The 576,716-nt window shown below is 42.5% G+C and overlaps 25 protein-coding genes and 2 pseudogenes across 62 annotated transcripts; 13 read left to right on the plus strand and 14 right to left on the minus strand.

Annotated features, from left to right (window-relative positions):
- The first annotated feature begins 19,601 nt into the window (after positions 1-19,601).
- Positions 19,602-37,938, plus strand: LOC106567113 (potassium voltage-gated channel subfamily G member 1). Its single transcript, XM_014136025.2, has 3 exons — positions 19,602-19,782; positions 32,077-32,970; positions 34,558-37,938. Exons 2-3 carry the CDS (start codon positions 32,158-32,160, stop codon positions 35,329-35,331), a joined length of 1,587 nt encoding a protein of 528 aa, XP_013991500.2. The 5' UTR covers positions 19,602-19,782; positions 32,077-32,157; the 3' UTR covers positions 35,332-37,938.
- Positions 37,939-63,610: 25,672 nt separating this feature from the next.
- On the plus strand, positions 63,611-118,850 carry LOC106567112 (proto-oncogene tyrosine-protein kinase Src). Of its 5 annotated transcripts, XM_045693259.1 has the most exons (14): positions 63,611-64,039; positions 101,733-101,997; positions 102,334-102,433; positions 105,519-105,536; positions 106,158-106,256; positions 106,503-106,529; positions 106,694-106,797; positions 108,456-108,605; positions 108,766-108,921; positions 111,116-111,372; positions 111,478-111,631; positions 111,858-111,989; positions 112,246-112,467; positions 118,765-118,850. In XM_045693259.1, the coding sequence occupies exons 2-13, from the start codon at positions 101,742-101,744 to the stop codon at positions 112,452-112,454; spliced, it is 1,662 nt and encodes a 553-aa protein (XP_045549215.1). In that variant the 5' UTR covers positions 63,611-64,039; positions 101,733-101,741; the 3' UTR covers positions 112,455-112,467; positions 118,765-118,850. The 5 variants fall into 5 exon arrangements, with proteins under 5 accessions (XP_045549215.1, XP_013991496.1, XP_013991498.1 ...); XM_014136021.2 differs by lacking the exon at positions 118,765-118,850 and having other exon boundaries at positions 112,246-113,581; XM_014136023.2 differs by lacking the exons at positions 106,503-106,529; positions 118,765-118,850 and having other exon boundaries at positions 112,246-113,581.
- Positions 118,851-120,886: 2,036 nt separating this feature from the next.
- LOC106567111 (F-actin-monooxygenase mical1) lies at positions 120,887-142,709 on the plus strand. 10 transcript variants are annotated; one of them, XM_014136018.2, is made up of 27 exons: positions 120,934-121,068; positions 121,307-121,375; positions 121,542-121,615; positions 123,654-123,955; positions 124,439-124,646; positions 126,104-126,211; positions 126,386-126,481; positions 126,721-126,876; positions 127,331-127,431; positions 128,388-128,645; positions 128,902-129,017; positions 130,795-130,921; positions 131,668-131,731; positions 132,913-133,060; positions 133,324-133,520; positions 134,765-134,865; positions 135,403-135,465; positions 135,847-136,060; positions 136,642-136,706; positions 136,973-137,615; positions 137,791-138,009; positions 138,825-138,940; positions 139,030-139,143; positions 139,430-139,523; positions 139,779-139,872; positions 140,157-140,230; positions 140,398-142,709. In XM_014136018.2, the coding sequence occupies exons 4-27, from the start codon at positions 123,698-123,700 to the stop codon at positions 140,604-140,606; spliced, it is 3,843 nt and encodes a 1,280-aa protein (XP_013991493.1). In that variant the 5' UTR covers positions 120,934-121,068; positions 121,307-121,375; positions 121,542-121,615; positions 123,654-123,697; the 3' UTR covers positions 140,607-142,709. The 10 variants fall into 10 exon arrangements, with proteins under 10 accessions (XP_013991491.1, XP_045549219.1, XP_045549220.1 ...); XM_045693260.1 differs by having other exon boundaries at positions 120,935-121,068; positions 138,822-138,940; XM_014136019.2 differs by having other exon boundaries at positions 120,936-121,068; positions 137,797-138,009; positions 138,822-138,940.
- A 16,100-nt stretch (positions 142,710-158,809) lies between these two features.
- On the plus strand, positions 158,810-169,209 carry camk1gb (calcium/calmodulin-dependent protein kinase IGb). Of its 3 annotated transcripts, none has more exons than XM_014136013.2 (11): positions 158,810-158,999; positions 161,255-161,363; positions 164,921-165,046; positions 165,178-165,252; positions 165,631-165,893; positions 166,081-166,156; positions 166,746-166,937; positions 167,201-167,288; positions 167,620-167,936; positions 168,096-168,199; positions 168,345-169,209. In XM_014136013.2, exons 2-10 carry the CDS (start codon positions 161,278-161,280, stop codon positions 168,157-168,159), a joined length of 1,287 nt encoding a protein of 428 aa, XP_013991488.1. In that variant the 5' UTR covers positions 158,810-158,999; positions 161,255-161,277; the 3' UTR covers positions 168,160-168,199; positions 168,345-169,209. The 3 variants fall into 3 exon arrangements, with proteins under 3 accessions (XP_013991488.1, XP_045549221.1, XP_045549222.1); XM_045693265.1 differs by lacking the exon at positions 158,810-158,999 and adding an exon at positions 159,113-159,579; XM_045693266.1 differs by lacking the exon at positions 158,810-158,999 and adding an exon at positions 160,065-160,358.
- A 3,932-nt stretch (positions 169,210-173,141) lies between these two features.
- On the plus strand, positions 173,142-174,963 carry g0s2 (G0/G1 switch 2). Its single transcript, XM_014136011.2, has 2 exons — positions 173,142-174,045; positions 174,300-174,963. Exon 2 carries the CDS (start codon positions 174,315-174,317, stop codon positions 174,651-174,653), a length of 339 nt encoding a protein of 112 aa, XP_013991486.1. The 5' UTR covers positions 173,142-174,045; positions 174,300-174,314; the 3' UTR covers positions 174,654-174,963.
- A 299-nt stretch (positions 174,964-175,262) lies between these two features.
- Positions 175,263-180,386, plus strand: taf8 (TAF8 RNA polymerase II, TATA box binding protein (TBP)-associated factor). Its single transcript, NM_001141883.2, is given in 8 exon segments — positions 175,263-175,437; positions 175,970-176,129; positions 176,322-176,420; positions 178,231-178,293; positions 178,783-178,907; positions 179,055-179,202; positions 179,415-179,557; positions 179,810-180,386. Coding segments are annotated over 8 exon segments (927 nt in total). The 5' UTR covers positions 175,263-175,389; the 3' UTR covers positions 179,951-180,386.
- Positions 180,387-180,928: 542 nt separating this feature from the next.
- On the minus strand, positions 180,929-182,630 carry LOC106567108 (protein pitchfork). Its single transcript, XM_014136009.2, has 6 exons — positions 182,500-182,630; positions 182,281-182,417; positions 181,954-182,052; positions 181,591-181,724; positions 181,166-181,283; positions 180,929-181,058 (listed from the first exon to the last, which is right to left on the minus strand). The coding sequence occupies exons 1-6, from the start codon at positions 182,516-182,518 to the stop codon at positions 180,990-180,992; spliced, it is 576 nt and encodes a 191-aa protein (XP_013991484.1). The 5' UTR covers positions 182,519-182,630; the 3' UTR covers positions 180,929-180,989.
- Positions 182,631-183,189: 559 nt separating this feature from the next.
- On the minus strand, positions 183,190-189,600 carry LOC106567107 (V-type proton ATPase subunit S1). Its single transcript, XM_014136007.2, has 10 exons — positions 189,400-189,600; positions 188,981-189,107; positions 187,963-188,037; positions 187,351-187,544; positions 187,187-187,224; positions 186,958-187,043; positions 186,505-186,749; positions 185,713-185,766; positions 184,974-185,205; positions 183,190-184,842 (listed from the first exon to the last, which is right to left on the minus strand). The coding sequence occupies exons 1-10, from the start codon at positions 189,522-189,524 to the stop codon at positions 184,627-184,629; spliced, it is 1,392 nt and encodes a 463-aa protein (XP_013991482.1). The 5' UTR covers positions 189,525-189,600; the 3' UTR covers positions 183,190-184,626.
- Positions 189,601-190,707: 1,107 nt separating this feature from the next.
- LOC106567106 (rab GDP dissociation inhibitor alpha) lies at positions 190,708-200,447 on the plus strand. The gene is made up of 11 exons (XM_014136006.2): positions 190,708-191,011; positions 191,933-192,040; positions 192,281-192,380; positions 194,889-195,023; positions 195,174-195,372; positions 195,572-195,703; positions 195,926-196,025; positions 196,199-196,370; positions 196,598-196,742; positions 197,053-197,107; positions 197,227-200,447. Exons 1-11 carry the CDS (start codon positions 190,967-190,969, stop codon positions 197,377-197,379), a joined length of 1,344 nt encoding a protein of 447 aa, XP_013991481.1. The 5' UTR covers positions 190,708-190,966; the 3' UTR covers positions 197,380-200,447.
- A 79-nt stretch (positions 200,448-200,526) lies between these two features.
- LOC106567105 (inter-alpha-trypsin inhibitor heavy chain H6) lies at positions 200,527-221,548 on the minus strand. Of its 2 annotated transcripts, none has more exons than XM_014136003.2 (18): positions 220,738-221,548; positions 215,994-216,029; positions 210,288-210,442; positions 207,847-207,957; positions 207,315-207,562; positions 206,919-207,088; positions 206,656-206,772; positions 206,348-206,519; positions 205,685-206,163; positions 204,251-205,478; positions 203,649-203,681; positions 203,450-203,467; positions 203,209-203,256; positions 203,067-203,090; positions 202,874-202,924; positions 202,640-202,753; positions 201,980-202,384; positions 200,527-201,831 (listed from the first exon to the last, which is right to left on the minus strand). In XM_014136003.2, exons 1-18 carry the CDS (start codon positions 220,858-220,860, stop codon positions 201,572-201,574), a joined length of 3,792 nt encoding a protein of 1,263 aa, XP_013991478.2. In that variant the 5' UTR covers positions 220,861-221,548; the 3' UTR covers positions 200,527-201,571. The 2 variants fall into 2 exon arrangements, with proteins under 2 accessions (XP_013991478.2, XP_013991479.2); XM_014136004.2 differs by lacking the exon at positions 220,738-221,548 and adding an exon at positions 216,355-216,643.
- A 259-nt stretch (positions 221,549-221,807) lies between these two features.
- Positions 221,808-253,385, minus strand: LOC106567104 (6-phosphofructo-2-kinase/fructose-2,6-bisphosphatase). 4 transcript variants are annotated; one of them, XM_014136000.2, is made up of 14 exons: positions 253,207-253,385; positions 237,578-237,703; positions 237,354-237,450; positions 230,247-230,313; positions 229,859-229,933; positions 229,608-229,664; positions 229,388-229,509; positions 228,873-229,080; positions 226,832-226,978; positions 224,807-224,911; positions 223,676-223,805; positions 223,438-223,500; positions 223,304-223,368; positions 221,808-223,195 (listed from the first exon to the last, which is right to left on the minus strand). In XM_014136000.2, exons 1-14 carry the CDS (start codon positions 253,256-253,258, stop codon positions 223,136-223,138), a joined length of 1,374 nt encoding a protein of 457 aa, XP_013991475.2. In that variant the 5' UTR covers positions 253,259-253,385; the 3' UTR covers positions 221,808-223,135. The 4 variants fall into 4 exon arrangements, with proteins under 4 accessions (XP_013991475.2, XP_013991474.2, XP_013991476.2 ...); XM_014135999.2 differs by lacking the exon at positions 253,207-253,385 and adding an exon at positions 242,573-242,893; XM_014136001.2 differs by lacking the exons at positions 223,438-223,500; positions 253,207-253,385 and adding an exon at positions 242,573-242,899.
- Positions 253,386-256,722: 3,337 nt separating this feature from the next.
- LOC106567102 (UDP-glucuronosyltransferase 2A2) lies at positions 256,723-261,547 on the plus strand. 3 transcript variants are annotated; one of them, XM_014135998.2, is made up of 5 exons: positions 256,723-257,204; positions 257,843-257,970; positions 259,147-259,304; positions 259,550-259,749; positions 259,928-261,547. In XM_014135998.2, exons 2-5 carry the CDS (start codon positions 257,964-257,966, stop codon positions 261,171-261,173), a joined length of 1,611 nt encoding a protein of 536 aa, XP_013991473.1. In that variant the 5' UTR covers positions 256,723-257,204; positions 257,843-257,963; the 3' UTR covers positions 261,174-261,547. The 3 variants fall into 3 exon arrangements, with proteins under 3 accessions (XP_013991473.1, XP_013991472.1, XP_045549224.1); XM_014135997.2 differs by lacking the exon at positions 257,843-257,970; XM_045693268.1 differs by lacking the exon at positions 257,843-257,970 and having other exon boundaries at positions 256,728-256,920.
- On the minus strand, positions 261,374-263,478 carry LOC106567103 (P2Y purinoceptor 1-like; annotated as a pseudogene).
- Positions 263,479-264,366: 888 nt separating this feature from the next.
- Positions 264,367-270,833, minus strand: LOC106567101 (CCN family member 5). The gene is made up of 5 exons (XM_014135996.2): positions 270,229-270,833; positions 269,083-269,299; positions 267,768-268,016; positions 266,227-266,426; positions 264,367-265,817 (listed from the first exon to the last, which is right to left on the minus strand). Exons 1-5 carry the CDS (start codon positions 270,298-270,300, stop codon positions 265,500-265,502), a joined length of 1,056 nt encoding a protein of 351 aa, XP_013991471.1. The 5' UTR covers positions 270,301-270,833; the 3' UTR covers positions 264,367-265,499.
- Positions 270,834-284,304: 13,471 nt separating this feature from the next.
- LOC106567100 (adenosine deaminase) lies at positions 284,305-341,670 on the plus strand. Its single transcript, XM_014135994.2, has 11 exons — positions 284,305-284,541; positions 324,676-324,737; positions 325,058-325,180; positions 330,559-330,702; positions 330,984-331,099; positions 332,088-332,212; positions 333,535-333,606; positions 339,158-339,259; positions 340,186-340,253; positions 340,423-340,552; positions 340,711-341,670. Exons 1-11 carry the CDS (start codon positions 284,395-284,397, stop codon positions 340,840-340,842), a joined length of 1,221 nt encoding a protein of 406 aa, XP_013991469.1. The 5' UTR covers positions 284,305-284,394; the 3' UTR covers positions 340,843-341,670.
- A 3,340-nt stretch (positions 341,671-345,010) lies between these two features.
- LOC106567099 (cAMP-dependent protein kinase inhibitor gamma) lies at positions 345,011-361,594 on the minus strand. Of its 2 annotated transcripts, none has more exons than XM_014135993.2 (3): positions 361,374-361,594; positions 346,249-346,433; positions 345,011-345,662 (listed from the first exon to the last, which is right to left on the minus strand). In XM_014135993.2, the coding sequence occupies exons 2-3, from the start codon at positions 346,403-346,405 to the stop codon at positions 345,580-345,582; spliced, it is 240 nt and encodes a 79-aa protein (XP_013991468.1). In that variant the 5' UTR covers positions 346,406-346,433; positions 361,374-361,594; the 3' UTR covers positions 345,011-345,579. The 2 variants fall into 2 exon arrangements, with proteins under 2 accessions (XP_013991468.1, XP_045549225.1); XM_045693269.1 differs by lacking the exon at positions 361,374-361,594 and adding an exon at positions 350,752-350,772.
- Positions 361,595-364,372: 2,778 nt separating this feature from the next.
- Positions 364,373-371,613, minus strand: LOC106567098 (alpha-tocopherol transfer protein-like). Of its 4 annotated transcripts, none has more exons than XM_014135992.2 (6): positions 371,432-371,613; positions 370,673-370,961; positions 370,251-370,432; positions 369,446-369,639; positions 369,154-369,264; positions 364,373-367,141 (listed from the first exon to the last, which is right to left on the minus strand). In XM_014135992.2, the coding sequence occupies exons 2-6, from the start codon at positions 370,951-370,953 to the stop codon at positions 366,857-366,859; spliced, it is 1,053 nt and encodes a 350-aa protein (XP_013991467.1). In that variant the 5' UTR covers positions 370,954-370,961; positions 371,432-371,613; the 3' UTR covers positions 364,373-366,856. The 4 variants fall into 4 exon arrangements, with proteins under 4 accessions (XP_013991467.1, XP_013991465.1, XP_013991466.1 ...); XM_014135990.2 differs by having other exon boundaries at positions 371,335-371,600; XM_014135991.2 differs by having other exon boundaries at positions 371,266-371,593.
- A 1,564-nt stretch (positions 371,614-373,177) lies between these two features.
- On the minus strand, positions 373,178-406,350 carry LOC106567096 (hepatocyte nuclear factor 4-alpha). Of its 5 annotated transcripts, none has more exons than XM_014135985.2 (10): positions 406,116-406,350; positions 382,760-382,934; positions 382,391-382,515; positions 381,640-381,746; positions 381,231-381,386; positions 375,764-375,851; positions 375,435-375,587; positions 375,001-375,237; positions 374,639-374,761; positions 373,178-374,149 (listed from the first exon to the last, which is right to left on the minus strand). In XM_014135985.2, exons 1-10 carry the CDS (start codon positions 406,168-406,170, stop codon positions 374,007-374,009), a joined length of 1,362 nt encoding a protein of 453 aa, XP_013991460.1. In that variant the 5' UTR covers positions 406,171-406,350; the 3' UTR covers positions 373,178-374,006. The 5 variants fall into 5 exon arrangements, with proteins under 5 accessions (XP_013991460.1, XP_045549226.1, XP_013991462.1 ...); XM_045693270.1 differs by having other exon boundaries at positions 382,421-382,515; positions 406,116-406,349; XM_014135987.2 differs by lacking the exon at positions 406,116-406,350 and adding an exon at positions 394,884-394,947.
- Positions 406,351-408,054: 1,704 nt separating this feature from the next.
- Positions 408,055-411,126, minus strand: r3hdml (R3H domain containing-like). The gene is made up of 6 exons (XM_014135988.2): positions 410,989-411,126; positions 409,954-410,295; positions 409,474-409,592; positions 409,230-409,332; positions 408,890-409,005; positions 408,055-408,652 (listed from the first exon to the last, which is right to left on the minus strand). The coding sequence occupies exons 2-6, from the start codon at positions 410,278-410,280 to the stop codon at positions 408,511-408,513; spliced, it is 807 nt and encodes a 268-aa protein (XP_013991463.1). The 5' UTR covers positions 410,281-410,295; positions 410,989-411,126; the 3' UTR covers positions 408,055-408,510.
- A 35,153-nt stretch (positions 411,127-446,279) lies between these two features.
- LOC106567094 (acyl-coenzyme A diphosphatase FITM2) lies at positions 446,280-448,896 on the plus strand. Its single transcript, XM_014135980.2, has 2 exons — positions 446,280-446,689; positions 447,329-448,896. Exons 1-2 carry the CDS (start codon positions 446,445-446,447, stop codon positions 447,891-447,893), a joined length of 810 nt encoding a protein of 269 aa, XP_013991455.1. The 5' UTR covers positions 446,280-446,444; the 3' UTR covers positions 447,894-448,896.
- Positions 448,897-448,971: 75 nt separating this feature from the next.
- LOC106567092 (ganglioside-induced differentiation-associated protein 1-like 1) lies at positions 448,972-468,115 on the minus strand. The gene is made up of 6 exons (XM_014135977.2): positions 467,589-468,115; positions 462,013-462,205; positions 457,720-457,893; positions 455,112-455,206; positions 454,074-454,188; positions 448,972-452,486 (listed from the first exon to the last, which is right to left on the minus strand). Exons 1-6 carry the CDS (start codon positions 468,021-468,023, stop codon positions 452,143-452,145), a joined length of 1,356 nt encoding a protein of 451 aa, XP_013991452.1. The 5' UTR covers positions 468,024-468,115; the 3' UTR covers positions 448,972-452,142.
- Positions 468,116-468,961: 846 nt separating this feature from the next.
- On the plus strand, positions 468,962-499,611 carry LOC106567093 (junctophilin-2). 7 transcript variants are annotated; one of them, XR_006758575.1, is made up of 7 exons: positions 468,962-469,903; positions 478,852-479,686; positions 489,518-489,636; positions 494,202-495,091; positions 496,885-496,981; positions 497,058-497,100; positions 497,282-499,611. XR_006758575.1 is itself a non-coding variant. In XM_045693272.1 (6 exons), the coding sequence occupies exons 1-5, from the start codon at positions 469,525-469,527 to the stop codon at positions 496,963-496,965; spliced, it is 2,304 nt and encodes a 767-aa protein (XP_045549228.1). In that variant the 5' UTR covers positions 468,962-469,524; the 3' UTR covers positions 496,966-496,981; positions 497,058-499,611. The 7 variants fall into 7 exon arrangements, 4 of the variants coding, with proteins under 4 accessions (XP_045549228.1, XP_045549229.1, XP_045549230.1 ...); XR_006758576.1 differs by having other exon boundaries at positions 497,061-497,100; XR_006758574.1 differs by having other exon boundaries at positions 496,885-497,100.
- Positions 499,612-500,960: 1,349 nt separating this feature from the next.
- On the minus strand, positions 500,961-502,438 carry LOC106567304 (tubulin alpha chain-like; annotated as a pseudogene).
- Positions 502,439-507,899: 5,461 nt separating this feature from the next.
- Positions 507,900-519,795, minus strand: LOC106567091 (tubulin alpha-1B chain). The gene is made up of 4 exons (XM_014135975.2): positions 519,584-519,795; positions 509,850-510,072; positions 509,167-509,315; positions 507,900-509,073 (listed from the first exon to the last, which is right to left on the minus strand). Exons 1-4 carry the CDS (start codon positions 519,584-519,586, stop codon positions 508,093-508,095), a joined length of 1,356 nt encoding a protein of 451 aa, XP_013991450.1. The 5' UTR covers positions 519,587-519,795; the 3' UTR covers positions 507,900-508,092.
- Positions 519,796-540,691: 20,896 nt separating this feature from the next.
- On the plus strand, positions 540,692-543,999 carry LOC106567090 (tubulin alpha chain). Its single transcript, XM_014135974.2, has 4 exons — positions 540,692-540,967; positions 542,355-542,577; positions 542,680-542,828; positions 542,933-543,999. The coding sequence occupies exons 1-4, from the start codon at positions 540,965-540,967 to the stop codon at positions 543,911-543,913; spliced, it is 1,356 nt and encodes a 451-aa protein (XP_013991449.1). The 5' UTR covers positions 540,692-540,964; the 3' UTR covers positions 543,914-543,999.
- A 61-nt stretch (positions 544,000-544,060) lies between these two features.
- Positions 544,061-549,844, minus strand: LOC106567089 (melanocyte protein PMEL). Its single transcript, XM_014135973.2, has 12 exons — positions 549,676-549,844; positions 548,140-548,235; positions 547,812-547,958; positions 547,322-547,456; positions 547,006-547,167; positions 546,499-546,843; positions 546,069-546,296; positions 545,837-545,962; positions 545,618-545,726; positions 545,129-545,334; positions 544,835-544,925; positions 544,061-544,537 (listed from the first exon to the last, which is right to left on the minus strand). Exons 1-12 carry the CDS (start codon positions 549,734-549,736, stop codon positions 544,369-544,371), a joined length of 1,875 nt encoding a protein of 624 aa, XP_013991448.2. The 5' UTR covers positions 549,737-549,844; the 3' UTR covers positions 544,061-544,368.
- A 21,424-nt stretch (positions 549,845-571,268) lies between these two features.
- LOC106567088 (SAP domain-containing ribonucleoprotein) lies at positions 571,269-575,800 on the plus strand. 3 transcript variants are annotated; one of them, XR_001319996.2, is made up of 11 exons: positions 571,269-571,367; positions 572,874-572,973; positions 573,294-573,343; positions 573,530-573,594; positions 573,715-573,766; positions 573,870-573,943; positions 574,055-574,095; positions 574,295-574,321; positions 574,430-574,501; positions 574,660-574,737; positions 575,629-575,800. XR_001319996.2 is itself a non-coding variant. In XM_014135971.2 (11 exons), the coding sequence occupies exons 1-11, from the start codon at positions 571,335-571,337 to the stop codon at positions 575,674-575,676; spliced, it is 636 nt and encodes a 211-aa protein (XP_013991446.1). In that variant the 5' UTR covers positions 571,269-571,334; the 3' UTR covers positions 575,677-575,800. The 3 variants fall into 3 exon arrangements, 2 of the variants coding, with proteins under 2 accessions (XP_013991446.1, XP_013991447.1); XM_014135971.2 differs by having other exon boundaries at positions 574,295-574,317; XM_014135972.2 differs by lacking the exon at positions 574,430-574,501 and having other exon boundaries at positions 574,295-574,317.
- Positions 575,801-576,716: the final 916 nt, after the last annotated feature.

Here is a 576,716-nt window from a genome sequence, read left to right on the forward strand (position 1 = left end):
CACACCCCTGTTAAAATGCCAGGTTTTTGTGATGTAAAATAATGAGACAAAGATAAATCATGTCAGAACTTTTTCCACCTTTAATGTGACCTATAACGTGAACAATTCAATTGAAAAACAAACAGAAATCTTTGAGGGGGAAAAATAAAAAATTAAAAACTCACAATAACCTGTTTGCATAAGTGTGCACACCCTAAAACTAATACTTTGTTGAAGCACCTTTTGATTTTATTACAGCACTCAGTCTTTTGGGGTAGGAGTCTATTAGCATGGCACATCTTGATGTGGCAATATTTGCCCACTCTTCTTTGCAAAAGCGCTCCAAATCTGTCAGATTGCAAGGACATCTCCTGTGCACAGCCCTCTTCAGATCACCCCAGAGATGTTTAATTGGATTCAGGTTTGGGCTCTGGCTGGGCCATTCCAAAACGTTAATCTTCTTCTGGTGAAGCCATGCTTTCGTGGATTTGGATGTGTGCTTTGGGTCGTTGTCGTGCTGAAAGGTGAACTTCCTCTTCATCTTCATCTTTCTAACGGACGCCTGAAGGTTTTGTGCCAAAATTGCCTGGTATTTGGAACTGTTCATAATTCCCTCCACCCTGACTAAGGCCCCGGTTCCAGCTGAAGAAAAACAGCCCCAAAGCATGATGCTGCCACCACCATGCTTCACTGTGGGCATGGTGTTCTTTGGTTGATGTGCAGTGTTGTTTTTGCGCCAAACATACCTTTTGGAATTATGGCCAAAAAGTTCAACCTTGGTTTCATCAGACCATAACACATTTTCCCACGTGCTTTTGGGGAACTTGATGTTTGTTTTTGCAAACTTCAGCCGGGCTTGGATGTTTTTCATTGTAAGAAAAGGCTTCCGTCTTGCCACTCTACCCCATAGCCCATTCATATGAAGAATACGGGAGATTGTTGTCACATGTAGCACACAGCTAGTACTTGCCAGAAATTCCTGCAGTTCCTTTAATGTTGCTGTAAGCCTCTTGGAAGCCTCCCTGACCAGTTTTCTTCTCGTCTTTTCATAAATTTTGGAGGGACATCCAGTTCTTGGTAATGTCTTTGTGGTGCCATATTTTCTCCACTTGATGATGACTGTCTTCACTGTGTTCCATGGTATATGTAATGCTTTGGAAATTCTTTTGTACCCTTCTCCTGACTGATATCTTTCAACAATGAGATCCCTCTGATGCTTTGGAAGCGCTCTGCAGACCATGGCTTTTGCTATGAGATGCAACTAAGAAAATGTCAGGAAAATCCTACTAGAACAGCTGAACTTCATTTGTGATTAACCAGAGTCACTTTAAATGATGGCAGGTGTGTAAAGACTTCTATTTAACATGAGTTTGAATGTGATTGGTTAATTCTGAACACAGCCACATCCCCAGTTATAAGAGGGGGTGTGCACACTTATGCAACCAGGTTATTGTAAGGTTTTTATTTTTCATTTTTTCCCTTCAAAGATTTCAGTTTGTTTTTCAATTGAATTGTTCACATTACAGGTCACATTAACAGTAGAAACAGTTCTGACATGATTTATTTTTGTCTCATTCTTTTACACAAAAACCTGGCATTTTAACAGGGGTGTGTAGACTTTTTATATCCACTGTAGAACATTTCTGGGACCAACACTTTACATGTTGCGTTTATATTTTTGTTCAGTATATATCCACCGACCCCCCTCATGTCAATAGACCATGCATACTAACCTTCACACACACAATACCTACCCCCAACCGACACCAGTCACTCACCCACACCATCCCCTCCTTACTAATACCTCCTTTTCTCTAATTTAGACTTCAAGCCTTGCATGAACAATCAACTAAGCCTCCATAATACAGAAAAACCTACAGTAGAAGTTGTTGCCTACTTGTAAACAGACGTACTATGACAAAAACACAAAGCCCACGTTCATGCCTAGCTCCAGTATATTTATTTGTTCATCATGGTGTCGTGGAAAGATTTAGTACATTTTAGTTCGATTCTAGAAGGTGAATTACACTAGTTCATGGTATTAAGCTTGATGTTGATACCTCTGCAGATGTTGATGAGATCGGACTCTAAATAGAATACAGTCATGTTAGCCTCCACAGTAGTTCGTTAGCTAGCTTGCTAACGGTTAGCTAATGCAACATAATGAAGCTAACGTTAGCTCGCAAAGTTACAAATCCCATCTCCAGATAGCAGCTGCCTAATTACATTGATATGGTTTAGATAAACAAATGTAGTTCGTTAGCAAGCTACGTTAACTCAGCTTGACTTATTTTCTGCTGCACTGATGTTGGCTGATCGCAAAGCTCCCTCTTTGAAGTGAAGGGGAAAATATAGATAGAATAGCATCACTTTTCAACATTAGATGCCATAGCAACCCAATCAGTTGAGACTTCAGTTCCATTTTGATAACCTCTGGCTGAAAGTGGCTACAAACAGACATTTTGATAATTCTCACAACTTAACGTCCTGAAATCGCTATGAATTCTGGATATTGTGGTTTGTCTACAACCAGGCAATGTAGCTGGCCCGTTTCTACTGGTGAGATACAGAAACACACGTATTTGCATGTTGTGAGGAAATTCAAAAATGTTATGACATATATTATATGTTAATAGCATATTAATGGACATATATAGTGAAATAGAGTAGTAATGAATTGTCCATTTAAAGTGCACAAGTTAGGGATATTTAGCTGTGCGGTTACATGTGACCGTTACGTTCTTAACATACTAAGTAAACTCATAACATTTCCCAAAATCAAATACAAATTCATCACACAGACAGTACAATAATGATCTGAGAGGCATGTACTGTAGGAGTTCTTGCCAACATCAGTCAGTGTGGCTGGTTATGACCGGTTACAATTATGTTCCCAGTTCCCCCATGTTGTTTCTATTAGATTCCAACCTCCGATGGTAGATAATGGCGGGTAATGGGACAGAAGTACAATCAACCTGTCATCTGACTTCAGCGTGAATAGATCGTACTGCTGCCTCCACTTTCCCCTGAGGCTGACAGCAGCAAGCCAACAGAGTATTCCTTCCCATGGAAATGTAAACAATGCTAGCAGGAGTGTTGTGAACCTCTCGTTTGTTTTGTTTAGGAAAGTGGCACAGATGGGCAAATTCCATCTCTTTGGACTAAGTATGCGTAAAATAAACAATATGTTCTATATTTTAGTGAAAAATAAGGGCCTAAGCTCAATGGACTTGACATTCCTTAAGGCTAGGACACCAACAAATCCCAGTCAGACACCAACATCTGAAACCAGAAAGACGTCACAAATAATCTGCTCTACGGCAGAGTTTAGAGTATGATGGTGAGATATGCCTTGGTAATTATCAGAAGGTAGTCTACCAGTTGATATTGCTACTGTAGCTAGGAAAACAAATGGTTTACAAGGACTTCTGCAAGTGTTAAATGAAAATACACCTAAAAAACTATATTTTGGTATTTGTTTCATTAGTCCACTGTTAATATAGTCCCAAAATGTTTTGCACGTCGGCAATCAAGTTTTTAAGATATAGAACGTTCAAAATAGAGAAAGTGTAACAGCATGATACGTTTTGCATCATATGATGATCCGGCTTTGCTTTATATCACGGGGAAATTGCGTTTGAGTCATTTGCTTTCTTGTCCAAAGTGACATGTAGACCACACAAAAAACTATTGATGAAGCAATTGAGTTTTTCTCTCCCTTCCAGTGTCATGATTATTAATTCAAGCTTAGTCTCTGGCCCTTGATATCTGTTATCAAACCTGCTCAGCCGTGCTGGAAATTATACTGTGAAAAATGAATAGGTCTATTGTACATTCTTCTACAAAAACATCCCAGATGACAAAGAATCTATCAATAAAAGGATTTGCTGATCCAACGAACGTACCGGTTAGACAAGTAAGACATGAATGGCCTACATTTCACATCCTGCGAATGTGCTCTTATCGCTTTGTCTTGGAGCACCTCTAGTATTTATGTGTGCCATTGTCTTGACTCTCTGTTGCGACTAAACTTGCGGTAACGCCTTCATAGATTTTTCCCTGAAGAGCCCATAAAAGTACAAAAAAAGCATATTCATATTCATCCTCTCCTTATTCACAGATCTGTGATCACCTGGCCAGAATTACAAAACAACCTCAGCTACTGTAGTTGACCGACAGAGATGAGTGTTTTATTGATGTTTATTTTACCAGTAGTACTAATCAAATCAAATCAAATGTATTTATATAGCCCTTCTTACATCAGCTGATATCTCAAAGTGCTGTACAGAAACCCAGCCTAAAACCCCAAACAGGGGTTCTATTACTTTAGTGTTAGTATTGCTCCTGACAGCATAAACAAAATGGCTGCTGTTGGATGAAAAAAAAAGGAAGGCTACAGTACACAGATGTACCTACCTAGTTCTGATAACAGCCACAATAACAAATTTAGGTTTCTCCAGTTTATTGTGAAACTGATGCTGGACAGAGAGGTCTAGGTATTTTCCGCATATATTTCAACTCTGATGTGTTTGTTGTGTCTCAGAATTTGAGTGTGGCCAGGCTGAGGCAGGATGGGTTTTCCGACACGCATAATGCATATTCACAATGGCTAGATAACTCAGACTGGAGAGAGAAAGATTATTTATCCACACTACAGGAGTTGAGTTATAATTTGAGATGTATTGATGCATTATTGATATATTGATGTATAGAGAACCCTCCATTGCACACATCTCAGTTTATTGCTCAAACCTCCATCGTTACAGTAAAATTCTGACTCATTATATCTAGAACTGCTTAATGAGATGAACACTCAAAAAGGGTTAACTTTATACCTCTGCTCTGCCCCTGGCTGATGTTCATACTTCAGACCATTGGTTGGGGTGGTATTTGGGAGAGTGGAGAGGACACATCTTCAAATCTTAAAAAATGTGGTTAAAAAATCATATAGTTAGATTTAAATGCTTTGGGACATTTTGTATGCTGTTGTTTTTGTGTGCAGAGCTGGTTATATTACTCCAGCATGGTCAGACATATGGTTCTCAGACATGTCACTATCTCTACGCTGCTCAAATTAGATTCTGCTCCAGCCCTGTTGGTTTGGAGGGGAATTGAGTTTACCACTGGTTCCTAATTTTGTAATTAAAATTGCAATAAAAAGGGAGGGCAAATGGCAGCGAGTATTTCAGTCTAGAGAAAGCTTGATAAACAGTCATTTTTTTGTTCTGTATGTTAGAAAGAAAATCCCTGCTTATTGAATTTCCAATTAAATTATGTAGAAAAACATGTTCAAATCATTCTTGCTCTTTAATATTCATCTGTTTGTATTATAATTAGCCCTATATGTAATACATGTGTCAATATACATTTACTTTAGTGTACTGAATAGTTTGATTCATTATATTCATTGTCAACATGCATAAACATTGAGGAATAAAGACAGGTGGAATTTGATTTCCAGGATATTTTGTTATGCAGGGCGCAGCAGGTGTTTATTACAAAGGACCACAGGAGGAGGCAGGTAGCTGGGTCCAGGGGCAGGCAGAAGCTCATACACAGAGGGTCCAAAAGGGCAACAATACAGGCAGGGAAAAGGATAGTAGCGTAGTCTGGGAGATCAGGCAATAGGTAGATAACAGGAAATCCGATAGGCTAAAGTACAGGCAGGAAATAGGCAAAAGGCGTCGTTAGTGAGGCAGGCAAAAACTATCATACACAGGAAAAACAGCGCTCCGAAAGACATGTGTCACAAAACAAACAATACCTCACAGTGATGGGGTGCAAAGAACAGAACTAAATAGTTAGTGATAATTACATACAGGTGTGTGAACAGGTGATTAGAATTCAGGTGATTGGGATCTGGAGAGTGACCTGCGTTCAGGGGATCTAGGTGTTTGAGAGTGTGAGCTGGAAAGTGGGCTGGAAAGTGACCTTCGTTCAGGGGATCTAGGTGTTTGAGAGTGTGAGCTGGAAAGTGGGCTGGAACATCCTATACACCACTTACAGAATTTAAATCATTGTTCACAGTAAGTGATATGAACAATATGTTATTCCCATGCCATGGTCAAATACACTAATTACGAACATTTGATTTTGGCTGATTCATAAAAAGCTTTCATGCTGTTACTGTAACCCAAACTGCTTGAACACTTATCAAGTCTCTTTTTAATTCATAGTGGCCATCGCCCCAAGAGGGTGATCTGATCTGTAAGCGACTGTTTCTTATACTTTGGGAGACTTACCCTTTAGCAAAATGGTTCTCACAAGTACAAATGGGTTAGCTAGCGTTTCTGCCAGAAAGTAGTTTCTAGTACAAATGAATGGAATAGATGCTGCTTTTAGAGCTACCAAGTGAATGGCTTAACATTTCAGAGGTGGGAGGGGAAGTGTGTTGAATACCAAACACTGTGTTTGAGTTCATACTCTTAGATTTGTGTTGTGTGATGAATTTTTCCACAATGCTGGCCCTACAGAGGAGGATGTTATGGGAAGTGAGTTGAATACCAAACACTGTGTTTGAGTTCATACTCTTAGATTTGTGTTGTGTGATGAATTTTTCCACAATGCTGGCCCTACAGAGGAGGATGTAATGGGAAGTGAGTTGAATACCAAACACTGCAGAGTAGAGTTGTTTGAATTAATACTTGTTTTCGAGTGGAGTAGCTGCATGTGTCCAAAATGACTGCTAACTGATTATTATTATTTTTTAAATGCAATAATGCTGTGCGGCTGTTATCCACTGGTAAACAAAGAGAATGTACGGTACAATCAAGCTGTTATTCAGACCTGAATTACACAGGGATTTGAGACCTTAGAACTGTCAGAAATAGACAGTCACAGCCCATCCCTCATACAGTTGAAGTCGGAAGTTTACATACACTTAGGTTGGAATCATTAAAACTCATTTTTCAACCACTCCACAAATTTCTTGTTAACAAACTATAGTTTTGGCAAGTTGGTTAGGGCATCTACTTAGTGCATGACACAAGTAATTTTCCAACAATTGTTTACAGACAGATTATTTCACTTATAATTCACTGTATCACAATTCCAGTGGGTCAGAAGTTTACATACACTAAGTTGACTGTGCCTTTAAACAGCTTGGAAAATTCCAGAAAAATGATGTCATGGCTTTAGAAGCTTCTGATAAGCTAATTGACATCATTTGAGTCAATTGGACACGTTCTGTCTCCTAGAGATGAACGTACTTTGGTGCGAAAAGTTCAAATCAATCCCAGAACAAAAGCAAAGGACCTTATGAAGATGCTGGAAGAAACAGAAGTATCTTTATCAAAAGTAAACAAAAGTATCTATATCCACAGTAAAACGAGTCCTATATCGACATAACCTGAATGGCCACTCAGCAAGGAAGAAGCCACTGCTCCAAAACCGGCATAAAAAAGCCAGACTACAGTTTGCAACTGCACGTGGGGACAAAGATCGTACTTTTTGGAGAAATCTCCTCTGGTCTGATGAAACAAAAATAGAACTGTTTGGCCATAATGACCGTCGTTATGTTTTGAGGAAAAAGTGGTCTTTCAAGCCGAAGAACACCATTGCAACCGTGAAGCACAGGGGTGGCAGCATCATGTTGTGGGGTGCTTTGCTGCAGGAGGGATCGGTGCACTTCACAAAATAGATGGCATCATGAGGCAGGACAATTATGTGGATATATTGAAGCAACATCTCAAGAAATCAGTCAGGAAGTTAAAGCTTGGTCGCAAATGGGTCTCCCAAATGGACAATGACCCCAAGCATACTTCCAAACTTGTGGCAAAATGGCTTAAGGATGACAACGTCAAGGTATTGGAGTGGTCATCAAAAAGCCCTGACCTCAATCCTATAGAAAATTTGAGGGCAGAACTGAAAAAGAGTGTGCGAGCAAGGAGGCCTACAAACCTGACTCTGTTACACCAGCTCTGTCAGGAGGAATGAGACAAAATTCACCCAACTTATTGTGGGAAGCTTGTGGAAGGCTACCTGAAACGTTTGACCCAAATAATTTTTTTTAAAGGCAATGCTACCAAATACTAATTGAGTGTATGTAAACTTCTGACCCACGGGGAATGTGATGAAAGAAATAAAAGCTGAATAAATAATTCTCTCTACTATTATTCTGACATTTCACATTCTTAAAATAAAGTGGTGACCCTAACTGACCTAAGACAGGGAATTTCTACTAGGATTAAATGTCAGGAATTGTGAAAAACTGAGTTTAAATGTATTTGGCTAAGGTGTATGTACATTTCCAACTTCAACTGTACTTCCTCACTGTGTGAAGCTGCTGCATGGTAGATCTACATCCTAATGATAACAATATAGTAAGGTAATCCAACCCTACTGTAGGAAGCTGAGTGGCAGTAATCAATGCTCCATTGTCCATCTCTTCTTTGAGCGACAACAATGATGGGATGAACCCTGCTACAATAAAACGTCAATAGGCAATTTGAGTGTTATCCTTTCACAAAAGACAATCAGTTCAAATGGGGTGAACGACAAACGATTCAATGAAGCAAGCTATGATCACCTCAAGGAGAACTTCAATTCCTCTCCAGTGTAGGCTACTGCATAAAACTGAGATTCTGTGTGTAGCGTTGCGTCAGGGGGAGATCTGGGGTGATTAGTATTGGCCAGTCAGGTTTTAGGATGCACAAGTGCATGTGGGTAAGTGGGTGTGTCAAACGTTGCCTTCTGTCAGATCAATGCAACATCCCATCACCCAGAGATGAGACAGTGAATGTTTTGATCGTGTGTGTGTGTGTGTGTGTATCTGCTCATGTGAAACCACAGTCAGTTCAACCACCAAAGACAGACTGAGTCAATCTCATCATAAAGCTAAAGACCTTCGTTTTCTTCAAGAATTTCCTTGATCGTCCTTGCATTATAGTCCTGAAACCCTTAGGGATCATCCCTTCACACATCAACGACTGAAAAGTAAGGACCGAATCAACTCTGCATATGAACTAGTGTAGTGTGGAATCATTTAAGAAGGGATTAACTCAAAGTTTTGCTTTTGTCTCTGAGCCTTGGCCTCATGAAATGTGGAATGTGTAATAGGGATTTTCAGGTGAATAAATGACAAGCACAGTCGCAGATAGTCGATCAAAATCAATCAGGTTTATTACAAGAATGCAGGGAGAACCCCTCCAGAACAGAAGCAAACAAAATGTCTAACTCACCTTGTCCTATGCAGGCCCTTGTATTTTAATCTCACAGCACCAATGTTCTGAAAACACCTGCCGAGACGCTCGTAGGAAGTCACCACATCAGCTGCTACAGAATCCCACAGTGTCACAGAATATAACAACAGTCAGTGTCCTCAGTTCTTGTACCTCCAGTCTGGCGTCAAGTCACTATCAACAGATATGAGAACAATGCATAACATTCAGTATCAAGTCTAGTGACCATCAACCAGTACACAAATGAGTGTCCCATATAGAACACTGGAAATCATGTGTATTGCATAAATTGAAAACATATACATATGCTAAGCATTGTGTTAATTATAAATATCTAATCACGTCTCTTGTTGATAACTACTAGTAGCCTCATTATTCAGTACCTTAAATAAACAGTCTGTAATACCTAATACGTGAGAGACATTTCTAGCCACGTCCTCTTTGTGTGCAGTATTCAGTCATGATATATAAAGATATATAAACAAGACGACAAACAAATATTCTTAAGTAGTCATTAAATGTATTCACTGGGTAACCAACCCCCAAAAGTCACGTAGTGTGAGTTGATCAGAAACACAAGACAGAGACTCTTTGGCTCTCCAAGTGAAGTATAAGCATGACCACTATCAACATGTGTCGGTTGCCTGAGGGAGATGCAACAGTGGATTTTGGCTCCAGAATACCAATAGTATTTATCTACCAAGAGACATCCCACTGGGCACACCACCTCATTTCAATGTGGAAATTTGGGTAATATTTAGTTGAGAGTTTGATCAATGAGACTTCAACCTTTTTTCACCCACTCAAAAAGATAGCCAGAATTTGAACATTGAATTCCCAAAGTGTTACCACTAAGCTTTTAACCATCTAAGCACAACCCAATTCCAATGGAGAAACAATGTCTGATTTTTGGTTTATTTGTTATTTAAATTGTGTTTTCACTGCACTTCAACCATTTAAAAACACAACAAAGATCAAATGGGAATGCAATGTCAGATATTTTGTATTTTACAACAACTTAATGTGTTATCACTGTGCTTCATCGAATAACACAACCAAATGACCTGGATTGCAGTTGAGATTACATTAAAAACTACAAAGTGGAAGTGATCAATGCTGTTCGAGATTCTCCACAGATTACTACAGCAATTGTGAAGATATCCACAGACCTTCGACCTTTGCATGCTATCTTGAACATGCACACTTTCTATGCTTACAAAAGTAGACATTGAGAGTTACAGTAAACTAACCTCAAAACGTGGCCATGGGTGTTATTCCTTTTAAGGTTGAATAAACACATTTACATTAGTTTATAAGATCGCCTTAACTTTAGGCTATTTACTGTATTACAAAAGTAATATTGAATTGTCATTAAAGATCCCATTGCACTTATCGTAAGAGTAGGGGTGTTAACCCCGGTGTCCTGGCTAAATTCCCAATCTGGCCCTCATACCATCACAGCCACCTAATCATCCCCAGCTTACAATTGGCTCATTAATCCCCCTCCTCTGCCCTGAAACTATTCCCCAGGACGTTGCTGTAAATGAGAATGTGTTCTCAGTCAACTTACCTGGTAAAATAACAGTAAAACATTTTTTATATCTATATATATACTGTATGTACTGGGTACAGATGTAGGATCTTAATTTCAGCCAGTTTGTACACAGAAGGAAAATAATCCAGCAGCAACAGGAAATGTGAATTATTATGTGGATTACAATTAATGGACATTTTTGTAGGGGTTGCTAGATTTTCGTAAGGAGAAATTAAGTCTGACATTTCAAAATGGAAATGACTAACTTCAGAAGCTTTTTTAAACCTCAATCAAATACACTACAAGTTTAAAATGTCCTGCATTGCAGCAAAGTTCTGCAACAGGGTGATCAAATGAAGATACTACATCTGTATAAAATGCAAAAAAACACATATAACACATATATTGCACAGAAAGAATCAAAAGACATGTGCCTTTTCAATTTCTCGATCTCCCTTTTTTTAAGTTGCGTGCAACATCCAGTGGCCTGTATTCATGGATGCCAAGGGAAGCCAGGCTTCCCCAAAAACGTACCGAGAAAAAGGAAAAACTTAAAAAAATTGTATTTAGTTCGCAAGAGGCTGAATGTATGTCACCGGAGAAAGCATCCGAGCGAGCAAAACAGTACCCCTCTGTCTCTGTATGTGTAGCCTACAGTATCTACCTGATGCCGTCTGGTCAAAAAGAGTATGGCATTGTTTCTGCCTGTGGCATTGAATGCAGGGGAAGCCAGTGAGCATTTAGCCTCGTTTGATAATAAAAGTATAAAATAATAGCAAATTACCATTGAGCTAAACTGAGTGTGCTGATGTAACGGCTGTCTACGGAAGAAGTGGACCAAAATGCGGCGGAGTTAGGGTTCGTCATTTTTAATGTTACGAACACTATGCAATTAACAAAACAACAAAACTGACAGCCACCACAGTCCTGTCAGGTGCAACAACAGTGACAAGCACAATTACCCACACCACACAACGGAAACGTAGGCAACTTATGTGTGACTCCCAATCAACCACAACCCTCTACAGCTGTGCTTGATTGGAAGTCACACGGCCAAAATTAAATGAAACAATAAAACACTTACTCCCTTCTGCCACGTCCTGACCCAACTACACCCTCTACTGGTCAGGACGTGACAGTACCCCCTCAAGGTGCAGACCCCGGGATGCACCTAAAAAAAGGAAAACACAAAAAAATCCCCAACAAAAAGGAACACCTAAACAATAAGGGAGGGAAGGGAGGGTGGCTGCCGTCACCGACGGCACTGTGCTACACCCTCCCTCCCCAACCCACCTATCCTGGAGGTGGCTCAGGTGCAGGACGTGGACCTCGCTCCACCTTCGGCGTCGCCCACTCTGTTGGCGCCGATCGCTGCGCCGGGCAGACGGGCCACTCGGGCTGACCCTGGCAGACGGACCACTCGGGCTGGGCCGGAAGGCATGCGGGCCACTCGGGCTGGGCCGGAAGGCATGCGGGCCACTCGGGCTGGGCCGGAAGGCATGCGGGCCACTCGGGCTGGGCCGGAAGGCATGCGGGCCACTCGGGCTGGGCCGGAAGGCATGAGGACCACTCGGGCTGGACCGGAGGGCAGGAGGACCACTCGGGCTGGACCGGAGGGCAGGAGGACCACTCGGGCTGGACCGGAGGGCAGGAGGACCACTCGGGCTGATCCTGACAGGCCGGGCACCCTGGCAGATCAGGGCAGGCGGGCACCTCTGGCAGAACCGGGCAGTCTGGCCACTCCGGCAGAACAGGGCAGTCCGGCCACTCCGGCAGAACAGGGCAGTCCGGCCACTCCGGCAGAACAGGGCAGTCCGGCCACTCCGGCAGAACAGGGCAGTCCGGCCACTCCTGCAGTTCAGGGCAGTCCGGCCACCCCTGCCGTTCCGGTGCAGTCTGGCCACTCCTGCAGTTCAGGGCAGTCTGACCTCTCTGGCGACTGTTGACTGGCGGGCAGCTCTGACGACTGTTGACTGGCGGGCAGCTCTGACGACTGTTGACTGGCGGGCAGCTCTGACGACCGTTGACTGGCGGGCAGCTCTGACGACCGTTGACTGGCGGGCAGCTCTGACGACCGTTGACTGGCGGGCAGCTCTGACGACCGTTGACTGGCGGGCAGCTCTGACGACTGTTGACTGGCGGGCAGCTCTGACTCAGGATTCACCAGGCTGGGGAGACATAACGGAGGCCTGGCTTGAGGAGGTGGCACAGGAGAGACCAGGGTGGAGAGACCCACTGGAGGACCGGTCCGTGGAGGAGACACGGGCTTGACCAGGATAGGGAGATCCATTGGAGTACTGGTCCGTGGAGGAGGCACGGGCTTGACCAGGATAGGAAGACATGCAGGAGGCTTGGTTCTGGGTGTAGGTACAGGATGTGCAGGGCTGGGAAGACATGGAGGAGGCCTGTTTCTGGGCGCAGGCACAGTCTTTACCAGACAACCAGCACGCACCTCAGGACGAGTATGGAGAGCTGCCTCAGGTGACATCATACCCACGACACGCTCATTAGGGCGAATGCCGTACTTTATGCACCACACTAGCAGCTCTCTCATCTCTCTCTCTCCTAATTTTCCCATTAACCCCGTCACAGTCTCTGTCTCATAGCCCTCGCTCACCTCCAATGTCATCCCGACTGGCTCTGGTTCCGACCTCAGCTCCACCGACTGTCCCGTGTGCCCCCCCAAAAAAATATTGGGGCTGCCTCTCGCGCTCGTTGCGCTCTCTCTCCTCGTAGTATCGCCTCTCCGCTCTCGCCGCTTCAATCTCCCACTGCGGGAGGCGATAATCCCCAGCCTGAGTCCATGGTCCCTCTCCGTCCAGGATCTGTTCCCATGTCCATTTGTCCATAACGCAGTAGTCCTGCTGCTCCTTCCTCTTCCGCCGCTTGGTCCTGGTTTGGTGGGTAATTCTGTAACGGCTGTCTACGGAAGAAGTGGACCAAAATGCGGCGGAGTTAGGGTTCGTCATTTTTAATGTTACGAACACTATGCAATTAACAAAACAACAAAACTGACAGCCAACACAGTCCTGTCAGGTGCAACAACAGTGACAAGCACAATTACCCACACCACACAACGGAAACGTAGGCAACTTATGTGTGACTCCCAATCAACCACAACCCTCTACAGCTGTGCTTGATTGGAAGTCACACGGCCAAAATTAAATGAAACAATAAAACACTTACTCCCTTCTGCCACGTCCTGACCCAACTACACCCTCTACTGGTCAGGACGTGACAGCTGAACTGTGAATGGGCCTTGCGCACTAAGGAAACGTGTCAAGGGAAGCCAGTTTGGATTTGGCTTCGCACCAATCACATCAAATCAAAGCAAAACGTCATTGACAGAAAAAACTTGAATGCATCTCGTTGTGTCGTTGTCCTCCGGTGGCTAGCTACAGTAGCAAGCTAAAATTGTCCCTTTCATAAATTAGCCATAGATGGAGATAGGGATTTGGACTTTTTAATTGTCTGTACTGGCCAATGATTATAAGGGTGATTCTGATCCAACCATAAATTCATACATCGTGCCCCTGGCCTGTGAGGATGGGAGGTTAATATGTAGCTAGATGTAGTAGGCTAATGTTAACTAGCTGGCTCATCGTTACCCATGAAAGGATGTTAGCCAGGTAGCCTAGGACAACAAAAACGAATAGAGTGTACAGTATGAGTCATAGAACGTTTCATCAACATGAAAGAGAGGAGGATGACATTGGCGTTTCTATGAGTACGGTGAGTCATTATGTTTTTTCTACTTGCATGAATGCACACATACACCCACACACACACACACACACATACGCACACATACGTACAAATCAGAACCATGGACAGCCACATCATATTTATCTTACGTTGATTGGACTAAATAGTTTTTGGTTTCTTTTAGTTGTCGCTGTAAGCATAGGGGATTTGATGATGTTGAAATGTTGAAGTTGAAATGGTCCTGGAATAGTGGAGGTAGGTCCTGTTTTCTTTGCGACTTGCGGTAACTCTCCGTGGTTCTAAATCAATAGTTGTTGAGTAGTCCAAAAATGTTGGAAACATTAACTTGCTTGACCGTGCTGTAGGTCATGTAACTGTTTGTTACATGCAATATGCTTTGTGGACTTCACCGGACAGAGGTTGCTCTCCGGTTTTGTCTTGGCCTTAGGCCTACATATCACAGTCACAAGGCATATGAACTAACATGTTATAGAGCAAACAACGCAATTATCACAACACATAGCTTATAATATGTTTTTTGTTTCAGGCTTCCCCAGTGATGTTACCCACTCGCCGCTATTGGCAACATCGCCACTTTCTCAATTCTGTTTGGAATTATTCAATTAACCAAACACCAAAGCTTAGTTTCTGTCAAGCAGAGCAGAGAAAAGATATTGGAATAGGCCCAAAAAAGTATAAACATTTGGAACTATTAGTTTCTATCTGCATTTTTGTCCAAATGTAGTTATTGACACAGTCTTGTTCTGTTCAATGTTCTCTACCTACATTACCAGTGAAAAGTTTGGACACACCTACTCATTCCAAGGTTTTTATTTATTTTTACTATTTTCCACATTGTAGAATAATTGTCACGTCCTGACCAGTAAAGGGGTTATTTGTTATTGTAGTTTGGTCAGGACGTGGCAGGGGTGTGTTTGTTTAGAGTGTTTCGGGGATTGTTGGGCTATGTTCTGTTTTAAGAGGGGTATTTGTTTAGAGTGTTTCGGGGTTTGTTGGGCTATGTTCTATGTTAGTATATTTCTATGTTTATCTAGTATGTCTAGTTCTATGTTTAGTTAATGGGGTTGACCTTCAATTGGAAGCAGCTGCTCCTAGTTTCTTCTAATTGAAGGTCCTATTTAAGAGGGGTGTTTTTCTGTGGGATTTTGTGGGTAGTTGTTCCTTGTTTAGTGTTTGTTGCACCTGACAGGACTGTTTCGTGTTGTTCTTTTTGTATACGTATTTAATTGTTTTCCTTCTTCAAAATAAAAAGAAAATGAGTATACATATTCCCGCTGCATTTTGGTCAAATCCTTACGACACTCATGACAGAACTACCCACCAACAAAGGACCAAGCAGCGGGGTAAGGAGCACGATGAAGAAGGATGGACATGGGCGGACATGAGGATGAGCATATCCAGGGCTATGGAGGAGTTAAGGGAGCCTGAGAGGCAGCCCCCCCAAAAAATGGTGGGGGGGCACACGGGTAGTTTGGCTAGGCCAGGGTTGAGCCCTAAGCCAACTCCCCGTGCTTACCGGAGGCAGCGTGGTACTGGTCAGGCACCGTGCTATGGGGTGATGCGCACGGCGTCGAGGCCGAGCATCCACAGGCCGGTGTGCTCGGTGCCGGCGTCCCGCATTTGCCGGGGGGAAGCGGGCACCCAGCCAGTACGGGTGGTGCCAGTCCTGCGCTCGAGACCGCCAGTGCGCCTCCACGGCCCTGTGTATCCTGTTCCCGCTCCCCGCACTAGCCCTGAGGTGCGTGTCTCCAGTCTGGTGCCTCCAAAGCCAGCACCACGCACCAGGCCTCCAGTGCGTCAGCCCAGTCTAGTACGTCCTGTTCCTGCTCCTCGCACTAGCCTTGGGGTACATGTCTCCAGTCTGGTACCTCCACTACCAGCCCCACGCACCAGGCCTCCAGTGCGTCAGCCCAGTCCAGCTCGTCCTGCTCCTGCTCCTCGCACTAGCCCTGTGGTGCGTGTCCTTAGTCTGGTGCTTCCTAAGCCAGCCCCACGCATCAGGCCTTCAGTGCGCAGTCCCCGTCCAGAGCTTCCGGCAACAGTGCCTCGTCCAGAGTGTCCGGCGACAGTGCCCCGTCCAGAGCTGCATCAATGTGTGCACCTGACGGGACTGTTTCGTGTTGTTCTTTTTGTATACGTATTTAGTTGTTTTCCTTCTTCAAAATAAAAAGAAGATGAGTATACATATTCCCGCTGCATTTTGGTCAAATCCTTACGACACCCGTGACAATAATAGTGAAGAATGAAGACATCAAAACTATGAAATAACACATATAAAATCATGTAGTAACCAAAAAAGTGTTAAACAAATCAAAATATATCTTCTATTTGAGATTCTTCAAAGTAGCCACCATTTTCCTTCATGACAGCTTTGCACACTCTTGACATTCTCTCAACCAGCTTCATGAGGTAGTCACCTGAAATGCAATTCAATTAACAGGTGTGGAATTTCTTTCCTTCTTAAAGCGTTTGTGCCAATCAGTTGTGTTGTGACAAGGTAGGGTTGGTATACAGAAGATAGCCCTATTTGGTAAAAGACCAAGTCCATATTATGACAGTCCATCATTACTTTAAGACATGAAGGTCAGTCAACCCGGAACGTTTCAAGAATTTTGAACGTTTCTTCAAGTGCAGTCGCAAAAACCATCAAGCGCAATGATGAAACTGGCTCTCATGAGGAACAACACAGGAAAGGAAGACCCAGAGTTACCTCTGCTGCAGAGGATAAGTTCATTAGAGTTACCAGCCTCAGAAATTGCAGCCCAAATAAATGCTTCACAGAGTTCAAGTAACAGACACATCTCAACATCAACTGTTCAGAGGAGACTGCGTGAATCAGGCCTTCATGGTCGAATTGCTGCAAAGAAACCACTACTAAAGGACACCAGTAATAAGAAGAGACTTGCTTGGGCCAAGAAACTTGAGCAATGGTCATTAGACCGGTGGAAATCTGTCCTTTGGAGATTTCTGGTTCCAACCACCGTGTCTTTGTGAGACGCATAGCAGGTGAACGGATAATCTACGCATGTGTGGTTCCCACCATGAAGCATGGAGCAGGAGGTGTGATGGTGTGGGGGTGCTTTGCTGGTGACACTGTCTGTGATTTATTTAGAATTCAAGGCACACTTAACCAGCATGGCTACCAGAGCATTCTGCAGCAATACGCATATAGTTTGCACTTAATGGGATCTTTTGTTGTTCAACAGGACAATGACCCAACACACCTCCAGGCTGTGTAAGGGCTATTTGACCAAGAAGGAGAGTGATAGAGTGCTGCAGCAGTAGACCTGGCCTCCACAATAACCCGACCTCAACCCAGTAGAGATAGTTTGGGATGAGTTGGACCGCAGAGTGAAGGAAAAGCATCCAACAAGTGCTCAGCATATGTGCGAACTCATTCAAGACTGTTGGAAAAGCATTCCAGGTGAAGCTGGTTGAGAGAATGCCAATTGTGTGCAAAGCTGTCATCAAGGCAAAGGTGGCTACTTTGAAGATTCTAAAGTATAATATATATTTTGATTTGTTTAACACTTTTTTGGTTACTACATGATTCCATATGTGCTATTTCATCATTTTGAGGTCTTCATTATTATTCTACAATGTAGAAAATAGTAAAAAAAAAATTAAAAAAACATTGAATGATTAGGTGTGTCCAAACTTTTGACTGGTACTCTATATAATACTCCAAGTTCCAAATTCATGTTAAGTTCTAAATGGCCTTTATTGTTTGAGCCCTTAATGCTGATTGGCTGAAAGCCGTGGTATATCAGACCTTATACCAGGGGTATGACAAAACATTTATTTTTACCGTTCTAATTACGTTGGCTAACCAGTTTATAATAGAAATGTGGCACATCGGGTGGTTGTGGTGTATGGCCAGTATACCACGGCAAAGGGCTGTTCTTAGACATGTACATTAGATGTCTTTATTTCGTTCTCAATACATTTCCAAAAACATGTTTTCACTTTGTCATTATGGGTTTATTGTGTGTAGATAAAAACAATATTCAATCCATTTTGAATTCAGGCTGTAACCCTACAAAATGTGGAAAAAATTATCTTAATCTGATCTGTTGTCGCAGAGAATTTTCCAGCACACCAGCGGCTTACAGTTAGTGCATTCGTCTTAAAATAGTTAGGTGGGACAACTACATCACAGGCATAGTAGGTACACTTTTCCTCAATAAAGTAGCTATCGGCAAAGTCAGAGCTGGGAGGGGGGTCCAAGTGCAATTGTGTTGGGGGGGGGGTCAGTTGAGGTGAGGAGGGGTATTATTTAAGATACTCTTTGAAGAGGTAGGGTTTCAGGTGCTTTTTGAAGATGGGCAGGGACTCTGCTGTCCTAGCTTCAGGGGGAAGATGGTTCCACCATTGGCCAGGACAGAAAAGAGCTTGGACTGGGCTGAGCAGGAGCTGGGTGGGAGGGCCAAGAGACCAGAGGCGCCAGAACGGAGTGCTCAGGTTGGGGTGTATGGTTTGAGCAATTAGGGTTTGAGCAATTTGAACAATTATAATCCACATTATAATTCACATTTCCTGTTGCTGCAGGATTATTTTCCTGCTGAGAAACTGGTCAAATTAAGATGGTAGGCTATATCTGTAACATTTTGAGTGAATATATTTATACCATTTTGAAATGGACATAGAGAATAGGATGGAGGAAGAGGGTATCTGACAGTGAAAAAAGAACACTTTTTTTGTACTGTTGATAATGGTAGACTGTACCTACACCAACCACTAATGCTGGACACAATGACGGCTGTCGGAGTACACAAGAGTGATGAGGAACCACACTATGTGAACCTCAGGAGACAAATATATATATATTTAAATCTTTATATAACTAGGCAAGTGAGTTAAGAACAAATTCTTATTTTTGATGATTCAGGGATTCAATCTTGCAACCTTCCGGTTGCTAGTCCAATGCTCTAACCACTAAGCTACCTGCCACCCCAAGCGGTATAAATATAAACCGTCCACATGAGTCTACGGTCAAATAAGAGTGATTATTCCTGTTTCAAAGGTGGAACCCTCCGCTACGCTCACCAGCTAGATGCTGGTTGCTGTGGATTTCTGTGAAAAGCTCTCAGAATAATGGCAGAATGGCACATCCCACTTGTGATGTCAGAGCTGCGAGACTAGCTGTTGATGTAGAGAGGAAGGGAGAGCCTATAGCCTGTTGCTCATGATCATCAAATAGCCTGCTAGTACTCTATCAGCCTTGTGCCTGTGCGCAGAGAGAGCAGAGTTGGTGTTCGATGCAGAAGCGACAGCAACAGTTAGGACTTCAGGTTTTCTTGTATTTCTGATCACTTTGTACGAACTAAAACTCACAGCTGTGGGAAGAACTGATACGCAACCACAGTGAGTATTTCATCATATTTGTTCTTATTTACCTCATCTCAGAGGATGTTAATACACATACTGTACTGTATATCAATCCCTTTTGACAGCTCATGTAACAGTAAATGCATGGCGGTATCAACTAAGTGCTATCAGTATTCACCAAGACTTCAGTAAGTGTGTATCTGTTGATGCTGACCCCCCTATCAACATTTTAGGGGCTGTAATTTGTTGTAATTTTCAGTGTAACACATGATAAACCATTGAGTGATGTAATATTAGAATTGCTAATGTACTAATCACGCCCACAGTTGCCATGATTATGATCATGTTTATCTAACGAGCATGTTTTTATGTTCAGCAACAGTTAGTTGGAAAAATTAGTCAACCATGCATCACGTTCAGATGACAGAATTATTACGTTTTTAATAATGATACTCTTGCACACATTGATATTTTCACATGTACAGTAGCTACGTATGTACTGCAAGTTTACATTTCCCCTCAGGTTTTGAATTAAATATGAATGATATACTATTCTTCCAGGGCCATAAACATTTTAGCTACTGTCCACTCTGATTGTATCCAATGGTTCCATCTGTTCATTTATTCTAATGGTATCACTCCATCTCCATGTCTCTGACAGATGACTATGATTAGCATACCGTAGATCAGTACATGGTAATAGAGTGGCCGATATATTACATATGGTACATGGAAAATCACTTAAAAAAAAAAAAAAAAATCTGTCTTTTTTGGCCATTTTGAATAGAACATATACTATATTTTCTGTATGTTGTTCAGATGCTACAGCTACGGAATTTCAACAAAATCTGGCAAATATATATATATATATATATATATTTGACAGATTTTGTTGAAATATATATATATATTTGACAGATTTTGTTGAAATTCCGTAGCTGTAGCATCTGAACAACATACAGAAAATATAGTATATGTTCTATTCAAAATGGCCAAAAAAGACAGAATTTAAGCTTCACAAGACACAATGGTTCCAGCGTTATTGGTACCTAGTAATTTCACAGTCTGGCAGACGTATTAAACATTACAGAGTAAATACTATTGATTGACAGATGGGTCACTCAACATAATATATGTTTCTGGAGTCTAAAACTGCATAACAATGTTTTATCATACTCCTTGCCCACAGTTCCCCATATTCGGTTGTAAGTGTGGAGACCCGCTACACTAATGTATTCAGAGCTTGGAGACACAAGTTAGACAGAGATTGATAGCTATATCAGTCTGACTACACGAATGTTGAGTCTATGCATAAAGAGCTAAGAGACTTTTGGCTGCTTTAGGCATTTCCACACTCTACATACAATCTGCTCTACACTGTAAACCCCTACACAGATATTCTATATTTAGTTGCAACATGAAGGAAGCAATGCTCAAAACCCTGATTACATCTCTGAAAGCCACTACTGGAAATTGATTAATGGCAAATTATGAGCAATACCAGACCTAAGAAGGGAAGCAATATGAGCTGCGTTGATTTACTAGCGCTACTGTTGTTAGATCACATATGTAAGAGGGTCATTAATCAATTGTGATACTACCAATAATCTCAAATGTAAACGTGCACAGAATGCACGTTCTTTCTTTAGACCCCTTTATGATGTATGTTGTGTAATCTATAGATCTATTTCACCCACTCTGCAAGGTCATTCTGATTTTAATGAGATGAACTAATGACTTTCTTGTATTTACATCTATAGCAGTCATGCTCCCCCATTCCCCTCAGACTGGGCCAGTGCCAGAGTAATTGTAATCTGCTTATTCCCAGATGTCTTTAGAAGTGGAGGACCTGAGCGACATGTCCTTATATGTCATTAGATCAGACTGCAGAGTCGCCATTTTAACGGCATTAATTAACTTACATTCTCAATGCACCTGAGGAAGATAGTCTACAGATCCCTTTCTGCTCTCTGGTCAGGGCTAACTGTCAACACAAATTAGGCTGGGATAGGTGGTGTGTGATTGGAGAGCAAAACACTTTACTCTTCCCCCATTTTCACATAACTTGAGTTGAGTGCCTTAAAACGTTGGCTAGTTCCAGCATTAAATATTCAATAGCAATTGATGTACAGTACAAATCTCCCATCTAGAATGATTTAGATATGTTGGGTCTGAGTAATTTGGGCAAACCAACACTGGCTGAACAGTAAGCATACAGAAGCTTTCATAAAACACGATGTGCATTTAAACAGCATTAGACGTTTACAATCTCCTTTTCTACGTTGACATGTTACAGTACAAATCCTTGCTGACAGCAGATTATAATTTACAGAGGAACCTACTGTCCATCTTTTTGAGTCACTACCCATTCTATCAAATCTATCCTATTGGTTACCAGTACCACTGGTGAAAGTACCCGTCTTCACTCAACTCCACACAAAACAACTTTGTCCCCTGTTGTAATTTCCTAGAGCCCAGATCTGTTAATCCATTCCATCAACTAAAGTACTTTCTCCTCTCTGTTCAGGCTGGCACAAATCTAATAATGGTTTCCAGAAAGACTGGATGTTGTTTTTTCTCATTTTTCATCCGAAACGATCCATCTCTCATCCCTCCATCTCTCTTTTATCTGTTGTTCAATGTCCTCCCTGCCAGACCATCCCAATGAGGCCTGTAGTGGGGTCTGGTTTGGTCTAGTAGCCACTCAGAGCAATCTCTTCAAACACTCTGTCCCTGCAGTGACAGGACAGACAGGACAGGAAGTTCTCCTCATGAACATCAGACATCAGACTGTCTGCCTGTGCACATCCCTACTGGGACTCTTTTATCAGTGAAGAGCAGGATTAGGGTCAGTTGAACCTTAATTAAACGTGCATACCCTGTGCCGACCGAGACAGGTATGGACAGTACTATAACAGGATACTAATGTGTGGTAATGTAATGCACACAGTCTCACAGCTGAGATCTTGCATAATCATTACGCAATCTAAAGTTGTGTTCTGTTCCATCTGTGAGTTTACTTTCCAACTCAGAGAGTGTGATATCAAACAAAGAGATCACAGAAAACGTGGATGGACAAGAAAGAAACCATATGCATAAGAACCAAACCCACGAGAACAAGATAAGAACACTTACCTCATATAGCTAGATAGAAACTAAGTTTTGCTTTACAAACGTCCTTTTACGGGCATAATTAATCTAAATTATGACGATTGAGAGGTACTCTCTACAATTTACAAGTACATCTAAGGTACTTGGGCAGAAAGATACAGTATATTGTGCGCAGAATTCCCCAAGTGTTGTCCATTAGCCAATTATGTTTCCAGTTCTGTAGCCTAATGATCAATTAAATATGACAGGGAAAACTACTCTCTATTCCAAACCAGTGCCGTAGAGAGTCAAGACACTTCAGAAAGAAGAATATGGATGTTACGTTAAGGTGGAGGGTGGAGGGTGGAAGGTGTAGGGTTGAGGGTGAGCGTTTGGGTGCTACCCTAATTATTGTCAGTCACGGTGTGGTGGCGTTGAGGGGATGAGGAGGAGTGATGAGGCATAATATGGAGCAGCCAGGCAGAAAAGGAGGAATTGGCAGTGTCTTCTCAGCTTCTGTCTGGGTAGTCCTGAGGGCACGAAGAAGGACAAGGACGGAACACTAAGATTAATGGAGAAAATGGTCAAAGTTCGATAATTCCCATTAGCGGCCTGACATTTGCTGAGAGTGGAAAGAATCTACCGAAGTAAAGACAACTCCAACTGCAAGAAAGGACACCTCCATAGGTTGGCGTCGAAAGGTTCCCCACTACACACATAAATTAGAAAGATGGCATAAAGGATTTTATTTTAAAGTAAGAGCGACAGGAAAGAAAAAGATTATCATTATCATTTCATAATCCAAGTATGCAAATCTGAAGTACAGTATGTAAAATATACGATATACTGTATGAAACCAACCGTTGGTTATATGAAAGATATGAAGTATTAAAGTATGGTGTGGATTAAAGTAAATCACATTTGGATATTGTGGACCACGGTGAGGGCTAGCAAGGCAATTACATCCCTTGAGATATTTCTTGTTCCAATGTAGTCAGTATTTATTAAATCCACCCACTTACATCAGAAAAGGGCCTTTTTTTCTATTCCGCAATTCCTGCCTGGAGTTTCTGTTAGCATAGGTCTTACAATGTAAGGTTTGCTCCAGGCATTGAATCTTGCCTGCATAAAAAACAGATTTGAAAACAGAGAGGGAGAGAGCGAGCAAGAGAGACAGAGACAGAGACAGAGTATTGGCTCAGTATTTCTGTGGTCAGAAGTCCATTTCAACACTACCCACTTCGAGTTCATTAAGTTAGATGGGTTTCTAAAGGAAAACAATGTTGTTCAGATGGTCATTATGTGGTCTGAATGGTCATTAGAGGAGAATGTAAGACTCCAGGTCAGGCTGTATACTGTTGTCATCTTGAATAGCCTACTTGCACCACACATTTGAGATCAGGGTCAAAGACAAATGGTTTTAGGTCTACAGTATGTAGACACTATTACGGGTTGATGGGAAGGATAGTCCTCCCAGGAGAGGAGAGCACACAAGCCATTAGAAAAACAGGGACCCAGTCCTCCAGACAGACTTGTTTTGATCAATTTTGGCAAAGTAAGACACGTCTGTAGTAGAAGGTGAAAAATAGTTACCAATCTTCTCACACCACATAGACAGGATTATTAAATAATGACAGAGAATACAAAACGAATAAAAAGTAACGAACCGTATTAATAATGAAATATACAGTACCACTCAAAAGTTTGAACACCTACTCATTCAAGGGTTTTCTTTATTTTTACATTTTCTACATTGTAGAATAATAGTGAAGACATCAAAACTATGAAATAACACATATGGAATCATGTAGTAACCAACATTAAACAAAGTGTTAAACAAATCAAAATATATTTTAGATTCGTCAAAGTAGCCACCCTTTGCCTTGATGACAGCTTTGCACACTCTCTGCATTCTCTCAACCAGCTTCACCTGGAATGTTTTTCCAAAAGTCTTGAAGGAGGTCCCACATATGCTGAGCACTTGTTGGCTGTTTTTCCTTCACTCTGCAGTCCAACTCATCCCAAACCATCTCAAATGTGTTGAGGTTGGGTAATTATGGAGGCCAGGTCATCTGATACAGAATTCCATCACTCTCCTTCTTGGTCAAATAGCCCTTACACAGCCTGGAGGTGTGTTGGGTTATTGTCCTGTTGAAAAACAAATTAAATTCCCGCCAAATGCAAACCAGATGGAATGGCATATTGCTGCAGAATGCTGTGGTAGCCATGCTGGTTAAGTGTGCCTTGAATTCTAAATAAATCACTGGCAGTGTCACGAGCAAAGCACCCCACACCATCACACCTCCTCCATGCTTCACAGTGGGAACCACACATGCAGAGATCATCCGTTCACATACTCTGCATCTCACAAAGACATGGCGGTTGGAACCAGAAATCTCAAATTTGGACTCATCAGACCAAAGGACAGATTTCCACCGGTCTAATATCCATTGCTCAAGTTTCTTGGCCCAAGCAAGTCTCTTCTTATTATTGGTGTCCTTTAGTAGTGGTTTCTTTGCAGCAATTCGACCATGAAGGCCTGATTCACGCAGTCTCCTCTGAACAGTTGATGTTGAGATGTGTCTGTTACTTGAACTCTGTGAATTATTTATTTGGGCTGCAATTTCTGAGGCTGGTAACTCTAGTTAACTTATCCTCTGCAGCAGAGGTAACTCTGGGTCTTCCTTTCCTGTAGCGGTCCTCATGAGAGCCAGTTTCATCATAGCACTTGATGGTTTTTGCGACTGCACTTGAAGAAACGTTCAAAATTCTTGAAATGTTACGCATTGACTGACCTTCATGTCTTAAAGTAATGATGGACTGTCATTTCTCTTTGCTTATTTGAGCTGTTCTTGCCATAATATGGACTTGGTCTTTTGCCAAATAGGGCTATCTTCTGTATACCAAACCTACCTTGACACAACACAACTGATTGTCTCAAAAGCAATATGAAGGAAAGAAATTCCACAAATTAACTTTTAACAAGGCACACCTGTTAATTGTAATGCATTTCAGGTGACTACTTCATGAAACTGGTTGAGAGAATGCCAAGAGTGTGCAAAGCTGTCATCAAGGCAAAGGCTGGCTACTTTGAAGAATCTCAAATATAATCTCAAATGATTTGTTTAACACTTTTTTGGTTACCACATGATTCCATATGTGTTATTTCATAGTTTTGATGTCTTCACTATTATTCGACAATGTAGAAAATAGTAAAAATAAAGAAAAACCCTGGAATGAGTAGGTGTGTCCAAACTTTTAACTGGTACTGTATATGATTTGCATATTCAAATTCAACCTGAGTTTTGAATTTCACAGACCTTGATTCTGTATCGAATTGTAAATATTTGATTTATAAGAGATTAGCAAAATGTGGACATTGGATCTAAACTTAACATATAAGTGCATAGATCAAAAAGGACTCAATAAGATGAATGTAAGCATTGTATCAACTATAATGTACTTGTTTTTACACAGACTTATCTGAAACCAAACATATTTTACTCATGACCAAACCAATGGCTTCTAAAAGCTAACATAAACCTCAATGTTGATTTAAAGTGTGCCAGAATTCAGAAAATATCACCAAATAAGGATCACCTCTGATCAACTTTATATTTGGCCCATTACCATGCCGTGAACGACACGACGCCAGGATCTCAGTTATTGCCTTTCTCAGACACTTGAAGTGAGTTGCTCACTACATTTCCAAAGCAGTTTGAGTCAGATTCTCAAGGCGCTGTAGGAAATCTGCTGTATTTGTGTTACATTTCGAAGCCACAGACAACTGTAAAATTTTGGTAATAGCCTTTCTCAGACCCTTGAAATGTCCTGTTTAATCTGGTAGTGCTTTTCAAAGACAGTTTGTGTCAGTTTCTCGAAGCACAGTTGGAGACGCATGAGCTCTGCAGATAGAAAGAATCACAGCCCAGGCCAGTGACTCACAAGCAATCTGGAGAGAACATGCCCTTTGGCAAAGCTGCGATAGATAGCACGGCATAGCACCGGCACGGAGAGGCCCATCGACAGAGGGCCAGACCTTAGGCGATCTGGTGGAGAGAGAAACATTTCTCTGGCTCCGTGTTGTTTCATCTCTTCCTCAGAGATTTCTGGGAGATACAGCTCTCCCTCAAGGAGGTGTTTTAAAGGCACAGTAGAGTTCTAAACCACAACTACTTCACGGGTGCTCCTGTGACTGGAAACAGGCCAAAGGACCACCTGTTACTACTGGCCCCAGAGAGAAAACAAACGGTGCCAGAGCGATTGAAGGGTTTTATCTATCCGGTCTTTGCCATCCATGTCTTTGGGCGAAGAAGAGGAGAGGAATTTAAGATCATTTATTTGAGAATTTTATCTTTGGAGCATGAAGAAGACATAATTGTTCTGCAATTTAGAGTGGAACGTTCTTTTTACTGTCTTTAGGCAAAGAAGTGGAAATGATTTGAATAATGTCTCACAATAATGTTTCTTACAGATTGGTATCTATCAGTATAATATCCTTGGAGCATCAATAAATGAGCCAATTTAATGGCCATTTCATTTTACTGGATATTTAGGATTTTATAAGCAGATAGGACACCGTTTGTTGAAACTAAAATGGTCTATTTATCACACTACTGGTGATATGTTTTGAGTACTCCATCAAGATACAGAATGCTGCTGAGAATAACTGCAGTGTCATTGGCCATCACAAAAGTGGCCTGTATAGTTTGTTCAAGTGGTTGAGCAGATTCAAGCTGCTGCCCATCGTGACCGAAATGTTTCTCCTCACCCCATCTCGTACATATCCACATATACACTTTCCATTTCCATTGGAGTCATCTATCAGACCCTCTTATCCAGAGCGATTAATCAACAACCCCATCCTTGCTGAACTCCACTGGCTTCCGGTCAACTATACGATTGACTTAAAATAATCCTCCTAGTGTTTTAAAGCCTTGAATGCATTGAGACCCACCTACATCAGTGACCTCAATTCTATCAATAAGCCACCTCGCACTCTCAGCAACTCCCTACTGCTTCAATTCCCCAAGACACGTCTCCGTACTTTGGGGGACCGAGCCTTCAGCTCCCTAATCATCTGAGAGCTGCTCCATCAATCAGAACTTTTAAAACAGCCTTAAAACACATTTCTACAGACTGTCATTCCTATAGTCCTCATCTGGAAAGTCCTTTTAGTACATATTATTGCTACTTCCTGCCTTGATTCAAAATGTAAAATGTTTATTGTCAGGAAGATTGGGGTGTGCCCAACTACACAAGCGGCAATGAGTAAACACACAACAAAAGAGTTCAAGTTTCAGACACTTTTACTTTAGCTTTTAGTTTTACAGCTTTTACTTGCTAAGCTTTTTAGTGTCTCTGGAGTTTTAGTCCACAAAGTTGAAGAGTAGGCACGCTCTGGCTGTCTTCCTAACTGCTTCACTTGAGTGAGGTCCAGCCTGCACTCTTGTGCCAGTCAGTTGATTAGGGAATGCCTTGCAGGTGTGCTGATTAGTAATCCTACACAGGTGTGTTGGGTGAGCAGAGCTGTGGCGCTGTCTTCGGCTGGCCTGGGGCCGAAGGCAGTGCAGCTTTCCACAGGCTGAACTGAGTGCCGCTGTCCATTATGCTGCAGCCAATGCCGCTGCCCACGGTGCTGAAGTGAGCACACCTGTCTCCTGTGCTGAGGTGGCTGGCTCTGTTCATGGTGCTGAACTGGGCATCCTTCAGCCACATCTATGCCCATGTCTCTCACGGTGCCACATGTACTATATATTGTATTTTATTATCATTATTTATAGTTTTGCCTATGTAGAGCTTTGAGATAACACTGTAATGAAAAGCACTATACATATTAAATGCATTATCATTAGTATTATTAAGATACTTCCCCCCTTCTATTTAAGATGGGGCCCTCTGTTCTTTGGAAACAACCAGTGGCAAACCAAACACAGATTGCTCCCATAGGAAACCAAGCAGGCTAAATGAGAGGAATAGGTGAATGTCAATGTACTACGTCATCTTTGGCTTCGCTTGGGGTGGTTCACTCTAATGTGACAGGTGGGAAACAGAGAGAAGTAATCATTGGCCTGAGGCACTGACAGTGCAAACGCCTAATAACCATCTACTGACCGTGACGCACTCCGATACATACATTTTTAGACGTTTTGTCATAGGTTTTTTTTATTTACAGCTAAAACGTGTGTTGTATTGTGGGATTGATAGTCATTTCACACACAGCAAGATGGAAATTGGAGTGTTACAAAAGGCTATTCTTTATAGTTGCAGAGAGTGAGGCTGTATAACTAAGAGGTGATTGTATTGTAAAAAGTGTTAAGTATCACATGCAATCAATACATCCCTAAATGCTATAGCTACCATATAGTCTGAAAGAAATCAAAGCAGCACTGGAAAAACTACACTGCAACTGTTACACAATGGATAGCAGATGTTTTCTGACAGAAAATGGTTGGCTATGTTTATATCAATTCATCTAGATGAGTAAACGTGTTCAAATATGTGTACATTGTATCTTTATGTAACAGGGACCAACGGTGTGGGTTTAGTGTTGCATCATTAGACGATAATGATCAGTCTGTTGTGACTGAACCGTGTACTGGGGTTGTGGTTGCCTCTGCTTAGCTGCCTTAAAGGTATAGGGGTCAGCCATATGATGTACAAGCAGGGGGACATCAAGAACATCTATATTTGCCCAATGTTGTTGAACCAATGTGGCAGGAATGTTCATATTGGGAAGAGCCAATATTGGCAGATTAGAAATCAATTTTTGTAAGCAGGAAGTCACCCTGCTCTTTATGATGATAGCATATTGCTGAGTCTAGGTCTACCTGCCTGTGTCTGTATCTGTGTGTGTGTGTGTGAGTGTGTGTACTGTGTATGCAGTGTCATTATGCAGTGGTCCTGAAATAGAAGTTTGCTATAAGATCTTGATTCCCATGTACTGTATATTTAACTATATCACCTTCGGCTATGAATTAGTCTTGCCAAGTTCTCACCAGTGTTTTCGTTCCAAGTACATTTATCATCTCACCCCAGTGTTAATCATAGTTACATGACTCCTCTACATGATACATGGTTGCCCTACGGCTGTAAAGAACCAACAGCATGTGTGACATCCACTACAATTACATCCACTAGACAACCAGACCCCAGATAATTTCAGGTGTTGTCCATCGAGCATCAACATCACAGTGAAATCATATGTTGCCTATCCATTAGACAGAGCTTTTAAGTGCATTACAGGGGAAATCAATCACAATCAGCAACCGTTTCAAGCATCTAAAATCAACCAATTCATGTAACAGGGTTTATTTTGTTGAGGCTTTTGCCTATTAGTGATATACATTGAGAAAAGACAGGGAATCAATGATTTATTAATGTTTTTAGTTTTTCATATGACCTGGCACATGTTGATTCCACATCTGTTATGTGTTAACTGTACGTTATGGTCACATCAAATCAAAGTTTATTTGTCACGTGCGTCAAATACAACAGGTGTAGACCTTACAGTGAAATGCTTACTAACAGGCTCTAACCAATAGTGCAAAAAAGGTATTAGGTGATCAATAGGTAAGTAAAGAAATAAAACAACAGTAAAAAGACAGGATATATACAGTAGCGAGGCTATAAAAGTAGCGAGGCTACATACAGACACTGGTTAGTCAGGCTGGTTGAGGTAGTATGTACATGAATGTATAGTTAAAGTGACTATGCATGTATGATAAACAGAGAGTAGCAGCAGCGAAAAGAGGGGTTGGGGGGGGGCACACAACGCAAATAGTCCGGGTAGCCATTTGATTACCTGTTCAGGAGTCTTATGGCTTGGGGGTAAAAACTTTTGAGAAGCCTTTTTGTCCTAGACTTGGCACTCCGGTACCGCTTGCCATGCGTTAGTAGAGAGAACAGTCTATGGGGTCTTTGACAATTTTTAGGGCCTTCCTCTGACACCGCCTGGTGTAGAGGTTCTGGATGGAAGGCAGCTTAGCCCCAATGATGTACTGGGCTGTACGCACTACCCTCTGTAGTGCCTTGCGGTCAGAGGCTGAGCAATTGCCGTACCAGGCAGTGATGCAACCAGTCAGGATGCTCTCGATGTTGCAGCTGTAGAACCTTTTGAGGATCTCAGGACCCATGCCAAATATTTTTTGTTTCCTGAGGGGGAATAGGCTTTGTCGTGCCCTCTTCACGACTGTCCTGATTACATAGTAATCCTTTAAATGGAAAAATATGTTATCCTATTTATAAGTCAAAGGATTTAGGCCTACTACATCTGTGACATGAACAAACCACTTATTTGAAGGAATTTATGAATTAAATTGCAGGATACATAAAGTAAATTAAAAATCCTAACTAGCAACAAAGATGCTTTGCCTCTTCCTCTCTGTTAGCAAGTACATTCCCCCATGGGAAACTAGCTAGCTAGCTACTATTATTACATTAACCAACATTATCTTCGATCTTAATCAAGATATTGTGAATGACTGACTGACATCAAAAATAATTGTGGGTAGTTATTAAAAAATATGCCAAGAATACCAATGCTACTAAAAACAAGTTAGCGCAGTTAATAAAGTTACTAAAGAGAAATGTCCACCGAGTTGTGTGGACATAGGACGAGCAGCTGGCTATCTTCCCAGCTAATTTTTATTTGCTACCAGCCAGAAAAGTCAAAGCTGAGACGGTATTTTGTAGCTAACGACCAAGCTACACTACCAAAGTTATGTCGGTAATTCAGTTAAATGAAAGGATGTGCGTTAGGAAAAAGTCACTCACCAAAAGAGTGAACTCTGGAGTCATCGGTGTGTTTTTCAGACAGTGTGCTTTTACCTCAGAAAAATGGCGCAATATTTTTGCTGGGGTTGGGGTGGAGGAGGACTTGGAGTTTGATGTGTATGACATCCTACATTTTAAAACATAATTTCAAGCAAAAGTATTTTTAAATACTTAATGTCTAATATGTTCAGTTGGTGGCTTTAACACTCAATAAAAAGGCCAGGAATCTTTTGACATTCCAAAGAACTATATTTTCAACAACAAGAACTTTCCTCAAAGAACACAAATATCTTAATCAGGAAAGAGTTCAACCTGGTCCTGGAACGTGCAAGCCAACAAAGAACAATCTACGAATGTTCCTTTGTAGTACATGTAGGCCTACCCAGTACCTGTACCCTTTGCATATGAGATTATGAAATAATGACACACAGAATTTTGTGTTTGTCCTTTCCTCTCCTTCTAAAGGTAAGCATGTGCCAGAGAGAGGTCGACCACAGGGATGTGACCAGCGATGGAGGTAGAGGGGTTGTTCCTGTATAGGTAAAGATGACGCTGCTGGCAGGTGATGGCTCGGACTACGACTACAGCGCTCTGAGCTGTGCCTCTGATGCCTCCCTCCTCCTCCTCCCTCAACCCCCGCCCCTGTCAGAGCAGGAGGCCCTCAAGGGGGCCTACTACAAACGGGCCCAATTACTTCCCGAGGACTCAGACCACCTCCTCACCAATGCTACCTCGCTCTTCACTACCCATAAACTCCACGTCATCATCAACGTGGGTGGGCTGCGTTATCAACTACCCTGGACCACCTTGGAGGACTTCCCCCTGTCCCGACTAGGCCAGCTGCGCCTCTGCAGCAGCTTCGACGAGATCATGTGCGTCTGCGATGATTACGACATCGCTCGAAACGAGTTCTTCTTCGACCGCTCGCCCTGTGCCTTCCGCATCATCCTGACCTTCCTGCGGGCTGGGAAGCTGCGGTCCCTCAGGGAGATGTGTGCCCTCTCCTTCAGGGAGGAGCTGCACTACTGGGGGGTCCCTGAAGAGAACCTGGAGTGGTGCTGCCGTCGCCGCCTCATTCAGCGGGTGGATGAGTGTGACGAGTTGGAGCGGGCTGCCCAGGAGGACGAGGAGGAGGAGCTGATGATGGACACGGACAGCGGGCACCATAGGGGTTCCACCGCCCTGGCTACGGAGACCCGGATGGGACATTGTATGAACAAGCTGAGGGACATGGTGGAGAGGCCCCACTCGGGCCTGCCAGGAAAGATCTTTGCCTGTCTGTCGGTGCTGTTTGTCACCATCACGGCTGTCAACCTGTCCATCAGTACCATGCCGGCCATGAGAGAGGAGGAGGAGCAAGTAGGTGGAAATGTTGAGGACCAGGAGGCCTCAGTACAGGGCAACAGGTCATACACTCTGCACACTTCCCAGACACTTGATAACAAAACCTGCACTTTGAAATTGTAAAAAAACTAAAACATTTTGAATATCAGAGCTGTAATGTAAAGCACAAAGAGCATTTGTCAAGTTAAAGTAATAATGGATTACATGCATGGGCTATAATTTGCAAAGAAAACACATCTGAAACATTTGGAAAAGTCTTGTTCGAATTTAATATACATGCTCATTAACGTGGCTGACTTGAATCACTGCAGTAATTCCTCTTTTTTTGGCCTCGGTAGCCAGATAAAAAGAAAATTGGAGTGACACACACACACACACACACATCTCTGGTTTCACTGTGAGTTCTAGGGGAGTACTTCCAGGTGGAGCAAAAGCAATTAATTCATTTTTAGCCTCAGTTATCTGGTTGTAACCATCATGGAACATATTTTTTAACCCAGAAGGTCATTCATTACCCCAGAGGTGATGGACATTAGATGGTGCTTCAAAGGCTGATACCTGAGCACTACATTCCAAAATTGCATCCCTGATAGATTCTATTGTTAGACGGTTAGAATCAATTGAAGAGGAGTACTTTGCTATCTAAACACTGTTCTGTCTGAGAACAAGCTTATTGTACACTCTGTGTAGAAATGATACACTGGTATAAGTCGTTTCCTACTCTGTGGGAGTGTTTCATAATAATACTGTGTGCTTTCTTCTGAAATAGAATCAACTCAAAGGCCACTTTATATCATACCGTATGTGCTTTGAATAGGTTAACAATCGAATATCTACAATTGAAAAACTATTTCTAAAAAACAACCTTCCAAATAATACATAACCTTCGGCCTTGGAGAGCATTATTTTGTGTTAACTAAATTCAGGAGTTTTTTAGGTTTTTGTTTCAGTACATAGATTTTTAAAAATCTTTTATGAGCTGAATAAATAATACTGCATGCTTTCTTCTGAAATAGAATCAACTCAAAGGCCACTTTACATCATTCCATATGTGCTTTGAATTGGTTAATAATTTAATATCCACAATTGAAACACAATTTCTAAGAAACAACCTCCCAAATAATACATAACCTTCGGCCTTGGAGAGCATTATTTCGTGTTAACTAAATTCAGGAATTTGTTTATGTTTTTGTTTCAGTACATAGATTTTTTAAATATTTTATGTAGTTGAATAAAGCAACACGTACTTTCACAGCACCTCACTCTGTGCAGAACCGTCTGAGCAGAGAACAGAGAACATAAAAAATATTGGTAACAAGCTGTGAACAGAAAATATTTGGGCTGTAATGAATGGAGTCTGTGTTTAATGCCCTGCCGTCTACAATTTGACATTTGAGGAATAGAATTTGGCATACCTCAATAACGTACCTTAGATTTTAGGCAGCACCATAGCTCCCTCTAGTGTCAAACTACTTTTGCAACAACAAAAAGTCAATGAGTTCAGAACAAAAGCCTATACACCTTGTGGCTTGGTGTACAGAACACTGCTGTATATGCTAGATGTTTAATTACAGGTGATAACCAGTATCTCGTGTCTCTTAGGGCAAGTGCTCCCAGATGTGCTACAACATCTTCATTGTGGAGACGGTGTGTGTGGGCTGGTTCTCCCTAGAGTTCACCCTGCGCTTCATCCAGGACCGAGACAAACTAGCCTTCCTGAGACGCCCTCTGAACCTCATAGACGTGGTGGCAATCCTTCCCTACTACATCACCCTGGTAGTGGACAGCTACCAGGGGGAGAAGAAGCTGGGCTCGGGAAGTAGTTACCTGGATAAGGTGGGTCTTGTGCTCCGGATCCTCCGCGCCCTGAGGATCCTATATGTGATGCGGCTGGCCCGCCACTCCTTGGGCCTGCAGACTCTGGGGCTGACAGCGCGGCGCTGTACACGGGAGTTTGGGTTGCTCCTCCTCTTCCTCTGTGTGGCCATTGCCCTCTTCTCCCCGCTGCTCTACCTCATCGAGAACGAGATGGCCGCCACCCACGAGTTCAGCAGTATCCCCGCCACCTACTGGTGGGCTGTCATTACCATGACAACGGTGGGCTACGGGGACATGGTTCCAAGGAGCATCCCGGGTCAGGTGGTGGCGCTAAGCAGTATCCTGAGCGGGATTCTTCTCATGGCATTCCCAGTCACCTCCATCTTTCATACGTTCTCCCGGTCCTACGTGGAACTGAAGCAGGAGCAGCAGAGGCTACTGCAAAGACGGACACACTTCCTGTTACGCAGGAGGATGGGTGGGCTGGGAAGTAAGATGTCGCTGAAGAGTGACTACCCCAGCTGTGGCTCCTCTGAGACCAGGGACCGGGATGACTGAAGAGGAGGAAGAGGAGGAGAAGAAGAAGGAGGAGCAGCAGGAGGAGCAGCAGGAGGAGCAGTAGGTGGAGGAGGGAGAATTAAAGGACACAAAGCACAGAGAGAATAAAACAAAAGAGGGGTTAGGACTTGTCAACTTCATCTGTGAACAGCGACCCAAATGACTGTGGATGATGAGACAAAAAAAATCAAGGACACAAAGCACAGAGACTACAGAGAGAAAATATGAGAGAGAAACAAATAAGGGTTAAGATGACCTGGCAATGCTCTGCTAAAAATGTTTTAGTTTATTATTCTTCTCTGGACGATATCATCTCTGTCTGCCATTTTGAGGTAATAGAGGCCAGAAATGTTCCCAGAAACCAGATCTGCACAATAACAGAAAGAAGATTGTAATGAATCGTATTAGATCATTGACATTTTGCTGTATAACAGTACATTATATTCCATAAATGTATAAATCAAAAATAACCTACAGTATAAGCTATATGTGATCGATTTCTTATTCATTTTTGTGTCTCAATTGTGAAGAGTGCAGTCCATAACCATATTTCTTAAGAGTTAGATGTATTGGAGGTGTATTGGTGCTCAGCACTGTTAGGGGTTTCATATGCAATTTTATGTATGAAACATTGAAGAAACATGTATATGTCCGTAGTTGTTGTGTGCTCCGTATCTTAAAAATGTATTTCTAAATACTGCTGTTGGTTGCTAAATATTTACAACTGAACTGAAGCTGATCTGCCTCATGATTGTTTGGACTTAATTGTAATTTCACTGACTTTGTTGCTATTTCCCAAACAATTATACATCTATTGGGTCCTACTAATCACCCCAAACAACCCAAAAGTACCCAATAGTACCCAAAAGAACCCAATAGTAGCCAAAAGAACCCAAAATTAGCCAAAAGAACCAAAAAGTACGCAGAAGAATCCCCAAAAAACCTAATCAGGTACCCAAAAGAACCCCAAACAGCAGTGGAGGCTGGTGTAAGGAGCTATAGGAGGACAGGCTCATTGTAATAGTTGTCATGGAATAAATGGAATGGAGTCAAACATGTGGTTTCGATATATTTGATGTGTTTGATACCATTCCATTATTCCATTCCAGGCATTACAATGAACCTGTCCTCCTATAGATCCTCCCACCTGCCTCCTCTGCCAACCCGGTACCAAAAGAACCCAAAAGAACCCATAAACAAACCCAAACAGGTACTCAAATGATCAGTTCAGGTTCACGTTTCTGATGTTTCAGGTGTTACGCCACATTCCCATGCTAGTCATAACTAGGAAACTCTGAAATTTCTAACTTGCTGATTTGTTGAATGTGGCATATCTATAACTACAATCAGTTAGCAAGTTGGAAATGTCTGTTTCCTAGTTCTGACTAGCATGTGAACATGGCGTAACACTTGAAACGTGAACCTGAACTGATCATTTGAGTACCTGTTTGGGGTTGTTTGGGGATATTTTGGGTTATTCTGGTACCGGTTTGGCAGAGGAGGCAGGTGGGAGGATCTATAGGAAGACGGGCGCGTTCACTTTTGTCAAGACAGGGACCAACGTTGGTCACCAACTTTCAAAGTGTGTTGCATTATGGGTATAGAAATTGTCAGACTACATCGGCTGCATGACCTTTACAACAATCATATGATCAAAGGTTATGAACTTCGACTGCAGTCTACTGAACATTTCTTCAGTTGCTCCTCAGCAACTGAAACTTGAATTCAGAACCAAAGCATTGTGTGAGATGAGCCTCTTCAATTTTTTTGATTATTTGATTTTTGATTGTTGATTTTTGGTTATTATCAATGCATGTTTACTGTTTTGGGTGGATGACTATTTAGAGCTTAAATAGATCTTTATCTTTACATCCTAACAATCTAATTACATAGGCCTACATGTGATCCAAATTTCTAACATAAATAAATGAAATATCCTACTAGATGCTACTGTAATGTTGTGTCCCATGTTATATCCTACAATTTATTTGTTTAGTCTGTAATATTGTTGTCACCAAACAAATGCAAATGTGTTGATTGTCTATTAAGTGTGAGTAAAATTGAATACATATTATAAGCTGCACATGGCTTATTTTAGGGGATTTCTACACCGGCAATTTTAGAGGCTTAATCTGTGTCCAGGAAACCAGCCCTTAATGAGCAAGTATTTCAGACGCCAGTCGTGGGGTCAATACCAACTGCGTTTGACTGCTTGGCATATTGTTTGGCATATTGTTTGCCAAGTAATTTATGGGAACTGATGTACATGTAGTCTAATCATTTTCATATTGTTTACCCAGTAATTAATTTGAACTGATGTACATGTATAGTCTAATCCTGTTCATATTGTTTACCCAGTACATGAACTGATGTACATGTATAGTCTAATCCTGTTCATATTGTTTACCCAGTATGTGAACTGATGTACATGTATAGTCTAATCCTGTTCATATTGTTTATCCAGTACGTAAACTGATGTACATGTATAGTCTAATCCTTTTCTGTACAGTGAGTTTTTTGTCCTTCATGCGCTTGAATCAAATTCTGTTCTTTACATGCTGACAAAAGCAACATAAAGGTTGAGAATTAAAGAACATACAGTAAGAATCTTTGTGGACTTGGTTTAATCACATCTGTTACAATTCCATGTTGCACAAACACAAATAATCAGGAAGGTGCAAGGCCATGAAGAAATTGCAAACAACACATATCTCATATGCTGCAAAAACACCTATATGTTCTCATTCTAGTAGCCTATGCACTCACTATCTGGTTGTATTTTGAGAAACCCATCACAAAAAATACAAAACAATTCCTGTGAATGTTAGAAAGAGCTTGGGCTGGTATCTCATTTCCTCATCGGCATATTCATTCCTTGGACCATGTTGATCATGTTCAGCTTCGGGTAGGAGAAGTTGAATTTCGATAGCATCCACGTCATCGGCAATAACAAAGGCGAATGCCATATCTGTAATTAGCTATGTTTCCATTAACATGTCCAGTGATTTTCTTGTCGACAATTGCCTGCTAGGGTGAGTTTCCATTTAGGCTAACTATCTTGTGTCGATAAAAGCAGCTGGATGTAATGACGTCACACCTAAGAAAATCTTTTTTTGTTGCAAAAACCTTTTGGACACGGTCCATGCCAGGTTGGAACTTGCACTCATGTAGATCTGAAATAATTTGATGGTGAAACTACAAAAGCAAGGCGAAGCAATTCGGTTATTCTTGAAAGTCAGGACAATCCTTGTCCCTCAAAGAAACATACATTTTATAGTTGAAAAAAAAGGATTTTGCAAGCAGTAGGCATTTAGAAGTAACTGTGGGTGGAGTGGAGCTTTATAGTTATGTGGGTGACATCAAGTGCCTTCAAAATGATTCGGCAATTTTTTTAAAACACTGTTTCCATCATAATTTGTCGCAATAAAGAAAGTTGGACAAAAGACAAATCCACCTGTCAAGCATATAAAAATGTTGATCTTTAGAAAATGTTTGCTATTGGCCTATCTGCTTTTCCACTATGGAATAAACCTGGGTCAATGGAAAACTGCCTATAGAGCCCCACTGTGGAGGTGTAATAATACCCATAAAACCTAGCGGTCAAACAGGGAAATGGTTCCAATAATTTTTCCACCATTCATTTTTCCCATAGGGAATTTCAGAAACACTTAAAATAAGGGCTGTGTTTTTTTGTAGGCTTACCCTGGCGTGACGTTTTGATAACCATGCAAATCTCTCTCTGACAAGGTGACTTTTATCAATATATTAGGCTCTATTTACTCTCAGATTTGAAAATGCTAATTAGCATCAAAGTAAACATCATGCAAGACTACAAATCCCTGCAAGCTCCTGCATGTCATCTCTAGCTGACACCTATGCTAACAGGTATTGTGTCCATTTAAAACATGCACGAGACAGTTCACAGAATTGTTCATTTAAAGAAATGTAGTCAATTTAGTCATTGCTAAATTTAGCTAACATTCTCAATCAAATCATATTGTACTGGTCACATACACTTGTTTGGCAGATGTCATTGTGGGTGTAGCGAAATGCTTGTGTTTCTAGCTCCGACAGTGCAGTAATATCTAACATTTTTACAACATATACCCAATACACACAAATCTAAGTAAAGGAATGGAATTGAGAATATATAAATATATGGTCAAGCAATGTCAGAGCGGCATAGAGTAAAATAGAATAGAATACAGTATATAAACTACCGGTCAAAAGTTTTAGAACACGTACTCATTCAAGGGTTTTTCTTTATTTTTACTGTTTTCTGCATTGTAGAATAATAGCGAAGACATCAAACTATGAAATAACACATATGGAATCATGTAGTAACCAAAAAAAAGTGTTAAACAAATGAAAATATTTTATATTTGAGATTCTTCAAGTAGCCACCCTTTGCCTTGATGACAGCTTTGTGTACTCTTGGTATTCTCCCAACCAGCTTCACATGGAATGCTTTTCCAACAGTCTTGAAGGAGTTCCCACATATGCTGAGCACTTGTTGGCTGCTTTTCCTCCACTCTGCGGTCTGACTCATCCCAAACCATCTCAATTTGGTTGAGGTCGGGGGATTGTGGAGGCCTGGTCATCTGATGCAGCACTCCATCACTCTCCTTCTTAGTAAAATAGCCCTTACACATCCTGGAGGTGTGTTTTGGGTCATTGTCCTGTTGAAGAAAAAAAAAGATAGTGGGACTAAGCCCAAACCAGATGGGATGACGTTTCGCTGCAGAATGCCTTGAATTCTAAATAAATCAATGACAGTGTCACCAGCAAAGCACCCCAACACCATAACACCTCCTCCTCCATGCTTTGCGGTGTGAAATACACATGCGGAGATCATCCATTCACCCACACCACATCTCACAAAGACACAGCCGTTGGAACCAAAAATCTCCAATTTGGACTCCAGACCAAAGGACACATTTCCTCCATGTCCATTGCTTATGTTTCTTGGCCCAAGCTAGTCTCTTCTTCTTATTGGTGTCCTTAAGTAGTGGTTTCTTTGCAGCAATTCGACCATGAAGGCCTGATTCACGCAGCGTCCTCTGAACAGTTGATGTTGAGATGTGTCTGTTACTTGAACTCTGTGAAGCATTTATTTGGGCTGCAATTTCTGAGGCTGGTAACTCTAATGGACTTATCCTATGCAGCAGAGGTAGCTCTGGGTCTTCCTTTCCTGTGGCGGTCCTCATGAGAGCCAGTTTCATCATAGTGCTTGATGGTTTTTGTGACGGCACTTGAAGAAACTTTGAAAGTTCTTGAATTGTTCAGTATTGACTGACCTTCATTGCTTAAAGTAATGATGGACCGTTGTTTCTCTTTGCTTATTTGAGCTGTTCTTGCCATAATATGGACTTGGTCTTTTACCAAATAGTACCATCTTCTGTATACCCCCTTACCTTGGCACAACACAACTGATTGGCTTAAACGCATTAAGAAGGAAAGAAATTCCACAAATTAACTTTTAAAAAGGCACACCTGTTAATTGAAATGCATTCCAGGTGACTACCTCATGAAGCTGGTTGAGAGAATGCCAAGAGTGTGCAAAGCTGTCATCAAGGCAAAAGGTGGCTATTTGAAGAATCTCAAATACACTGCTCAAAAAAATAAAGGGAACACTTAAACAACACAATGTAACTCCAAGTCAATCACACTTCTGTGAAATCAAACAGTCCACTTAGGAAGCAACACTGATTGACAATACATTTCACATGCTGTTGTGCAAATGGAATAGACAACAGGTGGAAATTATAGGCAAATAGCAAGACACCCCCAATAAAGGAGTGGTTCTGCAGGTGGGGACCACAGACCACTTCTCAGTTCCTATGCTTCCTGGCTGATGTTTTGGTCACTTTTGAATGCTGGCGGTGCTTTCACTCTAGTAGTAGCATGAGACGGAGTCTACATCCCACACAAGTGGCTCAGGTAGTGCAGCTCATCCAGGATGGCACATCAATGCGAGCTATGGCAAGAAGGTTTGCTGTGTCTGTCAGCGTAGTGTCCAGAGCATGGAGGCGCTACCAGGAGACAGGCCAGTACATCAGGAGACGTGGAGGAGGCCGTAGGAGGGCAACAACCCAGCAGCAGGACCGCTACCTCCGCCTTTGTGCAAGGAGGAGCAGGAGGAGCACTGCCAGAGCCCTGCAAAATGACCTCCAGCAGACCACAAATGTGCATGTGTCTGCTCAAACGGTCAGAAACAGACTCCATGAGGGTGGTATGAGGGCCCGACGTCCACAGGTGGGGGTTGTGCTTACAGCCCAACACCGTGCAGGACGTTTGGCATTTGCCAGAGAACACCAAGATAGGCAAATTCGCCACTGGCGCCATGTGCTCTTCACAGATGAAAGCAGGTTCACACTGAGCACGTGACAGACGTGACAGAGTCTGGAGACGCCGTGGAGAACGTTCTGCTGCCTGCAACATCCTCCAGCATCACCGGTTTGGCGGTGGGTCAGTCATGGTGTGGGGTGGCATTTCTTTGGGGGGCCGCACAGCCCTCCATGTGCTCGCCAGAGGTAGCCTGACTGCCATTAGGTACCGAGATGAGATCCTCAGACCCCTTGTGAGACCATATGCTGGTGCGGTTGGCCCTGGGTTCCTCCTAATGCAAGACAATGCTAGACCTCATGTGGCTGGAGTGTGTCAGCAGTTCCTGCAAGAGGAAGGCATTGATGCTATGGACTGGCCCGCCCGTTCCCCAGACCTGAATCCAATTGAGCACATCTGGGACATCATGTCTCGCTCCCTCCACCAACGCCACGTTGCACCACAGACTGTCCAGGAGTTGGTGGATGCTTTAGTCCAGGTCTGGGAGGAGATCCCTCAGGAGACCATCCGCCACCTCATCAGGAGCATGCCCAGGCGTTGTAGGAAGGTCATACACGCACGTGGAGGCCACACACACTACTGAGCCTCATTTTGACTTGTTTTAAGGACATTACATCAAAGTTGGATCAGCCTGTAGTGTGGTTTTCCACTTTAATTTTGAGTGTGACTCCAAATCCAGACCTCCATGGGTTGATAAATTGGATTTCCATTGATTATTTTTGTGTGATTTTGTTGTCAGCACATTCAACTATGTAAAGAAAAAAGTATTTAATAAGATTATTTATTTCATTCAGATCTAGGATGTGTTGTTTAAGTGTTCCCTTTATTTTTTTGAGCAGTATATATATTTTTTAACACTTGTTTGGTTACTACATGACTCCATATGTGTTATTTCATAGTTTTGATGCCTTCCCTATTGTCGAGTCTTCTCCCGCTTCCCCTCTCTGGTGCTCATTGTCAACAGTTTACTCATTGTTACGCACACCTGCCACCATCGTTACACGCACCTGCTCCTCATGAAACTCACCTGGTCTCCAATACCTTCCTGATTACCTCCCCTATATCTGTCACTCCCTTTGGTTCTTTCCCTAGGCGTTATTGATTCTGGTCCTGTGTTATATGTCTGCATGCTACTTGTGTTTCTTGTTTTGTTCCATGGTTCATTTATTTATTAAATTCACACGTTACAGAATAACGCCTCGCCAAAGGGAAGCAACAGGGATGTTTTATTTTTTACTGGTGATGTCGGGTACAAGAGTGGTTGCTGAAGCAACTGGGGATGTTTCAGCTGGCTCGACATGTTCACAAGCCCCGGTTGGCTTGTCAGGTTTCCATTGCCGAAGCTACCAGGGATGCCTCGGCTGGCTCTACAGGCTCCCGCGCCTCGGCTGGCTCTCCAGGCTCCCGCGCCTCGGCTGGCTCTACAGGCTCCCGCGCCTCGGCTGGCTCTACAGGCTCCCGCGCCTCGGCTGGCTCTACAGGCTCCCGCGCCTCGGCTGGCTCTACAGGCTCCCGCGCCTCGGCTGGCTCTACAGGCTCCCGCGCCTCGGCTGGCTCTACAGGCTCCCGCGCCTCGGCTGGCTCTACGGCTCCCGCGCCTCGGCTGGCTCTACAGGCTCCCGCGCCTCGGCTGGCTCTCCAGGCTCCCGCGCCTCGGCTGGCTCTCCAGGCTCCCGCGCCTCGGCTGGCTCTCCAGGCTCCCGCGCCTCGGCTGGCTCTACAGGCTCCCGCGCCTCGGCAGAAGCGACCGGTCCGCTCCTGGTCCTTGGGACCGTCCCGCTGGTTGGCGTCCTGCGGCTGGAGCCGTGTATCAGGGAGGGGGTACTGTCACGTCTACTCCCGCTCCCCCTCTCTGGCGCTCGGTGTCGCCAGTTTACTCATTATTATGCACACCTGCGCCTCATGAGACTCACCTGGACTCCATCACCTTCCTGATTACCTCCCCTATATCTGTCACTGCCTTTGGTTCTTTCCCTAGGCGTTATTGATTCTGTTCCTGTGTTATGTCTGCACACTGCTCGTGTTTCTTGTTTTGTTCCATGGTTTGTTTATTTATTAAATTCACTCCCTGTACTTGATTCCCGATTATTAGCGTACATGTTACAACTCTTATTCTACAATGTAGAAAATAGTAAAAATAAAGAAAAACCCTTGAATGAGTAGGTGTTCTAAAACTTTTGACCAGTAGTGTACATATGAGATGAGTAATGCAAAATATGTAAACATTTATCAAAGTGAATAGTGTTTCATTTATTTAAGTGGCCAGTGATTTCAAGTCTATGTCGTGTGATGGCTATTTACCAGTCTGATGGCCTTGAGATAGAAGCTGTCTTTCGGTCCCAGCGTTCATGCACCAGTACTGACCTCGCCTTCTGGATGATAACGACGTGAACAGGCAATGGCTTGGGTGGTTGTTGTCCTTGATTAACCTTTTGGCCTTCCTGTGACATCGGGTGCTGTAGGTGACCTGGAGGGTAGGTAGTTTGCCCCCAGTGATGTGTTCGGCAGACCGCACCACCCTCTGGAGAGCCCTGCAGTTGAAGGCGGTGCAGTTGCCTACGAGGCGGAGATACAGCCCAACAGGATGCTCTCAATTGTGCATCTGTAAAAGTTTGGGAGGGTTTTAGTTGCCAAGCAAATTTCTTCAGCCTCCTGAGGTTGAAGAGGTGCTGTTGAGCCTTCTTCACCACACTGTCTGTGTGCATGGACCATTTCAGTTTGTCAGTGATGTGTACTCCGAGGAACATGAACATTTCCACCGTCTCCACTGCTGTCCCGTCGATGTGGATAGGGGGGTGCTCACTCTGCTGTTTCCTGAAGTCCATGATCATCTCCTTTGTTTTGTTGACGTGGAGTGAGAAGTTATTTTCCTGGCACCACACTCCCAGAGCCCTCACCTCCTCCCTGTAGGCTGTCTCGTCATTGTTGGTAATCAAGCCTACTACTGTTGTGTCTTCTGCAAACTTGATGATTGAGTTGGAGGCGTGCTTGGCCACAAAGTCATGGGTGAACAGGGAATACAGGAGGGGGCCGAACACACACCTTTGTGGGGACTGAGTGTTGAGGATCAGTGAAGTGGAGGTGTTGTTTCCTACCTTCACCACCTGGGGGCGGCCTGTCAGGAAGTCCAGGACCCAGTTGCACAGGGCGGGGTTCAGACCCAGGACCTCAAGCTTAATGATGAGCTTGGAGGGTACTTTGCTTTCTTGGGTACAGGAACAATGGTGGCCATCTTGAAGCATGTGGGGACAGCAGACTGGGATAGGGAGAGATTGAATATGTCCGTAAACACACCAGCCAGCTGGTCTGCACATGCTCTGAGGACGCAGCTAGGGATGCCGCCTGGGCCGGCAGCCTTGCGAGGATTAACACACTTAAAATGTCTTACTCACGTTGGCCACAGAGAGGGAGAGCCCACAGTCCTTGGTAGCGGGCCGCGTCGGTGGCACTGTATTATCCTCAAAGTGGACAAAGAAGGTGTTTAGCTTGTCCGGAAGCAAAATGTCGGTGTCCGCGACGTGGCTGGCTTTTCTTCTGTAGTCCGTGATTGTCTGTAGACCCTGCTACATACGTCTCTTGTCTGCGCCGTTGAATTGCGACTCCACTTTGTCTCTGACGTTTTGCCTGTTTGATCGCCTTAGATGGTTAATCCAGAGATTCTTACCTTTGCCTCGGTTTGGCAGTCTCGTCCAGATCATCGTGGCATTTGTAGTTCTTTATGAAAGCCACATTAGCAGCTAATTTAATTTTGGGTGTGTAAATACAAGCGAATATATTGATAAGTCACCTTGTCCTAGAGAGAGATTTACACAGTTATCAAAATGTGACGCCAGGGTAAGCCTACACAAAACACAGCCCTTAGTTTAAATGTTTCTAAAATCCCCTAAGGGAAAAATGAATGGCGGAAAAACATTTGGAACCATTTCCTTGTTTGACCGCTAGGTTTTATGGGTATTATGACTCATTCTGTGGTACTCTATTGTCGCATTTCCTAGAAACATCAGAAGTTTTATGATTTGCTGTCGGTGCATATGTACCTGCCCCAACATTACTCTTCGACTTCCGTCTACAGTTGGCCACTTTCTGCTTACCACTCGCGTGCCCAGTATTACTCAATGATAGACAAACAATGGCCCTTGTAGACTTCAATAAATGACTGCTGTACTGTTTTGTAGTTTACAGCTTATAAACTATGCTTTTTTTTTAAATAAGCCATGCATTTTCTGGGTGAAGCCTGTGCGTGATCTTTTATTGACATGTTGTTAAATAATGCACTTCAAGTGAAAAGCCGTATTGATCAAGATTTGAGCCACAGGGAATCTGTCAAAGTCTATCCATACTGTAAATAATATACAAATATGCATTTAAGATTATATGCTGTCAACTATGTGATTACCACCTATATTCTCACTACTTGGCTACAGTGTCCTGGGCCAGATCTATAAAATAAACCCTTCAACAGGCAATCACTCCCAGATTTGACCCTTCCAGACGTAAAATAAGAATAAAAACAGGCATATTTGGCTTTCAGCTATAGGATATATCAGAATGTTATACCGCTAAAGGCCATTAAAGGGCAAGAGAGACCATGATATCTGATAGTCTATTATCGACACTAACATAGAATGCACACAATTTAACATTCGACCCACTCTTTTTAGTCATACCCCTTTCACGCTATTACGGGTGATTCTATTTTTTCTTCTTTTATAGAGTTGGTGTAGGATTTGAATGACCAGTTGAAAAAAGTTGTGATTATGGTGGGCCAGAGGGCAGTTACCGTTATGTGCTACACCCGTTTTGTGATTTCAGATGGTCACACTCATATTGACTAGACCACACCTTGCCACACCCACCAAACGGGAACAAACCTACCTCATACCTCTTTAGGAATGTAGTGAACTAAAATTAAGTTGTTTAAACTATAAATAGTAAAGTAAAGTACAGATACCCCCAAAAACGACTTAAGTAGTACTTTTACTTACGTACTTTACACCACTATAAATTTCACATATAGGCTGTGACATACTTAGAATTAAATACAAATTATACTAAAAATGACTTATTAGTGCCTATTAATTTATTTTTAGAAGCACAAGTTTGGCCAGTCTGTTGCTCCAGGCTCGTTCGATGTTGCCTGGAGAGCAGTCCAGCAGTAGAGAATATCCTCTCTACACTTGCAGAGCCACTGGGGATGATAAACACCCTTTTGGCCATTCTTGACAGGTTGGGCAGAGATGCAGAGTTGCTTTTATTTTTATAGGTAGGATAAAGGTTTTTAGGCAAAATAACCCAATCAAAACGGAAAGCTTTTTGAACATGGAAATATGCCAGGTCTATTGGGCCAAAATAACTGATGGCCTATTGTATAGATAGAACAAAAATGAACGAAACGTTTAAGAGATCTGATTTTTAGTTTCTAAATGATTTGCTACAATGACACACTTAGTTATCTAACCACCTAATTCCTTTCATTTACAATGTGGATGTAATAAGAAAACTATCATGCTTTTGGGATACTTGTCTTTTCAGATTCCATGATATTTTTTGGTTATAGACACTACAACACCACACTCCCTCTCTTGCGCTTGGTCATCATCTTTGTAAGTCACCTTGATTTTGCACCTGTGTGTTTTATCAGTTTCTTTATGAAAATATTTAGCGAACTCCATTACAGTAGCTAAAGCAAGGGGCTATAGCAGCACACAAGTAGACTACAAATGCATGCTGGGCCAGGGCATGCTCTGAGCTCGTGAAGTGAGTGCTACTGGAGCTAAATTGGAGTGGGCGAGAAGGCCAAGGCTCCAGCCTTTGGGAATCTCGCTCCACGCTCCAGTCAAATTGGGATCGCTGTGCTCCAGTTCCAGCTCCACTCACATACACTATATATGCAAAAGTTTGTGGTCACCCCTTCAAATAAGTGGATTTGGCTATTTCAGCCACACCCATTGCTGACAGATGCAGGGGCACAACTTTCACTTGGGACGTGGGGGACATGTCCCCTCCACATTCTGAAATTGCATTTTTGTCCTCCCCAATTTTATCATGGAAATGTGATACAAAACGAGGCACCGGTGTGCTTTAGGACCATGCGGACGCATCCGAGTGGTCGGGTAGGCTATTAGGAGTGTTTATCCGACTAGATAAAAATAAATAATGTCCCCCCTACTTCTAAAACCAAAGTTGCGCCTCTGGACAGACGTATAAACTCGAGCACACCGCCATGCAATCTCCATAGACAAATGTTGGCAGTAGAATGTCTTTACTGAAGAGCTCAGGGACTTTCAACATGGCACCATCATTGAATGCTACCTTTCTAACAAGTCAGTTTGTCAAATGTCTGCCCTGCTAGAGCTGCCCCGGTCAACTATAGGTCTTAATCTTGGAACGCCATCTAAATCTCCAATAAAAAAATAATAATTTTATTCAATTGAAACGCCGACTGTGGACCAGGCTTAACCGCCCAACATCATTGTCCAACCACACTAAAGCTCTTGTGGCTGAAAGGAAGCAAGTCCCCGCAGCAATGTTCCAACATCTAGTGGAACACCTTCCCAGAAGAGTGGAGGCTGTTCTAGCAGCAAAGGGGGGACCAACTCTGTATTAATGCCCATGATTTTGGAATGAGATGTTCAACAAGCAGATTTCCACACACTTTTGGTCATGTAGTGCTATGATGGAGGTCAATAAGAGTGTCGAATCTGGTTAACAAAAAAGGTAATGGTTTATTTGCTAGGTGTGGCTTATTGATCGAATAGAAGTTTGCTAACAACGCTAGGTATGTGGATGCCTCTAGTTCCGAAGAGCAGCAGACCAATAAGTCAACTTTGCTTTCAAACTTTGTAATCATCTCTAAAGTGGTTTTACATGCAACCAATGCTAACTAGATAGACATTTAGTTAAAAAGACTGTTGATGTCATTGGTTGTCTCTTTGGAGCTAAGTTAACTAGTTAAGCTAATAGCTTAAATTAGATAATATTATAGAGAGATCACACATTCATGCAGATGTGGTGGTGTCACATTGTCTTTATCCATACCATAGCTGCTGCTATGGATATGCCTTTTACTTGAGAGCTCTGCCCTTTTTGCTAGGTCTTCCTTGAAAAAGGTTTTGTTATTTTTGACCTGGTGAAATAAGTTAACGGTGGTGTGTACTCTCACTAGATAGAATTGTGTGGTTCAGTGGTAGGTTTTCAAAAGAAAAGACATGTACAGTATATCATCAGCAATTCTCAATCAGATGATAAACAGCTAACCCACCTTGAATTTCATTCATAAATGTGTCCACTAATTATTGTTGATATTACAATTCTTTAGGTCTTTCCAAAACTTGAAGCCCCCTGTACCCAGCAGGAAAGACAAGGAAAAGTGTTGGCTTAACTTCCTATTGAGGAAATGTAAGATAACTCAATGTCATATTTAGAGTTACTGACATGAATATAAGCATATACAAGCACTCAAAGTTATTTAACATCAGCAGTTGTCACAAAGTGCTTATACAGATACCCAGCCTATAACCCCAAAGAGCAAGCAATGCAGATGTAGAAGCACAGTGGCTAGGAAAAACTCCCTAGAAAGGCAGCAACATAGGAAGAAACCTGGAGAGGTGCCAGGCATTTAAACGTTCATAGATGACCAGCAGGGTCAAATAATAATCACAATGGTTATAGAGGGTGCAATAGTTCAGCAACTCAGGATTAAATGCCAGTTGGCTCTTCATAGCTGAGCATTTAGAGGTTGAGACAGTACGTCCGGTAGAGAGAGACAGGATCAAACAGCAGGTCTGGGACAGGTTAACACTTCCAGTGAGCCCTGAGCAGTTCAGGGTTCCATAGCCGCAGAGAGAAACAGCAGAAACTGGATCAGTAGCACGACCAGGTGGACTAGGGACAGGTGTCATCAGGCCAGATAGTCCTGAGGCATGGTCCTAGAGCTCAGGTCCTAAATCCTTTATTTAATTTAAGTGTAGACTAAGCCCGAGAGGTTTTGTAACTTCACATGATTTAGCCAACTTGTCAATCCAGATCTGAATATTTGATATCCTTTTTACTGTACAATGTTGATAGTCATTTTTTCCAAAGCTAATCACTGAATGTCCTACTACAAGGATGTGGTCAGGTTGACACACTTCTGAGTCACAATAACACAGAACACACACACCACAGTTTGCGAGTGCAAGTACAATGAGCAGTTGGGAAAATGAAGTCTGCTGCGTGGTTGCCCTATACACACACACACACACACACACACTTAATTTAGGTTAGTGTGTAGTCAAGGCTTTGACATTAAGATAATATTGTGCCTATCTTTCAGATCTGCCAACTAGGCTCGGTGGGTGACAGGTAACTGGTAACCGGCCGCGACAGGTGATACAGGTAAATATCACATACAGTACCAGTCAAAAGTTTGGACACACCTACTCATTCAAGGGTTTTTCTTTATTTTTAACTATTTTCTACATTTTAGAATAATAGTGAAGACATCAAAATTATGAAATAACACATATGGAATCATGTAGTAACCAATAAAGTGTTAAACAAATCAAAATATATTTTTATTTTAAATTCTTCAAAGTAGCCACTGTTTGCCTTGATTACAGCTTTGCACACTCTTGGTATTCTCTCAACCAGCTTCACGAGGTAGTCACCTGGAATGCATTAAAATTAACAGGTGTGCCTTGTTAAAAGTTAATTTGTAGAATTTTTATCCTTAAGTTTGAGCCAATCAGTTGTGTTGTGACAAGGTAGGGGTGGTATACAGAAGATAGCCCTATTTGGTAAAAGACCAAGTCCATACTATGGCAAGAACAGCTCAAATAAGCGAAGAGAAACGACGGTCCATCATTACTTGAAGGTCAGTCAATAAGCAGCCACGAAAACCATCAAGCGCTATGATGAAACTGGCTCTCATGAGGAACAACACAGGAAAGGAAGACCCAGAGTTACCTCTGCTGCAGAGGATACGTTTTTTAATTATTATTATTTATTTTTTTTAGAGTTACCAGCCTCAGAAATTGCAGCCCCAATAAATGCTTCACAGAGTTCAAGTAACAGACACATCTCAACATCTACTGGTCAGAGGAGACTGCATGAATCAGACCTTGGTCGAAATTCTGCAAAGAAACCACTGCTAAAGGACACCAATAAGAAGAAGAGACTAGCTTGGGCCAAGAAACACGAGCAATGGACATTAGACCAGTGGAAATCTGTCCTCTGGAGAGTCCAAATTGGAGATTTCTATTAACAACTGCCGTGTCTTTGTGAGATGCAGTGTAGGTGAACGGATGATCTCCGCATGTGTGGTTCCCACCATGAAGCAGGTGTGATGGTGTTGTGGGGCTTTTCTGGTGACACAGTTGGCGATTTATTTAGAATTCGAATTCAAGGCACACTTAACCAGCATGGCTACCACAGCATTCTGCAGGGATACGCCATCCCATCTGGTTTGCGTTTAGTGGGACTATAATTTGTTTTATAACAGGACAATGACCAAACGCTCCTCCAGGCTGTGTAAGGGCTATTTGTATAACGACACAGATGAAGAGAGGAGGCAGATGGTTCGAGTCTCTGATATTTATTAAAATACAAGGGGCAGGTTGAGGACAGGCAGAATTTCATTAACCAGGTCAGAGTCCGAAAGGTTCAGGGTGACAGACAGGCTCGAGGTCAGGGTAGGCAGGAGGTCTCAGTGTCAGGGCAGGCAGAAAAGGTCGGAACCGGGAGGGCTAGAAAACAGAGACTAGGAAAACCAGGAGCACGGAAAAAACACGCTGGTAGGCTTGACGAGACAAGACGAACTGGCAATAGACAAACAGAGGACATAGGTATAAATGCACTGGTGATAATGCAGAAGATGAGCGACACCTGGAGGGGGGTGGAGGCAAGCACAAAGACAGGTAAAACAGATCAAGGTGTGACAATTTGACCAAGAAGGAGTGATGGATTGCTGCACCTGGCCTCCACAATCACCTGACCTCAACCCATTTGAGATGGTTTTGGATGAGTTAGACCGCATGGTGAAGGAAAAGCAGCCAACAAGTGCTCAGCATGTGGGAACTCCTTTAAGACTTGGAAAAGCATTCCAGGTGAAGCTGGTTGAGAAAATGCCAAGAGTGTGCAAAGCTGTTATCAAGGCAAAGGGTGAAGAATCTAAAAAATATTTTGATTTGTTTAACACTTTTTTGGTTACTTCCATATGTGTTATTTCATAGTTTTAATGTCTTCACTAGTATTCTACAATGTAGATAATAGTAAAAATACAGAAAAACCCTTGAATGAGTGGTACTGTACATGTATACACACATCCATACTCTCCCTCACTTGGGGCTCTATTCAATCACATCCGCTTTAGCCGACATTCGCATAGCGTTTGTTTTGGTGGTGTCATTGGCGGTGTCATTATTTCTAAAACGTCCTCTCACTGTCAATTGCGTTTATTTTCAGCAAACTTAACATGTGTAAATATTTGTATGAACATAACAAGATTCAACAACCAAGACATAAACTGAACAAGTTCACCAGACATGTGACTAACATAAATGGAATATGTCCCTGAACAAAGGGGGGGGGTCAAAATCAAAAGTAAGTCAATGCAGCTGGTGGCCACCAGATACTAAGTATTGCAGTGCATCTCCTCCTCATGGACTGCACCAGATTTGCCAGTTCTTACTGTGAGATGTTACCCCACTCTTCCACCAAGGCACCTGCAAGTTCCGGACATTTCTGGGGGGAATGGCCCTAGCCCTCACCCTCTGATCCATCAGGTCCCAGATGTGCTCAATGGGTTTGAGATCTGGGCTCTTCACTGACCATGGCAGAACATTGACATTCCTGTCTTGCAGGAAATCACAGAGTACGAGCAGAATGGCTGGTGGCATTGTCATGCTGGAGGGTCATGTCAGGATGAGCCTGCAGGAATGGTACCACATGAGGGAGGAGAATGTCTTCCCTGTAACGTACAGCGTTGAGATTACCTGCAATGACAACAGGTTCACACCGCCCCAGACCATGACGGATCCTCCACCTCCAAATCGAACCCGCTCCAGAGTACAGGCCTCGGTGTAACGCTCATTCCTTCGATAATAAACGCGAATCCGACCATCACCCCTGGTGAGACTAAACCGCAACTCGTCAGTGAAGAGCACTTTTTGCCAGTACTGTCTGGTCCAGCGACGGTGGGTTTGTGCCCATAGGCGACGTTGTTGCCGGTGATGTCTGGTGAGGACCTGCCTTACAACAGGCCTACAAGCCCTCAGTCCAGCCTCTCTCAGCCTATTGCGGACAGTGTGAGCACTGATGGAGGGATTGTGCGTTCCTGGTGTAACTAGGGCAGTTGTTATTGCCATCCTGTACCTGTCCCGCAAGTGTGATGTTCGGATGTACCGAGCCTGTGCAGGTGTTGTTACATGTGGTCTGCCACTGCGAGAACGATCAGCTGTCCGTCCTGTCTCCCTGTAGCGCTGTCTTAGGCGTCTCACAGTACGGACATTGCAATTTATTGCCCTGGCCACATATGCAGTCCTCATGCCTCCTTGCAGCATGCCTAAGGCATGTTCACACCGGGTTAGGGTTGAGCAGGGACTCTCGGCATCTTTCTTTTGGTGTTTTTCCAGAGTCCGTAGAAAGGCCTCTTTAGTGTCTTAAGTTTTCATAACTGTGACCGTAATTGCCTAACGTCTGTAAGCTGTTAGTGTCTTAGTGACCGTTCCACAGGTGCATGTTCATTAATTGTTTATGGTTCATTGAACAAGCATGGGAAACAGTGTTTAAACCCTTTACAATGCAGATCTGTGAAGTTATTCCAATTTTTACAAATTATCTTTTAAAGACAGGGTCCTGAGAAAGGGACATTTCATTTTTTGCTGAGTTTATATAGCCTACATTTTCTCGTTCGGAACTTGTATCACGAGTAGGATGGGTGTGGCTTTGTGACAATGATCAAGAGCAGCTGCTTATCGATTTTACAACGCAGTTAAACCTCAGACACCACCAAAACATCAGCTATGCGGGAGTCGGCTATCTGTGGCAGGTAGTCTTGTGGTTAGTGTTGGGCCAGTAACCAAAAGGTTGCCAGATCGAATCCCTGAGCTGACAAGGTAAAAATCTGTCATTCAGCCACTGAACAAGGAAGTTAGCCTAGGAACAGTGGGCTGTCATTGTAAATAAGAATGTGTTCTTAACTGACTTGCCTTATTAAATAAAGGTAAAAAATTTTTTTTTTAAAAGTCTTTAGTATCTGATTGAATCGAAAAAAAATAACAAAAATAAAAAATAAATAATCAAAAAAAATGGTGCCTCTCTTTCAGATCTGCCACCCTCAGCAGTTCAGCTGCATTCCCAGCAGTCCTCTGCTATGGTATTTATTTGACTGGCTGCACCAGGTCCTACTACACTGGCCGTGGAGGGAGAAACTTTTAAGGATTCTCAGATGGAATCAGGTAATTCAGAATTAGATTACATTATCATACACATTCACTCACACCAGATGTACACACACAAACATGTTGAGCTGTATACTTACTGCCACTTTGTGCATCCCTCTTTCAGATCTACCATGCACTCCACCACTGCCCAACAGCCTCTCCCAGACGTGCATACACTGGGCCTATCAAGACTGACAAAGCAGAGATGGGTGAGTGACAAGGAAAAATAAAACACAACATGCACACACTCTCTCGCTGTCACACACACATTATCCCCAATGTAAATAATTTGTAATTACTTGTTTATTTTATGTATGCTCCATTTTAATTTTAGGATCGGAGATATTTACTCCTACATATCCATTATTAACATCTACATAATGAATCCAAATAGCTATCAAATCAAAGTGTGTGTCACAGAAATCGTCGTGTTGAAGCGACCAAAATGCAGCCGGGATGTGAATACTCATCTTTTAATGATAATGAATAAAGCAAACACGACTAAAGACAGGCTATACTTACAATAATAGCAGTGCTAACGAAACAACCCACAAACCCAGATGACAAACACACTCCTAATATATGACTCCTAATCAGGAACAACGATAACCAGCTGTCCCTGATCGGGAGCCACACAGACCAACATAGAAACAGACATCCCAGAACACACATACACAGACTTCTTCTGCCACGTCTTGACCAAAATACTACACGACTACTCCCTCTGCTGGTCAGGACGTGACAGTGTGATTGATAATATTGTAAAAGAGTATTGCTTAATGTGTACAGTTTGAGGAAATTCTGTGTGCTTTTTCTGAGTTGAAAAACATTACTCACTCTCACACTCTCTCTCTCTCCTTCACATACAGTATATACAAGGTTCCCAGGAGTGGCAGGCAGATAGTTTATTGTCCTGCAAAAGTGTTTTTAATGTACTAAGGCCCCTGGCTACCCATCACATTGCTCTGGCCAAACTGATGTTTGTTCTCCACAATGAATGTATGTAGCGATTTAAAATCAGGGAGAGTCATCAGGCAACCAAGGCCAAGGAATAGAGAGAGAGATGACCTGGAGGGGCAGAGTCATCAGGCAACCAAGGCCAAGGAATGGAGAGAGAGATGACCTGGAGGGAGTTCCAGACCTCAGCTTTTTATGAAGCAGAAAAGCAGAGATGGGTGGCTGACAAGGAAAAAATAAAACACAACCTGCACACACTCTCTCTCCTCTCTCTCTCTCTCACACACACACAGTCTGTAAATATATAAATACATTGTAAGATATCTAGGCCTCTAACTCTCAAGTGCAGTAAAAAAGGTTTATCATAAAAATTATCATTAATAATGGACACAATTATATAATTAATACATATTACAATAATAATACATAAGAGTGACCAATAGTTACTGTATTGTGATTGTTTAACTGTTTTAATTAGTCAACAAGTAGTGCCCCAAGGGGGGATCAAACCATGTCCCAAAAGCAGCAGAAAAGGTCAAATAAGGTCACAAGGTCAAAAAACTGTTTGTTATGGTTATACAAGTCTGGCAATAGCGTGGTGCCTGGTCGTCACTAGTTACCACAAACACAAAGTCATATAATCCCACCTATTTATTCAATCTATCTTCTCAAAATGTGATTTTAAACCTAACTCTAACCTTAACCACACTACTAACTTTATGCCTAACCCTAACCTTAAATTAAGACCAAAAAGCAAATTTTTTCCCCATACATTTTTAGGGTACAGTTTTGACTTTGTGGCTGTGGTAAGTAGTGAAAACCGTTGCACCTGTTGTTCACATGCATATCCCTTCTCTCACTGCCTAGAATGGTCCCACCTGATCTTGCCTTCTCCAATTGCCTTCCATTTTTTAAGACATGGGACTCGTTCAAGCGTATCGTTGGTCACCGCCTTCAAAACGTGTTGCGTTATGTGCATAAAAATTGTCTGACTTGCTCCTACATGTCGACTGGATGAACTTTACAGAAATCATGTGATCAAAGGTAATGAAGTTGACTGCAAGTTTCTGCAGCTGCTCTTCACCAACTTCCTCCTGCAACCTTGCCTGCATTGTGGGAGGCACTATTGTAAACCAATCAATTGGGTGTTTATTTGATCCACGTGAATGGGACCTTAGACATGACTGAAACAGGAACCAACTTCCTGTATACAGTGGATAACCTATATACAAATGAATGTGATATTTGAGGCTCTGTACAATGAACACACATGATTTCAGTTTGTGAGCGTGTGATATGGGTATTGGAGCCATGTTATTTCGACATTATAAAGAAAAACTTTGATAAACAATGACAACACTGGGATGTTGGTCTGAGCATTGCTGTTGGAAAATCAGTGTCTAACTTTTGGCTATCGAAGATGCACCTCCCCCCACTTCAATCCTCGACTTTTGTCTACAGTCGGTAGCTTTCCCTTACAACTCAAACGCACCCATTGGTAGTGTTTGAGAGCATCAAAACGACTGATCTACAAACCTCCATGCATCATAAATAACTAATTATTGGGAGATCAGTCAGTCACAATTTAACCATTATACATTGCGGTTTTGGTCCTCTCGAACACAGACCATTTATTTTCATTGAGGTTAGAGCAGCCACTACAGTATCTGGTCAATATAGTGGATAGTCTGTATAAAATAACACAAGAAATCTTTTTTTAAAAACATTTTTTAGAGAAGATCTTAGTCACGCAATTTTATGTCTAACTAAGATGGTTTTGAGGTAGAGTATCTCATGATAAGCTGTAGACCATGCTATCTACCTAGAGAGTTTATCTATATTCTTCGTGGCTGTCTATTTACCGCCACAAACCGATTCTGGCACTAAGTCTACACTCAATGAGCTGTATACGGCCATAAGTAAAGAGGAAAACGCTCATCCAGAGGCGGCTCTCCTAGTGGCTGGGGACTTTAATGCAGGGAAACTTAAATCCGTTTTTACCTCATTTCTACCAGCATGTTAAATGTGCAACCAGATGGGGAAAAAAACTCTAGACCACCTTTACTCCACACACAGAGATGTGTACAAAGCTCTCCCTTGCCCTCCATTTGGCAAATCTGACCATAATTCTATCCTCCTGATAGTAATTCTATCCTCCTGATTCATTTTTGCTTACAAGCAAAAATTAACGCAGGAGCACCAGTGACTCGTCAATAAAAATGTGGTCAGATGAAGCAGATGTTAAGCTACAGGACTGTTTTGCTAGCACAGAATGGAATATGTTCCAGGATTCTTCCGATGACATTGAGGAGTGCACCACATCAGTCACTGGCTTCATCAATAAGTGCATTGATGACGTCGTACCCACAGTGATTGTACGTACATACCCCAACCAGAAACCATAGATTACAGGCAACATCCGCACTGAGCTAAAGGGTAGTGTTGCCGCTTTCAAGGAGTGGGATTCCAACCCGGAAGCTTATAAGAAATCCCGCTATGCCCTCCGACAAACCACCAAACAGGCAAAGCATCAATACAGGACTAAGATCAAATCGTACTACACGGCTCCGACGCTCATCAGATGTGGCAGGGCTTGCAAACTATTACAGACTACAAAGGGAAGCACAAACGAGAGCTGCCCAGTGACACGAGCCTACCAGACGAGCTAAATTACTTCTATGCTTGCTTCGAGGCAAGTAACACTGAAACATGCATGAGAGCATCAGCTGTTCCGGACTACTGTGTGATCACGCTCTCCACAACCGATGTGAGTAAGACCTTTAAAGAGGTTAACATTCACAAGGCCACATGGCCAGACGAATTACCAGGATGTGTTCTCAGAGCATGCGATGACCAACTGGAAAGTGTCTTCACTGTCATTTTCAACCTCTCCCTGTCTGAGTCTGTAATACCAACATGTTTCAAGCTGACCACCATAGTCCCTGAGGCCAAGAACACGGAGGTAACATGTCTACATGACTACCGACCCGTAGCACTCTGTAGCCATGAAGTGATTGAAAGGCTGGTCATGACCCACTTCAATTCACATACTGCCCCAACAGATCCACAGATGATGCAATCTCAATCGCACTCCACACTGCCCTTTCCCACCTGGACAAAAGGAACAACAATGTGAGAATGCTGTTCATTAACTACAGCTCAGCGTTCAACACCATAGTGCCCACAAAGCTCATCACTAAACTAAGGACCCTGGGACTAAACACCTCCCTCTGCAACTGGATCCTGGACTTCCTGACGGGCCACCCCCAGGTGGTAAGGGTAGGCAACAACACCTGCCACGATGATCCTCAACACTGGGTCCCCTCAGAGGTGTGTGCTTAGTCCCTTCCTGTACTCCCTGTTCACCCACGACTGCGTGGCCAAACATGACTCCGAAACCATCATTAAGTTTGCTGAAGACAAAACAGTGGTAGGCCTGATCACTGACACCGATGAGACAGCCTATAGAGAGGAGGTCAGAGACCTGGCAGTGTGGTGCCAGGACAACAACCTCTCCCTCAATGTGAGCAAGACAAAGGAGCTGATCGTGGACTACAGGAAAAGGCTGGCCGAACAGGCCTCCATTAACATTGAAGGGGCTGTAGTGGAGAGGGTCGAGAGTTTCAAGTTCCTTTGGTGTCCACATCACAACGAACTATCATGATCCAAACACACCAAGCCAGTCATGAAGAGGGCATGACAACACCTTTTCCCCCTCAGAAAACTGAAAAGATTTGCCATGGGTCCCCAAATCCTCAAAAAGTTACACAGCTGCACCATCAAGAGCATCCTGACCGGTTGTATCACCGGCTGGTATGGCAACTGCTCAGCATCTGACCATAAGGCGCTACAGAGGGTGGTGTGTACGGCCTAGTACATCACTGGGGCCAAGCTTACTGCTATTAATGACCTATATACTAGGCGGTGTCAGAGGAAAGCCCCAAAAATTGTCAAAGACCCCAGTCACCAAAGTCATAGACTGTTTTCTCTGCTATCGCATGGCAAGCGGTACCGGGGCGCCAAGTCTAGGACCAAAAGGCTCCTTAACAACTTCTACCCCCAAGCCATTGGACTGCTGAACAATTAATCAAATGGCCACCGGACTATTTACATTGACCACGCCGCAATTTGGTTTTTACACTGCTGCTACACTGTTTATTATCTATGCATAGTCACTTCAGCCCTACCTACATGTACAAATTACCTCGACTAACCTGTACCGCCGCACATTGACCCCCTGTATATAGCCTCGTTATTTTATTGTGTTACTTTTTAAAAAATTTTACTTTAGTTTATTTGGTAAATATTTTCTTAACTCTTTCTTGAACTGCACTGTTGGTTAAGGGCTTGTAAGTAAGCATTTCACTGTAAGGTCTATACTATGCTTTGCCTCTTTTGGCCTTCCTGTGACATTGGGTTCTGTAGGTGTCTTGGAGGGCAGGCAGTGTGCCACCAGTGATGTGTTGGGCAGACCACACCACAATCTGGAGAGCCCTGCGGTTGCGGGCAGTGCAGTTTCCGTACCAGGTGGTGATACAGCTCGACAGGATGCTCTCAATGATGCATCTGTAAAAGTTTGTGAGAGTCTTAGGCGCCAAGACAAATTTCTTCAGCCTCCTGAGGTAGAAGAGGCTGTGTGTGTGGACCATTTCAGATTGTCAGGGATGTGTATGCTGAGGAACTTGAAGCTTTTCACCTTCTCCACTGTGGTCCCGTCGATTTGGATATAACCTGGCAGAGACTAGGAAACAGGAAGCACTTGTAATTGAATTCACTTTGTCAAACTAAGCCAATAAACACTTAGCAAAGTAAAGAACTCCACAATGACAATTTAGATACTATAACCTGTACGAGACAGAAATATATAGAATAGTTTTAAAGAGCTGGACTAGTGAAGAAACTATTTCCCCCCAATTTGTAATGGCGTGTCCCTTCTTAATGAGCAGACCATGGTCACCTGCACGCTTGGTTGCCACACCCCTCCACATGCTACAAGACAGATCTCATACACAAACATTTGTAAGACAGATGGCCCAGTGGGAGTGAGATTTTTTGGGGGAAATCTGGGAGACTCCTAGATGTGAGAAGTGTGCGGGAGGACATGAGACAAAGGACTGTATAGTATCGGTGGGAAAAGTTGTGTGTGTGTAAACTGTAGGGCTACCCATGGTGCTGGAGATCAGAGGTGTCTGGTGAGAGAAAGGCAGGTTCAGCTTACCAGGATCAGAGTAGTGCAGAAGGTGTCATATGCTGAGGCAGTGAAGAGAGTAGTAGAGGAAGATGGGTCCAGGTTCATTGATCCTAAGAGAATCCCTGTGAGTAGGCCGAGGACAAAAGTGATAGGAATAACATGTGCTTCAGTAAGTTTTTTTTGTATTCATATCCATGGTTGTCAGTTGTACTGCAGGAATTGTACCGCAGGAATGGAATGTAAATCACAGAGGATAGATGTTGTGGTGACAGCTGCAGAGAAGTACTTGGGTGTTTTTTAGATTTTACAGGAGATGAGAGTTACAAGATGTTTTGAACTACAGTATCCTGTCCTCCCAGCCTGCTGGCCTGGAGTAGGATCAGATTGGGTCAAGGTAGTGGAATAGTGGTGAGGTTTTAATGGGTGCAGGGTTAGTTGGTAGGGCAATTTCTTTTCATAAATTGGAATGAATTCATACTGGAGAATAGTAGGCTGATACACAGCCAATACAGTAGGTGGCGGCATGCACCTGTAACATTTGTTTGCGTACTGCCATAATGCTGAAGAAGAACAGTTGTAATCACTGCTTTAGACTGGCAAAGTAACTATACTGAACCGAAATATAAATGCGACATGCAATTTCAAAGATTGAGTAACAGTTCATAAGGAAATTAGTCGATTTGAAATAAACTAATTAGGCCCTAATCTATAGATGTCACATGATTTGGAATACAGATACCTGAAAAAGAAAGGTAGGGGCATTGATCAGAAAACCAGTCAATACCTGGTGTGACCTCCATTTGCCTCATGCAGCATGACACCACCTTTGCATAAAGTTGATCAGACTGTTGATTGTGACCTTTGGAATGTTGTCCCACTACTCTTCAATGGCTGTGTGAAATTGGTGGACATGCTCAATGGGTCACATGTCTGGTGAGTATGCAAGCCATGGCAGAACTGGGTCATTTTCAGCGACCAGGAATTGTGTTCAGATCCCTGAGGCATGGGGCTGTGCATTATCATGCTGAAACATGAGGTGATGGCAGCGGTTGAATGGCACGATAATGGGCATCAGAATCTCATCACGATATCTGTGCATTCAAATTGCCATCGATAAAATACAATTGTGTTCGTTGTCCGTACCAATACCATAACCCCACTGCCACCATGTGGCACTCTGTTCATAACGTCGACATCAGCAAACGACTCGCCCACACAACACAATACACGGTGTCTGCCATCTGCCCGGTACAGTTGAAACCGGGATTCATCCGTGAAGCGCACACTTCTCCAGCGTGCCAGTGTACATCGAAGGTGAACATTTGCACACTGAAGTCAGTTACGATGCCGAACTGCAGTCAGGTCAAGACCATGGTGAGGACAACAAGCACGCAGATAGGCTTCCCTGAGATGGTTTTTGACAGTTTGTGCAGAAATTCTTGCATTGTGCAAACCCACAGTTTCATCAGCTGTCTGGGTGGCTGGTCTCAGTCGATCCTGCAGGTGAAGAAGCCGGATGTGGAGGGCCTTGGCTGGCATGGTTACACGTGGTCTGTGGTTGAGGCTGGTTGGACAATACTGCCAAATTCTCTAAAACGAAGTTGGAGGCGGCTTATGGTACAGAAATGTACATTCAATTCTCTGACAACAGCTCTGGTGGACGTTCCTGCATTCAGCATGCAAATTGCACACTTTCAAACTTGAGACATCTGTGGCATTGTGTTGTGTGACACAACTGCACATTTTTAGGGTGGCCTTTTATTGTCCCTAGCACAAGGTGCACCTGTGTAATGATCATGTTGTTTAATCAGCTTCTTCATATGCCACCAGTCAGGTGAATGGATTGTCTTGTTAAAGGTGAAAATCTCACTAATGGGGATGTAAACAAATTTGTGCACAACGTTTTAGAGAAATACGTTTTTTGTGCATATGGAACATTTCTGGGATCTTTTTATTTCAGCTCATTAACATGGGTCCAACACTTTACATGTTGCATTTATATTTAGGAAGAGGTCATCATTTCATGGATTCTGTGAAGGAAGAAACCACATCGAACAAGTGGTAAGCAAGTTAGGTCCCCAAATTTGTTTTGCACCAAGTCAAATGAAAGTATTGTGAAAGAGGTTGTATTATTGGATCTAAATCAAAGTAGATCATTTTAAAATGGTTCTATACATCCGTTTGTGTCTCTATACGTATCAATGTGAGGTACTAAATCTTGTATGAAAGTGCATCCTTGTAGTTGTGTGGGCTAATATAGTCAATGTTTGCCTTGGTAAGTTTAGCCAATGATTTAGCCAATAGCAAGTTAAAATTTAAGCGTTTTCTTCCCAGGTGTAATGCAATGCATTATCGCTGGGATTTGAGGTAAGAACATGTCCTATGTTAAGTGTTTTTAAAAAGTACGTGTTTGTTAGGTGTGAAGCCTGTGTTAAAAGATGCTTAGTGATTAAATTGCAAAAAGGTAATGTGATATAAAGATAGACATTGTTTTCAAAAGGTAGAGGTAATATTCTGTACAGAAATTTGCAGGCGTCTTAAAGAGGCCTCTTAAAGCTGCAATATGTACCTTTTTGGGCGACCTGACCAAATTCAGACATTTTTGTAAAAGATATTGCTTTCTCATTGAAAGCAAATGTAAGAAGCACCAGATCTGTTCTATACTTCCCGTGCTAACGTTTAGTTTTTGCGTCTTTTACGTTCGGTTTTGTACACCAGCATCAAACAGCTGAAAATATATTTCACAGCGGTTTAGATGGTACAATGATTCTCTACTACTCTATACTTGCTTGTTTTGCCAAGAGATTTGATTATTTCCAGGGATACACAACATCCTGAAATATATGTACATATGTTAGTAATAAAGAATAATGTTTCCCTTGACCGCGTGATGCTGAATGTAAAAAAAATGGCTCAATTTACGCCACTCTCCCAAAAATTGTTTTTCTATATTTAGCCTACTGCCCTAAAATGATAGCATATTTTCATTAACCTAAAAATGTAGACTCAAGGACTGTGCCCAAAGTAGCCCTTTGATTTTTAACCATGACCTGCAGTGAGAAATAGACAAATTACCTGTCAAATTCTAATGCATGATTATGTATAATAAATGCATATCTAATTGTGAACATGACCCGCCTTATCCCAATCACAGCCAATGGCAAAATTGTGGATACTTCCAAAATAGAGCGTGTGTGTGGACTCCCCCCTTTTTGCGGGCGGTGCTGAAATGCGGAACAATTCAAATGAGCCTAAAGCTAATTATGCAAAAACACAGTCTATTAGGTCTCCATAGTCAGCTGTCCCAATACTCCAAATCCCTCCCCTTACCCCCTCCTATCCCACACGCTGCCACCCTCTATGTTTTGGTCCTGAATTCTCTCTGCTTGTGTGTGTGTGATTTACTACGCGCAGCACTGAACACAGTAGCCTAGATATTTTTTCCATCGCAAAATCTAGTCATTTCTTCGGCAATTGTCAACCTGCTTGAAAGCCTACTCCCTTTCATAATTATTGGGATTAAAATTATTGCTGCAATCAGACTAGTTCTGACTGCCTACGTACAGTAATTCTCGGGCATTCCCCGTCATGACCTAGCCCGCCCCTCTGGTTGAATGGATGGGAAAACTCATTAGTTCGACCATAGATTTTCTGCTGTGAACGTCGTCTGTAATCTGTTATCATTTTTGGGTTTACTTCGATGACGGATCTGTGTATTCTGTCGTTACATTCGATGAACTATTGTCCATCTGGTAAATAAACGAGCAACGGCAATCCAGTGGTACGCGTTAGGGTAAGTGACTTGTTATTTTGGTATAAAATGAAACCATTGATTGAACAGAAACAATGTATCACAAATGTATCCGGTCCGGGCAATATGTATTGAGATGCATTCTGATCTCAACAATTATTCTGATAGGCTACAGTTGATATGAAATAGCTCGCTGGAACAGGGTACTGAGGAGGGGCTTTCAATCCAATAAATTATTTGAATGCAAGTATGTTAATTGTGTGCTTACCATTTTACATAGATATTCAGTAGCTAGTACTAGGATTGGGACACAAACCCCATTGACCATCACATCGTAATTTTCGAGTAGCTACATTTGTATGCCAATATGTAAGTCAATCAACAATACACTAGTGTGTGAGGGGGATGATATGTTATAAGGTGTTGATATACACTGACTATACCAACCATTAGGAACACCTTCCTCGGAACAGCCTAAATTGGTCGGGGAATGGACTCTACAATATGTCAAGCGTTCCACAGGGATGCTGGCCCATGTTGACTCCAATGCTTCCCACAGTTGTAAAGTTGGCTGGATGTCCTATGGGTGTTGGACCATTCTTCATACACACGGGAAACTCTTTGAGTGTGGAAAAACTCAGCGTTGCAGTTCTTGACACAAACCGGTGCGCCTGGAACCTACTACCATACCCTGTTCAAAGACACTTAAATATTTTGTCTTGCCCATTCACCCTCTGAATGGCACACATAAGCAATTCATGTCTCAAATGGCTTAACAATCCTTTTTAACCTTTCTTCTCCCCTTCATCTACACTGATTTGAAGTGGATTTAAAAAGTGACATCAATAAGGGATCATAGCTTTCACCTGGATTCACTTGGTCAGTCTATGTCATGTATATTCAGTGTATAGACCGGTCTCTGCCGGTGCCTATGTCCTATTTACTAAACTATGGGCTGTGTCAAATGCTCAGGATTAGTGTTATCCCACTCAAGATGGCTGACAATCACTTCATATTCGTTGCCAAACCCACTAGCTCCAGGTCATCTATAAGTCTTTGCTAGGTAAAGCCCCACCTTATCTCAGCTCACTGGTCACCATAGCAGCACCCACCCGTAGCGCGTGCTCCAGCAGGTATATTTCACTGGTCATCCCCAAAGCCAACTCCTCCTTTGTCCGCCTTTCCTTCCAGTTCTCTGCTGCCAATGACTGGAACGAATTGCAAAAATCACTGAAGCTGAAGTCTTACCTCCCTCACTAACTTTAAGCATCAGCTGTCAGAACAGCTTACAGATCATTGCACTTGTACATAGCCCATCTGTAAATAGCCCACCCAACTACCTCATTCCCATATTATTTATTTTTTGCTCCTTTGCACCCCAGTATCTCTACTTGCACATTCATCTTCTGCACATCCATCACTCCAGTGTTTAATTGCTATATTGTATTTATTTCGCCTTTATTGCCTTACCTCCCTAATCTTACTACATTTGTACACACTGTATACAGATTTTTCTATTGTGTTATTGACTGTACGTTTGTTTATTCCATGTGTAACTCTGTGTTGTTTGTCACACTGCTTTGCTTTATCTTGGCCAGGTCGCAGTTGTAAATGAGAACTTGTTCTCAACTGGCTTACCTGGTTAAATAAAGGTGACATAATAAAAAAGATGACTTAGACAAATATTGACTCTTAATGAAGCGGTATCCTAGCATGTCTAATTCCTGTTTTTGAACATACGGTATTAATTATGTTTTCCCCAGTTGAGTATGGCTTTAAAGAATAATGACATTAAACTCCAGGTTTCAGTGTTGAGATGTAAGGAGTGGTCTACACTTGATGAAGTAATGGGTTCGCCTGGGCCTCATGGCAATTGAATGTATCCAACACAGAGTTGTCATAGTCCTAAAGCACGCACATATACATTACACAGTATACATTCACTTTGTTTACACCCTGCCGAGTGTGTTGTCTTGTACCTTTTTGATCTGCCTGAAGGCAAGATATTGTGTGAACAAAGGCGAAAATCTAATCTCAAATCCAGAAATTCACCCAGAATTTAGAATCACAAATTTGCCAAGGAATTTTATTCTATTGAATTCGCCATAAAATTGTCAACTGATCATCGATTTATTAGATGAATTGAGAACACACCCTAAATTGAATATGAACTATGAACCATTCAGTTGTGTGCTCTGTGAGGATGAGCATGAACAGCAAGCCTATGTCTCTTTCTCTCTTATTGAGGAATTATGTTGTTTGGCAGAGCATTCTGAAGCTATTAACATCTCTGTATAGGCTATATCCCTTCCAAAAATCAGTTCATCTGTCTCCCAAAATCTCACACTCAGATTTACGCTCCATGGATATTTAGTTCTACCGTTGTAATGCCCCAAAGCATACAATATGACGAGAAGAGCACTGCAATCTTTTTAGTCACCCTTTATTTTCCTCCAGAAGATTTCATTTAAATGTGCTTCTTTTGTAATAAAACAATGGGATATTTCAATATGATTTTGCTGCTTTCTTGGGAGCCATCCTCACTCTCTACATGTCTTTTCAGCTGGCCAGTCAGACATGGTGGTGAAACACTCGTGACTAACTGAATCTTCCCTGGCTGATTTGGGGGCCATCGTCGAAGGAAAGGCCTCACAGACAGAACTTAATGCCCCTTGGAATCCTATGAAAGAATGTCATCCAGTGAAAGCTTTGGAGCTTTATGTTGGTTCCGATGAGATCACTGCAAAGTGGCTCTTGAAGCAGAAATTCCTGTCAATTGGTGGATTGGCCCCTTTGTTCCCTCTATATACTGAATCACTCTGTCTGACAGGGCAGTTCACTACACTAGGCCTGGCGGTAGTCAATGACTTGCTTGTTTCCGAAGCCAGGCGTCCAAGCCTTGAGAATGATCTGCCTCTGAAACAAGTTGTGACTTCCTTTCATAAAATGTCTTTGTGCTCATAATGAAAAAGTAAAATGGAAAGGGCATTTCGACAGGCCTTATAGAACTACTTGAGGAGTGACTCCATTACCATGAATCTCACTTGAGGCCGTCTAGTATGTACAGTTTTGACCCTATATTATTGTCTTGAATTGGAGTGTTAACCTAATTTGGCTGTAGGAAGCAAACTGGGCAAATAGAATGAAAACAGAACAGTCTAGTTTTCTCGTGAAGATCATTTCCGGTGAGTTGCTTCATTTGAGGGAACTTTTAACTACTTAATTAGCGATAATATTACGAGTAGGGGTCTGTTTTTTTGGGGGGGCCTGAGGAATAGGATAGAAATGATGAACAAATGGTGGGATGATGAAAAGAATAACCCATACAGAAGTATAGACACGTGCTGTTTTGTTGGTCCAAGTAGAACAGCACAACGTTTCCTGATATCTGATGCCAACAATCCCCCTTAGTTTTGGCCTTCGGATGTATGATTCACAGTCACACTGCTCAGTGCAGTTGTATTGGTACTTTGGCTAGCTGGCGCGAGCACTGTGACTGTGACAGCCTCTGAACTCATTGAATTTTTCATGTGGCAGACGCACACTCAGACAGACACCAAACTTCTGTTTCTCTATCTGGCCCAGTTTTGGTGCTAATTAGTGCCCAGTGATGTTCAGGGGCAGCCATTTTAAGAGGGGAATGGAAATACCACCTGTTCTCTGTTGAAGCAGACTTTGTTTGGGGTAGTATTTCCATAAATGGTGGAAGAGGACAACTTATTTTTCCTTTTATGTAGGCCTATCCTTTATTTGAACAGGGCAGACACATTGAGATTGACATCTGTTTTTCAGGTGATCCCTGGCCAAGTGAGCCCTGGCCATCTTCACAGAGCTGGGTGGGGCTGTCTAAGCCTTATTGTAATGTACTGTCAAAGCTTCATGTAAAAGTGTGTTTGTGAACGTGTGTGTGTAAAGGGAACCAAAATTATGACCTAGAGTGTATTACCAAGTTACAGGTTAGTCAACTGAGCAGTGAACACCCCGCACACCTAAGTTACATAAGTAGATTTACGTAAGGGTGCACAATATGCAAAAGTCAAACCATTTGTTAAATCAATGTTGTTAAAGTGGTTGGCTTAGCAACCACTGTATATGATAATAAGAATGGAAAGGGGTTGCACAGATAGCAGTCACTCACCCAGCCCTAGCTCCGTGCAGCTATCTGAGACCCTGTGGCTGGAGACATTTGAATTGAATATCTGATTGTGGTTCATTGAGCGGAATAGAACAGAGGAGGGACTGTGTCCTCTCAGCCCTCCCAGGGTTTCAGGCTACTGAGGCTAGTCACTTCCTGTTCTGGCCTAGCCTGCTCTGTGAACAGGGTGACAGGGGCCATACTTCTCATCTCAATCCCTCCACTGTTGCAAGGGAGTGCGGACGGGAGGGTTATCAGTCAAAATGTCTTGTGTGGATTTTCTTCTCACTCCCCCCACTTGTCTTGACAGGAAATGGCTCCTTTGCATTCAGAGGTGTCTCTCTGTCTCCGTGTCTTAATGCAGTCACAGCTGGGCCACTAAGTCAAGTTGTATGACTGCTTGCGGCTTCCTCTTGTCCAGGGCTCCCTTAAAAATGGGACTCACCTGGTTGATAAATACAATTTTGAGATGCTGGACCAGCCTTGGTCTTTGTTCCTCTGCCCTGCCTGAAAATCACTATATTGGAATGGATTTTATGTAAATGTTGTATTGACAAAATTTGCCTCAAGTTGGACTTGCTGTCCTTTACCCTGCGGTTGTAAAATGACTGAAAAGACAACACCGAACTTTTTTTTTTTTTGCCTGTACATTTCTATATGAGCACAAGAGGATGTAGGTAGATAACAACACAATCTCAGATCCTATCATTTACAGGGGAATGGAAACACACAATTCTCCTTTCTGGATTCACTGTGTGACTTTAGTGTCTATTGTAACAAAAGATAGACCACACCTGCATCACTGTGATTCCTGTGAGGGCTTTTTGTTGACAACAACCACTACTAAGCCAGAGCAGGTCAAGGAGAAACAGATAGGGGAATTATCTGGGAGTGGGAATGGAATCAGTCATGCTTGAAAAGCAGGCTTTATCTATAACTGAAAACCTGTTCTACTCCTCAGTCCTCACATGGACAGACGAGCAGTTTTCCTGAGTGGTGGCCTTAGTTGCCCCTGAGTGCCCTGATGCTTATGTTTGAGTGCGAGAGCTGCTCCCTGGGGTCCTCTTCCTCCTCATCAGTCGTCTGAGCTGAGCAGCAGCAGCCACGCCCTGGGGACTGGAAGCTATACAGCTGGTGTATTTATTAGTGCACACTGTAGCAAAACATTATGCAATGAAAAACAAAGCCAAGCGTTTCTTATTGGATAAGTTCAGGTAGTCCCTCCCTGTTGCAGTCTGTTTTCTTCTATTTAGTGCCTAATGAACATGGCCCTGCTGTCCCCTACCCGAAGGAAGTTGCCCCTGGTCCTCACCCCTGAATGGCAGTGTTAATTTGAATATTGAAATCAGGCTCTGTGGTGAACAAAGGCTGATATATAAGCAATGGAGGATGTCGCTCCATTGATGGGGCGCTCACCCTAAAATCAGTCATGGAAAGGATGTTATGTTTTGATGATCATGCGCAATTCCACGGTAATGGAATTTTCACTTAAACAGATTTAAAAAAAAGTTTAACAAACCATTCAACTGTATGCACAAGGACTACTTTTAACAATTTACACAATTGTTTTAATATATACATTTATTGGAATGACTGTGCAGATGCAAAGTTAGGTAACAGTTTGTGTCCACGTTTTCCAAAAACTCTGTTAAATATATGCTCCGAATTAATAAGATTCAACGATGTCTGCAGAAAGAATGGAGACATCGTTGAAAAAATCTAATCCAATTTCATTTGTCACATGCTTCGTAAACAACAGGCGTCGACTAACGGTGAAATGCTTACTTACGGGCCCATCCCAACAATGCAGAGAGAGAAAACAATACAAATAATAACACAAGGAATAAATATGCAATGAGTAACGAAAAATTGGCTATATGTACACAGCGTACCAGTAACAAGTCTGTGCAGGGGTACAAGATAATTGAGGTAGATATTGGTAGGGGTAAAATGACTAGGCAACAGGAAAGATAATAAAACAGTAGCAGCAGTATATGTGATGAGTTGGTGCATAAAGGGTCAATGCAGATAGTCCGGATAGCTATTTAGTTAACTATTTAGCAGTCTTATGGCTTGGGGGTAGAAGCTGTTCAGGGTCCTGTTGGTCCCAGACTTGGTGCATCGGTATCGCTTGCCTTGCGGTAGCAGATAGAACAGTTTGACTTGGGTGGCTGGATAATTTGAACATTTTTAGGGCCTTCCTCAGTGCCTGGTGTAGAGGTCCTGGATGGCAGGGGAGCTCGGCCCCAGTGATATACTGGGCCGTTCGCACTACCCTCTGTAGCGCCTTGCGGTACGATGCCAAGCAGTTGCCATACCAAGCGGTGATGCAGCCAGTCAAGGTGCTCTCATTGGTGCAGCTGTATAACTTTTTGAGGATCTGAGGGCCCATGCCAAATATTTTCAGCCTCCTGAGGGGGAAGAGGCGTTGTCCTGCTTTCTTTACGACTGTGTTAGTGTACAGTGGGGGGGAAAAGTATTTGATCCCCTGCTGATTTTGTACATTTGCCCACTTACAAAGAAATGATCAGTCTATAATTTTAATGGTAGGTTTATTTGAACAGTGAGAGACAGAATAACAACAACAAAAAATCCAGAAAAACGCATGTCAGAAATGTTATAAATTGATTTGCGTTTTAATGAGGGAAATAAGTATTTGACCCCCTCTTAATCAGAAAGATTTCTGGCTCCCAGGTGTCTTATATACAGGTAACGAGCTGAGATTAGGAGCACACTCTTAAAGGGAGTGGCCATATGTTTTGGGTCATTGTCATGCTGGAATACCCATCCACGACCCATTTTCAATGCCCTGGCTGAGGGAAGGAGGTTCTCACCCAAGATTTGACAGTACATGGCCCCGTCAAATGATGCGGTGAAGTTGTCCTGTCCCCTTAGCAGAAAAACACCCCCAAAGCATAATGTTTCCACCTCCATGTTTGACGGGTGGAGATGGTGTTCTTGGGGTCATAGGCAGCATTCGTCCTCCTCCAAACACGGCGAGTTGAGTTGATGCCAAAGAGCTCCATTTTGGTCTCATCTGACCACAACACTTTCACCAGTTACCTCTGGTAACATCATTCAGATGTTCATTGGCAAACTTCAGACGGGCATGTATATGTATTCTTGAGCAAGGGGACCTTGCAGGCGCTGCAGGATTTCAGTCCTTCACGGCATAGTGTGTTACCAATTGTTTTCTTGGTGACTATGGTCCCAGCTGCCTTGAGATCATTGACAAGATCCTCCCGTGTAGTTCTGGGCTGATTCCTCATCGTTCTCATGATCATTGCAACCCCACGAGGTGAGATCTTGCATGGAGCCCCAGGCCGAGGGATATTGACAATTCTTTTGTGTTTCTTCCATTTGCGAATAATCGCACCAAATGTTGTCACCTTCTCACCAAGCTGCTTGGCGATGGTTTTGTCGCTCATTCCAGCCTTGTGTAGGTCAACAATCTTGTCCCTGACATCCTTGGAGAGCTCTTTGGTCTTGGCGATGGTGGAGAGTTTGGAATCTGATTGATTGCTTCTGTGGACAGGTGTCTTTTTTACAGGTAACAAGCTGCGGTTAGGAGCACTCCCTTTAAGAGTGTGCTCCTAATCTCAGTTCGTTACCTGTATAAAAGACACCTGAGAGACAGAAATCTTTCTGATTGAGAGGGGGTCAAATACTTATTTCCCTCATTAAAATGCAAATCAATTTATAACATTTCTGAAATGCGTTTTTCTGGACATTTTTCTTGTTATTCTGTCTCTCTTAAAATTATAGACTGATCCTATCTTTATCAGTGGGCAAATGTACAAAATCAGCAGGGGAACAAATACTTTTTTCCCCCACTGTATGTGGACCATGTTAATTCCTTAGTGATGTGAACACCAAGGAACTTAACTTCTTGGGGCTATGTGGGACGCTAGCGTGCCACCCGTGGTGCACCCTATCAACAGCAGGTGCATTTCAAGAGCGGCAAATTTGAAACCAAATAAATGTCAAAATTCAAATTTTTCAAACATACAACTATCTTACACCCTTTGAAAGATGAACATCTCCTTAATCTAACCACGTTGTCCGATTTCAAAAAGATTTTACGGCGAAAGCATAAAGTTAGATTATGTTAGGAGAGTACATTGACAATAGCTGTGTGTAATGTTTTGTCAATTCAAAGACAGGCGTCACCAAAACCATAAAACCAGCTAAAATGATGCACTAACCTTTGACAATCTCCATCAGATGACACTCCTAGGACATTATGTTAGACAATACATGCATTTTTAGTTCTATCAAGTTCATATTTATATCCAAAAACAGCGTTTTACTATGGCGTTGATGTTCAGGAAATCGTTTCCCTCCAATAACCGGCAGTCAAGTCAGCACAACAAATTAAATAATTAATATTAGAAAACATTGGTAAAATATTATATTGTCATTTAAAGAATTATAGATTTACATCTCTTGAACGCAATCGACTTGCCAGATTTAAAAATATCCTTACTGGGAAATCACTTTGCAATAATCTGAGCACTGCGCCCAGAAAAATACGCTTTGCGATACAGACTAACGGCCATGTTGGAGAGATCTAAAATCGAAAATACTATGTAAATAATCCATTACCTTTGATTCTCTTCATCAGATGTCACTTCCAGGAATCCCAGGTCCATAACGAATGTAGTTTTGTTCAAAAAAGCTCATCATTTATGTCCAAAAAGCTCCGTGTTGTTAGCACATGATCTAAGCCCGCCGGACTTCACTTCATGAACGAGGGGAAAAAATATATTTACGTTCGTTCAAACATGTCAAACGTTGTATAGCATAAATCATTAGTGCCTTTTTAACCAGAACATGAATAATATTCAAGGTGGACGAATGCATTCTCTTTTAAAACGTATTGGAACGAGGGTACCCAACATGACCTCGCCCGCCAGAGTCTAATCGGCCATCACCGTTCCAAGGCTCTTGTTCGGTCAGATCTCACAGTAGAAGACTCAAAACACTTTGTAAAGGCTGGTGACATCTAGTGGAAGCAATAGGAAGTGCCAAAACATTAATAAGCCCCTGTGTGTTTCAATGGCATAGGCTTAAAGGTAATTCAACACATCAGGTATCCACTTCCTGTCAGAATCTGTCTCAGGGTTTTGCCTGCCAAATGAGTTCTGTTATACTCACAGACACCATTCAAACAGTTTTAGAAACTTTAGGGTGTTTTCTATCCATATATAATAAGTATATGCATATTCTAGTTACTGGGTAGGATTAGTAACCAGATTAAATCGGGTACGTTTTTTTATCCAGCCGTGAAAATACTGCCCCCTAGCCCCAACAGGTTAAAGCTCTCAATCCACTCCACTACAGCCACTACGGTGTGTGCTCGGCCGTCTGTTTCCTGTAGTCCACGATCAGCTACTTTTTGTTTTGCTGATGTTGAGGGGGAGGTCGTTGTCCTAGCACCACACTGTCAGGTTACAGACCTCCCTATAGGCTGTCTCATCGGTGATCAGGACTGCCGCCATGATGTTGTCATCAAACTTACTGATGGTTGGAGTCGTGCGCTGTCGTGGGTTAACAGGAAGTACAGAAGGGGACTAAGCACACACCCCTGAGGGGCCTCCGTGTTGAGGGTCAGCGTGGCGGATTTGTTGTTGCCTACCCTCACCACCTGACAGCGGCCCGTCAGGAAGTCCAGGATCCAGTTGCGGAGGGAGGTGTTTAGTCCCAGGGTCCTAAGCTTAGTGATGAGCTTGGAGGGCATTATGGTGTTGAACACTGAACTGTAGTCGATGAATAGCAATCTCACATAGGTGTGCCTTTTTGTCCAGGTGGGAGAGGGCAGTGTGGAATGCAGTAGAGATTGCGTGATCAGTGGATTTGTTGGGGCGGCATGCAAATTGGAGTGGGACCAGGGTGTATGGGATGATGGTGTTGTTGTGAGCCATGACCAACCTTTTACAGCATTTCATGGATACAGATGTGATGTTACAGGCGATAGTAATTTAGACAGGTTACCTTGGCATTGTTGGGCACAGTGACTATGGTGGTCTGTTGAAACATGTAGTTATTACAGACTGGGTCAGGGAGAGGTTTAAAATGTCAGTGAAAACACTTGCCAGCTGGTCAGCGCGTGGTCTTAGTACACGTTCTGGTAATCCGTCTGGCTCGCAGCCTTACTCACTTCGCCGGAGAGTGAGGTCACACAGTCGTCTGGAACAGCTGGTGCTCTCATGCATGGTTCAGTGTTGCTTGCCTCGAAATGAGCGTAAATGCATTTAGCTCATCTGGTTGGCTCGCGTCACTGGGCAGGTCGTGGCTGGGTTTCTCTTTCTAATCCGTAATAGTTTGCAAGCCCTGCGACATCCAACAAGCGCCAGAGTAGGATTCGATCTAAGTCCTGTATTGATGCTTTGCCTGTTTGATGGCTCATCGGAGATCATAGTGGGATTTCTTAACCTCTCTGGGCTAGGTGGGACGCAGCCAGTTGAATCCTGTGGCGCGTTATTCAAATCCTTAGATATGCTATTACTTCAATTTTTCAAAAATATGACTATTTTACACCATTTTAAAGATAAGACTCTCGTTAATCTAACCACACTGTCCGATTTCAAAAAGGCTTTACAACGAAAGCAAAACATTAGATTATGTCAGCAGAGTACCGAGCCAGAAATAATCAGACACCCATTTTTCAAGCTAGCATATAATGTCACATAAACCCAAACCACAGCTAAATGTAGCACTAAACTTTGATGATCTTCATCAGATGACAACCCTAGGACATTATGTTATACAATACATGCATGTTTTGTTCAATCAAGTTCATATTTATATCAAAAACCAGCTTTTTACATTAGCATGTGACTAGCATGTGACTAGCATTCCCACCGAACACTGCCGGTGAATTTACTAAATTACTCACGATAAACGTTCACAAAAAGCATAACAATTATTTTAAGAATTATAGATACAGAACTCCTCTATGCACTCGATATGTCCGATTTTAAAATAGCTTTTCGGTGAAAGCACATTTTGCAATATTCTCAGTAGATAGCCCGGCATCACAGGGCTAGCTATTTAGACACCCAGTAGGTTTAGCACTCATCAAAGTCAGATTTACTATAAGAAAAATGTTCTTACCTTTGTTGTCTTCGTCAGAATGCACTCCCAGGACTTCTACTTCAATAACAAATGTTGGTTTGGTCCAAAATAATCCATCGTTATATCCAAACAGCGGCGTTTTGTTTGTGCGTTCTAGACACTATCCTAAAGGCTAAATAAGGGTGACGAGCATGGCGCAATTCGTGACAAAATAATTCTAAATATTCCATTACCGTACTTCGAAGCATGTCAACCGCTGTTTAAAATCAATTTTTATGCAATTTTTCTCATAAAAAGCGATAATATTCCGACCGGGAATCTGCGTTTAGATAAACAGACAAAGGAAAAGAAACCATTCGGTCGAAGCGGGCACGCGCCTAAGCCCATAGTACTCTGAGTGGCCACTTGCCAAAAGCGATAAAGTGTTTCAGCCAGAGCCTGCCTCGATATCGTTCAACGTTTTCCCGGGCTCTGAGACCCTATGGACGACGTAGGAAGTGTCACGTTATTGCACAGATCCTGAGTCTTCAATAAAAAGAGCCAAGATGAAACACTACTTCTCAGACAGGCCACTTCCTGCTTGAAATCTTCTCAGGTTTTGGCCTGCCATAGGAGTTCTGTTATACTCACAGACACCATTCAAACAGTTTTAGAAACTTTAGGGTGTTTTCTATCCAAAGCCAATAATTATATGCATATTCTAGTTACTGGGCAGGAGTAGTAACCAGATTAAATCGGGTACGTTTTTTATCCAGCCGTGCAAATACTGCCCCCTATCCCCAACAGGTTAAAGCGTCCAGATTAGTGTCCCGCTCCTTGAAAGCGGCAGCTCTATCCTATAGCTCAGTGTGACTGTTGCCTGTAATCCATGGCTTCTGGTTGGGATATGTACATACGGTCACTGTGAGGACGATGTCGTCAATGCACTTATTAACCTCTTGGGGCCACCCCTTCCCGTTCTTATCCCGGTAACGGGATTGCTTGACAAGATACATGGCGCAAAATTCAAAACAGCAAAAATCTAAATTTCAATTTCTCAAACAATCAACTATTTTACACCATTTGAAAGATAAACATCTCCTTAATCCAACCACATTGTCCGATTTCAAAGAGGCTTTACGGTGAAAGCATAAAGTAGATTATGTTAGGACTGTACATAGTCAAAAAAATTACACACAGCCATTTTCAATGCAAGGACAGGCGTCACCAAAAGCAGAAAACCAGCTAAAACTATGCACTAACCTTTGACAATCTTCACCAGATTACACTCCTAGGACATCATGTTAGACAATACATGCATTTTTTGTTCTATCGAGTTCATATTTATATCCAAAAACAGCATTTAACATCGGCGCGTGACGTTCAGAAAATATATCTCCCCCAAAACTGCCGGTGAATTTACAAAAATACTCATTATAAACGTTGATAGAATATTAAACTGTTATTCAAAGAATTATAGATTAACATCTCCTGAATGCAACCACATTGACAGATTTCAAAATAACTTTACTGGGAAAGCACACTTTGCAATAATCTGAGTACTGCGCTCAGAAAAATACACTAGGCAATACAGATAGCCGCCATTTGAGTCATCTAAATGCATAAATAACATTAGAAATATTCACTTACCTTTAATAATCTTCATCAGAAGGCACTTCTAGGAATCCCAGGTCCACAATAAATGTTGTTTTGTTCGATAAAGTTCATAATTTATGTCCAAATAACTCCATGTTGTTAGTGCGTCCAGTAAGCTACTCAAAATGTAGGACGTGCGAGGAAAGTGTCACGACGAAAAGTCCAAAAATATATATATTTACGTTCGTACAAACATGTCAAACGTTGTATAGCATCAATCTTTAGGGCCATTTTAACGTGAAACTTCAGTAATATTTCAACCGGACCATTCCTGTGTCTTGAAAAACGTTTTGGAACAGAGCTACCTCTCTCGTGAAGGCACGCCAATGAAGTGATGTCATTCCCTGGGTTACCAACTTCCCAGCCTTCTCATTCGGTCTCTGTTCATCATAGACGCCTCAAACAACTTTCTAAAGACTGTTGACATCTAGTGAAAGCCTTAGGAAGTGCAAAATGAATCCTTAGTCACTGTGTGTTCCATTGGCAATGACTTGGAAAAAACTACAGCCACAAGATTTTCATTTCCTGCTTGTATTTTTCTCAGGTTTTTGCCTGCCATATGAGTTCTGTTATACTTACAGACACCATTCAAACAGTTTTAGAAACTTCAGTGTTTTCTATCAAAATCTACTAATAATATGCATATTCTAGTTTCTGGGCCAGAGTAGTAACCTGTTCAAATTGGGTACGTTTTTCATCCGGCCATGAAAATACTGCCCCCTAGCCCCAACAGGTTTTAATGAAGCCAGTGACTGATGTGGTAAACACCTCAATGTTATCAGATGAATCCTAGAACATATTCCAGTCTGTGCTAGCAAAACAGTCCTGTAGCTTAGCATCTGTTTCATCGGACCGCTTCCCTATTGAGCTCTTTACTGGTACTTCCTTTTTGAGTTATTGCTTGTAAGCAGGAATCAGGAGGATAGAGTTTCATGGTCAGATTTGCCAAAGGGAGGGTGAGGGAGAGCCTTGTATGCTTTTCTGTGTGGAGTAAAGATGATCTAGAATTTTGACGCCTCTAGTTGAATAAGTTTGGCATGCTGGTAAAATGAGGTATAACTGATTTTGGTTTCCCTGCATTAAAATCACTGGCCACGAGAAGCGCAGCTTCTGGTTGTGCATTTTCTTGTTTGCTTATGGCCCTATACAGCTCGTCGAGTGTGGTCTTAGTGTCAGTATCGGTTTGTGGTGGTAAATAGACAGCTACGAAAACTGGTAAATGCTATGGTAGCCTAGTGGTTAGAGCGTTGGACTAGTAACCGAAAGGTTGCAAGTTCAAATCCCCGAGCTGACAAGGTACAAATCTGTCATTCTGCCCCTGAACAGGCAGTTAACCCACTGTTCCTAGGCCGTCATTGAAAATAAGAATTTGTTCTTAACCTCTATGGGACCTCATCCCGTTAATGGGATTGATTTTGACAACAGCCAGTGGAAAATCAGAGCGCCAAATTTAAAGCATAAAATGAGATTATGTTAGGACATAAATTTCACAAGAAACACCACAGCCATTTTCCAAGCAACTAGATGCATCACAAAAACCCAAAACACAGCTAAATGAAGCACTAACCTTTGACAATCTTAATCAGATGACACTCCTAGGACATTGTTACACAATACATGTATGTTTTGCTCGATAATGTTCATATTTATATCCAAAAACAGCATTTTACATTGACGCGTAATGTTGAGAAATGTTTTCCCTCCAAACCTCCCAGTGAATCAGCACAATGAGCACACACAGTACGTAAATTCTCATCATAAACATTAATCAATATAGAAGTGTTATGCACAGAATTATAGCCACACTTCTCCTAAATGTAATCGCTTTGTCAGATTTCAAAAAAGGTTCACGGCGAAAGCACAATTTGCAATAATCTGAGTACAGCCCAGATGACACTAACAACTAGCAAACAGAAACCCGCCATCTTGGAGTCAATAAAACTAAGAAATTACATTATAAATATTCACTTACCTTTGATTATCTTCATCAGAAGGCACTCCCAGGAATCCCAGCTCTACAATAAATGTTCGATAAAGTTCATATTTATTTCCAAATAATCAATTTTGTTCGCGTGTTAGGTTCATTATCCAAATCCAATACGCGCGTGCTTACTTAGTCCAGACGAAAAGTCAAAAGTTATACTACAGTTGGTAGAAACATGTCAAACGATGTATAGAATCAATCTTTAGGTTGTTTTTATCATATACCTTCAATAAAATTCCAACCGGACCTATCCGTTCTCTTTAGGAGTGAATATGAACTCAACTCGCTCCCAAGTCATTGCGCGTGACTTGAGCCCATGCCTTATAATGGGACACCAGTTTACCACAGCTGGTATTCCCTTCAAATTCACCAGAGAATCTTCAAACACCGTTCTAAAGAATGCTGACATCTAGTGGAAGCTTTAGGAAGTGCAAAATGAACCCTAAGTCACTGTATACAGTCAAGGCAATCACTTGAAAGGACTACAAGCACCAGACTTCCCACTTCCTGCTTGACTTTTTCTCAGGTTTTTGCCCGCCATATGAGTTCTATTATACTCACAGACACCATTCAAACAGTTTTAGAAACTTCAGAGGGTTTTCTATCCAAATCTACTAATAATATGCATATTCTAGTTTCTGGGACAGAGTAGTAACCTGTTTAAATTGGGTATGTTTTTCATCCGGCCGTGAAAATACTGCCCCCTAGCCCTAAGAGTTAACTAACTTGCCTAGTTAAATAAAGGTAAAATAATAATAAAAAAATCAATAATAAAAAAAATCAAAAAAATCAAGAGGTATTCTAACTCAGGACATCAAAAACTCTGGACTTTCTTAAAGGGTAGGTAGCATAAATATAACCACTTGTAACATATGGATTTGCATTAGAATGTGCATCAAAAGTTCCAATGCAAAGTTACACTTCACTTTTCTATTCGAATTATTACATAAAACTGATCAGAATGCCGAAGTCATGCCGGGAAAAAAAACATATGCCGGGTGTGACGTAATATGAAGGACGCGGCAAGCAGCCTATTTTCTATAATGTAAACTCCAACAGAAATACCTTCAAATGTATGACTTCAAATTGAACCAAATTGTTTGCTCGCATGACTACTGGTTTCAATTGAATTTTCTGCCAACTTACAAGCAAATAATTTATGAATTTATGGTTAAAAATCAGTTTGCAAGGTTGCTAGCCAACTAGCCTGCAAATTTTAGCCCTACCAGCCTAATGTTACATTAGCACTGCGTGAGTTAGACAGTTGCTATCAACACCTAGCTTACAGCTACATTAAAGTAAACCAAAGTTTTGTAAATATATCACACAATCTAACCAGTTATCAAATAATGTTACTGGTATATGCCGTTATCTTGGCCAGCAAGCCAGCCAGCTAAAGTCAGTTATTTTAGCCTAGCCAGATAACTAGCCTAGCTCGCTAACCACCACGGTTGACATAGTTAAGTAATAAACCAGAGAAGAACTAGTTTTGACAGCATTTTATGTTTTTGAATAATAAAAGTTCTAAATATGCTTAGTTTATGACCAATGTTCTCTCTAATTTATTTTCGGCATGGAGAAAATTTCAGGTCTGCTGAGCGCAAACTTGAACATTGTGAAAATTCTGTGCAACTTCCAGCGTACGTTTACTGTAAACACTGAGGCTGAACCCGTTTTCAGTTACAGTTTCAGACAAGAGGTCAAGAAGGCTACTGTGGCTATTTGTTCATAATGTCAGCCTACCAGAGTGGTCTACCATAAAAAAAATTGAAAATGTATCCCATAACATTTTATTATGAAAATAGCTGTTCTATCCTTCAGCCTACAGTAGCAGCCAATGTGTGGTGTTCAATGTAGGACTACATTCCATGAGACTTTTGAAAAGAACATGCAGGGCTTGACATTAACCTTTTTATCCACTTGTCCTTCAGACAAGGAGGTGACTGAAAATGTTGTTTGATGCAAGAAACCACTTAAAAAAATAAAATGCATTATTATTCCATACCATTATTACAGAGAATCAAATATATTATGCTACCCTCTGCCTATTGGCTACTTAGCCTATTCAAGCCCATTTAGAATACAACACTGCCCCTGTTAAGACCAAAACAAAACCTCATTACCCGACTCGCTTTTCAAAGATGTCTAGAAATGTACACATTTTGTGCTCTTGTAGGAAGCAATCACTCCCCCATTGCTGACTACAAGTTATCTATAACTGGGCTAATAATAAACTAACTATCAACGGATATGAACATATGTGCACACGTGGCTACATGCAGCTCTCGCTTTGATCTCAAAACAAGCGCATCCACTCATGCTGTAAACACAGTCAAGTTCAAAGTGAATGGCACAGATCCATATATGGCAATGGTAAAGGCCTATTGCAGCTCTGATTGGTTATGCCGCACCGGTCTGTGTAGCATTATGCCTACAACAAAATCTACTGCATAGTTTTAGTTTTGCATACTAAGTCTTGCATAGTTTGTTTTGTTTCGGTATGTTGCGTTGAAAGTGGCAAATATTTCGTTGATTCAATCACAATTCCAACAGTAAAGGGAAAAGCAAAAGTGAATGTTTCTACTTTTCTAGAAAGATAAATGATGTTTTCTGACTTCTGTTCTGCAGGATAGTTCTTTTCTCATTGAGGAAGTGCTCTTGTCTGAAGCCTCAAGAGGAAAATATAATCAAAGCTTTTATTATTTCCATGCTAATTACGAACCAAACACCGATTCAGTCGGATCTATAATATATGCCATTTAGCAGACGCTTTTATCCAAAGAGACTTAGTCATATGTGCATACATTTTACGTATGGGTGGTCCCGTGAATCGAACCCACTACCCTGGTGTTATAAACACCATGCTTTACCAACTGAGCTACAAAGGACCACAGTTCTAAATCCAAACATCCACTAGTCTGAAGAAGTCTGTGTTGTTGACGAGAACAACGATCAGTCTTCTATTGGTTTACATTTTAGTCATTTAGCAGACGCTCTTATCCAGAGCAACTTACAGTAGTGAATGCATACATTTTTCCCATACTGGTCCTCCATGGGAATCGAACCCACAACCCTGGCGTTGCAAACACCATGCTCTACCAACTGAGCCACACAGGACCATTAGTTGTGCTTATTGTTTTTAAGAATGGAAACACTCCCGTAACCTTTTTCCTACTCTAAGTTATTGTAAAACGTTTCTATGGCCTGTGGCATCATGAACATCTATCCACATCCTGGGTGTACGGTGTCTCTACCTGTTCCCAGAGCATTCCTCATGTGGGGTGTGTTAGTGGGAGAGGAGATAGGACCTGCCTTATCCTCCAATCCACATTCCACAACCATGACTGGAGCTGCCTCACTCTCTCTCACTGTTGTAACAAACCTGAATGCACAGACTGTACGTAGACACACAGCCAGCCCAACAAACCGACCCACTACACACACACAAATGTGCCTGTCTCATTCCTCATTCCTGTTGATGGCTCATACCTGTAATGGAGACTCTAATATTTGGGCTTGTGTGTATGCACACATGTGTTTAGAGTTGCTGTGAACTGCCATTTTACTCACTTTTCCTGATGGATTTCTTCAATCTATTATACTCTATATATACAAAGGTATTTGGACACCACTTCAAATTAGTGGATTCTGCTATTTCAGCCACACCCGTTGCTGACCGGTGTATAAAATCAAGCACACAGCCATGCTATCTCTATAGACAAACATTGGCAGCAGAATGGCCTTACTGAAGAGCTCAGTGACATTCAACGTGGCACCATCATAGGATACCACCTTTCCAACAAGACAGTTTGACACATTTCTGCCCTGCTAGAGCTGCCCCGGTCAACTATAAGTGTTGTTATTGTTAAGTGTAAATGTCTTTCCTCTGTTGCAACACTCACCACTGACTTCCAAACTGCCTCTGGAAGCAACGTCAGCACAAGAACTGTTCATTGGGAGCTTCATGAAATGGGTTTCCATGACCGAGCAGCTGCCCACAAGCCTAAGTTCACCATGCGCAAAGCCAAGTGTCAGCTGGAGTGGTGTAAAGCTCACTACTATTGGACTCTGGAGGAGTGGAGACGTGTTCTCTGGAGTGATGAATCATGCGTCACCATCTGGCAGTCTGACGGACAAATCTGGGTTTGGCGGATGCCAGGAGAACGCTACCTGCTCGAATGCATAGTGCCAACTGTAAAGTTTGGTGGAGGAGGAATAATGGTCTGGGGCTGTTTTTCATGGTTCGGGCTAGGCCCCTTAGTTCCAGTGAATGGAAATCTTAACGCTACAGCATACAATGACATTCTAGACAATTCTATGCTTCCAACTTTGTGGCAACAGTTTGTTAAGGCCCTTTCCTGTTTCAACATGACAATGCCCCTGTGCACAAAGTGAGGTCCATACTGAAATAGTTTGTCGATCTTTGTGGCAGAACTAGACTGGCCTACACAGAGCCCTGACCTCAACCCCATCGAACACCTTTGGGAGGAATTGGAACGCCGACTGCGAGCCATGCCTAATAGCCCAACAGTGCCCGACCTCACTAGTGCTCTTGTTGCTGAGTGGAAGCAAGTCCCCGCAGCAATGTTCCAGCATCTAGTGGAAAGCCTTCCCAGAAGAGTGGAAGGGGGGACCAACTCCATATTAATGCCCATAAACATTTTGATGAGATGTTCGACGAGCAGACGTCCACATACCTGTGAACCTGCCCAGGGACTGCGGTTGAAAATTAGCCGGCTGGCTAAAACCGGCACTTTTACTGAAACGTTGATTAATGTGCACTGTCCCTGTAAAAATAAAATAAACTCAAACATACTTTTGGTCTTGTAGTGTATATGTTTCCCTGATGGAGCTTCAGATTTCAGAGCTACATGGATTTTTCTTAATGGTAACAGTACTAGGCACTGCTGCCTAGATCAGAAGTTAAATGGTCAAAGCCCTGATTTACTGAAGGATGCAGCGCTCTCGGGTCTCTGTGGATGCTAGCTGGTCAGATGTTAGCTCAGCTGCTCTGATGTTCCCTCTTTTGAAATAAGATTGAAAAGTGCTAGAAGCATCATTGAAGGGTTATACTTCATAGCATCTCAGTGCGTTCTGTAGGCTTTGTAACATGTTTGCTAGTTCTCTCCTTTATTATCCTATATTTCTGCCCTTGTCATTTATGTTGCATAGTTTTGGTAATCTGTTCTGACAGTGTTTTTATAATGTGAACAAGCAAAACCGTAGGGAAGAAAACACATTGGCTATATTTTCTAATACATTTCTATATGGATCGGTGTGTTTTTCAACTACTTGCGGTTGACTAGTTCAATAATATTTGGGAAGCAGGCAAAGAGGATGTTTTTCCTTGTCATGTGCCGTAATAGGCTGTGGAAGAAATGTGTTGATTTTATACATTTTCCTTTGCGAGAAAAAAGAAGAAACGCGCACACTGCTCTTGATAGTAACACTGCTCTTTAATAAGCTTTACGTATCGGCCTCACGGCCTTCGTCATAGCTTTTGAGAGTTTTTTTTGTTTTCCTAGAGATCTTAATGATGAAATGCCTATGTATGTTATGTTGTAAATGTGAATATGAATTATGTCCCCATTTCAGATTAATCTGACGTTTTTCTTGCGCTGTACCCAATGATTTATGAAAACTTGCTTGATAGGTCGATGTCCTCATTGTGGTTTTACAGAGGTGTTTAATATGTTTTATGTACACACTTTATGTGAATATTTATGAAATGCACGTTGTTGTATTTGGTAGCACTTATTTGTTTTCCCTCGACTCCAACCCCATTCGATGCATGGAACAGATGTGGGTGGGGCCTTCCCTGTAGCTCAGTTGGTAGAGCATGGTGTTTGCAACACCAGGGTTGTGGGTTCGATTCCCACGGGGGGGCAGCACAGAAAAAAAGATGTATGAAATGTATGCATTCACTACTGTAAGTCGCTCCGGATAAGAGCGTCTGCTAAATGACTAAAATGTAAAAATGTACATAAGGATGCTCATTTTTAAAAACTCACAAAAGCTCTGATGGAAGGCGGTAAGGCTGGTACGTAAAGCTTATTAAAGAGCAGTGTTCAGGTTTCTTTCTCATTTTGTTCAACTGTTACCATGCACCTGCAAAAAAGATAGCTCAGATGTGCGAGTGCTTTTTGAATTATACATTTTCATTTGTAAATCTCTTGAAATGATTGGAGAAAGAGTCAGCAAAGGAGAGAGTAAGAATTGGAAAAAGCTAAACCCTTAGAATGATGTTTTTCTTCTGCCTCACTCTCACTCACTCTTCTTGTCCCTCAAACACATGACCACAGATCATCAGTCTCTGTGCACATAATAACCATATTCAGATGAAGGGAAAGAGATGGGGAGGATATGTGATTGTTTGGGGGCAATTGCAGAACAATATAGGGTACCCAAATGTTATACGTACTTCTGGTAAGGTTTCCAGGATTACGAAGTGAAGCTATGGCAGAGCAGATTTTAAACAATTCAATACTAAATCAGCCATTCTATTCTTAGTGTAAATATACCATATACCATAGAAACAAAATGGATCTGCTTATGGTCTATAGCACACACAGGTCACTGCAATGCAGTCACATTTTATTTTCATTGCTGAGCCCCAGATGCTTTAAAGGCCCTGTGCAGTCAAAAACATAAATTTTCCCGTGTGTGTGTTTATACAGTGTTTCCACACTATGAGGTTGAAATAATACTGTGACATTTATGAAAATGCCCTTTTAGTGTAAGAGCTGATTGAAAAGACTGATTTTGGGCATGAAAACCGGTCCAACTCCTCTTTCTCAATTCTCAAACAGAAATGGGATGTGCCTTTGATGAACGGCTAATGTGTTATTCTGGTCATGCGCGCCGTCACCGGCATAGCTAGTTCGTTAGCTAAGCTAGCCACTTGTAACTCCTCCAGTATGTGATGATTTCATTTCACAGGATTTGTTTTTGATCGGAAACTGTAGGGAAGGGTAAGAAATGGCACTTCTGTAGCCAAATATCATATTCATCCATTTTGTTTTGTATTTAAGTATTACATTGCCTGGTGTGGTGGTGCATTGCTCAGTTATACGGTTTAAAGCTGTTATTTTTACCCAAAGTCGACCTTTTAATAGACCAATAAGAAAGAGTTCCAAACCTCTCTGCCATTAGCTGCTAGTTTTCCCTTTCCTACTTAGACCACTCACAAGATGCCAAACACCCGGGGGCAGCAGTACATCAATGGTACCACTGATGCAACTCATCACTATGAAGTTGTGCAGCTGTTCCTGTATGCCAGTGATCATAGGGAGGCGTGATCACTTCTCCTTTGACACCTTGCATCCTATTTATTTACTTTAACCATGCGGTTAAGTTTGAAACAGGAAGCTTCAGCTGCTATTACGTTTCTGCTCTTTCTTTTCAAAGCTTTTTACTGATGCGTCAAGGGTGCATTATCGCTTCAATCGAGCAAGTAAATATTCTCCCATAGCCTCTCCACCTCCATCAACGCCTCTGACATCGCATGGCCTTAGTGGATGACGAGAGTAGCCAGCGTAACATCATTGTTTCCTTTCATTTTTATCATAAGTAAACTGATTCAATAAGACAGATGAGCTCGTTTTACAACGGAAAAAACCCTAGTGAGTTAGGGTTGGAAGAGGAACTGCCAAGATGAGTTGGAGTTTGATTACCTGTTTGAATACGAACCACATGCCATATTCATGCCCAGTAGCACATGTCCTAGCAAGATTACTGCTTGAGAAATGGATCTTTCCTAAAAAGCAAAAAATAATAATTTGAAATGTAAATACCATTCTAAAACGAGCATGGTAAGGTACATATTTGTTAAGCACAAAAAAATCCATCTTTAATTGGAAATTCTGCTAAATTACATATCGATGAACCATCCTTTTCAGATCCTTAACTCTCAATGCAGGAGAAAGTGACTAAGGCTTTGGGTTGCTTGCTTCAGTCTCTTCTATATTTATCTGAAGATATTTGGCCAAGATAGCAGCCATGAATCCTGAGCCCTGAAATCAAACACGCTTTTGTATAAAGACTGTTTCACAAGATTACTGTAACTGAATAAACTGCTCTTATAATGGTTTAATCTGTATGGCTTCTAGGGCTGACCCCAATTTAGTTGACTGGTCGATTGTTTGTTTTGTCATACATATATATGTGTGTGTGTGTGTGTGTGTGTGTGTGTGTGTGTGTGTGTGTGGTACCAGTCAAAAGTTTGGACACACTTAATCTTTCAAGGGTTTTTCTTTATTTTTACAATTGTTTTAATATTTTTACCATTGTAGAATAATAGTGACGACATCAAAACTATGAAATAACACAGATGGAATCATGTAGTAACCAAAAAAGTGTTAAACAAATCAAAATATATTTTAGATTCTTCAAAGTAGCCACCCTTTGCCTTGATGACAGCATTGCACACTCTTGGCATTCTCTCAACCAGCTTCATGAGTTAGTCACATGGAATGCATTTCAATTAACAGGTGTGCCTTGGTGGAATTTCTTTCCTTAATGTGTTTGTGGAATTTATTTCCTTAATGCGTTTGATCCAATCAGTTGTATACCAGTCAAACGTTTGGACACCTACTTATTCAAGGGTTTTATCTTCATTTTTACTATTTTCTACATTGTAGAAGACTTATTTATTTGTGCCCATCTCAGTGCACTAATCCATTGCGGAGGCCTAGACTAAAAGCCAATTTATGCTTGATCCGAAAATGTGGTCAGAGGCTCCATATGGAGGGTGTGACACAATTGCGGAGCTTCCAGAGGCATGCTGAGGCCAAATCGAGCTCTGTACCGCATCGCCATGTGCCTCCCCAATTTTGAAAACAATGCCAAGGGCTCTGTATAGCTCCGCATTGGCATGATTGGTTGACGCTAGGTGGGGGCGTTACATCCTGTATAAACACAAACTCACTTCTCGGACTTTAGCTCTGCACTGCTCCGTGAATCGCAAGTATGAATGCCTTGACTTCTGCTGAGGCCATATCACCGTAAATGCTGCATGGTCAATGCAGACATAGGATTGACCATGCGCCCAGATGCCCAATGCACTTCTTTCTCCAGAATGCGCTCTCTCCCGCAAATTTGTGCACATTCATTGTTTCATAACTTCATTGTGTGAATTGTTTGCGTTTGATTGTTAGTGTATCTGTATTCCCCATCCCATGTAGTACATTTACCGTTAATTCCTATAACTTCAAATCTACAATTTTTGTTACTTTGGTTATGGTCATTTCTTTTAATGCATTCAATATTATTATTATTATTCCATTCTTCCTGTCCTCATTGTCGGAGTGGACACATTGTTTGCAGAGTGCACAACCTATGCTACACTTGTGAGAAACAAGTTTTGTTTTATTTAATTCCGCTTATGAGTTCTGTCAATGTAGTCATTGTCTTTTGTTTGCAGCGCTCTTGTCAATAGAAGTAGGACTATAGGCTACCTGGCCTGCATGCAAATGTAGGCATATAAATGTGCCCATTTGGGGATCTGATAGTATTTCTTATTGGCTTAACGCACCACCACTAATGATCTGTGGAGCTTCTCAAAGTAGTGTTTTCTTCACTTCAAACAGCAAGCAAATGAAGTCTGTTTTTACATCCATTGAGAATTACAATAGTTCCTCAATGTATTAGATTTTATTAGAGCTCTCTCCCTTTCGATAACCACTCAGCGTGAAAGGGAAAAATGTCATGCTCTGATCCAGTGGAAACGTCATAAAATAGGCTTCTTATCAGTGCGTGACTTGGACTGAAATGGGTTCTGGTAATCATTTTTGGTGCTGGTACTGTTTATATTTAGGTGCAGGAGCTCCACAATACTGTTGAGCTAATATTCTATAAGAGGAACAGCTCAAGCAGTAGAACATTGGTGGAGCGGGTACTCCGTTCCGGTGAGCTCCTGCCCAAGTCAAGCACTCCTTCTTATCCCTTGCGCAAATAGTCTACAGATGTGTCTGTCCTGAGCTCACTGGCTCAGGAAACTCTGAGGGCCCAGAATATTTTAGACAATGTTGCTAGTGCAAGCTTCTGCCAGACCCAAGTTAATGGTTGATACAATGTTTCAAGTTTGTTGCAGACAGGCCATGTGTAGCCAATGCGATTTATCGGATATTTATTTTCATCCGGATATTTTCTCCATGCAGCTGCAATGTAGACTATTTTGAAATAGTTGGCAATGGCAGTAGAAATTACTTTTTAGGTTTATCATTTTCATTTAGATTTGGATAGAATTTTGATTAATCACATGACAATGATTTTGAGATATGAAGAAATTATTATATATTAATTGAAACTGTTTCACGGAAATGTCCATATGAAAACAATAACTGGAACGCAGATCAGTAGAAATGGTAAGATAAATTGGCAGTCCACATTAGAAGGGTTGTCGACTCCTTGTGTAGCCTATTACCGGCAACTTCAGGAGAGTAATGGCAGAATCTGCAAAAGCCAGCAGGAGCAGGAAGAGAATAGTTGGGTTAGGTGAATACATTTTATTAAAACACATAGGGTGTGTCTATATATGGAAAAATACACATTTTAAAATTTGAGTATTCGACTGGTCAAAAGAACAGACTACTTTCGGTCTACCAAGATTTTTTTTAGTCGGGGACAGCCCTAGTGGCTTCACTACTGCTCTGAAGCTGTCCACATCAGTAGTGTTTTTGTTTGCTACCTCCTTATTAGTTAAGCAATGATGATCACTTTTGGCGCTCTAGGAGTTCCCTCTTTTTGATAATCTCGTGATTCAAAACAGTCAACCAATTTTTGTTTTTCAATTCCAAAATCAGTCAACAGCTTGAACCTCTTACAGAACCTCAGAGACGGAAAGAGTCATATTTTGTAAATCCACTTCCCAAACTTGTGTAAGCTAACCATTTTTAATTCTCCATGTCTGTCTCTAAAGAGCCTCGTATAAGGCACTAGGCATGGTACAGCAAAGTCTGAGTTGGGATGGTTGTAGGCCTACGGCTCAGTCAGTCAGAGTTGCGTGGGAAACAGTGCTGTGCTGCTGTCTAACATGGGATTTATCCCACACCGAGGTACAATCTGTGGATGATTCACACACAGAGCTGCTGTGGGACTGGGGTTCGTCTCCTGTGTGTGGCTCAGATCAGATGGGCCAGGCTTGCCTGGGTGGGAGGCTCACTTCAGGGAAGGAGAGAGACTGGCGTGCTGCGCTCTGTTAGCTCGGCTCAGCTCTGCTCTTGCTTGCCACACTCTCAATTTGGTCACAGAATAGTTTGTGTCCTGGAATGACTATGCCTCTGAATCATGGTTGCAGAGAGCAGGGATAGTGCTAGAAGTTGCTCCTCTCTGCTCTTGTAACACTCTCTAATTTTGTCACAGGATACTTTGTGATGCACGATATTGATGTGTCCTATGTTGAGTAACTTGACTGAATTGTGGTTCTGGTAGGGAATGAAGAATGAGTGAAGGAAGGAATTAAACAAGGGAGAGATGATTAAAGAAAGCAAAAGGAGGGTTGAAAAAGTGAAAATATCCTACTTTTTTGTTGCTCTACAGTAAGTGAAGTACCTTTTTTCTTTTTTTTACTTAACTCCTGTTGTTTAGGTTCTTTCAGAAAACTCCCTCCCTCCATGACGTCACAGGAACTGTCCTCTGAACTAATCCCTTCTTATACAAAATGGCCCAGATTATTTTTGAGTTGAGCCTAAATTCCCAAATGATTTAATATGTGTTGCAGTGAGATTAAGAACTGGTGATAACAGGCCTTTAGAAAATCCATGGATCTGGGAACCCTGCCAGACCAGTGGCTCATTTGTTGTTGTGAAGTCGTAAATATGAAAGGCCTGCCTGAAGAGGCAGGGTTGTAAGGCCAACCAGCCTCAGCCTCTGAGCCTTTTTTGAGGGCGAGAGAGATGTCACTCGCACTCATGGTCACACTGACAGGATGTTTTGTTTTAAAACCGAAGGTGATGTGAACTTAGATTGGGTTAAGTTCACATCACCCCCCTCCCCCCCAAACACACACATACTTGAGCTGTGAATGGGATCAGGACTCTATGCAGTACAGTAGACTCTTAAGAGACTGCTGGGAAAAGGAAAGTGGGTAAACGCTGCGCCCCAAATCGTAGCACTGCCGCAGCGCGTAATATTTTACCGCAAACTCTGCACCAGAAGCGAACTCCTTCCTCTGCTACTCTTTCGTCTGAATGAGGCTACGATACATTGAGTTTCCCAAATGGCACCCTATCCCCTATGTGGTACATTGCTTTCGACCGGAGACATATGGGCCACTTTTTAAAGGGAATAGGCTGCCATTTGGGATGCAGACTGTGTTTTTACAGGACTCTCTGGAGATCAAAACATAAATGGAAAGAATTTTCTGGGTGATTTCACTTCAGTCGTTCTCAGGACATGACCGGCATCCAACCTGATAGCTCCAAGACAGCCAGGGAGACTTTACTCTCTCGCTCTTTCTCTCTCTGTCTTTCTCTCTTTATCTGATAAACTTGCTGCTGTTTTTTCCCCCTGAAAAATAAAATAAGTGGGAGTGTACAAGTGCATTTGGGCAGTTGCTTGTGGAATGCCAGTGTCCTCTCGCTCACTCTCACTGTGGGTGGATGTTTACAGTTTTGGCCCTTGCAAAACCCCAAGTTCTATTGTAACTGTTTTGTAGACAGCCATGAACCGGAGCACCTGTCTTTGTCTGAGCAAGATAAGCATGACTCAGTCATAATTATCTGACTGAGTCCTAGATCTTCCTGGAGTCTGTAGGGGAGATTTACTGTTGGGTGCCTTCTCGTATTTAGCAGAATGCGGCAGATGGATTTGTCTAGGCAGGATAAGATATGTGCTCGGCAGAGCCGCTGCATGTAGTAAGTCCGACCGGTATATCCGGTCTTTCAATTTTGTTGTAGCCATGTTGTTCTGTTACAGCTAGTCTTGACTCCCCAGATGGAATGTCCTCACGGCATAGCTGAACACGATTACAGAATTGATGTTGATAATCTGGAGGGAACAAGCAGATGGTGGGCAGTGACGCAGGAAAGGAGGGTCGAGCCAAAGCCTCCCACTTTCCCTGCTTTCCCTTAAGTAATTACTTAGAGAGCATTAAGATGAAGGAATACGTCCAGGGCCTGATCCATGGCTGTGTCTAAAAAAAGTTACATCTGTAGCAGTGAACTCCTCGCTTCCTCCATTCTTGTTTCCTCAGTTCCTCACCAAGCGTATTGTAGGAGGGACCTTAGATCCTCTCCTCCAATTCACTTTGAGAAGAATTGAGGAAGCAAGAATTTGACGGTCAGTAACTGTTTCAGACACAGGACCACATGCTGCAATGCCCTGGCCCAATGCTGGTCTAACTTAGCCTCAACCTTCTTTTTCTCAGGGAGTTCATGTGAAACTTCCGCCTAAATGAGAACATCGTTGAGCAATGACGTGAAACCAACCTTAGCCTCAGATATTTTGCCTATGATCTGACCTTTCGATACTTGATGTACAGTACCTCAGTGTTTTGATATGAGTATTTCTCTGAATCCTTTCTTTAGCATCCCCAGTTGACTATACCTGTGGCTCAGACTTGTCTCCAGCTGATAACGATAGTAGTAGCCTGGGAAGCAGTTCACATGTTATGTTACAGGACAGAGTCAAGCTATATCTTGATTTGTTGTTAGAACCTATGTGGTAAAATCATGGATTGGCCACTAACGGCCGGCCCAATTTATTTTTCTTTTTTTTTAATTTAAAAGAAATGCATAAAGAAATGCAAAATGAGTAACTCAGTTGGGGTTTCAACTTACTGAGAGTTATAATAGTAGAATACACAAGTTACGTCAGTCACTGACAGTCACTCAATTAGCCCATGTCAGCTAACATTTTTTAGATTAGTAAATTAGTCTAGCCAGCTATCAAAATTTGTAGTAATCATGGTCGAATTAGCGACTGAGGGGCCCCCATAGATTTTTGGGGTAACTCTCACTCAGATATCATGTAAAAAAACTGCAAACATTTCTCTCCAACCTGTGGCAAAAGGTGTACAATTGCAGCAAACTTGCTTTAAAACTGCAACATTTTCTTTACGCCCCATAGTAAAATGTGTAGAATTGCAGGAAATTCACACTAAAACTTCAATGTTTTGCTCGCAAGGCGGGGGTGGGCCCAATAAATTGTACTTAGGGACCCCAAAAGGCTAGGGCAGGCTCTGACTGCATATTTGGGTATGCAGACCTGCGACCAAAAATCTGATGAGTTCAGATTTTGGGTGGCCCCCACCTCCATCAAAGTTGCCCATCCCTGGGTTAGATGTACTATAAGTTGCATGCCATGTGAAAGAAGAAGCACATCTACAGTACAAATTTAGTTTTTCCTGGCCTGAGCCTAAAAAACACAAACTGTACCGAGCTGTCCAGGGCTCAGATGCATACAGCATATTAAAACAATATTTGATGTCTTACTCATGCAAATGGAATAAAATCATGATGACTATCTCTCCACCTGTCTGGCACCTGTAGTTCTGTCACTCATGTAATGGGAGGACTGCGGAAGGAAGGCTAGTGGATAAGATGGGACCTAAATGTCAAGCCTCACCACTGACGTCAGACTGCCACAGCATGGCCACAATGACGACTTTCAGGCTCATTATGTTTTGGTCTCTTTTTTTCCCCCCAGTGGCGATTCTCCTTCTCATGAGTTTTGTTTTGATTTCCTCTGTGATTTCCTCTGTGCTGTCTCACTGGAATGAGCGTGCAATTCTCGCTTACTGTCAACAGTCCATCATCATAGTTGGCTACAGGGTTTCAATCTTAGCCTGAAAAAATCTAATCAAGCCTGCATGCTGTTTTATTACTTTCATAATATAATAATATGCCATTTTGCTGACGATTTTTTCCAAAGCGACTTACAAGTAGTGTATGCATACAAATTGATATGGGAAAGGGAGATACCTAGTCATTTGTCCAACTGAATGTATTCAACTGAAATGGGTCTAACGCATTTAACCCAACCCCTCTGAATCAGAGAGGTGCAGGGGGCTGCCATAATCGACATCCACGTCTTCGGCGCCCGGGGAACAGTGGGTTAACTGCCTTGCTCAGGGACAGATAGACAGATTTTTACCTTGTCGGCTCGTGGATTCGATCCAGCAACCTTCCGGTTACTGGCCCAACGCTCTAACAACTAGCCTACCTGCCGCTCCATATGGGTGGGCCCAGCGGAAATCAAACCCACAAGCCCATGTCGTTGAACGCGCCATGCTCTACCAACTGAGCCACGAAGGACCACTATTCATGAGTAAATGATGACTTCTTGATTATCAATAAGGAGCTAAAAATTAAGCAAAAACACTAACTGAATTCATCAGGGATTTTTTAAAATTTGTATCAATGTGTTATTGAATTAATAGGAAATGTTCAGACAAAGAAGTGATTAATGTGCACCGTCTTAAATAGATTAATAACACCATAGCCTTTGAATAATCTGTTTCACTTTCCTAGTCAGAGATTATCCTTTCAGAAGAAACAGAAAAATGAAGAGAGAACAACAACAGAATATACAAAAAAAACAACTACCGGCAGCGAAATGAAAAGACCCCCCCATTCAGCCAATGCCCCCCATTCAGCCAATGCCCCCCCATTCAGCCAATGCCCATGAGACTGTAAGGATTTGGAAACCATTGCCGGTTCCTTGTGCATAATTATCCCTCATCACCCCCTGCCTTGCTGCCAGAGGGATATTACTGGGTTTCTTTCTGCATCGTAGTGAGTGGAGCAGGTGCTTAGTTACCTCAATCTTATTAGTCAATGAGGCACTGACAGGACCTCACTGGTTTATTACAGTGTACATGCACAAAGGGCAGAATCTGGGTGGTAGAGCGCTCTCTCTCTCTCTCACACACTCACTCACTCACTCACGCAGTGGCTTGGGCATAGGCAAAGTGCTGCCTGTTTCAAACCATGCAGTAGCCGAGCCAACACAGTGCGATCCAGGTCGGATCTATAGTGTGAATCAAATTAATTGTGTTTGATTGTAAAGGCTTGCTGGGAGTGTGAGTTGACAGTAGAGTTCTTTGTTTGAGCAGTAGTGTAATAGAGGAAGGGTGGAATGCCCCAGAGCCCAGACTTTGAGACCCATCTGATGTTTACTTCACTCAGCTGTCTGAGACGTGGGTAGATTTAGTCAGATCTGACAAACAAGCTTTGTTGGAGTTTTGTTTTTGGATGTTAATGGGAGGAAATAACAAAAAAAAGAAGAAAAAAGAAAATAGGGATTTTTTTTTTTAGATCACATGGTATGTTAAGCTCTTGTTGCATGCTATAGTCTAAAGCTGATCTAGATATTACATTGATTTCCACTAATGAAGTGGGTTCAGCGTATTCACTAAGAAACTGTTATGTGTATTACTAAATAAATGCCTGAGACATATTCAAATAACATCTCCATCATGAAAGTGCCAGTTGTGTGGAATGTGATGGGTCATTTGATGGAGGGAGACAGTGAGATGGTAGAGTCTGAAAAGGCGTATTAACCATTCAACCACAATCAGTCACTTTATTCGCCAAGTAGCCTACATTTACACATGCCCAAAATTCGACTTAGTAAATAGGTGCTGCCAGCAATAGACAATGTACAGACAGAATAGACAGTCAACATTGTCACCATACAGAATAGATAATATACTTTATTAAATACAGTCAACAAACATAAAACTCTGGAGTATAGGCTGATTTACAGTGAGGATATTTAATATGCAGTGGATGAGACACAAAGACTGGCTTGCTGTGCCACCCGTCCTCTTTGTGTCTGCTCGAGTGTGTGCACTGACTGCGCTCTAACCTGGCCACACTGTTAGCTACTGTACAGTAAAACTACCCCGTTGTACAGACATCCCCTTGGGGGACATATCGACTGCCTCTATCCCCATTGCCCCCTCTCGCTCCCCACCAGCCCCCCTTTCCTTCCAACAACCAGCCCCCTCCCACACCCTGACGCCGGCTGGGTTAGAAATGTAATGAGCCCCCCCGGTTCAGCTTTTCCTCCTCATGAAAAGTGTGTGTGAGTGAGAAAGATGGAGGCTGGCAGGATAGACAGGCTGCTGCTGTGTCCTAGTCTACATCGGATCCATAGGAATCTCCTCAGCTGTTTGATAAGCAGCAAGAGGCTATGGGGCCTCCGTCTCCAATCTCCTGGCTGCCTGCCAAGTATGTGTGTGCGTGTCTCTCCAATGAGAGACGAGAAGCACGGATAGGTCTCAGAAAGTTCCCCCTGGTGAAAGAAGGGTGTTTTTTCTTTGTGTGTCATACATTTTTCCAGCGTGTCATCAGTACATTGCAAGCCTCTGAGAAGCTGTCTGTCACCCTAGCCTTGCTACCTTGGTTTAGTTTAGCAGGATTATAGACAGACACATGGCAGCCTGGTGAATGACTCCACTACCACACAATGACTGACTCCGTAGTTAGATCAACGGGATAGAAAGTAGCTGAATCCTTTGGATCTTACTTTGGAGTTTGGTTTAGTTACTTTGGAGTTTGGTTGAGTTACTTTGGAGTTTGGTTGAGTTACTTTGGAGTTGAGTTACTTTGGAGTTTTAGTTTAGTTTATTAGAATCCCGAATTAGCTACTGAACATGCAGCAGCTACTCTTCCTGAGGTCCACATAAAACGCACAAATTCATGACAAAGTACAGAACAGTTCTAGACAATAACAACATATTACAGATGCACAAAGATCATGCCCCTAAAACGTGCTAACCTCTCACCATTACCAATAACGGGAGGTTAGCAATTTTGGGGGAATTATATTTATGCATCTAACTTTCTCACTCATTATTCATGATTCATTGAGGATTATCTGTAATCCTGGTAGCATCCACATTAATGTAGAAGTGTTCACAAATAAATTCTTATTTACAGTAAAAGTAATTCCAAAATGACACACTACATTATTTACCATTCATTTCTATTGAGCACAAAATAATCTGAAACACAACCAAAATGAACTGCAAATGTATCCAACAAGTTTGTAGTCACAAGCTTGATGTAGTCATTGCGTGTTAAGAATATGGGACCAAATACTAAACTTTTGACAAAATGTTATACATCAAGTAAATTTGCCCAAATACTTGACACCTTCAAATGGGGGGACTAGATACATAGTGCTTTAATTTCCAAACAGTAAAACGAATATGTACATAACCTCAAATAAAAGGTGACATTCTGTGCTATCGCCTCATATGAACACATTTGATATCAAATCCAAAATGCTGGAGTATAGAGACAAATTAAACGTTTTTGCTTCACTGTCCAAATAAATACATAGGTTAGTGTGTATCCGTCCATAATAGTAGTGGAGGATTGAGTCCCTAAATGAACCTGGATTTAGTGTAATGATTACATGCACTGAACTGTGATTAGACTGAGATGCACCATGTGTTTATACCTGGAGCCTCTTTCTAACAACGCAGGGAGCTTAGGAGTAAAGAGCAAGATTCTTTAAGGGATCTTAGTGCCTTAATTGCACGTTAAAGTGTAAACTCTCCTCATAGGTCATTGTTATACTCTTGACAAAATCTCTTGTGGAATTGCAGCTCTTGGTTTTATTTTTTTATTTTATTTAACCGTCCTTTATCCAGGCTATTCTTCTTGAGGTAAAAGAGCGATCTGTTTTTGTTTAAAGCTGCTACAGTACATGTGATTATACAGGCTGGTCGTGTGATTATACCGACTGATTCAGCAACATGTCAATATTTATGCTCAATTGAACTCTATCCAATTATGTGTCAGAGCCCATTTGTAGCCTTATGGCCGTATGGACTGAGTCGCCTTGGGCAACATGTTCACAGCATTCATTGGGAGCAAATGAGCTCGAGCGATGGCACGGCAGCAGGTCACACTATTCACCGGGTGGTAGGAGGGTGTGAATGAGAGGTTGGGTACTGTACAACCAACCCTTTGATCTGACTGGTAGTGAATCTATTGATCCTGACTCATTAATATCAGTGTGTGGAAACTAGAGCTTGGCTACATGGGTAAAAATCCATATCGCAGTAAATTGCCTGAATTGATGCGATAACCATAAATAGAAAGATATGTTTAGAACAATGTGCACCACATCTTTTTTTATTATCCTTTAAACTCCTCCTAGTTTTGACGGTTATAGACATCATTGTCCCATTTAACAATCACCCATATTAGCAAACGTATTTCATTTCAAACTTCACATTTCTCTAGTATGGGCTATTATCGTTATGAACGATATCAGCAAAATGCCCGCGTTAAGTGATCGGTATTGTCGGCGACGATCATTTTCGGTGTCAACTGAAGTCAACTGAGGACTGTGGCTATGTCCTCTGCCATTGACTACTGTTGTAGTGCCACTGCCAAAACCATGATGGCGGAGAGCAATGTGCTCTGCCATTGAATACTGGAGGCCATACAGTGGCACAAAGCCATGATGGCGGAGAGCAAAATGATCCATGTCCATACACTTTAGTTGCTGCTTTCTTGCTCTCTTAACATGATCTTTCCCATTCTGTCTTTTCTGTATTTCATACATTTCATATTCAATCTCTCTTGGGGTGGAGAAGCCTCTGTTTGGTATGTTGTGGGTGGGTGTGGGTGAAAGCTGGGATGAGGGGTCTTACAGCTGTGGCTTCCTGTCTGGTGGCTGAGGAGTGGCAGCTGCAAGCCCATCCTTAGGGAAGCATTGGTTAAGCATATATTATTGCTGCACATGACACTGTACTTCTGTGGGTTAGAATATAGCAACTGTATGGCTTCCCATGTATCTCTGGTTTCCGCTCTTGGCCCTGCCCTCTTAAGCAGCCTGGGGAAGGCCTGGGGTCAGCGAGGTGAGTGTTCAAATATAAAAAATTTAATCAAAGTTTATTGGTCACAAACACAGATTTGCAGATGTTGCACTGTGAGTGCAGTAATACCTAGCAATACACACATTAACCAAAAATGTTTTTTTTTTTTTTTTTTTTACAAAATTAAGAAAAATCAGAACGAGCCATATCAGAGTCCAGAATATAAATATTAGGGTTGTCCCCAACAATAAAATAAATTGTTGACAGTCTTCTGTTCTTTTGACCAATCGATTGGTGGAACTTTTAAAATGTGTATTTTTCCATCTATAGACACTCCCTATGTAGGCTACTGAGCTTGTCTGACGCTTTAAGCATTGCAATTAAAAATGAAGACACACAAATTACTAAAGAGGGAGCCAGAGATAAATATAGCCTAACCAGAAGAAAAAAACCTGTTTCTGAGCCTCCTCCACCCGCTGCTGCTGGTCTTAGCAGATTCTACTGTTATGCTCCTGAAGTTGCCGATAATAGGCTACACCAGCGGTCGCAAACTTTTTCCATTTGGAGTGCCAAGTTATCCTACCATTTCTACTGATCTGAGTGCTAGTTATGATTTTCATATACACATTTTCGTGGAACAGTTTTTCATTTGGTACTTTAACGCACGCACACATTCATCACTCCTCCCTGCTCCGTTATCAGATAAGTTAACAATGTGGGTCGACACACAAGTTAGCTTCTCTATCTTAGTACATACATTTCACACTTACTTCAGTAACCGGTTATGGTATAAAGAAATAAACAGACATGTGTTCATATTTAATATAAGCAATATTTAGTATACTTATCGATGTTATGGATGAGCGCGGTTGTTTGTTCTGTTCCTCTCTCTCCATCTCTATAGCTTACGGGTATGCTGGATAAGGACCCGAGCTAAGGGAATTGGGCTTACTTTGTAGTGCCTGTCCGGAATGGCTCATTAATGTAAATGGGCATATTGGAAGACACTGTCAGTAGTGATGTAATTTTGTAAATGTTATATTGTGATGTTGTTTCATAAACGTGTTGCAATGTATATATTTTGGTATGTTTAGATAAATGGAAACTGTAGGTTGAATAGGTAATTGCTTAATTAATTAGTGTTAATTGTTCTGAGGGGAGGGGCTACCCCTACAAAAGGAGCCTCTCTTTCAGTTCATTGAGAGGCATTTTGGATTGAGCTGTGGATGGGACAGCATTGTTTTTAAGCGGTCCCATAAGGTATATGTTTGATGGCAGTGCTGTTGTTTTTGTTCCGGAATCACTATGTAAATAAACACCTTTGCACAGAAGAACTTTTGCGGCTCCACCATCTTTTTATTTTTTATAGAGGTTAGGTTTTCCAGTTCAGCCTTCTGGCCTACTCTACGTGACAGGGTTCGTCATGGTCTGGGGCGATGTGTCACAGCATCATCGGACTGAGCTTGTTGTCATTGCAGCAATCTCAATGCTGTGCATTACAGGGAAGACATCCTCCTCCCTCATGTGGTACCCTTCCTGCAGGTTCATCCTGCAGCATGACAATGCCACCAGCCATACTGCTCGTTCTGTGCATGATTTCCTCCAAGACAGGAATGTCAGTCTTCTGCCATAGCCAGTGAAGAGCCCGGATCTCAATCCCATTGAGCACATCTGGGACCTGTTGAATCGGAGGGTGAGGGCTAGGGCCATTCACCCCAGAAATGTCTGGGAACTTGCAGGTGCCTTGGTGGAAGACTGGGGTAACATCTCACAGCAAGAACTGGCAAATCTGGTGCAGTCCATGAGGAGGAGATGCACTGCAGTACTTAATGCAGCTGGTGGCCACACCAGATACTGACTGTTACTTTTGATTTTGACCCCCCCTTTCTTCCGGGACACATTATTCAATTTCTGTTAGTCACATGTCTGTGGAACTTGTTCAGTGTGTCTGTTGTTGAATCTTATGTTCATACAAATATTTGCTGAAAATAAACGCAGTTGACAGTGAGAGGACATTTCTTTTTTTGATGAGCTTATATTGAATACATTGACAGAAATTACTGTAACCAAACAAGCATTGTAGATTAGAAATGATGTGAATTGGCCTCCCAAGTGGGGCAGTGGTCTGTGCCACTAGAGATTCTGGGTTCGAGTCCAGGCTCTGTCGCAGCTGGCCATCACTGGGAGACCCATGGGGCGGCTCACAATTGGCCCAGCATCGTCCAGGTTAGGGGAGGGTTTGGCCGGCAGGGATGTCCTTGTCCCATCACGCACTTGCGACTCCTGCTGCGGGCCAGGCACAGTGCACGCTGACATGGTCACCAGGTGTACGGCGTTTCCTCCGACACATTGGTGTGACTGGCTTCCGGGTTAGTGGGCATTGTGTCAAGAAGCAGTGCGGCTTGGTTGGGTTGTGTTTCGGAGGACGCATGGCTCTCGACCTTCGACTCTCCTGAGTCCGTACGGGAGGTTGCAGCGATGAGACAAGACTGTAACTACCAATTGGGGAGAAAAAGGGGTATTATTTTATTTATTTTTATATATATATAAATATATATATATAAATGTATATATATATGTGTGTGTGTGTGTATATGTGTGTGTGTATATGTGTGTGTGTGTATATGTGTGTGTGTGTATATGTGTGTGTGTGTATATATGTGTGTGTATGTATATATATATGTGTGTGTGTGTGTGTGTGTGTGTGTGTGTATATATATATAAGAAATTATGGAAATTAATAGTAAATGTACTACTGGTGTGCCAATCCCGCGGCCTCCGCAATGGGTCAGTCCACGCAGACAGGCGTGAATCAGACATGTCTCATGTGCCATATATATTTGCTACTGCTCGACTAAAAAAATCTTGGTCGACCAACAGCCTATTGACCAAACAATCGACTAAATGACTAAATGGTCAGCCCTAATAAATATACATTATCTAGATATAAAATGGTGTTTGGCTGAAGATAATGTCACTATTCTAAGACTATACCATCATGTAGAAAGGAGAAGTCTGAACTGTGCAATATCTTATTGAGCTGTTTAATTAATCCAAACTCCCAGCATTTTATTGTTTTTGCTTAAAGTGCAAAAGCTCATAAGTCTCTCTGTTTGTCTTACAGGCTTAGGCCATGGGGGGAAGCAAGAGCAAGCCCAAAGACGCAGGCCTTCGGACACGGAGTCTTGATGGTAACATCAGTTTAGGAGGAGGGGGTGGCGGCTACAACATCAGCCCCGCCCAGCACACCCTCACGCCCAATCTGAGTCCAGCAGTGGGCGGAACACGCCGGTCCACTCAGCCGTTGATTAATACCCCAGAGCTGGCCCTGTTTGGGGGAGTGGAGTCCGCCAATAGCGTCACGTCTCCTAACAGAGGGACACTTGCAGGTAAGACTGTAGGGCCCAGATACCCCACTAATACCTAGAATGGAATATAAATAAATGATTATATCACTATAGTGATTAATTTCACTAAAGGTAAGATTGTTATCTAAAACAGCCAGAGGTGCATTGAATGCCACTTATTTGATGCTACTGACTACTGTAGTACATGCAAATCTTATTCAGTACAATGTATGTTTGATACCCTTTATGGAAAAGCTACACAGTTTACTCTGCATATATGAATAGTACTGTATATTTAAACATGGTATTGCAATATCACTTAATATTTGATGGCTCATCCTCTGAGATATGAGTGTCTGTCTGCTCTCTTCCCCACAGGAGGTGTGACGACGTTCGTGGCGCTGTATGACTACGAGTCTCGCACTGCCTCCGATCTGTCTTTCAGGAAGGGGGAACGGCTACAAATAGTAAACAACATGTGAGGCAACACCACACACACTGGGATGAGTTTTTCAAGTTTCACGTTTTATTAGTCATATGTACGGCATACGTATGGTATACAGTTGAAGTCGGAAGTTATAATACACTTAGGTTGGAGTCATTAAAACTCGTTTTTCAACCACTCTACAAATTTCTTGTTAACAAACTATAGTTTCGCAAGTCGGTTAGGACATCGACTTTGTGCATGACACAAGTCATTTTTCCAACTATTTTTTACAGACAGATTATTTCACTTATAATTCACTGTATCCCAATTCCAGTGGGTTAGAGGTTTACATACACTAAGTTGACTGTGCCTTTAAACAGTTTGGAAAATTCCTGGCTTTAGAAGCTTCTGATAGGCTAATTGACATCATTTGAGTCAATTGGAGGTGTAGCTGTGGATGTATTTCAAGGCTTACCTTCAAACTCAGTGCCTCTTTGCTTGACATCATGGGAAAATCTAAATAAATCAGCCAAGACCTCAGAAAAAAAATTGTAGACCTCCGCAAGTCTGGTTCATCCTTGGGAGCAGTTTCCAAACGCCTGAAGGTACCACTTTCATCTGTACAAACAATGGTACAAACAAAAGTATAAACACCATGGGACCACGCAGCCGTCATACCGCTCAGGAAGGAGACGCGTTCTGTCTCCTAGAGATGAACGTACTTTGGTGCGAAAAGTGCAAATCAATCCCAGAACTACAGCAAAGGACCTTGTGAAGATGCTGGAGGAAATGGGTACAAAAGTATCTATATCCACAGTAAAACGAGACCTATATCGACATAACCTGAAAAGCCGCTCAGCAAGGAAGAAGCCACTGCTCCAAAACCGCCATAAAAAAGGCAGACTACGGTTTGCAACTGCACATACTTTTTGGGGAAATGTCTTCTGGTCTGATGAAACAAATATAGAACTGTTTGGCCATAATGACCATTGTTATGTTTGGAGGAAAAAGGGGGAGACTTGCAAGCCGAAGAACACCATCCCAACCATGAAGCACAGGGGTGGCAGCATCCATGTTGTGGGGGTGCTTTGCTGCAGGAGGGACTGGTGCACTTCACAAAATAGATGGCATCATGAGGCAGGGAAATTATGTGGATATATTGATGCAACTTCTCAAGACATCAGACAGGAAGTTAAAGCTTGGTTGCAAATGGGTCTTCCAAATGGACATTGACCCCAGCACACTTCCAAAGTTGTGGCAAAATGGCTTAAGGACAACAAAGTCAAGGTATTAGTGGTCATCACAAAGCCCTGGCCTACGAACCTGACTCAGTTGCACCAGCTCTGTTAGGAGGAATGGGCCAAAATTCACCCAACCTATTGTGGGAAGCTTGTGGAAGGCTACCTGAAATGTTTGACCCAATTTAAAGGCAACGCTACCAAATACTAATTGAGTGTATGTAAACTTCTGACCCACTGAGTATGTGATGAAAGAAATAAAAGCTGAAATACATCATTCACTCTACTATTATTCTGATATTTCACATTCTTAAAATAAAGTGGTGATCCTAACTGACCTAAGACAGGGGATTTTTACTACGATTAAATGTCAGGAGTTGTGAAAAACTGAGTTTAAATGCATTTGGCTAAGGTGTATGTAAACTTCCGACTTCAACTGTACATCGTCCAACGAAATACTTGCTTGCAGCTTCCTTCGAAACAATGCAACAATAAGAAGAAATAAAAGATAAGAATACGAACATAAACTAAATGGCGCAGTAGAATAAACATATCTGCATTAGATGAGGATGGGGACATTTCCCCAGGGATAGACACAGACATACCCCCCGCATTCTCTCTCACACACACACACACACACACACACACACACACACACACACACACACACACACACACACACACACACACACACACACACACACACAGTAGTCTGCATGTCTGGTCTCGTGCTGTGCTGGCTGGCTGTTTTGCCCCCAAACCATGTGTCAGTCACCCGCCCTTTGTAAAGCCCGTAACCATAGAAACAGTCTCCCTTTACCAGTATCTGTTTTGTGTGAGCTGACACATTTTTGTTGTTGTAGATTACCTATTTTCTTCTGCTCATTCACAAAAGTACAGCTGTTCATCTCACTGGTGCGCCCACTTGGAGGCTGATATGTTTCTACCCCCTTCCTGTTTGTGACTAGCCCCTTCCTGTTTGTGACTAGCCTCTTCCTGTTTGTGACTAGCCCCTTCCTGCTGCGACTAGCCCCTTCCTGCTGCGACTAGTCCCTTCTTCCTGTCTCTACCTTAGTTGAAGTCTTGCTAGATAATTGTCTGCGAAATAACTCTCATTTAAATGTACATGTTAAAATGACAGAAATGACCATTCATTCTAATAACGTCAGTCAGTGCTGCTTTTACAAATTTGAGTCTTTCTCTAATCAATAGAAGTGCAGCGGACCATATTATTCTAGTGAGCCGAGCCCCCAATACTGTAGCTATAACAGAGTGTTGACCTAGAAGGCCTGAGCTGAGGACAATAGAACTATAGTGGATCATTGTGATTAGTGCATCTGCCCCCCGAAGCTGCTACAGCTATTCCCTTAGGATTACCAGGTCAAATACATCAACTCTGAGACCTCACCGCAGTATGATAACCACAAGATAATGTTTCACTATTTCCTATGTTGTGAGCCAACCCATTCTTAGCTTTATTTCTGCACCATGCACTTGATATAATGTTCTGGCGCTTTGTTGATGTTAGTATTAGGTCTGCACCAATTATATTATCTGTGCTCTGTTTTAGGTATGCTGCTTAATGTCTCTTCTTTCTATGCAATCAGTCAATAACCTTGTTTCCATGTACATACAGTATGCTCTTTAGACAGACTTCTGCTTTAGTGGTTGTACTGTATGTCTTTGAGAAGTGAGCTAGGTTCCGCTGAAGCGTTGGGATGAGGGGGTGGTGGATAACTGTTGTGATGGTTCTGTATACTGTATCTCTAGCTACAAATCTGCTTTGCTAACACGCTTTCTGTCTCTCTTTTTTTTAACCCCATCCACCCCCTTCGCATCTATTCTCTCTCTCCATCTCCCCAAACTATTTCTTCGTGCCTTTTTGTAATTGTATTTAGGAGAAAGTTGAACAGCAGGTCAGTGAAGCTTCTCTTGTCTTTTGTGTCCTTCGTGTGAATGAAGGTGCTGTGTGTGTGTGTTTGTGTGTTCATGTCACTAATACATCATAGTTGCTGGTTCACATGATAACTTCCCGGCATTTGGTTAATGTTGTCATAGTACACGTTTGTGTTTGAATCCCCCGTGCATCCATTCCATTAGTATTCCTAGAAGTTCTAGGGTTGATTTCCTGGACACAGATTAAGCCTAATCCTAGAGAATTTATTGGAGTTTAATGGAGAATCTTCATTGATGCATCTTCTTAGTCCAGGAGTTTTAATCTGTGTTCACGAAACCGCCCTGTAGTCTACGGATATTGTAAATCATTTCCTCCCGTTGAGTCGACCCTGTATGAGTGTGTGTTACTGTTTCGCCACAGTCCTGTCTATGCGAAATAGAAAACTCCAGTGAAGAAGGGAGACTATATTCAATATTTGTCTCCCAGTGTGAATGTACTGTGTGTAAAGTGTCTCTTCACTCAGAGTCCTGTCTTAAGAATCCCACCATATGAAGCAGAATCAAAATCACCCCGTGTAAACTGGAATCACAGACATGCAAAGGAGACCATCTGTGAAACTGTTCCGTTCTTGTCTCCACAGAGAAGGGGACTGGTGGCTGGCTCGCTCTCTGACCACTGGAGAAAGTGGTTACATCCCCAGCAATTATGTGGCTCCTTCCGACTCCATCCAGGCAGAAGAGTAAATCCCTCCCTCCCTTCTCTCTCTTTTATCTACTTATCCTTCCCACCTTTTCTTCTCTCTCGTGTATTTCATTTAATCAAGAGTTGAAAATAAAACTGATGGAATTCAAAGAAACTCCAACCACAGTATCTCTCTATGCACCTTGAAGGCATACATACTCCACAAGATAATAGACACACGTGATAATAACACACACAAACTAACCTGTGTAATGATTCCATTTCTTACCTTTATTCCTACCAGTCATCTCAGATTGCCTATGGCTTCCAGGTAAGGGGCAGTAATCAGAATGCAATACTTCTTTGATTGGGGCATGCACAGAAGGCAGTTCTCTCGCGCTCGCTCTCTCTCTCTCTCTCACACACAGCCACACTTTTTTTCCTTCCTCTCAACCTGGTCCCTATGTCCCGTGCTCTCTTCCCTCTCTTCCCTAGGTGGTATTTTGGGAAGATCACACGTCGCGACTCGGAGAGGCTCCTCTTGAGTTTGGACAACAGGAGAGGGACGTTCCTGGTGAGAGAGAGCGAGACCACCAAAGGTGAGCGTCTGAGGCTAGCATCTCCAGTGGAAACACCTCACAGATTACACCAAAGCATCTCCACTGACAATTAAGACTACATTGGAATGCTGGCCCATGGGAATTGTCCTTTTCTGGGGATCAGAGCCGTGTAGCTGTGCAACCAGGTTCTTTTAAAATAGCTGTTTCGCAACCCTTTTATGTAGAAAAGCTAACCTCTCATTTGTAAAATAAGAATTGAGACAGGGATTGTGTATGTGTGCCATTCAGAGGGGGAATGGGCAAGACAAAAAATGTGAGGTCCTTTTGACGGGGGTATAGAAATACACGTCAGGTGCACCGGTTTGTGTCAAGAACTGCAACGCTGCTGGGGTTTTCACGCTCAACAGTTTCCTGTGTGTATCAAGAATGGTCCACCACCCAACGGACATTCAGCCAACTTGACACAACTGTGGGAAGCATTGGAGTCAACATGGGCCAGCATCCCTGTGGGATGCTTTCGACACCTTGTAGAGTAGAGTCCATGCACCGACAAATTGAGGCTGTTCTGAGGGCAAAAGGGGGGGTGCAACTCAATATTAGGAAGGTGTTCCTAATTATTTTTTATTTAACTAGGCCAAGTCAGTTAAGAACAAATTCTTATTTACAATGACAGCCTACCCTGGCCAAACCCGGACGACGCTGGGCCCATTGTGCGCCACCCTATGGGACTCCTAATCTCGGCCGGATGTGATACAGCCTGAATCTAATGTTTGGTTTACTCAGTGTATCTACCTCGTACCCCTGCACATCGACTAGGTACTGCTACCCCGTGTATATAAGTTATCATTACTCATTGTGTATTAGTACTTGTATTATTACGTGTTACAATTCCTCTATTTTCTTTCTCTCTGCATTGTTGGGAAGGGCCCATAAGTAAGCATTTCACTGTTAGTCTACGCCTGTTGTTTACCAAGCATGTGACAAATCAAATTTGATTTGTGGATTTGACGTGACGCCCCTGGGGTACAGCGGAGTTCGATGCCTCTGATCGTCAGCTGCTGCACTACAGTACAGCACAGCCAGTAGTGTCGCGCACACACGCTCACCATGGGCCGAGCTCAGCGGAGAAAGAGAGAGGGTAAAGGTGGGGGGGGCGCTGCCGGGAACTGAGTGGGAGCAGTCGGGAGCCCTCGGGTGAGTGAGTAAGAAAGAAGTAGGTCATTGAGGAGCCAGGGGCACGTTTAGCAGGGCACTGTGTGTGTTATGTAAACATGCCTCTAGATAACATATAGAATAAGGAATCATGTCGGCTCTATTCGTGAAATCTCTATCTGCAACGTTCGACAACCAGAGGCATATCACCCAGTTTAAACAGAGAGGGAAGGAGGGGGAATTGCCCAGGGGTTCTTTGAGTTCACGCGTCAGGCTGGCTCACTGGGCTGGTGCCGCCCTCTGGTGGCTGACTGGATGTATTGTTTTGTTTTTGTGGGACCACAAGGGAAAGGAACTTGTGAACACAAAATGACACTAATAAAGCAATTTCTTTTAAACTACTCTTCCTTTGGGCCCCAGGAAGACTAGGAGGGGCTAAAGGCATCATCTAATGGAAATGTGAATAAAGGATTAGACGATATTTCTAGCCCAAGGTTATCTTGCTTTCTTTACTGATTTCCTGTCTCTAATGTACCTCTCCCTAGGTGCCTACTGTCTGTCAGTCCTGGACTATGACAACACTAAAGGGCTGAATGTGAAACACTACAAGATTAGAAAGCTGGACAGTGGAGGGTTCTACATCACCTCACGCACTCAGTTTAACAACATACAGCAGCTGGTCACACACTACCACAGTGAGTCACACACACATTGGCAACACTGTGTACAAGTATAAACATCTCAACCAATTACTTCTAAGCAAATACCTCTGAGACGAGACTATGTGTGATGAACAAATAACACTACCAGAAGGTGATATTAGAGCTCACCGTGTTTTCTTCCCTGTCCTCTCAGAGCATGCAGACGGACTGTGCCACTGTCTGACGGAGGTATGTCCCGTACTAAAGCCTCAGACTCAGGGCCTGGCCCGCGATGCCTGGGAGATCCCCAGGGACTCCCTATGCCTCGACCTCAAACTGGGACAGGGATGCTTTGGAGAGGTCTGGATGGGTAAGACAGCCTCTCTCCACTAGAGCTGATTTAACTGTATATAAAAGTATGAATAGTGTGTGAATAGTATATTTGTTGTCTCTTGGTGTCTTTCCAATATATAACTCTTATTTAATTTAGTATTTTTTATATATATATACTGCTCAAAAAAATAAAGGGAACACTAAAATAACACATCCTAGATCTGAATGAATGAAATAATCTTATTAAATACTTTTTTCTTTACATAGTTGAATGTGCTGACAACAAAATCACACAAAAATAATCAATGGAAATCCAATTTATCAACCCATGGAGGTCTGGATTTGGAGTCCACACTACAGGCTGATCCAACTTTGATGTAATATCCTTAAAACAAGTCAAAATGAGGCTCAGTAGTGTGTGTGGCCTCCACGTGCCTGTATGACCTCCCTACAACGCCTGGGCATGCTCCTGATGAGGTGGCGGATGGTCTCCTGAGGGATCTCCTCCCAGACGTGGACTAAAGCATCCGCCAACTCCTGGACAGTCTGTGGTGCAACGTGGCGTTGGTGGATGGAGCGAGACATGATGTCCCAGATGTGCTCAATTGGATTCGGGTCTGGGGAACGGGCGGGCCAGTCCATAGCATCAATGCCTTCCTCTTGCAGGAACTGCTGACACACTCCAGCCACATGAGGTCTAGCATTGTCTTGCATTAGGAGGAACCCAGGGCCAACCGCACCAGCATATGGTCTCACAAGGGGTCTGAGGATCTCATCTCGGTACCTAATGGCAGTCAGGCTACCTCTGGCGAGCACATGGAGGGCTGTGCGGCCCCCCCAAAGGAATGCCACCCCACACCATGACTGACCCACCGCCAAACCGGTCATGCTGGAGGATGTTGCAGGCAGCAGAACGTTCTCCACTGCGTCTCCAGACTCTGTCACGTCTGGTCACATGTGCTCAGTGTGAACCTGCTTTCATCTGTGAAGAGCACAGGGCGCCAGTGGCGAATTTGCCAATCTTGGTGTTCTCTGGCAAATGCCAAACGTCCTGCACGGTGTTGGGCGGCTGTAAGCACAACCCCCACCTGTGTACGTCGGGCCCTCATACCACCCTCATGGAGTCTGTTTCTGACCGTTTGAGCAGACACATGCACATTTGTGGTCTGCTGGAGGTCATTTTGCAGGGCTCTGGCAGTGCTCCTCCTGCTCCTCCTTGCACAAAGGCGGAGGTAGCGGTCCTGCTGCTGGGTTGTTGCCCTCCTACGGCCTCCTCCACGTCTCCTGATGTACTGGCCTGTCTCCTGGTAGCGCCTCCATGCTCTGGACACTACGCTGACAGACACAGCAAACCTTCTTGCCACAGCTCGCATTGATGTGCCATCCTGGATGAGCTGCACTACCTGAGCCACTTGTGTGGGTTGTAGACTCCGTCTCATGCTACCACTAGAGTGAAAGCACCGCCAGCATTCAAAAGTGACCAAAACATCAGCCAGGAAGCATAGGAACTGAGAAGTGGTCTGTGGACACCACCTGCAGAACCACTCCTTTATTGGGGGTGTCTTGCTAATTGCCTATAATTTCCATTGTTGTCTATTCCATTTGCACAACAGCATGTGAAATGTATTGTCAATCAGTGTTGCTTCCTAAGTGGACAGTTTGATTTCACAGAAGTGTGATTGACTTGGAGTTACATTGTGTTGTTTAAGTGTTCCCTTTATTTTTTTGAGCAGTGTATATACATAAAAATGTACAAATACATGACAAAGTACAGAGCAGTTATAGACAGTTACATTATAAATATATATATATATTTTTTTTTTTAATCATGTAACTGTCTATAACTGTTCTGTACTTTGTCATGTATTTGTACGTTTTTATGTGGACCCCAGAAAGAGTAGCTGCTGCATGTGCAGTAGCTAATTGGAATCCTAAAAAAATTAAATCAAAAATAGCTCTGCTATGTTGTGATTTAATCAGCTACTTTAAGAATCAGTTAATCAGTGGGATCCTTCAGATCTTCAGCCGACTCCCTAAACCAGCTGAGCCTCTCAAACAAAGCAGAGGGTATTGCCATGTAGAGGAACTAAAATGTCTATAGAGTGCATTTGTCATTGCATCAACACATTCCTTGGCATTTGGCAGCTATTTGACAGTTTAAAAAAAAAACATAATCTGCTGATAACAATTGTTACTACAACAACACAACTATCTGTGTAACCTTTATGTAGGCACGTGGAACGGGACAACGCGGGTAGCGGTCAAGACCCTGAAGACAGGTACCATGTCCCCCGAGGCATTCCTTATGGAGGCCCAGGTCATGAAGAAGCTGAGACATGAAAAACTGGTCCAGCTGTACGCCGTGGTGTCTGAAGAACCTATCTATATTGTCACGGAGTACATGGGACAAGGAAGCTTATTGGACTTCCTGAAGGGAGACATGGGCAAGATGCTCCGCCTTCCTCAGCTGGTAGACATGGCCTCACAGGTAAGATAGTTTAGAGATGGTCAGTGTAAATACTTTCCAGTATTACACCCACACACAAACACGCTGGCTGTTTTAGTCAAACCTAAACATGTGTCTTCTCGTCAGATTGCCTCAGGAATGGCGTATGTAGAGAGGATGAACTACGTCCACAGAGACCTCAGGGCTGCCAACATTCTAGTGGGAGACAACTTGGTTTGTAAAGTGGCTGACTTCGGACTGGCCCGTCTCATAGAGGACAATGAGTACACTGCCAGGCAGGGTAAGACCACTAGAGGGGGCTGATTACCATCTCGCTTCCTTTTGTCTGTCTCTCCTCTCTGTTTTTTTTCTCTCTCTCTCCTCTCAATGTTTGGGCCCGCCAGACAAATTGGCATGCGTTGAAGCCATCTCTCATCAGACATTATTGGCATCGTTTTTATTCTCAGGTTTTCTCACCACAACTTGAATTACAGAGTCTTGTCTAACGTGTGTCTCCTACCTTGCAGGAGCAAAGTTCCCCATCAAGTGGACGGCTCCTGAAGCTGCATTGTATGGCCGCTTCACCATCAAATCAGACGTCTGGTCGTTCGGGGTCTTACTGACAGAACTGGCCACCAAGGGGAGAGTACCATATCCAGGTAGCAACTGTGAATCTTCAAAGATGTCGCTTTGGTGAAAGGATCCCTTGTGTGATAGAGTTGCTTACCACTGTGAGCACATCCCAAAGACGCACACTGCTGGCAAGCAAGACTGCCTATGTGAAGACACTGTTGGCCGTTAACCTTTTGAAACCATGAAGGTCAATGCAGTATCTATCTCTCCTGTCATTCGGTCCCTGTATAATGATGTTTGTGTTCTCCCCGTCCCTTTCCTCTCTCGCTCTCTCTCCCCCAGGCATGGTGAATCGGGAGGTGCTGGACCAGGTGGAACGTGGTTACAGGATGCCTTGTCCTGCTGAGTGCCCTGACTCCCTCCATGACCTCATGCTCACCTGCTGGAGGAAGGACGCTGAGGAGAGGCCCACATTCGAGTACCTGCAGGGCTTCCTGGAAGACTACTTTACCTCCACTGAGCCCCAGTACCAGCCCGGGGAGAACCTTTAGTCGAGAACCTGAGGTACTATAGGGCTCATGTTGGAAGGGGAGAGGGGAACGGTGCTCTGGAAACAACCAGACTGACCTCTGTTGCACCTGGAACTGAACTCCCAATGACCACACACCTACTCCTGACTATATTATAATTATTCAATGTGACGATATCGTTTTTTTGTTACTTGATTGATGTTGATATCCTTCTGATTTGAAAAGGACAGCACTAATCTACTGGTTTATTTTGAGTTAATCTACATTCATACCTGTCAGTTACTGTGTGCTCCTATTGACATTGTGCGGTAGCTCCACCCCCCCTTCATTATCATTGGACATGAGCAGCAACCAACTGTATGCACCAATTCAATCCATCTCTTTAGAGATACACCTTTGGAGGGCTAAAGAAATAACAGATTTCTCATATCCCTATTGGTTCCTCTCTACAATGAGATTCCATGTTTAAGGATGGGTTCTTGTTATGGTATGTCTTCCAATCTATTCCCACAGACTGCTTGAGAAGCAACTCTGAGGGCTACTGTTGTCAGGATATCACTTATGTTTTTGATCAAATTTGTTATAAAACCTGGAATATTTGCTATTATTATCAGGCCACAGTTATTTCAGGTGAACATTTCCCCCTCTACATTTTGGCCATTCTTGGCAGCTTGAGGTGTTGTTTGTAGTTGACCGAGGTGGGTGGAACTTTGACTGCGCAGACACTTCCATGAAACAAATTAGAATTGCTATGCATGGAACACCCCTCCCCAGGCACTCTTAAAGAAGATGAGAGGAGAATATTGTTTGTTATTTTTCATTTTATATTCAAAGCGTTTCTCGAAGAAGACAAAAAAGGCTACTGATGATCACTCAGTCTCCTCTCAGGAAGGGGACCATGAATCCTGCTGCAATGTTTTTGTGCCAATGCTGTAAATTACTATTTTCTACTCTCTTCATTGTTTAAAGTAAATTTTTTTTGTTAATACAAAGTTCAATAAGCATTGCCCTGTAATTATACACACTATTTGTGAATCATGCCCAAATGTGTGTTTACTGCATCTGAATAATACCATCCATATTCCATCAAATATCTAAGGCTTTGGTTGTTCAAACATTCAGATTAAAACCCAATCAATGTTCTGCAATGGTTTTTAGTTATTTTAAGGAAATGAGTAACCGTTAGACCTTTCACAATCTATTATTTGAGAAGTGGTATCGGTGCAGCCGCTGGTTAAAGGTAGACTCAGTGAAATGATGTTGCCACGAGCAGCACTGCAGATATTGAGATGAGCGAGATGCAAGACTTCACTCACATAGTCACACCCAGTATCTGCACATGTGCACGGGTTGGCTTCTAGCTGTTACAGCGTGGTAGCCAGGCGATGTTGAGCCTTTCCAAATTAATCCACTGTGCTGTTTATTTCTGCATCTATGTCATATCGCTGAGTCTACCTTCCAAAAGTAAGTGGACATCTGCTCGTCGAACATCTCATTCCGAAATCATGGGCATCAATATGGAGTTGGTCCCCCCCCCCCTGCTGCTGTGACAGCCTCTACTCTTCTGGGATGGCTTTCCACTAGATGTTGGAAAATTGCTGTGGGGATTTGCTTCCATTCAGCCATGAGCATTAGTGAGGTCGGGCACTGATATTGGGTGATTAGGCCTGGCTCGCAGTCGGCGTTTCAATTCATCCCAAAGATGTTTGATGGGGTTGAGGTCAGGGCTCTGTGCAGGCCAGTCAAGTTCTTCCACACCGATCTCGACAAACCATTTCAGTATGGACCTCACTTTGTGCACGGGGGCATTGTCATGCTGAAACAGGAAAGGGCCTTCCCCAAATTGTTGCCACAAAGTTGGAAGCACAAAATCGTCTACAATGTCATTGTATGCTGTAGCGTTAAGATTTCCCTTCACTGGAACTAAGGGGCCTAGCCCGAACCATGAAAAACAGCCCCAGACCATTATTCATCCTCCACCAAATTTTACAGTTGGCATTATGCATTCAGGCATAGTTCTCCTGGCATCCACCAAACCCGATTCGTCTGTCGGACTGCCAGATGGTGAAGCGTGATTCATCACTCCAGAGAACGCGTTTCCACTCCTCCAGAGTCCAATGGCGGCGAGCTTTACACCCCTCCAGCCGACGCTTGGCATTGTGCATGGTGATCTTAAGCTGGTGTGCAGCTGCTCGGCCATCAAACCATTTCATGAAGCTCCCAAAGAACAGTTATTGTGCTGACGTTGCTTCCAGAGGCAGTTTGGAACTCTGTAGTGAGTGTTGCAACCGGGGACTGACTTGTTGGAAAGGTGCCACATTGAAAGTCACTGAGCTCTTCAGTAAGGCCATTCTACTGCCAATGTTTGTCTATAGAGATTGCATGGCTCTGTGCTTGATTTTATACATCTGTCAGCAACGGGTGTGGATGAAATAGCCGAATCCACTAATTTTAAGGGGTGTCTACATATTTTTGTGTATATATGGTGTATTTAGTGGCTTTGTTTTCATTGAATAATGGAAAAATGATTCTGAAGATATGAGAGGAGCAGGTTAGCATTCTTCGTCATGAACCTTGCTCTGGAGACAGCTCTGCAGAGAGGTCTAGCTGGCACAGCCACAAAATCATAAAATCTGATTTTAAATCTAACCTTAACCGTAACTACACTGTTAACGCGTATGCTTAACATTCAATTATGACCAAAAAGCTCATTTGTGTTTTCATGAATTTTTACATTATAGCCACTTTTGACTTTGCAGCTGGCATATCTAAGGCAAAATCGCTTAGTTGTGCCTCCAGGACAAGACTCATGATAATAAACGTCAACCTGTATGAGACGACAGAGCTTCCTAGTGGCCTGAGATGCTGACTTGGCATTTTGAACATCCACTGTCATTGAGTAATTGTACATAAATATCCTCAATGCTAATATTTTTGTATATATCCTGTTTCTAATTTATTCATATTTTTAAAGGTCCTTTTGTTTTGTGTATTTATTTTCAGCGTCATTCTGCCTGTTGCCATGTCTACGGTACATCCAACTATTATATTGGGAGCTCATCAGTGATGAGTGAAGAAACAGTGTTTTTTTTTCTTCTTTTGTATTACATCTTTCTTTATACACCTGTCTTTGTACCACTTTTACTTTGTTTCCATCTTTTTATGAAACCATGCTTATTGGTACAACTCTGTAATCGGAGTAGAAAACATTAATCTGACTGAGGAACATGGTTGAAAACAAGCTTTCATCAGTGGTGTGTTCAGTACTTTTTTACGTTCTGGAACATTCAATTGAACGGAAACGGTACTGAACGTCCATTTGAAAAACGTGGTGGGGTTGGGTTGGGGAACGCTATTAGCATGGCCATTGCCCTTTTAAATATGTCACTTATTGCGTCAAGCCACACCCAAAGGCAGCAAACGTACATCAAATCTGTTCAAGAAGGTACAAGAACATTTTGGGGAAACGTGTAGTTCAGTACAAACTGTTCGCAAACGTTTAAGCAAACTGAACGCACCTCGGGTTTCATCTTCCTCATTTCAGAATAAGAGAGCACCTTTTTATATAGCCTTTAAAGGTGCCTCTGATTCTATTTCTGCTATGAAAAATTGCATTTATCAATCATACGTTAACATGTCGAAGTCTTTCGTACTCTTAAGGCCATTGATGGGGAGGCTGGTTTACGAACTGAAGGTCAGTGTTTATAGAAGACCGCTGATGTACAGTGCTGTGGTACAGCATGGTTTCTATGTTACTGTGGCAAGAAGACTTGCATCTTCTTGAGTGCTAAAATTTCATAAACCACTATAAATTCTACACTGTTTTCATTGAATTCTCAGACATTGGCACAGATTATTAATCTGAGTTATGTTTTCTGTCCTGTGAATATATGGAGTAGCAGATTTTGACTAGTCTGTCGTCTTAATCCTAATCCCCATTGTATGATCATATTGATAAAACAAGGACGTCTCCATTGGGTTCTTTGGGTCTTTTTCTCCTCAACCTATGCAGTTTTTGGATCTGTGATATTCCTTTGTATAATCTTTTTTACTGCATTCAGTGGAAAATGTAAGAATTTCAGGCAGTATTTTTGCTGTTGTCTAAATACTATTGTATATTGTTTAAAATTCAAATGACAATGTTGGAATAAAATGTGTACATTGCAAACTGTAATCTGGCACATGTTGTAAAGTGCATTAAATGATGTTTCTTATATTGGCTTCATCAACATTGGTTGAGCAACCAGGCAGTGAGTCAGTGGATGTCTATCAGTTTACACTAAATAGTGTTTTACCTCACATAAGGTCATGATCCCTAACAGACTAGAGCCTTTTACCTTTCATTTCATTCTGAAGTGATGGCTTCCTTTCAGTGAGTTTATACAGGGTGGAGGTAAGATGCAGTGTCACAATGTCATTTTATCCAAAAGCCTCCTGTAGTTCAAGGTACTGTGAGCTAGGGTTGGTCTAGATAATTGCGTTACTTTGCAATACTAACCCAATGTCATTTTAAGAGGTGTTTTTAAACATTTATAGCTTGGTAAACAAACAATATGCCAAATACATATGGTATGTTTTAATGAGGCAGTAGACCTAGGTTACATGTTATAGGCTACTGTAGGCCTGTTTGTGGTTGTCAGATCATTCAATATAAGATATGATTGAGAACAAAATAAAGAAGTAAACATTTTAGTGTTATATTACTTTAAGTGAAGTGATACCCTTGTTCAGTGGTGGAAAAAGTACCCAATTGTCGTACTTGAGTAAAAGTAAAGATACCTTAATTGAAAATGACTCAAGTAAAGGTGAAAGTCATCCAGTAAAATACTAGTTGAGTAAAAGTCTAAAAGTATTTGTTTTTAAATATACTTAAGTATCAAAAGTAAATGTAATTGCTCGAATATACTTAAGGTTCAAAAGTAAAAGTATAAATAATTTAAAATTCCTTATATTACGCAAACCAGATGGCACCATTTTCTTTTTTTTTTTTTTAATTTATGGTTGGCCAGGGGCATACTCAGACATCATTTACAAAGGAAGGACTTCTGATTAGTGAGGCAGTAGAGATGCCAGGGACATTATCTTAATAAATACGTGAATTAGACCATCTTCCTGTCCTGCTAAGCATTCAAAATGTAACTAGTACTTTTGGGTGTCAGGGAGAATATATGGAGTAAAAAGTACATTATTTTCTTTAGGAATGTAGTGAAGTAAAAGTTGTCAAAAATATAAATGGTAAAGTACAGAAAAACTAGTACTTTAAAGTATTTTTACTTAAGTACTTCACACCACTGTCCTTGTTGCATAATATGCAGAAACTCCCTCCTTTATTCATGGTCATCACTAGTTACCACAGCCACAAAGTCATAATTATGGCTTTCATAATTATTATCATTTTTCTACAATTTCTCTTCTTAAAATCTGATTGTAAACCTGACCTTAACCCTAACCACACTGCTAACATTGTGCTTAACTCTAACCTTAAATTAAAACCTCTACAGGATCGGTGGGTCCCCCGCGGGATGGTTGAGCTAACCTAGACTAATGCGATTAACATGAGGTTGTAAGTAACAAACAAAAAATCCCAGGACATAGACATATCCAATAATGGCAGAAAGCTTAAATTCTTGTTAATCTAACTGCGCTGTCCAATTTACAGTAGCTATTACAGTGAGAGAATACCATGCTATTGTTTGAGGAGAGTGCACAGTTATGAACTTAAAGTTATTAATAAACCAACTAGGCACATTTGGGCAAATGTTGAACAGAAATGCAATAGTTCATTGGATCAGTCTAAAACGTTGCCAAAATCAAAATTGTGCCTGGGCTGGAATAATACATTATGGCCTTTCTCTTGCATTTCAAAGATGATGGTGTGCCGACCCTAGGAGGGGTGCGTCACTTGAGTGGGTTGAGTCAATGACGTGATCTTCCCGTCCGGGTTGGCGCCCCTCTTGGGTTGTGCCGTGGCAGAGATCTTTGTGGGCTATACTTGGCCTTGTCTCAGGACGGTAAGTTGGTGGTTGAAGATATCCCTCTAGTGGTGTGGGGGCTGTGCTTTGGCAAAGCGGTTGGAGTTATATCCTGCCTGTTTGGCCCTGTCCGGGGGTATCGTCGGATGGGGCCACAGTGTCTCCCGACCCCTCCTGTCTCAGCCTCCAGTATTTATGCTGCAGTAGTTTGTGTCATGGGGCTAGGGTCAGTCTGTTATGTCTGGAGTATTTCTCCTGTCTTATCCGGTGTCCTGTGTGAATTTAAGTATGCTCTCTCTAATTCTCTCTCTTTTTCTCTTTCTCTCCTTTCTTTCTTTCTCTCTCGCGGAGGACCTTAGCCCTAGGACCATGCCTCAGGACTACCTGGCCTGATGACTCCTTGCTGTCCCCAGTTCACCTGGCCGTGTTGCTGCTCCAGTTTCAACTGTTCTGCCTGCTCTGGAATCCTGACCTGTTCACCGGACGTGCTACCTGTCCCAGACCTGCTGTTTTCAACTCTCTAGAGACAGCAGAAGCGGTAGAGATACTCTGAATGATCGGCAATGAAAAGCCAACTGACATTTACTCCTGAGGTGCTGACTTGTTGCACCCCCGACAACCACTGTGATTATTATTATTTGACCCTGCTGGTCATATTTGAACATCTTGCCCATGTTCTGTTATAATCTCCACCCGGCACAGCCAGAAGAGGACTGGCCCACCCCTCATAGCCTGGTTCCTCTCTAGGTTTCTTCCTAGGTTCTGGCCTTTCTAGGGAGGTTTTCCTAGCCACCGTGCTTCTACACCTGCATTGCTTGCTGTTTGGGGTTTTAGGCTGGGTTTTTGTCCAGCACTTTGACATCAGTTGATGTAAGAAGGGCTTTATAAATTTGATTGATTGATGGTTCAAAAATAATACAAAAACACAGTTGGTTTTTCTTTGTATTATCTTTTACCATATCTAATTTGTTGTATTCTCCTACATTCATTATACATTTCCACAAACTTCAGAGTGTTTCCTTTCAAATGCTATCAAGAATATCCATATCCTTGCTTCAGGTCCTGAGCTACAGGTAGTTAGATTTGGGTACGTCTTTTTAGGTGGAAATTGAAAAAAAGGGGCAGATCCTTAAGAGTTAAGACCAAAAAGCACATTTTTGCTTTCATAAATGGTTACAATATAGTCAATTTTGACTGTGCGCTGAACGTGCGTGCAGGTGAGAATGAATGATTTATTTCTGGAATTCCCTTCAACTGTGATCAGACAGTAGGTAGCCTGCAGATCCGACACCTTATGCTTGCTCACAGCTGCACTAGAGGGTTGGGCAGGGCATTTGCTTAAATTATAACACTGTTGAGCTGGCGTGAGTGATGGCTCAGAAAACTTACCTCAATCCAGTGATGAGAAATTGCGTTGTACTCTGAATTATCCCATTATCCCAACTGTTACACAGAGAAGATTGAACGACAGCTAAAACTAGCAGTCATTCAATCTTCTCGGTGTAACAGTTGGGATAATGGGACAATAAAGTTTTATTTTGAAAGTCCAGTAATATTACAGATACTAGGCCTACTTTGTAATTGAAACCAGAAAGAATGTTCTGCAAGGCAGGATTGGCACACACCATATTATTCAGCAACCCCTTTTTTCCTGTTATTTCATTTATCAATTTCCCATTATTGTATATCAAGCAACCTCGATAGCTGAGAATTCTCAACTCCACAATATGTACATCACATCTCAATGGAGTTGAGTGGCGATGAGTTTTGGTGGCGTGGACTTTTATTTTGAAGGCGAACCACCAATTCCACTTGTTTTTTGCTCATGCTAATGTTGTTCACAACACACTGTTCTAGCACTTGAATTAAAGGGTAACTACACCCAAAAATCTAAATTGCACAAATTTTTCCCGGACCTCAAATGTTGTCTCCTGATAGGGTTTAAGCATTGTTGTGGTCTTTTACTTTATTTTGTTAGTTTTTCTATTTGGCTGGCTACTCTATTACTTGTGGAAAACACTTTTACTCTGTACCTGTGCTTGTCCTGACTTGTTATTAGTGTTGTCAATGAGAGTTTGAAGCCATAGTTCTATTTTGGCATCTGCCTTGTAATGACAGGGCTGCTCCTTCTCTGTTAACAAACAACGGCTCCCTTGGTGGAGGTCGAATAAAATGCTATTTTTATAAAAAATTACAAATTGCAGCACCCAAAGAAAATAACATCTTTACACAGGAGAAATGGGCACAAGGTACACATTAAAGAATGTACATTTGTACATGCATCGATGTGATACCGACTCGATGTAGTCGGAGGTACACTCCGCCAAAAATTCATTGCCACTCAACTCCATTGTAACGTGGAGTTCAGAATTCTCAAGTACAACCTTGGTATCATAGTTGTTTTGTTTTTGGCAAATGAGCAAAAACACATTAGTTAACTTCAGGGAAATACGGTTAGCATCTCATACCCAATTCACTCACCTTTCTTTCTACCTCTCTCATTGGTGCTGTGTCTACTGTTCTGCTGTCCCGCCCCTTTCCTTGCCCCAACTTTTGGCTGCTCTGTCATGTTAGAGGCAGTCAGCAGCTTGATAATATACACCGCAACGTTTGCAGACCAGTCATTGTGGCAGACCCTTTGTCCTCAGCCGACACGTGACGGGGTAAGTCAAAAAAGCTTATCCACTGTTGTTCTCCTCACGTAAATGTAACATCTGCCTTGTCTGTCGGAAGTATAGCAATAACTTGATCATTGCTCAAGCAGAGCAGTCTACTTCATAAGGAAAGGTTCTTCCTCACTCTTCAAGGTTTTGCTCCTGGCCATGTCCATATTTGTCATGACAAGACTTGAGTAGAACCTCAGGAATGAAACAGACTCTAAATGGTGTGTGTTTGTACCAGGCAGATGCTCTGTGCTTTGCAGGGTGCAGCATTCTTAACCACATACATCATCACAAGAGTCAAGAACAGGCAAGAACTGTCTACTTTCTTTCTCCACCACAGCAGCCAACACTTCATTGAGGCTGTCAACTGTCTTTCGACAGTATGAACAAATACCGTTGCTCTTGTCTCTCTCTTAGATGAAATACTCAGGATGTTGCGCATGAAGACGAATGACACAACTTTCTGTTTGCAGATGTCTGTTGCTTAACAAAGAAGAAGGATACCGGAAATATCACATCTAAAATGAAGCTGAACAACCAGTCGTAGGTGTGTGACAGACTTGAATGACCGACTGGCATAAGACGACTCAGAGAAGATGAGATGCTGGGGACCGTAGGATACTAGGACATTCAAGTTGCACACCACTAATACTGAAAGTGACCTCCTGCTTACATGTATTGGACACACCTTTATTTGCTTCCTTGAGGTCTATTGAGAGAAGGACTTTAGCCCTGACCTTTGTGCCCACATGCAAGCTGTTATTGTATTTGATAAGAAAGGATTAATCATTATAAGGCAGAAATTTGTGCCCACATTTTAGTGTGGTTGTGTGCCTCTGGTTTATACCAGCTTTATGGCAGTCACTTCACGTCACTGTAAAGCTGAGTTCAAGAGCATGCATGACTGGAGAGCGCTGCAGTTATAATTTTAATTATATGGTTTTGAGGAATATTATGTTCAGTCATTCTGTCTCCAGTGAAGCAATATCCTGTGTATTTTGACAGATCTAGTTCCCTTGCATAGCTACAGTGTGACTGTTGGGCCTGAGTTGATATGATACTGCTAGATCTGACAGCTGAAGTGTTCCAACTGTCAAGGCTGTGTCTGATTTCTAGCTCCGCCTGATTCAGTGACGGAGAGGTTCAACTCTCAGCTGCAATGTTATATCAATGTCCAGTATAACATTTTGAGTTGTTACAGAGCAACTATATGAGGGCCAAAGAGAACTCCAGGGAAATGTTACAGTACATAGAGTGGGAACTACTGAGAGCGGGAGGGTTCCTCATGCATAATGTACACTAGACTAGAGCCTGTTTTTATGACCTCATTCTTAACATCTGGACAATCTCGGTCCATTGAATGAATAGCTCTTCGTACAGTTATGTTAGGTTGTAGTGTACAGTAGCCTATATTTCTCCCACAAACACATCTATTTTTATAGCTCTATGGCCATAAAAAGCCCTCACCCACTCTGTCCAATAGGGTTTGTGTCTGTCTGCCTCAGGTGTCTAGCAGAAGATGCTGAATATAACCAGCAAGTTACAGCATTTGTAAATGTCATCTCAGGAAGTCATGTGTGAACAAAACATTAGTTCCAGGAAATGACTTGCCAACCACAATGCACTAAACGCTTGACACATACAGTAGCTTGAGTAGAGTTTGTCACCTAGTTGTTGTCACTGCTGTTAAACATTTTAGGTTGGTCTACATTTGCCTGCACATTTAAACTGGAGTTTAATGATTCTTCTGTCCATATCTGTATGTATATTTACTGCTTTTTTGACTGACATGTAGTGGTAGTAGTAGTATAGGTGTGTGGAAGGAGTTCTAGTAGCAGCGTGTTTTAGTCATTGTAATGCTCAGCTATGTGACTTGAACAGTGGTTTATCTTGATATTAGCTGCCTATGTGATCCAAGTAAGCCCTTTTCAGATCTATTAGTATTACCGTGCCCAGAGCCAATGTTGAATAAGTGATTTATCTAACCAGTTTAAGTAAAGAGGATAGAGACTATTATTTGTGGCCAGTGTGAAGCTAAGTTTATCCCATCTGTTCAGTGTGATGTGGCCAACCACTTCTGTCTCTCTTCCCTCTGAAAGCGAAACACTGGACCAAAGATACAGGAAGTGGTTATTAATAGTAGACTGTCTTATTTGTGTGTAATATATCGTCACTAAGTTCAATGGTAAACACCCATCGTGGTAGCATTCAGTCTTAGGGAGCTGTCATAAAGACACTGAACCTACACAGAACACGTGGTTGGGGAAGTTAGCGATTACTATGACTCAGGTGACTTTAAAACCATCTGATTTTAGGGTTTTATTTTCAGACGGAGAGAATTGTCCCCAGTTGTTGTCTGTTAGTCAGACCTCTAGACCACCTCCATATATTTCCAAAGCTCATCGGCAAAAATGCATCACTTTGTTAGCTAGTCTTTTTATCATAATAACTGCTGTAGTTGAGCTCAGTTATTTTTAGGCAGGTTATTTAAAAAAAAAAATTATGCCCATTTTTAGAGGACAACTTTTAATAATATAACTTATATTTTAGTTTTCTCATGGTGTTGGTGTTTACTTAATCCACAGTGAACATCCAAGAATCTGGAGGCTCAGGTTCAGCATCCACTACCATGGTGAACCAGGACCCCACCAACCCCTCCCATGCCCTCTTTGACCAGTTTGTCCAGAGCCAGACCTGTAAGGAGGTGCAGCGTACCTTCTCAGAGCTCTGCCACCACCTACAATTGGACCCCCGGGACTACCAGAGTTTCTACACCAAGCTCAAGGAGAGGCTCAACTACTGGAAGGCCAAAGCCCTCTGGATCAAGCTGGACAAGCGGGCCCAACACCAAGATTACCAGCAGGGCAAAGTCTGTGTCAAAACCAAGGTGTGTGTGTGTGTGTGTGTGTGTGTGTGTGTGTGTGTGTGTGTGTGTGTGTGTGTGTGTGTGTGTGTGTGTGTGTGTGTGTGTGTGTGTGTGTGTGTGTGTGTGTATTTATTTTTTCTCATTTAAACGAAGAAGAGGAATTCTGAAGAAGTTATCTAAAGTAAAATACATTTGTACAAGGAGGGTGGCTGTGTGGTGCTCTGTTAGAGATGGATTTCCAGCTGTGTTTCAGGTTTCAACATCAGCATTGTGTCTCTACAGTGGCAGAGTACTGTCAGTGCTTTTGATACTATCTATCAAGGTGCATTCAGCAACTGCAGAGCTTTATCCTGTTTCCTTCCTTCCTCCCTCTCTATATTTATTCCTTCTCTCCCCCCACTCTCTCCCCTCTTCTCTCTCACGTACCCTTTCCCTCTCCCTCCGTCTCGCTCTCTCTTTCTCCCCCCTCTACCCACCTTTGTATCTCTCTCTCTCTCTCCTCAGTGCCTGGTGCTGGGTGCAGGGCCGTGCGGGCTGAGGACAGCCATAGAGCTGGCTCTGCTGGGGGCTCAGGTGGTGGTACTGGAGAAGAGGGACTCTTTCTCCCGGAATAACGTGCTGCACCTCTGGCCTTACACCATCTATGACCTGCGTGGGCTGGCTGCCAAGAAGTTCTACGGCAAATTCTGTACTGGGGCTCTGGATCACATCAGTATGTCTACCACTGCCATACTATATCAACTAGATTTACTGATGTAATAATGCCAATCATATATCTTTATTCATTATGTATGACTAAATCCAACCTTTAGTTGATGATGCTTTTACGGTTATTTTTTCACATACAGTACCTGTGTACAGTACCTGGAATGCATTTCAATTAACAGGTGTGCCTTGTTAAAAGTTAATTTGTGGAATTTATTTCCTTCTTAATGCGTTTGAGCCAATCAGTTGTGTTCTGACAAGGTAGGGGGATAGCCCTATTTGGTAAAAGACCAAGTCCATATTATGGCATGAACAGCTCAAATAAGCAAAGAAAAATGACAGTCCATCATTACTTTAAGACATGAAGGTCAGTCAATACGGATATATATTTATTTTCTTCAAATGCAGTCGTGAAAACCATCAAGGGCTATGATGAAACTGGCTCTCATGGGGACCGCCACAGGAAAGGAAGACTCAGAGTTACCTCTGCTGCAGAGGATACGTTCATTAGCGTTACCAGCCTCAGAAATTGCAGCCCAAATAAATGTTTCACAGAATTCAAGTAACAGACACATCTCAACATCAACTGTTCAGAGGAGACTGTGTGAATCAGGCTTCATGGTCAAATTACTGCAAAGAAACCACTTCTAAAGGACACCAATAAGAAGAAGAGACCGGTGGAACAGTCCAAATTGGTTATTTTTGGTTCCAACCGCTGTAAAAGCATGGAGCAGGATGTGTTATGGTGTGGGGGTGCTTTGCTGGTGACCCTGTCTGTGATTTATTTAGAATTCAAGGCACACTTAACCAGCACGGCTACCACAGCATTCTGCAGCGATACGCCATCCCATCTGGTTTGGGCTTAGTGGGACTATCATTTGTTTTTCAACAGGACAATCACCCAAAACACACCTCCAGGCTGTGTAAGGGCTATTTGACCAAGTAGGAGAATGATGGAGTGCTACATCAGATGACCTGGCCTCCACAGTCACCCGACCTCAACACAATTGAGATGGTTTGGGATGAGTTGGACCGCAGAGTGAAGGAAAAGCATCCAACAAGTGCTCAGCATATGTGCGAACTCATTCAAGACTGTTGGAAAAGCATTCCAGGTGAAGCTGGTTGAGAGAATGCCAAGAGTGTGCAAAGCTCTCATCAAGGCAAAGGGTGGCTATTTGAAGAATCTCAAATATAAAATATATTTTGATTTGTTTACCACTTTTTTGGTTACTACATGTTTCCATATGTGTTATTTCATGGTTTTGATGTCTTCACTATTATTCTACAATGTATAAAATAGTAAAAATTAAGAAAAACCCTTGAATGAGTAGGTGTTCTAAAACTTTTGACTGGTAGTGTGTGTCCGTATCATCAGGCATCAGTCAACTGTTTGAATTGAAGAGGATTGTTTTAATTCCCTGTGTGACAATATCAAACATCTTTCTATGTGTCTGTATCCTTCAGGCATCCGCCAGCTCCAGCTGATACTGCTGAAGGTGTCTCTCCTCCTGGGGGTGGAGGTTCACACTGGGGTGGAATTCAAAGGCTTCGTGGAGCCCTCAGAAGCCACAGGTACTTCTAGACTCCCCTCTGTTCCCTCCCTGTATTAGAGAAATAAAATACTAGCTATTTGCATGGCTGTAAAAGCTTGTAGGGCAGTTGAAACAATCTGCCCAGAATCCTGTGTGTGATAATAGACCTTAATGCTATGCTCTCTCTGTGGTTCCCTATGGCTCCCTCCATCAGGCTGGATGGCCGAGCTGTTTCCTGACGATCACCCTGCTGGGAAGTTCCAGTTTGATGTCTTCATCTCTGCAGGAGGAGGACGCTTTGTCCCTGATGGTGAGGACACAGTCACACGCTGTCATACTGCTGCACATACTGTACACACTTTAGACCAGTATATTTTAATAGGACTTCATCCCTGACGGTGAGCAGTGAGGACACACTTAGAAAATGAAGAATGTAACCGGACACTCAAGCTCTGATACGTTTGATTTATTAAACGGAAACACTCAATTATATGCACCTGAATTCAGGCTGCATGTGCTTCTCCTCGATATGCATGTCTTTCTCCCCAGGCTTCAGGTGGAAGGAGCTGCGAGGAAAGCTGGCCATCGGCATCACATGTAACTTCATCAACCATCACTCAGCAGCCGAGGCCCAGGTGGCAGAGATCAGTGGTGTGGCCCGCATCTACAACCAGAAGTTCTTCCAGGACCTGCTCACAGAGAAAGGTAGGATTCTATTCTATGACCCTGGTTTGGGTCTACTGAGTGCCAGCACTTCTACTGTTGGACGCTAAGGTTTCAGCGACCGTGGCTCAGGATAAAAAATATTGCACAGTCTGGGCATGGTGACAGTTATGGCGACAGAGAAGGAGTGGACAGTGGAGAGTGCTGTCTTTTTAATCTGTGTCCCTCTTCCTCTTGTCTATGTCATTTGAATTGATGCTATCATCTGTGATGCAATCCCCCTGTTCTTCTTCTCTTGTGCTCTAGTGCTGTTTCACTTGTCCTGTCATTGTCTTGTTCTTAGTTTCTCACTCATTCATTTTGTTCTCTCTCTCTCTCTCGCTCTCTCTCTCTCTTTCTCTCTCCCTTTCCATATCTTCATCACCCTCTCTCACCCTCTATCTCCTCTCTTTTCTTTCTTTCTCTCTCCTCTCTATCTCTCCCACCCTCCCTCCAGGTATTGATCTGGAGAACATAGTCTACTATAAAGACGCCACCCACTACTTTGTCATGACTGCCAAGAAGAAGAGCCTGTTAAAGATGGGGGTCATTAAACAGGTGAGGGAACCACATCATTACAACCAGCACCAGCAGCAGCTCCACACTAGGCCTCTAGAGGGCTTTTCACAACACTGAGACAAACTGGCCCAAGCCTGGATCCCAACATAGTCCTCTCCAAACAAGCTGGGGGCTTTTCCTGCTCTTTGGGATTAGCCGCTAATAAACCGTGTTAATGTAATTGATGTCTATCCAGCACAGGGTCAGCACTAGGTCTCCCCAGCCATGCTACTGTGTACACTGCTCACTCTCGCTCCCTCTTGTCACACTAGTAGTCTGGAACGACAAAGCCAGATCTTCTTGTTTTGTCTTCAATGATTAGAGCCCACTCTGCCTGTTATCAAAATAGAGACTTTCTTCTGTCTCATCTGTTATAGTTCAGTTGCCAAGATGGGAGATGTTCTGCTGAGTAACTGTTTAGTATTTCTGTTGCACTGAAGCTGTAATCATTCTATATATTTGTGCATGATTATGGAGGGTTGGTATTTGTGTAATTCTTGTCACTGTTCCACTTTGTTTAAAGATGCTGACTCACAGTGTCGGCTTGCTTCTTTATGTGGAGCATATAATGCTTGACTAGACTACGTGGGAGGATTATATCCAATGTTTTCACATAAAGCAGCATCTAGATTCTAGTCCGTGATAGACAGCTCTCTGATGTGTGTCACCACCACCCCAGTGCTTTAATTATGCCAGTCTGCATCAGTAGTACAGACTATCAGCTTCTCCAATTTTCTACTGCTTGAGTATCGGTACCTCTTATATAAGAACACCAGTACTGTAAAATTAAAATGAGTACTGGCCCCTACAATTCTTACTGGCACCTTTATCATTCCACTTCAGGCACTGACCACTCCCAATGTGTCCCCCATAGTTCCCCATTTGTATTTTTGTCCTATTTAATTATATGGTGTCCCCTCTGTGACCACCTCAAATATGTTCCCTCTTGTCTCCAGGACTTCAGTGACGCCAATCAGCTCCTGGGCCAGGCCAACGTGGACCAGGAGGCCTTGTTGCGTTATGCCCACGGCGCTGCCCACTTCTCCACAGGCCACCGCCTGCCCAACATGCAGTTTGCCCTGAACCACGCTGGCCAGCCTGACGTGGCCATGTTTGACTTCACCTGTATGCACCGTGCTGAGAACGCCTCGCTGGTCAGGGAGAGGAAAGGAAAGAAACTACTCATGGGCCTGGTCGGAGACTGCCTGGTGGAGGTGAGAGGTCATGTACATGTGATGGATGACGACCTTGTTGTAAAATGTCTAACATGTTCATGGTTTCTATATTCTCACATACTGTATGTACATTCAGTTATACACACAATGGTACACTGATTGTACTTTATACATGGTCCTCACTTAGGAAATTGAGTATAAAATTGTCTCCGGGCATAACAGTGTCTACATACAATTTCCTGTTGTCCTACAGCACGGTTCTGAAAGGGTTTTGATAGAAAGTGTGTGTCCACAGCCTTTCTGGCCTCTGGGAACAGGTATTGCCCGTGGCTTTCTGGCTGCCTTCGACACAGCGTGGATGGTCAGGAGCTGGGGCAAGGGAAAACCCCACCTGGAAGTCGTTGCTGAACGGTAACAAAGCTTTTTGTATATGATTATAAACACCACCTCAAAAATCATGTGCCCATCCCTCTTCGTTGTTACTGTATAGAAGGGGGTTACCCTAGCTGGGCTTTTCAGAGAAAACTCTCCAACTGGTAATACCACTCTAGGCCTTTAAAACTTCTCTTGTGCCAGTGGGACGATTTCGTCCCACCTACGTAACATCCAGTGGAATCCCGTGGCGCGTTATTCAAATACCTTAGAAATGCTATTACTTCAATTTCTCAAACATATGACTATTTTACACCATTTTAAAGACAAGACTCTCGTTAATCTAACCACACTGTCCGATTTCAAAAAGGCTTTACAACGAAAGCAAAACATTAGATTATGTCAGCAGAGTACCCAGCCAGAAATAATCAGACACCCATTTTTCAAGCTAGCATAGAATGTCACATAAACCCAAATCACAGCTAAATGCAGCACTAACCTTTGATGATCTTCATCAGATGACAATCTTAGGACATTATGTTATACAATACATGCATGTTTTGTTCAATCAAGTTCATATTTATATCAAAAACCAGCTTTTTACATTAGCATGTGACGTTCAGAACTAGCAAACTTCCGGTGAATTTACTAAATTACTCACGATAAACGTTCACAAAAAACATAACAATTATTTTAATAATTATAGATACAGAACTCCTCTATGCACTCGCTATGTCCGATTTTAAAATAGCTTTACGGTGAAAGCACATTTTTCAATATTCTGAGTAGATAGCCCGGCATCACAGGGCTAGCTATTTAGACACCCAGCAAGTTTAGCCCTCACCAAAGTCAGATTTACTAGAAGAAAAATGTTATTACCTTTGCTGTTCTTCATCAGAATGCACTCCCAGGACTTCTACTTCAATAACAAATGTTGGTTTGGTTCAAAATAATCCATAGTTATATCCAAATAGCGGCGTTTTGTTCGTGCGTTCAAGACACTATCCGAAAGGGTAAAGAAGGGTGACGCGCCCGACGCGTTTCGTGACAAAACATTTCTAAATATTCCATTACCGTACTTCGAAGCATGTCAACCGCTGTTTAAAATAAATTTTTATGCAATTTTTCTCGTAAAAAAAGCGATAATATTCCGACCGGGAAATCGTGTTTTAGTACAAAGAGAGAGAAAATAAAAACATGGTGTCGCCCCGTGCACGCGCCTCAGTCTGATGGTCCTCTGATCGACCACTTACCAAAGGCGCTAATGTGTTTCAGCCAGCGGCTGGAATTACATCATTCAGCTTTTTCCCGGGTTCTGAGAGCCTATGGGAGCCGTAGGAAGTGTCACGTTACAGCAAAGATCCTAAGTTTTCAATAAACAGAGCCAAGAAGCCCAAGGAATGGTCAGAGCGGGCACTTCCTGTACAGAATCTTCTCAGGTTTTTGCCTGCCATATGAGTTCTGTTATACTCACAGACACCATTCAAACAGTTTTAGAAACTTTAGGGTGTTTTCTATCCAAAGCCAGTAATTATATGCATATTCTAGTTTCTGGGCAGTAGTAATAACCAGATTAAATCGGGTACGTTTTTTATCCGGCCGTGTAAATACTGCCCCCTAGCCCTAACAGGTTAACTGTTTTTCCTCACAACATTCTTTGAACATCCATTACTTCACAAGCAGCTGCTTTAAAAAAAATCTTCCTGAACAAACCCATCAATCTTCTGTTCCTTTGGAGCTGCTTCTTCTTCAGTTCTACACTGAGCTTCTGAGGTAGAAGTGATTCTAGAAGATTTCTTTCCCTCTGACTGAATAGGGAGAGTATCTACCAGCTCCTGTCCCAGACCACGCCAGAGAACATCAATAAAAACTACAGTGCCTTTAGCATAGACCCGGCTACACGCTACCAGCACGTCAACCTCAACTCCATCAAGGCCAACCAGGTCAGAAACACACAAATATGATCTATTACATTATAGTCCTTCTATTTCTATGGTCAGCACAGACTCAAAGCTCCATTGATGCCTGATTCATACTATTGGGCCAAACTGAAAGACACTGTGCTGTCTTGGATCTTTTCTTTTCAACACGGTTCCAGCAACTATAGTGGATGCGTAACGAGGCCAGCTCAGTAAAGTTTGGTTCAGGTTGGTTCGATGGTGTGAAAAGGGTATAACTGTCTCACTGTATCAGTGCTAGCAAAGTGAATAGATATCGTGCTGAGTAACATTGTAAACACATTGTGAATTATGTCAGTGCTGCTCTGCCATTTTGGGTTGATATTTCCTAGAGTATACATGCGTTGCCAGGAAACTGCTCTGTTTGTGTATGAAGTGTTGAGCCGGCTAGGAAATGCTTTTTGATTTCCCCCACTAGAGGAGTATTGATCTGAAAGGCTTTAGTTTTCACAAACTACCAGATCAATTACACTGCATCAAACCAAACCCCAGCTTCTGCATTTGAGTACCAGCTTTATGAAGCCAACTGTGTTCTTAGCCTGGTCCTAGATCTGTTTGTGCTGTATATCCAACTCCTATTGCCGTTGCTTGACAATGACCGTAGGAGTTGGCAAGACAGCACAAGCATATCTGGGACCAGGCTACTGTGTTCTGGCTCTAGTATAAAATTCAATTAAAATCAAGTGCTATATTGTTTATCATGATTCTCTCTCTTTGCATGCATTCCAAAGTTGCAACATCTGTATGATGTTGAAGACCATATTGATTTGGGCCGACCAACCAAGAAGCAGAAAGGTTTGTCTAGCTTCACTTCACTAAAGCAGTAATGCATGAGGGGAGCATGGGCATGATTCATTTTTGTTTGGGCACGACTGTGCTGGGCAATTCCACGGTAACGGAATTACACTTTGACTCCGTTTTTTCCACTTTAAATGTATGCTAAACAAAAACCTTTGATCTTAATGTTTTACAAACTATACAACTCTATGCACAAGGACTACTTTTAACAATTTCCACAGGAGATTTTACAAAAAAGAACTTAGTGGAAGAACTATGCAGATGCAAATTTTGGTAACAGATTTACATTTTCCAAAAACGTTATTAAATATGTGCCCTGAATTAAGATTCAAAATTGTCCGCAGAAAGAATGGGGTGTCAGCTATGACATGACACCTTGAGTTTGAAAAATATATATTTTGGTTATTGAACTACAAGTGGATTTACATCTGGTAATGGAATTACGGTAACGGAATTACATCATGGGTCCTTGATCTGTACTGTACAGAGATGCATAATTATGGATCTGAATGTAGTAATTCTCATACTTCGCAATTTTGGAAATCACAGTGCAGCACAGCAGAGAACTGTCCAGTCTGACTGTTTTAACACTCCAGACCAGATAACAGAAAGACAAAGAAAACAGTTCTGAGCTGAACATAACAGTATGCCAGTGGAAGGGAGGACAGTAGCAGGTGACCCAACTGTGGTTTGTGACTATTATGATTTCCCATTCAGTTGCAATAATTCTGTTACAGATTTTTGGGGTAATTCTGTAATGGAATTACAAGTTTTAAAGCTGCAACTTATTGGGAGACCTGACCAAATACACATAGAAATGTGAGTTTTAGATCTGTCCTTCTCATTGAAAGCAAGTTTAAGAAGCGGTAGATCTGTTCTATGTGCGTTATTGCGTTCTTAATTTTAGTTTTTGTTGTCTTTTACTTTCAGTTGTGTACACCCGCTTCAAACATCTGAAAATACAATATTTTTCGTTATGGAAAGATATTTCACAGTGGTTTAGATGGTACAATGATTCTCTACACTATACTTGCTTGTTTTGTCATTAAACTGAAATTAGGCAAACTATTCTAATTTTAACAACCAGGAAATGGCGGAGCGATTCTTGCGTAGTGTAGGCCTATTGAGCATGCATTCTAAATCCTAATGCAGTGTTCCTATGTGTGTTCATGGCCCAGATTCGGTTGGAGCTTTTGAGGAGCTGTTGAAGTGGTGCCAGCAGCACACGGCAGGGTACGACAGGGTGAAGGTGAAGGATCTGACCCAGTCCTGGAGGTCTGGCCTGGCCCTGTGTGCCCTCATCAACACCTTCAGACCCCATCTTATGTGAGTCTATGGGCTTTATAAGGGGACAATTCAACTTATACACCACAAATGTAGCAAATGCACAAGTAGTACCACAGAAAGAAAGACGTACCCATGAGTCTACAGTAAAATGCCATTGGTCTGAGAGGCTTTTCCTGTTCAAATTATTCTAATTCCATGCTACTACCTGTCCAATAAGAAAGCAAACGTCCATTTTCTATGGTGTGCCCTACTGAACATGGCCCTGGTCAACATAGTGACTCTCCTCACCTGTCCCTCCACAGTGACATGTCCTCTCTGAAGGAGTCTGATTCGGTCCACAACAACCAGCTGGCCTTCAGCCTCCTGGAGGGAGAGCTGGGCATCCCTCCCATCATATCAGCCAGTGACATGGCCACCAAGGAACAGATAGACAAGCTCTCCATGGTGCTCTACCTCACACAGATCCACGATGCCTTCAACGAAAGGACACCCACTAGTGGTAAGCATCAGGGCAATGGTTGTCACACTTGTTACATCCAATAATTAGCACCGTGATTGTTTGATTACTTGTAGCCTTGACGCCAGCCATTTTGAACAAGAAAGTGGTGTTGAGGTCTGTCTATCATGAGACTAGATTATGTATATTTGTAGAATGTTACTGTGACATTGTTATCTCGACATTATGCGTAGTTGTATTCATTACGTAAAGGTGTTTTTAGTGTGCTTTATTTCTAAAAATGCTGGACCAAATTTCAGCAGTTTTCAATATTAACCATATCACATAGCCTACTATTAGTGAAAGCGATTGAATCTGGCCCTAGGTCTGCTGTTTACACAGTGCATAGCTTATGTAACCCCCATTTGTACAACCTTGGGCCCAGGTGTTTTTTTCTCTATAAAATGTGTTTTGTGTTGATAAGGAGGGAGAGGGTCATTGTCCCTTTAAGAGCATTACCCAGCATTCCTCTGGTTAGAGTAGCTGGGTCTGTGCTCATAACCAGCCCTGATTGACTGTCAGGGTTGTGCTGCTCTCAGTCGGTAAGACAAGCAGCAGTCAAAGCAAACGGCACAGCAGCCCGTGAGGAAATGGCTTATCAGGCTTGGGTGGGACTAGCCTCAGCGTCATCTAAATGATATCTAATATTCCTGCTGTGAGGAAGAAGGATTTTCCCGGTCTGTTTTTGCTGCCGGGGTATTTCTGGTAAATACAAGCAGAGTGTGTGTAGCAGAGATATTTTCAGTGGTGATCCAGCATTTGGAAGCAGGCTTGGATAGAGGGTGTGACTTGCTCCGCTTGCCTTGTCGCTGTGATGCTGTAGGTAGCATACAGTAGCTCTCTGTAGGGGGATCGGCTGTCTGGCTTGCACACAGATGCGCATGCACGAGGGACATGTCCTGTCTGTTACGGGGCGTTTACACAGGAGTTCTCTCAGGGGGATTGACAAGTTGAATTTAATTACATATCCTACAAAGCCTTGTTTTCAACAGCAGTGTGGAGAAGCCGGATGTGTGATATAAAATGACTGACAGGATTTTTACATAAGAGAGATTGGTAGAAAAAAAGCCGGAAGACATTGTTTATGTACAAGAAGCTGTGCACATTTTAAAATGCAGGTTCTCTGCTGTAGGGAGGGACTCGGGACAACACAGTGAGTTAGGTTGGTTCCTGTGAAACGTGTGTGTTGTTCTGGCAGAACAGGGACAGTATGAAACTAAAGCTGGAGTGCGTGTGTGTCTCTGCAGCAGAACCCCCGAGCCTTCTCCTGACACCGTCCAAGACCCTGTCTTTTCAGGCCGTGTTCTTCCTCAACAAGCTCAAGCACAACTCTCTGCAAAGACGCAAGGTAAGGCTCAGGCAATCAGCTGCATGTTGTCACTGCGACTAGTCAGCTGTTTACTCAATACAGTATCAGGGATAGCGCGCTAAAAAACGTTTGTCTGTTGGGTAAAATGGAGAGTAGGCCAACCTCAAGTTCACATCGATTGTCAATCTTTTTCATGCAGCTCCCTGCTGTCGTTAACTATTTGCTTACAGTAATATCAGAGTTCTCTAGATAAGAACCTTGAATTCACATGCCCAGCCATTTTGGTTTTGGTTCTTGTAATTATACTTTGATTCATTCATTGTCAACAGTTACACAATGTGTTTTAATCATCATTTGATTTGTAGTTCGTTATTATAGCTAATACCATACTACAGAACACTTACAGTAGATGTGTACCTTTGTTGGCCTTTTCCAAAATCAACTGTAATAGCAGACACCTTTCAAGCATGTAAGATGATATCTAAAGCATTGTTCATTTCGACATCACCCATTATTAATTTGCATATTTTAAACCATAAACGGTCATGTGACTGTTTTATTTTATTTTTTACACAGGAGAGACTGGCAGCCGAGACAGAAGAAAAAGATAAAAGGATGAGGATGGGAGATGAGGAAGATGTGAGTAGTGTCTAGAATACAAATGCTATCCTCATTACCATAGGCTCCCATGCAGCGCTAACCTTTTGCTGTGTGATGGCTGTATCTGCAGACTTCAGGACTACTCCAACTGCGATTCTATACAATGTTTCCGTGTATGTTATTGAACTACTGACATCACTGGCGCTTGTTCCTCTCTTTGGTTACTACTGGGGTATAACACCTAAGGTACAGACCTTTGTAATAATTGTTCAACACGCCGGATTTGTCATTTTGAGTCGTTCCTCTTTCTCTGGCATTCAGGACTAGTCGCTATTGTTACATCATAAGCACATGTTTTTGTGCTAAGTTATTGAAGTACTGTTCAAATGTGATTGTTGCTCTCAATTTCTTTGCTCTCAGCCTGTAGCCCCTCTCTCAGCCCCTGAGGTGACCCCTGACCCTGAACTAAGCCCGACGTCAATGAACAATGAGGAGTGTTACTTCTGCGGCCAGCGGGTCTTTGTGCTGGAAAGGATCAGTACTGAGGGCAAGTTCTTCCACCGTAGCTGCTTCACCTGCCAGCAGTGTGGCACCACCCTCAGACTGGGCAGATATACCTTTAGCCAGCACACGGGTGAGTGAGCATCACAACTTCTTCTACCGCTGAGTGCCAGTCTGCTTGTGCTAATCATGTTAATTCCTTAGCATGCTGACGAATGCCAAGGAGGTGACCTGATAGCATAGACTGGCACTCAGTCTCGTGGGATATCTGCTGGGTCCTAATGAGCCCTTTGAATTATTTACAAGCACAACATCATGTTACTATGCAAGTGGGACTTCCATGGTCGTTATGTACTCAAGTATGGAAAATATTCTCTGTGACATGTTGTGTTCTGTCTTCTGAAATGTTGTCTGCTCACAAAGACGCAGCAAGCTACTCCCTCTTTGGACAATACAGAAACAGAATATTGTTATTTCTAGTGCAACAGCTTCCATACCTGTAGTAAGTTAAATCCTCCAAGGCAAGGAACCTACATCCGGATGATAAATACAGCACAGTTTAATTTATTTATGCACCATATGAAAAATGAATGAACGATACCCTTTTACACGTTTTGTGGTTCATGTGAAAAGGAGAACGGGAGAAAGGGTTGTCAAGTGGCATCTCAGATCCAGAGTCTGTGCAAGCTGTTGTTTTCCCTCTTGTGCCCTCAGGGAAGTTCTACTGTGAGCTACACTCTGAACAGATAGAGAACAAGGAACAATCCCCATCCGTTAAGGTGGGTCTCTCTGTTCTGAGTTTGAGCAGATGGGAAATTAAACCGTTCTGTTGCATACCATGTTGCCAGCTTGTGGCTCAACTTGTCTGTACAGAACAGTTAAGGACAGCTAGTGGGTAGAAGTAGTACATTAGCGTTGAGTTACAAGACCTGTTCATTTCCAACAGGGCAGTGTACCGTAACCATTCATTTACAGAGGAATGTTTAGTCACAACAATGCTAATGCTACAATGCTTCTTTCATTCCCCCCCCCCCCCCCCTTCTAGGATACCATCGGAGATCACGAGGAGAAGAGAGGTGTGAATTCAATCTCCAGTGAAGACCCCTCACCTTGTCCCTCTGAGGACGATGAGTACTATCGAGACTCGGGTCCTCCTAAACCCATGGAACCTCTGCATCCTCCGAGTCAGGAAGACCCCAGTAGCAAACAACCTAGCCCTGTAGACGAGCCCCCTGTCTCACCAAAACCACCCATAGACGTTTTCACAAAGAAAGGGTTTGAGGACTGTGAGGTGGAGGAAGAGGGGAAGGAGGGGGGTGAGGATGCCCCCTCGGATCCTCTGACCCCTGTCCCAAAACCTCGCCACTCTCGCTTGGCCATCCCAAGCCCCCAGGCCTCCCCTCCTTTACCCAAACCACGCACCGTCCTCACCCCAAAAAGGGACACGTCACCAGCCCATGTAGGGGAGAAGGGGTCCCCCAGGGCAGCAGGAGAGAAAGGGACCCCCAAGGCAGCCCCTGACTCCAGGCCGAAGCCATTCCTGCGGAAGCTGCAGCTGACCGACGAGGAGAAGAACCACCTAGTCAACTTGAGCTTCAGCCTGGACTCTGACTCGGAGACACCTGGTTCTTCCTCCTGCTCCTCTTCCTCAGCCACAGCAGGGGGTCCCTGCCCACCCAAACCCCCAGGTGTCTTTCTCTTTCATGACCTTTGTTTTGTCTCTTCTATTGTTTAAACTGTAAAAATGTTGCGATTTTTAAATGGGAGTGTGAATATACAACCTTTTTTGAGGTATGATCAAAAAAATCATGTTTAAAATGGCCCAATCGAAAGCTTGAAGGGTTTAATAAAGTTTGATTTGAGGTGCAGACGGCCAGGAGGAGGAGGGCTACTGGAGTGGGGGCCCTGGATCGGGGGGACACATACGGGAGCACAGGAACCGCCGCTGCTTCAGGAGGAAAGAGGAACCAGTGGAGGGCCAGGGTCAGCACGCCAGGGTCCGCTCCAAGTTCTCCCCCTGGAACTTGTCCTCCCCTCGGCTGGGGAGGGACCAACGCTTCAGCGTCCTCAACAGCCACCCAGGTAAAGACCCTAGTGTGGTGTGGATTTACTGTCTCGGCCATAGAGATCCTATTAAATTACTAGAGGGGCTATGTCATAAACCCTCAAAGTTCCAGAATGGGGTGAAAATGGCAGCCACTTTGCTCAGGGAGTAATCCAAACCAGTCTAATTGGAATGAATGGCAGTAGAGGCATAATCCTGATTTTAATTATGCAGGAAAATAAAGTAAGGCATGTGATTTATATCAGAAGTTGTGTAGTATAATTATTGTCATAATATAAATAGTTAAAATGGATTTTATACCAATTTTTTTGTATAAATGTGTTTTCTTGGAAAGTAGCGAGGGCTATTCTACATGATACAATATCATTACTTTTTGAATTTACAACTTGTCTAAGACCTATCATCAACTGATTTTTATCCAGTGTCTGGCTGTGGATTGACTGCATTGTTTGAATGGAATGTTGGCATATTGGCAGTTTATTTAAAAAAATCTATATATTAATAGAATCATTCCTCTTAAGCTGTCTGGCTAGCTAACCAACAAACATACAGTTCAGATAAATGATTCAAATGTATTATTTTACACTATCACAGCACTGGCAAACCATGGTGGACCAACTCCCTGACCAAAATGGTTGACCTTTATCCCATCATAAGAAGGTTCATGTCCATTTTGGTATTCTGATTCCTAATTATATGGTGTCAGTATGACCACATTATCTTTATACCTATACATTATTGATTTATTTACATGGCAAACAGCAATTGTTAATAGCCGTGTTCTTCATATCTATTCTGAATTAATAATTGTATTTATTTAACTTCGAAGAAGTACATTATGGCCACAGTGTATCTGAGGAAGATGGTGCTGATGAGGAGGAGGAGGAGGAGGAGGATGATGAGTTGGATATGTTTGCACCAGATGGCTTGGATTTATATGATGATAAGGTAAGGAGTGGGACTTGTCTGGCTGGCATATTAAGTCCATCGACATTGCACGCACACACACACACACACACACTCTCCCTTGTTTGTAGTTCCAGACCCTCCCTTCAGACCCTGTGGAGGCTGAGAAACTGGAGCTGTTGAAGATGAGGACGTTGGATCGACGGGCCAAGTCGTGTGAGATGCAGCGCTTCCACAAAGCGCAGGTTGGTTCACTGTACTGAGATTTGCCAGTAAAGCACAGGATTGTGTTTACTAGAGAGAGAACATTTATCGTTGCTAAAGGTTTTGCTCTGGTGCACCCTACTGAATACTGCACAGGTCAGTTCACTGTCTGAACAGGACAGTCTGCTGATGCCAGATCAGAACAGCTCTACATTGGGATGGTTAGTCTTAACACTGGACCTGCCAGTATTGAGTCTTGCTGCTTGTCCAGTGTTTTCTGCTTTAAAGCTCATCTTATTGTATGCTTGTGACCCCTCCCCCACCCAGTCTATTCAGAGACGCCTGGAGGAGATTGAGGTGACGTTTAAAGAGCTGGAGGATAAAGGTGTGGTGTTGGAGCAGGTACTCCGAGGAGAGGAAGGTGCGACCCCCCCCCACCCACCCACCCCGACGCTTTCGTTTGATCTAGTGAACCATAACACAGTACTTTGAACATCGCTTGTCTTGATCAGCAAAAATTTGCCTTTTCTATCTTTTATCCTGTGATGCTCGGATGGAGGTCCGTAGAGTGAAACATTGGCATTTGGCAAACTTTAGGGATCAAGGAATATGGAGCAGGAACTCCTTGAGTCTCTTTCGCCCCTCTCCCCCACCATATCTTCTCATTCTCCCACAGGCAGTGGAGGTTCCCCTGAGATGATCGACCAGTGGATCCATCTGGTCCACCAGAAGAACGCCTTGGTCTCTGAGGAGTCAGACCTCATGGTGGCGTGAGTGTAGAACTTTCAATACATTTCCATACATTATACAGAGTGTGGTGTTCTTGTGTGGTGAGAGTCCCTAGCTGAAGTAGCTAGTGGGGGACAGAGAAGCAGACTTCACACTCCTGACAGAGATGTTATTGTGTTCAACAGAGCTGCACCCTTGTTTTGCCATGTTGACCCATGAGCTGAGCGTGAGCTGTGGGGGGGGGTTCCATTATCTGCAACTAAGGCCCTATTGAATGAAACCAGCCACTTCTATTCAACTGTTTTCTGTTTCCTCTGCCCCTCAGGTCTCGACAGCTGGAGTTGGAGGACAAACAGAGCATGCTGGAGATGGAGCTCAGACAATACATGGAGCTAGATGGTATGTTTTTCTACAAAAAGACTGGATCGTTGCAGTTGTCTCACGGATAGCGTTAAATGCTCACTTATTGGGAGGAGCAAATAGGGAGCGGATAGGCTTTTTGTTCCGCTCCTATGCGAAGTTTGACGTGTGTCCGTAAAATCCTCTTGTGTCCGTGTCCACCCCAGACTCTGAGAAGACGGCGGAGCAGCAGGCAGAAGAGGACCGTGTGCTACAGGAGATGCTGGAGGTGGTTGACATGAGGAACTCTCTGGTGTCCTTCCTGGACGAGAAGCGACTCAAGGAGATCGAGAGTGACAAGCAGCAGGCCACCTCGCTGCTGGAGGCCAAGAGACACTCCACAGCCTCAGCAGGGGCACAGGTGCACTGGGCGTGAGGGTGACGCATATATATATATATATATATAACTGCTAAAATGAAGGAAACACTTGAGTAAATGAAGGATGCAAAGTATATTGAAAGCAGGTGCTTCCACACATGTGGTTCTTTAGTTAATTAAGCAATTAACATCCCATCATGCTTAGGGTCATGTATAAAAATGCCCAGTTGCCCATTATTTTGGCTACCATGGCTAGAAGAGATCTCTGCGACTTTGATAGAGGGGTCTCAAAGGAGCCTAGGGGGTTTAAAGTGTGTCTGTCACCAGATCTCAATCCAATTGAATACTTCTGGAGCGGTGCCTGAGACTGTTTTCCATCAACAAAACACCAAATTATGGAATTTCTCATGGAAGAATGGTGTCCCATCCCTCCAATAGTTCCAGACACTTGTAGAATCTATGCCAAGGCGCATTGAAGTTGTTCTGGCTCGTGGTGGCCCAACGCCATATTAAGACACTTATGATGGTGTTTCCTTTATTTTGGCAGTACATGCCCACATTAATACATATGTACAGGTATACATACACACTTCAATTTATTTAAAGAGAATATTGCTGCTTACAGACGCACACGCATGATCTTATATTTGCAAAGCCAAAGATGTATTGGTGAAGGTATTTCTCCAGGAGTGTTGTGCTCTGTGTTGAGCCGCCATGTACTGTCTGACTCCAGAGGTATAACACGGAAACTGGTCTAGAGATGTATGGATTACAATCTGGATGCATCCAGGCCTTCCTGGCTTGTTCCCACTGGCCATTCATCTCCAGTGAAGGCAGTCCTGCTCCAGCAGCAGCCCCAGAATAAAGAGACCCCCCCCACAGCCAGCTGAACTCAAAGCCAAGAAGTTGAGAACTGTCACAGGTTCTTAACACAGGGTTAATATATTCTGTGGGTTGGACAGTGTTGTGTAAAATGTCTTCTTTTTTTGTGTGTGTGTAACCCTGGATGAGTGAGTTCTGCTAAGCACCAGGTAATGTCACAATTCTACTTTTGTATACTGTATAAATTAGATATTATAACAATTTGTTCTTTGAGAATTGCGTGGTCCATAACAATTCAATATTATTAAAGATGTTAAATATGAGATTATTTACTAGTATTAATTAAAAAAAAGTAACTTTTTCTTTTTTTTTTTTTTGCACTTTCAGTGACTCATGTTGTGGATTGTTTTGCATGTTACATTTATAGTTAATGTTTAGTCTCGGGTTAACCAGTGCACTCCTCTAGGAATCGTTGTTTGATGGAAGTCACTAAATGACCTTTTTTATATATTGGTCACTAATTGGATGTGTGGTACTAAGGCTGCAATACACAGGCAGCCCAATTTTAATTGTTCTTTTGACCAGTCACATCAGATCTGATTGGTCAAAAGACCAATTAGTGAAGAATAAGATCAAACTTTGTCTGCTTGTCTAAATGCAGCATTTAGTGAATGGGTGAAATACATTTCTGAATTGACAGGCTATTTTCTTACACTATATCCATCATTTATCATTTGCCAATCTCTATGATAATAGTATAGCCAAGGGAAAACATTGTTAGTCAGACCCAGCCTTATGTATCCTCCAGTGTTGAATGCCTCCGTTGTGCTGCCGGGACAGTACTTTGCAGAATATAAAATAAAGGCCATGCACTGTCATCTAATTTTATAACGTTTAAGTACATCCTCATATGTACGTCTTGTCCCATGTTGTTTTGATGCTGTTCCTAATGGTTACCACTAGAGAGCATACCTACCCTGTTTGGCTGCATCGCATTAGTGGAAACCAAGACTTTGGTCAGGGCAGACCTGATTGTAGTTAGATATGTTAGTTGTGACCGGGACAATTTTAGCTAACCCTCTAACTAACCTTAACCTCATTCCCCTAACCTGTTATGAAAAGTTGCTTCTGCTCGTCAAAACTGACAGATCTGCCCTAAGAATAGTCTTGGTTTCCACTAATGTGATACAGCCCCTGTTTGTCAGTTTATAGACACATGATTCACGTGACTTCACAAATTGCCCGTGAACCGCAATAGGTTCAGCAAGTGTTTTAATTGTAATCTAGTTTATTCTGCACTGGCAATGGATTGACTAAATAAATATTCAGTATAAAGAAGTAGTCTTTTGTTTCACTGCAAACTGAACTTGCTCAGTGATGCCCGCTAGCAATGCAAAACAACTATATATCTAGCCTCTTGGAAATAACCTGAATATAATACTGAAAGTAATAAAATACACAGTGATGTGTTCTGCACAGGTGTTTGCAATTTCATTGCTGAAGCACTGTTATGTGATGTCCAATGCACCATTCTGCAACTAGGCTGCAGTTGCGCAATAGTTGCAGGTGGAGATCTTCCAGGTCATCCATATCGATTGACTTTGATCCTGTTCATCAGGACGGATATGGGCCAGCATTTCTATGCAGCTCAATGTCATTACATCTAAGTTGAGATGTGCTATTAGCAGGCCTCTGTTAAGCTTATAGCTGCTGTCACCATATCCATCACATGAGGGTTGGCACCAGGGGCTTGGGCCTGGGTGGGCGCAGGCCCACCCAATGGGGGAGCCAGGTCCACCCAATCAGATTGAGATTATTTTTTTGTTTAAATGTTATTGCTCTATTTGTCAGTGTTACAAATGGGACATTATTTCTCTTTTTACCTAAGCACAGTACTTGACTTGAGCAGGAGCTCACCGGCACCTGCATTTTTTTTCTGCTCGAGTTCCTGCACCTCATAGAATATTAGCTCAAAATATTGAGTTCCTGAACCTAAATATAAACGGTACCGGCACTCAAAATGAGTACCAGTGCCTACAGCGTTCGAGCACTGGCATAAACATTCATACACCCATAGAGAAGGGGTGGGACAAAGAAAGGGCTATATATTGACAATAATAATACAGTTTATTTAGCAGATGCCTTTTAGGACACTCAAGGACATCTTACATAAAATATATGGCTGTAATAAAATCTATTAGGCCTATATAATGAATATGAATTATGATTATTAACCAGGAAAAATAAATACAAATTGTAAAAAAAAAAAATCTGCTTATCAATCTCAAAATAATGGGCGGGATCTGGCACGTGTGTCACTTCGCACTGATACCATGTGCAGTAAACAGTAGCTATTGCTGTGTAGGCTAGGCTACACTGTGTAGGCTATTCACCTTTAGCTATAGCTAGCTAAAACTCATTAGCCAACTTGGCTAGCCAAAACAAGTAAAATGGCCAAACAAGTTCACTGTTCATTATTTTTTTTCAAGAGACCTTGATGTTGGCGCATGTGCCAATTTATTTGATATCAGTGATTTTGCCATGAAGGGCCTCCAATCTCCTAGGGCAGAGAATTGCACTCGGCAGGCATTTTGACTCCTAAAGTTATCTCGACTAATAAAGTTGTAATCACTGTACTAGTCTATATAGGCTATGGCCTATTATTATGTGTATTAGCATACTGTTAGGCTATAATTTAAGTTTCCTTTGATGGTGTTTAATATGCAGCTTGTAACCTAATGCAAATCTGATCTACTTTGATTGGCCTCGGAGGCCAGTGATTAACATTAGAAAAGCCTTATGTAACATTTTAGAATACGAAAGGAAATGTATTCAAGTCTTAAGAAATTTATTAATTTAAAAAATATATATTTCAAAAGAACAAAATGTAATATTTTTAGTTGAAATATATTTCTGTGCTTTAAGAGTTGTGAGTGCAGGTGGGGAACACATTTTTTAAAGTTATTTATTTATTTCACCTTTATTTAACCAGGTAGGCCAGTTGAGAACAAGTTCTCATTTACAATTGCGACCTGGCCAAGATAAAGCAAAGTAGTGTGACGCAAACAACAGAGTTACACATGGAATAAACAAACATACAGTCAATAACACAATAGAAAAGTCTATATACAGTGTGTGAAAATGGCATAAGTAGGTAAGGCAATAAAATAGGCCATAGTACCAAGTAATTACAATTTAGCAAATTAACACTGGAGTGATAGATGTGCAGATGATGATGTGCAAGTAGAAATACTGGTGTGAAAAAGAGCAAAAAAGTAAATAAAACAATATGGGGATGAGGTAGGTAGTTGGATGGGCTATTTACAGATAGGCTGTGTACAGCTGCAGCGATCGGTAAGCTGCACAGATAGCTGATGTTTAAAGTTAGTGAGGGAGATATAAGTCTCCAACTTCAGCGATTTTTGCAATTCGTTCCAGTCATTGGCAGCAGAGAACTGGAAGGAAAAGCGGCCAAAGGACGTGTTGGCTTTGGGGATGACCAGTGAGATATACCTGCAGTGAGATATACCTGCTGGAGCGTGTGCTACGGGTGGGTGTTGTTATGGAGACCAGTGAGCAGAGATAAGGCGGAGCTTTACCTAGCAGAGACTTATAGATGACCGGGAGCCAGTGGGTCTGGCGACAAATATGTAGCGAAGGCCAGCCGACCAGAGCATACAGGTCACAGTGGTGGGTGGTATATGGGGCTTTGGTGACAACGGATGGCACTGTGATAGACTTCATCCAGTTTGCTGAGTAGAGTGTTGGAAGCTATTTTGTAAATGACAATGCCGAAGGCGAGGATCGGCAGGATAAACTGTTTTACGAGGCTATGTTTGGCAGCGTGAGTGAAGGAGGCTTTGTTGCGAAATAGGAAGCCGATTCTAGATTTAATTTTGGATTGGAGATGTTTAATATGAGTCTGGAAGGAGAGTTTACAGTCCAGCCAGACACCTAGGTATTTGTAGTTGTCCACATATTCTAAGTTAGAACCGTCCAGAGTAGTGATGCTAGTCAGGCGGGCGGGTGCGGGCAGCGATCGGTTGAAGAGCATGCATTTAGTTTTACTAGCGTTTAAGAGCAGTTGGAGGCCACGGAAGGAGTGTTGTATGGCATTGAAGCTCGTTTGGAGGTTTGTTAACACAGTGTCCAAAGAAGGGCCAGATGTATACAGAATGGTGTCGTCTGCGTAGAGGTGGATCAAGGAATCACCCGCAGCAAGAGTGAAATCGTTGATATACAGTTGAAGTCAGAAGTTTACATACACTTAGGTTGGAATCATTAAAACTTGTTTTTCAACCACTCCACAAATTTCTTGTTAACAAACTATAGTTTTGGCAAGTCGGTTAGGACATATACTTTGTGCATGACACAAGTCATTTTTCCAACAATTGTTTACAGACAGATTATTTCACTTATAATTCACTGTATCACTATTCCAGTGGATCAGAAGTTTACATACACTATGTTGACTGTGCCTTTAAACAGCTTGGAAAATTCTTGAAAATGATGTCATGGTTTTAGAAGCTTCTGATAGCCTAATTGATATAATTTGAGTCAATTAGAGGTGTACCTGTGGATGTATTTCAAGACCTACCTTCAAACTCAGTGCCTCTTTGCTTGACATCATGGGAAAATCAAAATAAAATCAGCCAACACCTCAGAAAAAAATGTGTAGACCACCACAAGTCTGGTTCATCCTTGGGAACAATTTCCAAACACCTGAAGGTACCACGTTCATCTGTACAAATAGTACGCAAGTATAAACACCATGGGACCACGCAGCCATCATACCGCTCAGGAAGGAGATGCGTTCTGTCTCCTAGAGATGAACATACTTTGGTTTGAAAAGGTGTAAATCAATCCCAGAACAACAGCAAAGGACCTTGTGAAGATGCTGGAGGAAACGGGTACAAAAATATCTATGTCCACAGTAAAACGAGTCCTATATCGACAAAACCTGAAAGGCTGCTCAGCAAGGAAGAAGACACTGCTCCAGAACCGCCATAAAAAAGCCAGACTATGGTTTGCAACTGCACATGGGGACAAAGATTGTACTTTTTGGAGAAATGTCCTCTGGTCTGATGAGACAAAAATAGAACTGTTTGGCCATAATGACCATTGTTATGTTTGGAGGAGAAAGGGGGAGGCTTGCAAGCCGAAGAACACCATCCCAACCATGAAGCACGGGGGTGGCAGCATCATGTTGTGGGGGTGCTTTGCTGCAAGAGGGACTGGTGCACTTCACAAAATAGATGGCATAATGAGGGAGGAAAATTATGTGGATATATTGAAGCAAGACATCAGTCAGGAAGTTAAAGCTTGGTCGCAAATGGGTCTTCCAAATGGACAATGACCCCAAGCATACTTCCAAAGTTGTGACAAAATGGCTTAAGGACAACAAAGTCAAGGTATTGGAATGGCCATCACAAAGCCCTGACCTCAATCCTATAGAAAATACAGTGCCTTGCGAAAGTATTCGGCTCCCTTGAACTTTTCGACCTTTGGCCACATTTCAGGCTTCAAACATAAAGATATAAAACTGTAATTTTTTGTGAAGAATCAACAACAAGTGGGACACAATCATGATGTGTAACAAAATTTATTGGATATTTCAAACTTTTTTAACAAATAAAAAACTGAAAAATTGGGCGTGCAAAATTATTCAGCCCCCTTAAGTTAATACTTTGTAGCGCCACCTTTTGCTGCGATTACAGCTGTAAGTCGCTTGGGGTATGTCTCTATCAGTTTTGCACATCGAGAGACTGAAATTTTTGCCCATTCCTCCTTGCAAAACAGCTCGAGCTCAGTGAGGTTGGATGGAGAGCGTTTGTGAACAGCAGTTTTCAGTTCTTTCCACAGATTCTCGATTGGATTCAGGTCTGGACTTTGACTTGGCCATTCTAACACCTGGATATGTTTATTTGTGAACCATTCCATTGTAGATTTTGCTTTATGTTTTGGATCATTGTCTTGTTGGAAGACAAATCTCCGTCCCAGTCTCAGGTCTTTTGCAGACTCCCATCAGGTTTTCTTCCAGAATGGTCCTGTATTTGGCTCCATCCATCTTCCCATCAATTTTAACCATCTTCCCTGCCCCTGCTGAAGAAAAGCAGGCCCAAACCATGATGCTGCCACCACCATGTTTGACAGTGGGGATGGTGTGTTCAGTGATGAGCTGTGTTGCTTTTACGCCAAACATAACGTTTTGCATTGTTGCCAAAAAGTTCGTTTCTGGTTTCATCTGACCAGAGCACCTTCTTCCACATGTTTGGTGTGTCTCCCAGGTGGCTAGTGGCAAACTTTAAACGACACTTTTTATGGATATCTTTAAGAAATGGCTTTCTTCTTGCCACTCTTCCATAAAGGCCAGATTTGTGCAGTATACGACTGATTGTTGTCCTATGGACAGAGTCTCCCACCTCAGCTGTAGATCTCTGCAGTTCATCCAGAGTGATCATGGGCCTCTTGGCTGCATCTCTGATCAGTCTTCTCCTTGTATGAGCTGAAAGTTTAGAGGGACGGCCGGGTCTTCGTAGATTTGCAGTGGTCTGATACTCCTTCCATTTCAATATTATCGCTTGCACAGTGCTCCTTGGGATGTTTAAAGCTTGGGAAATCTTTTTGTATCCAAATCCGGCTTTAAACTTCTCCACAACAGTATCTCGGACCTGCCTGGTGTGTTCCTTGTTCTTCATGATGCTCTCTGCGCTTTAAACGGACCTCTGAGACTATCACAGAGCAGGTGCATTTATACGGAGACTTGATTACACACAGGTGGATTCTATTTATCATCATTAGTCATTTAGGTCAACATTGGATCATTCAGAGATCCTCACTGAACTTCTGGAGAGAGTTTGCTGCACTGAAAGTAAAGGGGCTGAATAATTTTGCACGGACAATTTTTCAGTTTTTTATTTGTTAATAAAGTTTGAAATATCCAATACATTTTGTTCCACTTCATGATTGTGTCCCACTTGTTGTTGATTCTTCACAAAAAATTACAGTTTTATATCTTTATGTTTGAAGCCTGAAATGTGGCAAAAGGTCAAAAAGTTCAAGGGGGCCGAATACTTTCGCAAGGCACTGTATGTGGGCAGAACTGAAAAAGTGTGTGCGAGCAAGGAGGCCTACAAACCTGACTCAGTTACACCAGCTCTGTCAGGAGGAATGGGCCAAAATTCAACCCAACTTATTGTGGGAATCTTGTGGAAGGCTACCCGAAACGTTTGACCCAAGTTAAACAATTTAAAGGCAATGCTACCAAATACTAATTGAGTGTATGTAAACTTCTGACCCACTGGGAATGTGATGAAAGAAATAAATCATTCTCTCTACTATTATTCTGACATTTCACGTTCTTAAAATAAAGTGGTGATCCTAACTGACCTAAGACAGGGAAGTTTTACTAGGATTAAATGTCAGGAATTGTGAAAAACTGAGTTTAAATGTATTTGGCTAAGGTGTATGTATACTTCCGACTTCAACTGTATACAGAAAAAAGAGTCGACCCGAGAATTGAACCCTGTGGTACCCCATAGACTGCCAGAGGTCCGGACAACATGCCCTCCGATTTGACACACTGAACTCTGAGAAGTAGTTGGTGAACCAGGCGAGGCAGTCATTTGAGAAACCAAGGCTGTTGAGTCTGACGGTAAGAATACGGTGATTGACAGAGTCAAAAGACTTGGCCAGGTCGATGAAGTACTGTGCAGCCGTCTGTCTTTTATTGATGGCGGTTATGATATCATTTAGTACATTGAGTGTGGCTGAGGTGCCCCCGTGACCAGCTCGGAAACCGGATTTCACAGCGGAGAAAGTACGGTGGGTTTCTTAACTTGGATTTTGAAGAGTTTAGAAAGGCAGGGCAGGATGGATATAGGTCTGTAACAGTTTGGGTATAAAGCGTCAACCCCTTTGAAGAGGGGGATGACCGCGGCAGCTTTCCAATCTTTTGGAATCTCAGACGATACGAAAGAGGTTGAACAGACTGGTAATAGGGGTTGCAACAATGGCGGCGGATAATTTTAGAAAGAGAGGGTCCAGATTGTCTAGCCCAGCTGATTTGTACGGGTCCAGGTTTTGTAGCTCTTTCAGAACATCTGCTATCTGGATTTGGGTGAAGGAGAAGCTGGGGAGGTTTGGGCAAGTAACTGCAGGGCAAGTAGCTGCAGGGGATGCGGAGCAGTTGGCCGGGGTTGGGGTAGCCAGGAGGAAAGCATGGCCAGCCGTAGAGAGATGCTTATTGAAAATTCTCGATTATCGTGGATTTATCGGTGGTGAGAGTGTTTCCTAGCCTCAGTGCAGTGGGCAGCTGGGAGGAGGTGCTCTTATTCTCCATGGACTTTACAGTGTCCCAAAACATTTTGGAGTTAGAGCTACAGGATGCAAATTTCTGTTTGAAAAAGCTAGCCTTTGCTTTCTTAACTGACTGTGTGTATTGGTTCCTGACTTCCCTGAAAAGTTGCATATCGTGGGGACTATTCGATGCTAGTGCAGACCGCCACAGGATGTTGATGTGCTGGTCGAGGGCAGTCAGGTCTGGAGTGAACCAAGGGCTATATCTGTTCTTAGTTCTACATTTTTTTGAAAGGGGCATGCTTATTTAAGATGGTGAGGAAATTACTTTTAAAGAATGACCAGGCATCCTCTACTGGCGGGATGAGGTCAATATCATTCCAGGATACCCGGGCCAGGTCGATTAGAAAGGCCTGCTCGCAGAAGTGTTTTAGCGAGCGTTTGACAGTGATGAGGGGTGGTCGTTTGACCGCGGATGCAGGCAATAAGGCAGTGATCGCTGAGATCCTGATTGAAAACAGCTGAGGTGTATTTGGAGGACAAGTTGGTCAGGATAATATCTATGTGGGTGCCCATGTTTACGGATTTAGGGTTGTACTATCATGTAATATCAGTAATTCTGCCCCCCAAAAAGTAATATTTTGAAATAGAGCTCAGGAAGTCATTTATAAGAGTTGCAAGGTAGGTTATTTGTATAACTCTCTTTCTGGTACTATAGACATCAAAATGTCTTGTCTTTGTGTCAATTTCAAGCTGCGCTGTTCATCAGGTTCTTCATATACAATTGAAAAATTGATAATATTCTCACCCATCAGACTATTGTCAATTTCATCTTGTCCTTATGCTAACGGTATTATATGTGTGTGAAATTAGTTTCGATATAGTTTTGGTGTGGTTTTGATGGGCCATCAGTTGCAACGGCCTGATGGCAGGGGTAAAAAACAAAACGTGTCCTCTTAAAATGGCTTATAACACAAATTTGTGATATTAAGATTCTAACAACAATAGCGTGTTAGAAATATTTAGGAAAAGTCAAGGATGGGGAGGACATAACTTTAAGAAGGGCAGAGTAATTAAAGTAAATTCATTTTGTTAGATGGTGACATTTGTGGCCGCCTAGCCTGCTATCTCCTGGTGGCTGAACCAGTGAGAGGTTGCCAAGCCTATTGTGATTATTACTGTTATAACAGGGCATTATGTTCTAGACTCAGTCTTAGTTATAGGCCTATGGGTTATTATGTGTAGGCCCACAAACTATTTGGTCTGTAATGTGAAATCACGTTAGATGGTTTGCTGTGCTCAATCATATAGATAGGGTAGGCTTTTATGTTAATTACATTTTTGCTGGCCCTGCCATCAAGGGATTCTTGCCTGTGCCACTGGTTGGCGCAAGAGGCTATGTCACCTATTGAAGGAGCTAGCGCTCTATGAGGTGCAGAGGTTAGCTCAAAGTTGGCCAACTCATTCAGCCACACAACTAACACAAACAACCAGCAGAGAAATTAGTCTCTCGTTTATCTCATTATAGAAATGTACCAATTCTCAACAGCCAAATGTAATGAACCGACCTGCAGCCTTAATGAGTTAGGAGATGTTCCATTATTGTAAGATTCACTAATTAATGCAAAACAAAGACCCATTTGCAGGTCCAACAAAGAGGGCAGGTGAAGGATTATACAGCAAATGTTTAGTTATTATTCTAACCTTTTATTGCCAATTGTCTCTACTTGCAAAATCATGTACATTTACCAAGTGTGGCAGATGAATCAGAATTAGTTGGGTAACATAGATAATTAAGATGTTTATTTGCATAATTATGTGAGATACTTGTCATTAGAATGTATCTATTTTGGATAATGAATGTTGGCAGTTGCACTTTTCCCTTAGCTAGGGCTCAGTCACTTGGGGCCCAGAGAGGGGAGAGGTCAGGCTTGTCTTTCACATATCCCTGGTGCTATGCAGAATATCAGGAAGGGAGTAGGACAGAATGGAACATTGTCTACATATGTGTGTGTGTCTTACTGAGGATGGGCCTCTATGAGACAGCACTGACAGAGGAGATTTACGATGTCTTTGGGTAATAAAGCCTAAAGAGCATTCCAGATAACATGGAGCTAATGGTTCTGTTCTATACCGTACCAGGGAGAGACGGTTCCAGTTTGGAGTAGGAGGACCAGACACTGGTCTATGCAATGAAAATTGTTGACACAGCAGTTGCTGTCTGCTATGTTTTATAGATATCTTTCATACAAATCTTAACCTTGTGACCCATTCTATGTATCTGTGGTTCGTCATGTACGTTGAGAGGGGTGTATCTTGGCTATAAAAGATCTTTGTACTTTTGTGTAGACACTTTTCAATGGTTCATTAGAGATAGTGCATCATTGGATGTCAAGGGCTTTTGCAAAGCTCTTATTATTAAAGATGTAGTTTAAGTATAACTCTGACTGGTGTGTGAAGTTTGTAACTCTCCTCATTTGGTAATGCAGAATTAGCCACCACACAAGGTGAGTAGACTACATGTGCCATTTGGAGTATTTTTGATCTCATACAGATTTTATGAGGATAAATATGGACCCTCATCCTCCATATCAATTATCCAGCAGAAGGGAGAGGTGATTAGTTTAATTTGGTGGTAAGAATAGAGAATACTTACCTCTGAGCATTACTTTGGGTTTTATGCCATTTGTTATAAATGTGAAAAAAACGCTTGTCTTACAACTAGGTGCTTTACATAATGTTAGAATGTTTTCCAGATATTGCACATTCATGCATAACTGAATCAGGGTTGTGTACAGCAATTAAAGGTGCAATATGCAGAAATGGCTCTGTCATTTCCTGGTGGATAAAATTCTAATATTTTTCCCAATTTCAGTTTGTGACAAAACAAGCAGTTATTGTGTAGAGTACCATCTAAACCTCTATGGAATACACAATATATATATATATATATATATATATATATATATACAAAAGTAAGTGGACACCCCTTCAAATTATTGGATTTGGCTATTTCATCCAGACCCGTTGCTGACAGGTGCATAACGTCGAACTCACAGCCATGCAATCTCCATAGACAAAGATTGGCAGTAGAATAGCTTTACTGAAGAGCTCAGTGACATTCAACGTGGTACTGTCATAAGATGAAAACTTTCCAATAAGTCAGTACGTCAAATTTCTGCCCTGCTAGAGCTGCCCCGGTCAACTGTAAGTACTGTTAATGTGAAGTGGAAACGTCTAAGAGCAACAACGGCTCAGCCATTGAAGTACGTAAAAATCGTCTGTCCTTGGTTGCAACACTCACTACTGAGTTCCAAAAAGGCAACGTCAGCACACAAACTGTTCGTCGGGAGCTTCATGAAATGGGTTTCCATGGCAGAGCAAGTGCACACAAGCCTAAGACCCCATTGCGCAATGCCAAGCGTAGGCTGTTGTCAAGCTCGCCGCCATTGGACAATGGAGCAGTGGAAACGCGTTCTCTGGAGTGATGAATCACGCTTCACCATCTGGCAGTCCAACAGATGAATCTGGGTTTGGTGGATGCCAGGAGAATGCTACCTGCCCATAGTGCCAACTGTAAAGTTTGGTGGAGGAGGAATAATGGTCTGGGGCTGTTTTTCATGGTTCAGGCTAAGCCCCTTAGTTCCCATGAAGGGAAATCTTAACGCTACATCATACAATGACGTTCTAGACGATTCTGTGCTTCCAACTTTGTGGCAAAGGTTGGGGGAAGGCCCTTTCCTGTTTCAGCATGACAATTTTTAAAACCTTTATATAACTAGGCAAGGTAGTTAAGAACAAATTTGTATTTTCAATGCCTAGGATCAGTGGCTTGTTCAGGGGCAGAACAACAGATTTTTACCTTGTCAGCTCAGGGATTCGATCTTGCAACCTTTCAGTTACTGGCCCAACACTCTAACCACTAGGCTACCTGCCACCCCTGTGCACAAAGCGAGGTCCATATAAGAACGGTTTGTCGAGATCAGTGTGAAAGAACTTGCCTGGCCTGCACATATGGAGCATAGGGGTTGCTAATGTTCTATAGTTGCGCCGTGATTGTCTCAGTGTTCTGTCACTCATGGGGACACTACGTCACCGCAAAATTCAAGCCCATTTGGGTGCTGCCATAGAGTTACAGTGGGAAACAAAGTATGTGAACCATTTAGAATTATCTGGATTTCTGCATAAGTTGGTCATACATTTTATCTGATCTTCATCTAAGTCACAACAATAGACAAACACAGTCTGCTTAAACTAATAACACACAATTATAATTTTTCATGTCTTTATTGAATTGAACAAGTATGTGAACAGGTTGACCCTCCTTTGGCAGCAATAACCTCAACCAAAAGTTTTCTGAAGTTGTGGATCAGACCTAAACAATGGTCAGGAGGATTTTTTTTCTACCGTAGCATTGATTGGACAGATCATGTCAACATCATACTTTCAAAATCTTAGCTAGCAAGCTAGACAAGCAGTCATCATCATGAACCAAGTCGACAATCTACTGGCAAATCCTTTTCAATCCATATGAACAGAAATTATAGATAAAACGTATTGGTGCTCATTGGACATAAACATTACACAACAAGTTGGAAATCGCAAATTCAACAATGAGTGGTTTGGAACGAATCAGTGGCAAGAGTTGCAAAGCAACCACTAGCCTGCTATTCAGTGGAGTGGGTGTGTGGTCCAAGTCTTTGTTTAAGGGTTTCTTTTCCAAGCTTAAAGGGATAAACATTCAACACCATGGGCCAGAAAAGGTTGAATACATTGGCAATGCTGTCAATCCAGCATGATTTCGGCTGCGTTCAAAACAACTGGAAACAGGGAAATTATATACATATGCAACCAAGGTTAATCCTATTCCACCAAGTAGCCATCTCGATATGGCTTGGATAACACTTTACATTAAGTTGCTCCTATACCTGCGCACTGTAATTACCACATTGTGCACTTGTGAAACAATAGTGGAAGAGCATAATGATGTCACCCCCCAGGCACTTACCGCAAATCCTCATTTTGTTAAGTTCGCCGTAGTTTACGTTACTTTTTTTGTACGGTCATTAGCACAGTATTATCCCAATGTTATCTTCAAGACACCTGCAATTAGAACAACTGAAGAAGTAGCCTAGATTGTGCTGATTTATTGGCACATTGAACCATATCGCGTGCTCTAGATTTAAAAACTCAGTAGATAGTGCTAAAATAATGAAATGAGAGGGTTTACTCTGCCCAAAATCTGCCTATGTTAAGCAGATCCTTAATTATTAAGCAAGTGAGGAGTTTTTGTATGGGGGGCAATGAGAGTGTACTGCTATTTTGATCTAACAGAACTTTCGTAAAGCTTAGGTTTTTAAGAGTGTACTGATTAGTGTGATGCACGTGACATCTTGGCAACTTTGAGAAAGAAAAAAAAAAACTATCGGAGTTGTCCCTGTTGAAATTCGAGACCGTCTAAGCATATTCATGAGGCTAGCATCTCACTCTACATTGAATACAGGCGGTTGATGTCAACAACCCTCATCGAATATTCAAATAATGAGTTGTATCCTCCAATCCAAACAGAGGAATATAGATGGTAGCTTGGAGCTTGACAGCCTGCCGTTCCGCTCTGTGGACAACGAATCCCATTGTTAGGGTGGAGACACAAGCAACTCATATCTGAATTCTGCTATCTTTATGCATGTTCGCCATTGTTATTAGACAGAGCTACTGCATGAGAGCTACTTCATGTAAAGTGCTGTTTTCCTGGTTTTGTAAAGAGCATGCAATATTTAATATGCCAAATTTGCTAATCTGTCCATATTTACATTTCCCCTAATGGCAATCATCACCTAGAGAAATGGAAAGTTTCAATGACAGTGCCCATGACAACAGTATGAACTAAACCTGTAAACCAGCAAATTAAAGTCCTCAAGCCTGTGAGGCTAAATGGATGTTCTGTATTCACTCACAGACCAGTTAACTCTTGTTTTAAACCAATATACTGACAGTTTGACAAGCTCAACGGCAATACAAGCATTACAAGCGTGTTTAATATGTTCAAATGTGTTAAAACGTGTTCTGACATTGAACAGGGACATAATGATTTTTGCTGAAATTATTCAATTAACGCTCAATACATTGCAGTGAAAATGAATAGATGTATTTTTTAATAACATTAATAACATTAATTATTAAATTAACCTGTAAATCTTTGAAAATTACAATAAAAACATTGAAAAGAAAATTGATTGTATGCATTGTGTTTCTTATTTATACCAATATTCTACTGTATTTTGCCTGCAATTACACATGACTGTGCATTGTTGCTGTGTTTGACATCGCTTTTACTTTGTCTTTGCATAGTGCTATGACAGGTTATCAAATTATCAGCACCTGATGGAGATAAGCCTATGAAAGATTCATGTATAAGCCTGTGAAGGGTCAAGCCAAGGGCATGTATGAGCCACCTAGTGCCCTTCACATCTACTATATGCTGTTTTATACAACAAGTGGGTCTAATCCTGAATGCTGATTGGTTAAAACCTCATTCCAGCCGGTTTCTATTCCACAAATTACCTCCAGCTAAATAAAATCTATGACATTAAAATGCCTATTTACTCTGTTCCATCTAACTGCGCAATCCACTGTCCCATCAACCTAGCCAGGAAATGTATAAACTTGATCTCCACTATAAAAAGCATTTAGACATTATCTCACATTTCTTTTAGACTAACATTTAGTTTTCAACAGCGGAGATTTGTATCTCCGACATTTGCAACTTTGTTTCAATATTCAGGCAGGCAGCGTTTCTCAGCCAGTCGAAATCATGACTCAGCATCATTTTTATGGATATATACCAAGAAATATCAATAGAAAACAGCTCAAATGAAACAAAGTGCTGCTAGTTTGCAGTCTTTCCAGCTTCACTTTGAAGTGATTATGTTAGCTGTGTTGTTGGCTAGCTCCTCTGAACAACCATGTTTTGACGAGAGAGCACATTTTCAATGCCAGGTGAAATCGCTCATTGTTATGGATGTGTCCAAATAAATGTCACTGGAAAACAGCTTAAACAACTACAAATACAGCTATTTTGTTGTTTTCTGGCTGCACTGTTTTACGTGACTGTAAATTAGCCGCAGTTAGCTAGCTAGCAAGCAAGGGATAAGAACGTTGCCAGCCAGTATGGCAGTAGAACATTTAGAACGAACGACTTGGTCGCGTCCATAGATACCGAACAAAAAGACTTAACGACTGGGGGGAGTGCTGTGCTTGCATTATGCATGTTGACACATGATAGCTTAATACAAAACACTTCAAAAAGGTATAAAGCTTGATACATTTTTTCAGATTTATAACATAATTACTGATATTTAATGTCTGAAATGTATTTGTTTGCCAAATAAATAAACATAAATTGAGAGCATGTATAAACGTATTGCAATTAGGCAATAGCAGTGCTATCTCCGTATTTTGCAAGTGTATAAAAATATGTACACTGAACAAATATAAACATGTAACAATTTCAAAGATTTTCCTGAGTTATAGTTCATATTAGGAAATCAGTCAATTCAAATAAATTCATTAGGCCCTAATCTATGGATTTCACATGACTGGGAATAGAGATATGCATCTATTGGTCACAGATAATAAAAACAAAAGGTAGGGGCGTGGATCAGAAAACCAGTCAGTATCTGGTGTGACCACCAATTGCCTCATGTAGCGCGACACATCTCCTTCGCATAGAGCTGATCAGTCTGTTGATTGTGGCCTGTGGAATGTTGTCCCACTCCTCTTTAATGGCTGTGTGAAGTTGCTAGATATTGTCTGGAACTGGAACACGTCATTGATCCAGAGCATCCCAAACATGCTCAATTGGTGACATGTCTGGTGAATATGCAGGCCATAGAAGAACTGGGACATTTTCAGCTTCCAGGGATTGTGTACAGATCCTTGTGTCATGGGGCCAACCATGCATTATCATGCTGAAACATGAGGTGATAGCGGCGGATGAATGTCATAACAACGGGCCTCAGGATCTCCTCACGGTACCTCTGTTTATTCAAATTGCCATCGATAAAATGCAATTGTGTTCGTTGTCCGTAGCTTATGCCTGCCCATACCATAACCCCATCGCCACCATGGGGTACTCTGTTCACAACGTTGACATCGAATCTGAAATGTAAAAAATGTAATCAGCAAACCACTCACCCACAAGACGCCATACACACTGTCTCCCATATGCCCAGTACAGTTGATACTGGGATTCATTCATGAAGAACACACTTCTCCAGCATGCCAGTGGCCATCGAAGGTGAGTATTTGCCCACTGAAGTAGGTTATGACTGCAAACTTCAGTCCGGTCAAGACCCTGGTGAGGACGACGAGCATGCAGGTGAGATTCCCTGAGACAAACCCACAGTTTCATCAGCTGTCCGGGTGGCCGTTCTCAATTCTTTAAAGCGACGTTAGAAGTGGCTTATGGTAGAGAAATGGAAAAAGCTCTAGTGGAGCATGCCAATTGCACGCTCCCTCAAAACTTGAAACATCTATGGCATTGTGTGACAAATTAGCACATTTTAGAGTGGCCTTTTATTAATCCCAGCATAATGATCATTCTGTTTAATCATCTTGATATGCCACACTTGTCAGGTGGATGGATTATCTTGGCAAATGAGAAATGGTCACTAACAGGGATGTAATTTGTGCACAAAATGTGAAATATCAAAAGAGAAATAAGCTTTTTGTGGGTATGGAACATTTCTGTGATATTGTATTTCAGCTCATAAAACATGAGACCAACACTTTACATGTTGCATTTATATTTTTGTAAAGTATAGATGCATGCATCAATAGCAAAATACTTGGTCAACATGTGCATTATGTCACCTTGATGAAAAGTGATACAGTAAATCCTAACACTATCCTATTGCAATGAATAGGCTACTGCACATGTATGTGTGAAAATATAAATGTAAAGATCTAAAGGTACATTTAACAGCCTGACCCTGCCACGTTGTGACTGATGGATGGAAAAATAACCAATTTGACAAAAAATGGTCCCAGTATTTATTTTCAAATCTTTAAACAACAACATGACGTTAGAGCGAAAGGACAGTGCTGACTATCACTGCACTGCTCAATAAATGAACCCCTGTGAATCTCCGCACCGGGCCCCTCCCTCCCCGAGCCGTTAACGGGGATGTAACTACGCGACCTAATCTCTGACCTGAAAAAACTAGTTATTTCCGTGGCTGCCGACACGGTAATCTGTCCAGTCCTCAACGAGGTTTTGGCAGGAGAGTCAGAGAAGAGGCTACCTTCAGCACCTACAGTAGCTCACTGGTAAGTCAAAGAGAAATCCGCTCCGCCAGGGTAGTCTAAACTGCCTCCAGGGTAGGTCTGTCTCATTCATGGAAGTCGGTCCATTAGTTGCTTCTCGGTCTGAATTGAAGAATTGCCGCCACGTCCTAGAATATAGCTGGTGGGTTTTCATATTAAAAAGGTAGTTTCAACGTAATACTTTTTTTGCCTAATGATAGGCTATTCTGCGCGTGGATGACATTCAGATCAAAAAGGTCCATAGACCTACAACTCAAGTTAAATAATGTATCTGTAAAAACAGTTTTGAGATTGTATTACAATCAGAAAAGTGTCAAATAAGATGTTTTTAACAGGCTAATTCGAGTGATTGGGCAGGTGATGCTGCAGCCAACTTGGTCCATCGAGCGGCTTTGAGTGCACAGAAAAAAACACACTGGATGTACGAAGTCCCAGCGAATGTCGGTCTCTAAATACAAAAGAACACTCCGTCCTCTCGCATTTTCCCACGGCGTTTTCTACCAGTGTTGTCCTTGCATTGACCGGACTGCCTGCATCCCTAAAGGCAAAACTACCTGTGGCTTGAGTTGTTATAAACTTTCAGGTAAGGCAGTCCAGCTTTAAAAACACCATCTGAGAACTGTCTTTAAAGTTTACATTTACCAAGATTTTAAACTAGCCTAAAGTGATGATCAGTCGATTTACAACATCGTTTAGAGATTGTTTTGTCTGATAGCAAGGATTGATACTAAGGATTTTATACTCTGTATTTATTTAATTTCGGGGGAAAATAGTCATTATATTGTATTCTGGAATTGTGTGTACCATAACAGGTGTTGTGTGTACCATAACAGCTGCATATCTATCTTATGACATGGTGTAATTCTATGTTTACACTGAACACTGTACTGTTCCATGGATGTACTGAACCTGCACTGATCTGGAAGTGCGGATGTTGCTGCTTGTGCTGTATAATGCCCACATAATGACAACACATTGATGTGGGTAGACAGAGGACTTTACAGTGTGATATCAGGGAGACAAATTAATAAAAGCATGACAGGTGGCTTGTGGGAGAGGGACCAGACAGGGACAGAGCTTAATCTTTTATCATAGTTGGTAGTAGCCAGAATTATAGACATGAGAGGAGTGGAATAGTTATTCAACATTTTGGCTTTAGCATATACTTAAAAAATATATATATATCTTATGCTTGTCATGTGGCTACTGTATTACCTGACTTGAGTGACAGATTTGACAGATAATTTGTCTGACAGTCTTAACAGGTTCAGAGCAGTTTTCATTTGTCTATCATGGTTTTGTCTATTTGGATATTAATGGAACGGACTTCCAAAGAAGATAGTTAGGAAGGAAATGTGAGAGGTATGAATGTCAAATTTGCTTCATACTTTCAAGATTGTTCCCTTTGTTTGTCTAGTTTCACATAGGAAAACCATCTTGCTTGTTTGTTACCATGTTCTGGATATTGTTTTTCTTTGGTCTAACAGCTACACTTTATTTCCCAAGTGTTGTTTTACACATGTAGAAATTGATTGTTAATTCTGTCAAGAGCTCTGGACATGTTCCATAAATGATTGAATCCTGTCCTTGGCTTGGTTGGCCTCTTCCACTGTGACTATTCCTGGCAAGGTCAGGGCCTACAGATCAGAAGTTTGTAATCTCTTATATAACGGAAATGAGGCAAAGCTACAGGGTAACTTGGCTGCATAAACTAGGCCTACCATAGCGGTAATCTTTCCCAAACAGTTTGGGTTGATCAGCCAAGTTACCTAATTCAGAACAGCAAAAAATAAATACTTCAGCAAACCGCTGTAGATATTGCATCTACGGCTGGTTTGGATGTTCACTCTGAGTTCATCTCGGAGTAATAGAGAATAATGGATGCTCAATGATTTTACCATTGTCTGTCTATGTCAATCATCTCTCAATCAGATAACTAATGATTTAGCAGCCTTGTTAGACAGGCAACGCTGTCAGACTGTCTGGCATTATGGTGTGCTGTACACGGGCCAATGGAATACAGATCTGTTTAACCTGTGTGGCTGCAGACAATGGGTTGATTTCTCATGACTCTGGGAAATGTCATAATCCAACAGGACATTGTGAGAGTGTATGGGTGTGGATACAGAAATTATTATTTGGGGGTTTCGCAATAGCACTGCAGATCATATGTGAGTAGGAATCTAGGCAACATTATTATACTTGATTTTGAAAACTGGTGTTTAATGACATTCCTCTGTTTTTTCCCATTGTTACAGAAATCCCTTTTAAAGAAGCAGACATGGGTCGTAAAGAAGACGAATTTGACTGGAAGAAGACCACTGACAACATTCAGGAGGTGTTTGACTTCATGGAGGTTCTTGGATCGTAAGTACAGCCCACACCCACCTACCTACCAAAGGACCATTTTCCCTACCTCATTAGAACATGCATGTGACCTAATTGAGGAAAGAGAGAGCGACCCTCATGACTATCCACTGGCTGAGGTGCATATCATGCAGTAGGTTTGATTGGATTACCATGAGACCTACTTTACAGGTAGATGTCTTACAGACAAGTCACTGTGGCAGCGCTGAGGGTATCAGTCCTAGACCTTCTGATGACATCTGGTACATCAGATGGCTTATCAGATCATTCACAAAATGGCCAATAGAAGTCATCTATGGAGCCATATTTTGCTTGATATTCATTCAGTTTCAAATTCGAAACTGGATTTTGATTGTCTTTGGTACAATCTTGACAAAATTCCACAAGAACTCTTCAAAGATTTTTTCCCAGATGTTTTTGATGGCCTTGTAGAAAATGTGAGTTATTGTAACCAGTTGTGTAAAGTACTTTACGTAAAAATACTTTAAAGTACTACTTAAGTAGTTTTTTGGGGTATCTGTACTTTACTATTTATATTTTTGACCATTTTTACTTTTACTTCAAAAATAATTTTACTCCATACATTTTCCCTGACACCCAAAAGTACTTGTTACATTTCGAATGCTTAGCAGGACAGGAAGATGGTACAATTCACAAACTTATCAAGAGAACATCCCTGGTTACCCCTACTGCCTCTGATCTGGCAGACTCACTAAACACAAATGTTTTGATTGTGAATTATGTCTGAGTGTTGGAGTGTGCCCTGGCTATTCGCAAATTTAAAAAACAAGAAAATCGTGCCGTCTGGTTTGCTTAATACAAGGAATGTGAAATTATTTTATATTTTTACTTTTGATACTTACAGTAAGTATATTTTAGCAATTACATTTACTTTTGATACTTAATTATATTTAAAAGCAAATACTTTTAGACTTTTACTCAAGTAGTATTTTCCTGGATGACTTTTACTTGTAGTTTTCTATTAAGTTATCTTTATTTTTACTCAAGTATGACATTTGGGTACTTTTCCCACCACCGACTGTAACTAAGTAATTTGAGTAAATGTAACTAACAGTTTCAAACGATTTAGATAGTTTGTGTTGGATAAATATTTTATATGTGCATTGATTTTGCACCAGTCAAAATAGCCTCATTTTAGTGTGTCAACCACCATGACTTAATCCATGGGGTCAATCAAATGTTCTTGACTGAGCTGTCCTGTCTTACTGAAACTGTCATGTTGAGAGGCTTAGGAAGCGGTGGTGGTGGATAATGAATTTGGGGCTGGGCCAGAGGTAAATAAAGGTGTGAAGGCTACTGCGGCCTAGAGGTCTGACGTCACTGTACTGTGGGAACACAGACTTGGCTGGACCGAGGATTGGATATGCAGAAAAGAGAGGAAGCCATGTAGACAAACAACATTTGTGTGAACATACAGGTATGTTTTTGGAGAACATCGCCTCTTAACTAAGAAGGGATGTTCTTTTGGAATTTTCCTGAATGGAATCTTGATGTTAAAGGCAAAAATGTATGGCAGAATGAAGGCAATTTGACTTATTGTTGCATGATAAGTGACGTAGGTGTAACTTGTTCTCAGCAGAGACCTACTTCAAAAAGTGACAGATCACATCTGGGGAAAATATCACAAAACAGAAACGTATAAAATAAGCAAAATATAGTGAAATTATAGTGAAAGCATAATACAAGTATAAAAGTAGCATTATATTCTCAGAATTATACAATTCTCTTCTCTTAGGGCAGGGTGATAGCTTTGCCTAGTCAGGAGGGGTCAGCTTTGTTTTGCAGGTGTCAGGCTAAGGGAGATCAGGTGAAGGGCAGACTGACACTGATAATCTTTCTCTCAGATTGGAATAAGTATCAATGAGCAGAAAGAACAGGTAAACGGATGGAGAAAGCTTGGACAGGTGCTCTATAGATCCGATTACTGTACAGTGAAACCCCTGTATGTAAACCAAGGCCCCGTGTTATGTCTTGTTTCCTCTCTATAGGCCTAATTTATTTAATTAGCATGCACACAGAGTGGTTTCTAGACTACGATGTTTGACGATAAACATATCACCATAACAAATTAGCGCAGAGCAGTCCCTACTGTATTTCCTTCCTATGTTCCATCACAAGGATCTATCTCAGGGAATTAGGGAGGCTAGGATGAGGCTTTATAAAGCTAAAACCCACAGAACACAACAAAAACACAATCTAGTTTCCTGGCAATCTGACATACAGTACAGTACAGTACAGAGGCTTGCAGTCAGTCGTTACACACCCGTCTCTCATGTAGATATCATCCCTATCCTGATCTGTCCCTTTATCGTGGTTTATTTCAGCAGTTAATGGTTTATTCTGTCTGTCTTTTGTGTTTTCAAACTGTACATGAGAAGACAACAAGCTGACAACAAGTCTGACAACAAGCTTACTAATAGCTGTCTTGCATCCCAATTAATTTCCACAGATGCTGTTTGATTGATAATATCCCTTGTGGGTCATAAGGGGAATCATGGGGTTCTTTGGGAGAAGATGCTGTGTAGTTTGGGAGAACATAAAGACGTCAGCATGTCTGACTTACGTCCTGGGGCCTACCTCTGTGCTCCATTTGAATTTAATGAGACAATGTGAGATGGTGTGAGTCACAGCTGTCATAATAACTCTGCCTGCGTCCATGCTGTAAGACACGTTGGGACTTGGGACTGTCTGCTGCAGTTGAAGCAATCTCTGCTAATTATCTTTAGAATTAAGTTAGTTCAATCCTTTAACCTTGCAGTGCTCTCATCTTGCATATGTGTTCCTTAGACCTTCTTCAGTGGCGTAACCCAACAGAAAGGGGGCAGCACTTTTGCGGTACAGTGTCTTCTGTCAGCCTCTCTCTCCAGGTTGTGTATGATCCAATATATGATCTGGTCGCTGCTTGGGGTAGAGGTCTATTTGTGATGGCTGCATATGCTCCGTTTGTCCACACCTCAAGCCTGCCTGCCACAGTTTCTGTTGTGTAAGGGATTATCAGGCTAATCCCAGACAATGCTGAAGATAGCTCGGAAATTGTACAGAACACTAAATTGAATGAGCCCTTAAGCCACTCAATCCCGTCTTAGACCTTAATAGGACCTTTTTCCTCAGTATTCTGTTTTGATATCCTGCACCTCGCTCTGCTCTAAAATCAAAGGGTGCATGTAGGCCACCTGATACCCGAAGAACAATAGAAACCATCAACGGTGTATTGCAAACATTTATAACCTACTGCAGGTCCATAATAACTGTAGCCTACATCACAGTAAAATGTAGCAATTTTGATGAAATTACAGGAAAAGAGAAGATTAATGTCAGAAAATGCATCTCAGTATCTCATTTCACATACAATATCACCTCAGTTTTATAACATCACGCCCATGTGGGCCTGACTAACGGTGCCCTTCATATTTTCTTATGGAAAATGTCAGTCTTCCTAATAGGGTAATAAGCTGATTTCTCAGATCCTATGTAGTAATTGCACTATTATAATAATGGAACCAACCCTTTGCCTATGTGTTTGTGTGTTCATCCAGGGGGGCGTTCTCCGAGGTGTTCATGGTGAAGGAGAGGAAGACAGGCAAGCTGTTTGCCATGAAGTGTGTGAAGAAGAAGCAGAAAAGTATTCAGAATCTGGAGAATGAGATTGCCGTGTTGAGAAAGTAAGAGTTCAAAACTTTCAATTGTCATTCAGTCCCATTTCAAATTGGAGGACTCTTTCATACAGCTACTGTATGTTTCATTGTATTTTCATCTCACATTCTAAACATTACCTATATTTTCTCACTCCCAGGATCAAACACGATAACGTTGTTGGGTTGGAGGATTTCTATGAAAGTCGCTCTCATTACTACCTTGTCATGCAACTGTAAGTTCAACATGTTTTACCTTCTATTACAGTAGAATGTAGAACATATTATGATAGTTATTTCCTATAAAACCCTTGTGTACACACAAACTCCACAAATAATATTTATTGCCCATTGATTTAATGACAGCCACAATGGTATGCCTGTCTGAGTTTGGGATCAGACAGCAACTTAGCACTCAAGTCACACGCAGAAGCATAATGCTGAATGTTCCCAATGCTGAGCCTGAACATGAGCAGAAGCTCATGGATTGAAGAGCATATGTCATCCACAAATGTTAGGCTGAGCAATGTTTCCGACAATCAGTTCATGGTTAAGGTTAGGTTGAGTCAGCTTTAAGGGCTCAAGGTTAATGGCTGTTGTTGTTCTCCCGGTAGCGTTGCTGGGGGTGAGCTGTTTGACCGTATCCTGGACCGGGGGATGTACTCAGAGAAGGATGCCAGCAGGGTCATCCAACAGGTGCTCCAGGCTGTACAATACCTCCATCAGAATGGCATCGTACACCGTGACCTCAAGCCGGAGAACCTGCTGTATTACAGCCAGGATGAGAGCTCCAAGATCATGATCAGTGACTTTGGCCTGTCCAAGATGGAGGACAACGGTGTCATGTCCACAGCCTGCGGCACTCCAGGATATGTGGGTAAGGAAGGAGACATTTGGCCTTTACGGATAATTAACTGTGTGTATGGGTGATACACTGGGTCAGAAGAACCACACTCAAACACATAAGGGAGACAACACAGACATTACAAAACCTAATAACCTGTCAAATACCATACAACACTAGTTGAGGTAAATTAACTGAACTTGGAGAATTGTTCCTCCAGCCCCTGAAGTCTTGGCCCAGAAACCCTACAGCAAGGCAGTGGATTGCTGGTCTATTGGAGTCATCACCTATATCCTGTGAGTATTGCTCTCATTGATGACCTCCAGATATGTCAGTATTGGACCAGGTCTCTCTTGGAAAAGAGATGTTATCTCAATGAAAAAAACCTGTATAAATAAAGGTCAAATAAACATTTTAAAAAATGTATAGTCTACTGTAAGGTATAGTTGATTGCATGTAAAAACTATGTATCTGACCAGGTCTTTGCAGCCAAGAGTGCATTTTTGGTTTTCAAGCTTGTTAGTCTAATCAAGGGTTATCTTTAGCATGATGAAGGCATAGTCATGCTAATTCATTATTGGCACTGGGCCGTTCCCTCAACATATACTGTTACAATGGTGGAGTTAGAGCTCCACCTTGTGGACATTTAACACAGAGACAAACACACACAATATATTTACGTCATTTAGCAGACGCTCTTATCCAGAGCTACTTACAGTAGTGAATGCATACATTTCATACATTTTTTCTCCGTACTGGTCCCCCGTGGGAATTGAACCCACAACCCTGGCGTTGCAAACACCATGCTCTACCAACTGAGCCACACGGGACCCATCATTTCTTAAAGACACAAACTTACACAGCATTAATATTTTGTTTCTCTAGTCTCTGTGGATATCCCCCTTTCTATGAGGACACTGAGACGCGACTGTTCTCTAAGATCATGAAGGCACAGTACGAGTTTGACTCTCCCTTCTGGGATGACATCTCTGAATCAGCCAAAGATTTTATCCGCAACATGATGCAGAAGAACCCGAAGATGCGCTTCACTACAGAGCAGGCTCTCCGGCATCCCTGGTGAGTGTCATGATCAACAACATTATTGCTTCATCTATTTTGTCTGTAACATCTACAACAACATATTCTCTGTGGTGTCCAGTGTGAGGTGTATTCAGGCTAGCCTGGAAACAGTTTCAGTTTCAATGACAGGAATGCCAGACTGAATTAGTGAGCTGAAACAAAGGTGAAATATAGCAGGATTTAGTCTAGATTACGAGGCTAGATTCAGGCTAAAACCCGTCAGGAGATTACAATGTTCTTTTCGGTTGTCTCGCTTTCAGGATCATTGGAAATACAGCACGGAGCCAGGATATCTACCACTCTGTCAGTGTCCAGATCCAGAAGAACTTTGCCAAGACCAAGTGGAAGGTGAGCCTTCCTCCCATACTGCTCAGTAAGGGTTCTGGCTCTCTCCCCCATTTTAGACATAATCCCAGTGTGTTGTTTGTGTTTACGACACATCTGATCTCTTTCCTGATTAAGGGCCATGAAATACCGTAAACAGCTAGGTGTTATTCAACATCTCTGATTACTCATAATCAAGTCAATATCAAGACCACTATAAAAATTCTATGCCCAAGCTTTTCCCAAATAAAGGCACATCGCCTAACTCATGATGATGGCTATCACTATGGGAGCGCATACAGTACTTTTTCTCTTAGCATGTTTCTCATCAACTGTTGTCGGTGTGTCGTTACAGCAAGCCTTTAACGCCACCGTGGTCATCAATCACATGAAGAAGCTGCAGCTGGCCCACTCTGAGCTGGTGGTCAAGGCGCAGACCCTCAACATGCCCACCATCCAGGTTATCGACGTCTCCTCCCCCGCCAATTCCCACAACCCCCTGGATCCCGATAGGCTGGAACCCAAAGTTAACCAAATAACCCTACCAATCAGCTCCAGAGACACGAAGAGCCACCAGCCCTTAAAGATCAGCCAAAGCGAGCCGGCACACGCCCATACCCTCACAGAGACGGGCAAATACGCCTACCACTCTGAGCCTGCGAACCTTAATACGTAAGGACTAACCCGAACTCCCATATTTTCCTAAAAAGACAACTAGCCTCGATTCACTGTGCCTGAATGACCATTAAACATTGGGGAATTTCCCTGATTTAGCCTTTGCGCCATCCTCTGTAACTATCTGATGGATCTCTTTGCATCCCCTTGTTTTAGGTACAGGGCAACGGCTAACCGCAATGGCCAAGTTCTCCAGACTGGAGTGTGCTCTGTCATGTGAAGGATCTTTGGAAGGACTTTGCGTGGAATTTTTTTACTAGGTAAATATTGAACTATTACACATTACTCTTTATTTAGTGCTTGCTGTAACAAGGTTGCATTATGGTAGTTTTTCTTATTAGTAATCGATATAGATCATCTGAAGGTGGGATTGTGTTTGACTAAGTGTGTGTCCCTCCTCTCAAGGTCAGTCAGCTGACTTGGTCATGTCTGCTTCCTTCCTGTGGGCCAGCCCAGGCACTGATACTGACAAGTGGATTCTCAGGATGGCCAGTGAGATCCAGAATCCGCCGGGTTTCAGAAACTAATTCTGAACAGTGCCTAGAAACCTCCTTGAACATATTCTGGACATACTGTACACCGACAGACGTTCACACACATACATGTATATAACAGGGTATTCCATGATGTCCAGAATCCCAGGGAGGAGGGGCACTATGCTCACTAGGGACTGGGCGATGTATGTATTATACCATGGAGAAACAATTATTCACATAAGAATTTGTGTTATAACCCTTGAAGAAGGAGTTGACGTCAGGGAAAGGTTTGTTTGCGTCATGATGCGATGTGGTGATGCGATGTGGAGCAAAGTTGAAAGACAGCTAAAGAAGAAATAGGACTATTGTGTACATGACTATAAGACTGACTTAAGTGGTTGTGCCATTCCATGGTGTGGAGAGATGTTCGAAACAGAAGGCAGGTTTTGATGTGGGATATATGACCAAGTTCATGGGGAACATTGAGTAACTAAACAATAGTGTGCTCACTGTCAACTCATTACCAGTGTAAATACCACTCTTAATGACTTGCTAACTCACCAGCACTCATATTAATGTAAGTTGAGATTATAAATCTAATTTATCCTTGTGCTGAAGAGATTTGGATAATTTTATTACTGTATTGATAATATTATGTCTCCTTTTAATACAAGGAGGTGAGTTGCTTCTGTCCCAAGCTCAGCGGAGCTTGCTGTTGGTGTTTTGTAAATATTCTAGATTGGGTTTTTTCTCTGTAGCTTCATCGTAAATAAATAAAATATGTACACAAACAATCCTATGTCTTTGCTTTTTTTCCTCTCTCTACGCTCGGTCATGTGACGCAATTCAGTGACCTAGATCAGGGCTTCCTAACTTTTTTTACCCAGCACCCTTTATAAATGTGTTATTGAGATAGCCTATATTAAATAGACCACCAGCTTGATTTAGTTTAATCTGAAGTCTCAGAATAGATCATACAGTATGGTCGGCTAAACTGCAGGGGATAACGTCAGGGGCTATTAGATGAGACGGGATCAATGGCTTAGCCAGATAACGTCATATTATGAAACAAGTCTATAAAGAAGTGTACACATTCTTATTGTCAAATTAGCTAAACCCACTCACTTGGCTAAACTATAATTGAGCAATAAGGCCGGGGGGGGGGTGGATGGCCAATATACCATGGCTAAGGGCTGTTCTTATGAGCAATGCGGAGTGCCTGGATACAGCCCTTAGCCGTGGTATATTGGCCATATACCACAAACCCCCAAGGTGCCTTATAGCTATTATAAAATGGTTACCAATGTAATTAGAACAATAAGTTTGTTTTTTGTTATACCAGTGGTATATGGTCTGATATAACACGGCTTTCAGCCAATCAGCATTCAGGGCTCGAACCACCCAGATTATAATTAGTAAATCATTTCACAGGGGCTACAAGTGAAGGAGAAAGTGGTATAGCAGCAATACAGGACACTTTTATTATCAGAAAACACATATGAAAGATGTTATTTGTCCCTATTACACTGTCCACCAAATCCCCCTTTTTGAAAATGCTCCTTTAAAGCAGCTAGCTAATGCAATGTGAAAGTACTTTTTGCCTCTCCTCTCATGTGGTACAGATGAGAAGGTCCTCACATGAGTGCTACATGCAGCGTGTTAGCTTTCTTACCCACCCTTCCACCCCACCAACCACAAGATAGTTGACTTGGACCACAGATAGCCGAGACAGATTGCCTATTCAGGCAAAAGAGCGTGGCACAGAACCCAGAAATATGGGGCAAAGGTCCCCAAACAGTCTAGCAGTTTTCCTAAAGTACAGTGAGGGAAAAAAGTATTTGATCCCCTGCTGATTTTGTACGTTTGCCCACTGACAAAGAAATTATCAGTCTATAATTTTAATGGTAGCTTTATTTAAACAGTGAGAGACAGAATAACAACAAAAAAATCCAGAAAAACGCACGTCAAAAATGTTCAAAATTGATTAGCATTTTAATGAGGGAAATAAGTATTTGACCCCTCTGTAAAACATGACTTAGTACTTGGTGGCAAAACCCTTGTTGGCAATCACAGAGGTCAGACGTTTCTTGTAGTTGGCCACAAGGTTAGCACACACCTCAGGAGGGATTTTGTTCCACTCCTCTTTGCAGATCTTCTCCAAGTCATTAAGGTTTCGAGGCTGACGTTTGGCAACTCGAACCTTCAGCTCCCTCCACAGATTTTCTATGGGATTAAGGTCTGGAGACTGGCTAGGCCACTCCAGGACCTTAATGTGCTTCTTCTTGAGCCACTCCTTTGTTGCCTTGGCCGTGTGTTTTGGGTCATTGTCAAGCTGGAATACCCATCCACGACCCATTTTCAATGCCCTGGCTGAGGGAAGGAGGTTCTCACCCAAGATTTGACGGTACATGGCCCCGTCCATCGTCCCTTTGATGCGGTGAAGTTGTCCTGTCACCTTAGCAGAAAAACACCCCCAAAGCATAATGTTTCCACCTCCATGTTTGATGGTGGGGATGGTGTTCTTGGGGTCATAGGCAGCATTCCTCCTCCTCCAAACACGGTGAGTTGAGTTGATGCCAAAGACCTCCATTTGGTCTCACCTGACCACAACACTTTCACCCAGTTGTCCTCTGAATCATTCAGATGTTCATTGGCAAACTTCAGACGGGCATGTATATGTGCTTTCTTGAGCAGGGGGACCTTGCGGGCGCTGCAGGATTTCAGTCCTTCACGGCGTAGTGTGCTACCAATTGTTTTCTTGGTGACAATGGTCCCAGCTGCCTTGAGATCATTGACAAGATCCTCCCGTGTAGTTCTGGGCTGATTCCTCACCGTTCTCATGATCATTGCAACTCCACGAGGTGAGATCTTGCATGGAGCCCCAGGCCGAGGAAGATTGACAGTTCTTTTGTGTTTCTTCCATTTGCATATAATCGCACCAACTGTTGTCACCTTCTCACCAAGCTGCTTGGCGATGGTCTTGTAGCCCATTCCAGCCTTGTGTAGGTCTACAATCTTGTCCCTGACATCCTTGGAGAGCTCTTTGGTCTTGGCCATGGTGGAGAGTTTGGAATCTGATTGATTGATTGCTTCTGTGGACAGGTGTCTTTTATACAGGCAACAAACTGAGATTAGGAGTGTGCTCCTAATCTCAGCTCGTTACCTGTATAAAAGACACCTGGGAGCCAGAAATCTTTCTGATTGAGAGGGGGTCAAATACTTATTTCCCTCATTAAAATGCAAATCATTTTATAACATTTTTGACAAGCGTTTTTCTGGATTTTTTAGTTGTTATTCTGTCTCTCACTGTTCAAATAAAGCTACCATTAAAATTATAGACTGATAATTTCTTTGTCAGTGGGCAAACGTACAAAATCAGCAGGGGATCAAATACTTTTTTCCCTCACTGTAGCAAACATGCCAGTCGAAAGCCACAGCTTACTGAAACAGGGAGTCTGTGTAGTCGGTGTGGTTCTCACCTCACACGTAATGGTCTTCCTGAAAGCGTAATTGCAGCCAAATTACGCACCATCACTTCAAGGAAGTTTGCCATGGCCAAGAACCAGAAAGAGGGGAAAGGTTGAGTCTACTTTGCAAATGGCATGAGAATACAGAACATGAGTGGGAATCCCAGGGTTCCAGATAGTGATATGTGACAATGGAATTTTATAGTGGACTTTACAACCTTGGTCTGACTGGCAGTCACATTTTGAAGAATGTGAGTGAGACTGGAGTGTGAAAAGTAACCTGTTTAACAGTCACCAAGGTCTGAAAATGTGACACGTATTTTATTATTGCCATTTCAGTATTGCCGAAATGACAACACATGGCACTCTGTGACTAGTGACCAGATTATTTCACAACAGAACCAGACGACTGCCTTCCTCCTCTTGTCCTGCTTTGGGAAATCATGTCAAAGGGCATGGTGACACACACACACACACACACACACACACACACACGCTTATCTAGAGCAACTTACAGGGGTAATTAGGGTTAAGTGCCTTGCTCAAGGGCACATCGACAGATTTTTCACCTAGTCGGCTCAGGGATTCAAACCAACGACCTTTCGGTTACTGGCCAAACGCTCTTAACCGCTAGGCTACCTGTCACCCCACATCCAATTTAACTTCATCAATGTATCAACAATGTCAATATATATTGTAAATCCATTCGTTGTGGACACCCATAGGCTAAAGCACTGAAAGTCTAAGAGGCATTGGGACTTCCGTAAAGCTCTCTGTACTACTTTGATTAGGAATTAACCTAACACTGCAGCTGGGGCATTCCAACCAATAAAGGGGTGGTACAGAGATAAATTGATTGAGGGGGTAGTACTCTAACATTAAATAATTCTCATTGGATACAGGTCAACCTCTCCTGATGGTGTTTAATGTACACGACACTGGACATAAACCAACCAACCACACATGATGGTCAATGTTCAGCAACATGTGTAGTGTTAGTCTTAGCTCTCTTTATTCTTCATTGTGGAGTTGTCAATTCCCTAATATAAAATAATAATAGACACGTTGCAAAGACTCAGGAGATAGAGTATTGGAAGTGGGTTCAGGTCAAGCATAGCTACTGCTGGTGTTTGTCTTACTGTTTCACAAAATACAAGTTTCACTCTTAGGATTAACTGCCTAGTTCAACTTCAAAGTTTTGCAGGTAGATGAGACCCACAAAATGGGTCAGATTTTCACCTTTGACATAATTTGACTTTCTTTATTTGATGACACATCAGCAAACATTGGACTGCATTGTAGAACTAACACTCATTGCACTGTTTAGAAGCAGCAAGATTGATGGGTTTCTATAGTTGTATTAGGTAGCATCATAGACTATCACGCTGACTAGATAGTGGCTGATGAGTGATGAATGCTTTTCACGTTATAATAAGACTGCAGTAATACAGTAGCCTATACAGCATTACTACACTTATTATAGATGCATTCCGGGATCCTAAGCACTTACAAATTGTAACATATTTTACGAATTGTATCCTAAGCACTTACAAATTTGTAACATATTGTACGAATTGTAATTTGTAACATATTGAACGAATTGGAATTTGTAACATATCATACGAATTGTATCCTAAGCACTTACAAATTTGTAACATATTGTACTAATTGCAATTTGTAACATATTGAACGAATTGCATAACAACTAAAAATGTCAGGACGTAACATATCCTACGAAATGGATGATGACTACTTTCAAAACAACTGGCTGAAATTATACAAAACCTCTACAAAACCACACAATTGTACCTCTGTTTCATGACTAAAACACATGTGACTCACGTGATATTACTTGCACAATTTTGCAAGATGGGTTTTTTCAGTGACCTTGCCTTTGTACCGACTCTTGGCTGTTTCCAAAACAGCCCTGGACAAATGCCATTATAGAGTGCATCAGATATTGAAGACATTGCCTCAAAGCAGTTGACTCCACCACTGCACTTCCTCAACACCCATCATCATGAATATTCATAATTTGACACTTTGTGGGAGTTGATGTGGATCTCATTGTGTATAAAACCGAGCACCTCTCATTGCATCTTTACTTGGGGATGCTTGACTAAGACGAAATCTAAGAAAAGCATTTAACAGGTCCCTATACACGTAAGTACATTTAAATATTTTCAGCTCTGTTCTGTGCAGTCTTCATTCAATCTTATTCAGAATTGAACAGTGTAATCTACATTGTCTCAATATTTTAGATATTATCAGTGATATATTATTTAATGCATTATGATTGTCATAAAATGTACAGCGGTCAGTACTAATAATTACGCTAATTCGTTTTAGTTTAATTACCACATTTGCAGAGCCATTAAATAGCCAATTAATTATGACATTTCCTTTTCCCTCAATAGACTGAACTTAAGACAATGGAGACCATAAACGAGATCATTCCATTCGCTAAGGAGATGCTGAGCCAGAGGCCCAGTCGAGGCATGATGAAGGTGTACCTGCTGGGTTCTACCCTGGCGTTGTTTGGAGTGGTCGGTGGGCTGGTGGAAACGGTCTGCATGCCATTTTGTGAACAGGAGCCATTAGACGAGGAAATGATCAAGCTGATCGCAGAGGAGAAGAAGAGGCAAATGCTGGAGCCAGAGATAACCACTATCGAGCCTGATGTTGTGGATGAGTTGCAAACGGAGATTGATGCTAAGAAGCCACTGGAAGGTCGTCAGAGGAGGGCGTCTATCAGATCACATGCCTGTTGAAGATGCACTGCAACACCCTCTCATGTTACACACACTAATGAAACCAACACTCAGAACACAAAATGTGGTGAAATAAGCTGTCAACCAGGCAATCAAAAGAGATTGCACTTGGTGATTTTTATCATGATAATTTGGCCATGTTTAGGGACCCCTTGACTTATTAGCAATGAGAAGAGAAGAGACTGAATGGATGGATGGACGGATGCAACAACAAGCTACAGTGATGACTGGCTGCTGGGCAGCAGAAGCTCTGTGACTGATTGAGAATTTGTATTTTCTTTTGGCTTCCTAATAAACCTATTTTAGGTTACCGCTGGGTCATGAACTGGTTAATGTCAAACAGTGCTGTGAGTAGTCTAATTATGTATATAAACCCTAGATGACTGTTTTAAAGCCACTGCACAGCTATTTTTGTACTCCATTGTAAAAATATTTTGGAAGCTATAGAAATGCATTTATAAATGTGTACATTCGTTTTATCTCAGTATATTCTAGTACATACACATTGATGCATACATTTCAATTGTATTACGTGAACTGAACATAAAAACAAAAATAAAGACATTAATAAAAAAACAAATCTTAAAGGAGTTTTTTTCTACCGGAAATGATGCCAGTCTTTGGTTTTTCTGTCTGTGGTGTGCCTAGCTAGCTAGGCGAACACTTTTTTTTTTGTCAGAAAGGTGTAACTTTGTGAAATAACTATTTGGGAGCAAATAAACAACCTTCCGTGCAGATGGCGGACCCTGCGGTGATGGCAGGTGGATTCAGTGCAATAGTAGGGGTAAATGCGATTGTTTGTCATATGTAAGCTAACTTGGCTACAATGTTAGCTATAATCAGGCTAGCTTGTCAACATAACGTTAGGTTAACGAACTACAACGGTTGTAAATCGCCCGTCTCTGTCCAAATTAAACTAGCACATTAAAATACACAAGACATTTTTCCAGAATTTTTCCTCCTCAATTGAGGAGGCTAACTAAGTTTAAACGAATGTTGTCGTTTATTTAACTAGGCAAGTTACTTAAGAACAAATCTGTATTTACAATGGCGGCCTAGGAACAGTGGGTTAACTGCCTTGTTCAGGGATGGAACGACCGATTTTTACCTTGTCAGATCGGGGATTCGATCTTTCGGTTACTGTCCCAACGCTCTAACCACTAGGCTACTTCCCGCCTCCGTTGTTGACTTGCTGTTCACAATCATGTCATGCCATTTGCAAACTGGTGTCATTAATCCTGTATCAGCGATGTTGGTAGCTAGTTGGCTAACCATGAGAGAAAGTGTTTTCACACTGACATCTGTATGTTTTACAGCGTTCAGGGTGTGGTAAAGCGACGTCCAGCCCGGCAGAGAATTACCAGCTTGCCCGGCGTCGCACCCTCCAAGTGGTAGTGAGCTCTCTGCTAACAGAGTGTGGGTTCGAGAGCGCAGAGAAGGCCACCGTGGAATCACTAACTGAGATGATCCAGAGCTGTATGTAACCATTGTGTCTTGATGTTTTTGAAAATGTAATTCATACATGTTTTGAGTTTTGGATTAAACTAATAACACTTTGCTGGCTTGAATTAAACAACAAGCCATGTCAAGTGACTAGGCCTTCATGCAATCACCACAATTGTCTGTATTACTGATCTCTCATCTGTGTCTATTCCCTGTACTTTTCAGACATATCTGAAGTAGGTCGTTGTGCCAAGGCATACTGTGAACACACAGCTCGAATCACGCCCACCCTCTCTGACGCTGTGGTCACACTCAATGAAATGGGTTAGTTTAACCTCAGGAAAGATGCAAAATAATTACAGCTTGAATTAGGATTGGGCGGTATACTGTATTTTATGATATACTGGTATTGATGCAGGGACCAGTTTGGGTTTTTACTTTACCGGTATTTGAATGTTTGGTTTGTTAAATGTGATACGCCATGTGTAATGTAATTTTTATAGTTTACTTCGCTACTTGAGTCATTTCTCTCCGTGCCACTTTCCACACAGACCTAGCCACGCCCCTGTCACTCAAGGAGCACATTTGATGTTCCTCAACCACGAGACACTTGTGTTCAGTCTGCATGGTCAATGCAGCACATGCAACAATGTTGATGACAACAATGCTGTTTTCAATTTGCTTCTTAATATAAATCCACAAGCGTTCTATAATGACACTATTAGTTTGTGTTTCTTACATCAGCAAACAGCTAGTTGGTATTTTCTTAGCAAGTTGCTCTAAATCTTGTGAGACGCTAATTGTTAGCCGCTAATAAATGTACTGAGTAAGAGCAAACGTAGCTAGCTAATACAGCTTGAGAATACCAGTGATGGTGTAGACCTAAATCAGCATGTTTGTGAAACAGTATCTTCTAAATCAAAGAGGAATATGCAAAGCAAGAATATGTTAGCTACATGAAGTAGCTAAGAGAAAACATGCAATGTAACCAAAGCTTTTAGGGTCCACTAGGAAACACTTATCAACACTTTAGTTCCTACCCATCACAATAACTCCTCCCTGGCATTTTAATGCATTGTCATCTCAAACAACACTATATTCAAAGTGCCCACTATTATATTCTAACTATAGAATTAGAATAGTCATTATATTTCCATGATTCCAACAGTTTTGCTCTAATTGGCCAGTCAAATTGCAATTGCAACATTTGGTTAAAAATAAGTCCTAGATTATTTGCCAATATCGTGCAGCCCTATGTGGCAGTGTGGACATTATCTCAATTGAGCAGTGGTGTAAAGTACTTAAGTAAAAATAGTTAAGTACTACTTAAGTAAAAATACTTTCAAGTACTACTTAAGTTTTTTTGGGGGGGTTATCTGTACTTTGCTTTATTTTTTATTTTTGAACATTTACTTCACTACATTCCTAAAGAAAATACTGTACTTTTTACTACATGCATTTTCCCTGACACCTAAAAGTACTCATTACATTTTCAATGCTTAGCAGGACAGGAAAATGGTCCAATTCACACACTTGTCAAGAGAACATCCCTGGTCATCTACTGGCTCTGATCTGGGGGACTCACTAAACACACATGCTTTGTTTGTAAATTATGTCTGAGTGTTGGAGTGTGCCCCTGGCTATCTGTAAATAAATAAAAAAGAAGAAAATGGTGCCATCTGGTTTGCTTAATATAAGGAATTTGAAATTATTTATACATTTACTTTTGATACTTAAGTACATTTGATTAATTACATTTACTTTTGATACTTAAGTATATTTAAAACCAAATACTTTTAGACTTTTGCTCAAGTATTTTACTGAGTGACTTTCACTTTCAAAAGTGCTGAAATTAGTTTTGGTTGAATTGAACAGTATAAAACAATCAATGGAGAAAGACTCATTGAAATCACTTAATGTATGCGTTGCCACCCTAGGATCACTCACTACTCATAAAGCAAATGTAGAACTTTTATTATTCAAAAACTAAAAATACCGTCATACCGTAAAAAAAAAAAAAAAAAGTGTTTTAAAACCATGATATATTTTGGCCATATCGCCCAGCCCTAGCTTGACTATGAAATCTCTATTTAATTTGTCTTCATTAACTTATTTGTTTCATGTACCACCACAGGTTTCAATGTGGACACTCTGCCAGGGTATGCCAAGAGATCACAGAGGATGGTTATAACTGCTCGTGAGTCTTTACTGTTCGTAGACCCTCAGGAGGCTGGTATTTACCCTGCACCTTAGAGGCTGCTGCCCTATATACATAGACATGGAATCACTGACTACTTTAATAATGGAACACTAGTAACTGTAATAATGTTTACATACTGCTTTACTCATCTCATATGTATATACTGTATTCTACTGTATTTTAGTCAATGCCACTCCAAACATTGCTTGTCCTAATATTTATATTTCTTAATTCCATTCCTTTACTTTTAGATTTGTGTATTGTTGTGAATTGTTAGATACTACTGCACTGTTGGAGCTAGGAACACAAGAATTTCGCTACACCCGCAATAACATCTGCTAAATATGTGTATGTGACCAATACAATTTGATTTAATTTAGACTACCACTGAGGACAAAACACAAGAACACTATAGAGCAAGTTAGTAACTGGTCTTAGAATGAAAGTAGAAAGACGCTTAACTGGCAATCTGTGTGTATTTTTCAGCTCCAGTGACGAATGCTCCTGTGATCCCAAAGGCCTTGATTGCAGGACAGAAACGCTCTCATCCCTCCCACATCCCCAGCCACTTCCCTGAGTTCCCGGATCCTCACACTTACATCAAAACTCCAGTGAGTCATCCACACTTCTTACAGTTTTCCCAGCCAGAAACATACTTGACTTAGTATATATATACTGACACTTTTTTGAGTAGTCTAGTGAAAAGATTTTTAAGATGGAACAAATTAGTGAGTTTCCTCGATTTGTCTTTCTATCAGACGTTTCGGGAGCCTGTGTCAGATTACCAGGTGGTGCGAGAGAAGGCAGCTTCTCAGAGAAGGGATGTAGAGCGAGCACTCACACGCTTCATGGCCAAGACTGGAGAAACACAGAGCCTCTTCAAGAATGATGTCACTGCCTTCCCATGTGAGCGAGAGCTCGTTGTTGTTGTCAATCATGATTTTCATTCATGCTGTTGAATTGAAATGCTGTCCCTTCAGTTTTGCATAATCTGCAAAAAAATGCTTCTAATTTGGAACAGGAATTTACTGTTCCCGTTGATCTTATTGCCTACTAGAGAGAGTGTTGGGTACCTGTGTTTACATGGGTAATAATACTGATGCCTTTGTGATTTCCAGTGATCTCAGAGCGGCCCAGCTCCATCCCGTACCTCAGTGCCCTGCTGCCCTCAGAACTGGAGCTGCAGACTCTGGAGGAGACAGACTCCTCTGAACAGGACGACCAGACCGACAGCGAGAACACGCCAGTCAACAACCTCAATGTGAGTCAGGGACATGGGCCAATGGAAATATTTAACCTTGAGTCTTTATGATCTGCAGTGCAATGTGGTTTGGCCTATACAGAATGAACTTCAATAGAATAATCAAGGTCCTCCTAAAGAGGGTGTTTACAAAGCCATTCATTGTTAAGATCAAATATATATTAAAATGTACCTCGTTTGTTGATTGCTACAAAAAAAACATTTATAAAAGGAAGTTTTTTTTTCCTCATCTATGCCTTTAATCAAATTTAGGATGATCCTGGAGCTGATAAGGAGAATTCTGTGCTTCCTGCTGAGGGTGTGGTTCCCTTGGTGAAGGTCAGTGAAGAAAACATGATTGACAACCCATACTTGAGGCCAGTCAAGAAACCCAAAGTGAGGAGGAAGAAGTGAGAGTTTAGTACACTTAGCTACTAATTTGGACTTCTGTCAGCCACAACGAAGAGTGAATTGTAAGAAAGAGTCAACAGCTCTGTGCCTCTGAGAAGTGGACCCACGTGGACATCTGGGGTCAGGGACTCCAACCTCTCAACTTTCTACATGGCAAATACTGCTCATTATGACACCCTTCACCAGTTACATTCATGAGAAAACAGACATTTTGCAATTTAATATTTTTCAAATTTGTGGAATGGTTCTGTCGTGAAAGAAAATGTAACATTTGCTAAAATGTTATTTTTACCCATTTCCAAATTATGATTTCAGTCATGTGTGAATATTGAACAGGAAATAAATGTTTTGATTTGTAATTTTAACATTAATTTACCCAAATGACACATTTTAGCCTATCGCCAAATATACACTGAACAAAAAAATAAACGCAACATGTAAAGTGTTGGTCCCATGTTTCATGATCTGAAATAAAACATGTCCTAGTTCTTCCATGGCCTGCATACACACCAGACATGTCACCCATTGAGCATGTTTGGGATGCTCTGGATCGACATGTATGACAGCGTGTTCCAGTTCCCACCAATATCCAGCAACAACTTCAGTATCTGGTGTGATACTGCCATTGAAGAGTGGGGGACCATTCCACAGGCCACAATCAACAGCCTGATCAACTCTATGAGCTGCATGAGACAAATGATAGTCACACCAGATACTGACTGGTTTTCTGATCCACACCCCTACCTTTAAGGTATCTGAACAGATGCATATCTGTATTCCCAGTCGTGAAATCCATAGATTAGGGCCTAATTTATTTATTTCAAATGTACTATTTCCTGATATGAAGTGTAACTCAGTAAAATCTTTGAAGTTGTTGCATGTTACATTTAGATTTTTGTTCAGCGTACATGAGGGCAAGAATTGGGCAACTTCACTCCCCACTTCATATACCTTGAGATATTGGTCAATAGTGAGGCTATATTGAAGCTGAGAAATAAAAATCACTTTATTTATGCTTACATCTGATTGACCTCCAGAAGAGTCAAGAGTAGAACAACTGTAGATATGCCACTCGACTCCTTTGCTTCGCAAACTCCTTGTCACAAAGCAGCTATGTATGACAAAAATTAAACAGATGTTATTGCTGACAATACCAGTATACAGTTACATCTCCATATTACTTCGTATAGTAATGCAAAGTCAAACTTATAAACCCACCTCTGTCCTCAAGGCTTTCCTCTCTAATGTGGGCAGTCTACCCCAGTCTGGGGAACCAAATTTCATAGGCCATGACACCTTCCGGTTCAGAGTAGTATCATGAGCATATGTCCCTGGGCTGTATCATAAAAACAGCTGTTAGTAGTCAATCCATTTGAAGAATGATACATGCAATACATTGATACGATATTCCTCAAACTCAACTCTGGACATTGAAGACAGTTCCACTGCTTTTTTTCATTGTTCCCCTCTAATCAAGGACTGATTTTGACCAGATGGGTGCAATAAATAATCGGATAGAACAGAAAACCAGCAGGCTTTGAACCTAATAGTGTAAGAGTTGAATACCCCTGCAAGAGATAATCAATGTTTTCCTATTATGGACAGTTTGGAAAGGGTGCCACTCCCCATTAGCATTCACTTACCCTGGTTTGAAGTCAGCTGTAACAGGCTTGGTCCTGAACCTCTTTGTGGTGGAGCTGAAGGGGATTCTGCTAGGAGGGTATACTTTAGACCAGGTTCTGTCCTGCTGATACCTCTGAGGGGAAGGAGTGATTGTCTGGGTGGTGGGAGGAAAACATTTAATGAGAGAAGGATATTCAGAGACCTAAAAACAGAAGTAAACATTACAATATGCCTAAAGGAAGATCATTTTTCAAATTGCTTTCAATGTAATGGCAATAGGTTGACTAATTTCTCACGTCGTTAGATAAACTTTGAGATTTTTCAAAAACAGGTTGGCTATCAGCATAAATCATGCATATTCTCATAAGGCTTTAACATCATACCTGAGCACAGGGCAGAAACCGTGCAGACGTCCTTGCAGCAAGAGTGTATCCTTTCTTACTCTCAGGTCTCTTCTGTACATCATACAAAATAGTACCAACCTGTTGGAACAATGACTAACATGAAAAACCTCACAAGAGAATGTAAGGATTTCCTAATGTTATTTGAACTGGCTGTTTGAGTAGCTTCTGCAATACATTATTTATTACCATGCTGAAAATAACCAAATTGGTTTATTTGAGATCAACAGGATAACAGATCTCAATGAAGTGTATGGATAGAGAAGGTCGTTGAAAGAACATGACAGGAAGCTACTCAGAAAAACTCACATGATTGTCATAGCAGCCGGGGCCACGGTGTGGGGCTCCCTCAAGTGACAGCTTATTGCCCAGCCGATTAGGTGCACAGTGGGTCGGAAACAACTTCCGTTCCTGGCAGCTGCCAAAGGCAACGCACCGCAGGGGAGCTATAAATTCAAAGATAAGATTGGACATTTTTCATTTACGCTAATAGATAAAAACGCAATGGGTGGACGCTAATAATTTTACCTGCATCCAGTGCCGCCATGTTCCCTCTTCCTTTTGTTTACCTTCTTACCGGTAACGATGGGAACCAGGTGGCTGGATGGGTATAGAAGGGATCCAGTTTTTGTCAAATGAACGTCAAATGTAGATTTTTTGGGGGGCGGGGGGATTTAAACTAACCCTAAGTAACCCTTTTCTCAACCTTCTACGAAAAGTCAAATCTGACGTTATTTTGACAAAAACTGGATCCTTCTAGCCATGACAGAATGGGTGCGCGTAAATTATGCAAATACTTGGCTGGAAACTTGGCTACTCTGTTCTCCACTTTCAACGAATGAGAATTAACTTGTTTACTTTACTTTTGCAATTGAATAATGTGACCATAATGCAATATTGATGTGATAATTATAATCAATATATATTCTTAGCAAAGAGCAATTTCTCAAGCAAGAATTTTGCTAGGACTGTCTGGGAATGTTCTGAGTGGGAGGGGAAAACTGAAAACGAGCTGTTTGTGGCAGAGAGGATTGGAACTCTATTGGTCTATTAACCAATGATGGTGATGACATCAAGCAGGCCAAAACTCCAGTCCACCAAAACAGGCTGAAATTTCAGGCAGTCTTTTCAAGCAGCTCTTACACTAAAAAGGCATGTACTATTTCAGTATTATTCCAACCTCATAGTGGATATATACATAAAATACAGGAAAAACACTTTTGACTCCACTGGGCCTCAAAGGATAGTGTTTAAGAGGCACATTTTTTATTCTTAATAAATTACACGAGTTGCTTCAAGATGGCAAAGCATTGGATTTGAGTATACATTTGGTACTGTATGTGTAAGGGCATGAGGGTCCCTGATAGTTTTGACATTTCATGTAATTTCAGCATAACTTTATACTTGTCAATAATAATAAATAAACAGGCCAGCATTGTTGTGTAAAACTGTCTTTTTGGAACAAAGTGATACAAAACAATTTGCACAGCATTCTGTGATCTCAAATTCATCCCACTGGCATTTCCAACAGCAATATTTAGGGTAGGCATTGACAATAGCATAAGTCTGCACACATACGTTCAACTTCATATGTACATGCAATTCTTTCATTATTATTATTATGTTATCTTTTTAAATTACACAGCTGAGAAACTTACAAAGGAAGTGAAATACAACTAAATCAGTCCCACAACATGCTACAATCACATTAATTAAATTGGCAACAAAAGTTTCTCTCTGACAATCAGCGTTATTACTTGTACAAACAAACCCCTTAATTGGCACTCATTGAAACATGCGTGATCTGAGAATGTATCAAGGCAAAAGAGGAGTATTAACAGTACATCATGCGGTTTCCTTTGGGAAAGTGCAGATGAAGAGAGAGGCTATGGAATGTACCGCCTTGCAAGATAAAAGGGTAACACAGACATAGAAACACATGGTGTCAGTGGAACACAGGCCGTGTCAGGGGAAGGCCCTAAAGATTGTCCGACTCCAGCCACCCAAGTCATAGACTGTTCTCTCTGCTACCGCACGGCAAGCGTTACCGATGTCCCACGTTTGGAACCAACAGCTACCTGGACTATCTGCATTGACCCTTTTTGCACTAACTCATGACTCATCACATAAGCTGCTGCCAATGTTGATTATCTATCCTGTTGCCTAGTCACTTTAACCCTACCTATATGTACATATCTACTTCAATTACTTCATACCCCTGCTCATCTACTCGGTACTGGTACCCAAGTTATCATTACTCACTGTGTATTTATTCTGTTATTATTTCTCTCTGCATTGTTGGGAAGGGCCCATAAGAAAGCACTGTTAGTCTATACCTGTTGTTTACGAACCATGTGACAAATACGATGTGATTTGACAAAGGCTAAGAGGATGGGAATGCTCAATGCTGACAATCAGAGAACAGGGTGGAGGTGGCTAAAGCAAGTAAGCAAATGACAATAGAACATATCGAATAAGTCATGAGCAAATCAAAGTGGAGGCAACATCAGTTAGGGGAGTGGAGGGGTTAGCCTGGTTCCAGATCTGTTTGTGTCGTCTTGCCAACTCACATTGTCATCTGACATTGACCATAGGTGTAGGCAAGACAGCACAAACGGATCTGGGACCAGGCTCGGGGGCGTTCTCTTGTCTTCATTACTCTGACTGAGGCACTGAGATTGAGGGGCCTTTAGGGTCGTCAAAGCGGTCCATGGAGCGTAGCTGCATGATCATGTGCATGCCGTAGGTGAGGATTAGCAGCATCAGCAGAGAGGTGATCAGGCCCATCCAGATCCCTGGTGTGAAGAAGCCAGCACAGTCACTGGCATAGGAGAAATCTGTTGTCCTGTTCAGTATACTGAAGCCTTGGATCTAGATGGGGAATAAGCAAAATGAGTAACAAGGAATTAGAGAGTAAAGACTGAACACTTTTTGTTCAATGAACCCTCTAGAACACTGCTTATTGAAAGGCGCTTTCTTTTCCGACATTCATGCATCAGTACCTGGAAGTCGGTGAAGAGAATCCTCCACTGGGTAGCATTCTGAGTGCGGGGCACAAGCAGTGCATTACGGAAGTTGTTGACATTCTGGCAGTGGAAGGAGTACTCTGCGGGGGCGTAGATGCCCCGGCTGCCATTGTAGGTGGCTTTATCGGCATTGAATAACAGTTCCACTGTGTCCAGGGTGAACCAGTTTCGTGCAGACACAGGGTAGCGCCGCTGGCTCATGGAGAAGCTAGAGAAGATGAGACTTGGTGAGTGTCATGCTTTAATTAAGCAATAAGGCCTGAGGGGGTGTGGTATATGGCCAATATACCACGGCTAAGGGCTGTTCTTATGCACAACACGACTCAGAGTGCCTGGATACAGCCCTTAGCCGTGGTATATTAGCAACATACCACAAACCCTGAGGTGCCTTGTTGCTATTATAAACTGGCAATTTGAGCAGTAAAAATAAATGATTTGTCATACCCGTGGTATACAGTCTGATATACCACGGCTTTCAGCCAATCAGCATTCAGGGCTCAAACCACCCAGTTATGACACATTTAATGTGTGTAACCTCACGCTTAATATAGGACTGAGAATGTACAGGAATTCATTGTTTATACATTGAACAGATCGATACATGCAAGAGCAAGGTGGTGTATTTTCATAGGAACTGATGCTCTGCACTTCGGTGTAATCTTTTATAATACTTGTTTTGCGTATTATCGTGATAAAACTACATTATAATACTTACATGAGACGGAAGGGGTTGTATGTTGGAACAGAACTTCCATAATCAAGGACAAGCCTGAGAAAGACAAGCACACGTTGTATTCAAAACATCCGCCATTATTGTATAGTGTAATAGTAATAATGTCACCAATAAACAAATCCCAATTTATTAAATCAACACACAATTGGGTAATTTGATAGTGCTAACACTTGTACCATAAGACACTAATCAACAGTGGGACTATACTTTGTACAGTACCAGTCAAAAGTTTGGACACACCTACTCATTCCTGGGTTTTACTTTATTTGGACTATTTCCTACATTGTAGAATAATAGTGAAGAAATCAAAACTATGAAATAACATGTAGTAACCAAAAAAAGTGTTCAATCAAAATACATTTTAGATTCTTCAACGTAGCCACCCTTTACCTTGATGACAGCTTTGCACACTCTTGGCATTCTCTCAACCAGCTTCACATGGAATGCTTTCCCAAAAGTCTTGAAGGAGTTCCCATATATGCTGAGCACTTGTTGGCTGGTTTATCTTTACTCTGCGGTCCAACTATTCTCAAACCATCTCAATTGGGTTGAGGTCGGGTGATTGTGGAGACCCAGGTTACTTTATTGGTTAGTACATGATTCCATATGTGTTATTTCATAGTTTTGATGTCTTCACTATTATTCTACAATGTAGAAAATAGTAAAAAATAAAGATAAACCCTTGAATGAATAGGTGTGTCCAAACTCTTGACTGGTACTGTAGTACATAACAACAAGTGTCATGTCATAGTAAAAAGAGAGTATGAAGCTCACTGTGAATTTGTTTCATTACAGAAGGACCCAGCCGTGCTCACAGAGCCACCTGGAGCAAAGGTCAATGGACCGAGGTCAATCCATTCCAGGTTATTAAAGCTGACGTTGAGATTCTGGGCCCAGAGCATGATGCAAGGGCCACTAGTAGTGTTAAACATCAAAGGAGGTTTGACCTCATCGACAACCGCCTGCAGCAAGGACCGGCCCATAGAAGACTGGCCAACCATGGATGGCTCCTCAATCACCTAGGGAACAAGAAGGTAAGTAGAAAACAATAACATTTTACAAAAAAATACAACTTTATTGATAAGGTGAGTAGAACATAACAAAAGAACACCATATCACTTTATTTTAAGTCAGGTGAGGGGACAGTAGAAACTACAATGCTGAAAACGTGCTGATACACATCATGTAGATTAGAAGCATATGTTTGATTATTTTAAGGTTACTTACTCGTGAGGGCTTGAGTCCAGTGTAAATAGCAGTGTAGGGAACACCCTGGGCTTTCATGATGCTCAGAACTTTACCAATGACCTCATCTAGGGAGAGAAAAACGCACCACTCAGACATACTGTATGACACATTGTTGAGTCACAGAAATAAGTAGTTATTGAATACATAAATACCGATATATAAAACAGGATTTGGACAAGAACAATAAATGGTCAAAACTTCAACTTACCATTGCTACGCAAGACTTCCTTACAGGACAGGTAAGCACTGGAACATAAACAAAGAGCATGAATATACAATACATGCTTTAAGTTACTGTACGATTGTGAATCAATCAAATAGTATTTTTTCCAAAACACTGGACTCTAGAAACATTTGGTTTAATTGTATTACCCAGTAGAATAGGGCAGGATGATAAGCAGCAGAGTGTTGTCTGATGCATTGAGTCGGAGATGCTCCAATGTGTCTGGGTCTACGCTGAGTGGGGAGACACCTAGCTTCTCCTGTAGCAGACCTGGGACTGCACTAGCACCAAGCCATGACAGGGCAGGCAGCACCAACGGTGAAGAGGAAGACTGTAATGCAGCCTGGGAGAGAGAAAGGTCAAAGTTAGTTATCAACCTACATCTGGGTCTGAATTTATAAAGTGTCTCAAAGTAGCACTGTTGATGTAGGATTAGATCCCCACTGTCCATGTTATCTTACTCATTGTGATCTAAAACCTCTCCTCTGGGACCCCCAGCTGTTCCCTGTATGATCTATTCCAGAGCTAGCACACCTGATTTAAATGGTCAACTAATCATCAAGCCACTGAATAGGTGAATCAGGTGAGCTAGTTCAGGGCTACAACAAAATTGTGAAACGTCTGGGGGTCCCAGAGTAGAGGTTTGAGAACCACTGATCATAGATCACCACTCCAACACTGAGATGACACTTTATGAATATGGGCACTGATCATATTAGTATCCCAATCCCCAACCTCACCTCAAAGGATAAAATACTTACCTCCAGGTTGGGAAAGGCACTTTCATGATTGTTTCCAAAAACACCCCCATACCTTGTGAAGTCCTCTTTGCTCAGCTATGTAAAAAACAAAACGCATATCAACAATGTCAGTGTCCTCTGCTTCAGAGTTTGAGATTAATTAAAAACAGTACAATATAAAAAGCTAAAACCATTTAACATAGTATCATTATTACTACATATCTAAAACGGGTTGGTCTGAGAATGGGAAGTAGTAAATGGGAAGTGGGGCTGTGGCGCATTGTCACACCAGAATGAGAAACACCAGGCCAGGGCATCACGGCTTCATTGCATTTCCATACAGGATTCACCCCAGTGTTTAACCCAAAAGGCTTAGACTTTTCTGTTTCCATCTACGTGGGCCGGCACCCGTGCTCACGGGGCCATGGCTCCGGCGGACCTGCTCTCACTTGGGGCCAAAGACTGCCCCCTGGTACTTTTCAGCTGTCATTTACATAACAATAGCTAACTGTGAACAATAGCTAACTGAACTCTTCACAAGTCCTCACAGTCAGCCCTAGCTATGGAAACAATTTCCTTAGTGTAACATGTGTCTACACTAGTGTCTACCTCTATCACTCCAGTATCCCTGCAGATTGTAAATATGGTACTGAAATGTACTGACCCTGTATATAGTATGCTTACTTTCTCATGTTCTTCTTATTTATATTTATCATGTGTTTTTGTTCTGCCTTATGTTATGTTTAGTATTATATTGTTATTGATTACTGCATTGTTGGGTTTAGAGCCAACAAGAAAAGCATTTCACTGTACTTGTGCACGTGACATTAAAAAAACATATTACAGTCAAAAAGCAAACTACACTGTAGCTGGCCTAGCTCTGCACTACTGTTCCCTAAAGCAGGTGTACAGTAGGCTATTGGAATTTGACATTACATACTAACACTGGCATTGACCAGGCTTCAAATAGTATTTGCCAAGTAGTAGACAATTTTTCATGGTACAACTGAATACAATTATGATTTATCTCAGGCCTGACCTTGTCCTGTAGGAAGAGAAGTACGTTGTGTGGGGCAGACCCCAGAGCAGAATTTAGGTATGACATCAGCTGGTCATTAGATATTATGTGACCAGCAGCTGGAGATGCCATGGGTGGCAAGGTGTACCTGGAAATATGAACAAAATAGTTTTATATCAATAGAATAACAAGACATCTAACTACTACAGTTGGACACAAATCAACAACTAACAATGGCAATGATTAGAAATACCTAATAAAGATCCAATCTTATTAGAAAGGATAAATGCATTTACCCTGATAACGTTACACGTCTTATAAAACTGAATATAGCTACAAGGCTAGCTAGCAATCCAGCTGGAATGGTTCGTTTAGCATGCTAGCTAAACTAGCACAGTGCTTAAAATCCCTTCGCTTTCAAACTAATAATACATATTTACCCTTCACTGGACCACATTACAAGTGGTACTTGACTGCTGCAATGTCCAGTAGATAACAGGGCAAATAAAAGAGCAATAAAGACCATGATAGTACGCAATTTACTTGACGACTCGGATCCTGCCATGGTAGGTTTTCTTTTCCGTAAAGTCCAAGTCACGTGGGGTAAATCAGCTGACTGTCATGGGAGTCAATGGACCACTTCCTTCTCACGCAGCCTGCCCTGACCCATCTTTTTACAAAGAGCACATTGAGCTTTTATAAATTATTTACTGTGAATGGGAAATAATAACTCAATTCAATCTTAACCGTTTTTGGGGCCAAGCAATGTCACAAGTTGCAATATGCAAAGACATTTCTTTTTACCAATAAAGCCTGATTGCTTGTGGCAACTTATTTAGCGCCACAATATTCGATATTTAATTTAATTAAATTCGATAAAGATCTGCAACATTATATATTCTCATTAGGTTATGGTCGTAGCAGATGTATAGGCCTGTGATTGTATCAACTGTCTATCTGTGAACACCTGACAAAGTAATTGCAAGGCTGTTTATGCCTAATCTCAGAATATTGGTGAATATGACATGAGACTTTCAAAGTAAAACGGGCGCTTTATTGTCCGAGAAACCTTTTGTGCTCTCCGTGGTCCTGAAACTTGAACCTGAGTGGCCTGTCAGAACGGGTCAACGTTCAAACAATAAACCTGGCATCGGTCCATGGCGCAGATATGAGTGACAGCTAGCTTGCGCATGTTTCCGGCCTTCATTTTCGGTCCATACAATGGAATAGGCCATATAGTAGGCTATACATACTGTAAATAGGCTAGGCAGCTGGACGTTTTCAGGCGTGTCTAATCTTGAGGATACAGTCTATAGGGCTAAAATGAATGGCTTTTATATGCCACCCAAATCAGGTTGGTGAACGATTAATAGGCTACACAAAGTAGCCAACATAATGCCTAAATAAGCAAGATGAATGTTATGTAACACTTCACACAGCTGATGTTATACACAGGCTAAAAACATAACTCTTTTCATAGTCTATCTGAGCTTTTTCATAACAGCAGTGTTGGCGGAGGAATACCAGTGCATCCGCAATTGCTGCACTACTTCAATGAAAAAAAAGGACTGAATGGGGAAATACAAATTAAAAGTCTAATCAGTCAATAAAAGATCATTTAAAAATGTAAAACCTCCGGGAACATCATAGCATATTTATAAATACGCAAGCCTTTAATAGCATAAGTATTTAAACGTAAGTGTAGTGTGAGGAGCAGACGCAAGGGATGTGACTACTTTCCGACGCGAAGGTATCGTTGCTGTTCCACAGCGTTCCACGGTTAGGGCCATTTTTGGTAATTCTCGCCGGTGGCAGTGTGTGGACCAGATTCCACGTATCAATTAAAACTGTTTATAAATAAATACATACAAACTAAAAACGGCATACACTTGCTCAAAAGAAACGGAGATAAATTGCGTTCGTTCTTCCACTGGGTTTCTTTTCCTGCCAATTCCCTGAAATTTCACAAGGCAAAAGAGGGCGAGACAGGAGAGACGGTGATACAACATGGATGAGGAATATGACGTGATCGTTTTGGGAACCGGACTCACCGTAAGTAATAAATGTTATGTGCTTAATATTGGGGCTTGGCTTGGTGATGTTGCATAGTAAACTTAACATTCATGAAGTTTGCCTATGTTCCCTTATTCATCCAATAATGCAATGTATCAGAGCATCTGCGTCCATGGCTGACTTTAAGAAAATGTGATGATAAATAGCCTATCTGCACAAAAGCTGATACGATATCTTTCAATAATAAATAAAACGATATAGCTAAGCTATTTATTTTGATACATTTGTGTTGTCAATGCATTCTCATTCGTTGTGCAGCATCTTTAGGCGTAACCCCTGTGTGATGGTGTAGTGGGCCTTCATTGAACAGCATTTGAGCAGGCCTGAGAACGGTTTTAATTCATAGAACCTCTCCGTAGAACTGTGTAATGTTTCGCCTGTTATCGCACCCTGTTCGAAGAAAATGTGTACCGACTTTACAATGACAAAGCCGACATCTTACGAGGTGTAAGATGGATGATGTACAATGTCATATTTTTTTTTTTTGTTTTGTTTAGACAGTTAATGATATAGCCTGAGTGAATATGAACAATATAATATCCAGTCTATATGCAAAGAGACCACACGTTTATTTTCTTTATTTATACTACAATGATTTGTTTTTATGAGTAGGATTATTAGTATTATTCTTATGGCTGAGACATCGGCTCACGTGTGCACACATCTTGTCCCTCCCTCCTACACCCCTCCTTTCTCTCACTACTTCCTCTCTGTCTCTCACACACACACACACACACACACACACACACACACACACACACACACACACACACACACACACTTTTTCTTTCTCACTCTTTCTCTCTATCTCTCTCTCTCACACACACAAACACACACACACACAAAATTGCTTTTCCAATACAAATGTTGATTACTATTTTGCTTTTCATTTTGTTTAAGGAATGCATCCTCTCTGGGATCATGTCTGTGAATGGAAAGAAAGTGCTGCACATGGACAGGAACCCCTACTATGGAGGTGAAAGCTCCTCCATCACCCCTCTGGAAGAGGTAAGGGCAGGGAACATTGTGGATCTAATGGTCATCACTTTATGTGTCAATATCTATTCAAATATTCAATCATATTTCATGTATTCCAATGTTTCACTCAACCCTCCATGGTCTATGTCAAATATTTATTCTCTTGTACTTTACTTTTATTTCTGCCCCCAGGTTAATAGTTTGCCATTTGTTAGAAAAGTAATAGTCTTCATTGATGTTTTCACTCAAGCATATATTTTCCTTCCATAGCTGTACAAGCGCTTTGAGCTGCCTGACAGCCCTCCAGAGTCTATGGGTCGTGGAAGAGACTGGAATGTGGACCTCATCCCCAAATTTCTAATGGCCAATGGTCAGTTGTGGGATTTGTTTTTAAACTGTTAGATTCATGAATATTACCATTAGCAAAACCAACCAGTTCACCAACAGTCATGACTCCTGTTGCTCACTACAAGACAGGGATGATCAACTAGATTCAGGCCGGGGGGCGATATTTTTCTTGAGCGGATGGTCAGGGGGCCAGACTTTGGGACAGATTTACAAAATTAAAATCACTTGGAGCTAATTTTATAATTTTTTATTTTTATATATACCAGTCAAAAGTTATATATACCAGTCAAAAGACACCTACTCATTCAAGGGTTTTTCTTTATTTTTACTATTTTCTACATTGTAGAATAATAGTGAAGACATCAAAACTATGAAATAACACATATTGAATCATGTAGTAACCAAAAAAGTGTTAAACAAATCAAAATATATTTTATATTTGAGATTCTTCAAATAGCCACCCTTTGCCTTGATGACAGCTTTGCACACTCTTGGCATTCTCTCAACCAGCTTCACCTGGAATGCTTTTCCAACAGTCTTGAATGAGTTCCCACATATGCTGAGCACTTGTTGGATGCTTTTCCTTCACTCTGCGGTCCAACTCATCCCAAACCATCTCAATTGTGTTGAGGTCAGGTGACTGTGGAGGCCATGGTCAAATATCCTTTACACAGCCCGGAGGTGTGTTTTGGGTCATTGTCCTGCTGAAAAACAAATGATAGTCCCACTAAGAGTAAACCAGATGGGATGCATATCACTGCAGAATGCTGTGGTAGCCATGCTGGTTAAGTGTGCCTTGAATTCTAAATAAATCACAGACAGTGTCACCAGCAAAGCACCATCACACCTCCTCCTCCATGCTTCACGGTGGGAACCACACATGCAGAGATCATCCGTTCACCTACTCTACATCTCACAAAGATACGACGGTTGGAACCGCCGGGATGCTGGCCTTCTAGGCAGAGTTCGTCTGTTAAGTGTCTGTGTTCTTTTGCCCATCTTAATCTTTTATTTTTATTGGCCAGTCTGAGATATGTCTTTTTCTTTGCAACTCTGCCTAGAAGGCCAGCATCCCGGAGTCGCCTCTTCACTGTTGAAGTTGAGACTGGTGTTTTGCGGGTACTATTTAATGAAGCTGCCAGTTGAGGACTTGTGTGGCGTCTGTTTCTCAAACTAGACACTCTAATGTACTTGTCCTCTTGCTCAGTTGTGCACAGGGTCCTCCCACTCCTATTTCTATTCTGGTTAGAGCCAGTTTGTTGTTCTGTGAAGGGAGTAGTACACAGCCTTGTACAAGATCTTCAGTTTCTTGGCAATTTCTTGCATGGAATAGACTTGAATAGACTGACGAGTTCCAGAAGAAAGTTATTTGTTTCTGGCCATTTTGAGCCTGTAATCGAACCCACAAATGCTGTTGCTCCAGATACTCAACTAGCCTAAAGATGGCTAGTTTTATTGCTTCTTTAATCAGAAACAACAGTTTCCAGCTGTGCTAACATAATTGCAAAAGGGCTTTCTAATGATCAATTAACCTTTTAAAATGATAAACTTGGATTAGCTAACACAACGTGCCATTGGAACACAGGAGTGATGGTTGCTGATAACGGGCCTCTGTACTCCTATGTAGATATTCCATAAAAAATCAGCCGTTTCCAGCTACAATAGTAATTTACAACATTAACAATATCTACACTGTATTTGTGATAAATTATATGTTATTTTAATGGACAAAATTTTACTTTTGTTTTCAAAAACAAGGACATTTCTTAGTGACCCCAAACTTTTGAACGGTAGTGTATATATATGCACATTATATATATATTTTTTTTTTCTCAGAAAACTTTGGGGCCAAGTCAAAATCACCCGCCAGTTGGGGAACCCTGTTATAGGGTGACCAGACGTCCCCAATGTCTGGGGACAGTCCCCGATTTTGGTGTCCTCTCCCCGGCTAGAGCTGTATCTGGAAATGTCCCAGATTAGCCCTCAGAAAAACGCAACTCTGAAGTTATATTGAGGCTGATTTTTCAATAATCAAATGGTGTATCCAATCAGGCATGCATGTGAAAAATGTTGCCTGTCCCTGTAACAAACTTTTTTGCTCCCGCAGCTTTGCCGTGGACCTCATGAGAATATTTGATACGTGATACATTGTAACCACCACATGAACAACCATGGTCATGGCTAAAAAAAAGCAAAGGCTACCAAACTTGGATGATTCTAAAAATACTAGATAGGCTAAGATTAAGGAAGCTGTCGAGGGGTAATCCATTTCTGTGTTATAATTAAGCCCCCCCCCACACAATATTTTTGGGGGAAGATTTCCATTTCCAAATATGGTCACTTTAACTACTAATCTTAGCTACTAACCTTAGCTACTAGCCTTACTCACCATATCCATATGCAAACCGTCACCACATCATAAGGATAAGATGGAAGCCAGAATTTACACAATTGATTGATGAAACACGGGGAAATCTTGGAGTAATTAAATGAAGCCCATCCTTTCTGTCTGTGAATCCAATAAAAACAGGTCAGCTTGTGAAGATGCTGCTATACACAGAGGTGACAAGATACCTGGACTTCAAAGTAGTGGAGGGTAGTTTTGTGTACAAGGGAGGAAAAATCTACAAAGTGCCCTCAACTGAGACTGAGGCACTAGCTTCAAGTAAGTTTCAATGTGCTATAGATTGTGATGTGTGTTCACTATATGTACTACAAAATCTGTGATATTAGATTAGTGATATTTAATTAGTATTGTTCTGCTTTGTACAGTATAGTATATTATGCTGAGTCTTTGTCTTCACCACTTGTCCAGATCTTATGGGTATGTTTGAGAAGAGAAGGTTCCGGAAATTCCTAGTGTTTGTGGCTAACTTTGACGAGAACGACCCTAAGACCTTCGAGGGCGTCGACCCCAAAGTCACCACCATGAGAGATGTGTACAAGAAGTTTGACCTTGGTCAGGATGTCATCGACTTCACTGGCCATGCCCTGGCCCTCTACAGGACAGACGAGTAAGAGCACTTAAATCTATTACTAATCACTAATCTCCTAATAAGATGAGGCACAATCATCCCTATCAGGAAGTAAACTGACATTCCAATTCAACATTTCTGCATTGGAATTTCAGTTTACTTCTTGAATTGAAATGGGATTGACCCCAACCCTGGCTCTTCTTGATCATGTGGCTCTCTCTCTATCCCCCAACTCTAGCTACCTTGATGTGCCCTGTTTGGAGACCATCAACCGCATCAAACTGTACAGTGAATCCCTGGCCCGATATGGGAAGAGCCCCTACCTGTACCCCCTCTATGGCCTCGGGGAGCTGCCTCAAGGATTTGCCAGGTCTCTGTGTAAAATGTGTAATCCCTAAATCCTTATGGCCTTTCTTTAGTTAGACAAAGCTCTTCATGTTGAATTCTGATCACTCTGTCACTCTGGATTAGGATAAAATTATCTAACTGACTAAATTGTAAATGTAAAATGTCTTCAATAGTGTAGAGAGTATTTTTACCATATTTTATAATATAGTATAAATCATAGTCTCTCTCTCTCATACATTGTTAGGTTAAGTGCAATTTATGGAGGAACCTACATGCTCAACAAACCAGTGGAGGAGATAGTAATGGAGGATGGCCATGTGGTGGGAGTGAAGTCTGAGGGAGAGGTAAAATCGCAATCTAATCTGTTTTATAAAATCACAATCTCTTGACTATATAGTAAAGTGGTCAAGACTGTTGATAATACACTGAGGGAAACATATACAATTGGTAGAGGGAAAATACATTATGTGAATATATTCGATTGACATTGTCTTATATATTGTCCCTCCCCTGTCAGGTGGCTCGGTGCAAACAGCTGATCTGTGACCCCAGCTACATCCAGGACCGAGTGCGTAAGGCAGGTCAGGTGATCAGGGTCATCTGTATCCTCAGCCACCCCATCAAGAACACCAACGACGCCAACTCCTGTCAGATCATCATCCCTCAGAACCAGGTCAACCGCAAGTCAGGTGAGGAGTGGACCAAGTACAGGTTTACTAAGATGGGATGTTTCTGACTTCCTTTTGTCATGGTGTAGAGATTTTCCCTCTAACAGTAAGTTTACCTCACAGAGATGATAATAAAAGCAGTTTTTGGAGAGGGGAAAAAGAGAGGAAAAGAGAGTTGGTGAGAGGAAAGTCCAATTGTAAAATCTGAATTGAATACTCAATGTTCTAACTTGTGTTCTCTCCTCCAGACATCTACGTGTGTATGATCTCCTACGCCCACAACGTGGCGGCCCAGGGGAAGTACATCGCCATCGTCAGCACCACCGTGGAGACCAGTGAGCCTGAGGCTGAGATAGAACCTGCTCTGGAGCTGCTGGAGCCCATTGACCAGAAGTGCGTTTCTTCTCCCTCTTCTTCTACTGTTCTCCCTCTTCTTCTACTGTTCTCCGTCTTCTTCTACTGTTCTCCCTCTTCTTCTACTGTTCTCCGTCTTCTTCTACTGTTCTCCCTCTTCTTCTACTGTTCTCCGTCTTCTTCTACTGTTCTCCCTCTTCTTCTTCTCTTCTCTTTCTTCTCTGATTGTCTTGTATTGTCCAAAACTGTCTCAGCTCGTACAATGTGTGCTATCACAAATTAATGAAATGAATAGCAGTAAGGACGTTTTTGTGAATTAATAACTGATGTCTTCCCTCTTTATCTGCAGGTTTGTGTCCCTCAGTGACCTCTATGAGCCCACAGATGACGGTACTGAGAGCCAGGTGAGTCAAACACATCTAGATATACACTGCCTTCTATATTTCTACAAGACTATTTATGAGCCATGTTTTAGGACAAGGCATTAGGAAAGAAACCCTGTGGGATTTTGTGTCTCATTCAGATATTCGCCTCGTCGGCCTACGACGCCACCACTCACTTCGAGACCACCTGCAACGACATCAAGGACATCTACAAGCGTATGACAGGCAGCGACTTTGACTTTGAGAACATGAAGCGCAAACAGAACGATGTGTTTGGGGAGGATGAGCAATGAGGAGGGAGGAGCATCAGGGCAAGGGAGAGGCGGAGAGAGGAGTGAGAAGGAGTTTTTAATAGAAAAGAGGCCATATGATAGAGGGTAGGACAGTACAAAGATAGGGCTAGGGCACTGTAGGGGCAGGTTACTAAGCAGGGTACTGTATTTGGGAGATAGTGGGGGAGTCTGAGTAAGTGAAGTTTCTAGGTAGTGGGTGGTGATGGATCTAGGGAGTTCTAGGAGGTTCTAGGTTCCGTGGGTGTGGTTCTGACTCCTTTTGCTCATGTCCCTCCCTTTCCTGAGGTCTCCGTACTCAAACACATTTAAAGCACTCACACACACACACACACACATCGTTCCAAGACTCACATTCCCTATATCTATCTATCACTGAAAAGCAGGGTTGATATGGTCTTTCATTCCATTTTCGATGATCTATAAACTACATGTCTAAACTATTATCATTAGAGGTTGACTGATCCATTGTTGTGGCAAAGTCTGTTTCTCATATCAAGGTCAATGACATTGCAAGAATGTCTGAATTCTGATGTAAAATGAAGGAATGACTAACTGTAGAAAATGCAGAAAGTTTGAATTGGAAACTGTTTTTGAAAAGACAGTTTAGTCAAAAATAGGGATTTGACTCTGCTCTGGATGTGTCACCTCTAATCGACATGCATGCATATTTTACACATAGTAGGATTGTACATAGAACATGATGACACAGCAGCGCTCTGAAGGCTGGGCCATTCTCACACTGATCATTCCATCCTGTCAACCCTGCTTTCACTCTCGTCTAACTTACTGGTCTGTTACCCATCATACTTATTTACATAGATGGCTCCTTTTTCAGCAAATAGCTCTCTCGGTCAGACAAAATGTTTAAAAATGAAAAGTTATTAATATATCAATGGGCTGTCTGTCAAACTGATAGTGCTCACTTTGCAGTGCTGTTGTGTTCCCTGTGCTAGCAGACAAGCTAACCGGTGGCTAACTGTTCTGTTGTCCCTAAAACCACGTTTTGTTTCTCTGTCTGTTGTGTGACGTCAAAGATACAGTTTGAATGGTTTACGTTTTTCTATTTACATCGTTATGAGTTTTATTTCGTAATATTTGGTGCACATTTTCACTTGCTGAAGTTATGAAGTTTACTGAATTTGAAATGGAAACATGGAATGATACTCTGAAGTGGACTTCATGAGGTCAAACACTGATAAGGTCATTTGTGGTGTAGAAAAGCGAGAGAGGTTAGGCATGTTGGTGAGGTTTTATGAGTAAGTATGGAAGAGTTTGTCGTGGAATGAGAGAGTTTTAATCAAAAGGGAGGTCAGATCAGATCACTACATGTTGAGATGAGATGAAGGCGCCATGGTGATAAGAACCAATGTAGCTAGGGAATGTCGCAGACTTGAGATCAGGAAAGTGTCACTTTTGTGTTAAAGAAGGCAGACTGAACTCTCGGCTTGTAGTGAAAGGAAGCACCAGATCATGTTATGATCTAACCCTTGTTGTGTATGTCCCACAGAGAGACTAATTCCCTTTGAACTCCTGCCAGGCAACCTTACAGTAGCTAGTGGAGGGAAAAACTGACACTCCCAAAATGTAAAACACTTAACAGGATGCAGTATTACAAAAAGTCATGAGGCCATGGTATAAAGTGCCTCCCCAGAGTATGAACCAATATGCTTTTACTTGGTTTTAGCCTTAATTTGGGGTCTTATTCAATATGTTCGGGTTCTCTAAAAATGTGATCATTTCATTATATTTAAAAACAATGTAATCTGCAGATTATTCCTGACCTTGGAGCGATATTGATGTCAGTTGATTGACTTGATGCAGCAAATGTCCTGTGTATTTCATGACTGCTAACTGTGAACATTGTATTTCCACTACTACCCACATAGTCTATTATTACATAGAGATTGACTAGAATTCTAAGATTCTATCTATTCATATGGTATAATAACTCCTGTGGTTATGTGGACTTGGCTGTGCCCTATGTCAGTCTCCCCCATTGTAGCTACCCTTAACCTCCATTCTGTCTGACCCTTTGGAGTTAGCTGTGTTTTCTTCATCTATGTTTCCATGCATGACATTGCTTTGAGGTTTGGATCTGCAGCGTGGTTACTTATTTACAGTACAGTACATATCAATGGTGGGCAGCAATGGTGGGCAGCAAACCTTACCCTTCAAACATGATTACAGTAACATGGTGGAAGCTAGTGTGAATGATTGCCTATCCCTTCCTGTAGTCCCTCCATAACTATATCTCTAAACTACACAGTTATCACATGTTCGGGTGGCTTTATGTGTCTTATTATTATAATGGTCTTTTTATTTATTTAATTTCACTTATTAAACTTGTTATTGTGGTGGAAGGTTTAAGTGAAATGCTGACTATGCTTCTCTGCTATTAATTTGTTATATTATCATAACGAGACTGATCTGAGAGTGACGCATATATGCAGATGTCATTGTTTTTGCTTTGTTGTTATTTACTGTGTCATGTTTCACCTGATTTAGTGGTTATTATTAGTGTTACATGGGTTAAGCATTATTAACAGGTCTTATAACAGGTTGGGATGGATAATGGTAGGACGATAGCAACAGTCTCTGGCCCACGATCATAGGGTTCATTTCACACTTTTAACCTTTTTTAGACACATTTCTACAGACTGTGCAGTTTACACTTTGTGTGAATTTCATTCTCGAATCATGTTATCTTGGTGATACTGGAATAGTGTTAAGTTTACTCTGCAAGCTTATCTAGTTATATTTGAACCTTTTTCCCTTCCTCACCACCAGATGTTGTCTTCGCTTTTTTTATTTATTTAAACAAAAGCCTACAATGTGGTTGTACTGTATTAATTTCAGAGTTTTTGCCTTTGACAAATATTATATTGATATCCCTTGACATTGACGAAAACATAGGTCAGTCTGAGTAGCAGACAACTTACAGCCCTTTGTTTGATCACCAGTATGTGAACAATGCCTAATAATGTATTGTGTAACAAACAAATAAAATGAAACTATGAACGAAACGATACAAAAAAATTAAAAGCACATGGCAAACCTGAAAAGTCAAATCCAAAGTGTCTATGTGTTTCAACAGAAGTAAATGATTTTGTGTAAAACTACTCCAATAAGACCACGACGAGTTCCATAGACAATTTGTTATAAGATTTAGTCCTTTTATAACTTATACTTCACAATAAAACTGAAACAATTAAAATACAACTCTGACCCTCTGTATATAAAATTACACATTGCTAAAATCAAATGATCTATTCATATATTTGTTGTAACATTGGAATTATAAATTGCCCTTATGAAGCATATGATTTTTTGCAAATGAGAGTTTGGATTTAGCTGTATGTCAAGATCAAGCAGCATTTGTCTGCAGAACTATAGAGACAATTAACATATCTTACTGTTGCCACGTTAACAGCTGAAGAGGTCTGTCCCTGTTGTTGTTTCAGAAAGACACTGGTGCAATGACCTCATCCCATCACCTACATTATCTTTTCATGCCTGACACCTGTTACCTCATCATTCTTTAGATTTCTTACTGGACTCAATCTCTCTCTCTCTCTATTTCTCTCGCTCTTTTGTCTTTGTTTATCATTGTATCTGTCTCTCTTTGTGTCCCTCTCTCTCTCTCTCTCTCTCTCTCTCTCTCTCTCTCTCATTTTCATAATCATGAACATGCATTCATGCACACTTTCAGAGGAGAGAGTAATAACCCACTATGTGATGTTGGTATTGAAGGCTAGCCAGCAGAACACTAGTCCCAGTGCTGTTTGTCCTTGCAGAGACACTGTAGTTTCCCATTGGCCTGAGCTGCCCAGCTTTGAGCTGGTGGTAGCTAGATGAGTAGCTCGGTTCCAATCTCTATACTAGCATACTACTTAGTATGAAGCAATGTATTAGGCAAGTACAGTGGGGAGAACAAGTATTTGATACACTGCCGATTTTGCAGGTTTTCCTACTTGCAAAGCATGTAGAGGTCTGTAATTTTTATCATAGGTACACTTCAACTGTGAGAGACGGAATCTAAAACAAAAATCCAGAAAATCACATTGTATGATTTTTAAGTAATTAATTTGCAAGTAGGAAAACCTGAAAAATCGGCAGTGTATCAAATACTTGTTCTCCCCACTGTATATTCTAAGTAGTGTGCTAATACTGAATGGACATTTGAACAGAGTATTTATATGTTATCCACCACGTAGCTCTGGTATGGATGACCCAACAGTTTCTCCACCTGTGCCTTGGGCACGATCCAACACCTGCCCAGGTGACGTTTCCTCACTGTGTCCTTCAGGGTCTTGTCCTGTAGGGTGATGGGTACGTGTATCGCCCCCCACCTCAGCACTCCCCTAGATAGGACCCCCTCTTTACTAGGCTGGGGCGGTGTGTCACTAGGGTCCTTCACCGGCATCACACTCATGTCCGCATGCTGGAACTGGCCTGTTGGAAAGAGGGGACAATGAGAGGGCAATCAATCACAACATATATGTATAGTATTTTCCCATAGCCTTTTATACAGGAACACTTTCGGGCCAGGTGTATGTAACAAGACAAAGAAACTAATTTAAAGACATTAAAGGGAATGTACCCAGTAGGCCTTTGGTTGAAAGAGAGAGGCCTTGTCCATCAGTGATATAGAACCCGAGGTGTGCCATCTGCAGGTAGCTGGGCTGTTTGTAGTGGTGGAACAGAACCAGGAAACAAATATCCTTCGCCAGCTCGATCCAACAGCTCTGATGGATGTCATCTGTGGTGTCCATGGATACCGCCACGCCCTGCCTTGTTACAGATCCCTGCTGATTAGTGGGTAGGGTGTCCCGTCCCTCCCCTTCCACCACCACGGCGTCCAATGAGAGTGTGATCACTATGCCACCCAGCCCGCCGTGCCCGCCCATGGCAGCGGAGATGGTTATCTTGTCAAAGTAAGTGCGGGAGCGGTCCTCTACGTCTTGCTTGGACGGAGCCCACATTAGATGACCGTCCACCGTGATACCTTGAGGGTAAGAGGAAGGCATGGGTGAACTGTGTGTGTGTGTGTGTGTGTGTGTGCGCGCATGCGCGTGCGTTCCAACAGTTACAGAATGTATGTGTTCTTTAATGTGATCCCATTTTAATATACTGTATGCCTGTAAAATGTCGTGGTCCTTCTAAATGAGATTATACGGCACATCGCTTAAATTCAATGACATGCCACTAATATAAGATTACAGTTCTGGACTTTTGTTTGTTGTAGTCTGTGCTGACTAACCTCTCTCTGGGTCTTCCAGCAGTCTCAGTACGTCGTTGGCCCTGCCGTCCACCGTGAAACACAGATTCTGTTTCAGTTTGGGGAGCTGGACCATAAAATGAGGGTCTCCATCAACTAAAAAAAACAACAACAAACAAACATTGAACATAAAGACAAAGGTGAGAAACAAATTTTACAGTTATATGTTATGCTACTGGTTATGTTATGTTACTGGTTACAGTGTATGCCCCTTACCAGAAGAGGAGAAGACTCTGACAGAACTCAGTCTGGAGGTGGGGCCTGGCACTGGAAGGACAACAGGTACAACTGAGACTACGTCTTATCTTTCTGAAGCACTGAAACCAATGACAGATCAGAGCCTGCTAACATCTCCGAAGTACATTGATCTTATGCTAGACTACATAGAAAAAAACAATGAAATACTTACAAAGATTTAACGCTGATTCATCCCCTGAAAACATACAAATTCCGAAAGCGTGTTAAATATCTGTATCAACTGAGAAACATACAAAGTATCCCTATTGCCAACACAACTAAATAGTTCTACATATTAGTCAACTGTGACTTACAAGAATCATAGTTGAGGTCGTAGTCTTGGTCGTAGGTTGCATCATAATCTAAAAGATCCAATCATATGGTCATCATTAGACACCAGACAGACACAGTAAAAACATATCCTCTCCATGAGCTGGTCTGAGAGCTTTCATCAGAATCTCTATAGGAGGAAATGACAGCTTTTAAGATACAACAACATACATGCTGTTGCAATGAATTGGTTTGTCATGGCAGAGGAGTAAGAAAGGAACTCACCTTTAACTAGGTCCATATCTAAGGTAGAGACATGGAGAAAACACAGATTGACACAGTGATACACTAAAGGTCTACTTCATCACTTTTTAACCTCATATCCATTATCTTTGTATTCAAAGATATCAATAATGATATTTCAGGACATTTGTCCAACAGAGCTGAAGCAGAATGATGAAATCTTCTGGTATGGTTGATTCACCTTTTCTATGGATCTGGATGGAAGTGGAGACATCTGGTGGAAAGAAGAGGAACATGTCACACTTAAGCCAGAAATGGTGGATTGATGGTGCCAGTGCTGCATTCGATTGTACTAATATTTCTCTGATAGACAGGTACAAGATATAAGTTCAATACCTGATGCAACACAATTCATATAATATGCAATACTGTTATTTAATAAAAATGTATCCTTAAGAGAAGTATTATTCAACTATACTTTGCATTGTATTAGTTGAAGTTCCAAGTGAGATAGACAAGAGAGCGAGAAACTAATCTCATAAATGGTATCGTAGCATCTGTCAACAGACTGGGACGCTTAGACTAACAAGGAATATTGTTCTGGTGGGCTGGTTTTTGTAATTGATGATTTGGATAAATCACGATATCACAGTGGCTCACATCTTTAACATTTTGGAAGAGGAGGGGAAATTTGGCCCCTAGACTTGCAGAGAGAGAGAGGGATGGAGCTACCGCCCAACTTGCGCTCTTTTCTAAAACATCTGCCCTCAGAAATTAATCGAGCACTTGACACAATTACGTGAGATTTTAATTCTGGGTTTCCAAGATCAGTGGAATACCAACCCAACAGTCCTGCAGCCTCCCACAGTTTAGGCCCGTCTGTGATGCCTGGCATGGGGGAAAATGTGGCAGAGACAAAGGTGGCAATCTGGTCTACGTCTGAGACTGGGTCTGTGTTACTGCCCTGTGGAGCTGGAGTAGGGGAGACGGACAGAACACTGTACAGGAATGTGGTGACCTGAGGTGGATGGGCATCAGTGGCAGACATGGTGGCATTCTCTGAAGAGGAGGAGGAGAGGGATATTCTAACTGGAGGGAGGACTGTTCTAACAGAGATGGGAAGGGGCGTGGCGGGTTTCCAAGGCTGTAGAGCAGGGGTTGGATCGGTTCTGACTGAGGTGGTGGTGGTAGTGGAGGTGGTGGTTTTCACAGCTGTAGGGACTGTAGTCTTAACTGTGGTGGGTGATGTGGTAGGGACTGTCTTTACTATGTTGGGTGGAGGGGTGGTTGTGGTTTTCCCAGGTGCAGGAGCGGCAGCTGTTTTGAGCGAGTTGGCCAGGGGGGTAGAGAATATCCTGGCGGGGGGGGGAGGGGCAGGGGCAGTTTTTGGAGAGCTGGGAGGAGGGGTGGGGGGTTTTCCTGAGAGAGGGGCAGGGATGGTTTTGCCGGCACTGGGGCTGAGGGTGCTAGTCATAGTGGTTTTCTTGGGGGATGGTGGAGCCACTGTTTTCGCTGGGCTGGGTAGGGTGGAGGCCTTTCTGGGTTGAGGTGGAGGTTGGGGAGGTGGAAGCTTGGTGACATGAGGGTCTGGCTTAGCTTCGTTACTCCTGGGCTTTTTCACAGGGATGGGGGAGACTATTTCGGTGGCAGTAGTGTGGGCAACTGTGGTTGTTGTAGTAGCTCTATTAGTGGTGTTGGTGGTGGTGGGCTTAGTGGTGGTTGTGGTGGCGGGTTGAGCTGTCGTAGTTGACGCTGTGGTAGGAATTTCATCAGCATCAGGCTTGACTACAACAAGGGAAGTAACAGGCGTGACAAAGTTGAACTTGAGGGAGAGGTTGGTTGCCTTCTCGCCCAGCAATTTCTGCACGGCCAGGTCGGTGCTGTTCAGTTTGGCCAGCAGCAGCTCTTTGATAGTGAAGTAAGCCCAGAGACGACGTACGAAGCTGGAGATCCCACCCATCCCCCCAGGGCAGCCCATGGAGGAGGCTGTCACATTCTCCTCTCCTTTAGACACCAACACGTCATTCTCGACCTTCACTTTCTGCTTTGAGTCACTGGCCGTCAGAGACACCTAAGAAGAGAAGAAAGGAGAGGAGAAGGGAAGAGAAAGGAACAGAAGAGAGGAGAGGAGAGGAGAAGGGAAGAGAAGAGGAGGGAATAGAGAAGAGAAGCAAAGAAAGCAAAAACTTTATCAATGTCAATATTTCCCCAAAAATGAAATGTTACAAAAACTCATGGTAAAAACAATGGACAATTACAACATGATGTGATACCAACCTTCAGATTCTTGACCCCTGGCTTGACCTTCCCAGTGACCACCAGCTCTGAGCCCTGGAAGTAGTTGGGGAAGAGGGAGCGGGTTACGTCGAAGGCCTGGTCATCCAAGTAGGTCAGCTGGATGTCTGACAGTAGCGGGCTGGCTACCTCATCGTAGAATCCCTTCAACTGGAGTGCGGCGTCTGTGTCCTCGTACACCATCCTCGCCATGCCACGGTTGTCCAGTGCCAGGCGCCGCAGCAAGGGGAAGTCGGCGTCGTCTCCGAAGGCCAGGCCAAACAGAGAGGCGGAGCCCAGAGCGCTCTTAGCGTTGCTAAGGATGGAGTCACCGGACGTCACGCCGATGGTAGCTTCACCGTCCGTCAAGAAGATGACCAGAGGGACCCGGCGGAAGCCACCGGAAGAGGACGAGGAGGGGGAAGAGGCGGAGGGGTTCACCAGCTGGGCAGCTGAGAGGAGGGCCGCGTTGATGTTGGTCCCTGGAGGAGGAGAGAGGGAAGGTGACGTGGAGAAGAGAGGGAGGTGTGGAGGAGGTGGAAGAAATGGAGGAGAGAGGATGCAGAAGAGGAGACAGAAGATGGAATACAGACAGTGTTTTAGCGGTCTTGTCAGGTTGCTGCAGATATAATGCAATTCAAGCACATCAGACTCAATCCCACTCACATCCCTCAGCGATGATCCTCTTGACAAATTCCTTAGCGTCTCGTACGTTATTCCGCGTGGCCCTCACTGTGCGACCCTTCTTCCAGGTGAGGACCTTGTCTGAGAAGGTGATGATGTTGAAGTGGTCCCCTTCACGAAGGTCTCCCAGGATAGTGGACATTGCCTGCTTTGTCTGGTCCACACCAATACAGAGCGAGAAGAGAAATTATAATTTTATTGATAAAATGTAGTGTCAATGTTGTCATTCTTGTCTAAATGAATGAGGTGTAGCTGGATGCAATGTGAGAGGTGTAAAACATCTACTGTACCTGTTTGATCTTGGTGCCAATCATGGAGCCACTGACATCAATGACAAAGATGACATCCTTGGGGACCACAGGAAGCCCCCGAGGTGCAAAGTAGTGGGCAAAGTACCCATCAAACACCTGAGACAGGCCAACAGAAGAGAATAATCCCTCATTGGATTAGATTATTGCCTCGCTAGATTACCGTCTTTGTACAGTATTTGTTATGGCAGAGTTTGGGCCTACACAGTGTGTAGTGCTTGTGTATGTGTGTTTCGTGTGCTGACCTGGACGTCTCCCATGAGGTCACTGAGCTCTACATCGTACTGGATGATGTAGTCAGCGTTGAGCCCCTTAGAGGAGACACTGCTCTGCTGCTGCAGGCTGGGGTTGTAATGAACACGGGCACAACAAGGGCTCTGCTGGATCTGAGTGGAGGCTGGGGCTTCTGTCTCACCTGGATGGGAGAGGAAGACCAGAGAACACCCTGTCATTGTGCATGTTTGAGGTATACTACATGTATGTTGCATCCTACTATACAATAACTACTCATTACTGTGATCCAGATGAGTGATTATGCAACTTGCCTTGTTCAAACTGATCCCCTCAAACATGCTGCTTGTATCAAAACTAGCACTACAACTTTGACAATAAAGAATAACTGCTGCCTTTTCCTATGTTACCTGTGACAGTGTTGGAGAGCCGTCGGCTAGACTTCAGCGGGAGGACCTTGATGAAGCTGAGTCCTGTCCTCTCTGCTATGCTGACATCCAGGGTGAGATTAGTGACCAGTCCTCCAGGCCTCAGGCCCAGGATCAGTTCATAGCGACCCAACCTGCGGGGCAGCAGCTCCTCGTAGGACAGCGAGAAGGAAATCCGGCTCCCAGAGGAAATACTCACCGCCATGCGGAACTTCTCGATCTCCCTCTCCCTGAGATGAAGACACAGTAAGAGAGAGGTATTGGAGTGGTGGCGGTGGTAACTGGTGAAAGAATGACTTGGAAAACCATGGGGAAATGGAAAGAATTTGAAGCAGGCAAGTACAACTGATCTGAGTAGAAATGCTAAAAGATTTAAATGGGTGTGGTGGGTGACGGGTGTCCATATGTCTAGAATACAGATGTGTTGTTGTACTTTTCCCACATAAAACAAAGAAATCCAAATAAAACACATATCAAAGAGTGATTGTGGTATGAAATACTTTTTCAGACTGACTTGGTGGCAACGAGTCCAGCTGTTTTCCCTTGCTTCTTGGCTGCGTCATAGATCTTCCTGGCAGCACTCCTCTCCTTCACCTGGGCGATGTGCACTTTGCCATTGGAGGTGCTGGAGGCAGAGGAAAGAATGAGGTAACTCGCAATGGTCAGACTATGTTAAGAAACATGCATTGGTCTCATGGATGGAAAATATCTAGGTTTCCTTTACTTTCCTTGACTGCAACTATTTACATTATTAGTCACACGTTACAAAGCAATAACATACTTCACAGCATTTGTGTTAGACTCAGATGGAGGACAAACATGAATCATGCTGGTTTACAGATTCACGTGAAGCGAAGGGTGAGAGGAGGGAGTCATTTCCCTCTGAAAACATGAGCTCTCTGAGCTCTGGTCCATGATTTGGTTGGGAAATGGTTCGGTGTAGGTCCTGCGGAGGCCATGAAAGGGTCTCAGGGTGTTGCATGATCTCTTTTCAGTAATCATGGTTGCATCCCAAATGACACCCTATTCCATCTAGTAGACTACTTTTGACCTGACCCTTACGTGTTTGGATTTGAGACGCACCCATGATAACTGAAAAATAACACTCGGAAACCCCCTCCATGGCCCCTGGAGAACCTACTCTATACCCAACTGTTCCCCAACCATTTCCCAACCAAACTGGACCAGAGCTCACACACCCTAATGCAAACCATACAGTTCCTAAATTCTCACCGCCTTCCTGTCATCATGTGATGAAGTGCTAAAATAAGGTCATGTCCTTTGAAAAAATATATTTAAATAAAAACCAACAGGGACCAACGAAAATAAATCTCCAGCCTTGAAGCAGGTCTTGTTCCGGACACAGAGCAGAAGGAAATGGTGGGCTTAGCAGGGTGGAAAATAGAGGGGCCTGTATGTATGTGTGGCTGAGAGGGAGTGGGAACTGGGAACGGCTGCACATGAGTGACCTACACACAGAACACAAGGCCCTCAGTCCCACGTTGTGAAACGTCACTGAACTAAAGAAACACAGTCACCACAGCTATTTTCCTTCTGGATTAATTGGTGAAGTGTTGTGTGTGTGTGTTCCAGCTAGCACATAACGTTCTGAAAACCAAATGTTTCTTAGAGCTTGGTGAGAGCGTGGTCGTCCTATGCTAATGCTCCAGATACTCAACTAGTCTAAAGGCCCGTTTTATTGCTTCTTTAAATCAGAACAACAGTTTTCAGCTGTGCTAACATAATTGCAAAAGGGTTTTCTAATGATCAATTAGCCATTTAAAATGATAAACTTGGATTAGCTAACACAACGTACCATTGGAACACAGGAGTGATGGTTGCTGATAACGGGCCTCTGTACGCCTATGTAGATATTCCATTAAAAATCAGCCGTTTCCAGCTACAATAGTCAATTACATCATTAACAATGTCTACACTGTATTTCTTATCAAACCCTAACCCTAAGTGACCCCAAACTTTTGAACGGTAGTGTACATTCCCACAACTTCCAAGGAACCAAATGTGCTAGCTTGTGTGTGTGTGTGTGCTCGTACGTGTGACAGAGAGAGATGTGTGATATTATATGCATGCATCAGAGAGTTAGTCCGCATGTAAAACTGTCTATTTTCAAGAGTTTACATCCCCCATTTGACTACATGTAAATGGATATGTGTGTGGCGTGTGTTGGCTATGTGTGTCAGTATGTGTTTGCATGTGTGTGCGTGCAGGTGTGCGTAGTATGTGTACTTTGGCTTGTTTATATGTACCTTGGTAAACTTCGCAGGAGAGAGAGAGGGGGGAAAAAACAGGGCATGCTTCTGTCATTTTCTCTACTAACGTTTTGACATATTTACAAAGCATGGTATTCATCTGCTTTTAAGATCCCCCAGACGCCTCCCTCTTCTGACCCAAGCCCAACCCCAGGCTCCGGCTCCTCGTTGGGTCTTTAATGTTTATTTTGGGGAGTTTGTCCGGAAACCGCAGACCTGACTGGCATTTGGGATTTATTTTGTTTATTTACTACCAAGCTTTACACTCCTTTTTTTAACTTTATTTTTTTTTTTTTATCTAGGACCTCTTACCTTATACTTTACCCCCCTTCACAGCCAAAAAGAAATGTATTTTTGATCCTGAAGAATATTAGCCCGAGTGCCATTCTGTTTGTGCTATCATGCCAACTCCTTGTCACTCATCGTCAAGCAGCAAGAGTTGGCAAGAGAGAAGAAACATACTGGCACCCAGGATAGAGGGATTACATCATTCCAAGGGAAGGAACAATTAATTTGATTATAGGCCCACTACCTGGGAGGGAGGGAGGGGAACTGGCTGGTTCTCACTCATAGCCTCTCCTGCTGCCTGTGAGCTTGTGTGAGTGAGGGGTACAAAAAACAGCATTTCCTACTCTTGGGATAATAAAGTAAACTTCACTTGACTTAAAGTGTGTGACTGACTCACATTGTGAAGTTGGAGATGAATGCTGCTGAGGGCAGGTCCACCTCAAAGGCTGCCTCCTTGGTGACAGCTAGCTGGTTCCACACAGAGCTCTGGATGGTGGTGTGGGCGTAGCGAGACATGACAGAACACCTCACATGGTAGTCTGTCACCTTCAGCTGGGAACAGATTAATCCAGCAAACAGTCAGCAAAGAACATACACATTTGATCTGATGAAATCGTTATATAGCTACCCAAGTACAAAGCCAATAGCGACCTCATCAAGAGCTTTGGACCTCTTGGTGTAATTGCTAAGGTGTTTGACTGACAGTTGCAGAGATGCAGGTTTGAGTACTGATGGGGCTCTTTTGTAAATGAAAATCCAAGTATTACTAGGCTTTTTTTTAACCAGGCTTCAGTGCCTTGACAAGTTTAGACAAATGTTACAAAGCCACACTCTGCAAGATATCCCTCCCACCCCGTTGTTTACTTGGCTAATTCTGGGCCCTGCTGGGGCCAATCTGGTCAGCTGGGCCACATTACTGCAAGGCCGGGACACAGACAGACCTGAGCTACTGAGAGACAAACAGACCTGTTTCTCAATACTTACCAGTATCAAAGACAGTGGACAAGCTTTCTGATACACCGGAGACCGATTGCTTGATGATCTACATTCTATCATTGGCAACATTCAAAGCATCAAATAAAATGATGGCTCCACTGAGATACAGTACTACAGGGTTTCTCACTACAGGGTTTCTCACTCTGTGTGGCACACAGGTTAAAAATACAGATTGCAATGAGAGTGATAGCTAGATCTACACTCACAGCATGATTTCCTCATAACCTAATACTGGCATGTTTGATCATCATGTTCCTATCCAGATGTCATTAAAGTCCCAGGATTGGCTTATTTCAAAGGGCTTAATGTGAAGCGTTTCTTGTATTGCTAGTAAAACAATGTAGGCTTGTCTTCTCCCTTATGGGCATACAACTGGCAAAAAATAATCTCTAGCACACGTGGAGGTTAAGACCGGTGTAGACCTTACAGTGAAATGCTTACTTACGAGCCCCTAACCAACAATGCAGTTTAAAAAAAAATACAGATAAGATTGAGAAATAAAAGTAACAAGTAATTAAAGAGCAGCAGTAAAATAACAATAGCGAGATTATATACAAGGGGGTACCGGTACAGAGTCATTGTGAGGGGGCACCGGTTAGTTGAGATAATATGTACATGTAGGTAGAGTTATTAAAGTGACAATGCATAGATGATAACAACAGAGAGTAGCAGCAGTGTAAAAGAGGGTTTAGTGGGGGGGCAATGCAATAGTCTGGGTAGCCATTTGATTAGATGTTCAGGAGTCTTATGGCTTGGGGGTAGAAGCTGTTTAGAAGCCTCTTGGACCTAGACTTGGCGCTCCGGTACCGCTTGCCGTGCGGCAGCAGAGAGAACTAGGGCGTTCCTCTGACACCGGGCGTTCCTCTGACACCGCTTGGAGGAGAGGTCCTGGATGGCAGGAAGCTTGGCCCCATGTACTGGGCCATTCACACTACCCTCTGTAGTGCCTTGTGGTCGGAGGCCGAGCAGTTGCCATACCAGGCAGTGATACAACCAGTCAGGATGCTCTCGATGGTGCAGCTGTAGAACCTTTTGAGGATCTGAGGACCCATGCCAAATCTTTTCAGTCTTCTAAGGGGGAATAGGTTTTGTCATGCCCTCTTCACGATTGTCTTGGTGTGCTTGGACCATGTTAGTTTGTTGGTGATGTGGACACTAATGAACTTGAAGCTCTCAACCTGCTCCACTGCAGCCCCTTCGATGAAAATGGGGGCGTGCTCAGTCCTATAGTCCACAATCATCTCCTTTGTCTTGATCACATTGAGGGAGAGGTTGTTGTCCTGGCACCACACGGCCAGGTCTCTGACCTCCTCCCTATAGGCTGTCTCGTCGTTGTCGGTGATCAGGCCTACTTAATGATGGTGTTGGAGTCATGCCTGGCCGTGTAGTCATGAGCGAACAGGGAGTACAGGATGGGACTGAGCACATACCCCTGAGGGGCCCCTGTGTTGAGGATCAGCGAGGCGTATGTGGGGGGCGGCCTGGGGGCGGCCCGTCAGGAAGTCCAGGATCCAGTTGCAAAGGGAGGTGTTTAGTCCCAGGGTCCTTAGCTTATTGATGAGCTTTGAGGGCACTATGGTGTTGAACGTCAAGCTGTAGTCAATGAATAGCATTCTCACATAGGTGTTCCTTTTGTCCAGGTGGGAAAGGGCAGTGTTGAGTGCAATAGAGATTGCATCATCTGTGGATCTGTTGGGGCAGTATGCAAATTAGAGTGGGTCTATGGTTTCTGGGATAATGGTGTTGATGTGAGCCATGACCACCCTTTCAAAGCACTTCATGGCTACAGATGTGAGTGCTACGGGTCGGTAGTCATTTAGGCAGGTTACCTTTAGTGTTCTTGGGCACAGGCACAATGGTGGTTCTGCTTAAAACATGTTGGTATTACAGACTCAGTTAGGGAGAGGTTGAAAATGTCAGTGAAGACACTTGCCAGTTGGTCAGCGCATGCTCGCAGTACACGTCCTGGTAATCCGTCTGGCCCTGCGGCCTTGTGAATGGTTGTCATGTCCTGACCAGTAAAAGGGGTTGTTTGTTACTGTAGTTTGGTCAGGGCGTGGCAGGGGGTGTTTGTTTAGTGTGTTTCGGGGTTTTTGGTTGATGTTCTATGTTTTCTATTTCTATGTGGGTTTTGTAGTTTTTCAATGTCTATGTTAGTTTTGTCAATGACCTTCAATCAGAGGCAGCTGTTCGTTGTTTTCTCTGATTGGAAGCCATATTTAAGTGTGTTTGTTTTCACTTGTGTTGGTGGGTGGTTGTTTCCTCGTATAGTCTGAGCACCTTATGGGACTGTTTTTCGGCGTTTGTTTTGTATGAGTATTTTTTCCCTTCTAAATAAAAAGAAGATGAGCACCTTAACCGCTGCATATTGGTCCGATGATTTCTCCTCCTCAGACGACGAACTTTGTGACAATGTTGACCTGTTCAAAGGTCTTACTCACATCGGCTGCGGAGAGCGTAATCACACAGTCTTCCAGAACAGCTGGTACTCTCAAACATATTTCAGTGTAATTTGCCTCGAGGTGAGCATAGAAGTACAGTTGAAGTCGGAAGTTTACATACACTTAGGTTGGAGTCATTAAAACAAATTTTTCAACCACTCCACAAATTTCTTGCTAACAAATTATAGTTTTGGCAAGTCGGTTAGGACATCTACTTTGTGCATGGCACAAGTAATTTTTCCAACAATTCTTTACAGACAGATTATTTCACTTATAATTCACTGTATCACAATTCCAGTGGGTCAGAAGTTTACATACACTAAGTTGACTGTGCCTTTAGCTTGGAAAATTCCAGAAAATTATGTCATGGCTTTAGAAGCTTCTGATAAGCTAATTGACATCATGTGAGTCACTTGGAGGTGTACCTGTGCGTCTTTGCTTGACATCATGGGAAAATCAAAATAAATCAGCCAAGACCTCCGAAAAAAATTGTAGCCCTCCACAAGTCTGCGTCATCCTTGGGAGCAATTTCCAAATGCCTGAAGGTACCACGCTCATCTGTACAAACAATAGTACGCAAGTATAAACACCATGGGACCACGCAGCCGGCATACCGCTCAGGAAGGAGACGCGTTCTGTCTCCTAGAGATGAACGTACTTTGGTCCGAAAAGTGTAAATCAATCCCAAAACAACAGCAAAGGACCTTGTGAAGATGCTGGAGGAAACAGGTACAAAAGTATCTACATCCACAGTAAAACGAGTCCTATATCGACATAACCTGAAAGGCCGCTCAGCAAGGAAGAAGCCACTGCTCCAAAACCGCCATGAAAAAGCCAAACTACGGTTTGCAACTGCACATGGGGACAAAGATCGTACTTTTTGGAGAAATGTCCTCTGGTCTGATGAAACAAAAATAGAACTGTTTGGCCATAATGACCATAGTTATGTTTGGAGGAAAAAGGGGGAGGCTTGCAAGCCAAAGAACACCATCCCAACCGTGAAGCACGTGGGTGGCAGCATCATGTTGTGGGGGTGCTTTGCTGCAGGAGGGACTAGTGCACTTCACAAAATAGATGGCATAATGAGGGAGGAAAATTATGTGTATATATTGAAGCAAGACATCAGTCAGGAAGTTAAAGCTTGGTCGCAAATGTGTCTTCCAAATGAACAATGACCCCAAGCATACTTCCAAACTTGTGGCAAAATGGCTCAAGGACAACAAAGTCAAGGTATTGGAATGGCCATCACAATGCCCTGACCTCATTCCTATAAAAAATGTGTGGGCAGAACTGAAAAAGCGTGTGCGAGCAAGGAGGCCTACAAACCTGACTCAGTTGCACCAGCTCTGTCAAGTGGAATGGGTCAAAATTCACCCAACTTATTGTGGGAAGCTTGTGGAAGGCTACCCGAAATATTTGACCCAAGTTAAACAATTTAAAGGCAATGCTACCAAATACTAATTGAGTGTATGTAAACTTCTGATCCACTGGGAATGTGATGAAAGAAATAAAAGCTGAAATAAATAATTCTCTCTACTATTATTCTGACATTTCACATTCTTAAAATAAAGTGGTGATCCTAACTGATCTAAGACAGGGGATTTTTACTAGGATTAAATGTCAGGATTTGTGAAAAACTGAGTTTAAATGTATTTGGCTAAGGTGTATGTAAACTTCCGTCTTCAACTGTAGTTTAGCTCATCTGGTAGCCTCGTGTCACTGGGCAGCTCTTGGCTGTGCTTCCCTATGTAGTCTGTAATGGTTTGCAAGCCCTGCCACATCCGACGAGCGTCAGATCCGGTGTAGTACAATTCGATCTTAGTCCTGTATTGATGCTTTGCCTGTTTGATGGTTTGTCGGAAGGCATAGCGGGATTTCTTATATGCTTCCGGGTTAGAGTCCAGCTCCTTGAAAGTGGCAGCTCTAGCCTTTAGCTTAGTACAGATGTTGCCTGTAATCCATGGCTTATGGTTGGGGTATGTACATGCGGTCTCTGTGGGGACGACGTCATCGATGCACTTATTGATGAAGTCAATGACTGATGTGGTGTACTCCTCAATGCCATTAGAGGAATCCCAGAACATATTCCAGTCTGTGCTAGCAAAACAGTCCTGTAGTTTAGCATCTGTTTCATCTGACCACTTTTTTATTGATCTAGTCACTGGTGCTTCCTGCTTTAATTTTTGCTTGTAAGGAGGAATCAGGAGGATAGAATTATGGTCAGATTTGCCAAATGGAGGGCGAGGGAGAGCTTTGTATGCGTCTCTGTGTGTGGAGTAAAGGTGGTCCAGAGTTTTTTTCCCTCTGATTGCACATTTAACATGCTGATAGAAATTTGGTAAAACGGATTTAAGTTTCCATGCATTAAAGTCGCCCGGCTACTCGGAGCGCCGCCTCTGGTTGAGTGTTTTCTTGTTTGCTTATGGCGGAATACAGCTCATTCAATTCTGTCTTAGTGCCAGCCTCCGTCTACTGCAGAATAGTGACCGCCACACATATTGATATGATTTAGAAGGGGATCAATGTTCAGTGAATGCTTTCCAATATTATCACAGCCCATCTACATAGGCAGTTGTTGCACGTGTGCGAAGCCGTACCAGTAAGATATCTTACTGATTTCGGCAATGATACATTCCAATGGGACATTCCATGTAGCTCATACTCACCAACGGTTTTGCTGGTTTGCTCTGGCGTCTCACTCTCTGGGGAGAAAAACAATACAGAGAAAGTTAATAAAAGTGTAATGAATCCTAACTATAGGGTTGAGCACAGCAGAGCTATAGGGTTTGAGTGCAGCAGAGCTATAGGGTTTGAGTGCAGCAGAGCTATAGGGTTTGAGTGCAGCAGAGCTATAGGGTTTGAGTGCAGCAGAGCTATAGGGTTTGAGTGCAGCATAGCTATAGGGTTTGAGTGCAGCATAGCTATAGGGTTTGAGCGCAGCAGAGCTATGGGGTTTGAGCGCAGCAGAGCTACAGGGTTTGAGCGCAGCAGAGCAGAATACAAGGTTGTAGTTTGTTATGTACACACCAGGGCCCTGACAGTAACATATTGCTGGACTCCTGTAGTTTGGAAACATTTAATTAAAACAAGCTGAGGCCTTCTGAACATTGTGTAAAGCTTAAAAGCCAATGTAGCTGTTTTTATCTCAATATCAAATCATTTCTGAGTTACAATTAGGTACCTTACTGTGATTGTTTTAAATTAAAATGGTCAAAAAGAAACAAAAATAGCATCTTAGCAAAGAGCAATTTCTCAAGCAAGAATTTTGCTTGGACTACCTGGGAGTGGTCTGAGTGTGGAGGGAAAAACTGAAAACTAGCTGTTATTGGCAGAGAGGTTTGGAACTCTCTTTCTTATTGGTTTATTAACTAATTTACCACCTGGTGATGTCACCAGGCAGGCTAAAACTCCATCCCACCAAAACAGGCAGAAATTTTAGGCGGTCTTTTCAAACAGCTCTTACACAAAGATGGCATCATCATTTTTATAATTTAACAGTATTATTCTAACCTCATAGTGTGGAAATATTCATAAAACACAGGTAATTGACGTTGTTGAATGCACTGGGCCTTTAATAGATTTATAACAGCTTTATAGCAGTGTTTTAAGATCATACAGTTACCCTAAAGCCATTGTAGAGGGTTGAAAGGTATTGAGTTAAAGTAGATTTATATTGTTCATTCAAAGACTTTCAACCCGCCACACCATTATTATGTAATTTAACCTTCTACCCAATTTTGTGTACCCACATTTGTACTACTGTAATCTGGAAATATGCTGATTTAAAATGTTTTACATTTAGGTCATTATCTAATATAAGAAATTGTATATAAGAGGACAACTTGTCTTGGAAAAGTAACAAAATACTACCAAGTACTGTAGTTGGTTTACAAAATCCCCTCCTTTTAAATTAATCTCCAGGATCTATGTGTGGGGTTGGGTCAATATTTCTGTGTCAAAATAGGCTGAATCAAAGCTATTCATGAATGAAGGGGGGACTGGAAACAAATGCTGTCACTGTACACAGAGGGATAGTGAGGTGCACTGGTTCGGTTTCAAATGTTCGTTTTGCTCACAAATCACTGCTGTGTCAATCCATTATCACATATCCTGGAGATACAACACAAACAAATAACATTAGAGGGCGACTGCACTTCCTGATTTGGCCTCATTTTGAAGATTGCCCATTAAGAAATGCAAGCGACCATGACTAAAGCCAAAATGAGAGTTATCTCGGGGGTGTGGTTTGATGTGTTTGTGTTATGTTCGCATATCGTACCCTGGCAGGTACTGTTGTTTGTCCCTCCTGAGTCACCGTAGCAACAACATTTCCACTTCCTCAAAATAGTCACTTCCTTAAAATAACCAGAATTAAAAAATCTGTAATTCATTTTTGATCTGTAATTCATGCAATTTTACATCTACTGTAGCTAAGGTATTTGGTGCAGTACATCTCAAGTTAAAAAATGTGCATGAAAAACTACTCAGTGCACTGCATACAGTTGAGTCGGGAAAGTCTGGCTGCTCTAGCAATCGCTGTTACAAAGCCACACCAGCCCCACTCAAGTTAGTTCAGAGCGAGAAAGTGTAGGCTATATAGAAATAATTACTTTAAAATTGAAAAATCATGCAACTAAATAATAAGGATTTATAACATCCCAATCAAAGGTGTAGATTTCATCTCACAAAGGGAGAAATTTCAGTGCCAACAAAAACTGCATTTGAATTCAATATTGTTTTATTTGTAATGCACAAATTAAATCATTGAATTAATACATTCACTTAAAACTGGATCAAATGAATATTTTTATATTGAGTTTCAATATGGTATATATTGCATTCCTTCGTTTGTGTATCAAGTTTACAAACTATAATTTCAAGTTTACCAAAGTTTCATATATTCAACTTCTCAGATGCATTCAGATTCAGTTTCAAACTCAGTATTTTAAATTAAGATTCAAAACCAGAGACAACATCCTGGTACTTTGTCAGCAAGGAATGGTAGAAGAGAACCGCTGGAATCAAAAACTATCTTTGTTAAACAGGTTTCTGGAGGTTTCCGAAGCCAATGTGGCATGTTACATGTATTTTCTTCCTACGAATTTGGCTCTGTTTGGGCAATAAGCTATTATTGTCATGTTTCCACCTGTCACCAGAGGGCGGCAGAGACCGTCCTAGAGATGTTAACGACACTCAGGTCTGTCCCAATTTACTCATTATGATTTCCCTGTTAAAAGAGTGTTTTCTGTTGTCCTTTGCAGAAACTTGAATTGTTTACCGTGTGCATTTGTTTCCTGAGTGAGTTTGAGACTTATAGTGTTTATTGTTTTTTCAAGTGTACTGTGATCCTGCGGCTCCCGTTTCTCAGTAAAGTATTATGTTTATCCTTAACCACTGATTCCTCGTCTGGTCTCTTCTCTGCACCTGAGTCCAACTTTACCACGTCCCAATTATGACCCATTCCTAAAAGACTCTTTAAGACTCTTTCTCTAACATGGTCGTGCCTTCTGTTTTCCTCAATGAAGTGCAGGACACGTTAAAAGGGAGTGTGACAAAATGTTTTATTTGGCCCCCATAAGAATATAGTTTGATAGCCCTGTCATAGCCCTTCTAAGGATAGCTTTTCCACTTCCTATTTAATCTTGCTCTTGTGACTGACTGGGTTTGAACCCGGATCTCCTGCATGTCACAAGACTATTAGTCTACTTAGCTAAAGCCCATAGGGATGAGTTCAGGAAGCTAACACAAGTCTTCAAGTCTCCAGCAAGGTTACTCATCAAAAAAGCGTGGACCTCGGTTACATTTCACCGCCTTTTCACTCACATTCACTCCTTGAAAGAGTGATTTCCTTGACCCAGAATCGCCCAGAATGCACTGCGCGGTCCATTGACGACACTGTAATGGAAAACTGTAATATATACGGTAATTGTAGGTATTATCAACAGTAAAAAAAACTCTGACACGTTTTACGGCAGCATACTGTAAATTATGGTCATTGTGGGAAAATTGGTGTATTTCGAATGGTACTGTAATTCGACCCCACAGGTTGTAGTACCATACCATATCTTGGGAGCGCCAAAAACCTTTTCACCATTAGTGGGTACGTGGCATTGTTGTTTCTGGATCATTAACATATTTTGAGGCACAAGAGCCTATATTTGTTGCACCCGTAAGTGAAAACCTGGACTTGAACCCAGAATCTCTAGTGGCACAGCTACCACTGTGATGCAGTGCCTTAGACCACTGCGCCACTCGGGAGCCCAGAGGCAGCTAGTCTTATACCTTAAATGGTTCAGCATTTTGCCATGTCCTTTTGGTCTGTTTTTCCTGTAGTTTCTGCCAGTTAGGAAGCCTTTGTTAAGGCCTCTAGAAGTGAAAGTGATATAAAACCCTACATTTTGATTAATACTGTAATGTGTGAACACTTTACCTAGCAGCCAACCTGCTTACAACCATCCCTTGTAATTACAGTAACATACTATGAAATACAAACTCTACCCTGAATTAATATCATCCATTCGTTCATTCATTCAAACTATGGTAGCATTGACTTATCAGTATAATACAGGACATTTTATAGTATTGTACTGTATGTCAGTACACAGTACATGCTTTGATACCATATACTGTATATTACAGAATGTATACTGTAATATTAAATACGTAATTTGACTTGCCACCGAGCTGCCTGTAAATTACTGTCAAATTCATGGTAAACCCTTAACAGTGGACGCATGGGTAACGTATAATGGGAGTAAATACGATTCCAATTGAGTTTCCCTATGTAAAGTTGTAATCCATACCCAACCCTCCAGTAAATCACAAAATTCCGTTTCAATGAGACTGACTTTATTATCAAAAGTATGCTATTTACACTTTGTAGTTAATTTTGACTCTAGGCTATTAACTTTTCTGACTCATATCGATGCCACATAAGCCGATTAAAACCAGAGATGTTGGTTCGAAGTGGCAGTTGACCTTTATTAAAGAGAGGAACACCTTTCAATGTACAGTGGTTCCTTCTGAAGTGAACATTTTTTTATAGATTTTTTGGGGTATTTGAAACTTTATTTTTAATTCATGTAAATGTAGGCTTTACTGTATAGTGTAGGCTATATCATGTGTGTTTCCAATGCATAATTGTATTCACATCTGCCATCCATCCTATAGTAACGTGCAGTCCTGTACATCTTCTATATAGTTTACCCCTCACTTGAGTGCAACAAATACATATTGCGTGCAAAAATGAATGTTGCCTTGTATGAGGAATACATTTTTCGTTGAACAGGTATCATTAATATGATTTTTTTTTTTTTAAACATGATTTTGTGAGGCTATCCTAAGTACGTTTTATTTTTCCAAGAGTTTCCAATATTATTCGTCCCAACAGGAAGATAAAATCATTCGCACCTGTAAAGGTATTTCTTTTGCTCCCAGGCGTGCTCCGCATTCCTCTGAAAATCCCCTCTGCACTGAGATCACGAAGAAAAATAAAACACACAGGATTTTTAAATCCACTTTCCCCATGTTCATTATACTTTTTAGTCTCCCGAGATGAAAAACGTTATGTTGCCAGTGGTCTCAGGTTGCCAGTCAGTGAGAGAGATCAAGTGCAGGTACGCAGGACGAGGTAGAACAAACCTCACATTTTACTAGTTCTTTTTCAAGAGGCAGTCGACTCGTTCATCTCCCTCCCCTTTATTTTAATAGTTTTGAAACCTCGTATATAATAACAGAAAATAAATCGTAGAATTATAATTTATATCTGACAGACAGATAATCAGATGAAAATGTAAAAGAATATCAGTGCGCACAAAAATTGCAGGAGTTGAGTCCCTGTGAGTTCAATAGGGTGTCCCTCCTTACGTGTACATACTGGAAATTTCGCGGACTGTTGCCATCGGTTAGTGAGCATGAATAGAAATGACGAATTATTAACCAATGAATGTCGACAATTTTGAAAGAAAAACATTCCAATCTCTCTTTGCTGTCGCCCCTTTCTCAATTCCAAAATGGGACCGAATAAAATATAGGATATCCCACCCTGACATACAAATGAGACATTTGTTTTTCTCATCTCTTTACCATTTGGCCAAATTATATTCCAACACAGGCTACCCCACTCGTTCTTGAATAGTCAGAATATAAAAGCTCAATATGTGACCCTATAAATTAAAGCTTCAATTATCTGCAAAACAGATCTCTAAAATTGGTTATGCAATTCATTTTAATTTTACTATTTCACCAATCTAGTTCCAGTCATTCAGTTTAATAAACTTTTTGTCTTAACAATTGTGCTATTTTATACGTTTGTCACAAATATACTTATTGTCAACATGTTGACTCAAAAATATGTGATCAGTACAGTGTTGCACATCTAGCCAAGCCAAGGGACTCCTGCAGCAAAGTTTAATTGCAACCAACATTGTGTTTCTGACACCTAGCTACCACATAAGTATCATCAATAATCACAGAATGTCTCCAAACATAATATTTGTTTATTCAGTCAAATGTGATTTCCCTGTGTTTTATATATTTCCACACTATGAGGTTGGAATAATACTGTGAAATTGTGAAAATGAGGCGGCAGGTAGCCTAGCGGTTAAGAGTGTTGGACCAGGAACCCGAAAGGTCACTGGTTGAAATTCCTGAGGCGACTAGGTGAAAGATCTGTCGATGTGCCCTTGAGCAAGGTGCTTAAACCGAATTGCTCCTGTAAATTGCTCTGGAGAAGAGCATCTGCTAGATGATAATTCCTTTTAGTGTAAGAACTGTTTGAAAAGACTGCCTGAAATGTCAGCCTGTTTTGGTGGGACGGAGTTTGGCCTGCCTGGTGACATCTCCAGGTGGTAAATTAGTTAATAGACCAATAACAAAGCCAGTTCCAAACCTCTCTGCCAATAACAGCTAGTTCTCAGTTTTCCCTTCCCCAGTCAGACCACTAACAGACAGTCCTATCAACATTCTTGCTTGAGAAACTTGTCTTAGCTAAGAATCTATTTTTGTTTCTTTAAATTGTTTTTAAACAATCACAGTAAGGTACATAAAACAATTAAAACGGCTGCATTGGACCTATAACAGTTCACTAGAATGGATGACCTTTTGAACTTTACTTTCACTTAAGTATGATCATTTATCCTGCAGCCTAATGTAAGAATTGCCTGAGAAAATGTTTGAATGACAACATGTTGGGCCACTTTCACATTAGTGCCAAACTACTTCTGACACCACCTGTCTGACTGCGCTTCACTAAATGTCTGGTATGAGACACCAGGGTCAGATTGAGCAGACCGAGGCATATTGCTTGCACATTATAGGTCAATAAACAACACATGCTCATTCAGTACTTGACTTTAGCCTATGTTGCCACAGAGGAGGAAGAAATCAGTCAATTGTCCCCCTCAGTGTTTTTATAGGCAGTGGGGTTTGTCATATTTGATCTTGTATTCATCCAGTCTTCTCCCTTGTCTTTTTTCCCCCTTTGCCACTTGCTGCGTTTGACAAGGTTTAACCTGAAAAGGTACGCAGTCATAATTGATTGAAAATAAAGTTTAAAGCATAATTATGGTCCTAGAGTCCATATCCTCTAAATCAGGGGTGGGCAACTCCAGTCCTCGGGGGCCTGATTGGTGTCACACTTTTTCTCCATCCCTAGGAAACACAGCTGATTAATCAAATTGCATTCTAAACTGAAGATCATGATTAGGTGATTATTGGAGTCAGGTGTGTGAGCTGGGGCTGGGGCAAAACTGTGATACCAATCAGGCCCTCGAGGACTGGAATTGGCCACCCCTGCTCTAAATCATATTCAAAAGTGGTCAGGAATAGTCTTCAAGGCCTCTTCTGGGTCTCTAGATACGTCCACATTCTACAACAACAATAACACAAATGGAGTCAGTGTTAGATTTGCGGAATCTATTATACTTTTTTTTAAATATTGTGCTTGCAATAAATGTACATGTTTTGTAAAGCTCACCCCAGGTCTCTCTCTGTGCGTGTTGACTGCCTCAACATTTAGGAAAACATGCTCCACTTTACATCCTGTATCAGGAGCGAAAGAGCCATGAGTGAAATTGAAATTATGAAATTATTCATTTGACAACAACTTACCATAGGCCACCGGTGTAAGTTTGAGCACCGTATGAAGAGGACATTTTAGGTATGGCAACTCATCTGTGGAGAGAAAAGGTTGTACATCTTAGACCTAGTCTCTCCTGACAGCCTTGCAACCAGCGCACATGCAAGATTTGGTTCTGGGTGCTGTGATTATCTTTGACCTGACAAGCTTCATTATCTTAAGACAATACCAAATAAACCCATATATTGTTGAACTGTTGTCCAACTGTACCTGCGGTTTTGTCTAGTAAGTAGGCCAGCAGACAACGCATGACAGCTTGGTGACACACAACCAGCACATTCTCCTGTCTCTCCAGCTCCATAATCACTGGCTCCAGACGGTGGACCAGGTCTTCATATGACTGTAGTAGAGAGAGGAAAAATAATCGGACCAACAAAAAATAAGAAATTTTTCCCACTATTGCACCAACCTGAACCATACACTACATTTTCTTTCTTGCCTTTCCAGCTCGGCTTGGCTCAGCATTGTGAATCAACCCAGAGACAGATAATATAGGTATGTTATAGGTAATATCGCTAGGTGTTGTACTAATATCGCTAGGTGTTGTACTAATATCGAAAGATGTATTAAGATCGCTAGGTGTTATACTAAGATCGTTAGGTGTTGTACTAAGATCGCTAGGTGTTGTACTAAGATCGCTAGTGTCACGTCCTGACCAGCAGAGGGAGTAATTGTATTAGTTTTGGTCAGGACGTGGCAGAGGATTTGTGTTTTGTATGTATTTCTATGTTCTGTCTAGTTTAGTTTTTCTATGTTTAGGATTGGGTGTTGGACTCTCAATTGGAGGCAGGTGTTTCTAGTTGCCTCTGATTGAGAGTCCTATATATAGGTGTGTGTTTGGTTTGGTATTTTGTGGGTAGTTGTCTTTAGCACTGCTGTAGTAAGTATAGCCTGTTAAACTGTTGGTCTGTCGTTCTTCGTTTTGTTGTTTTGGTGTTCACTTTATTTAAAATAAATATTCAAGATGAGCATCCACATTCCTGCTGCGGTTTGGATCCTCTCTACCTGAAGACAGCCGTTACAGCTAGGTGTTGTGCTAATATCGATAGATGTATTAAGATCGCTAGATGTTATACTAATATCGATAGGTGTATTAAGATCGCTAGATGTTATACTAATATCGATAGATGTATTAAGATCACTAGATGTTATACTAATATCGATAGATGTATTAAGATCGCTAGGTGTTGTGTTAAGATCGCTAGGTGTTATACTAAGATCGCTAGGGTATGTACAGTACTAAGGTCGCTACAGTATGTCTGAGAGTAATGTACAGTGTATGTATATTTTGTGTGTATTTGGTGAGCAATGCCATGTGTGGTGAATTAAGACGGGTCCTACCTCTCCCTTGGGGTAACGGTAGCGGTACTTGTCCTGGTCTCTCAGTGCAAACTCCTCTGGGTGGTTGTCCTGGATCTCCTCATACGTCAACTCCTCACACACACCCTGACGAGGAACGGACGGTGCAGGGAAGATGTCAATGAGTGGTACAGGCACACACAATGATGAGTAACCTATCCTGAGACCCAAAAACTTCTGTTAGCTCTTCGGGGTAATGCCTTATCTTTAGCTCAGTAGGCTACTACTGTCATAAGCGTCATAAGGATTGGACCAAGGCGCAGCGGGTAAAGTGCTCATCTTCTTAATTTATTAGTAATAACACCTAAACAAAAGAAACAAACGAAACAGTCCCATAAGGTGCACAGACTATACAGGAAATAACCACCCACGACAACCAGCTCCCTCTAATTGGAGGTCCTACCAAAAACCCAACATAGAAATAAAAAAATAGATTTAAACATAGAACCTAAACCAAAAACACCAAAACAAACACCCCCTGCCATACCCTGACCAAACTACAATGACAAATAACCCCTTTTACTGGTCAGGACGTGACAGTAGCCCCCCCCCCCAAAGGTGCAGATCCCGAATGCACCTCAAAATCAAAAACAAAAACCCCACAAAAACAACCCCAAACTTAAAGGGAGGGTGGCCACCGTCAACGACGGTCCCTGTGCTACACCGGCCCCGGGCTGAGGGGCGTCGCTGGAGGCCCCGGGCTGAGGGGCGTCGCTGGAGGCCCCGGGCTGAGGGGCGTCGCTGGAGGCCCCGGGCTGAGGAGTGTCGCTGGAAGCTCCGGGCTGAGGAGCATCGCTAGAGGCCTCCTGCGTGGAGCTGGGACCGGTGTCCCCGGACTGGGGAGACTTACAGGAGATTGGGTGCGGGCACGGGGCACACTGGGCCGTGGAGGCGCACCGGTGGTCTGGAACTCAGGGCTGGCACACCCCGTCCTGGCTGAGTAGTCACTGTAGCCCGGCACGGGCGAACTGTGCTGTGCTGGAGAGTGAGGGCTGCCATGCGTAGAGCAGGCGCAGGGTAAGCTGGACCGAGGAGACGCACTGGTGGCCAGATGAGCTGCACCGGCGCACTTCTCCCTGGCTGCCGGCCAACTCTTGCCCGGCAACGCTGCGGAGCCCTTACTGGCCACACCGGACTGTGCGTGCGTATGGGCGACACCGTGCGCATTTCTGCGTAGCTCGGTGCTCTCCTCGTCACCCGCTCCCCACGGTAAGCACGGGGAGTTGGCTCAGGACTCCACCCTGACTCTGCCCAACTCCCCGTGTGCCCCCCCCAAAAAAATGTTTTTGGGACTGCCTCTCACACTTGCCTTTATACAGCGCCTCATAATAGCGCCGCTCTGCCTTTGCTGCCTCCAGTTCCTCCCTTGGTCGCCGGTACTCCCCAGCCTGCCTCCAGGGTCCCTTTCCGTCTAAGATCTCCTCCCATGTCCACGACTCCAAATATTTCTCCTGCTGCTCCTTCTTCCGCTGCTTGGTCCTTTTTTGGTGGGTGGTTCTGTCAGAGGCGTCGAAAGGGACAGACCAAGGCGCAGCGGGTAAAGTGCTCATCTTCTTAATTTATTAGAAATAACACTTAAACAAAAGAAACAAACGACGAAACCGTCCCATAAGGTGCAGAGACTATACAGGAAATAACCACCCACAAAACACAAGTGAAACAAACCTCAACTAAATATGGCCTCCAATTAGAGACAACGACAACCAGCTGCCTCTAATTGGAGGTCCTACCAAAAACCAACATAGAAATAGAAAACTATATTTAAACATAGAAATAGAAAACATAGAACCTAAACCAAAAACACCAAAACAAACACCCCCTGCCACGCCCTGACCAAACTACAATGACAAATAACCCCTTTTACTGGTCAGGACGTGACAACTACATACAGTCTTGTGGTGTACAGGTGACCCAATTGGTCACACATTCACTGTAAACTGTATATACACGTGCAGTACACACTCACATAAAATGTATGCTTAAACTCAGCAGTAAACACTGACTTACTGCATCAATCTCGTTGAGAGCCTTCCACTGCTCATAAGGGATCCCCAGATGCTCTGCAGTCTGGATGGTTCTCTTCATATGACTGGTCCACACCTTCAGATCCTTTATATGCTGGCTCTTGATGAAGGTTCCCAGGGCAGTGGCATACTACAGGGACAGACCATGTTCACAGGGAGTGGGGGGGATTGTTTACATAATAATTTGCTTTATTGTCCATTTTCTTTGCGGATAATTAAATTGTATCTTTGTTCTTTCAACCCAACTCTCTTAGACATATTTTAAATGTCACATGCACCAAGGTTTATGGCTTTTTCTGTCTACATAAGGGTGGGACCAATACGTTGAGTCATTGGGTGGGACAATAGAATTACAATGCATTTGGAAAGTATTCAGACCCCTTGACCTTTTCCACATTGTTACGGTACAGACTTATTCTAAAATGGATTAAATAACAAATGTTCCTCAATCTACACACAATACCCATAATGACAAAGTGAAAATAGGTTGACAAATTATTGCAAATATATTAAAAATAAAAAACAGAAATACCTTATTTACATAAGTATTCAGACCCTTTGCTATGAGACTTGAAATTGAGCTCAGGTGCATCCCGTTTCCATTGATCATACTTGAGATGTTTCTACAACTTGATTGGAGTCCACCTGTGGTAAATTCAATTGATTGAATATGATTTGGAAATTCACACACCTGTCTATATAAGGTCCCACAGTTTACAGTGCAATATCAGAGCAAAAACCAAGCCATGAGGTCGAAGGAATTGTCCGTAGAGCTCCGAGACAGGATTTTTGTTGAGGCACAGATCTGGGGAAGGGTACCAAAAAATGTCTGCAGCATTGAAGGTCCCCAAGAACACAGTGGCCTCCATCATTCTTAAATGGAAGACTCTTCCTAGAACTGTCTGCCCAGCCAAACTGAGATATCGGGGGAGAGGGCCTTGGTCAGGGAGTTGACCAAGAACCCGATGGTCACTCTGACAGAGCTCCAGACTTCCTCTGTGGAGATGGGAGAACCTTCCAGAAGGACATCTCTGCAGCACTACACAAATCAGGTCTTCATGGTAGAGTGGCCAGACAGAAGTCACTCCTCAGTAAAAGGCACATGACAACCCACTTGGAGTTTGCCAAAAGGCACCTAAAGGACTCTCAGACCATGAGAAACAAGATTCTCTGGTTTGATGAAACCAAGATTGAACTCTTTGGCCTGAATGCCAAGCATCACATCTGGAGGAAACCTGGCACTATCCCTACGGTGAAGCATGGCAGGGACTGGGTGACTAATCAGGATCAAGGGAAAGATGAATGGAGCAAAGTACAGAGAGATCCTTGATAAAAACCTGCTCCAGAGAGCTCAGGACCTCAGACTGGGGTGAAGGTTCAACTTCCAACAGGACAACGACCCTAAGCACATAGCCAAGGCAATGCAAGAGTGGCTTCGGGACAAGTCTCTGAATGTCCTTGAGTGGCCCAGCCAGTGTCCGGACTTGAACCCGATCAAACATTTCTGGAGAGACCTGGAAATAGCTGTACAGCGAGGCCCCCCCCCCCATCTACTTTACAGAGCTTGAGAGGATCTGCAAAGAAAAATGGGAGAAACTCCCCAAATACAGGTGTGCCAAACTTGTAGCATCATACCCAAGAAGACTCGAGGCTGTAATCGCTGCCAAATATGCTTCAACAAAGTACTGAGTAAAAGGGTCTGAACACTTATGTAAATGAAATATTTCATTTATGTATTTCTTTTTTGCACAAAAAAAAACTGTTTTTGCTTTGTCATTATTGGGTATGTGTGTATATTGATGAGAGAAAAAAAACATTTAATCAATTTTAGAATAAGGCTGTAACGTAGAAAAAGTGGGAAAACAGAAGGGGTTTGAATACTTTCCGAATGCACTGTATATCTGGATTAAAACAATGATGTCATATTAGTCTCTGGTGACAGCCTTAACATTAGAATGTTAGCTGATTAGGTTCTGGGTGCCGAGATGAATGTCATAAAGACAGAGCCTGTGTGGCCTACTGACCTTATGACCCCTGGGAGAGAGTCCGGAGTCTCCCCCAATGCAACCCAACAGGTTCATATTGCTCTCCCCGTGGCGGCTCAGGTAGATGGAGCGCGGCGTGACGTGGATGTTCATGAGGTAGTAGACTATCCGGCTCTGGATATGGTCCCGCACACAGTTCACCAGGTACCTAGAGCCCACGTTGAAGATTTTGATGTAAGACAGGCGCCTTGGTAGGAGAGATATAGAGAGAGCCACATAGGGAGACAATTATTCTCTAAGACAGGTGCATGACACGATTACATGTAGGGGAAATATAGGGAGACAGAAGAATAGATGGATTTTGTGTTAAGCAAGTATTTTTTTCAGTTTAGTTCTTACTCTTTCTCTAATTCGTGGAGAACAGCTGTTAGCATAAAGCTTGGCCCCAGATTTGTTTGTGGCAAAGACCATACAGGAGTTGGCAAGACAGTACAAACAGATCAGGGACCAGGCTAGTTGGCATAATCTGAGAAGCATCAATGACAGAACTCTACCTGTCTTTCTCATCATCCAGTGGCACATAGGTTTGCTTGTAGCACTCGATACGTTTCAGGAAGTCTGCCAGTGCCTCCTCCTTGTCACAGTTCAGATAGTCTGGGCTGCTCACCTTCACGTCCTGGGACAAAGGTCAATGTCACAGTGTAGAGTTTAAAATCTTAGAAACATAGAGCCCTCTGGTATTTGAGAGTGAAGTTTGAGAGGAGACTTTCTCACCGTAATATTCTGTGCAATGATGTCTGGATCATCACAAATGGACTCCACAAAAAATACCTGTGAGGAAAATTCAGTTGTTCAGAGAAAGTGAGTAGTGTTCATTATTCCATTTTTTTTTTTTTTCTAGAGTTCAAAATTGAGGTTTAATGTATATCACCATCTGAATATGTATTTAGCTGGTGCAGTTGTAGAATAATTGTTTATTAATGATGTATAGTAGCAGTTACAGGACTGCCTGCACCGGAACCTGCCTTATAGCCTTTTTCCTTGGCAAAGCTCACAATGGATACCCTCCTCTCCCGTGTTGTGTTGGTGGCATCAAACACCTGGAGGGAAGAGGACATTCCACTCACTGTTGCAGAACTTTGTGGACTTCTGATGCTAGGAGGAACAGTGGGTACAGTGTATATTTATTTAACCATTATTTAATCTGTAACTCCCATAGTAGTCATAATCCCTTTTTACCCAGGGGGACCTTGGAAGTGTAAAGTATTTGATGTCCAGTGTGTCTGTACAGTATGCGTGAAGTTCAATGCCTTGTCGCCCTGAGTACTGTATGTCTCACTCATATATGAGGTATGGTGTGTGTCTATCGACTGTCAGCTCAGAGGGACAGTTTTAAGTTGTCCTCTTACTCACAGCTACTTGTCCATGTTCCTTCGAGAAGTAGATAACTACATCTTTAAGGGCATTTGAAGCACAGGCCCTGAGAAAGAAAATACAGGGCGAAATCATTGGATTAACAAACCACAGAAAGATAAATCGTACAACACAAAAGGACTTAGCAAATCAATTGTTACATAATACTACACACAAACCACCACAGTCCTAGGGAGCCTTCCTCTGCCCAGGCGTTGCTGATGCATGCCAGATCTTACAATACCTGGACAGGTATTTTATGTATCAGCTAACCACATCATATGTTATAGCAATTAGTCAGTCGATGACGTGGCACGCAAACATTGGTCGATGCAGTAGGAGAACGCTGCTATAGACTGTGTCCGAATTGTCACACCACAAATTTGAGATCAGAATTTTAACAATCACAGTGTAAGAAAGCCTGTTCCTTTAAAGCACTCGGTGATGAAGTCACAGCTATCACAAGCTGGCAGAGTGTTTAGTGCATTACCAAGTGCAGCTCGCCACCTACTACTGTGAACACAAATTTCAGTTTTGGACATTATTTTCTTTCTGACCAATTTATTCATTACTGTGCGTGAGTACAGTCAATAGTATAAGAATATTTTCATCATTATTACAGCATTGTGTGTCTCGTTTTTATGCTAGATACATTTTCGCCTGTAATTGTTAGCTGGTTAGTCTATTGTTGCAAGCTACTTGTATTTTCGTTTCAGTCATTGGATTATTATAACAGATGAGAGTTGTATCTTGTTTGTTATTGCTAAATGAATGTGCCTTATCTTAGTATTGATGCCATTGTATTCATGTTTATTATTTTCAAACCACATCTTGAATGGATAAATTGACATTTAATTGGATAATCACAGCTGAGTGACATGGCACAGAATTGCAAACATTGTTCATCTCCAATCAACATTAAAGAACCCTAAACTGAGGAACTGTCTCTTTCACCATCTCTGTAATAGTGTAATGCCCAATGCAGGAGATGAGAAGCAGGTACAGGGAGTGAACCATTTAATATAGACTGACATGCAACGGAACAAGAACAGCGTCTGGACATAAACACGACAAACAATGCAACTACAGGGAATAACACAGAGGAGCAGACATACATTACCATTCAAAATTTTGGTATCACTTAGAAATGTCCTTGTTTTTGAAAGAAAAGCACATTCTTTGTCCATTAAAATAACATAAAATTGATCAGAAATACAGTGTAGACATTGTTAATGTTGTAAATGACTGTTGTAGCTGGAAACGGCTGATTTTATATGGAATATCTACATAGGCGTACAGAGGCCCATTATCAGCAACCATCACTCCTGTGTTCCAATGGCACGTTGGGTCCTTAGCTAATCCAAGTTGATCATTTTAAAAGGATAATTGATCATTAGAAAACCCTTTTGGAATTATGTTAGCACGGATGAAAACTGTTGTTCTGATTAAGGAAGCAATAAAACTGGCCTTCTTTAGACTAGTTGAGTATCTGGAGCATCAGCATTTGTGGGTTAAATTACAGGCTCAAAATGGCTAGAAACAAAGAACTTTCTTCTGAAACTATTCTGAGGATCTGGTGACCCATGCCAAATCTTTTCAGTCTCCTGAGGGGGAAAAGGTTTTTTTGTGCCCTCTTCACAACTGTCTTGGTGTGTTTGGACCATGATAGTTTGTTGTCTTGACCCGCTCCACTACAGCCCCGTTGATGTTAATGGGGGCCTTTTTGGCCTGCCTTTTCCTGTAGTCCACGATCAGCTCCTTTGTCTTGCTCACATTGAGGGAGAGGTTGTTGTCCTGGCACCACACGGCCAGTTCTCTGACCTCCTCCCTATAGGCTGTCTCATCGTTGTTGGTGATCAGGCCTACCACAGTTGTGTTGTCCGCAAACTTAATGATGGTGTTGGAGTCATGCCTGGCCACGCAGTCCTGGGTGAACAGGGAGTATAGGAGGGGACTAAGTACACACCCCTGAGGGGCCCCAGTGTTGAGGATCAGTGTGGCAGACGTGTTGTTGCCTTCCCTTACAACCTGGGGAAGGCCCGTCAGGAAATCAAGGATCCAGTTGCAGAGGGAGGTGTTTAGTCCCAGGGTCCTTAGCTTAGTGATGAGCTTCGTGGGCACTATGGTGTTGAACGCTGAGCTGTAGTCAATGAACAGCATTCTCACATAGGTGTTCCTTTTGTCCAGGTGGGAAAGGGTGTGGTGTGCGATTGAGATTGCATCATCTGTGGATCTGTTGGGGTGGTATGTGAATTGGAGTGGGTCTAGGGTATCCAGGAGGATGCTGTTGATGTGAGCCATGACCAGCCTTTTACAGCACTTCATGGCTCCCGAAATGAGTGCTAAATGACGGTAATCATTTAGGCAGGTTACCTTCGCTTCCTTGGGCACAAGGACTATGGTGGTCTGCTTGAAACATGTAGATATTACAGACTCAGTCAGGGAGAGGTTGAAAATCTCAGTGAAGACACTTGCTTTGAGTACACGTCCTGGTAATCCACCTGGCCCGGCGGCTTTGTGAATGTTGACCTGTATAAAGGTCTTGCTCACATCGGCTACCGAGAGCGTTATCACACAGTCATCCAGAACAGCTGGTGCTCTCGTGCATGCTTCAGTTTTGCTGGCCTCAAAGCGAGCATAAAAGGCATTTAGCTTGTCTGCTAGGCTCGCGTCACTGGGCAGCTCGCGTCTGGGTTTCCCTTTGTAATCTGTAATAGTTTGCAAGCCCTGCCACATCCGACGAGCGTCAGAGCCGGTGTGGTAGAATTCAATCTTAATCCTGTATTGACGCTTTGCTTGTTTGATGGTTAGTCTGAGGGCATAGTGGGATTTCTTATAAGCGTCCGGATTAGTTTCCCGCTCCTTGAAAGCGGCAGCTCTAGCTTTTAGCTCAATGCGGATGTTGCCTCTAATCCATGACTTCTGGTTGGGATATGTAGGTACGGTCACTGTGGGGACGACGTCATCGATGCACTTATTGATGAAGCCAATGACTGAGGTGGTTTACTCAATGCCATTGGATCAATCCCGGAACATATTCCAGTCTGTGCTAGCAAAACAGTCCTGTAGCGTAGCATCCGCGTCATCTGACCACTTCCTTATTGAGCGAGTCACTGGTACTTCCTGCTTTAGTTTTTGTTTGTAAGCAGGAATCAGTAGGATATAATTATGGTTAGATTTGCCAAATGGAGGGCAGGGGAGAGCTTTGTATGCATCTCTGTGTGTGGAGTAATGGTGGTCTAGAGTTTTTTTTCCTCTGGTTGCACATGTGCCTACTGGTAAAAATGTGGTAAAACTGATTTAAGTTTCCCTGCATTAAAGTCCCTGGCCATTAGGAGCACCACTTCTGGGTGAGCATTTTCTTGTTTGCTTATGGCCTTATAGAGTTGGTTGAGTGCGGTTTTAGTGCCAGCATCGGTCTGTGGTGGTAAAATAGACGGCTATGAATAATATAGATGAGAACTCTCTTGGTAGATAGCGTGGTCTACAGCTTATCAAAATGTACTCTAATTCAGGTGAGCAACACCGAGACTTCTTTAATATTAGACATCGCTCACCAGCTGTTATTGACAAAAAGACACACAACCCCACCCCTCGTCTTACCAGGCGTAGCTTCTCTGTTCTGCCGGTGCATGGAAAATCCCGCCAGCTCTATATTATCCGTGTCGTTGTTCAGCCACGACTTGGTGAAACATAAGATATTACAGTTCTTAATGTCCCGTTGGTAGGATAATTGTAAGTCATCAATTTTATTTTCCAATGATTTCATGTTAGCAAGTAGAATGGATGGCAGTGAGAGTTTACTCGCTCGCCACAGATTCTCAGAAAACAGCCCGATCTGCGTCCTCTTTTCCTCCGTCTTTTCTTTGGGCAAGTTCCCGGAAGAGCAGTATATCCTTCTTGTTGGACTCGTTAAAGGAAAAAGCTTCTTCCACTTTCTGGTGAGTAATCACTGTTCTGATGTCCAGAAGTTCTTTTCGGTAGCAGAAACATTATGTACAAAATAAGTACAAAAATAAGTTGCAAAAAAACCAAAAGAGCACAATTGGTTAGGAGCATATGAAACGTCAGCCATCCTCTTCGGCGCCAATTTAAACAGCGGCTCCTTTACACACCCCTGGTGTTGGTTCCCCGGCATGTTAAATTAACACTTAGTTAAATTAACACACTTTTAGAGTTGATGCTGTTAAACTTTCTCAGTGTTATGGTATTTTTTTGCTAGTGAATGTGTTTGAATTAAAAGTAAACCCTTTATGACCATATATTATACATTTCATAAGGCCTTTAGTTATGGCCTTAGTTATCCTCAACATTATAGCCTTCCCTGTGGCTCAGTTGGTAGAGCACGGTGTTTGCAATGCCAGCATGGTGTGTGCAACGCCAGGGTTGTGGGTTCGATTCCCACGGGGCCCAGTACAAAAAAAAATGCATGAAATTGCATGAAATGTATGTCACACAGATAAGAGCGTCTGCTAAATGACTAAAATGTAAATGTCAAATTGTGGTCTGAAAATCCTGGCTCACGTGCCACATCAGACATGCAAGTCACAATACACTGGTTTGTGAAGTGATTAGTCATTCCTATCAAAATCCAGCCAGAGGGAGGATGTTCAACAATTGGAATATTTTATCACCCACGACCTGCATTCAAAATGGCTGCTATGGTGAAGGACTTGACAAGACTACCCAACCCATCTAAACTGGAACAACCATCTCGATAACAATAAGTCCAACCCCTACAAATTGTATTTCCCAAAGATTGGAAAGCAGCTGTGGTCATCCTCCTCTTCAAAGGGTGGGATACTCTTGACCCAAACTGCTACAGACCTATATCTATCCTACCCTGCCTTTCTAAGGTCTTCGAAAGCCAAGTTAACAAACAGATCACCGACCATTTCGAATCCCACCGTACCTTCTCCGCTATGCAATCTGGTTTCAGAGCTGGTCATGGGTGCACCTCAGCCACGCTCAAGGTCCTAAACGATATCTTAACCGCCATCGATTAGAAACAGTACTGTGCAGCCGTATTCATTGACCTGGCCAAGGCTTTCAACTCTGTCAATCACCACATCCTCATCGGCAGACTCAACAGCCTTGGTTTCTCAAATGATTGCCTCGACTGGTTCACCAACTACTTCTCCGACAGAGTTCAGTGTGTCAAATCTGAGGGCCTGTTGTCCGGGCCTCTGGCAGTCTCTATGGGGGTGCCACAGGGTTCAATTCTTGGGCCGACTCTCTTCTCTGTATACATCAATGATGTCGCTCTTGCTGCTGGTGAGTCTCTGATCCACCTCTACGCAGACGACACCATTCTGTATACTTCTGGCCCATCTTTGGACACTGTGTTAACAACCCTCCAGACGAGCTTCAATGCCATACAACTCTCCTTCCGTGGCCTACAACTGCTCTTAAATACAAGTAAAACTAAATGCATGCTCTTCAACCGATCGCTGCCTGCACCTGCCCGCCTGTCCAGCATCACTACTCTGGACGGTTCTGACTTAGAATATGTGGACAACTACAAATACCTGGGTGTCTGGTTAGACTGTAAACTCTTACCGATCCTCGACTTTGGCGATGTCATTTACAAAATAGCCTCCAATACCCTACTCAACAAATTGGATGCAGTCTATCACAGTGCCATCTGTTTTGTCACCAAAGTCCCATATACTACCCACCACTGTGACCTGTACGCTCTCGTTGGCTGGCCATCGCTTCATACTCGTCGCCAAACCCACTGGCTCCAGGTCATCTACAAGACCCTGCTAGGTAAAGTCCCGCCTTATCTCTGCTTGCTGGTCACCATAGCTACACCCACCCGTAGCACGCGTTCCAGCAGGTATATCTCACTTGTCACCCCCAAAGCCAATTCCTCGTTTGGCCGCCTCTCCTTCCAGTTCTCTGCTGCCAATGACTGGAACGAACTACAAAAATCTCTGAAACTGGAAACACTTATATCCCTCACTAGCTTTAAGCACCAGCTGTCAGAGCAGCTCACAGATCACTGCACCTGTACATAGCCCATCTAGATCTAGCCCAAACAACTACGTCTTCCCCTACTGTATTTATTTTGCTCCTTTGCACCCCAGTATTTCTACTTTGCACACTCATCTACTGTCAAATCTACCATTCCAGTGTTTTAATTGCTATATTGTATTTACTTCGCCACCATGGCCAATTTATTGCCTTTACCTCCCTTATCTCACCTCATTTGCTCACATTGTATATAGACTTATTTTTCTACTGTATTATTGACTGTATGTTTGTTTTACTCCATGTGTAACTCTGTGTTGTTATATGTGTCAAACTGCTTTGCTTAATCTTGGCCAGGTCGCAGTTGTAAATGAGAACTTGTTCTCAACTTGCCTACCTGGTTAAATAAAGGTGAAATAAAAATAAAATAAATAAAGTATTGTTTAATATCAATTAATAAATCAATGTGCATGAGGAAGCACAGATATTAAAACAAATTGTTATAAGAATCAACCTGCAACAAAGCATGCTGGGAAATATGATAATGAAGACCCTCCCATTTGTTTTTCACAAAGATTTTTTTTATTTAACCTTTATTTAACTAGGCAAGTCAGTTAAGAACAAATTCTTATTTATAATGACGGCCTAGGAACAGTGGGTAACTGCCTTGTTCAGGGGCAGAACAACAGATTTTGACCTTGCCAGCTTGGGGATTCGATCCACTAGCCTTTCGGTTACTGGCGCTCCAACGCTCTAACCACTAGGCTCGTTAACAGAAATGAACTTAACACAGTCAAGTAATAACACCATGCAGTGTTGATTCCACTGTGATTGAAATAACACTTCATTTATTCACCACATGTGGTGTCAATTTCAATCCCCCTGGTGTTAACCCCACTAGAATCAACACTCAGATAGCACTCACAACAATGTTTACCACAACACCGAGATTTGAACACTTGCAAATTTGCTGTGCACCCTTTTCCCTATATACTGTTGTGCAGTGCTACTTTGACAATGCACAAAAGGTAGTGGAAAAGTCTAGCATTATAGGGAAATAGGGTGCCATTTCAGACGCCACCATAGCTTCATAACATTGATAGAGCAACCCGTCAAACCTGCAGCATCACGTACTTGCGAATCTGCATGGCCTCCTCATTGTCCGGTCTGAAGAACTCAAAGCTCTTGTAGCTCTGGACTGCTTCCCTGCGATACTGGCCCAAGTTGAAGACTAGACGATAGATGATAGACAATAGGGGCCGCAGAGCGAAAGACCATCAACTCCAGTCCTCAGTGATGTGCATGGGCACTCAAGCACACCTCAGATCATTGAACTTGGCTAGTGTGTGTAAACTGACCTTTTGTGGGAACCCCTATCCAGTTGAGATAGCGGGTGAGCTTCTTGGATATGTATGTCTTCCCCCTGGCAGGCAGTCCAACCATCACAATCAGAGTTGGGGAATTGGTGAACTGGGGCACGGAGGCTGGGGAAAAACAAGACAAACACCATAGGAATCTATTGTACATGCCTGGTGGGTAAATAGAGGGGTTATCTATGAACACTTTGACAATGGCACAACTCAATGGTGGGAGTAAACACTACATTCAAGTGTGTGTGTGTGTGTGTGTGTGTGTGTGTGTGTGTGTGTGTTCGCAAACATAATGCTCACCATCTCATCAAGAGAGGGGGCACCAGGGGACAGATAGCTAAAATATCAGCTAACCAGGGCACACCCATCAGATCTGCTCCCGAGTGGTGCAGCGGTCTAAGGCACTGCATCTCAGTGCTAGAGGTGTCACTACATACCCTGGTTTGATTCCAGGCTGTATCACAACCGGCCGTGATTGGGAGTCACATAGGGCGGCGCATAATTGGTCCAGCGTCGTCCGGGTTAGGGTTTGGCCGTCATTGTAAATAAGAATTTGTTCATAACTGACTTGCCTAGTTAAATAAAGGTTAAATAAATAATAAAAAAATACAAGATCTCCCAATGGAATTGTTTGAGTCATCATTGTTACCATGCTATGTCTTACCAGAGGTATACAAATGTGTTCTGCATAATAATCATGGCCCAAGTAATTAGTCAACTCCTTTGAGAGTGTAGGCCTACCTCACTATACCCTGAGCACCACAGAGTATCCCATGCAGCCAGTCACATGGGTGACAACACCACCCTGAGGACAGTACAGTACCAGCATCTTGTTCAGCATGATATTTCATCATAGAAACACAAAAACTGGAACAGAAGCATTCAACAGGATATATTAGACCAGTCAATATAGTCATGCTCAAACTGCATATACCCATAAACTCCAGATATAATTTCTCATATCAGAAATTTAATCAGCTCCACTTACTCTAGCGGAGACTTATAGTACAGTGGGCAGTAAGGGGCCGATTCAGACCTAGGAAGGCCTTTCCTACGCATGCCTTTCCTAATCACTTTGGTATTCAAACGTACCTTATTCAGTTGCGTAATACAATCTGCAGGTGTGGCTACGTCGCGTGCTCTGAATACATTTCATTTAACAGCTGAAAACTCTCCGCTAGCTAACAGATTTTGTATTTCACTTAGTTTGAATTTTGTCGACAGACTCACTAGAATATTTATTGAGAGAACGGGTTCAGAATATTTGGGCTCAATTAAATAAATCCTTCTTAATATATGCATATTTATCTCCGTTTCAGCACCAATTGGTAGATTCAAAAAATACTCTGATCCTGTAGATGATTTAGGTTTAGGAAAGTATTCATGAATAATAAAAAACAGGTTTGGAGAGACTTTACACATGAAAGAAAGGAAATAGTGGTTTGATTCATTCTGAAATGTGCCACATTCAGTTCTTCAACCCATGGTAATGTTGAAAGATTAGTGTACAATAGTAGGTTATACCCTCCTCTACTGCCTGCACTAACCATGGAACGGTGTGATGACAACACCAGGTATTTGTCACGTCCTGACCAATATACGTTGTTATTTTCTATGGTAGAGTGGTCAGGGCGTGACAGGGGGTGTTTTTGTGTTTGTTCTATGTTCTCTATTTCTATGTTGTATTTGTAGTTTGTCTATATCTAGGTTGGGGTTTATTGGGTTGACCTTCAATTGGAGGCAGCTGTTCCTCGTTGCCTCTAATTGGAGGTCATATTTAGTAAGGGTGTTTTTTCCTGTTGTTTGTGGGTAGTTGTTTCCTGTTTAGTGTATGTTCACCTGACGGAACTGTTGTCGGTCGTTTTGTTGTTTTTGTATTAGTGTTTCATTAAAAGTAAATTATGAGCACTTCACAGGCCGTGCCTTGGTCCCCTTTGTACGACCCCCGTTACAGAACTACCCACCATGACTGGATCAAGCGGCGTGCCCGGGCAGAGATGGACACCTGGTCGTATGTGGAGTGGATGGAGAGGAGAAACTGGACTTGGGGCCAAGTCATTGCTAGATATCGGAGCCTGCCGGGGAAGAACGAGAGGCAGCCCCAAAACATTTTTTTGGGGGGGAACACGGGTAGGTTGGCTGGGCCAGGGGTGAGCCCTGAGCCAACTCCCCGTGCTCATTGTGGTGAGCATGTGACTGCTTCTCGCACTCTCTCTCCGGTACGCCTCCATAATCCAGTACATCCTGTTCCTGCTCCCCGCACTAGCCCTGAGGTGCGTGTTACTAGTCTGGCGCCTCCAAAGCCAGCCCCACGCACCTGGCCTCCAGTGCGCCTTCATAGTCCAGTAAGTCCTATGCCTGCTCCTCGCACTCTCCTTTCAGTGCGCAGCCATAACCCGTTACAGCCAGTGCCTGCTGTGAGCACTCGGCCATAGTACTTCTTCCCAGTCCGGTGAGACCGATTCCTGCTCCTCGCACTCTCCCTCCAGTGCGCATCCATAACCTGGTACAGCCAGTGCCTGCTGTGAGCACTCGGCCTTCGGCGGTGGTCTGCAACCCAGAGCCTTCGGCGGTGGTCTGCAACCCAGAAGCTTCGGCGGTGGTCTGCAACCCAGAAGCTTCGGCGGTGCTTGGCGGTCCGAAGCCTCCGAAGATGATCCATGAAGCGGTGGGATCAGCGGGCGGTGGGGGTATAACGCCCGGAACCAGAGCTGCCGCCATATACATTTTTTCACCCTCCCTTCCCTCCCTTTAGGTTTGGGGTTGTTTTTGTGGGGTTTTTGTTGTGTGCATTCGGAGTCTGCACCTTTGGGGGGTTATTTTCTATGGTAGAATGGTCGGGGTGTGACAGGGGGTGTTTTTGTTTGTTTTATGTTCTCTATTTCTATGTTGGATTTCTAGTTTGGGGTTTATTGGGTTGACCTTCAAATTGGAGGCAGCTGTTCCTCGTTGCCTCTAATTGGAGGTCATATTTAGTAGTGGTGTTTTTTCCTGTTGTTTCTTGTTTAGTGTATGTTCACCTGACGGAACTGTTGTCGGTCGTTTTGTTGTATTAGTGTTTCATTAAAAGTAAATTATGAGCACTTCACAGGCCGCGCCTTGGTCCCCTTTGTACGACCGCCATTACAGTATTGCGCCCTGCGTCGGGTTCACACTGTTAAGGCTTGGTCTGAGCTCCACTCCGTAATGATATAATTAGCCTACATGTCTTTTTTTATATGATTAACTGTTACTAATGATCCTCAGCAAAAACCACATGGACGTGATGGCATTTACAGAGGAAGAAAAATGAAGCTAAACGAAACAATGTAATTAAATGGAATGATAATGCAGCCTATACCAACTGAAGGGAACTAACAGTAAATTGCCAACTGAATATGTGTGTTTATTAGGCCTACTGACGGTCGATACTAATAGTGGCTAATATTTAACATGATAGAAATAGGAAACAGAAAAAGTCTGATAGCCAAGAATAAATACATTCGAGAGTGCCCATCCCTGCAAGTTAAAAGGCCGTACAATTTAAATTCTGTCTAATGGCACAGCATTTCATTAACTTGACTGTGGGAAAGTTGATATGCTTTAGTTTGCTGTCATAGGACTGATTTTACATTTGTCTCTCGTGATAAGGTGAATGGTGTTATTTCTATCAACAAAAAACATACATATTCATTATTTCCTCTCGCAGAAAGGTTGTGGAATTCTTAGGGAATTAAGTCAAGGTCAGAATACAGCGTATCTGTAGACACATCTCTGCCACACCTTCATTTCTTAGATCTCCACCCCGAACGAATAGCGGGTGAATAGTATGCTATCCTCATGCTTAAATTCAAGGTCAGAATACACATAATGATAACATTTGGTTCCATTTACATACGCTTCACCTGGGTCACAATCGGCCCCTAAGAGGGATGATATACAGTAGGAGAACCAGGATATATAGAATGTGATCCAGGTCCTCCCTGTGTACTCTGTATGAATGACTGCAGCGTCGGCATAAAGTATACAGTGGTGTAAAGTACTTATGTAAAAATACTTTAAACACTTAAGTTGTTTTTTGGGGGTATCTGTAATAAAATTTTACTTCACTAAAGAAGTAAAGAAAATTATGTACTTTTTACTCCATACATTTTCCCTGACACCCAAGTAAAAATTGTCCCAGTCGTGCACTTATCAAGAGAACATTCCTGGTCATCCCTACTGCCTCTGATCTGGCGGACTACCTAAACACAAATGCTTCATTTGTAAATTAATGTCTGAGTGTTGGAGTATGCCTCTGGCTATCCGTAAATAAAACAATTTACAAAATGTATGCTGTCTGGTTTGCATAATATAAGGAATTTGAAATGATTCCTACTTTTACTTTTGATACTTAAGTATATTTTAGCAATTCCATTTACTTTTGATACTTAAGTATATTTAAAACCAAATACTTTTAGACTTTTACTCAAGTAGTATTTTACTGGGTGACTTTCACTTGAGTCATTTTCTATTGAAGGTATCTTTACTTTTACCATTTTAGTACTTTTTCCACCACTGACAGTATCCATGCCAATGATGTCATGCAGGTCACAGGACAGTGTTAAAGCAGGACAGCAGAGAGCAGCACTGTAATCCCAAGGCCCACTTATTCCATTGAGAGACAGATGCCTGCCATCAGCGTGATGACGTTTATTCTCACACACAGGGCATGGGGAGGAGAGAAGGAAGCCATAGAATAGATCTATGAGTGTCACAATATGAAACAATCAGTCTTAACTTAGCAACAAGAGCAACATTTGAACACTCATCCACCTGTTGTTTCAGATAACTTTCCCATGGCTCATACTAATGAATGAATTAAGAAGTTGAGAGGAAAGAAGCGAGAGAAAACAGAGAGAAGAGAGGGAAAGAGAGAGAAAACGATAGAGAAACAGAGAAACAGAGAATGAGAGAAAGAGAGAACTTGACAGAAAGCCAGGCTGAGTGGTTCTTCTCACTTACAGCCTCTCCTGCGATTTAACTTGCAGCCTCCCATCCCCAACCATGGCACCCAGATCTTGAGCAGCGGAGTCTGCGTGAGCTCATTCTTCTCCTGGTCTGTGGTCATGTCGGCACTCGGCAAAGCACAGACAGACAGTCATGCAACACAGCACAGTCCTCCAAGCCCGGTTCAGCGGAGCGAGCGTGAGCGAGGGAGACAGGAGCAAGACAGAAGCTTGTTTCAATGAATTTTTGCGCAGTCACCTGACTGTTACCAAGGAGAACGAGGGGAAGTGGGAAGGGGAGGTCCTCTAGGATATCGCCCCAAATGGCACCCGATTCTCTATAGTGCACAGTTTCTTGCCAGGACGAAAGTGCCCTGAAGTAGTGCACTATGTAGGGAACATGGTGGATTTTGGGACATGATTTATAGCTCTGTAGTTAAGCCATGCTGTTTCACTGCTACTCAGCAGTTAGTGAGGAACATGGCCAGAGGAAACTCAAATCTCCAGCCAGTAGGGAGGAGGAATCACACAGTCACACACATCTGTGTTGTGTTGGTGACATGGCACGAAAGCATTAAATATATCAGCCCTTTTGAGAACAAGCTCATGAAAAATGAACAGTTTAACCAAAGTTAACTGTTACTGTATAATGAACTGATCAGAACATTTTATGTCTTGATGCTATCGATCTATTTCACTTGATACATGCTGTGTATAAATATCACTTGCGTTTAGAGACAGTGTGGTGTTACTCAATTATGCCACAAGGTGGCAGTTGGGAGTCAGAGTTCACAGCTCCCCTTTGAAACGCTGATCTAGACTAGAGGAATGATCAACTGGCTCTGTTACTGACGTTTCTGTAGCCTGCAGCAGCAAACATATGGTTTTGTACATTTCTCTTGCTATCTTTAATGCCATGTCACCACATGTGTGATTCCTCCTCTCTATTGGCTGGAGTTTTTAGTTTCCTCTAAAGTAGTACCCTCTGGACATGTTCCTCACTAACTGCTGAGGAGCATTGAAACAGCATGGCTAAGGGCTACATCCCGAATGGCAACATATTCCCTACACAGTGCACTACTTGAGAGCCCTATGGACCATGGTCAAAAGTTGTGTACTGGTATATTTAAGCAATAAGGCCTGGGGTGGTGTGGTATATGGCCAATATACCACGGCTAAGGGCTGTTCTTATGCGTCACGCAACGCAGAGTGCTAGGACACGGCCCTTAGCCAGGGTATATTGGCCATATATCACAAATCCCGAAGGTGCCTTACTGCTATTGCAAACTGGTTACCAACGTAATTAGTGCAGTAAAAACGATCTGATATACCACGGCTGTCAGCCAATCAGCATTCAGGGCTCGAACCACCCAGTTTATAATTACATTTAGAAACAGTGTGGTGTTCATTAATTATGCCACAAGGTGGCAGCTGAAAGTCAGTGTTCAAAGATAAACTGGCTCTATGGTTACTGACACTCACTTGTCTGTAGCCTGCAGCAGCAAAAGAAACAGACAATATGTTTGCTGCTGTCTGTCAGCTCTGGTGCAATCATTCTCACTCAGAAAATATCTGACTTTGTTGACAGTAGTTCAACAAGTTACTAAGGTAATAAGGCAACACGCTATCACAGTCTCATGTTAGAATTTGACGTTCATCCATGTTTCTCAAATGTCAAATTTCGAACTTGTTCCAAGCGTTAAATTTCAAAGTGTTTAAGATTAAGTTTAGGCATTAACTCCGAATGGTTAAGGTAAGGGTTAAGGTTTGGGGTTGGCTTAAAACAAAAATATCAAAAACAACTTTCTATCGCTAGATTCAAACATGCAACCTTTTGAACCAGAGCTAGATGCTTACGCCCATCCCCATCCCCTTCCACAATGCCCTACCAGTATCATGGGTGACCTGCCTGAATAAGGTACTAACCAGATTAAAGAATTAGACAGCTGACAGCCTTATATGAGACATGTGCAGTCCCTGATCTGATCACATTACAACTCATTTACTCATTTACAAGGATTTTGCTACGCTACACCCGCAGTAACATCTGCTAAATACGTGTATGCAACCAATAAAATTAGATTTAATTGAATCCAGTGGAATTTTAAAGGGAAGAAGCATCATGGATTAGATCATGTGATAAATAGATCATATATCCTGCCAGCTGTCACGCCCTGACATTAGAGAGCCGTTTTATTTCTCTATTTGGTTAGGTCAGGGTGTGATGTGGGGTGGGCATTCTATGTTGTCTATTTCTTTGTTTTTGGCCGGGTATGTTCCTAATGAATTGAAATGTATGCATTCACTACTGTAAGTCGCTCTGGATAAGAGCGTCTGCTAAATGACTAAAATGTAAAAAATGTAAAATGTCTAATCAGAGGCAGCTGTCTATCGTTGTCTCTGATTGGGAATCATACTTAGGCAGCCTTTTTCCACCTGTGTTTTGTGGTTAGTTGTTTTCTGTTTCGTATCTGTACAAACATCATGAACACTTTCCACGCTGCGCTTTGATCTCGTTCCGATGACAGCCGTTACACCAGCAGGCAGGGAAAACTGTTTGAAATGACTCCATTACAACAAGATTACAACCAGTTGTAAACTGACATTTTCAACCAGCTTTGCCTATATCCTCTGGCTGCTTATATATACAGTGTCTTACACCTGAGAGTTTAGTAGTCTTACATTCAGTGGTAACATTATTTGGACCATTTCCACTGTGGGGTTTGCTGTAACAATTGTGACTTACAACTTATCAAGGCTGAGATGGGCATAAAAACAGGATACTTTTGAATAAAACGATGTGGTCAAATTCTAACAGAGACAGACAGACAATTAGTTTGTAAATTAGTCTGACAGCATCTTGGCCTGTGCCAGTACTCCCAAACAGGTAATGCCAAATCAAATAAAATACAATTTTATTGGTCACATGCACATGGTTAGGAGATGTTATTGCGGGTGTAGTGAAATGCATTTGCCTCTAGTTCTGACATTGCAGCAATATCTAACAAGTAATCTAACATTGCCACAACAACTACCAAATCCACAAAAATCTATGTAAAAGGAATGGAATAAGAATATATACCTATAAATATATGGATGAGCAATCGCCGAGCGGCATAGGCAAGATGCAAAAGATGGTATAAAATACATTATATAAATATGTGATGAGTAATGCAAGATATGTAGACTTTATTAAAGTGACTAGTGATCAATTTATTAAAGTGCCCAATGATTTCAAGTCTGTATGTAGGCAGCAGCCTCATTGTGTTAGTGATGGCTGTTTAACAGTCTGATGGCCTTGAGATAGAAGCTATTTTTCAGTCTCTCGGTCCCAGCTTTGATGCACCTGTACTGACCTCGCCTTCTGGATGATAGCGGGGTGAACAGGCAGTGGCTCGGGTGGTTGTTGTCCTTGATTAACTTTTTGTTTTGGCCTTCCTGCGACATCAGGTACTGTAGGTGTCCTGGAGGGCAGGTAGTTTGCCCCCGGTGATGCGTTGTGCAGACCGCACCACCCTCTGGAGAACCCTGCGGTTATGGGTGGTGTAGTTTCCGTACCAGGCGGTGATGATTCCTGATAGGATGCTCTCAATTGTGCATCTGTAAATGTTTGTGAGGGTTTTAGGTGACAAGCCAAATTTCTTCAGCCTCCTGAGGTTGAAGAGGTGCTGTTGCACCTTCTTCACCACGCTGTCTGTGTGGGTGGACCATTTCAGTTTGTCCGTGATGTGTACGCCGAGGAACTTAAAACTTTCCACCTACTCCACTGCGGTCCCATTGATGTGGATAGTGTGGTGCTCCCTCTGGTGTTTCCTGAAGTCCACGATCATCTCCTTTGTTTTGGCGTTGAGTGAGAGGTTGTTTTCCTGACACCACACTCCGCGTGCTTCACCTCCTCCCTGTAGGCCGTCTCGTCGTTGTTGGTAATCAAGCCTACTTCTGTTGTGTCGTCTGCAAACTTGATGATTGAATTGAAGGCATGCATGGCCACGTAGTCATGGGTGAACAGGGAGTACAGGAAGGGGCTGAGTACGCACCCTTGTGGGGCCCCAGTGTTGAGGATCAGCGAAGTGGAATTTCCTACCTTCACCACCTAGGGGCGGCCCGCCCGGAAGTCCAGGACCCAATTGCATAGGGCGGGGTTGAGACCCAGGGCCTCAAGCTTAATGATGAGCTTGGAGGGTACTATGGTTGAATGCTGAGCTGTAATCAATGAACAGCATTCTTACATAGGTATTCCTCTTGTCCAGATGGGATAGGGCAGTGTGCAGTGGGATGGCGATTACATGGTCTGTGGACCTATTGGGGCGGTACGCAAATCTAAGTGGGTCTAGGGTGACAGGTAAGTTGGAGGTGATATGATCCTTGACTAGTCTCTCAAAGCACTTCATGATGACAGAAGTGAGTGCTACGGGGAGATAGTCATTTAGTTAAGTTACCTTCTTGGATGCAGGAACAATGGTGGCCATCTTGAAGCATTTAGGGACAGCAGACTGGGATAGGGAGAGATTGACTATGTCCGTAAACACGCCAGCATTATCCTCAAAGTGGGCAAAGAAGGTGTTTAGTTAATGTGGAAGCAAGACGTCGGTATCCGTGACATGGCTGGTTTTCTTTTTGTAGTCTGTGATTGTCTGTAGACCCTGCCATATACGTCTCATGTCTGAGCCATTGAATTGCGACTCCACTTTGTCTCTATACTGACATTTTGCTTATTTGATTGCCTTGTGGAGGGAATAACTACACTGTTTGTATTCGGCCATATTCCCAGTCAACTTTCCATGGTTAAATGTAGTGGTTTGCGCTTTCAGTTTTGCGCAAATGCCGCCATCTATCCACGGTTTCTGGTTATGGTAGGTTTTAATAGTCACAGTGGGTACAACATCTCCTATCCACTTCCTTATAAACTCACTCACCGAATCAGCGTATACATCAATATTATTCTCTGAAGCTACCCGGAACATGTCCTAGTCCACGTGATCAAAACAGTCTTGAAGCGTGGATTCCGATTGGTCAGACCAGTGTTAAATAGTTCTTGTCACGGGTACATCCTGTTTGAGTTTCTGCCTATAGGAAGGGAGGAGCAAAATGGAGTGGTGGTCAGATTTGCCGAAGGGAAGGCGGAGGTAGGGCCTTGTATGCATTGCGGAAGTTAGAGTAGCAGCGATCCGGAGTTTTGCCAGCGTGAGTGCTGCAATCAATATACTGATAGAATTTAGGTAGCCTTGTTCTCAAATTTGCTTTGTTAAAATCCCCAGCTTCAATAAATGCAGCCTCAGGATATATGGTTTCCAGTTTGCATAAATTCCAGTGAAGTTCCTTGAGGGCCGTCGTGGTATCGGCTTGAGGGGGGATATACACGGCTGTGACAACAATAATGAGAATTCTCTTGGGAGATAATACGGTCAGCATTTGATTGTGAGGAATTCTAGGTCAGGTGAACAAAAGGACTTGAGTTCCTGTATGTTGTTACAATTACACCATGAGTCGTTAATCATGAAACATACATCCCCGCCCTTCTTCTTCCCAGAGAGATGTTTATTCCTGTCGGCGTGACGCACAAAGAATCCCAGTGGCTGTATCGACTCTGACAGCATATCCTGAGAGAGCTATGTTTCTGTGAAACAGAGTATGTTGCAATCCCTAATGTCTCTCTGGAAAGCAACCCTTGCCCTAATTTCGTCTACCTTGTTATCTAGAGACTGGAAATTAGCGAGTAATATACTCGGAATCGGTGTGTGGTGTGCGCGCCTCCGAAGTCTGACCAGAAGGCCGCTCTGTCTACCTCTTCTGCAACAATGTTGTTTTGGGTCAGCCTCTGGAATCAGTGCCCGTAACACAGCTGGACGTTCTTGTATCTTTAGTGTCAGACCTCATACCAACTGTTACCGATTTACCTAATCGGCTACATTCTGGGCAAATAGAATTGTATGCCTATTGTCAGTTGGCATGTTAAAAAGGTTATGTAGCAAACGTAATATTCTGCAGTAGCCTACAGACAGTGTTTATGCTTTTCAGTAATGATCACAGTGTCTAGATCTGTTTTTGTTAGTAGAGCCCAAGGAGAGAGAGGAACATGCTATCCTTGCCGACTGAGAGTTTGGCCTATTAGGAATTTAGTCTGGTCTCCCTGCTCCAAATAGAGTGACAGGGATAGACAGAACTGTAGCAGCTGAGCAATGAGCTATGATTGGGCAGCAGCTGTAAACCACAGCTAAGTGCAAGTGTGTTCCTGAAAACAGTTCCTGAAAAACTCTCTCTCTCTCTCTCTCTCTCTCTCTCTCTCTCTCTCTCTCTCTCTCTCTCTCCCTCTCTCCCTCTCTCTCTTTCTCTCTCTCTCTGTGCTGTCTTAGTAAGCCTTTCACAACACACTGTTCTGAAGGACCACTATTGAAAAGTTTATCTTCGAGTGGAGAGTAGAGAGGAGGAGGGAGCCATACGGGTGAGATTGAGAAAGAATGCATAAGTATCCATCATGATGTTTTAATGCTCTTCAACTCTTTGATATTTACCAGAGCTGACTTCACTAAGTCCTGTGTATAGTTTTGCCAGTGCATTTTGCCAGTGCTGGAGTTTCAGAGGCTGACAAAAACAATCCTAGCCTGGGGCAGCAGGTAGCCTAGTGGTTAGAGCATCGGGCCAGTAACTGAAATGTTGCTGGATTGAATCCCAGAGCTGACAAGGTAAAAATCTGTCGTTCTGCCCCTGAACAAGGCAGTTAACCCACTGTTCCCCAATAGGCTGCCATTGTAAATAAGAATTTGTTCTTAACTGGCTTACCTAGCTAAAAAAAAGAGAACCCAAGATTAGAGCCATAGAGAGGAACCATAATTTTCACACATTGGACAGACACTGTGGCACAGAGAAAAGTGTAGAAACACACCGGTCCATGTGAATAGAGGAAAAGCATGTCTGTATAATGTTGCATGTGCATATCTCTATCCCAATGAGAAAAACTGGTTGCAATGCCATCAAAGCAACCTGGTTTCTGGTTGTAATGACATTACAGCCAGCCTGCTGGGATATGACTTAACATACGTCTCTGGTGTATGTGCTCTAATATTTGCAAATATGTGTGTGTGTGTGTTTGTGTGCACAGACACGTGTTCATCCCAGGTCTCTTGTGTTCATCCCAGGTCTCTAAAGAGGAGACAGGCAGGTGTCAATATCTCCTCCGTGGCGTCCAGACCTGACCATTCACCACGTCCCCCCGTCCCCCTCTCCCTGGCCCAGAGGCAGCCTGCCTCATGCTCTGGATTCAGAGCTGGTACCCACAGCGGAAAAGTCTCACTGGGGCAACTTCCTACTGAGGCAACATGGGGTCACAACCCTCTGTTCCCACCTTGCGCCTCACATTTCTGTGTCACATACTGAGTTGTCATCATAACCTTTGGATATGGCTAGAAGGGGTTCCGACTTGCATGAATTTCACATCTATTCAGTCCTGAATGATATTCTGCTGCTGTGTTGCTCTCCCTTCTCGCATGTTTTGCCAATGACAGACTGCAGGCTGAGCTGCTTGGTGTGGGACTGATCTCTCGGTCTCTCTCTCTCTCTCTCTCTCTCTCTCTCTCTCTCGCTCTCTCTCTCTCTCTCTCTCTCTCTCTCTCTCTCTCTCTCTCTCTCTCTTTCTCTCTCTCTTTTAGGAAATGTAAACAGCATACAAAATGTTTACTTGGAACATAATCTGCTGGTTGAGGTTCCATTCCATATGGCACGAGGTATGAGGATGGCAAGAGGGTTGATGATATTTTGCAGTTGGTTGAGCAAGACAGACTGTCCCGTCCCAGAACAGGCCCCAATGATCTGATCAGGTTTCATACGAGGAAGCATCAACATGTCTAGCATGTTTCCAGTGAGCTTGAAGGGTCCTGGTTGGGCAACTGGCCAAGTGCTGCTGACTAGCTTCATTCATTCACAGCTAGTCTACTAGCATACTGTACCGGTCCCGGACCATGTTAAGCATACTGTATGTCAACAGAGCAAAGGACCAAAACTAATACTACTGGGATCGTTCAATGAAATTAGTGCCTTTTGCATCCCTTTGATATTTTGAGTAGAAATTGTGCACCAATATTGCATTTTAACAGCCTGTTATACTAAATCAAGTTCCTTTTAATATAGACCACATGGAGAATTCAATCAGCCAGCTTTTTAATATGAATCTTGACTTGTTAAAATGCCAAAATTCCGCAACCCTCTGTGACTTCTCGGAAAATTCTTAACCCATTTAACCCCAGAATTTCTCCAAGTTTTCACCATCATTGTAAAGCCCTAGTTATTTTGTTGCTTTGCCAAAGTCATTTCTGAAGATAATTATTTATTTAATATGATTTGTGATTCATTTATGTCTGTCCCTCATTTTAAGGTAAATCCTGTTACATGAACTGAACTCACATTTTAATATGGTGAAACTATTCCTTTTTAAATATGTTTTTCAAAAGAAACATTCAACATCTAATAGTCAAGTCATAGTGTAAAAGCAGGTGAGCTGGTTGTACTCTTTTTGGCCATTTTGTGTTGTGGTGGAAAATTGAGCGGGTCGAGCATAACACATCAACCCTGTTACCCATACTGTACATACACAGGCTAGAAATGTTTTAATAATGACATTTTTTTTTGTGTGAAGCTTGCATTTAATTGGCACTTCCTGTTGCACACAACAAACTTCCATTCCCCCTGTCAAAAGGGGATTCATGGCTTATATAAGATGAAATTGTCAACCCTGTTACAGTCAACCTTGTTACTTTATTTGGCACTTAATAACCACTGGGCACACCAAGTCATTTCAATGTGGAAATTTGGGTAATATTTGGTTGAGACATTGATCAACGAGATTTCAACTGTTATTCACCCACTCAAAATACAGACAGAAATGTGTTGAATTCCCAAATGTGTTATCACAGCACTTTCAACCATTTAAAAGCACAACAAAGTTCAAATGTGAATACAACGTCAGATATTTTGTATTTACTGTATTTAACAACGTACTGTGTTTCATCTAATAGCAGAACCAAATGACCTGGATTGCAGTTGAGATTACATAAAAAATACATGGTGCAAGTTATCAATGCTGTTCTAAGCTTCTGGCAGATTATCATAGCAATTGTGAAGATCTCCGCAGACCTGTGACCTTTGCATGCTATCTTGAACATGCATGCTTTCTATGATTACATAAGTAGTTACAGTAGGCTAACCCCAATGTGACTTAGCCTAATAAATAATTTAAGTTGGATTCACTTCTCCATCGCAACCAAAAATCTAAGTTAAAGAATATGAGTAAATCAAATCAAACTTTATTTAAAGTGCGTTTAAAGTTTGATTTGATTTAATTTAGTCCTATTCTTTAGCAAAACAAACGGTTGCGATGGGGAAGTGAATCCAACATCAATTATTAATTTGTAGACAAACGGGAATTAAAGCCAGACTAAGTCAGAGACACAGATGGAAGTATCCAAGCAGAAGATCTCCTTCAAATGTTGATATTTGGTTGCGTTGACAACCAAACACAATTCAATATCCAGTTTGTCTACAAATTAATAATCAATATGTTGGATTCAGGTCTCCATCTCAACCAAAAAGTGTAAGTTAAAGAATAGGACTAAATCTATTCCACCTTTAAATGCACTTTAAATAAAGTTTGGTTTGATTTAGTACTATTCTTTAACTTACATTTTTGGTTGAAATGAAGACATGAATCCAACATATTAATGATTAACTTGAAGATTACATTTTTTTCAACTATTTTTAGTTGAACCGTGGGTTGAATTGAAACCCAACAGCTGTTGATGACTTTACAAATGCTATATAGGCCTAAATAGTATTATTGATGATATATGACTTATAAAGTATGGTTACATGTATTAGCTCTTTTAAATCTGCCCTTTGGAATGACTTCCATAGCAACAGTGAATATGTTTAGTTATTAAGAGATCTGTCAATAAGGATTCTCACAATAGCACATTGATAGTAGTCAGTGACAAATATAAAAGCTAAGCAGGGCTGTTTTTATCTGATAGTGGATATAACGTTGAAGGTCTGACGTTGTTTCAAAGGTAAAAATTAAACATATTTTATAGGTTTGTTTATGTTGACAATTGGTTACAATGACGACAGTAACCTAAACCCATGTTTTTTTAATTTTTATTTAAACTCTTGAGACGTGTTTTTTATTAAGTTAAACGTGCTCTTTATGGCAGAATGCTAAAGTCAGGTGGAATCAAGTTATACTTCTCAAACGGCACCGAATTGGTGGAACAACCCTTCTACAGTATAAGGAAATAGAGGGAAACAACAGAAGATAGAGTTAGCAGAGGGACAGACCTTCCCAAGTCCTTTCCCATTTGGTCTGTGTGTCCATTCTTTTTAAATTCAGGCAGCTCAACTTGAAACCCAGAGAACACGTTGTCCTGTCTGTTGTCCTCCTGTATATTGTACTGTCTGCATCACAGGGTGCACCAAGTCTATTTTTACTCGCATGTACTTCTGTGCTGCTGCACTCAGTCCCCTGAACAACATGTGCTCATAACAACATGTGCATAGAAAGCACTAAACCAGCAGAGTAAAGTTGGACTTTACTATACTATCTCAGAGCTTACTACTCCTCTCTCTCAACAGAGATATTGCTTGTTTTTCAATGATTGGTCTCACCTGCACTGTCACAGCGGCGCCGCATCATGTATTCCATATTGGGCAGTTCCATCCCTGCCAATATTCTCAGTGTGTCTAAGAGCAGAGTGCACGGTCTGAAGAAGACTAGCGGATGGCTATGGAGCTGCTGCCAGATGCTCTTATCAATGTATCCAAACCTCTCTGCCAAAGCCTTTTCTCCCCCTTCACCCCCTCCTCCCTCTTTCTACGACACATGGACATATGATAGTGGCACTGGGCTTGTCCTTTAATGTTTTCCAAGCCTTGGGTTCACAGTTCACAACCTACAAACACACACACACACACACACACACACACACACACACACACACACACACACACACACACACACACACACACACACACACACACACACACACACACACACACACACACACACACACACACACACACACAGCCAGGAGAGTGAGCTCATAACAGGAGCAAAGGTCACCAAGGGGGTTTTAACCTTTTCAACTCTGTCGCCCCATTTATCATTCTGACCTGAGTTGAAATAATATTTGAAATCTTTTAAATACTATTAGTGTTTGCTTCAGCCTGCCTGTAGTGCCAGGTGGGAGGGGTTTACAGTTCTGTGACTCTTCTTTTGGTTCCATTGCACCAGGCAAGCTCAATCAAGCCCAGCTAGCTGACATATGGAATTGTTTTAAGATGGTCATACTATGGATCATTTAGCTATTTAGGTTAAAAAAAATGTACTCAGGAAAATATATATACAGTGCATTTGGAAATGATTCAGACCCCTTCTCTTTTTCCACATTTTGTTACATTACAGCCTTATTCTAAAATTAATTAAATTATAACATGTCCTCATCAATCTACACATAATACCACATAATGACAAAAGTGAAAACAGGTTTTTAGAATTTTTTTCAAATCTAAATTGAAAAAAAATATACCTGTATGTCTTATTTACAGTACATAAGCATTCAGACCCTTTGCTATGAGACTCGAAATTGAGCTCAGGTGCAATCTGTTTCCATTGATCATCTTTGAGATGTTTCTACAACTTGATTGGAGTCCACCGGTGGTCAATTCAATTGATTGAACATGATTTGGAAAGGCACACATCTGTCTATATAAGGTCCCACAGTTGACAGTGCATGTCAGAGCAAAAACCAAGCCATGAGGTCGAAGGAATTGCCCGTAGAGCTCCAAGACAGGCTTGTGTAGAGGCACAGATCTGGGGAAGGGTACCAAAACATTTCTGCAGCATTGAAGCTCCCTAAGAACACAGTGGCCTCCATCATGGAAGAAGTTTGGAACCACCAAGACTCTTCCTAGAGCTGGCTGCCCGTCCAAATTGAGCAATCGGAGGAGAAGCGCCTTGGTCAGGGAGGTGACCAAGAACCCGATGGTCACTCTCACAGAGCTCCAGAGTTCCTCTGTGGAGACGGGAGAACTTTCCAAAAGGACAACCATCTTTGCAGCACTCCACCAATCAGGACTTTATGATAGAGTGGCCAGACAGAAGCCACTCCTCAGTAAAAGGCACATGACAGCCCGCTTGGAGTTTGCCAAAAGGCACCTAAAGGACTCTCAGACCATGAGAAACAAGATTCTCTGGTCTGATGAAACCAAGATTGAACTATTCGGCCTGAATGCCAAGCGTCACGTCTGGAGGAAACCTGGCACCATCCCTACGGTGAAGCATGATGGTGGTAGCATCATACTGTGAGGATACTTTTCAGCTGCAGGGACTAGTCAGGATTGAGGGAAAGATGAACGGAGAAAAGTACAGAGAGATCCTTGATGAAAACCTGCTCCAGAGCGCTCAGGACCTCAGACTGGGGCAAAGGTTCACATTCCAACAGGACAATGACCCTAAGCACACAGCCAAGACAACGCAGGAGTCGCTTCGGGACAAGTCTCTGAATGTTCTTGAGTGGCCCAGCCGGTGCCCGGACTTGAACCTGATCGAACATCTCTGGAGAGACCTGAAAATAGCGGTGCAGCGATGCTCCCCATCCAACCTGGCAGAACTTGAGAGGATTTGCAGAGAAGAATGGGAGAAAGTCCCCAAATACAGGTGTGCCAAGCTTGTAGCGTCATACCCAAGGAAACTCGAGGCTGTAATTGCTGCCAAAGGTGCTTCAACAAAGTATTGAGTAAAGGGTCCGAATAATTATGTCAATGTTGTTTTTAAATTTGAGAATAAAAAAAAACTGTTTTTGCTTTGTGTGTAGTGATTGATGAGGGAAAAAACAATAAATCCATTTTAGAATAAGGCTATAACCTAACAAAATGTGGAAAAAGTCAAGCAGTCTGAATACTTTCCGAATGCACTGTATATCATTTTGTTTATACATGTTTAACCCCTTTTTTTGGGTAGGCACAAAATGACCTTCATACTTCCATTTGTTTTTTAAAACCGGTACCAGTTACCAGAAGACAACACTTGTGGGGGTTGTAGAGCAAAACGGAGAACACCATTGTTTTCATGAGAGTCTCCCCTTTCCATCGAGTGGTAATAATTTGTAGGTCAAACCGCTCGGACGCTACAGACGTTTACGTGAGAAGAGAGGCTTGTGGTCTGGCAAACACAGCTCTAGCTCTGCCACGTTTTACCACAGAAATGTGACACTGGTGGATTCAGACGCATCCAATGCAAGAAAACGGATTTCTCTAGTTTAAACTGACGGATTTTGATGGTGATTTCTTTCTTATGTAACTTAGATTGACGCACTGCTGCATCAATCAACTCTAGGGGTTAACATGTCTCCTCCCCTTTATCTAAACTGATTGAAGTGGATTTACCAAGTGACATCAATTACTTGGATTCACCTAGTCAGTCTATGTCATAGAAAGAGCAGGTGTCCTTGATGTTTTGTGAAATCAGTGTATGTCATACTGCATTATACATCATATTACTGCATGCACATTAAAATGCATAGGCTACCATTAGCTGTATGTGTAACGTCTTCCACAAAAGCATTGTATTTCTGCAGCAAGTAGCTTACACAAGCTATACTCTTGATGTGAGGCCCCAAAATAATCCAGTGAAATCTTACCGATATGCAGTGGTAATGCAGAAAGCAAGGTATGGTGGTTTAGTTTTGCAGGAAAGCAAAACATCTAGCCATGCCTAGCTTTATAACCAAGACCCAAATATGCTGCTCCTATTGTAAATAGTTTAGTAAAGTATTGCATTATGTTAGCCTTTTGGATTATGAACGGGTCTTTTTCTTCACTAAACATGTCTGTCTTCGTTTGTCAACATCCCATTTACCAACATCCTCACCTCCCACACAGCCATGGATGGCAGCCAGCAAAACTAAAACATATCATCATAGCTCCTCTAGTTTTCCAAGAAAAACCTTCTGTTGATCAGACATGTAGCTATGTAACAAAACAGAGCACGAAATCAATCAAGACAGTTAGGTGTATTATGTTGTAATGAGTTGCTGGCTGCACAATGTGTTACTGTACTGTAATGATCCCTTGGGCCACCACACAAGTATTGACATTAGATTTGATTCAATTTCATTTGGCGAGGGTTGGAAGCGAAGGAAAGAAATTCTTTATTCTTTGTTTGGATCCCCATTAGCACACACCTTGGCGACCGCAAGTCTTCCTGGGGTCTGAAATATATATCAACAGAGAAACTGAGAAGAGGCCTTGGGTTTGGAAATGTTGAAGTCTGAAGATTAGAGTGAAACCTTTTCAAAACAACATCCATCCAAGAGAGGAAAAGTGAGTACAAGGCAGCAAGAAAGAAAGACAGAGGAGAAGGGAAAGGGAGAGAACAACTGATGGGCTGCTATGTGCTCTCTGACCGTTGGATCTACTGACTAGGAGTACCCTCATGAGTGACGGACTTGACTGGCCTGAACGAAGTGCAATGGTACAGTTAAAGTATCCTTAGGGGCATCCATAGATTGCATATTCACTTTCAGTGTAGTTACTCATTCACTGTGAGTGAGGCTCAGACAGGATAGCTGTATGGTGGAGAAGAAGCAAAAATATGGATTTTAGAGGTAAGGATTTACTTTGCTGTTCTGTATTTGTAAATGATAGTTTCTATTGACAAGGCCAAATAATATTCATCCAAATACTTGAATGACTGATGGTAAGTCCCGTTGACCGTGTAGTTTGGGTCATGTAATATTTTAGCAAGATCTTTTTTGTGATATCCAATCGGTAGTTACAGTCTTGTCCCATCACTGCAACTCCTGTACGGGGCAATGCGTCATCCGAAACACGACCCTGCCAAGCCACACTGTTTCTTGACACTGCTCTCTTAACCTGGAAGCCACACCAACGTGTTGGAGGGAGGACACACCTTACAACTGGCGACAGTTGTAGTCAGCGTGCATGTGTCCGGCCAAACCTAATCCTGACGACGCTAGGCCAATTGCGCACCGCCTCATGGGTCTACCCAGTTCGCGGCTGGCTGCGACACAGCCTGGGATTGAACCCAGGTCTGTTGTGACACCTCTAGCACTGCGATGCAATGCCTTAGACCGATGTGCCACTCGGGAGGCGAGATCAAAGGTCTTTGTACATTACATTTTGAAATGTATTAGAGCCAGTCATTTGTTTAAAATGTCAATAATTTTACTAACTTTCCAAAATGTTGCTTGTATCTGATCCTGCACATCTCTCTCTGAACCAGGTGGTTTGTGTTGAAACTTAATCATAGTGTCCTGTACAGTAATACTGTGCGTCATTAGATATAGTTTGGGATAAGGACACATCCTGCAGCATAAAGAGGTCGTGTTCCTATCTGCTGCTGAATGACTGGTAAGGAATTGGGTGGGGTGTACTTTACACAATACTTACTGAGGACTACAAAACTCTTCTTGGCAGAACAACTGTGTCACATCAAATTACAGTACATTTAATCTTTGATCTGAGGCTGCGCTGGTCTCTGGGCTGTTTTTTTGGGGGCCCTAAGCATAATTTGGTTTGGGGGCCACCCACCTCACGGGTAAAACATTTTAATGGTCCCCCTCTTGAGGGCAGAGAGAAAAAATGTGAGTTTTCAAGTTAATTTCCTGCAATTCTACACATTTTTCCATGACGCATAGAGAAAAAAATTGAAGTTTTAAAGCACATTTTCTGCAATTCTACACATTTTGCCATAGGGTGGAGAAAAATGTTGCAGGTTTCAAACTAATTTCATGCAATTCTACTCATTGTGCCATGCAACAGGCAGAAACGGTTTCAGTTTTAAAGCACATTTTCTGCAATTCTAAAACATTTTCCATGGGGAGAGAATTTAGCAGTTTTTAGAACATATTTCATATAATTCTAATCATTTCTTCCTTGAGGAGGGGAGAAAAATATGCAGTTTTAAATCAAATTTCCTGCAATTCTATACATTTTGCCATAACGTATACCTTGTTCATAGATATCTGAGTGAGAGTGACTAACAAAATCAATGGGGGCACCCTGAAGGTCATGGCCCCTGGGAACAGGCCCTGCGTGCCTGATCAGTAATTCTGCCAAGAATACTACAAGGTGTATTTAGCTAGCTAGACTAACTTACCAATTTAAAAAATGTGAGCTGACATGGTCAAGACATTACAAAAGAAAAACTGCTGACGCACTACCAAATTTCGAAATTGCACCTTGTTTATTCTACTACTCTAACTCTCAACAGTAAGTTGAGACTCCGACTGAATTCCTAATATGTATAAAGTGGGTTTTTTTATAAAAAAAATATATGTCGCTTAAGCCAGAGCAGGCCCTGATCTAAGGACTCACTGACTCTTGTAAGCAAAATGTGAAAAATAACTATGGTGTGTAAAGTACATTCTTAGTTTATGGATGTCAATTTACCAGTTCTGTACTCATTTTTACTGTTGTGTCCCAGTTAAGTGTATTTCAGTGTCTTTACAATGTACAGTATTTTAGTGTATTTATAGTGAATCTCAGTGTATGTCAGTCTATTTACCCCACTGTCTCTCTCCACAGTGATGGGGTCCTGTGTGGCCTTAGTGCCTGTCCTTCTGCTCCTGTCCTCCCTGCAGCCCTCCAGTGAGGCTGGGAGGGTCCTGGTCTACCCTGTCGATGGCAGCCACTGGCTCAACATGAGGATACTGGTGGAGGCTCTTCACACCCAGGGTCACCAGGTCATTAAGCATGAGACAATCTCATGATATGAGAACAAAACAATATGTACAATGGACTTAAAAAAAGTGTACTGCAATACTATTTATCCCATGACTGCCCATAAAAAATACAGTTGAATTAACATTAATATTAGGATTTATGATTTGCCATCGTTGAGAAACCTTTGAAATGTTGTTCAAATAAAAATACAAATGCAGAGGAATGTACCGAACCAAGAGCTGAGTGTACTGTATTTCCCTTACAGGTGACCGTTCTGCGCTCCTCCACCAGCTGGTACGTGGCTGAACACTCCCCCCACTACACCTCCATCACTGTGCCCCAGGCTCAGCCCCAGAACATCGAGAGTCAGGAGTTCATGGCCCACTTCCTGAAGAAGTCGCTGGAGATCCAGCGGGGCAAGGGCTCACCCTGGGCCTTCCTGCAGTTCTGTGGGAACCTCTTCAGGTACAAATATACCCCAAAGGCAGGACTAACAGAGCCAAAACCACATTCCTCCCCAAAGCAATGGAATTGAGGCCAATTTGCATTTTTGCACAAGCTAGTTCATTGTTTAATGCTGATACATGCCTGATGTTTAAATTGTGTTTTTGTCTGTTTACTTTGATTGACCTAATCTGTTCAGCATGCTGAGGCAGAACCAGGAGATGGTGGCCGAGCTGGTCGTCACCATGTTTGAGAACCAGACTCTGATGAGAGATCTGAAAGAGGCTGAGTATGACCTGGTCCTGACTGACCCAGTGTTCCCTGCCGGGGTCCTGGTGGCCCACTACCTCCAGCTCCCCCTGGTTCTCAATGTGCGCTGGGTCCTCAGCGGGGAGGGACACTTTGCCATCGCTCCCTCGCCATTATCCTACGTCCCTCAAGTATTCTCCCGTAACTCTGACCAGATGAACTTTGCACAGAGGCTGAATAACATATTCTACCACTGTCTCAGCTACTACATGTATCGTTACGTCTCCAACCCACCTTACCAGGCCGTGTGCGATCGCTACTTTGCCCCTGATGAGGTGGACGTCATATCCCTTATCCAGGGAGCTGATCTGTGGCTGATGAGGGTGGACTTCGTCTTTGAGTTCCCTAGACCCACCATGCCGAACGTAGTCTACACGGGTGGGTTCCAGTGCAAACCCTCCAAGCCTTTACCTGCAGCTTTAGAGGAGTTTGTCCAGAGTTCTGGAGAACACGGGGTGGTGGTGATGTCACTGGGGACTCTGTTGGGTGGACTGGGTCCAGAGATGACAGAGGTCATAGCCTCAGCCTTCGCCCGGCTGCCCCAGAAGGTGGTGTGGAGACACCTGGGAGAGAGTCCTTTGTCTCTAGGCAACAACACCTTGCTAGTGAAATGGCTGCCTCAGAACGACCTCCTGGGTCACCCCAAAACCAAAGTGTTCGTCACACACGGGGGCACCAACGGGATCTACGAGGCCATCTATCATGGAGTCCCAGTGTTGGGTATCCCTCTCATCTTTGACCAGTTTGACAACATGGTGCGCATGAAGGCCAGAGGAGTGGCGGAAGTTATGGAGGTTACAACGTTAGAGGTGGAATCCCTAACACAGACTTTGATGGACATTCTGGATGAAGAGAAGCCCTACAGAGAGAATATGAGAAGACTATCACGGTTGCACCACGACCGGCCTATAGAACCTTTGGACAGCGCCATCTTCTGGCTGGAGTTTGTTATGCGACACAAGGGGGCAGCTCACCTACGTTCAGAGTCCTATAAGATGCCATGGTATGTCTATCATAATGTGGATGTTCTAGCACTGCTGCTGGGCTCTGCTCTGCTTGTTCTGGTGTTGTTTGTGGTTTCCTGTATGTGCTTGGTAAGAGGATTACAAAAGAGGAGAAAGTCCAAGTTGGAGTGATTATGTTACTTATGGCCTACTTACTTAGTTATAACACTGCTGACAATCCAACCATACAGTAGATAGATATGGGGAAAGCAATTGCAAAAAACCTGACGGTTGTTATAATGGGATTTCCAAAGTGTGTCTGTCTCTGGTATTTTATGTAGAGAACCTTCCTAATATGTCAAGGATATAGGGTCGGTATATCTATTACATGCACTTTTTGAATCAAGGTTTTATTGGGTTATTATGATGCAATCCTGCATTTGCCGTGTACTTTCACTCATGTTATCAATTTTATAATATACAGTGTAAATTGTGACATTATTTTTTTTTTTATGAAATGAGAATACGTTCAAATGATGTGGAATAAACAGCGAAAGTCTTCTTGATAACTTTGCATTTTCACTTTAGAATATTTCACACGCAACTTTTTAAAACCTTATGGTCCGGTATGCAGCAGATTACCACACAGGAAATCCTCACGTGGTGATAACTTTTGAAAGCAGATTTACACCTTTCGTGAAAACGTTTCCTGTTCTTCTGCAAATGCATTCACAGCACTTTGTGTTTTCACATGGCTCTTATCGTATCCTTAATACAAAGCTCCGTAAACCAATACAGTCTACTGTGTGCTTAGTTGCAACTGTCTGACAATATTATACATTTACAACATCTTTACATCTATCAGTTGAATATACTCTATATTTACATCTCTTAGATACAATGAATAACCAGGAATGTACATTCATGCAGATGACCATGCAAGGAATACAATGTACTTTCCATATCAGCATATTTATAGTACAGCTCAGTAAACACACAAGAGAAATCTGGGAACTGTACTTTGAACTTCCCTATTCAAACAATAATATGCACAGTAATAAACACATTAGAAATTGCTGAGAGAAAAGAAGAATGACTCTCAAGAAAGCAAACAAAGCTACACTGCTATTTCAATGCGAGTTCATAACGGTGGGGTTTGTGTCTGGATGCGATGGTTGAATAGCCGAGGCACAGACCGACGAGCTCCTTCCCAAAGCCTGGTGATATGTACGAGCAGGTTTTCATTGCTGTGGATGTAAACCAATGGGTTGATGGCACTGTTTAGACACACGAGTGCTCGGCTGACTTGGTGAGCAATGTAGATGCCAGCAAACCAATCCTCACACGTGCCTTTGCTTTTCAAAATCCTAGTCTTCAGGTTTAGATTTCTGAATATGTGATACGGTATGTAGCAGACTGAGAAGAGTAAAGTCACAATGAACACCAGTGTTAGGCATCTCTGCTTCATCACTTGGTCAATGTTGGGGTTGTTTAAGAGGACCACAGCCACGTGTCCATAGCAACCCAATATGATGAGCAGAGGGATGAAAAATCCAGATACTGTCCACGCAATACTGTAGTCCAGGTATTCCTTGGTAGAGAAGTTGGAGCTGGTGTCAACGCATTTGACTTGCCCTGTAGAAGAGTTGTGTAATGTTTTGTCAAAGAACATATCAGGAATACTCTCAATGCAGACTAAACCCCAAATTACAGCTGTGATGACTACGGAGTGGCCCGTTGTTATCCTGCCCATCACTCTCAGTGGGTGGACAATGCTCAGGTACCTGTATACACTAATACATGTGAGGAAACCAATACTTCCATACAAGTTCAAATTGAAGGAGAATCTTGTAATCTTGCAGAAGACTTGTCCAAAGGCCCAGTGGCTGTCTGCTGAGTAGTACGCAAACAGAAATGGAAGAGTGAGCAAATACAGAATATCTGCAACTCCAAGGTTCAGAACAAAAATGTTGATATTTCCGAATTTCTTCCAGTTCGCAAACAAGGATTTTAGTCCCTAGCAGTTAGCAACAAGACCGACAATAAACACTGACATATACGTAAGGTAGGTAGGTAAGAACGTGTGAGTAAAGTCCATGTTAATGTGTCCACAGGAAAAGTTTGTCTTCATTTTCTTTCCTCAATTTGTTTTGGATTATAAACAGGTCTGTCTTGCCAAAGATATTGTATCTGGATGAGAATAACCTGTATAAATAAAGGTCAAGTTGAATGAAATCAGATTCTCAGTTTCCTAGCACTACTCAGTTCTTCTCAGTGCTCCATGTCAGTGTTTTCTATTTAAACTTGTTTGACATTGCCTTGTGGTCTATGTGACAAACTGTATCACTAACTCATACATTACAATTACGAGATCAATAGGGGTTGCTTTCCTGTTTCTCGGTAGGCATGCAGAAGAGCATACACACCCAACTACAAACAGGACACCCACACATATACACACACACACACCCAACTACAACCAGGAAACACACACACACACACACACACACACACACACACACACACACACACACACACACACACACTGATAAGACAGCCTATAGGGAGGAGGTCAGAGACCTGGCAGTGTGCTGCCAGGACAACAACCTCTCCATCAACGTCAGCAAGACACAGGAGCTGGTCGTGGACTACAGGAATCGGAGGGCCGAGCACGCTCCCATTCACATCGACAGGGCTCTAGTGGAGAGGGTCGAGAGCTTCAAGTTCCTCGGTGTCCACATCACTAAAGATCTATCATGGTCCACACACAGCAACACAGTTGTGAATAGTGCACGACAACGCCTCTTCCCCCTCAGGAGGCTGAAAAGCTTTGGCATGGGCCCTCAGATCCTCAAAAAGATCTACAGCTGCACCCTTGAGAGCATCTTGACTGGCTGCATCACCGCTTGGTATGGCAACTGCTTGGCATCTGACCGCAAGGCGCTACAGAGGGTAGTGCGTACAACCCAGTACATCACTGGGGCCGAGCTCCCTGCCATCCAGGATTTCTATACCATGCGGTGTTAGAGGAAGGCAATACAAATTGTCAAAGACTCCAGCCACCAAAGTCATAGACAGCTTTTTTTAAACTCATATCTCATTGTAACTATATTTGCACTGATACTGTGAGTCCAATGGAAGTAACTAGATGCCGTGAGTCCAATGGAAGTAACTAGATACCGTGAGTCCAATGGAAGTAACTAGATACCGTGAGTCCAATGGAAGTAACTAGATACCGTGAGTCCAATGGAAGTAACTAGATACTGCAAATATGAAGATACTGTACATGGCTTTCTGACTTTGGGAAGCTACGGTGTATATCGTGGATGTTGAAAGCTATCAAATATCAGCACCCAAATCACTAATAAATTGCAACAATCGAATCTCAATGTAGTAATATCATTCATGAATAATATGCAATACACAAAGGAGCTCAAGCTTTACATAAAAAGGCATTGTGAATGGAAAACAGTTTGGACAAAGTATAAAATCAGTGATACAATTGTACAATGTTTCAAAAAGCATTTGAATAGTTTATATTTACAGCAACATTGAAAATAAGTGCAATTTCTTCTGACTAAGAACACAAAATAGACACATTTATAAACAAACAAACAAACTGATATAACAGATGGCATTTGCATGTCAAGATACAGTATCTATCAACTCAAAGGTCGGTGTCACTCTGCAAAATAAATTCACTCAAATGAAAGTAACAACACTTGAGTCTTATCCACTCAACTAAGTCAGGTCACATGGTCAGGAGGAACTCTGGGGCCTACAAATGAGTCAAAAAGACAACAAATGACTGTCATCTGGTCTTCTACATACAGCATAAGACTACAGTTGTTAGTTAGTCCAAAATACATTTGTTGTGTTACAGTATTTAACTTTTATATGCTAGATAGAGGCTAGTATTTTTCTGTTCTCTTGCCAACTCCTTGTGGAATTGTCATGCCCAATGTTTGGCTTGACAATGACCCTGTTGTAGCGAGAAACCAGGCTAATATCTGGGGTCAGGGTAGCTAACTAGGGTTTCCTGACCTATTCTTTTCCCCATGAGGTCACCTTATGAGATGTGATAGAGTGGAATAGAGTGGAGGTCTTAGTGCAGACAGAGCTTGTCCATTCATATCAGGGCTTTCTTCCCCCGACTCTGTCACAGTTTATCACCTAGAAGATCTTTTCACTTCCCCTATCTATCCTATGAAGTGGGCTACACCTGCTGGATCAAGCCATGATAGACAGAGGCTCCATTCAAATATTCATACTGGTATACCACTTAGAAGGAGTGCACTTGTATGGACATTGGAACACAGCAAAAGTGTTGCTCCCAGGTCCTGACTGGTCTCAGTATGAGCGTGTCAGTACATGGAGAGGGGTAGGATAGGGCTCTAGATCTCGACAACAACTTAGTAAAGTGGAGCCATTCAGAAAAGATTGAGGTGGAGAGCCATGGTGGACGCCCTAGGTTCTCAAGGAGGCATAGGGCCCAGAGGATTGACTCGAACGTCAAGTCTAGCCCCACATGGCAGGGCTCCGGTGAGAGCGTGCAGAGCCTGAGTAGGGTGCAGCTGCATGGGGTCCTGAAGCTGAATAGGGGCAGTTGTAGTGACAGACACAAGACTGGATCATCATGACTGCCCGGTGAAAGAGCCTGCCGGTAGGGCACCGGAAGGCCACCGTGGCCGTGCTGATCCGGTAGGGGGTACAGCAGCGGGCGTCGGTGCACTGGCCGCAGTACCGGGGCCGGTAGACCCGTGTGCTGTAGCAGCCCTGGTGCACCAGTCTCACTGGCACCACTGACCTGTAGCTGGGCTCACAATGCCGGGCCCACTGGGAAAACAGATCAACGTTAGGCTGCTAGATGAGCTCATGGTTGCTGAGAATAGAGGTTCATGTATGTATTATTAGACTAGGAATGAACTCAAATGCACTTATTGAAGAAAATGCATTAACCATAATACATCTACTGTACACATTCTTATATCTGTGCCAGGTATTTTTTCCACCACAAGCATTTTCCAGTATGACCATTTCACAGACTGAGCAATGGGCACTATACACCAATATAGTAGAGTCTAGGTGACAGGAACACACATTTTAACACATACATGAGGCTTACGTATGGCTCCTGTTAACATAACCTATTAACCCCAAATACACTTGAGGATGGGGTAGACGTGGAGTTAGGGTAGGGGGGGTAGAGACGTGGGGCAGAGAGTCTGGGAAGGTATTAACTCACCATGGGGCTCCTGTGTGGCTGGAGTGCCTGACAGGGCCGGACCTTACAAAGACGGCTCTGCATCTCGAGCCGACAGGCTGGGTTCTTGTTGGAGACCCGCGTGGAGACCCCAGCGCCACAGGTTTGGGAACATGCGCTCCACTCTGTACTCTGGTCTATACAGTTAGAGGGACCCGACAGGCCTGGCCACAAACTGGAGGCTGGAGAGAGGAGGCCAGGATACAAATGAGACCGAATGGTGACTTTCCTGAAGAAAACTTGAGCGCTTGCTTCAGCTGTCTAAAATAAGAATAATAAGTATGGGGAATAACAGTAGTGTGCTTCGAGCAAGCACACTAATGGGACAATGAGGAATGAGTGACTTGTCCCGAGATCCAGCTGTTAACAACTAAATCAGAGCCAAACTAACTCATCTGACATGACTTCCCTGGTTAATAGTTTTTTACCAGAGCGTCTCAGATGTCATAATGTCTCGTAAGGATTCAATTGGCCTAAACTTCTCCGGGAACTTTCTGTCTTTTCGTAGCACAGAAAAGCAGTGCTCTCTGGATGGAGATCAATCCCTAAGATTGCATCTCCGGTCGGATCTGAGTCATAATAATCAGCCGTTTCTTTGGAATTGTTCCTGTAACACAGCACGAAAAAAACATCTAGGCTTTGAATTCAAGAACACTTAGAACAAAATGTTCCATTGCTATTGATATAGCTTGACTCTGTGACAGTGTCAGAAATTCCAGATGTTATTTTTTCCTTAGTGGTTTTATTTTCCTAACCCGTTTTTGGGACTATTTCAGACTCCTTAGGCTTATTGTGTTTAATTGTTGCGTCGCCTAGCCATGGGTCTTGTTATGAAACTCGGCATTGGTCCCAAAATGGCACCATATTCCCTATATAATTCACTACTTGGTCAAAAGTAGTGCACTACATATGGAATAGGGGGCCATCTGGGACGCAGCTTTGGAAACAGGGTCGGTGTTGGAACAGGGCTTGTTATTTTGACAATAATGTGCATTTTCATCTGGCCAGACTTTTCCAATGAAATGCGAGGCTTATATTTGGACATTGTGCCTTTTCATTTGGCCAGACTCACCACAATAAAATGCAAAAGATCCCTCAATAAAAGACCTCAGACTATGAGCATCAGTGGCAGAGCTCATATAAACGTGGGAAGCTAAATATTGCCCTACAGCTTGATCGACGGAACAACATTTGTCATCCTTATATTCAATTGTGTGTAAAAGTGCTATGTATAGTTAGCTAACATCTAAGCTGGACAAACACCATATTCTTCATGAATGTCAAGCTAACACCAAAAATAATGGTTTAGGAGCCACAGGGAAGCATTTTATTGGTTCCCTCTCAAGATGGTCCAATCGAAATACGTTGCAGAAACCTGTGTCAGAACAGAGGATGACTAGCCTGGTCCCAGATCTGCATATAGTAGCTAATGCCAACCACCATAGGGAGTTGGCTATACAGCACAAACATATCTGGAACCAGGCTAGAATATGACTGTTAAACTAGACATGTGTCTCAGTTACCTGTGATGGCATCCTGAACGACTGTGTTGTCCATGTTCTCACAGACCCACTCCTTGCAGCACTTCCCAGGCAGCTGTACCCGTTGGGGGTGTGGGCAGTCTGGGTTGGGAAGATGGACGTCCTCAGGGCACAGGGGCACGCAAGTCACCCCTCCCCCCAGGCAGCGGCACTGGGTGGCACAGGAGGGCTGGAACACCTGGCCATCCTGGTAGGAGACCCCGTTCTGCTCACAGCCCAACTCCTCCTGACCTGGAAGGTGGAAACAGAACAGACCTGGTTTCAAATACTATTTACCTGCCTGGAGTGCCAGATGGGTAGGGTTTGCATTTTGGGACTATTGGATTACTTCATCAAACCATGCAAACTCAATCAAGCACAGATATTTGAAATTATTTAAAATAGTATTTGAACCCAGGTCTGGAAACAGGACAGAGAGACCCTCTTAGAGGCTCTTTACCCTGGACTGGCAGCCCCACCCTAACCTTAACTCTAACCCATACACATACCCTGCACCATGGACCCTGCTCTGTTCTGGACTCTGGAAAAAAATACAATTACTCACAGAAAGAGAGCGAGAGAGAGAGAGAGAGAGAGAGAGAGAGAGAGAGAGAGAGAGAGAGAGAGAGAGACAGAGCTTGTGTAAGAGTGAGGTAAGGACACAAGAGGATCATGTGTACTGCCAAGCCTCTGGGTTGTTATGTGATGTTATGGGAAACCAGGCTTTCCCAAATGGAACCCTTTCCCCTATTTAGTGCACTATTTCTGGTCAAAAGTAGTGCACGATGCAGGGAATAGGGTGCCATTTGGGATGCAGCCCAGTCCCGAGGAGACTGAGGAGTCTGTTTTCCAATCCTTATGTGTTGTCTCGGCAATGTATCATTCTCGATGGGCAGTCATCAGAGGAAATGTGTCAACACCACCACTGAAAATAGAGGTTCAGATGTTTTGGAGTACAGTCAAACTAAACCCCTGCGCTCTGCGGCTGGCTGGATCAGTATATGCCCTAAACAGATTGTCTGTTTGTCCCTCTCATACAAACAGTGAGACATAGACTTCAGCTCCATGTGCCATCCCTTTCTGTGTTTTTTGTCTGCTAGCCCGGTTGTTTAGAAAAGGGTGACACTGTGCAGAGCCTGTGGTCCAGTGGCAACACTTCCGGCACAAGCACATGTGTTATGACCCTGGAGACCAGGCAGGATTCAATCCCTGTGTCCACCCTTCCCACTGTTTATCTTTCCATTCTAACCCCGCCTTCTGTTTACATTACTGTCAGTAATAAAGCCTAAAAAAACAGGAGGAAAAGGCTGGCACTCACTGACACACTCTCCAGGGTCGCCGGGGAAGCTGGCGCTGTAGTCACACTGCAGTCCTCTCTGGCTGTCACACACATACAGGTCGCTGCAGGCCTCGCCCTGCTGCCGGGCACACACCTGGCAGCACTGGCAGCCGTCCAGGACCAGAGGGACTCCTGCTGGGCACTGGGGCACGGGGTTGGGGCACTGGCATGGTCCTGGGCACAGCTGACACCACACCTAGAGTAACACAGGGGGCAGAGGTTAGAGGTTAAAGCAGGCTGAGGTTAGAGCAAGAGGAGTAGGAGGCCAATTGGTTGTTGTTGTTGTCGTCATTGTCATCATAGTCTTCATCATTACGACCAATATCATCGTCATCATAATCATCCTCATCACCATAGTTGAAAAATGCTGCCGTTATGTTCTGAAATAAAACAGCCTTTCCTTGACCAATTGTAAGCACATTAATATTTGGTAGAAGTACTTTGTTTGGGGAACATTATGTCCAACACTGTCTGGTAAAAATAGACATGTTTTCAATTAAATGCAGTTAATGGAGCCAAGCCACAGCAGGCAGCCTTTGGACATACTGGCCTCAATTATTTACTGGTGGAGCAATGTCATGCCCCCATGGACTCAAAAACATCATTTGTCGTCTCAAAATATTCTCTACTGCAACTATGCAATGCAACATCAAACATTCACAATATTCATCATTCATCAATATTTCTCATTAATATTCATGATGATCTGCATAAAGAGTAAAGAAAAAATGCCAATTTCTAAATGACAAAACACAAAATAATAAAGTATTTAGCAGAGTACAATACTGTTACATCATGCCATGAATAGCTAGCTACTTGTACATATATTACATATTGGCTATGCAGTAAGTTACAAATATGGTAAATTGACTATAGAGTAAGTTCCAAATAAAAACAACAGCAACAACATAAAAACAAAATCAGTTCTATCAAAACAATCTTCAACCACAGCCACCTGAAAGCTTCTGATAGATCTTTCCGTGGAATCAATGGAATCGATCAATGGAATGCAGTCTCGTTGATCTCCACAGACAGTTCACATCCTGAGCAACAGGTGTAAGCTACAGGTACAGTTCATCTCCAGGTACACACAAATAGAAGAGCAAAATAGTCGTTTGGCCTCACCTGCAGTGCACCCATACAGAGCAGCAAAGCCAAGGCTATCACATTGTCACTGAGTTGTCTTGAAATTTCCATTGGAACGTCTGTAGGTTGATTGAACTGCTCTGTTTGTCTGTCTGTCTAACCTCTTAAGTGTGATGGTAGTGGTGCTAGCTAGCTAGCAGTGCTGCTTGCTGTTTGCTGACTGCTCATTCCTCTGCATGGCTGACATTTATCGAGTCTCTGCTGTGATGTCACAGGCTGACCGCCGTGTAAACAGTCACTGGAGCAGGGGCAGAAATGTTTCACATTCCTACTCCCTGTTGCCCATTTCTACTTTCAGACCTTTTTCTCCTCCTACCTCCCTCCCACCTCTCTCCCCCTCTAGCTGTTATAGACTGAAACAGGTAGTTGTTCATTATTTCCTCATTTCAAAACCTCATCAGACGCAACTGAATTCAATGACTTATTCTAAATCAACCTGCAGTTGTAATATTTGTAAAGTCGCTCTGGTTAAGAGCGTCTGCTAAATGACTTAAATGTAAATGTAAATGTAATAATGAGCCTCTTATAATTCCGACCTCGCCGTCCTCTGGTTGCCATGGTGCTGCAGCAGCACGTCTGATGTGAGGCTGAACTTGGATCGCTGTGACCAGTCCCATTGTGAAAGAGAGGAACTCAAACAGAAACACTAGAGTAAAGTAAAGTGAAAGTAAACACTGTCAGAGAGTTCCATCCTCAGAGTCCACGAGGACACAAATGTGCTTCTGAAATGACACCCTAATTCACTATAGAGTGCACTACTTTTGACCAGGACCCACGAGGCTCTGGCTAAAAGTAGAGTACTATATAGGGAATAGGGTGCCATTCCTGATGCAAATGAGAACATATACTAAGTAGAATTGCCCAGCAACCACCGCAAAGAAGCAGAAAACACATCTAGCCTAAATAAGAGGCTGTTATTATGAAGGTCACAGATAAAACATAGCATAATGACTGGAGAGAAGACTTGGGGTGGGTGAAAATTATTTCTGTAAAAGTCTAGATTATTCGCTTCTTTTATCAATTAAATAGGCCTACCATTACATACCATTAGTGTTGGGGAGTAGTGAACTACATGTAGTTCAACTAGTAATTAAACTACGTTTTCCAGTAGCTTGGTGGTAGTTGAACTAAATTCAAATATTGCTATTTTCAGTAGTTAATTGATGTTTTGTGTAGCTAATGTAGCTAATTACTGGAACTACACACTTCTTTTTTAGTATAAATTAAATACAATTTGTGTTTAATACACATTCTGTTAACATCTGATACCAGAGTGATCTGTTCTTGCAATTTTTTGTCTATGACATTTCAGATTTAGATATGCTATTTTTTTACGAAGTAGCTTGGGTGTAACTACTTTTTCAATGTAACTTCAGTTAAATAAACTATGTTTTTCTTAAGGGTAGCTTTAGTGAAGCTTCTTCCAGAGTGAAGTAATTGGTACTTTGGTCAACTATGATTTCAGAGTAGCTTCCACAACACTGCATACCATTGAAATATTTTTGGTAAAGAAATGGATCTGATAATACATTGAGTACTACTTGGGCAAAAGTATTCAGGATTAATTCCTTGGTCCAACATACCACTCAATCATGAGAATTCATGATAACAGTTCACATGGAGAAAGAAGGGACTAGGGAATGAAAGAAAAATAAAAGAGATGGTTTAAAAATAGAATGAGACAGATGAAAGTATGCATGTCCAATACAGGTGGGAGCCAGGTGGTTAGCCAGTTACAGCAGACCAGACGTGAACTGATTGCCAGTTTGCTCTAAACTTTGTTCTCTCCACATTTTTATTTACTTTTCATACTGTCCAAGAAATACAGAATTTGGAATGCCCCCAAGCTTATAGACAAGGCAATAGCCCTGCTGTAACCCACAGCGCACATTGGACATTTGGAGGAGACCTTGCTTCAGGGCAGAAAACAAAAGGCTTACAGTATTCAACTTGTGGCAATAGTGTCAGGGTTGGGGAGTAACTGATTACATGTAAAGTAGTCCAATTACTTAATCATATTACATTACTGAGTTTGGGTGATCCAAAAGTTACGTTATTGATTCCAATTTTGGACAGGTAAAAGTAACTGTAACGGATTACATTCAGAAAGTAACCTACCCAACCCTGAATATTGTTTTGTTTTGTACCAAATCTGCCAATATGGAGCTAGAATGGCTAACATATGTTCAAGGAAAAGGTCCATCCAACGTTCAGTAAATATCTAAAAACGGCATTGAATATTTGATAAAGGAATTTACATGTTTAAAGTAATGACTAAAGAATTCCACCCTGAAACGTATAAGACTATGTGAAATGTATTAGAATTATAAGACTATGTGAAATGTATTAGAATTATAAGACTATAATCCAATAACGTATGTGTGAGACAAGTTAAGGGTGAGAAATGTATGGTTGAGAAAACAAAGGACAATTGAACTACACATGACCTGGTTGTAACTCTGAAAACTGACAACAGGAAAGAGGACTTTTCCAAGGCCCCTCTAATCTAGGGAGGAGAGGAACGGCTAGTGCCAGGCTGGTAGAAAAGAGATTGCGTGTGTGCGTGTGTGCGTGTGTGTGTGTAGGATGGGGTGGGAGTTATAAAATGACTAGGTATGCATTTTTTACTTCAGAGCACTCGTGAATAAAGAACTTACCTTTTGCAATATCTGAGACTTTGCCTAATTCTTATTTTTTACCCGGGATTTACAACCTCGGGTGAATTGGTCAAAGCTATAAAATAGTTTGGTTAGAACATTGGGGAAAATTCTCGTGACAATATTCAAAAGTGGTCAAACATAAAAACACTGTAACATACAAAGTAGATGAAAAAGAGAGTTGCGGAAGCCATAATTGCATCCACTTATTCCACCGTAAATCAAAATTTCTCACCTCTCATATTTCTCTCATCAGCTAACCAAACCCACTAACCAGCTTTATGGTTAGTGGGTTTGCGTGTCACTCAGTTGGTGTGCTCTGAGGGATCTGAATGTAATTGAAAGTCAATAAGCTGTGGCCAGCAACAGTCACAAATAATACATCTCACCTCTCCCCCAGGGCAGTATCTGACACACACGCACACAAACAGCGCCAAGTGCACTCTGAAGTTGGTGTCTGAGGTTTTGGCACAGGTGCATCTCTGAACCAACAGCCTCAGGCTTCCGAGCAGTGCCATGTTTAAGCTGTCAAGACTGGCAGATATGCTTGTATCTTCAAGATGCGGAAGACACATTGTGTGTGTGTGTGTGTGTGTGTGTGTGTGTGTGTGTGTGTGTGTGTGTGTGTGTGTGTGTGTGTGTGTGTGTGTGTGTGTGTGTGTGTGTGCGTGCGTGCGTGCGTGCGTGCGTGTGTGTGTGTGTGTGTGTGTGTGTGTGTCACGCCCTGACCTACAGTGTTGTAGGTCAGGGCGTGACTAGGGGGTTTTCTAGTCAATTATATTTCTATGTTTGGGTTTTAGTATGGTTCCCAATTAGAGGCAGCTGATTATCGTTGTCTCTAATTGGGGATCATACTTAAGGAGTCCCTGTTCCCACCTGCATTGTGGGATATTGTTTTGGTTAGTGCTTTGTGTGCTCTGTGACTGATTGTTGTTTTGTTGTAAGTTTCACTATTAAATATAATGTGGAACTCTACGCACGCTGCGCCTTGGTCCACTCATTTCAACAAGCGTGACAGAGTGTATGTGTGTGTGTGTGTGTGTGAGGTAATATGAGTTCAGAAATAGCAAAAGTGGTCCAGCTTCACGTTAGGTAAGAAAAATAAGTGTTTCGCTATAGTAGATGTATCCAAAAGTTAATGATACAGTAGATTGATGTTGTGATCTACAGTACCAGTCAAAGGTTTGGACACACCTACTCATTCCAGGGTTTGTCTTTATTTTTTACTATTTTCTACATTGTAGAATAATAGTGTAGAATAACATTGAAACTATGAAATAACACATGGAATCATGTAGAAACCAAAAATGTGTTAAACAAAACAAAATATATTTGAGATTCTTCAAAGTAGCCACCCTTTGTCTTGATGACAGCTTTGCACACTCTTGGCATTCTCTCAACCAGCTTCATGAGGTAGTCACCTGGAATGCATTTCACTTAACAGGTGTGCCTTGTTAAAAGTTAATTTGTGGAATTTCTTAGTGCATTTGAGCCAACCAGATGTGTTGGGACAAGGTAGGGTTGGTATGCAGAATATATCTGGTAAAAGACCAAGTCCATATTATGGCAAGAACAGCTCAAATAAGAGAAACGACAGTCCATCATTATTTTAAGACATGAAGGTCAGTCAATCCGCAAAATGTCAAGAACTTTGAAAGTTCCTTCAGGTGCAGTCTCAAAAACTATCAAGGGATGTGATGAAACTGGCTCTCGTGAGGACCGCCACAGGAATGGAAGACCCAGAGTTACCTCTGCTTCAGAGGGTAAGTTCATTAGAGTTACCAGCCTCAGAAATTGCAGCCCAAAAAAATGCTTCACAGAGTTCAAGTAACAGACACATCTCAACATCAACTGTTCAGAGGAGACTGCGTGAATCAGGCTTTCATGGTCGAAATGCTGCAAAGAAACCCCTACTAAAGGACACCAATAACAAGAAGAGACTTGCTTGAGCCAAGAAACATGAGCAATAGACATTAGAGCAGTGGAAATGTGTCCTTTGGTCTGATGAGTCCAAATATGAGATTTTTGGTTCCAACCGCCGTGTCTTTGTGAGACGCAGAGTAGGTGAACGGATGATCTCTGCATGTGTGGTTCCCACTGTGAAGCATGGAGGAAGAGGCGTGATGGTGTGGGGGTGCTTTGCTAGTGACACTGTCAGTGATGTATTTAGAATTCAAGGCACACTTAACCAGCACGGCTACCACAGCATTCTGCAGCAATATGCATCCCATCAGGTTTGTGCTTAGTGGGACTATCATTTGTTTTTCAACGGGACAATGACCCAACACACCTCCAGGCTGTGTAAGGGCTAATTGACCAAGAAGGAGAGTGATGGAGTGCTGCATCAGATGACCTGGCCTCCACAATCACCTGACCGCAACCCAATTGAGATGGTTTGGGATGAGTTGGAGTGCAGAGTGAAGGAAAAGCAGCCAACAAGTGCTCAGCATATGTGGGAACTCCTTCAATATGGTTAGAAAACCATTCCAGGTGAAGCTGGTTGAGAGAATGCTAAGCGTGTGCAAAGCTGTCATCAAGGCAAAGGGTGGCTACTCTGAATAATAAAAAAAATATATAAAATATATTTAGATTTGTTTAACAATTTTTGGTTACTACATGATTCCATATATGCTATTTCATAGTTTTGATGTCTTCACTATTATGCTACAATGTAGAAAATAGTCAAAATAAAGAAAAACCCTTGAATGAGTAGCTGTGTCCAAACTTTTGACTGGTACTATACATTGACTCATTATTCCAGTAAAGCTCATGGCAGAGATGATGCCCGACATCGCAGTCTTACTGCCAACTTCTAAACTAAAGAGAAACTCACAGGCTGAGTATTCCTGATTTATTGAAAATAAGCCTTAGCTCTTCCACATTCCTCACTCAGTCCGGAAGAATAAAGCACAATGAATGATGTGAAAGATGTGTTTTCCTCCCAGGGTTTACTGTAAATTCATCCAACTTCAACATTGAAACAATGTGTTCATTCTTAACTGTTTAAGCTCTGAAATGTTACCAAATGACTACGTCTAAATCACTGTCGACCAAGACTTTGTAGTATACATGATTACTGCAATGCATGAAGCCTCTCTTTATGTCTTTCCACCAAGCTAAAAGGTGCACAAAACAGAGCATCAGCAGGAAAGGTGGAGGTCTCAGACTACACATGGATTTGAACAACCTGGTTAGGGATCTTGCAAGGAGGAGAATAAGGAGGTTGCAGGTGCAAAGTTTGGCAGGGCAGAAAGTGCTCTAACATTAGCATAAAGTAATGCACACCAGCTGGAGAGAAATACTATTTTAAGTTCGGGATGTACTGTACTACAAGTGTGGCCCTGGAAATGTGTTCCTGCATGAAGATGGATTGCTGACCTCTTGAAATCTATAGGAAATGCTACAGTTCCATATTTGTAACATCATGCTATATGTCTGTATATTGTCTGAAATTGGCACAGTACTGTCAGAAAACACAAATAAATAATTTTCTGGTAACTGACAATTAACTAAGAAGAGGGAAAACAAAAGATGCAATGATACAGTGTCAAAACAGGTTTAATAAAGCCACATTTTGTCAATCTTTAATCCCAGCTGTGGTCCAGATGTGCTTAGACAGTTCAGCTATGTAGACACAGAGAGCTCTCCAATTCTCCAACATGGAGGGATAGTCTCCGGCAGCCAAGATGTTTTGCTATTGAAGGAAATGACACCTAGATTCCAGGCATTCCAGGTCAATGTGTGAAAATCACATAGGGGTGTCACAGACACTCCGGAACAACTAAACATTCTGATAAGGACAGTGTCCTGACCAGAAGGTCACCTGGTGACGTCAGTAGTGTGGGGCACTACACTCTCTCCCAGGTTCTGTCCCAAATGGCACCCTATTCCCTATTTAGTGCACTACTACGGGCCCTGGTCAAAAGTAGCCCATTACATAGGAAATAGGTCGCCATTTGGGACGCAATCCCAGTCTGTCTGCTAGGAAACTCCTGTCTCTCCTCAGCACGACTTGATCTGTTTTCCTGTTCAACTGGAAGGCTACGCCGACTAGAGCAGGATTTTCAGCTTTCGTCTTTTGTGTTTGGTGAATTCACAGAAAGGAACCTTTTCGATTTGGGTAATCAGCTTTTCCGCTCTTTTTTCCTTTTGTCTCCTGTGGTGGTTATCGTGAGACTTGGCTAGCTAAGCTGCAAGGATAGCTATTCTACAACAACAAAAAAATTCTACCTGGAAGCGTGGAATTACTAGCGCTCTCTCATTTAGGTCAACCCACTGACGTTTCGCATTGAATAGACTGACCGTCTGCTTATCAGTCGAGAGCCAGACTTTGGTTCATCGCAAGACCAACATGGTGCTAGCTTCTCTGGCTAGCACTGTGCTAACTAGCTAGGCTATTAGCTCAGGTGGCAAAGGGGAAGAGGACCTCAACGATGACGATGGCATGAAAGACCCCCTCCAGGCAGCGGAGTAGGAAGAGGACGAGGAGGCGCAAGCCATTACCTCTAGACCCTCTTCCGCCCTTAGCGGGGTACCTGTGGCAGATGACAGATATTCACTTATCGATGTCTGCAAACGAGCAGCCGCCAGACTCAGCATTGAGTGACCTGAACCCATGGGGGGTGGCAGTGGAGAGAGGGACTGGTATGACGGGAGGAAACTCCCCTCTCGCACCCTCCCAGGCAAACAACTCCTCTCAGATATTCCAGATTGTGTGGCAGATGCCAAGCCTAACCCAGACATTTGGGATGAGATCTGTATCATCCAGTGGTGCCATTCAAGGCTTTGGCCGTGCCATAAGCCTTGCGGTGTTAGGGGAGAGAGCCTTGTGGCTCAACTTGTCCAGCCTGTCGGACAAGGAGAAAGCAGATTTCCTTGACGCTCCTGTCGAGCCAAAGGAACTGTTTGGGCCAGCTGTTGCCGCCATTGCGTCAGAAGTGCAATCAACTTCTGGCTGCCCTGAAGATCCGAGTATCATGGCTACCTGGCGTACACCTCTGTTGTATTTAAGTATGATCTCCAATTAGAGACAACGAGGAATTGGAGATCATCCCAAACAAAACAACATAGATATACAAACCTAGAACCTAACAACATAGAAATAGAAAGCATAGAATACAACAAAGAACTACAAATCTCGAATGCACACCCAAATCACACCCTGACCTAACCAAAATAGAGAAAATAAAACGTCTCTCTCAGGTCAGGGCGTGACAGTACCCCCCCCCCAAAGGTGCGGACTCCCGGCCGCAAACCGGAACCTATAGGGGAGGGTCCGGGTGGGCATCTACCTATGGTGGCGGCTCTGGTTCGGGGCGTAGCCCCTGCTCCGCCCACTGATCCCTCTGCTTTTGTGTCGCCGGAGGAACCAGACCGTGGATCATCGCCGAAAGCTCTGAACCGTGGATCGTCACTGGATGAATCGGGCCGTAGATCAACGCCGGAGGTTCTGGGCGGTAAGCCGCCGCCGGAGGCTCTTGGCTGCAGACCGCCGCTGGAGGCTCTGGGCTGCAGACCGCCACTGGAGGCTCTGGGCTGCAGGCCGTCGCTGGAGGGTCCGGACTTGGGGCCGTCGCTGGAGGGTCCGGACTTGGGGCCGTCGCTGGAGGGTCCGGACTGTAGGCCGTCGCTGGAGGTTCCGGACTGTAGGCCTTCTCAGGAGGTTCCGGACTGTAGGCAGTCTCAGGAGGTTCCGGACTGTAGGCCGTCTCAGGAGGTTCCGGACTGTAGGCAGTCTCAGGAGGTTTCGGACTGTAGGCCGTCTCAGGAGGTTCCGGACCGGGGACCGTCGCTGCAGGCTCCATGCTATGGACCATCACTGCAGGCTCCGTGCCATGGATCATCCCTACAGGCTTCTTGCCATGGATTATCCCTACAGGCTCCGGGCCATGGATCATCCCTACAGGCTTCGTGCCATGGATCATCACTGGAGGCTTCGGACCATGGATCATCACTGGAGGCTTCTTACGTGGAGCCAGAACAGGTCTCACCGGACTGGGGAACGTCGCTGGAGGCTCCGGACTGGGGGACGTCGCCGGAAGCTCTGGACTGGGAACTGTCGCCGGAAGCTCTGGACTGGGAAGACACACTGTAGGCCTGATGCGTGGAGCTGGCACAGGTGGCACCAGACTGGTAACACGCACCTCAGGGCGAGTGCGAGGAGCAGGAACAGGACACACCGGACTGGGCAGGCACACTAGAGACCTGATGCGTGGGGCTGGCACAGGTGGCGTCAGACTGGTGACACGCACCTCACAGTAAGCACGGGGAGTTGTCTGCCAATCTCTCTGCCAATCTCCCCGTGTGCCCCCCCCCAAAATAATTTAGGGGGGCTGCCTCTCGTGCTTCCCTTGTTGCCGCGCCCTCGTTGCCGCCACCTGTTCCCATGGGAGGCGCTTTTCTTCTGCCCCTAAATCCTCCAAAGCCCTGGATATACTCCTTATCTCCTCAATAGTCCACTGGTCCATACCACGCTGCTTGGTCCCTTGGTGATGGGAGATTCTGTCATGGTTGTCGTAGGAATGAGCGGACCAAAGTGCAGCGTGTGTGTCGTTCCACATTTTATTTATACTGTGAAACTATGCAATACATAAATAAGAGGTGAAACAGACACTACTCAAAACTAATCTCCCACAAACCCAGGTGGAAAAACCCTACTTAAGTATGATCTCCAATTAGAGACAACGAGGACCAGCTGCCTCTAATTGGAGATCATCCCAAACAAACCAACATAGAAATACAAAACTAGAACCTAACAACATAGAAATAGAAAACATAGAATACAACAAAGATCTACAAATCTCGAATGCCCACCCAAATCACACCCTGACCTAACCAAAATAGAGAAACAAAACGTCTCTCTCAGGTTAGGGCGTGACAACCTGTCTGTCTCCGACAGACATGTATGATTGGTTCTTCAAGCTGCTTAGAAATTCGGTGAATCCAACTGTGAGATATCACACTCATAATATCAGAGAACCGGCATTACGCAAATAACCTTCAGTACACAAAGGTAGCTGTTTATGGAAAGATAATTGCAGTAACATATTGTAGAAATAGCCATGTGCAATGCATTCAGACACACCTAAACCAACAACACATCCATTTCTAGCCGCAGTTACTACAATTAACTGGAGAACAAATAAATACGGTACAAGGACCAAATTCATCTGTGAGACCACTTCCAAACATGTGGTGAGCTGTGTCAATATTTTTTAGCTGAGACTGTGCCCTTTACTTCAGTGGTGGAGATATACTGTACTGCATACAGCGTACTGAAGACAACTGAAATTTAGCCTTTATTACTGCTAAAATGAATGAATATGTGATGACACATGTGAACGATAGTGGGCTGCTGTGCAACTGCATGATGACATATTGTGGGACACAATGCACATGGGATGTTATGGGAATGTTTAAACCAACAAAGTTACTGTGAGAGAAGCTCAGCTCGGAACGTGTGTGATGGATCACACCTCTTTCGTTGCTGAGGGCCCCAGAATGACACAAACTGGCATTGAATACAACTTGTGATTGAGTCACTTGCAATTTGAATGGTGTTATCAATCCTTCACTGTGAATTTGAACTGAATGAGGATACAAATTCAATGAGGGCCGCATCACTGTGTTATTACTGTTTTATTACTGTGAGCAGGCTATGACACAGCCAGTCAATGCTTTTATGTTAATATAGTACACAGTATAATTCCAGGTCAGATGACGTTCCTTGTCTCTTGCCATGTTTTGAGTTCTTTTGTCATAAAATTGTTAAATTGATTTGGCAAAACCATTGTCAGAACTAGTATCAACAACCATAATACTTTAATATCCCGATTATTTGCGGTTTTGGCTCTCTCTTGTCTCAGCCCTCACTCCAGGGATGAGAGCACGAGTACATATTGTAAAGTGTGTCAGGAGCGTCGTAAAAGCTAGACCAAGGCGCAGCAGGTATCATGCTCATCTTCTTTATTTATTATAAGAGAACACTTAAACAAAATATAAACTAACGCCAAACAACAGTTCCGTAAGGACACAAGCACTATACGAAAAACAACCACCCACAAAACCCAAAGGAAAACAGGCTGCCTAAGTATGGCTTCCAATCAGAGACAACGAAAGACACCTGCCTCTGATTTGAAACCACACTCAGCCAAACCTGGAAAACGGAACATAGAAAATGAAAACTAGAACCAAAGTCCCCTAGACCAAAAAACACAAAACACAAAACAAACACCCCCTGCCACGCCCTGACCATACTACAATGACAAAAGACCCCTTTACTGTTCAGGACGTGACAAAGTGTGACATTTGTTATTTAAAGGGACAGTTCACTTCTTTAAAGTTTATTTGAGATTTTTTTTTGTGGGTAAAAAAAGGTTAAAAAAAATAGTACGATTTGTCCACATTTACAACCACTATCACATCCATGACCCGACTCAATCAACTTGAACACAAAACAAATCTCTGTTTTGTGTAGAACAAAAACAACATGAGACATATATAACTGCCACTTTGATTTATCACACACAACACAGGTTAAACATGTACTATGAATATGAAGCCCATCTTGATCAGTTCATGTTGACAAAATGTGATACAATAGGCTACCTGTATATCAAATACTTAGGAATACTACAGTAGATTACAATGATAAAATACATCTAAAGATGATCATAATAGTGAGGCTCATAAAGTTCAGTCATACTTACTGTGTCTATGCAAATGTAAAGAGTTCCTGGTAGGACTAATACTGTAAGCAGTAGTAGTATTAAGTAGTAGTAGTATTTAATACTACTACTACTTATTAGTCTTACCAGGAACTCTTACATTTGCATAAATAAGTATGACTGAACTTTCAAATCAAATCATATCAAATGTTATTTGTCACATGCGCTGAATACAACAGGTGTAGACCTTAAAGTGAAATGCTTACTTTACAAGCCCCTAAGCAACAATGCAATTTTAAGAAGATTCTTTTTTTTATAATAATAATAGAAATATAACAAATAATTAAGGAGCAACAATAAAATAACAGTAGCGAGGGTATATACAGGGGGTTCCGGTACAGAGTCAATGTGCGGGGGCACCGGTTAGTCAATGTAATTGAGGTAATATGTACATGTAGGTAGAGGTAAAGTGACTATGCATAGATAATAAACAGAGAGTAGCAGCAGTGTAAAAATGGGGGGTGGGGTGGGGACAATGCAAATAGTCCGGGTAACCATTCGATTAACTGTTCAAGAGTCTTATGGCTTGGGGGTAGAAGCTGTTAAGAAGCCTTTATGACCTAGACTTGGCGCTCCGGTACCGCTTGCCGTGCGGTAGCAGAGAGAACAGTCTATAACTAGGGTGGCTGGAGTCCTTGGCAATTTTTTGGGCCTTCCTCTGACACCGCCTGGTATAGAGGTCCTGGACGCCAGGAAGCTTGGCCCCAGTGATGTACTGGGCCGTACACACTACCCTCTGTAGTGCTTTGCGGTCGGAGGCCGAGCAGTTGCCATACCAGGCGGTGATGCCTTTGAAACTAATAGATGACTGAAACCCTGTTCACAATTCAGAGAAATATAAAAAGCGTCAATCAGCAGTAGAAACTAATAAAGCATGCTCCCCACCCCTGTTTTGGAATGGGGACTGAGAAATGTAACCCCTCTTAAACTCAAAGACAGAGCTATGGCTGCAAGGACTGACCATACATGATATCAAAAGTATAGTTTTAATCATGTTTTGAGGCTATATAGCAATTTGTTTAGATTTACTTTGTTAACAAACACTGGCGTAAAACAAGTTGATATTTTGGGTTCTGATGGGGTACAACAGTTGAACTAAGCTCATGAGGCATTTAGAAGTTCTATTCTTCGAGAATCAATGAGTACATGTCATTAAGTCCAAAAATGGATGTAGCAACTGCTGATTGCCCCTTTAACTGCATGATTCATGACCATTTAAATTGTGTTTTTAGATAACCTTTCTTATCTATGTTAACATACCTTGCAAACCTAAAGGGTTGAATCTTGGAGGTCCCAAGGGCATTCATGTAATATGTGGAGGAAGCATGGACAGAACTGTGGAGGAAGCAACCTGTGCCGGAGTAGAAAGAAAACAACACAATTGTGAGGTTTGATGCAAGTTTGAAGTAATTGGCAGTCTAGTGTCTTAAAATGTGTATGTTGCCCATTGTACACTACAGTCACCGGTTTCTAACGGGGTATTCTATAGAACCATGTATAAATAAATGAAGGCAGCCTTCAGATTACAACCACAGGGGGGTGCTACATCCTAATAGTGTTGTGAATTTCAACAACCTGTTAGTGGGTTACCCTAACACCACACTGTTTCACTGGATTTTTATATCCTAAATAATCTCAGTGTCAAAGAATAGGCATTATACAAAAAAAATATGCAACTGCAACTGTTTTTTTCCCGAGTGGCACAGCGGTCTAAGGCATTGCATCTCAGTGCTAGAGGTGTCACTACAGACTCTGGCTCGATCCCAGGCTGTATAACAACCGGCAGTGATAGGGAGTCCCATAGGGCAGTGCACAATTGGCCCAGCATCTTCCGGGTTTGGTCGGGGTAGGACGTCATTGTAAAACAAGAATGTGTTCTTAACTGACTTGCTCTGTTAAATAAAGGTTAAAAACAATAAAACAAACAAACAAATTAATATAAACGAGCCATGCAGGCAGAACTAATTTAACAAGTGTGTATACTGCAAGGGTGTATACTGTCTGTATGGCATTAATAGCCTACTGTACCTGATGGCAATGCTGTTAGAAAGATGTCCATTTGTAATTTTGACTGTAGGATGCACCTATTTCCTGCCCAGAGACTGGAAGTGCAGAGACAGGAAGTGGCCCAGCACTTGATGGACATCTCAGTCAGTTTATCAAGCGTAACTCACAGTTAAGACTGACAAACATGGAACCTGTCATAATATGCTCATCATGCTGATCTTTAACTCAAAGAAGAGCACATTCAATAGTGGCCCGGCCTCAGGGCAGGCCCCACAAGCTCCTGTAAGAGAACCTGACACATGGGTCCCATGGATGTCCCCATTTCCCTTATACCACAGTGTGGCACCACCAATACAAATACAAATGTAATGGTTTTTATGTAACATAGATTTATTTATCATCATCATTAGGCCTTTATGTGTTTCCTTACCAGAAGTAGAGTCCTGGCTATAGTAGCTCTGAACAGGATATAGGCCTAATCAGGTCATTGTTAACCGTCTAAGCATAGGATTAACCTGTGCTGCTAATCCTACACACCACAACTATTCTACTGGTTACATCGTGGAAACATTGTAACCATGAAATGTATCAATAGGTCTTAATAGATGTATAGAGGTGGATAAACTCGATTTACGAGCGCGTTTATGCCAATACCGACTGGAACGTGGAATAGCTGTTGAATTCACGTCTGTGCTCAGTCTTGTGGTGGGTTGGATCAAGGCGTGTCGCGCTAGCCATGTAGGCCTGCCTATATAATGGCAATGTTAGTCCTGACCGGGAGAGGCTTGAAGTCGCGCCACTCATTCTGTGCGATCAGCAGTTTCACATTCATCGGCAGTCACAGGAGAGCTTTCACAATGGCAGAACACTTTACTGAGCAAATAGTATTTAACAGACCAAAGGTAAGCTACAAATGAAGAACATAATGTATCAGGCAAAGCGAATTTTGCAGTAAATGATTAACTCAACCACGTTGTTGTATTGAGGACATATAGCAGTTCACTCGGCTACATTGTTTATATGGTAAGGATTCACGTCATTTATTCATCTGTTTGTTTCTAAAACCCCGGATGCACATGGTTAGAAGAAACGAAAGGTAGTCTACAGGTTAGGAGAACTCACGCAGCAGGTTAGGAGCATTTGGTTAAGGTTAGCGAAAATGCTTTCCTAACTCTGCTACGAAAATCACTTCGGACAAAGTGGCATGTTTTTAAGGAGTCCCAGTCTACTACTACAGCAGAACTGCCGTCCTTGCGCAATTCACCTACACATTTGCACAAGCCTCGCGAGCAACACGTTAAATGGAGAATGCATAGCCTAGATCAGTGTTACTCACTATTTTTTGTAAGGGTGCCACTTTGGGTTGAGACAATCATTCAGAGGCCGGCACAGAACTTACATTTGTTGTACTTTTTCTTCCAATATTATCAATTGAGAGCAAATTCGGAGCAATAGAGCACATGCAATTGATTTGATTTACAGCACATCACAAATATATAAACTCAGTTAAAAAAAAAACATCCTCACTGTCAACTGCGTTATTTTCAGCAAACGTAACATGTGTAAGTATTTGTACGAACATAACAAGATTCAACAACTGAGACAAACTGAACAGGTTCCACAGATGTGTGACTAACAGAAATGGAATGTGACTCTGAACAAAGGAGGGGGGTCAAAATCAAAAGTAACAGTCAGTATCTGGTGTGGCCACCAGCTAGCTGCATTAAGTATTTCAGTGCATCTCCTCCTCATGGACTGCACCAGATTTGCTAGTTCTTGCTGTGAGATGTTACCCCACTCTTCCACCAAGGCACCTGCAAGTTCCCAGACATTTCTGGGGGGAATGGCCCTAGCCCTCACCCTCCGATCCAACAAGTCCCAGACGTGCACAATGGGATTGAGATCCGGGCTCTTTGCTGGCCATGGCAGAACACTGACATTCCTGTCTTACAGGAAATCATGCACAGAACGAGCAGTATGGCTGGTGGCATTGTCATGCTGGAGGGTCATGTCAGGATGAGCCTGCAGGAAGGGTACCACATGAGGGAGGAGGATGTCTTCCCTGTAATGCACAGCGTTCAGATTGCCTGCAATGACAACAAAATCAGTCTGATGATTGTGACACACCGCCCCAGACCATGACGGACCCTCCAAATCAATCTCGCTCCAGAGTACAGGCCTCGGTGTAACGCTCATTCCTTCGACGATAAACGCGAATCTGGAACCGCACTCGTCAGTGAAGAGCACTTTGCCAGTCCTGTCTGGTCCAGCGATGGTGGGTTTGTGCCCATAGGCGACGTTGTTGCCGGTGATGTCTGGTGAGGACCTGCCTTACAACAGGCCTACAAGCCCTCAGTCCAGCCTCTCTCAGCCTATTGCGGACAGTCTGAGCACTGATGGAGGGATTGTGCGTTCCTGGTGTAACTCGGGCAGTTGTTGCCATCCTGTACCTGTCCCGCAGGTGTGATGTTTGGATGTACCGATCCTGTGCAGGTGTTGTTACACGTGGTCTGCCACTGCGAGGACTATCAGCTGTCCGTCCTGTCTACCTGTCTTAGGCGTCTCACAGTACGGACATTGCAATTTATTGCCCTGGCCACATCTGCAGTCCTCATGCCTCCTTGCAGCATGCCTAAGGCATGTTCACGCAGATGAGTAGGGACCCTGTGCATCTTTCTTTTGGTGTTTTTCAGAGTCAGCAGAAAGGCCACTGGTGTCCTAAGTTTTCCTAACTGTGACCTTAATTGCCTACCGTCTGTAAGCTGTTAGTGTCTTAACTTTTTAGTGACAGGGGGGCAGTATTCGGAAATTCAGATGAATGACATGCCCAAATTAAACTGCCTGCTACTCGGGCCCAGAAGGTAGGATATGCATATTATTAGTAGATTCGGATAGAAAACACTCTGAAGTTTCTAAAACTGTTTGAATGATGTCTGTGAGTATAACAGAACTCATATGATAGGCAAACACCTGAGAAAAAATCCAACCAGGAAGTGGTTTGTAGTTTTTCAACTGATTGCCTTTCCAAAGTACAGTGTCTGTGGGGTCATTTTGCACTTCCTAAGGCTTCCACTAGATGTCAATAGTCTTTAGAACCTTGTTTCATGCTTCTACTGTTACTGGGCAGAGAATAAGAGCTGTCTCAAGCCTGGGACCAGTGAGTTGTTTATGCGCCGCTCCTTTTTCCTCTGTAATGAATATGCTATTGTCCGTTTGGAATATTATCAAAGATTTATGTTAAAAAGACCCTAAGGATTGATTGTAAACATTGTTTGACATGTTTCTACGAACGGTAATGGAACTATTTGACTTTTCGTCTCGGGTTTTGCGCTCGCGCGTTATGCCTTTTGGATTAGTGATCTGAACGCGCGAACAAAACGAAGGTATTTGGACATAAATATGGAGTTTATCGAACAAAATTAAAATTTCTTGTGGGAGACCTGGGAGTGCATTCCAACAAAGATCAGCAAAGGTAAGTGAAGATTTATAATACTATTTCTGAGTTTAGTTGACTCCAGAACTTGGCGGGTAACTGTATAGCTTGCTTTGATGGCTGAGCTCTGTTCAATATTCTGAGTACAATGTGCTTTCGCCGTAAAGCTATTTTGAAATCTGACACAGCGGTTGCATTAAGGAGAGGTGTATCTATAATTCTTTCAATAACTGTTGTAAATTTTATCAACGTTTATGATGAGTATTTTTGTAAATTGACGTGCTCATTCACCGGTAGTTTTGGGAGGCAAAACATTTCTGAACATCACGCGCCAATGTAAAATGTTTTTTTTGGATATAAATATGAACTTTATCGAACAAAACATACATGTATTGTGTAACATTGAGTCCTGGGAGTGTCATCTGATGAAGATCATCAAAGGTTAGTGATTTTAATTTTAGCTGTATTTCTGGTTTTTGTGACTCCTCTCCTTGCTTGGAAAATTGCTGTGTGGTTTTTCTTGTTTAGGCGCAGTCATAACATAATCTAATGTCGTGCTTTCGCCGTAAAGCCTTTTTGAAATCGGACAATGTGGTTGGATTAACGAGAATTTCTTTTAAAATGGGATATAATAGTTGTATGTTTGAGAAATTTGAATTGAGATTTTTGTTGTTTTGAATTTGCCGCCCTGCTATTTCACTGGCTGTTGGCAGTGTGTCCCGCGGGTGGGACGCTAGCGTCCCACATGCCCCAGAGAGGTTATCAACTGTTCCACAGGTGCATGTTCATTAATTGTTTATGGTTCATTGAACAAGCATGGGAAACAGTGTTTAAACCCTTTACAATGAAGATCTGTGAAGTTATTTGGATTTTTATGGATTATCTTTGAAAGACAGGGTCCTGATAAAGGGACTTATATATATATATAAAATAGGCTACATCACATGTATAAGACCCATATTAAAGGTTACCTCCGTAGTTGACTGAGTGAAAAGGTCTCTTCTGCTCCTTGACTGAATTCATTCTCAATGTGTAGTCTGTTGCTTTCCTTGTGAGGCAATCCAGGTGTGCATTGGTCAGTCTGTTTCTCTGTTTTTGTTTCACAATGTACATTGTTGAAAATGTTGCTTCACATAAATAAGTGCTGACAAAAAATGTAACCATTTGCACACACTGCTTCAGAAGTGGATACTCTGTCTTACACAAGGCTCCAGAAATGGGTAACACCTGATCTTAGTTCACCTTGCAATGTGTCATTTGCCTGCAGCTCCACTATCTCACTCTCTATGCCAGCACGGTCAGGACCGAGGGCTGTGATGACTGGGGTCAGAGATGCCACTGGCACATGAAAGGCGTTCTCAATGAAGTTGGAAAAACTCCTTGTACCACATCATATCCTTGAATCTTGACTCAAACTCCAACTTCAACTCTTCCAACACACGCACAAATGCATCGCAGCTAAAATGTTGCGGTAGTTCTGGGTTGGATGTGGTGACTGCTCTGAGTTTTGGGAAATGAACAAACTGTCTGTCAGGTATGAACAGTGGGGTGATTTATTTTGAAATGCTGTGACCACACGCAGCATTTTGTCCGGAGTTTTAGCTTTCCCTTGGAGCTGGAGATTCACCGTGTTCAGGTGGCAGGTGATGTCAGTTAATAAAGCCCGCTTTAATATTAACTGTGGATCATCCACTCTGGTTCCTCTCTCCTCTTTCTTGCAACAAATTCACGGATTTGATGGAGAGATCTTTCCAAAACTCTGCCACGAGACAGCCATCTCACCTCATTGTGAAATATCAAGTCGCCATATTCTGTCTGATATTCCTCCAGCAACTCACGGAATTGCCGGTGATTCAGTGCCCTCGCAATAATAATGTTCACCACGCGCACGACTTGCTGCATCACATTCTGTTAGTCACAGTCTGAGTTTAGCCACAAGTGCTTCCTGATGAATGAAACGTAACAAATTTGTCAATATCCTCTCTTTCTCATCAGGCTTATGAGTCCCTACTTCCCTCGCATGTTTGGTGTGCCGTCAGTGCACACAGATGCCAGATTTGATCAGTCAATATTATTATCAGCAAAAAATGTAACAAGGGCTTTCAGAATATTCTCTCCTTGTGTTTGTCCCTGAAGGGCCAGTAACATAAAAGTTCTTCTCTGAACGACTCGGTTTGAGAGAAGCGGACCCAAGCACATAATTGGGCAATGTCACTTACATCCGTGCTTTCGCCAAGCGCAATACTAAAACACGGTGCCTGGGATATGTCAGTAATCAGTTGCTTACCGATGTCTTGTTATGGTCGAGTCTGAAAGTTGCAGTCCCTTAATTTGCTTTAAAATAGCTTCCTTGTTTGTGAAATCAGCATACAATATTTCATCTGAGGCCAAAAATACATTATTTGACAATCTCCACGTCTGTGAAGGCCTTATTGTTTCTCGCGAGTATCCAAGCAATCTCCTATTTTTCCTTTGTCGTTTTCTCTGCAACAGTGCTAGATCTGTCCATCGTTTGTCCTTTTGAGTTGCGCTATTTTGTTGTTTCTGAGGTTGCGTTGTGGCGGATATGTTTTGTCAAAGTGGGCATGATGTGACTGCAAATGTCACTCTCTAAATTTTGCTTGTTTAAAACAATTGACTGTCTTCTGGCAAATAAGACAGTGAGCTAGTCCCATCATGCAGTACAAAAAAATACTTGTCTGTCCATTTCTCTTGGAACTTTCTGTGTTCTTCTTGAATCGACCGTATCCTTCTCTTAGCTACTTTAGCTGCATGAGCTAGCTGCATTTCCCCGCCGCCATCATCCTGGTTCTCTGGTGGTTGTTCTTTCATGGCTTCCCCCTCATTGTCATTGTCAATAGATTTACGGTTCTTTTTTACAATAAATCGATCCATGTCTACCAGACTGCAAAATGAGCTAGTAGCAAACTGATATGTCGCTGTAGCTGAGCAGTTTATGTTCAGCAGCTGCGCTATATTGCTATCTATCTGCCGTCCGGGGAACAATAGATATATTCAACAAAGTGATTCAGGCCTGCATTAAACAGATTTAATTGAAATTGCATCATTGTTATGTATTATGAATGGAAAATCAGAGCGAGCCACAAATTAAGGGCTCGGCCTGCGGGCCATGCAATGAGTACCACTGGCCTAGATAGTCTACATTTTCTATTGTTATTTTGTCAGTCACTTACTGAGGTTTTACATAGCATGCAGTATACTTAAGCAATAGAGTACCACAGTATGAGTCATAGTACCAATAAAACCCAGTGCGCAAACAAGGAAATGGTTCCAATCGTTTTTCCACTATTCATTTTTCCCATAGGGGATTTTAGAAACACTTACAATAAGGGCTGTTTTGTGTAGGCTCGAATAAATACACACGCGCACAGTGATTAACACACGGGGCGAGACCCGTAATCATCTGCGCAATCCTCAAGGGCACAAAAACAGGTACCCGCACGCACCAACGAACACTGTAACAGTAATCAACCGCTCAATGGAAACCAAAGGGCACACTTATACAAGTTCTAATCAGTGGGAATAGGGAATAGGTGTGCGTAATGAAAGTTCCGGAGGGATCCGTTTGAAAAATGATGCGCTCACTACTGTAAGTTGCTCTGGATAAGAGTGTCTACTAAAATTGAAAAAATAATGAATAGACCATTTCAGTTTTCACATAGAAATATGTTGCATTTTCAAAGTATTTAAAGAAACTGTAAAACATATATCAAGCAAGTGTTTTTATATTCCACAAATATTATCAGATTACCAATGTAATTAGACCAGTACACTTTCTTTCAGTACACAGGTCTTTCAGCCAACGAGCATTCAGGGTTCGAACCACCCAGTTTATAATGAGTATTAGGTAACATGCCACTGTGGTGATGGATGGTTGAATTGCTATGTGCTTTACTGGTGGAATCAGACTGATTAATGTGTCAGGCAGTAGGATATGTACTGTTTATGTAGAGTATAACATAAACAAAATATAACACCAATAAAAAAAAAAAAAGGCCTTCCTTTCCTCTCTACTTAACTTCCCCTCACAGGCTTTCAGTTTTCCTTAAATCCCATTAGGTTGGCTGCTCAGCCTACCTTAGTTATCCTAGCCCTGCCATTCCCAATCAATTAGAGCGCTTGGAAATGCTCATCTAGACACTTGCACCCGTCCATTCAGGTCAGTGTTATCGTCTTCCGAGAAGACTCATGTTTCAGAGGACTTTTTATTGTCGACAGTGACACGAATGTCTCTGAATGATGTGCTTGCTTTGAAATGTAAGTTGCAGGGGTTTTTAATGGGGGTGTTGCATGCTTTCTAATAATAATTACCACTAATTACTTCATGTTACTTTGATAAGTTTCAACCATATGTTCTACTGGATGGCTGTAACATTTTTGTAATGTTAGAGTTGCCAATACTGGTTTATGTATTGTATTTCGTATTGCCATAAGTGTTTTTATTGCATTGGTTGCACAAGTACTTTTGTGGAAGTGGTTTAATTGTTGTATTGGTAAACATTAGGGGTAAAACGGTTCACAAAATTCACGGTTCGGTACGATATGGTACAGTGGTGTCACGGTACGGTTTCGATACATCGACAAAATAAATGCCTGAGAAATGTAATTTGTATTTAGATTTTCCATTTATTATAATAGTAAACATGGGTAGCTTGAATTCCCAGGAGCAGATGGAAACAAAGGGACAACAAAAAAACAGCAGTGCCTGCTTATAACATGAAATGAAATAAAATAGTAATTTAAACAGAACTTCAACAAGAGTGTATAGTCCAGCAGCATATATCAAAATTAAGTCCCATAGCAGTGCCTTAAACAAAATAGGACCACTTGAGACTGGTTACTTAAAAAATAAAAAATAAAACTTTTATCACATTTTCAAGATTTTCTTTAAGATTAGTCTATCCACATTATCTGCAGTGAGCACAGATCAGCTTGTTGTGACAATGTCGGGCTGTGGAGAATACCCTCTCGCTAGGGACAAAGGTCCCAGGCACAGCCAGGTAGCGCCTTGCTAACATGGCAACATGTTAACTCTTTGGTCTTCCACCATGTAAGTTGATCAGCATCCAGGGGAATACAGTCCACTTCCCTGTATAAGGTCACATCCTCCTCTACGACCTTGATCTTTGACTCGGTTCCCTGCTCCTGGGTTGTGAACAACAAACCCAAAAAGCTCAGCCATGGCAGACTTATTTTCTGGAGGAGAACCCCTGTTTTCTGCCGTCTCTGGAGAGGGGTTGGCTCCTGTGGTATCTGTGGCTTGACCCTGCAGAATTAAATTAGATGAAAAAAAAATATTTTTTATTTTTTTGGAAGTGGCTTTAAAAATATGATTTGTTAGAAATGTATATCAGACAGTATTATTACTTTATAATTAATTGTTAAATCACTAATTAATAAAATAATAAACGTCACATGAACAAAATAAATACAATACCTGTTGTATATTGGTCACAATCTCTGCTGTGAGTTCATTGTAGACTCTCAGACGAGCAGCAGCATCCAGGTGCAGCAGGGACTTGAACCGGGGGTCCAAAGCGGTGCTCTGGTGTAAGAAGTCTTGGACACCAGGGTCAGCATAGCTAGGCTCCAGGTTAACTCTGATAGCAGTCTTGACATCCCTTACTGCAGGTTCATCTTCATCGGATGCCACCATTGAGTTCAGGATCATTGTTTTTCATAGGCAGGACCATGGAAACTGATGGAATGCTCTCGGTGCATATCAGTGTTGTGACTGTTTTGTGAGGTTTGCACACTTTTTGATAACTTCCTCTGCTGGTCTTATGTCATTTTCAGACAGTTACTATCTGACATTCTTCCTCACAGCTTGATCAGTCAGTGTAGAATACACTGCAACTTTCTGCTCAAGATATCTCTCAACCATGTCATGGCTTGAATTCCATCTCGTAGGGACATCTTGAATTAGTTTGTGGTTTGGCAGCTCCAGCGTCTCCTGTTTTGTCTTGAAAACATGTGCAGCAGTTGTGCTTTTATGAAAGAAGGATACCACCGTCCTGATCTTTGCTAGGAGATGATAGATTGGATTCACTGACATTGCTTTTTGAGATGCTAGATTAATAACGTGAGCAAAGCATCCTATCTGTGGCCCCAATCCAGCTAGTGCAACTGCATTTACAATATTTCTAGCATTGTCAGTGGTCACAGGAATCGTTACATTATCCCTCCAACTTCCACAATGTAACTACTTCCCTTAGCCCTTCCCCCCCCAAGTTTACACTGGTGTGACTTCTCTCAAGGCGACGTGTTTGAAGTACATGGCTTTTTATCTCCCACTCTGTCGTAATGAAATGAGCCGTTACGGTAAGGTAGCTCTAGACGTCCAACTATCTGTTAGAGCAACAGAACGTGTTTCTGACAACTCGCTCTCAAGCTGTTCTTTAGTTTTTTTTTAATGTAAGGCAGGAATTAATGTGTACGGGAAGGAATAGTGAAGCGCGGCTCGACCACTTTAAACATGTTTCTGAACCCCGCATTCTCTACCACAGAGAAGGGTCTCATATCTGCCGCTATGAATTTTGCAATCGCTGCGTTGATTTCTTTAGCACTACCGGAGTCAGCCGTATATTGTTGCTTGACGGCTGTGGGGAGAAGTGGTTGCCGTTTTCATTTTTTTTCGCCAAGTTCCACCGATTGTTAGTTTTTGGGTGATGTCGGCGCAAATGAGTAGTCATGTTACTCGTGTTGCCACTTAAATAGGCTATTGGAAATGAACAGGGCCTACATGTTGTAGACGTTTTATCCACCACTCGTTTGCCATCCTCGTTATAGTTTACAGGGAAACCGAAGTGTTCCCAGACGGCAGACCTGAATGATACTGCGGCGTCTTCTAGTTCTGGCTCTCCAATGCTTGCCATGCTAAATCTTTTTAAAGACAACTTTATTACTATGTGGATATTTTTCCCACGTTAATTTATACGCCATTGGTTTATGCAATAATGTTTTTTTTTTACAATGAAATATGTATATATTTTCCTAGCTATATGATTAATGTATTGTTCGGTTCGCAGTGCGTACCGTGGACCCTGTACCGAACGGTTCGATAAGAATACACAAACTGTTTCACCCGTAATAAAGTATTTTGCATGCACATGCTAATCTCAGCTTTTTCCATAGTTGCCTTTTTATTATCCAGGCTGTAACACATCTGGCCGTGATTGGGAGTCGTCCCATAGGGCGGCGCACAATTGGCCCAGCATCGTCTGGGTTTGGCCGCCGTAGGCTGTCATCGTAAATAACAGTTTGTTCTTAACTGACGTGCCTAGTTAGTTTTTTTTTAAATGAGGGGGTTTATTGTGCTGCCTTGGATGAGCTTCTAAAGTCATCACAGTCATCCTAACCAACTTGCCCTCCAAATACACCTCTGCTGTTTTCAATCAAGATCTCAGCAATCACTGCCTCATTGCCTGCATCCGTAATGGGTCTGTGACCAAACGACCACCCCTCATCACTGTCAAACGCTCCCTAAAACACTTCTGCGAGCAGGCCTTTCTAATCGACCTGGCCGGGGTATCCTGGAATGACATTGACCTCATCCCGTCAGTAGATGATGCCTGGCTATTCTGTAAAAGTGCTTCCTCACCATCTTAAATAAGCATGCCCCACTCAAAAAAAAATGAACTAAGAATAGATATAGTCCTTGGTTCACTCCAGACCTGTCTGCCCTTGACCAGCACAAAGACATCCTGTGGCGTTCTGCATTAGCATCGAATAGCCCCCGTGATATGCAACTTTTCAGGGAAGTTAGGAACAAATATACACAGGCAGTTAGCTTTTCTAAGGCTAGCTTTTTCAAACAGAAATTTGCATCCTGTAGTACTAACTCAAAAGTTCTGGGACACTAAAGTCCATGGAGAATAAGAGCACCTCCTCCCAGCTGCCCACTGTTCTGAGGCTAGGAAACACTGTTACCACCGATAAATCCACTATTATTGAGAATTTCAATAAGCATTTCTCTACGGCTGGCCATGCTTTCCACCTGGCTACCCCTACCCCGGTCAACTGCCCGGCACCCTCCACAGCAACCCGCCAAAGCCCCCACCATTTCTCCTTCACCCAAATCCAGATAGCTGATGTTCTGAAAGAGCTGCAAAATCTGGACCCATACAAATCAGCCGATCTAGACAATCTGGACCTTGTCTTTCTAAAATGATCTGCCGAAATTGTTGCAACCCCTATTACTAGCCTGTTCAACCTCTCTTTTGTATCTTCTGAGATTCCCAAAGATTGGGAAGCTGCCGCGGTCATCCCCCTCTTCAAAGGGGGAGACACTCTAGACCCAAACTGCTACAGACCTATATCTATCCTACCCTGTCTTTCTAAGGTCTTCGAAAGCCAAGTTAACGAACAGATTACCGACAATTTCGAAGCTCACCGTACCTTCTCCGCTATGCAATCTGGTTTCAGAGCTGGTCATGGGTGTACCTCAGCCACGCTCAAGGTCCTAAATGACATCATAACCGCCATCGATAAGAGACATTACTGTGCAGCCATATTCATCGAAACCTGGCCAAGGCTTTTGACTCTGTCAATTACCACATTCTTATTGGCACTCGACAGCCTTGGTTTGTCAAATGATTGCCTCACCTTGTTTACCAACTACTTCTCTGATAGAGTTCAGTGTGTCAAATCGGAGGGCCTGTTGTCCGGACCTCTGGCAGTCTCTATGGGTGTGCCACAGGGTTCAATTCTCGGGCCGACTCATCTCTGTATACATCAATGATGTTGCTCTTGCTGCTGGTGATTCTCTGATCCACCTCTACGCAGATGACACCATTCTGTATACTTCTGGCCCCTCTTTGGACACTGTTAACTAACCTCCAGACGAGCTTCAATGCCATACAACTCTCCTTCCGTGGCCTTCAACTGGTCTTAAATGCAAGTAAAACTAAATGCATGCTATTCAATCGATCACTGCCCGCACCCGCCCACCCGTCCAGCATCACTACTCTGGACGGCTCTGACTTAGAATACGTGGACAACTACAAATACCTGGGTGTCTGGTTAGACTGTACACTCTCCTTCCAGACTCACATTAAGCATCTCCATTCCAAAATTAAATCTAGAATCGGCTTCCTATATTGCAACAAAGCATCCTTCACTCATGCTGCCAAACATACCCTCATAAAACTGGCCTTCCTACCGATCATCGACTTCGGTGATGTCATCTATAAAATAGCCTCCAACACTCTACTCAACAAACTGGATGCAGTCTATCACAGTGCCATCCGTTTTGTCACCAAAGCCCCATACACTACCCACCATTGCGACCTGTACGCTCTCATTGGTTGGCCCTCGCTTCATACTCGTCGCCAAATCCACTGGCTACAGGTTATCTACAAGTCTCTGCTAGGTAAAGCCCCGCCTTATCTCAGCTCACTGGTCACCATAGCAGCACCCACTCGTAGCACGCGCTCCAGCAGGTATATCTCACTGGTCACCCCCAAAGCCAATTCCTCCTCGTCTTTCCTTCCAGTTCTCTGCTGCCAATTACTGGAACAAACTGCAAAAATCTCTGAAGCTGGAGACTCGTATCTCCCTCACTAGCTTTAAATACCAGCTGTCAGAGCAGCTCACAGATCACTGCACCTGTACATAGATGGGCTGTTTACAGATGGGCTATCTACCTACCTCATCCCCATACTGTTATTTATTTATTTATTTATTTATCTTGCTCCTTTGCACCCCGGTATCTCTACTTGCACATTCGTCTTCTGCACATCTACCATGCCAGTGTTTATTTGCTATATTGTATTTACTTCGCCACCATGGCCTATTTATTGCCTTACCTTATTTGCACTCACTGTATATAGACTTTTTGTTTTCTTTTGTTCTACTGTATTATTGATTATGTTTTGTTTATTCCATGTGTAACTCTGTTGTTGTATGTGTCAAATTGCTATGCTTTCTTGGCCAGGTCGCAGTTGCAAATGAGAACTTGTTCTCAACTAGCCTACCTGGTTAAATAAAGGTGAAATAAACAGACTGTTCTTGGAGCTTGCTCATGCTCTGAGTAATGTATGACCCTGTGGCACCTTGCCAGATCTGATAAAATGGCAGATTCTCCACCAGGCTGGAGAGAGAGGGTGCCATAAATCTTGACACTTTGTCAATCCAAGTAATTCGTTTCTCTCTCTCCAAGAGTGAATGTTTGTTTGTGTTGATGCTGTGTTTATAGCCCTTTATAGACATGTTGTAATCGTAATGCTGTTTGTCATTTATTCATGTATATACAGTTGTGGCCAAAAGTTTTGAGAATGACACAAATATTAATTTTCACAAAGTTTGCCACTTCAATGTCTTTAGATAATTTTGTCAGATGTTACTATGGAATACTGAAGTATAATTACAAGCATTTCATAAGTGTCAAAGGCTTTTATTGACATTTACATGAAGTTGATGCAAAGAGTCAATATTTGCAGTGTTGACCCTTCTTTTTCAAGACCTCTGCAATCTGCCCTGGCATGCTGTCAATTAACTTCTGGGCCACATCCTGACTGATGGCAGCCCATTCTTGCATAATAAATGCTTGGAGTTTGTCAGAATTTGTGTGGTTTTGTTTGTCCACCTGCCTCTTGAGGGTTGACCACAAGTTCTCACTGGGATTAAGGTCTGGGGAGTTTCCTGGCCATGGACCCAAAATATCGATGTTTTGTTCCCCGAGCCACTTAGTTATAACTTTTGTCTTATGACAAGGTGCTCCATCATGCTGGAAAAGGCATTGTTCGTCACCAAACTGTGCCTGGATGGTTGGGAGAAGTTGCTCTCGGAGGATGTGTTGGTACCATTCTTTATTCATGGTTGTGGTCTTAGGCAAACTTGTGAGTGAGCCCACTCCCTTGGCTGAGAAGCAACCCCACACATGAATGGTCTCAGGATGCTTTACTGTTGGCATGACACAGGCCTGATGGTAGCGCTCACCTTGTCTTCTCCGGACAAGCTTTTTTCCGGATGCCCCAAACAATCGGAAAGGGGATTCATCAGAGAAAAGGACTTTACCCCAGTCCTCAGCAGTCCAATCCCTGTACCTTTTTTAGAATATCAGTCTGTCCCTGATGTTTTTCCTGGAGAGAAGTGGCTTCTTTGCTGCCCTTCTTGACACCAGGCCATCCACCAAAAAAGTATTCACCTCACTGTGCGTGCAGATGCACTCACACCTGCCTGCTCAAGCTCTGTACTGGTGGTGCCCCGATCCCGCAGCTGAATCAACTTTAGGAGACGGTCCTGGCGCTTGCTGGACTTTCTTGGACGCCCTGAAGCCTTCTTCACAACAATTGAACCGCTCTCCTTGAAGATCTTGATGATCCGATAAATGGTTGATTTAGGTGCAATCTTACTGGCAGCAATATCCGTGCCTGTGAAGCTCTTTTTGTGCAAAGCAATGATGACGGAACGTGTTTTGCATGGTTGACAGAGGAAGAACAATGATTCCAAGCACCACCCTCCTTTTGAAGCTTCCAGTCTGTTATTCGAACTCAATCAACATGACTGAGTGATCTCCAGCCTTCTCCTCGTTAACACAGGTGTGAGTGTTGACGAGAGAATCACTGACATGATGTCAGCTGGTCCTTTTGTGGCAGGGCTGAAATGCAGTGGAAAAGTTTTTGGGGGGATTCAGTTCATTTGCATGGCAAAGAGGGACTTTGCAATTCATCTGATCACTCTTCATAACATTCTGGAGTATATGCAAATTGCCATCATACAAACTGAGGCAGCAGACCTTGTGAAAATTTATATTTGTGTCATTCTCAACTTTTGGCCACGACTGTATACAGTACCAGTCAAAGGTTTGGACACAGCTCCTCATTCGAGGGTTCTTCTTAATTTTTACTCTTTTCTACATTGTATTTTATACTTGAGATTCTTCAAAGTAGACACCCTTTGCCTTGATGACAGCTTTGCACACTTTTGGCATTCTCTCAACCAGCTTCATGAGGTAGTCACCTGCAATCCATTTAAAATTAACAGGTGTGCCAAAGTTAATTTGTAGAATTTATTTCCTTAATGCGTTTGAGCCAATCAGTTGTGATGTGTCAAGGTAGCGGTGGTATACAGAAGATAGCCCTATTTGGTAAAATACCAAGTCCATATTATGGCAAGAACAGCTCAAATAAGCAAAGAGAAACGACAGTCCATCATTACTTTAATCTTGAGCGTCTCGTCCCGTTTGCGGGATCAAAATCCAGCGAAAACTCCTAGCGACATTAGCATAACGAAATGTAATAATAATAATTATTTTTTTTTTTTTCAAATATAGGACTTTCATATCGTTTTATAGATACACCTCTCCCGAATCGACCCACGTCGTCCGATTTCAAAAAGGTTTTACAGGAAAAGCAAATTATTAGATTGTTAGAGGAGTCCATCGTAAAAGCAGCAACATAGCCATTTTCCGACCAACCACATGCATCACAAATAACCAAAAAAACAGCTAAATGCAGCACTAACCTTTTACAAACTTCAACAGATGACACACCTAGGACATCATGTTACACAATGCATGCATTCTTTTGTTCAATAAAGTTCATATTTATATATGAAAACAGCATTTTACATCGGCATCTGACGTTGACTAACTATTTTCCCGTCAAATGCATTCGATGAAACAGAGCTACAATTTACTGAATTACTATTCGAAAACATTTTTAAAATGTAATATTGTCATTCTAAGATTTATAGATGAATATCTCTTGAAAGCACCTGTCATACCAGATTTAAAAATAACTTTACTGGGTAATCACACTTAGCAATAAAAGGGGATGCGATACTCAGAAAATGAGCTAGTAAACCGAGCTCGGCGCCATCTTGGAACAATCGCATATCACATCTAATCTTGTATAATATTGTCAATAATCGCTTACCTTTAGTTGTCTTCATCAGAAAGCACTTCCAGGAATCCCAGGTCCACAACAGATGTATTTTCGGTCGAAAAAGTCCATCCTTTATGTTCCATTAGCTTGCTGTTGTTAGCGCGTCTGAATGCTGTATCCAAATGCTCTACCGGGCGCGGGACAGCCGTTTTGAAATATATATATTTTTTTTCCCATTTAGGTTCGTTCAAACATGTCAAACGTTGTATAACATAAATCTTCAGGGCCTGTTTCAACGAGGGGGACGATTGTATTGTGTTTCCAAAGGTGGGGGTAGACAGGGCCGCCGGCGTCATAATGGTGATGGCCCTCCCCCTGTGACCAATTTCCAACGCGTCTCATTCACTGAGTTTCGACAGTAGAAGGCTCAAAACACTTTGTAAAGACTGGGGACATCTTGTGGAAGCAATAGGAAGTGCTCAATGAACGATAGCTCACGGTGTGAATAATAGGCAACGACGTGAAGTTGAGTCCACAATTCAGAATTCCACTTCCTGTTTCAATCGGTCTCGGGGTTTTGACTGCCATATGAGTTCTGATATACTCACAGACACCATTCAAACAGTTTTAGAAACTTTAGGGTGTTTTCTATCCACAGGTATTAATTATATGCATATCCTAGCTTCTGAGTTTGATTAGTAGGCCGTTGAAAATGGGCACGAAGTGAGTCAGGCCTTCATGGTCAAATTGCTGCAAAGAAACCACTACTAAAGGACAAGAAGAAGAGACTTGCTTGGGCCAAGAAACACGAGCAATGGACATTAGACCGGTGGAAATCTATCCTTTTTGTCTGAGTCCAAATTACTATGTGTCTTCGTGAGACGCATAGTAGGTGAACAGATGTTTTCATTTTATTTGTTTTTCAACAGGACAATGATTCAACACACCTCCAGGCTGTGTAAAGGCTAATTGACCAAGAAGGAGAGTGATGGAGTGCTGCATCAGGTCTGGCCTCCACAATCACCTGACCTTAACCCAATTGAGATGCTTTGGGATGAGTTGGACCGCAGAGTGAAGGAAAAGCGGCCAACAAGTGCTCAGCATATGTGGGAACTCCTTCAAGACGGTTAGAAAAGCATTCCAGGTGAAGCTGGTTGAGAGAATGCCAAGAGTGTGCAAAGATGTCAAAGGATGGCTACTTTGAAGAATTTCAAATATAAAATACTTTTGCTTACTACTGTACATGATTCCAGATGTTATTTCGTAGTTTGTCTAAAGTATTATTCTACAATGTAGAAAATAGTAAAAATAAAGAAAAACCCTTGCATGAGTAGGTGTGTCCAAACTTTTGACAGGTACTGTATGTATAGTTATAACCCTTAATACTGTTTACATGTGTGCAGATATGTCTTCTAGAACCCACAACAATAAGATTCCAAGTAATTCGATTTACCACAATCTTACATTTACATTTAAGTCATTTAGCAGACTCTCTTATCCAGAGCGACTTACAAATTGGTGCATTCACCTTATGATATCCAGTGGAACAACCACTTTACAATAGTGCATCTAAATCTTTTAAGGGGGGGGGGTTAGAAGGATTACTTTATCCTATCCTAGGTATTCCTTAAAGAGGTGGGGTTTCAGGTGTCTCCGGAAGGTGGTGATTGACTCCACTGTCCTGGCGTCGTGAGGGAGCTTGTTCCACCATTGGGGTGCCAGAGCAGCGAACAGTTTTGACTGGGCTGAGCGGGAACTGTGCTTCCTCAGAGGTAGGGAGGCGAGCAGGCCAGAGGTGGATGAACGCAGTGCCCTTGTTTGGGTGTAGGGCCTGATCAGAGCCTGAAGGTACGGAGGTGCCGTTCCCCTCACAGCTCCGTAGGCAAGCACCATGGTCTTGTAGCGGATGCGAGCTTCAACTGGAAGCCAGTGGAGAGAGCGGAGGAGCAGGGTGACGTGAGAACTTGGGAAGGTTGAACACCAGACGGGCTGCGGCGTTCTGGATGAGTTGTAGGGGTTTAATGGCACAGGCAGGGAGCCCAGCCAACAGCGAGTTGCAGTAATCCAGACGGGAGATGACAAGTGCCTGGATTAGGACCTGCGCCGCTTCCTGTGTGAGGCAGGGTCGTACTCTGCGAATGTTGTAGAGCATGAACCTACAGGATCGGGTCACCGCCTTGATGTTAGTGGAGAACGACAGGGTGTTGTCCAGGGTCACGCCAAGGTTCTTAGCACTCTGGGAGGAGGACACAATGGAGTTGTCAACCGTGATGGCGAGATCATGGAACGGGCAGTCCTTCCCCGGGAGGAAGAGCAGTTCCATCTTGCCGAGGTTCAGCTTGAGGTGGTGATCCGTCATCCACACTGATATGTCTGCCAGACATGCAGAGATGCGATTCGCCACCTGGTTATCAGAAGGGGGGGAAAGGAGAAGATTAATTGTGTGTTGTCTGCATAGCAATGATAGGAGAGACCATGTGAGGATATGACAGAGCCAAGTGACTTGGTGTATAGCGAGAATAGGAGAGGGCCTAGAACAGAGCCCTGGGGGACACCAGTGGTGAGAGCACGTGGTGCGGAGACAGATTCTCGCCACGCCACCTGGTAGGAGCGACCTGTCAGGTAGGACGCAATCCAAGCGTGGGCCGCGCCGGAGATGCCCAACTCGGAGAGGGTGGAGAGGAGGATCTGATGGTTCACAGTATCAAAGGTAGCAGATAGGTCTAGAAGAATGAGAGCAGAGGAGAGAGAGTTAGCTTTAGCAGTGCGGAGAGCCTCCGTGACACAGAGAAGCGCAGCCTCAGTTGAATGACCAGTCTTGAAACCTGACTGATTTGGATCAAGAAGGTCATTCTGAGAGAGAGATAGCAGGAGAGCTGGCCAAGGACGGCACGTTCAAGAGTTTTGGAGAGAAAAGAAAGAAGGGATATTGGTCTGTAGTTGTTGACATCGGAGGGATCGAGTGTAGGTTTTTTTCAGAAGGGGTGCAACTCTCGCTCTCTTGAAGACGGAAGGGACGTAGCCAGCGGTCAAGGATGAGTTGATGAGCGGGGTGAGGTAAGGGAGAAGGTCTCCGGAAATGGTCTGGAGAAGAGAGGAGGGGATAGGGTCAAGCGGGCAGGTTGTTGGGCGGCCGGCCGTCACAAGACGCGAGATTATCTGGAGAGAGAGGGGAGAAAGAGGTCAAAGCACAGGGTAGGGCAGTGTGAGCAGGACCAGCGGTGTCGTTTGACTTAGCAAACGAGGATCGGATGTCGTCGACCTTCTTTTCAAAATGGTTGACGAAGTCATCCGCAGAGAGGGAGGGGGGGGATTCAGGAAGGAGGAGAAGGTGGCAAAGAGCTTCCTAGGGTTAGAGGCAGATGCTTGGAATTTAGAGTGGTAGAAAGTGGCTTTAGCAGCAGAGACAGAAGAGGAAAATGTAGAGAGGAGGGAGTGAAAGGATGCCAGGTCCGCAGGGAGGCGAGTTTTCCTCCATTTCCGCTCGGCTGCCCGGAGCCCTGTTCTGTGAGCTCGCAATGAGTCGTCGAGCCACGGAGCAGGAGGGGAGGACCGAGCCGGCCTGGAGGATAGGGGACATAGAGAATCAAAGGATGCAGAAAGGGAGGAGAGGAGGGTTGAGGAGATATGTTTGAGCAGAGGGAAGAGATGATAGGATGGAAGAGGAGAGAGTAGCGGGAGAGAGAGGGCGAAGGTTGGGACGGCGCAATACCATCCGAGTAGGGGCAGAGTGAGAAGTGTTGGATGAGAGCAAGAGGGAAAAGGATACAAGGTAGTGGTCGGAGACTTGGAGGGGAGTTGCAATGAGATTAGTGGAAGAACAGCATCTAGTAAAGATGAGGTCAAGCGTATTGCCTGCCTTGTGAGTAGGGGGGGAAGGTGACAGGTTGAGGTCAAAAGAGGAGTGGAAAGAAGGAGGCAGAGAGGAATGAGTCAAAGGTAGACGTGGGGAGGTTAAAGTCACCCAGAACTGTGAGAGGTGAGCCATCCTCAGGAAAGGAACTTATCAAGGCGTCAAGCTCATTGATGAACTCTCCAAGGGAACCTGGAGGGCGATAAATGATAAGGATGTTAAGCTTGAAAGGGCTGGTAACTGTGACAGCATGGAATTCAAATGAGGAGATAGACAGATGGGTCAGGGGAGAAAGAGAGAATGTCCACTTGGGAGAGATGAGGATTCCAGTGCCACCACCCCGCTGGCCAGATGCTCTCGGGGTATGCGAGAACACGTGGGCAGACGAGGAGAGAGCAGTAGGAGTAGCACTGTTACCTGTGGTAATCCATGTTTCCGTCAGCGCCAAGAAGTCGAGGGACTGGAGGGTAGCATAGGCTGAGATGAACTCTGCCTTGTTGGCCGCAGACCGGCTGTTCCAGAGGCTGCCGGAGACCTGGAACTCCACGTGGGTCGTGCGCGCTGGGACCACCAGGTTAGAGTGGCAGCGGCCACGCGGTGTGAAGCGTTTGTATGGCCTGTGCAGAGGGGAGAGAACAGGGATAGACAGACACATAGTTGACAGGCTACAGAAGAGGCTACGCTAATGCAAAGGGGATTGGAATGACAAGTGGACTACACGTCTCGAATGTTCAGAAAGTTAAGCTTACGTTGCAAAAATCTAAATGACAAATGATACAGTACTGCTGGCTGGTGAAGTAGGCTAGCTAGCAGTGGCTGCGTTGTTGACTTTGTTTGAACGTGTAGCTGGCTAGGTAACCTCGATAGTTTCAGTACTACACCTTATCATGATACAAAAGCAACTATGTAGCTAGCTAACATAGCACTAATCAAGACGTTCCTTTGTAATGTATTTAGTTTCTACAATGCTGCTCGTCGGTAATAGTTGGCTAGGTTTGGAAAAATGGCGTCGCGGGGGACGAAAATAGCTGGCTAGCTAACCTCGATAATTACTCTAAACTACACAATTATCAAACTATGACAAAGACAACTATGTAGCTAGCTAACACTGCACTAGTCAAATCGTTCCGTTGTAATGTATTAGTTTCTACAGTGCTGCTAGTCGGTAAAGGTTGGCTAGCTAGCATGTGGACAACCCTTAAAATTGGTGGATTTGGCTCTTTCAACCACACCCGTTGCTGATGGGTGTATCAAAATCCAGCACACAGCCATGCAATCTCTATAGACAAACATTGGCAGTAGAATGGTCTTACTGAAGAGCTCAGTGACTTGGTAGGCCTCACAAGCTCACAGAATGGGACCACCGAGTGCTGAAGTGCGTAAAAACCCACTGTCCTCAGGTTGCAACGCTCACTACCGAGTTCCAAACTGCCTCTGGAAGGAACATCCGCACTACAACCGTTTGTATGGAGCTTCATGAAATGGGTTTCCATGGCTGAGCAGCCACACAAGCCTAAGATCACCATGCTCAATGCCAAGCATCGGCTGAGGTCGTGTAAAGCTCACCGCCATTGGACTCTGGAGCAGTGGAAACACGTTCTCTGGAGTGATGAATCACGCTTTACCATCTGGCAGTCCGACGGACGAATCTGGGTTTGGCGGATGCCAGGAGAATGCTACCTGCCCGCATGCATAGTGCCAACTGTAAAGTTAGGTGGAGGAGTAATAATGGTCTGGGACTGTTTTTCATGGTTTGGGCTAGGCCCCTTAGTTCTAGAGAATGGAAATTTTAACGCTACAGCATACAATGACATTCTAGACGATTCTGTGCTTCCAACTTTGTGGCAACAGTTTAGGGAAGGCCCTTTCCTGTTTCAGGATGACAAATCCCACGTGCACAAAGCAAGGTCCATGCAGAAATGGTTTGTTGAGATCTTTGTGGAAGAACTACACTGGCCTGCACAGAGCCCTGACCTCAACCCCATCAAACACATTTGGGATGATTTGGAACGCCGACTGTGAGCCAGGCCTAATCGACCAACAGCAGTGCCCGACCTCACTAATGCACTTGTGGTGTTATAGCAGCAAAGGGGGCACTGCATATTAATGGCCATGACTTTGGAATGAGATGTTCGATGAGAAAGTGTCCACATACCTTTGATTGTAGTGTATAAACATCTTCAAATGGTTGCCACCACACTTAGAAACAGCTAAGTGTTCAGTATGGGCTGCTCAACATCATGTTCTGACCAGACAGTACTATAGTGGGCAGAACCAAACCAATATGGGGGCATTCACAGCCGACCGTTTCAACATGGTCCTTCTAGACGGATTTAGCTACCAACAGTTATTTTTTATTTTTTTTACATGGTCCTTCATTCCACCAGATTTAGCGACCAATAGTTTTTACACCAGTATACCATTATTAGATATAGGTAGAACAACGTGTGTGTCCATTTTATTATGTTACACTGACTGTGTAAGGAGGTAGACTGTAAGAAAGGGGCAGGACAATGACTTGACACATTCACTCTTTCTCTTATCTACCATAGGTCAACTATCCATGTGACATAAACATATACTGTGCATTACATAACATGTTGCGTTGTTTAATGAGTCTTAATTGTGTATTCTGTTACTGCCATGCCTGCCTGTTACACAAGCTAACAAAATAAAGTTGTTATAGACATTTTCTTTCCATTCCTGTATCCATGTAAGCGACAAGAACACAGATTATAAATAACTATCTTTTCCATTACATGTACAATTGTGGCCAAAATAAATTGTCACCCTTGCTCTTTTCCTAAATAATTCCTGAACATGGCACTCAAACATCTTGATAATCTGCTGAGTTCATGATATCCAGCACACGTTCAAGGCCTCCAGTGACAGAGGCAGCAATGTGACCCAACACCCACAGAGTTTCTAAAACCAGGCGCAAGATTTCCAGAAATGCTTGCGAAGCAGACGAGGCCGGGGTTTGATTTGGATCTCTTTTAGTCCCCATTTGGACAAATTTTCCAAGAGTCCTTAAACATTCAAATACAATTTATAATATGAACACATTTTCACATATAACACACTATTACAAACATACATAATGACCCAATAAATACTCAATCTAAAAAATATTGATTCTTCATCTATAGTCCCACAACATTTATATGTATTATATTTAAATAGTTTTAAAATAATGTTTAAATGTATATATTGAAAGGTTTCTGGTTTGCTCAGTTAATTTATTCCATTTCTTTATTGCTCTAAATCGAAATGTTCTTTTGCCTCTTTTCTGTCTGGATCATGCTTGGATGGTGGACAATCTATTCCTAGTATTTACGGAATGTCTGTCTCTTACCAACTGAATACCATTGTGAATAGAACTTGGCCGTTTTAAAGGATGTATATTATAAAATAAGCATGTTTTTTTTCAATTATCTTGTCGATTGATGACCAACCAAGAACATTGCGCATGACTGCAACAGAAGAACCATATCTCCACCTTAAAACAATCCTTGCTGCTTTGTTCTGTGCATTCTGCAGCCTCCTAACTTCACTTGATGATACATTTCCCCAGACCACAGAACAGTAGTTCACCTTACTCTCAATTAATGCTTGTGTTATTTGCTTAAGAATTTTTCCTGGTAAATATTTAGCTATCCTTCTGATTATGCATGCTGTTTTAAAATATATATATATTTATTTTTTTACATAGATTAGTTATTTGAGACGACCATGATAAGCAGTTGTCTAGCTGCACTCCCAATAGTTTGGTTTCTGCCACTTTTTCAATTAGTACTCCTCCCATACTTAATTGTATCCCATGCTGTTTTGGCCTTTTCCTAGTGGAACAGACCAACATAACTTTGGTTTTCTTGGTGTTTAAAACAAGTTTGTTCTGGCAAACCTTGCTGCATAAATTGTAGTATCATCTGCAAATATAGTAGCTTGAGTTTCAGCTAAGGCATAGGGAAGGTCGTTGGTATATATTAAATAAAGAAGTGGCCCAAGGCAGCTGCCCTGCGGTATTCCACAGTTTAAAGCATGAGGGGAAGAAAATGAACCATTTGATATAGGTGGACTGTTTCCTGTCAGTTAGATATGACTGTACCCAATTCAATGCTACCTCCTTAACCTCTTACATCTAGACGTTCCGCTAGCGGAACACCTGCTCCAATATCCAATGATAGGCGTGGCGCGAATTACAAATTCCTCAAAAATACAAAAACTTCAATTTTTCAAACATGACTATTTCACAGCATTTTAAAGACAAGACTCTCCTTTATCTAACCACACTGTCCGATTTCAAAAAGGCTTTACAGCGAAAGCAAAACATTAGATTATGTCAGCAGAGTACCAAGCCAGAAATAATCAGACACCCATTTTTCAAGCTAGCATATAATGTCACAAAAACCCAGAAGACAGCTAAATGCAGCACTAACCTTTGATCTTCATCAGATGACACACCTAGGACATTATGTTATACAATACATGCATGTTTTGTTCAATCAAGTTCATATTTATATCAAAAAACAGCTTTTTACATTAGCATGTGACGTTTAGAACTAGCATACCCCCGCAAACTTCCGGGGAATTTGCTAACAATTTACTAAATTACTCACGATAAACGTTCACAAAAAACATAAATTATTTTAAGAATTATAGATACAGAACTCCTCTATGCACTCGATATGTCTGATTTTAAAATAGCTTTTTGGTGAAAGCACATTTTGCAATATTCTAAGTACATAGCCCAGCCATCACGGGCTAGCTATTTAGACACCCGGCAAGTTTAGCACTCACCAATATCAGATTTACTATTATAAAACTTTGATTACCTTTTGTTGTCTTCGTCAGAATGCACTCCCAGGACTGCTACTTCAATAACAAATGTTGGTTTGGTCCAAAATAATCCATCGTTATATCCGAATAGCGGCGTTTTGTTCGTGCGTCCCAGACACTATCCGAAATGGTAAATCAGGGTCGCGCGCATGGCGCAATTCGTGACAAAAAAAATCTAAATATTCCATTACCGTACTTCGAAGCATGTCAACCGCTGTTTAAAATCCATTTTTATGGCATTTTTCTCGTAAAAAAGCGATAATATTCCGACCGGGAGTGTCCATTTAGGTAAGCAGACGAAAGAAAACAAAGCTTTCAGTCGACGCGGGCACGAGCCTGAGTCTCACAGTACTGTAACCAGCCACTACCCAAACGTGCTACTTTTTTTCAGCCAGAGCCTGCAAAGCCACGATTCAGTATTTTGCCTTCTGAGAGCCTATGGCAGCCGTAGGAAGTGTCACGGGACAGCTAAGATCCTCACTCTTCAATAAACAGAGACAAGAAGAACGACACCTTGTCAGACAGGCCACTTCCTGCATGAAATCTCCTCAGGTTTTTGCCTGCCATATGAGTTCTGTTATACTCAGACACCATTCAAACAGTTTTAGAAACTTTAGGGTGTTTTCTATCCAAAGCCAATAATTATATGCATATTCTAGTTACTGGGCAGGAGTAGTAACCAGATTAAATCGGGTACGTTTTTTTATCCAGCCGTGAAAATACTGCCCCCTAGCCATAACAGGTTAAAACCATAATGCATTAGTTTTGTCAATTATTTCATGATCCACTAAATCAAATGCTGCACTGAAATCTAAAAATAGTACACCCACAAACTTGCCATTATCCATAGCATTGAGCCACTGGTCAGTCATGTCAACCAATGCAGTGGTAGTGGAATGGTTTTTGCGATAAGCATGCTGATTGGCTGTAATCAGATCATTCTTTTCCATGTACTACCATATTTGTCTACTCACAATACCCTCCAATATCTTACTGAGTGTAGGGAGTAGACTAATTGGTCGACTATTGGCAGGAGTAATGGGTTCTTTGCAGTCTTTCGGGAATAGGACAGTTTCGCATGCTTCCATACATTTGCAAACCTCCCCTTTTCCAGTGACCAATTAAATATGTATCTCAGTGGAACTGCAATCTGGGGAGCAGTACAGCGAAGCAAAAAATTGTCCATAAGATCATAACCTGTAGATTTCCCATCAGGTAATGACTTCAATAGGTTTAACACCTCCTCCACTGACACCGTTTGCAGACTAAAAGAGCAGATCTTGTTGCTCATAATATGATCATCAATCCATTGGACAATAGCTTGTTTGGAAGAATGTATGTTTACATTGTTGCTCAGTAAATTAATTTTCTTTGCAAAATCTGTAAAATGATAGGCAATATCAACTGGTTTTGTTATTATTCTCCCGTCAACCTCCACACTAGATGGGCATGATAAGATAGATGTACCAAGTAAGCCCTTAACTGTGTTCCATACCTTTTTTAGAATCATTTTTACAATAATAAAAGCATTGTTGTAAAATTTAATCGAAAGAAAAAAAAGTTAACTGCATAATTACGTAATGTTCTATAATTCTGTTCATCAATTTCTAATTTTGATTTGGCTGCTAAGACTTTTGACATTTCTTTTAGAAAAAGCCTCACCAAGTTCATCATCAATCCTTGGAGATGGACGAGCACCAACTGTACTCTTTCTTATAGGGGCATGATGGTCCATTACCTCAGTGAGCAAATCAATAAAACATTCTGTAGCGTGATTTAAATCATCCTCTAGATAGATCATCATGATTAAATGTTTAAAAATTTCTCTTGACCACAATCCTAGGAGGTTTCTTTGGAACCTTGGTATTCATGGTTATGGTCACAATATTATGGTCTGTCCAGCCCACTGGCATTGATCTGGCTTTTAAGCATTGCAATGGTATATTATAGAAAATCAGATCAATGCATGTGTCTGAACGATGACCCAACTTAATTGATGCTCTAGTAGTATCATTAACCATTTTGTTTCAAACCACAGTTCTTGGCATATCTCATAAATTTGGTTCTATTCGAATTATTGTGATCCTTCCAATTTATATTAAAATCACCCAAGATAAATACACCTCTGTTGCTATCTGTGGCCTGGTCAAACCCAGTACATAAGTCATCCAAATAGGACACCTTAGAGCTAGGAGGTCTATACACACATCCCACCAATATGGCTGCCTGGTGAGGCAGATGTACTTGAGCCCATAGTGCCTCTACTTGACATACATTAAGGTCATCCCTCCTCTTAAAAGGTATATGATTCTGAATGTACAGTGCTACACCCCCACCATTCCTATTCCTGTCCCTGTCCCTTCTCAGTAGACTATATCCAGGAATGTTAATTTGCCCATCATTTACAGATGCATCTAAATCTGTTTCAGTCAAAGCCAAAATATGGATATTATTTATGTTGACCAAGTTAAAAACCTCATGTATTTTGTTAGGAAGGCTACATACATTAACCTGAGCTATATGCAACCCCTTTCCTTATCAAGTGAAGATCAATAGAGCATGTATTTGTTATAATTGAAGTTGTCATGATACACTACAAAAATTTGAACATTGGATTAAAATAGCCAGGGAGTTACTCTAGAGTCGGGTTGATATAAAGTTTATCCATCACCATGGAAACTCGTTGACCCAGGCAACGCTTTTCCTTCATGATGGGATATAGTTTTTTCTCCTTTCACTGATCTCGGTGGGGAAGTGATCATTCATTCCAAAATCAGTGTTTCTGAGTTCTCTGCCCATGTTCTTCGTCATTTCCTTTTGCTTAAATTTGTCAAAACATGCAATAGTAGCCCGTGGCCTATTCCCAGAGGCCTTACCTATTCTATGGACTCTGGAGAAAGTGACATTACGCACAACATCAGTGGGCAGTTTTAGTTGAGTTGACAAAGTCTCGGACTGTATCCTCACAGCCTCTGCTGTTGTCATTCTCCGGTATCCCTGAAAATATTAGATTGTCCCGCATTGATCGACACTGTACATCAAGCAAGGTTTCTTTTAAGTTGTTTGTTCCCCCTTTGCACCACCTCCACCTTGCATGAATAGAGTCTACAGTACCTTTCAGCACCGTGTTCTCTTTCCTTAGATCGTCAATCTGACGTTGGCTGAATTCTAGACTGGCACATAATGCATTGATGTCCTCTCGTGTATATATCCAAGATATCAAGTTTGGCAAGCCTTTCATTGATGGATTTTAACAAGTCATCATCCATATCAGTAAACCTCTCGCCACACGCGCCCTCTTACTAGGGGATGGTTTGGTTTCATCGTTGATAACTATTGGCCAACCTGGTTTTGGTTTGTTTTGTTGATTGGGTAGGTTGTCCTTAACAATGCTTGAATCCTCCGAAACCAGCGACATGTTTCTTTGAGTTCGTAAGTATATCTCGTCAATGAATCGTTCAAGCTCTTCAATGGACTCTGAATCATCCAGTGTGTTTACGGGCAGAGTTAAGCACACACAGTTCAGCTGCAACTGAAAACCGCGAAGTTAATGGTTTACAAAAAAATAGTGAATGTATGAGCTGAAATATAAGATACCATACATTTTACATACGCACAAAAAAATCTGGTGGACATGACACTTCTTCACAACAACAACAAGGAAGTGAAACATTCTTCCTTAAATTGTTCATTTTCTCTAAATCTAAAGGCACAACCTAGATTGGAGCCAATGTCTTAAGTAGTTGAACATGTTATTACTTCAACCTTGTGAAAGTGTTTTAGTCAAAACAACTTTTATATTGAAGGAGTGCCTTTGATTTGACGGCCTGCGCAGTTCGGCGCGAGACGACCCTTTGACCGATGACATGTTTCTGCGCGTGAGCTTAGCTAGCCAACGTCGCCATGATGACGCCTAGCGGGATCGAAGATGACTATAGGCAGTTTCTGCTTCTCCAATCTTCATAATGTACTCTCTTTGAAACAGCATTATCAAACCTCCCCATGTTTGATTGTATGGAGAGTTTCTGAATGGCCGTTGGTAATTTGGTTGTTGGTAAACATAGGAAGACCCCACTGCTGAAGAAGACAAAAGAGACTGATTGTACTTCTCAAAAACCCACTCAAACAAGCCTAAATCCTGGGGGAAATGTTCTGTGGACCAGTGAAACCAAATTTTTAGCTTTTTGGCAATACAGATCAGCGCTGTGTTTACTGACAACCAAATTTAGCATTCAATGAAAAGAACACCCTCCCTACAATCAAATGGGGGAGGTTTGCTAATGCTGTCGGGTTGATTTTCTGCCTCTGGTACTGGGAACCTTAAATGTGCAAGGCATCATGAAATTAGCAGATTATCAGGTGTTTTGGAGACCAATGTTCAACCCAGTGTCCAAAAACTGTGTCTCCTTTGCAGGTCGTGGGTCTTCCAGCAGGACAACGACCCCAAACACACATTAAAAGAAACACCCATGAATGGTTTCAGAAAAGATGCTGGACTGTTCTGGAGTGGCCAGATCTGAATCACAAACAAAACCTATGGCGAGATCTGAAAACAGCAGTTGGTGGAGGTCACCCTTCAAACATTGAAGAATTAGAGACGTTTGCTGCTTAAAAGTGGGCCAAATTGCCAGTTGAAAGATGCAGCAAAATGCAAGGGTGACAATATATTTGGCCACAACTGTAAGTCCCTGTTGATATTGCTCATTGTTAGTAAAGTAGGACATCGCACGGAAGAATAGCCCAGGAAATAAGTTCTTACTACAATGCCAGAAGATGACCTCACCTGTAAATCCGATGACCTCACCGGATCTGTGTATGTAGCCTGGAGTGGATTGATGCTCTGACATCAATGCCTATGTTGTTGTTGAGATTGTTTGCCTCCCAGCCTTGATAGAGCTGTATTGGGCCTAAACAACAGAGACAGGAGAATATCTGTACTCTTAACTCACTAATGTTATTTAAACACTGTCTTCAAAACTGTAATGTATAACTCATTCTTCAAGTTAAACACTATCTAAGCACACATTCACTCATCCTTTTGTCTGTTTATTTCTCTCATAGGCATGAACACATACACAGGCACATGCTCGCACGCATGGAGGAGTGTATTGAATAGAGATGCTGTAACAGTCATGGGAGACTTACACCCTGGGCATGTTGTCAGTGTGGAAAGTGGTTGTTGACAAAACCTTATTATAGGAACCTCTGTACAGCTGAGGTGCACACTGGTGGTAAATAACCGCATCATACTCAGTCTGCATTTAAGCCACTCTAGTGCTGGAAATGATAATAATACATGTGTATTGACTGATAGGTTTTGTGTTAGGATTGAGACCTGAAACCTAATGGCTCTGTGAGACAAGATTACAGCTGTTGCTGTAAGTTCATGAAGGCCTTTCGGTGTACTCTGTTGTCGTTTTACTAGGGTGTGTAGTACACTGTGAAGTCTACCGAGTAGAGCCTGTCTGAACACGCTATGACATATTTTCTAAGGATGTAAATCAGGGGTGTCAAACTCATTCCATGGATGGCCTAGTGTCTTTTTTTTTTTTTGGTTTTTCCTTTTAATTAAGACCTAGACAACAAGGTGAGGGAAGTTCCTAATAATTAGTGACCTTAAATCATCAATCAAGTACAAGGGAGGAGCGAAAACCCGCAGACACTCGGCCTTACGTGGAAAGAGTTTGTCACATGATTGAAATGTTTCACAGGAACTGATTATCTCCATAGATTCCATAAGGTGACATCTAGAGAAAAATGGCTGTTGTGCTCAACTAGTTAGGATTTAGCCTGCATGCTACTGGTTACAATGCAATTATACAGTAGGCCAATTCTGTGCCAAAGAGAACCCTGTTGGAGACACATTTTTATTTACAGTGCATTCGAAAAGTAGTCAAACCCCTTGACCGTTTCCACATTTTGTTACGTTACAGCCTTATTCTGAAATGGATTCCCCTCATCAATCTACACACAATACCCCATAATGACAAAGCAAAAACAGTTTATTTAAATTTCTTTGCAAATGCATAATAACAAATAAAAGATATCACATTTACATAAGTACTCAGACCCTTTACTCAGTACTTTGTTGAAGTACCTTTCGCAGCGACTACAGCGTTGAGTCTTCTTGGGTATGACTCAACAGGCTTGGCACACCTGTATTTTGGGAGTTTCTCCCATTTATTCTCTGCAGATCCTCTCAAGCTCTGTCAGGTTGGATGGGGAGCGTCAGTTGCCAGCTATTTTCCGGTCTCCAGAGATGTTCGATCAGGTTCAAGTGCGGGCTCTTGCAGGGCCACTCAAGGACATTCAGAGACTTGTCCCTAAGCCACTCTTACATTGCCTTGGCTGTGTGCTTAGGGTTGTTGTCCTGTTGGAAGGTGAACTGTCGCTCTGGAGCAGGTTTTCACCAAGGCTTTCTCTGTACTTTGTTCCATTCTTCTTTCCCTCTATCCTGACTAGTCTCTCAGTCCCTGCTGCTGAAATAAATCCCCACAGCATGATGCTGCCACCACCGTGCTTCACCATAGGGAAAGTGCCAGGTTTCCAACAGGCATGACACTTGGCATTCAGGCCAAGAGTTCAATCTTTGTTCCATCATTTACATTTACATTTAAGTCATTTAGCAGACGCTCTTATCCAGAGCGACTTACAAATTGGTGCATTCACCTTATAATATCCAGTGGAACAACCACTTTACAATAGTGCATCTAAATCTTTTAAGGGGGGGGTTAGAAGGATTACTTTATCCTATCCTAGGTATTCCTTAAAGAGGTGGGGTTTCAGACCAGAGAATCTTGTTTCCCATGGTCTGAAAGTCCTTTAGGTTCCTTTTTGTCAATCTCCAAGTGGGCTGTCATGTGCCTTTTACTGAGGAGTGGCTTCTGTCTGGCCACTCTACCATAAAGGCCTGATTGGTGGAGTGCTGCAAAGATGGTTGTCCTTCTGGAAGGTTCTCCCATCTCCACAGAGGAATTCTGGAGCTCTGTCAGAGAGACCATCGGGTTCTTGGTCACCTCGCTGACCAAGGCCCTTCTCTCCCGATTGCTCAGGCGGACAGCTCTAGGAAGTGTCTTGGTGGTTCCAAACTTCTAACATTTAAGAATGATGGAGGCCACTGTGTTCTTGGGGACCTTCAATGCTGCAAAAATGTTTTGGTACCCTGTCTTGGAGATCTGCGGACAAATCCTTCGACCTCATTGTTTGGTTTTTGCTCTTACATGCACTGTCAACTGTGTGTCGTGTCTTTGGGTTACCATTAAACGGAAGATATGTTTATCAATTAGCTCCCTGTAATTATTATCACGCGATTAAACTGATTAATCGTTTAATTGTAATTAACTAGGAGATCGGGGCACCAAGGAGAATATTCAGATTACAAAGCTATAATTTTCCTAATATAACTTTCCTGTACTATAATATTATATTCTATTATAGTATAGGCCGATTATCTTCTTGTGGTTTAAATGGTGTATTTTACCTCTAGTCCAGTCTCATTCCAAACGTCGTAAATTGTTGTATCTGCACGAACCCAGTCTTTACTAAAATCATCCATACATCAATTGTCTTAAAATCATTTATTTACTACACTAAGTAATTAACAGAAAAACATACAAACAGTAATTATCGTCACAAAGGATTGGTATAGGAATGTGCCCTTGTGGGCTAAACAGGCAGGTCGGCCTGTTGAACAATGGATCATAAAAGGTCAGCTGTGGCACACAGAGTTCATTAATATTAACAATTGACAATTGAAGGCTCACTCATTCGGGAACAATTGCAATCAATATATATTTGCGCTCAGTGTGTCGTTCTGATTCTTGTTGGAGAGTAGTTCTGATGGAGAGTCACTCTCTCTCTCTCTCTCTCTCTCTCTCTCTCTCGGTTAGAATGGATCTTTCAAAGCGACATTCATTAATGTCGTCATCGAATGGTTGTTTCGTTGGTCTTCGCGTTCGATGATATAATTTACTTAGCTGCAGACTAATAATTAATATCAAAGACTTGTTCTTATTCTGTCGGTCTCGATAGTCTAAAAGTTAACCACGTGGTATAGTTCACTTTCAGTAGAGTACTTGGATGGTCAAACCTCTGGCCATAGAGTGTAGGCCTGGTCTGAAGAAATGTGAATCAGGGGGTGTTTTATAGTGCCCATAGAACAGCTTGTCAAATGACGCCTGGTCCTGTATGGGTCCCTGGGGGGTGTGCCTATGACTGAGTTAGATTTGGTTACAGAAATAGAATTCTATATCACATTACATCAGTACATAGCATCTCAATGTCTTACAAAAGCTTTATCCTTATTAACCTCTATGGGCTAGGTGGGACGCTAGCGTGCCACCCGTGGTGCACTCCATCAACAGCAGGTGCATTTCAAGAGCGGCAAATTTGAATCCAAATAAATGTCAAAATTCAAATTTTTCAAACATACAACTATTTTACACCCTTTGAAAGATAAACATCTCCTTAATCTAACCACGTTTTACGATTTCAAAAAGGTTTTACGGCGAAAGCATAAATTTAGAGTATGTTAGGACAGTACATTTACAAGAGTTGTGTGTAATGTTTTGTCAATTCAAAGACAGGGTCACCAAAACCATAAAACCAGCTAAAATGATGCACTAACCTTTTACAATCTCTATCAGATGACACTCCTAGGACATTATGTTAGACAATGCATGCATTTTTAGTTCTATCAAGTTCATATTTATATCCAAAAACAGCGTTTTACTATGGCATTGATGTTGAGGAAATCGTTTCCCTCCAATAACCGGCAGTCAAGTCAGCGTCACAAATTAAATAATTAAAATTAGAAAACATTGGTAAAATATTATATTGTCATTTAAAGAATTATAGATTTACATCTCTTGAACGCAATCAACTTGCCAGATTTAAAAATAACCTTACTGGGAAATCACACTTTGCAATAATCTGAGCACTGCGCCCAGAAAAATACGCGTTGCGATACAGACTAGACGTCATGTTGGGGAGATCTAAAATCGAAAATACTATGTAAATAATCCATTACCTTTGATTCTCTTCATCAGATGTCACTTCCAGGTATCACAGGTCCATAACGAATGTAGTTTTGTTCAAAAAAGCTCATCATTTATGTCCAAAAATCCCCGTCTTGTTAGCACATGATCTAAGCCAGCCGGACTTCTCGTCATGAACGAGGGGAAAAAATATATTTCCGTTCGTTCAAACATGTCAAACGTTGTATAGCATAAATCATTAGGGCCTTTTTTAACCAGAACATGAATAATATTCAAGGTGGACGAATGCATACTCTTTTATAACGTATTGGAACGAGGGTACCCAACATGAACTCGCGCGCCAGGTGTCTAATGGGACATCATCGTTCCATGGCTCTTGTTCGGTCAGATCTCCCTCCAGAAGACTCAAAACACTTTGTAAAGGCTGGTGACATCTAGTGGAAGCAATAGGAAGTGCCAAAATATTCCTCAGCCCCTGTGTTTTTCAATGGGATAGGTTTAAAGGTAATACAACACATCAGGTATCCACTTCCTGTCAGAAAATGTCTCAGGGTTTTGCCTGCCAAAGGTTGGGTGGTGGTGCAACAGGGAGGGGGTCAACTGTCCTCCCTGTACCAAAAGAGGCCAACGTCATGACATGTGGGATCTCATATAGACAGGTGTGTTTCTTTCCAAATCATGTCCAATCAATGAAATTTACCACAGGTGGTCTCCAACCAAATTGTAGAAACATCTCAAGGATGATCAATGTATCGTTACTTTACTTTAATTAATCTGATGACTGTTATTTATCTAATTAACTAACTATGTTTAATTGTTACCCAATTTTAAATTAATCATGTAATTAACTCGTTAGGAATTTGGGGCACCACGAGAGCGGTTGTTTAAAGAGTTACCATCTCCCGAAATTAAACTCGAAACGCCTTTACCTATCACATCCATAAAACAGTCAACGTATTAATCATTACCTATTATCATTCTGAACAGTCGTAACCTCCTTGCAACTGCAAAAACCTGAGGCTTACTTATGATTCAGTACTACACAAATTGGTTTAATTATTTATTTACTAGCTAACTAAATAATAGCACAGGATAACATACACACTTAATACATTAGAAAAAGGTCCCTAGCGGACTGACACAACATATGGCGGCTTGTTACACAATGACATGGAGAGGGAGAGAGGAAAAAGAGTCACATCGTTGAAACTATTCTTACAGTAATCATATACTTTGCCACGAACCGCCGCCCGTTTGGAGTAAGAAATCATGAATGTATTTGTGTGAATGCCTTCGTTTAGCGCTGTCTGAACCAGCCCTCCTTAGGAAGGGTGTTGGGTTGGCCTTTCTGGGGCACGCTTGTAAGGCTCTGATTGTCAGAAAGGGGACCCCCTTTCCCGTTCACTCTGGAAGATGCTCCTTGTAAGATAGGCTAGCCAGCCGTGTCGATGGTTACCACTGGGTGATGAAAGTAACCTACTACGGTGATTTTGAGAAGAGTAGTACAGTGGAATGGTTTGAAGAGTAGTAGGATGGTCCCACTTAGTCGCTTTTCTCGATATTTCACAAAGGACAGCTAATCAGCTGTACCAGTGATTGTCTGAGAGGGTTTTCTTCTCCAAATCATGTTGGTATTCAGGGTTCAAACCACTCTGGGAGTGAGTTTATTTTCTTCACCTCGTGTTGAGATTCAAAGTTCCAATCATTTCAAACGTGTAGCTACCACTTCACGTTTTTCTGGTCTAATGTTAACTTCTTTACCAATCCTTTTATGCACTCTGGTAGAAGGGGACGGTTCCATCAGGTTGACACACTCTCCGACCTCACTCGGGGCGTGGCTACTTACTGTGTAAAGTTTATAGGAGACAAATTCTCATGGCTCCTAAAATCACATTCAAAACGTATGAAAAATTATGAAAGTATTTTTGTTCTTTCATATACAAGGTTAAGGATGGAGACTTCATACATGTAGTGTATATACTGTTCAAGATACAGTATTTCCTTTATAACCTTTTTAATGACATCACAAAATATTAACCCATATGACATGATTATTCTTTAGATCACCACTGACCATTCCCCACATTCCTATGTTAGAAATATTGTTCCAGTATTCGCTTTAGGACGTGTTACGGTTTCGGCAGGAAGACTGTTTGTGTAGATAAAGCACATCCCTCTCTTAACAAAAACACTTTCCTAATATTTCATATTGCCCTGTTCACCGACGAACCCAGGAATTTCAAATATATATATATATATATATATATATATATATACATACATACATACATACATACATACATACATACTGCTCAAAAAAATAAAGGGAACACTTAAACAACACAATGTAACTCCAAGTCAATCACACTTCTGTGAAATCAAACTGTCCACTTAGGAAGCAACACTGACAATACATTTCACATGCTGTTGTGCAAATGGAATAGACAACAGGTGGAAATTATAGGCAATTAGCAAGACACCCCCAATAAAGGAGTGGTTCTGCAGGTGGTGACCACAGACCACTTCTCAGTTCCTATGCTTCCTGGCTGATGTTTTGGTCACTTTTGAATGCTGGCGGTGCTTTCACTCTAGTGGTAGCATGAGACAGAGTCTACAACCCACACAAGTGGCTCAGGTAGTGCAGCTCATCCAGGATGGCACATCAATGCGAGCTGTGGCAAGAAGGTTTGCTGTGTCTGTCAGCGTAGTGTCCTGAGCATGGAGGCGCTACCAGGAGACAGGCCAGTACATCAGGAGACGTGGAGGAGGCCGTAGGAGGGCAACAACCCAGCAGTAGGACCGCTACCTCCGCCTTTGTGCAAGGAGGAGCAGGAGGAGCACTGCCAGAGCCCTGCAAAATGACCTCCAGCAGGCCACAAATGTGCATGTGTCTGCTCAAACTCATGACTCCATGAGGGTGGTATGGGGGCCTGATGTCCACAGGTGGGGGTTGTGCTTACAGCCCAACACCGTGCAGGACGTTTTGGCATTTGCCAGAGAACACCAAGATTTGCTTTTTCGCCACTGGCGCCCTGTGCTCTTCACAGATGAAAGCAGGTTCACATTGAGCACATGTGACAGTCTGGAGACGCCATGGAGAACGTTCTGCTGCCTGCAACATCCTCCAGCATGACCGGTTTGGCGGTGGGTCAGTCATGGTGTGGGGTGGCATTTCTTTGGGGGGTCGCACAGCCCTCCATGTGCTCGCCAGAGGTAGCCTGACTGCCATTAGGTACCGAGATGAGATCCTCAGACCCCTTGTGAGACCATATGCTGGTGCGGTTGGCCCTGGGTTCCTCCTAATGCAAGACAGTGCTAGACCTCATGTGGCTGGAGTGTGCAGTTCCTGCAAGAGGAAGGCATTGATGCTATGGACTGGCCCGCCCGTTCCCCGACCTGAATCCAATTGAGCACATCTGGGACATCATGTCTCGCTCCATCCACCAACGCCATGTTGCACCACAGACTGTCCAGGAGTTGGCGGATGCTTTAGTCCAGGTCTGGGAGGAGATCCCTCAGGAGACCATCCGCCACCTCATCAGGAGCATGCCCAGGCATTGTAGGGAGGTCATACAGGCACGTGGAGGCCACACACACTACTGAGCCTCATTTTGACTTGTTTTAAGGACATTACATCAAAGTTGGATCAGCCTGTAGTGTGGTTTTCCACTTTAATTTTGAGTGTGACTCCAAATCCAGACCTCCATGGGTTGATAACTTGGATTTCCATTGATTTATTTTTGTGTGATTTTGTTGTCAGCACATTCAACTATGTAAAGAAAAAAGTATTTAATAAGATTATTTCATTCATTCAGATCTAGGATGTTATTTTAGCGTTCCTCTTATTTTTTTGAGCAGTGTACATTCCTGATTTCTTACTCAAAGCAGGCGACGGTTTGTGTGCAAAGTATATGGTTACTTTAGGTGAGGAGTTTTTGAATGTACCAATGTCCCTCTTCCTCTCCAAGCATCAATGTTGTCATTCCGCTATGGACCTGTTATCAGCGTATTACGTCTCCAGTCAATAACCGGTGCGGAGTGTGTATGTTTATCCTGTGTTCCCATTTAATTAGCTAGTAAATAAATAATTAAACCAATTTGTGTAGTACTGAATCATAAGTAAGCCTCAGGTTTTTGCAGTTGCAAGGAGGCTACGTCTGTTCAGAATGATCATATGATACGAGGTTATGATTAATAAGTTGATTGTTTATAGATGTGATAGGTAAAGACCTTTTAGAGTGTAATTTGGGAGATGGTAACTCTTTAAAGAACCGCTCTCGTGGTGCCCCAGATACTAATGACTTAATTGTTGCATGATTCATTTAAAATTGGGTAACAATTAAACATAGTTAGTTAATTAGATAACTTTAACATCAATCTGAAGATTCTTATTTAAGTCATGACACAAGGTCTACAGTGATTTTCGCACTGTTGATTACATACATAAATTATACTGCAAAGTAGACTACCTTCACATTTCCTACAGAAAACATATTAGTCTTTCAAGGCAATGGTTTCCTGTTTTACCATTGTTAGTGGCCGGGATCATGTCACTCCATAATTATCACACTCATACTAAACTCAATATGTAATAACCGTAATGATATTCCCTTCAAGAGCCAACCTGTCAGACACACATACAGGTGTAGGATCTTAATTTGACCAGTATTGTCATAACAAAATAGTACTGCAGCAACAGGTTTAGTCCATACATACTTTCCGCCAATGTAATGTTGCTTCATCAGTGGTTAGGCTATTAGCTAGCCAAAATGTAAGCTACATGAAAAGTGCAATACTGTAAAAATAACCATTTGTTAGTGCGGGTTTTCAGTAAATCCTGTGGCGCAGGGAAAATTCTCAGAAATAACAGAGTGGTTAAATTAAGATCCTACAGCCATCTTTGTCATCTTACAGTTTACAGGTAAGAGCTTTTCAAGATTCTTTCCTGTTGCTCTTCTTGGAAGATTTGTTATTTCTAAGGAATACATTACCGACAGTGGGGGGGGGAAAGTATTTGATCCCCTGCTGATTTTGTATGTTTTCCCACTTACAAAGAAGTTAACAGTCTATAAATTTAATGGTAGGTTTATTTGAACAGTGAGAGACAGAATAACAACAAAAAAATCCTGAAAAACGATGTCAAAAATGTTATAAAATGATTTGCATTTTAATGAGGGAAATAAGTATTTGACCCCTCTGCAAAACATGACTTAGTACTTGGTGGCAAAACCCTTGTTGGCAATCAGAGGTCAGATGTTTCTTGTAGTTGGCCACCAGGTTTGCACACATCTCAGGAGGGATTTTGTCCCACTCCTCTTTGCAGATCTTCTCCAAGTCATTAAGGTTTCGAGGCTGACGTTTGGCAACTCGAACCTTCAGCTCCCTCCACAGATTTTCTATGGGATTAAGGTCTGGAGACTGGCTAGGCCACTCCAGGACCTTAATGTGCTTCTTCTGGAGCCACTCCTTTGTTGCCTTGGCCGTGTGTTTTGGGTCATTGTCATGCTGGAATACCCATCCACGACCCATTTTCAATGCCCTGGCTGAGGGAAGGAGGTTCTCACCCAAGATTTGACGGTACATGGCCCCGTCCATCATCCCTTTGATGCAGTGAAGTTGTCCTGTCCCTTTAGCAGAAAAACAGCCCCAAAGCATAATGTTTCCACCTCCATGTTTGACGGTGGAGATGGTGTTCTTGGGGTCATAGGCAGAATTCCTCCTCCTCCAAACACATTGAGTTGATGCCAAAGAGCTCCATTTTGGTCTCATCTGACCACAACACTTTCACCCAGTTGTCCTCTGAGTCATTCAGATGTTCATTGGCAGACCTCAGACGGGCCTGTATATGTATTCTTGAGCAGGGGGACCTTGTGGGTGCTGCAGGATTTGTCCTTCACGGCGTAGTGTGTAACCAAATTGTTTTCTTGGTGACAATGGTCCCAGCTGCCTTGATCATTGACGACATCCTCCGTGTAGTTCTAGGCTGATTCCTCACTGTTCTCATGATCATTGCAACTTCACGAGGTGAGATCTTGCATGGAGCCCCAGGCCGAGGGATATTGACAGTTCTTTTGTGTTTCTTCCATTTGCGTATAATCGCACCAAATGTTGTCACCTTCTCACCAAGCTGCTTGGCGATGGTCTTGTAGCCCATTCCAGCCTTGTGTAGGTCTACAATCTTGTCCCTGACATCCTTGGAGAGCTCTTTGGTCTTGGCCATGGTGGAGAGTTTGGAATCTGATTGTTTCTGTGGACAGGTGTCTTTTTTTACAGGTAACAAGCTGCGGTTAGGAGCACTCCCTTTAAGAGTGTGCTCCTAATCTCAGCTCGTTACCTGTATTAAAGACACCTGGGAGCCAGAAAGCTTTCTGATTGAGAGGGGGTCAAATACTTATTTCCCTCATTAAAATGCAAATCAATTTATAACATTTTTGACATTCGTTTTTCTGGATATTTTTGTTGTTATTATGTCTCTCACTGTTCAAATAAACCTACCATTAAAATTATAGACTGATCCTTTCTTTGTCAGTGGGCAAACGCAAAAAACCAGCAGGGGATCAAATACTTTTTTCCCCCACTGTATATTCTCAATCTCATCCAGTATGTCCCTCAGACGGTCAAAAGATAACAAAATCGATACATTATATACCTTCCTCTGGTCATGTTTTATTAGTTGTAACTGAGGCTTGGGTTGACCACAGTCAATCTGCCCTGTAGTCAGCTGATGTAGAGTATCTGGGCAGAGTAGCTGGGCAAGATTTAGCACTTTCATCTGTCAGCTCTGATGGAATAAGGGCCGAGCACTCAGTTGCCCTTCTTTGAACCTTCTCTGGCATCCCTGGCCTTTTCACCGACTGCAACAGCTACGGAGCCCAGTCATGCACACTGCATTTGTTATAGATGTGGTCCAGCCAACACATTGCAATGAACCACATCACACAACAACACGTCTCTCATTTGCCAATGTTTAGTCTATTGATTTGTTTGAGTCCATCCTGATTGTCTAAATTACTCTATAGGTCATTAGGTTAAAGTACATTACATTTTGAATTTTGTCTCATCTTCAGATTGAGCTGCATGTGCATCTTGATGGCGCTCTCCGAGTGGAGACCATCCTAGACGTTGCCAAGTAAGTTTATAAACCTGTTGAATTCTTTGTATTTTGTTTAAATAGTGTGCTTTATAACAGGTTTTGCAAGTTCTCTTTAAACATTAACTGTCAATTACCTTTGGTAAAAGGGCTATTAGACTCAAGTGACATGGTTTATTAGGTTCATGTGACACATTGTTCTTTCAGTATCTGCGTTTGGAACATGTAGGCCTATTTATGGGGATATTTTTCAACTCGCAATTTCCTTTAAGTCATTAATATAATTAACATTGAGCAGCTGTAGCTACCTATTGCTGGTTGTACTTTTAAAGTCCTCTGTTTCTGTATGTCTGTCCCAGGCGACGTGGGATCACCCTGCCTGCATGCACAGTGGAGGGCATGAAACAAATCTGTGTAATACACCAGCCTGCCACCCTCACAGAGTTCCTCGGCAAGTTCGCAGCGTACATGCACGTTATTGCGTAAGTACTCTGAACATAAAGATGGCTGAGATAATGAGATGCTGACTACTGCACTAATCCCTAATTTCATACTGTAATTATCACCGGGAGAAGTTGTCTCAAGATGTCAAACTCAAAAGCAGTGGTGGAAAAAGTACCCAATTGTCATACTTGAGAAAAAGTAAAGATACCGTAGTGGAAAATGACTCAAGCAAAAGTGAATGTTACCCAGTAAATACTTATTGAGTACAAGTCTAAAAGTATTTGGTTTTAAATATACTTAAGTATCAAAAGTAAATGTAATTGCTAAAATATACTTAAGTATCAAAATCATTTGAAATCCCTTATATTTAGCAAATCGGAAGGCACGATTTTCTTGTTTTAAAATGTATGGATAGCCAGAGGCCCAATCCAACACTAAGACATCATTTACAAACAAATGATGTGTTTAGTAAGTCTGCCAGTATAGAGGCAGTAGGGATGACCAGGAATGTTCTCTTGATAATTGCATGAATTGGACCATTTTCCTGTCCTACTAAGCATTCAAAATGTAACGAGTACTTTAATAGTTTTCTTTAGGAATGTTGTAAAGTAAAAGTAATCAAAAAATAGTAAAGTACAGATACCCCAAAAAAACGACTTAAGTAGTACTTTAAAGTGTTTTTACTTAAGTACTTGACGGCATCTTGTGCTGTAATACGTCAAGGTGCTAAAGTACCAATTTGTGTTAAGTTCAGTTTACAGGAGGTTGTGCTCCACCAAGCTCTTTAATCAGCTTTATTAATGCAGATGGCTCTTAGATGGAGATGAAAGTTCAAAGTTCAATCTGTAGAGAGCCATGTCAGGGAGATGACATGTACTGTACTGGATGTACTGTTACCTCCCTGTTTTATTTCAACAAGAATCATAACTGCTGTACAGTGTGTTAGGAGGCAAGAGTTTTAAATGTATTTGCATGACATGCAATGCATTCAACAAGCTTTTAAAGAACACGATCACCTAATTTGTTAAATTACGGCTAAAATATGAAAGTGAGGGGGAGCTTTGTATTGGGACTGTCATTTGTAATGATTGTGAATTGTGTGAGTTAAATAGCAGCCCTATTGAGGTACCTTCACTTTAAGACCAGCGCTTGATAGGTCTTCTTCCTGGTTAGTGAGTGAATGTAATGCAGACAGAGTCAGTATAATGCAATGTTTCCTCTGGTGTCCAGACTAGGGGGTCAGTTAGTTGAAATGCAGATCATGCAGCACAGAGGAGCACGTCATGATGCCAGCAGGTGTTTCTTTGTCAACCAACTGAACTCAGACAGAGTCAAGGTTGTTATGTATTCCATTCCCATTACCTTATATTTAACCCAAAATCTACAGTACCAACATATTTCACATTTTGGCCCCCAGATGGTACTTTTGAAAAAAGCAACAATCCTAGTAAAAATCTAAACTCAAACCTCACCCACTGCTCAGACTATATAGTGTTTTAAAGGGTAACAGTCATGAAGAGGGCACGACAAAGCCTATTCCCCCTCTGGAGACTGAAAAGATTTGGCATGGGTCCTCAGATCCTCAAAAGGTTCTACAGCTGCACCATCGAGAGCATCCTGACTGGTTGCATCACTGCCTGGTATGGCAACTGCTCGGCCTCTGACCGCATGGCACTACAGAGGGTAGTGTGCATGGCCCAATACATCACTGGGGCCAAGCTTCCTGCCATCCAGGACCTCTATATCAGGCGGTGTCAGAGGAAGGCCCTAAAAATTGTCATAGACTCCAGCCACCCTAGTCATAGACTGTTCTTTCTGCTACCGCATGGCAGGTGGTACCAGAGCGCCAAGTTGAGGTTCCAAATGTGTTCTTAACAGCTTCTACCCCCAAGCCATAAGACTCCTGAACAGCTAATCAAAGGGCTACCCAGACCCCTCTTTTAAGCTGCTGCTACTCTCTGTTTATAATCTATGCATAGTCACTTTAACTTGACCTACATGTACATATTACCTCAACGAACCGGTGCCCCTGCACATTGACTCTGTACCGGTACCCCCTGTATATAGCCTTGCTTGTTATTTTACTGCTGTTTAATTATTTGTTACTTTCTTTAAAATTCCTTAACACTTATTTAAAAAAAACATCTTAACTTCTTAAAGTGTTGTTGGTTAAGGGCTTGTAAAGTACCGTAATTTCCGGGTTATTAAGCACACCTGAATATAAGCCGCACCCACTGAATTTAAAACAAAAAATGATTTTGAACATAAATAAGCCGCACATGTCTATAAGCCGCAGGTGCCTACCGGTACATTGAAACAAATGAACTTTACACAGGCTTTAATGAAACACGGCTTGTAACAAAAAATAAAACATTAGCAGTAAGCTTTAGTTGTCTTTTTGCACTGAGTCAATTCCTCAAGCTGCTGTTTCCAACGTCTTTATCATCGACTCATTAAGACCAAGCTCCCGTGCAGCAGCTCTATTTCCTTTTCCAACAGCCAGATCAATCGCCTTCAACTTGAAAGCTGCATCATATGCATTTCTCCGTGTCTTTGCCATGATGAGGGTGACAAAATGACTACCGTAATCAGAATGATGGGAAGTTTGAGAGCGCTCGATTTAATCTAAACAGTAAACAAAAATAGTTGTTTGACCTTAACCCGTTCGGCAATTTCATTGGTCTAATAAAAGCTTCATGCCGCCAAAAAACTGAGCACGTCACAGAATGTGTTTTTTTGAGAAAAAAAAATTTGAAAGCGGGAAAAATCCATATTAGCTGCGTCATTGTTTAAGCCGCGAGGTTCAATGCCTGGGAAAAAAGTTGCGGCTTATAGTCCGGAATTTACGGTAAGCATTTCACTGTAAGGTGAATTCGGCGCATGTGACAAATAAAATGTGATTTGATTTTAACACGTGAGGTTTCTATTCTCTGCCAGACTAACCAACAACCTCCCACAACTATGAAAAGAAACAATAATGGTTTGTAGTGGTAGCCTCTAGCCAGGACAGAGCAGCTGCTAGCTAGCGGTTATGCTGAATAAAGCATTCTTTATCAAGTCTTTCCCATGAAAGCCTTGTTGGGGCGACCCCCCCCCCACACACACACACACACACACACACACACACACACACACACAACAAAATGGGGAACTTGCTAGCTGCGTTTGGCTCATGTAGGATTTTTTTGTGTGTAGATTGATGGATAAGCATGGGGGTGGGGGAACAACAAGCATTCAGACCAGGCCAGTTTTCACTTCCAGTGTAAAAGCTGGAAGCAGTCTTTTTTTCTAATCATGTGATGTGAAACAGAATCTGTGTTGTGAAGTCAAAAAGCAACAGAAAGGGAAACGATGCTAGGAACGTCTGAGTTTGCAGACATTTCCCACCACTCCAACATACCCATTTACTCCACAGGGACTTTTACAGAAATATAAATAGTAAAGTACAGATACCCCAAAAAACTTAAGTACTTTAGACCACTGCTCAAAAGTGAGCGTTTGATTAATATCTTGATAAATGAGTGTTAGGGTGAGTTTGCTTTATACTGGTAGTGTTACAGCACAAGATGGCATCAAGGTGGTCCACGACTAATTTGTGTTCGTGTTCAGTTTACAGGAGGTTGTGCTCCACCAAGCTCTTTAATCAGCTTTATTATTGCAGATGGCTCTTAGATGGAGATGAAAGTTCAATCTGTAGAGAGCCATGTCAGGGAGATGACATGTACTGTACAAGAATCATAACTGCTGTACAGTGTGTTAGGAGGCAAGAGTTTTAAATGTATTTGCATGACATGCAATGCATTCAACAAGCTTTTAAAGAACACGATCACCTAATTTGTTAAATTACGGCTAAAATATGAAAGTGAGGGGGAGCTTTGTATTGGGACTGTCATTTGTAATGATTGTGAATTGTGTGAGTTAAATAGCAGCCCTATTGAGGTACCTTCACTTTAAGACCAGCGCTTGATAGGTCTTCTTCCTGGTTAGTGAGTGAATGTAATGCAGACAGAGTCAGTATAATGCAATGTTTCCTCTGATGTCCAGACTAGGGGGTCAGTTAGTTGAAATGCAGATCATGCAGCACAGAGGAGCACGTCATGATGCCAGCAGGTGTTTCTTTGTCAACCAACTGAACTCAGACAGAGTCAAGGTTGTTATGTATTCCATTCCCATTACCTTATATTTAACCCAAAATCTACAGTACCAACATTTTTCACATTTTGGCTCCCAGATGGTACTTTTGAAAAAAGCAACAATACTAGTAAAAATCTAAACACAAACCTCACCCACTGCTCAGACTATATAGTGTTTTAAAGGGTAACGTGAGGTTTCTATTCTCTGCCAGACTAACCAACAACCTCCCACAACTATGAAAAGAAACAATAATGGTTTGTAGTGGTAGCCTCTAGCCAGGACAGAGCAGCTGCTAGCTAGCGGTTATGCTGAATAAAGCATTCTTTATCAAGTCCTTCGCTTGAAAACCTTGTTGTTGCGTCTGGTGCAACCCCCTACACGACAACAACAAAATGGGGGAACTTGCTAGCTGCGTTTGGCTCATGCAGGATTTTTGTGTGTGTATGTGGATGGATAAGCATGGGGGTGGGGGAACAACAAGCATTCAGACCAATCATGGGATGTGAAACAGAATCTGTGTTGTGAAGTCAAAAAGCAACAGAAAGGGAAATGGCGCTAGAAACAGCTGTTTGAGTGAGTTTGCAGGCGTTTCCCACCACTCCAACATACCCATTACTCCACAGGGACGTTTACAGAAATGTGCACAACATAACGGAATGATATGCACTCAAAATCCAATGAAACTACTATTACAAACGACTATAATATTCTAGTATCCCCTATGTCATTCTTTAAATACTGTACACAGGCTGATCTTATGTCCTTTATCGTCATTACAGGGATAATGATAATTACAGGGATATTGATAGTCATTTTCTCCTCCTGACAGTCAGTCCTATTGGCAGTAGCAGTGAATTGCTCAGTGTAAGTTCAAGTGCAGTTCAGAGGTCACATGGAGTGTTGGTTTAGCGGCTTGCTATGCTCTGACTCTGTGACAGTAATAGTCCTCCTGCTGTGGTGTGCTGAGGATGTACGATCAGATTACCCTTCTGCCATTCAGAGAAACACTACTACCCTGTACTAACCATGCAGGCAAAGAGGGTAAAGACGCAAAGAATAGTTGGCTGTTCCTAGAACATTTCCTTTGTTTTTATGTGTGTCCTAAATCAAGTTGTTTTAAAAATGTATTTGTATCTGGATGAGCATATTTTGAGGAAATCCCCCCCCCCCCCAAAATGTAGGGCCTTTGTTGCTGACTAATAATTTGCATTACCTGCCATAGCTGAGTAAATATTCATGTTGTTTCTCTTGGTCTTCCACTGATTTTGTATTACCTTTCCAGTGGCGACAGAGAGGCGATCAAGAGGATAGCTTATGAGTTTGTGGAGGACAAAGCCAAAGAAGGGGTCATCTACGTTGAAGTCAGATACAGCCCACACTTGCTGGCTAACGCTGACGTAGAACCCATTCCATGGAACCAAAAAGAGTAAGTGGATGATATTTATATTTTTCTGAGTTGGTAAGGTAGCTGACAGAAAAGTGTGAATTTGAAACATACTGCATTAGTGATTGTCACACTTTAATATATGGACGTGTGCAATACAGTACTTCTTTGAGTTCCTTGTGCTCTCCAATGGCAGAGTTTTGTATTGTTCATATCATTTGTAGGTATCTGTTCTTGTTCTTAGAGCTCAAAACGTATAACATTAAACATAGAAATGCATTCAAGAATTCTCTCTGTCTTGATTTCACTCTCTCTTCTCCCAGAGGTGACCTGAGCCCAGATGAGGTGGTTCACTTGGTGAACCAGGGACTGGCCGAGGGAGAGAAGGCGTACAAAATCAAAGCCAGGTCCATTCTGTGCTGCATGCGCCACATGCCAAGTAATGCCCTCACTGTCCTGTTCATGCTCCTGTCCTGTCTGTCTGGCACAACTCAACCCCCTCCTTATTGTCTGTAGTTATGTCTGTGATCCTTAGCACACTGTAGAAGGTTGCAAGCCAAAAATCTCACATTTTTAAAAACACTCCCCACACTTCCTGTTGTGGTCATTTTCTGACCGTGTCTCGTTTCACTCCATCCCCACTCAATTGTGTTGCTCTATACTTGACGATGGTGTGATACTGTGCACATTACTGATTTTTCTCCTTAGCTAATATTACCATTTGCTGACCCAACACAGAGAGTTAAAAGGGGCTCTTGTTTGTATATTGTGTCACTGAATGAACAATTGCAAGTCTCATCTCCTATGTTACAGTACAGAATAGAGCTAGCATTATCTCTCATACAAGAGATCCCCTTTCAGGGTTTCCCAAACTCAGTCCTCGGGACCCTAAGGGGTGCCCGTTTTGGTTTTGTCCGTGACACTACACAGCTGATTCAAAAGATCAAAGCTTGCTGATTTTAGTTTATTATTTGAATTGGCTGTGTAGTGTCAGGGCCAAAACCAAAACGTGCACCACTTGGGGAAACACATCAATCCAAATCGCAGAAACTTTATGACTTACCAGAGCGTAGTATCTGTTTCTGTAATTACATGTAACAAAATGTCAGTGGCTGTTTTAGGCAGACATTCCAGTGAACGGTGCTCTGTAGTCCGTCTTGGGATTTTGATTCCGCTTTTAAGTTTTTAACTGGAAAACTTGACCTTTTCAACTATTGCTTTTACTGAGATGCTTGGCATGATACACAAATGTCTCTCATTCGTGGACTGCAGCAGACCATTTAGATAACCATTAGGTCATAAATCTAGCATGAAAACATTTCAGAGACATCCCCACAAATCAAACATTGTGCATTTTCTTTTTTAAATGAGATCTGTTTGACCTTACTGGGTTGCTACTGCTAATAAATGTGTGTTGCGTTGCATAGGCTGGTCCATGGACGTGGTGGAGTTGTGTAAGAAGTATAAGAAGAGCGGAGTGGTGGCTATTGATCTGGCAGGAGACGAGTCACTCAACTGTGAGGCCTTCCCAGGACACAGGATGGCCTATGAGGTAACTGCCTAACGTTGAACCCCTCACATCCAATTCATACTGTATGTGCTCTAGTCAACTGTTTCATCATTGTCATGTAAACATGCATGGTTAACGGCAATGCTTAAGGACTAGAGTTGTCTTTAGCACATAGTATGCAGGATATGAGGCTAACCACTGTCCTACTATCATGCAGCATACCATGCTAAGTTTTAGGGCTTATAGGTGAGAGATCAAACTCCAACTTGCTCAAAACTTAAAGGAGTGGGAGCATAGAGCAAAGGTGTGCTGAAAACACTAAACATTCTTCACATTTGACACTGTTGGCCTGTTGCAGAACCGCAAACGTTTAAGTCCTGCAATTGTTTGATTTATTTTCTAACGGGCCAATTATTTATCATTACATAATGAATGGATTTACTCTGTAGTAGAACCCATACAGTACATGGAGACTTGAAGGTCACTTTAGAAACACATTTGATGGAGAGATCATTCTTGTGAGCCATTTCTTGAACCAAAGAACTTTCTTAATAATAAATGACTTCAGCAATAAAACTATTCGTGCTGTGTTTAAGTGGACCAACTTTAGAAATACTATAAATTGGTAATAAATGTAGTAATAACAAGCTGACCAAAAGTTGGCATATGTCATTTCAACAAGCATTTAGTTCGTACTGCTTACATAGATCTATTTTCCATGTTTATGGTGGTTTGTGGTGAATATAAATACAAGACCGTTAAATCATTCCCTTAGGACAATATCTGGGAACACTGTGGTAAGGTTGACCAGAGGCTGGAGTGATACATTTGGATATGCAAGGGCAAAATACTAGGGGCTGGTATCTCAGAGCCAGATTAAGCCTAGTCCTGGATTAAATGGCACTTTCAATGGAAAATCTCCATTGAATATAAGCATGCCTTTTAGACCAGGACTAGGCTCAATCTGGGCAACTGGCCTTAAGAGAGTATTAAAAGAGAGCACTGCACTAATACTAAACTGTTAACATAACTGAACAAGCTCTAGATAGATTATTTATTTTTTTTAGAAGCGATGCTGTGTTTTGTCAAAATCATCCATTTCTCAAATGTTGTTGGTGAGATGTAGTCCTTTTCAGTCTCGCCCTTGGCAAAAAAATAACTCCCTACTCGTGACAGCAGCACAAGCTCTTGGAATCTCTGAGGTCTAAGAATAATGTTGTAACTGTAGGTCATCCATGTATAATTACATAGTTTCAAGACAATGAAAAGTATTTGTCGGAATGAACTGCATTGCTAATGTAAAACCCAAATAGTTCTCTGGTTAACTTGGTGTTGATGCTTTTCATGATTGACCTTGTTGACAGGAAGCAGCGAGATGTGGGATCCACAGAACAGTCCATGCAGGAGAGGTGGGCCCTGCCTCTGTGGTGAAAGAGGTGAGCTTTCCTTTCCTCTATAGTCTTTGGGAACACTAAATATGTCAATTTTAAATGATATGTCTAATGGCAGTTCAGCTTGACCGAAGACTTCCTCTACTACTCAACACACAGCAGCGTTATTATGTTATAAGTGATTGCATTGTGGAAACATATACCCTCCCCTTTTATAACAACTTAAATATGTATTTCAGATAGAAACAACTAAACAACTCAGTACACACAGCAAACTATCCAATTTCATGTCTCCCGGAAATTATTCGCTAGCCTATGACTTCCTTTCTATGGAAGCCATCTCTTTAAAATGTTGCAACCAAAGACAGCATATTACCAGGCATAGGGTGAACTCATTTGAATTCAATCACTTTTTGACAGCACCCCTTTTGATTTGAACGAAGCCTTCCATACATATTTGCCCATTGTAGACGTGCTCAGAAAGCTACTTTTTTTTTCTTAAAGGGTTACTTCGGAATTTTGTCAATGAGGCCCTTTATCTACTTCCCCAGAGTCAGATGATTTTGTGGATACCATTTTTATGTCTCTGTGTCCAGAATGAAGGAAGTTGGAGGTAGTTTTGCAAGGCAATGCTAACTAACATTAGCGCAATGATTGGAAGTCTATGGGTATTTAAAAGCTTAGAAACAGGGTGGTAACTTTTTTTTACAAGTATTATTTATTTATTTTTATAAAAATGTGACCCGTTTTCAATAAGCTAGGCTTATGTTGCACGTCACTACTGCACAGGAGAGACATTTGAAGTTTTTATTTATTTATTTTGATCAATGTCCGTACTGTGAGACGCCAAAGACAGCGCTACAGGGAGACAGGACGGACAGCTGATCGTCCTCGCAGTGGCAGACCACGTGTAATAACACCTGCACTGGATCGGTACATCCGAACATCACACCTGTGGGACAGGTACAGGATGGCAACAACAACTGCCCGAGTTACACTAGGAATGCACAATCCCTCCATCAGTGCTCAGACTGTCCGCAATAGGCTGAGAGAGGCTGGACTGAGGGCTTGTAGGCCTGTTGTAAGGCAGGTCCTCACCAGACATCACCGGCAACAACGTCGCCTATGGGCACAAACCCACCGTCGCTGGACCAGACAGGACTGGCAAAAAGTGCTCTTCACAGACAAGTCGCGGTTTTGTCTCACCAGGGGTTATGTCGGATTTGCGTTTATCGTCGAAGGAAGAAGAATTGCAACGTCCCTCTTTGCCATGCAAATGAACTGAATCCACCAAAAACATTTCCACTGCATTTCAGCCTTCCCGCAAAGGGACCAGCTGACATCATGTCAGTGATTCTCTCATTAATATAGGTGTGAGTGTTGACGAGGACAAGGCTGGAGATCACTCTGTCATGGTGATTGAGTTCGAATAACAGACTGGAAGCTTCAAAAGGAGGGTGGTGCTTGGAATCATTGTTCTTCCCGTCAACCATGGTTAACTACAAGGAAACACATGCCGTCATCATTGCTTTGTACAAAAAGGGCTTCACAGGCAAGGATATTGCTGCCAGTAAGATTGCACCTAAATGAACCATTTTATAGGATCATCAAGAACTTCAAGGAGAGCGGTTCAATTGTTGTGAAGAAGGCTTCAGGGTACCCAAGAAAGTCCAGCAAGCGCCAGGTCCGTCTCCTAAAGTTGATTCAGCTGCGGGATCGGGGCACCACCAGTACAGAGCTTGCTCAGGAATGGCAGCAGGCAGGTGTGCGTGCATCTGCACGCACAGTGAGGCGAAGACTTTCGGAGGATGGCCTGGTGTCCAAAAAGGGAAGCAAAGAAGCCACCTCTCTCCAGGAAAAACATCAGGGACAGACTGATATTCTGCAAAATGTTCAGGGATTGGACTGCTGAGAACTGGGGTAAAGTCATTTTCTCTGAATCCCCTTTCCGATTGTTTGGGGCATCCGGAAAAAAGCTTGTCCGGAGAAGACGAGGTGAGTGCTACCATCAGTCCTGTGTCATGCCAACAGTAAAGCATCACTCACAATTTTGCCTAAGAACACAGCCATGAATAAAGAATGGTACCAACACATCCTCCGAGAGCAACTTCTCCCAACCATCCAGGAACAGTTTGGTGACGAACAATGCCTTTTCCAGCATGATGGAGCACCTTGCCATATGGCAAAAGTGATAACTAAGTGGCTCGGGGAACAAAACATCGATATTTTGGGTCCATGGCCAGGAAACTCCCCAGACCATAATCCCATTGAGAATTTATGGTCAATCCTCAAGAGGCAGGTGGACAAACAAAACCCCACAAACTCCAAGCATTGATTATGCAAGAATGGGCTGCCATCAGTCAGGATGTGGCCCAGAAGTTAATTTACAGCATGCCAGGGTGGATTGCAGAGGTCTTGAAAAAGAAGGGTCAACGCTGCAAATATTGACTCTGCATCAACTTCATGTAATTGTCAATAAAAGCCTTTGACACTTATGAAATGCTTGTAATTATATTTCAGTATTCCATAGTAACATCTGACAAAAATATCTAAAGATACTGAAGTGGCAAACTTTGTGGAAATTAATATTTGTATCATTCTCAAAACCTTTGGCCACAACTGTACATCTGGTACACACAGATTTGGATGCTCACATTCTTTTGATCATAACCAGTTCCCACCGGTTTGGATGCCAACGTTAATTGGTCAAAACTAGTTCATACTGATCCTAGTCATCATCCGATACACACAGATTTGGATGTTAACGTCAGATAGCAGTCCCCTCTGAACTCCATTTTCTAAAAAATAAAAATTATTTCCAAGAAATGTCAGTATCACCCTATTTATCTGTCTCTGTTCGGAACACCGTAACCACCCGCCTGACACCCTCCTTCAGATCCTAGGCAGGCCCTTGCACGGTTAAAACCAGGTCCTCAGGAGCAGTCAGCAGATGGAGTTTGATGTCCCATCTGGGTTGCCAAATATTGTGGAATATTCTAATCAAGTGAGAGAGACTTTGTCGTTTCTTCAAACAATCATTTTTATTCAATATTGATTTAATTATTGCCATAATGAAACCGTGGACTCAACAGCCTTGAATTAATAACTTCACCATGCTCAAAGGGATATTCAATGTCTGCTTATTTTTTACCCATCTACCAATAGGTGTCCTTCTTTGTAAGGCATTGGAAATCCTCCCTGGTCTTTGTAGTTGAATCTGTTTTAAATGCAATTCTCATCTGAGGGACCTTACAAATAATTGTGTGTGGGGTACAGAGATGAGTTAGTCATTCAAAAATCATGTTAAACACTTGTCATGATGTTGGCCTGTGGGTAAGGTTTATGACCCTCCATAAATACCTTTCTGAAGGACTCTTGAAAAGCCTTTGTTAAACATAGAGAGTCGGAGAACATCAAATGTTGGGGGGAAAGGAACCATATTTCGGTAATCCAACCAGTGGAAAATATGCGTTGGTACTTAATGAATATGATGTCAGTTTGGCTGTCATCTGAGACATTCTTATTCATGATAGGATGACAAACTGTATCTGGGAAAGTCTACACATTCTAGTTATCAGATTCACATGGAATTGTTGTGCAATTTAAATGTTTAAATATGAAACTATTTGAAAAGATTAAATGGAATTTTAGCTTCCAAATGAGAGAATTGGGTTTTCATAAGGATAGAGCGCTGCTCAATCAGTGGCCCGCCCATGTGAAGAGACATTGGTTATAACCAATGAAACACGCCCTTCTCTCCCCTCCTATATATAGCCCTTTTCGAAAATATAACTTTCTGTTCCGAGTACGCGAGGCCTGCAGCCTCATGTTAAAAGGATTCAGATAATAAGCTGTTCCGGGTACATTAGGGCGACGGTCCGATGTCAGAAGGATTCAGATAATAAGCTGTTTCGAGGACGTGAGGATGACGGTTCCACATTAAAAGGACTAACATGTCAACTACAGAACTAAGCCAACCTCAGCGTGAGCTTTGGTTGCGAATGGTATGAACTTTGAACTCTTATTCACTACAGAAGTGATACTTCCTAGCCGTTGAGTTAGCAGCGGCCGCTGTAAACGTGGGCTAGGAAAGGACGGACGACGGACCCAGTCTAACACAACGACGATACTACAACGTATCCAATTTACCACCAGAGACATTCTTCCGAGGACAGGAAGATCTGTTGGCCAACCCGGCCAGCATCTACGACCAACCTACCAAAGTGCAGCTCAGAGTAAATATTTATTGCATTTTCCTTTTCCAAATGGGCGGTAATTTAGAATGCATAAGATACTGTATTTACGATAGCATAGCTTCTCCCTTTGTTCCTCAGTCTTCTCGCTCTTTCACTCAAACCCAACCCCCTTTCCTTTGTGTAACCAGCCGTCATGTCGGCTCCGTCCACCAGGGAAGTTTTCTGTATGACATCATTTGCGTATATGTAATTCTGTGTGATTTATTTAGTAAATAAATAATTCAACCAAATTTGTATTGCTGATTCAACTTGTTAGCCAGGTTTCGTGAAGATAACCAAGACTTTACAACTTTCAGATGAGACTGAAATAAGGTGACGATTAATATTGACTGCTATTGATGTAAAATATTACTAGGTCTTTAAGAGTTTATTCGGAAGATAACAGCTCTATAAACACTCTTTCGTGGTGCCCTGACTTTCTAGTTAATTACATTTACATGATTAGCTTAATTACAGAGAAAGGATTTTATAGAATAGCATGTCATATCACTTAATCCGGCATAGCCAAAGACACGGCACACTATTATTGCACACAGTGCGTCCATGCAAATGTTTTCTCCTGAACTTATAGGCTTGTCATAACAAAGGGGTTGAATACTTACTGACTCAAGTCATTTCATTTTAAATACATTTGTAAAACATTTTTTTTAACATTTCACTTTGACATTATTGGGTTTTGTGTGTAGGTCAATGACAAAACAAAATCGCAATTTAATGAATTTTAAATTTAGGCTGTAACAAGTCAAGGGGAACAAGTCAAGGGGTTTGAATCCTTTCTGAAGGCACTGTATCAAACTCAACCATTTATCTTTTCCAGTGATGAAGACATGGATGTCTCATAGTATGGTGGGGTATGCAAAATGGGTCAACTTTAAGCACCTCTGTTTTGAAATTCAGGTCCAAAAAGTAACTTTCTGACCACTTCTTACATGGGCAAACATGTATGGACGGTTTTGTTTAAATCAAAAGGGATGCTGTCAAAAAGTGATTGAATTCATATGGATTTAACCAATAGCCAGTAGTTCTGCTAACGTGTAAATGAAAATATTTTTACCTTAACCTTTGTGCATAGCTGCGGGAAGTAGGGGTGCTGAGGGTTCTGCAGAACCCATTGATAAATCACAAAGAAAAAATAAATATAGAAAAATAATTATAGAAAAAATAATAATAATCACAATTTCGGCACTAGGGTCTTTATTACTCCCATATGAGCGGAGAAAAATATACTTGAGAGCAGAGCGGGGAGAAAAATACCCCTCCCCAGCACAAAACATATTTAACATGATTATTCTGCCATGCCTTTGAACTGCTTGGTGACCCATATCTGATGTCCTTTTCAGGCTGTGGAGGTCCTGAAAGCAGAGAGAGTAGGACATGGATACAACACACTGAAGGATCAAGTGTTGTACAAACAGCTCCTGGAGCAGAACATGCATTTTGAGGTAAGAATGTGCACGTTTAATTTTCACCTGTAATGAAAGTTACATTGAGCTTTGTAGACACAGTATATTACACGATGTATCACTCACATAAAACAAGCCAAATACACTGTGTACAAAACATTAGAAACACCTTCCTAATATTGAGTTGCACCCCCTTTTGCCGTCAGAACAGCCTCAATTCGTCGGGGCATGGACTCTACAAGGTGTTGAAAGTGTTACGTAGGTATGCTGGCCCATGTTGACTCCGATGCTTCCCACAGTTGTCAAGATGTCCTTTGGGTGGTGGACCATTGTTGATACACACGGGACACTGTTGAGCGTGACAAACCCAGCAGTGTTGCAGTTCTTGACACTCAAACCGGTGCGCCTGACACTTACTACCAGTCCCCGTTCAAAGGCACTTAAATCTTTTGTCTTGCCCATTCACCCTCTGAATGGCACACATACACAATCCATGTCTCAAGTTTCTCAAGGCTCAAAATTCCTTCTTTAAACTGTCTCATCTACACTGATTGAAGTGGATTAACAAGTGACATCAATAAGGGATCATAGCTTTCACCTGGATTCACTTGCTCAGTCTGTCATGGAAAGAGCAGTCATGTTCCTAATGTTTTGTACACTCTGTGTATATCCTACCATGTAGGCCTGTATGGCAGCTAGTGCACAGGGACCTCTGGTGGTCACGGAGAGACATCACACAGACTAGTCTCATCCGCTAGCCGTACATCTGACTACGTCCCGATTCACCACTCCTTATTTTGAAGTGTGCACTTCTACACTTTCTGGCATGGATTTAACAATGGCGGAAACTTACACCAATCGTATTTTTTCTTATTGTTTTAAAAAAAGAGTGGGAGTGTGCAAGGGCACACTTCTGGAAAAGGTTGGAGACTATAGGTACATGAAGGAATGCTGTGTGATTTCAGGTGTGTCCCATATCCAGCAGACTGACTGGAGCCTGTCATCCAGACTTCACCGAGCATCCTGTCATCACGTAAACTGTCTTTCACTCCCTATATTATTTGAATGATACTTCTTTGGATCAAGTTTTCACCAATTCATGAAGATCGCAGTACAGGCTCAGCTTGTTTCATTTTCGTTAAGGTTTACTTCATCGCCTCGGAATGACGTGTGTGTGTGTGTGTGTGTGTGTGTGTGTGTAGATTCAGGAAGGATAAGGCCAACTACTCCCTGAACACAGATGACCCTTTGATTTTCAACTCCACCCTGCACTTAGACTACATCACTGCCAAGAAGTACATGGGCTTCACTGAAGAGGAATTCAAGAGACTGGTACAAAGCATATTTGAACTCTTATTCCAATTTGGCATTATGGTTTAATACCGTGAAATACTATCTACCACTGTTGATAATACCATGTATGTAAAATACTACAGTATACTCACCTTTGGATGGTTGAATGTTTCTCTCTCACTCACCTTGTTTTCCAGAACATAAACTCAGCTAACTCCAGCTTCTTGCCTGAGAGGGAGAAGAAGGATCTTGTTAACAAGTTGTATGAAGCCTATGGGATGGTGGAGAACACTGTCTTTTTAAATGAAGCGCTGCTCAAATCCGCTTAAATGGGAACACAACAAACCAGGAACCAACCACTTTAAACTCTTACTTCCCCACTGACCACTCTGAAATGTCTATGCTCCTATGTGTACATACATTGAACCAGCAATATGTTATTGTACTGCTGTACATAGCTTAAACGCTCTCATTGCAACTGTGGATCCCACTGATAAAGCAGTTGTTTAGCCTACTGTGGAATTGGTGCAGAAATATAAAGATGGTCTTAAATGCTTTATTTCAATCTGATGGTAAAAAGTACAATCTGTTTGGTCTTGCTCAAAGTGAAACAGCCAGTTATAACATACCTTGCCTCATCAAACAACAAGCACTTTATATGCCTCAGTCAATTCTCAAAGTACTTTTTGCATCTGGTATATATCATTCATTGAATGTAATAGATGTGTACTATCCATTTATGCTTAAAGGTAAGTACTTTTCATCTACTGGTGGTAAAGGAAAGCTATTGTGTACTATATATCAGTTGTGCCTAGGTCACGTGAGATAGGTCTATAGACCGTTCGAATCACCATGCCCACAACTTAATTTAAAAAATGTGGGGATGCATCAGGTTTACCAGCTCTATACCAAATTGTTTCTAAACAGTTAATGTTATAGTTGACCACTAGGTAGCGAACTGTATCTACTAAAGTGGTCTTACAGTTTTAACAATAACTTGTAAGATGTTTTTTCTCAGATTTTATAGCGTAACACATTTTATATATTTTTGCATTTTACTAATTTGAAGGTAATTCAATGTATTAAACATCTCTTCTGTGGAGGACAATGACGTTAAAATACGAGCAATGTCTACAATGAAACACTTTTGCATCAAATGGTCTTCTCATTCTTGAAACGTATCAGAATAAAACTACAACATGGACATCACCTCACTATACACAATGTAGTTCAAATGTAAAACCACATTTCATGGCAACCTCCGTATTGAATCTCTTACTGGAAAAGCACACATATGGAGAATCAGCAGGACCCAGGCACTTGGAGAGCTTCCTAATGAGTAACACTTCACTAAAATGTGCTTCTTCTCCTTTATCGAATAAAGACTTACTGTAAATGGAAGTTCAGGTGCTCCTTCCTATTGGCCAAAATGTAAACATTGGCTTCCTGTGACCATTCCAATGCACACAAAGCTGTTTATGGTCATAATTATAAGTGCAAATATGAAACTTCCACCAGTCATGCGTTTCTTTGAGGGGGCTAACGCCATTGTTTTAAAAAAAAACATTGAGTGGAACCCCCTAAATATACACAAAAAAATATAAACGCAACATGTAAAGTGCTGTTCCCATGTTTCATGAGCTGATATAAAAGAACCCAGAAATGTTCCATAATTACAAAAATCTCCCCTCATTCTGTGCACAAATGTGTTTACATCCCTCTTGCTGAGCCTTTTTCCTTTGCCAAGATAATCCCTCCACCTGACAGGTGTGGCATATCAAGAAGCTAATTAAACAGCATGCTCATAACACAGGTGCACCTTGTGCTGGGGACAATAAAAGGCCACTCAAATTAAGTTTTCACGTTTTGAGGGAGCGTGCAATTGGAATGCTGACTGCAGGAATGTCCACCAGAGCTGTTGCAAGATAATTGAATTTCCATTTCCCTTCGATAAACTGCCCCGAACGTTGTTTTAGAGAACTTGGCAGTACGTCCAACCAGCCTCACAAAATCAGACAAAGTGTATGGCGTTGTGTGGGCAAGTAGTTTGCTAATGTCAACATTGTGAGCAGAGTGCCCCATGGTGGCGGTGGGGTTATGGTATGGGCAGGCATAAGCGACAGACAATGAACACCATTGCATTTTATCAATAGCAATGCACAGAGATACCGTGATGAGATCCTGGGGCCCATTGTTGTACAATTCATCCACTGCCATCACCTCATGTTTCAGCATGATAATGTACTGCCCCATGTCGCAAGGATCTGTACACATTTCCTGGAAGCTGAAAATGTCCCAGTTTTTACATGGCCTGCATACTCCCCAGACATTTCACCCATGGGGCATGTTTGGGATGCTGTGGATCGACATTTACGACAGCATGTTCCCTCCAATATCAAGCAACTTTGCACAGCCATTGAAGAATGGGGCAACATTCCACAGGCCACAATCTACAGCCTGATCAACTCTATGTGAAGGAAATGTGTTGCGCTGCATGAGGAAAATGGTGGTCACACCTGATACTGACTGGTTTTCTGATCCATGCCCCTACCATTTTTTTTTAAAGGTATCTGTCACAAACAAATGCATTTCTGTATTCCCAGTCATGTGAAATCCATAGATTAGGGCCTAATTGACTGATTTCCTTACATGAACTGTAACACAAAGTCTTCAAAATTGTTGCGTTTATATTTTTGTTCAGTATAATTAGCATAATACAAAAGTCCCCATAAAAATCTGTCAATTTAAGAGAGATGTGGAGACCCCTTCAAATTAGTGGATTCGACTATTTCAGCCACACCAGTTGCTGACAGATGTTTAAAATCGAGCACACAGCCATGCAATCTCCATGGTCAAACATTGGCAGTAGAATGGCCTTACTGAAGAGCTCAGTGACTTTCAACGTGGCACTGTCATAGGATGCGACCTTTCCATCAAGTCAGTTTGTCAAATTTCTGCCCTGCTAGTGCTGTTGTTGTGAAGTGAATCGTCTAAGAGAACCAACGGTTCAGCCAGAAGTGGTAGGCCACACAAGCTCACAGATCGGAACTGCCGAGTGCTGAAGCACTTAGCATGTAAAAATCATCTGTCCTCAGTTGCAACACTTACTACGGAGTTCCAAACTGCCGCTGGAAGCAATGTCAGCACAATAACTTTTCGTTGGGAGCTCCATGGCCGAGCAGCCGCACCCAAGCCTAAGATCCCCATGCGCAATGCCAAACATTGGCTGCAGTGGTGTAAAGCTTGCCGCTATTGGACTCTGGAGCAGTAGGAAACGCATTCTCGGGAGTGATGAATCACGCTTCACCATCTGTCTGACGGAGGAATCTGGGTTTGGAGGATGCCAGGAGAACGCTACCTGCTCCAATGCATATTGCCAACTGTAAAGTTAGGTGTAGGAGGAATAATGGCCTGGGGCTTTTTCATGGTTCAAGCTAGGCCCCTTAGTTCCCATGAAGGGAAATCTTAACGCTACAGCATTCTGTGGTAAAAGTTTGGGGATGGCAATTTCCTGTTTCAGCATGACAATGCCCCCGTGCACAATGCGAGGTTCTTACAGAAATGGTTTGTCGAGATCGGTGTGGAAGAACTTGACTGGCCTGCAAAGAGGCCTGACCTCAACCCCATCGAACACCTTTGGGATGAATTGGAACGCCGACTGCAAGCCAGGCCTAATCGGCCAACATCAGTGCCCGACCTCACTAATGCTCGTGGCTGAGTGGAAGCAAGTCCTCGCAGCAATTTTCCAACATCTAGTGGAAAGCCTCCCCAGAAGAGTGGAGGCTGTTATAGCAGCAAAGGGGGGACCAACTCCATATTAATGCCCATGATTTTGAAATGATGTTCGACGAGTAGGTGTCCACATACTTTTGGTCATGTAGTGCATCAGTTTTTTTGCATTGGATGTGTCTCAATCCACCGCATCTGCCAATGTCGCACTTCCGCATCTGCGGTGAAAGGTGATAGAGCTGCAAAACTATTATGACCCCTCTATGGAAAGATGAGACTCATGAACAAGATGGGGTTCTCAGTTTTGCTCTACGACCCCCACAAGAGTCTTGGGACTCGTCTGAAGTCATCACAGCTGATCTGCCAACGTCTGTCTGTAGGTGAGACTCTCACGAACATGTCGGTTGTTTTGTTCTAGGATGCACACAAGACTTGTCTGAAGGTCCCTCGGTACCAGTTGAAAAAAATGAATGGAAGTATATATGGAGACTGTTTAGTGCCCAAAATAAAGGGTTAAATACAATGTAAAAAATATATTAAAAAGAAAATAGTTTTCACCTCTCAGATATAGGATAGGCACTTCAGAACAAACTTCCTTTAGATTTTTTGGGTGGGACTGTTGTTCCTTGTAGTGAATCTGTTATTCAATGAGTTTGTATGGGCTAATAGCAGTAAAGACAAAAACATTTTTTTTTGGTGTCTTATAATTCAAAATCAAATCACTAAATGATCCTTGGTATGACCTTAAAACAATTCCATATAGCTTAGTACTTATTACACATTTTATTGCACAAAGAAATTCCTATTACAAAGGTATCAGAGAACCATTTGAAATAAATATGACCATTACAGTACATTGTAATTGCAACTTCATGTGTTATTGTAAAAGAAAGGGTAAACTAAGGAACATTTTTAACTGGGCCACTAACAGCCACAAACGTACACAAAACAAAAGGAGTAACAAATGATTATAGATTCTGTATAGCTCTTCTTCTTGATGGGAGTTCGGTCCAAAGTTCTGTGCTTTCTCATAATGATATGAGAACATTTCCTTTACCACTGTATTCCAGCAGCAACTATAGGCCAGGATCAGATGTAGTCCTACTTGTCAACTGTCAAGTTCTATCAACTCCATTTCCCACAATGCCAATTGATAAAGGAGAAGAAGTATCATGCAACTGGACCAGCAAAGCTCCATCAGAGCTACACAGTGAGAGATTATGTCATCACTGTTGAGAAGTAGGATTCAGGCAGGCAGGACAACCAGTAGATCCCCTCTCTCCGTGTCTCCTGCTGTCCTTTCCTGTCTGTGTCCCTCTCCTCTCCTGTGAGGTGGTTTACGATGGGCCCTTGCCTCCCTGGGCCTCTTGGCTGGTTGACCCTTCACCCTCAGGAGCTGGTGATGCACCAGTCTCTCCTTCTGAAAGACAGAGGAAAAATGGTCCATTAAAAACACAGCAACCACAAAGGATCTTTTTCCACATAAACCGTTTCATACAGCGCAAGTGAACAGCAAACCTGGTTTCAAAGAACAAATAAAGCAACACCTCACGGCATAATGCCTCTCCATGTGACCTAATTTGTATGTACTGTGCACAGTCTACAGATGTGTATGTGTAACCGATAGATACACGCACACATTATTATGCTTTAGTCGTATTGTTGTAAATAAGGTATCATTTTTTTTATTCGTAATAAATTAGCAAAAAAATTCTAAACTATTTTTGTCATTATGGGGTATTGCTATTTTAGAATAAGGCTGTAATATAACAAAATGAGGAAAAAGGGAAGAGGTCTGAATACTTTCCGAATGCACTGTATAAGTCTAATATCTATGTTCATGTTTTATAGGTATGTCAATTGTAAAGTATTTTTGTCTAATGTATGTTTCATTATATGTTGGACCCCAGGAAGACTAGCTGTCGCCATTGGCGTCGGCTAATGGGGATCCTAATAAAATCATAAACCATGAAGACACCTCCTGGTTATATAGCATATATGCTCACCTGCAGCCTTCAGGTCCATCCCTTCCATGTCTTTGGTTAATTCACTGGTGCTGGCTGCTGCCCCCTGTCCCTGGATGTCAGGTACTGCGTTCCTGCGGCCTGTACGATCACAATTGATGAAGTCAGAGTACGACGTTGTTGTCTCCACATCCATCATCTGTCCATGACCAGAAACCGCATTACACCTGCAGAGAGAGGGATGGAGAAAGTGGGAAAGAGAGAGAGAACACAGATGATGCAAAAGAAATCAATACACACTTGGGCTTTTCAAAGTCCTACTACCGTGCCAAACAAAACCAAGCTGTATGGAGCTGGCCTGGTTATGCATCCACCATAGCAGCTGGAACTGTGTAAAAACGGGAAATAAATATCTGAGGCACCACAGTTTGGGTCGGGTTAACACACTAGTCTGAGGGGTATGACTCTGTCAATGTTGAGCCATACAGGTCTGTGCCATTCTGTAGCAACAGTGAAGGAGTTCATTATTGCCATTTGTATTTCTGCACAGGGGCTAATGGAGCTAGTGTCAGTGTTAATTCACCAACCTAATTACAAAAAGAAAAAAACAGGAGCGTTGATCTGGGACGCAAACCTTCACTCACTTCGGCCGTCTAAAAACTACTCACACAAACAATGCAAGCTTGCAGGAAGTCCTTCTTTATAGGAAATAAGGAGCTTTTATTGAAGTAAAACACAAGAAGTGATCAATATGATCCAAAGTGTCTGACTGTGCTTATAAAGCCATTGAAAAGGGCGGAGGTCGGCCGGGGGAGAGAAAAAAAGAAAAGAATGAGTTCAAGTAAAGAGCGTATTGAGCTCAGCTCACATTAGCTATCGATTCCTCCCTGTTCTGTCTTTTTCTTCTTAGCCCATATTAAAATTGGGTCATGGATCCTGCCAGGGACTACAACACTATACAACTGGTGGTTCCTAGGAGAAAAGGAGGGTGCTCCAGAAAGAAAAGACAATCTCCTACTTTTTAAAGTAGGGCCTTCCTCTGGAAAAGAGATGGAGACTGAATCTATTAGCTGGTTAAACCAGACTGAATTCTGCACTCACCATTGTTTGAAACAACTGTGACATGTAGCAAAATCTTTTGGATGCCAAGCTATGAATTTGTTGGCCTGGTGTGTCGGACAATTACAGGCAGCTGGACGAGTGGACCTATCCTACTCCCACACTTCCCTCCTCCAACCACCATTAAGAATCAGCCATGGTTGGCCTATAGTCAAGAGCCTCGTCGTGGCACGGCCAACAGCATTACAAAGAGTTGATAAAACATCTGAATGTCAATCTCGAGCATAACAAAGTTCTTCATAGTTTGATAGTCTAGGTCACGTCGCCACAAAAAAAAAAAAAACACTGTCAACGGATTCAACAAAACATTGAACCATGAAGAATTTTTGGAGAAAAACTAAGTTGGCAGCAACAGCCTTCTCTCCTTCTCTCATTTTAGCAGTGACACGGTAACCCTGGGTCGGGTGGTTGTCAAACACTTCACTCACATTCCTTCAGTATCACTCAGAGGAACTCATCATTCAGAATGGCTTCCTCTCTACAGATATTATAAATATTATAAGTGCCCAGTGTCAGTCGGTATGGAGCAAGGGCAGCTGTGTCTGTGCTGCTTGAAAAATGAGGAATGAGCTGCAGGGGAGAGAGAGAGCCGCATAGAATTAGATTACTAGAACAGACATTTCCATTCAAGTTAACACTCCGTGATGGGTGGACCGGTGACCTTATTAGTCAAATTGTCATGCTCTGAAAGGTTTAATCCGTCCTCCCCTCCAGGAGAGGACAGCACCCCAGGAAATGTCACTGAGCATAGGGCTTCCCTGGGCTGATCCAGAGCATTCATCATCCACCCATTAGCTAGTACCATGACCATGCTTCTCACAAAAACATCCACCCAAAAATAAAAAATACCTCCTCTAATCTATTTTCTCTGCAGACAGAAATTGTGTTTCAGATGTACCTTAGATCAACATTAGAAAACTTGCTAATGCAGCACTTTTCGGTGAAAGATGTTCAGTTGTTATTGTCTGCCTCGCGACAGCGTTTGGGACCTTATCTAATTGCCATTTTTGTGGTCTAATGAGGACTTACCCACACATGCTGCTTTTCAGCCTCTCCCCCCCCCACACACACACGATCATTAACAAGCTGGTTTCCATGGAGGGATGTTCTGATGTTCTGCCCTTTAGCACATTTACTCTGCTCTGTGGAGGCTTAAGAACGCTGCAGCATCGTATTGAAACTTCTGTGTGTGTTTGTGCATTATCTACAGTAGACATAGACGTGTTATTATAATGTATGGCACTGTCTGCTTGAGGCAAGCAGTTTGTTACTGTAACCAAGTTCTACCTCAGTTCGCCACTTCACTTTTACTGTAGTCTATGGTTAAACAGTTTGCTTTCCCAGTGCCACGGTTTAAAAGTCACAATGGTAACTCGATATATTAGCCTAAAGGGCTCTCTTTATGTCCTGAAAAGGGTAGAGCAGGGGAGGAGAGGAAACTGTACCCAGTTGCATGTTTTAACACTACCAGAGGTCAAATGTGTGCTTTCAGCCCAGACAAAAACACCTTAACTCTCTACGGGAAATCACTACTGTAGAGTGCATTACAGTCAGTGTGATCTGTTAGTTTAGCTCAGTGCTCGCTCTACTGCAAGACACTAATGTGTGTTTACAATGTTCCGTGAATCTCTGATAGAGCTTTGATTCTCGGAACAAGAGGCTGAGCTTTCATTGGCTCCATTTACAATACATCACTAGTTGAATTTGTGAGAGAGAGCAACCTGGAATCAGGGGTAGATGTAACATAGTAAAATGTAAATCCGAGAGACTAATTAGTATATGTTACGTTTTGCATGGCATATATTAATTTGTGGATGTCCATTTCGTATGGTATATGTTACAAATTGCAATTTGTACAATATGTTACACGAATTGCAATTTGTACAATATGTTACACGTGTTGCAATTTGTACAATATGTTACAAAACTTGATGATATGTTACGAATTCCAATTTGTTGTGACTAATGTTAGCTAGGTGACTAAAGCTGTTAGCTAGGTGGCTAACATTAGCTGGGTTAGGGGTTAAGATTAGGAGTTAGGTAAAAGGGTTAAGGTTACGGGAAGAGTTAGCTAACATGCTAAGTAGTGGCGACGTAACTAGAAAGTAAGATAAAGTTGTTGCAAAGTTGCTAATTAGACAAAACGCTAAAGTTGTTCGTGATGAGATTCGAACACGCAACGTTTGGGTTGCTAGATGTTGGCGTTATACGGCCGACCAACCGTACTTTCGTTTTAGCCTTAAGTAACCTTCTGTCTTATGCAACCAGGTAGCCTAGTGGTTAGAGCTGGAGCGAGAGAAGAATCCCCGAGCTGACAAGGCCAAAATATGTTGTTTTGCCCCTGAGCAAGGCAGTTAACCCACTGTTCCCGGGCGCCGTGGATGTCGACCAAGGCAGCCCCCTGCACCTCTCTGATTCAGAGGGGTTCAGTTAAATGCAAGACACATTTCAGTTGTACAACTGACTAGGTATTCCCCTTACCAAACGTAACATACAGTTGAGTGTCCTGGCTTTACGTTTACTATGCTACGTCTTTGAAACCAGGCTGGAGCGAGAGAAGGGTCTTGATTGAATAAAGGGCTTTGTTTACAGTATATGAACATCACCGACAAGACAACATGATGTAATAGGACCACCACCACACACACGCATGCACCAATAATCAACAAATTAAATGAAATTGTATTGGTCACATACACATATTTAGCAGATGTTATTGTAGCCTGTGAGATCAGCCAGGGAACAGAATGAATATGAGTCAGCAGAATGACCATAGTGCTTTCACTGGCCATTAGGGAGAGATGCTGGTCCAATCACACCGGAGCCGTTTAAGCCTGATCACTGTAATAAACTACATTATCTGCAATAACCTGCACAAAGAAAAGCCGCCTTGCTGTCTTCTAAACCCATTAGGGCAGTCTCCTGCCCAATTTGAAGTCTGTCAACTATTTCACTGCATTTATTGATGGAGGGGAGAAGGCCTAGGCTACACATGACTTAATCCAACTCCCTCATAGCAACAAGCTAATCTTCTGTGACTATTCTTATCTCCTGCCTGGTTGCTTTGGGGATCTGTTCATTATATTTAAGCTACAGTAATGGAGAAAACAAATGTAGGGTGTAATTATTATAGGCTAAACATGTTAGCTAGACAATAAGAATGATCAAAACAAGAGCTCTTCCCTTTTAAATAGCAGAACAAAGGGTATGCGTTTGCTGATATAGGGATGCAAAACAACAAACAGGGAGAAACCATAGGAAACCATGCCCAACCAGCTGAGTAGGACACTCAACTTCCCTAATATTCCTGTTAAACAGGAATGCCAAGTCCAGCCAAACACCAAAAAGCCTTTATAATCAAACCATATGCCACATTCATTCAGAATTTTCAGAAAGAAAAAAAGACAGTAAAGTTCTACAATTTACCAAAAATAAAATCGGAAGAAGAGTGTCAACAAACTCCAAGTTTTAGAACTACAAACTCAGTGTGTGTAAAGCAGACAGCAGTCCATCGAGGCTTTCTCTTGGAAAGAAAGCTAAGTGTGGCTCAGCTATGGCACAGTGCCGCCACTCCTTCCCCTCCTCGAAGCCAGGGCTTCACCGCGACACTGGGAGAGTCTGGGTGCTGGCCGTTCCCATGCCGTCAGCAGCTACTGTCTGCGTGGACTACCAGCCCATTCCACAACACTGAGGAGTTGCATTTCCTCCAGCAACAGGGTTAGCATTGTTGTTCTACACAGCGCTTCCGTTTCTTTCATAAATAAAATCAATAAAAGAGAGTGTCTATTGAAAACTGGTGGCGAGTATGTGCTCTGTATATCCTTCCTCTTTTTATGAGGCCGCCGGACTTTGGTACGAATACTTAATTTCCCCTGGTAGTAGTGAGAAGTCTAAAAGTTAAATCAGAAAGATAGCCTGGTGTGAGTTGAGGGAGAACTTGCAGCAGTTTGCATTTGTGAATTAACAAATTCCCTGACTGACTGAGAGGGAGGCTTAGGCTCTAACATCTTTGCCAAGTTTAATTTAGAAGAGTAACTAAGGGTTTTTTCAGAACCTCTCAACTGCAGTTGCCCTCATTGCTCCCTGTGGCTCACTATGTAAATCTCTATGTAAATCTAGCCAAATCGTTCCCATAGCTACAGACCTAGCCTATCATTAAGGGATAACACACTACTTAATGCAATCTGTTTTCTCCCTCTTTTGATGCTGTAGAAACAATGTTGATTGGCAATATCCAATTGACATTTCTTGAACGATCATTTGGATCATTGTGTGTTGGTAATAATCGATGGGGTGAGCTGAGCAGTGCTCTGAGGGAGTAACAGGGAGACCCAGCGGATGTGAAGTCCTAGCGGGCAGCCTGGTTCTTGTTCAGCAGCGCACGCTGTAGCAAAACATTTTACAACAGTAAACAAAATCTTTGTTCTTATTTGACAAGTTCAGCTGGTAATTTACTGTTTCAAAAGGGACTCTACTGAACACCACAACCATTCTGCTTTAGGACCTTCAGCTGGAGGATGACATCACTGGGGCTTCACCCGTCGTCCCTCACATGACTCACCACATCTCAGGAAGTCCTTCATAACTTCCACATATTCTCAAGGTGCCTAATCAACTAACACAGCTTCCCTGAAAAACTTGCTGCTCCCAGGCCCACTGAATAAAATCAACATCATCTACTGTAATACACCAATGGCAGGCCTTACATCCACTCGCGTTACAGAATTATGACTACCCGGAAACTCATACATTAATTAACATCTAAACAGCCTTTTGAATCTTTTAAAATCCTAGTAGGCCAAAAATCCTGAGGACGTCAAATTTTACCCCAAACATAATGTGGAAAGAACTACCATGAAGGTTAATATTAATCTTGCTTCATAGGTTCTTCAAGGCATATCAGAATTCTCCTTGATGCCCAAAACCAGAAGGCAAAGTTAAGGTCATGAACAAGAATAAAATAGTCTCACAACACAGGTAGAATACATTCTTTACAGTAGGCCATTCTGTTCTCTATTTTGGCCTAGTTCAGTGTGTTACAGGCTACCTAAAGCTAGGTCAATATCAGTGCCTGTGGACCACAGGCTTAATGCATTATAACAATGTAGGGCCCGTGGAGATACATAATGGTTGTCTCCTCACAATGCCACCACACCACATGACCACAATGGAATAAAGTGACTTCCATCTTGAGGGCAAAGCAGCACAAAAGCAGAAAGTGTATAGTACCACTGGTGAATGAATGTCGTCCATGAGTGGAAATAGAGAGGAGAAAGGAGCTGTACAATTAAATAAGCTTTTCTATTCTCTTCTCCAGAATACATTAGAGGGATACGTGTGTAGATTACCCTATAACCCTGCTCCACCCTGTCAGCCAGACATGTCAGATCAGTGAGCAATAGTAATGGCATATTTTTGTAGGCACTAACCGAGGCTAACTCCACCCTGGCTCAGTGTCCAAAGCCTATGGGGAAATTAATGTTTTTTTTTGATAAATGACTAAAATAAAGCCCTTAAGAGATCTTATAATTTTGTTCTATAAAATAATCTTCATCAGCTAACATCAATGTGTAAATTCTGAAGCATTTATGTAATGAAAACAATGAAAACGCTAACGATGTGCTAACATTTAAAAAATAAAACTTTAATTCTGGTTGCATGCCTTTCATGTCTACCTAACAGGCTTCGCTTGCCTTATCAGACGGACCCAATGTCTCCTCTGGATAACATCATTCAGGAAGCGATAAAACAAGCACCTTCCCGCTGAAGAGATATGGTTGCAGCCTGGAGTAAAACAACATAACATCCTTGCGTTTTCGTTCAAGCTGGTAAGCAGAAAGCTAACTAAGCTAACTAGCTTTTTGGCAGACTAGTGTAGCGTAGACTAGTTTGTGTGCTCCGCGTAGTAACGGGAAAAATTATGCGACTAATGTAGTTCCATATCTCTGGCCGTTAGCGACTCATTAGTAAATAACTTTAGCACATAAAGGCTTCATAATTCATAAAAAGTTAACGTTAACTGACCGATATCTCATAGAACAAAACATACAAGATCTTCTAAGCCTGTGTTAACCTCAGACCTTATTTTCGGCGTATATCCCAAAATACTATTCTTTTCCCCATAGGAATAGCCAACGAACCAGAGGTAGAAAATGCTAACTTATTTCCGTTTTTTTTAGGACTACAAGCTGGCGAGCTCTATAACTGTACTGTAGCAACATGGCCTGCCAGACCTATACAGCAAGGGGCTTCCCCAGTCCGTGTGTGGAGGACAGCCACAAATCACAGCTGAGGCTGAGTCAGAAGCAGGTGTTAACAGCTTTAGAAGAAAACTGCTGATGCTAACAGTCCAAAGAACTCACTCATCTCTGGACGTCATAGAAAAGCCGCATACATATTGGAACTGGTCTCCCCCCCCATGCTGGTAAATCACCATCGATTTACCATCGTAAATCAAAAAGTGTAATGAGGATTAAAAGAAATGCATGTACTTTTGAGACAGACTGGGAGGATAAGCAAAGGCACAAACACTTACATTCTTCTCTTTTCTGGTGCAGAATGAGTTTATAGGAAAAAGCTAACGAGCCAAAACACCCATATGGTGAGGCACAGGGGTGCTTCTGGAATGGCAATCTATTCCACATACGGCTCTGGTCAAAAGTAGTGCACTATATCGGAAATAGGGTGCCATTTTGGATGCGGTCAGAAACTCACTGGAGAAGATAATGTTCCTGATATTAAATAGAAAAAAGCTCTGAAGTTCTGAAGAAATGTTCCTAAAACAACAGTGACTAAAACAACCGTGACAGAAAGTACAATTTGTGCTGCTTTTCTTTAGAGTAAATGTCATCGTGCTATCTTTCTAAGCCAGCTAAACAAACACAGATCTGATTCCGCCAAATGGAATGTGATATGGCCTACCTAACAATGCTGAACATGTGCAAGAGTAAAGTTGAGTATGACATGTTTTTTTCCAAACATTTACCAATAATCCCCGTTTGTTACTTTAAGCTGAATGCACATGTATCGGTGTCAAGCAGGGCCCGGGTTTCCCCGACAACAACTTACAAGTGTTTTAATGATGCATCTTCCCTTCAACAGCAGAAACCACTTTGTTACCAATTATTTTTCCCTAGTCTTGCTCAACTAAAAATGTCTCATCTCAACTTTTTAAGTCACTCAAACAAAACGATTGAGTTACATTTATCTAATATTTTGTCATAGTTGGATATATATAATCTAATAAATTAGCTCCATAAACGTTTTTTTTTTTTTTTAATATAGACCAGTATGGGAGCCTAAAGATAAATAATCCACATGGTCAGAGAAAAAAATGTAATCTATATATATATATTTTTTTAATTGTTCAGTGGGGCAAAATGCCCCTAGGGCAATCAACACAAGTCAAATGGTACCTATATTAGCATTTTCCAAATCATCTAGTAACACAATCAACTGAGATATTTTAGGATGATTTGGACAAAAAAAAAATTCTAACTATTAATAGTGACATGTGCAATGTCTTTTTGTTCAGATATTTGAATGATTTAAAATAAGACACCTAGACTTCAGGTTTTTAAGAGTCAATTACTCAAAAAAGCCCAAATAAAATGTATAAAATTGATTTTAACACACTAATCTTTAGGGGGCATTTCGCCCCATAGACAGGGGTGTTTTGCCCTTATAGTGGCGCAAAATCTGTTTTTATTGAACCACAACATAAAATTGCCGCCTTATTTCCCTTCAAAATGTGTCTTAACAAACATAGCTTTTTTCCCAGTCAGAAAACAGACATTTCCTTTAAGGGGGACAGTTTCCCCCAAGTTACCCTACTGATAGGACAGAAACAAAAAGGGAGTGCTGCTCTCGGATCAGCTTTCTCTATTCAAACCTTACCTTAACATTATAATTATTTCACAATACTAATGACGGATCAGCTCCTAGAGATATTGCCACCATCGGCTGCAAATATTGAGGTGGCTTATTCTAATGCTTACTCAATAAAAATGCACAAAAATCACCGATTCGGCACATCATTGCACATGTTAGGCTACACACATCATGAAAAATAGAGACAAATTAGACAGTAGCCTACAAGTAGCAAAATAGTGATTGAAATACATCTCATGTTCAATATGATTGAAAAAGGCCAATAGTCTGTTTATATTTTAATGCAGTCATACCGGTTTTCATTTGAAGCTTCTCTTTAAATGTCGCTTGTTTGTATCAATTGCAAAGACATTGGCAACTTTGTGTTTGTAGTCAACTTCGTTCTAAAGTTATCAGCGGTCACAGAGAGAAGGCTAAACCATGTGATTCTGTGTTTTGGAGAGATCTTCTGTGTATGAAGTGACGCGGGAGGGCAAATAAGCATCTAATGACGCACAGCTGTTCTAAGAGTGGCCTGAGGCAGGCGTAAGATTACGAGCATTTCAAGTGAAACGATAAGGGGAAATTTTAAAAAAAAATGGTCAACTTCATATTCATAATTTCCAGCACTACCCGAATATCAACATACTGTATGTGAAAATGGCACATCTATGTTTTGTAGTGCAATTAGTCAAAAGCAATGCCTACTCATAATTGGTTAAAATTACAGGATGCACACCGATGTCATTGGAAACACTTATCGTCTATATTTTTTACTACAAAACATAGGAACACTCCATTTTCACATATGTTGATGTCGGGGTGATGCTGGAGATGATGAATATGAAGTTGAAACCTTTTGACATTTCCCTTTAATAACGATGATTTTGGGAAACAGCTCCGAGATTTAATGATGCTCCTACGAAAGGTTCTAACGGTCAACTTACATGTTGACCACACCACTCGCGTCGCAAAATAAAAATGTACACATACATATTATTTAATCATTGCACCCACACTGCTCGCGAGCGTCTGCATGGCCAGGCACTAAAATAGAATTTGCTTCTATTTGTGACGCTCAACGCGCTGCAAGTCCGGCCTCTCCCATCTCGTTGGTTTTTAGGAGTACATACCCACGTGGGTAATTTAAAGATGAACTGAGGTTCACAAGTAGCACAGCGGTCCAAGGCACTGCATCTTAGTGCTAGAGACGTCACTAGAGACACCCTGGTTTGAATCCAGGCTGTATCATAACCGGCCGTAATTGGGAGTCCAATAGGGCGGTGCACAATTGGCCCAGCGTCGTCCGGGTTTGGCCGGTGTAGGCCGTCATTGTAAATAAGAATTTCTTCTTAACTGACTTGCCTAGTTAAATAAAAGGTAAAAAAAAAAAAAAACTGAGGTCCACACTCCAGTCGGTTGTGGTAATGCACCGAAAGTTGGTTGCCAACCGCCATATAAAGTCCAAAATAAGAAGAAGCCTGAAGGAAGGAAGGAAGGAAGGAAGGAAGGAAGGAAGGAAGGAAGGAAGGAAGGAAGGAAGGAAGGAAGGAAGGAAGGAAGGAAGGAAGGAAGGAAGGAAGGAAGGAAGGAAGGAAGGAGAGATGACTGGAGACTAATTTGGTTTGCCGTTTTATCTGTGGATTAATTGTCGGAGTAGAGGACCTTGTGCATTTCAGGTAAAATAACAACCCAATGTTTATATCCCAGGACAAATGAGCTAGCAACAGCAAGCTAGCTAGCTAAATTGCCATACATGCTTAATGCTTTTCGACCTGTCCCCAAATTAATATAATTGGTTCAGAGTTTGTTTTGATATTTCAACCTGTGTGTCCTGATCGCGTCTGCTGTGGGTGGACAAAATACAAATTGCGCACGATGGCGCACACGGTCTGGTCAGCATGTTAGCCTTAAGATGTTTTTGGGAAACCGAACACAGGCCACATTGCAAAGACGAGACAAGCAGATAACTCTGAGGAGGAGAGTCAAGAGAGTGGGAATATTTAGAAGTCTCTTTAGCTCTGTTCACTATCACAGTGGTAGAAAGGGATCATGGTGACAGACTAAGTATATTTCTGCTCCCATATTTAACATACAACTCTGCTAGAGTTGTTTATGGACTTGCTTCTCCAAACCACACAGTCAGACTTAAAAGTAAAAAGAGGATGGGACTAAAACAGGACCACCATGCTTTACTTCTTAGAATAAACAGGGGAGGGAAGAGAGGAGAGGAAAGAATGCATGTTTATTATTGTGGTTGTGGCCAAATAAGGCAATCTGTTATTGGATCATACTGGAAAACACCCTGTTATGCATGCATGTGTTTAGCGACTGAACTGGTATCTACACAAAACAACTAGTAGGGTACAGCTTTTTTTCAACACCTGTTACAGTAAATGTCCTCCCCAACCAAACTGAACACATCTCAATCCCTTACCAGGGCTAAAACATATCCACAGCTGCATCAGGTCTCGCAGCCTCAGCCTTGTCCTCTCCCACAAATCTACCAGGATGTGGATGTCCAGTGATTCAATTTGCTTTGTACAGAATGAGGAGGGTGGAAGTGAAGGCACAACATTCCCCCGTAAGCAGCAAGCTTTTAAACAGCAAACTTGGGTAATCATTATGGATTGTTATAAGTAATCAAACCAGCTATTCACTATAATAACTACATGAAGATTATTGAGAAATGTCATCTTAGTTGCTAGTTATTTACCCAGGTTACCCAGTCATGTTAATTAGTTTTTAAAGTCAATCATTAACGTTATTCTAAGAGGGCATCAATCATACCCGCTTAGCACTAACTAACCCTTTACATGTTCTTAATGACTAAGCTTACGTAGTTATTTTGCTAAACCAATTAACATCGACTTCCTGAAAAAGTTTGAAAACACAAAGTGATGTATAATATGAAAATCATGACTCGACTTAACTAAAATAATGCCACGATTAAGTTAGAGACTTAAGAAGCAGCACATTTGGACAAATCTTAAGTCTGGTCTACAGATGAGGTGTGTGTGTGCGCGCGCATGTATCTATGATGTCTTTGTGCAGTAAGCGCCATTTATCTTCCTGCCAGTCATTTGGTCATGAGAAAGTGAAGGAGCTATAAACAGACACAACCAAATGTCCTCCAGCCTGGTCTAACTACAGAGCGTATGCTCTTCAAGTACATCAAACTTTCAGAGGGGGCTCACTAGTAATTTTGAAGGTAAAATAAATTATGAGCATCACCAACACAGTGAATGGGAAAATGGATTCAAAGAGAACTCTGCTGGTGATTTGCTGAATGCGCACTCCTAAAAGGAGAGCTGTGATTGGTTAATGACATACACTACCGGTCAAAAGTTTTAGAAAACCTACTCATTCAAGGGTTTTTATTTTTAAAGCTGTCGTCAAGGCAAAGGGTGGCTATTTGAAGAATCTCAAATATAAAATATATTTTGATTTGTTTAACACTTTTTTGGTTACTACATGATTCCATATGTGTTATTTCATAGTTTTGATGTCTTGACTATTAATCTACAATGTAGAAAATAGTAAAAATAAAGAAAATCCCTTGAATGAGTAGGTGTTCTAAAACTTTTGACCGGTGGTGTACGACAAATTTTATTCATAGAAATTGACATAGAATATCTTTCATAGTACCTGAGAGCCCACTATGGAAATGTAACACGTCTGAAGAGTACAGAGAGTATATGAATGTTTAATGTTGAAAAAATGTATGTGAAAATTGTTATTTAAGAATTTCGACATACTCCATATTTGAGAGCACACTATAAGGAGTATAATGACATCAAGATGTCTGTATCATGTACAGTTCACGGATCATAGGGTCTTGCATGTATAGCTCTAAAAAGGGTCTAAAATGGCCACTTATCATCATGATTTTCTCAAACACTGTGATACAAATGTAAAAAGTATGTAAAACATCCTTCCTCCCAATGAGGTTTCTTTGTGAGAATTGCCAGAACAACCCGAGATACCAAAAATATTTTCAGCCTATCCTGGCGTGGGATTGCCCACGTAACCAGATTTACACCAGAGACCAAAATAATATACTTCCTGAGGGAAGAAAGTGATGGCCACCACACCCAAAACGATAAACAACCACACACAACAACCAACCTACATCGCTAACCCAACAACACACACACACACAGTACTTTACACTCGCCCAGAGTAGGCCTACTCTACAGGGGATTCAATCTTAATTTTTCCTGGCTAATAATGTTATTGTTACCTTGGCAGCTATCAACATACACACAGATATGACATCCATTAGCTGAAGTGGGAGTTGTAAAAGAAAGAATAGAGTGGTTCTTCTGGTGCTACTGCAGATACACAGTACAGGCTTACAGAACATTAGCATTATTGTTGATCCGTGAAGACTTAACTTCATCTGAAAGATAGAAAATGAGCCCTGGTCTTAGAGGTGTGTGCAGGCTTTTGTCCAAGTTCATATCATCTGATTCAGCTAATGGTCTTGTTTATCAAGTGATTGTGCTGCTGGCCTTGGAACAAAAACCCTGCAAATACACATTGCATCCATACAGGACCAAGAGGGAACATTGACCAAAGCAAGAGGGCTATATTTTTCTACCAGAAACATGCCGATGGTGTAGTCACTAGAAACCAAACGACAAGTGAACTTGTCCACTAAGAAATTATTGTTTTTGGTTACAGTTCGCACTAATTAACACACCCCGGGTCCACTGGGGCCCCCCTTCATCTACTACTGGGTGAATAGGCACCGTCTCCATTTACACCAACACACCCAAATGATAATCATGTGTTCATACAGATAACCAGATACAGCAGTACCTGGTCACAAGAAATCCCTCTGTCAAGGCAAATTGTAAACTGCACATGCAAATGTGATGATCATGATCTTATCAGAGGGTATTTGTTGAGAATGGTTATTTTAAAGAGGACTATGTGAAAACACCAATAGCAATCCTCTTTAAAGTGAACTCTGGGGTAAACAAAAATAAAAACTCAGTTCTCTTTGCATTGATGCTGCACTTGCCTTTGAACGAGGACTCAACTCGTTTCCCAGTTTACTTCACCATTTTGTGGTCCGAGTCCCCTTTGAATTCACTAGGTTTAGAAAGGAACCAAAGATCTTTTTCCAACATTCACTCAATGCAGGACAAGCCATTCTGTCAGAACGTGTTATTGGACAGCTAGATATACCTACTTACATTGTGGAAGCTAATAGATGGCACTTATTATTTGACCCCGCTGGCCATGTATGAAAGTTTGAACATCTTGAAGAACAATCTGGCCGTAATGCCCAAGTACTAAATCTCCACCCACACTGCCACCATTCAGAGCCTGGTTCCTCTAGCTTTCTTCCTAGGTTCCTTTACCGTAACCATTTAAAATGTCAACTTCAATTGGGTCCCAGGAATCCCGGAAAGCAATTACCTTTATTTTGTACGCTATTTTGTGATTCTCACCAAATATGTTGTAGTCTACTCACACTATTCAAACCCCACAATCGAATAAACAGTTTATGAAGCTCGCTTAGCATATAGAACACATATTGTAAACTAATAATCGGAATGTATTAATCAAAACGCCACATATATTTAGGATTTTTTGTGCATCCTTGACAGTCGCTAACCAATATCCCAAAACAGCACACGTTTTTTCGGAGTTCCTTTGGAATGTTCACACTGCACACAAAACATGACTCGAACTGCACTGACTTCAAACAAATTGCCTGAAAGGGGCCAAGTGTGAAAACGCCCATTCTTTTGAAATTGTCATTGTACAGGATCAGCTTATTGGTGCTGAAAGCTGAACTTACTTATGTGTTTACCTGATTATGGTACGCAATACTCAAAACTGAATCAAATGTTGAAATATTGGACTAGTACATAAATCGCCCAGAATACTGAGAGAATAATAGGCAATCTATTTCACCGGACGATACAGTATTTTCTGGTCAGAGAATATAGCCGTTATAGATAGGAACTCCAATGAGCAAAGAATCAAATAAAACGTCCCTCAAGTCCCAAAATGTTGGCCACTTTGACGAACACACGGCCTGCATCAACATAAGAATTGTAAGCTAATTGCTCTTAGTCTAAAAGCACATCGGCCGAGGTCGTGCCGCTACAATCATTTTCACAACAATGTGTTATACTGTAACCAAAATACACATTACTAACCTTGATTCGCAAGCCTTTCTTATCTACTTGTTACAATCGGATCAAACACCAATTAAGTTTCCGGGCTCATCTGCAACACGTTGTGTAAATCTTGTAAGGATGTTGGTCTGGATTAGTGATTAAAAAAAAAAAGTATCCGAAAGCAGGATGTTTCTCTGGGAACCTCGGGGAAACAATGAGGGAAGGGTACTTCTCAAACAGCTGTTTCCAAAATGGAGTTAGCCACCCCACAGCCAATCAAACACCGTCTTGTGTTTCAGGCTTATTATTGTATTGTGTTCTGTTCTGGGCCCGGTTTCCCTATATCGATGGAATTTAGGCTTTTAATGATCTTTCCTACAACGACCGAAAGATGTAGGCAGAGAAAACTGTCGTTGTTGGACCATGTGTCAATACTGATACGATCGAAATAAATGGAGTACTGCTCTCAGATTCAAATCTTTCCTTAACATATAAAACGTATAGAATTGATTTTAACACACGAATCTTAACGCCCCCATAGACAGGGGCGTTTTGCCCTTATAGTGGCGCAAAATTTCTGTTTTTATTGAATAACAACATAAATTGTCCACTTTTTTCCCTTCAAAATGTTGTTGCCTAAGCATAGCCAGTATGCACATATCTAAATCTTACCAAAAGTAGCTTTTTGTAATAGCCTTCTTTTTTCAATTTTCGCCTAAATGACATACCCAAATCTAACTGCCTGTAACTCAGGCCCTGAAGCAAGGATATGCATATTCTTGGTACCATTTGAAAGGAAACACTTTGAAGTTTGTGGAAATGTGAATTGAATGTATGAGAATATAACACAATATATCTGGTAGAAGAAAATACAAAGAAAAAACCAACCAGTGTTTTTTTTACCACCATCTTTGAAATGCAAGAGAAAGGTCACAGTAATAGCCATCACTCTGGTTGTAATTCTGATAGTGTCCACAAGATGGCAGCAGTGTATGTGCAACGTTTCAAATTGATAACTTGAAGTGTGACTGAACCTCAAGACTGTTAGTGTGAAGTCCCCAGGTACATTTGGACAAATCGTGAAGGAGACATTCACATTAATATTCAATTTTTCTGCAAGAATATCATCAAATCTGTTTACTTGGACTTTGATTTAGCTTTCCAAGTATTAGTATTTGCAAAACAACCAGTTTTCTTATCTTCATAACTCTGGAAATCCTTATAATTGTTATCCAAAATGAAAAGGCATGCTGTTGTACAATGTTAGTAGCTACATTTTACGACATATACATGGTTTCCAGATACTCCCGTAAAGCCCAGCTCATTGACTATCTAGCTAGCTTTGCTTGGCCCCGATTGGTGCTTATTTGACAAAGATACAGTCGTTCAAGTGATGGCCGCCCGCGTCATCGGCGTGCCATGAAGGTGTCCTATAGGATATACTACACCCCTAATGAAATAGTGAAGTCTTGTTTCCTTCTAGGATCTCTGAGGAATAGATGTGAATGTGATTTTACTCATTAAAACAATGTTTAGGTTGAGATTTTCAGATTCCTTTCATTGAAAATTGAATGAGTAGAAATACAAAATCGATTGTGCATGCTATATGGACCTTTTTAGGATATGAAAAATGATTTTATCTAACAAAACGACACTTCATGTTATCTCTGGGACCCTTTGGACGATAGATCAGAGCAATATTTCAGAATGTAAGTACACATTTCACCTTCAGAGGGGAATTTATCAAACCTATCGCGGTGAAAAAACAGTTTTGTTGTTAGGAGCTCTCCTCAAACAATAGCATGGCACTTTTTTCGCAGTAATAGCTACTGTAAATTGGATAGTGCAGTTATATTAACAAGAATTTAAGCTTTCAGCTTACTGAAATTTGTTGTTTCTCTAAATTCTGTGACCTTGACATAACGCACTGCATGATTTACAAGGGGAACAGTTTCCCCCAAGTTACCCTACTGATATGATCGAAAGAAATGAGTGCTGCTCTCGGATCAGCGTTCTCCATTCAAATCTTACCTTAACATTATAATTATTTCACAATACTTACGACGGATTAGCTCCTTGAGATATTACCACCTACAGCTGCAAATATTGAGGTGTCTTATTCTAATGCTTACCCAATTCAAACCAGAATGTAGCTCAGGACCTGAAGCAAGGATGTGCATATTCTTGATGACATTTGAAAGGAAACACTTTGAAGTTTGTGGCAATGTGAAGTTAATGTAGGAGAATATAACACATTAGATCTGGTAAAAGATGATACAAAGAAAAAAACTTTTTTCCCCCTTTTTTTCTTCATCATCTTTGAAATGCAAGAGAAATGCCACAATGCCAGGTTAGGCGCAATTTAGATGTTGGCCACTAGATGGCAGCAGTGTATGTGCAAAGTTTTAGGCTGATTCATTGAATCATTGCATTTCTGTTCAAAATGTTGTATCAAGACTGCCCAAATGTGCCTAATTGGTTTATTAATACATTTTCAAGTTCATAACTGTGCACTCTCCTCAAACAATAGCATGGTATTACTTCACTGTAGTAGCTACTGTAAACTGGACAGTGCAGTTAGATTAACAATAATTTATGCTTTCTGCCCATATCAGATATGTCTATGTCCTGGGAAATGTTCTTGTTACTTACAACCTCATGCTAATCACATTAGCCTACGTTAGCTCAACGGTCCCGCGGGGGGGGGGGGGGACACTGATCCCGTAGAGGTTTTAATATGCTTTTGGGAAGCCGGTCCATGTTCTATTCTACCCATGCATACCCTAGGACATGGATCATCAACTAAATTCAGCCCCAGGACAATTTTTACTTAAGTGGATGGTCAGGGGGCCAGAACATAATTACAAATCATTTGTAGACTGCAAATTGACTGCAAGAAGCCCAAGCATATATAACATTTGACTAAAACATAATCATTTCAAACCTTGCTTACGTTTGTATATGATCACATATTATATTATGTGTGGGAATACTTTGGAACCGATTTCCAAAATTAAAATCACTTGGAGCCGATTTGCTGGTGTTTTTAGTCTTTTATGTCCAACAATAAAATAAACACTTTTTTTGCTCAGAAAACTTGGGGGGCCAAATAAAATCACCCGCGGGCCAAATTTGTCCTGTGGGCCGCTAGTTGGGGAACACTGCCCTAAGATCTCTATGTGCAAACCATCCTCTAGGCCTAATGGACATGTAAGGGTTTTGCAGAATACACAACATCTGCATTTGAAATTAGTTTATTAATCTCTTGATCGATATAGGTTTACTCTGCAATATGAGGGAGGACATCTGCATTGCTTGCTGTTCGTGGTTTTTGGCTGAGTTTCTGTATAGCGCTTTGTGACATCTGCTGATGTAAAAAGGGCTTTATAAATACACTTGATTGATTGCAGACATGCTTAGAAAAATAAACGTTTTAGCTAATTACAATATAACATTGTGCAATGTAACAATGACAAAATAAAATATTTCAAAAACACTTTGGTCTTTCATAAAATAATGAATAATAGGCCTATATATATATATATATATATATGGCTGATATATATAGGCTGATATATATATCCAGTACCAGTCAAAAGTTTGGACACACCTACTCATTCAAGGGTTTTCCTTTATTTGTACTATTTTCTACATTGTAGAATAATAGTGAAGACATCAAAACAATGAAATAACACATATGGAATCATGTAGTAACCAAAAAAGTGTTAAACAAATCAAAATATATTTTATATTTGAGATTCTTCAAAGTAGCCACCCTTTGCCTTGATGACAGCTTTGCACATTCTTGGTGGCAATATAACCTCATCTCTAAATGACCTGTGGTAATAATAAAATATTTGGCAAAAACTGACTTATAGCTCCAGTGTTGCTGGGTGGAGTCCCCCATAGAACTGGCTTCTGTACCCTGGGTTGAGATTAAAACAGAACATTATGGGCTGGTTTTCCAATCACAGATTAGGCTTAGTTCTGTACTAATGGAGAATTTCCATTGAACATCCTTTTTAGTCTAGAACTAGGCTTAATCTGTGTCCAGGAAACCAGCTCGAAGTGTTGTCACTATTGGTATAATGCAAAGAAAACATAAAGCAGGTATCGGTTTGTAATTATGAAAATAATTATCTGTCTGTGGATTCAAACTTGTCTAGAACAATGCATTAACAAGGCCATTTCATGTAGATAAATGTCAGCTATGTTGACATTAATATGTAATATTGTAGTTACTATTTTAGAACTATCCACTATCTACAATGCTAGTGGGTGAAATCAAATCAGGATGAACGAGAAATAACCAACCTGGACTCCGGGGTAGATGTAACATAGTAAACACAAATCTGTTGTCTGTGATGTTGTTCGATACACGTGACCTTTGGGTTGCTAGACGTTTGCGTTATACGCCCACCCATCCTCCCCACTTTAGTTTTTGGCTTAAGTAACCTTCTGTCTTATGTAACCATACCAAATGTAACGTATCATACTACTGTAATTTGAGTGTCACAGATTTGTGTTTACTATGTTACGTCCTTGAAGTCAGGCTGTATTAACTGATCAGCACTAGTAAAACGTGTCTTAATAAGAACGAATGCACATGTCATACTGTAGGCTAGGGCTCTCAGTAACTCAGACATTACAGGTCTTGAGTGGCTCAGTTAGTAAGAGCGTGGCACCACCGATGGCAAGTTCATCACTGGTTTCAATTCCTGCAGGGATCACATACACATGCTAAAATTGTTGGCTATCCACTCATTGCTCTGGATAAAAGTGGCAACCTTATATGGTTACAAATGAAATCCCATTCATAACCCATTAACCATAACCCATTCATTACCCCTATCATTATTGAAAATAGATTAAGGCAAAGTATGGATCGGGTAAGGCTACAACATGGTGTTTGAATATGACCATGCAGAGGAAGTCTAACAGGAACAGCCTCAGTACATGTATTCTGAGAAATTAAGAAGAAAGCGGAAGTGAGTGGCATTTCAAATGGGCACAGTTGATCGTCTTCCTCTATAGGAAATAAATGTAACACTGGAAATTGTTTGAAACCGAGAGGCAGCTCCTATTAAGCCTCTTTGCCAAAACCTGAAGCTGCCTTATGCTTGGCCATGTAGTAGGCCCTGAACTCATAAAGCGTCTCCCATGTCCATATAATTGTATTAATTATGATCTCAAAGGTAAAAAACAATCCTATAATCAGCACTCCTACTCTGAGACGCTTTTTGAATATGGGCCCAGATGACTATTTAGCTCCTCCTGTAGTGATTTCTACTAAATAACATTGAAAACTTGCCCCATGGGACCATGATAAAACATAGATAAATGTTTCAAAAGAAACAGTAGTGTTCTCATAGCCTAGTCCCAGATCTAGTTGTGCTGTTTAACCAACTCCTATGGCCATTGTCACATAAATGACTATAGGCGTTGGCAAGACAGCACAAACACATCTGGGACCAGGCTAGTGTCCTCACAGTAGTTAAACGAGAGAGAGGTGACGGTCAGTATCAGTAACAGTAGTAGAGCTGAGAGCGTAGCCCCCTGAAGGTGTCATCATCCTGGGCAGCACCACCAGGCTGCTGCCCTTCAAACGGCATGGAGTCTGGGAGAACTACGCCCTCTAGAGGATCTGGCTGGCAGAACTCCACTATAAACTCCTCCTCAGAGTCCAGTAATGTCTTCGACCAGGCTGACATGTCGAGGTGGCCGGCTACCCCACCATACTCCTCTGGCAGGACGGATCGAGGGATGTTGCGGTGCAAAGAGCGCAGGTCTGACCCATGGAGAACGTACTGTATGAAAAATAAAGGGAATTATGTTAGACTGATGTGTCACAGAATCACAAAGGAGCATACAGTACTTCAAGTACTCCTGTTCATTTGATTAAGTTAATTCATAATGGCTTTAAATACATTTGAATTCACTGAAAGTCATATCACTGGTAACCCCTATATATATAAAAAAAATCAAGGAGAGCAGGGCACTCTAGGAGCTCAGATGCAAAAAAATGTTATGTCCAACATTTCGACAGACAAGCTGTCTTCATCAGGGTATAACCCCTGTATATAGCCTCGTTATTGTTATTTTATTGTGTTACTTTTTAATTTGTATTTTATTTTATTTTTTACTTTAGTTTATTTAGTAAATATTTTCTTAACTCTATTTTCTTAAAACTGCAATGATGGTTAAAAACCTGTTATGGCTAGGGGGCAGTATTTTCACAGCCGGATAAAAAACGTACCCGATTTAATCTGATTATTACTCCTGCCCAGAAACTAGAATATGCATATAATTATTAGCTTTGGATAGAAAACACTCCAAAGTTTCTAAAACTGTTTGAATGGTGTCTGTGAGTATAACAGAACTCATTTGGCAGGCCAAAACCTGAGAAGATTCCATGCAGGAAGTGCCCTGTCTGACAATTTCTTGCCCTTCTTGATTATCTCTATCCATTACAGGGGATCTCTGCTGTTACGTGACACTTCCTACGGCTCCCATGGGCTCTCAGAAGGCGGCAAAAAGCTGAATCGTGGCTTTGCAGGCTCTGGCTGAAAAAAATTAGCGCGTTTGGATAGTGGCTGGTTACAGTACTGTGAGACTCAGGCTCGTGCCCGAGTCGACCCCATGCTTTGTTTTCTTTCGTCTGTTTACCTAAACGCAGATTCCCGGTCGGAATATTATCGCTTTTTTACGAGAAAAATGGCATAAAAATTTATTTTAAACAGCGGTTGACATGCTTCGAAGTACGGTAATGGAATATTTAGAAATCTTTTGTCACGAAATACGCCATGCTCGTGACCCTTATTTACACTTCGGATAGTGTCTTGAACGCACGAACAAAACGCCGCTATCTGGATATAACGATGGATTATTTTGAACCAAACCAACATTTGTTATTGAAGTAGCAGTCCTGGGAGTGCATTCTGACGAAGAACACCAAAGGTAATCAAACTTTTATAATAGTAAATCGGAGTTTGGTCAGGGCTAAACTTGGTGGGTGTCTAAATAGCTAGCCGTGATGGCTGGGCTATCTACTCAGAATATTGCAAAATGTGCTTTCACCGAAAAGCTATTTTAAAATCGGACACCTCGATTGCACAAAGGAGTTCTGTATCTATAATTCTTAAAATAATTGTTATGTTTTTTGTGAACGTTTATCGTGAGTAATTTAGTAAATTCACCGGAGGTTTGCGGGGGTATGCTAGTTCTGAACGTCACATGCTAATGTAAAAAGCTGGTTTTTGATATAAATATGAACTTGATTGAACAAAACATGCATGTATTGTATAACATAATGTCCTAGGTGTGTCATCTGATGAAGATCATCAAAGGTTAGTGCTGCATTTAGCTGTGGTTTTGTTTTTTGTGACATTATATTCTAGCTTGAAAAATGGGTGTCTGATTATTTCTGGCTGGGTACTCTGCTGACATAATCTAATGTTTTGCTTTCGTTGTAAAGCCTTTTTGAAATCGGACAGTGTGGTTAGATAAAGGAGAGTCTTGTCTTTAAAATGCTGTGAAATAGTCATATGTTTGAAAAATTGAAGTTTTTGTATTTTTGAGGAATTTGTAATTCGCGCCACGCCTATCATTGGATATTGGAGCAGGTGTTCCGTTAGCGGAACGTCTAGATGTAAGAGGTTTTAAGGGCTTGAAGTAAGCATTTCACGCTAAGGTTTATACCTGTTGTATTCGGCGCATGTGACAAATAAAATTAGATTTTATTAAATTAAATCTGAATGCAGTGATCAACATTCAACAGGTTACTGTGTACAGAAAAAGGAGGATAAGAAGAAAGACTCACCCTCTCTGCCATCTTCTCCTTCAAAAAAGGCTTAATTATTGCAAAGATCCCTTTGAAAATCCGGGGCTCATTTATGATGTTAACAGCCTTGATTCTTATTGGGAAGCTATCCTGAAATGCAACATTGAAATTCAAATCTATTTATATTATTTACAAAATACACAAGCCAAGAGTATCTTTCTCAAGGGTGTTTGATAAGATAAATATTTGAGATCTGATTCGAGTGTACTTTGATCATGATGTTATGGTTGATAATATCAAAACGCAAATATCAGAACAGTAATAAGGTTACCTGAAGGATGCTGACAACCTTCTTGGCCAGGAATGGGCCCGGATTGGATGCCTGAGACAAGCCCACCCCAGTGTAGTCTGCTAAGATGACGATCCCATTAACCTGAGTCTCCTCTGGCTGAATCAGCTTCTCCAGAGTCAGGTAAATTGCCCGGATGTTGTCCTCAAATGGATAATCATTCGCTTTCCATTTTCCTGTTGTAAAATAATTTGTATTTAGTAACACCGAAAAAGGTCAAGCATAGGACAATTTGAATCTATTATATCAAGGCTATTGGCAAACATGTTTTCAAGATTCCAATTTTTGTTTTTGCTGTATATGTTTATGAGCAGCTATTAGCTCCTATGTCATGCATTATAGTGTATTATAAACTGGGTGGTTCGAGCCCTGAATGCTGATGGGCTGACAGCCGTCGTATATCAGACAGTATATCAATGGTATTACAAAACATTTATTTTTACTACTAATTACGTTGGTAACCAGTTTATAATAGCAATAAGGCACCTCGGGGGTTTGTGGTATATGGCCACTCCGCTTTGCGTCGTGCCTAAGAACAGCCCTTAGTCGTGGTATATTGGCCATATACCACACCCCCTCGTGCCTTATTGTTTAATTATACATAGCTCATAGGGCATTGTAAATGATCAATTTCCGTCTCCTATGGATTAAATAAAATGTTATTCTATTGGTCTGTTCTTCTACGATATGTTCATATGAAGTGTTACCAAATAAAGATGAAAGAAAAAGAGTTAGAGCTCTTCTTGGACATGGAAATACATTAGATAGTGCGAGCTAACACACTGACCAGGTCTGAGACAGAGGATGTAGCGTCCATTAGGGTCTGGATGGGGCAGGACAGTGAGGAAGCCCAGGTCTAACACATGTTTGATAGTGGAAGGTTTCAGGTCCTGGAAGACCTCAGGCCAGGCCCGCCGACTGGTATGGTAGTTGAGGAGAAGCTGCATGGCACGGTCATAGTCAAACTTCCTGGTGGTTGGACAAGGACATGGGACAGAACACCATTATGTTAGCTTCAAGATAGAACATATTGAATAAGAAGAAACCAGGGCCCATATTCATAAACAGTATTAGAGTATGAGTGCTGATCTAGGATCAGTTTTTATATGGACGGAGGGCCTGATCCTAGATCAGAACTCCTACTCTGAGACGCTTAGGGACAGTTTCCCAGAGCATTATGGGTAGGTACTGTAATGCATCATGATATACCTGGCCCGTAGGAAGCGCAGGAGGAAGGCATCGTCCAGCCTGGTTCGGAGGTTAGGCTGCTCCTTCAGCACCATGTCCCTCAGGGCCTGCACATCTCTCAGCCTCCACTCTGGCTTCTCCTGTAGCTCCTCCCGGGCTTTGGCTACCAGCTCAGGGGTCAGAGTGCAGGAGTAGTTGGGTGGCGGAGGGCCGGGGAACCTGTAACCAGCCGCTGGTGGTTCCAGAGGAGGAGGAGACCCAAGATCAATGTGCCTCATGGGCGCGCTTTCTTCAGACATCATTTTGGCCACTAAAATATAAACAAATACCACATACATGTCTGGATAAAACAACACAGCAGAAAAAAGTCGTGGTACAAGAAAACCTGGACTGGAGAGCATTACAAGACAGTAGAACCACATGAGAAATACCACAATTACCACAGAACATCTCTAAGGTTGTTATCAGCAATTAGTCATACACTCACTGTAGCCACAAACTTGTGTGTATTCTCTAGTCTAGCCTACAGCAACAGCAGTGACCTAAACAACATAAATGTCACGACAATATCTTGAAAACACTGTATTGTAAACCCTATCCTGTATTTCCCATACATTCTGCTTTTGACCGCGCTGTACTCGAGAAGCTGTGCCTGCAAGTTACTGCGGATTCTGAATACCAACCAGAATGACGATCGTTTTTTTTTTTTTCCAGGGTCAAAAGTGTTCTCCAGACGAATGCTTATTTAATCAAAACAGAAGCTGCCAACAACAAACCAACCTTTCTGGGTTTCCACTAGTTACCACAGCCACAGACAAAACTGGCTGTATCGTAAAAATTCATTAAAACAAAATGAGCATTTTGGTCTTAATTTAAGGTCAGGGTTAGGCATAACGTTATCAGTGTGGTTAAGGTTTGGGTTAGGTTTAAAATCGCATTTTGAAAAGATAAATTGTAGAAATGGGCGGGGTTTATAACTTTGTGGCTGTAATAACTAGTGACGACCACCTTTCTGGAGCAATCCGCGGCCAGTTCCGGGTGGCGCGAGATTCTTTCTCTCTTTGGTTACGCTGAAGCATGTGATGAGCTGCGTCATTCAGTACTTGCTACAGTACATTGTAACAACAAATCATGATCAAAATTATACATCAACCCCTAAATAGGCTATTATGAATTGTGTTGGCTTTAGTTTTTTTTCCTTTTTTCCGGATACATATTTATACAGATTAAATTAAATTAAATTATTATATTATATTAATTATATTAAATCTGCTAAATGACTTAAATGTAAATGGAATGTAAATGTAATGTAAATGAAATTAAAATGTAATTTATGATACACACTTTATATTTAATCATCTTCAGAATAAAATGGTTAACCTAGGCCTTCTATAATATGAAATAAAGTCCAAGCGCGTGATATGCACCTGATAATGGACAGGTTTTCTGTGGTCATTGGATCCGATAGATGGCGCAATTGCACCACAAACGTCGGTTGATAGGCCTAGAGTTTGAGCAAATTGGTTTGAACGCTTGCGTTACAGCTGCCCCCTTTTGGCTTCAATGGATAGGTCATAGAAATTCTAAATAGACAATAGCCTTTTTCTGTTGCACTGTCGCTGCTACACGCTCCAAAACATGCCTGTAAGACCACACTACTCCACACACTGGACCGCAATGAACTGGTAAAATCTTTATTTCCCTACACTTGTTAACAAAACTCGAAGTTGACCCTATTACTGTAACGAGAAATGGAGGGGAGGTGACAGAGATAAACAGTACAACCTGCTAGAAATGGGTGCACCAACAAACACAAAAATGTAAATGCCTTCTACCGATGAAGAAATTACTGACTTTTTCTTTAGCTTACTCAAGTAGAAAAATAAGCTATGAGAAGCTTTATTTCACAGCTATCTGCAGTTACTTTATGACATGTTATCAGCCTGAAGAAACACCCCTTGTACTATTTATCCTGACCATGCACTGCCACGTAGGCCACGGCTTTTCATTCGTCAGAGACTAAAACAGCCGACATTAATTCAAACTGGTTTTGAAATGTCACTAATTCTTTAGCCAGGGTTAACCTGTCCTCGATAAAGAAACATTGAATATCATTATGGTCATTGACCATTATCCATATCATAATACCATGCTAACAATAATTGAGAAGTACACATCTTGATGATTGTAGGCTATCTTCATCTTCAATACCATAGCTTAGTAATAACTAAGAACAGTAAAATGAAGATAACAAATCATCTAGTTTTCTCATTCACTTAACTTGTTGTACAATATTGACTTTTCCAGACAAATGTGTGATAGATATAGGGTGACAGGAGGAGAGACCTCTGAAATAATGTAGCAAATTATATTTTTCCTTCTGACATAAAAATCAGGGTTTATTAACAGTGGATAGGCTATGCTTTCTACATTTTTAAATGAGATGTTATTGGTCTCATACCATATAAGTTAAGGTTCCATTAAGTACTTGTATTGTGTAATTAAATAAGGGGCAGTGCAAAGTGGTTTAAAAATAAACATTTACATTTTATTCATCTTCACATTGTAAGGTGAAACATATTGCCCATCTTTCCAGTGTAAGGCAGTATTGAATGAAAGGCACAGTTTATTCTGTAATTTAGTAGTTATAATACCATGACACCAAAGGAGTCTATAGTCAAACAAAATACACTAACATGTCTTTACAGCAAAACTGCAAATATTTGTTACGTCTAAACACCAATGCAATGCATTTATTTCAAATGGGAAAACATTGTGAGTTCCTCAACCTGTGAATGCCTTAAGCTTTTATGAAGTGGCTCCACAGAAAGTATACAGTATTAAATGGACTGCGCTGTTTTAATTCAAACATTTAAGCACGTTACTACAGAACTAAATAGCGATTTTTAGAACATATAGACAGGGACATATTAAACCATATTAGACAGGGACATATTTCAATGAAACACAACTGTCATACAGCAAGTTGAATAGAACTTGAAAAAGTAAAAAAAATAATAATTCTGAACCAATTGACAACCTATTATACAGCTATGTCTGTCACATTATTACATTATTTAAAAACATGACAATGTCGTTCTCATCTCTTGTCTGCTTGATACTACATTGTACATGTAATAATATTATTAGGCCTATGTACCTCTGGTGGGGGTCAGTTGACTAATGTATCCCAACTGTACAGTACACTCCTGAGATTTGTTGAGAATAAGTGTTTCTCACATATGAATTGTTTTTCATCTTTATACTGAGTATATATAAAGAAATAGAGATACTAGTGAAGATTATGAAATTGTGAATGCTTTGTTGGACGGGGTTTGTGGGGTCCAGTTCTGCGTTAGATGGCTTCTTGTTTGGTGATGGTTGGCTGCGGGATGGAGCTAGTTTGCTTGGGCACGGTGGCTATAACCCCTTGAGCCATCTTATAGTGTTCTGAACTAGAGGCTGTGGGAGGAGAGGGAATTGGAGTTTCAGGAGTGGCTGCAACAAACCAGAAAGAATCAGTTAGTGGAGGAATTCACTAAACTACGCAGTCAGTCAGGTACACAGCAAAGCAGCATATTTACCTTGTGGCATGACATTACTTGGAAAGAAAACTATTTATTTTCCAGACAAGGAATAAGCACTTTTGTGAAATTTCTGAAGGAATTAAAAATGTTAAGAAAAAAATAACAGACGTTTTCTTTGACAAAGTAAGCCTGATTAGTCTCTCTGAAGAATTTAGTGGATTATTCTGCCAAGCTTGTTTGTCCTTCCAACTACCTGACTGTTGCAAATGGGAGTGGATTGATGCCACTGAGCCCATCGTTGGTTGAGAATCTTGGGCATTTTTAGGTACATTTTGTGGTCGGTGTCCCGGACACAACTTTCGGTGCTTTTGAATCCAGGACTAGGCTTAATCTGTTTTTGGGGAACCTGCCCTCAGAGTTGGACATTTAAAGTCGGGCATATGTAGTTATTGATACTCACAGATTTGGACGTTATGGATGGGAGTAGCCATGTTGCTGGCCACAATGACATTGTTGCTGAGGTGTTCCTGAACCAGGTGTGGATGGAGAGAGTGAGGTGTGTGAGTTGCCTCGTTAGCAGAACCTGAGGGAAACCACAAAGCATGCAAAAATCACACAAACAGTTAGTTTCCTCATTCACTGTGACACTGTCCATTGGTAATACAGTATGATAACTAACTAGCATTTTATCCTATTGAAGAGTGTACACTTCTTTAGACAATAGAACTCATGGAAACTTGTTTGTACTCAGTTCTTTTGGCATTACTTTTGGCCATAGATTTAGAATTGTTGTTTCTCAGTAACAATATCAAGAAGGCTAACCTCCTAAGAGCATCTCTTGGAGCAGGTTGTCAATCTTGGCCATCCCAAATAGCTTGACAAACTGTATCTGTTCGATCATCTGCCAGGTGATGCTCTGTAGTGTGGGCAGCAGCAGGAGCAGCTCTCCGAAGCGCCCCCGGGAGTCATACTGCCGGTCGTTGATGTAGTCCTCTAGGCTGACCTGAATCTGGTAACGCATTCGCTTGATCTTACTGGGGTCACTCAGACCTTTGGCATCTGGAGCAGGAGAGAGTAGGTGTTTGGTCAATAGCTTGGTCACTCACTGCCTGGTCATATTGCTCATAGAACAACCATTTCTAGTCAATAGTTTTGTTACTCACTGGTAACATCATGTTTATTTTTCAACACAAAAGTTATTGCCCTCGATTGATAGTCTGTTTATTTTAAAGGTGATGTTGTGTTTCATGTAGTACCTGGATCGAAGAAAACAATGGCTTTCAAACAAGCGTATTCATTGTCGTCTATCTGGTGCTCCTGGAAGGACAGCACTAGCTCGTCCAGAATCCTAACTGTTACCCGGATCACTTCCAACTCAGGGCAGTTCCGGGGAATAATGTGGTCATTTCCTATAAAGAACAGAAAAAAATAACTGTCTTGTAGGGTAGGATCACTCTGTGTTTGATGACCCCCCCCCCCAAACAAGTATCATATTATTGCTATCATAAACTATTCTGACAATTATAACTAGTCTATTATATGACATATGTGATGTACTGTAGCTAAGATGTTATCTTGACTTTACCTAATAGCAGGAGGTCCTTGTACAACATAGACCTCTTTGCAACTCCAAGCAGAAGATGCTCTCCAGCATGAGCTCGCAGCAATGCCACCTGAAACAAAGTAAAGTCATTTCATTATTAGCTTTAACCTTGAAACTGTCTTGCAGAAAAACACCTCTTACCAGCATACATGCTAGTCTCCATGTTAACTGTCTTTTCTATGAAACCATTTATTTGATAAGACATGGGAAATATTCAGGGTTGGGGAGTAACTTATTACATGTAGTAAGTTACATGTCATCTGATTACAAAATAGCTTACTGTATGTAATCAGTTATGTTACCAGCTGTCACGTCCTGACCAGTAAAGGGGTCATTGGTCATTGTAGTATGGTCAGGGCGTGGCAGGGGAGTGTTGTTTCTGTGTGCTTTGGGGTTGGTTTGTTTCCAGGGGATATGTTCTAGTTTTCTTTTTCTATGTTCATTTTCTATGTGTGGCCGAGTATGGTTTCCAATCAGAGGCAGGTGTTTTTTCGTTGTCTCTGATTGGAAGCCATACTTAGGCAGCCTGTTTTTTCCTTTGGGTTTGTGGGTGGTTGTTTCCTGTATAGTCTGAGAACCTTACGGAACCCCGCGGCGCTTTGGTCCCCTTTCATCGACGAATATGACAGAACCACCCACCAAAAGAAGACCAAGCAGCGGGGTAAGGAGCAGGAGAGGAGGTATCTCGAGTCGTGGACGTGGGAGGAGATCCTCGATGGAAAGGGTCCATGGAGCCAGGCTGGGGAGTACCAGCGCCCGAAGGAGGAGCTGGAGGAAGCGAAGAGGGAACGACGGAATTACAAGGCGTTGTATCCTCCTATTCAGGAGGTGAAGGGGCAGCCCCAAAACATTTTTTTGGGCGGGGGGGCATAAGGGGAGTTTTGCTAGGTCAGGGGGGAACCCTGACCTAACGTCCCGGGCATTTCGGAGGGAGCCATGGAGGAAACCAGAGCCGGTCGGGGAGTCAAGAGCGGATGACGACGCTGGATTCCGGAGAAAGGGACTGGTGGAAAGCGCACGACAGAGCAGACGCACAGAGGGAGGAGCTAGGCAGTATGGAGGAAGGCGCACTATGTCGCCCATATGTTCTCACAGCCCGGTGCGGTCGATACAGGCTCCTCAACGTTGTCGTGCGACAGTTAGCCGGTAGCCAGGGAAAAGTGCGCCGGCTCAACGTATCTGGCCTCCAGTGCGGCTCCTCAGCCCAGGATATCCTACGCCGGCTCCACGCACGATACCCTGCATTCACCAGCACAGCCCAGTTCGTCCTGTGCCAGCGCTTCGCCCTTGCCGGGCTAGAGTGAGCATTGAGCCAAGACGGGTTATGCTAGCTGTAAGTGGCAGACCTCCAGTGAGAATCCTGGGCCCAGGATATCCTACGCTTGCTCCATATACGGTGCCCCGCATTCCCCAGCACAGCCCAGTTCGTCCTGTGCCAGCACTCCGCCCTTGCCGGGCTATAGTCAGCATCGGGCCAGGACGGGTTGTGCCAGCCCTGAGCGCCAGACCTCCAGTGCGCCTCCAAGGCCCAGTACGTCCTGTGCCTGCTCCGCGCACTCTCCGTCCAGCGACGCTCCCCAGTCAGGAGTCTCCAGCGACGCTCTTCAGCCCGGAGCCTCCAGCAACGCTCTTCAGTCAGGAGCCTCCAGCGACGCTCCCCAGTGAGGAGCCTCCAGCGACGCTCCCCAGTCAGGAGCCTCCAGCGATGCTCTTCAGCCCGGAGCACCCAGCGACACCCCTCAGCCCGGAGCCTCCAGCGACGCTCCTCAGCCCGGAGCCTCCAGCGACGCTCCTCAGCCTGGAGCCCCCAGCAACGCCCCTCAGGCCGGGGCCTCCAGCGACACCTCTCAGGCCGGGGCCTCCAGCGATACTCCTCAGCCCGGAGCCTCCAGCGACACTCCTCAGCCCGGAGCCTCCAGCGACGCTCCTCAGCCCGGAGCCTCCAAGCGACGCTCCTCAGCCCGGAGCCTCCAAGCGACACTCCCCAGGCAGGAGCCTCCAGCGATGCTCCCCAGGCAGGAGCCTCCAGCGACGCTCCCCAGGCAGGAGCCTCCAGCGATGCTCCTCAGCTCGGAGCCTCCAGCGACGCTCCTCAGCCCGGAGCCCCCAGCGACGCCCCTCAGGCCGGGGCCTCCAGCGACGCCTCTCAGGCCGGGGCCTCCAACGACGCCTCTCAGCCCGGAGCCTCCAGCGACATCTCTCAGCGCGGGGCCTCCAGCAACGTCTCTCAGCGCGGGGCCTCCAGCGATGCCTCTCAGCCCGGGGCTTCCAGTGACGCCTCTCAGCCCAGAGTCTGCTGAACGGGAGGTACGCCCAGAGCCAGAGCCACCTCCGTAGTGGGAGGATTGGCGAAGGGGGGGGTGTAGCACGGTGGCCACCCTCCCTTCCCTGCCTTTAGGGTTGGGGTTGGTTTTGTGGGGTTGTTTGTTTTGAGGTGCAGTCGGGGTCTGCACCTTTGGGGGGGGGGGTACTGTCACGTCCTGACCAGTAAAGGGGTCATTGGTCATTGTAGTATGGTCAGGGCGTGGCAGGGGGGTGTTGTTTTGGGGTTTGTTTGTGTCCAGGGGATATGTTCTAATTTTCTTTTTCTATGTTCATTTTCTATGTGTGGCCGAGTATGGTTTCCAATCAGAGGCAGGTGTCTTTCGTTGTCTCTAATTGGAAGCCATACTTAGGCAGCCTGTTTTTTCCTTTGGGTTTGTGGGTGGTTGTTTCCTGTATAGTCTGAGAACCTTATGGAACTGTTGATTGTCGGTTTATTAACCTCTTGGCGTTCCCCTAGGATAGGGGGCGCTAAAGCGATTTTTGAAAAAAAATTGTGCCCATTTTAAACGGCCTCCTACTCAAACTCAGAAGCTAGGATATGCATATAATTAATACTTGTGGATAGAAAACACCCTGAAGTTTCTAAAACTGTTTGAATGGTGTCTGTGAGTATAACAGAACTCATATGGCAGTCAAAACCCCGAGACAGATCGAAACAGGAAGTGGAATTCTGAATTGCGAACTCAACTTCATCACGTTGCCTATTAATCACACCGTGAGCTATGGTTCATTGAGCACTTCCTATTGCTTCCACTAGATGTCCCCAGTCTTTACAAAGTGGTTTGAGTCTCCTACTGTTAAAACTGAATGAATGAGACGCTGTGGAACGTGGTCACACGGAGAGGGCCATCACCATTATGACGCCGACGCCCCTGGTTACCCTCCCCTTTCGAAACGTTTTGATACACAATGCAATTGTCCCCCTCGAATCTTATTGGCTCTCTTGTTGAAAAACGCCCTGAAGATTTATGTTATACAACGTTTGACATGTTTGAACGAACCTAAATGGGAAAAAAATGCATTTTCTCGAAATGGCTGTCCCGTGGCCGACGGAAGTTTTGGAGCAGCCTTCAGACGCGCTAACAAGAACAAGCTCTTGGAACATAAAGGAGTATTTTTTTTGAACTAAAATACATTGTTGTGGACCTGGGATTCCTGGAAGTGCTTTCTGATGAAGACAACCAAAGGTAAGGGATTATTGACAATAATATACAAGACTAGATGTGATATGCGATTGTTCCAAGATGGCGCTGATCTGTAACGTTAGCCTATTTTTCAGAGTATCGCATCCCTTTTCATCGCAAAGTATGATTACCCAGTAAAGTTAATTTTAAATCTGGCATTACATGTGCTTTCAAGAGATATTCATCTATAAATCTTAGAATGACAATATTACATTTTAAAAATGTTTTCGAATAGTAATTTAGTAAATTGTAGCTCTGTTTCATCGGATGCATTTGAGGGAAAATAGTTAGTCAACGTTACGCACCGATGTAAAATGCTGTTTTTATATATAAATATGAACTTTATCGAACAAAAGAATGCATGTATTGTGTAACATGATGTCCTAGGTGTGTCATCTGATGAAGATTGTCAAAGGTTAGTGCTGCATTTAGCTGTTTTTTGGTTATTTGTGATGCATGTGGTTGGTTGGAAAATGGCTATGTGGCTACTTTTACGATATACTCCTCTAACATAATCTAATGTTTTGCTTTTGCTGTAAAGCCTTTTTGAAATCGGACAACGTGGTTCGATTCAGGAGAGGTGTATCTATAAAACGATATAATTTGAATGTTTTTTTTTTTCAATTATTAAATTTTGTTATGCTAATGGCGATATGATTTTTCGCTGGATGTCCGCACAGGGGTTAATTTTGTTTAAGTGTTCACTTAATTACGATAATAAAAGAAGATGAGCACTATACCCGCGGCGCTTTGGTCCCCTTTCATCGACGAATATGACACCAGCAAAAATATTGTAATCAGATAGATAAATACTTTTGAAAAACTAGATGGTTACTTCTTGGATTACTTTTAAATTCAGAAAGGATGTTTGTGGAAAAAATACATTATGACTCCTTTCTGTTTTCTCAATTACATTGAATTCAGCATTGAAAAAAGTTTTAGTTTGTTCCACCTGAGCGAGTCCACTATGATGCATTTGATTTATTTGAGATTTTTTATTGAACCTTTACCAGCAGGGAGTCATGCTGAGAACAAGGTCTCTTTTACAGAAGAGCCCTGTAATTATGTTTAGGAATATTTTCACAGTTTGATGGATCCTTTTTGTCTTCTTCTAATGCCTCTTAAGGGGAAAGTAACCAAAAAGTAACTAAAAGTAATCAGATGACGTTACTGATTACAATTTTGGACACATAACTAGTATGTAAAGGATTACATTTAGAAAGTAACCTACCCAACCCTGGAAATATTATACCTCTTATGCCACTTACTGTTAACCTAACCATTAAACAAGGAAGCTTTCCCACCACCTTTTAGGTCACTGAAGAGCTGACCAGAGTTAAAGTAAGTGTGTGAAGATACACCTGTTGGATCCCTGACTAATTCAATTTCAGCAAATCAGTTACCAAGCCCTGGTCATCACAGCGTTAATGATTCTGGAATGGTTCTGAACACGGATAGAACTTTCAAACCAGCTCATCATATTGTAACTGGTGATTCAAATACATTAACCCCTTCTTTGGATTCGGAGGTCTTTAAAAACAGCAGCAGCACTCCTTACTCAAAATGCTGATTGGAGAGATGTATATTCCCTGGACACATAGCTTTAAGTTGCTCTTTTTAGGAATGACAATAATACTTTACTGCAACATTATTTTTTCAAATCCCAGCCCCCGTCCCCACAGGAGGCCTTTTGCTTCTTGCTAAGCCTCCATTTAAATATAACTATTGTGCTTAATTGACTTGCCTGGTTAAATATAGGTTTAATAAAATACTTGAATTATCTATCAGACTGGCTTCCTGCCCTATATTGCAGGCTTTTTAGTCCAAGACAAAATGGCCCATAAAGTGCAATACCCCAGAATAAGAGTTAGTATGGTTTAGTCCAACCTAGTTTAGTCCAGTCCAAGTCTATCACTGTAAAGTCTAGTGCAATGTCTTACCTGGTCATCCAGAGGCAGATCACAGAAGGCAGGGATGTACTTGGCCCATTCTACCAGCACCAGCAGCTGCTGTTTCATTGATTCACACACATCTGTGACGGTCGCTATCTTTTTCGTCCTGATGTCACCATTCAGTATGGGCCCAGGTGAGGATATCTACACACGCACGCACGCACGCACACACACACACACACACACACACACACACACACACACACACACACACACACACACACACACACACACACAATAATAATAAATACATGTGTGTCCTGTTCATAGACAAATTATCAACACCACTTAATCCATTCCTTTCAATACAACTTTTTACCCATTCTGGGGCAATTTAAAATGACTTTAAAATGCTTACAATGATTTCGATCGAAATAACCATATCCATGGGCCTTACCTGTCTTGAGAGTACATCTGCCTGGATGAGTGCATTGATAGATGGTAAACTGCTGTCTTCATAGCTAGATCTTCTGGTGCTGATTCTGTCTCTTTCGTTCTGTACAGCTGAGAAACAAATAAACCGTAGCTATCAGAATAGAATAGATAATTTATTATCTATTGTTCACCAGAAACTGTTCAGTCAAAGCACTCCCCATACTGTCATTCTGACTCAACTTGACAAACCTACAAAGTCATACAACTCAAATATGCCATTCTTTTCATAATAAACGGTGCATACAATATTATCTGACAGTCATTAACAATTATTAGGGGGATATTACCATTGACTCATATTAGCATTGACTCCGAGGGAGACAAAAGTCTCCCAAGGTTGATGTGTTTATCAGTATGTGTGGCTATAATTCCCCCACAGAACTGTTTGCTCAGCATAAGCTGGTCATAGACTTTAGTGCATCATGGAGTCAACATTAACAAAGTGCTGGTCTCCTGGCTCTTGCAACATACCTCATGAGCAGTCACAATGGCTCTGCTCGGCTCTACAACGCTACGATAGGGACTGGCTGATAAAAATGGGACGTTCTAGTTCTAGGATATCCTTTACCAGAGATGATGAAGTAATAACTGCTAGTGTCATCACGTTGTTGTACAAAAAGTAGAGACTGAGCATAATACGTACTACCACAATATGACCACATAGGCCTCAATCATCTCAATCATTTTTTCACTCTTTCACTCTTGTAAATTACCATTTGAATGAAGTTGAATGAATTGTATACCTTCTTTTTTCATGCCAGCTCGAAAGCATTTCTTCAATCGACAGTATCTGCATTGATTCCTTTTGTCTTTGTCCACAATGCACTGTCTGTTGAACCTTGAGAAGGAAGTTAGAAAGAATGCTTTAGATGAATTGTGTTGCAGTAGAGAGAAAACTGTTGTTGAATATGCCAGCGTCATTATTGCAACCGTCTGTATAAGTCGTACTTTCATTGTTATCTCTGGCTCTAGAGGCATAAATCAGCAATTGCAACTTTGTCATTATTCTTGCCAAGTGGACCGGAATATGGAGGTTCTGTTGTTTGCCCTTGTGTATAATGTACTATAAGCCTGATCCTCACCTGCATGAGTACATGTGGTTTTTGCGAACACTCCGGCGGAAAAAACCTTTGCAGCCGTCACAGCTAGAGGCCCCGTAGTGCTTGCCCGTGGCCCTGTCCCCACATATGGCACACAGGGCGACCGCCCCGAGGTGGTTGGCTGTGTTCATGTTGGCACTCTCAGCCGGTGAGGAGTCTGAAACAACAGACAGAGAGATATTGTGGGTGCTACACTATGTAAAGCATTTTGAGCTGTGGAAAAGTGCTATATCAATCCAGTCTTCCTCTTCTGGTCAGTAGGTCTTTGGGTCATCAATGTTTGACTTAGGGAAGAGGATATGTATGTGTGCAGTGGGATAAGTAGTTACTAGACATTTTTGATGACTGAATGAAATAATTCACAGCTTGGAACTTTTTGGAAGTTAGCCTGTGAGTATAGGGATGGATGGTGTGGAGTGACTAGTTGAAAAGAGTTAAGAGTCAGTCATTAACTTAACATATTTTCAAAGCAAACAGATACTTTGATTAATTTAATTTAAAATGTGAGAACAACCGGCATCAAGTGATTACATTAAAGTCGGTCAGTGTCATTGCTGGTTGATGAAATGGGCTAATACGGCTATGATCAGGCTATGGTCTCTTACAGTAGTATTTACTGTCTATCTGAGTAGTAGCTGAAATCCCAGTCAAGGTAAACAGTAACTTATCCAGAATTGATTACCTCTGGAAAGGCAATCACTGGAGACAGGCAGTCTCACCCTCCCTCAAAGTCATCAATGAGATGACTGGTTCAATCAATCATACAGTATGGAAGGTTTCTGCTAACACTTTACATTGAGTTACTCACAGTTATACCTGTGTAGTAAAGCTGTAATTATACTTGTAAAAACATTTATTGTTGAAATAAACTACACATATACAATGTACTGTATGCTGTTTACGTATCATTACAAATCTGAATATTTATCTGTATAAGCCAGTACAATGAGTAAGGAATATCAAAGATGATATTGGCCATGCAATTCGATTGTCTTTCAAGGGTCATTGCCTTTTCTTCCTCAGAGGAAATTGTTTCATTTCAGAATCAAGTTCACAGCCGAATGTCATGGGAGACTAGAAAGGCCAATGTTTCACTTTCAAAAAAACTATCATGCTGTCAAAGAACTCTGAGAAATGCTTTTCTCATTGTATGGACCTCGAAATGCGTGGGAACATAGATGTAGGTAACAAGAGAGGGATGTCCATGTCACTTAAATCATATAATGAATATCTATTCGTTGTAACTCTATCTTTGGTCAAATATACAGTCTACAAGTTACAACAGGATAAGGTCCTTCTCAACCAAACAGTTGTTTCACCACCAAATCATCCAGATGCATTGGGTGTATTGTGCAAAACCCCTGAATGTTTTACTATTGCAACAAAAGGTGATCATATTATCAGAAAAGCACATTCTCATCCTTTTGCATCCAATGCAAGATTGGACAAATGACAGCTACTTTTGATGACATCAACTAAAACCCTCTGTCCAAACGTTTAGTAGCCAAAAGTCTCAAAGTTCAACCAGGCAACGTATGACTCTGACTCACCTGTGCCCATGGAGAGCACTTGCATGTTTTCAAATTCCAATGTGGTGTAGGCTGGGTCCAGGGCGTCACTATAGTCTGCCATGTCCATGTCTACCAGTGCTTTGGACAAACAAATTCCCTCTCAGCTACCTGACAGATGATCAAAAAGACTTGTCCATGAAGCTAAGTGCCTTCCCTCCTCCTCCTCCTCCCCCCCTCATATTTGGCCAGGCTCCTCCTCATAAAATTAAAAAGAGATACTCCTATGCGATGGGGACAGTCTCTCCTCCAGAGCTCTGGAGGACGAGGCCATGAAAAGCCTGGGTCAGACCGACAGGAGGAGCTTCCTGGTTGATGTTTAACTAGACTCCTTCTCTATTGGAGAATCATGGTTGTTTTTCTCTCAAACATAACTTGGATCTCTCACTCTTTTCAACATCTCTCTCTCTTTCTCTCTCTCTCTCTCTTTCCCTCTTTCTCTTTCCACCTTGCTGTCAGTAATGGATCAACAATTATATCATGAGAGACATAAAATGAATGTTGAATCTCAGCCAAATCATTGTGCTTTACTTGCTTGAAATCACCTCTTGTTGTTTCCTGCCATTTAAAACCATAAGATAACTAAATGTCTTTGACCAAAGAATTGGAAGCTCAACTTGTAGGCCAAGGCACTCTTAGCCAACGCCTTCATCAGGGCACCAAAGAGCATCTTATCATATGAATTCTTATTGCAATCTGAGAGCATACAGATTATTTAGCCTTTTAGCTAGATGTTTTAATCAAATCTATACTCAAAGTGAAGAGAGGTGCAGCTCAACTGGAAGTACTGCATCATGAGGGAGCCTCGGCCAACAGTCTGGATTCAGACCTACAGTACCAGTCAAAAGTATGGACACACCTACTCATTCAAGGGTTTTTCTTTATTTTTACTATTTTCTACATTGTAGAATAATAGTGAAGAAATCAAAACTAAAATAACATATGGAATCATGTAGTAACTAAAAAAGTGTTAAACAAATCAAAATCTATTTTATATTTGAGATTCTTGAAAGTAGTCACCCTTTGCCTTGATGACAGCGTTTCACACTCTTGCCATTCTCTCAACCAGCTTCACCTGGAATACTTTTCCAACAGTCTTGAAGCAGTTCCCATATATGCTGAGTACTTTTTGTCTGCATTTCCTTCACTCTGCGGTCCAACTCATCCAAAACCATCTAAATTTGGTAGAGGTCAGGTGATTGTGGAGGCCAGGTCATCTGATGCAGCACTTCATCACTATCCTTCTTGGTCAAATAGCCCTTAGACAGCTTGGAGTGATGGGTGTGTTGGGTCATTGTCTTGTTGAAAAACAAATGATAGTCCCACTAAGCTCAAACCAGATGGGATGGCATATCACTGCAGAATGCTGTGGTGGCCATGCTAGTTAAGTGTGCCTTGAATTCTAAATAAATCACCAACAGTGTCATCAGCAAAGCACCCCAACACCATCACACCTCCTCCATGCTTCACAGTGGGAACCACACATGCAGAGATCATCCGTTCACCTACTCTGCATCTCACAAAGACACGTCGGTTGGAACCAAAAATCTACAATTTGGACTCATCAGACCAAAGGACAGATTGCCACTGGTCTAATGTCCATTGCTCGTGTTTCTTGGCCCAACCAAGTCTCTTCTTATTATTGGTGTCCTTTAGTAGTAGATTCTTTGCAGCAATTTGACCATGAATGTCACAACGTCCACAGAAGGTGGCGCCCCTCCCCGGTCGGGCGGTGCTCGGCGGTCGTCGTCGCCGGCCTACTAGCTGCCACTGATCTATGTTTCAGTGTCTGTTAGTCATGTCTGTTTTTTGGTTGCACCTGTGTCTTGTTTGTCATTAGTGGGGGGGTATTTAGTTAGTCTGTGTTTAGTTAGGATTCGTGCGGGATTGTTCTATGTTACGTGTGGTAGGGGTTGTATTGATTTAACGTAGTTGCTTTTGCTACATTTTCGTTCAGGCATTAGGGTTGCCGGGCTGCGCCCCGTCTGACTTTTAAAGTGGAGCTGTCACTCGTCATTTGACTTTTGTGCACCCTGCCTTATATGTGGATTTTGCCCCTTGGCAGTATTAAATACGTTTTGCTCAAACGGACCTCAGTCTCCTGCGCCTGACTCATCCTCCAGTGATTTATCTGCCCGTGACAATGAAGGCCTGATTCAGGCAGAGTCCTCTGAACAGTTGATGTTGAGATGTGTCTGTTACTTGAACTCTGTGAAGCATTTATTGGGGCTGCAATTTCTGAGGCTGGTAACTCTAATGAACTTATCCTCTGCAGCAGAGGTAACTCTGACTTTTCCTTTCCTGTGTTATTCCTCATGAGAGCCAGTTTCATCATAGCGCTTGATGGTTTTTGCAACTGCACTTGAAGAAATGTTCAAAGTTCTTGAAATGTTCCGTATTGACTGACCTTCATGTCTTAAAGTAATGATGACTGTCGTTTCTCTTTGCTTATTTGAGCTGTTCTTTCCATAATATGGACTGGAACTTTTACCAAATAGGGCTATCTTCTGTATACCACCCCTACCTTGTCACAACACAACTGATTGGCTCAAACGCATTAAGAAGGAAAAAATTCCACAAATGAACTTTTAACAATCACACCTGTTAATTGAAATGCATTCCAGGTGACTGCCTCATGAAGCTGGTTGAGAGAATGCCAAGAGTGTGCAAAGCTGTCATCAAGGCAAAGGTTGGCTACTTTGAAGAATCTCAAATATCAAATATATTTTGATTTGTTTAACACTTTTTTTAATTCTACAATGTAGAAAATAGTAAAAATAAAGAAAACCCCTTGAATGAGTTGGTGTGTCCAAACTTTTGACTGCCACTGTACGTCCACATGTAATATGTCTCTGGTAAATCTCAGTTAATTCTTGCATATTAAACCAGATAAATAACTACTACTGGGGAAAATAAATGTTGCATTATGTACAAGAATTTATTGTTTCACAAAATGATGTACGCACATACAAAGTAGTGTGACCCAACTCTTCAGAAACTTTTTTGTTCAAAGAACTTGCTCCTTATGGTCAAATGTAATGCTTTTTAGAGGGCTGTTTGGTCACTACTGTCATTGGTTTGTCACCACTATCCGGCATCCGCCCAGTACCCTTCCCTGAACTTCAGTCACGGTCACTAGCCGGCTACCACCCGGTTACTCAACCCTGCACCTTAGAGGCTGCTGTCTATGTACATAGAATTGGAACACCGGTCACTTTAATAATGTTTACATACTGTTGTACCCATTGCATGTGTATATACTGTATTCTAGTCAAGGCCATCCTATTCAACTATTGCTGTACATATAGTATTCTATCCACGTATTCTTCAGATATACTACATATTCTATCCACATACTGTCCATCATGTCTACACATCCCATCTCACACACACACACACACACACACATATATATATTTACAGTGCATTCGGAAAGTATTCATACCCCTTGACTTTTCCCATATTTTGTTATGTTACAGCCTAATTCTAAAATTGATGAAATCATTTTTCCCCCTCATCAATCTACACACAATACCCCATAATGAAAAAGCAAAAACAGGTTTTTATAAAAAAAATGTCAAATGTATTCTAAATAAAAAACTGAAATAATACATTTACATAAGTATTCAGACCATTTACTAAGTACATTGTTGAAGCACCTTTGGCAGCGATTACAGCCTCGAGTCTTCTTGGGTATGACGCTACAAGCTTGGCACACCTGTATTTGGGGAGTTTCTCCCATTATTCTCGGCAGATCCTCTCAAGCTCTGTCAGGTTTGATTTGGAGCGTCGCTGCACAGCTATTTTCAGGTCTCTCCAGAGATGTTTGATCGGGTTCAACTCTGGCCTCTAGCTGGGCCACTCAAGGACGTTCAGCCATGCCTGCGTTGTCTTGGCTGTGTTCTTAGGGTCGTTGTCCTGTTGGAAGGTGAATCGTCACCCCAGTCTGAGGTCCTGGTCTGAGTGGCTTTGGTCACTCCAGTCTGAGTGGCTTTGGTCTGGCCACTCTACCATTAAGGCCTGATTTGTGAAGTGCTACAGAGATGGTTGTCCTTCTGGAAGGTTCTCCCATCCCCACAGGAGAGCTCTGTTAGAGTGACCATGGGTTCTTGATCACCTCCCTGACCAAGGCCCTTCTCCCCGATTGCTGAGGGCGACCAGCTCTAGGAAGAGCCTTGGTGGTTCCAAACTTTTTCCATTTAGAAATTATGGAAGCCACTGTGTTCTTGGGGACCTTCAATGCTGCAGACATTTTTTGGTAACCTTCCCCAGATCTGTGCCTCGACACAATCCTGTCTCGGAGCTCTACGGACGATTCCTTCGACCTCATGGCTTGGTTTTTGCTCTGACATGCACTGTCAACTGTGAGAACGTATATGGACAGGTGTGTGCCTTTCCAAATCATGTCCAATCAATTGAATTTACCACAGGTGGACTCCAATCAAGTTGTGGAAACATCTCAAGAATGATCAATGGAAACAGGATGCACCTGAGCTCAATTTCAAGGCTCATAGCAAAGGGTCTGAATACTCACAGTATCAGTCAAAAGTTTGGACACACCTACTCATTCAATTATTTTTCTTTATTTTTACTATTTTCTACATTGCAAAATAGTAGTGAAGACATAAAAACTATGAGATAACACATATAGAATCATGTAGTAACTAAAAAAGTGTTAAACAAATCAAAATATATTTTATATTTGAGATTCTTCAAAGTAGCCACCCTTTGCCTTGATGACAGCTTTGCACACACTTGACAAATAGTCAAAATAAAGAAAAACCCTGGAATGAATAGGTGTGTCCAAACTTTTGACTGGTACTGTACGTAAATAATGTATTTCTGTTTTTATTTTTAATACATTTGCAAATATTTCCAGAAACCTGTTTTTACTTTGTCATTATGGGGTATTGTGTGTAGATTGATGAGGAAAAAAAAATATTGAATACATTTTTGAATCAGACTGTAGCATAACAAAATGTGGAAAAGTCAAAGGGTCTGAATACTTTCTGAATGCGCTATATGTGTGTGATGGGATGTATAGAAATTATGGACAGTATGTGGATAGAATATATAGTATATCTGAAGAATACGTGGATATTATACTCCGGACTCCTAATATTTCTATATTTCTTAATTCCATTATTTTACTTTTTAGAGTTGTGTGTATTGTTGTGTATTGTTAGATATTACTGCACTGTTAGAGCTTGAAAGACAAGCATTTCGCTACACCCGCAATAACATCTGCTAAACGTGTATGCAACCAATAAAATTTGATTTGATTTCGTAGGAGCCTATGTTTTTAGGACTACATTGGGCTTGGGATACGAGTCTCAAGCCATAACGGGTTCGTTTTGGGGAAAGCAAGCACCGTATTAGAAAGCTTTCAGCAGGATTTACCATACTAAAGTGGCTTAACAAGAATTTGAGAACAGAATGCGCTGCGAGAAAAGTATTATAATACTCGAAAGTGTATCATAAGACGACATCATCTTTAAAGGTCTAATACAGTCAACACTTATATAAAGCAACTGATTTTAGAAAAAATAAATGTTGCAGAATACGCAAATAAGCTGGCCCCACTGTGTAAGTAAATGTGACATGGTAAACAGCAGTGTTGTATTTGAAGAAGGAAGGTGCGAGTACAAAGCGATAGGTCAATGATCTTGGGTTCACCGAGACCTCGGAGCAGTAAAACGCAGGCTGGTGGAGTTGATAACTACCCACCCAGAGCATATATAGGTTTCAGCAAATAAAATCTCCTTCCGAATCAAAACATTCCTGTGGTTAAGTCGGTCACCGTGATCCGCCTGAGAGTGTAGAGAAGATCAAGTGAAAATGGTAGAATTTGATTGTCCACTACAACCAGTCAGATGGATGAACACCGATTTAGAATCACAAAGAAAATGACACTGAAAAATCATCACACTTCTTTGAGCTTGAGATAGGAAGATGTGTAGCCTGCCACAAATTGTTTTATCAACGGATGACACGAGGTGGTCAAATAGAGCATGCGACTAATCTAGGGCCTCGCCAGAGCTTCTAGGTGTATATCATACAAGTAAGTCTGAACAGAGGTCATTACAATTGATTACTTCTCCACATCTTTGGTAGACACAGACTCTAGTGGAACACCCCTCAAGTGCCCATATTTGTTCATGTTTGCTTGAGCACCACTGCAGTAATGATCATGAAGCACTTCGGCTGAGTTCCAAACAGCACTCTATTCCCTATACAGTGCACTACTCTTGGCCAGGGCTCTAGTCAAAAGTAGTGCACAAGGGAATAGGGTGCCATTTGGGCCACATACAAAAGACTGTTGGAACGCCCCTCAAGTGGACATATTTGCTCAATCACCACGGCAGTAATGATCGTGAAGAACCAGAAGGTAGTGAGAGGGAAATCTGTGTGACGGAATGAGGGGAATGAGTCACTTAGAATAAATCTTATCTCCTTAGCCATTAAACGTCTTTATTATCGCCAGCTCCCATCTTCATTTTCTGTGAACTCATCCAAGAACTGTCATATACTGCTCTATAAAGTGTAATCTGCAAGGTTAAGGTTTTGTTATTCACACTCAGGCAGTGACAGACTGTTCGGGTATAGAAAGATACTGATAGCTACTTTTTGGATCCTCACCTTAAACTGACATAACTTGTCTACGTTTTAGGAACTTTCAGTATTTACCTGATGATCATTTATCTCATGTTGTGCAAATGGGAGATTTTTAACTAAATGTGGGAGTTCTGGATAATATTGATTATTTGCATGACTTCCATGTCATTTACATGCTGCTAACACGATTCCATGTCATAGTATGCTAAATATAATCGTCAATGATCATTTGTCATCTTAGTAACTATATGATCTGTCATGCTTTTTCAAATATGGAGAGTGCTATTATATGAGGTCGTATGTTTAACATTAGTTCCTGTTAACCTGTATGTCATACATTCCCAGGGCACAGAAACGGCAACGATGGGATGGGCAGAGCAGGGGGTTATCATAGAGCAGCCAAAGTAGCCTCCTGAGTATCTTATCACAGAGTAATCAGAGAAGCCTGCTGATTTAACTAGTTCACTTTAACCTGTTTTAACCTGCACCGGGCACAGACCCAAACCAACAGTCAGAAGACTAGATCTTTAGCAGTAACATGCAGTCCATATAACGCTCAAAGTTAAATTTGTTCTAGACAAATAGTTTATTTCTGTGAAAGACACGCAGACATTTTTTTTCAACGAGGTTATTAAAACATTTTTTTAATGAAAGGTTCACATGACGTAACGTGTTCCCTCACGCTCCCTTTTGACACGAGCAGTCCTCGTCACACACGTATGAAGTAGCCGTGTTCATCTGTGTATGACGTGTGTATGGAAGTCCTGTCCTGTCAGTCTTATAATCAGTCACCCAAACAGCCCGAGGCTAAAAGTCAAAGGACTGACTGCCGATGAGACCTGATGTAACACTAGTGTGATTCTCCCCTTTGAAACTAACTTCAAACTCCAGTTGTGAACAAAGTCCTGTCTGTCTTCTGAATAGGAATCTGAATAGTCCGACCACTGACCAAACTCCATCTGTTAACCACTGCCTATTTGTACCTTCCACTGAATGACTCTTTTTCATTCCACACGTCCGATCCCAATGGAAAGAGCTAGTGAGGATAAAAACAAATAACTGGAGGTAACAGCTGGGGGGAAACCAAGAGGCAATGATATTTGGAATATACTATATATGGGAACATATTATTTTTAGGAGAGCTTCAGCACAGGGGAAATGTAAGTGTTTTGGATGTGTGTACGATACAGTGCTGTAGATATTGATAAGAAGAGTGGAAGCGAGAACAAGGAGGCAATGTGCTCATTGCAGCATATTTTGGGCCAGTGTTGAGCCTGCGCTGCTCTGTCTGTCTGTGTGTTAGATGTAGGAGATACCATGTGAGTAGTAGTAGTGTCATGGCAGGCGAAGACCTTGTCAACAGATGATAACTATCTGCAAATCACACATCTTGTGCAACTACAAGCCCTTTCGGCTGACCAGTGGTATTATCACTGTGTCTGTACTGTTGGAAAATTGTTGACTGCATGTCTTCGTGTTGACATTGGTTGAAATGATTCTTATATTTGGTGTTTTAGTGGTTGCTTTAGTGTTGATGATACAATTGAAATGTTATGTTTACAAGTGAAGGTAATATTGTTGACTTGATTCTCCTCCTCTCTGTTTTAGCTAGCACTGACCAACACTTATACCTCTTGTGTCTTGTTTGTTAAAACATACATCAGAAAAGAAAAAGTTCATTTTTCCAGATAGGCTGAGGTGAAATACATTTTTTGACTCAAAACAATTTGGTGCAAATGTCTGGAACAACATTGAAGCTAAAAGTTGCTGTGGTAGTAGACTCCCAGAGGCCTACACAGTAGGAACATGTTACTCTTTTCAATGTGCCTTTATTTTTAGACAGCTTTTAGTCTGCCACCTCAGGTTGGAGCAGAGAACCACAGAGAGTTATGATTGTGGCACCAATAGTCAACTTCAGAGATTTGAACGTGTATAATTTGGTCCAGAGCTTTATCATTGTTTCAAGTACAGAGGAGGAAACCAAAATGAAAATAATGCTCTGTAGGCCTAGTGCTATCCACATGATTGACCTTTCAATTACTCTCATCAAATCCACAAATGTGGAAGTACTCAAAGTCTCCTTGTGGGATTTACAGCAAGAAAAAGTGAAAATGCATACATCTTCATATGAAAAACAACTGAGATTGTTCAAATAGTTATCTGAAACAACTGAAATGTTATCATTGTCCTGACCCATGACTGTTTGTTCTTAGGGTAATGATAAACTACTAGGATCTAATTTTGCTCAGCCCCCATAACCCCAACATTATTGGGCAATAAACACATTTGCAAATAGAGCTTAAAACTAGCTAGAAATTGAGGAAGATTATTCCTTGCTCACAGTCCCACACTCCAATTTACCACAGAGAAATCCTATTTGTTTGTCCCTGGAAATCTCTAAACAATACAAGAGGCTCATATTATTGTAAAAGTAAGGTTTAGACTTCCACTAGGTAATCATAAATAATTTGTTAAAGCAAGATTTTCTACAAAATTAAAAATTAAAAACTGTTGAAGTTATAAAACTTCTTCACTCCGTTTGTAGATAACTTTCAACAATCAAGGATTTTACATATAAAATGTAGACTACCGTCTACATGCAAAACCTTCGAAACTAAAACAGACTACCATTGGAATATATTCTTACACATCCACCCCTAGTTGTTTTTTCCACCCTGCGAGAAGAAAACTCAAGTAGCCCCATGTCTGTACACTAAATAAGTAAACAATTGCATCAATAAACATTTAGCGCGATGCTCCACGTAAATCAATTACAGTGTCTTGATAAAGCCCTTTAATCATTAACCTCTGTTTTGCTGAGAATTCATTTTGCCTCTTCCTAGCCCAATCCTATCTGTCAGCACACGGCTGCCGTGACCGGTTATCTCTGTCTGCTGTAATAGGTTCTTTCTTCTGTCATCAACCAATCAATAGTCATTTGACCTCATGATCAGGAAGAAAACACAAGATACTATAAGAGAAGGATTTCAACCTTATACTTCATCTTCACAAGAGTTGTTTTAAAATGAACAAATACCTAAGTAGCATCAGAAGCTATACAGCAACTGACATGTTTGCCTCTTTCATAAACTCAACATTCAAACAAACTCATTGGTCCCATTATGACAGTTCATCACCCTTTCACCTATATTCTACTGACTGAGCTTGATGAACAGTTCAACTCTATTGGGAGTTGAAAGAGGAGGCCTAATGATGAGAAGGCCTAATGTAGGCCTAATGATGAGGTAAATGTCACAGACTGACCTGTATAATAGAGAAGGGAATCACTGGGTTGCAGTGCCACCTTGAGGACAAAGGATGCAGTATCCCATTATTTTTGTAGGTGATCGTTGCCCAAGAAGACAACTTTGCGGGTGACGTTCAACTTTCAGAGCAAATTAATTAATCGGCAGTTTTCCCAATTTTGTTTGAATAATCTCAACATAGAAGGTAAAATGATAAACAACAACAATAATACACCGTATAATTTTACCTTTTACATTACCAAATGGTATCACCACATCAATAACTACGGATCTGTAGTAATGTGTCCATTTTCGTACACAGCAAAAATGATCAAGTCAGAATGTGTTAATTCAACTAACGAACGACACAAATCTTCGGTCTTTGAGCAATCCGTCCTCAGCTTTACATCAACTGCTCTTGGAACAGAGTCCCATGGTTTGAAACGTAAACAAACAACCAAGTTGCTTGTTGTGTGGTGGAGTTAATCTACTGTACGCACTGATTAAATTCCTCTCTCTGTATCCATCAGCTATGTAAAAGTATGTGTAACAGGTCACATGGTCAATATCTGTTGAACGGTTGTATTCGGAAAGTTATAGTGCTACAGTAGTACCGTCATAGCACAACAGTTTTAGAACTACAGAATACTTGTCTGTTACATGTGTGCCTGACTGTACCTGGAGTGGTGAGGTGACCGTGTAGTGTTCCATGCTTCTCTCCATACATCCTCCTGACTGTGGATAGCTGAGCCCTGACAGGGACCAGGCCCAGTGACGAGACCGTAGACCAATCAGCCTCTCTCTCCCCTCTCACTGGGAGCACACTGCAGTGCTCACCCAGGCCCTGCCCGGCCCTACACGAGCAGAGTGAGGGTGAAAGAGTGTGTGTGGGAGTTTGTGTGTGAGGGACGGAGAGCTATGGGGCTGTAGCCGGTGGGGATGTAGGACCATAAGCTAAGCCACTTACCCAGTGTGTGTGTGTACCTTATCAGGACCCCAGTGTCCCAACAATTCACCCAAATGTCCTGACAAGGTATGAAAACAATAACTTTTTTGAAAAGTCTGTGTGTGAGGGGAGGGGGGGAATAATCCTATAATGCCTGGCACAATGAGATTTGATTGGAGTGTAATACCCCCATCCACGCACACTGCTAATGGGGAGATCTGCTTACCTGGGTTTAACACTAACACACACACATCTAAATGTAAATGTGTCTGTAATTTTGTGTGCTGCTATTTTGGCTAGGTCTCTCTTGTGAAAGAGATTGTTAATCTCAATGAGACTAATTTTGTAAAATAAAGGGAAAAAAACAGAAATAAATAAAAACATCTAGACCGTGTTAACTTATTATCTGAGTTGAGCCCAGGTCTTGAAAAAGAAATGCCAGTCTCAATGTGACTTCTATGGTTAAAAATGGAAGGCCAGCATCCCGGAGTCGGCTCTTCACTGTTGACGTTGAGACGGGTGTTTTGCGGGTACTATTTAATGAAGCTGCCAGTTGAGGACTTGTGAGACGTCTGTTTCTCAAACTAGACACTCCAATGTACTTGTCCTCTTGCTCAGTTGTGCACCGGGGCCTCCCACTCCTCTTTCTATTCTGGTTAGAGACAGTTTGCGCTGTTCTGTGAAGGGAGTAGTACACAGCGTTGTACGAGATCTTCAGTTTCTTGGAAACTTCTCTCATGGAATAGCCTTCACTTCTCAGAACAAGAATAGACTGACGAGTTTCAGAAGAAAGGTCTTTGCTTCTGGCCATTTTGAGCCTGTAATTGAACCCACAAATGCTGATGCTCCAGATACTCAACTAGTTTAAAGAAGGCCAGTTTTATTGCTTCTTTAACAGCACGACAGTTTACAGCTGTGCTAACATAATTGCAAAAGGGTTTACTAATGATCAATTAGCCTTTTAAAATGATAAACTTGGATTAGCTAACACAACGTGCCATTAGAACACAGGAGTGATGGTTGCTGATAATGGGTCTCTATAGGCCAATGTAGATATTCCATAAAAAATCGTCCGTTTCCAGCTACAATAGTCATTTACAACGTTAACAATGTCTACACTGTATTTCTGATCAATTTGATGTTATTTTAATGAACAAAAAAACAAGGAAATTTCAAAGTGACCCCCGAACTTTTGAACGGTAGTGTATATGAGGAGGAAAAGTTCAAGCATGTAGCCTATCCAAGCATAGAGAGCTTTCATGAAATAGCTGAAGAATGACGAATGAGACGGTTTTGAGATGATGAATAGAGCGAAACAGGATTTGTCTGTCTGTGACCTAAAGCATACGTCTACTGCTCCAGATGAGAAAACTCTCTCCACTTTAGAACTGTGTTGAACCCAGTGTCTCTTTCCAAAAACCCTTCATTCACATCCTGTCAGTCTCGTTAGAGAGATTAGTTTTCATTTTGATTGATGACAGTATGTACTACTGTAAACTGAAGTGATTGACACTATCAGCATTCACAAGCACTGCCTCCTAGCAGACAACAAGGTGTATATGGGTCATACTCTATATATGGCCCGTACGCCAAACCTTATTAAAACCTTATTTATTACATTCTGACTGACAGTAAACATACAGAAATTGCAGATTGCACCCAGTCCTAAGCAATAGAAAGGTGAATTATATTGCATTCCACTAACTTTATTTATATGTTAACAAATGGGAGGGCTGGACTGTTTGGGGTTACTTGAGTTGCTTTAGTTCCTTCTTGTCCTGTCACTGATAGGGCAGAGAGTTGACTTGTTCAGCCAATCAGAGCCCACCACAAAGTCATTCAGCATTTTGGGTAAACAGATCCGTTCGCTGAAGGGCTGTTCTATGGCTTTTGTTGTGTTTACATTTGCCAACTGATTCTGCAAGCATCAGAGTGCCAGTAGTAGTTTGTTCAAGTTGTGACGGTTGAGCAATTCATCTCAATATATGACCTGAAGCTAAGTGAAATATACATTTGAATTTTACACTGAACGTATGGTGGCTTGTTGCCTCAGGCAGCAGTACAATCGATTTGAGAGGAGGGATCATAAATGACAAGAAAACCCTCCATCTTAGCTGCTTATTATTGTTATGTGGCTGTTGATAATTGTTTATAGTGTTGATATTACTGTTGAAGAGGGACTAGCTCTATCCAACCTCATAGAGACGCAGACATATCACAGGTTTATTACAGACGTATCTCCTTAACTCAGTTCAATAACAGGAACATCTATGTAGATTCACTTCTCGGTTTGATCATTGCACTGCTTTTAGCATTGTTGTATTTAGTCTATGTGTGTAATAAACTGTTAATAAATAATGGCATAGCCTTCCATCTCAAATGGCAGATCACTCCTGTCCAAGTCCAGGAAAACGGATGTTATTGTCAAAGGTCACATCCCAGGATGGCTGATAGTGCTTCTGATTTGGCACCCTATTCCCTATATAGTGCACTAACTCTGGTCAAAAGTAATGAACTGTATACTGTAAGGTAGAGGTATTCAACCAGGGGTCGAGGTATATATTATTATAGACTTTTTCCACATTTTGTTGTGTTACAGCCTGAATTGAAAATGGACTAAATGTATATTTTGTATTATTGGCCTACACACAATACCCCATAATGTCGAAGTAGAATTGTTTGCCGAAATTTTTACAAATTAATTAAAAATGAAAAGCTGAAATGTCTTGAGTCAATAAGAATTCAACCCCTTTGTTATAGCAAGCCTAAATATACTGAACAAAAATATAAACGCAACATGTAAAGTGTTGGTCCCATGTTTCATGTGCTGAAATAAAAGATCCCAGAATTGTTCTATATGCACAAAAAGCTTATTTCTCTCAAATGTGGTGCACAAATTTGTTTACATCCGTTAGTGAGCATTTCTCCATTGCCAAGGTAACCCTTCCACCTGACAAGTGTGGCATATCAAGAAGTTGATTAAACAGCATGATCATTACACAGGTGAGCCTTGTGCTAGGGAAAATAAAAGGTCACTATAAATGTGCAGTTTTGTCACACAACACAATGCCACAGATGTCTCAAGTTTTGAGGCGTGCAATTGGCATGCTGACTGCAGGAATGTCCACCAGAGCTCTTTCCAGATAATTTAATGTTCATTTCTCTACCATAAGCCGCCTCCAATGTCATTTTAGATCATTTGACAGTACGTCCAATCGGCCTCACAACCGCAGACCACGTGTAACCATGCCAGCCCAGGAACTCCACATCTGGCTTCTTCACCTGTGGGATCGTCTGAGACCAGCCAGCCGGACAGCTGATGAAACTGTGGGTTTGCACAACCGAAACATTTCTGCACAAATTGTCAGAAACTGTCTCAGGGAAGCTCATCTGCGTGCTCGTCATTCTGACCATGGTCTTGAGCTGACTGCAGTTTGGCGACGTAACCGACTTCAGTGCTCACCTTCGATGGCCACTGTCACGCTAGAGAAGTGTGCTCTTCACAGATGAACCGGTTTCAACTGTATCAGGCAGCTGGCAGGCGTATAGGTGAGCGTTTTGCTGATGTCAACATTGTGAACAGAGTGCCCCATGGTGGAAGTGGGGTTATGGTATGGGCAGGCATAAGTTACGGACAATGAACACAATTGCATTTTTATCGATGGCAATTTGAATGCACAGAGATAACATGACAAGATCCTGAGGCCCATTGTTGTGCCATTCATCCACCACCATCAACTCATGTTTCAGCGTGATCATGCACAACCCCATGTCGCAAGGATATGTACACAATTCCTGGAAGCTGAAAATATCCTAGTTCTTCCATGGCTTGCATACTCACCAGACATGTCATCAATTGAGCATGTTTGGGATGCTCTGGATCGACGTTTATGACAGTGTGTTCCAGTTCCTGCCAATATCCAGAAACTTCGCACAGCCATTGAAGAGGAGAGGGACAACATTCCACAGGCCACAATCAACAGCTTGATCAACTCTATGCGAAGGAGATGTATCGCGCTGCATGAAACATTTGCTTAACAAGTCACATAATAAGTTGTATGGACTCAGTCTTTGTGCCATAATAGGGTTTACCCAGTTTTTTTTTATTTTTATTAAAAAAAATGTTTGCCCCAATTTCGTGGGATCCAATTGGTAGTTAAAGTCTTGTCTCATTGCTGCAACTCCCGTACAGAGTCAGGAGAGGCGAAGGTCGAGAGCCGTGCGTCCTCCAAAACACAACCCAGCCAAGCCGCACAGCTTCTTGGCATGATACCCACTTAACCCAGCTGCACCAATGTGTCAGAGGAAACACCGTACACCTGGCGACCATGTCAGCATGCATTGCACCCAGCCTGCCACAGGAATCGCTAGAGCACAATGGAACAGAACATCCCTGCCGGCCAACCCTCCCCTAACCCAGACAACGCTGGGCCAATTGTGCACCACCCCGTGGGTCTCCCAGTCAGGGCCGCGACAGAGCCTGGACTTGAACCAGGATCTCTAGTGGCACAGATAGCACTGAAATGCAGTGCCTTAGACCACTGTGCCACTCAGGAGGCCTTACCTTGATTTTGAATGACTACCTCATCTCTGTACCCCACACATACGCTTATCTGTAAGGTGCCTCAGTCGAGCAGTGAATTTCAAACACAGATTCAACCACAAAGACCAGGGAGGTTTTCCAATGCCTTGTAAAGAAGGGTACCTATTGGTATATGGGTAAAAAAAGAAAAGCAGACACTGAATATCCCTTTGAGCGTGGGGAAGTTATTAATTACACTTTGGATGGTGTATCAATACACCCAGTCACTACAAAGATACAGGCGTCCTTCATAACTCAGTTGCTGGAGAAGAAGGAAACCACTCAGGGATTTCACCATGAGGCCATTGGTGACTTTAAAACAGTTACAGAGTTTAATGGCTGTGATAGGAGAAAACTGAGGATGGATCAACAACATTGTAGGTACTCAATAACAGTGGCGGTTCTAGACCATTTCAACTGGCCCCTCTAACAGTTGTACTGTTAGAGGGGCCAGTTACATTAGAAGTTATTGTTGTCATATCGTTTTCTTCACTGCATTGCAGGCATTAGCAGGCAAAAGACCATGTTCATGATCATCATCATTGCCACTGTCTAATAACGGATGTAAAAAAAGAACAATAGCAAAAATTTGTTATGTCAAAAATTATTTCATACTCCACATTTAGGGGGGCCACAAGGGGGTCCAAAATTGTTGTCACATGGGCACTGCCCCCCCCCCCAGAACTGCTAGTGCTCAATAATACTAACATAAATGACAGAGTGAAAAGAGGGAGGTCTGCACAGAATAAAAATATTACATGCATCCTGTTTACAATAAGGCACTAAAGTAAAACTGCAAAAAATGTGGCAAAGAAATATACTTTATGTCCTGAATACAAAGCGTTATGTTTGGGGCAAATCCAACACCACACATCACTGAGTACTACTCTTCATAGTTTGAAGCATGGTGGTGGCTGCATCATGTTATGAGTATACTTGTCATTGGCAAGGACTAGGGAGTTTTTTAGGATAAAAAGAAACGGAATAGAGCTAAACACAGGCAAAATTCTAGAGGGAAACCTGGTTCAGTTTGCTTTCCAACAGACACTGGGAGACAAATTCACCTTTCAGCAGGACAATAACCTAAAAGACAACACCAAATATACACTGGAGTTGCTTACCAAGATGACATGGAATGTTCCTAAATATTTTACAGTCCAGGTATGCAAAGCTTTTAGAGACTCATCCAGAAAGACTCAAAGCTATAATCGCTGCCAAGGGTTATTCTCACATGTATTGACTCAGGGGTTTGAATACTTATGTTAATAAGATATTTTGCTATTTCATTTTCAAAAAATTTGCTATCGTTTCTATAAACATGTTAGGGGCAACAGGTGGCCTAGTGGTTAGAGTGTTGGGCCAGTAACCAAAAGGTTGCTGGATTGAATCCCCAAGCTGACAAGGTAAAAATCTGTTGTTCTGCCCCTGAGCAAGGCAGTTAACCCACTGTTCCCCGGTAGGCTGTCATTTTAAATAAGAATTTGTTCTTAACTGACTTGCCTAGTTAAATAAATGTTCAACTTGTCATTATAGGGTATTGTGTGTTGATGGGTCACAAAATAAATATATTGAATCCATTTGGAATTCAGGCTGTAGCACAACAAAATGTGAAATAAGTCAAGGGGTATAAATACTTTCTGACGCCACTGTATATATACAGTACCAGTCAAAAGTTTGGACACACCTACTCATTCAAGGCTTTTTATTTATTTTTACTATTTTCTACATTGTAAAATAATAAGGAAGACATCAAAACTATGAAATAACACACATGGAATCATGTAGTAACCCAACATTTTTAAACAATTCTTCAACATAGCCACTCTTTGCCTTGATGACACCTTTGCACACTCTTGGCATTCTCTCAACCAGCTTCATGAGGTAGTCACCTGGAGTGCATTACAATTAACAGATGTGCCTTGATAAAAGTGAATTTGTGTAATTTCCTTTTTAATGCGTTTGAGCCAATCAGTTGTGTTGTGACAAAGTACGGGTGGTATACAGAAGATAGCCCTATTTGGTAAAATACCAAGTCCATATTATGGAAAGATTAGCTCAAATAAGCAAAGAGAAATGACAGTTCATCATTACCTCAAGACATGAAGTTCAGTCAATGTGGAACAGTTCAAGAAATGTGAACGTTTCTTCAAGTGCACTCTTCAAGTGCAGTCGTAACAACTGGACTCCCGAGTGGCGCAGCAGTGTAAGGCACTGCATCTCAGTGCAAAAGGCATCACTAGAGTCCCTGGTTTGAATCCAGGCTGAATCACATCCGGCCGTGATTGGGAGTCCCATAGGGCGGTGCACCATTGGCCCAGTGTTGTCTGGGTTTGGCCGGGGTAGGCCATCATTGTAAATAGAAATTTGTTCTTAACTGACTTGCCTAGTTAACTAAAGGAGAATAAGTTCTTTAGAAGTTCCAGCCTCAGAAATTGAAGCCCAAATAACTTCTTCATGGAGTTCAAGTAACAGATGCATCTCAACATCAACTATTCAGAGGAGACTGTGAATCAGGTCGAATTGCTGCAAAGAAACCATTATTAAAGTACACCAATAAGAAGAAGAGACTTGCTTGGGCCAGTAAACATGAGCAATGGACATTAGACCAGTGGAAATCTGTCCTTTGGTCTGATGAGTCCAAATTTGAAATATTTGATTCCAACCGCCTTGTCTTTGTGAGATGCAGAGTAGGTGAACAGATGATCGCCGCATGTGTGGTTCCCACCGTGAAGCATGGAGGAGGAGGTGTGATGGTGTGGGGGTGCTTTGCTGGTGACACTGTCAGTGATTTATTTAGAATATAGACTACCGTTCAAAAGTTTGGGGTCACTTATAAATGTCCTTGTTTTCCATGAAAACATACATGAAATGAGTTGCAAAATGAATAGAAAATATAGTCAAGACGTTGACAAGGTTAGAAATAATGATTTTTAATTGAAATAATAATTGTGTCCCTCAAACTTTGCTTTCGTCAAAGAATCCTCCATTTGCAGCAATTATAGCCTTGCAGACCTTTGGCATTCTAGTTGTCAATTTGTTGACGTAATCTGAAGAGATTTCACCCCATGCTTCCTGAAGCACCTCCCACAAGTTGGATTGGCTTGATGGGCACTTCTTACATACCATACGGTCAAGCTGCTCCCACAACAGCTCAATAGGGTTGAGATCCGGTGACTGTGCTCGCCACTCCATTACAGACAGAATACCAGCTGACTGCTTCTTCCCTAAATAGTCCTTGCATAGTTTGGAGCTGTGCTTTGGGTCATTGTCCTGTTGTAGGAGGAAATTGGCTCCAATTAAGCACTGTCCACAGGGTATGTCATGGCTTTGTAAACTGGAGTGATAGCCTTCCTTCTTCAAGATCCCTTTTACCCTGTACAAATCTCCCACTTTATCACCACCAAAGCACCCCCAGACCATCACATTGCCTCCAAAATGCTTGACAGATGGCGTTAAGCACTCCTCCAGCATCTTTTCATTTTTTCTGCATCTCACGAATGTTCTTCTTTGTGATCCGAACACCTCAAACTTACAGTAGATTTGTTTGTCCATAACACTTTTTTCCCAATCTTCCTCTGTCCAGTGTCTGTGTTCTTTTGCCCATCTTAATATTTTCTTTCATTGGCCAGTCTGAGATATGGATTTTTCTTTGCAACTCTGACTAGAAGGCCAGCATCCCAGAGTCACCTCTTCACTGTTGACATTGAGACTGGTGTTTTGCGGGTACTATTTCATGAAGCTGCCAGTTAATGACTTGTGAGGCGTCTGTTTCTCAAACTAGACACTCTAATGTACTTGTCCTCTTGCTCAGTTGTGCACCAGGGCCTCCCACTCCTCTTTCTATTCTGGTTAGAGCCACTTTGCCCTGTTCTGTGAAGGGAGTAGTGCACAGCGTTGTATGAGATCTTCAGTTTCTTGGCAATTTCTCGCATGGAATAGCCTTAATTTCTCAGGACAAGAATAGACTGACGAATTACAGAAGAAAGTTATTTGTTTCTGGCCATTTTGAGCCTGTAATCAAACCCACAAATGCTGATGCTCCAGATACTCAACTAGTCTAAAGAAGGCCAATTTTCTTGCTTCTTTAATTAGCACAACAGTTTTCAGCTGTGCTAACATATTTGCAAAAGGGTTTTCTAATGATCAATTAGCCTCTTAAAATGATATACTTGGATTAGCTAACACAACGTGCCATTAGAACACGGGAGTGATGGTTGCTGATAATGGGCCTCGGTACGCCAATGTAGATATTCCATTAACAATCTGCCGTTTCCAGCTACGATAGTCATTTACAACATTAACAATGTCTACACTGTATTTCTGATCAGTTTGATTTCATTTTAATTGACAAAAAAAATGTGTTTTTCTTTCAAAAACAAGGATATTTCTAAGTGGCCCCGAACTTTTGAACGGTAGTGTATTTTCATTCGTTGAAAATACATGATACTACATGATTCCATATGTGTTATTTCATAGTTTCGATGGCTTCACTAAAATTCTACAATGTAGAAAATAGTAAAAAAATAAAGAAAAACCCTTGAATGAGTAGGTGTGTCCAAACTTTTGACTGGTATTGTAGGTCTGAATCCAGACTGTAGGCCAAGGCCCCTTCATGATGCAGTACTTCTTGAGTTGGACATACATTTTTGCCAACACATTGCTAACCATTGTTTAACCAGCTAAACAGCTGCTATATGTGAATTTGTTTGTAGTAGGGCTGGCACAATTATTGTATAATAGTCATCGTAATCGTCTTAATACATTCATTTTAAGAGAAGGGGGGTTTAAACTTTATATTCAAGTATTTATAGCTTAAGCAATAGCAGTTTTTCATTTTTACATGAAGTGGGTAAAGTTGGTAATCATTTTATGGACAGAACGGCACGGTTGGGAGGAGAAGCCTCCTTTCCAAAAGTTCTAAGCGGTCAAAACTATTCTTTTTTGAGACGGGTGTAACCAAAGCTGTGTTGTATTAATTAAGTACTGTATGTCATTGTTGTATTCAGTAGGTATGTCTTTCAAATATGCATTATGATGCATTACAAGCTCAAAAAATTTAAAACAATAAGACAAATATGCCAAAATCTGCTCATTTGCATGACAATTCACCATTACCCAAAGTTCCATTATTGTCACAGCCCTAGTTTCACGTTACCTTTCTAGTATAGGCGATCTTAGAGTTTACACTTATTCCAATTAGAATGTGGGGAGGTCAAAATCATGAAAAACTATCTACCAAATCTATTAATTTTGAAATATTGATTACTTGTCCTTGCTATTATAATTCACCGGATGATAAGACAAGATTTCAACAACAAAAAAAACATGTTTTGCAAACATGATGGGAGTCCCTGGGTCGCAGGTTTGCCTGGGCGGGGGTCCCTGGGCAAGAAAAGGTTGAAGACACTGCTGTAAGGGAATAAGGTGCAGCCCAGGTAATGTCCACCAGGGACAAAAACTCATAACTGCAGGTCATGGCTGTCACGTACTAATGTCAGTATTATTAAGTCTACTGATGCATGAGACATTATGTCAGCACTATCTCAAATTAGGAGGAGTGACCCTGTGACATTGTGATTTGCAGCATTTTTATGTCTGCACAAAGAAACATCGTATAAAGAAATACAGTATAATAAAAACCAGAAAGAACCCAACAGTTTTGACTAAACAATGACGCTACTCTAGTGTGCCCTTCTTAGGACAACTAATATCCCTAGTTTGGTTGGGGAGTTTTACATCTCCCATACTCATATGTAAATCATACCATGTGTGGTTAGTGACATAATGAAAACCAACCCCAAGCTATTTACACAGTACACTCCTGAAAAGGCATGTTTTGGCAACTTTAGTGTAATTGAATCAGAGGTTGCTGATGTGGTTAGATGCTTTTCCAGTTTTCCCTAGGTGGTTCACATGTCTTTTTCAAGTGAAAGCCCAGCGTTTCAGGCCGCTCTTCTTCACACCTTTCTACTATCCTGGCTATGATTTCATCCTGATTCACTCTGACGCGGTCTTTTCCATTCATCAAATACTACCCACTGCCTATATTGGACCTTAAATCGTATTATTCTACTCTTCAAAGCTTTGACTTCCCAGGTTCATATCAGTCTGAATGGAGTCTCATCCGTCAGTCTCAGCTTATTGTGAGGCCCTTTTTAACAACCTTCATATCTTCTCCACACCTCCTTGATTGCAGTCGTGTCAAAAACACAGACAAAAATGACGACGACATTTTCTACATTGAATGAATGGACCTGCCTGCCAGAAGAGAAGCCCTCTGCACTGTGTATTGCCAACCACAGGTTAAACAAAGTCAACAGCTGGTGTGAGCTCCACCATACGCACCGAAACCGTGAGATGGTAAAAGAAACTGTGTACTCACCATCAGCGAATGGAATCTCCATGCTTGTACTGACTTGTGAGTTTACATTGACCATCTCTCTCCTCCCCCTGTTTCTTTCAAATGTGTCTTTCTTTTTCTCCTGTATTCCTAAAGTTCTAGGATTTCAAATATGGAAGTTAGCGGCCGCCTGCGTTATAGTGAGAAAGGGTAGTGTTGATGCAAGGTAAGGCCCCAGCCGTAGGTAGGTAGGTACTCCTCGCTGTTATCTTATTGATTTTCCTAATCTGGGCAAATGTGGGTGGAGAGGTTAAACAGTAACCAGGCTCGTATAGAGACCAGATCTATATGACAGGCAGCTGTCGCTATAGCAACTAGATGATAGAAGCTCAAATACGGTCTGTAGACAAGTTATGTACTTCTTTCTATATTCAATATCCAAACATTTTATTAGTGTGCATTGAGTAAAGGAAGGAAGGAAGAATGGGAGTCTGCATTTGTTCAACCACGGCGAGAAAGGTGGAAGGCGGAGAGAGGGACATGAACGAGAAAGCTGGATTGGAGCATGTACAGAGGGTGTTACCGCCCCACCTCAGGCGCTGAGTGTGAATGAAGTTAATGTTTTGGTTGAAAAAAAATAATAATCCGTCCAGGTTATGCAATGCACAGACAAACACTGGACGAATACAATTTGATACAAATATCCCTGTGGATGGCAGCAAGGTGACAATGTATACAGGTCTCACACTGATATTATTACAAATTAGCGCATTTGTTTTCCTTGTGGGAACTTTCACTTTTGGTCGCTTGTATGGGTCAGTTGCTGTCCTGAAAAGGAGTTTTCCCACGGAATCAGATATCCTCTGAAAACATTGAAATGTTTATTGATTGATTAGGTGTCATAAAGTTTCACTCACAAATATTTTACGAGCATGAACATGTAATGAGGAATGACGCATGCAGTGCATATTCATCAAACTTACATTTGTGACACATACTACAAGGTAGAATATTTTGCATTAATATGAACCATTGTGGCCATGAAATAAAAGATACAAATCACTTTATATTTGCCTCCCAGTCTCTCATTGTTAATGGAGATGTACCAATTGAATTGTATAGTTCCGGAGTGTCCATTGCGCAGATATCCCAATAATTCTGACCATAAAAGCCTCATTAGTCCAGTTTTATAGCAGAGATGGACACTCTCCGGATGAATGTGGAGAATCAATGAGGTGGAAAAACATGACAGCAGAGCAGATCCCCTAGCCTCCCTTGGCCTCCTTGTTAAATAAGCACAGATGCAGGCCGGGAGCCATTTGAGAGAATATGCACAATATAGCCTGTCACTGTGTCCATTTGATAATATCTACGCTCTCATGCGTACATTAATAGACTGTACATGAATTGACATCTTACAACTATAAATGTAAGATGGGATTGATTGGCTGTTGCTAGTAACAAACGCCCATCCAAAGATAATTCGAAGAAAATCTATTCAAAGTCTCTTGAAGTCCTCCTTTTAAGACAGATAGAGGTGGAAAAGCACCCTGGAACTGTAAGGTTTATTAAAACACCCACTACTAAGTTAAACACTTTTCTTTTTATTCAAAGAATGCTTGACAGTGTTGTCATTTTCAAGCCAATCATGACCTCTAATAAGTGAATTACAATGTTGTAAAAGATAATTGGTCTACAACAGAACAAATAACAAAAATGATCTACGTCTCTAAATTTACAGTAAACATATGTATTATACAATAAAAAACAAAGAAAACAGTGAACTATAAAAGTGCTTAATTTTCAATACAAATAGCTTCGCAAAATGTCACTCGAGCCAAATAATCAACCAAAAACAGTGCAAACAGTTTGTGGACTTATCAAACACGTTGGCATAGACCTAGAAATATATTGACCTCATCTTCTCAACATTTTCAATAAAGGACATGATCAAATGAATACAACATAATTCCCTTCTGGTTTTAGGTAGCTGGGTTCTGTATGTCCTGGCCCCAAATGGAGCTTTGCAACCCAAGAGTTTATGTAGATTTAAGTTCCTTAGGCTTATAATTAGGCTGATTTCCATGCAGAGGAGAGAACTGACATCATCATGACCGGGGGGTGGGGGGGTGGGGGGGGCTGCCTAAACATCCAGTGGGTGGTGCATCAAACATTTGTTAATAATAAACACAAAAATAGTGGTACTGTAATTTAATCACAGAAACTTTTTTGTAATTTTTTGTTACTTCCAACTTTGCAAAACCAGTTATTGTTTTTTTTAATTACTATTATTATTTAGAAATTCTTCGCATCTCACACATCTTTTCTTGCAGTTGTTTTTTTTTTCATGAGATCAGTGGAATGGTTCAACAGAAACAGTTAATTATTTAAAGTCTTCCATTAAAACAGGGAAAATGTGACTGACGTCCAATATGTTTTAATATCTTTTTCGTTTCTTGGCTTTGGCTTTTGAACCAGCGGAGGAACACTGGTTTCTGTTACACGAACCTCCATATTTTGATGGACAAGCAGAGCATGGTTTGCCACTTTTGTAGGGAGCCTCTCCAACCCAGTTCCCTCTGGAAGAGCAATAAAACGTGGTTAACTACTGATCTTGTGTGTTTGTTTGTTTCCTTTTATTATTAGAGAATATTCACTTCAATATAAGGTTCTGATGAATATAGCTTGTACATTGAAAAAGAAACATGTTAATCTATAGTGGGTATATACTATAGATTTGGCTTTTTTGTGCTCAGTATAACAAGACAGCTTGCTCTTTCTATGAACAGAGAAGGATTTCTGTGTACATTACTTACTTGATAGAGTAGTTGCAAACCAGGAACACTGCTGTTCTCCAAGAGCTCCCATACACGTTCATGTTTGAGCACTTGCTGATGGCACATCCCATCCTATTGGTATTGGCCCATACCATCTGAAACAGAAAGATGCAATGTATGAATTTGTTAATGCAATGTGTAGTTCTCATGGTCAACATGATTAATTGCAGACAAGTTCTCACACACAGTCACCCAATTTCTTACCAATACAAATATCAACTATACCAGTACAGTACTTATCTTCTGTAAATAGAAGACTGTGGATAGAACACATCCCAGTCAATACGTTCACATTTAGTGCAATATCTAAGCCACACACCTGTGTATAGTGGGAACAAACTGGTCCACTGCATGTGTTGGGGTAGGAGAAGGAGTTTTTCTCATCCTGCCAGGACCTCACCAGCTCAATGACTGATCGGTATCTAGGAGAAGAAAGAGACATTTTGGGATTTTCATAAAATACCAACCTACTTCATATTTGACCAGATATACAGTAAGCCAGTGTTCTTTAGGCAGTCATTATTGAACCAAACATGGAAAGAAGAGGGACAGTTCAAAAGTACCTGCCAGAGTTGATGGACAGGTTTTGGCCCATATATCTCATGGTCTGTGAGGGTCCATGATCCCATATGCAGCGGGAGGCCCAGGAATCTGCTGATTTTGCCAGTTTCCCATCCCACACCTAAAGCATGGAGAGAGAGCAGCAGTTCAACACCTCTCAAAGATAAAAACTCATTAACCCTGCCCCTAGCATGAGGAAGGCTTTACAGATGTGCGCTGGTCCTATCTATCTATCGTCTCTTCACCACATTGTTTTACTTGTGTGTACATACTTACGTGACGCTTGACTTATTCAATTAATATACATGATTAAACGTCGACCAAAAATATTTCTAAAATTTAACTCTAGTGTAGAACAAAAACACCAAAGTTATGTTTCAGATTTGATTGAGTGTTAGTAAGCCCTGCCTTCGCATGTGTCAGTCAGTCATGCGTCAGTCCCTTGTTTTCCTGCCCTGGTACAGTAGATGTAGGGGCCTTACCATGATCTCCATGTTGGCAGCTTGAGGGAAGACCTGGGAGCGGACACTGTTGTGATAATCCAACAAGGCATTCATTTCTCTGGAGGAGATGGCTCTCCTCCTTCGGCTACGAGGCATGTTGATGCTAGTAAGATTCAGATTACTCCAGTCAGAGTCTGCCTCGTAGGCAGGTCTAGGTAGTTGGAGAAGGTCTGTCTGGTTGGATTTGGACAGAGACAGCACAGCAGCAGCTCCAGTGTAAGGCATTGACCAGAAGATGGCAGCGAAGAGGAGCTGAGCACAAGCAGCACCCATCTCTACCCTCTGGATGGGGTTGTGACAGCACATGGTTCTAGTAGTCTTCTGTTGAGTGGGGAGAGGAGGGAAAGCATGTTGAATAAATATATATTTTTTAGAAACTGTTATAAGCTACAATATTAGGAGTCAAAAGAGCAACAATTATTGGGGAGAAAGCTTCTATTAAGTCATGTTTCTAATTCCTGTGCAAAGTGTTGTCTGAACTCTATGAACATACTTATAATAATTAATTAATTCATTATACATTGATAAGTCAGAATCAAGTTTAGAGAGGAGGTCAAGAGAATACAAATGTTACATTCTTAACTGTAGTTTGTTTGTAGTTAGGCAAAAAATATACAGTAGATACTGATAGCAAAAACCTTATACAGTGACAATATACTATATCCAAATAACTATCAATATTTAATTAATATGTAAATTGTACAGTCAGAATGTTATCATGAAACTTGTTCCTTTTAACACACATAGTCTAAACTGTGAAAAATTATAGGAAGCCTATAGCTGAAACAATATTTTTACACAAGTATCTGTAATCAATATAATTATTTAATTTGACATTCTAATTCACAGTGGAAAGTTATAAATGTAATATTCTCTACTAGCATCAATGAAAATGTAAAATTACCATTCTTATTGCTTAATTAATCTCACATTTATCACGGTCTCTATTATATTAAAAAAATACAAATGCCATACACACAAAGCAGCAATGCCCCTGACCCAGACAGTACATACCTTTATCAGTTATTCAAGCCCAGCAGAGTAGAGCAGAGTAGAGCAGCCAGCTAGGAGACGAGAAGCTCAGCAGATCCACACTTAAACACTAGCCTTTGCAAACAAGAACATTTGACATATGTGGCAGGGAAATTTAACTGGGCCAACTCTCTCACAGGGTATCTGACGCACTCACAAGCCCTCCTGTCTTCTCCCTCTTCTTTTTTTTCTCTCACAGAGGGTTTCTACCCAGGGGCCAGAAAACAATTTGATATATGTTAATACACTCATTATGAAAACTCACTGCATTGACTTCCAAGCCCTGTAAAAAACACAAGAAAGATTTTCTAGTAATCATTGAAATTCTGTACATATATTTCTATATTCTGTTTCTATAGAATTCATTGCATATAAATATATCTTCTTCTCTTGTATTTTCTTGATGGCTTATATTACTTGGATTTTTTTTATCCCTGAATAATAACGTTTTTTTTAAATCAATTATACAATGAGAGTTTTCCATCAAAAGAATTTGGGGGTTGGGACATTTGAGTGATATTTCATTTGAGGGCTTAGGTCTGCCTAAAGAGCTGTATGTAATCGTAGAGCACATGCTTTGGCTGCCCCTCTATCTTCACAGTTATCCCCAAGTTGTTTTAATAAAAACACAATAGAACATTTAAATAAATAAGAAGCATGCCTCCAGGGAATGAAACGAAAAAGGGCCTGGCACTGTGGAGTCAGCGTTCAGTGGATTCCAGGCATGAAGGTTCCTAGAACCTCTGCCATTTGTAATATACTGTACCTCTCGACTACCATGGTACTGCCAAGGTACACAGCACCAACTGTCAAAACTCTACCAGCAGTGTGGGGTCAAAGAGATCGCCAAGACACTTGCCTCCTCAGTGGAGCAAATATATAATGGCAAAAGAGAGGTACAGTAACTGTCCAGTGGGAGCACTCTGATTAAATCAGTGGTATTTAGGCATTAAATCAAAAGGTTTTGATACCATATATAGTTACACATACAGTTGGCATGTCAAATGGTTACACTTGCATATTACATTTCTTTCCAGGAGACTGTCTACAGTATATAGTACATGAAGTACTGTATTGTGTGTGATGGAATAGCTTGCTTTCAAGAATCACTATACTGTACTTTAGTTTCAATAACTTTAGTTCCAATACTTCAGTTTCAAACACCATCATAGTCTAACTATTGACCACCCAAACCTCTGAATGTATGCAATGAATAATGAATGTCACAGTTGGGAAATACCTTGGATGTATGCCATGGAATCATATGGAAAAGTCTTTACTTTGTGGAAGATTCATCCACCCTCTACCCCCATGCCATGCGCAACGAAAAAGATGTTCTGTGTACAGAATGACCAGCACTCTTTAACTTTGGCATTCCAATGAGTCTTTCTCTCACTTTGAGTGGATGGGGAAAGCACAGGATTTCAGTCAAATTGGCCTAAATGCAAACTGAAATAAGTTTAGATTTTTAATCCAAATAAAAACCCATAATTTTGTCAGTCACCCAATTATCTCAAGCAAATATAATATACTTCCTGAAAAGCTTATATACTCACTATAGTATCATAAACATCCCCTTTCGACAAAATCATTCAGGTACAACCATACTGATGCCTGCTATAGGTACTATAACCAGACCTATGCCAGTGAACTGTGTGGTGACATTATTGACTCTCCCTAAACTTTGGCCCCATTGGCTCATCTTGACATCATATTTATCAGGATAAGGTAAGACCCAGATGCAGACCGTGTCGAAGTAAGAATGTTTATTACAGCAACAGAGGCAAAGGTACAGGACGGCAGCCAGGCTTAGGGTCAGGTCAGGCAGAGGTCGGAAATCCAGATGGGGCAATGGTACAGGACGGCAGGCAGGTTCAGGGTCTGGCAGCATGGTCAGGCGGGTGGGTTCAAGGTCAGGACAGACAAGGTTCAAAAACCAGGAGGGCGAGAAAAAGAGAGGCTGAGAAAAGATAGGAGCTGACAGGACAAACACTGGTAAGCTTGACAAACAAGACGAATTAGCAACAGACAAACAGAAAACACAGGTATAAGTACACAGGGGATAATGGGGAAGATGGGCGACAGCTGGGGTGGGGTGGAGACAAGCACAAAGACAGGTGAAACAGATCAGGGTGTGACAGAACGACAGGCTGGCCGATGACCCAATGAGGGTGCAGAACGCCTTCCAGAAATGGGACGAGAACTGAGCCCCCGGTCGGAGCCCATGCCCACGGGCAGTCCATGGATCCGGAAGACGTGCTGCACCATGAGCTGGACCGTCTCTTTGGCAGAGGGTAGTTTGGAGAGAGGAATGAAGTGGGTGGCTTTGGAGAACCAGACCACCACAGTCAGGATGACGGTGTTGCCATCAGATGGGGGAAGACCTGTGACAAAGTCCAGGGAGTTGTGAGATCAGAGATAGTGGGGGACAGGCAGAGGTTGGAGGACACCAGCCGGAGCTTGCCGAGGAGTTTTATTCTGTGCACAACTGTGCAAGCTGTGACAAATGTGGACATGTCCGGGACCTTGGTAGGCCACCAAAAGCGCTGTCGCACAAAGGCCAAGGTCTGACGGGCGCCTGGGTGGCGGGCCAGCCTGGAGGAGTTGGCCCACTCCAGGACTGCGGAGTGGACAGTGTCGGGAACGAACATCCGGTTATCAGGGCCGGCGCGAAGGCCGAGGAGATGAGTGGTAGAGGGTAACGGTTTTTAACCGTAATGTCGTTGAGTCCCCAGTAGTCAATGCATGGGCGCAGGGTCTTGTCCTTTTTCTCCACGAAGAAGACGCCTGCTCCGCCGGGAGAGGAAGAGGAATGGATAAATCCAGCAGCTAGGGAGTCCCCAATGTAGGTACCATAGCCTTGGTCTCCGGTCCCGACAGAAAGTACAGACGTCCCCGGGAACGGTGTGGTGCTAGGGAGAAAGTCAATCCCGCAGTCATAGGGCCGGTGCGGCAGAAACGATGTGGCCCAGGCCTTGTTGAACACCTCCCGGATGTTATGGTACTCCGCGGGAATGGCGGAGAGGTCCGGGGCACCTTCCAATTCCCCAGGAAGACGTCCCGGGGCAGGTTGTGCTGACTTCAGGCAATGGGCATAGCAGAACGGGCTCCAGCCCATGATGGCACCAGTAGACCAGTTAATGAGGGGATTGTGTCGTTGGAGCCAGGAGAATCCCAATACCACGGGAATCAGAGGGAACTTGATGAGCAGGAACTGGATCGTCTGGCATGGGGTTCCCTGACACCCGTAAGTGGATGGGAGTGGTGTTGTGAGTGACTCGGCCTGTAGACGCCAGTCCAGCGCTCTAACGTCCATGAGAATGGAGAGGGGCTGTTCAGCTCGGACGCCAGGGTAGCGTAAAAAAACTCACGTCGGCCCCAGAGTCAGTGAAAAGATATATACGTCAAGATATGTACTTTCCGAATTAATGACCTGGCAAAAAGAATAGGCCAGACAGCGTAAGAGTAGTGTGTGTACATGGGACGTCAAATTCAATAAAGCAAGCTTGAGAAAGAAGATTCTTGGTATTATAAAAATAGGTACTCCGTCTGTACAGGAGCACGACAGCATAGACTGCGAATATACAGTGCATTCAGAAAGCATTCAGACCCCTTCACTTTTTCCACATTCTGTTACATTACAGCCTTATTCTAAAATGCATTAAATCGTTTTTTCCCCTCATCCACACACACAATAACACACACACAATAACCCATAATGACAAAGCAAAAACAGGTTTTTAGAAAAGTTTGCAAATTTTATTTAAAAAATGTAAACTGAAATATCACATTTATTTTTTATTTAATAAATTTTAGAATAAGGCTGTAACGTAACAAAATGTGGAAAAAGTGAAGGGTTCTGAATACTTTCCAAATGCACTGTATATTCGCAGTCTATGCCGAGGAGTAGGGCTGATCCGAGCGTTCTGACCTCACAATGGCAGTCAAGCACCCAAGCTAACTGGCTAACGTTGGCTAGCTTGCTAGCTACTTCCAGACACAAATGAGAGAACACCTCTCTGGCCATTTTACTCGCCCTAGCAGAGCTGGTTAGGCTGTTTTCATGTTATCCAGAGCTTTGACTGTAACTGTGCTGCTGGCATCAATTTAATTAGGCTTTTTTGCCGACGTTTACTGACTCCGGCCATATTCAAATCAAATCAAATCAATTTATATAGCCCTTCTTACATCAGCTGATATCTCAAAGTGCTGTACAGAAACCCAGCCTAAAACCCCAAACAGCAAGCAATGCAGGTGTAGAAGCACGGTGGCTAGGAAAAACTCCCTAGAAAGGCTAAAACCTAGGAAGAAACCTAGAGAGGAACCAGGCTCTGAGGGGTGGCCAGTCCTCTTCTGGCTGTGCCGGGTGGAGATTATAACAGAACATGGCCAAGATGTTCAAATGTTCCATAAATGACCAGCATGGTCAAATAATAATAATCACAGTAGTTGTCGAGGATGCAACAAGTCAGCACCTCAGGAGTAAATGTCAGTTGGCTTTTCATAGCCGATCATTGAGAGTATCTCTACCGCTCCTGCTGTCTCTAGAGAGTTGAAAACAGCAGGTCTGGGACAGGTAGCACGTCCAGTGAACAGGTCAGGGTTCCATAGCCGCAGGCAGAACAGTTGAAACTGGAGCAGCAGCACGGCCAGGTGGACTGGGGACAGCAAGGAGTCATCATGCCAGGTAGTCCTGAGGCATGGTCCTAGGGCTCAGGTCCTCCGAGAGAGAGAAAGAAAGAAAGAAAGAAAGAGAGAGAATTAGAGAGAGCATACTTAAGTTCACACAGGACACCGGATAAGACAGGATAAATACTCCAGATATAACAGACTGACCCTAGCCCCCCGACACATAAACTACTGCAGCATAAATACTGGAGGCTGAGACAGGAGGGGTCAAGGGTTGTTGAGCGTTATTCTGTGCTCTGGCACACTCAGGCGAGAGTGCTCTGAAATCAGAGTAGATCGCCAGAGTGAATTTACTAACGTACCCTAAATGTTAGTCTAAAATAAATGTGAGATAATGTCTAGATGCTTTTTATAGTGGAGTTTATAAAGTTCCTGGCTGTTCTGATGAGACAGTGGATTGCGCAGTCAGATGGAACAGAGTAAATAGGCATTTAACATAATAGATTTAGCAGGTGGTAACTTGTGGAATAGACACAGCGGTTGGAATGCGGTTTTAACCAGTCGGCATTCAGGATTAGACCCACCGATTGTATAAAAATGTAATAAGCGACTACGGGCTCTATGCATTCTCTGGAAAATAATGCAGCTCCTCGGAAGGTTAGTTCTAGTCTGCTAGCACGTTGTGGAACACACATTCCACGTCGTTCATTATTTCCCATAGAACACATAGCCCCTCATTGATATATATATATATTTGCAGATAGAAATGATACACTTTCATTTTCATCAAAAACTATTTTATATCGAAGGTGTGCCATATCATTTGACGGCCTTGTAACGGCTGTCTTCGTCGTCAGATGAAACAGATAAGTCATCGTCCGAAAAGGTGGACCAATACGCAGCGGAGTGAGTGTTCATATTCAATATTTAATTAATAGAAACACTTTAAACAAAACACGAAAATGAACGACAGCCTACAGTTCTGCTAGGTACAAAACTAAACAGAAACAATTACCCACAAAACCCAAAGGAAAAACATGCTCCTTATGTGTGACTCCCAATCAGCAGCAACGAGCTTCAGCTGTGCCTGATTGGGAGCCACACACGGCCCAAAACAAAGAAATACCAAAACATAGAAAAAGGAACATAAAACACCCACCCAATGTAACACCCTGGCCTAACCAAAATAAAGAACAAAAACCCCTCTCTATGGCCAGGGCGTTACAGTACCCCCCCCAAAGGTGCGGACTCCGGCCGCAAAACCTGACTCTGAAGGGGAGGGTCCGGGTGGGCCTTCTTACGGCGGCGGCTCAGGTGCGGGACGTGGCCTCTGCTCCACCCTTGACGTCGCCCTCTTAGGTGGCGCACCTGGCCGCGCCGAAGGTCTGGTGGGCGACGCTGACTGCGCCCGGCTGGCGGGCGGCGATGGCTGCGCCCGGCTGGCGGGCGACCCTGGTTGCGCCCGGCTGGCGACCGGCGATGGTTGCGCCCGGCTGGCGGGCGACCCTGGTTGCGCCCGGCTGGCGACCAGCGATGGTTGCGCCCGGCTGGCGGGCGTCCCTGGCTGCGCCCGGCTGGCGGGCGTCCTCGGCTGCGCCCGGCTGGCGGGCGTCCCTGGCTGCGCCCGGCTGGCGGGCGGCGATGGTTGCGCCCGGCTGGCGGGCGACCCTGGCTGCGCCCGGCTGGCGGGCGTCCCTGGCGGCGCCCGGCTGGCGGGCGTCCCTGGCGGCTCCGACGGCACTGACCCAGGATTAACCAGGCTGGGGAGACATGATGGATGCCTGGCCCTGGGCACAGGCACAGGACTCACCGGGCTGGCGGGCGTCCCTGGCCACTCTGGCAGTTCAGGGCAGTCTGGCCACTCTGGCAGTTCAGCGCAGTCTGGCCACTCCGGCAGTTCAGCGCAGTCTGGCCACTCCGGCAGTTCAGCGCAGTCTGGCCTCTCTGGCGACTGTTGACTGGTGGGCAGCTCTGACGACTGTTGACTGGTGGGCAGCTCTGACGACTGTTGACTGGCGGGCAGCTCTGACGACTGTTGACTGGCGGGCAGCTCTGACGACTGTTGACTGGCGGGCAGCTCTGACGACTGTTGACTGGCGGGCAGCTCTGGCAACTGTTGACTGGCGGGCAGCTCTGGCGACTGTTGAATGGTGAGACCCACTGGAGGCCTAGTCCTGGGAGGTGGCACAGGATGGACCAGGATGGGGAGACCCACTGGAGGCCTGGTCCTGGGAGGTGGCACAGGATGGACCAGGATGGGGAGACCCACTGGAGGCCTGGTCCTGGGAGGTGGCACAGGATGGACCAGGATGGGGAGACCCACTGGAGGCCTGGTCCGAGGAGGAGGCACAGGATAAACCGGGCTGTGGGGGAGCACTGGAGTTCTGGTACGGACACTCTTTACCCACACTCCAGGCTGAATGCCCACTTTGGCCTGGCACGGGCGGAGAGCAGGCATTGGGCGAACTGGACCCTCCCAGCGCTCTGGAGACACAGTGCGCAACGCCGGCGCAGGATAACCTGGACCGAGGAGGCGCACTGGAGACCAGATGCGCTGAGCTGGCACCATCCGCCCTGGCTCGATGCCTGCACTCGCATGGCACTTGCGGGGGGCTGGTATGTAGCGCACCGGGCTTTGAACGCGCACTGGGGACACCGTGCGCTCCACAGCATAACACGGTGTCTTACCAGTACCACGCTGCTTCCGGTAAGCACGGGGAGTTGGCTTAGGTCTACCACCTGACTCCGCCAATCTCCCCGTGTGCCCCCCCCCCAAAAAATTGTGGGGCTGCCTCCCGTGTCCGTTGCGCTCCCTCTCCTCATACCAGCGCCTCTCAGCTCTCGCCGCCTCGATCTCCCACTGCGGGCGGCGATAATCCCCAGCTTGAGTCCATGGTCCTTTCCCGTCCAGGATTTCCTCCCAAGTCCATGACTCCAGATAGCTTTTCTCCTGGTGCCTCTCCTTGTGCTGCTCCTTCCTCTGCTGCTTGGTCCGTTGTTGGTGGGTAATTCTGTAACGGCTGTCTTCGTCGTCAGATGAAACAGATAAGTCATCGTCCGAAAAGGTGGACCAATACGCAGCGGAGTGAGTGTTCATATTCAATATTTAATTAATAGAAACACTTTAAACAAAACACGAAAATGAACGACAGCCTACAGTTCTGCTAGGTACAAAACTAAACAGAAACAATTACCCACAAAACCCAAAGGAAAAACATGCTCCTTATGTGTGACTCCCAATCCGCAGCAGCGAGCTTCAGCTGTGCCTGATTGGGAGCCACACACGGCCCAAAACAAAGAAATACCAAAACATAGAAAAAGGAACATAAAACACCCACCCAATGTAACACCCTGGCCTAACCAAAATAAAGAACAAAAACCCCTCTCTATGGCCAGGGCGTTACAGTACCCCCCCCAAAGGTGCGGACTCCGGCCGCAAAACCTGACTCTGAAGGGGAGGGTCCGGGTGGGCCTTCTTACGGCGGCGGCTCAGGTGCGGGACGTGGCCTCTGCTCCACCCTTGACGTCGCCCTCTTAGGTGGCGCACCTGGCCGCGCCGAAGGTCTGGTGGGCGACGCTGACTGCGCCCGGCTGGCGGGCGGCGATGGCTGCGCCCGGCTGGCGGGCGACCCTGGTTGCGCCCGGCTGGCGACCGGCGATGGTTGCGCCCGGCTGGCGGGCGACCCTGGTTGCGCCCGGCTGGCGACCGGCGATGGTTGCGCCCGGCTGGCGGGCGTCCCTGGCTGCGCCCGGCTGGCGGGCGTCCCTGGCTGCGCCCGGGTGGCGGGCGGCGATGGTTGCGCCCGGCTGGCGGGCGACCCTGGCTGCGCCCGGCTGGCGGGCGTCCCTGGCGGCGCCCGGCTGGCGGGCGTCCCTGGCGGCTCCGACGGCACTGACCCAGGATTCACCAGGCTGGGGAGACATGATGGATGCCTGGCCCTGGGCACAGGCACAGGACTCACCGGGCTGGCGGGCGTCCCTGGCCACTCTGGCAGTTCAGGGCAGTCTGGCCACTCTGGCAGTTCAGCGCAGTCTGGCCACTCCGGCAGTTCAGCGCAGTCTGGCCACTCCGGCAGTTCAGCGCAGTCTGGCCACTCCGGCAGTTCAGCGCAGTCTGGCCTCTCTGGCGACTGTTGACTGGTGGGCAGCTCTGACGACTGTTGACTGGCGGGCAGCTCTGACGACTGTTGACTGGCGGGCAGCTCTGACGACTGTTGACTGGCGGGCAGCTCTGACGACTGTTGACTGGCGGGCAGCTCTGGCAACTGTTGACTGGCGGGCAGCTCTGGCGACTGTTGAATGGTGAGACCCACTGGAGGCCTAGTCCTGGGAGGTGGCACAGGATGGACCAGGATGGGGAGACCCACTGGAGGCCTGGTCCTGGGAGGTGGCACAGGATGGACCAGGATGGGGAGACCCACTGGAGGCCTGGTCCGAGGAGGAGGCACAGGATAAACCGGGCTGTGGGGGAGCACTGGAGTTCTGGTACGGACACTCTTTACCCACACTCCAGGCTGAATGCCCACTTTGGCCTGGCACGGGCGGAGAGCAGGCATTGGGCGAACTGGACCCTCCCAGCGCTCTGGAGACACAGTGCGCAACGCCAGCGCAGGATAACCTGGACCGAGGAGGCGCACTGGAGACCATATGCGCTGAGCTGGCACCATCCGCCCTGGCTCGATGCCCGCACTCGCATGGCACTTGCGGGGGGCTGGTATGTAGCGCACCGGGCTTTGAACGCGCACTGGGGACACCGTGCGCTCCACAGCATAACACGGTGTCTTACCAGTACCACGCTGCTTCCGGTAAGCACGGGGAGTTGGCTTAGGTCTACCACCTGACTCCGCCAATCTCCCCGTGTGCCCCCCCCCAAAAAAATTGTGGGGCTGCCTCCCGTGTCCGTTGCGCTCCCTCTCCTCATACCAGCGCCTCTCAGCTCTCGCCGCCTCGATCTCCCACTGCGGGCGGCGATAATCCCCAGCTTGAGTCCATGGTCCTTTCCCGTCCAGGATTTCCCCCCAAGTCCATGACTCCAGATAGCTTTTCTCCTGGTGCCTCTCCTTGTGCTGCTCCTTCCTCTGCTGCTTGGTCCGTTGTTGGTGGGTAATTCTGTAACGGCTGTCTTCGTCGTCAGATGAAACAGATAAGTCATCGTCCGAAAAGGTGGACCAATACGCAGCGGAGTGAGTGTTCATATTCAATATTTAATTAATAGAAACACTTTAAACAAAACACGAAAATGAACGACAGCCTACAGTTCTGCTAGGTACAAAACTAAACAGAAACAATTACCCACAAAACCCAAAGGAAAAACATGCTCCTTATGTGTGACTCCCAATCAGCAGCAACGAGCTTCAGCTGTGCCTGATTGGGAGCCACACACGGCCCAAAACAAAGAAATACCAAAACATAGAAAAAGGAACATAAAACACCCACCCAATGTAACACCCTGGCCTAACCAAAATAAAGAACAAAAAACCCCTCTCTATGGCCAGGGCGTTACAGGCCTACACATGCGCAGTTTGGAGCGAGATGACCGTTAGACCCGATGAAGCCAACGTTGCCATGACATCGCCTTCTTCTTCACATTGTATCTGACACTCTGATGAAGGCGTTAGCCAATACGCGTTGGTGTATTTTAATTATGACTTAGTCCACACATTAAAGGCTTTTTGTAACTTGCAAACTCACAGGAGTGCCTGGACTTAGATTATTTAGTGCCACTTAGCACATATTTGTGGTTATACATTTTCCTTTTGCTTTTCTAGACATGTCTTTTTGGTGTTTTTTTTGTTGTTGTGGTTTTGTGGTTACAAAACATCCTTGCTTGTTTGAATGGCTTGCAATGAAAAACTAAATTTAATTTAGTTCCAAACAGCAGCATGATTAAATAACAGACATGGACCTATTGGTCACTCAGTGCTGTGTAACAAAGATACAGTTACTGCTGCACACCATTTTTACACTATCAGCTTTTTCCATTTACACAGCCTGATAACAGTTTGATTATCGTTAGAGTTCCATCAATGGCATTTTTTGGTGTTGGTTATGGTAGAATGATGGATGACCATGAGTACCCAGGAGTGCCAGGTCTACAATTGACAACATACATGTATATATAGCAACAAGCACATCCATGTCAGTTCTACCACATAAACTCAGCAAAAAAATAAACGTCCTCTCACTGTCAACTGCATTTATTTTCAGCAAACTTAACATGTGTAAATATTTGTATGAACATAACAAGATTCAACAACTGAGACATAAACTGAACAAGTTCCACAGACATGTGACTAACAGAAATTGAATAACGTGTCCCTGAACAAAGGGTGGGTCAAAATCAAAAGTAACAGTCAGTATCTGGTGTGGCCACCAGCTGCATTAAGTACTGCAGTGCATCTACTCCTCATGGACTGCACCAGATTTGCCAGTTCTTGCTGTGAGATGTTACCCTACTCTTCCACCAAGGCACCTGCAAGTTCCCGGACATTTCTGGGGGGGGGGGAATGTCCCTAGCCCTCACCCTCCGATCCAACAGGTCCCAGACGTGCTCAATGGGATTGAGATCCGGGCTCTTCGCTGGCCATGGCAGAATCCTGTCTTGCAGGACATCACGCACAGAACGAGCAGTATGGCTGGTGGCGTTGTCATGCTGGAGGGTCATGTCAGGATGAGCCTGTAGGAAGGGTACCACATAAGGGAGGAGGATGTCTTCCCTGTAACGCACAGCGTTGAGATTGCCTGCAATGACAACAAGCTCAGTCCGATGGTTGCTGTGACACACCGCCCCAGACCATGACGAACCCTCCACCTCCAAGTCGATCCCGCTCCAGAGTACAGGCCTTGGTGTAACGCTCATTCCCAGAGTACAGGCCTTGGTGTAACGCGAATCTGACCATCACCCCTGTTGAGACAAAACCATGACTCGTCAGTGAAGAGGACTTTTTGCCAGTCCTGTCTGGTCCAGCGACGGTGGGTTTGTACCCATAGGCGATGTTGTTGCCGGTGATGTCTGGTGAGGACCTACCTTACAACAGGCCTACAAGCCCTCAGTCCAGCCTCTCTCAGCCTATTGCAGACAGTCTGTGCACTGATGGAGGGATTGTGCGTTCCTGGTGTAACTCGGGCAGTTATTGTTGCCATCCTGTACCTGTCCCGCAGGTGTGATGTTCGGATGTACCGATCCTGTGCAGGTGTTGTTACACGTGGTCTGCCACTGCGAGGACGTTCAGCTGTCCGTCCTGTCTCCCTGTAGCGCTGTCTTTGGCGTCTCATAGTACGGACATTGCAATTTATTGCCCTGGCCACATCTGCAGTCCTCATGCGTCCTTGCAGCATGCCTAAGGCACGTTCACACAGATGAGCAGGGACCCTGGGCATCTTTCTTTTGGTGTTTTTCAGAGTCAGTAGAAAGGCTTCTTTAATGTCCTAAGTTTTCATAACTGTGACCTTAATTGCCTACCGTCTGTAAGCTGTTAGTGTCTTAACGACCGTTCTTCAGATGCGTGTTCATTAATTGGTTATGGTTCATTGAACAAGCGTGGGAAACAGTGTTTAAACCCTTTACAATGAAGATCTGTGAAGTTATTTGGATTTTTACGAATTATCTTTGAAAGACAGGGTCCTGAAAAAGGGACGTTTATTTTTTTGCTGAGTTTAGTTACCAGTTCTGTCATCACACATCAAAGGAGAGGAAAAATGTTGAGAGGCAATATAAAGTGGATCCTTCAAACCCGCGCAGTAGTAGCCTATGGAACTAGAAATGTTGGGTGATGGTGTTATTGGTGTGTTTGTGTATAATGTAGGCTACAAGCTTGTGGGAAAAGGTCCTTCTCAGACAATAAACGTATTCCCTCAGTCAGTACATATGAGCAGTCTCTGCGTGAAGCCCGTCATTTAGCATAAATACAAGAAAGGCCTGCTCTCGCTACTCCTGCTGCTGCCATGTAACGAGCCGTTTGGTTTTTCATGTCAGCAAACTTTGTCCAAACTTTGTTTTGGCAGCCAAAAAACAAATTTACCCAGTGATGTAGCAGTGAGATTTTCCCGGACCGACTGGTGATACATAGAGGGACTGAGGGAGACAGTGACAATTGGATCGGCATTCCTGACGGAATTTACAGGAATTGAAAGAATTGAAAACTCTGCTTTCTAGCATAAACTTTCAGGCAGGCATTTAGCCACAATGAATGGTTTAACAGGTGTTAAGAAGGTCCAAAAATGACAATGTTATAGAACATAATCCTTTGCACACAATGAGGCCTACCTCTGGAACGTTTGTCTACGTTTTACGTACGTCAGTAACCTTTAGAAAGACAAGACACTGTTATTCCCAACACCGCAAGTAGGAAACAGTGTGGTAGTGTGTGTGTTAAAACTGACCTCAGAAATGTAAATGGTTGTTACAAACATTGTAGAGAGTTAACTATGTTAAAGGCTACATTTTTAATGGACTTGAAATAATCAGCATCATTTTAGGCTATAATGTGTATCAGACCTGGGTCAAATACATTATGTCAAATACTTCAAATAATTGAGCTGTGCTTGATTTAGTTGGCCTCATACAATGGAACCAACAGAATAGTCCCAAAACTGTGTGAAATTAATTTATCATTGGTTCTTGGTGGCACATACTGCTAAAGCGGTTTCGAGCACCCCTCGCATAATACTTCTAGAGCGGCAGGTAGCCTAGTGGTTGGAGCTTTGGGCCATTAACCGTGAGTTTGCTGGTTCGAGTACCTAAGCTGACAAGGTAAAAAATCTGTTGAAAAATCTGTCTATGTGCCCTTGAGCAAGACACTCAACCCTAATTAGCTTCACAGGTGCAGTACTATAGCTGACACTGTGAAACTGCACCTATCAGATGTAAATGACAATATATATATATATATATTGTGTATATAACTACACAATCCCTAAGGCTAAAAGGACCACTCTTTTAAAAGATTGTGTCATTTAGTAGTCAAATAGGCGATCCCCTGAAAAACCAATGAATAATGCCAGGCACTAATTCTGGTAGACCTGGGCCCAAATTATTAGAACTATTTCAAATACTTTGAGAGTTTACTTTAGCCTGTCTGGAGTGGCAGGTGGGCGAGGTTTGCACTTTCGGGTGTCCTCCATTTGTTCCATTGCAACTGACAAGCTCAATTAAGCACAGCTCAAGTATTTGAAATGATTTTGAATACTATTTGAACCCAGGTCTGGACTGGTGATTTATGGTTTGGAACTCTGCTGAAGCATGGCTAACTGTCCAATAAATCTGACCAGACCTTTCTTCAGGAAAGCTTGAAGTGGGTCGGCCTGAAGCCTGGGAGGATGAACCCTAGACCAAACAATCAGGCCAGAGACAATCCCACCCCCTGGGCTTGCAATATGACATCATCTGTCTGGGTCTAGACAGAGCTGACTGTGGCCTTGCATACAAAAGCACACTGTGACCTCGTAGTGTCTAGGTAGTGCCAAAGGCACGGAACAGAAAATCACTGCACACTGAATGGCCCCCGTATTTACCTTTAGGGAACATAAAATAAACCTTACAAAAACTGTATTTGAGGTCCCTTAGCCACAGCATTCAATTGTTAGCCTGCTCTCTCCTCTTCACCCTGGCTACATCAGCAGCTGGTGCCTTCAGGAAAGGTCCCACCTCTGTCACAGCAGACACTCAACAGTCTCTAGAATGTAGCCTACAGCATAATATATATTCCAAGCAAGGTGCACAAATAGAGAAACAAACTTGGTAGTAGTACTAGGTAGACATGTTGCTGCCTAACAAAATAAATCAGGGAAGACTGAGGCAAAGAGTGGTATGCTTTTTTAAAAGTCAATAAACACATGGACAGTAAAATATACGGTAACCATCATGCCTGTGGGGGAATGCCTGTAGAGTTGGCACACTATGAGGTCAAGTCAGGTGAGTTTGTTTAAAAAATGGACTGTCTGAGTATTGTACTCCGGGAACGTACAGACTCTCTTGATCATTGGTGTTGCTACCATGATGTTGTCATGTTGTGTTGCTACCATTCTGTGTTGTTATGTGTTTCTGCCATGCTATGTTGTCTTAGGTCTCTCTTTATGTAGTGTTGTCTCTCTTGTTGTGATGTGTGTTTTGTCCTATATTTTTATTTCATTTTTAATCCCAGCTCCCTTCCCTGCAGGAGGCCTTTTGGTAGGCCGTCATTGTAAATAAGAATTTGTTCTTAACTGACTTGCCTAGTTAAATAAAGCTTAAATAAATAAAACAAATTAAAATCATTGGGCCAAGTTGTCTGCAGGACAGCATCAAATGTTTCACTTCCTGCACTGGATTTGGAAACAGGAGACAAAGGGCTGTGAGACATGGGTTTGATCCTAGACACATGAAAAGTGGGATGTATACGGAGGGTACGGGGCAACAGAAGACGAACAGCAGAGGGGCTAATGATTTTGGAGATGGGGCAAGGGCCAATAAATCAGGGGGAGATTTTGCGGGACTCCACCGAGAGGGACAGATCTCGGAAAGCCTGAGATGATACCGGGGAGCCGGGGTCCGGTGGCAGTCCACCTGTCGTCGATACCTGGAGGTGGTCTTGAGAAGAGCCGACCAGACCCTCTTCCAGGTACGACGACAGCGGCGGACAAACATCTGGGCCGAGGGTATGCCAACCTCTTCCTCTTGCTCAGGGAAGAGAGGGGGCTGATAACCCGGGGAACACTCAAAGGGTGAGAGACCCTAGAGAGACCAGAGCAAGGAAGGGTGTTGCGGGCATATTCAACCCACACTAGTTACTGGCTCCAGGTGGTGGGGTTTGGCGCAGACCAGGCAGCGAGTCGTCATCTCCAGGTCTTGGTTAGCCCACTCTGGCTGGCCGTTGGACTGGCGTTGGAACCCTGAAGACAGGCTGGCCGAGGACCCAATGAGTGTGCAGAACGCCTTCCAGAACCGGGACGAGAACTGAGGACCCCGGTTGGAGACCATGTCCACTGGGAGTCCATGGATCCGGAAGACGTGATGCACCATGAGCTGGGCTGTCTCTTTGGCAGAGGGTAGCTTGGGGAGGGGAATGAAGTGGGCGGCTTTGGAAAACCGGTCCACTACTGTCTGGATGGCGGTGTTGCCATCAGACGGGGGGAGGCCCGTGACAAAGTCCAGGGATATGTGAGTGTGAGGCCAGGGACGGTGAAGAACAGGCAGAGGTTGAAGGAGACCAGCCGGAGCTTGCCGGGGAGTCTTGTTCTGCACACAGATCATGCATGCGGCGACGAACACAGAGACGTCAGGAACCATGGTCGGCCACCAAAAGCGTGGTCACACAAAGCTGGGTTGGGAATGCTGCACCTCACGAACATGCTTCTCTATTCCCCAGCTGAGTGCCATCGCAAGGATGGTCTCGGGTTCTGGGGGCGTAGCGTGGGGCTATAGCGGCATGACAGCACATCCGGCTTGACATTCTTGGATCCCGGTCGGAATGAGAGGGAGAAGTTGAACCGGGTGAAAAGCAGGGCCCACCTAGCTTGCCTGGAATTGAGATGCTTGGTGGTGCGGAGATATTCCAGGTTCTTGTGGTCTGTCCACACAATGAACGGATGTTCCGCCCCCTCCAGCCAGTGCCTCCAATGCCATCTTCACCGCGAGAAGCTCACAATTCCCCACATTGTAGTTCCTCTCTGTGGCATTGAGGTGATGGGAGAAGAAGGCATAGGGATGTTACTTGAGGTCCAGGGCAAAACGCTGGGACTGGACAGCCCCCACTCCGACATCTGAAGCATCGGCCTCCACCACAAACTGGCGAGATGGGTCAGGATGAACCAAGATGGGAGCTGTGGTGAAACGATGTTTGAGATCCCGGAACGCCTGGTTAGCAGCGGGGGACCACGTGAGCGGAACCTTGGGAGAGGTGAGTGCAGACAGGGAGGAAGCCAGGGTGCTGTAACTCCGGATAAAGTGGCGATAAAAGTTGACGAATCCCAGGAAACATTGCAGTTGCTCTCTGGACGTAGGCTGGGGCCAGTCCACCACTGCTCTCACCTTCCCGGGATCCACCTGTACACTCCCTGCAGTGATGATGTAACCCAGGAAGGGGATGGTGGAGCGATGGAACTCACACTTCTCTGCTTTCACAAAAAGCTGGTTCTCCGGGAGGCACGTGGGGCACGTGGGAGGCACGTGGGGCACGTGTTCTTGGGTGGAACGGGAGTAAATGAGGATGTTGTCAAGGTACGTCATTCACCAAAGCCTGGAACCCAGCAGCGTTGGTAAGCCCAAATGGCATGACCAGATACTCGTAGTGACCGCTGGCCATGTTGAAAGCAGTCTTCCACTCGTCCCCTTCCCGTATCCGCACCAGGTGGTAGGTGTTCCATAGGTCCAACTTGTAGAACACGGTGGCCACCTGGAGAGGCACGAAGGCCGGGGAGATGAGTGGTAGTGGGTAGCGGTTCTTCACTGTGATGTCGTTGAGGCCCCGGTAGTCGATGCACGGTGCAGGGTTTTGTCCTTCTTCTCCACAAAGAAGAACTCTGCACTGGCAGTGTAGACAGAAGGATGGATGAACCCTGCAGCTAGGGAGTCCTCAATGTAGGTCTCCATAGCCTTGGTCTCTGGACCCGACAGAGAGTATAGTCATCCCCAGGGCGGAGTGGTGCCTGGGAGAAGGTTGATCCTGCAGTCATAGGGTCGGTGCGGCGGAAACAAAGTGTCCCCAGCCTTACTGAACACCTCCCGGAAGTTCTGGCACTCCGCGGGAATGGCGGAGAGGTCCGGGGCAACTTCCAAGCCCCAGGAAGACATCTCGGGGCAGGCTGCGCTGACTTCAGGCAATGAGCGTGGCAGAATGGGCTCCTGCCCATGATGGCACCAGCAGACCAGTCAATAAGAGGATTGTGTCGCTGGAGCCAAGAGAATCCCAGTACCATGGGATCCTGAGGAGACTTAATAAGCAGGAATTGGATCGTCTCGCTGTGGTTCCCTGATACACGTAGGTTGATGGGAGTGGCATTGTGGGTGACCCAGCCTATAGAGCCTATAGTGGGTGACCCAGCCTATAGAGCGCCCGTCCAGCTTGGACACCAGGGTAGCATCCATTAAGCTCTCATCGGCCCTAGTGTTGATGAGTTCCTGTTAGAGATTTTGACTGGTTCACCCACAGCAAGATGGCATGAAAAGGGGTATAAGTAAGGGGAGAAGAAAAGTTCTCTGAATGGCCCACCAGATCACTCGCTCCTATCGGTGAGCCTGGTCTTTTAGTGGACAGGTGGCCACGAAATGACCAGTAGTTCCGCAACTCTTCGTGTGAAGCCTGTATAGCTGTTCGGCTGGGGACAGCCTAGCTCTGCCTAGTTGCATTGGCTTAGGAAGAGGTGAATTGGCAGATTTCGGAGACTCTCGGGGGAACTCGGGTAGCCTCAGGTTCTCTCGGCAATGAAGCCGTCGGGGACTTCCGGGATGTCTCGGAGGCGAGGTGGAAGCCTTGGGCGAATGAGTGAAATCGAACCTCCTCTCCTTCCTTCGCTCCCATAGTCGCCCATCAATCTGAATGGTCAAGGCAATGAGCAAGGATGTTGGGGATGTTGTGACAATGGTACAGAACAGCAGGCAGGCTTAGGGTCAGGGCAGGCAGAATAGTCAAAACCGGGAAAAGTATAAAACAGGAACTAGAAAAAGACAGGAGCAAGGGGAAAACGCTGGTAGGCTTGATGAACAAAATGAACTGGCAACAGACAAACAGAGAACACAGGTATAAATACACTGGGGATAATGGGGAAGATGGGCGACACCTGGAGGGGGTGGTGGAGACAAGCACAAAGACAAGGGAAACAGATCAGGGTGTGATAGCAACGATACTGTAGAAGCCGCCTGCTCTTGCTTGGCAAACATATGGATCCATCCAACATGTGTTAACTCTGGCTGCTCACCAATCCAGAAAATATTACATTGACAAATGATCCGAAATTACTTAACTAAACCCAAGCCAGGTATCAGTACCACCTTTATCATTCTGCTAAGGACACAGGGTTTGGCTGGAAAGTTTAGACTACAATGGCCTCTGAACAATTGCAAAGTAGGTGTAGTAAAGGTGGCAGGTAGCCTAGCAGTTAAGAGCATTGAGCCAGTAACTGGAAGGTCGTTGGTTCAAATCCATGAACCGACTAGGTGAAAAATCTGTTGACGCAAGACACTTAACCCTAATTTCTCCTGTAAATTGTTCTGGATTAAAGCTTCTGCTACATGTAAAGTAGATTAATCTCACTGTCAAACAGAAATGTCAATCTCAAACTTTGGTGTCTGTTATAATGTGCAACACATAAAAAAATATCCATATGTAACGAATCCCACCGAAGGTGGCTCCCCTGCCTGCTCGGGCGGCGCTCGGCGGTCGTCGTCGTCGGCCTACTAGCCACCGCTGATGCCTTTTTCCTTTTCTGTTTGTAATGTCTTATTGGTTGCACCTGTTCCCTATTGTGTGTCTTGATTTGTGTTTATTTAAACCGGCTTAGCCCGCCCAGGTTTGTGCGGGATTATTTTGCTGTCAGTGTGTTTTTTTGGATGTGCTGGCTATTCGACTTATTATTCTCTCTCCGGACTTTGTGCCCGTTGTTCTGGGTTGGTCGTTTTGTTCACGCGCCCGTTTATGTTGGCGTTGACCATTTTTGTGCCGGGAAGAATAAAGGACATTATACCTTACCTCTGCTCTCTGCGCCTGACTCCTACCACCACTCCTAGCATCTCGTGACACCATAGCGCTTGTCAAATAAATACAAAATTCTCACATGTGCCAAATACAACAGGTGTAGATTGTAAAGTGAAATGCTTACTTACAAACCCTTTCCTAAGAATACAGAGTTAAAAAAGTAAGAAAGTTTTGAATAAATAAAAAAGGAAATAGTAACACAATAAAATATACAATAATGAGATTTCCGGTACCGACTCAATGTGCAGGGGTACGATGTAATTGAGGTAATTTGTACATGTAGGTTGGGGTAAAAGTGACTAGGCAATCAGGATAGATAATAAACAGAGTAGCAGCAGCGTATTTAAAGAGTGTGAAAGAGTGTGAAAGTGTGTGTGTGTGGCGTCAATATGCTTGTGTGTGAGCGTGTGTGTGTGTGTGTGTGTGTGTGTGTGTGTGTGTGTGTGTGTGTGTGTGTGTGTGTGTGTGTGTGTGTGTGTGTGAGTGTCATTGTAGTATGTGTGAGTGTGCTGGTAGAGTCCAGTGAAATTTGACTCAAGATTACAATTGGACGTCCAAATGTAACTAGCATATTTCCTCCAAACGGTGCTTGCCTCTGCCAGACATGATTGAAATCTGTAACCATTTCATTTAAAACACCAATATTTCAACTCAACCCAGCCCAGCCTGTATAGTCTGGCATGGATTCTTGAGACTTGAAAGGGATTTCAAAAACAACAGCAAAACACAAGACGTGATGGGGGAATTTCTAAGAGAAGCTTGCTCGCCAAGTCAAAGTGCATCAAGCTACATTGAAGTATAGCCTACTTCTGAACCCTAGAGTTGAATATCCCTCATGCTTAGACTGTCATCTATGGGCCATGTGATTATGTAGTCTGCCCTGGTCCCATACTGTACCCATACTGTTATGTACCCCAATCAACCCAATATACCAATATTACACAATAAAACAATTTATTATGCTGTAACAAATGTAGCAGATTTATTACATTAGCAAACAAAAAAAACAAAATGCATTCCTAAATTTTGTTCAGATAATTTTACTTAAAAAACTACTGCATTGTACTGGTAACAACTACAAGTGACTAAACTGTTAGCTATAAAGCCATATATGGGACCATATCTATGTTCCCTTAGCCCTATGTTCCCTCAGACCTATGTTCCCTCAGTCCAATATTCCCTCAGTTCCCACAGCTCTATGTTCCCTCAGTTCCCTCAGCCCTATGTTCCTTCAGATCCCACAGCCCTATATTCCCTCAGCCCTATGTTCCCTCACCCCATGTTCCCTCAGCCCAATATTCCCTTAGCCCTATGTTCCCTCACCCCGTGTTCCCTCAGCCCAATATTCCCTTAGCCCTATGTTCCCTCATCTTCTAAACCAGGGGTCGGCAACCCCAATGAGAGGAAGAACCTTTTTAAAAATTATCTTAATATCTAGTATTTTTGGAGCTACACGGGGGGGGGACATTATAGACAAGAAGTTGATGTTATTTTGATATGTTTCACAACTTTGATGTAAACAGGTATTTTGATCCACTGTTGCATGAATGAATAAATAAGGACCATTTGGTACAGGAAAGACATCCTTGCACGTTTTCTGACGCTTCCTCTGATCATATCTGAACTGCTCTTTCCTTATTAATCTTATCCTGATTTAGATTATGTAAGTATTTTGGAAGCAACTGAATTGCAAAGTAGTCAGATGCGCTCACTGGTGGCTTCTGCAGTGACTTTAGGGTTCATATAGACATTGGCCAGTCAAATTCAAGGACTTTAAAATCATTTTTCAAGTACTTAATTATTATTTTCAAGGACTTACATTTTTATAGTAAATTGTTGTAATATACAGTGCATTTGGAAAGTATTCAGACCCCTTGACTTTTTCCACATTTTGTTACGTTACAAACTTATTCTAAAATGGATTACAGTTTATTGTTCCTCATCAATCTACACACAATACCCCATAATGACAAAGCAAAAATAGTTTTTTTCGAAATGTTTGCGGAAATATCACGTTCACATAAGTATTCAGACCCTTTACTCAGTACTTTGTTGAAGCACCTTTGGCAGCGATTACAGCCTTGAGTCTTCGTGGGTATGATGCTGCAAGCTTGGCACAACTGTACTTGGGAAGTTTCCCCCAATCAAATCAAATCACATTTATTTATATAGCCCTTCTTACATCAGCTGATATCTCAAAGTGCTGTACAGAAACCCAGCAAGCAATGCAGGTGTAGAAGCACGGTGGCTAGGAAAAAATCCCTAGAAAAGCTAAAACCTAGGAAGAAACCTAGAGAGGAACCAGGCTATGAGGGGTGGCCAGTCCTCTTCTGTCTGTGCAGGGTGGAGATTATAACAGAACATGGCCAAGATGTTCAAATGTTCCATAAATGACCAGCATGGTCAAATAATAATAATCACAGTAGTTGTCGAGGGTGCAACAAGTCAGCACCTCAAGAGTAAATGTCAGTTGGCTTTTCATAGCCGATCATTGAGAGTATCTCTACCGCTCCTGCTGTCTCTAGAGAGTTGAAAACAGCAGGTCTGGGACTGGTAGCACGTCTGGTGAACAGGTCAGGGTTCCATAGCCGCAGGCAGAACAGTTGAAACTGGAGCAGCAGCACGGCCAGGTGGACTGGGGACAGCAAGGAGTCATCATGCCAGGTAGTCCTGAGGCATGGTCCTAGGGCTCAGATCCTCCGAGAGAAAGAAAGAAAGAAAGAAAGAAAGAAAGAAAGAAAGAAAGAAAGAAAGAAAGAAAGAAAGAAAGAAAGAAAGAAAGAAAGAGAGAATTAGAGAGAGCATACTTAAATTCACACAGGACACCGTATAAGACAGGAGAAATACTCCAGATATAACAGACTGACCCTAGCCCACCGACACATAAACTACTGCAGCATAAATACTGGAGGCTGAGACAGGAGGGATCAGAAGACACTGTGGCCCCATCTGATGATACCCCCGGACAGGGCCAAACAGGCAGGATATAACCCCACACACTTTGCCAAAGCACAGCCCCCACACCACTAGAGGGATATCTTCAACCACCAACTTACCACCCTGAGACAAGGCTGAGTATAGCCCACAAAGATCTCTGTCACGGCACAACCCAAGGGGGGCGCCAACCCAGACAGGAAGACCACGTCAGTGACTCAACCCACTCAAGTGACGCACCCCTCCTAGGGACGGCATGGAAGAGCACCAGTAAGCCAGTGACTCAGCCCCTGTAATAGGGTTAGAGGCAGAGAATCCCAGTGGAGAGAGGGGAACCGGCCAGGCAGAGACAGCAAGGGCTGTTCGTTGCTCCAGGGCCTTTCCGTTCACCTTCACACTCCTGGGCCAGACTACACTCAATCATAGGACCTACTGAAGAGATGAGTCTTCAGTAATAACTTAAAGGTTGAGACCGAGTCTGCGTCTCTCACATGGGTAGGCAGACCATTCCATAAAAATGGAGCTCTATAGGCGAAAGCCCTGCCTCCAGCTGTTTGCTTAGAAATTCTAGGGACAATTAGGAGGCCTGCATCTTGTGACCGTAGCGTACGTGTAGGTATGTACGGCAGGACCAAATCGGAAAGATAGGTAGGAGCAAGCCCATGTAATGCTTTGTAGGTTAGCAGTAAAACCTTGAAATCAGCCCTTGCCTTAACAGGAAGCCAGTGTAGGGAGGCTAGCACTGGAGTAATATGATCACATTTTTTGGTTTTAGTCAGGATTCTAGCAGCCGTATTTAGCACTAACTGAAGTTTATTTAGTGCTTTATCCGGGTAGCCGGAAAGTAGAGCATTGCAGTAGTCCAACCTAGAAGTAACAAACGCATGGATTAATTTTTCTGCATCATTTTTGGACAGAAAGTTTCAGATTTTTGCAATGTTACGTAGATGGAAAAAAGCTGTCCTTGAAACAGTCTTGATATGTTCTTCAAAGGAGAGATCAGGGTCCAGAGTAACGCCGAGGTCCTTCACAGTTTTATTTGAGACGACTGTACAACCATCAAGATGAATTGTCAGACTCAACAGAAGATCTCTTTGTTTCTTGGGACCTAGAACAAGCATCTCTGTTTTGTCCGAGTTTAAAAGTAGAAAGTTTGCAGCCATCCACTTCCTTATGTCTGAAACACAGGCTTCGAGTGAGGGAAATTTTGGGGCTTCACCATGTTTCATTGAAATGTACAGCTGTGTGTCATCCGCATAGCAGTGAAATTTAACATTATGTTTTCGAATGACATCCCCAAGAGGTAAAATATATAGTGAAAACAATAGTGGTCCTAAAATGGATCCTTGAGGAACACCAAAATGTACAGTTGATTTGTCAGAGGACAAACCATTCACAGAGACAAACTGATATCTTTCCAACAGATAAGATCTAAACCAGGCTAGAACTTGTCCGTGTAGACCAATTTGGGTTTCCAATCTCTCCAAAAGAATGTGGTGATCGATGGTATCAAAAGCAGAACTAAAGTCTAGGAGCACAAGGACAGATCTTCTCTGCAGATCCTCTCAAGCTCTGCCAGGTTGGATGGGTGTGTCGCTGCACAGCTATTTTCAGGTCTCTCCAGAGATGTTCGATTGGGTTCAAGTCAGGGCTCTGGCTGGGCCTCTCAAGGACATTCAGAGACTTGTCCCGAAGCCATACCTGCATTGTCATGGCTGTGGGCTTAGGGTCGTTGTCCTGTTGGAAGGTGAACCTTCGCCCTGGTCTGAGGTCTTGAGCGCTCTGGAGCAGGTTTTCATCAAGGATCTCTTTGTACTTTGTGCTGCTCATCTTTCCCTCAATCCTGACTAGTCTCCCAATCCCTGCCGCTGACAAACATGATGCATACTTCACCGTAAGGATGGTGCCAGGTTTCCTCCAGACATGACGCTTGGAATTCAGGTCAAAGAGTTCAATCTTGTCCTTCTGGAAGGTTCTCCCATCTCCACAGAAGAACTCTGGAGCTCTGTCAGAGTGACCATGGGTTCTTGCTCACCTCCCTGATCAAGGCCCTTCTCCCCCGATTTTTCAGTTTAGCCAGGCGGCCAGCTCTAGGAAGAGTCTTGGTGGTTTCAAACTTCTACCATTTAAGAATGATGGAGGCCACTGTGTTCTTGGGGACCTTCAATGGTGCAGAAATGTTTTAGTACCCTTCCCCAGATCTGTGCCTCGACACAATCCTGTCTCGGAGCTCTACAGACAATTCCTTCAACCTCATGGATTGGTTTTTGCTCTGTGGGACCCTATATAGACAGGTTAGTGCCTTTTAAAATCATGTCCAATCAATTGAATATACCACAGGTGGACTCCAATCACGTTGTAGAAACATCTCAAGGATGATGAATGGAAACAGGATGCACCTGAGCTCAATTTTGAGTCTCATAGCAAAGGGTCTGAATACTTCTGTAAATAAGGTATATCTGTTTTTAATTTTTAATATATTTGCAAACATGTCTAAAAACCTGTTTTTGCATTGTCATTATGGGGTATTGTTCGTAGATTAGTGATTGGTTGTGATTGGTTGTTCGTGAACGAACAGCTCTTTTTGAACAGCTCTTTTTGGTGAACGTAGAGAGCTGAATCGCATCGGTGAATGAGTCGTTCATTTGGCTCCCTGATTTGCATACTGCTACAACAGATTTTCTGCAGATAAGTTAAAAAATAATTAATTAAAGAGGGTGACTCCTCACTGCAGAAATAAATAGTGGGGAGAGATTTTTTTAAGTGCGTTTTTTCAGGCCATCTAATAATTTGGCCTGATAAAAATGTATTTGACCGCGCATTTCACAATCTGACATAATGGTAGCCTACCCTTTGGGCTTTATATAGGATATTTTAAAAAAAATTCTACACCTGTTGTGTTCGGCGCCCTTGATTCTAAGCAATGTTGTGCTGCTATTTTTATTGATTTGGCCAAAGCTTTTAATACGGTAGACCATTCCATTCTTGTGGGCCGGCTAAGGAGTATTGGTGTCTCTGAGGGGTCTTTGGCCTGGTTTGCTAACTACCTCTCTCAAAGAGTGCAGTGCATAAAGTCAGAACATCTACTGTCTCAGCCACTGCCTGTCTCCACCAGGGTGTACCCCAAGGCTCTACCCCAAGGCTCGATCCTAGGCCCCACGCTCTTATCAATTTACATCAACAACATAGCTCAGGCAGTAGGAAGCTCTCTCATCCATTTATATGCAGATGATGCAGTCTTATACTCAGTTGGCCCCTCCCCGGATTTTGTGTTTAACGCTCTACAACAAAGCTTTGTTAGTGTCCAACAAGCTTTCTCTGCCCTCACCTTGTTCTGAACAAAACATAAGTAATGTGGTTTGGTAAGAAGAATGCCCCTCTCCCCACAGGTGTGATTACTACCTCTGAGGGTTAAGAGCTTGAGTTAGTCACCTCATACAAGTACTTGGGAGTATGGCTAGACGGTACACTGTCCTTCTCTCAGCACATATCAAAGCTGCATTCTAAAGTTAAATCTAGACTTGGTTTCCTCTATCGTAATCGCTTCTCTTTCACCCCAGCTGCCAAACTAACCTTGATTCAGATGACCATCCTACCCATGCTAGATCATCGAGACGTAATTTATTGATCGGCAGGTAAGGGTGCAATCGAGCGGCTAGATGTTCTTTACCATTCGGCCATCAGATTTGCCACCAATGCTCCTTATAGGACACATCACTGCACTCTATACTCCTCTGTAAACTGGTCGTCTCTGTATACCCGTCGCAAGACCCACTGGTTGATGCTTATTTATAAAACCCTCTTAGGCCTCACTCCCCCGTATCTGAGATATCTACTGCAGCCTTCATCCTCCACATACAACTCCCGTTCTGCCAGTCACATTCTGTTAAAGGTCCCCAAAGCACACACATCCCTAGGTCGCTCGTCTTTTCAGTTCGCGTCTGGAACGAGCTGCAACAAACACTTAAGCTGGACAGTTTTATCTCAATCTCTTAATTCAAAGACTCAATCATGGACACTCTTACTAAGTTGTGGCTGCTTTGCGTGATGTATTGTTGTCTCTACCTTCTTGCCCTTTGTGCTGTTGTCTGTGCCCAATAATGTTTGTACCCTGTTTTGTGCTGCTACCATGTTGTGCTGCTGCCATGTTGTTTTCTACCATGCTATGTTGTCATGTGTTGCTGCCATGCTTTGTTGTTGTCTTAGGTCTCTCTTTATGTAGTGTTGTGTTGTCTCTCTTGTCGTGATGTATGTTTTGTCCCATATTGTTATTATCATTATTTATTTTTAATCCCCCGTCCCCGCAGCAGGCCTTTTGGTTGGCCATCATTGTAAATAAAAATGTGTTCTTAACTGACTTGCCTAGTTAAATAAAGTTTAAATAAAAATAAAAAAAATTGACAAATAAAATTTGATTTGATTTGAAGCTAAGCCCACAACAATGGCGTTGAGTTGCCGTTCTGTCAAGCAGTGGTTTTCTAAGATTTTGGCTACAGTTTTATGATTCAATATTTATTTCAAAGGATAGTATGATGCTTATAAAACGTTGTTTGTCAAATTGATAGATGTCTCCATAGATCATTTAAGATTGTGAGGGTGAGGAAGGTTACTAATGTAGTAAAGGAGGAGATGAACACCAGGGGAAAGAGATTCAGACGAGAGCACAGCGAATCCAACAAATACCTTGAAGACCTATACATTTTCTGCTGTTAGTGATTTTCTTTAACCTTCATTTAACTAGGCAAGTCAGTTAAGAACAAATTCTTATTTTCAATGACAGCCTGGGAACAGTGGGTTAACTGACTTGTTCAGGGGCAGAACAACAGATTTTCACCTTGTCAGCTCGGGGATTCAATCTTGCAACCTTTCGGTTACTAGTGCAACGCTCAAACCACTAGGCTACCTGCCGCCCCATGATAGTAACACTGGTTGTGCAGGAGGTCAGGCTTAAGCATGGTGTGTGCAGTAAGGATTTTACACGTGGAACGGTCCATTCCATTTCAATGCACACAAACAAATGTAGAACTACCTACAGTAGCTAACTAACTTCAACTTGGCCCAGTTATAACCCTATATTATGTTTTACTTTACTGCTGGATAATATGACAAACATCATCTATGAAATGTTAGGCCTGTACTTACAAAGTCCACGTTCTTTCACAATGTAGCCTAGTAATATAAAGTGATACAGAGCCAGAATACAGATAGTGATTGATTATCACAACAATCAGAGCCAGGTTGCCAGTCTGTCTCTGCTCTCATGCCAACTCCTAATGGAATGACAATGAGTAGGCTACAGTCAACATTGAAAACTACTAACATGGTAGAATAACTAACCCTTACCATACCACCCTCTACCCTTACCGACTGTGCAACCTCACAGACGTTGATAGTGATTGGTCAGAACCTGAGGTAATCTTGTTGGATGACAACAATCATCATGATAAAGGAACGGATCGGAACATTGAAGATCATCAAGGACAATAGCCACCCGAGCCACTGCCTGTTCACCCCGGCCCACCATCCAGAAGGCGAGGTCAGTACAGGTGCATTAAAGCTGGGACCGAGAGACTGAAAAACAGCTTCTATCTCAAGGCCATCAGACTGTTAAACAGCCATCACTAACACAGAGAGGCTGCTGCCATCATACAGACTTGAAATCATTGTCCACTTTAATAAATGGATCACTAGTCACTTTAAATAATGTTTACATATCTTGCATTACTCATCTAAATATGTATATACTGTATTTTATACCATTTATTGCATCTTGCCTATGCCGCTCTCTCATTGCTCATCCATATATTTAAAAGTATATATTCTTATTCCATTACTTTACATAGATTTGTGTGGATTAGGCAGTTGTTGTGGAATTGTTAGATTACATGTTAGATATTGCTGCACTGTCGGAACTAGAAGCACAAGCATTTCACGCACTCGTAATAACATCTGCTAACCATGTGCATGTGACCAATAAAATTGGATTTGATTTGAAGTCAGCTGTGATCTGTCAGAACCTGAGAGTATCTATTTGGATGGCAACATTCCACAAGAGAAAAGTGATCGAACTGGGTAGGTACCTCTTTGGTTGGCATACAAATCTGAGCACCTGCATATCTCTTAGGGGTTGAGATTGAAAATGTAAGTGACATCGCACTAACACGTAAGAATACACTATTCTGTGAATGAAACTTAATATGGGGTCATTCAGAGTGAAAATTGAACTATTCTTGTCATTAGGTTTGTGATGGTCTAATTGTGCGCTTATTTCAGTGATGGGATTGTGAAGACGAGGATCCTGAGGCCCAGCCCGGCTCCTCTACCACGGCAGTGAATGGAACTGGGTAAGGGGTCATTCAGAGGCAAAAATGTAACTATTCTTCTTATTGCAGATAGGCAAACTTTTGATATTTTTCCAGTGATATAAAGTCAGAGAATGAAGTCCAGGATACTGAGGCCCAGTCCCGCTCCTCTACAATGTCAGCGAACTGGAAATGCTCCTCACACGCGCATCACACCCAAACCTCACCACCACACAGACCAGGCTTGTTGTCCCGGAACCCAAGGACTCCTCTCAGGCCAGGTCTCTCTCTCCATAGAAAAACAGAAGACATTCCTGTTCTCCCTGCCATACCAGCCAACTTGGCACGACACAAGACCCCTGAGATGGATGTAGTTGTTTGGGACCATGACTATGACGAATGCGAATCAAACCCTGGATGTCTTGATGATGATTCAGATTATTGCGTGTACTCTGATGATGAGGAGTCAGATGAACTGGACTCGATCATCGCGTAATACATTTTCTGTTTTTGAGGATATAACATAAGCCTGGTCCCATATGTGTTTGTGCTGTATAGCCAACTCCTATGGTTGTTGCCATGCCACGTTTGGTATGACAATGACCATAGGAGTTGGCAAGACCACGCAAACGGATCAGGGACCAGGCTAATAGCAATGTGTATTTTTTGTGCTGGGGATTGCTTGCATGCAGCTCATGATAGTGTTAATAGTGTTAATTCTTTACCACACAGGCTAGAAGAGTTCCCGCCGAGTCTCCCCATAGCTCCAGCAGAGGCAAGACTACACGGCGAACAGTGCAGTTGCAGCATGTGTGGAAGACAGAAAAAGGACATTGATGTGGTTCCCAAACAATTGAGGTTCTTCCAGCCAGGCAGCCTGGGGTGCAGCTGGACCCTAGCGTCACTTCCACCCTACTGGACTTATTCAAACTGTTCTTCAGTGAACAGACCATGAGGGTCCTGTGTGACAACACCAACAAATAAGCAGCGATAAACATAGCGAGAGGGAGAAAATATGCCTGGACGGACATTACTTTTCCAGAGATGTTTAAACTCATAGGGCATCTGTTCTACATGTCTATGGTCAAGTTGAAACGGATGAGAGACTACTGGAAAGTGAACAGCATTTTCTCCCTGTCCTTTCCAGGGACAATCATGTACAGGAATAGATTCCAAATGTTGCTAGTGAACATTCACATGAGTGACCCTAAGAAAGACTGCGTCAACGATGCAAAAAGGAGAACGCCTGAGTACGACAGCCTTTGCCGTATTAAGCCATTGATAGATGCCATGTGGATTGCAAGTCGAGCGTATTACCATCCTCACAGAAATCTGTCTGTCGATGAGCGAATGGTGGCATCTAAGGCTATATCTCAAAAGCCTCAGTGAATAAAGGCTAAGCCGGTCAATTGGCTGACTCCAGCAATGGCTACACCATTGCCTTCAGTGTGTACACTGGAAAGTCCTTCTCCTCCGGCAACGGACAATGCCTACGACGCTGTCATGTGCCTCATTCAGCCATCCAACTTGGGCACTGGTTTCCATCTCTCCTGTGACAATTTCTACACACGTCCAAAACTGTTCCGGGATTTATTTTCCCGGGAAAATTGGTGCTTGTGGAACCCTGCATGAGGATAGAAAAGACCCTGCTTGCGTCGAGACAAACGCCCTGACAATGAAATCCCAGAGTGGATCCATAAGGTGGAGGAAGGAGGGCAACCTGCTGTATGTGAAGTGGAATGACGGAAGCATGGTGTCGATCTGTTCCAGCATACACAAAGCATACGAGAAAGACACAACGCTGAAGAGGAAGAAGAGGTTGAAGGACGGGAGCTGGACCACTGTGCTCGTGCCTATCCCAGAGCCCTTTGTGGACTACACTAAGAACATAGGTGTGGACCTGTCCGACATGCATCACTAATCATTAGGCGGCAGGTTGTATCGCCTTCTCTTCCACCACTTCCTTAACATCCCTGCTATGAACAGCTACATCCTCCACAAGGATCTATGCAAAAATAAGAACGAGACGCGAATGGGCCAGCAACGGTACATGGAAGAGCTCGCAGCCTCACTTTGTGGGGTGAACGTGCACAGTCTACCCGTTGAGAGGCAAACAGACCACATTCCTGTGCCTTGCAAACCGCCAGTATGCAAAAGCAAGAGGGCTAGTCTAGAATGCAGAAGTTGTAAATATTGCCTAGACTAATGGAACCACACCCACAAAACTCCATGGAAGTGCAAGATGTGCGAGGTCGCACTGTGCGTTATTCCTGACAGGAACTGTTTTGAGAAGTGGTACACTAAACTTCCAGTAACTGCCATCAAAGATGAAATGCTGGAAGGCTTAACGATGCCCTAGTAACTTTCTAGTTGCTTACCTCAAATTTTGGACAGATCGAATTGTATAGTTCAAATAACCATATTCATTATATACAGTGCCTTCAGAAAGTAGGCTATACATAACCCTTGACGTATTCCACATTTTGCTGTTACAGCCTGAATTTCAAATTGATTAACTTGATTTAGATGGGCAAAAATAAAAATCAGATATTTAATATCCCTTTGAGTATGGTGAAGTTCTTAGTTACACTTTGGATGGTGCATCAATGCACCCAGTCACTACTAAGATACAGGCGTTCTTCCAAACTCAGTTGCCGGAGAGGAAGGAAATGGCTCAGTGATTTTACTATGAGACCTATGGTGACTTTAAAACAGTTAGAGTTGAATGGCTGTGATAGGAGAAAACTGAGGATGGATAAACAACATTGTAGTTACTCCACAATACATACTAAAATTAGTGAAAAGAAGGAATCCTGTACATAATAAAAAATATTCAAAAACATGCATCCTGTTTGCAATAAGGCACTAAAGTAAAACTGCAAAAATAGTGGCAAAGAAATATACTTTATGTCCTGAATACAAAGCTTTATGTTTGGAACAAATCCAACACATCACTGAGTACTAATCTTCATATTTTCTAGCATGGTGGTGGCTATGGGTGTCCTTGCCATCGGCAAGAACTAGGGAGTTTTTTATAATAAAAAAACAGAATAGAGCTAAGCACCGACAAAATCCTAGAGGAAAATCTGGTTGTCTGCTTTCCAACAGACACTGGGAGACAAATTCACCTTTCAGCAGGACAATAACCTAAAACACATGGCCAAATATACCGTGGAATTGCATACCAAGATGACATTGAATGTTCCTGAGTGGCCTAGTTACAGTTTTGATTAAAAAATATGTGGCAAGACTTGGGCTTGAAAATATGTGTCAAGACTTGAAAATGGCTGTTTAGCAATGGTCAACAACCAACTTGAAAGAACTTGAAAGAGTAATGTGCAAATATTTTACAATCCAGGTGTACAAAGCTCTAGCTGTAATCACTGACAAAAGTGATTCTGTATTGACTCAGGGGGTCAAATACTTATCTTATACATTTTTTAATATATTTTTTTACAAATGTTAATATTCTTCCACTTTGACATTAAAGAGTATTTTGAGTAGATCATTGACAGAAAAATTACAATTAAATCCATTATAAACCCACTTTGTAACAACAAAATGGGGAAAAAGTAAAGAGGTGTGAATACTTTCTGAAGGCATTGTAGGTGCCATTTGCGATGCATTGGAAAACCTCTCTCGTCTTTGTGGTTGAATCTGTGTTTAAAATTCACTGCTCGACTGAGGGACCTTACAGAATATGTGTTGGGTACCAAGAGAATGCCAAGAGTGTGCAGAGCTGTATTCAAGCCAAAGGGTGGCTACTTTGAAGAATCTCAAATCTAAAATATATTTTGGTTTGTTTAATACTTTTTTGGTTACTACATGATTCCATATGTGTTATTTCATAGTTTTGATGTCTTCATTATTATTCTACAATGTAGAAAATAGTACAAAATTAAGAAAAACCCTTGACTGAGTAGGTGTGTCCAAACTTTTGACTGGTATTGTATATATTTTTGAAGAAAATAAATCTCACAAAGATAGTGCACTGGGCCTTTATTAGTCCTGTATAAGCAGCCCGATATAGCCATCTGTAGCGCGGGAAAAACATTTAATTAATCTGCGTGATGTTATTGCCTATTTTACAGATAGACAAGGACAAATGTGAAATTGGTGTCAAAAAAAAGTTTAATTTGCTGCCTCAAGGTTGGATGCAATACATCTGGAAATTGCAATCATTTGAACCTTGCACTACTTGACTTGCTCCCAGAGCTCCTGTTCTGTTGCACTTGAATGTGTTATTTGTATAAATAACGTTTGAGGTTTGTGCTCTAGCCTATAAAATCCACTTGTCTTTTACCTGCATGCTATTTTTATCTGTATATATTTTTGACAGGTCAATGTTTTGATTCATTGATAAACTTGCTGCTACTTCCATAACTGCTTCTACTTCAGCATTGCTTGCTGTTTGGGGTTTTAGGCTGGGTTTCTGTATAGCGCTTTGTGACATCGACTGATGTAAAAAGGGCTTTATAAATACATTTGATTGATTGATAAATATATTTGATTGATATCAACAGATTCATTAAATGAAAGATGTACAGCATTGATTGTTCCATCATATGGGTGTGTGAACTGCTCCTATTGTTAAACCAATATCAATTAATTGGAAATGGTGACTACTCAGAGAAATACATTGATATTATTTCTAACTGTTCCAAACTGAATATCCCTCATGTTTAGACTGCCACCTAGAGGCCATGGGATGCTCTGTAAACGATGGTTGATAAAACCACAGAAGCCATAATGAGCACAGGGGTGATTAGCTTTTGCCCTGATAGATTTGAGAGGGTGGACGCCTCGGCGGAAATGGAGTCCCTAGAGAAGGCAAGAACAATATCCTGTACGAGCGTATGTGCCGAATGCCTTGAGAGACTAGTCAAGGAGCATATCACCTCCACCCTACCTGACACACTAGACCCACTCCAATTTGCTTACCGCTCCAATAGGTCCACTGACGATGCAATCGCCATCACACTGCACACCGCCCTATCCCATCTGGACAAGAGGAATACCTATGTAAGAATGCTGCTCATTGACTACAGCTCAGCATTTAATACCATAGTACCCTCCGTCATTAAGCTCGAGACCCTGGGTCTCGACCCCGCCCTGTGCAACTGGGTCCTGGACTTTCTGACGGGCCGCTCCCAGGTGGTGAAGGTAGGAAACAACATCTCCACCCCACTGATCCTCAACACTGGGGCCCCACAAGGGTGCGTTCTCAGCCCTCTCCTGTACTCCCTGTTCACTCATGACTGCGTGGCTATGCACGCTTCCAACTCAATCATCAAGTTTGCAGACGACACTACAGTGGCAGGCTTGATTACCAACAACAACGAGACGGCCTACAGGGAGGAGGTGAAGGCCCTCAGAGTGTGGTGTCAGGAAAATAACCTCTCACTCAACGTCAACAAAACAAAGGAGATGATCGTGGACTTCAGGAAACAGCAGAGGGAGCACCCCCCCATCCACATCGACAGAACAGTAGTGGAGAAGGTGAAAAGTTTTAAGTTCCTCGGCATACAATATCACGGATAAACTGAAATGGTCCACCCCCACAGACAGTGTGGTGAAGAAGGCACCTCAGGAGGCTGAAGAAATTTGGCCTGTCACCGAAAACAATCACAAACTTTTACAGATACACAACCGAGAGCATCCTGTCGGGCTGTATCACCGCCTGGTACGGCAACTGCTCCGCCCACAACCACAAGGCTCTCAGAGGGTAGTGCGGTCTGCAGAACGTATCACCGGGGGCAAGCTACCTGCCCTCCAGGACACCTACATTACCCGATGTCACAGGAAGGCCAAAAAGATCATCAAGGTCAACAACCACCCAAGCCACACCCCGTTATCATCCAGAAGGCGAGGTCAGTACAGGTGCATCAAAGCTGGAACCGAGAGACTGAAAAACAGCTTCTATCTCAAGGCCATTCAGACTGTTAAACAGCCATCACTAACATAGAGAGGCTGCTGTCAACATACAGACTCAAATCTCTTGCCACTTTAATAAACGGATTTAATAAAGGTATCACTAGTCACCTTAAATAACGATACTTTAATAATATTTACATATCCTTACTCTTCTCATATGTATACACTGTTCTATACCATCTACTGCATCTTGCCTATGCCTATCATTAATCACTTTAAATAACGCCACTTTAATAATGTTTACATATCCTACATTACTCATCTCATATGTATATACTGTTCTATACCATCTACAGCATCTTGCCTATGCTGCACAGCCATCGCTCATCCATATATTTATATGTACATATTCTTATTCACCCCTTACATTTGTGTGTATAAGGTAGTTGTTGGGAATTTGTTACATTACTTGTTAGATATTACTGCATTGTTGGAACTAGAAGCACAAGCATTTTGCTACACTCGCATGAACATCTGCTAACCATGTGTATGTGACCAATAACATTTGATTTGAGGGTGGTGTTATTTGTATTTTATATAATTTTGAGATGAGTGAGTGTAGTGTTATAAGGGTATTTATTTAGTAAATTTTTTTTTTCAAGCAAAGTATAAGGGAGTTGTACTGCAGTCTAGTAGGTGGCGGTAATGCAACAAATTGGATGCCAACTGCCGTTAAACCTCATAGAAGAAGCTTTTGCCCTTGTCTTCGTAACTTTGAAACCGTTCTCTGAACATGCGATTTATGAAAAATTACAAAAAGTAACTTGTTCCCACTCCCACCATTCTCCATTGGTCATTAAACGTCACATGTACCATAATGAAAACAATTAAACGTATTTAATGTCGTTGCTTGCCAATTGCCAAGATATTAATCAAATGATCTACTCATTCAAATCAATGTATATTTTTGGACAAACGTCTGAAATGGTGAAACGCAACGCTCATAGAGTTCAGTGTCTAGAGAAGGCTGATGTCACGGTGGACTATACCAATCCCCTCATTCATTGGGCCGCCATCAGCCATTCTCGTTCCAAGTGGTAACATGGCAGGCGTGGATATCATCGTGAACAAGTTTGTGGCACTTTGGAGGATACAGTTTGTCCGTCTTAAATTGCCGTGGATTTTCTTGGGTCTTTCAATGGTGGGATCCTTTGTCAAGTCGACACAGCTCGTCCCGGAGACATATTTTAGCAACAGCAGAAATGTTCTCAATATGTAAGTAGAGTCAGCTAACGTTACCGGTTAGCAAACTATCCCACAGTGACAACTTGATTTAGCTAGTAGAAAGCTCGCTAGCTAGGTAACGTTAGCTTGCGAAATGGCAAACCCTTGCGAGCACAGCCACGACTAGGGCCAAACGTCAGTGTTATTCAGTTAGTTAAACAGGCAAGTTAGCTAGCTAACTATATCCCCCAGTTCTTCTTTCGTATTTATTTAACGTTATAATACAAGGAGGAGCAACATATAGGTTAACTAGTTACAACCACTTCCTGTTACCCCATTCATAAACACTAACGTTAAATACTTTAGCGCCTATTGACGATAGTATAGTATCTACTGACATGGGGAATTTTGTTAATAGTCCCGATGTCTACGCTTAACAGCAACTGGCTTTTTTAATTTGAAATATTATTTCTGGATTACATGAATGATAAGGGGCATATCAACACAGGTTTAGAAAGCAATGATTATTGACGTTTCTAAACGTTTACACGGAGCCAAATGTGGGCGAATGTAATGGCTGAAACCCCTACATACGGCTAGGCACTTGTCAGCAAGCAAGTTTGCCTGTGTAGTCTGATTATCAACGGTCTGTGCTGCATCTTACATGACCACTTCCTATATCTCTTTCAGGTATTTTGTCAAAGTGTCCTGGGGCTGGACTTTACTGCTGTTGACCCCATTCATCTTTCTAATACACTACAACGACAGCTTGACCTTTGCCCTCCGACGAATGAGCTCGTTGGTGGTGGCCACAGCCATTTGGTACACCTTCACCGAGACCTTCTTCTACATTGAAGATGCCACAGGTACATGCCACAGGGATCAAGTCCCTCATAAAGAATTCACCACAAAGTGGAGATGCAGGAGTGCTGGGGGTCAATGGGACGGCTATGACATCTCAGGACACTCGTTCATTCTCTCGTACTCTGCACTCATCATTGCTGAAGAAATGGCACCTATGGCTACCATGGAGAGGAATCGGAACATTGTCCTTGATCTGTTATATGTGTCCCTTAATGGAATAGTATTCATCTGGATATGGATGTTTATGTGTACCTCTGTGTATTTTCATAATTTCTGGCAGAACGGTCTCGGGACTGTTTTTGGAATTCTGGCATGGTTTGTCACATATCGGGTATGGTATCCAAAGCCCATATCGCCTGGTCTTCCACTTAAGCCCACAAAGCAGAGTTGACTTGCTTAAAATCAGCACTACTTAGTACTAGGCTAAACATCCTACTCTCGCACTGCTGTGTGGCTCTGCAACATTTGGCACCTTCAAAACATTACATTTAAAAACATTGACATTCTTCTGAGGGTCAGTGTTGACCGTTATTGCTATTTAAAGTTGTCTTTCCTTCAGAAAGGTCATTTTGGACAGGGGTCCAGGGTTGGTTTGCATGCAGTCCCTACTCCCTATGTGGCCGTAGGCAGCTGGTGTTCTTAATATGACTCTGAAGTAATCTGAGATCATTGCAGTGCATGGCGTTGACGCCTAGGCCTATCAGCTAGCTAGTGTTGTCTAGGGTTGGGGTCCATACCATTACTTCCTGAATTGAAAAAGGAATTCACCCAAACCTGAAAAAATAAATAATTATAATAATAATTCACCCCACTCTGGTGGTCACGGTGCAATTTTTGGTTTTAAGTTTTTGGCTTCAAATGTTTTATTTGTGTGGAAATATTTATTGTAGAGAAATGTATAAAGTAGCCTAATTGATAAACAAATTAATGGCAAATGTAGCGAACACTACATTTACAACAAGATACTGTAAGGCTTATCTGTAAGGTATTTTGAAGGTGGTTTGCCTACAATTTTTTTATTGTAACACAACCCTCCAAATAAAAAAGAGATCAGTTCTGGAGCTAGTTGTACAGATCGCCAGATTTCTCAAATGTCCAGCAGCTCTCAATCAGCATGGCTTTATTCATAAGGCCGAAATACAGTCAGCCAAAATTGTAGCCTAACTATTTCATTTTGTTATACAAATCATTAAGGATAACACAAAATTCTTCCCAGAACCAAAGGATTCTAATCATATCAATGCTACTACTAGCTTTAGGTGCATCTGTTTATTCTCAGCACTATCTAGGGACATGGAATATTGAGTATGAAGTGCAAGTACATTTATTGTGAAATTAATTGTATTTTAAGTAGATTGCATGACTGTGCACTCAAATAAACTTCTTAACAATGAGGATATTGTCTGTTTTGTTTGTATGTGAGAAAAAAAGAGTATAAAAGCATAGAGAAAATACATTACATTCAATTATAAGTGTTGAAATAACAGTTTATATTCTCCAATTTCTATTTTTCAATTTCATAACACATTTTTTGTTGATGGCAACTGAATAAATTAAGGCGTATGAACAAACACAGTGCACTCTAAATAAATGCATGTTTATAAAAATAAGAAATACTATTGTGTAATATGCCCACAAATAAGGACTAAGTGTACTCAACTTGATGAATTCATTGTCTCCAGATTTCTGTGAGCCATATGAATTACAGACCTTATTTGCAGGGATTCATTTTTCAGTTGTAAGAAGCAGATAATTATCAGTGACAATGGTGCTTGTTATAATGAAACATATACAAGCCTTGACAATGATAGGCTGGTTATGGAAAAGTGATTTCTCAATTGGTCTCTGACATTTCACCCAGACAGTGTTACAGTTTATGCATCAGTGAAAGTCCCAGGAGGAGCCACAATAGTGCAAGAAGAAAAAACAAAATGAAGTGGATTGTAGACACTTGTGTTAAACTACTGTATGGCTAATAATGAAAGACAATGTATGTATTAGTTGAGTGCTAGGCAAACTGTCAAATGTGTTACCTTGCTTACTTCTAACTTTAAAAACAGCTTCAACTTAAGATATTCAAACCTGTGCCATTTTATGTTATTGTTCTTATACAGGTGACTGCTGGAGTCAAATGTTCTTTCCATTATATAGATCTCCAAAGCTCAACATATTGTGAATCATTTTGTTTTTACAGTTCTTCTGCACCAAATATTTTTTTTGTCACCAACAAACAAAAAGGTGACGATGATTTGTAACTTCTCAACTTCCAGTTTTCAGACAAACTTGTAGGTCTGGTTTCCCAGACAAAGATTAAGCCTAAACCTTGTCCTAAACTACACAGTTATTTCAATTAAGATTTTCCGTTGAGTATGCTTTTTAGTCCAGGACTAGGCTTTATCTGTGTCTAGGAAACCGGCCCCAAGTGTGTCTTGACAAGGAGAAGTAATAAAAGTGAAACCATTAGGTATGGCCGAATCCAAAAATTGCACCCTATTCCTTACCTAGTGCACTACTTTTTACCAGAGCCATATGGGCCCTTGTCAACATGAGTGCACTACATAGGGAACAGGGTGCAATTTAGGACATAGATTTCCCACACAGCTGACACATTGCTAATGAAACAATGGTCATTGTCTTTGGTTCAGAATCCTCTTCCAACGCCCCATCTCAGTAGTAATCAGCCGTGCAGTCTGTTAACAACCATCTGCACAGTTACTCTGTTCACTCAAAGTGAATAAATCTCAGGTCTTTTCTCTTCCTCAAAACACCTTGAAAAGAAAAAGTATATTTCTCAGTTGTCTCTCTTGCCTTGACAAGGAGTGGACGGATGTTTAAGCAATTGAAATAGAGCTGAAGATCCAAGATTCCTCTGCTCTTCTCGTTTAATGCTCCCCTGTCTCCTCGATTCCCTCTGACATTTTGAAAAGGAGGGAGAGGACGTGAGGAAAGACTTGAGAAAGATATTCTGGTTCTGTGGAAAAACAGAACTGGAGCTTCCTGTATTGCATCTTGTCCTGTGTTTCTTTTTTACCCAGACCTCATTTAAATATAAATAAATCCTTGTAATCATACAATGCAAACCCTGCTAACCTTCCACATTCGTCTGTGTACATGCTAGCACTCCTGAATAGAGGGGAACATTGTATAGTTCAGTCTGACTCCAGCGGGGGGTTTTATAGGAGGTTTATGTTGTAGAAGTTTAGGTTAAATGCCTAGTTATACCAGTCATATAACAAAATAAACAAAAAGGTTAGTTAGCTGAACTAAAACTCCTGGAATCAAAAAGATGTCAGCTATTCATGTGACTATTTAACTGAACAATGTAGAATTTCATAATCACTCTATAGGGGCACTGTTAAAGGCCACTGACTGATTCTCCGCTCAATATTGCGGAGGGCTCAATTGACCCTTTTTGTATTTCTCCATCATACCTCTGACTTTCAAGGATCAGTTTATGATCAGTTCAAAGCTGTGGTGTGAGAAATGAGAATCACCTTTTATTAATGAATGAATGGATGGAGCGCATATGTTTTCATGGTGCTCTAAAGGTAGTGTCTGTATTTGGTTGGTTCAGCCGATCCCAGATCACTCCCGAACCATTCCCTCTGGCCCAATGTTTGCATATCTGAAGGGTCTGGGTAGGTATAAGCAGTGTAGTCGTGGAGCTTACAGATCTGCAAACAAGAGTTATGGCCAAGGGATAGCGAGCTAACTGGGACCGACTGGACGTCTTGCTATCCTAACGTCTCATCTGGCAGTTTTTGGCAGCACAGGAAGTATCAGAAGTGCAGTATCAGTGTTCATCATGTCAATTGCCTGGGTTTTAATAACGGAAACCCCAGGCCAACAGAGGAGTGAAGGGCAATAGGTGAACGCCAAAACAATGACGGAAAATTGTATTAAAGGGGATATTTCTGGATTTTGCCAATGAGGCACTTTATCATCTTCCCCAGAGTCAGATGAACTCATGGATACCATTTTTATGTCGCTGCGTGCAGTTTGAATGAAGTTGCTAACTAGCAAGCGCGAATGCTTACTGGCATTAGCACAATGACTGGAAATCTAATGGTATCTGTTAGCTTCCAGTCATTGTGCTAACGCTAGTTAGCATTGGCTCGCGAAACTACCTCAAGCTTCCTTTATACTGGACACGTTGACATAAAAATGGTATCCACAAGTTCATCTGACTCTTGGGAAGTAGACATAGGACCTCATTGTCAAAATCCAGAAATATCCCTTTAATAAAACTCTAGTACATGCAGGGTGTGGATGAGCCCCACTTTGGGTATGGTGATGCAATGTCAAAACATTCTGTCTGGCTCTCTCATTTGTAGAGAATATGACCATAATGATAATTCAATATAACTGAACCTAAAGCATGCCTCTAAAATGAGCTAATGAGAAAGTAACAAGTTGATCGATATACCAGAAATTAAATAGATGAAGGCATTGAATACCAGAAAGATTTGCTGTTAAGAATTCCTTTGTGTATGGAATGTTTGTATATTCTTTGTTCACCCAGGTAAGTAATAGTGTTTTCTATATAGATTCATATTTTCCTGCTGTCGTAAAACATTACAGAAAAGTTGAAACATCACACAAATACACAGACATTTAACACAAGGAGGTGGGGGCGTTCACTACACATATTTCTTTTTTAAAAACCAATAGGCAAAGTATCCCATCCCTCCCAGAGAGCCCATGAGGAAAGAGGCCCCAAAAAAAGATGGTGGCTTCTTTTTTACCATTCGGAATGCGTTAGGTAGAACTGCTGACAGGAGGGTTGTGTGGATGTCGCCCAGAACCTTGCGGAAAGCGTAGCGTTTTTGCACTCGCTCGAAAAAGGACTGGAGGTTGGGTCGGCTGCCGTCCTCCCAGTATTTCTTTGAGAGTCCCAAGAACTTAAGCCTGTGCAACAAGGCTCCCAGGCAGACATCAGCTAGTGTAAATTCAGGTCCACATAGCCACAACTCACACTTTTGACCTGCCAAAGGGAAAAGAAAACATGATACTGTAGGAGAGTGGTATGAAGTAGCCTTGTCCCAGATATGTGTGCTGTCTTGTCAACTCTTATATGACCATAGTACAGTGGTAAGAAAAAGTGTGTGAACCCTTTGGAATTACCTGGATTTCTGCATAAATTGGTCTTCAAATTTGATCTGATCTTCATCTAAGTCACAACAATAGACAATCATAGTGTGAGGTTGTGTCAGCTAAAGACTTAAAGAAATCTCTGGAACATGCTAACATCTCTGTTGACGAGACTATGATACTTAAAACACTAAACAAGAATTGTGTTCATGGGAGGACACGGAAGAAGCCACTGCTGTCCAAAAAAAAAACATTGCTCAGGTCTGAAGTTTGCAAAAGTCCACCTGGATGTTCCAAAGCGCTATTGACAAAATATTCTGTGGACAGTTGAAACTAAAGTTGAGTTGTTTGGAAGGAACACACAACACTGTGTGGAGAAAAAAAGGCATAGCACACCAACATCAAAACCTCATCCCAACTGTAAAGTATGGTGGAGGGAGCATCATGGTTTGGTTCTGCTTTGCTGCCTCAGGGCCTGGACAGCTTGCTATCATCGACGGAAAAATCAATTCCCAAGTTTATCAAGACATTTTGCAGGAGAATGTTAGGCTATCTGTCTGCCAATTGAAGCTCAACAGAAGTTGGGTGATGCAACAGGACAATGACCCAAAACACAGCAGTAAATCAACAACAGACTGGCTTCAACAGAAGAAAATACGCCTTCTGGAGTGGCCCAGTCAGAGTCCTGACCTTAACCTGATTGAGATGCTGTGGCATGACCTCAAGAGAGCAGTTCACACCAGACATTCCAAGAATATTGCTGAAATTAAATAGTTTTGTGAAGAGAAATGGTCCAAAATTCCTCCTGACCGTTGTGCAGGTCTGATCCGCAACTACAGAAAATGTTTGGTTGAGGTTATTGTTGCCAAAGGAGGGTCAACCAGTTATTAAATCCAAGGGTTCACATACTTTTTCCACCCTGCACTGTGAATGTTTACACGGTGTGTTCAATAAAGACATTAAAATGTATAATTGTTTGTGTGTTATTAGTTTAAGCAGACTGTGTTTGTCTATTGTTGTGACCTAGATGAAGATCAGATCAAATTTTATGACCAATTTATGCAGAAATCCAGGTATTTCCAAAGGGTTCACATATTTTTTCTTGCCACTGTATTTGCAGTTGGCAAGATAGAATAGATCTGGGACCAGGCTAGGAAGATAAAACAGAATATGTTTGGTAATGTCTGAACTGAAGGACATAAACATAAATAACATGGCAACAGTAAACATGTCGTCCCCCACAAATGGGCCCCACCCTGTGTGACTAACACATTTCAGTTAATTACTATATCTTCCGCTTGGGCCAATCAGTGTAATTTTGTAAATATCGGATCTCTATGGCAAGACACATCATTCACCCAAGTTTTGTCAAAATCAGGCCAGTGCTGTCTGAGATATTGCGTCTGACAATCATATGGACAGAGGCAGGTCCACAGTCCCCTCCCTGATTTCATCGAGGGGGACAATAATCTCCCCTTACCTTTATACTCGATTTTCCTCTTTTCTAGCTCGGCCTCCACCTGATCTAGTACCATCGCCAACTCGCCAAGAATCTTCTTCAGGTAGCTGACATTGTCATGGTCCAATATTTTTGCCTGTGAGCACAAGAGTAATCCCATATCACATATAGTACACGTGCTTCAGCTCTCGGCGGTTCCGTTCTGTGAGCTTGTGTGGCCTACCACTTTGCGGCTGAGCCGTTGTTGCTCCTAGACGTTTCCACTTCACAATATCAGCACTTACTGTTGACCGGGGCAGTTCTAGCAGGGCAGAAATTTGACAAACTGACTTGTTGGAAAGGTGGCCTCCTATGACGGTGCCACGTTAAAAGTCACCGAGCTCTTCAGTAAGGCCATTCTATTGTCAATGTCTGTCTATGGAGATTGCATGGTTTATGCTCAATTTTATACACCTGTCAGCAACGGGTGTGGCTGAAATAGCCAAATCTACTCATTTGAAAGGGTGTCCACATACATTTGTATAAATAGTGTATGTGAAACCCACCTCCATCTCTATGCCTATATTCAGTCTCACACCATGGATAGCCTCTCACGGGCCAATACCTCTTGGAAGATCACATGAAACATACATGGACAACATCTGCCGAGACACTGGTCTCAACAGAAGACCTACCGGTTATCATGTGCTATGTTAAAGGGAAACCATTTGTTTTAGCCAGCAGGTTGGCCCTGGCAGTAGCAGCTATTCATGTTGATATATTATGGGTCAACAAAGAACTAACACAGAGCCTGACACAATCATGTGGGGTAATTGCGCAATATCTATCCTACATCACACCTCATCTTAACAATGTTGTAAGGCCATGCTCATTTAAATAAATTGTTATATGCCTCTAAAACACAGATACACACACACACACACACACACACACACACACACACACAAGTATTTAGAGCGAACGGAAAGGTCAATTGTTTGTATTGTGACAATCATCTGTAATATTTCTCTCTTTTAAGGCTTCTCCTGTGGTCTGGTGGTGCCATGCTGCCAGTCCTACCATTAGTTTTTTCTGCTTGGAGAGGTATGGCTCTGTCAGAGTGGGCTCCTCATGGTCCAGCTTCATCAGCTCAGACGCAGCGTTGGTCAAGTGTCCTGAGGACAGAGAGACAGAGACATTACTGACTCCTGGATGAAATAGTGAGATAAGAGACAATAGTCAGTGACTATTGGAGTAAATACCTCTGATAAACACTTCTGTCACCACAACTGGGGGTCTAAAACAGTACCAAAGGCAGAGAGTTGATGTTCAATAACAGCAAATGATCAAGTGTATACGTTCCTAGTTGACAAGAGTATAATTCGTTAGAAATACACAATTTACAAATACGCAGAGATCCCATTAAATCTGCATTTCCCAGGGACAACCCATTTCAGTTATAAAGTGTGAGATATAAATCAATAACATGTTGTTCATAAAACACATGAATGGCTCTGATTAAATATAAACATTGGTGTACTGCCTCAAACAACAAATAAAGCATCACGTTTATTTAACAGACATCAACACAGGGCATGGGGTTTCCTGGTTAATTTATTCCACTGCAGGCTTTTGGCTGGACCAGCCTTTTTCTTGATTTACACAACACATCCATGAAGTAAGGTTTAATGTACTGAGTGCAGACTCAATGACCTCATATTGCATACAGAGAATGAATGACATTGCTTCAACTCAATTTGATGGACTTGAACTATAAACAAGGTGAAATTGGACAGCGAATTTGGTTGATGACAACCTGTTAACATGAAAATGTTGTGAGAACGCTGAATGGTATAATTATATCAGTTTTCATTTTGTTTTGGGATATTGCGGATCATGAACTGTGTTTATATTCAATATGATATTATTACAATGTGCACATGACTTACATGTATGCATTTTTTATGTCTAGTAATTAACATCTCAAAATAATTTAGTTCATACTACAGTTGAAGTCGGACGTTTACATACACTTAGGTTGGAGTCATTAAAACTCGTTTTTCAACCACTCCACACATTTCTTGTTAACAAACTATAGTTTTGGCAAGTCGGTTAGGACATCTACTTTGTGCATGACACAAGTAATTTTTCCAACAATTGTTAACAGACAGATTATTTCACTTATAATTCACTGGTTCACAATTCCAGTGGGTCAGAAGTTTACATACACTAAATTGACTGTGCCTTTAAACAGCTTGGGAAATTCCAGAAAATTATGTCATGGCTTTATGAGCTTCTGATAGTCTAATTTACATAATTTGAGTCAATTGGAGGTGTACCTGTGGATGTATTTCAAGGCCTACCTTCAAACTCAGTGCCTCTTTGCTTGACATCATGAGAAGATCAAAAGAAATCAGCCATGATCTCTGAAAAATAATTGTAGACCTCTACAAGTCTGGCTCATCCTTGGGAGCAATTTCCAAATGCCTGAAGGTACCACGCTCATCTGTACAAACAATAGTGCGCAAGTATAAACACCATGGGACCATGCAACCGTCATACCGCTCAGGAAGGAGACGCGTTCTGTCTCCTAGAGATGAACGTACTTTGGTGCAAAAAGTGCAAATCAATCCCAGAACAACAGTAAAGGACCTTGTGAAGATGCTGGAGGAAACGGGTACAAAAGTATCTATATCCACAGTAAAACGAGTCCTATATAGACATAACCTGAAAAGCCGCTCAGCAAGGAAGAAGCCACTGTTCCAAAACCGCCATAAAAAAGCCAGACTACGGTATGCAACTGCACATGGGGACAAAGATCGTACTTTTTGGAGAAATGTCTTCTAGTCTGATGAAACAAAAATAGAGCTGTTTGGCCATCGTTATGTTTGGAGGAAAAAGGGGGAGGCTTGCAAGTCGAAGAACACCATCCCAATCGTGAAGCACGGGGGTGGCAGCATCATGTTGTGGGGGTGCTTTGCTGCAGGAGAGACTGGTGCACTTCACGAAATAGATGGCATCATGAGGCAGGACAATTATGTGGATATATTGAAGCAACATCTCAAGACATCAGTCAAGAAGTTAAAGCTTGGTCGCAAATGGGACTTCCAAGTGGACAATGACCCCAAGCATACTTCCAAAGTTGTGGCAAAATGGCTTAAGGACAACAAAGTCAAGGTATTGGAGTGTCCATCACAAAGCCCTGACCTCAATCCTATAGAACATTTGTAGGCAGAACTGAAAAAGCGTGTGCAAGCAAGGAGGCCTACAAACCTGACTCAGTTACACCAGCTCTGTCAGGAGGAATGGGCCAAAATTCACCCAACTTCTTGTGGGAAGCTTGTGGAAGGCTACCCGAAACGTTTGAACCAAGGTAAACAATTTCAAGGCAATGCTACCAAATACTAATTGAGTGTATGTAAACTTCTGACCCACTGCGAATGTGATGAAAGAAATAAAAGCTAAAATAAATCATTCTCTCTGTTATTATTCTGACATTTCACATTCTTAAAATAAAGTGGTGATCCTAACTGACCTAAGATTGGACATTTTTCCTAGGATTAAATGTCAGGAATTGTGAAAAACAGAGTTCAAATATATTTGGCTAAGGTGTATGTAAACTTCCGACTTCAACTGTATGTGAATATTTTATAATTAATTGTAAATGGTTACACTGAACTTGACTTACTACGTATTTCAGCGGTGGCATACTTTGGGATCATGGAGTCGGTGGTGAGCTCTGGGTGCAGGATACAGCCGTGGGTGTAAGCATCCATGGGCAGGCCGTCCAGCAGCTCACGGTACTGCTGTACACGCTCGTGGAGTGGAGAGCCAGCATCGGGAATCAGCTGGGCCACCGTTTCTAAAAAGAAACCAGGTACACACAGACAGAGCTATTTACAGCCAAACATACAGTGCATTCGGGAAAGTATTGAGACCCCTTAACTTCTTCCACATTTTGTTACATTACAACCTTATTCTAAAATTGATTAAAATATATTTTCCCCTCATCAATCTACACACAATACCCCATAATGACATTTTTACATTTGTATTCAGACCCTTTGCTATGAGACTTGAAATTGGGCTCAAGTGCATCCTGTTTCCATTGATCATCCTTGAGATTTTTCTACAACTTGATTGGAGTCCACCTGTGGTAAATTCAATTGATTGGACATGATTTGGAAAGGCACACACCTGTCTATATAAGGTCCCACAGTTGACAGTGCATGTCAGAGCAAAAACCAAGCCATGAGGTCGAAGGAATTGTCCGTAGAGCTCTAAGAGAGGATTGTGTCAAGGCACAGATCTGGGGAAGGGTACCAAAACATTTCTGCAGCATTGAAGGTCCCCAAGAGCATGGTGGCCTCCATCATTCTTAAATTAAGAAGTTTGGAACTACCAAGACTCTTCCTAGAGCTGGCCACCCGGCCAAACTGAGCAATCAGGGGAGAAGGTTTTTGGTCAGAGAGGTGACCAAGAACCCGATGCTCACTGACAGAGCTCCAGAGTTCATCTGTGGAGATGGGAGAATCTTCCAGAAGGACAAACATCTCTGCAGTACTCCACCAATCAGGCCTTTATGGTAGAGTTGCCAGACGGAAGCCACTCCTCAATACAAGGCACATGACAGCCCGCTTGGAGTCTCAGACCATGAGAAACAAGATTCTCTGGTCTGATGAAACCAAGATGGAGGAAACCTGGCACCATCCCTACGGTGAAGCATGGTGGTTGCAGCATTATGCTGTTTCAGATGTTTTTCAGTGGCAGGGAACGAGAGACTAGTCAGGATCGAGGGAAAGATGAACGGAACAAAGTACAGAGAGATCCTTAATGAAAACCGGCTCCAGAGCTCTCAGAACCTCAGACTGGGGTGAAGGTTCACCTTCCAACAGGACAATGACTCTAAGCACACAGCCAAGACAACAGCAGGTGTGGCTTTCGGGACAAGTCTCTGAATGTCCTTGAGTGGCCCAGCCAGGGCCCGAACCATATCGATCATCTCTGGAGAGACCTGAAAATAGCTGTGCAGTGACGCTCCTCATCCAACCTGACAGAGCTTGAGAAGAGCTGAGGAGAAGAATGGGAGAAACTCCCCAAATACAGGGGTACCAAGCTTGTAGCATCATACCCAAGAAGACTCTATTTTAGAATAAGGCTGTAATGTAACAAAATGTGGGAAAAGTCAAGGGGTCTGAATACTCTCCGAATGCACTGTAACACATAGGACCATATAGCATTCTAACATATAGGCCTGTAACAAATATACAACACTGTATACCAACTTCAGCCTTTACTTTATGTGCAACACTCCATTTGCAAAGCCTAACAATGCTGTGTAAGGGGGATTTTACAGTGAATGGAGTAAGCGCAACTTCAACCCTGTTTCTGACAATGGGATACATAGGCCAATATGCAGAACCAGAAGCAAACGTTCCATCAACATAATAGCTATGTGTTTTTACTTTAGATTAAGATACTAGCTAGTTTAGGTAGGCTATGAGCTGCTGAGGGCTGGCCAGAAAGCTGTGACTGATGACGGGGAGTGGGGACACAGGAAGTGCCCGTGGATATTCCAGTCTGTGCTGTTAATCTGGTCGTGTGTCTTTAAGGTGGAGCCGGAGGCCTGGAGCTGCTGACTAATCAGTCCAGGCCCAACAGGTCAACTTGGGCATGGCTGTGGCCGTACGTGGCTTGGCTCTGGAGGTCTGCTGCTGGTGCGCTCTGCTGCAGTGCTAAGCAGTAAAGGGTTGTGAATATCAGAGCAGGCTCCTTGTTAAAACAACCCCCACCCATCCTCAGACAGAACACAAACAGGGGCATGGCCTTGGCTTGGACACAGCCACAGCACTGCTGCACCTCGTGCCAACATGATGATGGTGCACAATAAAATGTCGCACTGGCGAGAACCCACTGACCTCACTGTGTATTACTGCTCAGTCACATCTCACTCTGATATATGGCAAGCAAATGGGATTCTGCTGACAAAATACCTAAACAAGATTCTCCCTGAGAAAGCATAAGGAAAGCATAAAGAGAGATTAAGGGTCAGCTTGCCTGACTACCCAGACTCCTTGCTCTGTTAAAATGCTATGCTACACCCACAAACTTTTTTTTTCTTCTCCGCAGGGAGTCTGGATATGACCATATGGTGCTTTCAAGACAATTGGGAACTTTGAAAAAAAACAAGGTCAAATCATGATGTCAGTGATCTTCAAGTCGGAAAGTCGGAGCTATAGAAAGATGCCAGAGTTTCCGACTTGGAATTCTGAGTTGGATGACAGTTCAAAAAAAAATAATCCAGTCTGAGCTAGTTTTTTTCAGAGTTAGTTATCTTGAACGCACTAAAGTCGGAAGTTGGAGAGTTCCCAGTTGTTTTGAACGCAGCATTTCTCCCCAACCCTTCACCGAATGCGAACACATTAATGGCGTCTGATTGGTCCCAGAAAAGGAATGGGTTGGGCCAGAGCCAGAACACGTGGTTGAAGCGGTGTTTTCGAAGTACATAATTGGCTTTAATACTGTGATTGGTTAGAGGCGATCCAATTGCTGATGACTTTGTTTTCGCCATAAACGACGTCACGCAAACGACTTTCAGTGATGGCAGATTCACACTGAAGTCTGTAGGGAATGACAGAACAGCGTAAGAATTTAGTGTGAGGCATCAGGCTAGTGCTTAGCTACCATAAAATACTAAGTGATATGCCAGTGGATTTCACCTTGCTAGAGGTAGGATTTCACCTATAGGCTAACTTGAGTTGACTTGGCACTAGATTTCCTATCCATTACTATGACAGGATTTTCTCTGCTGCTTCATCTACACTTCCTAGGCCAACTCCAGTCCCCTTTGGCAGGGTGCATTAGAAAGTACACAGAATTGGAGACAATATCTGTAAATCAAGCAGCTGAATGACACATCATCTTTAAAATGAGCATGAGGTCTGGGTCGTGTTCAGTAGGGCTAAAAAGTTTTCCAACCAAGTGAAACAGGGAGATATACTACTATGACATATACTATGCTAAATGCTTTGCTACACTGGTCCCTGCTGAACACGAATCTGCTACTCAACAGCCATATTGAGCATTAATATAAATTGAAAATAATCAAAATGTCATAAAAAAAATAGCTACATCGGTTTAGAATAAGATAAGAGCTTGAAAGTAACAAATGGACGTTAATGACATGAGAGAAATCATTGGAGCACATCTGTTGCAACTGAAATCTGAAATCAGTATAGTTGGCTTCTATAGCATCAAGCCTCTCTGTCATGGATGGGTGAGTATGAAGTATCTCGATCTGAAGTAAGAGGAAGTCCTTTATCCATTGGCCATGGTAAATACAGTATCCCTGCAGGCCTTACTGGAGCCATTCTCTCGGGACATTACATAACGACCCACAACCACCACCGCAAATGACCCATAGGACCATGATAGGACACGCGATATACTGAGCAAAACATGGTGCACAGAATACAGTTAGTATCTAGGTTGAATTACACTTCCCTGATGAAAAATAGCTTAACACGGTTTATAAACATTAAAATAGCAACCTTAAGCCATAATAGAAACCTCAAAACGTCTATACTCTTTGCTATGCAGCCGCCAACCAGCCACTAACTTCTTGTCATGGACGATCATTGATCCTTGAGCTGCAGTGAACCATAAAATTGGCCAATTAGATTTATCTCTGTTCACAACTGCTCACAATTCAGTCTGTAAGTATTCATTAACCTGGTAAATACTGTTTATGGTCACTAATAAAGACATGAGTAGCCCTGAAAAGCAGTACATCCCCAAGTTAATCTCTAGGTAGGCCATCGCTATGACCTGGTTGTATACTGAATGCTATGTAGTCACTACTGTAACATCATGGATGAAAAGAGACCCTAAGGTAACCATAAAGGGAGCATTTGCAGTCACTCACATCCCACTGCATTCATTAACATAATGGGAAAAGATCAAGTAGTCTGAAAGGCAATACCTCCCCCAAAATGAGCCTCTAGGTACTCTATGATCTGGTTGTAGTCTGAGACGATGGTGTCTCCGTGGATGAAGACAGCCACCTCCTCCCCCAGGTTGAGCCTCATGAACCAGGGCTCCTTGTGCTCGGCTATAGGGAGACTCACGTCCCTCTCTTCACACAGCAGACCCTTCTCATTGATCACCAGACGCACCTGGAGGAAACGCACAGAAACACTCAAGTAACATCTTCGTCTCATAGCAAAAGGCACACGTTACATCAACTCTGTTGTTTTTGTGGTTTTGTACAATCAGTACTCTTGATGATCCTTGTTATCGCAATCGTATTACAAATATGTCCTAGTGAAGTGAATCTAAGAGGGAAACCCCTTCAGGTCTACAAGGGTTAACATTAAAAATGGAATTGTAAGTTGCATTCGCAATTCAGCTTACTGTTGCTACTTGTACAATGTTTTGTTGAAGAACAATTTTAAAAGAAAACAATTATCTGTTTCTTTCTAACCGACTGCACGCCCTAGAGCAGAGAAGCCTGCTCTACACAAGTACAGACAGGCATGAAACAGGATGTTGAAAGTCCTTAGGAAAAAGTACCGTTCATGCATCACTGCCAGATGTAGCCCCCTTTATCTTTTGTGTTCATAATCCAAAGCAAAATAATTATGTTTTGTTGTGCTCAATACGAACTAAAAGGGCTTCCGTGAGGCAGACAGTATCCACTTACAGTGTCTATTAAAAGCCATGCCAAGCTCCATAGACGGATATTGTAGAAAGAATATGAATTACACTGTGGAGGTTGAGGGAGATATGGATTTGCTGTACATGGCCAGACAAATTATAACAAAACATCACAAAGTGTGAGTGCATCAAATTATTAAAAAGTTCAAGCCTTGGAATTATTACAACCCCTGTCTAGTACAGGATAACCTTGTCCCAAGGCTATTGTGCACAGAGGGAGGAAGTCTGGTGCTTGAGACAGAACAGGAAGACCTTGTAGCTTGCTCAACTTACTGCAACAATTCCCATCACTGATTACCTATGTAACAGCATGAAACTTAAACAGTAGCTGAAGTAGATGACTATAGAGAATTATTAGGGTATATACTCAACCAGAACAACGATTCAAAAATGACAAATATTCCTCAATCATATGGTTGCAGCAAATGTACCAATCTAACTCTTCTAACCAGACTATTAATTGCACCTTAACATTAACCCATCATCATAAACTCACTGACCAGGGCCATACTAGCATAGCTGGGGCCCCGAGGCACCTACCTCCAGGAATGCAATTCTACACATTTGCCATGAGGCTAAGAGAAACATGTGTTCATTTAAAGTTAATTTCATGCAATTCTACACATTTTGCCATGGGTCTAAGAGAAACATGTGTTCATTTAAAGTTAATTTCCTGCAATTCTACACATTTTGCCATGGGTCTAAGAGAAACATGTGTTCATTTAAAGTTAATTTCCTGCAATTCTACACATTTTGCCATGGGGCAGAATTATATTTTTTTGCAATTTTAAAGCTAAATTCCTAAATTCCCCAACCTCCAGAGGGCCCCTCAACTGATGTGTTCAAATCACATTTTATTTGTCACATGCTTCGTAATCAACAGGTGTAAACTAACAGTGAAATGATAACTTTCGGGCCCTTACCAACAATGCAGAGAGAGAAAACATTGACATCATAGAAAAATAATAACACAAGAAATAAATACACAATGAGTAACAATAATTTGGCTATATACACAGGGTACCAGTACCGAGTTGATGTGCAGGGGTATGAGGTAATTGAGGTAGATATGTATATATACAATGCATCGGAAAGTATTCAGACCCCTTGACTTTTTCCATATTTGGTTACGTTACAGCCTTATTCTAAAACAGATTTTAAAAAATCTACACACAATACCCCATAATGACCAAGCAAAAACAGGTTTTTAGACATTTTTGCAGATGTATTGAAAATAAAAAACGTAAATATCACATTTACATAGAGTAAGTATTCAGACCCTTTACGCAGTACTCTGAGGGGCGGCAGGTAGCCTAGTGGTTAGAGCGTTGGACTTGCAACCAAAAGGTTGCAAGATTGAATCCCTGAGCTGACAAGGTAAAAATCTGTCATTCTGCCCCTGAACAAGGCCGTCATTGAAAATAAGAATTTGTTCTTAACTGACTTGCCTAGTTAAATAAAATAAAAACTCTGTTGAAGCACCTTTGGCAGTGATTACAGCCTTGAGTCAGTTGGGTATGATGCTACAAGCTTGGCACACCTGTATTTGGGGAGTCTCTGCAGATCCTCTCACTGCACAGTTTTTTTCAGCTTGTATCTCCAGAGATGTTTGATCAGGTTCAATTCTGGGCTCTGGCTAGGCCACTTCTGCGCTGTGTGTTTGGGGTCGTTGTCCTGTTGGAAGATGAACCTTCACCCCAGTCTGAGGTCCTGAGTGCTCTAGAGCCGGTTTTCATCATCTTCATCTCTCTGTACTTTGCTCTATTAATCTTTCCCTTTATCCTGACTAGTCTCCCAGTCCCTGCCACAGTCCCTGCCACCACCATGCTTCACCTTAGGGATGGTGCCAGGTTTCCTCCAGATGTGACACTTGACATTCAGGCCAAAGAGTTCAATCTTGGTTTCATCAGACTAGAGAATCTTGTTTCTCATGATCTGAGAGTCCTTTGGGTGCCTTTTGGCAAACTCAAAGCGGGCACATATGTAAATGTTCCTTTTACTGAGGAGTGGCTTCCGTCTAGCCACTCTACCATAAAGGCCTGAATGGTGGAGTGCTGCAGAGTCATGGGGTCTGAATACTTTCCAAATGCACTGTAGGTAGGACAACAGGATAGATAATAATCAGCAGCGTCATATGCAGGGGGTCCCCAACCAACGTGCTCATAATATGCTATCTGTCGGTGCCCCGACCTCCAGGGAGCCCTCAAATGATGTGTTCATATGCTATGTAATCGGCCCTGTCACTGACATGGATCCATTGATAACCACTGACATCTGAGTTGGAACCACCAGAACCATAGATAACGATAGAGATCTCTATATCTGACTCAGGGAACCACTGACATCTGAGTTGGAACCACCAGAACCATAGATAACGATAGAGATCTCTATATCTGACTCAGGGAACCACTGACACCTGAGTTGGAACCACCAGAACCATAGATAACAATAGAGATCTCTATATCTGACTCAGGGAACCACTGACACCTGAGTTGGAACCACCAGAACCATAGATAACGATAGAGATCTCTATATCTGACTCAGGGAACCACTGACACCTGAGTTGGAACCACCAGAACCATAGATAACGATAGCGATCTCTATATCTGACTCAGGGAACCACTGACACCTGAGTTGGACTCACTGACATCTGAGTGTTGACTACTGTATAAGATCTAGCAGTAGAGACTTACAGGCTCTGGGGTATACTGTAGTGACAAAGGTGTAAATCTCCAACCTTCTGCAGCAGTTAAGAATGACAGACAGTGAAGTATTTATCTTCAATTGCTTCAAGTTATGCTGTAACCTTAAGGTATCAAACTCATGCTATATCATTCCTCTTGTGCACAATCCATAATTTACTGTATGTCAAGGTGGATCAATGATCAAAGGAATTACACTATGAGAGATTGAGATATAGTTTACATACATTGATGATTTTCTAAAGATATCAAGAAAGACAGGGTTGTACAGGTTAATGCAATGACACAGCAATTTTTTTGTCTGTCAGCTATATTTGCAGTGTCTTGGACATCTGTCTTAGTCCTCCTTAGTTTGATCAAAATCCCTATATGGATCATGTGAATTGTGCAAGGACATAAATTGATGTACTTTTTATGGCATACTCAAATATAAAACACATTTGCCTGTTTGTTGGCCACATACTGTATATTGGTGCTGAGAGGACAGAGGAACCAGGGTATCCTAACTTTCCCTGTTCATTATCTCAAGTCCAATGCCTCCTAACCATCATTAACAGCAACCTCAAGTTGTACATAGTACACTTTGCTTAATGACAGTTTTAGGCTACTGTATCAAGCTGTAGCACTGCCTAACGTAAAGGAATGCAACCTCTCTAAGTGGAACCCTCGACAATGACGTTTAAATGATGTTTACTGTTACTGTTGAGCAACAACAGGAACAGATCAGCAGTAGCTCCCAGAGTGGTTTGTAGCCAACAGCCTAATGGTTTGGATTGGAGTAAAGCTAGCTGAGCACAATACAAACAGATGTGTAGAGCGGGTGTCTAACCAGGTGCATAGCAACACTGGCCCACATGTTGTCTTCATTGCATGATGTTTCTATATGTCATATTGATGCTAAATGTTGATCCTGCTTTCACTATATGTGCATTTGGGATAATCTAAATAATTATGTCTCTATATTCAAAATGCGTAATATGCACTGAGTATGTAAAACACTAAGAACTCTTTCCATGACATAGACAGACCAGGTGAATACAGATGAAAGCTATGATTCCTTATTGATGTCACTTGTTAAATCCACTTCAATCAGTGTAGATGAAGGGGAGAAAACAGGTTAAACAAGTATTTTTAACCATTGAGACAATTGAGACATGGATTGTGTATGTGTGCCATTCAGAGGGTGAATGGGCAAGACAAAAGATTGAAGTGCCTTTGAACGCGGTATGGTAGTAGTTGCCAGGTGCACTGGTTTGAGTGTGTCAAGAACTGCAACGCTGCTGGGTTTTCACGGTCAACAGTTTCCTGTGTGTATCAAGAATGGTCCACCACCCAAAGACATCCAATTAACTTGACACAACTGTGGGAAGCGTTGGATTCAACATGGGCCAGCATCCCTGTGGAACACTTTCAACACCTTGTAGAGTCCATGCCAGATAAATTAGGTGTTCCTACTGTACACTCAGTGTATATAAAAAGTTATATCAAGAATATTTAGGCTAGTTAGCTGGCTAACTCTTGATCCTGTAGTATACCCCTCAGTAGAGAAAGGTATCTGTATCAAAAAGGCACATGATGGGCCCTATATACTATTGGAATAAAAATGGCCAAGTCTATGAATAGATTTTTGAAGAACATATGCACTACATTGAGCGAAAGGCACATGGAAGGTTGAAATGTTGCCTTTTGTTTGTTTTTCACAGAGATACCTCACTTTCAATCAATTATTTAGATTGTCATATGTCGGACCACAGGAGGTGTAGCCTGATTTCTCATGAATGAGGCGAAAATTGTCCAACCATAGCATATGCCTTGTTAGAATTAGACACCGTCTTCTAATCACCGAATCCATTGGAATATAACCGATATTGATCACCAATACAGTTCTAGCCTATCCATCTCGTATAAACCAATGTCGAGGAAAATGTCCACACCTGATGATGCAGAGGTTATGAAACGTCTCGTATGAGAAATATTGCCAAAATTAAATCATTTTTTAACACAAACGTGTAGGCCTACAACATGATATATATAAAACATCTAATATGTTGAATTAAAAATATAGAGCTATAGCAGATCTGATATGTAAGAGACAGAGCGGGAACACCTCCATTTCATTTTCATGCTGTCGGTGTGTTACCTTTTGAGAGGTGAAAGACTGCGTCCAGTGATACAAAACAAGCTTGTCTTTGGAGAAATGAGGTTTCGACTCGATAGCTGACTCTTCGCTTTTCTCCATATCTGTAATTTCACCGTCTTCATCCATGGCTGAGATGGGCCACCAGCTACAGTTGGTGGGGGTAACATTGTTGGAAGACGCCATGACAGAGGGTTTTGTGAATGTGAGAGAGGATAAAGGGAGGGAAAGAGGAGAGATGGAAGGAGCGAGGGACAGAGAGAAAAAAAGAGAGAACAAGAGCGCAAAGGATTTCAGCACCACGAGCAGAGCATCATATATTCGACGCGACGCGGCAGCATCAATTTTGGACAGCGCCCGGTACTGAATTCTAGATGTCTTTCTATGACGCTTGCGTTGGCAAAAATGGTATAGCGTAATCCACACAACGTTAACCATTTACTCGAGCATGAGAATACGCTGAGTGACGAGAGGGTGCATTTTACGAGGTCAAAGTGCTCTCTATGAGGAAAGGAGTATAGGAGAGCTGTTATTGATAGGTCTTTGTTTTAAAAAGGATGGTGGCTAACATTGGTAGTTGGATTAAAAAGCATCCAAAGCATTTTTGTATTTTTAGGTGTTAACAGGCTACATTATAGGGTCCCCAATCATACTAATGATTGTGCAATTTAGCTGCATTTAATTAATTGCATTAATCCTTCTCATTTAACTCTTAAAAAATGAATTACTCCACGTTTATAGAACAATTTAGGTGTTTTTGTTGTGGTTTTGTTATCCACAAATATTGCAATGATTGATCTGTGCCAGTAGATGGTGCGACTTTTACATGCTAGGGCTGAGCAATCAGGATCCTAGTCACTGAGCCATAATGCCAAAAGGCATCCCAAGCAAGCCTCAAGGTGGCGTTCAGCTAAGTGCACAAATAAAGATGAAGGGTCGTGCTGAATATGAAATGTTCTAAGATAAATTCGGCGGCTTTAAATGGCAGCAGTTCAAGTTTTGAGTTGCATCATATGAATTGAAGCAATACGAGTTTAGAGTCAATGTAGTGTATTAGGACTATATAGGAATATATGATAGTTTACTTTCGCATCCATAGCCTATTGTATCCCATGAAGGAAATACTGACAGTATTCAAGCAGTGGTACTATTTGTCCATGACTGAGATTTAAAGCCATCCTTTTATTTGGATTTGAAATGTTTGTTTTAACCACATGTTGTTGGTTGATGGTGCATAGTTGATCGACATAAAATAGAAGACAAGGCCTGTTTAAACGCTCTGTCTTCAGTGTGTTACTGTGGATATACCTTACGCATGCCCAACTCTGAAGTGGCGAGTCATCTGGGATGACTCCTTGCAGCAGAGTAAGGATTGGGTTGTATTTTTGGAACAGTGTGTGTGGATTTGGTCGCCTTGTTAGGTCTGCTTAAACATTTACAACAGCACCAAGTGTTGTGAGATAGCGGCGGCAGAGTGAGGGGAAGCAGGGACAGGGGAAAGGGGCTTTTCTATGGCCACCTTGGAAAGCCATGCAAGATCCCTGGCTCAACCAGGAAGATAATACCTCCAAAGACAGTTCAACTAAGTAAGGGCATATACGTTTTATCTCTCGGGGGGAAAACAACCGTAACAAATCTTACTCAGTCAGCACAGAGGCTGCATTAAATTCATGACTCTAAAATCGACCGGGGATCAACAGAAGTCATCCATGAGGGAATAAGAAAATGCGCGCCTAAATCAAATTTGCAGGGTCTAGTGCGAAGGCTACGTGAAAAATACAAATAAATTATAAGCGCTGTACCAAGGATATCCTAAACTGTTTTTAATGACAGGAGAAGGTGGATGCAGTCTGAAGGAAGAGATTTTATCTTGACCAATACATTGATTTGACTTTACCTTTGAAAGTAAATTTTTGTCTGCAGTCATAGAAGGGAAGGTATGAGTGGAGGTCGTTTTGAATTTGATGATGGCGGAGCTTATTGTGGTGGTTGGGAGGGTGGCAAAGCCCATGGGCATGGGATCTGCACCGGACCTAAAGGACAGGGCGAGTTCTCCGGCTCCTGGAATTACGGGTTTGAAGTAGTTGGAGTGTACACCTGGCCAAGCGGAAATACCTATGAAGGCATCTGGTCGCAAGGGAAGCGCCACGGTCTAGGAGTTGAGACTAAAGGACAGTGGGTTTACAAGGGAGAATGGACTCATGGCTTCAAGGGGAGATATGGCTTGCGTCTGAGTGTGGGTAGTGGAGCAAAATATGAAGGAACATGGAATAACGGATTACAAGATGGATATGGCACAGAGACATATGCTGATGGAGGTATGTGATTGTTTTTTTGTTGTATTATGTTGTCCAGTGTCTGGAGGTGGGCTTGACACTTAATCATGTACCAGCCATACCATGGCATTTAATTAAATCAAGTATACACTACGGTCAAACGTTTTAGAACACCTACTCCTTCAAGGGTTTTTCTTTATTTGTACTATTTTCTACATTGTAGAATGATAGTGAAGACATCAAAACTATGAAATAACACATGGAATCATGTAGTAACAAAAAAAAAGTGTTAAACAAATCAGAATATATTTTATATTTCAAATAGCCACTCTTTGCCTTGATTACAGCTTTGCACTCTTGGTATTCAAATCAAATCAAATCAAATTTATTTTTATATAGCCCTTCGTACATCAGCTGATATTCTCAAAGTGCTGTACAGAAACCCAGCCTAAAACCCCAAACAGCAAGCAAAGCATGTGAAAGAAGCACGGTGGCTAGGAAAAACTCCCTAGGAAAAACTCCCTAGAAAGGCCAAAAACCTAGGAAGAAACCTAGAGAGGAACCAGGCTATGAGGGGTGGCCAGTCCTCTTCTGGCTGTGCAGGGTGGATATTATAACAGAACATGGTCAAAATGTTAAAATGTTAAAATGTTCATAAATGACCAGCATGGTCAAATAATAATAATCATAGTAGTTGTCGAGGGTGCAACAAGCACGTCCGGTGAACAGGTCAGGGTTCCATAGCCGCAGGCAGAACAGTTGAAACTGGAGCAGCAGCACGGCCAGGTGGACTGGGGACAGCAAGGAGTCATCATACCAGGTAGTCCTGAGGCATGGTCCTAGGGCTCAGGTCCTCCGAGAGAAAGACAGAAAGAGAGAAAGAGAGAATTAGAGAGAGCATATTTAAATACACACAGGACACCGGATAAGACAAGAGAAATACTCCAGATGTAACAGACTGACCCTAGCCCCCGACACATAAACTACTGCAGCATAAATACTGGAGGCTGAGACAGGAGGGATCAGAAGACACTGTGGCCCCATCCGATGATACCCCGGACAGGGCCAAACAGGCAGGATATAACCCCACCCACTTTGCCAAAGCACAGCCCCCACACCACTAGAGGGATGTCTCCAACCACCAACTTACCGTCCTAAGACAAGGCCGAGTATAGCCCACAACGATCTCCGCCATGGCACAACCCAAGGGGGGGCGCCAACCCAGACAGGAAGACCACGTCAGTGACTCAACCCACTCAAGTGACGCACCCCTCCCATGGACGGCATGGAAGAACACCAGTAGGCCAGTGACTCAGCCTCTGTAAAAGGGTTAGAGGCAGAGAATCCCAGTGGAAAGAGGGGAACCGGCAAGGCAGAGACAGCAAGGGCGGTTCGTTGCTCCAGCCTTTCCGTTCACCTTCACACTCCTGGGCCAGACTATACTTAATCATAGGACCTACTGAAGAGATAAGTCTTCAGTAAAGACTTAAAGGTTGAGACTGAGTCTGCGTCTCTCACATTGGTAGGCAGACCATTCCATAAAAATGGAGCTCTATAGGAGAAAGCCCTACCTCCAGCCGTTTGCTTAGAAATTCTAGGGACAATTAGGAGGCCTGCGTCTTGTGACCGTAGCGTACGTGTAGGTATGTACGGCAGGACCAAATCGGAAAGATAGGTAGGAGCAAGCCCATGTAATGCTTTGTAGGTTAGCAGTAAAACCTTGAAATCAGCCCTTGCCTTAACAGGAAGCCAGTGTAGGGAGGCTAACACTGGAGTAATATGATCAAATTTTTTGGTTCTAGTCAGGATTCTAGCAGCCGTATTTAGCACTAACTGAAGTTTATTTAGTGCTTTATCCGGGTAGCCGGAAAGTAGAGCATTGCAGTAGTCCAGCCTAGAAGTAACAAAAGCATGGATTAATTTTTCTGCGTAATTTTTGGACAGAAAATTTCTGATTTTTGCAATGTTACGTAGATGGAAAAAAAGCTGTCCTTGAAACAGTCTTGATATGTTCTTCAAAAGAGAGATCAGGGTCCAGAGTAACGCCGAGGTCCTTCACAGTTTTATTTGAGACGACTGTACAACCATCCAGATTAATTGTCAGATTCAACAGAAGATCTCTTTGTTTCTTGGGACCTAGAACAAGCATCTCTGTTTTGTCCGAGTTTAAAAGTAGAAAGTTTGCAGCCATCCACTTCTTTATGTCTGAAACACAGGCTTCTAGCGAGGGCAATTTTGGGGCTTCACCATGTTTCATTGAAATGTACAGCTGTGTGTCGTCCGCATAGCAGTGAAATTTAACATTATGTTTTCGAATGACATCCCCAAGAGGTAAAATATATAGTGAAAACAATAGTGGTCCTAAAACGGAACCTTGAGGAACACCGAAATTTACAATTGATTTGTCAGAGGACAAACCATTCACAGAGACAAACTGATATCTTTCCGACAGATAAGATCTAAACCAGGCCAGAACTTGTCCATGTAGACCAATTTGGGTTTCCAATCTCTCCAAAAGAATGTGGTGATCGATGGTATCAAAAGCGGCACTAAGATCTAGGAGCATGAGGACAGATGCAGAGCCTCGGTCTGACGTCATTAAAAGGTCATTTACCACCTTCACAAGTGCAGTCTCAGTGCTATGATGGGGTCTAAAACCAGACTGAAGCGTTTCGTATACATTGTTTGTCTTCAGGAAGGCAGTCAGTTGCTGTGCAACAGCTTTTTCTAAAATTTTGGAGAGGAATGGAAGATTCGATATAGGCCGATAGTTTTTTATAATTTCTGGATCAAGATTCGGCTTTTTCAAGAGAGGCTTTATTACTGCCACTTTTAGTGAGCTTGGTACACATCCGGTGGATAGAGAGCCGTTTATTATGTTCAACATAGGAGGGCCAAGCACAGGAAGCAGCTCTTTCAGTAGTTTAGTTGGAATAGGGTCCAGTATGCAGCTTGAGGGTTTGGAGGCCATGATTATTTTCATCATTGCGTCAAGAGATATAGTACTAAAACACTTTAGTATCTCCCTTGATCCTAGGTCCTGGCAGAGTTGTGCAGACTCAGGACAATGGAGCTTTGGAGGAATACCCAGATTTAAAGAGGAGTCTGTAATTTGCTTTCTAATGATCATGATCTTTTCCTCAAAGAAGTTCATAAATTTATTACTGCTGAACTGAAAGCCATCCTCCATTTGCGAAGGCTGCTTTTTAGTTAGCTTTGCGACAGTATCAAAAAGAAATTTCGGATTGTTCTTATTTTCCTCAATTAAGTTGGAAAAATAGGATGATCGAGCAGCAGTAAGGGCTCTTCGATACTGCACGGTACTGTCTTTCCAAGCTAGTCGGAAGACTTCCAGTTTGGTGTGGCGCCATTTCCGTTCCAATTTTCTGGAAGCTTGCTTCAGAGCTCGTGTATTTTCTGTATACCAGGGAGCTAGTTTCTTATGACAGATGTTTTTAGTTTTTAGGGGTGCAACTGCATCTAGGGTATTTCGCAAGGTTAAATTGAGTTCCTCGGTTAACGGATTTTTGTCCTCTGACGTCCTTGGGTAGGCAGAGGCAGTCTGGAAGGGCATCAAGGAATCTTTGGGTTGTCTGAGAATTTATAGCACGACTTTTAATGCTCCTTGGTTGGGGTCTGAGCAGATTATTTGTTGCAATTGCAAACGTAATAAAATGGTGGTCCGATAGTCCAGGATTATGAGGAAAAACATTTAGATCCACAACATTTATTCCATGGGACAAAACTAGGTCCAGAGTATGACTGTGGCAGTGAGTAGGTCCAGAGACATGTTGGACAAAACCCACTGAGTCGATGATGGCTCCGAAAGCCTTTTGGAAACATTCTCTCAACCAGCTTCATGAGGTAGTCTCCTGGAATGCATTTCAATTAACAGGTGTGCCTTCTTAAAAGTTAATTTGTGGAATTTCTTTCCTTCTTAATGCGTTTGAGTCAATCAGTTGTGTCGTGACAAGGTAGGGGGAGTATACAGAAGATATCCCTATTTGGTAAATGAGCAAAAGTCCATATTATGGCAAGAACAGCTCAAATAAACAAGGAGAATGGACAGTCCATCGAGACTTTAAGACATGAAAGTCAGTCAATACAGAACATTTCAAGAACTGTGCAGTCGCAAAAACCATCAAGCGCTATGATGAAACTGTCTCTCATGAGGACCGCCACAGGAATGGAAGACCCAGAGTTACCTCTGCTGCAGAGAATAAGTTCATTAGAGTTACCAGCCTCAGAAATTGCAGCAAAAATAAATGCTTCAAAGAGTTCAAGTAACAGACACATCGCAACATCAACTTTTCAGAGGAGACTGTGTGAATCAGGCTTCATGGTCAAATTGCTGCAAAGAAACCACTACTAAAGGACACCAATAAGAAGAAGAGACTTTCTTGGGCCAAGAAACAAGAGCAATGGACATTAGACAGGTGGAAATTTGTCCTTTGGTCTGGAGTCCAAATTTTAGATTTTTTGTTCCAACCATTGTGTCTTTGTGAGACGCGGTGTGGGTGAACGGATGATCTCCGCATGTGTCACGCTCGTCGTAAAGATGGGACCAAGGCGCAGCGGGAATGTGAATACTCATCTTCTTTATTAAGATGAAAAACCAAAACAAACACTTAAACAAAACAACGACGAGAAAACAGTCCTGTGAGACATACAGCTACACATGGAACATCTACCCACAAAAACCCATGAAAAAACACCCCTACTAAATAGGACCTTCAATTAGAGGCAACGAGGAACAGCTGCCTCCAATTGAAGGTCAACTCAAATAAACTAAACATAGAAATAGAATAACTAGACACAGACATAGAAATAGACTAACATAGAACATTAACTCCCCAAAAAACGAAACACATAAAACAAACACCCCCTGCCACGTCCTGAATAAACTTACAATAACAAATACCCCCTTTACTGGTCAGGACGTGACAGCATGTGCATTTCCCATTGTGAAGCATGGACGAGGAGGTGTTATGGTGTAGGGGGTGCTTTGCTGGTGACACTGTCTATGATTTATTTAGAATTCCAGGCATACTTAACCAGCATGGCTACCACAGCATTCTGCAGCGATACGTCATCCCATCTGGTTTGGACTTAGTGGGACTATCATTTGTTTTTGAACAGGACAATGACCCAACACACCTCCAGGTTGTGTAAGGGCTATTTGACCAAGAAGGAGAATGATAGAGTGCTGCATCAGATGACCTGGCCTCTACAATCCACTGACCTCAACCAAATTGAGATGGTTTGGGATGAGTCGTACCTCAGAGTGAAGGAAAAGCAGCCAACAAGACTGTTGGAAAAGCATTCCAGGTGAAGCTGGTTGAGAGAATGCCAAGAGTGTGCAAAGCTGTCATCAAGGCAAAGGGTGGCTATTTGAAGAATATTTGTTTAAAAATAATTAGCTTACTATATGATTCCATATGTGTTATTTCATAGTTTTGATGTCTTCACTATTATTCTACAATGTAGAATATAGTAAAAATGAAGAAAAACCCTTGAATGAGTAGGTGTTCTAAAACTTTTGACCGGTAGTGTATGTAAGGGAATCTGGAATTTATCATATGTTATAGCAATGCAATAATGTGTAATAATATTGTATAGAACAAGAAGGCCCACACACTGTTAAAGCTCCCAATTCACCGCTTTATAGACAACGTTTCCATCCAAACCGGATCTTCGTCAGGTCAAACACACTGAGTGTTCACGTCCCAAAATATACACATTTCCACCTCACATGACCATTGCGGACATGAAGCATGGTGGGTGCAAAAAACATTTATATATCTCTAATAATGAAATAACCATGAGATGGGTGCATGTTATGGTTCCAGAACAGAATATATACAGTGAGGGAAAAAAGTATTTGATCCCCTGCTGATTTTGTACGTTTGCCCACTGACAAAGAAATGATCAGTCTATAATTTTAATGGTAGGTTTATTTGAACAGTGAGAGACAGAATAAAAAAAATAATAAAAAAAAACACATGATTTGCATTTTAATGAGGGAAATAAATATTTGACCCCTCTGCAAAACATGACTTAGTACTTGGTGGCAAAACCCTTGTTGGCAATCACAGAGGTCAGACGTTTCTTGTAGTTGGCCACCAGGTTTGCACACATCTCAGGAGGGATTTTGTCCCACTCCTCTTTGCAGATCTTCTCCAAGTCATTAAGGTTTCGAGGCTGACGTTTGGCAACTCGAACCTTCAGCTCCCTCCACAGATTTTCTATGGGATTAAGGTCTGAAGACTGGCTAGGCCACTCCAGGACCTTAATGTGCTTCTTCTTGAGCCACTCCTTTGTTGCCTTGGCTGTGTGTTTTGGGTCATTGTCATGCTGGAATACCCATCCACGACCCATTTTCAATGCCCTGGCTGAGGGAAGGAGGTTCTCACCCAAGATTTGATGGTACATGGCCCGGTCCATCGTCCCTATGATGCGGTGAAGTTGTCCTGTCCCCTTTGCAGAAAAACACCCCCAAACCATAATGTTTCCACCTCCATGTTTGACGGTGGAGATGGTGTTCTTAGGGTCATAGGCAGCATTCCTCCTCCTCCAAACACGGCAAATTGAGTTGATGCCAAAGAGCTCCATTTTGGTCTCATCTGACCACAACACTTTCACCCAGTTGTCCTCTGAATCATACAGATGTTCATTGGCAAACTTCAGACGGGCATGTATATGTGCTCTCTTGAGCAGGGGGACCTTGCGGGCGCTGCAGGATTTCAGTCCTTCACGGCGTAATGTGTTACCAATTGTTTTCTTGGTGACTATGGTCCCAGCTGCCTTGAGATCATTGACAAGATCCTCCCGTGTAGTTCTGGGCTGATTCCTCACCGTTCTCATGATCATTGCAACTCCACGAGGTGAGATCATGGAGCCCCAGGCCGAGGGAGATTGACAGTTCTTTTGTGTTTCTTCCATTTGCGAATAATTGCACCAACTGTTGTCACCATTTCACCAAGCTGCTTGGCGATGGTCTTGTAGCCCATTCCAGTCTTGTGTAGGTCTACAATCTTGTCCCTGACATCCTTGGAGAGCTCTTTGGTCTTGGCCATGGTGGAGAGTTTGGAATCTGATTGATTGATTGCTTCTGTGGACAGGTGTCTTTTATACAGGTAACAAACTGAGATTAGGAGCACTCCCTTTAAGAGTGTGCTCCTAATCTCAGCTCGTTACTTGTATAAAAGACACCTGGGAGCCAGAAATCTTTCTGATTGAGAGGGGGTCAAATACTTATTTCCCTCATTAAAATGCAAATCAATTTCTAACATTTTTGACATGCATTTTTCTGGATTTTTTTGTTGTTATTCTGTCTCTCACTGTTCAAATAAACCTACCATTAAAATTATAGACTGATCATTTCTTTGTCAGTGGGCAAACGTACAAAATCAGCAGGGGATCAAATACTTTTTTCCTTCACTGTATTTACAAATTGACCAAGTGGGTAACCTGGAAGGCAAGACAAATCAAAGTAAAGTAACATATTCAGGTAAGAAATGGTCTGATATCAAACCTTGATTCAGACCTCTAAGAGACATGGTACGCAAACAGTGAATCCAATACAAGTCTCTTCTCAATAATAGATTATCAGTATCTCCGCCCCTAATAATATTGTACCATTGCTGCACATCCATTTGCCTCACTTGACATTTATCTTACTTGACACTTAACATTTGAAGACGGATAGAGGCAATTGCATAGAATTGGTATTTATTCTCTGTAGCGCCGATATATTCAAGTGCAGCTGAAGATGTAGCATCAGGGATATGAGTGATTATCTCTAGTACAGTAGGCTTTCCAGTACAATCCTAATGTCCCATTTCAGTGTTTTATGAGAGAATGAGTGACTAAAGCTTGCACCAGTGAACCAAGGAGAGGAACCCAAGTGTTGCTGCAGATGGTCCATTGGGATCTTGCCCATTGCTAAGGACCTCTTGCCAAAGTATAGTGGCAGTGGAAGGCACATTAGTGGTGTGTGTCAATACAAAGTGTGTCCTATGATGTGGGATGCTAAACTAAGCTGTCTTAGCTGTTTTAGTTTCATTGTTGTCACACACACAAGGACTCATGGGCCTGGTGCTGATCGGTCGCCCCTGTCTATATAATCTTGATAAAACGGATCGTAGATCAGCACTCCTACTCTGAGATGCCCTAAAGAACTGGTGAGAGATTGGAGGAACATTAACAGGAGAAACAACACTGGTTGCTCTACAATGTTGAATGAATGAACAGTAGCTTATGCAGAGGAGTTGGCAAAAGCACATGCAGTAGAGATCTAGGACTGGGCTTTATCTTCTCATACTGTAACTGTACACTTGAACCTGCTGAGAGATCACACCAATAATATTGGTGGCGGTGCTGTCTGTTTAAAGCCCCTGGTCCCTTCAGTAGCTGACTCATCAGACTTGGGCCCATTTGATTGGTTGATTGGGAGATTCTGACACCATGTGTCAGGAAGTAATAATAGCCCAGCAGGCTGCTGTGTCCTCTTGGCCTCACGGTCCAGCTATAGCTACAGCCAATGGCATCCAGACACAGATTTTGCATGACAGACCCATGATTAGTTTGGATAACATTAATAGCTTGCACTGTAGTCTTTCACGCAAACTACATGCCCACCTATCAAATCATATGTTACTGTGTTGATGTACTTCATAGTGTAGGACAAAGTAGAAAATAATGATTCTCTATCATGTTATGGTTCCTGACCTGCATTGATTCCACATAGTCTAAGTTACCTCAACATTGCAATAATGCAATTTATTCTACTTTCAAAACAAAACCATTCATCTCACACTGTTGATTTACCTTGCAATGGCATAAGGGTGATGATAATGATAAATAGCCAACCCACACATCTTCAATGAAATTGTGTGTGACGTGTGAGGCTAGTGAAGACGGTTTAGTCTATATCTTATCTATTTTTGTAGATGTTAACATATCTATGAATGCCCTCTGTGTCTTTTCAGGCACATTTCAAGGCCAGTTTACTGGCGGTATGCGACACGGGTATGGAGTCCGTCAGAGCGTGCCCTACGGTATGGCGGCGGTGGTTCGCTCCCCTCTCCGCACCTCCCTCACCTCCCTCCGCAGCGAGCACAGCAACGGCACCTTGCTCCAGCAGGATGTCCCCGCCATCACCACCACCAACGTCGCCGGCCAGGAGACCCGGGTCACCACGCCCACCAAGCTGGGGCCCTCCAGGGGCGGCTTCGCCCTGACCCTCCAGGTGGACCCGGATGCCGTTAAACCCAAGAAGAAGGGCCTGTTCCGAAGGGGGTCTCTCCTGGGGAAACTGAAGAAGTCAGACTCCCATACGTCCTTATCCAGCGTGAGGAGCAAGTTAAGCTTCCTGGGATCGAGGAGCGAATCTGCGTTAAGTTCTGCTGCCAGCGATGTGGCCAGCGATGCCAACTCCACCATCAGTCTGGGAGACGAGAGCCTGGCCGGGCCGGATGATTTCCCCCCCGTGGAGGCCGACATCGATGCCACCACCACAGAGGTCTACATGGGGGAGTGGAAGAACGACAAGCGCTCGGGCTATGGAATAAGCGAACGGTCCAGTGGTCTGAAGTATGAGGGTGAGTGGTTGGACAACCAGCGACACGGCTACGGATGCACTACCTTTGCGGAGGGGGGCAAGGAGGAGGGAAAGTATATGAACAATATGCTGGTGAAGGCCATGAAGAAGAGGGTGATCCAACTGAAGGGCACCAAGATCAGGCAGAAGGTGGAGCGCAGTGTGGAGGGAGCTCAGCGTGCCTCTGCCATCGCCAAACAGAAAGCAGAGATTGCTGCTTCCAGGTATAGACAATAAACATACTATGAGTGTACTAAACATTAGGAAGACCTTCCCTTAGGCCCTCAGAACAGCCTCAGTTCATTGGGGCATCTTATCCAGAGCAAGTTACAGTAGTGATTGCATACATTTTCATACTTGTCCCCCGTGGGAATCAAACCCACAACCCTGCGTTGCAAGCGCCATGCTCTACCAACTGAGCTACATGGGACACGCGTGAAAAACCCAGCAGCGTTGCAGTTCTTGACACAAATCGGTGAACTTGTCACATACTACCATACTCCGTTTGTCTTGCCCATCCACCCTCTGAATGGCACACATACACAATCCATGTCTCAATTGTCTCAAGGCTTATAAGTCCTTATTTAACCTGTCTCCTCCCCTTCATCTACACTGATTGAAGTGGATTTAACAAGTGACATCAATAAGGGATCATAGCTTTCATCTGGATTCACCTGGTCTGTCTATGTCATGGAAAGAGTTCTTAGCGTTTTACATACTCAGTGTATATTACGCATTTTGAATATAGAGACATCATTTTTTAGATTTTCCTAAATGCACATATAGTGAAAGCAGGATCAACATTTAGCATCAATATGACATATAGAAACATCATGCAATGAAGACAACATGTGGGCCAGTGTTGCTATGCACCTGGTTAGACACCCGCTCTACACATCTGTTTGTATTGTGCTCAGCTAGCTTTACTCCAATCCAAACCATTAGGCTGTTGGCTACAAACCACTCTGGGAGCTACTGCTGATCTGTTCCTGTTGTCGCTCAACAGTAACAGTAAACATCATTTAAACGTCATTGTCGAGGGTTCCACTTAGAGAGGTTGCATTCCTTTACGTTAGGCAGTGCTACATCTTGATACAGTAGCCTAAAACTGTCATTAAGCAAAGTGTACTATGTACAACTTGAGGTTGCTCTTAATGATGGTTAGGAGGCATTGGACTTGAGATAATGAACAGGGAAAGTTAGGATACCCTGGTTCCTCTGTCCTCTCAGCACCAATATACAGTATGTGGCCAACAAACAGGCAAATGTGTTTTATATTTGAGTATGCCATAAAAAGTACATCAATTTATGTCCTTGCACAATTCACATGATCCATATAGGGATTTTGATCAAACTAAGGAGGACTAAGACAGCTGTCCAAGACACTGCAAATATAGCTGAGACAGACAGCTATATATATATGTGTGTGTGTGTGTGTGTGTGTGTGTGTGTGTATGTGTGTGTGTGTGTGTGTGTGTGTGTGTGTGTGTGTGTGTAAAGCGTATTTTGATTTGTTTACACTATTTTGGTTACTGATGATTCCATATGTGTAATTTCATAGTTTTGATGTCATCACTATTATTCTACAATGTAGAAAATAGTCAAAATTAAGAAAAACCCTTGAATGAGTAGGTGTGTCCAAACGTTTGACTGGTACGGTATATATATATATATATATATATATATATATATGACTGGGATAGACTCAAGGCTCTGCTTCAATGTCAATGTGAAATGTTTTAGTCACTGATGCTTATTTCTGCGTAGCAGTGCATGGACAAGAGAGCTACTGTTTGGCACTGAATGATCAGAAGAGGGTGATCTTGACAAATAAAGAAACTCTTGAGTCAGAATCAGCAGTTGCAGGTGTTGCTCTCATGACTTCTCTGGCTGTGGTCACAATAGGAACCATAGAGGACACAGAGGAAAACAATGTGGAGTTACCAGGCTTCATAGACAGTTGGTAGCTGAACACGCAGTGTCGTTCTGCCTCTGCCATGTTTGAATTAGCCTTAGATTGGAGATCATGCTTGAATTCTTGCATCCATTTTTCCTTGCTACTCTCATGTGCTTAGAGGACAACCCTGGTACAGTAGAAGAAGGCTGTTTATTGACACCACTGTTCGTTGACAGCATGGTGCCTCAAACAATGAAAATGAAAGCCATTCTCCTCCTGCAGTGTATGGGGATCCAGGTGAAGAGCAAAGTCAGCTATGTCAATCAGAAATGACTATTAAGTTCAAAAAGGGAAGAGGCAATGCCATGGTTTCAATTTACTGTGCAGTTCCTTGGTGTAATGGTGACGTGGGCCTTTCTCTAAAAAGTTGTCTGTTGGATTCCCTGACAACCCTCTCACCTTTGCTGTTTGCGTCGTGTGTGACTGGGTATTGTGGCAGCAAATTATTCAATTCCAGTTGTAAAATGGACAGTAAAAGTAGGGGGAGAGGAGAGGAGGAAAGGATGAGAGGGGAGAAGAGGAGGAGAGAGGAGGGTGTTAATGAGGGGAAGGAGAGAGGAGGGTGTTAATGAGGGGGGTGAGAGAAGGAGAGAGGAGGGTGTTAATGAGAGGGGGTGAGAGAAGGAGAGAGGAGGGTGTTATGAGGGGAAGGCGAGAGAGGGGTGTTAATGAGGGGGGTGAGAGAAGGAGAGAAGGGTGTTAATGAGGGGGGTAAGAGAAGGAGAGAGGGGTGTTAATGAGGGGGGTGAGAGAAGGAGAGAGGAGGGTGTTAATGAGGGGGGTGAGAGAAGGAGAGAGGAGGGTGTTAATGAGGGGGGTGTGAGAAGGAGAGAGGAGGGTGTTAATGAAAGGGGTGAGAGAAGGAGAGAGGAGGGTGTTAATGATGGGGGTGAGAGAAGGAGAGAGGAGGGTGTTAATGAAGGGGTGTGAGAAGGAGAGAGGAGGGTGTTTATGAGGGAGGTGAGAGAAGGAGAGAGGAGGGTGTTTATGAGGGGGGTGAGAGAAGGAGAGAGGAGGGTGTTAATGATGGGGGTGAGAGAAGGAGAGAGGAGGGTGTTAATTATGGTGGTGAGAGAAGGAGAGAGGAGGGTGTTAATGAAGGGGTGTGAGAAGGAGAGAGGAGGGTGTTTATGAGGGGGGTGAGAGAAGGAGAGAGGAGGGTGTTAATGAAGGGGTGTGAGAAGGAGAGAGGAGGGTGTTTATGAGGGGGGTGAGAGAAGGAGAGAGGAGGGTGTTAATGAAGGGGTGTGAGAGAAGGAGAGAGGAGGGTGTTAATGAAGGGGTGTGAGAAGGAGAGAGGAGGGTGTTTATGAGGGGGGTGAGAGAAGGAGAGAGGAGGGTGTTAGTTTCTATTAAAAACTGGGTGGTTTGAGTCCTGAATGCTGATTGGCTGAAAACTGTTGTATTCCATGGGTATGACAACAACAACAAAAAACATTTTACTGTTTTAATTACGTTGGTAAACAGTTTATAATAGCAATAAGGCACCTCGGGGGGTTTGTGTCATATGGCCAATATACCACGGCTAATGGTTATGCATAAGAACAGTGCTGAAACGTGGTATATTGGCCATATACCACACCCCCTCGTGCCTTATTGCTTAATTCTATCGCCTTCCACTATGAGCCACCACAAATACATCTGAGAGGAGCTAGCATACTTGACCGTAAGGGAACCTAGCTGCAGTGCACTTCAGTTTAGATTGATACACTTTTGAGAGAGGGTGTTGGTTGAGACTCTTCTATTTGCTGATAGCGAGGGAAATCCCTGAGGCATTTCTTTACAATCAAGCTTTGATATCTGACCGAGCATATCAGAATTAGATTTTGTTCTTTGTGTACTGTAGGCCTAGACCTTATTTGCACTCTTGCTCACAAGCTCAGGCTACCGACACAGAGCAACAGTCACCGACGGTCAAGATGACAACAGGTTTCCTCCGTGCCTCACCATAGAAGGCAGCAGTGTCTATGTCTACTGGAAGCCACAACAGCACCTGAAATAAGCCCAGTGTTTACAACAGTAAGTTTGCGCCCCAAATGGCACCCTATAGCCTTTATAGTGCAGGGCCCGTCGGGAGTGCACCATATAGGGAATAGGGTGCCATTTGGGACACATCCCGAGGCTCTGGCTGATGAATTACAGATCTTGTCCTGGCTCCTAGGCAGATGGAAATCTAAATATTTGACCACTGATACCAGCAGTATTGCAAGAGTTATGGGCCAAACATTTGTTGTATTGTTTTATGGTTTTGCTGCATCCTCTGCTTCAGACAGGCCTAGCCATGAAGACTCCATACATAGACATGTGAAACAGCCAGCAGCCTTTTGAGGACTCACTGTGGAAACAGACGGTTAGTGGATGAAGGACACCACGGTGGTCTTAACCTGCCTGGACTCTGGAGGTTTTCATCAATGAAAGAGGCCAAACCTGATTTGTCCCATACATTCCGCACATTGTCCCATACCCCGGAACCTCTAACCGGTGACCTCCAGTAAAGCAAAACCGATACAAAATAATTGTTCTAGTCCCTACTATTTCACTATTATTCCTACATTGAAAATAGTGAAGTGGCTGAGCTTGTCACTTGGATTGAAGAAATGGAAACGAACGGGAACTAACTAATCATTCATACATACTACACTTTTGATTTTCCATTGAAGCTGTTCTGTTGTTGTGGAGGGGTGGAGGACAGGGCAGGGCATCTAGCCAGGATGGTATCCTTTAGCCAGACGTGGACCAGGTCCCTGACAGCAGTGACTCTCTGCGCACTGCCCAGCCATCAGCCATGGTGCCAGGGCCAACAAGCCATTGTGATTAAGTCAGTGTATTATAAATACTACCTGTCCATTGAGACACCCAGCCGCCCTTAGGTTAGGTTAGCTAATGCTCCCTCTCTCCCCCTATCTCCCCCTGCCCTGACATTCAGTCAGTATTTTGAGGTGGGTGTGTTTTGGGTCTGGTGTGAGGCTGAGTCTCTTCAGAGTATCTGAAGGCAGCCGAGGCCACGGCGGTCCAGGACTGTCTGGGTGTAAATGGTGCACAGAGAGAGAGAGAGAGAGAGAGAGAGAGGCCTAGTATCAGTAGTCAGTACGAAATGGAGGCCTAGACTGACTGGCTGACTAAATAAGGGCAGGCACACACTGTTGCTGAATCACAATCACAGGGGAATGCAGGCAACAGTTGATTGCTGTTGCTATCACGTCTTCCAGCAACTTTCCTGCCGAGTCTAAATAGTCTACACTCTGCCTGAGAAGGTAGACCAGTAACATCACATCATAGTTTACACTGGAAGTAGCACTGCTGTAAAACAACTCGTCAATGAAGCGGGATGGAAGTAAAACAACCAAGGCTTGCTTACTTGAATGATTGCAGGCTTGTTTTCTAAGATCTCTTCACAACTTTGTGTGTCTGTTGGAACAGTTTGTTAGCTAATCCCCATGCAGTGACAAGGCTCCAAAACAGGTTTTTAGCACTTTCTCGCTGGTAGCTAGCGGACAAGGAACCAGACCTGGGTTCAAATAGTATTTGAAATAATTGCAAATACTGTAGCTGGGCTTGATTGATCTTGCCTGGCGCAACGAAAACAATAGAATAGTCACAAAACTACAAAAAAAACTCGCCTAACTTGCATTCCAGGAAGGCTAAAGCAAACAGTTAAGGTAGTTAAACGATTTCAAATAGTGTTTAAACCTAGGTCTGCAAGCAACACATAATTGACACCACAGCAGTCAGTCAGCCTTCCTTGCGTCAGCAGGGGTGTCAAATGGTTTCATGGATATAAATATGACCGAGCTCATAACTAAGTGGGGATAAGAGGTTGGCGTATACATGTACCACACCTTGCATTAGTCAGGTGTCTAGACTTACACACAGTAGTGCTGATATGTACATTTTGTTTCAATGCAGCCAATCATATGATTTGTAAATATGAGTGTTCCGGATAACACTGTCTATTCTTAGCTTTGTACTGTATGTACTCTCGCAAGACCTATTTATTGCCATAGTGGTATTGACTCCAGTGTGTAGTTAGAAAGAATGACAATATGACGAAGACAACTGTGGTGAGACAAACTTGTGCCCGACTACGCGCGTACGGATTTTGTCAATCTTCCCATTCACATTGTTTCAAATCAGAAGAGGTAATGGAAGTTTAATGTTGGTGTCGGTGTCCTATCACCCAGAAGAACAAGGAAATAATGTATGTCCTGACTGCTCTGTCAAGTAGCACATTTATACTGCTAGTACTATGAAAACCTCCCCCTGCTATAAGTTCAGCACCCCACCCATCTGGCGAGCTCCAGTGACAGGCCACGATGACAGAGGGTCTCCTGTGACTGTCGTGTGAAGCATGAAGAAAAGCAGACTGACCTAAATTGAATTTCCGGCGACAGGGAAGGCCATTCTTTTTCAAGTGAGTGTCAGGCTGGCTTTATGTTCGCGTTTCAGTGTCGGTTGGGGTCGAAGACAAGTTTGTGACGACTGACTGTCTTGCATTCGCTGGCTTCTTGCCCTTAGAATATGGGGGTATCCATTGGGGGAGTCTAAACTTACGTATGGTATTTAGGTCGCAGCTTCATATCAGACTTTGTTGAACACGTCTGTTTGAAGTGATTACTATTGATTACTGCGTCGCATTGCAAGAAAGGTATTTCACTGTACATGTGCATGTGACATTAAAACTCGAAACTTGAAACCTATCAGTAGAAGGCCACCAACTAAACTGTAGTAAAACTGCCTTGGTTCTGGAGTACTGAGCATTGATATTAGCCTGGCCACAGATATGTTTGTGCTGGTCTCAGATCTGTTTGTGCTGTATTACCTGATGGTAAAACTGATTGTTGCCTGGTCCTCGATCTGTTTGTGTTGTATAGCCAACTGTGCTGTATAGCCAACTCCTATGGCACAATAGTGACCACAGGAGTTGGCAATACAGCACAAACAGATCTAGGACCAGGCAACAATCAGTTTTACCATCTGGTAATACAGCACAAACAGATCTGAGAGCAGTCTACGCTAATGGTTTACTTAGCGAGCCATCTGCGAGGACTCTGAGGAATGTGAGGAGTACTGCAGGTAGTCAGAAAGCACCATCTGTTGTGACACTCCTCCCACGGAATGGCACTGCCTGGCAACCCAACAGAACGGCCTGCCATTTTAGGAACCTCTGAACACTACACACAAGATCATGTTGTTATGTGTTACCAGTAGCCCGTCATATCTGTGAAACGTTAACATTTTCGGCTGTATGTTTGTCTCACTACTTACTTGCACAATGTGAAATTGATGTTTCTAGTCAGTCTAGATAGAGTCTAGACCAAACCTTGAGCCTCAGCCTGGACCACATTTTCAGCAGAATGTCTCGTAGTATATTGTGCAGTTTTGAATGTACGTTTTATACAACTTCTTACCCCAGTTAGAAGTTCATAGGCTTGTAAATGGAAGATGGGCTTGTCAGCTGTTCAATAGCACAGACTCTACAGCCCTCAATAGTACAGACTCTCCAGCCCTCAATAGTACAGACTCTCCAGCCCTCAATAGTACAGACTCTCCAGCCCTCAATAGTACAGACTCTCCAGCCCTCCATAGCACAGACTCTACAGCCCTCAATAGCACAGACTCTACAGCCTTCAATAGCACAGACTCTACAGCCCTCAATAGCAGACTCTACAGCCCTCCATAGCAGAGACTATACAGCCCTCAATAGCACAGACTCTCCAGCCCTCCATAGCACAGACTCTACAGCCCTCAATAGCACAGACTCTACAGCCCTCCATAGCACAGACTCTACAGCCCTCAATAGCACAGACTCTCCAGCCTCCAATAGCACAGACTCTCCAGCCCTCCATGGCACAGACTCTACAGCCCTCAATAGCACAGACTATACAGCCCTCCATAGCACAGACTCTACAGCCCTCAATAGCACAGACTCTACAGCCCTCAATAGCACAGACTCTCCAGCCTCCAATAGCACAGACTCTCCAGCCCTCCATAGCACAGACTCTCCAGCACTCAATAGTACAGACTCTACAGCCCTCCATAGCACAGACTCTCCAGCCCTCAATAGTACAGACTATCCAGCCCTCAATAGTACAGACTCTCCAGCCCTCCATAGCACAGACTCTCCAGCCCTCAATAGTACAGACTCTACAGCCCTCAATAGCACAGACTCTCGAGCCCTCCATAGCACAGACTCTCCAGCCCTCCATAGCACAGACTCTACAGCCCTCCATAGCACAGACTCTCCAGCCCTCAATAGCACAGACTCTCCAGCCCTCAATAGCACAGACTCTACAGCCCTCAATAGCACAGACTCTCCAGCCCTCAATAGCACAGACTCTCCAGCCCTCCAAAGCACAGACTCCACAGCCCTCCATAGCACAGACTCTCCAGCCCTCAATAGCACAGACTCTACAGCCCTCCATAGCACAGACTCTCCAGCCCTCAATAGTACAGACTCTCCAGCCCTCCATAGCACAGACTCTCCAACCCTCCATAGCACAGACTCTACAGCCCTCCATAGCACAGACTCTCCAGCCCTCAATAGCACAGACTCTACAGCCCTCCATAGCACAGACTCTCCAGCCCTCAATAGTACAGACTCTACAGCCCTCCATAGCACAGACTCTCCAGCTCTCAATAGTACAGACTCTACAGCCCTCCATAGCACAGACTCTCCAGCCCTCAATAGTACAGACTCTACAGCCCTCAATAGCACAGACTCTACAGCCCTCCATAGCACAGACTCTCCAGCCCTCAATAGTACAGACTCTACAGCCCTCAATAGCACAGACTATTTTGAGCCCAGCAGTTTAACATTACAGTATGTCAAGTATTTACATAATAATGACAATCAGTCAGTCTCAGCCCCAGCCTGAGCTTGAGCCTGGGGTTGATATCAGTAGCATTGAACCCTGAATACCATCATTCCTTTACTAGGTTTAGTAATAAACCCTGGGAGGTAATCAGAGAAAAATAGAGGAGAAAATGTTGGGCAAGAGGAGGCGTCTGTAGAATATGTTTAGGTACAGTATACACCTTTAAGTGCTGTCAAACTCCAACTTTTGATAATGCAGGTATTTAATGCAATATTATGTAGCCTTAATGTCAAACAGACACATTGTGCAGACACAATATACTGTATGTTCTAAAAGTTTCACAAACTTCTGTACATGTATTTTATCAAAAAAGTAGGATGATTAAAGTAGTACGCAGTAAATAGGTAAACTGTATACTAAATCTGCATGTATTACATTTGCCTCCTCTACAGTATGTATAAATACACAGACTAATCCTGAATAAATCTGTGAATATAACATGCACAGTACAGGGGAACACCCTACAAACACTCTGGCACTAACTCGTTGTCTGGGTCGAGGTGTTAAAAGAGTAATTTATTTCTGTTCCAGCCCAACGGGAGAATAGGACACCCTCTCCAGCTAATAATAATAGTGAAGCACATGACCAACTCAACACCACACATCAGCCCTATAGCTTTTTAAATGAATGAATATTGTAAACAAGTAGTATTTAGTAGTATTTCTGTCCATTTCAGTCTGGTTTTGGATTAGTACAGTAGTGTTGGTTTTTACAGCACAACCCCTTAGTTTGTTTGAGCCTTTGGTTTGTACCAGTATTCATCTCTTGGACTTTAGGGCTAACTGGGTATATGGCATGGTATGGGAATCTTAAGTGTTGGGGATGTTCTCATTGCTTTTTATAGTCCAGACAAAGTGCCAAAGTATCTTTCCAAATAAAGAGGAAGGGAATGAGGAAGGGAATGGATTGGGTTTGCGATGGCAACAGCAGTCCCCTCAAACCTAGCGAAAGTGTAGCAGGAGTTCCCAATCATTTTCACAGGCAAATGTTGTCATGATCAAAGATCAGAATCTGATTAACAATGCTTCAACTCTTAGATCTGTACATTTTAATATTTGATCACGATGACATCATAAGTTGCTACAGATTTAGCATGCCTTTGTAAAGTTGAACAGTTGAGGCCCTTTGCTCCACTATGAGCTAAAATAAATCAATCCGGTAAGTAATTGTAAGGTTGGGTTAGCTGATGTTGAGTAAAGAAGCTTTGTTTGTTTCCCTGCAGGACGACCCATGCTAAGGCCAAGTCAGATGCTGCCGATCAGGCCTCTCAGGCTTCCAACCAAGAGTCCAGCCTCGCCAGGTTGGTGGCCAGGGAACTGTCCCCTTCCTTCTATCAGCCAGGTATGTGGGCTGGACTTCTCAACTGTGGGATTGATATTGACAAGAGAAAAACATATACAAGAACCTTGATTTCCAAGCTTTCTTACATTCGTTCCAAGTGCTATATGAGACTTGGAAATATAGTAATAATTGACTTTCAAGAACAGTATTGAAAAGCAATTGTTACAAAGTGAATTGAACGAAATTACAAGATTTTAAAAGCAAAGTAAAGTTCTGTTCAAAGCATCTAGCTTATTGCCTTTTACAATGATAGATAGATCTGTCTTGCTACTGTTGCAGCTAGTCTTTGCATGGCTGGGGCAGGCACTCCACAAGGGTAGTCATCTTTGACTGTCTAAAAAAAGGACCATCTTACTTGGGTAGAGCAATCATATCAGTTTCCTTACAGGTCTGTCAGGGCCCAGGCCCACACAGTCAGGCCCCAAAGCCTTGATGAGTGCGGCCCTGCATTTCTTTCCCCCTTCAGTCACTCACTACCCACCCAGGACCCGCTGAGTGCTTAGCAGATCCAAAAATATACTGATAGGGCCTCCCGAGTGGCGCAGCAGTGTAAGGCACTGCATCGCAGTGCTAGAGGCGTCACTACAGACCCAGGTTGGACCAGCGTCGTCCGGGTTAGGGGAGGGTTTGGCCGGGGGGGCTTTACTTGGCTAGTGACTCCTTGTGGCGGGCCGGGCTCCTGCAGGCTGGCCTCGGTCATCAGTTGAACGGTGTTTCCTCCGACACATTGGTGCGGCTGGCTTCCGGGTTAAGCGGGTGGGTGCGGTTAGGCGGGTCATGTTTCGGAGGATGCATAACTCGACCTTCGCCTCCCGAGCCCGTTGGGGAGTTGCAGCGATGAGACAAGATTGAAATTGTGGAAAACTTAAAATACCAAAAATAAATTCAGAAGAAATAGACACTGATAAAATGTTGCCACTGACTGTCAAGTGCCTGCATGAAATATCTGTGTCTAATGGTACAAATGGGCCAGGCACAGTGTCACTCAACCACACTGAAACTGACAGGGAGAAACAGTGCTATTGTGAAGACAGGCGCTGGGAGACGAGAAGCAAGTACAGGGAGTGAACATTTAATGAATAACGGACATGAAACAAAACATGGACAGCATCTGGACAGTGGGCACAAAACGACCTTAATACAGACACGGGGAAGAAAATGACGAAGTGACAGATATAGGGGAGGCAATAAAGTAATAGAGTCCAGGTGAGTCCCTTGAAGCACTGATGCGCGTAACGATGGTGACATCGATGTGCATAATGATGGGCCGTCAAAGAGGGGGAGCAGGAGCAGGCGTGACAGTAACCCCCCCCAAGGCGCCAGCTGGCCTGATGAGCCGGCTGAGGCGTGGGAGCCATACGAGCTGGCTGGGGTGTGGGAGCCTGACGAGCCAGCTGAGGCGTGGGAGCCTGCCGAGCTGGCTGTGGCATGATGTGGGATGGGAGCCTGCCGAGCCAACCGAGGCAAGAAAACCTCTCTAACCAGCTATGGCATGGAAGCCCAATGAGCCAGCTGAGGCACCCCCAGTTCCCTCGGCAGTGGCACCCAGACCCGACGTCACCAACCCAACAGAAAACAAATAATCTCCCTGATGCTTCCAATATTGTTGTCTGCATTCTGTGAGGACAGACGCTGGGAGATGAGAAGCAAGTACAGGGAGTGAACATTTAATTAATAACAGACATGAAACAAAACACGGACAGCGTCTGGACAGGGGGAACAAAACAACATTAATGCAGACACGGGGAAGAAACTGAGGAAGTGAAAGATATAGGGGAGGCAATCAATAAAGTAAAATACAGTCGTGGCCAAAGGTTTTGAGAATGACACAAATATTAATTTTCACAAAGTCTGCTGCCTCAGTTTGTATGATGGCAATTAGCATATACTCCAGAATGTTATGAAGAGCGATCAGATGAATTGCAATTAATTGCAAAGTCCCTCTTTGCCATGCAAATTAACTGAATCCCTCAAAAAACATTTCCACTGCATTTCAGCCCTACCACAAAAGGACCAGCTGACATCATGTCAGTGATTCTCTCGTTAACACAGGTGTGAGTGTTGACGAGGACAAGGCTGGAGATCACTCTGTCATGCTGATTGAGTTTGAATAACAGACTGGAAGATTCAAAAGGAGGGTGGTGCTTGGAATCATTGTTCTTCCTCTGTCAACCATGGTTAACTGCAAGGAAACACGTGCCATCATTACTTTGCACAAAAAGGGCTTCACAGGCAAGGATATTGCTGCCAGTAAGATTGCACCTAAATCAACCATTTATAGGATCATCAAGAACTTCAAGGAGAGCGGTTCAATTGTTGTGAAGAAGGCTTCAGGGTACCCAAGAAAGTCCAGCAAGCGCCAGGTCCATCTCCTAAAGTTGATTCAGCTGTGGGATCGGGGCACCACCAGTACAGAGCTTGCTCAGGAATGGCAGCAGACAGGTGTGAGTGCATCTGCATGCACAGTGAGGCGAAGACTTTTGGAGGATGGCCTGGTGTCAAGAAGGGCAGCAAAGAAGCCACTTCTCTCCAGGAAAAACATCAGGGACAGACTGATATTCTGCAAAAGGTACAGGGATTGGCCTACTGAGGACTGGGGTAAAAGTCATTTTCTCTGATGAATCCACTTTCCGATTGTTTGGGGCATCCGGGAAAAAGCTTGTCCGGAGAAGACAAGGTGAGCGCTACCATCAGTCCTGTGTCATGCCAACAGTAAAGCATCCTGAGACCATTCATGTGTGGGGTTGCTTCTCAGCCAAGGGAGTGGGCTCACTCACAATTTTGCCTAAGAACACAGCCCTGAATAAAGAATGGTAACAACACATCCTCCGAGAGCAACTTCTCCCAACCATCCAGGAACAGTTTGGTGACGAACAATGCCTTTTCCAGTATGATGAAGCACCTTGCCATAAGACTAAAGTGATAACTAAGTGGCTCAGGGAACAAAACATCGATATTTTGGGTCCATGTCCAGGAAACTCCCCAGACCTTAATCCCATTGAGAACTTGTGGTCAATCCTCAAGAGGCGGGTGGACAAACAAAAACCCACAAATTCTGACAAACTCCAAGCATTGATTATGCAAGAATGGGTTGCCATCAGTCAGGATGTGGCCCAGAAGTTAATTGACAGCATGCCAGGGTGGATTGCAGAGGTCTTGAAAAAGAAGGGTCAACACTGCAAATATTGACTCTTTGCATCAACTTCATGTAATGGTCAATAAAAGCCTTTGACACATGAAATGCTTGTAATTATACTTCAGTATTCCATAGTAACATCTGACAAAAATATCTAAAGACACTGAAGCATCAAACTTTGTGGAAATTAATATTTGTGTCATTCTCAAAACTTTTCGCCACGACTGTAGTCCAGGTGAGTCCCATGAAGCGCTGATGCGCGTAACAATGGTGACAGGTGTGCACAATGATGTGCCGGAGAGGGGGAGCGGGAGCAGGCGTGACAGCTATAGGCGATAGTATTTCCCGAATTCTTCATTCAAGAATTTTCCTTGATCTTCTTGATTGAAAAATTGGGGCTAAAATTGGGGGCTAATGCTAAACAACAGTATGTGATAGATATTAGATTGTCTCACTCCTTCTACTAGTCTTTTTGTCTTTGTTTGTGCTTGCCTGTATTTTATGTCAGATAGTAAGTGGTTACATCAGAGCCTGTTAATAGAAGGCTCTGAGTCAAATCAGTGGCCATGGGCGAATAAACATACTACCGTTCTACATACTTAAACTGCATACTCATTTCGACGCTTAATCTAGTTGTAGAAGTCACTCGTCTTTTCCGACTCATGTTTGACAGCTGATAATCAGATAAATTGACGCGCTGTACCAAAATTAACGAATGGCTGGAGTCAACGCAATCACACATTAGATGAAGCGTTCGGAGTACTATTTTCAAAATGACAAATACTCTAAAACTTTTTTGCATACTATTTAGTACGCTAGCATGGGTATTCGGACACGGACAGTATTTCAAATCCTACCCTGCAAAATGATCTTTTAGGTTGCACATCCAAAACCAGCTAGCAGTTCTAATTTCATTAGGCCTATATTACAGACTCAACTTGTTTGGTTTGGCATATTGCAATTCAGCTATTAGTTTAAAGGCCCACTCTGTGATATTTACAGCCTAAAGTAGCATGTTTTTGCATTAGACAGCAAAAATTAGACCTATGAATAATTAACCCTATGTGATCTTTTACGGAACCGCAGTTGCTGTGTTTTCTCAGGCCAACAATAGTCACCCCACTGTGACTGTCACAGGACTGAGTTACAAGCAGACAGAGTGGCTCCAAATACAAATCTAGACCTTGGTGATACTCCTCAAATCCATCCACGACAGTCTGCACTTCCTAGCTAATAACCTCCAAAATATCCTGCACTAACCATTTTTTTATTAGCTACTATGTAAAACAACACATTTCACTGCACCTATCCGGTGTACGTGACTATAAAACATCAATAAATAAATTAGTCTGATCTTTATCTAGTCTGATCTTTATCTTGTTGTTATTGGAATCTCATCAAACATATATTTCTCCATGTTGTTCCACAGGCCCAGAGTACATGAAGAAGAGAGCGCTACAGGAGATCTCAGATGGCAATGAGAACACAGGCCCTATAATGCATGAACCACTGTTAGCAGGGCAGCCACCGACACCCGCTGAAAGCCCAATGCTGCACGACAGGCCTGGCTCCTCTCCAGCCCGCACGCCCTCCCCCAGCCCGGCTGTGACCCCTCCAGCATCCAGGCACTCCAAGCAGGGCAACTTCAGCAAAGAAGACCCCCATCTCCTCGGCCCCGCTGGCTGGAACGGGGACAAAGGCAGTCGGGGGAGCAGCCGTCCCAATAGCAGAACCAACAGCCGGCCCACCACTCCCGCCTCTGCCGCTGCTCCCCTTGAAGAGCGCCTCGCTACTGCCCCCATCCCTAGCAGCCGCGCCTCCAGCCGCTTGAGCAACAAGGTAGAACAGGGCTCAGACCTGGAGATCAAACCTCTGGAGAAGACGGCATCTGAGGCTAAAGTGTCCAAAGCTGCTCCCTCGATAAGTACCAGTGTTGCCTACTCAGAAGAAGAAAAGGAAGCTCCTCCTCCCGCCTCCAAAGTGTCTTCCAAAGCTGCCATCACCCCCGAGCCTAAATCGTCAGAGCCCAAACAAAGAACAGAGTCGGTCAATGAACGACCTGTGTCCACCATATCTGAGAGCGAACCAGAGTCCAGTGCCCAGTCTGTCAATAAAGTGTCTCCCAAGCCTTCGCCATCACTCAGGCCATTGACGAAACAGGAGGCCAGTCCAGCTTCAAAACCTGCCACACCTGCACCTACACCAGTGCCTAAAGCTGCCAAGCCAGCCCCTAAGGTTGAACCCAAAGCAGAGGCCAAGCTGATGAAGAACATGGTAAAGAGCCCAAGTGAAGTTACAGAAGTAGTAGAATTTGAGCAGGTAAGGCAATTCAAACACTCAATATCTCATGTAATGAAACGTTTTGAGAACACATGCAGTCAAATGAAGACTGTTCTTACATGTTATGTAGTACACTCTCCCATGACCTGGGTTCTAAAAGCAGACTCAGAACATACAGTAGGTCCTCTCTCCTCTAAGTGCAAATATGTAACCTGATGTTACTCTGGAGACTGTTATCTGCAGTTGATGCTGGTCCTTTAAACCACACCGATCAGACCCCATTTCTGATTAACCTCCCCTCCGCTTTTCCTCTGACGTAATAATAATTATCTCTTTAGTTATGTTTGTACCTATTCTCAACTGCATTTCCTTTCTGACAACCACAATCAAGGCAATTTTCCCATTTCTTGTTGGGAGCTTACAGACCGATAACATGACACAATTTCTCTAGCAACCAACAGCTACCATCGTTAGCTACAAATGTCCAATTTTGTAATCCAGACGACCCATTCCGATCTATGAAAGTATGTAAATGAATGTTGCATTTCAGGTGTCTGTTACATAAGTGTTTATCAAGGCAACAGTTGTTTGTTCTGAATGATTATGGAAGCTGTAGATGGCGTGCAGACTAGTGGTTTGTCTGGGACGTGAGACCTCAGCGGTCTGCCCTATATGGCATGTACTCTAGGGAGGTTTTTCCATAGCCCAGGCCCCCTGTGTTGTGTGGTGGCTAATTTCTGCATTACCAAATGAGGAGAGTTACAAACTTCACACACAAGTCAGTTATATTTAAAACTACATCTTTAATAATTAAGATGCTTTTGCAAAAGCACTTGACCTTCAATGAACCATTGAAAAGTGATTACACAAAAGTACAAAGATCTTTTATACCCAAGACCCACCCCTCTCAACGTACATGACGAACAACAGATCTTAGGAACAGTTCACAAAGGTTAAGTTCTGTATGAAAGATATCTATAAAACATAGCAGACAGCAACTGCTGTATCAACAGTGTTCATTGTATAGACCAGTATCTGGTCCTCCTACCCCAAACTGGAACCGTATCTCCCTGGTACGGTATAGAACAGAACCATTAGCTCATCCAATGGCATAAATCAATTGACAACTCTAGATACTCCCATCTCAAGTAAACCCCTCTTGACTCCACTCCTGGACAAGCTCACTGAGGGGAGTGACTTGCGCACAGACATTGTGGAGACAAGTAATTGGTTCCCCATTAATCACGCCATCCCTTCACATGGTTTAAGAATAGGTAAAGACACATTCACATATGAAGACAATGTTTCATTCTGACTTCTCCCCTCTCTGGGCCCCAAGTGACTGAGCCCTAGCTAAGGGAAAAGTACAACTGTCAACACCAGAGTCCAAAGGGCACGCCATCCTAATGACAAGTATCTCACATAAGCATATTATACAAATAAAACATCTGAATTATCTATGTTACCCAACTAATTCTGATTCATCCGCCACAGTTGAAAGGGGCATACAGCATATGAGAACCTACCAGGCCGCCACTGCTGACGTAAACATTGTATTTGTTGAAGTGCAGCAGCAGCTTCTCTCCCAGTCACCATATTCTACAAGTGTTGTTACTAGAGTAATTACAGCATTGCTACACAGGAATGGATGCAACTTAAATGTAAAAAGGATAATTGTGATTTCATTTTTCATTCATCCCATTCATACTGCTGTTTGTTTCATAGATCTTAAACAGGTTTTTTTTTAGGAAGACATTTTTATCTCAATATGACAAACCTGTATAAAGGTAAAATAAAACATGAAATGTATCTACTGTACCTCTCTCTTCCAGGGTCCGAACACCATCATGATAACCATGGTGATTCTTCTCAACATTGGCCTGGCCATTCTCTTTGTACACATCTTGTCATGAAACACTGTCGACCCAGGTAACTAACACAGCTCTCTGACTGTCCTGCCAGTTACAGATATACACTGAAAGGTACCTGTTTCTTTTGTTTCAAGCAGTCAAAACGCAATGGCACTGAACGTCTGACCCTTGCAACCTGTAAGGAAATGTCTGTTTGATCTGGTCACATGACTAAGTATTGCTTGATTACAACAACAATTACTGTTTACATGTTTTGACTCAGTGGTACTTCAAGGTGGTGACGATTATGATGATGATGAGACATTAACTTGTCTTCATATTTGTTTTGTCTGCTTGACCTTTTTCCCTTTTAAACAAGGACCATGCAGAACAAAAAAACTGCCAAGAAGCACAAACCTTATATGAAGGAAGCATACGACAGCTCCTCCACACACAGCCTCTTGTAGATGTGACTGTGTTGAGGCTCTTTAAGGCTAATCTGCTTTTCAGAGGCTTGGAATCAGAGGATGCTGGTGGGTGGAGCTATAGGAGGATAGGCTCATTCATGTCTGTAATGGAGTTAATGGAACGGTATCAAACACATCAACCATATGGAAACCACATGTTTGATTCCGTTCCATTTATTCCATTCAAGCCATTACAATGAGCCTATCCTCCTATAACTCCCCCCACCAGCCTCCTCTGCTTGGACTATCTGGAGCCGGATTAAAGAACACCATATGAATCCGGATTGAAGGACATCAATGCATATGAATCCATATGAATCCTTACGGCTCAGGATTGAAGGACATCAATGAATCTGAATATCAGGAAGAGGGTCTTAATGGACACTTTGTAAAGAAGAGTTTGTGAGTGAGTTTCGGTGAGTTTCGGTGTCTACCCTGGAGATGTTGAATGTTATTCACTGGTGAAGTTTGAGTCAACTAAAGCACTGTGTGTTATGTTTTAACAAAGGGCTAAACCCTTCATATTGGCAAACACTGTCGCCTCAGATCACCGACAGATTAGAGTGGTTGTAGTGTGGACAGGTTAGAGTGTCAGGAAAGGATTATTTAGCTTTGTAATTAGATATTTATTTAGCTGATGTCTTGTCTATAGGAATGTAATCTCTGGGAAAATCTCAAATAAACTGAATATTCTCAAATTTTTGCCAATAATAATTAGTGGTTTGGGGCTAATATCAGTGTTCCTATTTATTGACAAAAATCTATATTATGCTCCTATTAGTTTATCTGCCTTCTTCCTTTTTTGCTGTATTCTCAACTTTCTTCAGTAGTCATCAATAAAGACATTTTACAGTCTCTTTGATGTCACAGGGCTCTAAGACATGAAATGCTGATTCTTTATTCGGCAACGCCTGAAAATCAGTGATTTTCTTATCTGCAATGGCAATGCAACCCACCACAGCAATGCAATGTAATGGACAGTTATGTTTGCACATAACATATTCTCTCTCCAAGGCAATTTTGAGTGAGTCACACTGGAATGGTATTCAAAACAATATCTATAAAAGGATTAGTACAGTAGTACTGACATGCACTGTACATTGTATAATTTAGTAAGAGGCTTTCAAATGACAGAATAGAGGAGGAATTCTAGGACTTTAACCAGTGTATGTGGTATTGGATTTCTGGAGTAATGTGTATCTATGTTGTTTTCTGGTTGTCTGATCAAAAGAAACGTAAAGCACCCTATTGAATGGTTTGATTTTAATAAAAACATGACATGAAAATAACAATGACAAATTTGGGGCGGATGGGTGGGCGGTGGGGGGTCAATTTTGTCAAAAACCATTAGGGAACATTTTGTGTAGATTTCGAGAGGGTATTTATTTGAACAAATGGGCTTGCATTGTTAGGATGTAATTGTGAGCAGTTGTTTGGGAATTTTGTTGGTCTGTCTGCTTCAGAATAGGTCACACAATTTAAAATGCATTGCATTCAGAACAAACCGTTTGTGCTTCATAATCAATCAAGACGATTTTTCTCCCAACTTTTGTATGCACGTGGGCACTGTTTGGGTATGTTTTTGTACCTTTTTGAAGTACACATCTTTTCATCTACAAACATATTCTGCTGTTGCATTTCTGTGAGAGTAATATCCAATCCCACATATATTTTTGGTTTTCCCTGTAGAGTCAATGAGATTATACCTCACGTTTGGGAGACAGTGGAAAATGTAGTGTATTTTAAAGGAACTCCAGGTCGTACTTTACTAGAGAGCACTACAGTATGAGATTCTGCACTGTATAAATCCTTATTTATAACTTTATTTTCCCTATGTCCCGAACAGTTGTCTTCCCCCTCAAAGATGATTTATAAATAAGTGGGAAAAGATATTCAAGATAAGGTACTCTTGTACATTATGTGAAAGAGGCCTCAGATCTACTTCCTTACTACTCCAACTCCCCCTATGGACAATGCACTTGTATTGTTTTTCTCATGCTCATAGCGACATGAGACTCTTTACCAGTCTCCTTACTCTCGACATTATTTCATAAAACATCGAAACTTTCTGTAACATATTTTCATTGCAACAAAACACTAAAGAGACCCTCAATCAGAAGTGACTTTGGTTTAATCTGGGCGCTGATTATTTAAGACATAATCCTGGATGGATCCCATTGTATTCATAAGTATTGCTGGTCCTCTTCTAAATTGTGAAATGAAAATAAAAAATATCTTCCAATGTTGTGGTATATGTCATTTTCTTCAAGATACTTGCACAATAAACACATGAAAACCAGGCTGCAAGGAGTACAAAGGCCTTGTAAATGAGTAAACCAGTCTTCTTGGGCACACGTAAATACCTGATACATGCACATTGACTCATAATAATCTATATACTGTTGTTTGCATTCTTTCGGATCTCATGGCATTATACCAACGTCAAACCCCTTGCTCGTATATCAATTTTCCATAGATACAGCACATGGTTGCTTATATTTTTGTCATACCATTGCATACCATACATTTAATGAGCTGGATAATTGTAAAGGAGCCTATATCATGTTTTGAGTCTAAACGCAGTGGGAACAAAGACAGTATTTTTAAACCCCAGCTGTCCTCTCTGCCAGCTTGACAGACACCCCCCCCCATGACTGGGCAGGATATGAATTCCAGGACCTATTTTAGATCAGGGCTGTGAACTGGGACTGGGTTCTTCTCAGGCCTAGTTGGCTTTCACATTAGTAAATTGGGGTACATTTCACTTTTCCAATTCACAATGAATGTAGATACCATAGAACGTAGTATTGTAGCATGTATTATTTGTTTGCATTCTGAGAATGAACAAATGAAGTATATTTGGTCTAGCTCTACCCTGTATGCACTTATGGCTGTGATTTTTTCAGATACATTTTTGAAGGGACTTTTCTAAGTGTGTTGATTTAATATTACCTTTGTGATATGTTGTAGTGTTCAGTATTGAATTTGACCGACCAACTACAATAAGCGTCTATTGGTAGTTTCTGCATGTTCATGTTCACGGCAGGACAAGGACAAGTATTTATTGCACAACACTGCCCTCTAGACAAGACATTTTTTAGGTATCAGAGCAGAGGCTCATCCTACAGTCTTGAAAACCAACACACACAAGCACCACAGCTGCTATTTCAAAGAAAAGCGCTCATACATTTCAATTATTTAAACTTCAAGTAGTTTAAGTAAGTCGTTTTAAAATGTAATTATTTGTTTACAGGTTAGTATAAATATGTAATAAACGTAATAACACATACATTGAAATTGTGTGATTCTAGGAACTTGAGTGTTCCTAGAACCCAGTGAATCTGTCTAATCCACCAGTATGACTTCATATACAGGTCTATGCAACTAATGGTACAAAGACCTCTAAATGGGAAACTGAAAATTACGACAAGTACACGTTTTGTTTTCCATACAATGTTAATTTATTGTCAACATGAAAGTGCTTTTTGTTTGAGGTTAGGAGTTTTGAAAGAGCACACTGGATGAAAAGAATAGAAAAGGGTGGATCTATGATAAAGAATTTGAAAGAGAGACAAAGAAAGACAGCCATTTCTAATACTGTTCTCTGTCCTCATCTTCTGTCATGTCCCACCTTTTCATAATCCTTCTCCAGGGCTGCCATGTCCTCTCTGGCCTCAGAGAACTCTCCCTCCTCCATGCCCTCACCCACATACCAGTGCACAAAGGCACGTTTGGCGTACATCAGGTCAAACTTGTGGTCAAGACGAGCCCAGGCCTCTGCAATAGCAGTGGTGTTGCTCAGCATGCACACAGCCCTCTGGACTTTGGCCAGGTCTCCACCAGGGACTACAGTGGGAGGCTGATAGTTGATGCCAACCTTAAAACCAGTTGGGCACCAGTCAACAAACTGAATAGAACGTTTGGTCTTGACATCTTTGGGTATCACATCACCACGATACAGAAGGCAGCATGACATGTACTTGCCGTGGCGAGGGTCACATTTCACCATCTGGTTGGCTGGCTCAAAGCAGGCATTGGTGATCTCAGAGACAGAGAGCTGCTCATGGTAAGCCTTCTCTGCAGAGATGACGAGCACAGGTGGTCTGGAACTCTGTCAGATCAACATTAAGGGCAAGTTGGTCTGGAACTCTGTCAGATCAACATTAAGGGCACCATCGAATCGAAGGGAAGCAGTAATGGAGGAAACAATCTGGCTAATGAGCCTGTTGAGGTTGGTGTAGGTGGGACGCTCAATGTCGGGGTTCCTACGACAGATGTCATATGTAGCCTCATTATCCACCATGAAAGCACAGTCAGAGTGCTCTAGGGTGGTGTGGGTGGTCAGGATGGAGTTGTAAGGTTCCACCACAGCTGTGGACACCTGGGGAGCTGGATAGATGGAGAACTCCAGCTTGGACTTCTTGCCGTAGTCAACAGACAGGCACTCCATCAGCAGAGAGGTGAAACCAGAGCCGGTGCCACCTCCAAAGCTGTAGAAAACCAGGAAGCCCTGAAGGCCTTACACTGGTCAGAGAAAGAGAAACATGTCAATAAAAGGAGAATAACAGATGTCCACATTCTAATCAGATAGTTGATCAAATATTTTATTCATTCATTCTGAGATAGCCACCAGTTTGCGGACCCTGTCCAGCACCAGGTCAATTATCTCTTTGCGAATAGTGTTGTGTCCACGGGCGTAGTTGTTGGTAGCATCCTCTTTGCCAGTGATGAGTAGTTCAGCATGGATAACTGGCGGTAAGTCCCAGTGCACACCTCATCTGAGGAGAGAAATCAGTAGCTCATGAAGGAGCTCAATACCAATGTAGTAAACAGAAAACTTACCTCTGACTGTGGGCTCCAGGTCCAGAAAACACAGCCCTGGGGACATGCTTTCCAGCCCCAGTCTCACTGAAGAAGGTGTTAAAGGAGTCATCTCCTCCTCCAATGTTCTTGTCACTGGGCATCTGTCCATCAGGCTGGATCCCATGTTCCAGGCAGTAGAGCTCCCAGCAGGCATTGCCAATCTGGACTCCAGCCTGACCCATGTGGATGGAGATGTGAGATCTTTGTGGGCTATACTCGGCCTTGTCTTAGGACGGTAAGTTGGTGGTTGGAGACATCCCTCTAGTGGTGTGGGAGCTGTGCTTTGGCAAAGTGGGTGGGGTTATATCCTGCCTGTTTGGCCCTGTCCGGGGGTTTCATCGGATGGGGCCACAGTGTCTCCTGATCCCTCCTGTCTCAGCCTCCAGTATTTATGCTGCAGTAGTTTATGTGTCGGGGGGCTAGGGTCAGTCTGTTACATCTGGAAAATTTCTCTTGTCTTATCCGGTGTCCTGTGTGTATTTAAATATGCTCTCTCTAATTCTCTCTTTCTCTCTTTCTTTCTTTCTTTCTTTCTCTCGGAGGACCTGAGCCCTAGGACCATGCCTCAGGACTACCTGGCATGATGACTCCTTGCTGTCCCCAGTCCACCTGGCCGTGCTGCTGCTCCAGTTTCAACTGTTCTGCCTGCGGCTATGGAACCCTGACCTGTTCACCGGACGTGCTTGTTGCACCCTCGACAACTACTATGATTATTATTATTTGACCATGCTGGTCATTTATGAACATTTTAACATCTTGACCATGTTCTGTTATACTATCCACCCGGCACAGCCAGAAGAGGACTGGCCACCCCTCATAGCCTGGTTCCTCTCTAGGTTTCTTCCTAGGTTTTTTGCCTTTCTAGGGAGTTTTTCCTAGGGAGTTTTTCCTAGCCACCGTGCTTCTTTCACATGCATTGCTTGCTGTTTGGGGTTTTAGCCTGGGTTTCTGTACAGCACTTTGAGATATCAGCTGATGTACGAAGGGCTATATAAATAAATTTGATTTGATTTGATTTAGATGCACTCACCCTGCGGAAAGATAGTCGTTTACAACTTTCTCAGAGAAATAAATACTTTTAATTTGAAAATCGATCAAGTATTAACTGTAAATACACATAGGACAAATCATAATCCAGAGGAAATTATCACCTTCAAATTCTACTTTACAATCTTCTGAAAGAAAAAAAGTTCTTAGAATATCTTTTGGCATAATAGACAGTTGGACCAAAACATTAATCTAAAACTGGAATAGTAACAGTATTTCATTTGTTTCAGAACGGAAATGGCCTAGAGTTTGTTTTGTTTCTGTCACGTTTGTCGTATGAAGGCGCGGACCAAAGCGCAGCGTGTGTATCGTTCCACATTTTATTATAACTGTGAAACTATGCAAGACATACAAATAAACTACTAAACAAAATAACAAACCGTGACGAAGAGGTGAAACATACACTACCTCAAAATAATCTCCCACAAAACCTAGTGGGAAAAACAACAACTTAAATATGATCCCCAATTAGAGACAACAATGACCAGCTGCCTCTAATTGGAGATCATCCCCCCAAAAAACATAGAAATACAGAAACTAGAACCACACAACATAGAAAATATAAACTAGACAAAAACCCCTGTCACGCCCTGACCAACTCTACCATAGAAAATAAAAGCTTTCTATGGTCAGGACGTGACAGTTTCATTCTTAGCAATTCTGTTGACGAGGAGAGGAGGGGGCTTGGGGCATGACAGAAAATGCTTTCATTGTAGAAGATAGGGTACCGGTACACATCACCTGACTGAAGAAACAAGTGATCAGCTGTTGAACAGACAAACAGGCAGTGTTTTTTAAACCAAATGTCACACATAGCCTGCCATGGGGGACTAATTTGACAAATCAATTACAATCTGATCAACACATTCCAAATAATGAATGCATTTGACTTCAAACTAATTTAGTAGACCTGCTGACCACATCTATTTTGATATGAAATGTTAAATCAAGGTATTTTTACTATGGCACTCAATTTTTTTTAACATTTAATCAGCAAACAGTTTGAACTTTGTTACTGTCAGACATTCTGAAATATCTCATGAAATATTTAAGTTCGAAATGAATAAAAACTTTACAGGTTACTCATTACTTTCAGCCTACTTCATAAACGAGGCAATTTATTTGAATATGAGTCATTATCCCTGGGTCGCTCTAATGCAGACATCAAAGCAGGAGAGAGATGTCATTAAGAAGAGACATCAGTTCAACGTCATGTTTTGTTAGAGTAGTAGGCTGAAGTTAACAAAATGATTGAGATTGATTTGCATTTTGGGTTACAAAACGAAATCTGTGTAAGATTATGAAAAAAAAACATTTGTTTTAGTCAAATTTACAAATTGTGTTGAAAACATTTAATAGAAACAGCTTTGATTTAACTAGTGTAAGAAGATATGAAATCTGTTACGGCTCTCGTTGGTGGTAGAAGTAGACCAAGGCGCAGCGTGGTAAGTGTTCATGATTCGTTTATTCAAGAAACACTAAAACAAAAATAACTACAGCAACAAAACGAAAGCGAACAGTTCTGTCAGGCACAGACACTAAACAGAAAATAAGATCCCACAAACTCAGGTGGAAAACAGGCTGCCTCAGTATGATTCCCAATCAGAGACAACGATAGACAGCTGCCTCTGATTGGGAACCACACTCGCCCAAAAACAAAGAAACAGAAAACATAGAATTTCCCACCTGCGTCACGCCCTGATCTAACCAACCATAGAGAATAATAAGGATCATTAAGGTCAGGGCGTGACAGTACCCCCCCAGGTTTGCGGACTCCGGCCGCAAACCTGAACCTATAGGGGAGGGTCCGGGTGGGCATCTACTCCCGATGGAGGCTCTGGTGCGGGACGCAGACCCTGCTCTTCTTGAGGCTCCCCCCACTTCGGTGGCACCTCTGGTGCAGGGATCGTCGCCGGGGCCTCCGGACCGGGGACCGTCGCTGGAGGCTCCGGACCGTCGCTGGAGGCTCTGGACTTCGGGCCATGGATCATCACTGGAGGCTTCGTGCTATGGATCATCACTGGAGGCTTCGTGCCATGGATCATCACTGGAGGCTTCGTGCCATGGATCATCACTGGAGGCTTCGTGCCATGGATCATCACTGGAGGCTTCGTGCCATGGATCACCACTGGAGGCTTCGTGCCATGGATCATCACTGGAGGCTTCGTGCCATGGATCACCACTGGAGGCTTCGTGCCATGGATCATCACTGGAGGCTTCGTGCCATGGATCATCACTGGAGGCTTCGTGCCATGGATCATCACTGGAGGCTTCGTGCCATGGATCATCACTGGAGGCTTCGTGCCATGGATCATCACTGGAGGCTTCGTGCCATGGATCATCACTGGAGGCTTCGTGCCATGGATCATCACTGGAGGCTTCGTGCCATGGATCATCACTGGAGGCTTTGTGCCATGGATCGTCACTGGAGGCTTTGTGCCATGGATCGTCACTGCAGGCTTCGTGCCATGGATCATCACTGGAGGCTTGGTGCGTGGAGCCAGCACAGGGCGTACCAGGCTGGGGAGACGCAGTGGAGACTGGGTGTGTAGAGCAGGCACAGGGCGTACCAGGCTGGAGAGACACACTGGAGGCCGGGTGCGTGGAGCTGGCACAGGATATACTGGGCCGTGGAGGCGCACTGGAGGTCTGGAGGTCTGGAGCATTGGGCTGGCACAACCCATCCTGGCTGGATGCTCACTTTAGCCCGGCAATTGCGGGGTGCTGGAACAGGATGCACTGGGCTGTGAAGGCGCACTGGCAGGATATCCTGGACCAAGGAGGCGTACTGGAGACCAGGAGCATTGAGCCGGCACAACCCTTCCTGGCTGAATACCCACTCAAGCCCGGCAAATGCGGGGAGCCGGCAACGAGCGCACCGGGCTGTGAATGCGCACTGGAGATACAGTGCGCATCAGCGCCTAACACGGTGCCTGATCGGTCACACGCTCCCCACGGTAAGCACGGAGAGTTGGCTCAGGTCTAAACCCTGACTCCGCCAATCTCCCCGTGTGCCCCCCAAACATTTCTGGAGTTTCTCTCGGGCTTCCGTCGTTGTTCTAATTCCTCATATCGTCGCTGTTCCTCTCTTGCTGCCTCCATCTCCTCCCTTGAACGGCGATACTCTCCAATCCGCGTCCAGGGCCCTTCTCCATTCATTATTTCCTCCCATGTCCACTCATCCTGGCCACGCTGCTTGGTCCGTTTTTGGTGGGATCTTCTGTTACAGCTCTTGTTGGTGGTAGAAGTAGACCAAGGTGCAGAGTGGTAAGTGTTCATGATTCGTTTATTCAAGAAACACTAAAACAAAAATAACTACAGCAACAAAACGAAAGCGAACAGTTCTGTCAGGCACAGACACTAAACAGAAAATAAGATCCCACAAACTCAGGTGGAAAACAGGCTGCCTAAGTATGATTCCCAATCAGAGACAACGATAGACAGCTGCCTCTGATTGGGAACCACTCTAGGCCCAAAAACAAAGAAACAGAAAACATGGAATTTCCCACCCGCGTCACACCCTGATCTAACCAACCATAGAGAATAATAAGGATCTCTAAGGTCAGGGCGTGACAGAATCAAACAATAATATGATTTCTGTGTACTCACCATGTTTAAGTTGAGAAATTTCAAGATGTGTTGCGGAGAAATTGAATTTTAGTAAGAAGTCTGATAGAAGTCTGATAGAACATTTGAAAGGTGGAGCAATTTATACTTCTACGATACAGTGGGCAGATGTCAGAGAAATTATATAGGAAGAGAGACTGCAGATTCTTTCAAACAACAATTTTATAAGATTTGAACAAATTAAGCAATCAATGACAACCACTCGATCAGTGCATCGTTAGGAAAGCCCAATGAACAGAGTTGTCTCTCTCCTCTTATAGAAAAAGTACAACCTATTTTGTCTATGTGGCAGTTTAGCAGATGGGTGGATACAGGGACGGAACGTGGTGTGTAAAAGCGGATTTAGCTTGTCTGTTCAGATTAAGATAGTTGACGTTACCACCATTGTCTGTTCCTTCCTGCATGTTTCCACACAGCTAAGTTCCTGTAGATTGTGAAAACAGGATGTCACATACTGCGGTCGCACCCAAACAGCGCTTATCTGTACACCCAGACTTATGACTAAGTCACATAAGACATGCCTGTATCAGCAAAAATACTAACATATAACAATAGAAAATTCTCAAAATAAAAACAGCATAGTAGGACTAATTAAACAGTATAGTATGTAATGAATATTACATTTCCACCACACAGACTGTGTCAAAACTGATTGGAAGATCTTATATGCCTTTTCCCAATTGGTTATCAGAGTAGAATAAGTCAAAGTATCTCTCCCATATGTGTGTGGTTTAAGTAAGCATCTTCAGAACCTACTTTTGGAAGTTGAAGTAACACTGTAAAACTGCAGTTATATTTCCAAAACTGCAGTACTACAATTACTGTTAGTATGTTTCCAAATTATAAAATTGTCACTACATTGTAACTGCAGTATTTATTTATAATTAATCTAGGTCTACCAGATACAGATTCCTCTACTTCTGATGAATATGTTGGAGTTTTAAAAACATTGATAAGTAATTGATGAAAAGTATACAACAAAACATACGGGAATCAATTTAAACACACACTTTTATTGGTGAATCTTTAATGAAACAAACAAATATGTGACTGTCACTACAACAAACCAGTTGTGCTTAAACCTAAACAAGAAGCAAGAAAATATCAAACTGTAGGAAGAAATGCATTGGTTTTGAAAATGTGCTATTATAAGATACAAGAGCCAAGGGCTTCCTTGCATGAACACTCAGTACTCCTCTCCCTCCTCCTGTCCGTCACCCTCGACGGTGTCAACCCCCACCTCTTCGTAATCCTTCTCCAGGGCTGCCATGTCCTCTCTGGCTTCAGAGAACTCTCCCTCCTCCATGCCCTCACCCACATACCAGTGCACAAAGGCACGTTTAGCATACATCAGGTCAAACTTGTGGTCAAGACGAGCCCAGGCCTCTGCAATAGCAGTGGTGTTGCTCAGCATGCACACAGCCCTCTGGACTTTGGCCAGGTCTCCACCAGGGACTACAGTGGGAGGCTGATAGTTGATGCCAACCTTGAAACCAGTTGGGCACCAGTCAACAAACTGAATAGAACGTTTGGTCTTGATGGTGGCAATAGCAGCATTGACATCTTTGGGCACCACATCACCACGGTAAAGAAGACAACACGCCATGTACTTGCCGTGGCGAGGGTCACATTTCACCATCTGATTGGCTGGCTCAAAGCAGGCATTGGTGATTTCAGCCACAGAGAGCTGCTCATGGTAAGCCTTCTCTGCAGAGATGACTGGGGCATAGGTGGCCAGAGGAAAATGAATTCGGGGATAGGGCACCAAGTTGGTCTGGAACTCTGTCAAATCAACATTGAGAGCACCATCGAATCGAAGGGAAGCAGTAATGGAGGAAACAATCTGGCTAATGAGCCTGTTGAGGTTGGTGTAGGTGGGACGCTCAATGTCGAGGTTCCTACGACAGATGTCATATATTGCCTCATTATCCACCATGAAAGCACAGTCAGAGTGCTCTAGGGTGGTGTGGGTGGTCAAGATGGAGTTGTAAGGTTCCACCACAGCTGTGGACACCTGGGGAGCTGGGTAGATGGAGAACTCCAGCTTGGACTTCTTGCCGTAGTCAACAGACAGGCGCTCCATCAGCAGAGAGGTGAAACCAGAGCCGGTGCCACCTCCAAAGCTGTGGAAAACCAGGAAGCCCTGAAGGCCTGTGCACTGGTCAGACTGAGGAGAAAGAGGAACATGTCAATAAAAGGAGTCCACATTCTGATCAGATAGTTGATCAAATATTTTAACGATTAATTCTGTGGTACCCACCAGTTTGCGGACCCTGTCCAGCACCAGGTCAATGATCTCTTTGCCAATAGTGTAGTGTCCACGGGCATAGTTATTGGCAGCATCCTCTTTGCCAGTGATGAGCTGTTCAGGATGGAATAACTGGCGGTAGGTCCCAGTGCGCACCTCATCTGATGAGAAAAAAACAGCAGCTTATGAAAAACAGAACGGGAAGTTCTAAAAGGGTTCTCCTACAGGGACAATGGTTCTGCATCGAACCTTTTTCATCTGAGAACCTTCACTATCGAAGACAGGGTTCTAAAATGGTTCTTTGTTGTTGGAAAAGGTTCTGGAACCAGGGTTTTTCAACAGCCCTCAAATTCAAATCTGAACCTCAAAGTCAGTTCTACTGTTTATTTTTCTTTCTTCCCCCCTCTAATCAGGAACTGATATCAATCAATCAATCACATTTATTTATGAAGCCCTTTTTACACCAGCAGATGTCACAAAGTGCTATACAGAAATCCAACCTAAAACCCCAGATAGCAAGCAATGAAGATGTAGACCTGGGACACCAAATGGGTGCAATTAATTATCAGGTAACAGAAAACCAGCAGTATTCTGGACCTTGTATAAGATTTCAATACCCCTGTTCTACAGGGACAAGCCAAAGAACCCTTTATGGTTCTAAGTATAACCTTTTTTTCTTAAGAGGGAAAGCTTACCTATGACTGTGGGTTCCAGGTCCACAAACACTGCCCTGGGGACATGCTTTCCAGCCCCAGTCTCACTGAAGAAGGTGTTGAAGGAGTCGTCTCCACCTCCGATGGCTTTGTCAGATGGCATCTGTCCATCCGGCTGGATCCCATGCTCCAGACAGTACAGCTCCCAGCATGCATTGCCAATCTGGACACCAGCCTGACCCACGTGGATAGAGATGCACTCGCGCTAGGGTGAAGAGGAAGACATCTTTTATTTGAAAGGAGGTTCGCAATAACCCAAAATAGTCTACAGCAGTGGTATTCAACTCTTACCCTTCGAGGTCCAGAGCCTGCTAGTTTTCTGTTCTACCTGATACTTAATTGCACCCACCTGGTGTCCCAGGTCTAATTCAGTCAATGATTAGAAGGGAACAATGAAAAAAAGCAGTGGAACTGGCTTTGAGGTCCAGAGTTGAGTTGGAGGTGTCTAGACCATGACATACTGTCAAAATATAAAAGATGTAATGTGAAAACACACAGCAAATTCCTCAGTGTTAAATTAACACTGAAAATGTGGACCTGTATAGACACTGAACAGTGTTGAATTAACACAATGCTTAGTGTAATGCTTCATTTGCATATTTCCCAGAGTGCCTTGCCTTTCAAATGAATTGTAGAATTACCACCAGAGAGGAAGAGGAAGAGAGATGCTCAACTTGGCAGAAATTCTGCCTCCCTCTTTGTTTCCCATTGTTAGGGCGAAGAGACCTGTACCTTGTCAGTATATCCCTAATCTTTGGTTACCACCCATGACTGAATTTGTTAATGACAGTGACATGCTTGTTGCCCTCATCAATTTTCAATCCCATGAACTTCACCATGTGAGATCCTAAGTGAATATTGTATCATTAAAACGGAATTATTTAACACATGATGTATTTCATGCCTTATTTTGAGGGCATACACTAAAACATACTGGGTTGTTTGGATGACCCAACTGCTGGGTCACATAGGGCTCTATTCAATCAGATCTGCTTTAGCTGACATTCACATAGCGGTTGTTTTGGCGGTGTCAGAGGTGGAATTGCGTTAGAGTTGTCAAATCCACATGTGGCTCCTGGCATTATACTGTACCTAAAGTGGACATTGCCATTGGCTGTACCGAATTGCAAAAACAGAAATCCCATTCAGCTTTATTTACAAGTTTGAATACTGGAATGTGAGACGTAATCTACATCTTGATTAGTTTAATGATTATTTAGTGTAATGATTTTTCTATTTGAGCGTAATTCTTTCTTTATAGTCTACACGTTCTCGTTCTGAACTTCTAACGTGAGTGGGGCGGGTGTGGCTTCGTGACAATGATTGCAAGAGCAGCTCACCGATTTGACGGCTCCAACGCAGTTCCGCCAAAAACATCCACTATGCAGGTGTCTGCTCTTGCTGGTTAAACGCTTGATCTGAATTAATCTAGGCCTTCGGTTTTTTTTTAGAGCAAGGTTTGATGATGCTGGGTTATTGAGATATGACACAGCAAATCAGATTAGAAGACTGGAGGCTTGGTTTAGTAGGGTTGTGGCTTTAAGTAAAGTTATTTTTGGCCACTCGTGAGAGTAAATGTCATTCCGGTTAATCTATTCTGTTCTAATTGTCATCACGTTACAGTTGAACACTGACTCTTTTGTAGCTTTAATTCATCTTACAGAAATGTATGAGTTCCTTAAAACCTCTTCGGCATACTGGTTATTGTTCAGAATTTCGGATGACTGACGTGCCCAAAGTAAACTGCCTGTTACTCAGGCCCAGAAGCTAGGTTATGCATATAGTTGGTAGCATTGGATAGAAAACAGTTTCTAGAACTGTCTGTGAGTATAACAAAACAAATATGGCAGGCAAAAACCCAAGGACAATCCATCCGGATTAATTGTTTTTAGGTCACTGGCCATTTCAATGCTAGCCTATGGGATATACAAATAGATAGGACCTAGATTGCAGTTCCCATGGCTTACACTAGATCTCAACAGTCTTTAGAACGGGTTTCAAGCTTGTTTTTTGAAAAATGAGCAAGTAGTTGTAGTTTTTCCAAGGTGTCTCATTAACCTCTTACATCTAGACGTTCCGCTAGCGGAACACCTGCTCCAATATCCAATGATAGGCATGGCGTGAATTACAAATTCCTCAAAAATACAAAAACTTAAATTTTTCAAACATATGACTATTTCACAGCATTTTAAAGACAAGACTCTCCTTTATCTAACCACACTGTCCGATTTCAAAAAGGCTTTACAGCGAAAGCAAAACATTAGATTATGTCAGCAGAGTACCAAGCCAGAAATAATCAGACACCCATTTTTCAAGCTAGCATATAATGTCACAAAAAACAAAACCACAGCTAAATGCAGCACTAACCTTTGATGATCTTCATCAGATGACAACCCTAGGACATTATGTTATACAATGCATGCATGTTTTGTTCAATCAAGTTCATATTTATATCAAAAACCAGCTTTTTACATTAGCATGTGACGTTCAGAACTAGCATACCCCCGCAAACATCCGGTGAATTTACTAAATTACTCACGATAAACGTTCACAAAAAACATAACAATTATTTTAAGAATTATAGATACAGAACTCCTCTATGCACTCGATATGTCCGATTTTAAAATAGCTCTTCGGTGAAAGCACATTTTGCAATATTCTCAGTAGATAGCCCAGCCATCACGGCTAGCCATTTAGACACCGACCAAGTTTAGCCCTGATCAAACTCCGATTTACTATTACAAAAGTTTCATTACCTTTGTTGTCTTCGTCAGAATGCACTCCCAGGACTGCTACTTCAATAACAAATGTTGGTTTGGTCCAAAATAATCCATCGTTATATCCGAATAGCGGCGTTTTGTTTGTGCGTTCCAGACACTATCCGAAATGGTAAAGAAGGGTCGTGCGCATGGCGCAATTCGTGACAAAAAAATTCTAAATATTCCATTACCGTACTTCGAAGCATGTCAACCGCTGTTTAAAATCAATTTTTATGCCATTTTTCTCGTAGAAAAGCGATAATATTCCGACCGGGAATCTCCTTTTCGGCAAACAGAGGAAAAAAATCACAAAGACGGGAGCGGCCAGGTCACGAGCCTAAGCCCACAGTCCCTTGATCGGCCACTTGAGAAAGGCGATAATGTGTTTCAGCCTGGGGCTGGGATGACGACATTCAGGTTTTTCCCGGGCTCTGAGCGCCTATGGACGACGTAGGAAGTGTCACGTTAGAGCAGAGATGCTTAGTAAAAGATAGAGATGGCAAAGAAGTTCCAGAAATGGTCAGATAGGCCACTTCCTGTAAAGGAATCTCTCAGGTTTTGACCTGCCATTTGAGTTCTGTTATACTCACAGACACCATTCAAACAGTTTTAGAAACTTTAGGGTGTTTTCTATCCATATATAATAAGTATATGCATATTCTAGTTACTGGGTAGGATTAGTAACCAGATTAAATCGGGTACGTTTTTTATCCAGCCGTGAAAATACTGCCCCCTAGCCATAAGAGGTTAAAAAAGTAGTCTTGTTGGTTTGTGAATGAGGTGCGCGCACTTCGTTATTTATCTTCCCTATTGAACATACTATTCTCCGTCTTATAGATTATCGTTTATTTAGATAATAGAGGACCTGAGGATTAATTAGAAACACCGTTTGACTTGTTTGGACGAACTTTACCGGTAACTTTTGGATTAGTTTGTATGCATGTTGAATGAGTGGATTACTGAGATCATTGGCGCCAACTAAACAGACTTTTTTGGATATAAAGAAGGACTTTATCGAACAAAACGACCATTCATTGTGTAGCTGGGACCCTTGGAATTGCAAACAGAGGAAGATCTTCAAAGGTAAGTGACTTATTTAATCGCTATTTGTGATTTTGTGATGCCTGTGCTGGTTGAAAAAGTATTTTGATGTGGGGAGCTGTCCTCAGATAATCGCATGGTATGCTTTCGCCGTAAAGCCTTTTTGAAATCTGACAATACGGTTGGATTAACAAGAAGTTAAGCTTTTAAATGATGTATGACACTTGCATTGTCATGAATGTTTAATATTACGATTTTTGTATTTTGAATTTTGCGCTCTGCAATTTCACCGGATGTTGTCGTAGGTGTCCCGCTAGCGGTTCATGCGCCCTAAGAGGTTTTAAAAAGTCTATGCAAATTCTAAAGCGATAACCCCAATGGGATAGTAACTACTTTGTTGCAATACGTAAATAATTATGTTAATATTTTTGTGTTACAATATGTACTGTGCAATAATATTCAAGGAAAATTTTACATTGCAGTGTACAAACTTAACATGATTAAAAGGGTTGACATTTACTCTCACGGTGTCACGTCCTGACCAGTATAAGGGTTATTTGTTATTGTAGTTTGGTCAGGACGTGGCAGAGGGTATTTTGTTTATGTGGTTCGGGGTGGTGATTTATTTAGTAGGGTGTTGGTTTAGTTAGTTCCGGGTTTTTGGGGTTATGTTCTAGGTTTGTATTTCTATGTGGTCTCTAGTCTTTTGTATTTCTATGTCTAGTTTATTGGGGTTGGACTCTCAATTGGAGGCAGGTGTTTTCTAGTTGCATCTGATTGAGAGTCCTATATATGGGTATGTGTTTGGTTAAGTGTTTGTGGGAGATTGTTTCTTGTTTTGCCTGTGTGAGCCTGACAAGACTGTTTTGTTGTTCGTGAGTTCTTCATTTTTGTTATTTTGGTGTTCTCTTTATTAAAAATAAATACAAGATGAGCATCCACATTCCTTCTGCGTTTTGGTCCTCTACTCCCGACGACAACCGTTACAGAATCTCCCACCACAAAAGGACCAAGCAGCGGAGAAGGGAGTGATGGGAATATGATATGGACTGTCGGGAAAAGGAGACATGGGCAGAGTTGAGGAGAGGCATTTCCAGGGCTGTGGAGGATTTTAAGGGAACCCGAGAGGCAGCCCCAAGATTTTTTTTGGGGGGGGCACACGGGTAGTTTGGCTGGGCGAGGAGTGAGCCCCAGGCCAAATCCCCGTACCTTTTTTGGGCAACCAGTGACTGGACAGGTCCCGTGCTTCGGGGTAATGGGTACTGTGGCGAGGCCAAGTATTTTTAGGCCAGTACGCGCAGTACCAGCGCCCCGCATTTGCCAGGGGGAAGTGGGCATCCAGCCAGTAAGAGCAATGCCAGTTCTGCGCTCGAGACCGCCAGTACGCCTCTACGGTCCAGTGCATCAGCCCAGTCTGACTCGTCCTGTTCCCGCTCCCCGCACTAGCCCTGAGGTGCGTGTTCCCAGGCTGATACCTCCAGTACCAGCACCACGCATCAGGCTTCCAGTGTGTCAACCCAGTCCGACTCGGCCTGTTCCCGCTCCCCGCACTAGCCCTGAGGTGCGTGTCCCCAGACTGGCACATCCAGTACCAGTACCACGCATCAGGCTTCCAGTGCGTCAGCCCAGCCTCGAGAGTTCGGCAATAGTGTGCAGTCCAGAGTATCCGGCAACAGTGTGCAGTCCAGAGTATCCGGCAACAGTGTCTAGTCCAGAACCGAGGGAGACTGCCTGCGATCCGGAACCGAGGGAGTCTGCCTGCGACCCGGAACCGAGGGAGTCTGCCTGCGACCCGGAACCGAAGGGGTCTGCCTGCGACCCGGAACCGAAGGGGTCTGCCTGCGACCCGGAACCGAAGGGGTCTGCCTGCGACCCGGAACCGGGTGAGTCTGCCTGCGACCCGGAACCGGGTGAGTCTGCCTGCGACCCGGAACCGGGTGAGTCTGCCTGCGACCCGGAACCGGGTGAGTCTGCCTGTGACCCGGAACCGGGTGAGTCTGCCTGCGACCCGGAAACGGGTGAGTCTGCCTGTGACCCGGAACCAAGGGAGTCAATCAGCAACCCGGAACTGAGTAAGTCTGTTGACAATCCGGAGCTAAAGATGATTAACTGTGTATCGAATGAGTCTGCCTACAGTGTGGAACGGAAGAGGTCTGCCTACGATCCGGAACGATGGGAGTCTGCCTACGGTCCGAAACTGAGCAAGTCTGTCTGCATTCTGGAGGACAGTAGGCCGGAGCCAGAACCACCTCCTGTATAGGTGGGTTGGGGAGGGGGGGTGTAGCACAAGTGCCGTCGGTGACGGCAGCCACCCTCCCTTCCCTCCCTTTAGTTTAGGGGGATTTTTTTTATTGTTGAGGTGCATCCGGGGTCTGCACCTTTAGGGGGGGGTACTGTCACGTCCTTACCAGTATAAGGGTTATTTGTTATTGTAGTTTGGTCAGGATGTGGCAGAGGGTATTTTGTTTATGTGGTTCGGGGACCAGCTGCCTCTAATTGGAGATCATCCCAAACAAAACCCCAACATAAAAATACAAAACTAGAACCTGAACATAGAAATAGAGAACATAGAGAAAATAACTGTCACGCCCTGACCTACTCTACCCTAGAAAAAAAACCATCTTTCCATGGTCAGGACGTGACACTCCCCCTTTTTCCTCCAAACATAACGATGGTCATTATGGCCAAACAGTTATATTTTTGTTTCATCAGACCAGAGGACCTTTATCCAAAAAGTACGATCTTTGTCCCCATGTGCAGTTGCAAACTGTAGTCTGGCTTTTTATGGCGGTTTTGGAGAAGTGGCTTCTTCCTTGCTTAGCGGCTTTTCAGGTTATGTCGATATAGGACTCGTTTTACTGTAGATCTAGATACTTTTGTACCCGTTTCCTCCAGCATCTTCACAAGGTCCTTTGCTGTTGTTCTGGGATTGATTTGCACTTTTTGCACTAAAGTACGTTCATCTCTAGGAGACAGAATGCATCTCCTTCCTGATCGGAATGATGGCTGTGTGGTCCCATGGTGTTTATATTTGCGTACTATTGTTTGTACAGATGAACGTGGTAACTTCAGGCGTTTGGAAATTGCTCCCAAGGATGAACCAGACTTGGGAGTAATTGAGGCCAAGACCTAAAAAAAAATTGAGGTCTTGGCTGATTTCTTATGATTTTCCCATGATGTCAAGCAAAGAGGCACTGAGTTTGAAGGTAGGCCTTGAAATACATCCACAGGTGCACCTCCAATTGACTCAAATTATGTCAATTAGCTTATCAGAAGCTTCTAAAGCCATGACATCATTTTCTGGAATTTTCCAAGCTGTTTAAAGGCACATTCAATTAGTGTATGTAAATTTCTGACCCACTGGAATTGTGATACAGTGAATTATACGTGAAATAATCTGTCTGTAAATAATTGTTGGAAAAATGACTTGTGTCATGCACAAAGTAGATGTCCTAACCTACTTTCCAAAACTATAGTTTGTTAAATGTGGTTGAATAAATAGTTTTAATGACTCCAACCTAAGTGTATGTAAACTTCCGACTTCAACTGTATATGGGGGATACAATATTCCCAGCTCTGCAGATTTTGCTGTGAGGAGGCAGAGTCATTAGATCATTTATTTTGGTATTGTCCATATGTAGCTCATTTTTTTGTCACAGGTCCAGGAATGGCTGAAGAATTGCAACATTTGACTTGAACTAACGCTGCAGATCGCAAAACTGGGTAATTTGAAAAGCCATAGTCAATCAATCAATAATATAATAATTATTTTAGCAAAAATGTATATTTTTAATTTACAATCTGTAGAAGCTATAAGAATAGAAAGGTTCAGTACTTTTGTGAAGCATCACAGCACAGTTGAAAAATATATGGCAAATAGAAATCCAAAATGGATGGTGTTAAGAGATAGATGGGAGGGGTTGAATGGAGCTGAAGGGTGGGACTAATAACAAGATAACCAATGTAAAGCATACGAGGTCTGTAAAATGTATATAGGTTCAGAAATTTGGTGAAATAGCACAGTTACAAATAGAAATAGAGGAAAGACCAAAAACAAACAAAATATAACTATTGTCAAATAGATTGTGTCTGTAAAATGTGTATAAGATGCATAAACTGAAGGTAGAAGCCTAAGTGTTATTGTTTATTAGTTTACTCCAATTGGGGGAAGGGTTGTAGGGTTTGCGGGGAATAATAAAGGTATATTCTTTAAAAAGTATGTATATCTATATAAGTATTTGTATGTATATATGTATGCATGTGTGTGTGTGTGTGTATATATATATATATATATATATATATATATATATATATATATATGTGTATATGTGTATATATTTACCAAAAAAGATATGGGGGATTGGAAATGATGCAGACAATTACATTGATGGAAGCAACAATCTATCCACAATATTAAGCTGATCCACCCCTAAGAAAGAAAAAAAACTCTCAATGTTAAATTTAACACTGGAGAATTTGCTGTGTGGAATAACAAAGATCTCAGCCAAACGTTAGATTGCTCTTATATGGACCATTCTTAATTGCTGTTCTATATTATCTTATTCTATCGAAGGGATAATCAATGAGGGGCTATGCATTTTATGGAAAATTATGAAAAAACGTGGAAAGTGTGTTCCACGACGTGCTAGCGGAGTGGAACTGACCTTCCACGGACTTGCATTATTTTCCAGAGAATGCATAGAGCCCCGAGTTGATTATCACATTTTTACCATGGCTATAATTTAACACATTTACCACTAGAAATCTGTTCATTTGCCAATAGAAATGTGTTCAACATCCACTGAAGTAGCTAATAAATTGACTAGATAGCTACAGTAGATGCAGTGGTAGTTTAGCTAACCGAATCATCAGTCCTAGCTTGCCATTATGAAAAGCCAATTCAACAATGCCAATAATGTTTTCAATTCGACTTTTGCTTCAAAAGCAGCTCAAACATAGATGTAAGAATTAACTATAGCCATTGAATTCTAGGGTGAAAATATACTGTTCGTTATAGGGAAATTATACACACTCGAAAATGCCCTTCAATCCAATCAGAAATAAGTATTCAACAATGCTATGGTATAGTTTAGAATAATCAAATATTCTTTAAGATTCTACAGGTTCTGATTTGATCTAGCCTACTGTTCTACGGATGTGTTTTAGTGTTGTGTTTTCCTCTGACTGCGCAGCATATGGAGGGGATTATCTAGGTCAGCAAGTTTTAGTGCTGCTGTCTCTTTAAAAGTTATGAGATTAGTCAAACCACATCCAGGTTTATACTGAAATTCATTCCCAGTGTTATAAGAAGAGGTTTTTTTCCTTGGATAAATATATTTCAATAACTACTGCAGCAGGTGAATAGGATAAACCAAATGTGCAAATATAGCCACAGGTAGCATTTTTTGTTGTTTTCAATCTCTCATAGCAAGTGGCAAAAATATAGATAGCGTACTAAAATACGCTGGAAAATATACATTCCATACAGTCTAATAAAGTAAATAGATTCGTCCATCAAATGGCAGTGAGACGACTGTCCACGTTGACCAGCGCTGAACATGCCTAATCTGATTTAGCCTACTGTTTGCACTGACTGACCAAAGGATTTTGGAGAAGTAGGTTACCGCGCAGATCCATTCATTGCCGGTCCCCACAAAGTTTACATCTCTATTAACCCCATTATATTTACCTGCTTTGAGTTCAGAAAATTTGACATAAGTTTACACAATATTTGTAAAAAAAAAACAAACATGTCAATTAAGGCTATTTCGATCGTTTCTATTTGACAAATGTCATAGAGCCCATGGGTGCAAATCAGGACTGTCCCACACATAAATTACTAACAAACATCTTCACAAAATGGTTGAAATTACACATTACATAATATGTCACCAAAAATATGTCGACTATGCTCACCATGATAGCTTCTTGTGCAGGGGATGAGGAGAAGAAAGTAAAATAACGATGAGCTCGTTTCAGAAGTCTGCAACCTGAGGTGTGCGATATCTGAAGATAATCCCATGAGTGACGCAACCGTAATACTATTCAGGATTAGTGACCTAAGTAGTACATTTATTACATTTCAAAAGCAGTACATTTACATTATAATTGGCTGTATTCAACCCATGCCAAAATTGCTTTATAAATCTAGCACAGAGGTTTTCGCTGTTACACAAGTGGAATAAGGAATATATCCTCTTTTGAAAAACAATTCATATGCAGTTACTAAACTATTATGTAACAAAATATAAATACAATATTGTTAACAGTATTATTAGTGTTATTTCACAGGAATAAGAACAACTTAATGTAAAGTGTTACTAAAACCTGATTGTGTGCTTTAACTACCAAATTCATGACAACTATAGATATACAAACTGAAACACATTTAATAAGACAATTATTTGAAAAGAGATAATACTTGTCAGACAATACATTTGTTTTTCCAATACAGTAGTCACTTGATACACTGCACTTTAATAAAAATGCTTTTGAAATCTTTACAGACAGATTTAATTTATAATTCACTGTATCACAATTCCAGTGGGTCAGAAGTTTACATACATGAAGTTGACTGTCTTTAAACAGCTTGGAAAATTCCAGAAAATGATGTCATGGCTTTAGAAGCTTCTGATAGGCTAATTGACATAATTTGAGTCAATTGGAGGTGTACCTGTGGATGTATTTCAAGGCCCACCTTGAAACTCAGTGCCTCTTTGCTTGACATCATGGGAAAATCAAAAGAAATCAGCCAAGACCTCAGAATTGTTTTTTAGGTCTCCACAAGTCTGGTTCATCCTTGGGAGCAATTTCCAAACGCCTGAAGTTACCACGTTCATCTGTACAAACAATAGCACCAAGTATAAACACCATGGGACCATGCAGCCGTCATACCGCTCAGGAAGGAGACGCGTTCTGTCTCCTAGAGATGAACGTACTTTGGTGCGGAAAGTGCAACTCAATCCCAGAACAACAGCAAAGGACCTTGTGAAGATGCTGGAGGAAAGAGGTACAAAAGTATCTAGATCCACAGTAAAACGAGTCCTATATCGACATAACCTGGAAGGCCGCTCAGCAAGGAAGAAGCCACTGCTCCAAAACCGCCCCAAAAAAGCCAGACTATGGTTTGCAACTGCACATGGGGACAAAGATTGTACTTTTTGGAGAAATGTCCTCTGGTCTGATGAAACAAAAATATAACTTTTTGGCCATAATGACCATCGTTATGTTTGGAGGAAAAAGGCGGAGGTTTGCAAGCCGAAGAACACCATCCCAACCGTGAAGCACGGGGGTGGCAGCATCATGTTGCGAGTGTGCTTTGCTGCAGGAGGGACTGGTGCACTTCACATAATAGATGACATCATGAGGTAGGAAAATTATGTGGATATATTGACGCAACATCTCAAGACATCAGTCAGGAATTTAAAGCTTGGTTGCACATGGGTCTTCCACATGGACAAGGCCTACAAACCTGACTCAGTTACACCAGCTCTGTCAGGAGTAATGGGCCAAAATTCACCCAACTTATTGTGGGAAGCTTATGGAAGGCTACCCAAAATGTTTTGACCCAAGTTAAACAATGTAAAAGGCAATGCTACCAAATACTAATTGAGTGTACGTAAACTTCTGACCCACTAGGAATGTGATGAAAGAAATAAAAGCTGAAGGGGCACAACGACAGATTTTTAACTTGTCAGCTCAGGGATTCAATCCAGCAACCTTTCGGTTACTGGCCCAACACTAACCAACAGGCTACCTGCCGCCAATGGCTGTAACACAACAAAATGTGGAAAAAGTCAAGGGATGTGAGTACTTTCTGAAGGCACGGTAAAGATAAGTTTAAGATTCCACATTCTAATTATTTAGTTGATCAAACGTTTAATTCATGAATTTATTAATTCATTAATATACACACCCGTTTGCGGATCCTGTACAGCACCAGGTCAATGATCTCTTTGCCAATAGTTTGGTGTCAACAGGCGTAATTGTTGGCAGCATCCTCTTTGCCAGTGATGAGTTGTTCAGGAAGGACAACTGGTGGTAAGTCCCAGTGCGCACCTCATCTGAGGAGAGAAAATTAGCTGCTCATGAGGGTCGTGAATGAGGAGCTCGATACCAAGAAAGCAAGGAATCATATGCAGCCACACCTCTTTTCGATAAGGAACGAGGCTTACCAATGACTGTAGGCTCCAGGTCTACAAACACAGCCCTGGGGACATAAATCCCAGTACTGGTCTCACTGAAGAAGGTGAGGAAGAAGTCATCTCCTCCTCCGATGGTCTTGTCGCATCTATCCATCTGGCTGGATCCCATGTTCCAGGCAGTAGAGCTTCCAGCAGGTATTACCCATCTGGACGCCAGCCTGACTCACATGGACGGATATGCACTCACTGGTGGGGAAAACCTTATTTAATTAGAATCAAACTCTAACAAAATGTTTGGACACTTGTTCTATACAATCAGAATATCTTCTCAGTATTAAAAACAAATCATCCATTTGCCTACCTCAAAATAGTTTATAAAAGAGAGACTTTGTTGCAGCAGCGCAACAATGTATCATTGTAGTGAGTGACGGTAGTAACATTGTAACAGCATCAGATTCTTTCTGCTCTAAAGAAGGCTAAATAATTCAGAATAATTTATATCTGCCTTATAGTAGGTTATGCTAGTGTAACGTAGGCTATCCATCACCGATATATGCCTACAGGGCTGTGCACAGATCTTTTGGAGGGCATGTGCTCAACCAAAAAAATGGCAGGGCCTCCTGAGTGGTGCAGCGGTCTAAGGCCCTGCATCGCAGTGCTTGAGGCATCACTACAGACCCAGGTTTGATCCCAGGCTGTGTCACAGCCGGCCATGACTGGGAGACCCATGAGGCGGCGCACAATTGGCCCAGCGTCGTCCGGGTTAGGAGAGGATTTGGCCGGCCGGGATTTCCTTGTCCCATAGCGCTCTAGCAACTCCTTGGGCGCCTGCAAGCTGACTTTGGTCGCCAGCTGAATGATGTTTCCTCCAACACATTGGTGCGTCTGGCTTCTCAGTTAAACGAGCAGTGTGTCAACAAGCAGTGCGGCTTGGCAGGGTTGCGTTTCGGAGGACGCATGACTCTCGATCTTCGTCTCTCCCAAGTCCGTAGGGGAGTTGCAGCGATGGGACAAGACTTGAACTACCAATTGCGGTAAAAGTACAACAAAAAAGCAGCTTTGGCAGCGATTACAGCTGTGGGTCTTTCTGGGTAAGTCTATCAGAGTTTTCCCACATCTGGATTGTGCAACATTTGCCCATTATCCTTTTCAAAATTCTTCTAGCTCTGTCAAATTGGTTGTTGATCATTGCTGTACAACCAATTTCAGGTCTTGCCATAGATTTTCAAGTAGATTCACATCAAAACTCAGGAACGTTCACTGTCTTCTTGGTAAGCAACACCAGTGTAGATTTGGCTTTGTGTTTTCGGTTATTGACCTGCTGAAAGGTGAATTCATCTCCCGGTGTCTGGTGGAAAGCAGACTGAACCAGGTTTTCCTCTAGGATTTTGCCCACGCTTAGCTCCATTCCATTTAGTTTTTATTCTGACAAACTCCCTAGTCCTTAACGATTACAAGCATACCCATAACATGATGCAGCTACCACTATGCTTGAAAATATGGAGAGTGGTACTCAGTAGTGTGTTGTGTTAGATTGGCCCTAAACATAACACTTTTTATTCAGGACAAAAAGTGAATTGCTTTGCCACATTTCTGCAGTGTTACTTGCCTTCATGCAAACAGGGTGCATGTTTTGGAATATTTTTATTCTGTGCAGGGTCATAGCCGTGGTAAGAAGCTTGGGGTTGGGGGTGTTGCGATTATTTTGGAGGGGGTGCTTATACAGGACCAGTAAAGGCCCAGTACACTACTTTTAAACTAAATGTACATTTAAACTAAATGTATTTGAGTGTGTACCAGCATTTTGTAGTCTGATAATTATCTGTACAAAACAGTTAATCTGATAATCAATATAAAAATACTTGCTTGATATAAGTTTTCCAGTTTCTTGAAATACCTTGCAAATGCAACTTTTTTATATGTGAAAATTTAAAATGGTCTATTCATTCCTTTTCTATTTTAGAAGACGCTAATCCAGAGCAATTTACAGTAGTGAGTGCATACATTTTCATACTTTTTCATAGTGCTCCCTCATGGGAATAGAACCTACAACCCTAACATGCAAGTGCCATGCTCTGCCAATTGAGGCACATCACAAACCACTTGATGTCTCAATGTACTTAATTACTGTATTGTGCATTGTTTAACTTCATGGTGATCGAAAATGTACAGGTACAAACCTAGATGACCTGCCAATGTAAAATACAGTAATGTATATTTATTTACATTAAGCAGATTGTAGGATTTTAAATTAATACTGCACAAAAAGTGGTTGTTTTCCATCTTATTTGATCAAGAAAAATATTGAATTTAATGTGGATGTTTTGTGTCTTTGCCCATAACTTTGCACATTTTTATGTAAATGTTTGAGTACAGGGTCTTGTTCTTTCTGGATTCCATTAGAATGACAATTGCAGAGAAAATGACAGGGCAACAAGTCTTACAATTCCAACTATTGAATCCTGAAAGATACTGTTCTTAATTATACACCTACCTTTTTTTTGCCAAAGCTGAGATGCTCTCTGGCAACTGAGTTAGGAAGGACGCCTGTTTCTACGTAGAGACTGGGTGTATTGAGACGCCATCCAAAGTGTAATTAATAATATCACCATGCTCAAAGAGATATTCAGTCTGCTTTTTTTTACCGATCTTACAATTGATTACCCTCGTGAGGCATTGGAAAATCTCCCTGGTCTTTGTGGTTGACTCTGTGTTCAAAAATTCACTGTTCGACTGAGGGATCATACAGATAATTGTATGTGTGGGGTACAGAGATGAGGTTTTCATAAAAAAAATTTAAAAAAATCACTTGTTAAGGAAATTTTTACTCCTGAACTTATTTAGGCTTGCCATAACAAAGGGGTTCAATGCTTATTGACTCAAGACATTTCAGCTTAAAATGTTTAATTAACCTGTAAACATTTTCAAAAACATAATTCTACTTTGACTTTATGGGATATTGTGTTTAGGCCAGTGACAAAACATCTCAATTGAATTTATTTTAAATTCCGGCTGTAACACAACAAAATGTGGAAAAAGTCAAGGGGTGTGAGTACATTCTGAAGGCACTGTAGACAAAGCTTACTGACACAACACACACTTTTACACTCATATGCTGCTGCTACTCTGTTCTTTATTTTACTCTTATTATTATTATCAATCCTCATGTCTAGTCACTTTACCCTGCCTTCATGTACATGTCATGACGTTGGCCTCTTTGGGTACAGGAAGGACAGTTGACCCCCTCCCCTTCGTACCATCACCCAACCTACCTTCCCCCCAACCCAGGGTTGTAAAAAACCCTCTGAGGAGAATCTCCTACCCCATGTTTCATAGAGAGACAAAGGAAATTCTTCCAACTCATAGAATTGGAGAACCGAGCGACATGTGTGTGCTGGAGAAGGTATGGAAGATTGTTGAAGAATCCAGCTACGAACTCATCCGCTTGGTACAATTTTGTGATACTCAGAAGAGACAATATAGCCATATTACCATAAAACTGTTTATATAATAGACTCAGTTTAAGACTTGCCTCATATGGGTGTATGGAATGTATTGATAAGGATAAAGCTTTTGTAAGACATTGAGATGCTATGTACTGATGTAATGTGATAGAATTGTATTTCTGTAACCAAATCTAACTCAGTCATAGGCACGCCCCAGGGACATATACAGGACCAGGCGTCATTTGACCAGCCTGTTCGATGGGCACTATAAAACACTCCCTGATTTACATTTCTCCAGACCAGGCCTACACCCTATGGCCAGAGGTTTGACCATCCAAGTACTCTACTGAAAGTGAACCATACCACGTGGTTAACTTTTAGACTATTGATACCGACAGAATAAGAACAAGTCTTTGATATTAATTATTAGTCTGCAGCTAAGTAAATTATATCATCGAACGCGAAGACCAACGAAACAACCATTCGATGACGACATTAATGAATGTCGCTCTGAAAGATCCATTCTAACCGAGAGAGAGAGAGAGAGAACGCGGACAAAACTCCCCAACAGAACTACTCTCCAACAAGAATCAGAACGACACACTGAGCGTAAATATATATATTGATTGCAATTGTTCCCGAATGAGTGAGCCTTCAATTGTCAATTGTTAATGAACTCTGTGTAAACTTCTCAGCTGAACATTTATGACCCATTGTTCAACAGGCCGACCAGCCTGTTTAGCCCACAAGGGCACATTCCGATACCAATCCTTTGTTGACGATAATTACTGTTTGTATGTTTTTCTGTTAATTACTTAGTGTAGTAAATAAATGATTTTAAGACAATTGATGTATGGATGATTTTAGTAAAGACTGGGTTCGTGCAGATACAACAATTTATGACGTTTTGGAATGAGACTGGACTAGAGGTAAATCCACCATTTAAACTTAGAAGATAATCGACCTATACTATAATAGAATATAATATTATAGTACAGGAAAGTTATTAGGAAAATTATAGCTTTGTAATCTGAATATTCTCCGTGATAATAATTACAGGGAGCTAATTGATAAACATATCTTCCGTTTAATGGTACCCCCAAAGACACGACATACATATCTACCTCAAATACCTTAATATTATCTATCCTGATGCCTAGACACTTTACCCTGCCTTCATGTACATATCTACCTCATACCTTATTATTATCTATCCTGATGTCTAGTCACCTTACCCTGCCTTCATGTACATATCTACCTCAAATACCTTATTATTATCTATCCTGATGTCTAGTCACTTTACCCTGCCTTCATGTACATATCTACCTCAAATACCTTATTATTATCTATCCTGATGTCTAGTCACTTTACCCTGCCTTCATGTACATATCTACCTCAAATACCTTGCACCTCTGCACATTAATCTGGTAGTGGTATTCCCTGTGTATAGCAACATTTTACTTTATTCCTATTTTATTTTATTTGTATTATTCTTTTTAAACTCTGCATCGTTGGGAATGGCTCGTAAGCAAACATTTCACGGTAAAGTCTACACCAATCACTGTGCAAATGTACACAGCAAAATCAATGGTGCACATTTAACTCTGAAGGAGTCCTACTGCACTGAAGTTAAAATAAGACATTTGAAGGTGCTAAAGATTTAACTCTGAAAATGTTCCCCCATTTAACTCTGAAAGTGTCAAATGTACACTTTTTAGTGAACATATGAGTCCCACTGTACTAGTGGTGTTAAAATAACACTTTTGAAAGTGTTGAAGATTTCTCTGTTGCAGTGTTCACCATTTTAATATTAAAGTGTTCAAAAGGAACAGGTGCATCAAAGCTGGGACCGAGAGACTGAAAAACAGCTTCTATCTCAAGGCCATCAGACTGTTAAACAGCCATCACTTACATTGAATGGCTGCTGCAACATACTGACTCAAATCTCTAGCCACTTTAATAATAAAAAATTGGATGTAATAAATGTATCACTAGTCACTTTAAACAATGCCACTTTATATAATGTTTACATACCCTACATTACTCATCTCATATGTATATACTGTACTCTATACCATCTACTGCATCTTGCCTATGCCGTTCGGCCATCGCTCATCCATATATTTATATGTACATATTCTTTACACTTGTGTGTATAAGGTAGTTGTGAAATTGTTAGGAATTGTTAGATTACTTGTTAGATATTACTGCACGGTCGGAACTACAAGCACAAGCATTTTGCTACACTCGCATTAACATCTGCTAACCATGTGTATGTGACCAATAACATTTGATGGAACTTGATTGTGGTGTTTGCATAGCTCTACTGTAAAACATAACACTTGATTTAGAGTAAACTGGACTCCCTTTGCTTAGTGTGACTCTGTTACACAGTGAGAGTAAGAAATGTACACCTGTAGTTTTACTTTAAATCATTTCCGTGGTGTTATTTTAAAACTGTATGGTGTTAAGATTAATTTGTTAACACCCATGACTGTATGTTAGTGACAGAGACATAGTTGTTGGATTATTTCCTTTTAAAGACCTGTGGCTTTCACCAAGTGAGTTCCTGGGCGAATGTTATCATTAAAATTAAACTATGACAGCGCGTTACATATGTTTTATTCTAGCACGAAAACTCCTGGTTTACAGGCCACATCAAGCCTGCAAATCACGTTATGCTGGCTTGCAAAGTGATCCAGCCAGAGTTAGGATATCCAACAGTTGGAATATTTAATCACCCGCAACCTGCATTCAGAATTACTTTCAGGGTTAGCATACTTCCGAAAAAACACTACCTAAACCATTTAAACTGGAACAACCATAAATCTGACTACTTGGATTAGTTTAGAAAAATGTACATTATTTTTCTTTGTGTAGCATAAGATTAATCAATGTACATGTATACTGAACAAAAATATAATATGTGTAATATAATTGTCACGGCTGTCGTAAGAACGGGACCAAGGCGCAGCGTGTGTAGAGTTCCACATCTTTATTCAAAAGTGAAACTTCAAGCAAAAACAAATCAAATAAACGAACAAATAAACGAACAACTAAACGTGACTACGTGGTGCACAGGCACAAACACAAAACAATATCCTACAAACACAGGTGGGAAAAATAGCTACTTAAATATGATCCCCAATTAGAGACAACGATTACCAGCTGCCTCTAATTGGGAATCATACAAAACACCAACATAGAAAATAGAAAATATAAACTAGAACACAACATAGAAATATAAACTAGACTACCCCCTAGTCACGCCCTGACCTACTACACCATAGAGAAACAAGGGCTCTCTACGGTCAGGGTGTGACAATAATGTAAGTAAAGTGTTGATCCCATGTTTCATGTGCTGAAATAAATGACACCAGAAATGTTCACAACGTGCAAAAAACATTTCTCTATAATTTGGTTCAGAAGTGTGTTTACATCCCTGTTAGTGAGCATTTCTCCGTTGCAAAGACAATCCATCCACCTGACAGGTGTGGCATATCAAGAAGTTGATTATACAGCATGATCATTACACAGGTGCACCTTGTACTGGGGACAATAAAAGGCCACTCTAAAATGTGCAGTTTTGTCACACAACACAATGCTACAGATGTCTCAAGTGTTGAGGGAGCGCGTGAATGGCATGCTGACTACAGGAATGTCCACCAGAGCTGTTGCGAGATAATTGAATGTTCATTTCTCTACCATAAGCCACCTCCAACATCATTTTAGAGAATTTGGCAGTACGTCCAACGGGCCTCACAACCGCAGACCATGTGTAACAACGCAAGCCCAGGACCTCCTCATCTGGCTTCATCACCTGCAGGATCGTCTGAGACCAGCTACCTGGACAGATGATGAAACTGAGGAGTATTTGTCTTTAACAAAGCCCTTTTGTGGGGATAAAATTATTCTGATTTGCTGGGTCTGGCTCCCCAGTGGGTGGGCCTATGCCATCACAGGCCCACCCATGGCTGCACCCCTGCCCAGTCATGTAAAATCCATAGATTAAGGCCTATTGAATTTTTTTCAATTGACTAATTTCCTTATATGAACTGTAACTGATTAAAACCTTTTACAATTGTTGCATTTATATATATTTTTCAGTATAAAATCAGTATAAAAATCACAGATATTTAAAAAAAAAATGAAAAAAAATCTCTACAGTAGAGCATGCTGGGAAATGTGATAATGACTAGCTATTAAAAACACTGGCGGTTCTTTTACACCACTGAGTGTTAACTTCACTCTTACAGAGTGGATTTTATTCCTGAGTCAATGTTATCAAATAAAATGTTACACTGAAAAATCAACACTGGCCAAATTGCTGTGCAACCTGTCATTACAGCCATACATTTGTAATAACTTTTTTCATTTTCAAAATGCAAGATAGGCAAAATAAATAAACTGTTTTACACCTGCATTTGGAGTTGAAAGTCATTCATGTTAGGGATATCTCATGTCACTTCTCTGGAGTCCAGAGCAAACAAAATGATATGGTCTACTAGTGGAGGTTGCAGAATCAGATGAAAAGCATGTTCTGTCTGCACCTTGCATTCACGTTGGAGGGCCTACAGAGTGCTCATTGTCAGCCAGGTAGCCCTGTTCTTCCTCACAATTATCATAATAAATTTGCCCGAATATGTTACATCTTCATTCCATAATATGGAGGCAGTGCGATGTTACAGCTGCTTGTCTTTAGACATACAGTACCAGTCAAAAGTTTGGACACTCATTAAAGAGTTTCTTTATTTTTACTATTTTCTACATTGTAGAATAATAACGCACACATCGACACTATGAAATAACAGAATATGGAATCATGTAGTAACCAAAAAAGTGTAAAACAAATCAAAATAGATTTTATATTTGAGATTCTTCAAAGTAGCCACCCTTTGCATTGATGACAGCTTTGCACACTCTTGAAATTCTCTCAACCAGCTTCACCTGGAATGCTTTTCCAACACTCTTAAAGGAGTTCCAACACATGCTGAGCACTTGTTGGCTGTTCTCTGTGGTCCAACTCTTCCCAAACCAACTCAATTGGACTGGTGGAATTGAAACAAGTTCCTTCTGGTCACTAATCTGGATATGTGCGCCCGCCTTTGTGCGGCAATGCTGATGACTGGTAATTGGTCAACAATCAACAAGCGCAACTTTTTGCTTCTGAAGAATATTTCAGATTTTAATGGAGACTTGCGGGCAATGGGTTAAGACCATCAAGGACAAAAATTGTATGCCAAAAAAAAAAACTTTGGGGGGGAAATTATAGGCTATCACCATTGAAATGGGCATTTTGGAGATGTGCAAAGGGGCATGTGCTCTGCACTGTAGTGATGAGCGATTAACCAATATATTTTTTATTCGGTTTTTAAACAACTAATTGACTGACTTGGTTCAATTATTTGAATTCCATTTATTTATTTTTTTTGAGCTCATTGCGCACATTGTTGACTTTCTGTAGATAAGCCTGATCAAATCCTAACTGTGCAATGTAGTAGGGATTTTTAGTTTCCAACAGGCCAATATTCTACATACAGTAATTTATCGCAGAAAACGTGGTAATTAACTGCAATGACCATAAATCATTGCATGCCTACTTCTCACAGTGTTTCTTTTACTCCTGCTATGTAAAAGTGACAGAAAAATGTGTGCTTGAGGGATAGAGAGCAAATGAGGTATCTTTACCTGAAAATACATGATCTAAGTGATTGGTAGTTGGTATTCAGCAGTCATAAAAGTATGCCTTATTTACGTTGAAGAACTACAAAAATGTGTATTTAGTCAGACAGCATTGGCATCAGCTCTATAGAGATGAGATGATGACTTGGAATTAAATAAAGCCATCAAATAAAGATGTAATATACATAACAATTGAAATATTTTATTAAAGTACCGTAAAGTAATGTGAATCAATTATGGTTAATAAGTTATAAGCACTAATGGGCAGACACTACCATCAATGGATTCTTATTAATTGTTTCTGTGTTGTTACAGCATTCAATCCACATAACGCATAGTGCATTTAATGTAAAAAATATCGAACCGACTTCAGAAAGCACTAATTGTTTAGCACTACTGCACAGGTAGTGCACCCTATTGGTACACGTGCCTGTAGGCCTACATTACTGACGAGTGACGATGACTATGCATTGCAAACAACCGCGAACTGATACAGTCAGTGGCGACCCGTCACTCAGGGCAGGTAAGGCAGAGCCCCACATGCCAAGCTAAAAAATATATATATATACTGCTCAAAAAAATAAAGGGAACACTTAAACAACACATCCTAGAACAACAAAATCACACAAAAATAATCAATGGAAATCCAATTTATCAACCCATGGAGGTCTGGATTTGGAGTCACACTCAAAATTAAAGTGGAAAACCACACTACAGGCTGATCCAACTTTGATGTAATGTCCTTAAAACAAGTCAAAATGAGGCTCAGTAGTGTGTGTGGCCTCCACGTGCCTGTATGACCTCCCTACAACGCCTGGGCATGCTCCTGATGAGGTGGCGGATGGTCTCCTGAGGGATCTCCTCCCAGACCTGGACTAAAGCATCCGCCAACTCCTGGACAGTCAGTGGTGCAACGTGGCGTTGGTGGATGGAGCGAGACATGATTTCCCAGATGTGCTCAATTGGATTCAGGTCTGGGGAACGGGCGGGCCAGTCCATAGCATCAATGCCTTCCTCTTGCAGGAACTGCTGACACACTCCAGCCACATGAGGTCTAGCATTGTCTTGCATTAGGAGGAACCCAGGGCCAACCGCACCAGCATATGGTCTCATAAGGGGTCTGAGGATCTCATCTCGGTACCTAATGGCAGTCAGGCTACCTCTGGCGAGCACATGGAGGGCTGTGCGGCCCCCCCAAAGAAATGCCACCCCACACCATGACTGACACACCGCCAAACCGGTCATGCTGGAGGATGTTGCAGGCAGCAGAACGTTCTCCATGGCGTCTCCAGACTCTGTCACGTCTGTCACGTGCTCAGTGTGAACCTGCTTTCATCTGTGGAGAGCACAGGGCGCCAGTGGCGAATTTGCCAATCTTGGTGTTCTCTGGCAAATGCCAAACGTCCTGCACGGTGTTAGGCTGTAAGCACAACCCCCACCTGTGGACGTCGGGCCCTCATACCACCCTCATGGAGTCTGTTTCTGACCGTTTGAGCAGACACATGCACATTTGTGGCCTGCTGGAGGTCATTTTGCAGGGCTCTGGCAGTGCTTCTCCTGCTCCTCCTTGCACAAAGGCGGAGGTAGCGGTCCTGCTGCTGGGTTGTTGCCCTCGTACGGCCTCCTCCACGTCTCCTGATGTACTGGCCTGTCTCCTAGTACCTATAATTTACAACCTGTGGTCTATACCATTTGCACAACAGCATGTGAAATGTATTGTCAATCGGTGTTGCTTCCTAAGTGGACAGTTTGATTTCACAGAAGTATGATTGACTTGGAGTTACATTGTGTTGTTTAAGTGTTCCCTTTATTTTTTTGAGCAGTATATATATATATATATATATATATATATATATATATATATATATATTTTGTCCTTTAAAATAACATCAAATTGATCAGAAATACAGTGTAGACATTGTTAATGTTTTAAATGACTATTGTAGCTGGAAAAGGCAGAATTTTAATGGAATATCTACATAGGCCCATTGTCAGCAACCATCACTCTGGTGTTCCAATGGCACGTTGTGTTAGCTAATCCAAGTTTATCATTTTAAAAGGCTAATTGATCATTTGAAAACCCTTTTGCAATTATGTTGGCACAGCTGAAAACTGTTGTTCTGATTAAAGAAGCAATAAAACTGGCCTTCTTTAGACTAGTTAAGTATCTGGAGCATCAGCATTTGTGGGTTTGATTACAGGCTCAAAATGGCCAGAAACTAGGTGTCTGGTTAGACTGTAAACTCTCCTTCCAGACCCTGTTGGGGCTAGGGGGCAGAATTTTCACGGCCGGATAAAAAAAAAGTACCCGATTTAAACTGGTTACTACTCTTGCCCAGAAATGAGAATATGCATATAATTAGTAGATTTGGATAGAAAACACTCTAAAGTTTCTAAAACTGTTTGAATGGTGTCTTTGAGTATAACATAACTCATATGGCAGGCCAAAACCTGAGAAGATTCCATACAGGAAGTGCCCTGTCTGACAATTTGTTGTCCTTCTGTTGCATCTCTATCGAAAATACAGCATCTGTGCTGTAACGTGACACTTTCTAAGGCTTCCATTGGCTCTCTAAAGCCGCCAGAAAGTGGAATGGGGTGTCTGCCGTCTCTGGGCAAAGTATAGGAGCAGAGTTTGTAAGTGGTCAGCCTGGGGACAGTGAGACTGAGATGCGCGTTCACGAGACTTCTCAATTTTTTTCTTTCAGTCTTTGAATGAATACAACGTTGCCCGGTTGGAATATTATCGCTATTTTACGAGAAATAGCATAAAAATAGATTTTAAACAGCGTTTGACATGCTTCTAAGTACGGTAATGGAATATTTTGAATTATTTTGTCACGAAATGCGCTCGCGCATTACCCTTCGGATAGTGCCCTGAACGCACGAACAAAACGGAGGTATTTGGATATAACTATGGATTATTTGGAACCAAAACAACATTTGTTGTTGAAGTAGAAGTCCTGGGAGTGCATTCTGACGAAGAACAGCAAAGGCAATCCAATTTTTCTAATAGTAATTCTGAGTTTAGTGAGCCCCAAACTTGGTGGGTGTGAAATTAGCTAGCCTGTGATGGCCGAGCTATGTACTCAGAATATTGCAACGTGCTTTCCCCGAAAAGCTATTTTAAAATCTGACATAGCGTTTGCATAAAGGAGTTCTGTATCTATAATTCTTAAAATACTTGTTATGTATTTTGTGAACGTTTATCATGAGTAATTTAGTAAATTCACCGGACGTTTTCGGTGGGTATGCTCATTGTGAACATCACATGCTAATGTAAAAAGCTGTTTTTTGATATAAATATGAACTTGATTGAACAAAACATGCATGTATTGTATAACATAATGTCCTAGGAGTGTCATCTGATGAAGATCAAAGGTTAGTGCTGCATTTAGCTGTGGTTTTGGTTTTTGTGACATATATGCTTGCTTTGAAAATGGCTGTGTGATTATTTTTGGCAGGGTACTCTCCTGACATAATCTATGTTTTGCTTTCGCTGTAAAGCCTTTTTGAAATCGGACAATGTGGTTAGATTAACGAGAGTCTTGTCTTTAAAATGGTGTAAAATAGTCATATGTTTGAGAAATTGAAGTTATAGCATTTGAGGTATTTGTATTTCGCGCCACACGATTCCACTGGCTGTTGAATAGTGTGGGACGCTAACGTCCCACCTAGCCCAGAGAGGTTTTAAGCATCTCCAATCCAAAATTACATCTAGAAACGGCTTCCTATTTCGCAACAAAGCCTCCTTCACTCATGCTGCCAAACATACCTTCGTAAAACTGACTATCCTACCGATCCTTGACTTCGGCGATGTCATTTACAAAATAGCCTCCAACACTCTACTCAGCAAATTGGATGTAATCTATCACAGTGCCATCTGTTTTGTCACTAAAGCCCCATATACTACCCACCACTGCGACCTGTATGCTCTCGTTGGCTGGCCCTCGCTACATATCCATTGCCAAACCCACTGTCTCCAGGTCATCTATAAGTCGTTGCTAGGTAAAGCCCCGCCTTAGCTCAGTTCACTGGTCACCATAGCAACTCCCACCCGTAGCACGCGCTCCAGCAGGTATATTTCACTGGTCATCCCCAAAGCCAACACCTACTTTAGCCGCCTTTCCTTCCAGTTCTCTGCTGCCAATGACTGGAACGAATTGTAAAAGTCACTAAAGCTGGAGACTTATATCTCCCTCACTAACTATAAGCATCAGCTGTCAGAGCAGCTTACCGATCACTGCACCTGTACACAGCCCATCTGTAAACAGCCCACCCAATTACCTCATCCCCATGTAATTTCTTTGCTCTTTTGCACCCCAGTATCTCTACTTGCGCATCATCATCTGCACATCTATCACTCCAGTGTTAATGCTAAATTGTAATTATATCTCCTCTATGGCCTATTTATTGCCTTACCTCCCTAATCTTACTACATTTGCACACACTGTACATCAATTTTTCTATTGTGTTATTGACTGTACGTCTGTTTATCCAATGTGTAACTCTGTTGTTTTTGTCGCACTGTTTGCTTTATCTTGGCCAGGTCGCAGTTGTAAATGAGAACTTGTTCTCAACTGGCCTACCTGGTTAAATAAAGGTGAAATAAAAAAAATTGTTGCCCTATGTCTGCTTTAATGCTATTGTGCAAGTCATGGTAAATCTGTCCAGTAAAGAAAACCCTGCTTTTCACATTGGATAACCGAGACAATCGTCATTAAGCACCCCCTCGAACCCCACCCATTGTGCGTCAATTCTGCATTACTCTGAAATATTTTGCCACAAATTGATTAATTGCAATAACTGACCACAAAAAAATGGTCTATTTTGCATATCTCTGATTTGAGTAATGCAATTTTTTAATCTATATAGGTCAAATGTATATTCTGCATATGATATAATGCCTTGAAGATGTATGCACCACAGCCTGCTTCATTCATAGTGATCAGCAGAAAAATGCATGACAGTCAGATACAATGTTACACTCCATTTGTCAACCTAACCTAGTTACCGTCTCACCATCTCCAAGCTGCTTCAAAGAAACCCATACAATCGATAGGCCTAGCTCTATAGAGCACACAATATAAACCCTGTGGCAAATGTGTAATCTATTCTACATTCATTCTTGTGATTAGATCAACCTTGCAGAATGAAGGCCCTCCCATCCACTGAGAGAGATCCCCCTATAATCCACTGATATTATCATGGATTGTTTAACTAATAGTCAAATGTATGACCCCAAAAAAGGTTTTAGACACTTACTGTCATGCGGAGTGGAACAGGTGAACCCAAGAGCAGACTCAGACTCAGAGACTGGGATGAGGTAACCAAGGTATTTATTGAAACACGGGGGGGGGTTGAGTGCAGGCCAGGGGAAGCACAGGCGGGTTGCTGGAAACCAGGTGCGGAGGCTGAGGGTGAGGCGAGAGGTGTTGGGACAGGATAAGCAGGTCCGGAGGGGAATCCAAGGGAGCGTAAAGTGAGAATCCAGGACAGAGTTGCAGGACTGACAAGAAGTCGGACTGGAGACAGGGACCAGAGTCAGAGCAGGCAGAAAGAATGAATGAATGAAAAACAACGTCAGGCAAGGGTAACCAGGAACAAACAGCTAGAAACATGGACTGACTGAGCAGAGATTACAATCTGACAGTGTGGAGGTGGCAGGACTGAGTATTTGTAGTCTTGATTATGGAACAGGTTGCAGCTGGTGGGGATCTGCTCTGATTCGAGCACATCTGTCTCTGCCCACACAATCACACACACACACACAGAGGGAGAGGGAGAAAGCACTGGGGGAGTGGCGGCAGGTCAAGGAGACACAGGATGGGCACTAGAGGGCGTGGCAGGACTAGATGTGACATTTTCGTATTTAAGGTTGCTGCCTCTATCATCGGCAAGCCTATCTCTGACCTTTTTAACGTGTCTCTCCTCTCTGGGGAGGTTCCAATTGCTTTGAAGGCAGCCACGGTTCATTCTTTATTTAAAGGGGGAGATCAAGCTGATCCTAACTGTTATAGGCCTATTTCTATTTTGCAATATTTGTCAAAGTGTTGGAAAAACTTGTCAATAATCAACTGACTGGCTTTTTTGATGTCTATAGTATTCTCTCTGGTATGCAATCTAGTTTCAGCTCAGGTTATGGATGTGTCACTGCAACCTTAAAGGTCCTCAATGATGTCCCCATTGCCCTTGATTCTAAGCAATGTTGTGCTGCTATTTTTTTGACTTGGCCAAAGCTTTTGATATGGTAGAACATTCCATTCTTGTGGGCCGTCTCTGAGGGGTCTTTGGCCTGGTTTGCTAATTACTTCTCTCAAAGAGTGCATTGTATAAAGTCAGAAAATCTGCTGTCTCAGCCACTGCCTGTCATCAAGGGTGTACCCCACGCTTTTCTCAATTTACATCAACAACATAGCTCAGGCAGTAGGAAGCTCTCTCATCCATTTATATGCAGATGATACAGTCTTATACTCAGCTGGCCCCTCCCGGGTTTTTATGTTAAACTCTCTACAACAAAGCTTTCTTTCTTAGTGTCCAACAAGCTTTCTCTGCCCTCAACCTTATTCTGAACACCTCCAGAACAAAGGACATGTGGTTTGGAAAGAAGAATGCCTCTCTCCACACAGGAGTGATTACTATCTCTGAGGGTTTAGAGCTTGAGGTAGTCACCTCATACAAGTACTTGGGAGTATGGCCAGACGGTACACTGTCCTCACTTCTCTATCTGAGATATCTACTGCAGCCGTCATCCTTCACATACAACACCCGTTCGGCCAGTCACATTCTGTTAAAGGTCCCCAAAGCGCACAAGCGCACACATCCTTGGGTCGCTCGTCTTTTCAGTTTACTGCAGCAAACACTCAAACTGGACAGTTTTATCTCAATCTCTTCATTCAAAGACTCAATCATGGACACTCTTACTGACAGTTGTGGCTGCTTTGCGTGATGTATTGTTGTTTCTATCTTCTTGCCCTTTGTGCTGTTGTCTGTGCCCAATAACGTTTGTATCCTGTTTTGTGCTGCTACCATGTTGTGTTGCTGCCATGTTGTGTTGCTACCATGTTGTTGTCATGTTGTGTTGCTACCATGCTGGGTTGTCATGTGTTGCTGCTATGCTATGTTGTTGTCTTAGGTCTCTCTTTATGTAGTGTTGTGTTGTCTCTCTTGTCGTGATGTGTGTTTTGTCCTATGTTTTTATTTAATTTATAAATATAATTTTTTTTATCCTCCCGCAATAGGCCGTCATTGTAAATAAGAATTTGTTCTTAACTGACTTGCCTAGTTAAATAAAGGTTAAATAAAATAAAACAAATAAAATGTAGGCCAAGTACAAGTGTCATTGTGATTGTGATTATAATTATAATATGTATTCATTTCAAGTTATTCTGTTGCTTGTTTTAATATTTACTGTCAGTTGCAGCCTGACCACATTCAGTTATAAAAGCACTGTTCAATATGGGTGCTTTCATCAAAATGGGTAGACTTAAATAGCTGATATTATTGATAAAATGTTAGACTGTACCAACTAAACTTGAATTTGTGGTTGTTGTAGAACTACTGTCTGGGCTGCTGATAATAGAGGTCAAATGACTCAAGCCTAGATCTAGGACAGGGAGCAACAGACACCCAACCCTCAAGCCCCCTTCCTCCCGTGGTCCATCCGTTGCTAGGTGATGAGTAACGGAGTTGCTTGGTTACAGGCCTAGTATCCACATAAACCGTCTTTATCTGTTAGTCACGTGACCAAGCTTGAATAGCAGCAGCAGTAAAAAGGAGTAGGACATAGCTGCCCCAGTGGGGGATGTGACTGAGGCTTCCCTCCAAGTTCCTTGTTTTTCTTTTCTCTTACACTGAGTTATAGATGAAACGGTTAAAACCTCCTTTCTCTATCTTTGGTAGGATGAGCTGGAGAAGAACAAAATGTGGTGGAAAGAATTGTGATAAGGATGGGTTGAACCTTAACTTTGACAAACAAATGCCAAACAATGCATGTGGTATGGCAGTTTAAACTAACTTTTTGAGGCATTGGTATGGCTTCATGATTTGTTTGGATAAGGGAAATAAAATGTCCATATAAAACAATTGTATGTCATTCAACATGCAGCAGCGAAGTGGAAAGGCTCAGCGGCAACCCTGGTTGCTAACCACATGGGACTCAATGGCAACTATACACACTATCCCCATAGGGTTATACATGATACCCCCATTATCTGCTCCAGAAGCCACTGAGAGAAGAACACCAGAAAAACACAAAGTTGTTTATCATGAAAACATCTATTTTTATCACCTCTATAAAAAGCTATTTAAGATTTATGCCCTACAGTGGAATATGTTTTTTAAGCATGAAAGGTAAAAAGAAGTAAGCCACAGATACTGTAGACATGGCTGTTGATTTCAAAATGCACTTTGAAAGCTTTTATCATAATCATAAAGTCCTTAAAGCTTTAATATGTTCACGGAGATAACCAGTATGGGCCAACAACTGCTTTTTGACTGCATTGGAAAACCATGAGTGCGATCCATAGATTCCATAGAGGACCACTCCCATCCAGCTGCTGTTTGACTTCAGGGCTCCTCTTCCCTCATCTGTTGCGGTGTGGGGACCTCCCCCTGGAATTGTATAGGCATGAGACCACACGTCTTGTTCCGCTCCTTCTACAGTGGACCTAAATCACACTCACACTTACTGTATTAACCCACAATTGACAATCTTTGTTTCTTGGTAGCTTACCCAATGAGCAAAACTGGTCGAAAATATGTAATTTCAACCAGTTTTGCTCACAGGGTATATTTAGAATATTCCAAAATAAAGCTCTAAAGACAAACAAATTGCTTGTGTCACAGATATTTTTGAGGGGATTTTACAGAGGGTCTGTATCAAAGCAATTATTCACTTTACAGTATTTTTTGTTGTTGTTGTGTGATTTAACCTTTATTTAACTAGGCAAGTCAGTTAAGAACTTACAATGACTTTGTAGAACAACCTGATGTAAGCTTCTATTTATATATCTGCCAGACAAAATCCAGTACTCAGGATAGTCTGACAATGCAGGCTTTTCAAACTTCGGTTGTTGTGTAATCCTTCAGGACAGTCTGTGTGGGGATGTAGACTTATCAGGAAACTCAGACCTGAGCCCTTAAAGTCAATATATGTTTGGTCATTATGGCTATATTCAATTGGATAGATAGTAGAAAGAAAAACTGCTTCCTTAAACAGAATACACTCAGGCCAGCCCAGTGCAATCAGGAGCAAGACACTGTGATCACGTGATCAGCCCAGGGGGATGACATCATCATTGCAGAGAATATAGGACAAAGAGGGAGGAGAGATAGGAGGAGAAAAATAGGCTTTAAAAGCATCATTGGATCACTGGCTCAGCTTCAGTGAGATAGAGTCCTTCCCTGATTCTGTCATTTTAAATTATTTATCTGGTACTGTTCCCTAAAAGGACATTGGACATAAATCTATATATAACCATCATTTAAGATGTGGGTATGTGTTTTAGGTTGTCCTATGGTGATAGATTGGAAGGTTTCTTTGAGCATTCTGACCTTCAGTAGCTTCCAACACTCCCATTGATTTGCAGTCAATAATCCTAATGCTAAAGCTGTCCCTACACATAAATATTGGATTGCTCACTCTCAAGGGTATTCATGATAAGGTGCATTTTTAATTGGGGTGAACTATATATTCAAACAGCGTGACACAGGACATAGGGTCAATTCACTACCTTCCATTCCCTGAATCACATAACATTTAATAATTCTCATAATTCACAATTAGAAAAATACAAAATTAGCATAAAAGCTTCGTTTTAAAAATTTACTTTTCACACTCAAATAGGCGAGTTACACGACGCACACTGCCTGTGCATAAATCTGGAAGCGCCGCCCCTCTCAATCAGCAGTTGTTGCGTCGATCCTGACGCGCAGAGAATACAGTCATTCATTCAGACACAAATAGGGATCTCTCTGCGTATTGCTTTGTGTTTTCCCTTATTGTTCGATCCTTCTTAGAAAACATGGTAAGTCATGTTGTTTTTTCAGCAATAATAAGCCTGAAATAATTACGTTTTTGATGTTTTCTAATGAGAATTTATATAATTATGAGACAATATTACACCCTAATTGTGGCTATATGGGTCGATTCTTATTGTCTCGGTCAATGAATTCTGGATTGGGGGGATTTAGAGCATTTTCGTGTTGTTCACCCATTTCCAAATGCAGAAGATTTGCTTAGACTGCATTAGCGTTTGGAAATGGTATTGCATGCTATTTCGGTTTAATACAAGGGTATTACATAAATTGGTATGGCAGTGGAATGAAAGAACTAGGGCACTATATTTTGCATGCAGAATTTGTGCTAGCTATTGAAAACATGAATTGTACAATATTCATCAAAGGCAGCAACGTTTATTTATCCAGGAAATTGATTTAAAACGGTAATAAAATGGGATTATATTCTCACTGTCATTCATTGTGTTGCTAGGTGTGGGAGGGCAGACTGGGTGGGGACAGAAGGGGAATATATGTCTCACTTCTGTAACATATGTCTAACACTATGTCTAGTTAAACCATGAAAATAAACCTCTTCCTCTCCGGCTGCCAGCTGCATTTTAATTCCTTAGTGATGTAACGTGACCTTCTTGTCAGTTTAGTAATGGTCATATGTTTATAGATGTCAAGATTCCTCTGCTATTGGTCTCCATTCATGCGGTTCTTCAGTTTACATGTAGCCTACCCAGTGTTCCACTAGGTGGTGTTTTTGGCAAGTGTACATTTCTGTCAAATGTATTGTAATTCTGCTACATTAAAAACCTCTTAAGGATCGGCCCCTTTCTTTTTCGCCTAAATTTACATACCCAAATCTAACTGCCTGTAGGTCAGGACCTGAAGCGAAGATGTGCATATAATGTTGGAGAATTTAACACATTAGATCTGGTAAAAGATTTTAAAAAAAGAAAAAAATGGCATTTTTTTGTACCATCATCTTTGAAATGCAAGAGAAAGGCCATAATGAATTATTCCAACCCAGGCACAATTTAGACTTTGGCCACTAGATGGTTTTAGTCTGATCCAATGTACTATTGCATATCTGTTCAAAATGTTGTATCAAGACTGCCCAAATGTGCCTAATTGGTTTATTCATACATTTTCAAGTTCATATTTGTGCACTCTCCTCAAACAATAGCATGGTATTCTTTCATTGGAATAGCTACTGTAAATTGGACAGTGCAGTTAGAGTAACAAGAATTTAAGCTTTCTGCCCATATCAGATATGTCTATGTCCTGGGAATTGTTTTTGTTTCTTACAACCTCATACCAATCACATTAGCCTACATTAGCTCAACCATCCCGAGGATGGGACACCGATCCTGAAGAGGTTTAAATATTTTCTCATTTATTTTCCAGCGTGAGTGTATCTCTGTCCATGTGGGTCAGGCTGGAGTCCAGATTGGCAATGCCTGCTGGGAGCTCTACTGTCTGGAACATGGTATCCAGCCAGACGGACAGATGCCCAGTGACAAGACCATCGGGGGAGGAGACGACTCCTTCAACACCTTCTTCAGTGAGACTGGGGCTGGAAAGCATGTCCCCAGGGCTGTGTTTGTAGATCTGGAGCCCACAGTCATAGGTAAGCTTCCTGGTTCTCATTCAATTGAAATAAAGGTATGTCAAAAAGGATTTCCTCTGCTTTCTTGAGCTCCTTAATGAGCTGTTCATTTTCTCTCCTCAGATGAGGTGCGCACTGGGACCTACCGCCAGTTATTCCATCCTGAACAGCTCATCACTGGCAAAGAGGATGCTGCCAATAACTATGCCCGTGGACACTACACTATTGGCAAAGAGATCATTGACCTGGTGCTGGACAGGATCCGCAAACTGGTGGCTATCTCAGAATGAATGAATTACAGATTTTATCAACTATCTGATCAGAATGTGGACATCTGTTGTCCTCCTTTTATTGACATATTTCTCTATCTCTTCAGGCTGACCAGTGCACAGGCCTTCAGGGCTTCCTGGTTTTCCACAGCTTTGGAGGTGGCACCGGCTCTGGTTTCACCTCTCTGCTGATGGAGCGCCTGTCTGTTGACTACGGCAAGAAGTCCAAGCTGGAGTTCTCCATCTATCCAGCTCCCCAGGTGTCCACAGCTGTGGTGGAACCTTACAACTCCATCCTGACCACCCACACCACCCTAGAGCACTCTGACTGTGCTTTCATGGTGGATAATGAGGCAATATATGACATCTGTCGTAGGAACCTCGACATTGAGCGTCCCACCTACACCAACCTCAACAGGCTCATTAGCCAGATTGTTTCCTCCATTACTGCTTCCCTTCGATTCGATGGTGCCCTTAATGTTGATCTGACAGAGTTCCAGACCAACTTGGTGCCCTATCCACGTATTCATTTTCCTCTGGCCACCTATGCCCCAGTCATCTCTGCAGAGAAGGCTTACCATGAGCAGCTCTCTGTCTCTGAGATCACCAATGCCTGCTTTGAACCAGCCAACCAGATGGTGAAATGTGACCCTCGCCACGGCAAGTATATGGCTTGTTGCCTTCTGTTCCGTGGTGATGTGGTGCCCAAAGATGTCAATGCTGCTATTGCCACCATCAAGACCAAACGTTCTATTCAGTTTGTTGACTGGTGCCCAACTGGTTTTAAGGTTGGCATCAACTATCAGCCTCCCACTGTAGTCCCTGGTGGAGACCTGGCCAAAGTCCAGAGGGCTGTGTGCATGCTGAGCAACACCACTGCTGTGGCAGAGGCCTGGGCTCGTCTTGACCACAAGTTTGATTTGATGTATGCTAAACGTGCCTTTGTGCACTGGTATGTGGGTGAGGGCATGGAGGAGGGAGAGTTCTCTGAAGCCAGAGAGGACATGGCAGCCCTGGAGAAGGATTACGAGGAGGTAGGGGTTGACTCCATTGAGGGGGAGGGAGAGGAGGAGGGAGAGGAGTATTGAAATGTCCCTGCAGGCAAGACATTGTCAAACATTGTTACTGTTGCATGATCTGATTATGATACCTAATAAAATATTTAATTAAATTAGCCATTTGTGCTCTTGGTCTTTATTCACAACATTATTTTGACAAATAGAAAGACAATAGTGCAGTTTTGGGGGGATTTTAATGGGGGAAAGATATTAAAATGTATAACTTCACAGTAGTTTTCACTAATATTCACTGGTCAAACCTCCAGTATAAAAATGTTAAATCAATGTTGGTCTTACCATACATATGCTCTTTGAAAATGTTTAGTTTGAGGGAAATAAGCCAAATTACACACAGTTAAAAAATAAATGTATAAAAAGTATAAAACAAAAAACAAAACATGTCAGATGACTATATGTGCAAATAAAATGTTTCTTGGCTGTTATTTTGTGTGTATTTGACAGTTGAATGGGTTGTTGTTGTCCATTCACACAAGCCTGTCATCGAGCAGTGGGCTGTTCTCTACAGGAGCCTGTCGACTCAGAAGGTTCCAAAACAGCAGAGGTCCAGAGCTCCAACCAGGACTGCTCTCAGCGCTCTGGGAGGAGGAGCCAACCACAGACTCCTCCTTCAGAGGACGGTAGGCTTTGAACCGTCTGTGGAACAAAAAAAGAACATTAAATTACATGATTTTTTTTACTAGGCTCACTTGACAAAAATTTGTGAATCTTAACGTGTCTCCCCTGGTGAAATAAAGGATAAAAAAGGTCATTAGAAAGGTATTATCAATGGTACAATATGACGCATACAGTTGCCCTGAGACATGGCTGTACAGTGTAAACAGACACCATAAGGGTCATGTCTCAAAGCAAGCGGTACAGGTTATAGTTTGTGGTGATATGGAACCCTTCAGAAAGGTGTGACAAGTGTAGACCAATATTGATGTGACTCACTTGTAAGTGTAGGCCACGGATCCAGCGACCAGAGCAACGATCAGGACCCCCATCACCATGGCTACAGTGCCCACTGAGGACAGACCGGAACCTGCCAGAACACAGACAATAATGTATGTAAAACAACTTCATATAACAACATATTCATTATTTTCTAAACAGTAACAATAAGTGTTGGACTGGAAGGTGTTGGACTCATTGTCTCTGGGACCCAGGTATGAGACATGGGTGAGGCTACCACCCAACATAGCCACCATACAGAGATATGAAGAGCAGACATGTTACAGTACATACCCATGGTCACGCTAACTTTGGCGCTGGTGACTGCCAGACTGACATCATTGGTCATGGACACATTGATGCAGAAGATGCCAGAGTCATTGAAAAAGTGACGCAGTACCAGCTGGCACTCAGAAGAGGGCGACACTGTGTTACACATGGTGTGGACTGGCATCACACAGTCTGCATCCGACACCACCATACACACCTCTGTGGGAAGGCTTGGTGGAAAACAGATACAGGGTCAGAAACGCTCAGTGCAACAATAGAAGCCGGTTTCCCTGACCCAGACTAATCTTGGACTAAAATACAATACTTTTTAAAAAATCCAGGACTAGGATTAATCTGGGGAAATGAAACTAGCCCTAGTGCTTAACTGGTGGGATATAGGCCTGTATTCCTTATTGATTTGTCTGCGGACCATGATTCTGCTTAGCGAAATAATGACTGGTTTGATTCTTTGAGACAGTCTCCCTTTAATTGCTTTGGTGCAGGAATACTCACCTCCCATGGCAGGTGACAGTTAGATCCACTACATTTCGTTCAACCTCAAATTCATCAGTCTTGATCAGAGCATTGTCCACTTGCACTATCTTCAAATTCTCAATGCCCTCTGAAAACAAAGACATAAAGACGGGATGTAATAATCCTCAATGTTAATCAAATCCAATATTAGGAAACCACAAGGCGGAGATTTAGATGTCCTTTAGACAGTTGACTCACCAACAATGTCAATGCCAGCGCAGAAGGACCCATAGCGATAGATCACACAGTCATCATCCTTGGGTTTTTCACCTGCTTCACGCTTAACAACTATCACCACGGGAGCTTGAGCTGTAGCCGTCTCCCCTGTATCAGGAGAAAAGTGACAATCCAACTATTTAAAACACCTTAGACATACAATTCATTCCCTTAATTCATCAATTGATATGCTACGTAGGTGTTTTGAACATACCTGCTGGCTCTACGTCAGAAGCAGCTGTTGTTAAACCAGCGGAGACAGTTGAGGTGTCAGGGTTGACTGGAGAAGGTGTCTTTGTGTGCTGAGCGGTGGAGGATCCCACCTCAGGCGTGTCCTCCTGTGTGTCAGTCTCAGCGGGGACTGAGGGGCCTACATTTACTGTAGCTCCCTGTGTGGCCGCCGTTACTGGAGCAGCCGACGCATCCGCAGCAGGAGCTCTCACTGGAGAGAGAAACATGACCATTCAATTTCCTATTTTCTTGGTCAATTCTGGCTTAGCCTACTACGTATTGGGTGAATGTCAAAAGTATTTTCCCACGAGTCATCACTTCCTCTCTCCTTGACGAGACTAAGGATGCAAGGAACCCAAGTAAAGCCTTTTGACATTCACTTCTGGACTACAGTGTTTCAAGATGAGAATTACCTGTCGTGCCTGCCAGGTTTGCAGGCCCAATAGTGACAGTGCTACCAGTGGGGATAACACCAGCTGGTGTGGCACATGCTTTATCAGGGATAACAGCCTGTACAACCACCTGGGGTTTGAAGCCGCCAGCCACTATGTAGGTATGGGTGACAGTCAGCTCTCTGGAGATGAGAGCTCCACTGCTGTCACCAAAGTCCCAGTTGTATGTGATGTCAGCGTCACTCAGGTACTCGCTGGGATCGTGGAGACTGATGGTGAAGGCTATCGCTCTGTTCTGGACGAAGCTCAGGTCTGCCTCGTTGACGTCGTTCACTTGGCTCATTGAGACGGCAAAGGGGATTTGATCTAGAGACACGGAAATAAATACCTTCAAGTAACTTCCAGTAGAAAGTATTGTTGTTTTCTACATAGATTGAATAAACATATGCATTTTAAAATAGTATTAAAATCTGTTCATTCATTCACTCATTAAGTCATTCAATTTGTTCACTCATTCATTCTACTAACCAGTGATGGAGAACTGTGTGGAGGCGTATCCCAGAGGGATGAACTTCTCGTGGCTGCGGTAGTGGTAGATGACAATGTCCACTATGTAGGAACCCAGAGGGACATTGTCTGTCCCGATGGTGAGGGAGGACGAGGGGCCATCAGACACCTGCCAGTACTGACCTGTGAGGCAAAGCAAAGGAAATAGCTTTGCATGCTTATAACAGTGTTATTACATGGTTATTAAAGGTTTATAACATTCCTACAAGACAAAGTAAAACACGTTAACATGTATACTGTAGGCCTAATAGATGAGAGTGCTTGCAGCTGTACTTACCCCATGTCTTCCATACAAACACATATGGAGGGGGTTTGTCACCACCCTTCCTGAAAGGTGTGCCGTCGGGAAAGACTCCGTTACACTCCGTGTTCTGGGCAGGATACACTGGCTCAGACTGATGGTAATGTGTTCCTAGAGGAAAACAGAGCACGTGTTGGTTTCCGCCTTGTCTTTAGACAGAGGAGTATGTACTATGAATATGTAGTATCTAACCTCAAAACTAAATTTTTTGCAGACAGTAACTTGGCACTGCAGTTTCCAAAGGGAAAGAACAATACAGATATTGTAGACTGTCATGCATTATTAATGAACAATAGCTGTCTAGAAGCCAGCACTCATGCGAGATTTGGCTCTGGGCACCAAGATTACTGTATAAGTGACAAAAGCCCCTCATATAGCCAAAACTCTAATCTTGTTCACAAGACTCTTCCTCCCAATAAGCCTAGGGATGAGGTCATCAAAACCCAGTCAGTCCTCGAGGACTTACCATTGACGGTGAAGTTCTCGGCCCACACCACCTCTCCGTCGGGCATGACCTTCTGGTTGTGTGGGAACTGCAGCTCGATGGTAAAGGTCACCTTGGCTGCAGTCAGGGTCGGTGCGTCATTACCCACAATGAACTTCACCTTGCCACCTGTTGAGAAGAATGTACACTTTGAATTGAATATCATAAGTATACTATTTCACAGAGATAATTGTCTTACTTTACTTAAACCCTTTTGTCCACAGAGATATTCCTGATAAATAAAATGAAAAATGTTATTTAACCATCAGAGTATTTAAATTGTGTTGAGACAGAGGAAAATTGTGCATACCTTTCCAAGAGTCTTTGTAGCGAGGGTCTTCATCTTTCCACAACGGATACATTTTCGTATTCCATGATGGATATCGTGTGAAGCGACTTTTGGGCTCTGGAATATAAATCATAGATATTACATAAGTAAGCATGCACAGTCAGCATTTATTCATTAGAGTTGAAAAGGCAGGAGATGGTCACACTTTCGGTTGCAACCAAAGGAGGGGGTTCAGCTCTGACCTAGGTGACTGCTTATCCCAAAAGCTCTACAATCCCCCTCAATCCTATTCATGTGACTGTCAGCTGAGTGTGTACCATAACTTTACTACAGATTAGAGCTAAGGGAGAGGATTGTCTTTGACATAAGGACCAAAGAGGTCAAACAATTTATATTTAATTGCACTGATAAGCACAGACTATTTTCATAAATGCATAATGTTTTTATTTGAATCAATAATCCCCCCCAAAAAAGACAAATCAAAATGCTAAACCTGAGTTAGATTGAACTCCGGTCATCCATACACGGCACCCTATAGCCAAAATCACAAAATACAGATATCCCAATTGGGGGAGACTGTAAAGTGATTATCAAGGGTATGATTGTTAGAATAGGCTACTGTAATGTGCACCATCGGTACATCTTACTGTAAAATCAAGAATTTACAGCCGCTGACTGATACTCTCTATATTGTTCGGAATTAATGCAAACTACCGATTGGTGACGAAAGAGACCCTTCTCTCTTGTGCTTTTTAACTATTTATTTAAAATCTCATGCGACTTGCACAATGTTGAAGGTTAGTGCATTGAATCTTCCTAGAGGCCCTATTACTGCAATGATGCTTCCCCATAAAAATCAAGAATGACAACAGAACTAATTCATATTTGTGCAATGTTTGCAAAGCATTTGGAGAATAAAATGGATAATCTTCATTGAAAGGGTTTTAGTCCAGGACTAGGCTTAATCTGTGTCTGGGAAACTGACCCTTTGTCATGCACATAGTGCTGCACTGAGGAGTGCTGCAATGAGGAGCCACTGTCATAAGAGTGGCTAAAACAATACCAAATGCAGTGTTTCACAATACACAGCATTACTGAAAGGTTTGAATGAAACAAGTGTTACTACATTATTATCATATTGTGAAATACTGACACGCCACAGCCTGAGGTAAGAAATAATGCCCATTTGTAATTTAAAAATATACTTTCTTATAAACATATAATCTAAGTATACCAGATTATCGGGTATACATAATAATATTCAGAGTGGCTGTACAGATGTAGGATCTTAATTTGATCACCCTGTTGCAGGAGAACCTTCCTGCAATGCAGGAAATGTAAAACTTGTAGTGTATTTTAGGTTTAAAAAGGCGTTTGAAGTTCCTAATTTCCACTTTGAAATACTAGACTTGATTTTCCCTTAAGAAAAATGTATCAACCCCTACAAACATGTCCATTAATTATAATACACACAATAATTCACATTTCCTGTTGCTGCAGGATAATTTTCCTGCTGTAGTAAACTGGCTTAAATTAAGATCCTACACCTGTACTTACTTGCTGCAGCAGATGAAAACAGTGCCAGCAACAACACTGCAAGGACTGTCCCCATCTTCATTCTAAGTGTGCACGCTTCCTTTCCACATTAAATATGGAATATCCCTTTTCTTCTCCTCCAATGCAGGTCGGAACAAACTCACCAGACCATTGTGATTCCTGGCTTTATAAATTCTTTAATCTCTGGCCTCACAGCAGTTGTACTAAACCCCTCCTACCCTTCTGAAACTGTGGTCCCACCTCCCCAAAGGCAGTGGTGTAAAGTATTAATAAGTGGTACTTTCAAGTATTTTTACTTGAGTCATTTTTTGGGGTATCTGTACTTTACTATTTATATTTGTCAACTTTTACTTCACTATATTTGTAAAGAAAATAATGTACTTTTTACTCAATTTATTTTCCCTGACACCCAAAAGTAGTCGTTACATTTTGAATGCTTAGAAGGACAGGAACATTGTCTAATTCACACACTTATCAAGAGAAAATCCATGGTCATCCATACTGCCTCTGATCTGGTGGACTAAACACATGCTTCGTTTGTAAATGGGTGTGAGTGTTGGAGCTTGCCCTTAACTATCCGGAAAAATAGTGCCGTCTGGTTTGCTTAATAAAGGAATTTGAAATGATTTATACTTTTACTTTTGATAAAGTATATTTTAGCAATTACATTTACTTTTGATCCTTAAGTATATTTCAAACCAAATACTTTTACTCAAGTAGTATTTTACTGGATGACTTTCACTTAAAAATCATTCTCTATTAACGTATCTTTACTTTTACTCAAGTATGACAATTGGGTACTTTTTCCACCACTGCCCAAAGGCACTTGTGACATGTGGGGCTTTTCTAGAACAATATAGCAGGGCTCATTTACATAAGGCACACAATGAAAAAAAATATTTTACATACACATTTTGGTTGACCTGTTTAGAACATGTCTACAAGGTTTCAGAAGATACCTTAATATATATGAGATGTTTAACTTGTCTGCTAACACATGATAACATCTGGGGAGTGATATGCATCAATCCAGTTAAAAAAGAAGACATGACTAAAACATAATACACCTGTTGTAATTATTTCCCATGAGGCTGTGCAGTCTTGGGACCCATGAAATTGTCTTTCTTCATCTTTGTCTCCATACTGTAGCCACATACACTCCCCATTACCTACACATACTTACATACAGTATAAGTCAACTTCGATTCATATAGTATTTGTTACTGTGACAGATTATGGATGGGTGCAACAACTTGTGAACTCATCAGTCTACATTCCCAAGGCTGTGGGGCTCTGTTAGTCTTTGGTACCCTAACCTAAGGTTCATGCTGCCTTGTGAATGAATTGTGATAGTAAATATGGGGCAATACTATGGTAGGTACAGTAGATATGCACTTCTTATAGTCTATTGTATAATGAAAAGTGCTTTACAAATGTAATAAATTATTATTATTGCTGGAGTAGCGAGAATGCTTCAAACTTTCATTAAAATTGTGTGAAAACTTATGTGCTCCCTTAAAATACCACCGGACCCATTACATTGAGGCCAATCTGGACTCTGTCCCAAAGACTACTTCCCCCAATGACTTAAGAGATTTACCCTCAAATTCTTTCAGCTCTAATGAGGATATTCAGTATTAAAATAGTCTAATAATCCGAGCAATAATGATCAAATCTTATCACACATGACAGTAGTAAGAAATCAAATCTTGCAACACTCTTCAAGAGATATACAGTACCAGTCAAAAGTTTGGACACACCTACCCATTCAAGGGTTTTTCTTCACTTTGACTATTTTCTACATTGTAGAATAATAGTGAAGACATCAAAACTATGAAATAACATATATGGAATAATGTAGTAAGCAAAATAAACTTTAACAAATCAAAATATACACTGCTCAAAAAAATAAAGGGAACACTTAAACAACACAATGTAACTCCAAGTCAATCACACTTCTGTGAAATCAAACTGTCCACTTAGGAAGCAACACTGATTGACAATAAATTTCACATGCTGTTGTGCAAATGGAATAGACAACAGGTGGAAATTATAGGCAATTAGCAAGACACCCCCAATAAAGGAGTGGTTCTGCAGGTGGGGACCACAGACCACTTCTCAGTTCCTATGCTTCCTGGCTGGTGTTTTGGTCACTTTTGAATGCTGGCGGTGCTTTCACTCTAGTGGTAGCATGAGACGGAGTCTACAACCCACACAAGTGGCTCAGGTAGTGCAGCTCATCCAGGATGGCACATCAATGCGAGCTGTGGCAAGAAGGTTTGCTGTGTCTGTCAGCGTAGTGTCCAGAGCATGGAGGCGTTACCAGGAGACAGGCCAGTACATCAGGAGACGTGGAGGAGGCCGTAGGAGGGCAACAACCCAGCAGCAGGACCGCTACCTCCGCCTTTGTGCAAGGAGGAGCAGGAGAAGCACTGCCAGAGCCCTGCAAAATGACCTCCAGCAGGCCACAAATGTGCATGTGTCTGCTCAAACGGTCAGAAACAGACTCCATGAGGGTGGTATGAGGGCCCGACGTCCACAGGTGGGGGTTGTGCTTACAATCCAACACCGTGCAGGACGTTTGGCATTTGCCAGAGAACACCAAGATTGGCAAATTCGCCACTGGCGCCCTGTGCTCTTCACAGATGAAAGCAGGTTCACACTGAGCACGTGACAGACGTGACAGAGTCTGGAGACGCCGTGGAGAACGTTCTGCTGCCTGCAACATCCTCCAGCATGACTGGTTTGGCGGTGGGTCAGTCATGGTGTGGGGTGGCATTTCTTTGGGGGGCCGCAAAGCCCTCCCTGTGCTCGCCAGAGGTAGCCTGACTGCCATTAGGTACCGAGATGAGATCCTCAGACCTCTTGTGAGACCATATGCTGGTGCGGTTGGCCCTGGGTTCCTCCTGATGCAAGACAATGCTAGACCTCATGTGGCTGGAGTGTGTCAGCAGTTCCTGCAAGAGGAAGGCATTGATGCTATGGACTGGCCCGCCCGTTCCCCAGACCTGAATCCAATTGAGCACATCTGGGACATCATGTCTCGCTCCATCCACCAATGCCACGTTGCACCACAGACTGTCTAGGAGTTGGCGGATGCTTTACTCCAGGTCTGGGAGGAGATCCCTCAGGAGACCATCCGCCACCTCATCAGGAGCATGCCCAGGCATTGTAGGGAGGTCATACAGGCACGTGGAGGCCACACACACTACTGAGCCTCATTTTGACTTGTTTTAAGGACATTACATCAAAGTTGGATCAGCCTGTAGTGTGATTTTCCACTTTAATTTTGAGTGTGACTCCAAATCCAGACCTCCATGGGTTGATAAATTGGATTTCCATTGATTCTTTTTGTGTGATTTTGTTGTCAGCACATTCAACTATGTAAAGAAAAAAGTATTTAATAAGATTTTTTCTTTCATTCAGATCTAGGATGTGTTGTTTAAGTGTTCCCTTTATTTTTTGGAGCAGTATATTTTATATTTGAGATTCTTCAAAGTAGCCACCCTTTGCCTTGATGACAGCTTTGCCCACTATTGGAATTCTCTCAACCAGCTTCACGAGGAATGTTTTTCCAACGGTCTTGAAGGAGATCCCACATATGCTGAACACTTGTTGGCTGCTTTTCCTTCCCTCTGCTGTGCAACTCATCCAAAACCATCTCAATTGGGTTGAGGACAGGTGATTGTAGAGGACAGGTCATCTTATACAGCACTCCACCACTCTCCTTGGTCAAATAGCCCTTACACAGCCTGGAGCTGTGTTTTGGCTCATTGTCCTGTTTAAAACCAAATTATAATCCCACTAAGAGTAAACAAGATGGGATGGTATATCGCTGCTCTGGTAGCTATGCTGGTTAAAAGTGCCTTGAATTCTAAATAAATCACACAGTGTCACCAGCAAAGCACCCCCACACCTCCTCCATGCTTCACAGTGGGAACCACACATGCAGAGATCATCTGTTCACCTACTCTGCGTCTCACAAAGACAGAGCGGTTAGAAACCAAATATCTCAAATTTGGACTGCAGACAAAAGGAAAGATTTCCACCGGTCTAATGTCCATTGCTTGTGTTTCTTGGCCCAAGCAAGTCTCTTCTTATTGGTGTCCTTTAGTACTGGTTTCTTTGCAGCAATTCAACCATGAAGGCCTGATTCACGCAGTCTCCTCTGAACAGTTGATGTTGAAATGTGTCTGTTACTTGAACTCTGTGAAGCATTTATTTGGGCTGCAATCTGAAGCTGGTAACTCTAATGAACTTTTCCTGTGCAGCAGAGGTAACTCTGAGTCTTCCTTTCCTGTGGCGGTCCTCATGAGTGCCAGTTTCATCACAGCGCTTGATGTTTTTTGCGACTGCAGTTGAAGAAACTTAAAGTTCTTGACATTTTCCGGATTGACTGACCTTAATGTCTTAAAGTAATAATGGACTGCCATTTTACCAAATAGGGCTAACTTCTGTATACCACCCCTACCATGTCACAAACTGATTGGCTCAAACGCATTAATTAAAACCTCATTGGGATCGGTGTCCCCCCCCCACGGGACGGTTGAGCTAACGTAGGCTAATGTGATGAGCATTATATTATGCACAATTATCAACTCGAAAATGTATTAATAAACCAATTAGGCACATTTGGGCAGTCTTGGAACAACATTTTGAACAGACATGCAATGGTTCACTGGATCAGTCTAAAACTTTGCATATACACTGCTGCCATCTTGTGGCCAAAATCCTGAGCTGGAATAATACATTATGGCCTAACTCTTGCATTTCAAAGATGATGGTACAAAAAATACTTTAAAAAAACGCATGTTTTTTTCTTTGTATTATCTTTTACCAGATCTAATGTGTTATATTCTCCTACATTAACTTCCCATTTCCACAAACTTCAAAGTGTTTCCTTTCAAATGGTATCAAGAATATGCATGTCCTTGTTTCAGGTCCTGAGCTACAGGCAGTTAGATTTGGGTATGTCATTTTAGGCTAAAATTTAAAAAAAAGGGTCAGGTTCTTAAGAGGTTTGAAGAAAGAAATTCCATAAATTGACTTTTAACAGGGCACACCTGTTAATTGAAATGCATTCCATGTGACTATCTAATGAAGCTGGTTAAGAGAATGCTAAGAGTGTGCAAAGCTGTCATCAAGGCAAAGGGTGGCTACTTTGAAAAATCTGAAATATAAAATATATTTTAATTTGATTAACACTTAGTTACTGCATGATTCCAAATGTATTATTTCATAGTTTTGACATCTTCACTATTATTCTACAATGTAGAAAATAGTAAAAATAAAGAAAAACCCTTGAATGGGTAGGTGTGTCCAAACTTTTGACTGGTATTGTAGTTGAAATTAGGTATAACACAGGAATATAGATGAAGTTGTACTAATTAATGAATCGTTTCTGGGTCAACAGAACAATAAGTCATTCAATGCAGCTAAGAGAGACTGTGCTTACAGGCAGGAAATATGGCAGGAATTTAAAGTTAATAAGGATTACTGGGGCGCTTGTGATTTAACTTAATCCGGCTTTGTCCTCCCCTCTATTTGAAACTATAACTAACAGTGTTAAAAGTTTTTTGTTAAATATTTTATGGTCAAATTGTGAGACTGTTCAAACTCCTTTTTGAACAATGTCACCATTCAGAGCAAAGCTATTTAAATAGATCTCTCTTAACTTTCGATTTATCATTCCTAATTTAAACCTCATATCTAAGAAAAACAAGACTGTAAATGCTTAGGTTTTTATTGTATTTCAAAGATCTTTAAAAAAATATATGTATTCTTTAATATGTCAAGCAATTTAAAAATAATGTAAGCAAACGCTTCTATCATGCCCAAGTAAACATGTGAGTCCCTATTCAGTTATCACTCTCGCTGTCAGGAGACGTCCAGGAGGCAGTTGAGTCCGTTGGTGAATTGGCATGGGGTGTCATCCCACTCTGAGCCAAAGTGCTGGCCATCTCATCGTCAGACGACAGCCAGGTGTGCAGCTAATTCGCACTGCATTACCTCAACTTCCTCACGAACAGACAGCATTATCTCTGCTGCGAGCAGGTTCACATCTGCACAGATGAGTCTTTCTGTTCTCACTTGTGTTTTAAAGATAGACTCCTCGCCTGAGCTGTCAATCGCTCTTGATAAAAATAAAATAAACATTTAATTTGCATAGCGCTTTCAATATCAGAGATCTTAAAACTCTACTTAAGAAAATAAAAAAAGAATACACTTACAATCAAGGCAGGTAAAATAGCAATAGTGGGCTAGGTGCTAAACAGCTTTTCAGATTAGGACTATGGGAAAGGCAGTCTTACCTTGGCCTCTGGGCCTCTTCTGGAGCTGGGGTCACCCTCGGATGATGAGTGACTGGCTGATTGCATAGTCTCAGTGGGGAAATAAAGAGGACTCCTGTAAACTGTGTAAATGTGCACCTTAATCATCCATTTGAATATTAAACAATCAAAATTCAGGCATAGAAAGGGAGTGTCCAACTTCACTCTTCACATATTGGGCCAGTCTGTCTTTGAAGGGTTCTGTACTGAAGTGGTCCATAACTCCATCCACAACGAGTCCATACAGGTTAGGAAGAGAAGCCTTGTGAATGAGAATTGGCCTTGAAACAACTTCTTCAGTATTAACTGAGGGGACAGAACGGGCGTTGTCTGTGTCAGTGGTGTTAGCATTCTCTACTGTTTCTTCTTTGCATTCCAGTGGTTGTGGTATCAGTCTCCTGTGTGGAGGATGATGCAACTGCAGAGGCCTCGGAGTTGCTTGTCTTCAAGTTGTTTTCTGCAACCTCTGAAATCTCAGATGGAAACACCATTCCATAACTTGGAGAGCTGGAGAAAGATGAGATCAGTGGCTCCGGGGGAAGCATTTCTAGAGTCAGGGAAGGTGCTTTTTCTTCAAAATAAATGTTTATGTCACTTCTGATAGCCCTCGAGGTGATTGGTTGTTTATCTCTTTCAATCTGAAGCTCAGGAAAAGCCATCTTGAATAGGAGGTTGTCATATGCACTGTTTATAAAGGTCACAGGCGATACCTTTTTGTTTTGAACAAGAATCTGGACGGTTCTCTGGGTCTGCCATCTCTGATGCAGTCATTGCAGGTGGCTGACTGTCTGGTAGCTCTGAGGTGCCTTCATCATCACCGTCTAGTGCAAGCTCTTCAATGTTTCCCTCTTTTAATACGTCTCTAATGTCTTCCAAAACGTTGCTTACCACATCAATGGCTGTTTGGCTGGCCTTTCAGAGACAACTTTGAATTAGGTAGGGGAGTCTTCTCAGATCATTACGATAACTTGCTCCTTGAGTTCCTCCAGAACGTCAGTGATCAACGTTTTGAAGTAGAGGTTCAAGTCTTCTCCGTTGGCCATCCGCTCCTCTGGTTCTAGATTATTTGCTTTAGCGTTGGGTTTGATTGGAGACTGCAGGCAGGTTCGTTGCAAGGATTGCCCCCTCGAGAGAGACACACTTCAACACGTCATAAGCGATTCTGGCACTCCGAGCCCTTTGTGCCGCTGGCTTAGACCCTGGAATCATCACTTTGACCTCATCACTGATCCGACTCCGCCAGCTGCTTCATGACAGGCTTGGAGCCCAAGTGGTCAAGGGTGACAGATTTTAGCTGAGCTCTGTCTGTGATGCCTCATCTCTCGATTGATTTGGAGATCCTCAAAACAGATGCTTGCAGACCCTTCCTCTCCGTTCTTCTGTTTTTCCTGGCCTTTTTTCTTGTTGAGGGAACTCCTTGCTCGCTCTGGGAGGCCTTGGGAACCACGGGAGCCTTGGATCTAGGTTTCAGGGAACCGTCAGATGCAGCAGATACTCGTTCTCTCTTTGTAACTGTGTGAGAGTCGGGTGCCCTATCCTGCTCTGTCTTGATGTCCTTCTCAACACTTGGTTTGGACCTGCAGGGCAGTGGTGCCAGAAGACCCTGGCATGGTCTCCTCTGTATCATGGGTGGCTCTTCCTTAGATGAGTTCCCTATTACAAACACACACAATACTAAATTGGATGTAATTTAGCATTCACTTTGCTATGAACATGCCAATATGCAGGCACCAAACAATACTCAGAAATATCCTTCATAATTAAATGATGATTATTTAGTGGTGAAACTGACTTGCCTGACAGAGAAACCGTTTTCTTCATTGTTTTGGTGTGAGCAGTTAGGTGAGCGAGCTGGACAGGAGCTATAATAAAAATGTAAAAATGAAAAGTTGATATACAGCAAAAGACATTGAACTTTATGTTGCATTTCACATAGTGATTTAAACATTGGTAACTGTAGCTAGGTTTCCATCAAAATGGCAACAGATTTTCATATTAACAATATGAGCATTTTCCCACCAGACATGTTTTCCATCAAATTGACTTGTTCCAGATATCTGTGCGAGATGACGTAAAAATACCTTTTGCGGTGAAATTCCCATGTACCGAATAAAAAATAAGTTATTTTCATAGCATTTTCAGCTCTACTGATGATTTTCTCAGAAAATAATGTTTAGTTATTTAGCGAGTGTGCCCAGTATTGGCACCTGCGCTCTAGTCGACAGCGTTATCTGCTTGAGCGCATGTTGGCTAGAGCGCATGTATAGCCAACATGAGATGATTTTTATGGACAAAAAAAATATTTTTATTTGACAAATGGCAGCCAAGCATCAATTATTTATAGGAGCATCAAATAGTGGTGCAGTGGTCTAAGGCACTGCATCACAGTGTTGCAGCGTCACAACAACCTATGATTCGATCCCCATCAAATGTGCCAACTTGTCACAACTGGCCGTGACTGGGAGTCCCATAGGACTGCGCACAATTGGCCCAGCGTCGTCCGGATTGGCGGAGGGTTTGGCCGGGGGGGCTTTACTTGGCTCATCGTGCTCTAGCGACTCCTTGTGGCGGGCCAGGCACCTGCAGGCTGATTTCAGTCGTCAGTTGAACGGTGTTTCCTCCAAAACATTTGTGCAGCTGGTTAAGCTTGGTTGGAAGGAAACCTGGTAAGTGTGATGAATTCAAATAAAATCTTACCTGGTTTTCCAGATATTTCTTCCAATAGATAATTTGGTTTATTAGCAGTCTCTCTCAACCTCTCAAACTCCTGGAGGTTTTTCAATTCCTCTTCCATTTTCCTCATCTGAATGGCCTGCTTTTGTTCCATGATGCACATTTTCTGTGAAGAGCATAATACAACAATATACAGAGTAAAACAATTGCAGTGAAATATACCTTCAAATGTGTCAACTTAGCACCTACAAAAATGTAGGTAAAACCATTTCTTAATTTACTGACCTATTCAAACATCAATCATTTTTTTGGTTTAGTTTGTGAAGTATGAAGAGTGTGTGATATCATTACCTTTCTGTTGAGCTTTTCTTTGGCCTCATTCAGGTACCTGGCCTTGTTCACATCATGCTTTACATCATTTTGAATGAGTTTCAGCCTAGATCGCTCCTTAGAAACCCAATACTCCTCAAACTCTCTCTCTGGGTCATACAATGCAGTTTGCAGGCCATCTTTGTGTCCCCTGACCCTATTAATACATTCAACAGATCAGTCATGTACTTGACATTTCTAACACAGCGTAGGCATAACTCTACTATAAAGCTATAGAATTGTTGTCTCTAGCGTAATGATATGCTGTAACATGCAGTTCATCATTATTACCACTAGGCATCAGCACTCACATTTGTATAAATTGCATTTACATGCACTTCTTGCCTACCTGGAACCAATGGTTGACTGCAGATGCTTCATGTTCTGAGCTCCTTATTCCAGTAAGTACTCTCTCATATCTTCCAGCATAACATCCTTAGGGATATGGCCATCTTCTTGTAACTGAACCGTTCTCAGCATCTGTTCCTTCTGAAATAGGATAAAGGACATTTTCGTACAGTTTAGATACTTATCAACCTAAGATATGCAGTACATGTTACAGTAACATTGTTATAAGAGTGATGAGTGAGCGTTTCACATGTAAACAACTTCATGTGTGCTCTTTACAAATTTCAGAAAACATTCAAACTGCCCACATACCATCTTCTTGCTGTAGGTTTTGTCATGGTTTGTCTTGACCATATCCAGGTACTGTTTGTATGTGTTATACTCCTTCAATGAGCATACAACCTTGAGAAGAGAGAGAAACAAGCTAAAGGTATCCTCCTATAATACTATTTCCTGGAGTTAACGATCAGTTAAGTTTACGGTCTCCTCCTACACTGGTCAGAAACAACAAGATTAACTTTTTTTAAACTTACGTTGTCACTTCAACTTGCCATGAATTTCCTTCTGATGGTAGTATTCATTGAGGTTTGAGTCATGCAGACTATTGTACGTGGGCCTCATAACGTGACAGTTGGGTCATTTAGGTTGAAATCAGACATAGGCTGATACAACTGCGGGAATCAGGATAACAATGGTAAAAAAATAATAATAATCTACATTCTACTATATACTTCTACCATGCTACTGCCACATTCTACTTGATCCTGTTTAAAATGTACGTTCGGCTTACCTTTTTACCCAGGTTGGCTCTTGACATTGTAAAGGCAACCCCAGGTATTACTGGAAGCTTTGTCATTGCAGACAATCTTCTGTTCACTGACGGCTTTGTCTTTCTCATGATCTGAGGAGGCTTCCCTTTCGGTAGACGAGGTTGCTCCTCTGGTTGGGAGGTATCTGACTCCTAGGCTCTGAGGCCTTTTCCTGAAAACAGCAACACAGCAGGGATGTATTTCATACAAACTCACCTGTGATAGTCCACCCAGCATGTCATCATAGGCCGAAGCACAATGAACTACCGTGGCAATAGTCTGAGTACAAGTCTGTTTGTGCTTTTGGTCGTGTTCCCCTGCACAGATGTTAATAAAGCATTCCCGATCTTATAATGCCTGGATAGGTATTTTACATATCAGCTAACCACATCATATGTTACTAGTGTTACTACTAATTTGATTCAATACAATTCAATCTTTGAAATGCATATTTATTTATTTACAGACCTTTGTCAACATTGTAACCTGTTGGGGCTACAGGTTAGCAATGAACCCCGAGTCGGGATTGCTAACAAGGCTGGAAATTCAAAACATCAAAAATCTAATAATTTCAATTTCTCAAACAATCAACTATTTTACACAATTTAAAAGATAAACATCTCCTTAATCTAACCACATTGTTCGATTTTCAAAGAGGCTTTACGGCAAAAGCATAAAGTTAGATTATGTTAGGACAGTACATAGCCACAAAAGTACAAACATCCATTTTCAATTCAAGGTCAGGCGTCACCAAAAGCAGAAACCAGCTAGAATTATGCACTAACCTTTGTCAATCTCCATCAGATGACACTCCTAGGACATTATGTTATACAATACATGCATTTTTTGTTCCATCAAGTTCATATATATTATATCCAAAAACAGCATTTTACAGTAGCGTGAAATTCAGATTTTTTTCTTCTCTGAAATGCTTCCGGTGAACATAACAAAATTACTATTCGAAAACATTGGTAAATTATAATATTGTCATTCAAAGAATAATATATTATCATCTCGTAATTGCTACCGAATGGCCAGATCTCAAAATAACTTTACTGGGAAATCACATTTTGCAATAAACGGGGTGCTATGCTAAGAACAATAAGCTATGCTATACAGTTAGCATCATCTAATATCGATAATAACATTGTAAATATCCCCTTACCTTTGATTATCTCCATCAGAAGGCACTGCCAGGAATCCCAGGTCCGGAACAAATGTGGTTTCTTTTGACAAAGTTCATAATTTATGTCCAAATAACACCAAGTAGTTAGCGTTCATTATGCTCCCACAAAACGTGGTGGGGGGGGTGTAAAATCACGCCGAAAAGCTAAAAAAAACCTAGTAAATAATCTATTTACGTTCGTTCAAACATGTCAAACGTTGTTTAGCATTAATCTTTTGGTCCATTTTTAACGTTAAACATCAGTAATATTTTCACACAACCTATCCTATGTCTAGATAAACAATTATGACAAACTCACGCTTCTCAGATTTATGCGCAGGCGCAAAAAAATGAAGTGACGACATGTCAACTTCCTTGCATTCTAATTTGCTCTCTGTTTATCATAGACGCTTCAAACAACTTTATAAAGCTCGTTGACATCTAGTGGAAGCCGTAGGTGTTGCGAAATGAATCCTTTCTCACTATGGTATCTATAAAACAATGACACTAAATAGTACAGTCACAAAATTCAATTTTTTTTTATCTATTTTTCTCAGGTTTTTGCCTGCAATATGAGTTTTGTTATACTTACAGACACCATTCAAACTGTTTTAGAAAATTCAGAGTGTTTTCTATCCGAATGTGTTAATAATATGCATATCCTAGCTTCTGAGTTGGTGTAGGAGGCAGTTAAAAAAGGGCACATATTTTTTTCCAAATTTCTCAATACTGCCCCCTAGCCCCAACAGGTTTTAAGAACCTGCCTGCGTAAAAAGGTAAGGAGAGGGAGTGCACAAAACATTAGGAACACCTGCTCTTTCCATGACATAGACTGACTAGGTGAATCCAGGTGAAAGCTATGATCCCTTATTGAGGTCACTCTGTCAAATCCACTTCAATCAGTGTAGATGAAGGGGAGAAGACAGGTTAAAGAAGGATTTTTAAGCCTTGAGACAGATTGTGTATTTGTGCCATTCAGAAGGTGAATGGGCAAGACAAAGATTTAAGTGCCTTTGAATGGGGTATGCTAGTAGATGCCAGGTGCAACGCTGCTGGGTTTTTCACGCTCAACAGTTTCCCGTGTGTATCAAGAATGGTCCACCACGCAAAGGACATCCAGCCAAATTGACACAATTGTGGGAAGCATTGCAGTCAACATTGGCCAGCATCCATGTGCGACACCTTGTAGAGTTCATATATTAGGAAGATGTCCCTAATGTTTTGTACACTCCGTGTACATTTAAACAGGATAAAGTAGAATGTTGCAGTCTGTAATCCCCATATGTCCAAAAGCTGACCACCGTCATTCTCGTTCCCAAGAACTCTAAGGCTACCTACCACAATGATCAGTAGCACTCACATCTATAATCATGAAGTGCTTTGAAAGGCTGGTTATGGCACACATTAACTCCATCATCCTGACCCACTCCAATTTGCTTTATTGTTCCCCACGATGAAATCTGTGGATCCGTCTCCGTCCGTTAGTACGTTTGTTCGTACATTACACTGAGTGGCCAGATAGTGGCACTATAAGAAGAGATTGAAAATACACACTTTGAAAGGTCACGGCCCTCACCTCGTTTGACTTAAAGTCATGAAATTCAGTACATTGGATCCTTGTGAGGAGAGGAACCTATTTGCTTCAGTTGACCCATATAGAAATAGATAGAGGAGTCAGGTTTATATTTGTGATATTATAGCGTCTGTGTCAGCCTGGGCAGCGCCATTGAGGCTAAAACTGAGGAATTCCCACCCAGTTGACTACTTTAAAAATGGAGGAAGCCTGGTGGAAGCCCTGAATTGCGCTGCCCCTGCTAAAATACCCTTTTGTCCAATAGAGGCATCTATAATTCTCTATGGGAAACCCTACGGTCCGCCATGATGGATTTTCTGCCATTTATAATTTTGTAAAAACACTTAAAAGCGCTACTCTTCTTGCACCGAATGAACTATCCGCACGGAACTTGATATGTGGCATCAATGGACAAAGGTCTCTCAATGCAATATTTTCCAAACTAGTACCTAAAACAAAATGGCTGCTATTGGCCAATAAACATTCACATGGGCGTGGTCTGGCACATAAATGCATATGAAATCAGTTAATGACATTCATATTGTCACAACATTTGGTACACATGTTGTAAACACGGTCAAAACTCAACATATGCAAGAGCATTCAAATCGACCTTAGGGCAGCGCTATAACGGGCACGTTTATATCTCTTGATCTGTTTGACTCAGAGTGATGCCATTTGGAACCCATGCTCATGGATATGAGTCTAGCTCACAGATACTACTAGCCCGATTTTGACGAAACTTTGGAGAATGATGCGACTTGCCATAGAAATCCGGCATTTACAAAATTACACTGACTGGCCCAAGCGGGGCGCTGCATCATTTGTGGGGACGACATGTTTACTGTTGCCTTGTTTAATGGTAATTTGGAATGTTAAGTCAATTAGGTATTATGGATCAAAATAAAACAAAAAAACACAGCAGAATATAAAGTGGCAAGCCGGATGGATGTAAGAGGATGACGCGCTTCTTTTGAGCCTAAAATGAAGAAAATTGGCGCAAAATTGTAAGAGGAAATCCTGCAGCATACTTAGAATGCTTAGCGTGTTTATTATAATATACACTGCTCCAAAAAATAAAGGGAACACTTAAACAACACAATGTAACTCCGAGTCAATCACACTTCTGTGAAATCAAACTGTCCACTTAGGAAGCAACACTGATTGACAATAAATTTCACATGCTGTTGTGCAAATGGAATAGACAACAGGTGGAAATTATAGGCAATTAGCAAGACACCCCTTATAAAGGAGTGGTTCTGCAGGTGGGGACCACAGACCACTTCTCAGTTCCTATGCTTCCTGGCTGATGTTTTGGTCACTTTTGAATGCTGGCAGTGCTTTCACTCTAGTGGTAGCATGAGACGGAGTCTACAACCCACACAAGTGGCTCAGGTAGTGCAGCTCATCCAGGATGGCACATCAATGCGAGCTGTGGCAAGAAGGTTTGCTGTGTCTGTCAGTGTAGTGTCCAGAGCATGGAGGCGCTACCAGGAGACAGGCCAGTACATCAGGAGACGTGGAGGAGGCCGTAGGAGGGCAACAACCCAGTAGCAGGACCGCTACCTCCGCCTTTGTGCAAGGAGGAGAAGGAGAAGCTCTGCCAGAGCCCTGCAAAATGACCTCCAGCAGGCCACAAATGTGCATGTGTCTGCTCAAACGGTTAGAAACAGACTCCATGAGGGTGGTATGAGGGCCCGATGTCCACAGGTGGGGGTTGTGCTTACAGCCCAACACCGTGCAGGACGTTTGGCATTTGCCAGAGAACACCAAGATTGGCAACATTGGCGCCCTGTGCTCTTCACAGATGAAAGCAGGTTCACACTGAGCACGTGACAGATGTGACAGAGTCTGGAGGCGCTGTGGAGAACATTCTGCTGCCTGCAACATCCTCCAGCATGACCGGTTTGGAGGTGGGTCAGTCATGGTGTGGGGTGGCATTTCTTTGGGGGGCCGCACAGCCCTCCATGTAGGTAGCCTGACTGCCATTAGGTACCGAGATGAGATCCTCAGACCCCTTGTGAGACCATATGCTGGTGCGGTTGGCCCTGGGTTCCTCCTAATGCAAGACAATGCTAGACCTCATGTGGCTGGAGTGTGTCAGCAGTTCCTGCAAGAGGAAGGCATTGATGCTATGGACTGGCCCGCCCGTTCCCCAGACCTGAATCCAATTGAGCACATCTAGGACATCATGTCTCGCTCCATCCACCAACGCCACGTTGCACCACTGACTGTCCAGGAGTTGGCGGATGCTTTAGTCCAGGTCTGGGAGGAGATCTCTCAGGAGACCATCCGCCACCTCATCAGGAGCATGCCCAGGCATTGTAGGGAGGTCATACAGGCACGTGGAGGCCACACACACTACTGAGCCTCATTTTGACTTGTTTTAAGGACATTACATCAAAGTTGGATCAGCCTGTAGTGTGGTTTTCCACTTTAATTTTGAGTGTGACTCCAAATCCAGACCTCCATGGGTTGATAAATTGGATTTCCATTGATTCTTTTGGTGTGATTTTGTTGTCAGCAGATTCAACTATGTAAAGAAAAAAGTATTTAATAAGATTATTTATTTCATTCAGATCTAGGATGTGTTGTTTAAGTGTTCCCTTTATTTTTTTAGCAGGATACATAGCAATCTACAGTCAATGATGTGGCACACAACCATTGGTTGATGCATGCAATGTCTGAGCAGGGGAATACAACCTTTATGTCAGCTCCCTGTCACTCATTGTCCGGCAAACGTGATGTTTGGCTTAACAATGAGAGCAATGGAGTTGACAACAGCACAAAAAGATCTGGGACCAGGCTACTGTCTAATTCAGTGAACTAATTGACCTGTGGCTAACTGTCATCAGCATGTCACAAGACTGTGTTAGCGCACTGAATGCTTAGGCTCTAGCTCTGGGAGCAATTATAAAATGTCAGCCAAGGCTATTCTGTTCACGGAACCACCGCAAGACTTCACCTCTCCCTTGACCAGTGGTGGAAAAAGTACATAATTGTCATACTTGAGTAAAAGTTTTTAAAAAATGCTTTACCTTTATTTAACTGGGCAAGTCAGTTAAGAACAAATTTTTATTTACAATGACGGCCAAACCCAGACAATGCTGGGCCAATTTTGCGCTGCCCTATGGGACTTCCAATCACGGCTGGTTGTGATATAGCCTGGATTCGAACCAGGGTGTCTGTAGTGATGCCTCTAGCACTGAGATGCAGTGCCTTAGAGACTGCTGCGCCACTCGGGAGCCCCTAGTGATACCTAACTAGAAAATGACTCAAGTAAAAGTCACCCAGTAAAATACTACTTGAGTCAAAGTCTAAAAGTATTTGGTTTTAAATATACTTAAGTATCAAAAGTAAATGTAATTGCTAAAATATACTTAAGTATCATTTCACATTCCTTGTATTAAGATAACCAGACGGCACCATATTCTTGTTTTATTTATTTACAGATAGCCAGTGGCACACTCAGACATAATTAGCAAATTAAGCATTTGTGTTTAGTGAGTCTGACAGATAAGAGGCAGTAGGGATGAACATGGATGTTCTCTTGATGTGTGTGAATTGGACCATTTTCCTGTCCTGCTAAGCTTACGAAATGTAACGAGAAAATGTATGGAATAAAAAGTACATTATTTTCTTTAGGAATGTAGTGGAGTAAAAGTAAACGTAAAAAATAAATAGTAAAGTACAGATACTCTAAAGTACTACTTACATACCCCAAAAAACTACTTAAGTACTTTACACCACTGCCCTTGACCTCTTCTAAGAAGACCCCAGCGGCTGATAGACAACTGTGTGATCAAGGTCATGGCACCAATGAGACTGACTGCGTTTGAACCCAGGTCATTTGCATGCTACAAGACTGTGTTGGCCAGTGGGTGGATGCTAGGCAGTATCCTTGGAGCCTTAGGTGGCCCAAGGATACCGCCTAGCTCTAGCATCAACACCAATGGGACTGACTGGGTTTTTGAACCCAGGTCTAATGCATGTCACAAGACTGTGTTAGCCCACTATGCTCAAGCCTAGCCATTAACCCTCCCGTTGTCCTCCCATTCTGCCTACTCCCCGTGTCCCCGGCGGGTCACCCTGTCCCGTCTCGGCTAAAGGCCCAGTGGGCACAAGTGTGACAGTATGCATGTGAACAGCCTTTGCAGATGTATTTCTTACACCTGCAGCACGCCGTGTGTCTTGGCATCCTTCTTGGGTTGGCAGAGCTGACACCTCTTCCTCTTACTCGCCACTAGCGGGGCGGCGGCCGGGCCAGCGGTGTCCGGGCCAACGGCGGCCGGGCCAACGGCGGCCGGGCCAGCGGCGTGCTCCCGGGCTCGCGGAGGAGCCGCGTCGTCGTCCGCACTCTGTAGGACTTTGACAAGCACGGACGCGGCTTCGGTGCGGGGGAGACGCTGCCTTCTTTGTGTCAAGGGCTTGACAAGTGCCTTTCCCAACTGCTCCAGGAACACCCTCCTCTTCTTCCGCTTCCGAGGCATCCAGTCGGGCTTGATCTCTCGACATATGACAAAGGCGTTGTAGGAGGACACGTCGAGGATGTTGTGGAAGATGACCAGGGGCCAGCGGACAGTCATCCGTCTGCAGCTGTAGGTGCCGACCACCTTGTCTAGGTTGTCCACGCCACCCTTGTTGCAGTTGTAGTCTAGGATGAGGGCCGGCTTCCGGTCGCGGCGATCGCTAACGTCGGCCTCCGTGTGCAGCATGCTCAGGAGTAGCACGTTCTTATTTCTCTTTGCCAGGTAGGACACTAGAGTGGCGGTGGGCGTGAAGGCGAACCTGGAGGACGAGACCTGTCTGGAGCAGCGCGGGAGGGAGCTCGGGCTTGTTCTTTCGCACCGTGCCGACCATGGTGAGGTTCCTCTCGAGGAGCCACTGCCCGAGTTCGTAGGAGGTGAAGAAATTGTCACAGGTGGCGTTGTGACGACCCGGCAGCCCCTGCGTGAGATCGAGGACGACGCGCGCGCCCTGGTTCTTCTCAGGGGCTCCGCCAGCCGCCTTACCAGTATAGACTTGCATCTTCCAAGCGTAGCTGGACTTGGCGTCGCAGGCCACCCACGACTTGATGCCGTATTTGGCCGGCTTGCTGGGAATGTACTGTCGGAAAGGACAGCGTCCTTTTGGGAGAGGGAGAGGGAGAGGGAGGAGACGTCGTCGACGCCACTACTGATGCTGCTGACGCTACCTCTCTATACTACCGCTGGCTCATCATTGGGGCGCACAGCGTTTATGTTACACGCTGATGCTACCTCTCTATACTACACATACATACAGTACGTACATACACACAGATACACACATACACAGACAGTACCTCTGAACGGGACCAGTTGTTCGTCCACCATCAAGTCGGATCCCGGGTTGTAGAGGGCCGGCAGCCACTCCTCCCACATGTCCCAGACCTCTCTTATGGCTGCCAGTCTGTCGGTGGCGAGTCTTGCGGGTCTCGACCGGCGGTCGTCAAATCGCAGCAGCCTCGAGTACTTGTGAAAGACCTTGAGCGGCATGGTGGCTCGGAACACGGTGCTGCCGCTCTCCGTGTCCCACAGGCTGGCCGCGGCCTCGCCTCGGGACCTGTAGACGCCCGCTAGGATTAGCAGCCTTAGGTAGGCACACAGGTCGGTGGAGTCCATGGCTTGCCAGCCGTAGCCGTATTTTCTCACCCCCTGTAGATTTGTCATGTCCACAATGATCCTTTCTATCGCCGGCGTGATAAACAGCCGGAAGGTGGACTCGTTGTCGAGCGCGCACGACGTGGCGTAGGCCGTGGGGCCAGGTGTCACCGCGGGGCCGGGGTGGAGGACGGCGCGGGGCAGGTCCGGGCTGCGATAGGCCACGGAGGACCATTTGATTTTGCTGTTTTTTGACAGCAACGTCTCCCTTTGGGCTTGGCCAGCCGCCGCCGTGTCCTCTCGCTCTGGCTCTCTGTCTCGCTCTCGGGCAGCGGCCGTGTCTCCCTCTCGCTCTTCCTCCTCCGAAGAGGAGCACGACCGCGAGGCCGAGTCGTCCGCGTCACATTCTGGGTCGTATTCCTCGCCTTCTTCGTTTTCTCGGTCGACACTGGAGGCTATCTGTTCCAGGACCTGAGCCGCGCTGAAACCAGGACTGCGAGGCGGTGGCGGCCTCACGCTCGACGGGGTCGTATTCCTCACCGTCCTCATCGTCGTCCTCATCGTCCTCATCTTCTTCTTCTTGACAATATTAGTAGCCTCTCTACGGCCGGCCGACAGTGGCCACGTGAACGGTTGCTGCTCTCTTGCACACTGACGCACCGCAGCTCCCAGGGGGTCACTCTGACCCGGCCGAGACAACGGCAGGGGGGTTATAACATACACATTGCTAACGCTGCGGCTGGGCCCGGGTCGCTCTAACCCGGCCTAGACAACGGCAGGGGGGTTATAACATACACATTGCTAACGCTGCCCTGGGGTCGCTATGACCCGGCCTCGACACGGTGGAACAACTCCTAACACATGGCCGGCCTGGGGGGGTCGCTCTGACCCGGCCGAGACACGGGGGAACAGCTCCTAACACATGGCCGGCCCGGGGTCGCTCTGACCCGGCCTAGACACGGGGGAACAGCTCCTAACACATGGCCGGCCCAGGGGGTCGCTCTGACCCGGCCGAGACAACGGGAGGGCTAACACATGTCCGAGCCAGGGTCGCTCTGACCCAGCCGAGACAACGGGAGGGCTATGGGAACTAACACAAGTCTCAGGCAACTCATCACACAAAAATAGTTCACTGAACTACCTCAGCTGCACTTTTTTGGTTAGCTACCCCCACACAACATTTTGCTCTGCCCAAAGTAGACCTCATGCGCAAATTATTTTTGGTGGCCTGATTCACATACTGTTTTGGTTTAGACTTCATAGTATTGGTGTAAGAAATAGCCGTTTTAACTTAAATTACAAAATACGTTCACAGTTGTTAACAAGTTTAATTAGACTGTCAGAAAATAGTTAAATGCAAAGGTGAAAGCAAAATGGTTTAGCTGTCTGCTTTTGCAAACGTCACTCTCCATCGTACAGCATGGCAGGAATGAGAAATATGCCTACGAACATGACTACTTATCAAAAATACATGAACTCAGCATTGGCGAAAATCTGATATCAACTTTGGAGGGGACAATTACATGACATTTTCTCAAGAGCAATTCCTGAGGGGGACACCAAAAGTAGTGCTGTAACACATAGCCTACATTGTAATATGGTAAATGTATATTGAGGAACCAAAGAAATGAGGTGTTTGCCGTACTCCTAACTACCGGTACCCAAAACTACACAACAGCAATACCATTGCCTTTAACAAATCTTAGTTCAGTCACCAGTTTAAGTTGAGAGTGGGGGTATCCATGGCATTTTCCAATTATGTTCCTATTTTACAAGTTAAAAAAAATGAGAACCTTTCATAATGTTGCCAAACAAAGACTCAACAAACTTACCTGAGACTCCCTGTCTCTGCCAGTCTGTCCCTGCATATCTGTCCCCAACTCTGCTGTCTGTGTGCCATCTGTTGCCTGCTCTGCCTAATGACATCATTGTGAAACATTTCCATTAGAATTTCATTTCTTTCTTATGATCATTTTATCAACTAGTCTTTGAGATATTAGGCTACTAGGGTTCTTACTATGCGTTTTGGTGTATTGAAAAATACTCTGATGTCCGTCTTTTATTTTTCTGCCATTTTTCTACCTGGCTGGCTGGCTGGCTACACACACAGTGTGTAGGTTATTTGCAGTAGGAGATGGGCTTCTATCATCTTCAATCATTCTATTTGGGCTTCGATCTAAAAGGTAGCTAGCAAATGTGAAACGGATTAAAATGACAAGACTTGACAGCTGTATGAGTTCACCATTTACACAACATATGCTGCAACCTTTTGTAATTGTAATAGTTTGTTTCATATTGGCTGGCTTCCAACAATAGCTGAATTTGCAAAGCTAGCGAGCACCAATTCAGTTTCAGTGGTGATTTTAAAGCTTCGACTTTCCGACCTGAAAATCACCGACGTCATGATTTGTATTTTTCCCGAGGTCCAAGTTATTTTGAACGCGGCAACAGTACCGTATGTGACACAATGTATTGCCATATTCGAAATTCTATTGATTATATCACATGCCCAACTGTATTGAATTTCCCTTCTAAATCTGATCATTGATGGATGGCTGCCTATCAATAAAGATTTTCTACATAAAATATTTTTCTGGGCTATACTTTTCATTGATGTGTCAACACAAGTCACAAAGTTTTTTACACAAAAAAATCTAGACAATAAAACGCATGCAACCCTTCCATTAGCACAGCAGATGGCAATGCACCAATTATAACGAAGAGATAAAGGGTGTCGATTTCCGATTGGAGAAACAGATTTAGCAATGCAAGATGGCTGAAATTGGAGAGCTCCAGAAACTAAAGGTTGCTAACACGTTTTTATCTAAGTTTAAAACGTCTTATACCGGTGTTATATTTTTGGAAGATTAATTATCGTATGTTGTCAGTTATCTTTACTTTGTAAATAAGGATCTTGCACGCTGCAGATCTCTGGACACCTACAGACGCGGTTAGCTAATTGATGCTAACGGACAGGAAGTGAAATAATCCATGCTTGCTGCACGGTTTAGTTAGCTAGGCATGTTGAGGTTGGAGATAGCGAAACTGACTGGTACCCAGGCTATGCGGATAACATTCCACTCCGTGTGATATGACAGGAGAGTAATGATAGCTAAACAGAATGGTTCCCAGACTAGTATCCACACTTGTTGAATTTATTTAGTCTGGCTTTATCTCAGTGAGGGCCAAAGTGATCCACTACTGCTGTGAAGTTAGCAACGAACGGACAGCAGAGGCGCATGCGCGACTACGAATGAATGAAATTGTACAGTTGTTCTTGAGTGTTATTGTTAGGTCTAAATTGGCTTTGTTGCAATGATATTGGCTTTGCCGGGCGCAGTATTTCCGTTACACTGTTTCACGGCAAACAGTAGCTAACTGCGGCTGTAAAATGTTTCACAGCAAACAGTGCAACGGAAACACTGCGCCCGACAAAGCCAATATCATTGCCGCCACGCAAAACAAATATGCAACATGAAAAAATATTTCTGCTAGGGCGCCCTTTGACGCTTCTAGAACAGGCCACAAACAGAAATTAATCCCCAAAATCCTACAACCCCATAGTAGCTCAGCGAGAGAACTTGAATGCGCCACGAAGAATATTTATGAGTGTCATAGGGAAGGAAACATGCATTCTGAGTTACCCTAACAGGTTGGCCTACATTATATCCACTTTTTATGCAAGTTTTTTGCGACCTGAAGTTAATCAATAGGATAATAACTAGTTAAAAGATAACATTTGGGATCTGGCTAATGATTAGCCCAGTAGTCTAAATGCAGATAGGCAACCCCATGCTTCAGTTTATTTATTTGCTTCATCAGTTGGGCTACAGGTGATAGTGTTTATTGCTACTAGCATACTGATAATATGGACCATATTAGCATGGGCTATTTACGTCATTTTTTAAAACTAGGCAAGTCAGTTAAGAACAAATTCCTACACTGGCCAAACCGACGACACTGGGCCAATTGTGTGCTGCCCTATGGGACTCCCAATCACGTCTGGTTGTGATACAGCCTGGATTTGAACTTTGGCTCATTTCTGGAGGTGGATATTATATTTTAGATGGTGTCAGCATAGTTTTACTTTCATTTGGGAGTGGAATGTCCTTTAAAAAAAGTCAGCAGAACTGAGCTTTCCAGTCCTGATGCAATCAAAGTCTAGGAGGGACCCCCCCCCCCCAATGATATTTTCCCTGCTACACATTTTTTCCAAGGGAAACACTGTTGGGTAGTACCACTTGTATTGCAAGAACTGCAATTTAGTAGGAATGTGTAATCTAATCAGCAATCCACACTTCTGTCCTACAGCTTGCAGAGCTGAAGCATGAGTGTGAAGCCAGGGGTCTGGATGTGAAGGGCAACAAAGTGGAACTGATCACACGACTACAGGCTCATCTAGAGGAGCATGGTGAGCATGCAGTAATGGATGGACTAAATATGCATTGGGTCAGGTTCCCAGACACGGATAAAACCTAGTGCTAGCCTAAAAGTATTCTCCATTTAGCATACTTTTAGGTTCTGGAGTAAGGACTAGGCTTTACCTGTCAGTTAAACTGGCCCATGGAGTGGAAAGTGTGATAACTTGCTGACTTCTAGCCCCTACCCCTTGACACTCCTTTATATCTAAAAGGTGTGAGCAATATGGCAAGAATTCCACCCAGCCTATGAATGGGCAAAGTGATGCATATGCTTAATTTATGATTCTTTTTTTAAATGTATTTTTTACAGAGGATGACATAGGCCTAAATGAAGATGATGTTCTGGGAGACGAGCCAAAGGTAAGCCTGGTTTTAAAACGGTATGGCAGCCATGGCACTTCATGTATGGATTAGGTGAATACCACCATGTCCAGTATAGTCATTTTGTACATGCTGCAGTTGCTTAGGTGAAATGACATGAAAATAAATGTATAATTGTAGGAGCATTTCTTGATGATGCTTTGTGCTTTTGAAAATGTACTGTAGTACCTCTCGAAAGATGTGGATGCCATCACTGGGGATAACGACGAGAAACCACTAGCGGTGTCTGAGTACGTTTTTCATTTTGTTAAAACACGTTGAAGACGGACATTTTCTTTCCATGATTTTTCTGACGATCTGATGCCCCTAACTGTTGAAATATGTTCCGTGTGATTTTGAATGTTTTTCAGGACGGCTGAAAAGAAAGTGGTAAAAATCACACCTCCAGTGTCTGTGGATGAGGTAATAGGATGCTTGTTGCAGTCTTTCACCAGTCATGACGGGTCTTCGATGCAATGATGGTTTGCTAACCTTATCATAAACATATTTTTAATCCTGTATTCAGAGGTTACAGAAAAGAGCAGACCGCTTCAATGTCCCTGCCTCGGCTGACAGCAAGAAGGCCATACGTGCTGCCCGGTCAGTACCCAACCATTCTTACAAATTATAGAATAACTCTCCCATGCACTATTGATTGAGCGTGTCTATGAAACTATATATTAAAGTTGATTAAATATGTCTTGTGTTCAGGTTTGGTTTGTCCGCTGCTGCACCTCCAACTTCCACCACAGGTCGGTCTCAATCTTCCAGTCATTTACTGTTCTCATGTTGAGGTTTTAATGTTATTTTTCCAAGAACCATAACCTGAAGTCAGTTTACTAAACAAGGTTGAAGAGCATCATTTATCACAAGTAATGGTAGGAAAACTGTTTTCCTGCATTGGCTCTCTGGTTTTAATCTGTTTTGTTTTCTCTTTTCTTTCTATCATAGGTGTTACTGTGAATAAATCCACTGCAAGTAATCCACATATGTTGAGCAGTCACCTCTCCTCATTTCATTAATGTGACCATTACTGTGACTCAGAACATTTCATTAAGTATTTCTCTCACTCTGTGTTCTGAGTAGCCAGTCAGCGTTGAACAGCTAAAAAAGCGAGCTGAACGATTTGGCGGGAACGTTTCTTCAGTCTCCAAGAAGGTGACCTCATAGGGATGGGCCAGTTTCTAGATTAGACTAAGGCATCCTGAAAGTTGAAAGAAATGCTGAATTGAAACCTAGTGATTATACTTAAGCATTTTTGATTAGGGTAAGCCACCTCCATGTTACAGATTTAAGACCATATTTGTGTGTTCCAGGTTGAGGAAGATGAGAAGCTGAAGAAGCGGAAAGAAAGATTTGGGATACTCACTGGTGCTGTCGCAACTGACGTTGAGGTTTTCAGATTATATTTATTATCGTTACCGGTACAGTTAATTCAATGTATTCAGACCCCTTGACCTTTTCCATATTTTGTTACATTACAGCCTTATTCTAAAATGGATTAAATAAAACATTTTCCTCATCAATCTACACACAATACCCCATAATGACAAAGCAAAAACGGGTTTATAGAAATTAATGTGTTTAAAATGAAAAAACACCTTATTTACATAAGTATTCAGACCCTTTGCTATGAGACTTGAAATTGACCTCAGGTGCATCCTTTTCCATTGATCATCCCTGTGATGTTTCTACAACTTTATTGGAGTCCACCTGTGGTAAATTTTAAATTGATTGGACATGATTTTGAAAGGAACACCTGTTGTCAGAGCAAAAACCAAGTCATGAGGTCGAAGGAATTGTCTGTAGAGCTCCGAGACAGGATTATGCCGAGGCACAGATCTGGGGAAGGGTACTAAAAATAGCTGTGCAGCGACGTTCCCCCATCCAGCTTGAGAGGCTCTGCAAAGAAGAATGGGAGAAACTCCCCAAATACAGCTGTGCCAAACTTGTAGTGTCATACCCAAGAAGACCTGAGGCTGTAATCGCTGCCAAAGGTGCATCAACCAAGTACTGAGTAAAGGCTCTGAAATACTTGTGTAAATTTGATATTTCAGTAGTTTTTTTTTTTAATTTTGCAAACACTTCTAAAAACCTGTTTTGGGGATATTGTGTGGGGGGGGAATAACAATTTAATCCATTTTAGAATAAGCCTGTAACTATGTGGAAAAAGTCAAGGGGTCTGAATACTTAATGAATGCACTTTATATATTACAGATTTCTTTCCTATTTTGTAATATTTTATTCCATAGATTAAATCAAATGTTTTTACTCTTTTTCCTCAGGCAAAGAAACAGAAGCGTTCTGAACGATTTGGAAATGTGACAGTGTAAATTGGTATTTTTAAGTGACGTTTTATGCTTTTATTTTTATTTTGTTGCAAACATAACTGAAATGTACTGTATATAGCTTGTCAACAGTTGTATTACATTTGGTCATTAAAGTAGTTTTCAATTATTTTCTAGAGTTGCTGTTATTCTTTCCATGGGTTTGCTATTTGATTATTGTCCAGTTGTACCAAGTGGAGTACGTGGCCTGGTAGCAGGGAACCCTCACTGGGTCCCCCAGATAGTGGCCTGACAAGTGCACAACATGCTGGACTATGTTCTTACACTGCCAGACCTGTGAGCTGACAAGTCAGGACATTGTTTCACTACTTAGTATAAATATAGGAAGTGAGAGAAAAGAGGACGTTTGAACATTGGGTCAATGCCACAATTTTGTAGCATTATAGATGCACTCACCTGGTCTGAGTGCATAGCACATACAGAATGTCCAACCCACTATACCCACCCATGGCTACACTCCTGCCTAGTCATGTGGAATCCAGAGAATGGGGCCTAATTTATTTAAATTGACTGATTTATATGAATGGTAACTCAGGAACATCTTTGAAATTGTTGCATGTGTTATTTTTGTTCAGTATACTTACTCCGCCCATAACTTTTGGACTTTCACATCTTCTGGGAGTGCTATAATCATTGAGTCACTTAGTTTTACACTTAAAATGTATACATTTGGTCAGTCCAAATTTGCTTTTTAATTCTGTCATGGAAACAATTGTATTTCCTATTACCAACTCATTTACGGTTTGCCTCTAGATTTCCATGTGGACCAATTTATTGGTGAACACACTGCCCTATTCCATCTGGACCAGAGGAATACCTACAGTTGAAGTCGGAGGTTTACATACACCTTAGCCAAATACATTAACTCAGTTTTTCACAATTCCTGACATTTAATCCTAGTAACAATTCCCTGTGTTAGGATCACCACTAAAGAATGTCATGTCAGAATAGAGAATTATTTCAGCCTTTATTTCCTTCATCACATTCCCAGTGGGTCAGAAGTTTACATACTCAGTAGCGTTGCC

Source organism: Salmo salar, chromosome ssa13 (assembly GCF_905237065.1).
Source record: "Salmo salar chromosome ssa13, Ssal_v3.1, whole genome shotgun sequence".
In the NCBI taxonomy this organism is placed as follows: Eukaryota; Metazoa; Chordata; class Actinopteri; order Salmoniformes; family Salmonidae; genus Salmo; species Salmo salar.

Coding starts and splice junctions, on each gene's coding strand:
- LOC106567113 (XM_014136025.2), top strand. CDS start 32,158: ATGACGCTGCTGGCAGGTGATGGCTCGGACTACGACTACAGCGCTCTG. Junction 32,971..34,557: donor TGAGAGAGGAGGAGGAGCAA/GTAGGTGGAAAT, acceptor CGTGTCTCTTAG/GGCAAGTGCTCCCAGATGTG.
- LOC106567112 (XM_045693259.1), top strand. CDS start 101,742: ATGGGGGGAAGCAAGAGCAAGCCCAAAGACGCAGGCCTTCGGACACGG. Junction 108,606..108,765: donor GCTGGTCACACACTACCACA/GTGAGTCACACA, acceptor CTGTCCTCTCAG/AGCATGCAGACGGACTGTGC. Junction 111,373..111,477: donor TGGTAGACATGGCCTCACAG/GTAAGATAGTTT, acceptor TCTTCTCGTCAG/ATTGCCTCAGGAATGGCGTA.
- LOC106567111 (XM_014136016.2), top strand. CDS start 123,698: ATGGTGAACCAGGACCCCACCAACCCCTCCCATGCCCTCTTTGACCAG. Junction 126,212..126,385: donor GGAGCCCTCAGAAGCCACAG/GTACTTCTAGAC, acceptor TCCCTCCATCAG/GCTGGATGGCCGAGCTGTTT. Junction 136,707..136,972: donor AACAATCCCCATCCGTTAAG/GTGGGTCTCTCT, acceptor CCCCCCTTCTAG/GATACCATCGGAGATCACGA.
- camk1gb (XM_045693265.1), top strand. CDS start 159,435: ATGTCGGTCTCTAAATACAAAAGAACACTCCGTCCTCTCGCATTTTCC. Junction 165,047..165,177: donor GAGATTGCCGTGTTGAGAAA/GTAAGAGTTCAA, acceptor TCTCACTCCCAG/GATCAAACACGATAACGTTG. Junction 166,938..167,200: donor CAGGCTCTCCGGCATCCCTG/GTGAGTGTCATG, acceptor TCTCGCTTTCAG/GATCATTGGAAATACAGCAC.
- g0s2 (XM_014136011.2), top strand. CDS start 174,315: ATGGAGACCATAAACGAGATCATTCCATTCGCTAAGGAGATGCTGAGC.
- LOC106567108 (XM_014136009.2), bottom strand. Junction 182,053..182,280: donor CCGGCTGCTATGACAATCAT/GTGAGTTTTTCT, acceptor TTGTTCCAACAG/GTTGGTACTATTTTGTATGA. Junction 181,284..181,590: donor ACAGCTGACTTCAAACCAGG/GTAAGTGAATGC, acceptor TTTATGATACAG/CCCAGGGACATATGCTCATG.
- LOC106567107 (XM_014136007.2), bottom strand. CDS start 189,524: ATGGCAGGATCCGAGTCGTCAAGTAAATTGCGTACTATCATGGTCTTT. Junction 186,750..186,957: donor CTGGACTCAAGCCCTCACGA/GTAAGTAACCTT, acceptor CTTGTTCCCTAG/GTGATTGAGGAGCCATCCAT. Junction 184,843..184,973: donor TTCTCTTCACCGACTTCCAG/GTACTGATGCAT, acceptor TTCCCCATCTAG/ATCCAAGGCTTCAGTATACT.
- LOC106567106 (XM_014136006.2), top strand. CDS start 190,967: ATGGATGAGGAATATGACGTGATCGTTTTGGGAACCGGACTCACC. Junction 191,012..191,932: donor TTTTGGGAACCGGACTCACC/GTAAGTAATAAA, acceptor ATTTTGTTTAAG/GAATGCATCCTCTCTGGGAT. Junction 196,743..197,052: donor CTGGAGCCCATTGACCAGAA/GTGCGTTTCTTC, acceptor CTTTATCTGCAG/GTTTGTGTCCCTCAGTGACC.
- LOC106567105 (XM_014136003.2), bottom strand. CDS start 220,860: ATGAACATGGGGAAAGTGGATTTAAAAATCCTGTGTGTTTTATTTTTC. Junction 210,443..215,993: donor GCAAACCAGCAAAACCGTTG/GTGAGTATGAGC, acceptor ATCTGTTCCCAG/CTGAAGGTGACAGACTACCA. Junction 202,754..202,873: donor CAGAGTCTTCTCCTCTTCTG/GTAAGGGGCATA, acceptor TGTTTTTTTTAG/TTGATGGAGACCCTCATTTT.
- LOC106567104 (XM_014135999.2), bottom strand. CDS start 242,678: ATGACCACAGACCAGGAGAAGAATGAGCTCACGCAGACTCCGCTGCTC. Junction 237,704..242,572: donor GTTAAATCGCAGGAGAGGCT/GTAAGTGAGAAG, acceptor GTTTTTCCCCAG/CCTCCGTGCCCCAGTTCACC. Junction 223,196..223,303: donor CGCACAGAGAGAGACCTGGG/GTGAGCTTTACA, acceptor TTGTTGTTGTAG/AATGTGGACGTATCTAGAGA.
- LOC106567102 (XM_014135997.2), top strand. Junction 259,305..259,549: donor TTCACACCCAGGGTCACCAG/GTCATTAAGCAT, acceptor TTTCCCTTACAG/GTGACCGTTCTGCGCTCCTC. Junction 259,750..259,927: donor TTCTGTGGGAACCTCTTCAG/GTACAAATATAC, acceptor TAATCTGTTCAG/CATGCTGAGGCAGAACCAGG.
- LOC106567101 (XM_014135996.2), bottom strand. CDS start 270,300: ATGGAAATTTCAAGACAACTCAGTGACAATGTGATAGCCTTGGCTTTG. Junction 266,427..267,767: donor CGTTCAGGATGCCATCACAG/GTAACTGAGACA, acceptor TCCTCTCTCCAG/CCTCCAGTTTGTGGCCAGGC. Junction 265,818..266,226: donor AGCCACACAGGAGCCCCATG/GTGAGTTAATAC, acceptor CTGTTTTCCCAG/TGGGCCCGGCATTGTGAGCC.
- LOC106567100 (XM_014135994.2), top strand. CDS start 284,395: ATGGCAATGTTAGTCCTGACCGGGAGAGGCTTGAAGTCGCGCCACTCA. Junction 339,260..340,185: donor AGCAGAACATGCATTTTGAG/GTAAGAATGTGC, acceptor GTGTGATTTCAG/GTGTGTCCCATATCCAGCAG. Junction 340,254..340,422: donor ACCGAGCATCCTGTCATCAC/GTAAACTGTCTT, acceptor GTGTGTGTGTAG/ATTCAGGAAGGATAAGGCCA.
- LOC106567099 (XM_014135993.2), bottom strand. CDS start 346,405: ATGATGGATGTGGAGACAACAACGTCGTACTCTGACTTCATCAATTGT. Junction 345,663..346,248: donor GATGGACCTGAAGGCTGCAG/GTGAGCATATAT, acceptor TCTGTCTTTCAG/AAGGAGAGACTGGTGCATCA.
- LOC106567098 (XM_014135989.2), bottom strand. Junction 369,265..369,445: donor AGGTTGTCAGCATCCTTCAG/GTAACCTTATTA, acceptor GTTGCATTTCAG/GATAGCTTCCCAATAAGAAT. Junction 367,142..369,153: donor AGGAGAAGATGGCAGAGAGG/GTGAGTCTTTCT, acceptor TTTTTCATACAG/TACGTTCTCCATGGGTCAGA.
- LOC106567096 (XM_014135983.2), bottom strand. CDS start 384,415: ATGGACATGGCAGACTATAGTGACGCCCTGGACCCAGCCTACACCACA. Junction 382,516..382,759: donor AACCACATGTACTCATGCAG/GTGAGGATCAGG, acceptor TTCCTTCTCAAG/GTTCAACAGACAGTGCATTG. Junction 374,762..375,000: donor CCAAGAGATGCTCTTAGGAG/GTTAGCCTTCTT, acceptor GGTTTCCCTCAG/GTTCTGCTAACGAGGCAACT.
- r3hdml (XM_014135988.2), bottom strand. CDS start 410,280: ATGTGCTGTCACAACCCCATCCAGAGGGTAGAGATGGGTGCTGCTTGT. Junction 409,593..409,953: donor CTGCCAACATGGAGATCATG/GTAAGGCCCCTA, acceptor TCCATGCTTTAG/GTGTGGGATGGGAAACTGGC. Junction 409,333..409,473: donor CTGTCCATCAACTCTGGCAG/GTACTTTTGAAC, acceptor TTCTTCTCCTAG/ATACCGATCAGTCATTGAGC.
- LOC106567094 (XM_014135980.2), top strand. CDS start 446,445: ATGTCACGGTGGACTATACCAATCCCCTCATTCATTGGGCCGCCATCA. Junction 446,690..447,328: donor AGCAGAAATGTTCTCAATAT/GTAAGTAGAGTC, acceptor TATCTCTTTCAG/GTATTTTGTCAAAGTGTCCT.
- LOC106567092 (XM_014135977.2), bottom strand. CDS start 468,023: ATGGTTAACGTTGTGTGGATTACGCTATACCATTTTTGCCAACGCAAG. Junction 462,206..467,588: donor AGTCTTTCACCTCTCAAAAG/GTAACACACCGA, acceptor CGTTTCCTCCAG/GTGCGTCTGGTGATCAATGA. Junction 454,189..455,111: donor CCAAGCAGAAAAAACTAATG/GTAGGACTGGCA, acceptor TTGTGCTCACAG/GCAAAAATATTGGACCATGA.
- LOC106567093 (XM_045693271.1), top strand. CDS start 469,525: ATGAGTGGAGGTCGTTTTGAATTTGATGATGGCGGAGCTTATTGTGGT. Junction 489,637..494,201: donor CCCTTCCTTCTATCAGCCAG/GTATGTGGGCTG, acceptor GTTGTTCCACAG/GCCCAGAGTACATGAAGAAG. Junction 495,092..496,884: donor AAGTAGTAGAATTTGAGCAG/GTAAGGCAATTC, acceptor TCTCTCTTCCAG/GGTCCGAACACCATCATGAT.
- LOC106567091 (XM_014135975.2), bottom strand. Junction 509,316..509,849: donor CCTGGAACCCACAGTCATAG/GTAAGCTTTCCC, acceptor TTTTCTCATCAG/ATGAGGTGCGCACTGGGACC. Junction 509,074..509,166: donor TGGACAGGGTCCGCAAACTG/GTGGGTACCACA, acceptor CTTTCTCCTCAG/TCTGACCAGTGCACAGGCCT.
- LOC106567090 (XM_014135974.2), top strand. Junction 542,578..542,679: donor TCTGGAGCCCACAGTCATAG/GTAAGCTTCCTG, acceptor TTCTCTCCTCAG/ATGAGGTGCGCACTGGGACC. Junction 542,829..542,932: donor TGGACAGGATCCGCAAACTG/GTGGCTATCTCA, acceptor CTATCTCTTCAG/GCTGACCAGTGCACAGGCCT.
- LOC106567089 (XM_014135973.2), bottom strand. CDS start 549,736: ATGAAGATGGGGACAGTCCTTGCAGTGTTGTTGCTGGCACTGTTTTCA. Junction 548,236..549,675: donor GTTTTCATCTGCTGCAGCAA/GTAAGTACAGGT, acceptor TTTATATTCCAG/AGCCCAAAAGTCGCTTCACA. Junction 545,963..546,068: donor TTCTGACGTAGAGCCAGCAG/GTATGTTCAAAA, acceptor CTCCTGATACAG/GGGAGACGGCTACAGCTCAA.
- LOC106567088 (XM_014135971.2), top strand. CDS start 571,335: ATGGCTGAAATTGGAGAGCTCCAGAAACTAAAG. Junction 573,595..573,714: donor AAACCACTAGCGGTGTCTGA/GTACGTTTTTCA, acceptor AATGTTTTTCAG/GACGGCTGAAAAGAAAGTGG. Junction 574,096..574,294: donor ACCTCCAACTTCCACCACAG/GTCGGTCTCAAT, acceptor TTTCTATCATAG/GTGTTACTGTGAATAAATCC.